Source organism: Pinus tabuliformis, chromosome 7, assembly GCF_031772625.1.
Source record: "Pinus tabuliformis cultivar Carrire ecotype Pingquan chromosome 7, CPIR1, whole genome shotgun sequence".
In the NCBI taxonomy this organism is placed as follows: Eukaryota; Viridiplantae; Streptophyta; class Pinopsida; order Pinales; family Pinaceae; genus Pinus; species Pinus tabuliformis.
Window position 1 is genome coordinate 1204827227 of NC_142293.1, and position 576716 is coordinate 1205403942.

The window sequence follows — 576716 nt, forward strand, 5'->3', positions numbered from 1 at the left end:
CTCAGATGGAAAGGAGCGGTTAGAGGTAACCATTTCCTCCTTCGAACGTCATGAGGGGGTAACTTTCTCATTGCCATCTTGGTGGAGAGCTCTACAACTTTTGTTGGTTATTCGTTCATATGCTACAAATCTTCTCTCTGCACCCACCTACTAGGTGATTCAACAATACCCTTGCTACAATGAGTTCTTAGATAGCATTACTTAGGTTAATTTTCTATTTCTTGATGTATTTTCAATTTATTTGCAAGCTTGCAAGGAGTTCTTTTCATGTTCTCATACCACTTCTCGACTCTGAGTAAATTTTGGTCCCCTAGAAGGCATTGCTATGGTTAGACCAGTTGTAGATATGACTTAAACTGCTCAAAACCCTCACCTAGCTCCTATAGGTTATCTAAATTTTTTTTGGGTCATCCAAATCTCAGAATGTGCGACCCTTGAAGGGATTTAAGTTTCCTTCCCTCTTAGGTAAAAATTTCTACCCCACTTTTATATACTCGATTTTCTACGCAAGTTGTTTCATGGCTTGATTTTTTGTCCCTGTTTTTTCATTTGTAGGAAAATAGCATATTTTGAAAATTATTCGGGTATGATCCTCTTGGAAATGGGTGTCAACGGACTTCTGTGTGGTTGGTTCTCATCCCTTTCTTCCCAGGTGCAACAATTATTCTCTTACTGACATGAATCCCTCCTTAATGTTCTCTATCAGAATTTCTTGTTGCTATTTGAAGTTTAGTCGTCCGAGGGTTTTTAGGGTTTCAACCCTCGACCCCATAATTATTTACTATTGTCATAGACTAAGTATTACTTGAAGTTTTAAATTCCACAAGTGATAGGGAGATCTCATGACTGTAAATCTTAAGGATTTTCTGTTAAAGGTTCATATGGTTCATACGTTGCTCCAACTACATACTCTGGTTTTTAATAAATAATTTTTTTGTATGATTAAAGGATCCAATGAAAATTAGGTTTTACCATATGGATTCAATTTACTTATCGACATTTTTTTTTTTTGTATAGAACGTTTTTAACGGTTAACTCTGTTTTTAGTTTTATTTTCTCTCCATTTCCAATGTTGAAGTGAATACCTGAATTCGACTTCCTTAATGATTTATTCTGTGTGAATTTTATTCATTAAATTAATGTTTCATTAAATGAAAGTTATGTTTTTGAGCTCCTTACAAGATTTAACTCATACAGGATTTGGTCTTCCTCTGTACCTGTATATACCCTTCTATAATATTACAAAAAAATTCCATAGTTAAACACTTCCTTAGAAGTTTCCTTTTATTAGCTTCTGTGAATACTATCTTGCCTAAATGATTATAGACCACAATGGCTTGGTTTTTATCCTTAGGTTAACGTTTTTAATTCTAGATATTACACTGTATTCAATCAAATTTAGAATTCAAGCTTCTTGTTAAGTTTATGTCAGTATACGAGTTACACCCCTACTTGATGTTGATGGGTTATTACATATTCTTGCACTACATTTTTCCTTTTTGAAGCAAAAAGCTCTCTATTAGCCTTGGAGAGTACATAAATATATTTCCTTGAATTAATGATAATACATATATAGGGTTCTTATCTCAGTTATTTGTTTCTTTAGTTAATATTTACTTATTTAGATCAGACTCCTGTAAGGTAGAGGGACTACCTTGGGTTGTTGGTGTCTTGGCTTGGCACTTAGATAACCTTAGACTCTTATAGATTAACTGAATGAAGTGACTTTTGTATTTTAACAAACAGTTCAAGACTTGACAATTTGTAAAAGTTTAATGTATTATAATGCACATATTTCTTTCTTCTTAGTCTACAAGTATCGATATGTCTTTCCTAATTCATTTTCCTGGAAAGAGGGACTGAGCCCAGGTTGTTAACTCCATTGACTCGGCTTGGAATCTAGCCCAAAATTTCTTCTGAAAGCAAAGAAAGAAAAAGGAAAACCCTAACATGAATCTTTACAGTTCATCTTTCTGACATACAATTTCATTGATTTACAATAAAACCATTCACATATTAATTCAGGAAATTCCACAAGTAATAGTAGTGAAACCATTCCATCAGTAACTTGTTATTCAATAGACAGAGTTGCATTGTACTTATCTATTCCTTTCATGTTATTTATTTATTGAGCCACAAAACGACAAAGAAGGCAATGCTCCTCCCAACTTGCGAGACCAGTCACAACTGCATCTCCCCTCGGGCCAAATTCACACCCAGTAGTTTGGAACAAACTTTTGCACAGTGTCTAAGACCATCTAGTCCCAACCAAACATAGTCCAAATTTCTTCGTTTGAACGCCAGGTTCCACTTGGAATTCCACTGGCTACACCAACTCAGAAATTCCTCACAATATCAATATATTTCTAGACTGATTCACAATCTTCTCCTTTAGGTAGCCTCAAGTTCATTCCACCCTATTGGCCTTCTCCCCCACTTTTTGGGAAATCTTCATTCCCAGGAGAAGTTCAGGCAGGTAATCGCCTTGCCCATAAATTTTCAACTACCTCAAGGTGTGAGCTCTCTACGCATAGCCTTTCAATGTGATTTTATGAATTAGTTACATATAGTGTGTGTGTGTGTTTAAGGCCTTCATATAACCCACAACCAAGTAACTAAACTATTTACAAGTTTACAAGAGGGCATTATATTTACTTAGATAGGGAGGATTGTAATTATTTATATGCATAGAATGATTCTTCAATTGAGCCAATTTTTAAGAGCTATTTGGGAGGGCATATCAAATGGAATTTTTATTTCATCTAATTGGAATTATATTTTTAAATAAATAATTTTGTTTATATGATAAAATAAATAGAAATTATTTAAATTTAATGTTTTATATTAAAGAGGGAAAAAAATAATATTATAAAAAACAATGTATAAATTATTTGAGAAGATGCAATATAAAGAAATAGAAAAAAAGAAGAGTTAATAGAATAAAATATTATGTTTAATATGTATAAATTGGAATATAAAATTAAATTGTATTTTCTTATAATTTATTAAAAAATAATTGAATTTGCATACTAAATATTAAGATTTAATATTTAAACATAGACTGAAAGTACAAGAAAATTTATTGGAAAATATCAAATATATTATTTAAAAAAATCATTTAATTAGATCAAATTCATACATTAGATCTTACCATTACATTAGTAACTTTATTTATTATTATTTTTTAAATAATAATAAAATAAACAATTTATTATTTTGTATAATGGTCCACTATTATAAAAACTTAATAAAATATCCGCATTCTAAATAATAATGTATCATTTATATTTTATATAATCAAGATTCAAAGCAAATTATGGTTTTTATGTAGACCCAATCAACTTCATGAATCTTTTATCGTGGTCTTTTATCGTGGGCCATGGGAATAATTTTCAACGTATCATTTTCATGTCATTTTCAAAATCGTTCTTTATTTTGATCATTAAGTGAGTTATTTTGATAATAAATGCAATTGAGGTTGAATGGTTCTCCCATCACAAAGAAGGCAAGTGAATGTTTGAAACATAAGAGCATCCTTCCATTTTTAACTTTATTTTAGCACATCACTTTTTCTTTAACTATCACTTTGTCCACTATCAAGTTTATTTACACCTGTAAATGGCATTGATAGCGAAATCATTAGTCAATCCTAAAGGTAGCTGTTTAATAATTCACTTTGTCAAAGTCTAATTATTCGTAAATCCTTGTGGAGCTTCATGGAAATTCTCTAGCGTATTCTAACCCGATTAAAGGGGAATTTTAAAGAAAGATGAAATATTTAAATGTGACATACCACATCGTAAACAAAATGGAATTGGAATTAATTCTAGCTTAACAAGTATCGTTGTTTGAGTACAATGTTTTCCCCTCATATTGGTGTTTAATTGGAAAACTAAAACTAAACTAGCTTACTTTGAAAATAAGGGATTGAAATATTGAAGGGCTTAAGGATGGATATGGTGGATAAAGAAAGAGGAACTTTTGTTATTTTAGGTGTTCCATATGGGAGTGTTACATGATTCAATGAAGAAAGGATAGGTTTGTCTTAAATTTAGTGGTTCTAGTTAAGGTATTGACAAAAGCCTAAAAGGGGTTTTTGATTAGATTTTGATAACATCATCAATGTGGATCCAATAAGTAGGATAATTTAGGTTCTTTCGTTTTTTTAAATGTGATTAATGGTGTCTGGAGATCAGTGACCACTACATCTACAAAATATTTCTACTAGGAAGATCTATCCAAAAGGATCACTTTCTGTTGGCTCAACCATGGAGCCTAACACCTAGAGTGTCGAGATAATTGAACTTGTGACCTCTCAATAACAGAGGTGCTCTAACGATGGTGACTCGACCAACTAATCTAAACCTTGGGGCTAGGTTCCTTCATTTTATTTAAATAGAGAAAAAGTTTCCGCAATTCAAACACATAATATGATTCTACCTTATAATATTTTTGAGTTCATTTCCTATGGTTGACTGATTTTTTTTATGTTGTCATAATACACTATTATTTTGATAGACCCAACTAAGAACCAAAACAAATCGATATAAAAACAATTTAGGTCTGTTACAAACCAAACACAACATTTTATCATATTTATGACAAATATATCCCTTAAACCATGTAAGCACCCAATGCTTGACAATGTCATGTGGCATTTGTGCATGCCACCACATAAGCTAATGATGTATATTTTATTGACATCACTTTTCCATGTGGTGGGATATAATTGGCCATGCCAACATGCAATAGTCAATGTTGTTGTCTTTATGGATGGCATTGCATGGATAAGTCAACATGTGGACCCCTGTCATTAGTACACATTGTAAGAGCCTTGGATGCATCCAACTCTCACATCTATCAAGAAACTTATGTACATAAAGCTATGAACTAGCTTGAGTTTTGGCTTTAAAAAATATATGGAATAAACTAAATAACGTGTTTGGTCTAGAGAGAACCTTATGCAAGCAAAATAAACAAAAAGATCTTAATGTGTTCAAGGTTTGCAAACCAATGGGTTATCAAATAATGCTTAATTTATTTGAAGCTTGATTTCTATGCATAAGGGCCAGTAAAGGCTTCGACCCAAAAACTTATTAAATGCCATTAAATTCCTTGTTTCGTCTTTGAGAAGGTCCTCACATTGTGAAACATAAAGAGTTGATTTTTGTGGGGAAGTGGATCTCAAATAAAGTATTATGGGTTGGGTTTGTTTAGAGCACTATGTAGTTCAAAAAACACAAAGTTTGAGCTCATCCCCAAGCCATTCATGATGATATCATTCATGACAGTAAAGAGGTGTCCCGACCATTTGGATAATTCCATGTGTCAGAATGGCATCAATAAAGTGAGTCATCATGACATGTGTGCCTTTTGAGTGTGTTATGTGGATTAAAATATCTGGGGTATTGGAATGTTTTTCTTTTAAAATTTTACCGAGTATAAAAAACAAAATTGAATTGTCAATTGTGTGTACTTAATAAAATCCAATAGGTCCATGAGCCTAAGAAAACCTTTCGGGAGAAAACTCAGTTGGAAGGTGAGGTTCCTTTGCTCTCTTTCTCTAAATAGAAAATGGTTGTGAGTACAAAGAAGTGTGGCATGTAGCTCCTGGGCTACTACAGTGCAAAAATCCTCTCTGTGTGCTTTATCTCCTATCCCTCTCGGCTATTTTTTTCTCATCTATGGAACAAATAGGCTCAAAATAATGGAACCTCTTTTCCTCCTAGTGGCCCGATTATAACACAACCTAATAGCCTACTAGTGGCTAGCCCCTTTTCCATGAATAATGGGAGCTAATGTCACATCCTATTGAGTTATGGTGGTGAAAACATGAAGGTTGGCTTCCTAGCAGCATACAAACCCTAATTGATGTGATTCTTGTGTCGTTGGGAAGGTCTCTATATGTAGATTATGGAGAAGAGGTGCAGCGCTAAAGTGGCAAATTTGAACCCCACAACATTTTGTTCAATGCCTCAAAATGCTCTTGGAAGGTCTCAAACCTTAATTCGCCAATCTTAGTCTTGACAGTAAAAATGGTCCTTCGAGCTTATTCCTACACTTTTTCCACTCTAAAAGCATTAAGATGGATGAAAAATAATATAATGATCCAATCCAAACCACACCACTCTATTTTGGGAGGCTTTTGGTCCCCAAAATCTTCTAGGAAACGAGGTGAGGAAATTTTTCCTCCACCTTCTCTTAGGTGTACCATTTATCTTTTCCTTTCAACCCAATATTCCAAAGGTCATGTTGCCCTTCTCTCGTAGTTTTGAACCTCTTCTAAAAAACAATATATTTTGTCAACTGTACCTGAATTTCTAATGCTAAATCCTCCACAGGAGGTAGGAATTGTTCCTCTTCTTGGTCTAGCATGGAAGGCTCATAGAGTTTTAGATTCTCTACATTCACAACTAAGTAAATAGACATGAATGCTGGTAGACTGAGTCGATAGGTATTATCGCCCACCTTTTCCAGTATCTTAAAGGGACCATACTCCAGAGCCTTGATTTTCTTGCAAGGCCCTTGTAGCCTCTCCTTGTTATGTTTTAGCCATAATTTGTCTCCCACCTTGAACAATTTCTTTGTTTGTGTTGATCATGCCTAGCCTTATATTTTTCCTATGACTTATGCAGTGTCTCTTGTACTTGTATATGGATCTGCTTGATATTCTCAACAAATTTTTCACCCCTCAGGAATCTCCTGTAAGATCCTCCCTCACTCCTCCTTCCGACCCATACACAATATATAAAGGTGAAGGTGAAAATTATCCAAAACAAGTTTTAAATGGGGACTTACCAGTAGAAGTGTGAACTGCTCTATAATGAGAGTGTTGTATATATACCATATTTTCATCCCAGGTCTTTGGATGCCTTTGATTTATAACCCCTCAAAAGTTGAACCAAAGTCTTGTTGACTAGTTTATTCTGCGCATATGTTTGTGCATGGAATGTTGTAGACTGTTATGAAACTAGCTCAAGAAAAGATAGAAAAGATAGATCAACGCCTTAGAATTCAGCCTCTTCGAGGGGGCAACCTCCTTTACATTACATAAATGAACAATTCTTCGATGATTCAAATGACAAAACCTCCTTTCTATATATAGGAGTCTAAGGAGTCACAATATAATCCAGCCGACCTAACAATAATAATATAAAGCCACAAAAATAACAATAGAGGGATTCTATGGGGCACAGTAATAACAATATGGGGGCAATAGGGGCACAACAATATTAATAAGGGCTATAACTACAATAGTAATGGGGTAATCACTAGTATTATGGGGACCCAACATGCCCCTCTCCTTCAAAAAAGTGTTGTCCTCAACGCTTGAGTAGTTCTGGATACTTCTGCATAAAATTCTCATCCTCCCATGTGGAATCTTCAGCGGATAAGTTCTTCCACTTGATAAGATACTCTGAAATTGATCGATTTCGTAGCTGTCGAGTTCTTGTTTCTGTGACTGCTTCTGGTTCCAATATAATTTTTCCTTCCTCGTCAAGTTCTGGCAATATTGTTTGAACTGGGAGCTTGTCACCTATAACCTTCTTTAAACATGAAACATGGAAAACTGGGTGCAATTGAGAAGCTGCAGGAAGCTCCAATTTGTATGCCATAGTACCAATCTTTTGCAACACCTTGTACGGACCATAATACTTTGGTGATAATTTATTATCCTTCTTAGCTTGCTTGAGGGACATTTGCTTATATGGTTGTAGTCGTAGGAATACCCAATCACCTACATCAAAACTTCTTTCACTGCGATGTTGATCTGCCTGTTGTTTCATTCTATTCTATGCCAAAACGAGGTTATCCTTTAAGAGTTGGAGGACTTGTTTTTGATGTTCAATGTGATGTTCCACTGCCTGAACCTTATAATTTTCTCTTAAATATGATGTGATGGATGGTGGTTGATACCCATAAAGTGCCATAAATGGGGTCATTTTTGTTGCTGTATGGAAGGAAGTGTTATACCACCATTCAGCCAGAGGCAACCATTTGACCCATTATGTCTGTTTATCAGATACAAAGCAACGAAGATATCCTTCCAAAAATTTGTTTACTATCTCAGTTTGCCCATCAGATTGAGGATGATAAGATGAGCTATGAGCTAACTGAGTACCAAGACAAGAAAATAATTCTGTCCAAAAATTTCCAATGAAAATGGGATCTCTGTCACTTACAATAATCTTTGGGTTTCCATGTAGCTTTTGAATTGTTTCCATAAATGCAGTAGAAACTGTACTGGATTTAAATTGATGTGACAATGCACAAAAGTGTGCATACTTGGTAAGTCTATCAACTACCACCATGATGACACTCTTTCCCTCAGACTTGGGTAAACCTGTGATAAAATCCATTGAAACCTCCTCCCAACATTGGCTTGGAATGGATAAAGGTTGTAATAGACCCAGTGTCTTAATTGTTTCAACTTTATTTTGTTGGCAAACCAAACATTCCGCCACAAACTTTTGAATATCTGATTTAAGGCCATCCCAAAAAAATTCCTTCTTAACCCTATGGTAAGTTTTTAAAAATCCTAAGTGCCCTCCTAAGGGAGAAGTGTGCAATTCCATAAGAATCTTTTGTTTTAGCTGGGAATTCTTACAGAGGTATAAGCGATCTTTGTACCATAACGAATCATTTTGCCAGCTAAATGTATCAGACGTACTGGAATCTTGTTGTAACATTCGAATAAGTGCCCACACTTCTTCGTCATTCTTCCACTCCTCCCTTGCTTCATTTATCCAATCTGGTTGGATAATAGAAATGGCGCACAACAATGCTTCCACATCCTCATCCTTTCTTGAGAGTGCATCTGCCACCACATTTTGCTTCCCTTTTTTGTAGATGATTTCAAAGTCATAACCCAACATCTTTGTGACCCACTTTTGTTGCTCTTCAGAGGATAATCTTTGTTCTAAAAAGTATTTAAGGCTATCATGATCCGTTTTTACCTTGAAGTGTCTTCCCATTAGGTAGGGTCGCCATTTCTTAAGTGCATGGAGTATTGCCAACATTTCCTTCTCATAAATAGCTTTGCTTAAAAACTTTCCCTTGATTGGACGACTTTCAAAAGCAATGGGTCTTTCATCTTGCATTAGAACAACACCAATTCCATTTCCTGAAGCATCACATTCCACAATAAAGGTTTTTGTGAAGTCCGGTGTAGCTAAGACCGGTGCTTGGCACATTGCCTCTTTAAGATGTTCAAAGGCCTTTGTTGCTTCCGGAGTCCATGAAAATGCATCTTTCTTCAATAATGTTGTTAGAGGTGCTGCTATTCTCCCATAATTCTTAACAAACTTGCGATAATACCCTTTCAACCCGAGAAATCCTCGCAGATGCTTTATGGATGTGGGGATTTTCCATTCCTTAATGGATTTAATTTTGCTAGGGTCTACCTTAACTCCTTCATGAGATACAATATGACCCAGATATTCCACCTCCTGGACTCCAAAGAAACATTTGGATCTTTTTGCATATAATTGTTTCTCCTCCAATAGTTGTAGCACCCTGTCAACATGTTCAACATGATCCTTCCAAGACTTGTTGTAGATTAGTATATCATCAAAAAATACTAACACAAATTTTCTAAGGAATGGTTTGAAAATTGAATTCATCAAACCTTGAAATGTTGAAGGTGCATTGGTAAGGCCAAAAGGCATGACCAAAAATTCATAATGACCCTCATGAGTTCTAAATGCTGTTTTAGGAATGTCTTCAATCTTCATTCTGATTTGATGATATCCTGAACGAAGATCCAACTTGGTGAAGTAAATTGATCCATGCAATTCATCCAGTAATTCATCAATGACAGGAATGGGGAACTTATCTTTAATAGTGAGCTTGTTGAGCTCCCTATAATCCGGACACATGCGCCATGATCCATCCTTCTTGTGCACCAATACTACTGGAGCAGAGAAAGAACTTTGACTCAGTTGAATTATACCAGCCTCTAGCATTTCTGCAACCATACGTTCAATTTCACTCTTTTGGACATAGGGATATCTGTATGGCTTGATGTTTGGAGGAACACTTCCTGGAATCAGATGAATAGCATGATCATGATCACGCATAGGTGGGAGACCTTTGGGAGTCTCAAATAACTTGGAATGATTGTCCAGGACTTTTTGGAGATCTGGAGAAATAGATGATTCCGATGTGGAAACATCTAGCGAACATAATTGTGCAATTACACCTCTTTGCTCCTTTTTTAGAAGCTTTGTCATACCATTAGTGCTGATTATCTTTCCTGGTTTCCCTGCAATACCCCTTAATTCAACTTCCTTTCCTTCCGTAGAAAATTTGATGAAAAGTTCTTGAAAATTAAAAGCTATTGTACCCAAGGATTGTAGCCATTGGACTCCTAGTACAACATCAGCACCTCCCATTGGAATGGAAAGCATTGGGCTAGTCAATACATATTCTCCCATGGATAGCTTGATATTATGGCACTTTCCAGAGCAATTTATTGTTCCTCCATTTGCAATCATCACTTGACACTCTGGTGCTGGATATAGGAAGCAATTCAATTCTTTTGCTACCTTACAATGAATAAAATTGTGGGTGCTTCTTGAATCAATCAACACTATTACCTTTTTCTTCTTGATTTGTCCTTCTATCTTGATGGTTTGAGGAGTGGTAATTCCCACCAATGCATTACAAGATATGGTTGGATTTATTTGTACTTCATCTAGGCTTTGTTCCTGGAGTATATCCTCTTCTTTTGACCTTTCTTGCTCCTTTTCTTCTTCCACTTCACAATCTATGTAGAATAATTTCTTCTCAGCACACTTATGACCTTTAATGTATTTGCTATCACAACTGTAACAAAGCCCTTTTGCTCTTTTTTCTTCCAATTATTGTGGTGTCAACCTTATAGGTTGTGGAAGACTAGGGGCAACAACACTTCCGTCTTTATAGTTGTGAGTGGTATGCTTCCTGGTTGCCATAATTTTGCTTTCCATTTTTCTTGCTAACCTAAATGCCTTCTCTAATGAATCAGGTTCCCAAAGGCGAACATCATGTTGGATATTATCCTTTAAAGACCCTATGAACACATCAATCCTATGCTCCTCTGGAATATCTTTTACCCTTATGTTCAATTTTTGGAACTCCTCAATGTGCTCCATTATTGAACCCTTTTGTTTGAGACTTATCAATTGGCTAAAAAAAGTGTTGCTTTTTGTATCCTCATAATGTGCTATCAATTCTTCCGTAAAAATTGCCCAAGTGATAAATTGTTTACGAGAGCAAAGCCATTGATACCATACAAACTGATTTGGTTCCAAATATAAAGTTTCCATATGTACCTTTTGTGTGTTTTGCACATTATTGAGATCGAAGAATTGCTCCATCTGTAATATCCATGTTGCGGGATCCTTGCCATCAAACTCCCTCATATCAATTTTTGGAATGTGGTGGGTCTTTGATCCAACATTAGAGTCTATGGAATCATGATTAACATTTCTTTTGTTCTCATCATGAGTTTCCTTTACTACCCTTTCACCATTAGTGACCCTTTCTTGTAGCAACTTCTTCAATTCTTCCATGTCTGTCTTAAAATCTATCTTCAAATCGTCCATCTTAGCTTCTACGCCTTTATTTAAACCATCCATCTTAACTTCTACATCTTTTTTTAAAACCATCCATCTTAGATTCTGTTCCTTTTTGTGCAAGTGACACTTGTTGCACTTGGTCTCATAATTTTGCTATATCATGTTGCATTTCTTCCTCTTTTTCATAAGTCATGCTAGAGCTTTCAGGTTGCTTACTAAGTGTTTGCATTTTCTTTCCTCAGGGCATCAATTACCGATAATAATGCTTTACTATGCTCTTTGAATTCCTTCAAACCAAGCTTACGCAAAAAAAAAAAAAAAAACTACACACCTTTTTTCACTTTGTAGAAGCCTGATATTGAATCTGATGTATCTCTGTAATTTCGAATCATCCAGTTCTGAAATTGTGAACTGTAGTAGCCTTCTGTGTCCTCTTTCCAATGCCACTAGTCTGATCCAAATTGGATTCTCCAAGAAAGAGTTATACACAATCTCCCGCAGTGACCTGATTGTAGACTAGTTCAGTAGAGCGAACTTGTGTGAAGTGCCACGTGTCACTGTTTCTACCTTTGACTCTACAAAATATATACAAGAAAACTACAGTCCGTCCTCTTTCTGTAACTTCTTACGAAATTTTAATCCGATGCTCAGAAAGAAAGTTATGACTATTTTCCCCAGGTCACCTGTTTGGAATGTAATTCAGGAGTCTGCAAAAAGACCAACTTCCTCAGATCATATCTCCGCAAATATAGCGCGAAAAGCTCTGAAATTTGGACCCGAGGTTCAGCGTGATTTCTTCTCAAATGGGTTTTTTTTGCAACATCTGAAACATCTCCAAAAAAAGTTATAGCGAAAATTCCACGATGACCTGTTTGGAGCAGCGAAACCCTAGAATCCAAAGCTCTGATACCAAATGTTATGAAACTAGCTCAAGAAAAGATAGAAAAGATAGATCAACGCCTTAGAATTCAGCCTCTTCGAGGGGGAAACCTCCTTTACATTACATAAATGAACAATTCTTCGATGATTCAAATGACAAAACCTCCTTTCTATATAGGAGTCTAAGGAGTCACAATATAATCCAGCCGACCTAACAATAATAATATAAAGCCACAAAAATAACAATAGAGGGATTCTATGGGGCATAGTAATAACAATATGGGGGCAATAGGGGCACAACAATATTAATAAGGGCTATAACTACAATAGTAATGGGGTAATCACTAGTATTATGGGGACCCAACATAGACCTTTTCAACTTGGTTTCCATCTTCTCCCACAATGTAGTCCAAAATTCATTGAGAAATATGTGTCCCTGTCTAAAATGATGTTCCTTGGTATCCCAAAGTGCACCTAGACCTATCCAAAGAACAAGTTTTTTGCTTCCTTCCCATTGATGGTATTTTCACAAGGCATCAAAATGCTCATCTTGCTAAACCTATCAACTACCACAAACAAGCAATCATGTCCCTTCCCGATTGCTGGTAAACCTCCCACAAATTCCATGGAAATGCTTTCCCAAGGATGAGTAGGTATAGGTAAGGGATGATATAGACTATTTCATATTATTAGGCTTGTCGGTACAACAAAGCATGCATCTACTTATGTACCTAGCTACTTGTTCTTGCATCTTGGGCCAATACACATACTTCTACAAGTTTGCCACTGTCTTCCCTACACCAAAGTGCCATGCAACCTTGGAGGTGTGAGCTTTTCTGATAAGTTGTAATCGATCACCTTTAGGAACACATAAATTATCTAGCATGTAGAGTAACCCATCTTGTATATGGTAGTCAACGATGTTGTCACCATCGTGCACATGAATCTAACTCTACAACTGTTGAAACACCTCCTTGAAGTCCTCATCCTCAGAATATGCCTTTTTGTATGCATCATGGGTGAATGGATCCTTGTGCATTAAAGTTCCCAAAGTTGTGATCTTTTATGTGGGTGGACTTGAAAGAATGTTGGCCAACTTGTTTGTGCTTCCCTTCTTGTACTTAATCACTAAATGAAACCGATGTAGAAACCTCATCCACTTGTGATGCCCATTTGTTGTAGCTTACTTTGGGCCTACAAGTACTACAGTGGCTGGTGATCTGTGTGGATTACTATCTCCTTTCCCATAAAATATTTCTTCCACTTATTCACAACTTTCACTAGGGCATAGATCTCCTTGTTGTAGGTAGGGTAGTTAAAAATTACCTCATGAAATACTTCAGAATGGTAGCATACATGCCTTCCTCCCTGCTTCAAGACCACTCCCATAACATACCCACTTGCATAAAATACCCACTCACATTTATCTCCACTCAAAGGGATGCTACAAGTTATGGTAATGCCATAATTAGTGCTTGAATAATATTTTTATTTAGCTCCTCAAAGGCCCTTTGTTGACCCTTTCCCCACAGGAACTCTTGCCACTTTTTGTTATGGTGTGGAGTGGCACTGCTACAACTGAAGATGAGGCTATGAACTTCCTCATATATTTTGTTTACCCAACAAAAATACTAACCTTAGAATCATTAGTAGGCATCGACCATTTCATGATTGACTACATCTTAGCAAGATCTGTATTCAACTCTCTGCCACTCATCACATACCCCAAATACACTAAAGATTGTTGTGCAAACTCACACTTCTTCATATTTGCTAGTTGTTGGTGCTTCTTTAATGTCTCCAACACCTTCGTCAAATGTGATATGTGCTCCTCCTAGGTAGCACTGTATACAAGTATATCATCCAAATACATTGATGAGCCCCAGTATTGCAACAAGAATGCTGCAACTCCCAAGGCTACCAACTCAAATTATCAACCCACCCGGGGTTTGTACAAACTTAAGAGGTGCCAACACTATATGTGCAACATGCAATGCGTTCTTATTTCGTTGATATGATGCAATGAAGTGAATTCCATGAAATCCAAGACTAAACTAATTGCAGAAATGGAAATGTTACTCTATTTTCAGAAAGGAAACCTAATTACTTTTGCAGAGAGGAAATCCTAGCTACTTTTGAAATAGAAATAGAAATAGGAATAGAAATATAAATAAAAATAAAAATTTTGGAAATGTAAACCATAGCTTAAGATGTATGAAACAAAATGAAATCATTATTCAATCACTAAATTCAAGATATATTTTATCAATAGAGTTCACAAGGTGCTTCATAAAGTAATCATGAAAATCATCATTATGCTCTTCAAGTCATGAATCTGTCCACTAATCCAAATTGCAGAGGTGAATTGCAATGGATAAGAGGCAAGACTTAAGAAGTTTTTGGGTCTTACTCAATCGTGGTTTTGGAGCCTGAGGTTATTATTCAATCCTAAGGGACAAAAACCAAGCTTTTGGAGCAAATCCGATCAAGTTTACATGTGCTACAGGAGTGCTACAAGAGGTATTACAAGAGGCCCTCTTTTTCCACATGAGCGAGATAACTTGTTGAATGCCCAACCAAATCAAATAAAAAAGGAATGGGAATTTTTATTATTATTAAGTACGATGTCTTAGGACTCCATTTTAATTGGAATCACTCTAAAATACCCCTATTAACAAGTGCTAAAAAATAGTAGAAAATTACTACTCCAAAAACTAGAAAGTCAAGAACTAGTGAGCTAGTTAACCTACCAAATGCCTAACCTAATAAAGTGAAATTGCTATGGGTTAAATTTTATTATTAAATTGAATGTTTTTATGACCCAATACAAGTGGAATCAACTCAAGTGAAAGTAACAACCCTAGTGAAAAATTCATGTAATAATGTAAATAAATGTAAAACAAGACCACGGGTAAGGGACATGTATTCCAAGCTCAATGTTGGGAAAATATCCTAGTGGGCATCACTGGATGTGTGTTTTGGCTAAGGAAAATTGGAAAAGGCTAAGGTAAAGGCATTAAAATGAAAAAATGAATTTTTGGCACATTTATTTATGAAAATAAAGGAAAATAGGAGAAAAGGAAGGTGAAATGTCACAGGTTGCATGTGAGGAGAAAATTGTAGGAAATTAATGGAAAACGAAGAAAATAGATGCCTCATTCTTAAAAACGCTTCTGAGGATCAGTTGGCAGGCTCTTGGCTCAAGCTTGGTCAATGTAACCTTTTGTCAGTTCAAGTTTGGATCTCTCTCATTATTCTCTCTTTCTGTCTCTCACTCTTGGTCACTTAAAGTTTTCTTGGAGCACTCTATTTTGGAGCAAAGGAAAGGGAAAGCAAGGAAAGGGAAGGAAAGGAAAAGCAAGCAAGGATCAAGGAAAGAAAAGTAGTACTCAAGCAGCTTCAGCAGGAATACTTGTAGGTAACCTTTTTCATGTGTGATTTCCTAGCTGGTTTGGACATGCAAGGATTTTCCTGTTGGTGTATGGTTCTCTTGCTATCGATGGCATGGTTTTGTCAGGTTATGATAGTGGATTTTAGCCTAGCCTAGAATTTTTCCGGATGCCATGGTATGTTGGGATGTTATTTCAGTTTTTGAACATTGGAATTACCGTATGGATTTCAAAATTTGGGGCGAGGTGGTCCTAAGGTTCATTCTCGAAGGCCTAGGAATCCCTTGACCAGTTTTTACGGGATACACGGTAAATCTTGAGGGAGAAGTCTCGGTTTAGGGCCTAGTGATCTGGGTTTGGATTGCAGTAAAGCCTGAGAGATAAGGAGATGGAAAATTCCTCAAGGATAGTGATGGATTCCAGATGACATTCCAAGTTCGGTTTGGTTGTGATCAGAGGACCGATTTTGGTGTGATCACAGTTTGATGAGGGTGGAGGTGGTTTAACCATTGGATTCCCTTGGTTTTTCTTGAATTATTTGTTCTATGAGATCCCACATTCATGCTTGGAATATTGCACGAGGGTGACTGGCTGAAAGAGTGATTTGGTTCATCTATGTCTATGGTCGGGTGGTACGTGGAAGTCTTGAACCTGGTTAGATTTGCCTATGATTAATAAAAGCTAAGTTCTCTTACTTTTGCACTGATTTACATGTGGGTTTAATGGATGTCATACCTCTGATATTTATATGGTTTTATGCTGGTTATAAGCATGGTTGAATGACTGGTTTATGTCATGGTTATTTCATATATTTACTTGTAACTGTTAAATGGATGGATGCAAGACCTAATTGATGATGTAGTAGTTCAATGGAGAAGGAGGTGATCCTTCTGGTTATGTTTTAGTTGTTTGTGCTCTGTCTTGTATCCTAGACCTGTAGGTTGCATTGATGCCAAGTGTTTGATAGAATGTCAGTCCCGGTTGGGGATGCTCAGGCCTAGTCCTAAGGGTGATTTTTGATTGATCAACATTGTTATCATGTTTTTAATGAATTATGGAAGTTACAACAAGTTCTGGGCAGAGGCCAGGATTATGGGCTAGAAAAGTGGCTTAAATCCCGAGGTCGCTGGCACAAAACTAGCAATTTTGGTCCACAGTCACTGGTAGGCAAGCCTGTGAGAGCGACTTTGGGTTTCTGGTCGCTCCCTTGCCCATAGCATGAGAGCGACTATGGCCTAAGAGCTGTAGAATAGCAGTGGGACCCAGGGACATGCTGTCTGAGTGGCTGACTTATCTCCTGAGGGTTATGTTGATGATGTTGGATGACTGTATGTGATATTCCTTCAATTCCACTTCCTTAAGGTGACATAGGATGTTGAATTTGATCATAGTAGCATCTCTCCTCATTTTTACCTCGGTTGGCATGGTTACTTTGGGTATAACTGGGAGGGGGTGTTATAGATTGGTATCAGAGCGTGGTTGCACTCTCTTTGGGTGAATGTGTTGGTCATGCATGCATGTCAGTTGCATGTGTGTCTCTTACACTTGCATTCCATGTGCTTGTTGCATTGCATCATGTTGATCATGATTGTAGTAAGGTTGTCATGAGGAACTTGATGTTGATTTTGTGGGATGCATCATCAGGAGTATATGACTGGTTACATGATTATATGAAGCTTGATTACATCCTTGTATGGTAGGTTGCATTCTTGTATGTTTGATTACATGTATTAGTCTTGTAGGTTGGTTACAAGAATTGATCACTTATGCTCGGCTACATGCGTATGTGTATTTTATTAGGCATTGCTTATGCATGTTGATGGTTGCATATGGAAATGTGTATAATGGAGTAATGGTTATTTTCATGCATGAAGTCATAGCATGTATTGTTGACATGGTCATGCATTGATGACTGGACCCTCACTAGAATGATGTTTATGCGTTGATGCACTTATTCGATATATGTCTATATGCAATTGTTATGCTGTATGGTCTTGGTTATAGTTATGCATGAAGTCATGGTATGCAATTTAGGTGATCAAGGTGATATTGGTATGTTATGATGCTAATGTGTTGGCTGAAATAGAGCAGGAGATGAAGATCATCATAATGAAGTTGTAGCATTGGACTTTGGGGGTAAGAAAAAACCGTCATACAAGTATTGTATGTTTGGTATGTAGGTATGTAATTCAAGGATTGTTATATGCATTAGGTTATGTACATGTATTTTGATGTTATGGTTACGTGCATGATAGATTATAGTTGATTAGCATAGTCATATGCACATGAGTCAGATAGTCAAGAATGATGGTAACCCATTGTTGTATGCATTGCTATTGTTGTTTTATATTAGATAACCTGATGATTATGTTATATGTTGTTGATGAGCATGATAGGTTAACTTGTTGTTGTTATATGCTAGTAACTTGATGATTAGGGTTATTACATTAATATATTGATGTTATATGTATCATGCTAAATTGGATTGGCCTATGCAGATGGTTAGGGTTACGACATTCAGGTATGAGCCGACATATTTGTGATATGGTGTTGTACTAATCTAGATTGACTTTGCATATGTGTGAATGATAATTGTGTATGAGTTATGATGTAAACATGCTAGCTAGTGACTATTTGGATATCATGATCTTATTTATGTTTGGGTTAATATATTGTGAAGATATATCGTGCTAATATGGATTGATTGTGCAGACAAGATTTCCTCCCCTGAGATACATTAAGGTATGAGTTTTCTTACATCATATACTTGGTGCTTGACCGTTTGATTATGTCGTCTATTGGGTGTTTGAGTGTTTGGTGTCTATTACGTCATCTAGTTGATTTATTTAACATGGTATGGTTGAAAGTTGGTTGAATGTTTGATGAATTGCATAATATGAGTATGTGTTCAAATGATCTTGTTTTAAGATGATTGTACTAACACATATATGTTGAGACAATTGACATGTACTCGGGTATAGTAGGTGATAGTTGTAGCATTGTGTCTAAGGACTATGAGTTGACTATGGATTACGACATGATTGTTAATTTTATTTCAAATTGATAGATATGATTGTCTTGATATGTGGAATGTGAGACTGACATGTGTGAGCAAGCTATAGTGCAACATGCTTGTTATTAGAGTGACAAGATAACAATTGGTGTGTTTTAAAACTAACAGTTGGGTGATGTGACAGTACATAGTGAGACTTGATTGCAACAAAGTAAAAAGGTAAAAGAAAGGAATTGGACAAGAATTCATTTGGCTATGTTTGGAAACCCTAATTCCAAACGAATGAGTACTTTGCACACAAGAAGTCTTCTTAACCTTGATTTGCTTGAAATTATGTGGATATGTGCTATATTCATGGACATGAAAGTGACAGGTCTATTAGTTGTCTCTAGTTACAAGTGGATTTGTCAAGGGAATTGGAGTCCCTTGAGACATGACATGGACGTGTTCAGCTACAAGGAAATGTGCTTGACACAACAAGATAAGGTATTTGGTGTATTTTTATATTTATTTATGCACTAACAATTATGTGTTTATGGAAGTATGATGCAGGGAGTTACATGGCAAGAGAGGTTGCCATGAAAACTTGAAGAAGGCTCAGGTTGCATTTTCCTTTGGAGGCACTGGGAACCATGGGGATTGAGTCATGGTGTGTTACAAAGTAATTTGTTACCCTTTGTCACCATCCCTATTACCCCTTTCCCGCACTTTGGAGGACTCATTCCGGGACCTGTGAGAAGTGACATAACTTGAAAACACTTGCATTATGTTCCCCTAAGTATGGACTTCATATGCCCTGAAGACATCTCCTGCAGAATATCCTTAAAAAGTCCCCTTTTTCCATTAGCGCGGATCCCTAGTGTATTACCCGCGCCAATGGGGGAAATCCTCCAAAGAGGGCACGCCAGTTGGCGCTCTGTCTCAGAACTATACCCGCACCAACCGAGTTTGGAAAAGCTTTTTAACAAACGCACGCGCGAAGGTTTTTTCCTTTCAACTCATGAAGCTTTTTAAGGATAATGCCAATCCCATGGATGTCCTGATTCATCGTATCTCCCTTTCCTCTATCCATAATAGCTTTTTTAGGATAATCCCAATCCCATAGATGGTGTGATTGATCTTATCTCCTTCTCCTCCATCTATAAAAGCTTGTTCTGTTGCATTTGACAAGCTAGTTCGAGCATAGGGAGAATTATACTTTCAGAAGTCTAAGAGATTGCTGTAAGAGTCTTCTTTGCATTCATAATCAAAGAGAGAGAGGCTTGTTCCCAATCCCAACAAGCTTTGCAAGGCATATGTAGCTGATCACCCAGCCAAAGGAGGATTTGACGTCAGAACTATGGTTGTATTCTTCTTTGTTGATTATCAATAATAGATGACTATCATTATGGTTCCACTCTTGTTGTTCATTGTAATGATGTTTGAGTTATATCTTTTCTGACTGATATATAATTGCATCTATTGGATTTTATGCTTGTATTTGTGTCGTTCTTTGCATGTGCAGGTGTCCATTCATGAAGATCGTGAGGATCGTGACCGGCCGGAGCAAAGGAACGGGAGTGTCGACTCTTCTACAACACTAGCGTTGGAATCCAAGTAGGCTCTCATCATTTACCTTTAATTTGCAATTAGGAACCTACGTGTTAGCATTGTTTGATTGTTGCTAGACCTGTTCTGGGCTAGTAGGGATCGCCTCTGTCCGCAGAGGGGATTTACCTCTCCAACAATTTGGCAACTCCACTGGGGACTTAGCTTGTTGTTTGATTTGTAAACTTTAGACGGAGCCTGAAGTACGGTCAGATAGCCTTCGAAACGCTATTGCTTTGCATTAGTGAAGTAGATCAACGCCACTTCAGTCAATCTCCGGTTTGGTTTACGAACTAAACAACTTGGAGTTTGTCTTGTCTCTTTGGTTTTCTCTTGTTTTGATTGCTTAGATAGCTTTCTGGGTTGGATTCTTTGCTGTCTCTTACTGCCTGGTCTGTCTGGATACTGCTGGCCTAGTCTTGGATTACTTGTTTTTTATTTTAGCATAGAAAACTTGATTGGCGCTCTTTTTTTGCATGACAGTCGTGCCAGTTGGCGCCACTTGTCAATGTACAACCCGCGCCAATCCTCAATTGGCGCTACTTTTAGCCTGAAAGTCGCGCCAGCCCAGGGAAACTTTTAGAGTTTGCTTGTTTCGAGCCTTCCAAGCTTGGTTTTTGTGTCTGGATACTATCTTTCAATCACTTGAATGTGTTAGAGTCTTGTTTGACTGGTTTTTGACCTTCATCCTTCGGGTGTTTGCCTCTTTCCATCGATTTCACATTCCAGCCCTAGGGCATCTAGTGGCTTTATGCATCGAGCCTTCCATAGGAGTTTTTGGTTCTTTGATTGTCCAGTCAACTTTTTGGTTACTCTCTTGCACTTGTTTAGTGATTGTTAAGCTTTTTATTGCGTTATTCGAGTGATTCACTTCTTTTTCACTTGGATTCCGCTTGGCTTCGTTTTGGGCTTAGATCACATAGCTCATTGAGGTTTTTGTGATTTTTCTTGGTTTGAAAGATTGTCTTGGTGTTTCAGGGACTTGATTGTGTTTTCATTGAGTGAAATTTGTTTCTTTTACTCTTTGTTATTATCTCTCAAAATTTGTTTAGTGCATTTTTCCATCAAAAAGAAAACGAACAATCTCTTTTGTGTTGCAGTAGTTAATGGAAATTAGAGCTTTTCATTGTTATTAGTGATTAGTGACTTTAAAGAAAAGTTTCGTTTATTGCCATTAGCTGCATTAGAGTCATTGTTGATTGTTTTATGATCATTTTGTTTGATTGAAAGATCTCAACTCTCTCGTAGCTAGCGTTCACCAAATGAAATGATATATTTTGGCATATAGCTTGCATTTAGGAAATTGTGAGAGATTACATACGGTAGGACCTGGAAACTGAAACCTAATCAAAGATCAACCACAAAATGAACTGAATGAATCTAAAAACGCATTGGAACTTAACGCATACATCTAGAGGTCTAGGCTAGAGACGTGTTCCGGCGTCGTTAAACCTAGTCACTGTTGTTTCACATTAAGGTTGGGTGATTCCTCCTTTTGTAACTCAATAGTGTTCTAGCACGGATTTGTGCTCCCACGTACCGTTGAGTATATGGGGAGACCCCACTAGGTTATCATCCTTTATCCACAGGAAGCCGTGTCTTCGGCCTTACAAGCTGTAACGCACTGAACACAACATTCGGGAAGATTGACTGCCGTACGGAAAGTCCTTGGTTTTCATATGATTGCCAAGGTGTATATGCAGTTTTACGGATTTGTTTGGTAAACCCTTTGCCTAGTTTCTCCAGAGTAGTCACTTTTGATCCTTTTCAGACTCCCTAAAAGAAAAGGCTTAGCTGAGCATTTTGTCACTTCAGGCTCATTAAACATTCGAAGGAGACTAGAGTCATCTTTTTGTCCTTTTCTCGACTCTTAAAAAGTGAAAAGGTCAAGTTCGGTTCCTTTGTCTTAAAATTTATTCGGCCATGATTCAAATTTACTCGGTTAGATATTGTTTGCGTTAGCTTGAGTAGGCTTCTTTTTCGATGGCAACCTTTCCGGGGTTCACCAACCCAGGGATCCCCTCTAACGGAAACCCTGGTCTTTTCACTCCTTTTGGGAATGTTGGTGCTCCTTACATTGCAATGTTGTCCCTCCCAGGGTTAACTGTTGGGTTGCCTGTTTGGTTGTTCCCAACCTCTTTGGTCCCTGCCGTCTCAACTTCTGGTCAATTAGTCCCTCCACCTGAACAACATCATGTTGATTCTAAGGTGGACCTCTCCCCTTCTTCACCTGTTTCTACGTCCTCATCTTCTACTTCGCCTGGTGAAAGTCTAGATTCGAGTAACCAGGTGACTAAGAAGAAGAAGAAGAAGAAGAAGAAGAAGACGAAGAAGAAGAAGTCTCCTAAGGGAGAGGCTAAAATTGCAGCTAGTCCCTCGAGTACACCTCCCATCGAGCCACCTTCTGCTCCTCCGCGGAAGGTCAAATTTCCTTGTAGATTATGCAAGGAGGACCATCTTCTTCGCGATTGTCCTGGCATTCCCAGGGTCTTAGAAGTATGGTCTCATGATCCGGCCTGCCCCTCATCGTCCTCTGGAGCTCACGACGATGCTACCCTATTAGCTGGAAATGGTAAGGGAAAAGGGAAGATTCGAATCCCTTGTAGACTTTGTGAAGGCAATCATCCCCTTCACCTTTGTCCGCTCATGGATAAAGCCTCTGTTGTCTTGGAAAGTCTTACAGCTCCTTCACCCCAACTACCCATTGGCTATCAACGTCTTTCTGTAGCCGCAGATCGTCCCCCTGTTGACAAAGTGATTGATTCAAATTCTTCTCGTGTCCGGGCCCCTCTTCCTGAACCTGGCTGTGCCAAGCCTGTTCCAGACCAACCATTGGTCGTAAAGAGTGTTGACTCGAGTTCACCACCCGTCGACCACTCTGTTTCGGAAGAGCATCACTCCCATGTTCTTCTCGTCTCCTCAGATTCTCCTGCGTCCGGAAATGATTCTCCTATCCCAGCTGCTCCCGAGAGTCCTGCTTCTGTCCCTTTAGAGCAGGGGGGCAATCATACGATTCCCCCACCAAGTAGTTCAGTCGTTTCCTTCGGCTGGAGTCATTTGACCACCTCCCGCCTTCCATCCCATGTGCCTTTCTGGGTCACGGTACACGCCTATAATAGGGCAATACCTGGCACTATTTTGGATGAGGGTGCATCTGTCAGTCTTATGCCTGCCACTACTTGGCAAGCTTTGGGTTCCCCACAACTTGTGCCAATCGCGCCGAATTTGACGGCTTTTGACGGAGGAACTAGTCAACCATTAGGGATCCTTCCAAAGTTCCCTATTACTTTGGGAGGAAAAACCGTCTATATAGACGTATCGGTTACCCAAGGTGCTTTAGATTTCAGTCTTCTCCTTGGCCGTGACTATGTATATGCCATGGGGGCCCTGGTCTCTTCACTTTTCCGTGTGGTTTGCTTTCCACACGATGGAAGAATCATGACTATAGATCAATTATCGTTCGTTTGTCCCCGGGTCCCTCTTGCGTAGTCGTCATCCCCTCCTGGTTTTCATCCACCAGTTGTATCTGCCCCACCACAGATCAACTACGTGGCAACTTATCCCGTGCCTGGATCCAGTGATGCTACCATTGTGCATAGTGTCCTGGGGGTATTGGACCCTGACTTCCGAAATGTTTTCCTCCCACCGGGAGCGGCACTCTCGGAAGCACCGACTTCCTGTTCATTATGATGAAGTTAGGGCGGAGCATAGTTCGTTTTCCTATGTCAAGCTCTTTAAAAAATGAAACTAGGTCTGGCGGAGCATAGTTCATTTTCCTATGTCAAGCTCCTTAAAAAATGAAACTAGGTCTAGCCGAGCATAGTTCCTGATCTTGTGTCAAGCTCATTAAAAAATGAAATAAGGGTTATGAGGATAGTTCTTTTCCTAGGTCAACCTCATTAAAAAATGAAACATCTCCTCCTTTCCAAATCGAGTCTTTGATTAAGATCTCGTAAAATACAAGTCGAGTCTTTCATAGATCTCGAGAGTGAACCTTCATTCCATCCACTTTGTTGAATGCAATGAAGCTTGGGGGGCATGTACCTCATTTTGCGTCATTATGCTGGGGGCATGCGAACTCATAACAAGCATAGTTTTTCGTTTCAAGCTTGTGTAAACATGAAACTGAATCCAAGCAGAGTTCTCCATGGTTCAAGCTTGTGTAAAAATGAACCCATACCTAATTTACATCTTGTGATTGCCGCCTATCCGCTACATTTTGCTAGATGAACCTTGGTTGTTTCATTCCATCGACACCATCTCTTTAGCTGATCATATGCTTTCACTTGGTTGTTTATCCTTTCCTGAGGAACTGCAGCGATGAGTGGTTTTATTAGCCAGCCTCTTGACCATTATATGTTTTGAGCAGTTCCACCATTACCGGAACCAGTTGCTACCCTTTATACCACTCGTTCCTCCAGGACGAGTCTCCTTTTAAGCTCTTTTCTGACTCGTAAAAGATGAAAAGATAGCCGAGTATTTTTCCTTTTTTGACTCGTTAAAGAGAATAAAAATGGAGGTCTACTTTCAGCTCTTTTCCGACCGTTTAAATGTGAAAAGATCGCCGAGTTACCCCTCTTGACTCGTTAAACGTAAATAAGAGGCGGTCGTCTTTAAACTCTTTTCCGACCGTGTAAAAACGAAAAGATCGTCGGACCCTTGTCGTTTCAGGTTCGTTAATGGTTACGAAGCGACGTGGCTTCGATCGCTTTTTTACTTTTTCAGGTCGAAATCACTACTCATGAAAAGTACTCCTCGATCGTAATGGTCGGGTGGTTCTTGCATTGTTTTATACTTTTTCGGGCTCGAGAGACACAACTTTACGAAAAAGGACACCCCTGGAGTTTTCTTTTCTGCTGTGTTTTCAAACTCTCTAAACATGAAAAGACGCCGTGTTCTTCCTCTATCAGACTCGTTAAAACTTGATGACATTGGAGTCCGTCGAGATGACGCTTTACAAGCATATGCTATCCCCGTCAAGCTTGTTAATAAAAAATAACTGGGGTACTCGCCAGAAATGGTGGGGGAAAAAGGGAACCATAATTATTGTCATGTGGGTAGTATGTCGCTCTTGAACATGGCACTTATCTACTTTCATGTCTAGGTGGGGACATCTCATCTCGTTTGTCACTTGCCTCCGTGGATTTGGGTGATCCTGTTTGACCTCTCATTTGCTCATTGCCTCGTCACCATGACCTTTGATCCATTGATGTCAAATACTGCCAAGTCCACTGTCGTGCTGCCGATATGTTCAAGAGAAGTTGATCTCTGCAGAATAACAACCTCCCTCTGATAGCTCACATAATTCTGATTCACCACAACATTCTTCCTCTATCTCGTGTCGATGATGTGGGAAACACTATGGCCCACCTTCGATCAAGGTCACTTCCTGTCGACTTCAGCTCATTATCCAGGAAGCTGATCTAGAGACTCCCTTCCGGTGCCTTGGAGCTTGCATGCCTCAATGGCAGGTTCTTCGTGTTCAACGTGAGGTTTTCATCATTGGCCTCCGATCGAATGATTCTATGGGTGTTCGATGCCAGCTCACTGATTCGCACGCCGTAGATTGTACCTATAGTACCTTGAGGGCCATTGTCATTATTGGTGGTACCTCTCGCGTCTGTTAACAGTTTTCATTATTAACTGGTAATCAGACGATGTTCATGCATGTTCGACTTCAACTCATGTATTCGCATGCTTGAACTTGTACTTTTGTTCGGGTCGAGATGGAGCGCAAGACCCTGGATTTTGTCTGTTGGAATCCAGGCTGTGATTTTGTGGATTATTGTGATTATTACATGACTCATTCACTGGATGGCTGCGACCATGCCTGAGTCTATTCATCGATCCTCACCGGATGGCTGCGCCCATACCTTGGATCTAGATTATTATGTACTCTGTTATGGATGGCTGCGCCCATACCACATATATCATGTACTTGAGATATCAGTTGTACCTCTCTATGCAGATTCTCTGGCGGCAGTTGCATGTGTTCTTGTAAAGCATTTCACCCCTCTCTCTCTCTCGGGCCTCATGCTTTAGGGGGCATCTGTTACATAGTAATTTGTCACCATTTGTCACTGTCCTTGTTACCCCTTTCCCGCACTTTGGAGGACTCATTCCGGGACCTGTGAGAAGTGACATAACTTGAAAACACTTGCATTATGTTCCCCTAAGTATGGACTTCATATGCCCTGAAGACATCTCCTACAGAATATCCTTAAAAAGTCCCCTTTTTCCATTAGCGCGGATCCCTAGTGTATTACCCGCACCAATGGGGGAAATCCTCCAAAGAGGGCGTGCCAGTTGGCGCTCTGTCTCAGAACTATACCTGCGCCAACCGAGTTTGGAAAAGCTTTTTAACAAACGCACGCGCGACGGTTTTTTCCTTTCGACTCATGAAGCTTTTTAAGGATAATGCCAATCCCATGGATGTCCTGATTCATCGTATCTCCCTTTCCTCTATCCATAATAGCTTTTTTAGGATAATCCCAATCCCATAGATGGTGTGATTGATCTTATCTCCTTCTCCTCCATCTATAAAAGCTTGTTCTGTTGCATTTGACAAGCTAGTTCGAGCATAGGGAGAATTATACTTTCAGAAGTCTAAGAGATTGCTGTAAGAGTCTTCTTTGCATTCATAATCAAAGAGAGAGAGGCTTTTTCCCAATCCCAACAAGCTTTGCAAGGCATATGTAGCTGATCACCCAGCCAAAGGAGGATTTGACGTCAGAACTATGGTTGTATTCTTTTTTGTTGATTATCAATAATAGATGACTATCATTATGGTTCCACTCTTGTTGTTCATTGTAATGATGTTTGAGTTATATCTTTTCTGACTAATATATAATTGCATCTATTGGATTTTATGCTTGTATTTGTGTCATTCTTTGCATGTGCAGGTGTCCATTCACGAAGATCGTGACCGGCCGGAGCAAAGGAACGGGAGTGTCGACTCTTCTACAACACTAGCGTTGGAATCCAAGTAGGCTCTCATCATTTACCTTTAATTTGCAATTAGGAACCTGCGTGTTAGCATTGTTTGATTGTTGCTAGACCCGTTCTGGGCTGGTAGGGATCGCCTCTGTCCGCAGAGGGGATTTACCTCTCCAACATGATGTTTGATGTCAATCTTGTACTTTTGGTCTTTTGTGATTGTTGTGCTTGATTTGTGATTTTGAGTGTGTCTCGTGCAAGGCCTTGCCACTTTGGTTGTGGTGTCATATTGTTGTTATTGGTTTTTATGATTTTCTTCTTGTTGTTTCTTGTCTTCCCTTTTATGTTTAGAGTCTTGGGAATTGGTCGGGGAAGAATAAAGTTGATGTAGCTCGGTGATAGCTGTGTGGTACTCGAAAGGTAATGTAAGATTGGGATGAAGCTCTGTGCATGAGTAAGCGCAGTGAAAGGTGATACTATGACAGTCAATTGGACTGGTTGGTCCATTGTGGTAAATTGACAGTGGTAGTACAAACATGAGAAAGGTAACTAGAAAAGGTAAAGTAAATGGATTTGAGGTGTCAGATGCCTTGGCTATGTTGGGAAATGTTGTTCTCTATGTTGCGCATGTGTCGCACGCATAAAGGGATTTCTCTTAACCTTGAACTTTAAATAATATCTGGAAATTATGTTGTCATCATGATTATGTTGACATTTATATGTATGTATATGTGTGTATGTATGTCGTTGCCTGACAGGACCATGATTTTTTTATGCTAATATTTATGTATATGTATGTATGTGTCCATGTATCTATGTCACTGTTTGACAGGGTCATCAAGAATCGTTCTTGTGTAGGAATGATTTCTTATGCAGGAGAATGTCATGACGAGGTTCTTGGTCTTATGGGAATCAAGTGGGAAGATTAGTACTGAAAAATGTATGAGGTCAATATCATGTGTTTATGAGTTGATATTATGTGATTATATTATGTCTATGTTATGGACAGGTTATACCGAGGGATACAACAGTGAAATGAAAGCAACGTGGTCTGCGGTGTGCTAGAACAAGCATGGATAAGATACTGGAAGCAAGTTTCCTTGGTAGGCACAATGTGCCTTCGGATGTGAGAATGGTACATATAGTGTTGTGCAAATATTGCATATGCAGTGCTGGGTATAGATGGTGCTATGTACATGATGGATATGCAGTGTTGTGTTCATATGGTGTTGTACACATGTTGGATATGCATTGTTGGGTACAGATGATGCTATGTACATGTTGGATATGAAGTGCTATGTCTTGGTGGTGCTGTGTACATGTCATGCATGTGGCGTTGTGTACATAAGGTGTCGTGTACATGTCGTGTGTGTGGTACTGTGTACATGTGGTATTGTGTACAAGTTGTATAATGGTATAATGTACATGTGGCATTGTGTACACGTTGTATAGGTGGTGCCGTGTACGTGTGATGCAGTGCGCACGTGGTGCAGGTGGTTGCAGTGTATAGGTGTTACTGCGTACATGTGGTACATATCATACTGGTGTAGATGCATGTATTGCATGGTGTTGTATGTGTGTGATGCAAATTGTGTATGTGCACATGGTTGAGGAGAAGGCACTGGTGTTTGTCGGGTGTGGAAACTGATCTGGAGTGCGTACGAAATAAAGACAAAGGTAGAAGATAAGGACTGATGAAAGGATAAGTATCATCATTTTATTCCAGTTTTATTATGCATGTGATTTATGACTATGGTATATGATGATTATATGTGATCTATGATTCTGGTTTATGATGGTTACATGTGATTTATGATGTTGATCTATAATTGTTGTGTTTTGAGCTAACCAGATGTGATATGTTTATACATGATGTTTTGATCAAACAGTTAGTTTGACTTATGTGACAGGAAGTAAGAAGGATTGAAAATATACCTTATTGATGAACTACCAATGAGGTATGATTTGAGGTTATTTCAATTTGTTTGAATCTAATGGAAATTATGTGCTTGGAACAATAATACATGAACATGCCTGGTTGGGTGGTTGAAATCGAATGCAAGAACTAGAAACAATAGCAAAAGTAATTGGAACATGCAATAGTATGTTGGTAAAACACTCCAAGAGCAGGGCCATTGTGGGACACTGGTACCCAATAGTGTCCATTGATTGCCATGAGCATGCTATGACAGGTATGATGGTTTGAGGCAGGTATATGCCTTGGTTGTTTGATCTCCCGATGCAAAGAAGCCTTGCCAAGGGATGGGTCACCCGGGTTAGGGGATTCAGAGGAACTTGGAAGGTGAGTGATTGCACGAAAGGGGGTGACTAGATTTCCCGAGGGATGGTGTAGCAGGGAAGGGAAGGCCGCGGATATATTTGTTTTGGTCATTAGCATTGCCAGATGGAATCAAATGCACATTGGGAGTGCACCCTGGAACAATTAGTAGGTAACTGTTCACTGAGGGGACAAGTGGCGCAGGATTATAGCGTTGGGAATTAGATGAAACTTTGACTGTGGTAGTGGATTTTGGACTTCCTGGGAAGGAGGTTAACACTAGTAGGTGTGATCCTTTGGATTCCTTGTTGATTGATACAGACATCGTATCCTTTATTTTTTGATTTAGAAAATGTGAATATGTGTATATGTGGTTATTGTAAATATCGTAATGAGCTCTATTATAAAGCTCCAATATGTGGTATGTTGTCATGATGTTTTGCTTTTGACCAGGTCTTCCATTGTAAATACTGCAATGAGCTAAGTTATAAAGCTCCATGGGCAATATGTTTGATTTTCAACGGCCTTGCTGAGGTCTTTGGTGTGGTTTAACACCAAGGACGGTGTTCCCCAAGGGGGAGGGTGATCTAGGTGGATCTTCAGACACCATGGCATGAACGCTCAAAGATAAAAGTCTTTGGAATGATTTTGAACTAGGACCAGATCAAAGAGCTCATCTTCCTGAGCGTGGAGGTGCGAACGGTTCGTCAATCCGAGTCCTTATGATGAATTTATCGCCCGAAGAAGGATCCTTTAGTCCTTAAGAAAATGAGGAATTTCCTTTGAAAAGGTGTCTTAAGCCTTTAAGACCAAATCACAATCGGAGGTTGCATATGGGTGGATTTAAGCTTTGGGCCATGGAACCCTTGATCGCCGATCTCCGATCATATCGGATCGGCGGATTGGAGGCAACCGCAATTGGAGGACTTACATGTATATTAGCGAGTAGACATGCGATCAACGATAATATCGGCAATCGGTGTCAACGATCGGCGTCATCATATACCATGTATCGGCGAAGGACCCTGGGTCGATGTGATAGCGATATGCAATTTAATCTCAGCCGTCGGATCGGGAAACCGATCAACGACCAGGATTTAATCGGGAGATCAGCGGGCAATGCGATAAGTGGGATGCGATTTAATCTGGACCGTCTGATCTGGAACCGATCAACGGTCTAGATCTAGTCGGCAACATCGGCGATCGACAATCAGCGCCTTGCGATATATCCCGGACCTGATAACTTTATAAGTCTGATTTTATAAATTTTGAAATCCGAATTGTCAGATTTTTCAATGATTTTCAGTGTTTTGCGGATTTTTGCCTTATCGTTTAAAATGATAAAAAGACCTAATTTTAGAGGTTCATTGCATATCGATGCTTCTATGCAAACGACTTCCATTCTAAGCTAACAGACCTACGATTTAGATGCGGCCCTGTCCCAAAACGTGTTATAAAACACGATGGGTAACAGAGATGCGGGGGGCGTGCCAGAGGAAGAGAGTCTGTACCAGAGGGCCCGAGAGCCTGTTTTGGGGAATGATAGAGAGAATGAGTGCCAAAGACCTCAATGAGGAGGTTGCACCGATGGAGAGCTGCAGAACGAAAGGGCCAGGCATTGCACAGAGATATCTAGAGCGCTGCAGAGAGCTACAACGAAGCGTGATAGCCAGAGAGTGCTTGAAATTCTGGCAGATTCGCAAAGCTGTAGACAAACCCGAACACTATGAAGCCAGATAGTCGAGAGCTACAGAGCCGAGAGTCCAGAGCAGTTCTTCTCTTATGATCGATTCTTCTTCTCATGATGGATTCATCTGTTGATTAATGCATCTTTTAATGGATTCTTCTTCGATCGTTTATTCTTCTTGCATATTGATGCTGTGAGATCAGTGTTTCAACAAGCTTCAACACTTTGATAGTTGCTTCATGTAGAATTTTCTCTACAAATCAGCTAGCTCACTGATATCATGTAGAAATTTCACCTGCAGATCAAACTGATATATGCAATGTACTAAAGCATAATACTAGATCTACATCTACCATAAACTTTGCGGAAGCTAATCAACCATGAGCAACATCAATAAGAACACATATAACTGATAAGAAGGAAGCAATCACACATAACACAGAATATATCACTGGGGAAAGCACCAGCATAAAACCCCAACACTGTATTATCAATCAAGTGGAAATCCTCAACAACATACAAAAAGTATTAGCTCAAAAGCTATCCTGCTTTCTCTGTACTCTGATGATGTAGCTCAGACTACCTAGCCCCGTATATAAAGGTTGCACCTCAGGTCCAAGCTCCTATTTCCTTGCGCAATTTTGATTTGGGTCCAATTACAAAACACATGTAAATTGGCCTGATCATACCTGCTATCACCTTAGGTCCAACTACGCAGTCATAGAAGGAAGAAGCTTCCTTCCCCATGCAAGGAATACTTACTAGAAATATCCTAGCATCTGATAGTACACTGTCCCACATCTGATCTCAACTGGGTCTCTGACAGAACTGACATGCATCAGTTATCCATGAGTGAATACACAGTTATATGAAAATAATAGTTGTCACATGCATGCAAGCATCAACAAACTATATCTCATTAATTTAACAACTTGTTAAATTAATCTAACTGAACTTGACTAAGTTAAACTAAGTCAACTGATCCTCTCAATATAGAACTCATCCTTAATTCCTCAATCAGTGGAGCAAATCAAGGACACATTCCCCAATTAGTGGAGAAATAATTGCATGTTCTCACAAAGACTTCAAGTTTGCTTTTCCTTAACTAATTAACTCATGGAGAATTAATTAATTAATATTCCAAACTGTTGGTAAGACCAAATTCGAATTTACTTCCTATAGATAGACCAGGGACTGCTATAAATAGGAAGGGACCCAGAAATGCTATTTTTAGCAGTTTCACCTCTCACCCAAGGTGGCCAAAATGCTCATTGGCCAAACTGCTATTTTTAGAAGTGTTATTTTTAGCAGTTCTATTTTTAGCACTTCCTAAATTTAGCATTTCTTGTTGCCATTTTCAACACTCCCTCTCAACAAGAAAGGATTCCTCTTGAACCCGATCCTGTACCTTCGGAATGTTCTGCATGCAACACCTCTACCATGTGTGGTTGCTCCAACAACTCTCAGAACAAAAAATCTCCCAACTGACCTCTCTGTTGGGCTAGAAACATCCTCTGATGCTGAAGCTCTACCTGCTGCTGAAAAAGTGCTCCTTCTCTGACCTCTGCGCTACTGTAACATCTCCATGCATCTCGCACCGTTGCACAACTCTCTGTGCTACCCTGCACTAGTGCAACACACTTGAGCCTCTCGCATTGCTGCAGCCTGCTAGCTCTGCACTGTCCTGGGATTCCCTGCACTCTAGCTCTCTCTGCCGCTCCATCTACATCTGTGTCTACCCAATCAGTCAGTTCTGCTACTCCTCATCAGGGATCCTGTGGCAAAGTCGAATCAAAGAGGTTGGGTACCTCAAGGATCCTACCCCTCCTCCTTGGGACAATCACTCCACATCACCCCACCTCCTCCCTGGAGGTATGGCTGCAAGTGATCCCTATGCCTACCTGGATCGAAGCTTCCCCCTACTGGAGGTCTCTGCATGAGTGGGTGCCTCCACTCTGTCTCCTCTCGACTTCCCTAGTTGTGGCTACTCCACAACCTCCTAACACTGCTTCACCAATTGTGTCTCCTCCACAATCGTCTGAGACTTCTTCTGGCGCCGCATGTTGAGAGGTAATTTACTCTCCCTCTCAACCACCAAGTATCTAACCTTTGCCTTGCTCCTCAAGGCTTTACATGCATCTTGTGCCTCAAGTGCATACAGGTTCTTGGCTAGCACACCAATCTGTTTCATATTTCCTGCCATCACGAAATTTTCTAGGAAAAAGAGCTGATTTTAAATCAACGATATCTCCCTCATCTGAACTCCGATTTAGCTGATTTTTTTTTTTGAATTTGGGTCTTTTTCCGTAAGGAATCCAAATCTGATATTTGTTTTTGAAAATTTTGTACAAAAATTTTTATATCTGCTTTGCAAACTCTCGACCCAAAACTCAAAACTTTGAAATCTCCTCTCAGTATGCTGTTTTCTCCTTTGATCACCTTTGCTCCGATACCATGTAGAATTTTCTCTACAAATTAGCTAGCTCACTGATATCATGTATAAATTTCACCTGCAGATCAAAATGATATATGTAATGTACTAAAGCATAATACTAGATCTACATCTACCATAAACTTTGCGGAAGCTAGTCAACCATGAGCAACATCAATAAGAACACATATAACTGATAAGAAGGAATCAATCACACAAAACACATAATGTATCACTGGGGAAAGCACCAGCATAAAACCCCAACATTGTATTATCAATCAAGTGGAAATCCTCAACAACATACAAAAAGAATTAGCTCAAAAGCTATCCTGCTCTCTCTGTACTCTGATGATGTAGCTCATGGACTACCTAGCTCTGTATATAAAGGCTGCACCTCAGGTCCAAGCTCCTATTTCCTTGCGTAGTTTTTATTGGGGTCCAATTACAAAACACATGTAAATTGGTCTGATCATACCTGCTATCACCTTAGGTCCAACAACGCAGTCATAGAAGGAAGAAGCTTCCTTCCCCATGCAAGGAATACTTACTAGAAATATCCTAGCATCTGATAGTACACTGTCCCACATCTGATCTCAACTGGGTCTCTGACAGAACTGAAATGCATCAATTATCCATGAGTGAATACACAGTTATCTGAAAATAATAGTTGTCACATGCATGCAAGCATCAAAAAACTATATCTCATTAATTTAACAACTTGTTAAATTAATCTAACTGAACTTGACTAAGTTAAACTAAGTCAACTGATCTTCTCAATATAGAACTCATCCTTAATTCCTCAATCAGTGGAGCAAATCAAGGACACATTCCCCAATTAGTGGAGAAATAATTGCATGTTCTCACAAAGACTTCAAGTTTGCTTTTCCTTAACTAATTAACTCATGGAGAATTACTTAATTAATATTCCAAACTGCTGGTAAGACCAAATTCGAATTTACTTCCTATAGATAGACCAGGGACTGCTATAAATAGGAAGGGACCCAGAAATGTTATTTTTAGCAGTTTCACCTCTCACCCAAGTTAGCCAAAATTCTCATTGGCAAAACTGCTATTTTTAGAAGTGCTATTTTTAGCAGTTCTATTTTTAGCACTTCCTAAATTTAGCATTTCTTATTGCCATTTTCAACACTTCAGAGCAGCGCTTCTTCATATGGCCATTCACAGTGAGGCCATGACAGATTGGGAGCGGACTGTGCCTGCGCAATGATGATGTGAACAGATGTTCACTGTGGATCGTTTTATCCACTTCTTCATTCATATCTTCAGATGGCCCATGGTTGGTGTGAGGTATATGATTATTTCATATATTTCTTCTTTTACATTATGTTGCAGATCCTAGATTGATATTGATGCAGGATCTTCTTTATTTTCATGTTGTCATGATTCCTTACTTCATGTTATGAGGAATCTTCATATGATGTACTTTATGCTTTGAGATCCCTTGTTGTATGTTGCTGGGATACTCTTGTTGTCATTGTGCATGTGTTTTGCTTTGACATCCCTTTTGTGCCTTGTTGGCGGGATGCGCACCATGCATGTTTTGTGTCATACTGATAGGAGTTTTGATGGAGAGTTCTAGTTGTGGAATATCTCTTAGAGCCACTCCTGCGTGAGGGCATTCTTCCTTGTATGATCGAGACAAAAAACTCTTGTGTATATCACTTTTATTGACAACACCTAATGCAGCGGCCTACACCACCTTGACTGGGGCCTGAAGACGTAGTCCCTCCTGGATGAAATCCGTTAACAACGGCTTATGTTTCCATGTGTTGATGATTATATTGTTCCTCTTCTTTTCTGCATGCACTTGGATTCCTTAATGTTCTTTTAAAAAGCAATTTTAACACATCACGAAAGTAAAAGGTCTTGGTAAGGTCCTTCTTCACACCCGGACCTGGATCAAGTGGTATTAGAGCAGGTCTTAACATTGATGTGAATTGCAGCATGAACAACGGAACGTGCAATGACAGAGGATGAAAGAGCAATGTGCGAGACCATGCTCAACATTTCTAAGAAAGTGGAAATTGTGTATGAAACTCTACAGAAAGAAACAGGGGAAAAGGAGCGCTTACAGTTTTAGTTGAAAGCCATAGAAGAGGCCATGAAAGAACTGAAGCAAGACAAACATAATCTTCAAACAGAGAATGATGAATTGGAGATGCATCTACATGAAGAGAAAGAGGAAAAACAAAGTTTGCTACGACCGCTGCAAGCAAAGGACGAGGCCTTGGAAAAGCTGCAGCGTGACTCAAGTGAGGTCAAAAGTAGTTCTCCATCTTCATGTATATTTCCTGATGATGATTTCGCTGTGTTTGAAAATCATACCACAGAATTAGCTCCAAACTATTGAAGAGAATGGGATATGAAGGAAAAGGCTTGGGCGTTAATGGCCAAGGCATTGTCAATCCCATCCAAGTAGAGGAATTACCCCGTCAGGCAGGACTTGGGTATGTCAAGAAAGAAGTTGGGGAATGCACTGAGACAGTTAGCAAACCACCAAATGATGAGCAGCCCTCATCAGATCTTTCCAAATTGAAAGAGAAGGTAAAAGATGTTGATTTCCTTTCAATTTCACCTTCTCATTGTATGATGTTATTGGAGATTTGGAGATCGCAATTACAGGGACAAAGTTGAGGCTCCTTACAAGGATGAGGCATGAGGAGAAAAAACTTGGTGCTAATAACCAAGGCATCACTCAACCTTTGGAGGTTGTGCATGAACATCCATTTGCAGGCTCGAGGTACACTAAAGGAGAGTGCTCAAAGGTGTCAGATTCGTCCGAGACATCGTCGAGGAAAGAGAATGATGGGAAAACATCCCCATCATCCCATGACAGTTTCCATTGCAAGGAGAGAGCTGAGGCAAGCTCTCATCGCCATACTGACATCAAAGATAGCAGAGGAAGGTATAACCACTTTTGATCTTCGAATTTTCATTATGATCATATTGTTAATAATGAACAAAGACAAAGGCATCGAAAAACATGCACTTTTTGTGGTTTAACTAACCATACCTTTTCCAAGTGTTGGAAAAGAATGGCAGCACTCATGAGGCATGAAAAACCCTCTCGACAATGTGAAAAGAAACAGGTTACATAGGTATGGAGGAAGAAAACATACTGTAGCCATTGCGACAGACATGGCCATCATAGAGCCACTTGTTGGAAGCTCCATTCAGAGTAGTGCCTTAAAGACAAAGCGTCTGTGCGTGAAGCAGGAAGAACAGTTGTTCGACAAGCAAAACCACCTCAAGGAGGTGACCCATTCACATTGATAAGTGAAAAATGGTTTTTTGACTTGCTGTCGTTTCATGGTCATTCTTTGTAAATCATTTGTTTCATTTTTAAAGTGTAAAAGTGATGATGAGTTTCCATCACCTGGTCAGCAACAATGATGTTTGGTCATGTTTTGAGTCGTATTTTGAGTTGCATGTTAAAACTCTGAAAGTGATGTTATGTTTCCATCACTTGTCCACACAATAGTGTTTGGCCTTATGAATGTAAATCATGTGTTGCAGTGATGATGTGTTTTCCATCACTTTTTGAAGCAACCATGATGAGTTGGCCCTGTTGTCATATCTGGAGTATTACATCTGTCTTATTGTAAACTTGTCCACTGAGTATGTGTTATAAACTTGTGGCAAGTAGGGGGCGTTTGGGTCTTTAGTTTGGTCATGTTATTCAAAGCATGTGATTTGAAAATAATGTACTGCAGGTTGCAGAAGTAGGTGTTGGCTCGTCACTTAAGGCTCCAAATAACAAAGGTGAAGGAGATGGAAGCGAGACCTTTTTAGGACATTTGTGATGCAGACAGGGTACAGAGAAGGATACAGATTACTTTTTATGCTTTTGGAGGACCAAAAGCTCCTTAGTGGGGAGGATTGATCCAGGTGGATCTTTAGACACCATGGCATGAACGCTCAAAAATCAAAGTCTTTGGAATGACTTCGAACCAAGACCAGATCGAAGAGCTCATCTTTCTGACCGTGGAGGTGCGAATGGTTCGTCAATCCGAGTCTGGATGATGAAGTTATCACCCAAAGAAGGATCCTTTAGTCCTTAAGAAAATTAGGAATTTCCTTTGAAAGGGGTCTTAAGCCTTTAAGGCCAAATCGCAATTGGAGATTGCATATGGGCGGATTTAAGCTTTAGGCCATGGAACCCCCGATTTCCGATCTCTGATCAGATCGGAGGCAATCGCAATTGGAGGACTTACAAGTACATCGACGAGCAGACATGCGATTAGTGATAATATCGGCAATTGGCATTGGCATATACCATGTATCAGTGAAGGACCCCGGGCCGATGCGATAGTGATATGCGATTTAATCTTAGCCATCGGATCTGGAAACCGATCAATGGCCAGGATTTAATTGGGAGATCAGCGGGCAATGCGATAAGCGGGATGTAATTTAATCTAGACCATCCGATCTGGAACCGATCAACGGTCTAGATCTAATCGGCGAAATCGGCGATAGGCGCCTTGCAATCCTGACTTGTATATATCCCGAACCCGATAACTTTATAAGTCCAATTTTATAAATTTTGAAATCCGAATTGTCGGATTTTTCAATGATTTTCAGTGTTTTTCAGATTTTTGCCTAATCGTTTAAAATCATAAAAAAGGCCTAATTTCAGAGGTTTGTTGCACACCGATGCTTATATGCAAACGACTTCCATTCTAAGCCAACAGACCTCTGATTTAGATGCGGCCTTGTCCCAAAACGTGTTATAAAACATGATGGGTAACAAAGATGAGGGGGGCGTGCCAGAGGGAGAGAGTCTGTACCAGAGAGCCCGAGAGCCTATGTTGGGGAATGCTAGAGAGCCTGAGTGCCAGAGACCTCAATGAGGAGGTTGCGCTGATGGAGAGCCGCAGAATGAAAGGGCCAGGCATTGCATAGAGATAGCTAGAGCGCCGTAGAGAGCTACAATGAAGCATGATAGCTAGAGAGTGCTTGAAATTCTGGCAGATTCACAGAGCTACAAATTAAACCCAAATGCTATGAAGCCAGATAGCCGAGAGCTACAGAGTTGAGAGTCCACAGTAGTTCTTCTCTTATGATCGTTTCTTCTTCTCATGATCGATTCATCTGTTGATTAATGCTTCTTTTAATGGATTCTTCTTCGATCATTTATTCTTCTTGCATATTGATGCTGTGAGATCAATGTTTCAACAAGCTTCAACACTTTGACAGTTGCTTCAGAGCAGCGCTTCTTCATATGGCCATTCATAGTGAGGTCGTGACAGATTGGGAGCGGACTGTGCCTACGCAATGATGATGTGAACAGATGTTCACTGTGGATCGTTTTATCCACTTCTTCATTCATATCTTCAGATGACCCGTGGTTGGTGTGAGGTATATGATTATTTCATATATTTCTTCTTTTACATTATGCTGCAGATCCTAGATTGATATTTATGCATGATCTTCTTTATTTTCATGTTGTCATGATTCCTTGCTTCATGTTATGAGGAATCTTCATATGATGTACTTTATGCTTTGAGATCCCTTGTTGTATGTTGCTGGGATACTCTTGTTGTCGTTGTGCATGTGTTTTGCTTTGACATTCCTTTTGTGCCTTATTGGCGGGATGCGCACCATGCATGTTTTGTGTCATACTGATACGAGTTTTGATGGAGAGTTCTAGTTGTGGAATATCTCTTAGAGCCACTCCTGCGTGAGGGCATTCTTCCTTGTATGATCGAGACAACAAACTCTTGTGTATATCACTTTTATTGATAGCACCTAATGTAGCAACCTACACCACCTTGACTGGGGCTTGGAGACGTGGTCCCTCATGGACGAACTCCTTTAACAACGGCTTATGTTTCCATGTGTTGATGATTATATTGTTCCTCTTATTTTCTACATGCACTTGGATTCCTTAACTTTCTTTTAAAAAGAAATTTTAACACATCATGAAAGTAAAAGGTCTTAGTAAGGTCCTTCTTCACACTCGGACTTGGATTAGAGGGTTATGTAACAACCTTGGTGAAAAATTCATGTAATAATGTAAATAAAGGTAAAACAAGATCATAGGTAAGGGACATGTATTCCAAGCTAAATGTTGGGAAAATATATCCTAGTGGGAATCACTGGAAGTGTGTTTTGGCTAAGGAAAATTGGAAAAGGCATTAAAATGCATTTTTGGCACATTTATTTATGAAAATAAAGGAAAATAGGAGAAAAGGAAGGTGAAGGGTCACAGGTTGCATGTGAGGAGTAAATTGAAGGAAAATAATGGAAAATGAATAAAATAGAGGCCTCACTCATAAAAAGGCTTCTGAGGATCATTTGGCAAGCTCTTGGCTTAAGCTTGGTTAATGTAACCTTTTGTCAGTTCAAGTTTGGAGCTCTCTCATTATTATCTCTCTCTCTCTCACTCTTGGAGCACTATAGTTTGGAGCAAAGGAAAGGGAAAACAAGGAAAGGAAAGGAAAAGCAAGCAAGGATCAAGGAAATGAAAGTAGGACTCAAGCATCTTCCGAATGAATACTTGCAGGTAACCTTTTGCATGTATGATTTCCTAGCTAGTTTGGACATGCATGGCTTTGCATGTTGGTGTATGGTTCTCTTTCTATCGGTGGCATGGTTTTTCCGGGTTATGAAAGTGGATTTCAGCGTAGCCTGACCTTTTTCCGGATGCCATGGTATGTTGGGATGCTATTTCGGTTTTTAAGCTTTGGAATTGTCGGATGGATTTTAGAATCCGGGGCATAGGTGGTGTCAAGGTTCATTCCCAAAGGCCTAGGAATCCCTTGACTGGTTTTGGCGGGATACACGGTAAATACTGAGGGAGTCGTCTCGGTTTAGGGCCTAGTGGTTTGGATTTGGATTGTAGTAAAGCTTAAGAGACAAGGAGACAGAAAAATCCTCAAGGATAGTGATGGATTCCAGATGGAATTCCAAGTTCAGTTTAGTTGTGATCGAAGCACTGATTTTGGTGTGATCATGGTTTGATGAGGGTGGAGGTGGTTTAACCTATCGATTCCCTTGATTGTTCTTGAATTAGTTGTTCTATGCGATCCCACATTCATGCTTGGAATATGGAACAGGGGTGACTGGATGAAAGAGAGAACTGGTTCAACCATGTCTATGGTCGGGTGGTACGTGGAAATATTGAACTTGGTCGGATTTTCCTATGATTAATAAAAGCTAAGTTCTCTTACTTTTGCACTGATTTATATGTGGATTTAATGGTTGTCATACCTCTGAGATTTATATGGTTTTATGTTTGTTATAAGCATGGTTGAATGACTGGTTTATGTCATGGTTATTTCATATATTTAATTGTAACTATTAAATGGATGGATCCAAGAGCTAATTGATAATGTAGTAGTTCAATGGAGAAGGAGGTGATCCTTCTGGCTATGTTTCATAAGTTGTTTCAAATTTTTATGCTATGTCTTGTATCCTAGACCTGTAGGTTGCATTGATGCCAAGTGTTTGACAGAATGTCAGTCTCGGTTGGGGATTCTCAGGCCTAGTCCTGAGGTTGATTTTTGATTGATCAACATTTTTATCATGTTTTTAATGAATTCTAGAAGTTACAACAAGTTCTTGGTAGAGGCTAGGATTCTGGGCTAGAAAAGTGGGTTAAATCTTGGGATCGCTGGCACAGAACTAGCAATTTTGGTCCACAATCGTTGGTAGGCAGGCCTGTTAGAGTGACTTTGGGTTTCTAGTTGCTCCCTTTCCCATAGTATGATATTGACTATGGCCTAAGATATGCAGAATAGCAATGGGACCCATGGACATGTTGTCTGAGTGGTTGAATTGTCTCTTGAGGGTTCTGTTGGTGATGTTGGAAGTCTGCATGTGATGTTCTGTCGATTCCACTTCCTTAAGGTGACATAGGAGGTTGAATCCAATCATAGTAGCATATCTCCTCATGTTTACCCTAGTTGGCATGGTTACTTTAGGTAGACTTGGGAGGGGGTGTTACAATGAAGCTCATTAAAACATTCTTAAAAATAACATAAAATTACTACTATTTTGCTGCAAGGCATTTCCAGAAATTCTAGATTTGTGAATTAGTAGACCAATCCAAGTAGCTCAATGATAAATATGATTTTTCAAAGTTTTTATAAGGATGCATCATGCTTTTGAATCTGTAAATAACTGCAAAACAACTCACTCCAATCATTTAACCAATGTAACCTACAACAAAAGAAGCATGAATAGTAAATGTAGAAAAAAGAGATGCAAGTGAAAAATACATTCGAAGGAAATAAAAAAATTAAATAAAGAGGGCTCTGAGGCTCCTGTGATGGCCAAGCCCAAGGAAACTCAGATTCCTATGAAGGAAACTGAACTTTAGAATCTAAAAATGGCACCAAACTTCATTATTTGAATCAATCCAAGTACATCCCCGTTAGAAATGAAAGTGGAGCTGCTAAATAACAGGTTTTCTCCACTAGAAGACTAAGAAATGCATGCCCCTAGAGGCCAATTCGAATTGTTACTTATACAAAGTGATGAGGAACCATTCTCCTTGACAGGAGGAATATTTCTCCTCCAAAATCCCTCAAATAGTGGATTTGGTTCTCAACACTAGGAATCTGCATTAAATGACAGGGAGCACATTCCTAGACTTTCTTAACCACTAGAGCTCCAGAATTTGTGCAATAATTTCATAATATTCTATTCATTTATTATCTAATACTGGTCCATCATGTATTAGGGAGAAAGTCCCTATATTATCTCCTCCTCCAGATCTTCACAATTTGCCCAATATTCTCACAATATTCTACAAAAATAAATATTATTAGGCACAAATTTGCAATTATCTCTAAACCTTTCTATGAATATATTAAAGCTAAAAAACATTATTAAATGTAGAAGGAGAAATTTAATATAGCCTTTATGTGCCTAGGAAAGGTTAGATGGGCCTTAATTTGTGTCTAATTTGGAGGCCCATCATACCCCCCTACTGAAACTGTTGCTCATCCTCTGAGCAACATATCGATCTTCTTCCCTTGTCATTATTCATGGAATTCTCTTCCTTAGCTCATTGGAATATGATTTGGATGGATGCCTGCATTGGATGGCTTCCATGGACAAACTTGCCATGGTGGCAAGTTGTACCTCCTTTTCCTGTAGCTTCTCCCTTAGCTTGTTGTTTTCTAATTGTAGTTGCTCTTTCATGACATACTCCCTTAGCCTTAAATCATTCAATTCCCTACATCTTCTACTTCCTTGGATTTTGCAATTTGCATCCACTGGTGAGTTATGCCTCTTTTTGTAATAAATTTGTAATAGGATCCAATACCAGGTTGTGGAGTGGGCTCTTGGAGTCCTTGTGGACCTTCTCCCTCATCTTGAGTTATTGTTGTCCCTTCCTGTAACACTTTTTCTTCATCATGTAGCAATTCTTTTTTCATTTATAGCATCTCTATTTGTACCCTTGTCATTTCCTTTGAATATTTCCTTGCTCTCCAAGGCTCTAGTGGTTGTTCTACACATAATTTGTCTGCCTGTATCACTTTGATAGCTTTCTTGTAGCAAATTGCTCCTTCCTGTAGTAAATTGTTCCTTCCTGTAGCAGTTATGTTCCTCTTGTAGTAGTTTTGTTCTTCTTGTAGAATTTTTGTCCCTTCCTGTAGCACCTAATCTTTGCATGCCAAGAGGTGGTGGGTCCACCTTTTATTTTTTTATTTTTTCAATTTATTTTTTCTCTTTTTTTTTCATTGCATGCAAAATAAGCTCAAAGTATTTTTTTTTGTTAACTGAGTTGTCCCTCACTTACCCCTTGGCACTCCTTGTCCTCCATCACGACTAAATGAGTATCACCCACTTTTTCAAGTCCTCTTCATTTTTGTCTTGTTCCTCTCCACACGTGCGTGTGTCTTGGTGGAAAAGTGAAGCTAACTATGAGATAAGGTTGAGGTTGCTCTGTTACTAATTTTGGCTATAAAAAACCTTTTCCTTCATACACTTGCAATGTTTTTCAAGCTAAAATAAGTTCATAGGAAAGGTTTAGAGGATTGCATACCTGAGCCTTACCCTTGATGTGTTTTTGCAGGTGATATTGAGGTTGTTGATATGACTATTGAAGCTGCTTTTGGTGGTTTTGAAGCTGCTACTGATGATCCTGAAGCTGCATGTGATAATATATTGGAGGTCCTATTGCTGATAGCCTTGAATCTGGAGGTCTTCTAGGTTTTTTGTTGTTTTTGCTGTTGCTTCACATCCCTGGCTAAAATGTTGTTGCTGAGATGCTCATGATGTGAGTGTTGTAGTTGATGATTGACTTGTTGATGCTTGCATGAGGTTGTTGGAACATTGATGAAGCTGTTGGAATTCTCTTTGAGGTACAAAATGTCACTTTCATCAATTATTTTTCATTGGATGGAATCTTCTCATTGTTGATTGAAGTTCCATGATTCATGTGATAAAAATATAGGTGCCACCATGGATCAAAGGTTGTTGTTGGAGATGAATAGTGATCTTGTAGAAACTTTACAGAGGTCATGTAACTGCCCAAAATTGAGGAAATTACTCTCCAATGTCTTCATGATGATTGGTTCTTCATTTTGGCGCTCTCAATTGTGGTCTTGCAAGGTAATTGCAGACTGCTATAAGAATGTATTTCTTCTTGTAACACCCAAAAAAACCCTATTGAAAACAATATCCTTCATATAATGCTTCCAAAAACATTTATAATTCATGATCAATCTATCGACAAGGATAAAAAACCTTGGTTGTGGTGAAAGTAATGAAAGAAGGGGTGAAATTGGGGATTTTTCATGGACAAAGATGAGTTTTTGGATGGAGAAGTGACTAAATGGTGTGGGGGATGGATGATGAGGTGTGGTAGACTTATTTATTCATTCACCGAAGGAAAACATAGGATTTGATCTCTCTCTCTATGCCAATCACACTCCTGTAGCAATTCTGGAATGCTCCTATAGTAGAATTATTTTATCCATATCTCTCAAATGATATATTATCTTGACTTGAAATTTGGTGAGAACGTTTCCATCAACCTTATGCATCTCCCCATAAACAATTTTGGCCAATGGATGCACGGATATCGAGAAAAAAGAAAAAATGGTTGTAAGTGATGATGGCCAATTTCTTGAAAAATGTGTATTGGAATTTACTGAAATTCCTTGAGCATGTTATCATCATCCATATGCATATTCCCATGAAACAAATACGCCAATGGACACATGGTTTTCGAGATATGGTAAAAAAAAAAAAATTCCCCTGTGTATTTTGGCTTCTTGTAGCAAAACAAAACCTTCCTGTAGCATTTTAGGACAATGAGAAAAATGAATGGGAAAGGATTGGAAATGAGGGGTGGATTTTGGAAATGGATGAGGGTGATTGATTGACATGAGCTTGGTCCTGTTGGAGAATTTGAGAAAAGGAGGAGAAAGCCCAAGTTTGACTTTCTTTGACTAGGTTTTTTATCAACTTTTTCTTTTGGTGCTAACTTGTTCTTGTTGCTTGCAAAGGTTGGAGAGCACCTGCATTCATCAAAGAGAGATACATGGAGAAAACAATTTTTTTTTTTTTTTTTTTCATTTTTCCTCTTTTCTTAGGCCTACTAGTCGTCTCAATGAGGTTTTCAACTAGTAGGTATGCCTAGGCACCTCAAAGGAGGTTTTCACCTATGATCTTTTCTTTTTATCCTTTTTCTCTTTTTTCCAACCCATTGACTGCCTCATGTAGGTTTTTAATCAATGAGTCAATCTCATGAGCCTCAAACGAGGTTTTCACCTGAGATTTTATTTTCTTCTTTTATTTTATTTCCCTCTTTTTCCTTTTTCCTTTTTTATTTTATTCCTCTATCCTACCTACTTGAAAAAAACAAAATCTCTTTCAAGTATAGGAATACTTCCAATGAAGCCATGTGCACATCAAGATCACATATACAATTGCGTGTAGGGTTGAAAGATATGCTTTGACATGTACCTAAATATGAGAGACCAAGTGTTTTGACTTAGATGAGATTAGGAATTGTTGAAGGAGAGTGTGTTGTTGCGACTTAATGATCATTTGGAACCATATTTTAATATAGTTGTGATTCCCCTAGTCCACATGCACATTTGGATCTCTTATATGTCCTCTTCTACCATGACATTCAAATCTTCCTCTTTTTGTTGATTGTTCTCTTGAACACATGGAGAATTTGATGGTAAACATGATGGAACTTTCTCAATCTCTGATTTTGATGTCTCCTCTTCATCAAGTGCAACCCATGATTCTTTGGTCTCTTGATTTGATTATTCTTTTTCTGAATGTTGTCCTTCAATGACATCAAGAGAGTATCTTTTTTACAACACTCTTCTTGATCTAAGATGAATACCATTTAGATAAAGAGGGGTTGTTTGGAAGTATTGTACCTTAGCATTGTAAGTGGGTTGAGTTACTTCATTGTTTGTGTTTGAAATGGTGGTACATGTAGTTGAGTGGGAGTGGATCTTTGAGGTTATGGTTGTGGTGGAGGTGGATGGTAGGGATAGCATGGAGTTGGGTATGGAGGATATTGTGGATTTATCCCATAAGGTTCTTTCCAACCTTGTTGCCAAGATTGGTTTTGGGGTTGAGATGACCAAGGTTGCCAAGGAAAGGGTGTGTTCTAATTACTTTGATATGGATGTGCATAACCTTGAAATCATGAATTAGGTTCTTGCATCATACCAGGTTGATAGGCTTCCATGGTCTTCTTGGAGCTACATAACATAGCTGCTTTGGTGATTGACTTGCTCCATTGTCATCTTGGTAAACTTCCTCCAACCTCGGTAATGATGAGCAATATTTAATAACATGTGATTTTTCATGGATAACACAAATATCAACATCTTCTTTTTTCTCATCTTGTATTCTTAACATTTCTATTTGTTTGCTTAGATTGCTAAGAATTTATGTTTTAAAGTGATCAAGCAAATTTCCAAGTTTAGCTTGAATTACCAATCTTGATGTTGCTTTACTTACTCTTGCCCTTTCTCTTGATATGTGTTTGCATGTTTCACAAATTTCTTCAAATGATAATTGGTATACATCACCTCTACTCATGAAATCAAGGAGATCAATCCGCTCATCTCTAATTGTTCTAAGTAAGAGGGTTTTTAGTGTGTCAGATCCTAAATGATGTAATTTTTCCCTATTAACATTATACATGAAGCTCTCTATTAGATCCTCAAGGCTATCATTTTCTTTTTGAGTCATTCTAAAGTTTTCCTCTTTAAGATTATGATATTTATATTTTTCTAGAAATATCTTTTGCATATCATTCCATGATCTTATTAAATTATCCCCTAAACTTATGAACCATTTAAGATTTCTATCCTTCAATTTTGCCAGAAACAATATCAACTTTTGAGTGTTTAATAAGTAACCAAAAAGGATTTCAAATTCAAAGAGAAAGGTTTCCGGATCCTCTAACCTCATACCATGGAAGTTGGGAAGCAAAGATGGAGGGATGTCCAAGAGGATCTTTTTCATTGTCATCATCTCCATCCATTTCTTCTACCTTCTCTACCACCTCTTCTTATTATATCTACAAAAGTGGATGGTGATGTGGTTCTTACTGCACCACGTGATCAAATGGGGGGGTTTGGTGTTGGAGTAATTCTTTTATGTTTTTATATTTTTTTTGAATAAGAATGCTAATGCAATGCCATTTTTTGAAATGAAATATGCCTAGTGAAATTTTTTGTTGTTGTTGCAGAAATGGATCAACTAGGGAAGAAAAAAATGCATACTTTGACACCTCCCCGACAACAATGCCAAAAAGTGATGAGTCCCAATATTGCAGCAAGAATGCTGCAACTCCCAAGGTTACCAACTTAAATTATCAACCCAAGGTTCGTACAAACTTAAGAGGTGTCATCACTATATGTGAAACATGAAATGTGTCATTTTTTTCGTTGATTTGATGCAATGAAGTGAATGCAATGAAACACAAGACTAAACTAGTTGGAGAAATGGAAATGTTACTCTATTTGCAGAAAGGAAACCTAATTACTTTTGCAGAAAGGAAATCCTAGTTACTTTTGAAATAGAAATAGAAATGTTGGAAATGGAAACCATACCTTAAGATGTATGAAACAAAATGAAATCATTCTTCAATCAATGCATTCAAGATAGATTTTTTCAATAGAGTTCACAAGGTGCTTCATAAAGCAATCATGAAAAATCTTCATTATGCTCTTTAAGTCTTGAATCTATCCACTAATCCAAATTGCAAAGGTGAAATGAAATGGAGAAGAGGTAAGACTTAAGATGTTTTTTGGTCTTACGCAATCATGGTTTTGGAGCCTAGGGGTCATTATTCAAGCCTAAGGGACAAAAACCAAGATTTTGGAGAAAATCTGGTCAAGTTTACACGTGATACAGGAGTGCTACAGGAGACCTTGTTTTGCTACAAGAGTGAGAGAACTTGCCAAATTACCAAGTAAATAAAATTACAATGGAATGAGATTTTTTTTAATTAATTAGGATGTATTAGGACTCCATTCCAAGTGGAATCACTCCAAAATACCCTTGTTAACACGTGCTAAAAAATAGCAGAAAATTACTACTCTAAGAGCTAGAAATTCAAGAACTAGTGAGCTAGTTAGCCTACCAAATGCCTAACCTAATTAAGTGAAAATGATACGGGGTGATTTTTGTTACTAACTTGAATGTTTTTATGACCTAATACAAGTGGAATAAACTCAAATTAATCTCATTAACATGTTTTAAAAAATAACATAAAATTACTACTATTTTGATACAAGGCATTTCCAGAAATTCTAGATTTGTGAATTAGTAGACCAATCCAAGTAGCTCAATGATGAATATGAATTTTCAAAGTTGTTATAAGGATGCATAATGTGTGTGAATCTTTAAATAAACTACAAAAAAACTCATTTCAATCATTTAAACAATGTAACCTACAACAAAAGAAGCATGGATAGTAAATGCCGAAATAAGATATGTATGTGAAAAAGACATTCAAAGGAAATAAAGAAGTTATAAAAGAGGGCTTTGAGGCTCCTGGGATGGCCAAGACCAAGGAAACTTAGAGTCCTATGAATGAAACCAAGCTTTAGAAGCTAAAAATGTCACCAAACTTCATTATTTGAATCAATCCAAATACATCCCTGCTAAAAATGAAAGTGGAGCTGCTAAACAACAAGTTTTCTCAGCCATAAGACTAAGAAATGCATTCCCCTAGAGGCCAATTCGAATTGGTACTTATAAAAAGTGATGAGGAACCATTCTCCTTGAAAGGAGGAATCTTTTCCCTCCAAAATCCCTCAAATAGTGGATTTGGTTCTCAACACTAGGAATCTACATTAAATGACAGGGAGCACATTCCTAGATTTTCTCAACCACTGGAGCGCCAGAATTTGTGAAACAATTTCATAATACCGTGTTCATTTATTATCAAATATTTTTCCATCCTATAGTAGGGAGTGTTTCCCTAGATTATATCCTCCTTTGTTGGACACCTAATCCTCTAAGGGTTGGTGTGGAAGCTGAACAGCCAAAAGGAGTCCAAGACACCACTTGGAATATGAATCCAAGGGTCACACCATGTACTGTAAATGTATATCATTTGTTAATAATAAATGTACTCTCCTGATTATCTTTCCTATTTGTCTTTGCCATGTGTGTGTTTAACATGGTATCAGAGTGGGCAATATCTTGCCTTGCTCATATTTGAGCCACTTGTTTTATGGCCTTTCTGTGCAGGTCATTTCTGCCGTCAGTTCTGAATTTCATGAATATTTTCTTAGCTAAATTCTAGCTGCAACCTCTGTCATTTCTCCAGTGCCATTTTTGGCTTCCCTCTTTAATTTGTAACTCCTATTCTGCCTATGTTCTAAATCCTCTGCAGACTGACATCTCTCTCACTATTATTATGTTGATTTTGGCTAGCCTAGCAGCTTTGACGCTTCCACTGGTTTGAATACACAGTCGTGGTATAATGCTTCCTGTGTTTGGCATTCTGTGGTAATGCTGTTTTGCATTCTGCTGCTTCCATACATCTTCGTGAACCTTAATGCCTGCTTGTAGATCTGTTAGGCTACCGCATGCATTGATTACAGAAATAAAAGCCAATTTGTCAGGCTCTATCCCTGCGCGTTGCATTTCATAATACATCCTCAGCGCTTCCTTGTAGAATCCATTCCATTCGATAACAAAACATTATTTTGTTTGTATTTGTGTAAATTTATTTGAGTACATTGGATTTTTTTGCCATATGCGTTTTCCGCTGCTGAAGCTTGTCTCTTCTTCTTCACTTTAATCACCCACCGCTGTTTAAATGCTACCACAACAGTGAAGATGGGAGTGGGACGAGGGCCATAAGAATAGAAAGTATAAGAATAAGTATGCAGACATATGGGCAGATGCGGAAGCGTTTATTTATTGAATGAAGTTTCATTCACAATTGGAGATGAATATTGGGAAAATGGCGAACAATTCATTGTAAGAGGATTGCAAACAATATGCGTATATACAAAACGGTCATTATTAAAAGACCCTAACATGGTTGCCAAAAAAAGGCCTGTGGCCGTTGCCTGCACCCAAAAGAGGCGAACATCATACTGTCTCCTTAAGAAGGCGAGGGAAAGTCTTTTCCACGTGCTTGTGTAGAAGTAGAGAGCCACGCAATTCAACGAGTTGAGGTTATGGAACAAAAGAAGCCAAGGTTTCTTGTTTGGAGGTGCCGCAACCCAATCGTTAGTTATGAATTGTGTGGATGAAAGGAGGGAATTCCATTCTTTACAGATGACGCAATATTTACATAACCTTTCCGCTGGCAACCATGCCAATACGTTCTCCTGCAAATCATTGGGCAATTGAGACCACCAAGCTGAGCACTCGTGCAGACCAGAAATTTCAGCAATTTCCATTTTCAATGACCAGAAAATTTTTGATTTTTATATAACTTTTCTTTGTGGAAGAATATAAGAAGTTCAACTTGAATCTGTGAAAGCTTGTTTAATTCTCTGTTCAAGAAGTTGGCAAGCACAGAGAGAGAGGGTGGCGAATGATATCACTGATGTGTTGAATGTTGTGTATTACTCCATGGTGGAACCACACACCACTCTTCCGTATTGGTATTATAAGAACTATATTGTTCATTGTTCTTTTTAACACAGTCGACTCCTTATATATTAACATTGCATCGTTGAGAATTCTTTCGTGATTATGCTCCCCTGTTTTGTAAAATACTACGGCTTGTTTCTTGATTGTCATAAGAATTTAGTGAGAGCATCAAGGTATTTTATTAGCCTGCCTTAAAATGGTTGGTTATGTTTCATAGCTTTGACTCCCATATGCTCTATATGGTTACAGTATCTCCCCCAGCTACTTGCTGACCATCACGTGATCTCTCATCAAACGGAGCTAGCTTTCTCGTATCAAACGAAGCAGACTTTCTCTCATCAAAAGTATTGTGTGTTGAATGGTCCACAGTCCACCGCACTCGGCTCCATACCATTGTTGGCTCCACAGTCAACTCCCCCCACACACAGTTAGCCTCACTCGCTCACAATCGGCCTCACCACTGTGCAACGAAATTGTTCCCTCGAATTCCTCCTTCAGAACGTTGATGCAGTTCTCAGAACGTATAGTGTGATGTATGCTGTGTATGAAGCTCAAAAAGCATTAGATAATCTATGTGCAGAGATGCCAGATGGTTAAGAGTTGATGGAGGCATTATAATTTTGTCACCAGTTTCCAGCTGAGGCTTATCAATAAAAGAAGCTGGAACAACAGAATTTGCATCTGTATTGCTAAGCTATCAACAATTGTGTCGAAGCATAATGCTGGGTCATTATATTGAAAGAGAAACTTCTTAGCTAGAACACAATGAAGGAAAAGCCTTGTGTTCTGCCATACAACATGGCCCTGAGTGTAATTGTTGCGATTTTATATGGTGCATTATTTTGCGTTTGGGCTATTACAAAGAGGAAGTGATACATTATTTGGAGCATGATGTCAGCTTGAATGGTATGTATACTTGTTGCAACTGATCTGTGGTGTGTGAAAGCCGTGATATATGTATGTGGAAGATTGTGCATGGTTCATTGGTATCTTTCTATGAAGACTGTAATTTGGTATGGGTATGTTGGCTCACATATATGATGCATGGTTGGTGCGTGGCTGTTATTTAAATCATTGAAACATATAAAGTCAAATTACAACGTTATTTTGGAGATAATTGCATAAATATATCAGATTTTTTTTACTATTTTGGGCCCAGCTCCACCTCTATCTCTTGGGATTTATTTTATCAATTGAAGCCATAATAAAAGAAGCTTAAAGAACAATGGTGCATTTCTAGTTGAAATCCTTTGAGGTCTTCATTTTTGCTGAGACAATGGCTAGAATCAATGATTTTTTAGAGCTATTGAGAACATTAATGTTGTCTACTGTTGAAGACACGGTGAAGGTCAACAAAGACACTCTCTTTAACATTCAAACTTTCTTGCAAAATGTACAAGACAAAATTGATTTCTTGCAGCTTGAATCACAACTACAGCAAGAAGAGCTACATCAAAATAGACATCATTTTGAACCTGTTTTTATTCAGAACATTGAGACAACCACCCATGTTAAATTGGCAACTAGGGCCAAACTCCATGTTGGTCATCTTATTTATGGCAGCTGATATTTTTATTGGATCCCTCTCATCGAGATGTGTAGTATTGATCTAACGATAAGTATTTACGGAGTTATGAATTTATTTGTATTATAAGACTAATTGTCAAGTCGGCCAGCATCTTATGTAGGCTCGGAAGCCCAATAGCCATGTCCATTCATCATTTACATTTTAGTATAAATAAGAGAAGACTTGAAGTCATTTTATACACATTCTTCACGTGATCTCCTCCTCTCCATGTCTTGGGTTTTTGGTGGAGAGACACTAATGAAGATACGTTGGGCTAAGTGTATAATAGCTGTAGATGATGCCCTAGCTAATGCCCTAGATGCTACACGTTCATGAAGACACTATACACGCACAACAATGGAGACTCATGCATATACACGCACAACAATGGAGACTCATGCATATACACGCACAACAATGGAGACTCTTGCATATACGAAGCAATGGCACATATGCTATCATACATATAATGAAGAATATAGCACAACCTCTATATGTTGGCATGCCTCTATACGCTGTCATGCATATACACAACATTTAAATTGCAGTCATGGTGACATATAATATGTAGAACTCTATACATGATGTACGCGTAACATATACGTTGTCATACACAACAATTCTATATACGCATATACGCTGTCATACACAACAACTCTACATAAATTATACGTAGGTCATACGCAGATATGGAATATGTTGCAATGGAGATAAGAAGCAACAGTCACATAGAGAGGAGCCGCAGTAGGGTTTGACTGCACCTAGGGTTTTGGTGCAGTCACAACCTTGATGCCAGGAGCAATGAATAACGTCATTGCAGTGAAGAAGAGTCTCATCATACCTATGATCTGAAGGAGGTATCTCAAATTCTTTCATGTGAGTATTGGAGCAGATCCACTCTACAGGATTTATCATATTGTTTGGTACAAATGATAAAGGAATGATGTAGTCTCAGCAGCATAACAGTGACAAGGGTTACATAATAAAGTAGTAATGAGAATCACTGTCTCAACAAATATACAGTGATGACAAAGGTATATTGCAACAGTCCACATAATGATGACTTCAATGAAGAGCTCATTGACATAATGTAATGACTGTCTTAGTGCATCCATGAAAGCATAGAGATCACAATGAGTGGATCACATTGATATGAAGCAACAGTGAAGATCTCCATAATGATGGCTTCAATGGTGCTGAAATGAGGAGGATCTCAACAGGGATGGAAAAGAGGATTAGAGATCTGGTATATGGATCTCGGTGACATGCAACAGTGACTTGGAGTATAGCATGATGTATGAGCAACATGACGTATGGGAAGCATGATGTAGATCATGGGCATCATGATGTATGGGCAACATAGTGATGAGATCATGAGCAGCATGATGATGCATGATGCAGCATGATGGTACTACATGGTAAGGTGTGGCAAATGGATGAGATGTAGCACTATGATAGGTGAAGGAGTCACCTTAGAGAATCAATTGAAGCAATGTGTCTTCAACTGATCTCAAGCAATATCAAAAGTTAAAGTGTTGACTTCTATTGTAAATGTACTATCTCTCTCACTTTCTCTGCTGAACTTTGAAGAACATAAAAGAAGAATTGATCAAGGGTTTCCCCACATTGTGGGGTTTGTCCCTGGCTAGCACCACATCTTATGTCCTCTTGTCTTGGCTTGTCTTCTGCGATTTATATATATGTTCTATCTGCAGTTTACTTTAATGTTGATGTGATTGCTAACTGTGAAAATTTAAATAAATTGCTCTCGCATAGAACATACCAAAACTTAACAACCCATCAGTAGCAAGTCAATATTGTTGAAGTTCATTAAGATCCATTGCCCAATAAAGCATCAGAGTTACATGTAGATGCAGAAGTTGAGTTTGAACTTCCCAAGTCGGTCATCAGATGTTGGGAAGAGCTTGTCCACAACAAGCACAAAACTGGTCTTGGATATGGCAAGGATGTGTCCTTTCATATTCCAGACTACTCCAAACCAATCCAATTTCAAAGTGTTAGATTTCTTCAGGACGGTTCATCTTCACCTGCTCCTCATGACAATTCACCTCCAGCTATTCCAGATTCTGCCCCTATTCCACAACAACAGATTGTGAAATGCCAACATTGTGACCGAGTTGGCCATATGAAAGATCACTGTTTTGATCTTCATCCATGTAAGCACTGTCATGAAACCACCCATTCTTCACATAGATGCTTCCGAAACAAACCTCCTGCAAGAACAAAGATTCATCTTGGATGGATCACTTCTTGGAAATGGGCATCAATAGCCAAGAAGATATTCCAGTCACATGTCAGAACTTGTTCTAGAGTATTGAACAGTCTTGCAGTTGAGTTTTCTCCATCATCTCAACTTGTATCTAACAGGGGGGGAAATGATGGTAATCTAAAAGATTCAAAGTCACATCAAGCGAGCCTAAGCCACAACCTGCCACACTAGATTCAAAGTTGTAGCTAGAGACAAAGATACCCCTGAGCATGCCTTCAGTTGGTGATACCTCTACAAATAATTGGGGACACTTCCTCTAGCAGAAGACTTTAGCTTCTTGCCATTTTTGGAAGAGTTCCAGGAATTGCATTAAGCATTCCAGAGTTGGTGGTAATACTTAAACCATCACAGGTTGAGACCTCACTTTTCAGGTTGAGATTCTCCCTTTTATGCAGGGTGAGACCTCCCTTTCATGGTTGAAGGTTTTCCTCTTCAAAACAATAGGAGCACTTCCTCTAGTAGAAGACTTGAGCTTCATGCCGGACTTGGAAGAGTTCCAGGAACTGCACTAAGCATTCTAGTGTTGGTGGTCATCCTTAAACCACCACCCTTTATACCAACATTTCAGAGAGCACATTCAGCCTAGTGCTGCCATGCATTTTTGCACATTTTGTATTACAGCTCTCTTCTTGGACTCATACATAACCCTTCGGATTAAGGGGGGGAATGTTGGACACCTAATCTTCTAAGGGTTGGTGTGGAAGCTGAACAGCCAAAAGGAGTCCAAGAGACCACTTGGATTTTGAATCCAAGGGTCACACCATGTACTATAAATGTATATCATTTGTTAATAATAAATGTACTCTTCTGATTATCTTTCCTATTTGTCTTTTCCATGTGTGTGTTTAACATCCTCCAAATCTTCACAATCTGCCCAATATTCTCATAATATTCTACAAAAATAAACAATATTAGGCACAAATATGCAATTATCTCTAAACCTTCCTAACAAAATATTAAAGCTAAAATATATTATTAATTGTAGAAGGAGAGATTTAATATAGCGTTTATGTGCCTAGGAAAGGCTAGATGGGACTTAATTTGTGTCTAATTTGGAGGTCCATCATATATAATGACAAATGAATCTATAAAAGGGAATAATATATCATTCATTTAACTCATAAATGTAGCTAGTGCATTGCATAGGCCAAATGGAATGACTAGCCACTCATACAAAACTTTCCTAGTTTTAAAGGCCATGTATCTTCTTCTTTGACTTAAACCTGGTGATATCCAGACTATAAGTCTAGTTTGGTGAAGTACTTTGCTTGTTGCAACTGATCCAACATATCATCTATCTTGGGTAGGGGTTATATGTTCTTAAGAATGATTTTGCTCAATTCCTTGTAATCAATACACATCTTCCAAGTCTCATCCTTCTTGGGCACAATGATGATGGGTGACCCACATGGTGATGTACTCGGTCGAATGACACCATGTTCCAGTAGTTTCTCCAACTATTTCTACACCTCACTTGCTTCTATAATAGACTTCCTATACAACCCAATATTTGGTAATGGGGAGTCTGACAATAGTTGGATCTTGTGCTCCACTTCCCTCTTAGGTGGAAACCCTTTAGTCTCCTAGAACACATCCCTATACGCATGTATCAACTCTTCCAGTTGTTGTTTATGTTTATGAATACACCCTTCCATGGATGCATTTCCTCTTACAACCTCTTCTATAGATTGATTTTATATTAAAATCAATAAAACATATTTCTTGTTGGAACTAATCAATTTCTTGGCTTGCTTGGCACTTACCAGTGAAATTTTTGACTTTTGTTTGTGCGCATTGATGGCAAATGATTTTCCATCATTGACGATCCGGTACTAGTTGGAACTCCACATGAATATTACATCTCGCATGTACATGTAGGAACTTCCAAACAACACTCTACATACATCAAGGACAACCACATCTAGTACTACTTCATCAGTAAAATTAGCACTAATAGAAAATCTAATTTTGTGCTATTTTGTTTCTTTTAACTCAACATCCTTATTTACCCATCCTAATATGGTATGGGCTTGGATGATCACAAACTTCCAATCCCAATTTGTTGATAACTCTACTGCAATGAGATTCACCTTTGATGCTGAGTCAAATAGAGCATTAATTTTTGTCTTCTTGAATTGTATCTTTATGTGGAAGAGTTTGGTCATTTATTTCTCTTCATGTTGCTGAAGGCTACTCAGATTCGCCACCTTTTGCACTGACATACAACAATATTCTAATCCACGTGGAAGGTGATTTAAACTTGGTTGCTCAAATTGGTGGCCATGAGGTTCTTCTTCCTATTGTCTTTCTTTTTGTTCTTTGGGTTAAGCTTTAGATACAAATTCCAACACTTTTCCTTTGTATGGTCATCAATGTTGCAGTGGTTGTTGGGATCTTTGCACTAGTGTGCTATGTCTGTAATGTTTTTATCTTCCCCCTTTTCCACTTCGTCTTCCCTTCAAAAGCTTCTTGTTTCTCCTTCTTCTTGGATCCACTTTATTTCCCTTTCTTCAACCTATTTTCTCTAGGTATTATGCTTGTACACAAGCCTTGACCACAGTCTTATCTAGACTTAAAAAACATCACTTTCTTTCACCAATGGTTTTGTAGATCCCTAGATACTTAAGGAGTACATATATGTTATTTGGGGAGATACCCAACATTATGTCCATCCTTCTGAAGTTTGTGGTGTACTCCTATATTCCCTTCCCTTGATTTTTCCTGAAACAGTGACACCAGATCTGCTGGTCCTCTACATACCCAATAGGCTAAATAATTGTGACTTTATGAGGGTTTTGAACTCCTTTCACTTAGTCAATGGATGTTATTTCTCTAACCTCAGGGTCTCTATGTGGATTTTATACCAAGTGAGGGCATGGTCGTTTAATTTTAGCTATATAAATGAAATCTTATGTTCTTCCTCAACATGGTGGACATCGAAATACAATTCTAATTGTTGCAACAAATGATTTAGCTTCAAACTGTTTATCTCACCTTGGTACGACTTGATATCGACCTTCGCTTCCATTTTGAGCAAGGATTTTGTGTTAGGTAAACTTGACTTAGGATAGAGTCAAAGTTGACTAGGTTAAACAATGATGGTTTTGGGGCACATGGTATTGTGCACCCATAGTATTTTTCCTGTGGTATTATATGTAATGGCGCTTATAAAAGGCTGGAAGGACTTCATTATAATGCAGGACCTGGAGGTGAGCGGTGAAGGCTCACTTGGTTGGATTGGCTAGGGTTTTGGCCAATGCTAATGAGATCTTATTAGGTTGGGTTTTTCCCGAATAAACATTTGTGTTTATGTGTTTATGGTTGTTGCTGGTTATTTTTATATTTATTCCTCTCGGTAATTATTTATGTTATGCAGTAAATTTCTTAACAACTGGTATCAGAGCCAGATATTGGCTTCAAAGGGATTCTTTGATGCCAGGGGTTTATAGTGCCTAATGAGATCAATGCAACCTTTTTACAGATCTGGGTCTGGAAAATAATGGTGGAACAATTGTACGTGGAAGAACCTCGAGGAGAATGTGCAGAAGATAGTGCCGTCACCGCCAGGGATCACAGTGCATTTGCGATATTTACTGGCTTGGAACATGCTGACAAATTGTCCGGGATTCATGCAGCTATTTAAATAAGGTATTGTTCATGCGGCTTCAAAATTGTTCGTTTTTTGCTACATGAGGCCACCGGTGTTGGAATCTATGAGGTTATCGTCGCGCAATGGTTTGATAGAAGTTTTTGAGCAAATCAAATTGAGAGAGGATGGATCATAATCGCAACAGCAATAAACAAAAAAAAATTAATGAAGTCAAAATTATTGCATGTAAATGGGCATACTACTGTAAGACCTGGTAAGGCATGTGTACCCCTCGGTGATCACTGGTAAAGTCTGGGTTAGACCTAGGTGATAGGGGGGATGTCGGGTTAACAATACCTTGGTAAAAACTCTAATGGGGGTAAGAGCTAGAGTAAGCGGGATTGTCTCACTTAGTAGGTTTGGCTAGAGTTAGTCAAGGAACCCCAAGTCAAGTTTAAGGGGGGAATTGTTAGGTAAACTTGACTCAGGATAGAGTCAAAGTTGACTAGGTTAAACAATGATAGTTTTGGGGCACATGGTATTGTGCACCCATAGCATTTTGCCCATGGTATTATATGTAATGGCGCTTATAAAAGGCTGGAAGGACTTCATTGTAATGCAAGAACTGGAGGTGAGTGGTGAAGTCTCTCTTGGTCGGATTGGCCAGGGTTTTGGCCAATGCTAATGAGATCTTATTAGGTTGGGTTTTTCCCTGGATTTGGGGTTTTCCTGGATAAACATTTTTGTTTATGTGTTTATGGTTGTTGCTGGTTATTTTTATATTTATTCCTCTCGGTAATTATTTATGTTATGCAGTAAATTTCTTAACATTTTGAATGATTCATGACACTCGAACTTGGTTGATCTTTCTTGGGTCATTTCTTAGATTAGTTCTTTATTTCTTCCCAATATCTTGATCTCCCCTATTATATGTGTTCTGCATTAGAACTCTCATATTCTCCAAATATCTTAAGCTTATTGCTTAGGGTTGACATGAGGAGATTCATATTACAACTTATATCTGCAATTTGTTCTTCTAGTTGTGAAAACCTCTCCTGTTTAGGATTAATTACAAATTTGTTGGCCATGATTAGGTTTTTACGACTTTTGGCCTAGTCAATCTCACTACAACAGAATAGGGAAATATTGCCTAAAATTGCGCTGGATTCTAGTGTTTTCACTTCACGAATTGGACACATTTCCTGGCACAAAACCGGGTGCGACCAGGTATGTTTGTATTAGTGCCATATTTTTTTTTTAATTTTTTTTTTAAATTTTTTTATTTTTATTTTTATTTTTTATTTTATTTTATTTTTTTTAAATTTTAACTTTATTTTTATTTATTTATTTATTTTTATTTTTATTTTTTCCGTAAATTTCTCCAGAAACAACATTGAAACTACCATTGGAATAATAGTTCCATAAATAATGCCTGAAATAGCGCCCCACAATTTGCTTGGAGTTGCATTGTACGTCTCGCCAGAAATAACGCCATAAATAGAACCAGGGATAACGTTGTAAATTGCGCCTGGAATAGTTCCATTTTATCACCAGAAATAGTGTCGGGACTTGCTTCCAATTTGGCTCCTGGTTTTGCTTCCAATTTAACATCCAATTTGGCTTCACATTTTTCTTCTAGTGTGGCTTCCAATTTTTCTTCTAGTTTGGATTCCAATTTTGCTTCCAGTTTGACTTCGAATTTTTCTTCTAGTGTGGCTTCCAATTTTTCTTCTAGTGTGACTCTTCCAATTTTGCTTCCAGTTTTTCTTCTAGTGTGGCTTCCAATTTTGCTTCCAGTTTGGATTTTAGTGTGGCTTCAAATTTTGGGTCCAGTTTTGCTTCTAGTGTGGCTTCCAATTTTGCTTCCATTATTGCTTATTTTTTTCGCTTCCAATCGTAGGAAATAATGCAGGTTTAGTGACAAGTTTAGAACTAGGTGTAGCCCCAGGATATATGTTCAATTTTGTTTCTAATTTGGCTTTGAGTTTTGATTCTAGTGTGGTTTCCAATTTTGCTTCCATTATTTCTTCTTTGTTTGCTTCCAAAAAATGATTATTGTTTTGCATACAGTTAAATTAATATGTTTTATTTCAATTTAATTAGTTAAATATATCATGTCTCTTAAATAAGTTATATGATTATACATCATATGAATGCATTTGAAATATTTTATAGGATAACATTTATAAAGAACTTTTAGGGAAACATACATCCATACAAATTAACAACATCATTATACTTATTAAATCTCCATCAAAATAGAATCTACAACATCCAATATATATAAAATAACAAGATGATTTTTGTAACACAATCATTATCTATAATTAAAACAAGTGAGTCAAATATCTATAATTTAAGTGACTTTGACAACATCCATCATGAGCAGTAAATCAAAACCATCACACATAATAAATATGCATCCAAATCATCAACCACTTTCAACATATAAAAATTGACGAGTAAATACTGATAAGATCATCATCATATATGTCTTTGGAGACTCTCTCATTACAATTGAAAAATGTATCAAATTTAATCATTGCAAGGACCCGAATACAAGAGCAACTCTACAAAGAATCCAATTGATTATGGATGAATTTGAAATTTTGGAGCAGTGGAACTATTCCAGCAGGAGGAAGTAGACAAGGCTGCTACGGAGGAACTCAACCAGAACAATGTGGAGGGAGCCAGGTAGTTAATTTCATAGTAATAGCTAGGTAGATTATGTTATGTAGGTATGTAAGTATTAATGGGGTATTTTGGAGAAATTACAAGAAGAATGATGTAGTAAATTTGGAAAAAACATTACTGCATACCCAAAGATACTGGTCAGAGAAATTTTGGAGGACTCTAGAAATTTTGATGCTTTTCAATGTAATGGAACTTGCCAGATTCCAGTTTGATTATTAGAAATATCCCTGTTCCTTTGAAAAAAAATAACATGTGAAAATGATGCATGTCCAACAATTGACATAAGTCAAAATGATACATCATGTACAAATGATATAAATAAAAATGATGAATTATGTAAGACAAAATGATACAAGTCAATATGATACGTCATGTCAAAATGATTTAAGTCAAAATGATACATGCTGAAAAGATAGAACTCAATAATATGGTAGAGGAGGCCGTGAAAATGATACATATGATACTAACCATGAAAATCAACATCATAACAATATATAAAAATTTATCCATGATGCAACCTAGATGATCATGAATGTCACTAGCTACTACCAACAACTTCATCATCATCATCATCATCATTGTTATAGGCCATTTTGTTACCTCTAATCAGTGAGCTTCCTAATGGGATCAATCAAAATCTTATTCCCCCTTGTCGCCATCTTGCACAAAGCCTTAAGCATGTTCCCTTCATCCCCCAAAGTTTCAGCCCTAAACTGCATCATCTGAGCCAGTTTGAGGACCAACACTCCTGTAAGACTACCAAGGTGCGTTCACCTACAGGTTGCTCCACTATGGGCTGCGTTGGTCACCAACAGGTTGCTCCCCTTTACACCTATGTTGGTTCTAGAAATCTGGGAGAATGATCGGGATTTTGGAAGCTTCCCCTTCTAGGAGTTTCCCGAAGTTGTTTTAACTACTTATCTTGGATAAAACATTCAGATCCTATCCTACCCTACTTTGGAGTTTTCACCACTTATCCTTTGATCCTATCCTTCCATCAAAGGTGGATTTTTACCCTAGATTGGTAATTGGATAAAAAATCCCAACTTACCCTACTTCTCTATATATTCCCAACCTTCTATGTGGTTGGGGGTTGGATTTTGGAGAGTGATTCTGCCTTATGCTGATGCAGTGAGTGGTCATCATCTCATACATTTAGGGTGATTGGAGGTGCATATTGTGACAAGGAAAGGACACGTCAACAACTTGGAGGATCTCTTCTATAAGATCAACTGCTACTTATGGTTGTAATCTCCTTCCATTTATTTTAATTAAAATAATATATTGTTTTCCTATATGTGATGTTGTTATTTCACTTATTTCAATACCATTTTGATATATTGAATGAAGTACTTAGATAATACTGCATAGAACTCGTAGTTTCTTGGCTTGTGTTATCTGACTGTGGAGGTTCTAATTTTGGCATTCAGCGCTGGAATTGGAGCTTACAAGCTAAATAAGGAGCGAAGTGTGTAAAGGATTCCAGGTAGGCCTCAATCCATCATATATTTACTTTAAGGAAAAGCATTGGGTTCCTTGTCTCCCTATTGTTCTAGGTTAGCCATCGACCTAGGGGAGATACTTTTGTCTGCAATCATAAATTTTGTATAACAAAGTGACGACCATGCTGGGTAACAAAGTATTCCCTTGGTGGTATCCTTGTCCATTGTGTTTGATTACCCCCTTGACAGACCTTTGTTGTATCATCCAACCAAGAACAAACCTAGGAAGTGATTTCATTGAGATTTGTTTGCAAATTTTGTGGCAGAATCTCTTTCCCAGGCCCAAGGCACCCCCTGTGCCTTTGACAGAGTGTTGCACCTCACCTTGGCCCACTCTATACCAGCGTTGCAATCATCCCACTTCCAACTGAACTTCCTTGAGTCTTCAATGTCTTGTGGTCTATTTAAAGTCTCCATTTGGTTTGCATTTGCGTTGTTTTCCTTTGGTAAGAATTGGTTTTTATTTTTCTTTGTTCTTATCACTTGGTCGCTTGAAAATTGATTTCATTTGATTATTGATCACTTAGATGAATTGTTGTTCTAGTCCTCATTCTGAAAAGTGTAATTGAATCAATAATTGAACATTTGCATCTTAGTTTTCTTCATTTCGAAAATTAAGTGTGGTGAAAAGAAAAATTTTGCATTGCCATTTAGGGTTTTGTATGTGCATTAGCATAAGAACAGTTGCACCGGAAAGGAAATTTCATCTTGTGTCTTGTTTGCTGCATATTGTGTGTTTCATCTTGATTATTTCTTCCCTTCCTTAGTTAGATTTTCATTGAAAGAGAAAGGATTTCTATTTTCTCATGCTAGATTTTCATTTTAGGATATTCAGGTGACATTCGCGGTGAGCCCTAAAATTGAAACATAAGCAAAGATAAACGGTAAAATTTATTGAATCAACCTAAGGAGCATTTATAACATTAACACAAACATTTAGAGGTCTAGGCTAGAGACATGTTTCGATGTTAAACATAGGATTTTTCCTTGTTTGCCATCATTGCATCCCGGGGGTGAAATCCCGTTCCACGTATGTGAGTGTTGTTGGGTTTCCAATTTGTCATAATTTTGTTGATGAAACCATCCATTTTCGCATTATTCTATTCACGCATTGTCATCATTTTTAACCATATTTCTTCATAAACACACCGAATTCATGCATACATGTTTAAATGGTTTATTATTATTATTTCCATTATTTTTAGTAGATTAAGAAGATTTTTCATGGTTTTACTAATGACAATTTAGCAAATTCAAGTTGTTGCAGTTTTGTCAAGTTTCGATAGTTATCTCCATGGTTGAGGTAGTAGCACCACTCTAGAAGGAAATATGACACATGGACATTATTTCTAGAAGCTCCAATATGGATTTGTATTGGTCAAATTCCACCCAGCTCGCACATGTGGACCTCCAACAAAAGATCAAGGGAAAAATGCAACAATTTTGACTAGTCAACTTCAAACGTGTTTTCTGAGCAAATGCAAGCGAATTTCGGAAAACAAAAACATTAGTTTTGTTCAGAATGAGCCTAATTAAGTTTTCTATGAGTAGTTTTCTCAAATTCGTTACCATTTGAGATATTTTCTAAGTTCTTTGGAGCCTTATTTTGCAAATTACGTGGATATATGGTTTTTCAATTTTTCATTTAATGCATAGTCAACAAAAAGGCTTGAACGAGCTGTTCTTTAGCAAATTCGTGGCATAGAGATAAGTTTGATCAGATCTAGGCTGCTCTTTGATCCAAAAATCCATGAAATTTTATTTGATTTGATATAATGACCAAAATTAAAGCAAGAAAATTTTGAGTTTGTTAATTGTCTGAAAATTCTATAAATTGCAGTCTCTTTGATGAGAGGGATGATTAGAGATGTCAAGGATGATCATAATTTGTAATTGTCACTGTTGATTGAAGGAGAGAAACTCTATTTTTTTCCATTGAATGTAATTTTTTTAATATGGTGTAGCTCTGAATGAAATTTGTGATTTAAATCTATTCTCTTGATCTGAATTTTCAACACCTTGTAGTCCTCAGGAGGCCCCCCTGGAGACCTGTGAGAATAGTATATATGCTTTCCATTTCTTTCATATTCTCATGAATGGCTTGTTTTACATAGATTAATTATTTATGCTTATCATAGATTGAAAACTCATGCTTTCCATAGATTAAAGTTTGTAAGTTTTAGAACAAAATCTCCATGGTTTCATAGTATAAAATCTCGTGTTTTCTTAGAGTAATAATCTTTATGTTTTTTTTCTACTTTAACATTAATTTCCTTTCTAAAAACTTAGTACTTTCATAGTTTATATTAAATAATCTAATGAATCTAATTTTCTTTTGAATTTTCCAATTCATTTTAGTTTTTCATAAATATTGAAAGCTAATCTCCTAGCACATATGGTGTAGTGTACTTCGCAAGCTCACATATCTGGATTGACATATAAATGCAAGTAATTTAACAGTCAATTAAATTACCCAACAAGTGTATAGGAGAGTATTCCACATACCTTCGAGTATATTGGTGGTGCTCCATGCACGTAAAGTATATGGGAACGCTCTCATCGAACGGTTACGCATTAGACAACACTACTACAGACTACACTCCTACGTACCCTCCTGTATATTTTGGGAGTTCCCAATAGGTTGCTATCCATCTGTAGGTAACTAATTTTGCAGCCTTGTATATCGTGATACACCGAACACAACATTCGGGGAGATTGGCTACCATACGTTAAGTCCTTGGTTCGCCAAGGTGTATATTGTAGTTCACGATTGCTTGGTAATCCTTTATGCTTAAATTACCCTCTTTTTGATTTATTTCCTTTTGTGTTAATAAAATATTATCCAATGTGGAAGAAAAAATCCCCCTCCCTATAGTTCACATAGAATGTAAAATAAGGCTCCTCTTCCTCTAGAGGCTACTCCTAACCGTCGTCCAAAGCATAAGAAAATGCAAGCTACTAAATCAGGGACTAATTTTGGCCCTCCACCTGATATTGATCAACAAGAATCATCTGTACCTTTGAGTTCTGAACCCGAGATTACATCTAAACCTGTTGGTGACACTAACACAATTCAAACAGAAGTCTCTGAAACTTTGTTACTTGAGGTCATTGAATTTGATCTCCCCCAGTCAGAAACTTTGTTTCCTAAGGTTATTAAACTTGAGGATCCTCAACTATCTTCACCCAATTCTTTGGGACCTTACTCCTCTCTTCCTTTGTCTTAGACATAATCAATATATCTTGGGCCTAACGGTGAACTCTTCCATACAGACTTTTGAGTATTGAAGAAATCCCTCAAAAAGAGCCTCGTCCTTCTACTCCCATTCATTGGGAAGGACTTCTTTTTTATCAAACAGATCCTCTTCTGTCTTTTCAACCTTCGACACAATATCCTTTACCTGATTCTTTGGGCCTACCTGCAAATATCTTGTTACAATATTCATTGGGATTATTAACCATGAATGGAACTGATTCAAACTCCTAGCCTATGTCCACCACTATGGTTGAGACATCAAGTGTCACTTCCTCATCCAAGTTTGCGACATCACTAGAAACTCATTTATATGGTGGTGCATCCATCCCGCCTAACTATCATTCGTTATCTGGTACTTTTTCTAGTGTGTCTTCCAATCCTTGGACCTCTCCCATGTCATCCAATTCAGGAATAATGTCTTGTACTTCTCTTATGAATGCCACACTGTCTGCTCCTCGTCCTCCATCTACACCTTCAATAGAGTAGCAAGCTGGCCCTTATATCAGTGGTCAAAGCTACCCTCAACAACCCAACCCTCCTTATGTTGGGTACCCTCCATCTGGATCACATTTGCATCCATCATCCCCTCCTCCCATGGCAGAGGGGAAAACTTTTATTGGTATACCTCAGTATGGTAACTAGTCTAGTTATAGTCCTCCTTACCCTGGAATGGATTCCAGTGTTTGGAAACCTACTTTACCTGTTCAACCTGGTTCATTTTGGGATCAATTGCTAAATCCTCAAATTGTACCATCTTCATCACAAATTCCTACCTATCTGTCAGCACCTCAAGAAGCTCAAACACATGTGAGGAAACCTTTACAACCCATTCCAACAATCTCTGGTTCTCCCCAGATCGCGATTATTTAACATGTACAAGGTCCCTTACCTTCTCAATCACTTGCGCAAGGTACTCCTCAAGTTTCGGTAGGTCAGATTATTCAAAATTTGGTGTAGTCTCAATCGAACGTGTAGTAGGGGGCAATGCAAATCCCTATCAGGAAACAATATGAATCACATCAAGTGTCTTTTCAAGGCCAGCAAATCCAAATCCCAACCATTCCAACAATTTTATCGCCATCCTGGGATGGTAAACAAACTCACTTGTATGCTGGTTATCAGAACTCTCCATATTCTGGTAACTAGGTTCCTTATTATCAAAACCCTACTTACCTAGGAATGCAAGTGCATGTTCCCAAGCTATGCCTTCATATCCAGGTCACCTACCTCTAGAATTTAATCGAGAGTTGCCTTTTGTGGCTACTCTTGAATTACCGGATTTAACTCGGATTACTAATGACCCCATTGCTCATTCGCCATGGTGGCCTATTATTCCCACTAAGTTTCCTTCTAATATCCCAAAATTCATTGGGAATCCTAGAGAAAACCTGTTGATGCATGTTATGACATATCATCTATGGTGTTCATCCAAATCCCTTAATCATGATTCCTTTCAAATCCGTTTTTTCCAATGAATGCTTATAGGTACCACAACCAAATGGTATATTGAGTTACCTAAAGCATCATTTCACGACTTCAACACTTTAGCCATTGCCTTCCTGACACATTTCTAGTTGGCCATCAGATGCAAAATTGGAAGGTAACTATTGACTAACTTCAAACAATCAGACTCTACTCACATTTCAGATCACATTCATGAGTGGAGGCGTTGTCGCCAGGTTGTCAAGACTTATGTTCCCGATCAGTTGTTAGCGGAATGGTTTGTCAAATATTTGTTAGTTCCCATAACAAAAGATGTGGCCAAAGGTGGAGTCGTGACTGAAGAGAAATTTATTGCATGTTCTCAATATTTAGATATGGTTTATACCCAATTGAGCACGCTCTATGATAAGATACCAAATGCTCTGAGACCCTCAAATATTGTTCCTCCTCCACCTGGTAAATAATCTTATGCTGTTGATGGCATTATAGGTTCCGCCAGTTCGTAGTTGGCGAGTAAACCATCTGGTATTGCTCTTACCTCTCTTGCACAAAACCCTCCATCCCAACCTCCTATGGTTTCTGCTTCCGAGATAAATGCCATCTCATTTGATAAAGGAAGGTCTGAACAACAACCCGAAAGCAAGAAGAAAGGTAAAGGTAAGAAAAAGAAAAATTCCTCACCGCAAGATAAACAAATAAATTCGTCTTCCGATGAGAAATGAAAGCCTCGATACCCACGCTTGCTTTGTAACGAGGATAACTTTACACGTGATTATTCACATCACGCTTAAGTGAATCAATTTCTTAAATCATCCACTTCTCTTGCTGTGTTTACTGACCCATTTCCTAATCAGGAGACTCATATGGTTGCCTAGGATACTTCTTCCTCTAACACAGTTTTGATGCTTTCTTCCCCAAAGCTGAAATCTGATGTCATGGTGGACACTCGAAGTAAGGACTCTGGTAATGTGAATCCATCGAATGGTCAGGCTACTGATCAACCTACCAGTTTGACACCACCTTCATCTGATCCTATTCCACCTTAGATTCATACAGAATTGACTATCAAGCCTCCGAAGGGTGTTATCCATAAGTCTACTTTCAACCCTTGTTCGAGAGCCGCTCAAATTACAATGTAGTTGAAGACTTGGCTTTGCCTCCATCAAATATGTTGACTCTTGAGGTGTTGCAAAAATACCCCACCCAAAAGAAGGCCTTGTTGTCAACTATCAAATTTGTGGATCCATTGAATTCCAACCTAGTGGTTTTCTCTCATGAAAACTATACCCCTCGACTTTAAGCTCAATTAGATTTTATGATTCAAGTCGTTGTCCATGGTAAGAACATTCATCACTCTATTGTGGACGAGGGATCCTCGACCTGCATCATATCCTTGTCTTGATGGAAGGTGATTGGTTCACCCCAACTGAGTCAATCGACCACCAAATTAAAATCATTTGATGGAAGGACATACAAACCTTGTGGGATTTTGAATTCCCTCCAAGTGGAACTAGGGGGCGAAGTAGTCTCCGTTGAAGTAGAATTTATTGATGGACCTCTGGATTATGATTTTCTACTATGACATACATGGGTTTATGATATGGATTCCATTGTTTTGACTTACTTCTGCATAATCTCCTTTCCTCCTAAAGATGGGATCGTGGCCATAAATCAACTCACCTTTTTTTCCTCTGATTCCAATGTTACTGGAAGTGTCCCTCTTATAGGGGAAGCCCTACATTCCTATCAGCATGTCAAAGTTGGTTTGTTGAAGGATTCATCACTTATGGGAACATTTTCGCTCCCTCCCCCTCTCCTTCCCAACTCCTCCCCTTCGGTTTCTTATATCAACATGATATCATCCTCTACAATCCTTACCGATCCATGGATTGTACCTGATGAAATTGACATCAATAGTTTTGGAGACCAAATTCCACTTAGCCCCATTGAGCAAGATTACGAAGCCATATACTTGACTTTTGCAACCCATACTTTTTCTTCGACCAATTGGGTAGATCGATCACTGGATTATGGCACACCCTCTGATCCTCTCTCGTGTACATTATCTATTGACGAAAGCATCATGGAGATCATGATGTCAAATGATGCACTGTCGGATGAACATCATCATCATTCCTCCTTCCTAGATACCATTTAATATAATCTCAGTGGTGTGTACCTACCTAATTTTTTCAAACCCTTTACAAATTTTGTCTCCGTTCATGATATTGACTCTGAAAAGAACCTTTTGAATATCGAAGAAATGTTTCCTCTAGATATTTCGATCAAACCAGGAATAGTAAAAAATTTATACATCAAAGCATCTTGTTCTTCATCTAAAATCGAGATTTATTGATCCCCTTTTCATGAGTTCAGAGATGTATTTTCTTGGACATATAAAGAAATCCCAGGTATCGACCCAAACATAGTGGTGCACAAAATCAAGACGTATCCTGATGCCAAACCCGTTTGGTAGCACCTTTGCTTGATCCATTGCGGGAAAGCTACTGGGATAAAAGTATAATTCGAAAAGCTTCTTCTAGATGGTTTCATATACCCCATTCCTTTAAATGATTGGGTATCGAATGTTGTTCCTATCATGAAGAAACAAGGCATGATCCGAGTATGTGTCGATTATTGGGACATAATCAAGTTTGTCTGAAAGGTAACTACTCGACCCCATTTATTGAGTAGGTTGTTGATGACTACGCTGACTACAAGATTTATTATTTTATGGATGGATTCTCAAGCTATAATCAAATCAACATTCTCCCAACGGACTAACCTAAAACCACATTTATTTTTCCATGGGGTAATTTTTCTTATAGAAATCACCCTTTCAGTTTAAAGAATGCAGGGTACTTGTTTCAACATGCGATGGATTACGCTTTCCACGACATCAAGCATATCGTGCATCCGTATCTGGATGATCTCCCAACTCACTCCAAGCATCGGGCTGATCACCTCATGCATTTATGGGCCATTTTTATTCGTTGTAGACATTATAACATTTGACTTAACCCGCATAAATGTGTGTTATGTGTTGATTCTGGTCGACTCCTTGGTTTTTTCATTTCGAAACAAGGAATTCACATTGATCCTTTAAAATTCTAGGCAATCATTGACTTTCTTGCGCTTTCCTTCCTCGTTCAGTTACAAAGACTCCCAGGGAAAGCTAACTTCCTGAGGAGGTTCATCCCTAACTATGCTGAGCTGACCAAATGATTTACTCGCTTACTGAAAAAAGGGATTCCCTTCCATTGGGATGATGCTTCACAGAAAACGTTTGATGCCTTGAAATATGTACTGGTTCAGGCATCTCTCTTATATCCCCCTGACTATCAGTGCGATTATTTCATGTACCTTATTGACGCGATCTATACTATAGCTATGGTGTTGGTCCAAGAAGATGATACAGGGACTAAACATCCCATTTATTATCTGAGTCAGAACCTCAATGATACCAAGATCTGGTATCCTCATTTAGAAAAGTTGGCTTTGGCAACCATTCAAGCTGTCCAAAATTTTCACCATTACATCTTGCTTCACAAAGCTACAGTCATTTCAGATTGCAACCCTATGACATACATATTGTCATGTGAATTGCTGGGAGGCAAATACTCTAAGGGTATTGTTATTCTCGAAGAGTTTGACCTGGAATTTATCAAATCCAAGTCAAATAAATCCTTAGTTTTTTTCGAGCTAATGAGCGATCTCCCTTCCCTTGATTTTGAATCTACATATGAAGATTCCATCCCAAACGCGTCATTGTTTTTGATCTCATCATCTAACCCATGGTATGGAGATTTTTTGATCTATCCCCAGGCCTAGACTTTTTGACCTAATACTTCTCACTCAGAGCAACGATGTATCTAGTATCAAGCCCAAAATTATGTGATTATCGACAACACCCTTAACTGTCATGGTATCGATACAATTTTACGGAGGTGCCTCATTCTCGAGGAGGTCTAGAAAGTCCTCAATGAATTCCAATCAGGGGCAGGCGGCAAACATTTATCTGGTTACGCTACTGCACAATTTATCTTAAGAGTTGGTTACTTTTGACCCACCACTTTCTGCAACTGTATCCTCACAGTCTAGAAGTGTCATGCGTGCGAGATATATGATCGTAAGATCTGTGCTCTGCCTGCTCCGTTGCATCCCATTTTCACCATTGGTCCCTTTACAAAATGGGGTATCGACTTTATGACATGTAACCCTCACTCGGCCGAGGGGCATGGCTATATTATTGTCGCTGTTGACTACTTTACTAAGTGGGCCAAAGCGATGCCTACATTCAATAACACCGACGAAATGATTGCATACTTTTTCTTCAACCTCGTGATTGCTAGGTTCGGTGTTCCGCAAGAAATAGTAATGGATCACGGGAAGCACTATCAGAATCATATGATGATCGAATTAGCTACCAAATTGGGACTTTCACATGAAAAATCCACTCCCTATTACCCTCAGGCTAACGAACAAGTTGAGGAAATTAAAAAAGTTCTTAATACTATGCTTCAACACATGATAGGGGTCCATAAATTGGACTGGAACTGGAACTTGCTTCTCTATGTTTCCTTGTGGGCATACTAAACCTTAGTTAGGACTGCTACTAGATTCACACCCTTCCACTTGGTGTATGCTTTGGAAGCGATCCATCCCATCGAATGCGAAGTAACAACGCTGAAACTAGCTATTTAACTTCATCCTGCTACTTCCGAAGAGGAGGAGCGTCTTTTACATCTAACTCGTTTAGATGAAACCCAACATGATGTCATGTTAGAAAATGAAGCTCATAAAAGACGCATCAATGTGAAATATGACAAGAGTGTCAAGCCTAAACTCTTCTCAGAAGGAGATCTGGTTCTCTTATATGACTAGGAGGCTGACAAGTTAGGTCTAGGAAATTTCCAGCCTATGTGGCTGGGCCCATACATTGTCAAGCGAGTCCTCGCAAAAGGGGCTTATGAGTTACTAGACCTCGATGGAGTTCCCTCTATGGTGTTAGCCCTCCTGAGCTTGAGCCAAGGGGCATGCCTCTATAATTTGATTACTTAAATGTTTTCCTTAAAATACATTTTTTGGGAATTGTGAAGTCAAATCCTTAGATATAAATCCAGTGCCATCAATATGTATTAGAAGCTCTCCATTCAAGTGATAAAACTCCTTTTTATTCTCATCCAAACATGTTATATACGCCACATGGATAAATCTAAGATATCACCTCCAAAGGGAATGGTTTTTGAAAGAATTAATGTAAACATAACTATGTACTTCTTCAAACTGGAAATAGTATGTACATGCATAATTAGGCTTTGCACCCGATGGATAGATTTGTTAAAAAAATGTATGCATTTTTTTCATCTACTTTTGCAAATTATTCAGTGCAAACAAAGTAACAATTGGCTGATGATGACATGGGATTTTTCCTTTTTTCCTAGCCACCATCCTTGATTTAGTGCTATAGGGAGAAGGAAGGCCTAGGTTTTTATGCAGGTGTGACAGGTGGTGTAGTTGCATTTGCGCAATAAGCCACAAGGGCACCTCTAAACTGAAGGATCTTAGGATAGTTGGGCAATAGACTGCCTGACTCATAATGGTAACATATAATGAGGAAGGAAACATCTAGTCCTAGGAAACTTATATCAAGAAAGGAAATATCTAAATAATGTATTTAGATTTTCCTGTTTGGAAACTCACAACAAAGGAGGCAAGTTCTAAATATGTATTTGTAATCTCTTTAAAAAGGCTATCAAGCCTCATGATAATACAAGTGAATGTTAGAGTATTTTATCTTATCTGTGTGATTGTGTTTGATTCATTAATTCTGAGTAAAGTTTGTAAGATCCAACTGAGAGGTGAGGCTCTCTAAGCCTCACCTCTGATGAATTCTAGATCAATTGGTATCAAAGCAAGTCACTCCTTGGGGCCTGATCTAATGAGGAAGGAAACATCTAGTCCTAGGAAACTTATATAAAGAAAGACAATATCTAAATAATGTATTTAGCTTTTTCCTGTTTGGAAACTCACAACAAAGGAGGCAAGTTTTAAATATGTATTTGTAATATCTTTAAAAAGTCTATCAAGCATAGTGATAATACAAGTGAATGGTAAAGTATTTTATCTTATCTTACGTATTGTTTGTGATTCATTTGTTTCTAAGTCAGGTTTTTTGAAGATTTGGATGAGAGGTGAGGCTCTCTAAGCCTCACCTCTGATCAGTTTCAGATCAACAATGGTGCGAGTAATGGCGATTGGCCCACCAGGACAACTCATCAATTATTGCTTTCCCATTTAGAGAGATCTTATTTATGCTAGATAACAAGAATTATATCTATGTTCGGTTTAAAGTAACCTTATTTCCTCTATTTCTTTACGTGAAGGTAACTATAGTTGTCTAAAGGTGAGATCTAGTATGATGACGGAGTGGGTCTAATGCATGAATAATTCTTGTCCTATGGATGTATAAATTTGAAGGTTTTGAAAGGGTTGAGGTGTATAAGAGGCTCTTTCTAATTCCAAGCAAGGTCAGTGAAACCAAGAATGGTTTTTTTTTGTAAACAATAAATCACAATAAATAAATGCACTAGATATCACAAATGCAACATCTTTTTACCTTAGCTGTGATTATTAAGATAACTAACCCAAGCATACAATTATAGAAATCTAGTATTCTCTCACCTCAATTGGTGTCATCACATCTAAATGCTTATTCCAACTTGACCCCCTTGTATTCTTTTTAAATTAATATCTACACAAGATCAAAAGATTGCAATTCTCTCAAAAGTGCCATTTCAATTTAGTTATTGTAAAACCTAGAATTAATAGGTATTGGAATGTACAAATTAAATTTCTTCCTAAAGCAAGCAAGTCCACAAAGCTTCTAATGTATTAGATACAAAAGTTCTTTGTTGCGTAATATAAAATTGTAAATGATTTTAATGCTTGTAGTATTTCTGTTGAAGGTATAAACTAAATAGAAATTGAACATGTAAGCAATGGGAAAGAGCACAAGATCACAACTACATTTATGCCTCATATTTCTATTCATGATATCAACACCATTCCATCTTCTGACTAGATAGCGACAATTAAAAACAGAAAATACACCTTTGAATTACCAGTTCTCGTACCTTCTTCCATCTGTGGTAGTATGTTCTTTCCAATCTAAAGAACTTTGTAAGTTGGAAATACTAAGTTGTATGACAACTCCCTTTAAAATATAGAAGAAATGTCAAGTTAGTTCAAATATCTACCACTCATATGACTACAAATACGGTAAGTAGTGTAGTGCATTATGCAAAAGAAAAAAGGCATCAACTTGAAAGTAACTTACCTTGAATGCTAAATGTAATGTTACCATTTTGAGCTATTTGCTTCTGATAGTTGTTCCACTTCAACATCCAAATTGATACTAGTTGTCCTACACATATTCATGAGACTAATGAGGCAAACTTAGATTAAATTTGATCAAATATTAAATTTAATTGCATGAATAAATAATAATTAAAAGGACTTGAGTGCATGAATACCTGAATGAGCTCCTCTCAGTTTCGAGAATAAATTATTGGAGTAGTTTAATCTTGGAGAAAACCTCCCTCCACTCGATGAAGTAGCAGTGAAGTCAACATTGACTTTGTTATTCCTCTATTGAATCGTGGATTTTTTGCTCCAAGATTATCCAAATCCTAATTTATTCTCTATTGAATAGGGCCAACCAGGTGAAGGTGGAAGCTCTCATGGCCCCTCCCCCCCTCACATCACTCTCAATTCCATAGTACCCAAACTATCTACTATATAGGAAATACTAGAAAGAAAGACATTAAGATACATAAAAAACAAATAGAAAACATTCATTCATTCATAGATCCATAAAATATTTCATATCAATAAATTTTATTATAAAATATGTTTACATAATATGAACAAGGTCGTGTACATAAAGAAACATATAACAAATATTCATTAACATATAACATTCATTCATTCATTCACTAATCATAGACCACAAAGTATGATTTTATCTCCTTTTCAGGCTCTATAAACCTATGAAAAAGGAACCCCCCTCGAAGTCCTCTTTCAACTCTTTTCAGACTCCCAAAATATGAAAAGATGGCCCAACACTTGTCTTTTCGAACCTGTAAAAGTAATTGAAAAGACGTATACTCAGTATAAGTTTAACCATTTTCCAGATTGAGATAGACTAGCTATGAAAAATGAATACTTTAGTCGAACATGGCTAATGTGTTCTCTTAGGTATTATTTTCTACCTTTTTAGACCTAAGGGACTACCTACAAAAAGAGACATTTGGTTTTTCTTTTTCGCCTCTTTTTCAAACTCTTTAAACATGAAAAAGATATCGAGTTTTACCTTCACTGGACCCGTTAAAACATCAAACAATGATGGAATTGTTGAACATGACGAGCCCGAACCACTCCTTCTCAAGGTTCGTTAAATATACTAAGAGGGATTCATCCGAAGGATGAACTTATAGATCAAGCATATGTTATCCTCCTCAAGCCTATTAAAAAATAAAGAGGTACTCACTAGTATGGTTGGGGAAATTGGGAAAAACACAAGATTCCATTTTTCTAATGGCGGCCAGTCTCTCTTGAACATGACACTCTTCCACTTCATCTCCGTCGCTGTTGAGTTGGGTAATCTGCTTGTCTTTTGGTTATCATACAGTTTTCAGAACATCCATTTTTGTTTTGGGTCAATGCTACCAACACCATTTAGTGTCACCGATGTGTTCAAGAGAAGTCATTCATTTGATCTCTGCTACAATACTCTTAAGCCTTCATTTAATGTCTGCCTTTCCTGATCTAGTTCCATATCAACATCATTTTCTCTCAATCATGCTACCCGTTTCGTGTCGTTGATGGGGGATACATCAAGGCCCTCTTGTGATAGGTCACTTCCTGTCGACATTAGCACATCATCTAGGAAATTGACTTATAAACACACCTTTGGTACCTTGGTGCTTGCATACATTAATGGAAAGTTTCCTCGGCGACAGGTTTACATCAATGGCCCTCGACTGAAAGACTCTGTGTGGTGTTCAATATCAACTCATTTACTTACACCATACAAATTTTACTATAGTACCTTAAGAGCCATTAAATCATCAATGGTTTCTCTCACGTCTATTAACGAATTACATCATCGGTAGGTAATCAAATGGTGTCTTCCATGTTCGACCTCAGCTCATTGATTCACATGGTTAGAATTGTACATTAGTTGGTCATGTGAACGAGATGGAAGACCCTAAATCTAGTTTCATCCATCTCGGTTGTGATTTGAGGAGTTATACAAAGATCACAATGTATGATGGTCGTGATCATATAGATAGTCATCAAGTCATGGGTCCACTAGTTGCATATGTGGACATGTCTTTTGATCCTTATACATGTTATGTTAGATTATGGGACGAGTATGGGTATGCCTCCCTTAGAAAACAAAGATGTCAAGTTGTAAATGTATTGTAGTAGATGAAACTCATCGATTGTCCTTGATCCCGACTTGTCACAAGGTAAAGAACTTCAGTCATCAGTCATCACCTCTGACTTTGCACTTTAGGGGGCATTCTATTATAGGTCATTTTTTCACATCTAATCAGTGAGCCTCCTAATGGGATCAATCAACAGCCTATTCCCCCCTATCACCATATTGCACAAATCCCTAATCATGCTCCATTCATCCCCTAGTGTTTCAGCCCTAAACTGCATCATCTGAGCCAGTGTGAGGACCAACGCTCCCTGCAAGCCTATCGAGGCGCGTTCACCTACAGGTTGCTCCACTATGGCCTACATTGGTCACCAACAGGTTGCTCCCCTTTGCATTTGCGTTGGTTCTAGAAATCCCAGAGAATGATTGGGATTCCAGAAGCTTCCCCTTATAAGAGTTTCCAGAAGTTGTTTTAACTACTTACCTTGGATAAAAAATTTAGATCCTATCCCACACTACTTTGGAGTTTTCACCACTTATCCTTTGATCCTATCCTTCCATCAAAGGTGGATCTCTTACCCTAGATTAGTAACTGGATAAGAACTCCCAAATTACCCTACTTCTCCATATATTACCAGCCTTCTATGTGGTTAGGGGTTGGATTTTGGAGAGTGATTTTTCCCTTATGCTGTTGTAGTGAGTGGTCATCATCTCATTCATTTAGGGTGATTGGAGGTGCATATTGTGACAAGGAAAGGACAAGTCAAAAACTTGGAGGAGCTCTTCTACAAGATTAACTGCTACTTATGGTTGTAATCTCCTTCCATTTATTTTAATGCAAATAATTCATTTCTTTCATATATGTGATGTTGTTATTTCACTTATTTCAATACCATGTTGATCTATTGAATGAAGTACTTAGATGATTATGCATAGATCTCATAGTTTCTTGGCTTGTGGTATCTGACTGTGTAGGTTCTAATTTTGGCATTCAGAGTTGGAATTGGATCTTCCAAGCTAAAGGAGCGAAGTGTGTGAAGGATTCCAGTTAGGCCTCACTCCATCATATATTTACTTTAAGGAAAATCATTGGGTTCCTTGTCTATCTGTTGTTCTAGGTTAGCCACCGACCTAGGAGAGATAATTTTGTCCTCAATTGTAAATCTCGTATAACAATCATCATCATCATCATCTTTTGTATCAACATTGACCTTGTTATCATCTTATTCATGTCATCATGAGCATCATCTTACATCTCAACATCAAAGGCAACATAGTCTAGATCTATGTGATGAGGATCATTCAGATATTTTGGAAGATCCTTGTTCTGCAAAAAAAAACATTTAGAATGAAAAGTTATTATTTATTTCATGCAATAATTAATTTCTCTATTACATATCTAATATTAAAACATATGAAATGAAATAATAATCATATTACATGATGTCAAAGTGCACATACGATAATAAAATTTTAAATAAGTTACAACTAAGATGTTGTAACAACGGATGCTATAACAATGGATGCTGTAACAACAAACCATTTCATCTTGCTTGCCAGATCTTGAATGTGGGCAGCCAAAGAGGTATTTTCGCCACCAAACACTACATCAACACTAGGGGGGTCAAGAAAACAAATTGAGAAGCACAAACATAGGTAACAACGAATTGAGAAGGAGATGTTGTAACAATGGATGTTGTAATAGTAGACATTAGAGAAAATTTCATCCTGAAATTTTCACATACATAATATGTAAACCAATCAAAATCCTTTAAGTATAAAAATAGGTACATGTAAATATTTTTGAGGGAAAATATTAAAAAACCATTTTTTTTTTCAATTGTATTTTTGGCTTATCTCCTTATAGGTTTAATCAAATTTCAAGTGTAGATACTCGTTGGATGAATAATTAAATTCTGCATCCAATGAGTACCCATTATGCATACTTTTGAGAATACCCACATTGATAAAAATTGAAGATACATTAAAAACATGTGTTGAACACATGTTTTCAATGTATCTTCAATTTTTATCAATGTGGGTATTCTCAAAAGTATGCATAATGGGTACTTGTTAGATACAAAATTTAATTTCGCATCCAACGAGTGTCTACACTTGAAATATGAGTAAACCAATAAGGAGAAGAGCCAAAAATACAATTAAAATAGTAGTTTTCTTCCTTTCCCTCTAAAATTCATAACTCTTATTTTATTAATTTTCCTTAGGAGGCCACTTTTAAGCTGAAATTTTCTCTAATGTGTTGTAATAATTTATGCCATAACAACATTCCAATGTTTAATATGTTGAAAATGTTGTAACACCCATTATTATTGAAAATGTTGAAACTTTTGTAAAATTTGATGCTATAACAACTGCTACTATTGAAACTACTGAAACAATGACCATTAGAGCAGATGTTGTAACAATGGATGTAACAACAAATGTTGTAACAATTGAGGGGGTAGAAATCCATTTCATCTTGCTTGTTAAAGCTTGAAAGTGGGTAGCCAAAGAGATGTTTCTGCCACCCAACACTACACCAACATTTAGGGGATCAAGAAAAAAAATTGAGGAGCACAAACATGGGTAACAACGGATTGAGAAATAGATGTTGTAACAACGAATTTTGTAACAACAATCCATTCGATATTGCTTGTTAAATCTTGAAATGGGCAGCCAAAGAGGTGTTTTTGCCACCCAACTCTACACCAACATTTGGGGTCAAGACAACGAATTGAGAAGCACAAACATAGGTAACAATAGATTGAGAAGCAGATGTTATAATATCGAATGTTGTAACAACAAATGTTGTAAGAAAAAATGCCATAATAGCATGTCAATGCTAAATATGTTGAAAATGGTGTAGTAGTTGATGTTGTAACACCCATTACTGTTGAAAATGTTGAAATTACTGTACAAGGTGATGCTATAACAACTGCTACTATTGAAACTACTGAAACAATGACCATTACTGCGGATGCTATAACAATGGATGTTGTAACAACTGAGGGGGTCGAAAGCCATTTCATTTTTCTTGTCAAAGTTTGAAAGTGGGCAGCCAAAGAGGTGTTTTTGCCACCCAACAATACAACACTTGGGGGATCAAGAAAACAAATTGAGAAGCACAAACATTGGTAACAATGGATTGGGAAGCAGATGATGTAACAATGGACGTGTAACATCACCCAACCCAACATATTTATTTATTTTTTTCCTTCGAACTCTACTTGACTTCCCAACTCGTCATAAGGGCCTCTTAACTAGAGTTGTTACTATATATATATATATATATATATTAGGCTTTTTCGAAAGCAACGACCTCAGCTCACCGCATGAGCCCATCACTGACCTGTCAAGAGGGTCCACTTTTGACCAATCGTAGAATTTCCTTGCTGGCTTGTCAGTTGACATCATCTCAATCGATCCCATAGTTGCGCCACATAAGCCTCCGGGTTAATATTTCGGCGTTGTACCTTTGGGCCACGTCCTCACTTCCTCATCCAATTGCGTTAAATGAAAAACTAGGCCACACCAATGAAGAGTCTCCACAGCTAGGATTTGGAGTGATGCAAGGTTTTTCCGAATTTTCGTTATACGTTTAAGGCTTGCCCTTTTGCACCACATCGATTTTTCCTTCAACCTATGTCATGGATCGACTAAGGGATCATGACCCTGCCTTTAACAATGATTTCGACCGGGATCTTTACGACCATTGTAAGAGCAAGTTTCGAAACAATGTAAACTTTGAAATACGAACTATAAACTCAAAACGTGAATTGTAGCCAAAAAAACCCCAAAAAATATGAAAAACAGTGCTAAAAACGAAAGTTGTTGATGTTGGAATAACACTTATTATTTATTATTATTATTTTTCAACATGTTTTAAAAATGGTAGTGAAAACCAATTTTTTGTTCAAAAATTGTGCAAAAAACACCCTCAAAATGAAAAGTGTTGATGCTGGAATAACACTTTTTTTTTTCTAGGGTAAATTTTCAACATTTTAAATAGTGGCGTAAAAGATTTTACAATGACTACGAAAAACATTAAAATTTCAAAAGAATAATAAAAACATAAAATAAAAATTAAAACAATGAAAAAAGCAAAAATAAAGTTAAAAAAAAAAACAAAACAGTGAATAAAAATATATATTAAAAAAAAATCAAATATATAAAAAGGGCAAAAAAAAAATCAAACATAATAAAAAAAAATCAATCATAAAAACGTTGAAACAAAAAACAAAATTAACCTATAAAAGATAAGAATTAGAAAAACCGAAAAAAATAAAAAATAAAAAAAACATATTTTCCAAAAAATGTTTTTTTTTTTAGCAAACCATAAAATTTTTTGGAAAAAATAAAAAATAAAAAAAATATAAAATTAAGTAAATAAAAACAGAAAAATTTAAAAAAAATTAACAAAAAACTAAAAAAAATAAAAATAAATAAATTAAAAACAAACTAGATTAATTTTTTTTTAGAAAATTAACAAAAAAAAAACAAAAAAATAAAATAAAAAACTATAAAAATTAAGATTAAAAACATTAAAAAAACCCAAAAAAACTAAAGTATTGTAGGAATTTACAGGGCAAGTTCCTCAGATAGAACACCAAAGGACACTGCTCACAAATAGATCACAGATCAATACACCCGTATTCTTGACGTGGTTAAAATCCTCAAAGAGGGAAACAATCCACGACCTGAGCCAACACGACCACTTCAGGCAATTTATTAATAAAAGAAAGAAAATTTACATAAGCTTCTCTCATAAACGGTGACCTTACAAATGACCCTCCATTCTCTTTAAATAGAGATCATGGACCAATCAGGTGTTAAGCCACGGATCAAGTGTCGTAATACCGAGGAGGGAATGAACCGTCAGATCACTTCATGTGTAGAACATATCGTGACCATCGGATTGTAAGTTACAAAAGTACATAGTAAAGAAACACACTTTACCTAACTCTATACTAGACCAAGTTATATTTAAGTATTTCCTATGTGTCAGAATATCCTAACATCCGCTCTTAAGAACAACTTGGGATAGGATTGAAGGATGTACAAATATGACACAATAGGAGAAGGAAGGAGGCATTAGAGCCTATCCCCCCTTAGTGACAACTTCCTGAATTCCAACCATAAACCGAAATTTAGTAAATTTCGCCTCTGTGAGAGCCTTTGTAAAGATGTCTGCAACTTGATCATCGGTTAAACAATATTGCACTTTAAGAACATGGTCATGAATGAGCTTTCTGATGAAGTGCATGCGTAGTTCAATGTGTTTGTTGTGTTGATATTGGAGTTCAAGAAGTTGTCACTAAGGGGGGATAGGCTCTAATGCCTCCTTCCTTCTCCTATTATGTCATATTTGTACATCCTTCAATTCTATCCCAAGTTATACTTAACTATTTCCTATGTGTCGAAATATTCTAACAAATATATTCAAATTAAAAAAAAAAACCAAAAAATAATATATATATATATATTCAAATTAAAAAATACCAGAAAACATTTAAAATTAAGAAAAAAAAACATATATTTTCGATTTAAATTAAAAAAAAAATTTAAAATTTAAAAAAATACATATTTTTCGATTAAAAAAAATTGTGCGCCCCGCTCGGCAGCCTGCGAGGGTGTGGCCTTGGGCGGCGAAGCTGCGCACAACTAATCGGGCTGCTGCTGCCCGTTCGCCCATGGGGGCGCGGCCCTGAGCGGCAGAGTTGGGTGCAGCTCTGTGCCCCCACGGGCAGTTGGGCGAGGCACATATATATATATATATATATCGAAAAATATATATTTTTAAAAACTTTATTTTTTATTTTAAATCAAATATATATATATATATATATATATATATATATATTATTTTATTTTATTTTTTTTTAATTTTAAATAAAAAAATAGATATATTTTTTTAAAATTTCAATTTTTATTTTTTGTTTTTTAAATTTGAATATATATATATATATATATAAAAAATTTTAATTGTTTTTTGGTTTATTTTTTAACTTGAGTATATTTTAGTTTTTTTTTTAAATGTTTTTAGTCTTAATTTTAATAGTTTTTTTTTTTTTTTTTTTGGGTTTTTTTTTTTATTGTTGTTAATTTTTATTTATTTATTTATTTTTTTAATCTAGTTTGTTTTAAATTTTTTTTTAGTTTTTTGCTAATGCTTTTTAAAATTTTCTATTTTTATTTACTTAATTTTATAGTTTTTTTAAATTTTGTTTTTTTGTTTTCCCAAATTTTTTTTATGGTTTACAAGATAATTTTTTTTATTTACAATTTTTTATGTTTTTTTCTTTTGTCTTTTTTATATTTGCTTTTTTAAGTAATGAACATTTAAAAAAAGAAAAATAAGACAACTAGAAAATTTGTTAAGTAATCATGATTTAAAAAAAATTGGACATAAAAAATTTAAAGTGTCAAAAAATGTAACATTTAAAAAAAATATCCACACTTAATATATTAAAAAATTTAAAGTGTCAAAAATAAGCCGTCTAAAAAAAAGGTTGATGCTACATCAACACATTTCAAAATCAGCATGAAAATCACTAACATTTAAAAACAAATATTTATATTTGATACATAAGAAAATTTAAAGTGTCAAAAATATGCTCCGAAAAAAGAAGAAGTGTATTTTGCATCACCACTTTTCAAAATTGGTTGACTTTTTTGCTACCTCAACGAAACGGGTAATCGTATCAGTTCTCGTTTCAAAGTTTACATTGTTTCGACCTGACCATAATTTACCTGAGTTGGTTATTTCGATCAGGGCTCATTCTTAGAGGTCGTATAGACCTCTGGATAAACGCCAATAATTGGTGCCAACGTCGATGGTTTATTAAGGTGCCCTATGGTGCTAGCCCTCCTAAGCTTGAGCCAAGGGGTAGGCCTTGAATTTGATTGCTTAAATGTTTTCCTTAAAATACATTTTTTGGGCATTGTGAAGTCAAATCCTCAGATATAAATTCAGTGCCATCAGTATGTATTAGAAGCTCTCCATTCAAGTCATAAACCTTCTTTTTATTCTCATCTAAACATGTTATATCCACCACATGGATAAATCTGAGATATCACCTCCAAAGGGAATGGTTTTTGAAAGAATCAATGTAAATGGAGCTATGTACTTCTTCAAATTGGAAATAATATGTACATGCATAAATAAGCATTGTGCCTGATGGATATATTTGTTAAAAAAAATGTATGTACTTTTTTCATCTACTTCTGCAAATGATTTGGTGCAAACAAAGTAACAATTGACTGATGATGACATGGGATTTTTCCTTTTTTCCTTTCCACCATCCTTGATTAAGTGTTATAGGGAGAAGGAAGGTCTAGGTCTTAATGTAGGTGTGACAGGTGGTGTAGTTGGATTTGTGCAATAAGCCACAAGGGAACCTCTGAACTGAGGGATCTTAGGACAGTTGGGCAGTGAGACTACTTGGTTCATAATGGTAACATCTAATGAGGAATGAAACATCTAGTCCTCTGAAACTCATATCAAGAAAGGAAATATCTAAATAATGTATTTAGATTTTTCCTGTTTGGCAACTCACAACAAAGGAGGCAGGTTTTAAAAATGTATTTGTAATATTTTTAAAAATGCTATCAATCCTCGTGATAATAAAATTGAATGTTAGATTCGTTTATCTTGTCTGTGTGATTGTGTTTGATTCATTAATTCTGAGTAGAGTTTGTAAGATCTAGCTGAGAGGTGAGGCTCTCTAAGCCTCATCTCCAATGAATTGTAGATCAATTGGTATCATAGCAAGTTGCTCCTTGGGGCCTGATCTAATGGGGAAGGAAACATCCGGTCATAGGAAACTTATATCAAGAAAGACAATATCTAAATAAAGTATTTAGCCTTTTCCTATTTGGAAACTCACAACAAAGGAGGCAAGTTCTAAATATGTATTTGTAATCTCTTTAAAAAGTCTATCAAGCCTCATGATAATACAAGTGAATGTTAGAGTCTTTTATCTTATCTTGTGTATTGTTTATGATTCATTTGTTTCCGAGTCAAGTTTTTGGAAGATCTGGTTGAGAGGTGAGGCTCTCTAAGCCTCACCTCTGATCAATTTCAGCTCAACAGTGGTGCGAGTAATAGCGATAGGCCCACCAAGATAACTCATTGATTATTGATTTCCCATTTAGGGAGATCTTACTTATGCTAGATAACAAGAAATCTATCTATGTTCGGTTTAAAGTAACCTTGTTTCCTCTATTTCTTCACATGAAGGTAACTATAGTTGTCTAAAGGTGAGATCTAGTACGACGACGGAGTGGGTTTAAGCCGTGAACAATTTTTGTCCTATGGATGTAGAAAGTCAAAGGCGTCGAAAGGGGTGAGTGGTATAAGAGGCTCTTTATAACGCCAACCAAGGTTAGTGAAACCATGAATGTTTTTTTTTGTTGTAAACAATAAATCACAATAAATAAATGCGATAGATTTCACAAATGCAACATATTTTTGCCTTAGTTATGATATACTAAGATAACTAACCCAAGCATTAATGATAGAAATATAGTATTATGTCACCTCAATTGGGAAATAGCACAACATCACAACTACATGTATCCCTCATCTTGCTATTCATGATATCAACCCCATTCCATCTTCTGACTGGATAGTGACAATTAAAAACAAAAAATACACCTTTGAATTACCGGTTCTCATACCTTCTTCCATATGTGGTAGTATGTTCTTGCCAATCTAAAGAACTTTGTAAGTTGGAATTACTAGATTGTACAAAAACTCCCTTTAAAATATAGGAAAAAATGTCAAGTTACTTCAAATATCTACCACTCATATGACTACAAATACGGTAAGTAGTGTAGTGCATTATGCAGAAGAAAAAAGGCATAAACTTGAAAGTAACTTACCTTGAATGCGAAATGCAATGTTATCATTTTGAGCTATTTTCTTCCGATAGTCATTCCACTTCAACATCCAAATTGATACTAGTTGTCCTACACATATTCATGAGACTAATGAGGCAAACTTAGATTAAATTTGATCAAATATTAAATTTAATTACATTAATAAATAATAATTTAAAGGACTTGAGTGCATGAATACCCAAATGATCTCCTCTCGGTTTCGAGAATTAATTATTGGAGTAATTTAATCTTGGAGAAAACCTCCCTCCACTCGACAAAGTAGCAGTGAATTCAACATTGACTTTGTTTTTTCTCTTTTGGATCGTAGGTTCTTTTCTCCAAGATTATCCAAATCCTAATTTATTCTCCATTGAACAGGGCCAAACACATGAAGGTGGAAGCTCTCATGGCCCCTCGCCCCTCTAACATCACTCTCAATTCCCTAGTACCAAAACTATCTATTATATAGGAAATAGTAGAAAGCAAGACATTATGATACATAAAAAAAAAATAGCAAACATTCATTCATTCGTAGATCCATAAAATATTTCATATCAATAAATTTTATTATAAAAAGCATGTTTACATAATATGAAACAAGTTTGTGTACATAAATAAACATATAGCAATTATTCATTAACATATAACATTCAATCGTTCATTCACTAATCATAGACACAAAATACTTCATATTAATAAATTTTCATATTTCTTGTCAAAGCTTGAAAGTGGGCAGCCAAAGAGGTGTTTCTTCCACCTAAAACTACACCAGTACGTGGGGGATCAAGAAAAGAAATTTAGAAGAACAAACATAGGTAGCAATGGATTGAGAAGAAGATGTTGTAACAAAAAGCCATTTCATCTTGCTTATTAGAGCTTGAAAGTGGGTAGTCAAAGAGGTGCTTCTGCGACCAAACACTACAACATTTAGGGGATCAAGAAAACAAATTGAGAAGCACAAAGTTAGTTAACAATGGATTGAAAAATAGATGTTGCTGTAACAATGAATGTTGTAATAAAAAATGCCATAACAACATGTCAATGTTAAATATGCTGTAAATGTTGTAGCAGCTAACAGTGTAACACCCATTACTGTTGAAAATGTTGAAACTTTTGTAAAAGTTAATGCTATAACAACTGTTACTATTGAAACTACTGAAACAATGACCATTACACCAGATCTTGTAGCAACAGATGTTGTAACAATTGAGGGGGTAGAAAGAGATTTAATATTTATTTTCAAAGCTTGAAAGTGGGAAAGCAAAGAGGTGTTTATGCCACCCAATACTACACCAACACTTGTGGTTTTGTAACATTTTCTTGTTACATTGAAAATTTCAAAATTTTGATTAAAATTAAAAAAAAAATTGTTTTTAATGTACTTTGTAATAGTTTGCGCACAAATATATAATGTTGCAATATATTATTTTGTTTTATTTTAATTAATAAATTTTCAAATGGCTGCACACTAACTATCGTGCATTTTTTATTGGTGGTGATTGACCACTCTTGTTGTATTACGCAACCCCCCCACTTGCTCGACATTTAATTGGGGGGGGGGGGGGGAGGGCGCAAAAAAATATTTTTCGATTTTTTTTTTTTTTTTTTTTAATTGTTTTTTGGTTTATTTTTTGTTTTTGTTTGTTTTGTTTTTTTTTTTTTTTTTTTTTTTTTTAATTTGAGTATATTTTGGTTTTTTTTTTTTTAATCTTAATTTTATAGTTTTTTAATTTTAATTTAATTTAATTTAATTTATTTATTTATTTTATTTATTTTTTATTTTTTTTAAATCTAGTTTGTTTTAATTTTTAATTTTTTTTAGTTTTTTGTTAATGCTTTTTTAAATTTTTCTATTTTTATTTACTTAATTTTATAGTTTTTTTTTTAAATTTTGTTTTTGTTTTTGTTTTTGTTTTTTTTTTTTTTTTTCCCAATTTTTTAATGGTTTACGAGATTATTGTTATTATTTTTTTAAGTAATCAAAATTAAAAAAAGAAAAAGAAAAATAAGACAACTAGAAAAATTGTTAAGTAATCATGATTTAAAAAAAAATGGACATAAAGAATTTTAAAGTGTCAAAAAACGTAACATTTAAAAAATATCCACGCTTATTACATTAAAAAATTTAAAGTGTCAAAAATAAGCCCTCTAAAAAAAAGGCTGATGCTGCATCAACACATTTCAAAATCATCATGAAAATCACTAACATTTAAAAACAAATATTTATATTTCATGCATAAGAAAATTTAAAGTGTAAAAAATATGCTCCAAAAAAAGAAGAAGTGTATTTTGCATCACCACTTTTCAAAATCGGTTGACTTTTTTGCTAACTCAACGAAACGGGTAATCATACCAGTTCCCGTTTCAAAGTTTACATTGTTTCGACCTGACCATAATTTACCTGAGTTGGTTATTTCAACCAGGGCTCATTCTCAGAGGTCTTATAGACCTCCGGATAAACGTCAATAATTGGTGCCAACGTCAGTGGTTTATTAAGGTGCCCTATGGTGCTAGCCCTCCTGAGCTTGAGCCAAGGGGTAGGCCTCTCGAATTTGATTGCTTAAATGTTTTCCTTAAAATACATTTGTTGGGCTTTATGAAGTCAAATGCTTAGATATAAATTCAGTGCCATCAGTATGTATTAGAATCTCTCCATTCAAGTCATAAACCTCCTTTTTATTCTCATCCAAACATGTTATATCCACCACATGGATAAAATTTACATCTGAGATATCACCTCCAAAGGGAATGGTTTTTGAAAGAATCAATGTAAACAGAGCTATGTACTTCTTCAAATTGGCAATAGTATGTACATGCATAAATAAGCATTGTGCTTGATGGATATATTTGTTAAAAAAATGTATGTACTTTTTCATCTACTCTTGCAAATGATTAGGTGCAAACAAAGTAACAATTGACTGATGATGGCATGGGATTTTTCCTTTTTTCCTTTCCACCATCCTTGATTAAGTGTTATAGGGAGAAGGAAGGTCTAGGTCTTAATGCAGGTGTGACAGGTGGTGTAGTTGGATTTGCGCAATAAGCCACAAGGTAACCTCTGAACTGAGGGATATTAGGACAGTTGGGCAACGAGACTACCTGGTTCATAATGGTAACATCTAATGAGGAAGTAAACATCTAGTCTTGTGAAACTTATATCAAGAAGGGAAATATCTAAATAATGTATTTAGATTTTTCCTGTTTAGCAACTCACAACAAAGGAGGCAGGTTCTAAATATGTATTTGTAATATATTTAAAAAGGCTATCAAACCTCGTAATAATACAAGTGAATGTTAGATTCATTTATCTTATTTGTGTGATTGTGTTTGATTCATTAATTCTGAGTAGAGTTTGTAAGATCCAGCTGAGAGGTGAGGCTCTCTAAGCCTCACCTCCAATGAATTGTAGATCAATTGTTATCATAGCAAGTCACTCCTTGGGGCTTGATCTAATGGGGAAGGAAACATCTAGTCATAGGAAACTTATATCAAGAAAGACAATATCTAAATAAATTATTTAGTCTTTTCCTGTTTGGAAACTCACAACAAAGGATGCAAGTTCTAAATATGTATTTCTAATCTCTTTAAAAAGTCTATCAAGCCTCGTGATAATACAAGTGAATGTTAGAGTCTTTTATCTTATCTTGTGTATTGTTTGTGATTCATTTGTTTCTGAGTCGAGTTTTTGGAAGATTCGGTTGAGAGGTGAGGCTCTCTAAGCCTCACCTCTGATTAGTTTTAGATCAACAATGGTGCGAGTAATAGCCATAGGCCCACCAAGATAACTCATCGATTATTGCTTTCCCATTTAGAGAGATCTTACTTATGCTAGATAACAAGAATTCTATCTATGTTCGGTTTAAAGTAACCTTATTTCCTCTATTTCTTCAAGTGAAGGTAACTATAGTTGTCTAAAGGTGAGATCTAGTATGACAGCGGAGTGAGTTTAAGCCATGAACAATTTTTGTCCTATGGATGTAGAAAGTCGAAGGCGTCGAAAGGGGTGAGTGGTATAAGAGGCTGTCTATAACGCCAACCAATGTCAATGAAACCAGGAATGTTTTTTGTTGTTGTTGTAAACAATAAATCACAATAAATAAATGTGCTAGATTTCACAAATGCAACATCTTTTTACCTTAGTTATGATATATTAAGATAACTAACCCAAGTATATAATGATAGAAATATAGTATTATCTCACCTCAATTGGTGTCATCAATTCTAAATGCTTCTCCCAACTTGACTCCCTTGTATTCTTGTTAAATTAATATCTACACAAGATTAGAAGATTGCAATTCACTCAAAATTGCCATTTCAATTTAGGTATTGTAAAACCTAGAATTAGTAGGTACTGGAATGTACAAATTAAATTTCTTCCTAGAGCAAGCAAGTTCACAAAGCTTCTAATGTATTAGATACAAAAGTTCTTTGTTGCATAATATAAAATTGTAAATGATTTTAATGCTTGTAGTATTTCTGTTGAAGGTATAAACTAAATAGAAATTGAACATGTAAGCAATGGGCAATAACACAACATCACAACTACATGTACCCCTCATCTTTCTACTCATGATATCAACCCCATTCCATCTTCTAACTGGATAGTGACAATTAAAAACAAAAAATACACCTTTGAATTAGCGGTTCTCATACCTTCTTCTGTATGTGGTAGTATGTTCTTGCCAATCTAAAGAACTTTGTAAGTTGGAATTACGAGGTTGTACAACAAATCCCTTTAAAATACAGGAATAAATGTCAAGTTACTTCAAATATCTACCACTCATATGACTACAAATGCAGTAAGTAGTGTAGTGCATTATGCAAAAGAAAAAAAGCATAAACTTGAAAGTAACTTACCTTGAATGTGAAATGCAATGTTACCATTTTGAGTTATTTTCTTCCTATAGTCGTTCCACTTCAACATCCAAATTGGTACTAGTTGTCCTACACATATTCATGAGACTAATGAGGCAAACTTAGATTAAATTTGACCAAATATTAAATTTAATTGCATGAATAAATAATAATTTAAATGAATTTAGTGCATGAATACCTGAATGAGCTCCTCTCGGTTTTGAGAATTAATTATTGGAGTAATTTAATCTTGGAGAAAAACTCCCTCCACTCAACAAAGTAGTAGTGAATTCAACATTGACTTTGTTTTTTCTCTGTTGGATTTTGGGTTTTTTTCTCCAAGATTATCCAAATCCTAATTCATTCTCCATTGAACAGGGCCAACCATGTGAAGGTGGAAGCTCTCATGGCCCTCCCCCCCCACATCACTCTCAATTCCCTAGTACCAAAACTATCTACTATATAGGAAATAGTAGAAAGCAAGAAATTATGATACATAAAAAAACAAATAGCAAACATTCATTCATTCGTAGATCCACAAAATATTTCATATGAATAAATTTTATTATAAAAAATATGTTTACATAATATGAAACAAGGTCGTGTACATAAAAAACATATAGCAATTATTCATTAACATATAACATTCATTCATTAATTCACTAATCATAGACACAAAATACTTCATATTAATAAATTTTCATATTGCTTATCAAAGCTTGAAAGTGGGCATCCAAAGAGGTGTTTCTGCCACAGAAAACTACACCAGCACTTGGGGGATCAAGAAAAGAAATTGAGAAGCACAAAAATAGGTAGCAACGGATTGAGGAGAAGATGTTGTAACAACAAGCTATTTCATCTTGCTTATCAGAGCTTGAAATTGGGTAGTCAAAGAGGTGTTTCTGCCACCAAACACTACAACATTTAGTGGATCAAGAAAACAAATTGAGAAGCACAAAAATAGTTAACAATGGATTGAAAAATAGATGCTTCTGTAACAATGAATGTTGTAATAAAAAAATGCCATAACAACATGTCGATGTTAAATATGCTAAAAATGTTGTAGCAGCTAATGGTGTAACACCCATTACTGTTGAAAATGTTGAAACTGTTGTAAAATTTAATGCTATAACAACTGTTACTATTGAAACTACTAAAACAATGACCATTACACCAGATCCTGTAACAACAGATGTTGTAACAATTGAGGGGGTGGAAAGCGATTTAATATTTCTTTTCAAAGCTTGAAAGTGGGCAACCAAAGAGGTGTTTATGCCACCCAACACTACACCAGCACTTGGGGTGTTGTAACATTTTCTTGTTACATTGAAAATTTCAAAATTTTGATTAAAATTAAAAAAAATGTTTTTATTGCACTTTGTAATAGTTTGCGCACAAATATATAATGTTGCAATATATTATTTTGTTTTATTTTAATAAATAAAATGTCAAATCGCTGCACACTAACTATCGTGCATTTTCTATTGGTGGTGATTGACCACTCTTGTTGTATTACGTGGCCCCCCACTTGCTTGACATTTAATGGGGGGGGGTGCAAAAAGTTATTTTTCGAAAACAAATTTTGCAGCGTGGCAACGACATATGAATTTCGCACCCACCGCCCCTCCGATTTTTAGTAATAAATATCACTTGCCACCATTTTATTGATTGTTTGCCATTTAATTATGAATAAAATTATGATGTTGAAGACAAAGGAAAAGTGTGAAAATATTCTAGTGCAAATCAATAAATTCTACGTAAAATTTTCTATTTTGCAAGAGGGAGGTCTTCCATCATTTAAAAATTCATATGGCTAGATGGTAACAAAAGACCAAAATGAAAGATTGTTGAAGAGGGAGGCAGGGGACAAGACAAAGTTTGCTGGAATCAAGGGAGAGATTAGCAGTAAGAATCTACTTCAAATGTTAGCTGATGGGCTGAGGTTGGCAACAGTTGAAGGAATAACACAATTATCAGTCTTTGGAGATTCCCTTATTACCATACAAAAATGTATTAAATGGTCTCAAAGTAAGGACCCTAATCTAAACCATAGAATTTTATTATATTAAATGTAATAAATATATGCAAAGAATATATTTATTATTGGAAAAGTTTGAAAACATAGAATTTTATCATATTAAAAGGGAAAATAATATGTCGGTGGATGAACAAGCTAATTGGACCGTCATCCTACAGCATGGTGAAATTAGGGAGGATGGGAACATATATTCCAAATGTCACATCCCATGAACATTTATAAATGGAAAAGGCTGGAAGAATATGGAGAAGGGTGAACTGTTTGACAAGATGATTAATTACCTAATTTACTCCTTGGCACATCTGTTCTGCGGTGGGAGTCCTAGCGATAAGCTGGATCCATCAATCTCATGATGGATAATTAAGAGGAATCAAGACAAGATTAAGGATAATTGGGAGTTCATAAGCTGAGATTTAAGGCAAAGATGCAGTGAAGGAATTATGTTCTCTGAGCTCAAGGAGGATTTCCTCAAGTCGATCATGCGTGAATTCATCTCACAACAAGAAGCAATGAAAATTAATTTGGTTGCAGGAAGTGCACTATTGAAGAGCATTAAAAATGAAGGGACCTCTTGCACCATCAGTATGGAGCTGATTTTGGCTATAAGAAGATGGTTATGGAGGGTATATGCGTTGTGGATTGATGCACATCCTCATTGTGCTGAAGAAATGGATTCTCTGTCTAGAAATGGCGTCAGAGACTCTTTTGAGAATTCCCTCGGTGCGTTCAGGCATAAAGTGGAGGAAATGATTTCATGGATTGGAGGGAAAATAATATCTGAATCCCTATCTACTTTACCCTCGTTTCAGGTCAGATGGAAGGCTTGAGGAAAGATGTGGAGAATGTTCAGGTGAAAATGGAGCTCATCATGTCGAAAATAGTGAATCTTGACCAAAAAGTGGAGAATTTGGAAGAGAAGGTAGAGATTACAGTTGTGTCTGTTCTAAAGGAAGTGTTTGGAATTTGGGAGAAAGGTGACAATGAACCACCTTGAAATGAGAAGGGATCCCCCTCCTGGAGTTCATAGTATAATTGGAAATCAAATAAGAGGATGAAAAACATGAAGCTGAGGATGCAGGGGGAAGCAGAAGTGGCTGATATTGAAGAAATCAGGCAACACGAGTCAAAAGAAACTGACTAGCTAGAATATAGAAATAGTTTTTATTTTTTATTTTTAATGTAAATATTAATGGGGTTTTTTAGAGAATCTATAAGGAAAATGATCTATAAAATTTGGAGAAGAAAACTCTGAAATATCACTGTCTCTAGTTAGAGCATTTTTGGAGGGATGTGGAACTGTTGTTACTTTTGAATGTAATGGTTTTGGCTGAAATTGAAATTGTTTAATATAAATATAACCGTTCTTTAAAAAAAAAAAGAGAATACTTTGAATGTAAATATTTTAAGAGAGAGGATATTTTGTAAAGAACTCTATATTTACCTTATTTTTGAATAAGAAAGGGTTGATACCTGGAGCAAGTTTTTGAATTATTGTTGTAAAAAAATTCAACTTGGATATAATCAAAGGCTTTTGGTTTTTGTTCATGACAACAATTTTGTACTTCTGAGTATCAAATGCTAGATTGAGTATCAATATCCCTGATGCCCCTCAACAAAGTTATGTTCACTACTGAGATAGAAATTGAACCATCTGTTTAATTTACTTCTAATAAATCTTTAGATTGTTGATTCTATGTTGTACTTGGATATATTTATGTTGACTATATAGGTTCATCTATACATATCTGCAATTATTAGATGATTAAATGTTCAGGGAGAATGTTTAACATTCTAAATTCCTCTTTCAATTCATCTCAATTCCTCACATTAATGTTTTGGCTTAGTTCTTTAGCCGAGGACTGTCTACAAAGATACAACATGGGGGATCAAGACAAAAAATTAAGAAGCACAAACATAGGTAACAACGGATTGAGAAGTAGATGTTGTAATAGCGGATGTTGTAACAACAGATGCCATAACAACATGTCAATGTTAAATCTGCTAAAAATGTTGTAACAACTGATGTTGTAACACTCATCACTGTTGAAAATGTTGAAACAATTGTAAAAGATGATGCTATAACAACTGATATTATTGAAACTACTGAAACAATGACCATTACAGAGGATGGTGTAACAACAGATGCTGTAACAATGGACGTTGTAACAACAAATGTTGTAAAAATTGAGGGGGTAGAAAGCCATTTCAAATTGATTGTCAAAGCTTGAAAGTGGGTATCCAAAGATATGTTTCTTCCACCCAACACTACACCAACACTTGGGGGATTAAGAAAAAAAGTATAGAAGCACAAACATAGGTAACAATGCATTTAGAAGAAAATGATGTGACAACAAATGTTGTAACAACATATGCCATAACAGATGTCGTAACATCAGATTTCATAACAACAAGCTATTTCATCTTGCTTGTCAAATCTTGAAAGTGGGAAGCCAAAGAGGTGTTTCTTAGTAATTTTGCATTTGTGTTATTCTTCTTTTGAGACCTTTGTAATAAAGCTATCGATTTATCTAAACTTTCATTAACAAATTTATCAATGATGTGTGAATAGTTGAGATACCTGTGACTTTTATCTAAGAAACATTAATGAAGCACTTTCTAGTCTCTGCATCTTATTTTCTTTCATTTCATGCTCTCTTCTATAGATCTAATGTATAGGATTTTGTTTAGCCCTATGCTTTAAACCTCGAATTTCTTTATGTTCTTCTCTCCATACTACAATGTCAATTTTAAAGGTTGTAATCATAGATAAGTAGGCTAGTTGAATTTATTCATTAATTTCTCCAAAACTAGTTCACATTGCATCTATAGGTCTATCGTCACCTTCCCCACTTGTTTGATTGTTTTAGGATTAATAAGGGTCTGATAGAGCTGGAATAGTGAGCATACTTGTGCTGTAGTCTAGAATGTAGGAAGAATTTAATTGTGAAAAATCACCAAGTTGTGTGGTAAACATACTCCTCATAAGACTAAAAAAAGAAGTGTCCTATAGAGTTTCAGGTCCTTTCTTTGAAACCAGGCCTTCATAGTTCAAACAACCTCCAACACAAGCCTACATCGTAAATGTTCCTATTCTAATATCCATGTCCCTACATATCTTCTTAATTCATTCAATATATATATCACTACAAAAAAAATGTTTTAGACCTCAATACACCCTTCATCCTACCATATGGAAAATAATTTCTAAGACAAGTGCTATGACTCAAGATCATCCCTAGTGCTAGAATTCGTCTTCATTTCTTCACTAGGGTTTACGTGACAAACTCTAGGTCTTCCTCTATTGCACAAGCACTAATAAATTTCCATGACAATTATATAGATGGAATACTGAGTATAATGTATACAAAGACATTCTCTTCCCTCTATATAGCGTAGGTGAGGGAGGCCAACATTGGTAAAGTGGACTAATTATAGAATAAATTTAATTTAATGCATAAGATAAGGTCTCCAAGTGAAGTGCTTTCTCTCTAAGGTATACACATCAAGAGACCAATCCTCAGGTGGTGCACTCTCTAAGCATGGGTTGCAAGTGTCAAGTGTTCTTCATCACAGGGCTTCTTTCTTTCCAAGGCAATCATCCCATGCTCCTCAACGCATGTATCTTGGGTTGATAATCAATCCCATGTAATGTGCTCTCAACCCAAGCATCTATAATCAATCTCATGTAATCTGTTTGGTTGTCTATGAGTTATGTATTACATGGTACTATTGCATCCCTCCTTTGGCCTAGGGTTTTTAGCAAAGAACTTAATAAATCCATGATTGGATATTTATTTCGAAGGACTTGATCATAGTGAAAGGTTGGTGATTTATAAGGGCGCTATGACAGATGGGAGCACAAAAGAAATCAAGGTACAAATAAATAAAAAATCAACACAAGAAATGAAAATTGACATATTAACATAATAATATCCAGGTAAGTTATTGAAATTCAACTAATGATACCTTATTCTCATCCAGATAACATCATATTTTGTTAGAGACAACATCATAATCTACCGCAGTTTCGTATGTACCAATGCAAGATGCATAAGTATCTGTACTGGTGGTGGAAGAAATTTGTGTCCCAGGAGTGGGTGGGACATTGGACATCTCTATTCCTTGTTCCACATTCTTAGAGGTTATTGTGATTGATTTTTTCCTAAATCTTTTGCTCGATCCAAGAGTTGATGGGGAATCAATCAATTCCCTTTGACGAGGTTACCTTGGTTGGTTTATTTCAGTGCCTTTAGTATGTTCTTCCATGTATGTGGCAAGCATGGAAAATTCCATACCTTCTAGTTTATTTATTGATTTTACCCCCAATATAGAAGCCATTTCCTCTTTTAGTTTCTAACTGTCATGTCCCTATATATGTACAATAATTTTTTTATTTTATTTTAAAATTAGAAAAAAAAAAAAACCCTAATTTCTTCTTTTATAATTTTGAAACTAAAACCTAAAAAATACAATTCAAACAAGCAATGGAAACATGTGAAAATCTATAAATTGAGTATGAAATACCTCATTCTCGCAAGAATCAGATCCTTTCGCTCGTTTCCCTTTGTTGCTGCTTGACATTTTTTTGTATCCTAGGGCGATTTTTTTCGTCTACACTGTTGAAAATCCTTTCTCCCTACGTTTTACTCCCTTGCCTCTAACTGTTTTAAAAAATAGTAGTTCAAAATGGATGGACAGGGGTTTGATTTTCGTCTCTGGTAGGGGGTAAATGACATGCACAAATTGATTTCGTGATTACTAGAGGCCGAATCACACCCACAAATCATTTCTTTTTATTGAAATCCAAAATAGAGGGGGAGAGGTCCATCAATATCTCTTCCCACCATCAACAAAGATCCAATCAATTAGTTATTTGCTTTCGTAGCCTCAACACATTGCTCCAGCCGTGGCCTACTCCTACTCCGCACATAACTTCAAAGCTCCCTCAATTTGTAGTTGGTGAGTATTAGAATGGAAATATGATGAATTTACTACATTGTTTTGGTTGAATAGTTGGGATACACAATATGTTTATCCATTGTGCACACCAATTATAGATTGGTGGGTTTTCATTTTTAATTTTTTTTTATTTGGTTTATTCATGCATTGTCAATGTGGGAGGCTTTCATGTTATTGTCATTTTGTATGAGGTTTGATTGAATACGAATATTGGATGTGCAATGCACATAGGCACATGGGATAATTATAATTATATAATAATAATAGTAATAATAATTATTATTATTATAAATATTAATAAATGTGGTTGATATAAATATTAATAAATGTGCTTAATATATGCCTATCGGTGTTTGTCAACCACATTTTTTAATGTGGTTGTGCTAGTTGAATACCAATATTCGAAGTGCAATGTGCATAGGCCCATGGGATAGGCTGAAATGTTGGTGGATGTAAAGCCCTATAAATAGTGTTTTGACCCTGCAATGAAGGGTGTTTTATGTTATATTTTCCTAGCCCACTAATAAATTTGGTGTGATTTCAAACTTTCTAATTTTATTTTAATAGCCAATGACTCTTAATGTAACAATCCACTAGTTATACTCACATACACACATTTTCACCTTTAAAGGTTGCGTTGCTTAGTGATTATGTATACATGTGACACAAACATTTTTGATTCCACCACTCATTCTTTACTCCTTTATAGGGTGGATGGTGGCATTGCAAATATATCTCATCCACAAGTTAACTTACTAATTATCATATTATATATTGAGTTTATTTAGAAGACTTAAAAATCAAAATTTGAAAATAGTATATTCTTTAGCATATAGGGTCAAAGGATTTTTTTAAATATACAAAAATACATATATTTGGTGGTTTAAAATTATGGATGAAGGGTTTGAATTAAGTTAAATGAAAATATGAAAAAAATAAAAATAATTCCATTAGTTTTTATAATCCTCACCTAGGATTTATAAGAGTTGTGTCAAGTCACCATATTGGGAGTAGAAATTAACAAAAATGGTATATATTGAAAATAGGGGAATTTTAGTTAGAAAGGTGCAGTGAAAACCAGTTGAGCTTAAATCGATTGTGCGTTTATAAAATTGGATGGAGCAACAACGAAGTGCATAGATGTTATGTGACTAATGTCATTGTTGTGTATTATAGGATCTAGAGGAGGCCATGGGCAGAGGATGTGGACGATGTAGACCTACTAAATCAATGAGAGGAAAGTGGGTGGCCATAGAATCAAATACAAAATCTGTAGATACAATAAAGGTAATAAGAAAAAGCAACCTCAACCAAAGGAGGATGGTGTTTATGAATTCACAAATGCTACAACATAGACGAGATAAAGTTATATAAATATGTTGTTTTTTTTTTCAATCCAAAACATGATATTGATATGTCAAATATATGAGGAAATTGAGGCTTTGTGTTGGATAACATATTGGTTGAAGTTATATAATTGGTGTACTAAACATCATTGACTATGTTATGTATTATAGGGGCAAGACAAGGTCATGGCAACACATCGTGTCATATTAAATAAGGACACAACAAATGTCGCAGGACATCAAGTAATTATCAAATTTTGACTTGACTTAGGAAACATTTTGTGATACATCCATCCTTTTTCATAGTATTATTATAATTTATAGTGTATTATCCAATCTTGAAATAAATTAATGCATGTTGTTGATATTTCATATGGAGATTGGAACAAGTGCACAACCTAAGCATTTAAATAGCAAAAGAAAAAAAAACATATGTACGTGGGCGTGGACCTAAGACTATTAAATCATGAAGAGCACAACGGGTGGAAGAGGATATGACAAAGGAAACTTTAGACACAACAAATAATTGCATTGAAGAAGAGGTTGGTCAAGACTATAGTACATGGGATGGGATTTGAGAAGGATCTCCCTTCAATTTTCATGAACCTACAAGTCCATTTACTTATACACCTAGTCGATGACATTGAATTTGTGGGTTTCATATCGACGAGGTGGATGTTTTTCTTTGAGAGGTATATGAAAACTCTAAAAAGATATGTATAACAAAAGGCACATCCAGAGTGTTGCATAGTTGAAGGGTGTGTATTGAATGAAGCATTTTTCTTCCTATGTGAATTCCTTGGTAAGGATTTCGAAGATGGGTCATGTTTCTGGGATGAAGAACGAGCATTAGATATTATTGATGGAGAGAAAACACAATATAATGGTGTTAAAGTAGAAATTAATAAGTAAACTCATGATCATTATGGTTGTTTTTACTGCGATCATTAATTTACTCTGTAATTTATTTATCAAATTAACAACATGGCCTTTGGAGTTTGAAATAAGCATGTTGACATGTAATAGGTGTAGACAAAAGTGCTATACTTGACAAGTTCATTTTGTACCACATGGACTTTATGAACAAATGGATTGATTTGTATGATAAAAAGAGAGAAGAAGTGTTAGAAGAAAGGAGACAATTTAAAATATAAAATCCAAGGAATACCCCATTTCCTATTAATCTTCAAGGAGAATGGGCCAAAGATTACAAACTAGAATGAGTTACTGAACAAATTCAAAATCAAATAGAATATGAAGGTTAGATTCAAACATAATAGAAGATTAAATCAACATGTCTAGAGGATGTGAAAGAAAAGTACAGTTGGAATTTTACATAATGTTGTTTCCTTAAAATTTTGACACTATTAACTATTTTAATATTCATCATTATATTTGTTTTAACCGAAATAAATGGTCTTTCACAGGCAAGGAAATATCCAGCAATGTGGGCATATGGTTGACATTATCGTGTAGAACGTGTAGATGTAAAGAGACAATCCTTCAATTGTGGCATCATGGTTGACTTCAAGCAATCCAGTCGATCAAGCTCAAAAGATAATAATATTATTGAAGGGAATCTACAATATGTTGGGAAAATATAAGAAATTATTGAGTTGGATTACTGCTCTTTTAAATGTTGTATTTTTAGGTGTAGATGGTATGAAGCATTTGCGAGGACACAAAGACACGATACCCATAATGGATTGTTTTCTATAGATTCCTCCAAGTTCCTACCAGAGGATAAGGAGTCTTAAGTTCTACCAATTCACTGTGAGCGGGTATTTCTTTAACTCAAAGATTAGAAGTAGTAGTGATCAATAATCTATTAATACATTGTTTATTGCGAATATATACATGTGTTTATTAGTCAATAAAATTGTTATAACATATGTCTAATATATGTATGTACTCGTTCATGTGCAGGTATTTTTATATGAAGATATTTTGGACCCGAAATGGATATTGGTCATAAATTATGATCCAAGGTTAAGGCATGTATTTGATGATGCATTAGTGGATATTGAAAAAAACAATGGTGGAAAACAAATTGAGAGAGAGGGATTAGAGAACATTGAATAAATAAACATCCATGATGATAGCACAATAAGACAACATTAATACAAAGCTACATGATGTTATGTAAGACAACAATATGAATGGTATATAAAATGATGATCCAAATACATATGGTAACAATATGGATATTCTACAGTCATATTTCAATGATGTTGAAGATGATGCAAATCAAGACGAGGATGATGATAATATTAACTACTTGAAAGATCATATGGACATTGACAATGATACACTAGATGACATTGTTGCAGACAATGTTGTTAATGAACAAGACTTCTAAATTTCCAGAATTATTTGTAATCCGTGTTTAAAAAATGATGATTCTTAAAGCCTAAACTTTGAAATGATTTAGTATTATTTGTGTTAATACAGATTACCTATGGCAATATCATTGAAGTGTTCAATATATGGTATGAATTGTTTGGTAAAAAAAAATAGGATTACTTAAATGCTTCTTCCATTTATTTTGTATCAACATATATTTGTGAAGACATAAAAGTTAATAAAATATTAATTCTCGTATCTCAGAATGATTTGAATAAGAAACTTTGTTAGCTTCATTATTTTTATATTGTTTGCATTTTAATGTTGGTCGACCCACTCTTACATTTAATTATCGATCTAGGTAGGATTTAATTTTTACAAGACTATCATGCAATGTCTATGCTAAGGCAGATGATGACTAGCATAAAATAATCTCAATCCAAAGTCATTGCACATAGAATCTCATCAATCAACAAAGTTGTTACACACTCCACACAGCTTCAATGTTACGAAATATCACAAAATAAACTACTCTGTCATTCAACCACTCTCACAACACTCCTGAAAACCATCACTCATTCAATATACACACATAAAAGGAAGCACAATTGATATGCAATTGATAGGAGGTGAGGCTTAGAGAGCCTCACCTCTCAGTTGGATCTTCCAAAAACTAGACTCAGAAACAAATGAATCAAACAGAATCAAACAAGATTAAGATAAAACACTAACCTTCACTTGCATTATCATGAAGCTTGATGGTCTTTTAAAGATATTACAAATACATATTTTAGAACTTGCCTATATAGTTGTGAGTTGTCAAATAGGACAAGCTAAATACAATATTTAGATATTGTCTTTCTTGATATAAGTTGCTTAGGACTAGATGTTTCCTTCCTAATTAGATGTTAAAATTATAATCCAGGTAGTATGGCTTCCCAACAATCTAAACTGTAAAGCCAAAGAAAATAATTCACCGCCACACTAAAATTAGGGACTCGTCTTGGACTTAAGTTGTCATACCATCCAAAGCTTACTGTAATTAATTAAATTACACATAATTAACTATAACAACAGTAATCCCTCGGATCCAAGTGACCTATGGGTGATCGCCCTAGCAGACTTGATGGCTACATGCATGTGCAAGGCATCCTTAAGCTCATGGAAACAATGCCTCATTACTCTAGTCATCACGTCACCTCGGAATGCGTGGACCAACTTGTCAATCGAGGCTCTTTAACTTGCAGTGCCTTGGACTCCCTATAATTATTCCTTTGGTTTCCTGCCCTTGTGATCCTTGCCACTGCCTATCACCTCATCCCTACAACTTGCTTCCCTTGCATCACACTCATAAGCAGTGACAAAGGGAGAGGTCGTTGCCTAGGTCAGGGTAGAGGTCGTGGATGACCCCCAACCACCTTGGATGACACCTCCATAGCCACTCTGTTTGACCACAACATACCTGATCACATTCATAGAGAGGTGGTGGCCATGGAAGAAGAAGAGACCTGTCGTGGTTGACGTTCATCCCTCTGGGCCCTCCGTAACCTCCTGCCCAGGCATTTGAAGAGAAAGGAAGAAGCTAAAACCAAGGCCATCAAGTGAATGTTGAGCTCTTCACACTCTTTAGCCACTCATCCTCCTCCCTGAAGCATATGGACAAAGGCCTGGATATCGACTATCCTCCCAACCCCTACTGTGTCTCATGTGCACTCCCCTCCATCCAGTTTGTCTCCTCCCCCCTTTCGCAAAGCTCCTCCACCTCCCTCTATGCCCCTTGCTCCCCCTCAAACAATTGAAGCTCCCCCCCTTCTCCCCCTCATCCCATATCATACAAGTGTTTTATTGTGGAGGAGTTTATGGAGGCTACTAGTTCGGTGCAGGCCCATGGCAGCTCTTAGGCACGTGGAAGCTCCGGTTCAACATTAGTTTGCCTTCAAAGCAACATGTGTTATCTTCCAACCACTTGATCAACACAAGATTGGTTCTCTCTCCTCCTTTTTGTTCGATGGCCTCCATAACAATATCGTTTTGTTTCAGTCGTGATAAATGCGATAAAACCCCTCATGCTCGATGCATAAGTGACCATTTTGCGACTAAGGCACCCCCAATTTTGTTGCAATTCACTTTTTCTACTACCCCTCAGGCTACTATATAGACGCCACGAGGCTCAACCATCTTGTGTAATTTGTATGGCCACACATTTTTGAGAAACAATTTGGAAGTTGTAAGCTCTAGTTCCCCCCTTCAGGGGTATTTAACTTTTGTTTTTTCTCTTTGGTTTCCTCATCCTAGGGTAGAGATGAAACCCATGGCTGTAAATACTGTATATTTTTTTGAGTTAATATAATGTTCAAGATATGGTACGAATTGTTGGAAGAAAAAAATAGGATTACTTGAATTCTTCTTCTATTCATTTTGTATCAACATATGTTCGTGAAGACATAAAAGTTAATAAAATATTAATGCCCATATCTCAAAATGATTTGAATAAGCAACTTTGTTAACTTCATTATTTTTATATTATTTCATTTAATATTGGTTGACTCGCTCTTACATTTTATTATCGATCCAGGTAGGATTTAATTTTTACAAGACAGTCGCACAAAGTCTATGCTAAGGAAGATGATGAATGGTATAAAATAATCTCAACCCAAAGTCGTGGCACAAACACTCTCGACAATCAACACAACTGTTACATACTTCACACAAATTCAATGCAAAGAAATACTGTAGAATAAGCTACTTTGGCATTCATCCACTCTCATAGTACTCCTAAAAACCATCACTCATTCAATATGCACACACAAAAGGAAGTGCAATCCAAAATGTAACAACAAAGCAAACAATTCACTGCCACACTAAACTAAGGGACCATTCTAATTTTTAAGTTGTCACACCATTGAAAGCTTATTAACAATGTAAACTTTGAAACGGGAACTATAAACTCAAAACGGGAACTCTGGCAAAAAAATCCCGAAAAAACATAAAAAACAATGCTAAAAATGAAAAGTGTGTATACTGGAACGATGATTTTATTTTTAGGGGTCAATTTTGAACATGTTTTAAAAATGGCAATGACTACGAAATTTACTACGAAATTTTCATGCAAAATATAGCTTAAAAACGAAAGTGATGATACTGGAACAATGACTTTTTTTTTAGGGTCAATTATCAAAATTTAAAAAAAATGCTAGCAAAACCAAATTTTTATGTGCCAAACAAATTTGTTTATGAGGAAAAAAACACATTAATGTTTTTGGTAGGATATAATTTTTCTTTCCTAAGTATAAATTCAACATGTTTTCAACCATAACATGCTAGATACAAAAGAAAAAGGATTCCAGGAATTTCCCAGCCACCAGCCGGGTGGGCGGGCAGGCCGCTGGGGTGGCGCCAGCCCAGCCGCGCCACCCCGGCGGCCAGCCTGCCCACCCGGTTGGTGGCTGGTCAATTCCGGGAATCGACCAACCACTAGCTGGGCGGGCGGGCAGGCCGCCGGGGTGGCACGGCTCGTGATTGGGTGATTCCTGAAATCCCCCAGCCACCAGCCGGGCAGGCTGGCGGGCAGCAGGTGTGGTGCCAACCTAGGCCATGCCACCCGGGCGGCCCGCCCGCCCAGTGGCTGGGTGATTCCCAGAATTACCCATCCACCAGCCGGGCGAGCGGCTGGTGGCTGGGCAATTCCCGAAATCGCCAAGCCACCAGCCAGGTGGGCAGGCGGGCCGTCGGCGTGGCGCCAACCTAAGCTGTGCCACCCCGGCGGCCTGCTCGCCCGCTCAGCTGGTGGTTGGGTGATTCCCGGAATCGCCCAGCCACTAGCCGGGCGGGCGGGCGGGCCACCGGGGTGGCACCAGCCCAGGCCGGGCCACCCCAGCGGCCCGCCCGCCCGCTCGGCTGGTGGCTGGGTGATTTCGGGAATCGCCCAAGCACCAGCCGCCTGCGCCCGCCCGACTTGTGGCTGGGTGATTCTGGGAATCACCCAGGTGGCTGGAATCACCCAGCCACCAGCAGCCCGCCCGGCTGGTGGCTAGGCGATTCCCGGAATCGCCGAGCCACCAGCCGGGCGGGCGGGCGGGCCACTGGGTGGCACCAGCCAAGGCCGCGCCACCTCGGCGGCCCGCCCGCTCGCCTGGTTGGTGGCTGGGTGATTCCCTCTGCCCGGCTAGTGGCTGGGTGATTCCCAGAATCACCCAGCCACCAGCCGGGCAGGGGACTGGTGGTTGGGTGATTCCCGGAATCACCCAGCCACTAGCTGGGCAGGCGGGCGGGCCGCCAGGGTGGCGCAGCCTAGGGTGGCACCACCCTGGTGGCCCGCCCGCTTGCCCGGCTGGTGGCTGGGAGATTCCGGGCCACCCCACCCCGACAGCCCGTCTGGCTGGTGGCTGGGTGATTCCCGGAATCACCCAGCTACCAGCTAGGTGGATGGCTGGTGGCTGGTTGATTCCCGGAATCACTCAACCACTAGCTGGGCGGGTGACTGGTGGCTAGCTGATTCCAGGAGTCACCCAGCCACTAGCCGGGCGGGCGGTTGTGCGGCTGGTGGCTGGTTGATTCCCGAAATCACCCTGCCACCTACTGCCCATAATCAACTAGCCACCAGCCGCCTACCCGGTTGGTGGCTGGGTAATTCCGGGAATCAACCAGCGACAAGCCGCCCCCTTGGTTGGTGGCTCCGCTCGGCTGGTGGCTAGGTGATTCCGAGAATCAACAAGCCACCAGCCGGGTGGCTAGTGGCGGGTTGATTCCTGGAATCAACCAGCCAGAAGCCGGGCGGCCAGCTTGTGGCTGGTTAATTCCCGGAATCAACCAGCCGGGATCAACCAACCACCAGCCGGGCGGCCGACCGGTGGCTGGTTGATTCCAAGAATCAACCAGCCACCAGCCGGGCGGTCGGCCGGTGGTTGGTTGATTACCGGAATCACCCAGCCACCAGTCGGGCGGGCGGCTAGTTGATTCCCGGAATCAACCAGCCACCCACCGGACGCCCGGCTGGTGGCTGGTTGATTTCCGGAATCAACCAGCCACCAGCCGGGCGGCTGACCGGTGGCTGGTTGATTTCCGGAATCAACCAGCCACCAGCCGGGCGGCTGACCGGTGGCTGGTTGATTCCCGGAATTAACCAGCCACCTGCTGCCCGCCTCATTGGTGGATGGGTGATTCGGCCAGCTGGTGGCTGGTTGATTCTGGGAATCAACGAGCCACCAGCCGGGCGAGCGGCTGGTGGCTGGTTGATTCCGGGAATCAACCAGGCACCAGCCGCCCGCCCGGCTAGTGGCTCCGCCCGGCTGGTGGCTGGTTGATTCCCGGAATCAACTTGCCACTAGCCGGGCGACTAGCTGGTGGTTGGTTGATTCCCAGAATCAACCAGCCACCAACCGGGCGACCAGTTGGTGGCCGGTGGTGGCTGGTTGATTCGGGAATCAACCAGCCACCAGCCGGGCGCCCGGCTGGTGGCTGGTTGATTCCCGAAATCAACCAGCCACCAAATGGCCGCCCGGCTGGTGGCTGGTTGATTCCCGGAATCAACCAGCCACCAGCCGCCCACCCGGTTGGTGGCTAGGTGATTCCCGGAATCAACCAGCCATCGGCCGGGCGGGCGGCTGGTGGCTCGTTGATTCCCAGAATCAACCAGCCACCAGCCGGGCGGCTAGCTGGTGGCTTGTTGATTTCCGGAATCAACCAGCCACCAGCCACCCGACCACCAGCCACCAACCGGCCACTCGGTTGATGGCTGGTTGATTCCCGGAATCAACCAGCCATCAACCGAGTGGCCGTTGGGTAGCTGGTTGATTCTGGGAATCAATCAGCCATCAACCAAGTGGCCGTTGGGTAGCTGGTTGATTCCGGGAATCAACCAGCCACCAGCCGGGTGGTTGATTCCGGGAATCAACCAGCCACCAGCTGGCCGCCCGGCTGATGGTTCCGGGAATCAACCGACCACCAGTCGGGCGGGCTGGTGGGTGGTTGATTATGGGAATCAACCACCCACCAGCCGGGCGACCGGCTGGTGTTTGGTTGATTCCCGGAATCAACCAGCCACCAATTGGGCAGCCGGCTAGTGGCTGATTGATTCCTGGAATAAATCAAATACTAGCCGCCCGCCCGGCTAGTCGCTGGTTGATTCCTGGGATCAACAAGCCACCAACCGGGCAACCGGTTGGTGGCTGGTTGATTCCGGGAATCAACTAGCCACCAGCTGACCACACGGTTGGTGGCTGGTTGATTCACGGGAATCAACCAGCCACCAGCCGGGCGAGCGGCTAGTGGCTGGTTGATTTCGGAAATCAACCAACCACCAACTAGCCGCCTGGCTGGTGGCTGGGTGATTCTCAGAATCAAACAGCCACCGGCCGGGAGGGCTGGTTGAACCAGCCACCAGCCGCCCTCCCGGCTGGTGGCTGTTTGATTCCGGGAATCACCCAGCCACCAGCCGCCCGCCTGGCCGGTGGATGGTTGATTCCGGGAATCACCCAGCCACCAGTCGGGAGGGCGGCTGGTGGCTGGTTGATTCCCGGAATCAAGCCCGGCTGGTGGCTCTGCTTGACTGGTGGCTGGTTTATTCCCGGAATCAACCAGCCACCAGCCGGGCAGCCAATCGGTGGCTCGTTAATTCCAGGAATCAACCAGCCACCAGCCGGTGGTTGGTTGATTCCCGGAATCACCCAGCCACCAGTCGGGCGGGCGGCTGGTGGCTGGTTGATTCCCGGAATCAACCAGCCACCAGCTAGGCGGCCAGCTGGTCGCTGATTGATTTCGAAAATCAACCAGCCACCGGTCAGCCGCCCGGCTGGTGGCTGGTTGATTCTAGGAATCAACCAGCCACCAGCCGGGCGGCCAGCTGGTGGCTGGTTGGCTGGTGGCTGGTTGATTCCCAAAATCAACCAGCCACCACCCCGGCAGCCGACTGGTGGCTGGTTGATTCCGGGAATCAACCAACCACCGGCCGGCCGGCCGGTGGTTGGTTGATTCCCGGAATCACCCAGCCACCAGTCGGGCTGGGTGATTCCGGGAATCAACCAACCACCGGCCGGCCGGCCGGTGGTTGGTTGATTCCCGGAATCACCCAGCCACCAGTCGGGCTGGCGGTTGGTGGCTGGCTGGTTCCGAGAATCAACCAGCCACCAGCGGGCCGCCCTGTAGGTCGCTGGTTGACCAGCCACCAGCCGCCCGCCCGACTGGTGGTTGGGTGATTCAGGGAATCAACCAACCACCGGACGGCTGCCCAGTTGGTGGCTGGTTGATTCCCGAAATCAACTAGGCACCAGAATCAACCAAGCATCAACCGCCCGCCCGGCCCCGGAATCAACCTGCCACTAGCCGGGCGGCCAGCTCGTGGTTGGTTGATTCCCATAATCAACCAGCCACCAACCGGGCAACCGGTTGATTGGGGTGGCCGGTTGATGGCTGGTTGATTCCCGGAATCAACCAGCCAGCAGCCGGGAATCAACCAGCCACCAGATGGCCGCCCGACTGGTGGCTGGTTGATTCTGCGAATCATCCAGCCACCAGCCGGGCGGCCATCTGGTGGCTGGTTGATTCGCGGTTGATTCCAGGAATCAACCAGCCACCAGCTTCCAGGAATCAACCAGCCACCAGCCCGGCCAGTGGCTGGTTGATTCCCGGAATCATCCAGGCACCAGCCGGGCAGGGGAATCAACCAGCCACCAGCCGGGAGGGTGGTTGGTGGCTGGTTGATTATGAGAATCAACCAGCCACTAGTTGGCCGCCTGGCTGGTGGCTGGTTGATTCCCGGAATCAACGAGCCACCAGCGGCCTGCCCCGCTGGTGGCTGGTTGATTCCTGGAATCAACCAGCCACCAGCCGGGTGGGCGGTTGGTGGCTCGTTGATTCCGGGAATCAACCAGCCACCAGCCGGGCGGCCAGCTGATGGCTGGTTGATTCCGGGAATCAACCAGCCACCAACAGGCCACCCAACCAGCCATCAACAGGGTGGCCGGTTGGTGGCTGGTTGATTCCCGGAATCAACCAGCGACCAGTCGGGCAGCCAGCTGGTGGCTCGTTGATTCCCGGAATCAACCAGCCACCAATCGGCCACCCGGTTGATGGCTCGCCCGGTTGGTGGCTGGTTGATTCCGGGAATCAACTAGCTACCAGCTGGCTGCCCGGCTAGTGGCAGGTTGATTCCGGGAATCAACCAGCCACCAGCCGGGTGGGCGGCTGGTGGCTGGTTGATTCCCGGAATCAACCAGCCACCAGCTGGCCGCTCGGTTGGTGGCTGGTTGATTCCGAGAATCAACCAGCCACCAGCTGGCCGCCCGGCTGGTGGCTGGATGATTCCGGGAATCAACCAGCCACCAACCGGGCCAGTTGGGCGGGCGGCTGGTTGATTCCGGCTAGTGGCTTATTGATTCTTGGAATCAACCAGCCACCAGCAGCCCGATCAACCAGCCACCAACCAGGCAACCGGTTAATGGCTGGTTGATTCCCGGAATCAACCAGCCACCAGCCGCGCGGAGCCACCAGCTGGCCGCCTAGTTGGTGACTGGTTGATTCCGGGAATCAACTAGAAATCAACCAGCCACCAGCCGCTCGCCTGACTAGTAGCTGGGTGATTAAGGAATTTAGACTTCTGTGATCCATAACATTGTTTAGATAATCTTCGGCAAAATCACATAACCAATCTTTTGTCGACGCGTTTCGAACCAACCAGTGTGGTTCATCGTCAGGACAAGTTGAAGAACCAATCTGCCTAGCTTGCTTAAATAGAGGTGCAGAGACTCCAGGGTTAAAAATACCAACGGCTAATTTTGACCAATGACCCTAGTCAAATTAGTTAAATTAATATTTACCTATTTTTGTAACTTTTTATAAAGGCGTTAATTAAAAATATAAATAATAAATCAGTCTAATATTAATTAATTAATAAGAGAGTTCTAAGTAGTACCCTATAGGGTACTACTTAGAACTCTCTTATTAATTAATTAATATTAGACTGATTTATTATTTATATTTTTAATTAACGTCTTTATAAAAAGTTACAAAAATAGGTAAATATTAATTTAACTAATTTGACTAGGGTCATTGGTCAAAATTAGCCGTTGGTATTTTTAACCCTGGAGTCTCTGCACCTCTATTTAAGCAAGCTAGGCCAGATTGGTTCTTCAACTTGTCCTGACGATGAACCACACTGGTTGGTTCGAAACGCGTCGACAAAAGCTGGGTGATTCCCGGAATCAATCAGCCACCGGCCGGGCGGGCGGGCTGGTTGGTGGCTGGTGGCTGGTTGATTCCAAGAATCAACTAGCCACCAGCCGTCCGCCCGGCTGGTGGCTGGGTGATTCCCGGAATCAACCAGCCATAGGCCGGGCGGGCGGCTGGTGGCTCGTCGATTCCCGGAATCAACCAGCCACCAGCCGGGACTGGAATCAACCAGCCACCAGCCACCCGCCCGGCTGGTGGCTGGTTGATTCCGGGAATCAACCAGCCACCAACCGGCCACCCAGTTAATGGCTCACCCGGTTGGTGGCTGGTTGATTCTGGGAATCAACCAGCCACCAGCTAGCCGCCCGGCTGGATGATTCCGGGAATCAACTAGCCACCAGTCGGTCGGGCGGCTGGTGGCTGGTTGGTTCCCGGAAGCAACCCGCCACCAGCCGGGCGGCCAGCTGGTGGTTGGTTGATTCCGACTGGTGGCTTGTTGATTCCCGGAATCAACCAGCCATCAGCGGGGTGGCCAGTTGGTGGCTCCGCCCGGTTGGTGGCCTGTTGATTCCTGGAATCAACCAACCACTAACCGAACGACCAGTTGGTGGTTGGTTGATTCTGGGAATCAACCAGCCGCCCGCCCAGCCGGTGGCTAGTTGATTCCAGGAGTCAACCAGCCGCCCACCCGGCCAGTGGCTAGTTGATTCCAGGAATCACCCAGCCACCATGCGGCCGCTCGGCCGGTAGCTGGTTGATTTTGGGAATCAGCCAGCCACCAGCCGCCCGCCCGACTGGTAGCTAGGTGATTCCTGGAATCAACCAGCCACCGGCCGAGCGGGCGGCTGGTGGCTGGGTGATTCCCGGAATCAACCAACCACCGGCCGAGCGGGCGGCTGGTTGATTCCCGGAATCAACTAGCCACCAGCCGCCCGCCCGGCTGGTGGCTCCGCCCGACTGGTGGCTGGTTGATTCCCGGAATCAACCAGGCACCAGCCGGGCGGCCAGCTGGTGGCTGGTTGATTCCCGGAATCAACCAGCCACCAACCGGCTGCCCGGTTGGTGGCTGGGTGATTCCCCCGCCCGGCTGGTGGCTGGGTGATTCTGGGAATCACCCAGCCACCAGCCGGGCGGCCAGCTGGTGGCTGGTTGATTCTGGGAATCAACCAGCCACCAGTTGGACGACAGCCACCAGCTAGCCGCCCAACTGGTGGCTGGTTGATTCCCGGAATCACCCAGCCACCAGCCGACGGTTGATTCCCGGAATCAACTAGCCACTAGTCGGCCGCCCGGTTGGTGGCTGGTTGATTCCCGGAATCACCTAGCCACTAGCCGGGCGCGCGGGTGGTGCCTGGTGTTGCCGGCTGGTCGCTGGTTGATTCCGGGATTCAACCAGTCAGCAGTTGAGTGGCCAGCTGGAGGTGGTGGCTGGTTGATTTACGAAATCACCCAGCGACCAGCCGGGCGGGCGGCTGGTCGCTGGTTGATTCTCGGAATCAACCAGTCACTAGACGGCCGCCATGCTGGTGGCTGGTTGATTCCCAGAATTACCCAACCACCAGCAAGGCGGCTGGTGGCTAGTTGATTCTGGGAATCAACCAACCACCAGCTGGCCACCCAGCTGGTGGCTGGGTGGCTGGTTGATTCCCGGAATCACCCAGCCACCAGCCGCCCAGCTGGTAGCCACTAGTCGGGTGGGCGGCTGGTGGGTGGTTTATTCCCGGCTTGTCGGTGGCTGGTTGATTCTCGGAATCAACCAATGGCCGGCTGGTGGCTGGTTGATTCCCGGAATCACCCAACCACCAGCCGCCCGCCCTGCTGGTGGCTGGGTGATTCTGGGAATGAACCAGCCGCCCGCTCGGCTGGTGGGAATCACCCAGCCACCAGCTGCCCACCCGGTTGGTGGCTGGTTGATTCTTGGAATCAAAAGCAAAAGGAGAGATAGTTAACATTTATTAAAAACCACAATTATTGATTAACTATCTTATAGACATTTGTGAGATGAAGGAGATTGGGTTCTGGATTTATTTTCTGGCTCAGTTAAGTTTTATTATATGGAATTGAATTTCAATATGTTATTTTTTAATTAATATGTCATTGTACTAATTTAGTTCATTATTTCTTTTGTGCTTGATAATTAGGTACAACGCTAGCATGTTGCCTTCAAAAAGGAAGAAATTGCATTGCAATTGAAAAAGATCCAGTACAGTGCAATTTCATTCAGTAAAGAATTAATCTTCTTCAATTTCTTCCAGATGCAATGCAAGAAATTGGGTTGAATAAAGGGGACTTTAGTGAATCACGTGTGGCAAAAAAGGCAAAGGAAACCCAACCACCATTATATAGAATGTTTGGAAAGACATACATTGGGAGATTCACAGACATCAAAGACCTATTAGAAGAGGAAAGTGAGCAAAAGGAAACAGAAAATATTGTGGAAAAAGACAATGATGAAACTCTAGAGGACGAAGAGTTTGGATTACGTGACATTGTTGATTAAATTTAAGTTATGCTTGTAAATCAAGCTTTGCAATGTTTTGACTTTAACATTTTATGAGAATAATAAACACTCAATTAGGTTTGTTATACGTTCAATATTTGTAATATGTGATTTTCGCATTGATTTTTAAGTTAATCATTATTTAAAAAAAAAAAAAAAGTGATTATTATTATTTTTTTGACATGAAATTCATAAAAAAAGCTATTATTTAATCGTTTTTGGTTAAAATTATCGTATAAAAATTGTGATTTTGACATGTCAATTCTAGCAAAAAATTATCAAAACATGTAGTTTTTTAGTTATATTTATGTTAAAAATGGTTATTTTTATGTCCATTGTTAAAAAATATTGTTTTTTACAAACAATTATTTCATGTGGATTCAAAAATTAATTAAGGATGTCTAAATATGTAGAATATCGAAAATTCTAAATATCGACCTCCTAATTTAAAAATGCAAAACAATAAAACCTCACTAAAAAAAAAAGTTAAAATTAAAATAAAAAACAAGAAAATGTGAAGAAAACGACCACTTCAAAAATGATCAAATTTACAAAATAATTATTTACATTTTATACATTAGAAAATTTAAAGCCAAAACACAGGTCTTTTAAAAAAAGGGGGTGATGCAGAATACTCGCTTTTTAAATTAGCATGAAAATCACTACCATTCTAAAACGATTCTAAAACATAATGTACATAAAAAAATTAAAGTGCCAAAAAGTATGCTCTAAAAAAAACATGTTCGTTCTGCATCACCCCTTTTCAAAATGAGGTCACTTCTTTGCTCTCTCTACGAAACGGGTAACAGTATCAGTTCCTGTTTCAAAGTTTACATTGTTTATTGCAATTAATTAAATTACACACAAAATTAACTATAACAACAATAGTAACAACAATCACATAAATGAGAAATATTTATGCAATCTGTCATTCAACCACTCTCATAGCACTCCTGAAAACCATCACTCATTCAATCTGCACACATAAAAGGAAGTGCAATCCAAACTGTAACAACAAAGAAAATAATTCATTGCCACACTAAACTGAGGGACTGGTCCAGGACTTAAGTTGTCACACCATCCAAAGCTTATTGCAATTAATTAAATTACACACAAAATTAACTGTAATAACAACAATAACAACAATCACATAACTGAGAAATATTTATGCAATATGTCATTCAACCACTCTCACAACACTCTTGAAAACCATCACTCATTCAATTTTCACACATAAAAGGAAGTGCAATACAAACTGTAACAACAAAGCAAATAATTCACTGCCACACTAAACTGAGGGACTGACCCAGGACTTAAGTTATCACACCATCCAAAGCTTATTTTAATTAATTAAATTACACACAAAATTAACTATAACAACAACGGTAACAACAACAATCCCATAATTGATAAATATTTATCCAATTTGTCATTCAACCACTCTCACAACACTCCTAAAAACCATTACTCATTCAATCTCCACACATAAAAGGGAGTGCAATCCAAACCAACAAATAAAATAATTCACTACCACACTAAACTGAGGGACCGGTCCAGGACTTAAGCTATCACACCATCCAAAGCTTACCACAATTAATTAAATTACACACATAATTAACTGTAACAGCAACAATAACAACAATCAAATAACTGAGAAATATTTATACAATTATGTATTCCACTCTAACTAACCAATGATCCGTGCTAAAAAGGAGGGCCCTTCCTCCTCAACAGGGCCTAGTGTACTAAAAATCACACAAACTACTTAGAGAAAATTATTGTACCACAAAGTTGAGATTTTCATTAATAAAAGTACCAGGATTACAAAGATCTGGTGTTTCCCTTTCCAATCCTATTCTCCAATTCTTCGCTCACAATGATTTCCATGGAAGGGGTAAAACTATAACAAATTCCTTTAATAACAAATAAATTTACAAAATATCTTAGCCAAATGATCTGGATGCTCCACAAATATCTCCAAGTGATGAGCTGTTTCTTTTGACTTTGACATGCTCCTAGATTGAGTCTGATTAGGAAAGGAATCATGTGCTTAAGCAACTATTTATGTAACAACAAAAACTCCTAGAACCTTAATTAATTTGTTATAGCGGCTATAACCACCCTCCAAAATTTTGCCCTGCACCCAATTTTGGAACCTTCCTTGAGAGTTTCACTTGATGGATATGCACACTTGGGTTCACTCCGTGAGCTCGTGTGAGCCTTCGCACCCACCTTGCTTGATCATTTCACCCAAGTTTTGCATGTTGATGTCAATGTCATACTTGCGACCATGTTTTGGTTATACTTAGGGTCTTTGCTCCGTGTGTACTTGTTGTGTTCTCTATGTGAACATCTGTCGCACTCACACATGGAGTCACATACACTTTCAAAAGTGTCGTCACTGTTGACCAATGATCAATCACAAGTGTCGCGCTTGTCACTTACACCGTTGGTCAGTCATGTTGAGCATGTGTGTCTAGATGGTTTTAGTCATCTCGTCGTCAATGCATGTAAGTGTGTGTTTGCAAGATTACGTATGCATATTTCGCTCATTCACACGCTTAGTCACTTTGTTGAAGTTCTAACAACCGGATTCCCTGACCACCGGATCATCACCCCGTTGTCGACTCGATTGAATTTCATCCAGAACAGTGCAGAAGCACCAAGCAAGCCATTTCAAGCTGCGCTGTTCGCAAGAAAATCAATCAACCTCCATGCTGGTCAACCAGAGAGTTTGACTTGACAGCGACCCTAGGACTGAATCCCCCCAAAAATTGCGCAGAGGCTGCAAAACTTGCCTGCTCCGTTGATTGAGAAAGTTGCACAGACAGGCCGGACAAACACCAAGTGCCTATCCCTGTCTTCCTTAGAAAATTGTGCAGTTTTCCAGCCAACCCTCCCAATAGTTGACCGGATGCTCACCAAGAAAATTGTGTAGTCTTCATGAGAAAGTCCTCTGCTGCCCAATAGTCCACTCAGCTCAAAAACTATACAGAGGTGAACAACAGGCCAACTTCCCAGTATTAGCACAATTTTTCTCGCCAGCAGCTACCGGCAGCCAACTGATAGTTCCCCTTAGGAATTGCGTGGTTTTTGCTGCCAAGCTCCAGCAACTGACTACTACCCTCTAGGAATTGTGCAATTTTTGCTGCCAAGCTCCCGATAGAAGACTGCCAGTTCCCCTCAAGAATTGTGTATCTTTTGCTGCCAGTGACCCAACGGCTGACTCTAGTTCCCCTCAGGAATTGCGCAGTTTTTTCTGCCAAGCTCCCGCTGCCTGCTCATTTATGAAATTGCGCAGATATTACCTGCCTAGCCTTTCCGCAGCCCAGACTGTTCTTCTCAAATATTGCGCAGTTTTGTCCTCTAGCTGAGCCAGACCTCGCAGACAGTCATTGTTGATCCAAATTTCCCATCTTCATCACCTAGTGACCCCTGTGTAGTTTTCATCAGCAGTTCTTGGAGCCTCCATCTCAACTCACAACCTTGTCTCCTTTCCCGATCACCTACATCCGAAACGATCATGTATCATGGTAGACTAGGAGGTTTTTGGATTTGATATTGTCTCTTCATGAGTGACTGCAGATACATGTACACAAAAAACATGGCGCGAAAAATAGATGGGATGAACAAAGGGAGCACATGAAGAAGGACAGGTTCACCAACAGACGAACAAACAATGCGTGCAAAGAGATGTGCTTGCGAACAGACGATCATGCAAAAGATGTGTGCATGGATGGACGGACAAGCAAACATGCAAAATGTGTTCACGGATGGATGAACATGCACTTTTCACGAACCGACGAACCTGTCAAGCCTTCCAACATACAAGCAAGGATTAACGTGTGAATGCAACATCAAGCGAACCCAACGGCCATTGAAGACTCCGCTCATGTTGTCATGCGAAGGTGAAGCTATGACACACCATGAGGACATCCATCACTAGCAACACTGCAACTCGACATGCACACCAGCAGCAACACAAATGTACCAGCACTGTCATGTCGATTCATGTCATGGGTCATGTCGTCCACATATCTACTGTGGGCCATATTGTCAATCAATGTATTGTAACGTGGAAGTCCAAGAGACCCACTTGTTGTATGAAGAGTTATGTAAAGTCGAAAAGTCATGGAAGTCAAACAATCATGAGGGTAGTCGAACATCCACAAGGGTCAGTTTCACCCTTAGCTATAAATACCCCCTCATTTGTACATGGAAAGGACTTTTTCACCTCAGCTCCTTCCGCGTAGCCTTGAGAGTCTGTAATCTTTTCTTTGAGGAGTAAGTAGTGGCTCCAACACCTTGCACACAGTGTTAGTGATATATGGTGTAATGATGTGTCTTGGAACTTTCACTTAATTCAAAAGCCTGCTCATAGGCCAACATGTTTTCACACATGTATTGTAACTGTTGTAAGACTAATCTTTAACACTTGTAATGCATGTTGCTTTAACCTGTGTTTAAAACTTGAACTAATTCACTTGTTGTAATACATATATGTTAATGAAAATGTGTTGTATATGTTTTTAACGCTGTCTTTCCTGTGTAGACTACTCTCTCAGACATCAGACAGACCTTTCACATAAAACTTGCTATAACAACCATTGCACTTGCACGGACTAATCCGCTAAGTATTATATGTGTTATCTTCCCTTGTGTGTTGTGACTGTCACATCCGTGTGGACTGTTCCACCAGAAGCTGTGCACATCCTGTTGTGTTGTGTGTTCCTAGCAGAGTTGGGACTTCTCCCAACCGACTTGGGACTCACTCCCACCCTCTCCCTCTATGGTGAAAGAACCATTGAAACAAGAGACACTTACAATCACCAGGCACGCAAACCACAAGACAAAGCAGACCACTCTCCTATGCTGACAAGCAAGAGTTGAGGAAAATGTTTAAGATAATGGAAACCGGTCCATCGTACCAGATGGGACTCCCACACCAAACGGTGTGAGGTCTAGTTGGGACTTCATACCGAGGTGATCCCCTAATGTTGGTGGGTCCAACAATGTTAACTTGTTGGTGCTAGAAGGAGGGCCAGATGACAAGCTGAGCCCATACATCTAGGCTGAATCTCTTATCCAATGAATAATACACAATTCGTGCTCTTGAGGTGTCTCTCTCATTCTCCCTTAATCAGTTATCAATCCCCGATGAGCTTCTCGATCACTTGTCCTTGTTAAAGTTTGACAGTGAGGACAGAATGTTCGTAACCGAGCACATTTATGATTTTCTTCATTTTTGTGAATCTCATGAAATCGATAGTGATGAGCTTGTTTGCGTACTCTTCTTCCTCACCCTTGAAGGTTGTGCTAATCAGTGGTGTCATACCCTGCCACCTGCTTCCGTCCATTCCCTTCTCACTTTCCTCAAGGAGCTCCATCAAGCCTTTGATGAGTGTGACCACCAAGATGTATATGAAAGAATCTCTCATTTAAGAATGAAGCCTGGCGAATTAGTTGAGGACTTTGCTACTTGCTTCCTTCACCTATGTCACGAAATTCCTGAATGGTTTATGGACCTTGACTTCATGAGCCAAGAGCTGAAACGCTTGGTTCAGGTCTCTCGAAACGATTTACCTCCTGATTTTCCTTCTTCCTCGACTCTCGCAGATCACAACATACCTCATGTCTTGAAGAGGGTTCCCCCTTGTAGCAACCACAAATCTAAGAAATCTATGCATCGGGTACCCCCTCGCAGTAGTTGCAAAGCTGATAAATCTATGCAACATGTTCCCAACCCATCTGCTCGGCTGTATCCTGCCCCAATGGAGGAAATTCCAGAATGGTGCATAAAGCCTATGGAAAAAACTCATCCCTCCATTTTGCAAGAGGACATCACCATTCATAACCCAAGTCTTGAGTCTAATCTGCATATCTTCCATCCTCCATAATCAGCAAGCCATGACTCCTTGCACCATGACTCGCTTGAGCGATCTGCTTCACAAGCTAGCTACATGCACTCTCTTGATTCCCAAGCTGCTGGCTCAAGTTGCAGTCATGTGCAAGGTAGTCTCATCAGACAAACAGAGGAGCATGACGATGAATACATAATAAATTCCTCTCAAAACATTGAGCTTCCATTCTTGATCGATTCTCGATCTGTGAATCTTGGTGAAACATCATGCACAATCAATTCTTTCGATCAACCTCCAGTCTTGGGCTGTCATCACTCCCACGCTTCCGTATGTTGTGATGAATGCCCAAGCACATCATATGATCTACTGTCATCTCATGTACACTCTAACTCAAATCTGGAATGCGCACCAGTCAAAGAAAACATCCATATCGAAGCTTCCTCTGCACCTCACTTGCCCGTGTGTCCTATCATTCACAGCACATCAACATGCGTCAGAGATATTCCACATTCTCTTGCTTCTTCATCCCATGAGTTATCTCCTCAATCGACACAAGGAAATGAGGTTGTCCATGATGAAAATAGTCTCAACACACAAGACTCTTGCCACTCATCATCATCTTATGTGTTGCATGAAGACAAATCATTAAGTCAGCTTGCTGAAAATTTTGATGAAGCTTGTGACAGAGATGGCTGTCATCCTAAGAGAAATTTTGAAATCAGTAACAACAGCCATCCTCACGCCATGCATGATCTGGTTCACATCTCAAAATGCAAGTTTTCAATTCTAGAAAGTTCCGGGGCATGCCAGGGAGTCAAGGCACTTCAACGTCCGTTGATGGTTATGTCACGACCTCGCGACTCTGGTAAGCCCGCCAAACCAAATTAGATCTCATTTCTCATGCAAAATCCATATATCTACATCACTACACTCGATGTGGATCCCCGTGTAAAGAATATTTACTATTCTGGGTGTGATATTTCAAAATTTCAGATTTTCACTAATGATCGAATCCATGAGTCTGTTACAGCATGTTCGTTTTCATGCACCTCTCTTACATCTAATTCGGGTTGGGAATGTCCGTCCCTCATTCAATCATGGGACAACGAAGTTGATCATCTCAAAGACTATATTTATCTGGAATCATACTTATTGGTCGTTTTCTCTTGTAATCAACTCCTTGGTCTTTTTGCAAATTTCGCACATCAAATCTGCCCACTCATCACACCAGCAATCTCCCTGTGTGATGACGAGCGCACAACCTATCGCGTGAATCAAGTTACTCTCATTTCACCACACCCCAATTGGTTTCACACATTCACAGTGTTGGCATCCTTTCTACATTTCTGTGATTACCATGATGTCTACACACTTTTTCACCTGTTGCAGGTGGGTGTTCTATCATGTCTAGCGGACAATGAAATTGGTTCCCTCATTCAAAGCGTTCACATAATTGTTAAAAAAATTTCTTTGTTCATGTCAAACTGGGAATCTCCCATCTCGATCGACTGGTCTGATTTTTCTTCTACCTTGCGTGGCTGTCATGCAGTTTATCATTTTCCCAACATTACATCCAATGACAGTGGCTTCACACATTATTATTTTCACTGTGTAACATCTTTATTCTTCGATTTATGTCAAGCAAGTGAGGGACCTCAACCTGCGTTGATGGCTATGGTAGGCCCTCACTGTCTTGACATGAATGATGAGAATGAACAGATCTATCTATCCGTATCAGATTCCCATTGTGATCCCCTCCCTCGAATCAAGAAGCCATCTTCTCAAAGATCATGAATCTTTCAAAACAACCATCATGAATTTTATGATCCAATCGCTAAATGGCTGGAACAATCTTACTTGGCGAGTCATGTTGCAGGTAACAAGCTTCAGTCCTTCCTCGCACTCGCTAAGAAACTTGGTGCAGAACAACACACACTCGCAAGAGGCCTTCGAGGTTTGTTGAAAAATAGTAGTCATGGAAGAGGTAAGCATGTGTGTTCGGTGGTTGTGACACATTCTTCTGCCCACATGCGAGACCTTCTCTCTCGTGTGCAAGTTTTTCAAGTTTTTTCATTTTCTGTTGCACACTATTTTTTATCTGTTTTAATCGCTCGTACCTTTGTGACTGCAGGTTGGGTATCCCTTTTTGGCATTATGACATAGGTGTTGTCCTTGATGGAAACTCACTCAGATGACAGATCACATTTCAAACTCACAGATTAAATAAAGAGAGTTATACACAGGTTACCCATTGACCAAGCCACATGTACACGCAGGTTAACAGACCAAAAGGAGCGTATAGCGTACACATGCACTTTCAGAGAAGGAAAGGTGTGTACATGTTGGAAAAATAAGTTTTGGTCCATGGTATTTTGATCCATGGTATTGGTCCAAGGTATCTGATCCAAAGTGTTGACCCTAGGTATTTGGTCCAAGGTATTGGTTCTAAGTGGTTTTGGTCCATGGTATTGAGTAAGGCCTAAGATTATTAAAGGAGGACAAGATCATTAGGCAAATGTACTCAAGTATTGAATATCTGATGAAGAGAAAGATCTAGAATACAAGTTATTGGGTTCTGGTGCATAGCTAGATCTGAATCAAGGATGAACCTTAGCGCTTGATGAAGGATAAGATCTAATGATGGGTCAAGATCTTAAGGCTTGAAGTGAAGTATCTTTGTGTGGTTTTGATCTTTTATCTAAATAACTGACGCATGTTGTAGTATGTGAATATGATGATCTAGGTATAGCTGAAATCTGGAATTGTTGTAAAGATTAAATCATCATTTACAGATCTGTACGCAGGTTCACTTTAGAAAAGGCGCGTATACATGCTAGTTCTGCATATCAAAACAATGTATACATCTTAAATTTGATTTGAAGATCTGTACGTAGGTTCGCCTTGAGAAAATTGCGTATGCACACAGGTTCGACACATTGAAGTAGCATATACCTCATAAAATATGCTTTAGCTACTTCTGTTTGCTGTTGCAGTGTTCTGGGTTCTGGTTACTGTATTCTGGTTACAACATTTTGAAAAGTGATTGATTGATTCAGTTGTGGTTGGTGCAAAGGAGATTGGTTGATGTAGATATATTTGATGTTTGAATGATGTTATTGATGGATCCAGTCTGAAAATTTATGAAACGTGGTCCCTGGAAGAAAAGAGAAGGTTGTAGCCTTCTGTAGGCCGGCACCTACGTACTAGTAAACATATCATCTAGTACAAGAGCTAGGGGGTTGTAGCTCCCTTCTAGGAGAAGCTGGAGAACGAGAGAAGGTTGTAGCCTTCTGCAGGTAGAAGCCTGCATACTGGTATAAGATTGCACCAGTACAAAAATTGTAAAAAGAAGTTTCTTATTAAAAAGAAGATAGAGACAATTGCAGCAGGTGGTTTTCACCCACATTGGGTTTCCACCTTATATCTTGTGTTCATGTGTGTGATTGTCTGTTCTGTTTTTACTGCACCTGGTTACTGTTTATATGGTTCTGATGCACTGATTAAAGATCAACATATGATGAATTAACTGAATCATAAGTTTGTAGGATATACGCTAGTTGCCTTAAATACAATTGCGTATATTAACTGAAGTAGCGTATATGAATCTGATTATGGAAATGAAATATTATTGACTTGCTAATACTGATTCAACCCCACCTCTCAGCATTATTTCCAACAATTGGTATTAGAGCAGGTCCTTCAGAAGAAGCTTGATCGCTTGAAGGAAGATCTATCATCATGAATAATTACGAAAGAGAGGGATCCATTAGACCACCAATCTTTGATGGGAGTAATTTTGTTTATTGGAAGGTAAGAACCACAACCTATCTTCAATCTCTTGGAATAGATGTCTGGGAAATCGTGGAAGGAGGATATACATTTCCATCAGCAATTCCTATAGATACGATAGGTAAAAAGCAATATGAAACCAATGCCAAGGCTGTCAATACATTATTGGGGAGTCTATCACAATCAGAATTTGTCAAAGTTATGCAGCTCAAAACCGCCAAAGAAATATGGGACAAGATCGTTCTAAGCTATGAAGGAGACAATCAGGTAAAACGTGCAAAACTGCAAACTCTCAGAATTCAATATGAAACTCTCAAAATGCACAATGATGAAAGTATAGCTAGTTACTTCTTACATATAGATGAGATTGTTAATTGCATGAAGAACTTGGGTGAAGAGATAAAAGAAGTTACTTTAGTTGAAAAGGTTTTAAGATCCTTGTCTACTAAGTTTGAATCAAAAGTATTTGCCATAGAAGAAAAGCAGGATCTTCAGACTATTACTGTGACACAGCTGCACAAAATCTTAACTACTTTCGAAATGAGAAAAGTAGGTCCATCATATATGAGAGAAGCTGCATTAAAGCTTTAGGAAGAGAAGAACTCAATGAATCGGGACATATTTCAGAAGGAGAGGAAGAAGCAAACTTTGTCAAGAACCTTCAATGGGGTTCTGGAAGATTCAGAGGTAAACTACCTTTCAAATGTTTTTCTTGTGGAAGAGTCGGTCATTATGCTGCCAAATGTCCTCATAAAGATAAGCTTGATAAAGGTAAGGAATCAACAAAATGCAATAGAAAACAAAGTGTAAGTAAGAAGAGCTGCTATACGCATGAAGATAGCGATGGTTTATCAAATAATGATGAAGATGAAAATAGTAAGGACTATAGACTTCTGATGGATTTTGAAGATGATGATTTCTTAGATGCTTTAGATGAAGATGACCTTTATGAAGAAACCTCTAAACTCAAAATCTGTTTAGAAGAAAAGAATATGATTATAAATACTCTGACATTCCAACTTGCTGAAAGAGAAAAACACAATGAAAAACTAGAATGTGAAATTGTGGGTCTAAGAGAGGATATTGAGAAAACAAACGCTCTATATCTTAGATTTGCTAAAGGATCAGAAACCTTAAATGAAACTATCAAAGTGCAACGTTCTCCTCTGATAAAGATAGGTCTTGGATATACTGAAGAAGCATCCCAAGCACAAAAGCCGTCAACCTCCACTAAAAGCTATCTTGATGCAGCAAAGAGCAGTGAATAGTTTGACAATTGACAGCAAAGGCATAAAGCAGATCACCAGGTAAATCAGGCTCAATTTACTTCAAGGATGAACAAAAGCTACAACCAACCTCAGGTAAATCATACTCAATCTATTTCAAGAATGAATATCAATAGCAACTACAATCACCAGGTCAGTAGATTCGATAATCACAGGAACTTCTTTAATGGCCAATGTTTTTCATGTCACAACTTTGGACACAAAGCTACTCAATGTGTTTCTTACAAGGCCATCGTGACTAGAGAAGCATGAAATCAAAGGAATGTGATGGGGATCATGAAACGGACCTACAATAACTTTTCTCTTCTTGAAAATGAAATAGAATGCTCTATCTGCAACAACTTCGGTCATGAAGAATCTGAATGCAGGAGTAAATTTCGGCAAACATCTCAGAAGGAGAAAACTTCATTAAATCCCAAAATATGGAGAAAGAAAGAACCACAAACAAAAAGATGTGGTATAGCCTTGTATGCAGAAGGACAAGAAAATCAGTGGTACATCGACAGTGGATGCTCGAAACACATGACAGGTGATAAAGAAAAACTTCAGTCATATAATGCCTTAGAAAAGGAAAAGAAGGTCTCATTTGGAAATGACACTCCTGCTGTCATAAAAGGTAAAGGTTCTATTCTCTTAAAAGAAAAAGTTAAAGCTGGGAATGTTATGTATGTTGATGGTCTAAAGCATAACCTGTTGAGTGTCAGTCAAATGTGTGATCAAGGAAATGAAGTAGTATTTTGATCAAATGGATGTGTTGTTCGTGAGCTTGATACAGGAGAAACAGTGATCAAAGGTATAAGAACTCCAAACAACTTATACATACTCAAGGGAGGACAACAACAATGCTATCTAAGAAAAAATGATGAACACTGGCTATGGCACAGAAGATTGGGGCATCTAAGCTTCTCTCAAATAAGAAAAGCATGCAGATTCCAGGCTGTTCGTGATCTTCCTGATATCAGCATCCCAGAAAATACAATATGCAAATCATGTCAATTTGGTAAGCAAACCAGAGCGCACTTCCCTAAAAAGGAAGGATCAGCTAGTAAGCCTCTTGAACTTGTTCATACTGATTTATGTGGACCATCAAGGAAAAGGTCACCTCGTGGAGAGGAATACTTTATATTGTTCATTGATGATTTTTCCAGAATGTGTTGGATAGGAATTCTAAAGCATAAAGATGAAGCATTTGAAAAATTCAAAGCTTTCAAAGCCTTGGTTGAAAATGAATTAGATCGCAAAATCAAATGCCTCAGATCTGATCGAGGAGGGGAATTTACCTCGGATGAATTCTTTGAATTTTGTGAAGAACATGGAATAAAAAGGCAATTCTCCACTGCAAGGACTTCTCAGCAAAATGGAATGGTAGAAAGGATGAATAGAACTGTTCAACATATGGCTCGTGCTATGCTAAATGAGTCTGGAACTCCTGCAACCTTCTGGGGTGAAGCTGCATTCGCTGCCGTCACTATTCTCAACCAAGAAAATGTTCGGGTAAATAGTACTCAAACTCCACATGAACTTTGGTATGGTAAGACTCCTACTGTAAAATACTTCAAAGTTTTTGGAAGCAAATGTTACATCAAAAGGACTGATGAAAAACTTGGCAAGTTTGAACCCAGAGCAGATGAAGGCATTCTCCTTGGTTACTCTTCCCAAAGTAAAGGATATAAGTGTTATAATAAAATACTTGGGAAAATTATTGAAAGTATTGATGTTGTGGTTGATGAAGCATGAAAAAATCCAAAGCAGGTAAAAACCGAAGATTGTGGAGAAGATGAGGATTATCCTCCCACATCAAATTATACTAATTCTGAAGAAGAAACCAATGAAGCACCAGAAGAATAGATAACGGCAGAAGAAAAGACTCCATCCAGGTATGTTCAGAAAAATCATCGAAAGACTCAAATTTTGGGACAGAAAGAGGTAGGTGTGCAGACAAGAAGAACTATTACAGAAGCTTCAATCTATCTAGCATTTATTTCCTCCATCGAACCTCAAAATGTAAATGAAGCATGCAAAGATGAATGTTGGGTCAAGGCCATGAATGAAGAACTTGAGCAAATTGAAAAGAATAATACTTGGGAATTAGTTCCTAGACCTCATAATAAGAATATCATAGGAACCAAATGGATATTCAAAAACAAGCTGAATGAAAATGGAGAAGTTATTAGAAACAAGGCCAGACTGGTTTGTAAAGGATATGCTCAACAAGAAGGCATAGATTTTGAAGAAACTTTTGCACCTGTTGCTAGACTTGAAGCCATAAGAATGTTCCTTGCTCTTTCTAGTTTTCAGAAATTCAAAGTATACCAAATGGATGTAAAATTTGCCTTTCTTAATGGAGACTTAGAAGAAGAAGTATATATTCAGCAACCAGACGGATTCATCCTTGGAAATGATGCAAAACTTGTATGCAGACTCAGAAAGGCTCTCTATGGTCTAAAAAAATCTCCAAGGGCCTGGTATTACCATCTTGACAAATACCTCCATCAACAAGGTTTTTCAAAAGGATCAGCTGATAGCAATCTATATACAAAGATTGACAATAATAAATTGCTAATACTTGTTGTGTATGCTGATGATATCATTTTTGGTAGTAATGAAGAAGCCATGAGTTGGAATTTTGCTTCGGTAATGCAGCAAGAATTTGAGATGTCCTTGCTTGGTGAGCTTACATATTTTCTTGGTCTACAAGTTCAACAAAATAAAGATGGTATTTTTCTGTCACAAACCAAATATCTCAAGCAGATCTTGAAAAAATACAGCATGGAAGATTCTAAACCAGTATGTACCCTAATGGTAACAGGATGCAATCTTAGCTCAAATGATGAATCAGTAGTAGTACATCAACCAACCTACAGATCCATGATTGGCAGTTGCTTTATTTAACAGGTACCCGACCAGACATCATGCATGCAATGGGAATAGTTGGAAGATTCCAAGCAAATCCAAAGGAATCACACCTTCAGGGAGTCAAAAGGGTTTTCAAATATCTTCAAGGAACACAAAATTTTGGTTTATGGTATCCTAGAGATACAAATCTTACACTTCATGCATATATAGATGCAGATTGGCCAGGAAGCGTTGATGATAGAAAAAGCACTAGTGGTGGTGCATTCTACATGGGTTCCAGATTAGTGTCTTGGTTCAGCAAGAAACAAAGTTCAATTGCATTATCTACAACTCAAGTAGAATATGTGGCTGCTGCATCTTGCTACACACAACTCCTTTAGATGATGAAAACATTGCAAGACATTCAGATCACATGTACTCCACCCATCTCCATTCTATGTGATAATACAAGTGCCATCAATATTTCAAAGAATCTAGTCATGCATTCCAAGACCAAGCACATACCCATCAAATATCATTTTCTACGTGAACAATTGCTTGAACAAAAGGTCAAATTGGAGTATGTTCCCTCCAAAGAACATGTTGTTAATATATTCACCAAACCACTGCCCAGAGAGACATTTGAATATCTCAGACAGAAGCTGGGAGTAGTTGATGCATCATCCTGCTGTTAAAACTTATTTGTTTCAGAGAAAAGCGGTTATACACAAGTTTCATGAAGCGTATCCGCGTACATACGCCGGTTTCTGTGGATACAGTCGCGTATATGTTGGTTTGAAGAAAAGAAGTGGGCCAGACTCAGGATAAAAGGAGTTTGATATGGGTCTGACAGTGATCATTTGGCACAGGTTCAGGGGGAGCATATACTTCTCATAATGCATTTTTGGCATTATCTTAGAAGATCTTGGTACAAATTCACAGTTGTTTTTGATTCAGGTGGAACAGGTTCAGGGGGAGATCATGGTTGCTGGTTTGGATGCTGATTGATAGATGCTGCTGATGATAGTTGCTGATGACTATCATGGTCTTGTTTCAGATATTTGGTCTCTATGTCATGTATATCTTTTAATGTCAAGGTCATGAAACGACCTATTTTGTTACCCCACTATGCATGGGATGGATGATGTAATGTTCTTGTTTTAACATGTATAAACAATTGATATATCCCCACTTGGTTGGGTGGATGAGTCAAACTTGGTATATCCCCACTTGGTTGGGAGATGGATGTATGTATGAGTCATTGGTGATAGGAAGGTCATTTATGATGTATGTATAGAGTCATGTTCTTCTTTTAGAACATCTTTTTGTAGACCTTGCTTATATTCAGGGGGAGCATGGAGCTCAATTAGCACACTTCAGCATATCAGAGAAATCTGCATGAACTTAAGGGGAGCATAACCCTTTTCCCTTGATGAAAAAGGGGGAGAGTGACTTGGGGTTGCCATCAAGTCCAAAGGGGGAGATTGTTGGCATTATGACACAGATTTGGCACAATGACATAGGTGTTGTCCTTGATGGCAACTCACTTAGATGAAAGATCACAGTTCAGACTCACAGATTAAAGAAAGAGAGGTATACGCAGGTTCCCCATTGACCAAGCTGCGTGTACACATGGGTTAATAGACCAAAAGGAGCGTATAGCGTACACACGCACTTTCACAGAAGGAAAGGCGCGTACATGTTGGAAAACTAAGTTTTGGTCCATGGTATTGGTCCAAGGTATCTGATCCAAGTGTTGACCCCAGGTATTTGGTCCAAGGTATTGGTTCTAAGTGGTTTTGGTCCATGGTATTGAGTAAGGGCTAAGATTATAAAAGGAGGAGAAGATCATTAGGCAAATGTACTCAAGTATTGAATATCCGATGAAGAGCAAGATCTAGAATACAGGTTATTGGGTTATGGTGCATAGCTGGATCTAAATCAAGGATGAACCTTAGCGCTTGATGAAGGATAAGATCTAATGATGGGTCAATATCTTAAGGCTTGAAGTGAAGTATATTTGTGTGGTTTTGATCTTTTATCTGAATAAATGGTGCATGTTGTAGTATGTAAATATGATGATCTGGGTATAACTGAAATCTGGAATTGTTGTATAGATTAAATCATCATTTACAGATCTGTACGCAGGTTCACTTTAGAAAAGGCGCATATACACGCTGGTTTTGCATTTCAAAATAGCGTATACATCTTAAATTTGATTTGCAGATCTGTACACAGGTTCGCCTTGAGAAAATTGCATATGCACACAGGTTCGACACATTGAAGTAGCGTATACCTCATAAAATATGCTTTAGCTACTTCTATTTGCTGTTGCAGTGTTTTGGGTTCTGGTTACTGTATTCTGGTTACAGCATTCTGAAAAGTGATTGATTGATTCAGTTATGGTTGGTGCAAAGGAGATTGGTTGATGTAGATATATTTGATGTTTGAATGATGTTATTGATGGATCCAGTCTGAAAATTTATGAAACATGGTCCCTGGAAGAAAAGAGAAGGTTGTAGCCTTCTGTAGGCTGGCACCTACGTACTAGTAAACATATTAGCTAATACAAGAGATAGGGGGTTGTAGCTCCCTTCCAGGAGAAGCTGGAGAATAAGAGAGGGTTGTAGCCTTTTGCAGGTAGAAGCCTGCGTACTGGTATAAGACTGCACCAGTACAAAAATTGTAAAAAGAAGTTTCTTATTAAAAAGAAGATAGAGACAATTGCAGCAGGTGGTTTTCACCCACATTGGGTTTCCACCTTATATCTTGTGTTCATGTGTATGATTGTTTGTTCTGTTTTTACTGCACCTGGTTACTGTTTATATGGTTATGATGCACTGATTAAAGATCAACATATGATGAATTAACTAAATCATAAGTTTGCAGGATATATGCTAGTTGCCTTAAATACAGTTTTGTATATTAACTGAAGTAGCGTATATGAATATGATTATGGAAATGAAATATTATTGACTTGCTAATACTGATTCACCCCCCCCCCCCCCCCTCCCCGCCTCTCAGTGTTATTTCCAGCAAGCCTACGATGGCTTCACTGGAAGTTTCATTTCACGTAACCCTTGACTGTTTAACATAGGAGTAGGAGTAGTGTTTTCTTTTTCGCTTGTCTTTGCTTTCTGGTTTGCATGTTTGTTTGCTTGCTGACTTGGTTGCTTTTCTTGCTTGTTGTTGTTTTCACTTTGTTTGCTTTGCTTACTATTTTTGTTTTTGTTTGTTTGGTTTGCTTAACACCTCTTACTATTTTTTTTATGGAAATAAGTGCTACCAACTACTTTGTTCTGGATTTTGAATGAGTATGTGGATGAGATATGAAGAGACTTGTGACACTGCAGCACTTGGCTAGCCTTGTGTCTGTCTTCTCTGTGCTTGGTTACAACCTTCGGCCGATGCAGTCTTGATGGAAAATACAATCCATTCGCAAGGGAAGTTTTGGTCCAACCATGAACCTGTGTCCACACTGGGAAGCCTCATGCCTGTACTCAACTTTCTGCTCTGTGTATTTAGGCACATCCAACTAGTAGAAATGGAGAAGGGGAAAATATAAATAAGCAAACCTATGTCAGAGGTCTTACATGCTTCTCTGAAGGAACAACCCCTTATGCTCTCAATAAGTCGGGATCCCTCTTCCACCCCAAAACTAAATAAGTTCCTATGCACAGTCCTCTTGAAAAAATACAAAGGTGAAAGAAGAGAAAGGCTTCCTGTGCAGAAAAGTGAAACATGCAACTCCACCCAGGTACTGACTAGGCTCGTTGGAAATGGAGAAATGCAGATGTTCCTGCATGACGCTACTGGGGTACTGTCCAGGCCTACTAGCAGTGGAGAAACACTAGAGATGAAAACTTATACTTTGAAAATCTTCAACTCGCGAGCTAAACTACCCTTCCTGAATTCGAAACACTATGATCAAGATGAACTCTTGATTGTGTTTGACTAAGTTGGAAAAAGGTGAACCATGTATGTCCATGGGGTAAGTGGGGAAGCCAAAGTAACGTGCACAATGATTCAATACTGCCCGAAAGACCAAGGCCCTGTGCTATCAATGAACTAAAATAGATAAGCTGGAGTTCTACGAGTGTGTCACCAAGTGTTGTAGCGGCTACAACCACCCTCCAAAATTTTGGCCTGCACCCAATTTCGGAGCCTCCCTTGAGAGTTTCACTTGATGGTTGTGCACACTCGGGTTCACTCCGTGAGCTTGTGTGAGTCTTTGCACCCACCTTGCTTGATCATTTCACCCAAGTTTTTCATGTTGATGTCAATGTCATGCTTGCGACCATGTTCTGGTTATACTCAGGGTCTTTGCTCCGTGTGTACTTGTTGTGTTTGCTATGTAAACATCTATTGCACTCACACAGAGAGTCACATACACTATCGTGCAAGTGTCATCATGGTCAACCAACTATCAATCACAAGTGTCACGCTTGTTGTTTACACCATTGGTCAGTCATGTTGAGCATGTGTGTCTGGATGGTTTAAGTTGTCTTGTCGTCAAGGCATGTAAGTGTGTGTTTTCAAGATTACGTATGCATCTTTCGCTCGTTCACACACTTAGTCACTTTGCTGAAGTTTTGATGACTGGATTGCCCTCTGAATGTCAGACCATCACCTTGCCGTTAACTCGTTCGACTCACCCAGAACAACGCAGAAGCCCCAAGAAATCCATTTGAAGCTACATTGTCCGCAAGCAAATCAATCAACCTTCATGCTGGTCAACCAGAGAGTTTGACCCAACAACCACCCCGAGACTGACTCCCCCCAAAAATTGCGCAGAGGCTGCAGACCTTGCCCACTCCGTTGACTGAGAAAGTTGTGCAGACAGGCTGGACAGACATCAAGTGCCCATCCCTATCTCCCTCAGAAAATTGCGCAGTTTTTCCAGCTAGCCCTCCCGACAGTCGACCGACTACTCACCAAGAAAATTGCGCAGTTTTCATGAGCAAGTCCTTTGCTGCCCAATAGTCCACTCAGCTCAGAAATTGCGTAGAGGTGACCAGTAGGCCAGCCTCCTAGCATCAGCATAGTTTTTCCCTTCAGCAGCTCCCGACAATCGACTAACAGTTCCCCTCAAGAATTGTGTAGCTTTTGCTGCCAAGCTCCAGCAGCTGACTGCAAGTTCCCTCCAGGAATTGTGCAGTTTTTGCTACCAAGCTCCTTACAGCAGACTGCCAGTTCCCCTAAGGAATTGCACAGTTTTTTCTGCCAGTGACCTAGTAGCTGACTACCATTTCCCCTCAGGAATTGTGTAGTTTTTGTTGCCAAGCTCCCGTTGCCCGCTCGTTCCAGAAATTGCGCAGATCTTGTCTACCCAGCCTTTCCACAGCTCAGACTGTTCCTCAAAAAATTTGCGCAGTTTTATCCTCCAGCTGAGCTAGACCCTGCAGACAGTCACTGTCGATCTGAATTTCCCATCTTCATCACCCAGTGACCCATGCACAATTTCATCAATAGTGCCTGGAGCCTCCATCCCAGCTCACAACCTTGTCTCCTCTCCCAATCACTTGCATCCGAAACGATCATGTATCATGGTAGACTAGGAGGTTTTTGGATTTGATGTCATCTCATCATGAGTGACTATAGATACAGGTACACAAACAAACATGGCGCGACGATGGATGGGATGAATGAAGGGAGCACATGTAGAAGGATAGGTTCGCCAATGGACGAACAAACAATGCATGCAAAGAGATCTACTCGCAAACGAACGATCATACAAAGATGTGTTCACGGACGAACGGACGAGCAAACATGCAAAATGTGTTCATGGACGGACGAACAAACGAGCATGCACTTTTCGTGAACGGGCGAACCTGTCAAGCCTTCCAACATACAGGCAAGGAGCAATGCACGAATGCAACATCAAGAAAACCCAATGACCATCGAAGACTCTGCATGTTGCCATGCCGAGGTGAAGCTATGACACACCATGAGGAAATCCATCACCAACAACACTTCAGCTCGACATGCACACCAACAACAACATGAATGTACCAACACTGTCATGTCGATTCATGTCATGAGTCATGTCGTCCACATCTCTATTGTGGGCCATACTGTCACTCAATGTATTGTAACATGGAAGTCCAAGAGACCCACTTGTTGTATGAAGAGTCATGTAAAGTCGAAAAGTCATGGAAGTCAAACAGTCATGACGGTAGTCGAAAAACCACAAGGGTTAGTTTCACCCTTGGCTATAAATACCCCCTCATTTGTACATGGAAATTAATTTTTCACCTCAGCTCCTCCCACATAGCCTTGAGAGTCTGTACTATTTTCTTTGAGGAGTAAGTAGTGGCTCCAACACCCCACAAGCAGGGTTAGTGATGTATGGTGTAAGGATGTGTCTTGGAACTTTTGCTTAATTCAGAAGCCTGCTCACAGGACAACACGTTTTCACACATGTATTGTAACTGTTGTAAGACTAATCTTTAACACTTGTAATGCATGTTTCTTTAACCTATGTTTAACACTTGAACTAATTCACTTGTTGTAATACATATATGTTAATGAAAATGTGTTGTATATGATGTTAATGCTATCTTGCCCATGTAGACTACTCTCCCAGACATTAGACATACCTTTCACATAAAACTTGCTATAACAACCGTTGCTCTCACGTGGACTAATCCACTGAGTATTATACATGTTATCTTCCCTTGTGTGTTGTTGTTATAAAATTATATATTACGGAGCAATGAAACACATAAAATATTGCAGAAATATAAACACAGAAAACGCATAAAACAAGAGAGACACAGATATACGTGGTTCACCTAGTTTGGGCTACGTCCACCCCGAACAGCTAGTCCTTCCTTTCTATTATCCAGCAAAATGAAGGGACACAACCTACAGTAGATCCGCTATAATATCCTATGTTTTCTCTCATAGTCTCACCTCTTTGTTTCTCGCTCACAGAGTACACATCTATCTCTCAGCCTCAAATACAATGCCCTCATACAAAGAGAGGGGTTGCCTTCTAGGGAAAAAACCCTAAACTAAACATAAGTTCTACCGTCAGATCATCCACCTAATGAATAGCCCAAATTTACTAAAAATTACTATACTTTTACAAGGCAATTTTACATCTATTTTTAGCTTCGGGGGCACTACCCCCGAGCCCCCGCTGGGTGACCACTGGCCCCTGGACCCCCCCACACCCCCCCGCGTGGAGGGGTGTACAAACTTCCTGGGGTATACATCCGGTTGAAACAAAGACCTATGAACAATCATGCTCCACACACAATAGTTGTGACTGCTGCATCCGTGTGGACTGTTCCTCCGGAAGTTGTGCACGTCCTATTGTGTTGTGTGTTCCTAATAGAGTTGGGACTTCTCCCAACTGACTTGGGACTCAATCCCACCTTCTCCCTCTACGGTGAAAGAACCATTAAGAAAAGAGACACTTACAATCACCAGGCACACAAACCTCACTTCTCACAAGACAAAGCAGACCACTCTCCTGTGCTGACAAGCAAGAGTTGAGGCAAACCTTTAAGATAATGGAAATCGGGCCATCGTACTGGATGGGACTCCCACACCAAACGGTGTGAGGTATAGTTGGGACTTCATACTAGGGTGATCCCCTGATGTTGGCGGGTCTAGAACTGTCAACATAATCCAAATCAGTAAAGGAATTGAAATGTAATCCTGTAACACTAAGCTTCGGCAGACCATCCAAACCTGAAGCAACCCATACATCAGTTTTATGATAAAAAGAAACCTAAGGAATTAGCTCTAATGTCAAATTATAAGTAAAGTTGGACTAAGAAAGTGAAAAGTAAAAAAGGACATACTTAGGTGAATAAGGGTTGTTACAATAATAAGATATGGTCATGTTGGTAAAAAATGGATAAAAGAAATAGGAAAATAAGTAGGAAAAATGACAATTTCGTGACCCAACATTTATCCCCATCTTAAGTGGTGGCGGTTACATTGGTTTAATTATAAAATGTGATGGTGTAAGAATGATCTAATCATGGAGTATTATGGCAGGGTGAGGTATGTATTAATTGGACGAATAATTGGGTTTCCTAGATCCAGTTTGATTAGGAAAGGAAACACATGCTTAAGCAATTGTATGTGTAACAATAGTAGCTCCCGAAACCTTAATTAATACAAATCAGTAAGGGAACTACAATGTAATCCTGTAACAACAAGCTTCAACATACCATCCAAACCTGAAACAACCCAATCATTGACCATTAAACTACCTAAATCGTAAGCACCAAAGCCCTTAAACCCTAACTCCTAATCCCTTAAACCCTAACTCCTAATCCCTTGACCCTTAATCCTTCTGCCCTAAATCCCTAAATACCATAATCCTCAAAAGCCCCTATCCACTTAACCCCCAACACCTTAATTAATTAACTATTTAGGAGCATATGGCGCTAATTATAGGGCTAAAAAGGGAGCTAACCAAGGAGGTAATGTAGGTGCCAAAAAAGGAGCTAAACCTGATGCTATCACTGGTGCTAATGAAATTGCAATTTACGATGCTAGTATTTCTTGAATTAGCACCTAAATGTTTTGGCATGCAAAAGCAATGCAAAAAATTGCACCATCCTGATAAATAGCATTGACGTTTTAAAAAATATGGAGAAAAATACACTAAAACGATATTTGGAAACAAAAAAGGGAGCAAAAAATGGAGCTCATAACAAGGATTTGTTATAGTGTCTAGATCCCCTGCAAATCTCCACATATACCTAAAGAATCCTGATCTGATACCAATATGATCCTTAAACTACCGTGGATATTCCACTAGACAATTTGTCACAAAAAAAATGATAAAACTATATTTAAAAATTTGAAATCTACATTATTAGGGTTTTCTTTTTCTTTATATTTTTGAATTTGTAGATTAATGTTAATTGCATATGCATGCAAATTAAAATTATGTAGAAAATAGAGAATACTAAAATAAAAACTCACAAACAACAATTTGACATAAGATATGACCTAGGAAACACTTTCATGAGAAAACCCAGTTGGAAGGTGAGGTCGCTCTGCTCTCTTTCTCTGAATAGAAAATGGTTTCAGGTATAAAGAAGTATGGCATGTGGCCTATGGGATACTACAGTGCACGAATCCTCTCTTTTGGCTCTATATTTTATCCCTCTTGGCTATTTTTTGTGATATATCTGGAACAAATGCACTCAAAAGAATGGAACCCCTTTCCCTCCTAGTGGTTCGGTTATAACATAGCTTGATAGCTTGCTAGTGGTTAGGTTTGACCACCTTGTAACAACACCAAGTTAAAAGTTCATGTAATAAAGGATAATAAAGGAAAAATAAGACCAAGGTCATGGGACACATATTCCAAGCTGAAGGTTGGAAAAAACTCTATAGTAAGCATCACTTGTTGTTTATTATGGCTAAGGAAATTGACAAAGGCATTGGAAAGGAAAGAAGCATTAATTGGCATTTATTTATAAAAATAAAGGAAAATAGGAGAAAAGGAAGGTGAAGAGACACAAATTTGCATGAGAGGGAAATTAGAAGGAAAATTAAGGAAAATGACGAAAATAGAGGCCTCAATGATAAAAAGGCTTCCGAGGATCAATTCACAACTTTTTTCAGTTTAGTTTTGGAGCTCTCTTATATTCTCTCATTCTCTCGTACTCTTGCACATATAGAGCATTCTTGGAGCACTCTAGCATTGGAGAAAGGAAGGCAAAGGAAGGACAAGGAAAGCAAAGGAAGGACAAGGAAATCAAAGGACAAGGAAGGAAGTTTGGATCAAGCAGCTTCAACAGGAGGATTTTGCAGGTAACAGGATGCATGTGTGATTTCATAGATAAGGTGTAAATGCATGGTACAATCATTTGTTCATTTGATTCATTTGTTGTCATTGGAATGGGTTTTTCTTGGTTTGACAGTGGTTTCATCCTTGCCTTGCCATTTCTTGGATAGCCATGCTGTGATGGGATTAATTTCTTGGTTGAGCTTTGGATTGCGGAAAGGTTTTGGGACTAGGTGAGGTGGTCTCAAGAAAATTCCCAAGGGTTGGGGGGTGGATATGGTTTTCTCTAGGAAGCCCTTGAAAGGTGGGTGGAGACATGAAAATTCCTCAAGGTAATGGTAAAGAAATATTGAGGCATCCAAGCTTGTTTGGGCTTCGTGCTCTACACCGGTTTTGGCGAGATCGCGGTAGCCTAAGGGTGGAGGTGTCTTAATATATGGGAATCCATGGTTGTTTATGTCTTGATATCCCACATTCATGCTTGGAATATGGCATGAGGGTGATTGGTTGAAAAAATGATTTGGTTCAGCTCAATCTATGGTTGGGTGGTACATGGAAGTCCCTGACTTGGTTGGCTTTTGCACAAGTTAATAAGATTTATTTTCCTATTGTAATTTATGAGAACTTTTACTTGTTATTATGATGATTTGATGGTTGTTTTTTCATGGTTAATAATCTGGTTATATGTTGGTTATAAGCATGGATTTGTAATGTGCTCTAGCTATGACTTGTTTAGGATTTGATAAGTATATGAATGGTTGATGAATGCATGGACTAATAAGTGTTATTGCAGCTAATATGAGAGGGAATTAGACCTTCTTGATGATTATCAAACGAACCATAAACCCTTATGATCAGATATGCATTTGTGACCTGTAACTCTTATGTTAGACATGTGTTTGAAAAATGTCTACTATGGATAAGGCATGTTCTAAGTCATTTATTGTTCAAGTTTTGTATGAATGGATTCTTTATTATGTAATTTTTCATTCTAATAAGTTATAGGCAGTTTTGGGCAGTGGTCTGGAGGCTAGCTTGGAAAAGTGGTGTCGATCTCGGGACCGCACCCTATGAACTAGAGGATTTGGGTTGCAACTACATGGAGGCAACATTGTGCATGCAGTTGGAGGGTCATAACCACACCCTTGCAGGCTTTTTCATGCGGTTGGGGTGTTAGGTCAGAGAAAAATAGCTTTAGCTTAGGTTTTGGTCACTTGGGGTGGTTCTTTGGCCCCTGAGTGTCTTGTAAGCCTTGAGGGATGTATGTGAGTTTTCAGTTGTCGGCCCCACTTTCATAGTTGAAACTTAGAGGTCGGGTCATGTCATAGTGGTGCTCCGCTTCACATTTACCTAGAGGGTTTGCAAAAGAGAGTAAATGTGGGGCGGTGGTGTTACATATTGGTATCATATCATGGCTCAAATAATTTGATTGGATTGGATAGATGCATGTCGTTATGCATGCATTGTCATGGTTATGGTTATCATGCATGAGGTCATTGTATGTAGTTAGTGTTTTCATGCATGTTGTCGATATATGAATTTGATCATGTATATATATGTGTGTTCGTTTGTGTGTATCATGATAATTTGGATTGATTTTACAGATGAGATAGCCTCCCATGAACTCCACTGAGGTATGTTGATTATGTTTATATTTGGTTATCTGACATGGTATGTTTGTAGGAAGAATAAGAAGATCAACAATGACTAGCAGAATAGTGGATTATTGTTCATGTGACTTTCCTTATAGATCAACTAGGAAACATGGGGAATATTACTTTCGTAACATAGCAGATACCTTGAGAAGTCTAAAGGAAGAAATCAAAAGTTGCAAGGAAGACAATGACATGATAATTCAGTCACAAGAAAGACTTGCTAGGGAATAGGCTAAGCAAGTAGAAGTCAATGTAGTTATCCTTCAGAGCTTATAAAATTTGCAAAGATAGGGACAACCACATATCATTTATGGGTAGGAGGAAAGGACTAATGGGGGATATGGCAACAAGTCTCATGAAGGGTATAGGTTGGATAGGGATGACACAATCAAATATTGTAGGTTCTTGGATACACTTGACATTAGAGGAAGTGGTTATGGGTTATATACTAGTTCTAGTTCAAACATGTATCATGGTCATCATCGTTACTGTCCTTACAAGAGGAGTGAGAGGGGATACTTGCAGGATAAGTTGAAGAAATCCAAGCCTCCTACAATTGATGGAGAGATGAAGAAATTGTAGGATGTAGAAGCATAGTTGCTTGGGATGAATAAGTTCTTTGAGCTGCATTATTATACAAATAATATGAAAGCCAATATATATATTTTTAGTCTCAAGGGAAAAGCGTACATATAGTGGGAAGATGTGAAGTGTGTCAAGGGCATCAGGATGGAGGAGTTGAGTTGGAATGAGTTTTAAAGACTCTTTCAGAAGACGTACTTGTAAGAGAGACAATATGACGGTAAGGCTAAGGAGTTCTATGAGTTTAGGATGGGACCTATGAAAAATGAGGAGTACAAGACTAAGTTTATTGAATTTTTGAGGTATGTGCCTTTCCTCAAGGATGATAATACTAAGGTTCAGAGATTTATTAGTGGACTACCATTAGCATTCAAGGATCGGATTGAGTGGGATGAGCCTCAATCGTTATAGGAAGTCACTAGGATGTTGAAGTACTGTTATGAGTAGTGGAAGCATAATACTGAGCCTAAGCGTGATTGGAAAGGAAATGACAAAACCAAAGGAAAGTGGCCACTAAAGCGAGCAAGACCATAGGATGCAGGTGAGAGGAAAATGCTACTCCTTACAAGAAGTTTAATGTGGTAGAGAAGGGACACAAACCTCATCCTAGAGAGAAATAGAATAAGGGTAGTTGCACAAAACAGTTGCAGTGTTGGATTTGTGGCAAATATCATCATAAGAAGGATGGTCCATTATATCAGGGTGGTAGAACTCATATCTATAGTCCTGAGGAGGTGCAGACAATTGGGGATGTTGGTAAGAGCATTTCTTAGATCTATGAAACATTAGACAACAAGCAGGTGGATCACCAAACATCCATTATTGATATGGAAGGTAATCTTTGTGATTGAGTTGTTTCCATTTTGATTGACCCTAGATCTAATTATAGTTATGTTAATCCTAACCTGGTGGATAAGTGTGGTTTAAGAAAAGAAGTGCATGTAGAGTCTTGGTTGGTGTAGTTGGCTACACGTACTAAGAAAATAGTTCATCATTGCGTGAGAGCTTGTGCATTTGAGCTAAATGGTATCTCTACATCAATGCATCTAAATGTAATTCCGTTGTGATCATATAATATGCTTTTGGGTATGGATTGGTTGTACCTTCATAGGACCAAGGTAGATTGTTGAGAAGGCTATTGAGTGCTTGGATGATGATGGAGAAAAAGGAATCTTGCAAGGAAAGAAGAATCCTACATCAGTAAGAATGGTTACAACTATGCAAGAAAAGCGCAGTTGCAGGAAAGGGTGTGTGTTGTTCGCAATGCATGTTTCTAGTGATAAAGGCAAGGATGTTGAGGATGAAAAAGTATTGAAGAGGTATCTGGTATTACGCCATTTTTAGGATGTATTTTCAGTAGAAATTTTAGAGTTTCCTCCTCATAGGGAAGTAAAATTTATCTATTGAGTTGGTACTAGGAGCAACACCGACATCAAAGGAACCTTACAGGATGAGCATTCCAGAATTAGTGGAACTAAAGTTGCAGTTTAAGGAAATGCTTGACAAAGGATATGTAAGGCCAAGTGTATTGACATGGGGTGCACTGTTGTTTGTGAAGAGGAAGGACGATACTCTTAGGTTGTGCATTGATTACAAGATAACTTAACAAGGTGAAGATCAAGAACATGTACCCATTGCCTCAGATTGATGACTTGTTTGATCCGTTGAAGGGAGAAACACTGTACTCAAAGATTGATTTGAGATCAGGATATCATCAGGTATGCATCAAAGAAGAGGACATTTAAAAGAATTATTTCTGGACCAGGTATGGGTATTATGAGTTTGTTGTGGTTCCTTTTGGTTTGATTAATGCTCCAACTACTTTCATGTGTTTAATGAATAATGTGTTATGTCCTTATCCGGAAAAGTTTGTGATAGTATTCATTGATGACATATTGATATATTATAAGAATGAGGATGAGCATGCAGAACACCTAGAAACAAGGTTAAGATGGTTGAGAGAACATCAGTTATATGCCAAGCTTAGTAAGTGTAGTTTCCAAGGAAGGTATAGTAGTGGACCTAGAAATGATCAAAGCTATCATGGAATTGGCAACTCCTTGGAATGTGGATGAGGTTTGATTATTCATGGGATTAGTAGGTTATTATAGGGGGTTCATCATGAAATTTTCATGGATTTCCTATCATATTACATCTTTGCAGAGGAAAGGAAAGACATTTAAATGGATAGAGGAATGTGCAACTAGTTTTGAATAGTTGAAGAAGTTGCTTACAAATGATCCAATTCTAAAGATTGAAGATTCAGATAAAGAGTTGGTAGTGTGTATATATTCTTGCAAGGGAGGACTTGCTAGAATCTTGATGTAGGAGGGACATGTGGTATGCTACGAGTCAAAGAAACTAAATGAGAATGAACTAAAGTATGTGACTCATGATATTGAGTTGGCAGCGATCATTCATGGAGGCACTATCTTCTTGGTAGGAGGTTTGTTTTGATGAATGATGATTGTGGGTTGAGATACTTATTTGACCAACCTAATCTGAATGCCAGGAAAGCTAGATGGTTAGCCACACTCATTGAGTTTGAATTTGAGATTAGGTACATTAAAGGTAAAGAGAACATGCTTTCAAATTGTCTTAGAAGAAGAGTGCAGGTAAATCACATTGTAGCTATGAGTTCATATGGGAGAGACTTGCATGAGTGGATCTTATAGGTAGGGTAGCAAGATGGCCGGTACCAAAAACTTAAGCACATGTTACACCAGAAAAGTACAAGTGATCATAATGTGGATTATCATCTCATGGTAGATGGTTTGGTGAGATTAAGGGACATGATCTATGTGTTGGACAACAATGAACTCAAGAAGCTTATCTTGAGGGAATTTCATGTAAATCCATATTCAAGTCACCCAGGATATTATAAGACTTTGACAGTTGTGAATAAGTTTTACTACTGGCTGAACTTGAAAAAGGAAGTGGTTGAGTTTGTGGCTAGATGTTTGGATTTTCTACAGGTAAAAATAGAGTGAAAGAATCCAGGTGGCTTATTGTAGTCGATTTCAATTCCATAATGGAAGTGGGAGGTCGTTTCCATGGATTTCATTATGATTTTGTGAAGAAGATATAAACAACATGATTCCATTATGGTTGTGGTTAACCAATGTATCTCACCTCATTCTAGTGAAGTCTACTAATTCAACTAGTGAGGTAGCTCAAGTCTTCATCAAGGAGGTAGTGAGATCGCATGGTGTTCATAAGAAGATCATATCAGACAGAGATGCCAAGTTCACTGCCAGGTTTTGAAAAGAGTTGTTTGCGGGTTTGGGGATAGGGTTGGCTTTCAATATAACTTATCATCCGTAGAAATATGGAAAAATAGAGAGGGTCAATGAGATTCTTGAGGATATGTTGAGAATGTATGTCATGCATCAATAGAGGAGGTGGAAACAATACCTTCCACTGGTAGAGTTTGTATATAATAATGGGTATCGGGAATCTTAGAAGATGAGTTAGTTTGAGGCACTTTATGGGCGGAGTTGTAATACTCTTATTAGATGGAGTGATCAAGTAAACAGGCTATTAATTGGACCTGATATGTTGGCTAAGATGGAATAAGAAATGTAGGTTATCAAGAGGAATCTAAAATCAACACAGGCTAGGTAGAAGATCTATGTAGATTAGAATAGGGCATTTAAGGAGTTTCAGGTTGGGGAGCATGTGTACTTGCACATCAATCCCAATAGGAGTTCTTTGAGGATTGGGTCATGTGCCAAGTTGGCACCTTGGTATTGTGGGCCTTTTGAGATTCTTTGAGAGGATTGGACCAGTGGCCTACAAACTTGCACTACTATCAATAGTGAAAGTCCATGATGATTTCCATGTTCCATTACTTAAGAGATATGTGAAAGATGTTGGTCATGTGACTGACTAGTTTGTATTGCAGGTGGAACCAAAAGGAGAATTCTAGTCGGAACCTCAGTGCATATTGTAGTGGAAACAACTCATGCTCAGGAATATAGCAAATCGAGCAAATTAAAGTGTAGTGGAAGCACATTGGGCTCGATGAAGATACATGGGAGATGGCTGATCGTATGCTACCTTTGTATCCTTCATTATTTCCTGGTTGAGGCAAATGAGTTTTGGTATATGTACATATCTATGTAAGGTTTTTATTGTAGATACCGCAATGAGCTATGTTATAAAGCTCCAATAAGTGGTGTGATTGTCATGTTGCCACGTTTTTCATGTTGATTTTGGCTTTTCAGTAGGTTGTTATTGTAAATATTGCATCGAGATAAGTTAAAAATCTCCATAGACAATATGTTTTAGTTTTCAGTGGTTTTTCTGGTCATAGGTGTCATAAAACACCAAGGAAGGTGTTCCCCCAAGGGGGAGGTTTTTGTAATAACCCTGGGTTAAAAGTTCATGTAATAAAGGACAATAAAGGCAAAATAAGACCAAGGTCATAGGACACATATTCCAAGTTGAATGCTGGGAAAAAATCTATAGTGGGCATCACTTGTTGTTTATTATGGCTAAGGAAATTGGCAAAGGCATTGGAAAGGCAAGAGGCATTAATTGGAAAATAAAGGAAAATAGGAGAAAAGGAAGGTGAAGAGACACAAATTTGCATGAGAGGGAAATTATAAGGAAAATGAAGAAAATAGAGGCCTTAACGATAAAAAGGCTTTTGAGGATCGGTTCACAACTTTTGTTAGCTCAATTTTGGAGCTCTCTTCTATTCTTTCATTCTATCATACTCTTGCACGCATATAACATTCTTGGAGCACTTTGGCATTGGAGAAAGGAAGGCAAAGGAAGGACACGAAAATCAAAGGAAGGAAAAGGAAATTAAAGTACAAGCAAGGAGGGTTGGATCAAAAAAATTTAACATGAGGATTTTATAGGTAACAGTTTGCATATGTAATTTCCTAGATGAGGTGTGAATTCATGTTACATGCATTTGTTCATTTGGTTCATTTGCTGTCATTGGCATGGGTTTTTTCTGGTTTGAAAATGGTTTCAACCTTACCTTTCCATTTCTTAGGTAACCATGGTGTGATGGGATTCATTTCTTGGTTGAGCTTTGGATTGTTGGAAGGCTTTGGAACTGGTTGAGATGGTATCAGGAAAATTCCCAAGGGTTGGGGTTGGAGATGGTTTTCTCTGGGAAGCCCTCAATAGGTGGGCGAAGACAGGAAAATTCCTCAAGGTAATGGTGAAGAAATTATGAGGCATCCAAGCTTGTTTGGGCTTTGTGATCTCTTGACCAATTTTGGCGAGATCGTAGTAGCCTGAGGGTGGAGGTGGTTTAATCTTTGGGAAGCCTTGGTTGTTTATGTCTTGAGATCCCACATTCGTGCTTGGAATATGGCACAGGGGTGATTGGATCAAATAAATATTTGGTTTAGCCCAATATATGGTTGGGCTGTACGTGGAAGTCCCTGACTTGGTTGGATTTTCCAAAGGTTAATAAGCGATATTTTCCTATTATAATCTATGATCAATTGTACTTGTTATTATGATGTTTTGATGGATATTATTTCATGGTTAATAATATGGTTATATGTTGGTTGTAAGGATGGATTTATAATGTGTTCTCGCTATGACTTGTTCAGGATCTAATAAGTATATTAATGGTTGATGAATGGATGGAATAAAAAGTTTTATTGCATCTAATATGAGAGGGTATTAAACCTTCTTGATGATTATCAGATGGAATACAAACCCTTATGATTAGATATGCATTCATGAATTGTAACTCTTATGTTATCCATGTGTTTAACGAAATGTCAGCTATGGCTTAAGCATGCTCTAAGTCAGATCTTGTTCAAGTTTTGTATGAATGAATTCATCATTATGTCATTTATCGTTTCAAGAAGTTACATGCAGTGGTCTGGAGGCTAGCCTGGAAAAGTGGCTCAGATTTTTGGACCGCACCCTCTGAATTAGAGGATTTGGGTTGCAAATGCATCAAAGCAATGTTGTGCATGTGGCTAGGGTGTTAGGTTAGAGAAAAATAGCTTTAGCTTAGGTTTTGGTCACCTGGGGTGGTTATTTAGTCCTTAAGTGTCCTGTAAGCCTTGAGGGATGTTTGTGAGCTGTCAGTTGTTGGCCCCACTACCATAACTAAAGCTTGGAGGTCTGGCCATTTCATAGTGGCGCTTCGCTTCACATTTACCCAAAGGGCTTGCAAAAGCGAGTAAATGTGGGGTGGCGGTGTTACATACCTCAACTCTTAACCAAATTTACAATATGGAATCTTCTAGAGCCTTCTTCATCATAATCATGTGGCTAGCCCCTTTTCCATGAATAATTGGGTTTGACTTGGCATCCTATCAAATTATGGTGGTGAAAATAAGAAGGTCAACTTCTTAGTGGCATAACTTTTGTATAGACTTTGATTGACATGATTGTTGTGTTGCTGGAAAGATATCTATGTGTAGAATATGAAAAAAAGGGAATCACTAAAGAAAAAAAGTTTTATCCCCAAAAATGTCGTTTAGTGCCTCAAAATGCTCCTAGAATGTTTCAGACTACAATTTGCCAAACTAGGTCCCGCCGATAAAAATGGTCCTGTGAGTTGATTCCTCCACTTTTTCCACTCTGAAAGCATCAATATGGATGACAAACAATATAATGATTCAATATGGATCATGTGTATAGATACCATGAGGCTTTCTAACCTTAACACTATGAATCTTCTATATTTAATGAACATATTAATGATGAAATAGCTAAATGTTGTGACACAAGTGGCATGATGGAAATGGGAGCTCAGGAAGAAGATAACTAGGAAGGAATTGTAGTCTGTGGAACTTTGTTTAACTCATGGGACAAAGTCATAATTGAGACATTCACTATAAGACTCCATGAATAATGTAGGGCAGCATGCCAAACCGTGACTTGACCTTAAGAGTCCATACACACGTCATTAGAGCATGATAGATGACTACTGGGATATAAGACTCTAATGACTACCCCACATAGGAAAGCCCTTGGATAGGTAGACTACTTGGAATGGGGGTTTCCTAGGCCCAAAAGGGTGAGTGATTGATGGGGGGGGCATGTAGGAAATCACTTGGATAGGTAAACTACCTAGAATGGGGGTTTCCTAGGCATGGAAGGGTGAGTGACAGACAAGGGCCCATGCAGGAAAGCCTTTGGCTAGGTAGACTTTCTAGAAGGGAGATTTCCTGGGCTTATAAAGGTGAGTAGTTGGTGGGATAAGAAATATTCCTATGTTCAATGGATCTGTACTAAAGACTGCATGGAGCAATGCAATTTCCAATGAGTGCTTGTGTTGGGGATGAGAACTACTCAGTGAGTTAGAGTTGAGGGAAGAGCTGGCTGAAAATTGTGTGGATCACACACAACACTAAGTTCTTGCTTCAACTGATAAACCACTTAGTGAAGAAACAAATAATAAGCTATAGAGACAATTATTAATTATAAATTTAAAGATTTTTTTTAATATTATGCTTTAACTTGGTTTAAAGTTTGTTTTCGTAATGAATTGAGTTATGTTTTAATATGATTGTGTTATGTTATAAATTGATTTAAAACTTTATGATTATCTCTCATGACATATGTGTATGTGATATATGAGAATCATTGAACTTGATAATAGATGAATATGATGTTGAGTGCAAGGTAAACAACACCATCTTAATGAAATCAAAGTGTGTAGTAGCATAATGGTGTTGAAGACTTCAGAAAGTAGGCCATTATGGTGACACTGGAACCCTGTGATATGCTCTGATCAGCATGAGGTGTTCCATGACACGTGTTGTTTTATTAAAGAAAGGCAGAGGGATGCCTTGGTTGAGAGAATTATTCCTATGTGAGGAACCCTTGTCAAGGGATGGATCGCTTGAGGGATTGAGGAAAGAAAGAAGGGGATGATAGAACTTGGAATGTGAGAGATTGCACGAAAGAAGAAATAGATAGCTCGAAGGGCTGATGAAGCAAATAAGGGTATGCCGAAACTCGAAAGGTGAATTGGTTTTCATGGAATCATGTGCATACTGATTGGGATCATCAATGCATTGGGTGTGTCTCGGAAAGAAACGAGATGAAATTGATTCCTGAAGGAGGATTGATCATAGTGGATGGCATGGCTGGACATTGGAGGAAGATTACACTTCAGATTCAAGTGACCAAACAAGCTAAGGTTAGTGGAGGAACTTAGAACCTGATGAAGCCACTAGGGAGATGGTTGAGTGAATAAGGGTGCTATACCCATATTTTATTTGTTGAATAAGTGGTTGTAAGAGCTGCTTATAAATCTCAATTTTGTTTTAGTTTATTCGTCGGTAAGAACACAGAGGACAGTGTTCCCCTTAAGAGGGCGGGTCTTGTAACACCCTTGGTATATGTTTGGTCAATTTAGTGTCCTAAATTGCTCTACATAAATTATCAATCCAGGTATCGTAAACTGATGAAGTGTAGTGCACTGTTTGTGCTAGCTAACCCTTCTTACTTCATTGTTTTTATGTTTTATGTTGTTTTGGGGGTTTTTGGTCTTTTAATTCCTAATGATTTACAATGTAAATTATCAAAACTAAATCTAACTTTCTTAAAGACTGCTCAAAATCTAAAAATGAAAACAGAGCTAAGAAAGAAATGAAAACAAAGCTAAGAAAGATATGGAAACAAAGCTAAGAAAGAAATGAAAACAAAGTTTCTATTCTTATTTTACCATTATTTCCAAATCATGAATTAAAACTGAAAGTGAAATTTGCAATTGATGTCTAACTAATTACAGAAATAAAACTAAATGAAATACTTGGTTACTCTACCTCTCAATTTTGGGAGAAAGTCTCCTTGGGATGACATTTAAGTAATTATGTACTTCATTAATTTAAGAGAAAGCAAATACAAAGATGCAGGAATAACTCATTGCATAGATGAAATGTTCAACCACTTAGTTAAGGATGAATTATCAACTTGAAGGGTTTTCCATAAACATTCATTAACACCATGAGTTAGTATTTTAAACTAAAAATGAAATGGCAAAGACAGTAAATGACATTGATCAGTTTAATTGAGAATTTAAACTAGCAAAATAGTGAATGAAGTAAACCATCCAACAATGTATCCTTTCATTCTTTAATCCTACTCTCATCCTGAAACAAGGTTAGTTTTTAATTGAAGAAACAAGATTACACTATTGAGTTCTATCTTCTAAACTACTGATAAGAACTAAAAAGAAATCAAGCTAATGGAAACTGCTCTAAATTATAAACACTGTTAGTAAGAAAATGATAGAAATTGCATTATAAACATTGTTAATAAGAAAAATGATTATAAACACTGTTTTAGAAAGAAAATGATGAATTTACAGTTAACAAGAAGAAGAAAAATAAATAAAATGAAACCTTCTTCAGTGCAGGGGCCCTCTGCAACTGATTAGGCTACGCTTGCTCAATCAAATCCAAGAAAACTCCTTCAGATGTTCATAAAAACATGTGGTATTCTCATATTAAAATAGGGACACAAAACGCCCAAAAATTACAGAGTCTAGAACTTCGATTTCACATTAAAACTATTACCAACTTCTTCAATCCCTTACACAGGTATTTATAAGAAAAATCATATAACTGTTTGTGGAGAAAAGCATGCTACAACCAAACACGTAGAAGACAGATATGCGGAATTTCTTCCTCGGCTGCTGGAGAAATAAATCCAAGACATGGTGGCTGTTGGATTCATTTGTACAGGTGGCTATTGGAGTCTGTAGGTACAGGTAGTTGCTCCGGATAACGCTTCCCATCACTGTGAAACACATTAATTAACCACGAAACAAAGTCCTGTTACCCTCGGTCTCTTTGTGTTTGACTTATCCATTGACCGTAGTCTTATGCCATCTTCTTTGTCGACCTAGGCTGAATGAATAGGACAGGGTCCATGTCATGATGATTTCAAAGCTGCCCATGTGGCTAGTTTCTCCTTCTGACACTTGGAACCTGTTAGAGCATGGAGGTAGCTGTGGAACAGCTGGTTAGCTGCAGAATAGGCTGCGTTCTGTAGCTAATATACAAAAATTTATTCAAACAACTGATCTAGGTGGATATTGGTGGCCACCCCCCTATCCCATTTGGACCCCCACGACTGTCTCTTTCAGTTTCTCAGTTTTCGTAATTGTAGCACAATTTACTATTTTTAGCAGTTTTTCGGGTCCTGAACTTCCGGAGCTATTTTGAGGCCCAAAACGACGTTTTTCGGGAAATCTGGCAGCAACATGGGTCCATGGGCCAATGTTTCTCTTCCCAAAATTATAGTTCTCGGATAGATCTTTCTAACGAGCTATTGTACGCGTTAAATGGAGATTGGGTGCCAAAGTTACGACCCCGGCAAAATGATGTACCAATTTACCCAAACGGGGCTCACAATTTGGCGTTTCATCTTCTAGGGTTAGGTTTTGGGATGTTAAGGGTTTTCCATTGTTTCTCAACAATAAATAGGCCTTCGAGCCTCATTGTAACAAAGTTCAGAGTGATGTAGCCGCCACATCTCTTCTTAGAGATACGCTACCATCGCTGTAGTTGGTCTATTTCCATTTTTGTTTGTAAGCATATTTGAGTATTTTACATTAATGAAATGAAGTATTATTTCCACTGCATCTCTGTGTTTATGGTTATCTCTATAATTTGTTGCATTCCTATTTAAATCCGGATCAGTGGTATCAAAGCGGTTTGCTTTTCTTCTCTGTTTTTCTTTGCATGTCCCCAACGAGGTCGGGATATAAAGAGTTAGGGCTTGAACTGGTTGAACCTTTACAAGACCAGCCTCGTAAATCCCAACGGCCTCCCATGGCGGATGAGAAGAAAGATGAGGGGGCAAGAGATCCTATCAAAATCTTGCTCGAAGAAGCCCTCGCGTGACAAAGGAACGCAATGATGGACAACTTTGCCCAGATCCTTCAGTGGCTACCTAGAGGCGATGCATCGGCTTCCAGCAACTACTCTGGAAACGCCACACCGTTTAAGGTACAAGTTAATTTTGAAATACCCATATTCGAGGGTCAGATTGACGCAGATGCCATAGATAAATGGTTAAATCTTCTAGAAGGGTATTTTTCTGTTCATGAATTTTCGAGTCGAGAAAATATTATTTTCGCTCTTCTTAAAGCAGCCCCCCATGTCAAGGACTGTTGGGAAACCTACTGCGAGCAGAAGGATGAAAGTACGGGCTCACTATTTTCAGCTGCACCCACTTGGGATTCATTCCGGGATGCCGTCAAGGAGCAGTACTACCCTGTCAAAATCTATGAGGACAAATACATCAAATGGACCACACTGCGGCAGGGAAGGGACCAAGATGTGCCGAAGTTCACAAACATTTTTCATACCCTTCGCACACAGTTGGGTATCAAGGACTCTGAGTTGCATTTGGTACTCAAATACCGCGGCTACCTACACAGATACATCCAGGAAGAGATGGAGTTCCTAAACATTTCCTCGCTCGGCACAGCGTACCGATACACTGTCAAAATCGAGCAAAAGTCAAACAGAAGAAGCGAGACTTCAGATCCACAAATCTGAAGACCAAAGGACAAAGCCAAGGCGAGGTGACCCAAGACAACCCGCCAAGGCTGCAAGAAAAGAACAACACCACGAAGTCAAAGAAGGACATAGGAAAGTGGTGTGAGTTCCACAAGAGTCCCACTCATAACACAAGTGAGTGTCGGACCAAGCAGTCATTGGTGGCCGAGTTGAAGGCTTCCGAATTAGATGCATGTTCCGACCCTAAGTCAGAACCCGACAAGGGGAATGGAAAAGGGAAGAAAATCATTGACGCAGAGCCCAATGCCACTATTGCCACTGCCAAGATTCAGAAGAATGAGCCCGAAGATCTAAAGGAGGGAGAACGTCTTTTCCACTCACAGATGTGTGTGAAGGGTTCGCCTCTACAATTCATTGTCGACAGTGGCAGCCAAAAGAACCTCATTTCAGGAGAGGTTGTGAAGCAGTTGGGCCTACGAACTACACCACACATGGAGCCATACAGTATTTGGTGGCTTCATGAAGGACGAGATCTCAAAGTTCGCCAGCAGTGCTGCCTTCCCTACAACATCAAGCCTTTCACAGATGAGGGATTGTGTGATGTTACACCTTTGGATGTTTGTGATGTGTTATTAGGCCAACCATACTTGTGGAGGCGACATGCCATGTATGAGTCAAGGCCTCACGTTGTCATTATTTCTTTGGATAATTAATTATACAGGATATACCGCCACCTCTTTGAGCACTGCCAAGAAAGGCATCAAGCTCATCTCCCAGACTAGGAAATTCATTTTCTGTCTGGTTCGCTCCCAAAATAAGGGGAGGATCGTCACCACATCCATGACCCCCATGAAGGGTTCCTCCACGCAGCAGTAGCAGAAGGATATGGTCATGAAAGAACACAGGAACAACTTCTCCTCACCCACAGGGGTACCACACAAGCTTCAGGTGGGCAACAAAGTCTGGTTGCATCTGCAGAAAGAACGCCTTACAAGAGCCCATCAGAAGCTCCAACCACGTCGACATGGTCCTTACACCGTTACCAAGGCTGTGGAAAATAATGCTTTGGAAGACAACATTCCTCCATTCCTTCGCCTGCATGTTCAATGTGTACCACCCTCGATGCTTCCCACCATTACTGGACACATCCAAGATTGTAGAACAACTCACCAGTTTAGCAGATGGAGGAACTCAACGCAATGGGGACCATTGCTTCCTATGATCCAGGTGGATGTTGGAGGCCACCCAGCTATCCCATTTGGACCCCCACGACTATCTCTTTCATTTTTTCAGTTTCCGTAACTTTAACACAATTTACTATTTTTAGCAGTTTTTCGGGTCCGGAACTTCCGGATCCATTTTGAGGCCCTAAATGACGTTTTTTGGGAAATCTGGGAGCAACATGGGTCCATGGATAGATCTTTCTAATGAGATATTGTACACGTCAAACGGAGATCGGGTGCCAAAGTCACGACCCGGGAAATTGATGTACCAATTTACCCAAAAAAGGCCCACAATTTGGCGTTTCATCTTCTAGGGTTAGGTTTTGGGATGTTAAGGGTTTTCCATTGTTTCTCAACAATAAATAGGCCTTAGAGCCTCATTGTAACACAGTTTAGAGGCATGTAGTTGCCACATCTCTTCTCAGAGATACGCTACCATCGCCCTAGCTGGTCTATTTCCATTTCTGTTTGTAAGCATATTTGAGTATTTTACATTAATGAAATGAAGTATTATTTCACTGCATCTCTATGTTTATGGTTATCTCTGTAATTTGTTGTGTTCCTGTTTAAATCCGGATCAACTGCAAAACATAAAAATCATAACATGTAAATCACTAAATGTCCTCCTCAAGACAGTATATACCAGTTATTAGTGATGAGAATGCATTTTTCTTATGGAGAAACAAAGAAAATGAATGAGAAGAGTTGCTAGGGAAAGAGAAATTTTGAGGCTCAACATACGCCCACTGCAAAATCATTGCATGTCCCCATGCAATTTTAAAAAATGTGAACTTCTTTCTCCTATTGCAACTGTTCTGGCACTTCTGCCAGCACATCCAACTTCCTTTTCCTACTTCTCCTTGCACTGATTGCCATCCTGGGCTTCTTCATAAGAAGTCTATATTTGAGGTTGATAAGTGTTTTGCTCAAATTCCTATTTTTCCTCTTCAGCTTCCTATTTTTCTTTTAACATAATCCTAGGTGCAACATTGTGTTGTCATGAATGGATTTATCCAGATTGTTCTGTTCCCTCAAGGTTTCATTTTCTTTTTGAATATGCCTGTTCAAAATCTCTAACTCAAAGATTTCTTGTTTGAGAGAGCTAGTTAGAAGTTCTTGTGGATTGACAGGCTGCTCTAGATTGGTTGAGGATCCTGGATCCATTGAGGTATCCTTTCTCTCTAATGACTCTATGTAGTCATAGACTTGCTGTTGTACTGGATCTATGCCAGGAGAAGCTCTGCTTGGGTTGCCTTCAAAATTCTGTGGAGGAGAGTTTTGTGGACTGTGTTCAGGTGGAATACTGTCAGGAGATTGAACTGGGGTTTCTTCCTCTAAGTTTATGAACTGGGCTCCTTTTGATGTTACCTTCCTCACCTTACCTCAGAGTCTAGAGCTCCTTCTCAGGTTTTGGAAGCTTATGGTTTCTTCTCTTGTGTCCTTCTTCCTCTTCCCTATCTCCTTATTTTTCTTGATTTGCTCCCTAATCTTGGTTAGTCTTTCGGAGAGTAATTGTTCATATTCTTGTGGTGATGAAGGTTTAGGAATGTCTTCATTGATTTCTTCAACTCTCTCTTTCATTTTTCCTTTCTGTTTAGTCTGCTTTCTAACCTCTAGTTTAGAAGCTGTCTCTGCATCATTCTTTTTTGAGGAGGTTCTACATTTGTTTTGAATGTTAATGCTGATCTTGCTCCTCCTACTTTTCTTAACATGACTCTCCTCAGGTGACTCTTGAGCATCCTGGAAAAAATTTCTTACCAAGAAATCTTCCTAGGTATCTCCTATACTTTTCAAATGGAATTCAACTAGTATTTTCACTAATCCATGATGATACATAGTTGTTTCTATGGATTCAATTTTCTTTTGGACATTTGTAGCCATCCTTCTTATACTGTTTAGAAGGAAGAAGGGAAGGTTGATGGTTCCATTTTCTAATAAATTCATTAATAAGCGTATATGGTAAACATACATAAACCCAAATCTTCCTTCACATGTAATGAATTTTTTCAATATCAACATCATATTACCCCATTTGTTCTTGAGTGCTGAAATAGGAATTCCCTTCCTAAATACTGTAACATCCATACCTGGATTTCTAAGGATCACTTTCCAAGATTCACCATGAAATTCTTTGTTTTTAAACCATCTTTCTCCTTGTCTCGGCAACTCTGTTGCTTCTGTTATGAAGGATTTTGTGACTGCAAATTTAATATCTCCTATCTCCACTTCTGTGCCATCAAATGACCTTGCAAAAGACTTGGTAATTTCCTTGTGGTAGCCATCAAATTTCTCAATAAAATTTAACCATCTGGTCTTCTGTAGCATCCCTTTAAGCTGTGGATACCCCTCCATATACTTTACCCCTACGGGCTTTGTCCTGACAATAAGCCCCGTATCCCCTGTTTTATGTTAATCTTCAAAATTACTCTTACTGTCTATAAAGCGAGTGCTATTTAAGAAATGGAATGAATGTGTGTATGGAAATGGAATGACTGCGTATATATGAAAATGGAAACACTGTGTGTATATGAAAAATGGAATGACTGTGTATATAGAAAATGGAAATACTGTGTATATGAAATGACTGCGTGTATATGGAAATGGAATGACTGCTGTCTATGTGATAGAATGAATGCGTGTTATAGGAGAGATAAAATTAAGGGTTTGCGTGTAATAAATAGACAGTAAGGGTTTAGAGAGTCGTAGATAGGTAGGTCACATCGTCATCTTGACCTGTTAACAGGTGGAGTTGTGGAGGACCGTTTGAGTACAGGTTATGGAGTTTGAAGTGGAAGTTTGTTATGAAATAATCATTGAGACTGTTTGTCATTAAAGATGGAAGATATGGCAGAGATATAGTGGCAGTCAAATCAAATGATGGTCGATTAAGGAGACATGTGATTATACATAATATACAAAATTATGTTTTCAAATTGCTTTTTGAAATAAATCTTTGCATTTACCTTTGGAACCTTTACCTTTCGCTTGCTAATTTTTTTGATGTTGATCCACAGGTACCTTGAGCATGGTTGGTCTTCAAAAATTGATTTTTTTTTTTCAATTCCCTGCATACATGATTTTATTATGAGCTGTACACTTGTGCCTGAATTGATAAACAAATTGTAGCTACAAAATCAGATTAGCTACAAAACAGAATTAGCTGCAGAACGTGAAAAAGAAATTGAAATATGGCTTATGGATCATGAATGAAATGGAAGTGGCTATGTAAGTGAAATGAAATGAGATGTAAGACAAGATGATAAATGAAATGAAAGCTGTAAAAGGAAAAATTGAAAAATGTATTGATGAAATATGACATTGAGATGAAATGAAATTGCAAAAATAAAACAGAGTGAGGTGAGATGAGATGATGAATTTGCAGAACCTAAACTGTAGAGTGACTGTAGCTTTTTGTCACTACTTATTACATAAATAAAATGGAAAATATAGGGTGTCAGAAACCTCTGATTTTCACCCTGTATTTTCTGTATAAGTATGCCAATCAATGATTGGTTTTCAACCTTATACAATTTAATTATTTATTTGTTTTTTTTTCTTTTTCTTTTTTTTTTTCCTTTTTTTTAGGAAAAATAAAGACTAAGTTAGTGGAGAAGAAGAATTCTTCTTCACTAGCTTCATTTCAGAATTGTCTTGGAAAATATTAATGAACTCCTCTTTTGAAATTGGTTTCTGATATATCTTTAATCTATGACCATTCACAAGAAGAGGAGTTTTACTTTCATCTATTGTTCTTATCCTCACTGCTCCATTACTAAAGACTTTTTCAATCTCATATGGCCCAAGCCAATGAGTTTGAAACTTCCCTTGAAAATCTTTAAACTTTGAATCAAACAATAGCGCCCAATCTCCCACTTGAAACCTCTTGTCCTTGATATATTTGTCATTGCATTTAGCCCTCTGTTGTTGGACTATACTAGTCCTTTGAACTGCCTCTTGCCTGCTTTCATCAAGTTCATTTAATTTCTCTAGCCTATGCTTTTGTGCCTCTAATAAATCTAGTCCCAGTTGGACTGCCATCTTGAAAGTTCTGATTTGGAACTCTATAGGGAACAAGACTTGTTTCCCATAAACAAGTTCATAGGGTGTATGTCCCGTTGTGTTCCTCCATGTAGTTCTATAGGCCCATAAGGCTTCAGGAAGCCTTTCCGCCCAATCTCTTCTATGTAGATGCACAGTCTTGGTGAGGATTCCTTTAATCACTTTATTTGTAGATTCCACTTGACCATTTGCTTGAGGATGATAAGGAGTAGATTTCCTATGTTTGATCTTGTATTCTTCCACAAGCCCTTCCACCATGTTAGATGTAAATTGAGATCCCTGATCTGTCACAATTTATCTTGGAACACCAAAACGAGTAAAGATGTCCTCAAAAAGAAAATTCACTACAGATTTTTCATTAGCAAAAGGTAATGCTTTAGCTTCTATCCATTTAGTGACATAATCAGTGCATACCAATATATACTTCTTCTGCTTAGATGGAGGATTAATTGGCCCAAAAAAATCTAAGGCCCACTTTTCAAAAGGTTCGATGAGTACCTGAATTTGTAATGGCATTTCATTTGAGGGAGCAGGTTTCCCTACCCTTTGGCAACTGTCACATCTCCTGATTTATTCTTTAGCATCTTTGAAGATGGATGACGAATAATATCCTAAAGAAAGGATTTTATAGGCTATCCTCTTATCAGCAAAGTGTCCACCACATGGCTCATCATGACATGCCTTAAGAATCTCGGGCATTTCATCTTCCCTGACACACCTTCTGATCATAAGATCTGGGCCTGTTTTATACAATTCGTTAGTGATCCATGAATATCTTGCACTTACCTGAATAATTTTTCTTTTCTCTCTAGGAAACAAATGTGAAGGTAACTTTCCTGTGACTAAATAGTTAGCAATATTTGCAAACCAAGGAGTTTGAGTAGTTACTGTAAAAAGATATTCATTAGGAAACTTATCTTCAACCAGAGAATCTTCTTTGATATTCTGAATCCTAGACAAGAAATCAACAACTGTGTTTTGTTTTCTAGGTCTATCTAGCACAATAATGTTGAATTATTGCAAAAGTAAAATCCATCTTGTAATTCTTCCATTAGTAATAGGTTTATTCATTGAATATCTAATTGCAGAGTGATCTGTATGAACAAAGGTTTCATAGCCTGTTATATAGTGTCTGAACTTGTTAATTGCATGAACAACAACTAAAAATTCCTTTTCAGTCACAATATAATTTAACTCAGTGGGAGTCAAATTCTTACTTGTATAGTAAATGGCATAGGGAATCAAATATTTTTGTCCGAATACAGCTCCCAGAGCTGTATCTAAAGCATCTATTGAAATATGGAAAGGAAGTTTCCAATTTGGACTTCTTAAAATGGGTGCTTCAGAAATTTTTGTTTTTAAGGTTTCAAATGCCAACTGACAATCATAATTCCAATTGAATTCACAATCTTTGGTAAGAAATTTGAAGAGTGGGGATGCTATTTTAGTGAAATTTTCTAAAAACCTTCTATAGTATCCTGTAAATCCTTTAAAACTTCTAACATCCTTTTAGCAATTTGGAATTGATAATTTAGAGATGACTTCAACTTTAGATTTGTCGACTTTAATCCCATCTCCTGAAATGTGATGTCCTAAAACAATACCTTCTGTAAACATCATAAAACATTTTTCATGGCTTAGTGAAAGGTTTGCTTCTTTACATCTTTTAAGAACTTTTTCCAAATTCCCCAAAGATTCTTCAAATGTATTGCCATAGACTGTAAAGTCATCCATATATACCTCTACACAATCATGTATTAGATCAGAAAAAATCCCTAGTACTACTCTTTGGAATGTTGCAGGTGCATTACATAACCCAAAAGGAAGTACTCGGTAGGCATATGTTCCCAATGGACAAGTAAATGTGGTTTTATCCTAATCTTCAGGTGCTACCTGAATTTGATTATAACCACTAAAACCATCCAAGAATGAGAAATACTTCTTACCTTATAATGTATCGAACACTTGATCTATAAAAGGAAAAGGAAAATGATCTTTAAGGGTTGCTTTATTCAGTTCTCGATATCAATGCACACCCTCCATTTACCGTTCTTTTTAGGCACAATTACCAAAGGAGTTATAACGCACCCCAGAAATAGACAAAAGGAGTTATAACGTTGCTCAACTCTCAAAAAAAAGCATTAGTCCCTAGGTTAACGCTCTATTTTGCCTAAAGGGAAGCATTATTGGATTTTCTTAAGGTCTGGAGGTCAAAACATAATTTGATTGACTAACATCCCACTTTTCACTCAACTGTCAGCTCAAAAAGTAGGAAACCCGTGTCTCAGTCCTGACTTTGGATATTGCCAATCTTATCTAAAGACACATGGAAAGGGAAAAAAACGATAAAGCAAGGAAAGTTCCTAGATTTTAACTCATTGGAATTCATGGAGGAATTGACAAGGGGTCAGTCATTGTAACAGGGGTCAAATGGTTGTTGAAAGTTTGAAGAGATTAAGTATTGTTATGCTTCCAAGTAGTTGAGAGGGAGAGAGAGTGGAGTTGAAGGATTAGAGGAGGCTTTATCTAGCCAAAATGGTTGTAATCATCCTTCTTCTCTCATATAATATATATCATAATCTGTTCTTTCTACTTGATGGTGTCGATATTGTATTTCTTTACATGTTGGTTCAATGGCGCAATTGATAAGTAACTTAGATGTATGATACTTTATATTCTCATGTATGTTAATGCGTTGATTGTCAAGGTTCGTATGCTGTGAAGATTATGCTTTGTCTTGTTCATGTGCAGGTCTTGATCTAGGAGCTGGCAGAGAGGCCTTACACTTCACCACACTGGGATCTCCAACAGGGCTATATGAAGGACTAAGGTAAATCTTTTCATTTTTGCTTTTTCAATCATGGGTTAATATGAATATATGTATGTTTCTTTGTGACAGTTGTAGTTAATATAAAATAATCCGCCTTGGGTCTCGGGAAGACCCAAGAGGGTATCTCATCCACAACTACCCGTGTAATAAACCCTATAGCAGAATTGGTGACTCCGTTGGGGACTACTACTTAGTTCCTGGTTGTGATCTTTCAGTTCCTAGATCTCTCTCTCTCCAGGCCTTCTTGTTCTTCTTGGTTCCCAGTCTGACCACTTAGTATGCTTCCCCACCTCCTCTGCTATTCACAACTTTTTATCAGATCTTGACTGACCCTTTTTGCAACCTCTGTCTCTGAAACACACCTTGACTATGAAATCCAGGGCGTTATAACACTCCCCACTCTCTTCAACAGAGGGTTAGTGCTGCTACTAACACTCTACTTTTTCTTCTGAGAAGCATTATTTAGCCAATATCTTGACATTCACTCGGTCCTATGGATTCCAGTCTGTCATTGGGATCTACAAATATGCACTGTATTTTGGTTAGTTGTTTGCATGATCATTTTTCTTTTTAGGGAAATAGCTTAAGTGCATTTGTTTTTCAAAAAAAAAAAAGGAAGATTTTTTTTAGCTTTCTGTTTTAGCTGGTTTGATTATGTATATATTAGGTTAGTTATTAGAGAGAATTGTAGGTCTACATTTTTTGTATGTGTTTGGACTCATTTTGGATGAATGTTATTGAAATGATGTATAGATAAGCTCTCATTTTAAGATCTCTTTTTCATTGAATGAAAATATGAAAGCATTTTTCCCGCATGGTTTATGTCAGAGTCACAATAAACTCCATACAAAGAAGCGTGTATATGCGACTGAAACAAAGGAAACTCACGTATACATGAGTTTCTTTGAAGAAACTAGAGTGTATACATTACTGTATCCTCTGAAAAGTGCGTATATAAAGCCCAATAAAGAAAAACGAAAAATCCAAGCCAAATCCAAAATATTAGACTTGATGCCCAGGAAGCAAACAGGTCACAGACAATGTAAAAGCAAGAAATCAATCAAGCAGGCCATGATAAAGAAGAAATAACCCAATATAGGAAAAACAAGAATTCTTTCCCCAGCGGATTCACCAATTCTGTTTCCAGTAGAATCACCCTAGGGTCTTGGGTTGGGAACCCCAACAGAGTGGAGGGCACACATCATAAAGAGAAACAAGCAGTCTTAATACTTAAACAATTAAACTTGGTACAAAAGGTCTTACCCGTAGGTCCCACAATTGAGGTTGTTCCCATAGGGTTCAAAGCCTCTGCTTCTTCCTTGCGCTTTAAGACCTGCAATTCGTTCAAGGCAAAAAATATACACCAAAAATAACTGAAAGCATGTTCATGATATCAAGGTTAGATCATATAAGCATGTAAGCAAATAAGCATTAATGTGAGATTTATAAGAAAATCATGGGCATAAATACCATAATCATCAGGAACAAGACAACGCCTCTTTATTAATGTAAGCTAAAGAAAATACAGAAGAACTACAACCTGAGTCGTTTGTTGGCTCCAAGCGAAACCGTCCTCCAGATCAATCCTGCCTAGGCCTCAACAATCCTCCTCCATAAGTATACACAAGGATGTCATGAAGGGATGGTGAACATGTCAAGAAGGAAACAGGGGTTTCCTATGACTGGTAGTGTAGAAGGCACAGGGATATCTTCAGACTTGATCAGGGATGTAATCAACTATAATATCAATATCTAATCCTTCCTACTCAGGCCTTCCCATGGAGATGTATTTATACTTCTCCAAATTAGTATTTTCAGTTGGGAAACAGTTGGGCCATGGGCTATAGTAGGTGGGTATCCATTCAAACCTGTAAACCCCGCCAAAATTAAGGGATATTTTCTATATTTTTAATGATTTAACACATATACGTGGGTTGGGTATAGGCTGACCCGTGTGTACGCGCGCTTTAGATAGGGCATAATAATGTATGGAATTTAAAACATTGTTTTTTAGAAAATGGACCAAGTCTGGTCGGGAAGGGTTGCCCTAGGCCATGTCATAGAGCATCAAATATACCAAGGGTGGTAAATGGTGCTATAACACACCCCTCAGAAGAATTTAATACAAGTTCACATAAAACCAATGCTTAATAAAAGTAATAATCAACTCTGTTTTGAGCTTACACACAGATTAGTCTAAGCTAGGGTCTTGGGCTAGGAAGTGGTGAGTAAACTGCCCAAGATCACAAAACTGAGAATAGTGTCATTAATGAGAGTAAAATCCTGTTGCACTCATATCATTCAACACTGATGCCCTTACAAAGGAGTTAAATGTGAGACAACATTGGAGTGTGAGAGAAGGTATCCCACCTTCAATTACATTTCTAGTGGGTATTATGTGTACTTGGGATCCCCTCAGGGATATCGGAGTTGAGTCAATGACTCAGGTATCCTGCCCACATAGTGTACTCTCTACGACCATGTCCCACCCAGTGGTGTCTGTGATTTGAGGTAACCTTAGTGGCCGAATTTTTTAGGGATGAACACAAGGTGAATGGGGCAAGATGCACTGGTACCTAAACAGACAAACCTACTTTGTATTTAGTTTTTGGGAGGGTGCTCGTCTTCATGAGAGTACTTGGCCCCTTAATCTAAGGTCCAGGCGAAGCTCAAGAGTAATCATAACTGTACATTTGGTTGGCTCTCTCTTTTAGTCACTGTGATACTGGGTTTCATCTCTAGCAAGTGGTGGTTATCAGACCGAGCTATATCCCATGGTTGTTTGCTGATTGTATTTTAGAGTATTTTTTTATTTTTAGGTGTTAGTTTGTTATCACTGAGACTATAATAAATGTTAGTTTAATTTTTTTTGATAAAATATATCTTTGATTGTGGCTACATTCGGTCCTGGTCATCTATGTAGACAACAACGAGGTCTTCTTCCACTAACCCTGGAGAATCTGTTGAGCCTTGGTGATCTAGATTCTCCCTCTTCGGGAAATCAGTCTCCAATGTCTAACACTGAATCACATAACACTTCCCAAGAAACCATATTGCCTGAGGACTTCTTTAACGAAGGAGTAGTACCTCCTTATAATCCTCCCCTCATCGATCCTCTTGGACCAGTGTTGGTTCAGGTAGCACTTGTACCTGTCATGTCTTCGTCAGTACCCACATCCAATATTCCTCTAGCAACTAATGAGTCATGGTCCTTTGTGGAAATTTTTTCTCTACCACCACATCCCCCACCAATGGTCAGTACTACACAGTTGACTGGTTACCCTACTATCAGACTATGCCTAGTCCTAGCAATTTAGATAAACCAGCTATGAGTGGAATCCAACACATCTTGGTTTATGCCCCTTTCGTGGCAGCTGATGGAACTCCGGCTATTGCTCCTAGTAGCGTTGTTAGCACGACTGCCTTCAACAACCCTTTTCGTTGGAACCCATTTCTAAGTTTGAACCCCCAGGCTCAAATGCCTGGGGAAATGTTCCCAACATGCATATACCAGTATGGGGCATTTCTTTACCCGTATTGCTTATAGGAAAACCTGGATCTTCGTTGATTGACTTACCCCCCAAGTGGAATCTATTCTAGTGTTAGTAATGTGCCTACTACCAACTATATGGCTAGTGATATCCCTCAACCCAATCCTGCTACATCCATTTGGGCACCCCCTCCTCAACCTCAATTGAATCAAGGGGGTACTTTTTATCTTGGGGGAAACCAACATTTTCCCCCCCAGCCTAATATCCCATATGGACCGCCATCTTATATGACTGCACCACCACAACCTAGAGGTTTTTATCCAATGAATCCTATGTATTCTGTTAGAAATAACTTGATGGGGGGACGTCTTGGTCCTTCAAGTCATTCTTCATCACCTTGGTTAGACTCGGGGGCACCTACACCTTTGCCTTTTCTGGAAACACTTGATATCCCAAATCTGTATGAATTGACTAATGATCCCTTCAATCATAACTTGCATTGGCCCCCAATCCTGCACAAGATACCTTCCAACATTCCAAGATTTGAAGCGAAACAAGGAGATGATCTAACTACACATGTCACCACCTACCATTTATGGTGTGTATCGAACTCCATGGTTTATGACAGTATCCATCTTAGACTCTTCCCTCACACCCTTACTAGCAATGCTACCAAGTGGTACATTGAGATACCACACATGTCAGTCAATACCTTCGGTGCCTTGGCAATGGAATTATTAAAGCACTTCTAGCTTCCTATCTGCTACGAAACTGGAATGGAACTCCTTACCACTCTACGCCAAGACACATCTAACCACATCTCTAATCATATCCATGAATGGAGATGTAGGTAGAGGCTTGTCAAAGCCCCCATTCTAGATTTCATGTTAACAGATTAGTTCTGCAAGTCATTGCTTTCCCAAATTTCAAAGATGTTGCCTTAGGTGGTGCGGTCACAGAAGACCAATCCATTCATCATGCCCAACATTTAGATTTGATCTACTCTAAGTCTGGAACACTCTATGATGTAATCCTCCATGCCCTTCAAACTTCTAATGCTCCCACTACTCAGCAACTTGACGCACACGTTGACGGCCTCTACTACTCAGCGGGCAAGCTACCTAGTTAGCTGTCGATACCACTTCTACTAGCCAATCGACTACTCTTCAAACTATTGTGATAAGCTATGTGCAGTCTACACAAAAACCCAACAGTAAGAACAATAAGAATAAGAAAAATACCTCTCCTTCTAAGGAGTAGCCTATTACATAGAACAACCCCAAATAGAAATCTATTTCCAAATATAACAGTGGGAAAGAAAAAAACTATCAAGTTCCCTTGAAAAATATGTGCGGAGGACCATATGACTTACACATGTCCTCATCTTTAGGAATGCACAAATTTTCTTGCTCAAAATGACACTGGTCGAACCCCAACGGTCCTAAACAACCCTTTCCCTGCTCAGCAGTAGCACCATATTATTTGAAACCCACCACAACCCTTGCAAGGGGCCAACGACGGTTCACATCCTCCTTCCTCTGGTAAAGGATCGTCAACTCTTTACACCTTTGGAACAATTGATCTTCAAACACAAGCCAAAAATTAAGGAACTCTATCCACTAATGCTTAAGACATTTCCTTGAGTTTGATTCCACTGCCGCCTAACAATCTTCATATCAAAAGGTCTATCATTGACCTTGTGATCCATCCCCCCAAGGGGGAACTTCATTGCACGACACACAATACCTCTGCACATGCTGCCCAAAACTAGAGTATTGTAGAATATTTGGCGCAAGCACTGTCATCCATGTCTACCCTCGAAGATTACAAACTTGTCCAGCACAATGGAAAGCTTTGCTTTCGGCCATTGGTGGAATTGACCCTCAGGATTCCATGCTAGCAATTTTTGACATGGAGAAAAGTAAGCCTCGCCTTTCCCACCAACTTTCATTTCAAGTGCAAGTTATATCGAAAGGCAGAGCTATCCATCGAATGGTCATTGATGAAGGTGCTTTGACCTGCGTAATGTCCAATTCATGTTGGCTCACCCTGGGTTCTCCCACTCTCACACCGCCATCGAATTCCCTTAAAGAATTTGATGGCCACACTTTCATCCCAAAAGGATACCTTTCCAGCTACCCCATCACTCTGAGTGGGAAAATGGTAATGGTGGATATTGAAGTCATAGATCATCATCTTGACTATAATATGATTTTGGGTCGCAGTTGGAATTATGCCATAACTGTCATTATTTCTTCGGTCTTCTAACTCATCCTCTTCTCGTTGGATGGGAAAATAGTCATAATGGACCAACTGTCCTTTTGTACCCCAAATTACTCCCCGTTTCCTAGCGGTATCATGCCCTTAGTGGGTGGTATACCTAACTCTTATGTCAGTGTTGGTACCAGTATTTTGAAGGGTTCCTCCCTGTTGGGTTGCTTTCCTCTCCCGTCGCCCGAGGTTCCAAAAATAGTTTCTATGGTCTCAACCATTCCTCATGCCCCAACCTATCCTTGGATCCTCCTTACCCCTTCATACATTGACTATTATGGAGAACATATTCTAATTTCACCAGCCAAATTGGCTTATCAAGCCGTTCAATCTGCATTTGATTCTTCCACTGATTTGGCTACGGCTAATGGTACCACTTCCTCTCCCATCACGAATGCTTCTAACGATCTCCTCAATGAATTCCTACCTTTCGACGAAGCTATTTGAGAGATCATGTCTTTAGAGAAGCGATCTTGGGAAAATTCTCATCACCACGCTTCGATATATGATTCAAACGTGACGCCTCTACAAATATTTCTTTTTGACCCACCTGAGATTGTTCCTTTGACTTATACGACTGTACAAACTATGGATTTAGAAGGGAACTTGGGAAATTTTTCAAAGACTATTCTCATCGATATCTCGGTCAAAAAAGGTACCATGGAAAACATTCATATTGGAGATGACTGCAGTCTTGAGGAAATTGCGAGATTCACTTGCCTTTTCAAGGAATTCCGTGATGTTTTTTCTTGATCTTACGAGGAAATTCCTAGCATAGATCCTTCTATTGTCGAGCATAATATCAAGGGATATGACAATTCCAGGCTTGTCTGGAAAAGAATTCGAGCAATCCACCCCCGCAAAACTGCAGCTATCAATATTGAAGTCGAAAAATTGTTAGGTGTAGTTTTCATCTATCTCGTTCCCTTGACTGAATGGGTTTCCAATCTGGTTCCTGTAGACAAAAAACAAGGTACCATCTGCATCTGTGTCGACTACCATGATTTAAATGCCGCATGTCCAAAAGACAACTATCCAAATCCGTTCATTGACCAAATAATCAACGATTGCGCCAATTGTGAGTCCTCCTTCATGGATGGCTTCTCAGGCTATAACCAAATTGCTATAAAACCTGCAGACCAGCACAAAACCACCTTCATCTATCCTTGGGGAACATTTGCATATCAGAAGCTCCCATTTGGTCTCAAGAATGCGGGTGCAACCTTTCAGAGGGCTATGGACTATGCATTTCACGATATCAAACATATTGTTCAAGCTTACTTGGATGATCTTCTGGCTCATTCTAGGAAACGAGCCCAACACCTAGCTCATCTTCGAGCAATATTTCTTAGGTGTAGGTTCTATAACATCTGTCTAAATCCACATAAGTGCGTATTTTTTGTTGAGTCTAGACACCTTCTTGGTTTCATTGTCTCTAAACATGGGATACGGGTTGATCCCAATAAGGTAAAGGTAATTAATCAATTTCTCGCACCACAATCCATCCTACAACTCCAAAGTTTGCAAGGGAAGGCAAACTTCTTACGTCGTTTCATCGTGAATTATGCCAAATTAACGAAAGGCTTTATGCACTTTCTCAAGAAAGGAGTACCGTACTTGTGGGACAATCAAGCTCAATGATCATTTTATGCCTTGAAATAGACACTCATATCTTCTCCACTACTTAGTCGTCCTGAATATTCGTGCGACTTTCTTTTATACTTGGCAGCCTCGCATCCTCCATTGGTGTGGTGTTGGTTCAAAATCACGATGATCATAATGAGAATGTGGTTTACTATCTATCAAAATGCCTTGTTGGGCTCGAATTCAGATATCCACACATGGAGAAACTATCCTTGGTGATTGTTTTTGCTGTCAATTGCTTTTGACACTACATCTTTTTGGGACAGACTACTATCATTTCCCTGGAGAATCCCACGACACTCATTTTGTCTCGTTAAGTTATTGGAGGAAAATATTCCAAATGGACTGTGATCCTCTAATAATTTGATTTGATTTTCGCCACTGCCAAAGCCAAAAATCCCTAGTCTTCGTTGAATTGTTGTCGGACCTTCCCAGAGTTGACCTAGATGAAGTAACCCATGATCCTATGCATGATGACTTTTTCTATCTGGTTGATTCTACTGATCCTTGGTATGGAGACATTATTTTCTACCTCCAAACACAACGTTTCTACCCAGATCTATCATTAGATGACCGTCATCATATCTGCCACCAAGATAAGTACTACTTAGTGCTGAATGATACTCTATATCATTGTGGCATTGACTCAATTCTTCGACATTCTCTTACACTTTCCAAGGTGGAACACATTCTTAATGATTTCCATGCTGAGGCATGTGGCAGTCATATTTATGGCATGGCTATTCCCTAGAAAATTTTGCGTGCAAGATACTACTGGAAAACCTTGTTTAAAAATTGTATTACTGTAGTCTAGTAGTGTCATCCTTGTCAAATCTATAAAAATAAAATGCGTGCACCCCATGTCCCTCTCAACTGGTTATTTCCATTGGTCCCTTTGATAAATTGGGTATTGAACTACATGATAGTCGTTGTAGACTGGTTCACGAAATGGGCTGGAGCCATTGCCAGTTACTGGGTTGATGGAGAAATCGTTGCTCTATTCCTATTCAATCAGGTAATCTGTCATTTCGGTGTACCCCGCATGGTCCTTAAATACCATGGCTCCCACTTTCATAACCATATTATGTCTGACTTAACATCTTTTCTCGATTTTCAGCAAGAAAATTCTTCCTCCTACTACCCACAGACCAATGGCCAAGTGGAAGTCATCAATGGCATCCTAAAAACAATGATCCGCTAGTTAGTAGGCAATCATAAAACCTATTGTCATAGAATGTTATATCCTTCTCTTTGGGAATACTGAACATGAGTCAAAACTGCTTCAGGATTCACGCCATTTCAGCTTGCCTACGACCTGGAAGCAGTTCTTCCTATCGAGTGCCAGATTCCCTCCCTTAAACTGGCTGTTGAACTCCTGCCTGTCACTACTATCGCAAAAGAGCACTTATTGTCACTAAATCAGCTAGATGAGACTCGCTGAGATGACACATTGGCTCTCGAAGCACATAAGTGCAAGTCAAAGCCCAATATGACAAACATGTCAAGCTTCATTCTCACCAAGAGGGTGACCTCGTTTTACTTTATGATTAGAAGCATGATCTCTTGGGGGAAAAAACCCTTCAACCATTATGGATCAGTCCATATGTCGTTACTAAGGTTCTTTCTAAAGGTGCCTATGAACTTTAGGACTTCAATGAAATCCAACTCACTGAGCCCCATAATTGGCTCTATCTAAAAAAAGTATTTTTCCTGGTGCTCTACTGGGCATCTGCTTTGTAATTTTATGTATATAAGTTTTGCTTCTTTTGGTGTGTCTGGATTTTTTTTGGCTTTTATATGGGTATTTGTCTCATATACGTCTCTCATTGCACAGATGTCTTCATCACCCTTACCATATGTCAGATATGCTAGTTGGTGCTAGTCATCACACCCGACAAATTGCATCAGTTGCTTGGATTTTTTACACACCTGAGTCTGAGCTACTTAGTTATGGGGGAGATTTTCTTGGTTCTTCCACCAACAATATTGTTGAGTACATGTCCATTATCAAACTCCTTACTCAAGCCACATCTCGTGACATATCCAATCTATTGGTCAGGTTAGAATCTCAACTAGTTGTTATGCAATTGAATAATCACTATCACATTCACAATTTGATCTTGTTATGTTACTTTTTAAGGGTACGACTTTTAGAATGTCAATTTGAGTTTATTATTTATGAACACATTCCTAGAGAATCTAATTCATTAGCTAATTCATTAGAAAATTATGTATTGGATTGGCATCTATAACATTATTTATAGTTACATGGACGAGTGTAAAATTTTCATAGTTACAAATTTACAAGAATCACAAAACACATACACCATTAATCGCCAAAAAATTATTTGTATATATATATATATATATAGATCATGTAGAGTCTTTTTACATCAAAAAATCCCAAGACTTGGGTGTTTTAATTACAAAAATGGCTTTGCTAAGCCTCGCTTTGACACTCGCTAGCCATACCCTACTCTTGCTAAGCCTATTGCTCATGGTAACAAATCATTGCTCTAGATAACCTCCTCAGAGGCACCAAAAATAGCTCTGGCACACCCACTGTGTGCTGCTGCATGTGAATCAATATCTCTCTCATGGGAGGAGGTGACACACCCATGCTCAAACCTTCGAGGTTCCTAGTAACCTTGCGCAGACTCTGTGTGTCATTTCCCTCTTCGGTGGTTGCCACACCCTTTGTTGATGCTCCAGCCCCAAGTAGTTGATCACCTCACCTAGAATGGCAAGGCATGCCCACAGGACATACTGGTTCCACATCTGTGTCAGAAAATGCTTCATCTCAATTTTTTTCACCCATAAATCAATTTTTTTCATAAATTTCAAAAGACAAAAAATACTTTTTCACTTTGATCTATTCTCTTACCTAGTGGCCCCCATTGAGTGTCAGGTGGAAATACCAACTCTGGATCCCCTGTATAGTTCATGCCAACATACAGATAATCCTTAATTATCACGATTTGGCCACTGAGCTAGTCAAAGAAGTCATCCTCAAAGAAGTATCTAATCAATCCCCCTCCTGTATGAGGAGCTAGGGCTGCCCATCGCTCCTCTCTAGGCTCCTTGGGACCGGCTATACCAAGACTCATGTGAGTCTTGATCATAGGAACTCTCTCTAGTATGAAGGACACAATCAAAGTTCCATACACAAACTCTCTTCAGGCCCATGTCTTATACGCTATCAACTCCGATTTCACTTGATGGAGGACTCCCTCACACTAGTTGAATAATTGCGACTACAAGCAGTCCAATTCTAGTAGAAACTAGACCTTTGTAGCCACATGATGACTCTTAGACCCTGGCAAGTGCAAAATCATCCATAGAATGGACCTCATTGGTCTTGTTATGATCCTCTCGATGGGAATTATGTTGCTCACTGGCCGACTGTTGTCTTTGCAATATGTTTGGATCAACTCCACGGTGGTCCTAGGATTTAGTCTCCCTCATGCCAAGTTTACTCATACACCTCCACACGATAAACCAATGAGGAAATATATGTCTTCTCTCTCCATTGAGAGCTCATGGTCCCCAATCATGAACACACCATGTCGTTCATCCCACCGTTGTATAATCAAACTCAAGAGATCCTCTTGACTCTTCATCAGGTCAAGTCTATCATACTTCAATAACCCACATCGTGTCAAAGCCACTAAACATGTCAAATCATTTAGAATTCGTAGTTCCTCGGCATCATGAGCTCTTTATCTCCACAAACTCATCTTGCAAGCTTGATTCTTGCACAAAACAACCCTTGAATCAGTATCTAGCTGGCATAAATCCCTAGGAAATCAAGAAGACCAAGCTAAATTGTGCTTGGCCATCTAACGCGGCCCTCTAGTGCCCACAGGGCATGCTAACACCCCTCGCTTTTATGGGTAGAGCGTTTAATGTGCCCCATAGTTGTAGGTTTTAACCCTGTATAGAAATTACCTGTATACAAATTCTTAAACGCAGAAAATAAACAATGCGAGAGCATAACACATAAAACACATATACACAGAGATTTTCCCCTGGATCCCAAAACTGGGACTACCAGCTTGATTTTTCATTATTTTCCTTTCAATGTTACAATACATATATATACATGCCGAAGCATCCAATACCATGGAACAAAAACCATCACGCCCAAAACCATGTGCGAAAACCATGCATAAAACCATAGGTAGGTCCGCCTAACCTAATATAGGGTCCAAATTTTTTTTTTTTTCCGGGGCGCTGCCCTGGACCCTATAGAGGGGGGCTAACTGCCCCCCTCAAACCCCCTGTGACCCCCCCTGCTGCGCAATCGGTGCAATGAAGGGGGGACTCTGCCTCCCCTCTAACCCCTTGGTTAACTGGGGAAGCTAGTCGTGGAAAGAATATAACACAACCCAACATTCTCCCACTTCTTGTTTTCTTTCCATAGGGGGCCACAGGAGAGCTTAGTCGTTTATCCAGCCCTGCAACGCCCATTGTTTCTCTACACCAAGAGAACTTCTCAAAGCTCACAAATTTTGTCAATGCATCTGCAGTATTCTTCAAAGTGTCCACCTTTACCAGCAACACCTTTTTTTCTTCTATCATATCCCTCACAAAGTGATACTGAACATCAATGTGCTTTGTCTTTGAATGGTAAGGAGGGATTTTTGCTAAGAAAATTGCACTTTGGCTATCAAAATCTATTCTTATAGCTCCCTATACTAACCTCATACTTGAACACAATCTCTGCAACCAAACTACTTCCTTGCTTGCATGAGTGGCTGCCATGTATTCTGCCTCTGTAGTTGATAGTGCCACTACAGATTGTTTCTTACTCATCCAACTAACTGTTCCTCCAAATAGGTTAAACACATACCCACTTGTAGATTTTCTCTGATCCAGATCTCCAACCCAGTGTGCATGAACAAAGCCATGAATATCCAAAACTCTATCCAATCCTGGTCTTCCTTGTTAACACAAACCATAATCACTAGTGCCACACAAATACTTGAAAACCCGCTTCACTGCTGTCCAATGCTCCTTCCATGGTTTTGACATAAACCTGATTAGTACTCCCACTGCATGTGCAATGTCTGGTCTAGTACAAACCATCGCATAGATCAGGCTATCGACTGCACTTGCATATGGAACACGGGACATGTTCTCTTCCTCTTCTTGTGTCTTGGGACATTTTTCAACAGATAACTTTACACCTATAGGAATAGGAACCTTCACCGGTTTATTATCCTGCATATTAAACCTCTGCAGTATTGTCTCGACATACTTCCTCTAGTTTAACTAGAGCTTCCTCTTTGCCCAATCTCTTTTAATTTCCATGCCCAAAATATAGTTTGCAGCACCAATATCTTTCATGTCGAATTTGGAGGACAATTGGGTCTTCAAATCCTGGATAATTTCTTTTTCATTTCCAACTAGAAACATTTCATCCACATACAAGACTAGATAAATAACATGGTCACCAATTAATTTAAAATACACACAGTGATCTGCTTTACTTCTGGTGAAGCCAAGTCCTCGTATAAATGTATCAAATTTCTGATACCACATCCTTGGTGACTATTTTAACCCATATGGAGACTTCTTTAACTTGCATACCAGTTCTTTCTTACCCTTCACCACAAAGTGTTCAAGTTGCTTCATGTAGATCTCTTCTTCTAGATCCCTGTGAAGAAATATTGTCTTCACATCCTTCTGTTCTACCTCAAAATCAAAAGCAGAAACAACAGATAAAAGTAATCTAATAGAAGCTACCTTGGCAACAAGAGAAAAAATATCACAAAAATCAATTCCCAGCACCTAGGAATAAACTTTTACTACCAATCGAGCTTTGTATTTCTCCACCTTTCCTTCTGCATTTGTCTTCTTCTTGAACACCCATTTGCTGCCAATGGGTTTCCTTCCAGCTGACAACTCCACCAAATCCCAAGCCTCATTTTTGAGCAAAGATTTCATTTCATCAACCATGGCCTCTTTCTAGAGTTTTCCATCCTCTGAATCTATTTCTTCCTTCACAGTTCTGGGATCATCATCAGTAATAGGTAAATAAAAATTTGAACAGAAAGCAGATGGACTATACCTTTCTGGCTGCCTTCTATCTCGAACTGATCTTCTCACAACCAGAGTTTGTGGCTCTTCATCTTCTAATTCCTCTTCTGCTGTAGAGGCTGATTCTTCCTCCTTTAGCTCAAACTCTATCTTCTCAGGTTCCTTTGGTTGGAATTCATGTTTAATAACATCTTTCACCTCTCTGAACACCACATATCAGCTGTACACAACCTTCCTTGTTACTGGGTTCCAAAGCTTATAACCCTTTAAACCATCCTTATACCCAATAAAGATGCACTTTTCAGATTTACTATCCAACTTTGTTCTTTTCTCCTTTGGAACATGTACATATGCATCACATCCAAATACCCTCAGATGTGAAAGAGAGGGTTTCTTACCAGTCCATACCTCTTGTGGAGTCTTATCCTCCAACGCTGATGAAGGTGATCTGTTGACCCGGTGATCCAAAATGGATCTAGAATAGACTTCAAAGTCTAAAATGTTCCTCACAGAGGAAAATGAAATTCCAGGGAATGCTCTTGGAAATAGTCCCATTGCATAGATCTTGTCATTATGAATCTACTACAATTTGAATGGGCTAAAATGGACTTTAGATGAAGAAGTTATCAAAGAAAGAAGATTGGCCATTGTCCTTTGAAAAGGAGGCAAATTCTTAGAAAAATGGCATAAAAGGCTCTTTAAGGAAAAATCGCATAGGAGGCTTAAAAGGAGGACTTAAACCAAAAGTGGAAGGACTCCCCCGATTAGCGATCTCTAATATATCGGGTCAGAGGTAGGCTGCATGCGATATCGGGACCCAGGCGGAGCCAATTGTGATAAAGCAGAATTAGATCGGTGGATTGGGTTGGCACAGTCCATGGTATAAGGAAAGAACCCCCAAGCTGTTACATATGTGATATGCCGATGCGATATGCCATGATGTGATATCGACTATTAGATTGAGGATTCAGATCAATGGTCAGGATCTGATTGGTGATCAGTGATCCCTGATATAAAGGGCCAATGCGATAACAATATGCGATGTGCGATATTAGCCACTGGATCGGAAAAAGAATGGACAGTCCTGATTTGATCAACGATCCTCGATACAAAGGGTCAATGCACATTGCGACTTGTGATTGCGATATGTCGATAGAAGGTGGACCCGATGGGAATTATGGATGCGATTTCATAATATTTGAAATCTGAAAATGCAGGATTTCTTTGTATTTTCTGTGTATTGGGATTTTTGGCCAATACGCCATGCGATTGCGATTTGCGATGGAATGGCAGACTCGATAGGTTTATGGATGCGGTTGCATTCTATTTGAAGTCTAGATTTTGTGCCCAATAGTGTATTTCCGGTATATTTCTGTGTATTGGAATTTTGTTCCGTTTTCGTGTTTTTGCCTAAAGAAAGGCCCTGATTCCTTTGTAACTGTCCCTGATCATTGTGCCACGCTGCAAGCGGGCATTTTGTAACAATGATGTGTTTGTAACACGTAGAGCCACAAAGCCATATGGTAATGTGCAGAGCCACAAAGCCAAAGAGCTAGAGGGCTAGACACAGAGCCACAAGGAGCAGAAGAAACACAGAGGTAGAAGAATGATTACACAGAGAGGAATGGATGGAAGTTGTAGAGTCGGAGGATTCCTTACAAAATCTAGAGAGCACGATTGACAAAGAGAGCTCACAAAAAATGTAGCAGCAGAGAAGTTAGTCTCCCTTCAGGGAGCTCACAACTGCGCAGAGCCAGAGCTCAAGATAGTTGCACAGAACCAGAGGGTCGATAACAACAAAGAGCAAAGAACCAGAGCTCTAGATAGCTACATAGAACCAGAGGGTCGATAGCAGCAAAGAGCAAAGAGCTGAGAGCCAAAAGCCGAGAGCTAGAGCCAGAGCGAGAGCGAGAGCTAGAGCCAGAGCCGAGAGCCAGAGCCAGAGCCAGAGCCGGGAGAACAACAAAGAGATCAAGTGAACCAGCTGTTGCTGGTGTCCAGAGTGTGCTAAAGACAAAAGGAGTCCAGAGACAGTGAAGAGAATTCTGAGGGAGTCAGAGAAGCCAGAAGCTCAAGAAGCTCAGAGCACTAAATGAAGGAGTCAAGTCCAGAGAAGCCTAGATCTGTTTGCAGAGTGAGGAAAGTCAACAGGATAAGATGGTATTCTAAACCCATAGGTTCAGTTGTAAACCAATGGAGTTGAGTGTGGAACTTGTAAAAGAAGTTTACCATAATCCCAAAAAGCCTAGTCGAGTTGATTAGAGCTCATGGAGACGTAGCCCAAGATATCAGGGTGAACTCCTAATTAAACTTGTTGTCTTATGTGTTTGCTTATTGGTTGCTTTATTTACTGCTATATGTATTTTATATCAGTTTAAGCAAATGAATTTAAGGCACATGATTAGTTAAGGATAAACACAAGCATACACCTCTTTCAAGCACTTTTAATTCCGAATTTATCAAGCATAAGCATAGATCTTGGGAATATATAAGCTTTGGAGTGGGAGAGGTTCTTGTAAGCTGACAAGAAGCCTTTAGTGCCCCATTTTAGATCAGGTGGTATCAGAGCAGGTTGATTAACCCCATCTTCAAATAAGGTTATATCAAATAAGGTGATATCAGATAAGAATGCTTGATTGACGGAGCAATCTATATGCTTGTTTGACTTGAAAGGTGTTCAAATAGCTAAATTCAGATTGTTTGATTTTTTGTAAACTGATTGTTGTTTGAGTTTACAAAGGTTCAGGGAGAGCTTCTGTTAGCTAAGTCCGGGAGAGGACATGAAGGAGAAGGGCTAAAGGCATTCTTCTTATCCCAAAGGACTTCAAAGCAATCCTTGAAGCACAAGAGGTTTGTTGCAAAAGGTTGCTTGAATAAGATCTTTGTTAATCTTGTTTGAAGTTCTTTTGTTCTTTCTGATAATGACAACTTCTACAAGTGAGTCCTCAAATTCTTCTTTCTTCACAAGATTCTTTGATGAAGACAAGAAGCAAGACTTGTTCACCATGATGGATATGGTGAGAGAAATGTATGAGGATGGAATGAAGAGCATCATACTTAGAGAGCAGTTGAATTCCATGAAGCAGTTGCTTTCTGACAAATTGTAGGAAATGGAGAGGCAACTTCATATTGCAAATATGAACCTGAAAAGGATGCATGAGTGGGAGACACAGATCTTTGTTTCCAAAGAAGCCTTAGTCAAGTATCAGCTTGAAGAAGAGGTAAACAATTCCTATTTGTCTTCAAATTCCTCTAAGAATGTTTATATTGGTTCTTTTGAAAAACATACCAGAGGCATAGGGTCCAAGTTAATGTCCAAGATGGGATATGAAGGAAAAGGCTTGGGTAAACATGCACAGGGTATTTTTGAGCCGATAATGGTTGAGGAAAGGCCTAAGTATTTGGGCCTTGGCTATGGATAGTCTTATGGAGAAAGTTCCAAAGCTGCCATGAAGGCCATTGAAACAGTTCCAAGAAGGAGTTTCATTTCAGGTCTTCTACCTCAAGAGTGTGAAGATTTTATTCATGGAGAATGCAATAGCTTGAAACATCATTTGCAAGATGCAGGTGTTCATAAGCATGCACTTGAACTAGAGAGTTGTGGAAACTCTGAAAGCCTTGAAGAAATTGATGGTGTTCCAAAGGGAGCTACTTCTTCATTCAATTCACCTCCTCATGAAGGCAATAGAGGTGAAAGAGAAAGGTATAAATCTGGTTCTAACAATATTTCTTTTGATTATGCAAAGCATGATAAGTTTCCATATAAGTATGGGAAAAGAATTGCATGTTCCTTTTGTGGTTTGGATAACCATAATGTTTCTAGATGTTGGAAGAGAATGGCCACATACAGGAAACTTTTGAAGGAAAGGAAGCAAGAAGCCAAAGGTCCATTGGACAAGGCAAATCATGTTGTCAAGAGGATGCACAAGTGCTGCACTTACTGCCATAAGCAAGGACATATTGCTGCAAAATGTTGGACTTTAAATCCAACAATGCTTCCACGAAACTTGAAGAAGGTGGAAAGAGAAAATGGTAGGAATGGAAAGAAGGATTCCATGATTGATGTGTTTCAGGATGATTCACATGTTGATGTTGATTTGCAGACAAAGGAAGGACCTTTGAAATGGATTGGTAAGAAATGGTTAGAGTTCTTATCCAATTAAGATTGCATGTCTATTGATATAACACATCTATTTGCATTTCTTTGTTAATGGAATGCAAGTTGCAGGTTTTTACCAAGAAGGTGAATGGAAAAGCTGAGTAGGAGACTCACTTTGTTGCTGCAACATTATGTTCATTTCAGCTTCGAAAGTATAGTATACTTAAGTGAAAGTTGAAGGATGAAATGCATGCATAAGCATGATATGCATGAACTCAGGGATGTTGATGATTTCCTTGCATTTGAACATGTATGTGTAATTAACTTGAAGGGTTGATTGCTTCGCATGCACGTAATGTTAACGTTGACTTGGAAAAAGTTGATTTGGTCTCCAATATGGAGATAATGATGAAGTGTTTCATATTTGGAAAAGCATGTAGAAAAAGATGTAAAGACATGCTTGACTTGAAGGGTCAATTGTTTTAAGGGCATGTTTTGTTGGCTTGTTATCTAGTCAATCATTTGTATGCAGATGTAAAGACATGGAGGTGTTCACAAGATGTGAAATCTGTTTCTTTTGTTGAAGCAGGAATTTAGGCCATCCAGTTGTTATTAGTAATTCTGTTGTTGTTAACAGTGGTTGTTGACAGCATGTCAAACAGGTACAAATGCAATTTTTTGTGAAGCAGATGTAACTTCACATTTGTTTGAGCCACTTTCGATCAATGATCAAGGAAGAGAAGTTCAAACTACCTTTTGTAACCTTCTTAGCAGGAGTTCTGCATGAAGTCAAGGAGGAAAACAGTTCTTCCCAGGAGGACCAGCACATCCAGGAAGGAAGTGGTCAAAGGCTTTGGTTCAGAGGCACTATGGAAGGCAAGTATATGGAGGCTAAAAGAAGAGGGTGCTGTTACTCTCATTTACTGTTTAGATCAGTATATCAGTCTTTTGGAGACCAAAAGTTCTTTTTAGTGGGAAGGTGTGATCCAAAATGGATCTAGAATAGACTTCAATGTCTAAAATGTTCCTCACAGAGGAAAATGAAAGTCTAGGGAATGCTCTTGGAAATAGTCCCATTTCATGATCTCGTCATCATTCTGAATCTACCGCAATTTGAATGGGCTAAAATGGACTTCATGAAGAAGTTATTGCAGAAAGAAGATTGACCATTGTCCTTTGAAAAGGAGGCAAATTCTTAGAAAAAATGGCATAAAAGGATCTTTAAGAAAAAATCGCATCGGAGGGTTAAAAGGAGGACTTAGACCAAAGGCAGAAGGACTCCCCCTATTAGCGATCTCTGATATATCGGGTTGGAGGTAGGCTACATGCGATATTGGGACCTAGGCGGAGTTAATTGCAATAAAGTGGGATCGGATCAATGGATCGGGTCGGCATAGTCCATGCTATATGGAAAGAACCCCTGGGCTGTTACATATGCGATATGCTGATGTGATATGCCATGATGCGATATCAACCGTTGGATCGAGGAGTCAGATCAACAGTGTTAGGATTTGATCGGCGATCGGCGATTGATGATCCCCAATACAAAGGGCCAATGCAATAGCGATATGCGATGTGTGATATTAGCTGTCGGATTGGAAAAAGAATGGATGGTCCTGATTTGATTGGTGATCCTCGATACAAAGGGCCAATGCACATTGCGACTTGCGATTGCGATATGTCGATAGAAGGCGGACCTGATGGGAATTATGGATGCGATTTCATAATATTTGAAATCCAGAAATGCGGGATTTCTTTGTATTTCCTGTGTATTGGGTTTTTTGGCCAATACGCCATGCGATTGTGATTTACGATGGAATGGCAGACCCGATAGGTTTATAGATGCAGTTGCATTCTATTTGAAGTCTGGATTTTGCGCCTGATAGCGTATTTCCGGTATATTTTTGTGTATTGGAATTTTTTTCCATTTTCGGGCTTTCGCCTGAAGAAAGGCCCCAATTCCTTTGTAACTGTCCCTGATCATTGTGCCACGCTGCAAGCGGGTGTTTTGTAACAATGATGCATTTGTAACGCGCAGAGCCACAAAGCCATAGAGCCAGATGGCCAAGCGCAGAGCCAGAGAGCCAGAGGGCCAGACGCAAAGCCACAGGGAGCAGAGGAAACACAGAGGCAGAAGAATGATTGCACAGAGTGGAATGGATGGAAGCCGCAGAGTCGGAGGATTCCTCACAAAAGCCAGAGAGCACGATTGACAAAGAGAGCTCACAAAAAAATGTAGCAACTGAGAAGTTAGTCTCCCTTCAGGGAGCTCATAGCTACGTAGAGCTAGAGCTCAAGATAGCTGTGCAAAACTAGAGGGTCGATAGCAGCAAAGAGCAAAGATCCAGAGCTCAAGATAGCTATGTAGAACCAGAGGGTCGATAGTAGCAAAGAGAAAAGAGTCGAGAGCCGAGAGCCAGAGCCGAGAGAACAACAAAGAGACCAAGTGATCCAGCTGTTGTTGGTGTCCAGAGTGTGCTGAAGACAGAAGAAGGAGTCCAGCGACAGTTAAGAGAATTCTGAGGGAGTCAGAGAAGCCAGAAGCTCAAGAAGATTAGAGCACTGATTGAAGGATTCAAGTCCAGAGAAGCCTAGATCTGTCTGCAAAGTGAGGACAGCCAGCGAGATAAGATGTTATTCTAAACCCATAGGTTTAGTTGTAAACCAATGGAGTTGAGTGTGGAACTTGTAAAAGAAGTTTACCATAATCCCAAAAAGCCTAGTCGAGTTGATTAGAGCTCATGGAGACATAGCCCAAGATATCAGGGTGAACTCCTAATTAAACTTGTTGTCTTATGTGTTTGCTTATTGGCTGCTTTATTTACTGCTATATGTATTTTATATTAGTTTAAGCAAATGAATTTAAGGCACATGATTAGTTAAGGACAAACACAAGCATACACCTCTTTCAAGCACTTTTAATTCTGCATTTATCAAGCATAAGCATAGATCTTGGGAATATATAAGCTTTGGAGTGGGAGAGGTTCTTGTAAGCTGACAAGAAGCCTTTAGTGCCCCATTTCAGACCACCAGGTAACATGCAGCCTCCATTGTCTCTGCTCAGAATTCCTGTCCTAATTGACACCATTGAGAATGCTTCTTGCCCTTTCCATCAATGTCTTGTTCATTCTTTCTACAACTCCATTTTTCTTAGGTGTGTATGGAGTAGTCTTCTTCCATGCTATACTAGACTTATTACATAATTCTTCAAATTCCTTCTTGCAAAAATCTCCACCATTATCTGTCCTCAACACCTTTATCTTCTTCTCTGTCTGGTTTTCCACCAGATCCTTAAATTCTTTAAACCTGTCAAAGACTTCAGATTTTTTCTTAAGGAAATATATCCATGTATTCCTTGAGAAGTCATCTATAAATGATACATAGTACACGGATTTACCCAGTGATGGAACCTTCACTGGTCCAAACACATCACTGTGCACAAGCTCTAATATCTGTTTCGCCCTCTTACCAAATGAGGGGAAAACTCACCCGATTCTGCTTCCCATATACACAATTTTCATAGAAATCAAAATCTAGAGATCTATTAGTCATACATTCTACAATACCTTTACCATGAAGTATTAGAAGGCCCTTCTCTCCAATATTTCCAAGCCTTGGATGCCATAGCATGGTCTTTTTTCTAGAGACCACTAGATTTTCTGCTCCACTTTCAGGAACCACAGAACTGTTGCACCCATCAACAATAGTGCTACCTTGCAGCTTGTACAGAGTTCCAATCCGAACTCCCTGCATCAATACCAGTGCTCCTCGAACCATCTTGTAGGTATCCTTCTCGAACACTGTTTTCACACCTACATCATCCAACATTAGATTTCTAGCCAATGCAGGAATATGCAAAACACCTGGAAGTGTTCTAATCCTTTCACCTTGCAAATTCAACTTAACTTTTCCACGACCAATGATTTTAGCCTTCTTGTCATCCCCTAAGAAGACATCACCACCATCATATTTCTCATACTCGCAAAACCACTCTCTATGGGGAGTGAAGTAAAATGATGCACATGAGTCAATCAACCATGCCTCATTATCTACATGTGCACTTGAAGAAGACAAGTACACATCCCCACCTTCATTTGAGGTGGTTTTCACCTTTGCAGAAGGAGCATCATCAAATCCATTTCCTTTGTTAGGAGCTTTAGATTTACATTCCATTTTGTAGTGCCCTTCCTTTCCGCATTTCCAGCACACCTTTACAGGTTTTCCTGGAGATTTAGATCTCCCTCTAGATTTAGATATTCCACTCAATGACTTATTTTTGTTTCTGTTCTGGGACTGTCCTCATACAGACAAGGCATCACCATTTTGGCTCTCCATATTTTTTCGTCTCATCTCCTCCGTCAGCAAGGATGAGACTATCTCATCAAACTGCAAGGCAGTTTCATTGCTACCTACTGCAATAACCAGATTATCCCACGAATCTGCTAGAGAACACAACAAACTGATGCACTTATCTTCATCTAAAATTTTAATATGAACAGATAATAACTGACTTACCACAGTATTAAATGCGTTCATATGCTCTGTAACCGAGTCTCCATCTTTCATCCTCAGGTTATACAACTTTTAACGTAGGAATAGTTTATTCACCAGAGACTTAGATTGGTACAAAGTCCCTAACTTGTCCCACAAAGCCTTCGCCGTAGCTTCCCCTGATACATTCAGTAATACTGAATCTAAGACACACAATCATATTGTGCTCTTTGCCTTCCGATCCAACTTGATGAGCCTCAATATTGCAACAAGAATGCTGCAACTCCCAATGCTACCAACTTTAATTATCAACCCGGGGTTCGTACAAACTTAAGAGGTGTCAGCACTATATGTGCGGCATACAATGTGCCCTTCCTTTGCTGTCATGATGTAATGGAGTGCATGTACTAAAGTCAAATCCTAAACTAATTGCAGAAAATGAAATGTTCGAAATGGAGCCTTAACTTATTGCAAGAAAGAAACTACAAGGAAATAGACGAAAATTCAATGCTAAATCACACCATGTCCTAATTAATTGCCAAGAAAATATGCTTTGAAATCATGCTAAATTATCATGAACCAAATGCTACTATCTAAGAATGGAAGTAAGAAGCATCAAGCATCACTAATGTGTAAGTAAAGGGACTGAAATAAATCTATTTTTGTCTTTTTGTCTTTTCATGCAAAATCAAGTATGCAAACTAATCTCTTTTGGTGAGGTGGAAGGTGAATTAAGGATGTTGGAAGGTTGGATGGAAGGGTTAGGAGATGATTGGATGGTGTGGGAGATCCTTGGGAGGCTTTTGGTGACTTCCTACAGTTTTTCGATCAATTCGGCCTCAAAACAGGCCGTTTCAGGAAAACCTACAGGATGTACTAGAAATCTACAGGATGATCCTATAGGAATTACAGGAACCTACATGATACAACCGAGAGAAAAATGTGAGGTCCTGGAGGTGATGGGAGGCCTAGGAAAGGTGTGTGATGGGTGTAATGGAGTGGGAAAATTCCTAGGATCACTCAGAACTCAAAATCAAAGTTGGGAGATAGATGGATTTTCTCAAAAAGTTTGGAGAAGTTTCCTTATGAAATGATGAAATTGGCGAGGGTTTAGTGACCAAGAAAATGAAATCCAAATTAGGTGGGACAATTTTTTTTATTAACTAGGATGTCTTAGGTCCCTATTCCAATTGGAATCACTCAAAAATACCTATGTTAACCCATGCAAAAAAAAAAAAAAATCATTACTAGTCTAAAATCTAGAAATTTGAGAACTAGTGAGATAGTAAATCTAAAACGATGCCTAACCAAATCAAGTGCAAATGAAATGGGTTAATTTTTGTTATGAACTATAATTTTTTTGTGTTCTAATGCAAGTGGAATAAATTCTATTGAAGCTCATTAGCATGCTCTAAAAAATAGAAGAAATTTATTGTTCTTTGCTAAAAAGGAGGCCCGACAATATAGATTTGGGAATAACAAGACTAATCCAAGCAACTCAATGATTATTATGAACTTCCAAATCTTTTCCACTGATGAAATGATGCTTTTGATCCTGAAAAAGAAATTACTTCAACCATTTAACTCAATCCTACAATAAGAAATAATTAATTCTAAATGGAGAAATAGAAAGAAATAAAAATAAGAGATGCATGTGAATAAGCAATGAAAAGAGGGAAAGAAAATGATACAAAAGGGCTCTGAGGTTCCTGGGATGGCCAAACCCAAGGAAAATTAGAGACCTATGGAGGAGAACAATATTAAGAAGCTGAACATGACACCAATCTTCATTATTCCATCAAGACGATTACATCCCTACAAGAAAATACAATGGAGCTGCCGAAATACAAGCTCTCTCCACAATAACACTAATGAAAAAATCTCTTCCTAGAGGCAAATTTGACTTGGTACTTATAAAAAGTGATTAGGAATCACTCCCCATGAATGGAGGAAGATTTCCACACCAAAATCCCTTGATTAGTGGATCTAGTCCCCAATAACAGGAATTTGCATTAAATGGCAGGGAACACATTCCTAGATTTTCTCAATCATTCCCTAGACGCAAATTCGATTTGGTACTGATACAAAATAATTAAGAATAATTCCCCATGGATGGAGGAATCTTTCCCCACCGAACTCCCTTGATTAGTGGATCTGCTCCCTTGATTGGTGGTTTTGCTCCCTTGATTAGTGGAACACATTTCTAGATTTTCTCAATCATTGGAGTTCCACAATTTGTGCCAAAATTCCATAAGATATTGTTGAATTATTATTTATTATTGATCCTCTAGGCCTAAATGATCTCCTCCTCCAACTCTTCATAATCTGCCCAATATTCTCATAATATTCCACAAAAATAAATAATATTAGGCACAAATACCCAATTATTCATAAACCTTCCTAATGAATATATTAAAGTTAAAAATAAATTATCCAATGCAAAAAGAGAGGTTTAATGTGCTGAAGGATGGTCATAGGCTTTAATTTATGTTTTAAGTTAGAGGCATGGGCCTTAATTTATGTCTAATTTAGAGGACCGTCATACACCCCTACTGAAAGTGTTGCTCATCCTCTAAGCAACTTAGTGACCTCATTGTGCCTCATCCATGGCCCTGGTGGCCTCTCTCTTATGCATTGACAATATTGGCTGTAAACTCTGCAAGGACAAGCCCAAAAACATATTTGCTCAAAGAAAAATCATTGTTTCTTGAGACCATTAGCTTGCTTTCTTTCCCTTGTTCAAGATGAGCTCTTGAATCTTTTTTTGTTTAGCAAGGTATTCCATATCCTTATCAACCTTCTGCCACCTTGTTCCACCATTTGAACACCTCTAACACCTTCAAAATGCATTTAGATGAGAACTAGGACATCCTGTAGGAATTCCTGTAAAAAATACAAGAAACCTACAACAAAACCCTGTTAAAACTACAAGAAACTAGTTTTGAGAATAAATGATAAATTGAGGTTAGGGCAGGCCCTCAACTTGACTCCCATGTATTTCTCCCATTTTTAGGCCTTAGACAAAAGCTAGAAAGATATTGGAGACCTCTTGGAACACCTATTTTCATCACTGTAGTTTGATTTATATTTTGATGGTGAATGCCTTATTTCTTTTTTTTCCTTCTTCTTCTCCCTTGTGGCCTAGATGATTGCCTAATGGCCTTGGAGTTCTTTGTTTTGATTAGGTTTCTCTTATGCACTGTCATTTTTGGTTTTAGCACAATTTTTCATTTCTTCCTTCTTGTAGCAGCATTCTGCCTTTCTGTAGTAGTCATTCATTTTTCCTTCATAGTCTTCTAACTGTATGGGAGTGATGAGAAATGATGAAGAGGGATTGGATGATGATGCTAGGGCTCAAAGGGAGTAGTGTAAGTTTGTGAAAATGGAGAGGATGCTCTTCTTGTTTTTTTTCTCAAGAATGAAATGGGATCAATGAATGATGAATAGATAATGAATATGAAGTGGATGGAGGGCCTGGAGTGTTGTGGTGACTTGGCCTTTGCAAAAAATTCTTCTTTTAATTTCTGTCCTCATTCCTTGAAATAATCACCCTTCATAATTTGACTTTTCAACATTCCATGAGTGAGGGAGAGAGCTGCAATCAACTAGTTGAAGGCGGCTGAGACCGCTGACCCATCCTTAGCTTATAAAACCTAGTCTCTCATGCATTGACAACAAATTTCTAACTATAATATGCTCAAGAGAAGAGGTCAAGAATATTGCATACTTGTACCTACCTGATGGTTGTTGGAGAGGCATGCATGCTGCTACTAAGTTGATGTTGATGTGCAGGTGTTGGATGGTGATACTGCTGCTAAGCTCGGTAGGAGCTTCTTTGACCTTTGGATCTCCTTTAAAACTGCTCACTGCCAATCCTGTAGGTGTTGTTCTGTATCCTGTAGGTTTGTAGGACAACGAATTTTTGTCCATATCTCCCAAATGGTAGACTGGATTGAGCTGAACCTTTTTGAGCATGTTTCCATCATCATTATGCACCTCCCCATAAAAAAATTGTGGTCAATGGATGCACAGATCTCGAGGAATACTAAAAATGGCTGAGGGTGATGGAGGTCGATTTCTTGGAAATCGTGCACTAGAATTTGCTGAAATTGCTTGGGCATGTTACCATCATCCATAGCCATGTCCCCATGAAACAACTTTTTAAATGGATGCACGGATATTGAGAAAATGCAAAAATGGCTCAAGGTGATGGAGGCCAATTTCTTGCAAACCGTGCACTAGAATTTGTTGAAACTGCTTGAGCATGTTACCATCATCCATATGCATCTCCCCTGAAACAGCTTGAAAAATGGATGCATGGTTTTCGAGTTATGGCAAAAACAAATTTCTGCTCTATGTATTTTTGTATCTTGTAGTAAAACAGAGCATCCTATAGTTTTTTAGGACAACAAGGAAAATGAGTGGTAGAAACTTGAGAATGATGGGTGGATGGTGAAAATAGATGAGGTTGATGGATTGGCATGGCCTTGGTCCTGTTGGAGCATTTGAGTGAAGTAGGAGAAAGTCAAAATTTGACTTATTTTGACTATGCTTGATCAATTTTCCTTTTGGTAGCAACTTGTTCTTGTTGCTTGCAGATGTTTTATCAAAGAGATGAATGGAGCAAGGACTTCTTTTATTTTTTTTTCTCTTTTTTCTTCTAGGCCTACTAGTCGCCTCAATGAGGTTTTCAACTAGTAGGTCTGCCTAGGTGCCTCAAAGGAGGTTTTCACCTAGGATCTCTTTTTTTTTTCCCAACCCATTGACTGCCTCATGGAGGTTTTCTATCAATGAGCCAATTTGAGGTGCCTCAAAGGAGTTTTTAACCTGAGATTTTTATTTTTTCTCTTATTTTTCATTTTTTATTTATTTTTCTACCTTACCCTACTTGAAAAACAAAATCACTTTCAAGTATAAGAATACTTCCAATGGAGCGATGTGCACATGAAGATGACAGAAAAAATGATGTGGAGGCTTGAAATGTATGTTTTGACATGTACCTCGATTTCATAGACCAAATGATTTGACTTTGAAAGGATTAAGCATAGTTGAGGAAGAGAGTGATGCTGCAACTTAGTGACTGTTTGGAACCATAGTTCAATATAATTGTGATGTCCTTGGTCCTTTTGCTGATCTGGATCATTCTTCATGTCTTCTTCTACCATGACCTTCAAATCTTCCTCTATTTGTTGATTGTTCTCTTGAATACATGGAGGATTTGATGTAAACCATGAGGGAGTTCTCTCGATATCTGATTTTGATGTATGCTCTTCATCAATGGCAGCCCATGGTTCTGTAGTCTTCTTATTTGAATCTTCTTCTTCTGGATGTGGTCCTTCAATGATATAAAGATAATCCTTTTTTTGCAATACGCTTTCTAAACTACGGTGAGTACCATTGAGCTCAAGAGGATATGTTTGGAAGTTTTGTAACTCAGCATTGTAAGTGGGCTAAGCTACTTCAATGTGTGGGTTTGGAAATGGTGGTATAAGTAGTTGAGTGGGAGTGGATATTTAAGATGGATGTGGATGGGGTTGTGGTTGTGGTGGAGATGAATGGTAGGGATAACATGGAGTTGGGTATGGAGGATATTGAGGAAAATATTGAGGATATTGTGGATGGCTCTCATAAGTTCCTTGCCAACCTTGTTGCCAAGATTGGTTTTGTGGATGAGATGACCAATGTTGCCAAGGAAAAGGTGTGTTCCAATTACTTTGAGGTGGATATGCATAACCTTGAAATTGTGAATTAGGCTCTTGCATCATATCCGGCTGAATAGATCGCCATGGTTCTCTTGGAGCTACATAACATAGCTGCATTGGCAATTGACTTGCTCCATTTTCCTCTTGGTAGACTTCCTTCAACCTTGGTAATGATGGACAATGTTTAACATCATGTGATTCTGCAAAACAAATATCAACATTTTCTTTTCCTTCATCTTGCATTCTTAGCATTTCTACTTGTTTTGTTAGATTGCTAAGAATTTCTGTTTTAAAATCATCAAACAAATTTCCAAGTTTAGCTTGACTTACCAATCTTGATGCTGATTTACCTACTCCTGCTTTTCCTCTTGATATGTGTTTGCATGTTTCACAAATTTCCTCAAATGATAATTGATATACATCACCTCTACTCACAAGATTAAGGACATCAATCCAATCATCCCTAATTGTTCTAAGTAAGAGGGTTTTTAGTGTGTCAGACCCTAAATGACGTAGTTTTTCCCTCTTAACATTATACATGAACCTCTCTATTATATCCTCAAGACTCTCATATTCTCTTTGATTCATTCTAAAGATTTCTTCTTTAATATCATGATCTTTATATTTGTCTAGAAATATCTTTTGCATATCATTCCATGATCTTATTGAATTAGTCCCTAAAGTCATGAACCATCTAAGAGCTCTATCCTTCAATGTTGCCAGAAACAATATCAATTTTTTAGTTTTTAATAAGTAACCACAAGATCTGCAAACAATCTCAAATTCAAAGAGAAAGGTTTCTAGATCCTCTGACCTTAGACCATGAAATTTTGGAAGAAAATATGGAGGGATGTTCTTCATGTGCACACTTCCATCAGTGTCTTGGAGGGATGTTCCTCATTGTCATCATCGCCATCAATTTCTTCTACGTTCTTTGCAATCTTCTTCTTCTACCTACAAAATTGAATGGTGATATGGATCTTACTGCACCATGTGATCAAATGGGGGGTGGGTTGGTGTGGGAGAATTTTATTTTTGTTTTTATGATTGAATGAAAACTATAATGCAATGCAATTTTCTACTTTTGAAATTAAATATGCCTTATGAAAATATTTTTTGTTTTTGCAAAAATTAAAAAGAAATGAATCAACTAGGGAAGAAAAAAATGCATACTTTGACACCTCCACGGCAATGGCGCCAAAAAGTGGTGAGCCTTAGTATTGAAACAAGAATGCTACAACTCCCAAGGCTACCGACTTTAATTATCAACCCTGGGTTCATACAAACTTAAGAGGTATCGAAACTATATGTGCGACATACAATGCGTCCTTCCTTTCTTGTCATGATGTAATGGAGTGCATGTACTGAAGTCAAATCCTAAACTAATTGCAGAAAATGAAATGTTCTAAATGGAGCCTTAACTTATTATAAGAAATAAAGTACAAGGAAAGAGACGAAAATTCAATGCTAAATCACAACATGTCCTAATTAATTGCCAAGAAACTATGCTTAGAAATCACGCTAAATTATCATGAACAAAATGCTACTATCTAATAATGGAAGTAAGAAGCATCAAGCATCACTAATGTGCAAGTAAAGGGACTGAAATAAATCTATTTTTTTCGTTTTGTCTTTTCATGCAAAATCAAGTATGCAAACTAATGTCTTTTGGTAATGTGGAAGGTGAATTAAGGATGTTGGAGGTTGGATGGAAGGGTTAGGAGATGGTTGGATGGTGTGGGAGACCCTTGGGAGGCTTTTGGTGACTTCCTAGAGGTTGTCCATCAATTCGGACTCAAAACAGATCGTTTCAGGAAAAGCTATAGGATGTACTAGAAACCTACAAGATGATCCTGTAGGAATTACAGGAACCTACAGAATACAACCGAGAGCAAAATGTGAGGTGTTGGAGGTGATGGGAGGCCTAGGAAAGGTGTGTGATGGGTGGAATGGTGTGGGAAAATTTCTAGGATCACTGAAAACTCAAAACCAAAGTTGGGAGATGGATGGATTTGCTCAAAAAGCTTGGAGAAGTTTCCTTGTGAAATGATGAAATGCACGAGGGTTTAATGACCAAGAAAATCAAATCAAATTGGATGGGATAAGTTTTGTTATTAACTAGGATGTCTTAGGTCCCTATTCCAATTGGAATCAGTCAAAAAGACCTATGTTAACCCATGCAAAAAAAAAAAAAAAAAAACATTACTAGTCGAAAATCTAGAAATTTGAGAACTAGTGAGATAGTAAATCTAAAATGATGCCTAAGCAAATCAAGTGAAAATGCAATGGGGTGACTTTTGTTATGAACTAGAATTTTTTTGTGATCTAATGCAAGTGGAATCAATTCGATTGAAGCTCATTAGAATGCTCTAAAAAATAGAATAAATTTATTGTTCTTTGCTAAAAAGGAGGTTCAACAATCTAGATTTGGGAATAACAAGACTAATCCAAGCAACTCAATGATTATTATGAACTTCCAAAGATTTTTGAAGGATTTAATAATGCTTGTGATCCTGAAAAATAACTTACATCAACCAATTAACTCAAACCTACAACAGGAAATCATTAATTCTAAATGGAGAAATAGAAAGAAATAAAAACAAGAGATGCATATGAATAAGCAATGAAAAGAGGGAAAGAAATTGATACAAAAGGGCTCTGAGGTTCTTGGGATAGGAAAACCCAAGGAAACTCAGAGACCTATGGAGGAGAACAATATTTAGAAGCTGATCATGACACCAATCTTCATTATTCCATCAATACGATTACATCCCTGCAAGAAAATACAATGGAGCTGCAGAAATACAAGCTCTCTCCACAACAACACTAATGAAAAACTCTTTTCCTAGAGGAAAATTCGACATGGTACTTATACAAAGTGATTAGGAATCACTCCCCATGAATTGAGGAATCTTTACCCACCAAAATTCCTTGATTAGTGGATCTAGTCACCAATACTAGGAATTTGCATTAAATGGCAGGGAATACATTCCTAGGTTTTCTCAACCATTCCCTAGAGGCAAATTCGACCTGGTACTTATAAAAAATGATTAAGAATCATTCCCCATGGATTGAGGAAGCTTTCCCCACCGAAATCCCTTGATTAGTGGATCTTCTCCCTTGATTGGTGGATCTTCTCCCTTGATTAGTGGAACACATTCCTAGGTTTTCTCAATCATTGGAGTTCCACAATTTGTGCCATAATTCCATAAGGTCTTGTTGACTTATTATTTATTATTGATCCTCCAGCCCTAAATGATCTCCTCCTCAAACTCTTCATAATCTGCCCAATATTCTCATAATATTTCACAAAAATAAATAATATTAGGCACAAATATCCAATTATTCATAAACCTTCCTAATGAATATATTAAAGTTAAAAATAAATTATCTAATGCAAAAAGAGAGGTTTAATGTGCTGAAGGATGGTAATGGGCTTTAATTTATGTTTTAAGTTAGAGGCATGGTCCTTAATTTATGTCTAATTTAGAGGCCCATCATACCCCCTTGCTGAAAGTGTTGCTCATCCTCTGAACAACTTAGTGACCTCATTGTGCCTCATCCATGGACCTGGTGGCCTCTCTCTTACGCATTAAAAATCTTGGCTGTAAGCTCTGCAAGGACAAGCCCAAAAACATATTTGTTCAAAGAAAAATCATTGTTTCTTGAGACTGTTAGCTTTCTTTCTTTCCCTTATTCAAGATGAGTTCTTGAATATTTTTTTATTTAGCAAGGTCTTCCATATCCTTATCAACCTTCTGCCACCTTGTTCCACCATTTGAACACCTCTAACACCTTCAAAATGCATTTAGATGAGAACTAGGACATCCTATAGGAATTCCTGTCAAAACTACAGGAAACCGTGTTAAAACTACAGGAAACCAGTTTTGAGCATAAATGATAAACTGAGGTTAGGGCAGGCCCTCAACTTGACTCCCATGCATTTCTCCCATTTTTAGGCCTTGGACAAAAGCTAGAAAGATATTGGAGACCTCTTGGAACACGTATTTTCATCACTATAGTTTGATTTATATTTTGATGGTGAATTCCTTATTTGTTTTTTTTGCCTTCTTCTTCTCCCTTGTGGCCTAGATGATTGCCTAATGGACTTGGAGTTCTATTTTTTGATTAGGTCTCTCTTATGCACTATCATTTTGGGTTTAGCACAAATTTTCATTTCTTCCTTCTTGTAGCAGCATTCTGTCTTCCTGTAGTAGTCATTCCTTCTTCCTTCAGAGTCTTCTAATTGTATGGGAGTGATGAGAAATGATGAAGAGGGATTGGATGATGATGCTAGGGCTCAAAGGGAGTGGTGTAGGTTTGTGAAAATGGAGAGCATGCTCTTCTCAAGAATGAAATGGGATTGATGAATAGATAATGAATATGAAGTGGATGGAGGGCTTGGAGTGTTGTGATACTTGGCCTTTGTAAATATTTCTTCTTTTAACTGCTGTCCTCATTCCTTGAAATCACCACCCTTCATAATTTGACTTTTCAACATTGCATGAGTGAAGGAGTGAGCTGCAATCAACTAGTTGAAGGCAGCTGAGACCACTGACCCATCTTTAGCTTATAAAACCTTATCTCTCATGCATTGACAACAAATTTCTAACTATAATATGCTCAAGAGAAGAGGTCAAGAATATTGCATACGTGTACCTACCTGATGGTTGTTGGAGAGACATGCATGCTACTGCTAAGTTGATGTTGATGTGTAGGTGTTGGATGGTGATGCTGATGATCCTGATGCTGCTTCTAAGCTCAGGAGGAGCTTCTTTGACCTTTGGATCTCCTTTAAAAATGCTCACTACCAATCCTGTAGGTGTTGTTATGTATCATGTAGGTTTATAGGACAACAACTTTTTATCCGATATCATTTTTGGGATTCAACTGCGTTAAGTAAGTCATTCAAACGTATGACCATTTCCATGAGAGGTAGTCGTAACTGACTAATTTCTCATGATTTTTGAATAGTTCACTTAGCACTCATTGCATCGGGTGATGCTCACAGGGGTGAAGAAGTGGGATTGAAACTAGTGAAATGTGGAGAACGAATCACATAGCATCAATCATCACTTCCGGGGCTTGCACCCGGTAACCAGGACTTCCCAGGAGGTCACCCATCCCAGAACTCCTCTGGCTCAAGCGCGTTTAACTGTGGAGTTTTTCCCCACAATCAAGCCCAATTAGCTTGCTACCCCACTTCTTCACCCCTGTGAGCATCACCCGATGCAATGAGTGCTAAGTGAACTATTCAAAAATCATGAGAAATTAGTCAGTTACGACTACCTCTCATGGAAATGGTCATACGTTTGAATGACTTACTTAACGCAGTTGAATCCCAAAAATGATATCTAATATAATGCACTGCGTAAATCCCCCATACTTAAACTTTTTATCCATATCTCCCAAACCCCAGACTGGATTGAGATGAAACATTTTGAGCATGTTTCCATCATCATTATGCACCTCCCCATAGAAACATTTTGGTCAATGGATGCACATATCTCGAGAAAAACTAAAAATGGCTAAAGGTGATGGAGGCCGATTTCATGGAAACCGTGAACTGGAATTTTCTAAAATTTCTTGGGCATGTTACCATCATGCATATGCATCTCCCTAAGAAACAACTTTTTAAATGGATGCACGGATATTGAGAAAATGCAAAAATGGCTGAATGTGATGGAGGCCAATTTCTTGGAAAAAGTGCACTAGAATTTACTAAAACTGCTTGAGCATGTTACCATCATCCATATGCATCTCCCCACAAAACAACTTGGCAAATGGAATCATGGTTTTCAAGTTATGGCAAAAAAAAATTTTGATCTATGTATTTTTGTATCCTGTAGTAAAATAGAGCATCCTGTAGTTTTTTAGGATAACAAGGAAAATGAGTGGTAGAAGCTTGAGAATGATGGGTGGATGGTGAAAATAGATGAGGGTGATGGATTGGCATGGCCTTGGCCTTGTTGGAGCATTTGAGCAAAGTAGGAGAAAGTCAAAATTTGACTTCTTTTTACTAGGCTTGATCGGTTTTCCTTTTGGTGCCAACTTGTTCTTGTTGCTTGCAGATGTTGGAGAGTACATGCATTTATCAAAGAGATGCATGGAGTAAGGAGTTCTTTTATTTTTTTTCTCTTTTTTCTTGTAGGTCTACTAGCCACCTCAAAGAGGTTTTCAACTAGTAGGTCTACCTAGGTGCCTCAAAGGAGGTTTTCACCTAGGATCTTTTCTTTTTTCTCTTTTTTTCTTTTTTCCCAACCCATTGACCGCCTCATGGAGGTTTTCAATCAATGAGCCAATCTGAGGCGTGACAAAGGAGGTTTTAACCTGAGATTTTTATTTTTTCTCTTATTTTTCATTTTATATTTATTTTTCTACCCTACCTTACTTGAAAAACAAAATCAATTTCAAGTATAAGAATACTTCCAATGGAGCCATGTGCACATCAAGATGACAGACAAAATGATATGGAGGTTTGAAATGTATGTTTTGAGGAAGAGAGTGATGCTGCAACTTAGTGACTGTCTGGAACCATATTTCAATATAGTTGTGATGTCCTTGGTCCTTTCGCTGATCTGGATCATTCTTCATGTCTTCTTCTACCATGACCTTCAAATCTTCCTCTTTTTGTTGATTGTTATCTTGAATACATGGGGGATTTGATGGTAACCATGAGGGAGTTATCTCGATCTCTGATTTATATGTATGCTCTTCATCAATCGCAGTCCATGGTTCTGTAGTGTTCTTATTTGAATCTTCTTATTCTGGATATGGTCCTTCAATGATGTCAAGATAATTTTTTTTTTGCAATATGCTTCCTGAACTATGGTGAATACCATTGAGCTCAAGAGGAGATGTTTGGAAGTTTTGTACCTCAACATTGTAAGTGGGCTGAGCTACTTCAATGTGTGGGTTTGGAAATGGTGGTATAAGTAGTTGAGTGGGAGTGGATATTTGAGATGGATGTGGTTGGGGTTGTGGTTGTGGTGGAGATGAATGTTAGGGATAACACGACGTTGGGTATGGAGGATATTGAGGAAAATTTTGAGAGTATTGTGGATGGATCCCATAAGTTCCTTGCCAACCTTGTTGCCAAGATTTGTTTTGGGGTTGAGATGGCCAATATTGCCAAGGAAAATGTGTGTTCCAATTACTTTGAGGTGGATATGCGTAAGCTTGAAATTGTGAATTAGGCTCTTGCACCATATCCGGCTGAATAGGCTGCCATGGTTCTCTTGGAGCTACATAACATAGTTGCATTGGCAATTGACTTGCTCCATTGTCCTCTTGGTAGACTTCCTTCAACCTTGGTAATGATGGACAATGTTTAACATAATGTGATTCTGCAGAACAAATATCAGCATTTTCTTTTCCTTCATCTTTCATTCTTAACATTTCTACTTGTTTTGTTAGATTGCTAAGAATTTCTGTTTTAAAATCATCAAACAAATTTCCAAGTTTAGCTTGACTTACGGATCTTGATGTTGATTTACCTATTCTTGCTTTTCCTCTTGATATGTGTTTGCATGTTTCACAAATTTCCTCAAATTATAATTGATATTCATCACCTCTACTCACGAGATGAAGGAGATCAATCGAATCATCCCTAGTTGTTCTAAGTAAGAGGGTTTTTAGTGTATCGGATACTAAATGATGTAGTTTTTCCCTCTTAACATTATACATGAACCTCTCTATTAGATCCTCAAGACTCTCATCTTCTCTTTGATTCATTCTAAAAATTTCTTCTTTAAGATCACGATCTTTATATTTTTCTAGAAATATCTTTTGCATATCATTCCACGATTTTATTGAATTAGTCCCTAAACTCATGAACCATCTAAGAGCTCAATCCTTCAATGTTGCCGGAAACAATCTCAATTTTTTAGTTTTTAATAAGTAACCATAAGATCTACAAACAATCTCAAATTCAAAGAGAAAGGTTTCCGGATCATCTGACCTTAGACCATGAAATTTTGGAAGAAAAGATGGAGGGATGTTCTTCATGTGCACACTTCCATCATTATCTTGGAGGGATATTCCTCATTGTCATCATCGCCATCAATTTCTGCTACGTTCTTCGCCATCTTCTTCTTCTACCTGCAAAAGTGAATGGTGATATGGCTCTTACTACACCATGTGATCAAATAGGGGGTAGGTTGGTGTTGAAGAATTTTTTTTTTGTTTTTCTAATTGAATGAAAACTATAATGCAATGCAATTTTTTACTTTTAAAATTAAATATGCCTAATGAAAATTTTTTTTTGTTTTTGCAAAAATTAAAAAGAAATGAATCAACTAGGGAAGAAAACAATGCATACTTTGACACCTCCCCTGCAACGGCACCAAAAAGTGATGAGCCTCGGTATTGCAACAAGAATGCTGCAACTCCCAAGGCTGCCAACTTTAATTATCAACCCGGGGTTCGTAAAAACTTAAGAGGTGTCGGCACTATATGTGCGGCATACAATGTGTTACTCCTTTTCTCTCATGATGTAATGGAGTGCATGTACTAAAGTCAAATCCTAAAATAATTGCAGAAAATGAAATGTTCGAAATGGAGCCTTAACTTATTGCAAGAAAGAAAGTACAAGGAAAGAGACGAAATTCAATGCTAAATCACAACATTTCATAATTAAATGCCAGGAAACTATGCTTTGCAATCACACTAAATTATCATGAACCAAATGCTACTATCTAAGAATGGAAGTAAGAAGCATCAAGCATCACTAATATGCAAGTAAAGAGACTGAAATAAATCTATTTTGGTCTTTTTGTCCATTCATGCAAAATCAAGTATGCAAACCAATGTCTTTTGGTGATGTGGAAGGTGAATTAAGGATGTTGGAGGTTGGATGGAAGGTTTAGGAGATGGTTGGATGGTGTGGGAGACCCTTGGGAGGCTTTTGGTGACTTCCTAGAGGTTTTCCATCAATTCAGACTGAAAACAGGCCGTTTCAAGAAAACCTACAGGATGTACTAGAAACCTACAGGATGATCCTGTAGGAATTACAAGAACCTACAAGATACAGTCGAGAGAAAAATGTGAGGTGTTGGAGGTGATGGGATACCTAGGAAAGGTGTGTGATGGGTGGAATGGAGTGGGAAAATTCTTAGGATCACTCAAAACTCAAAACCAAAGTTGGGAGATGGATGGATTTGCTCAAAAAGCTTGGAGAAGTTTCCTTGTGAAGTGATAAAATTGGCGAGGGTTTAATGACCAAGAAAATCGAATCCAAATTGGATGGGACAAATTTTGTTATTAGAAAGGATGTCTTAGGTCCCTATTCCAATTGGAATCACTAAAAAATACCTATGTTAACCCATGCAAAAAAAAAAAAAAACATTACTAGTCGAAAATTTAGAAATTTGAGAACTAGTGAGATAGTAAATCTAAAATGATCCCTAACCGAATCAAGTGCAAATGCAATGGGGTAATTTTTGTTATGAATTAAAATGTTTTTGTGATCTAATACAAGGGGAATCAATTCGATTGAAGATCATTCGCATGCTCTAAAAAATAGAAGAAATTTATTGTTCTTTGCTAAAAAGGAGGTCCAACAATCTAGATTTGGGAATAACAAGACTAATCCAAGCAACTCAATGATTATTATGAACTTCCAAAGATTTTCCAAGGATGAAATAATGCTTGTGATCCTGAAAAAGGACTTACATCAACCATTTAACTCAATCCTACAATAAGAAATCATTAATTCTAAATGGAGAAATAGAAAGAAATAAAAACAAGAGATGCATGTGAATAAGAAATGAAAAGAGGGAAAGAAAATGATACAAAAGGGCTCTGAGGTTCCTGGGATGAAAAATCCCAAGGAAACTCAGACACCTATGGAGGAGAACAATATTTAGAAGCTAAACATGACATCAATCTTCATTATTCCATCAATACGATTACATCCCTGCAAGAAAATACAATGGAGCTGCAGAAATACAAGCTCTCTCCACAATAACACTAATGAAAAACTCTCTTCCTATAGGAAAATTCAACTTGGTACTTATAAAAAGTTATTAGGAATCATTCCCCATGAATGGATGAAGCTTTCCCCACCAAAATCCCTTGATGAGTGGATATAGTCCCCAATACTAGGAATTTGCATTAAATGGTAGGGAACACATTCCTAGATTTTCTCAATCATTCCCTAGAGGCAAATTCGACTTGATACTTATACAAAATGATTAAGAATCATTCCCCATGGATGGAGGAAGCTTTCCCCACCGAAATCCCTTGATTAGTGGATCTTCTCCCTTGATTGGTGGATCTGCTCCCTTGATTAGTGGAACACATTCCTAGATTTGTTCAATCATTGAAGTTCCACAATTTGTGCCATAATTCCATAAGATCTTGTTGAATTATTATTTATTATTCATCCTCCAGCCCTAAATGATCTCCTCCTCCAACTCTTCATAATCTGCCCAATATTCTCATAGTATTCCACAAAAGTAAATAATATTAGGTTCAAATATCCAATTATTCATAAACCTTCCTAATGAATATATTAAAGTTAAAAATAAATTATTTAATGCAAAAAGAGAGGTTTAATGTACTGAAGGATGGTCATAGGCTTTAATTTATGTCTTAAGTTAGAGGCACGGGCCTTAATTTATGTCTAATTTAAAGGCCCATCATACCCCTTGCTGAAAGTGTTGCTCATCCTCTGGGCAACTTAGTGACCTCATTGTGCCTCATCCATGGCCTTGGTGGCCTCTTTCTTATGCATTAAGAATCTTGGTTGTAAGCTCTGCAAGGACAAGCGCAAAAACATATTTGTTCAAAGAAAAATCATTGTTTCTTGAGACCATTAGCTTGCTTTCTTTCCCTTATTCAAGATGAGTTCTTGAATATTTTTTTGTTTAGCAAGGTCTTCCATCTCCTTATCAACCTTTTGCCACCTTGTTCCACCATTTGAACACCTCTAACACCTTCAAAATGCATTTAGATGAGAACTAGGACATCCTGTAGGAATCCCTGTCAAAACTACAAGAAACCTACAGGAAACCCTGTTAAAACTACAGGAAACCAGTTTTGAGAATAAATGATAAACTGAGGTTAGGGCAGGTCCTCAACTTGACTCCCATGCATTTCTCCCGTTTTTAGGCCTTGGACAAAAGCTAGAAAGATGTTGGAGACCTCTTGGAACACCTTTTTTCATCGCTATAGTTTGATTTATATTTTGATGGTGAATCCCTTATTTCTTTTTGTTGCCTTCTTCTTCTCCCTTGTGGCTTAGATGATTGCCTAATGGCCTTGGAGTTCTCTGTTTTGATTAGGTCTCTCTTAGGCACTGTCATTTTGGTTTTAGCACAATTTTTCATTTCTTCCTTTTTGTAGCAGCATTTTGCCTCCTGTAGTAGTCATTCCTTCTTCTTTCAGAGTCTTCTAACTATATGGGAGTGATGAGAAATGATGAAGAGGGATTGGATGATGATGTTAGGGCTCAAAGGGAGTGGTGTAGGTTTGTGAAAATGGAGAGGATGATCTTCTTGTTTTTTTTTTCCCAAGAATGAAATGGGATCGATGAATGATGAATAGATAATGAATATGAAGTGGATGGAGGGCTTGGAGTGTTGTGGTGACTTGGCCTTTACAAAAATTTCTTCTTTTAACTGTTGTCCTCATTCCTTGAAATCATCACCCTTCATAATTTGACTTTTCAACATTGCATGAGTGAAGGAGTGAGATGCAATCAACTAGTTGAAGGCGGCTGAGACTGCTGACCCATCCTTAGATTATAAAACGCAATCTCTCATGCATTGACAACAAATTTATAATTATAATATGCTTAAGAGAAGAGGTCAAGAATATTGCATACCTGTACCTACCTGATGGTTGTTGGAGACACATGCAAGCTGCTGCTGAGTTGATGTTGATGTGTAGGTGTTAGATGGTGATGCTGATGATCCTGATGCTGCTGCTAAGCTTGGGAGGAGCTTCTTTGACCTATGGATCTCCTTTAAAATTGCTCACTGCCAATATTGTAGGTGTTGTTTTGTATTTTGTAGGTTTATAGGACAATGAATTTCTGTCCATATCTCCCAAACAGTAGACTAGATTGAACTGAAACTTTTTGAGCATGTTGCCATCATCATTATGTACCTCCCCATAGAAAAATTTTGGTCAATGGATGCACGGATCTCGAGAAAATCTAAAAATGGCTGAAGGTGATGGAGGCCAATTTCGTGGAAACCGTGCACTAGAATTTGCTGAAATTGATTGGGCATGTTACCATCATCCATATGCATTTCCCCATGAAACAACTTTTTAAATGGATGCATGGATATTGAGAAAATGCAAAAATCGCTGAAGGTGATGGAGGCCAATTTCTTGGAAATCGTGCACTGGAATTTGTTGAAACTATTTGAGCATGTTACCATCATCCATATGCATCTCCCCCTAAAACAGCTTGGCAAATGGATGCATGGTTTTCAAGTTATGACAAAAACAAATTTGTTCTATATGTATTTTTGCATCATGTAGTAAAACAGAGCATCCTATAGTTTTTTAGGACAACAAGGAAAATGAGTGGTAGAAGTTTGAGAATGATGGTTATATGGTGAAAATAGATGATGGTGATGGATTGGCATGGCTTTGGCCCTATTGGAGCATTTGAGCGAAGTAGGAGAAAGTCAAAATTTGACTTCTTTTGACTAGGCTTGATCAATTTTCCTTTTGATACCAATTTGTTCTTATTGCTTGCAGATGTTGGAGAGTACATGCATTTATCAAAGAGATGCATGGAGCAAGGACTTCTTTTATTTTTCTCTTTTTTCTTCTAGGCCTACTAGCCGCCTCAATGAGGTTTTCAACTAGTAGGTCTAACTAGGCGTCTCTGATCCAAGATGTTTTCACTTATAGATGTATAGAAAATAATTGCATATAAAATTGCAACCTAACACATAAATGTGCACATATGAAAAGGAGAAGAAAACACATAAAAGGCACAAAAGAGAACACCAAGGCTTGATAATGGAGTTCATCCAATTTGGACTACGTCTTCGGGCCCAATTCGACAATGGGGAGGCCTTTCTTATTAAATGGCATGAATAAATAGAATTACAATTATAATCTGTCCATAAAGAGGCTAATATACCTCCAATTTTCTTGATGGCTATGAAATGAATGCCTGAGATGGAGTGGTATGCAACACCAAAGCTTCCCGCAGCTGTAGAAGGGACTGGAATTGTGTAACTGTTCAAAACAGCTCAATAGATGCTCTCAGCCTCTGCGAAACAGTGTGCTGCAACCTTTAAAATTTCCTCCTCCCGTGCTCTTACATTGATCCCTTTATATAATGGTTTCTCGGACAAGATCCCATTTACAACGGGGCTTGCCCGGTTAACTACGGAGGTTCGTAGAGTGGGAGTATCAGCGGGCGCAACCGTTCCTGTAAATAGCCTTTCATCATTTAAAACGATAACACTTCAAAAATCCCAAAAACACTAAGAAATCTGCCAAAAAACGTTCACCCAGATTTCAAATATTATTAAAAAGGGCATGTAATCTGTATCAGGTCTGTGCTGAAGTCGCGGATTGGCATATTGCTGTGTCCCTGTCCTGGTTCGCGGGAATGACCGATCACCGATATCGGCGTCGGCTGATCGCATCAGCATCCTCCATATGTGTTGCCCTAGGTGACTGAGAAGGGTTCTGCCAATCCAGCCAATCGCCGATCGCACTATTCGCTCGTCGATACATACATATATATATATATATATATATATATATATATATATCTGCCAATCTGATCTGATCAGAGATCGGAAATCGGGAGTTCCACGGCCCAAACCTTAAGTCCACCCTCATGTGACCTCCGATTGTGATTTGGCCTTAAGGCTTTAAGACTCCTTTTTGAAAGAAAATTCGTCATTTTCTTAAGGATTGGAGAGCCCTTCTTTTTGCAATAAATTCATCATCCGAACTCGAATTGAAGTACCATTTGCGCCATTGGAATTAGAAAGACGAGATTTATATTCTAGTTCTGAGTTGACTTCATTCTTCCCACTGGATTTCTGAGTTTTTCCGTGCCATTATATCTGAAGATCCACCTGGATCAATCCTCCCCACTGAGGAGCTTTTGGTCCTCCAAAAGCATAAAAAGTACTCTGCATCTTTCTCTATACCCTGCCTGCATTGCAAATTTCCTGAAAAGGTCTCTCTTCCATCTCCTTCACATTTGCTCTTCAGAGCCTTAAGCGACGAACCAACACCTGCTTCCCCCGCAACCTGTAGTACATTGTTTGCAAATCACATGCTTTGAATAACATGACCAAACTAAAGACCCAAACGTCCCATACTTTCCACGAGTTTATAACTCATACTCGGTGGTCAAGTTTTACAATAAGATGGACATAATACTCCAAAAGCATTAGAATGCTATCTTGATCCACACTTTCAATCACCTGCACGTGAAACTGGTACATTCTTCGCACACCACACCTGACTCAACAACCACTCCTTGCCAAGAGTTCATAGCACACTCATTGGCCAAGTATTACATAAAAAGTAATTAATGCCTCAAATACTAATAAGGAAAGGCCAAAATATCATCGTTGCATCTTCAAAATGATGGAAAACACATCATCATTTTTTACATTTACTTGCAATGTATGATTTACAATGGTGGCCCTAACAAGCTACTACTCTTAAGAAAACCAACTTAATAGAGCAGACCACTGTGAATGGGGTGGAGTGATTTGTTGGACATGTTCACCTATGGGCTCCTCTAGTGATGTTTCCAGAGCGTGGAGTATCAGACACAGGGTTTGTTGGTGCCCCTCCTGGTTGTAATGAATACAATGGTTCTTTCTCCTCCAGACTTTCGGGACTGCCTTGGGGCATTTTCTCTTGGTGTTCCTTCGATAGATATTCGTGGAGCCTTCACTATCAGTGGATTGTGATGGAGGAGCCTTGTCGTCGGTTGTTGGCTGATGACTGACTATATTGGAGCTTTACCCTAGCTGCTTTGTGGTGTATCCGAGCCCCGCATGGTGCAGCAACTCCTTGACTTCAATGGGGTTTATGATGCCTTGGCCTTTGATGCCGAGGCCTTTTCCTTGATACCCCATTTTCTTCAATAGCTTGGAGCCAATCCCTGTAGTATGCTTTTCAAAAGCAGCAAACTCTTCATCATGAAAATCATGTGAATCTGGAGAAGCGCCTCTTACCTCCAAATAGCTATGTTGCGGCTTTCCCAAGGCCTTGTCCTTGGCCTGCAGCTGGCGTAATAATATTTGTTTCTCTTCCCTTGCCTCCTGTAAAAGCCTCCTTAGCTCTGTGTTTTCTGCTTGGAGGTGGTGGTTGATCTTCTTAAGTTCTAGGAGTCCTGCTGCGGTGAGTGCCCCTCTCGTTATGTTGGTGGAAATCCGTGATTCAGTGCCAGAATTAGACCCCAAATCCATGGGTCCTTCTGCCGCGATCCCAAGGGCTGCAAACTTCGCCTCATCGCTGGAATCAGACCCCAAGTCAATGGGCCTACTCCATGCAAATCTTGTAGCTATGACCTTCTCGTCTTCCTCTGACTCAGAATCTTGGCTTTGCTGCACGGTGGCGATGACCTTCTGCTTTCCCATTCTGTCATTCCTCTCAGGTATTAGCTCAGGGTGCAGCTTCCAGCAATTGTCCTCAGCATGGCCCTCTTTCTCACAATGTGTGCAATAGCGCTTTTCTCCCCTTCTTTTGGCTACCACGGTTCTCTTTGAGTGGTCATCTCCCTCACTTTTGCCCTTGTTCTCAATATGGATTGCCTTTATGCTGGCCGAATCAAGAGTGGTTGGTTCAAACAACAACAATGAATGTCTAATATAACTATGCAGTGAGCCAATGTACTTAGTTACAACTTCTGGTGTATCTAGGGAAATACCCAGATTCAGTGCTTGCTTCCTAAATTCTTTTGTAAAACTCTGAACATCTTTCCGTTTGCCTTGCCTTAGATATTGCCAATTCATCAAAGATTTCTGTTTGTATCCTAAGGGATAAAACTGTCCTTTTAACACAGAAGTAAAAGTAGACCATGAGGAAAAGAGCTTACCCACATTTTTACTGCTCTGCAATTTACTCTCCCACCAAACGAGAGCTATGCTGCCTAGTCGTAGCGAGGCCAGCTGGATTTTCACCTCATCCTCTAAAATTTGCTGAATCCTACAATAAAACTTAATCTACTTGATCCAATTGTTAAGCTTTTCTGCGTTACTTTCACCATTAAACACATGAAGATCAAATTTAACATCTAATTTAAAAAAAGGTTTCTTAGATGCATCCTTTGGATTTATCTGATTATGGTGGTGAGGGGAAGAAGAACCTTCAACACCAGAAGGAGAAGGAGGGGGTTATTCTCCATCATTCCCATGTGCTGAACCTTGTCCTTCTGGATTCCTCTCTTCAGCCTTTTCTAGTGTTATAACTAGTTGACTGATATTCTCTGCCATTGAGTAGAAAGTCTTTCTGAAATTGCGCTCCTCTTCAATACGAGCTTCCTCTTAAGCCATGTTTCTTCTTCGAGGTGCACGCCCTGCCTTTGGAACGAAAGGTTCTAGATTCCCTTTGCCTCTTTGAGGCCTACCTCTTGTTAGCATACAAACATGAAATTCACATCTAAAAAGCCCTGCTTTGATACCACTTGATCCAGGATGTTTTCGCTTATAGATGTTTAGAAAAGAATTGCATATAAAATTGTAGCCTAACACATAAATGTGCACATATGAAAAGGAGAAGAAAACACATAAAAGGCACAAAAGAGAACACCAAGGCTTGATAACGGAGTTCGTCCAATTTGGATTACGTCTCCGGGCCCAGCTTAACAATGGGGAGGCCTTTCTTATTAAATGGCATGAATAAATAGAATTACAAATATCAATCTGTCCATAAAGAGGCTTATACCTCCAATCTGCCTGATGGCTATGAAATGAATGTCTAAGATGGAGTGGTATGCAACACCAAAGCTTCCTGCAGCTGCAGAAGGGATTGGAATTGTGTAACTGTTCAAAACATCTCAATAGATGCTCTCGGCCTCTGTGAAACAGCGTGCTGCAACCATTAAAATTGCCTCCTCCCATGCTCTTCCATTGATCCCTTTATATAATGGTTTCTCAGACAAGATCCCATTTACAACGGGGCTTACCCAGTTAACTATGGAGGTTTGTAGAGTGGGATTATCGGCGAGCGCAACCGTTCCTATAAATAGTCTTTTATCATTTAAAATGATAACACTTCAAAAATCTCGAAAACACTAAGAAATCAACCAAAGACCATTCACCCGGATTTCAAATATTATTTAATTGGGAATATAATCTGTATTGGGTCCGCGTTGAAGTCACGGATCGACATATCACTGTGTCGCTGTCCTGGTCCACAGGAATGACCAATCACCAATCACCGATTGCCGATATTGGCGTCGACGTCTTCCATATGTGTTGCCTCGGGTGACTGATGAGGGTTTTGCCGATATGGCCAATCGTCGATCGCACGATTCGCTCACCGATATCCATTTATATATATGTGACTGCCGATTGCGATTGCCTCCAATCCGCCGATTCGATCTGATCGGAGATCGGCGATCGGGGGTTCCACGGCCCAAACCTCAAGTTCGCCCTCATGCGACCTCCGATTGTGATTTGGCCTTAAGGATTTAAGACTCCTTTTTCAAAGGAAACTCCTCATTTTCTTAAGGATTGGAGAGTCCTTCTTTTTACAATAACTTCATCATCCGGATTTGGATTGAAGTACCGTTTGCGTCATTGGAATCAGAAAGACGAGATCTATATTTTATTCTTAAGTTGACTTCATTCTGCCCACTTGTATTTCTAAGTTTTTCCGTGCCATTATATCTGAAGATCCACCTAGATCAGTCTCAAAGGAGGTTTTTGCCTAGGATCTTTTCTTTTTTTCTTTTTTCCCAACCCATTGACCGCCTCATGGAGGTTTTCAATCAATGAGCCAATTTGAGGCACCTCAAAGGAGGTTTTCACCTGAGATTTTTAATTTTTCTCTTATTTTTAATTTTTAATTTTTTCTTTTTCTACCCTACCCTACTTGAAAAACAAAATCACTTTCAAGTATAAGAATACTTCCAATGGTGCCATGTGCACATCAAGATGACAGACAAAATGATGTGGAGGCTTAAAATGTATGTTTTGACATGTACCTAGATTTCAGAGACCAAATGATTTGACTTTGAAAGGATCAAGCATAGTTGAGGAAGAGAATGATGTTGCAACTTAGTGATTGTCTGGAACCATATTTTAATATAGTTGTGATGTCCTTGGTCCTTTTGCTGATCTGGATCATTATTCATGTCTTCTTCTACCACGACCTTCAAATATTCGTCTTTTTGTTGATTGTTCTCTTGAATACATGGAGGATTTGATGGTAACCATGAGGCAGTTCTCTCGATCTCTGATTTTGATGTATTCTCTTCATCAATTGCAGCCCATGGTTCTGTAGTCTTCTTATTTGAATCTTCTTCTTTTGGATGTGGTCCTTCAATGAGATCAAGATAATATTTTTTTTGCAATACGCTTCTTGAGCTATGGTGAATACCATTGAGCTTAAGAGGGGATGTTTGGAAGTTTTGTACCTCAGCATTGTAAGTGGGCTGAGCTACCTCAATGTGTGGGTTTGGAAATGGTGGTATAGGTAGTTGAGTGGGAGTGGATATTTGAGATGGATGTCGTTGGGGTTGTGATTGTGGTGGAGATGAATGGTAGGGATAACATGGAGTTTGGTATGGAGGATATTGAGGAAAATATTGAGGGTATTATGGATGGCTCCCATAAGTTCCTTGCCAACCTTGTTGCCAAGATTGGTTTCGGGGTTGAGATGGCCAATGTTGCTAAGGAAAAGGTCTGTTCCTATTACTTTGAGGTGGATATGCATAACCTTGAAATTGTGAATTAGGCTCTTGCATCATATCTGACTGAACAAGCTGCCATGGTTCTCTTGGAGCTACATAACATAGCTGCATTGGCAATTGACTTGCTCCATTGTCCTCATGGTAGACTTTATTCAACCTTGGTAATGATGGACAATGTTTAACATAATTTGGTTCTGAAAAACAAATATCAACATTTTCTTTTCCTTCATCTTGCATTCTTGACATTTCTACTTGTTTTGTTAGATTGCTAAGAATTTCTGTTTTAAAATCATCAAACAAATCTCCAAGTTTAGCTTGACTTACTGATCTTGATGTTGATTTAGCTACTCTTGCTTTTCCTCTTGATATGTGTTTGCATGTTTCACAAATTTCCTCAAATGATAATTGATATACATCACCTCTACTCACGAGATTAAGGAGATCAATCCACTCATCCCTAATTGTCCTAAGTAAGAGGGTTTTTAGTGTGTCAGATCCTAAATGATGTAGTTTTGCCCTCTTAACATTATACATGAACCTCTATATTAGATCCTCAAGACTCTCATCTTCTCTTTGATTCATTCTAAAAATTTCTTCTTTAAGATCATGATATTTATATTTGTCTAGAAATATCTTTTGCATATCATTCCATGATCTTATTGAATTAGTCCCTAAAATCATGAACCATTTAAGAGCTCTATCCTTCAATGTTGCCAGAAAAAATCTAAATTTTTGAGTTTTTAATAAGTAACCATAAGATCTACAAACAATCTCAAATTCAAAGGGAAAGGTTTCGAGAGCCTCTGACCTTAGACCATGAAATTTTGGAAGAAAACATGGAGGGATGTTCTTCATGTGCACACTTCCATCAGTATCTTAGAGGGATGTTCCTCATTGTCATCACTGCCATCAATTTATTCTACGTTCTTCACCATATTCTTCTTCTACCTGCAAAAGTGAATGGTGATATGGCTCTTACTGCACCATGTGATCAAATGGGGGGGTGGGTTGGTGTTGGAGAATTTTGTTTTTGTTTTTATGATTTAATGAAAACTATAATGCAATGCACTTTTCTACTTTTGAAATTAAATATGCCTAATGAAAATATTTTTTGTTTTTGCAAAAATTAAAAAGAAATAAATCAACTAGGGAAGAAAACAATGCATACTTTGATACCTCCTCGGCAATGGCGCAAAAAAGTGATGAGCCTTGGTATTGCAATAAATATGCTCCAACTTCCGAGGCTACCGACTTTAATTATCAACCCGGGGTTCGTACAAACTTAAGAGGTGTCGGCACTATATGTGCGGCATTCAATGTGTCCTTCCTTTGCTTTCATGATGTAATGGAGTGCATGTACTGAAGTCAAATCCTAAACTAATTGCAAAAAATGAAATGTTCGAAATGGAGCCTTAACTTATTACAAGAAAGAAAGTACAAGGAAAGATATGGAAATTCAATGCTAAATCACACCATGTCCTAATTAATTTCCAATAAACTATGCTTTGAAATCACACTAAATTATCATGAACCAAATGCTACTATCTAAGAATGGAAGTAAGAAGCATCAAGCATCACTAATGTTCAAGTAAAGGGACTGAAATAAATCTATTTTTGTCTTTTTGTCTTTTCATTCAAAATCAAGTATGCAAACTAATGTCTTTTGGTGATGTGGAAGGTGAATTAAGGATATTGGAGGTTGGATGGAAGGGTTAGGAGATGGTTGGATGGTGTGGGAGACCCTTGGGATTTTTTTGGTGACTTCCTAGAGGTTTTCCATCAATTCGGACTCAAAACAGGCCGTTTCAGGAAAACCTACAGAATGTACTAGAAACCTACAGGATGATCCTGTAAGAATTACATGAACCTACAGGATATAACCGAGAGAAAAATGTGAGGTGTTGGAGGTGATGGGAAGCCTAGGAAATGTGTGTGATAGGTGGAATGGAGTGGGAAAATTCTTAGGATCACTCAGAACTTAAAACCAAAGTTGGGAGATGGATGGATTTGCTCAAAAAGCTTGGAGAAGTTTCCTTGTGAAATGATGAAATTGGTGAGGGTTTAATGACCAAGAAAACCAAATCCAAATTGGATGGGACAATTTTTTATTATTAAATACGATGTCTTAGGTCCCTATTACAATTGGAATCACTAAAAAATACCTATTTTAATCCATGCAAAAGAATAAAAAACATTACTAGTCGAAAATCTAGAAATTTGAGAACTAGTGAGATAGTAAATCTAAAACGATGCCTAACCAAATCAAGTGCAAATGCAATGGGGTAATTTTTGTTATGAACTAGAATGTTTTTTTGATCTAATGCAAGTGGAATCAAGTTGATTGAAGCTCGTTAGCATGCTCTAAAAAATAGAATAAATTTATTGTTCTTTGCTAAAAAGGAGGTCCAACAATCTAGATTTGGGAATAACAAGAATAATCCAAGCAATTCAATGATTATTATGAACTTCCAAAGCTTTTCCAAGGATGAAATAATGCTTGTGATCCTAAAAAAGGACTTACATAAACCATTTAAATCAATCATACAACAATAAATCATTAATTCTAAAGTGGAGAAATAGAAAGAAATAAAAACAAGAGATGCATATGAATAAGCAATGAAAAGAGGGAAAGAAAATGACACAAAAGGGCTCTGATGTTCCTGGGATGGCCAAGCCCGAGGAAACTCAGAGATATATTGAGGAGAAAAATATTTAGAACGGAACATAACACCAATATTCATTATTCCATCAATACGATTACATCCCTGCAAGAAAATACAATGGAGCTGCTGAAAAATAAGCTCTCTCCACAATAACACTAATGAAAAACTCTCTTCCTAGAGGAAAATTCGACTTGGTACTTATAAAAAGTGATTAGGAATCATTTCCAATGAATGGAGGAAGCTTTCCCCACCAAAATCCCATGATTAATGGATCTAGTCCCAGGGAAAATTTTAAGAACCCCCCCTAAATTTACATGTATAATAAATGGGCGAATCTCCATGGTATATAGGAAAAATGGAAGGCGATTTTATCAATAATATGATATGTATATATAATTTTTTGGCGAATCTCTCACCAGGCATAGCGAATATTTTACTCAATTATAAAATCTCGTGTTTATTGAATACACAAATGAAATCATTGCATTTCTTTAAAATATCTTTTGAAATCAAAATCACCGAAATTACATATAGATAACCTAGTGGGTGTAGGATAAAATTCACCCGTGCCATTCACAAAAAGCATGAGAAAAAACCTAATACTATATATAAAACCAAGAAAAATTCAAATTCATCACTTTTAGGGACCTTGTAACCACCCTGCCAATACACAAGTATGTTCCTGTTTGCAATTAGAAAAATTACCCAAATTACAATCTATTTACTGCAGCACATGGTGGAAAGTTATAGAAGGATGACTAGTGCAATCAATCCATTCCTTTTAGCCCTGGATTTGTTTCAGTTTAAAACAGAAGTATACAAATATACTTGTCCAATGTCTATGCCTTAACCATTCACCTTAAGATGTTTTTAGAATATAATTTCCGAAGTCTATTTAATATCTTCATTATCATAAAAACCAACCTATATCCATCTTAACTCCACATCTACCACTCTTAGGGGGATGAAATCTATTTATCCCTCTGAGCACTTGGTAGACCCAGAATTAAGATGGATATAAGATGATAGAATTTCCCCTTTAAATAGTCTATGCTCACATGAATACCATGGTATTACCATGGGTCAATACCATGGGTTATCATAAACCTAGAGCTTAAAAATTACTATTAGTAATTTATAAAAATTAATAAAATTAATAGTTGATTTTTATTTTATTTTTTATTTTAACCAAGCTAAAATGTCTAACATACATTAAATTACAACATCCATTTTTTTCACTCTATGTTAGTTTGCATATCACGATATTTGATACCTCTCGGCGGTTAGTAGATCCAGAGTAAAGATGGATCTATGTTGGTTTAATTCCCCCATTTAAATAGGCTACATTCCAGGTGAATACCATGGGCCATTTTGGTGAATACCATGGGTCAATACCATGTGCCATTTTTATTTTTATTAATACTAATATTAGGGTTAATAATGTTTTTTTGCATGGTATTAATAACAATCTAGTCCATGGTATTTTGCCCATAGGTTTCACCTAAATATAAGGCATTTTTTGAGTGTTCGTAAATATAAGGTGACTTATGGAGTAAATATTAAAAAAATACTTTATTTGTTTACCATACCACTGGTTTATTTATATTTTTATTTATTTACCAAAAGACGTTTTATTTATTTACCATACCTCCACTTTACTTATATATTTATTTGTTTACACCCTTGCATGTATATAAGGTGACTTATGGAGTAAATATAAAAAATGTTTTATTTATTTACCATACCTCTCATCTATTTATATTTTTATTAATTTACCATACCTCTTTTATAAATATGGTATTTGGGCCTTTGGCCCATAGGATTCACTTAAATAAAACCTATTCTTGAAAATAGGCGAATGGATTCACTTAAATAAAACCTATTCTTGAAAATGGGCGAATGGAAGGTTGTAACTCCTAATTTCAAGGGCTAAATTTACCTTTTTTACCCTCTCCCTTAAAATAAGGTGGGCTATTTGAGGTGATTTGTAAAAATGTAGTATGATACAAAATATTCGCCCACTAAAAATTTAAAACCCCTTAATTTCGCCAAAGGGTGAACATTCGCCCCTAAAATTTTCTATGACTAGTCCCCAATACTAGGAATTTGCATTAAATGGTAGGGAACACATTCCTAGATTTTCTCAATCATTCCCTAGAGGCAAATTTGACTTGGTACATATACAAAATGATTAAGAATCATTCCCCATGGATGGAGGAATCTTTCCCCACCGAAATCCCTTGATTAGTGGATCTGCTCCCTTGATTGGTGGATCTTCTCCCTTGATTAGTGGATCACATTCTTAGATTTTCTCAATCATTGGAGTTCCACAATTTGTGCCATAATTCCATAAGATCTTGTTGACTTATTATTTATTATTGATCCTCCGGCCCTAAATGATCTCCTCCTCCAACTCTTCATAATCTGCCCAATATTCTCATAATATTCCACAAAAGTAAATAATATTAGGCACAAATATCAAGTTATTCATAAACCTTCCTAATGAATATATTAAAGTTAAAAATAAATTATCTAATGCAAAAAGAGAGTTTTAATGTGCTGAAGGATGGTCATAGGCTTTAATTTATGTTTTAAGTTAGAGGCATGGGCCTTAATTTATGTCTAATTTAGAGGCCCATCATACCCCCCTGCTGAAAGTGTTGCTCATCCTCTGAGCAACTTAGTGACCTCATTGTGCCTCATTCATGGCCCTGGTGGCCTCCCTCTTATGCATTAAGAATCTTGGCTGTAAGCTCTGCAAGGACAAGCCAAAAAAAGTATTTTTTCAAAGAAAAATCATTGTTTCTTGAGATCATTAGCTTGCTTTCTTTCCCTTATTCAAGATGAGTTTTTGAATATTTTTTTGTTTAGCAAGGTCTTCCATATCCTTATCAACCTTCTGCCACCTTGTTCCGCCATTTGAACACCTCTAACACCTTCAATATGCATTTAGATGAGAACTAGGACATCCTGTAGGAATTCCTGTCAAAAATACAAGAAACCTACAGGAAACCCTGTTAAAATTACAGGAAACCAGTTTTGAGAATAAATGATAAACTGAGGTTAGGGCAGGCCCTCAACTTGACTCCCATGCATTTCTCCAATTTTTAGGCCTTGGACAAAAGCTAGAAAGATATTAAAGACCTCTTGGAACACCTATTTTCATCACTTTAGTTTGATATATATTTTGATGGTGAATGCCTTATTTCTTTTTGTTGCCTTCTTCTTTTCCCTTGTGGCCTAGATGATTGCCTAATGGCCTTGGAGTTTACTGTTTTGATTAGGTCTCTCTTAGGCACTGTCATTTTGGGTTTTAGCACAATTTTTCATTTCTTCCTTCTTGTAGCAGCTTTCCTCCTTCCTATAGTAGTCATTCCTTCTTCTTTCAAAGTCTTCTAACTGTATGGGAGTGATGAGAAATGATGAAGAGGGATTGGATGATGATGTTAGGGCTCAAAGGGAGTGGTGTAGGTTTGTGAAAATGGAGAGGATGCTCTTCTTGTTTTTTTTCTCAAGAATGAAATGGGATCGATGAATGATGAATAGATAATGAATATGAAGTGGATCAAGGGCTTGGAGTGCTGTGGTGACTTGGAATTTGCAAAAAATTCTTTTTTTAACTGCTATCCTCATTCCTTGAAATCATCACCCTTCATAATTTGACTTTTCAACATTGCATGACTGAAGGAGTGAGCTGCAATCAACTAGTGTAAAGCGGCTGAGACTGATGAACCATCCTTATCTTATAAAACCTCATCTCTCATGCATTGACAACAAATTTCTAACTATAATATGTTCAAGAGAAGAGGTCAAGAATATTGCATACTTGTGCCTACCTGATTGTTGTTGGAGAGACATGCATGCTGCTGCTGAGTTGATGTTGATGTGCAGGTGTTGGATGGTGATGCTGATGATCTTGATGCTACTGCTAAGCTTGGGAGGAGCTTCTTTGACCTCTGGATCTCCTTTAAAACTACTCACTTCCAATCCTGTAGGTGTTGTTCTGTATCTTGTAGGTTTATAGGACAACGAATTTTTGTCCATATCTCCCAAATGGTAGAATGTATTGAGCTGAAAATTTTTGATCATATTGCCATCATCATTATGCACCTCCCCATAGAAAAAAATTTGGTCAATGGATGCACGGATATCGAGAAAAAGAAAAAATGGCTGAAGGTGATGGAGGTCAATTTCTTGGAAACTGTGCACTGGAATTTGTTGAAATTGCTTGGGCATGTTACCATCATCCATATGCATCTCCCAATGAAACAACTTTTTAAATGGATGCATGGATATTGAAAAAATGCAAAAATGGCTGAAGGTGATGGAGACCAATTTCTTGGAAACCGTGCATTGGAATTTGCTGAAATTGCTTGAGCATGTTACCATTATCCATATTCATCCCCCCTTGAAACAACTTGGCAAATGGATGCATGGTTTTAAAGTCTGCTCTATGTATTTTTGTATTCTGTAGTAAAACAGAGCATTTTGTAGGTTTTTAGGATAGCAAGAAAGATGAGTGGTAGAAGCTTGAGAATGATGTATGGATGGTGAAAATAGATGAGGGTGATGGATTGGCATGGACTTGGCCTTGTTGGAGCATTTGAGCGAAGTAGGAGAAATTCAAAATTTGGCTTCTTTTGACTAGGCTTGATCAATTTTCCTTTTGGTACCAACTTGTTCTTATTGCTTGCAGATGTTGGAGAGTACATTTATTTATCAAAGAGATGCATGGAGCAATGACTTCTTTTATTTATTTTTCTCTTTTTTCTTTTAGGCCTACTAGCCGCCTCAATGAGGTTTTTAACTAGTAAGTTTGCGTAGGTGCCTCAAAGGAGGTTTTCACCTAGGATCTTTTCTTTTTTCTCTTTTTTACTTTTTCCCAACCCATTGACCACCTCATGGAGGTTTTCAATCAATGAGCCAATCCGAGGTGCCTCAAAGGAGGTTTTCACCAGAGATTTTTATTTTTTCTCTTATTTTTCATTTTTTATTTTATTTTCTACCCTACCCTACTTGAAGAACAAAATCACTTTCAAGTATAAGAATACTTACAATGGAGCCATGTGCTCATCAAGATGACAGACAAAATGATGTGGAGGCTTGAAATGTATGTTTTGACATGTACTTGGATTTCAGAGACCAAATGATTTGACTTTGAAAGGATCAAGCATAGTTGAGGAAGAGAGTGATGCTGCAACTTAGTGACTGTCTCGAAACATATTTCAATATAGTTGTGATGTCCTTTGTCCTTTTGCAGATCTAGATCATTCTTCATGTCTTCTTCTACCTTGACCTTCAAATCTTCCTCTTTTTGTTGATTGTTCTCTTGAATACATGGAGGATTTGATGGTAACCACGAGGGAGTTCTCTCGATCTATGATTTTGATGTATGCTCTTCATCAATCGTAGCCTATGGTTCTGTAGTCTTCTTGTTTGAATCTTCTTCTTATGGATGTGGTCCTTCAATGATACCAATATAATATTATTTTTGCAATACGCTTCCTGAGCTATGGTGAATACAATTGAGCTCAAGAGGAGATGTTTGGAAGTTTTGTACCTCAGCATTGTAAGTGGGTTGAGCTACTTCAATGTGTGGGTTTGGAAATGGTGGTACAGGTAGTTGAGTGGGAGTGGATATTTGAAATGGATGTGGTTGGGGTTGTGGTTGTGGTGGAGATGAATGGTAGGGATAACATGGAGTTTGGAATGGAGGATATTGAGGAAAATATTGAGGATATTGTGGATGGCTCCCATAAGTTCCTTGCCAACCTTGTTGCTAAGATTGGTTTTGGGGTTGAGATGGCCAATGTTTGCAAGGAAAAGGTGTGTTCCAATTACTTTGAGGTGGATATGAATAACCTTGAAATTGTGAATTAGGCTCTTTCATCATATCCAACTGAATAGGCTGCCCTGGTTCTCTTGGAGCTACAGAACATAGCTGCATTGGAAATTGACTTGCTCCATTGTCCTCTCGGTAGACTTCCTTCAACCTTGGTAATGATGGACAATGTTTAACATCATGTGATTCTGCAAAACAAATATCAACATTTTCTTTTCCTTCATCTTTCATTCTTAACATTTCTACTTGTTTTGTTAGATTGCTAAGAATTTCTGTTTTAAAATCATCAAACAAATTTCCAAGTTTTGTTTGACTTACCGATCTTGATGTTGATTTACCTACTCCTGCTTTTCCTCTTGATATGTGTTTGCATGTTTAACAAATTTCCTCAAATGATAATTGGTATACATCACCTCTACTCACGAGATTGAGGAGATCAATTGACTCATCCCTAATTGTTCTAAGTAAGAGGCTTTTTAGTGTGTCAGATCCTAAATAATGTAGTTTTTCCCTCTTGAGTCTTAACATTATACATGAACCTCTCTATTAGATCCTCAAGACTCTCATCTTCTCCTTAATTCATTCTAAAGATTTCTTCTTTAAGATCATGATATTTATATTTGTCTAGAAATATCTTTTGCATATCATTCCATGATCTTATTGAATTAGTCCCTAAACTCATGAACGATCTAAGAGCTCTATCCTTCAATGTTGCTGGAAAAATCTCAATTTTTGAGTTTTTAATAAGTAACCATAAGATCTACAAACAATCTCAAATTCAAAGAGAAAGGTTTCTAGATCCTCTGACCTTAGACCATGAAATTTTGGAAGAAAAGATGGAGGGATGTTCTTCATGTGCACACTTCCATCGGTATCTTGGAGGGATGTTCCTCATTGTCATCACTGCCATCAATTTCTTCTACGTTCTTTGCCATCTTCTTCTTCTACCTGCAAAAGTGAATGGTGATATGGCTCTTACTGCACCATGTGATCAAATGGGGGGTGGGTTGGTGTTGGAGAATTTTGTTTTTGTTTTTATGATTGAATGAAAACTATAATGCAATGCAATTTTCTACTTTTGAAATTAAATATGCCTAATGAAAATATTTTTTTGTTTTTGCAAAAATTAAAAAGAAATGAATCAACTAGGGAAGAAAACAATGCATACTTTGACACCTCCCTGGAAACGGTGCCAAAAAGTGATGAGCCTCGGTATTGCAACAAGAATGCTGCAACTCCCAAGGCTACCGAATTTAATTATCAACTCGGGGTTCATACAAACTTAAGAGGTGTCGAAATTATATGTGCGGCATACAATGTGTCCTTCCTTTGTTGTCATGATGTAATGGAGCGCATATATTGAAGTCAAATCCTAAACTAATTGCAGAAAATGAAATGTTCGAAATGGAGCCTTAACTTATTGCAAGAAATAAAGTACAAGGAAAGAGACGGAAATTCAATGCTAAATCACAACATGTCCTAGTTAATTGCCAAGAAACTATGCTTTACAATCATGCTAGATTATCATGAAGAAAATGCTACTATCTAAGAATGGAAGTAAGAAGCATCAAGCATCACTAATGTGCAAGTAAAGGGACTGAAATAAATCTATTTTTGTCTTTTTGTATTTTCATTCTAAATCAAGTATGCAAACTAATGTCTTTTGGTGATGTGGAAGGTGAATTAAGGATGTTGTAGGTTGGATGGAAGGGTTAGGAGATGGTTGGATGGTGTGGGAGACCGTTGGGAAGCTTTTGGTGACTTCCTAGAGGTTTTCCATCAATTCGGACTCAAAACAGGCTGTTTCAGGAAAACCTACAAGATGTACTAGAAACCTACAGGATGATCCTATAGGAATTACATGAACCTAGAAGATACAACCGAGAGCAAAATGTGAGGTGTTGGAAGTGATGGGAGGCCTAGGAAAGGTGTGTGATGGGTGGAATGGAGTGGGAAAATTCCTAGGATTACTCAGAACTCAAAACCAAAGTTGGGAGATGGATGGATTTGCTCAAAAAGCTTGGAGAAGTTTCCTTATGAAATGTTGAAATTGGTGAGGGTTTAATGACCAAGAAAATCAAATCCAAATTGGATGGGACAATTTTTTTTATTAAATAGGATGTCTTAGGTCCCTATTCCAATTGGAATCACTCAAAAAGACCTGTGTTAATCCATGCCAAAAAAATAAAAAACATTACTAGCCAAAAATCTAGAAATTTGAGAACTAGTGAGATAGTAAATCTAAAACGATGCCTAACCAAATCAAGTGCAAATGCAATGTGGTAATTTTTGTTATGAACTAGAATGTTTTTTTGATCTAATGCAAGTGGAATCAATTCGATTGAAGCTCGTTAGCATGCTCTAAAAAAGAGAAGAAATTTATTGTTCTTTGCTAAAAAGGAGGTCCAACAATCTAGATTTGGGAATAACAAGACTAATCCAAGCAACTCAATGATTATTATGAACTTACAAAGCTTTTCCAAAGATGAAATAATGCTTGTGATCCTGAAAAAGAACCTACATCAACCATCTAACTCAATCCTACAAAAAAAAATCATTAATTCTAAATGGAGAAATAGAAAGAAATAAAAACAAGAGATGCATGTGAATAAGCAATGAAAAGAGGGAAAGAAAATGATACAAAAGGGCTCTGAGGTTCTTGGGATGGCCAAGCCCAAGGAAACTCAAAGACCTATGGAGGAGAACAATATTTAGAAGCTGAAAATGACACCAATCTTCATTATTCCATCAATACGATTACACCCTGCAAGAAAATACAATGGAGTTGTAAAAATACAAGCTCTCTCCACAATAACACTAATGAAAAACTCTCTTCCTAGAGGAAAATTCAACTTGGTACTTATACAAAGTGATTAGGAATAATTCCCCATGAATGGAGGAAGATTTCCCCACCAAAATCCATTGATTAGTGGATCTAGTCCCCAATACTAGGAATTTGCATTAAATGGTAGGGAACACATTCCTAGATTTTCTCAATCATTCCCTAGAGGAAAATTCGACTTGGTACTTATACAAAACGATTAAGAATATTTCCTCATGGATGGAGGAAGCTTTCCCCACCGATATCCCTTGATTAGTGGATTGCTCCCTTGATTGGTGGATATGGTCCCTTGATTAGTGGAACACATTCCTAGATTTGCTCAATCATTGGAGTTCCACAATTTGTGCCATAATTCCATAAGATCTTGTTGAATTATTATTTATTATTGATCCTCCAGACCTAAATGATCTCCGCCTCCAACTCTTCATAATCTGTCCAATATTCTCATAATATTCCATAAAAATAAATAATATTAGGCACAAATATCCAATTATTCATAAACCTTCCTAATGAATATATTAAAGTTAAAAATAAATTATCTAATGCAAAAAGAGAGGTTTAATGTGTTGAAGGATGTTCATAGGCTTTAATTTATGTTTTAAGTTAGATGCATGAGCCTTAATTTATGTCTAATTTAGAGGCCCATCACAACTTCTTCCATTTTTCATCGGACACTCCCGTTGGTTTAGTACCCGGATATACCACGATCCACTGATCTTTATCCACCAACAAATCTTCCATCTTGAGTTTCCACAACTCAAAACTCTAACCATTAAATTTCTCGATCTCTATCTTTCCATTGCTTGCCATCTTCTTTCACCACCAGAATCGATCCCGCAGATCTCCCACTGAACAGGGTCTTCCACAGGCCCGAGTGAAACCCCTCAACAACAAAGGTGTCCCCTTGAAGCCAAAACAACTCTGATACCAAATGTAGGTTTTAACCCTGTACAGAAATTACCTGCATACGAATTCTAAAACACAGAAAATAAACAATGCGAGATCATAACACATAAAACACATATACACAGAGATTTCCCCCTGGATCCCAAAATTGGGACTACCAGCTTGATTTTTCATTATTTTCCTTTAAGTGTTACAATACATATATATACATGCCGAAGCATCCAATACCATGGACCAAAATCCATCACGCCCAAAGCCATGTGCGAAAACCATGCACAAAACCATAGGTAGGTCTAGCCAACCTAATATAGGGTCCAATTTTTTTTTCCCCGGGGTGCTGCCTCGGACCCCGTAGAGGGGGGCTAATTGCCCCCCTCAAACCCCTATACAGGGGTGGTTTACATTCCCCCTATGACCCCCCCCCTGCACAATCGACGCAATGAAGGGGGGGCTCCACCCCCCCTCTAACCCCCCAGTTAACTAGGGAAGCTAGTCGTGGAAAGAATATAACACAACCCAACAATAGCCTGGGCGACCACGTTAGCCGGCCAAGCCACCTAGGGGTTGCTCAAAACTTTAAAACTGACCAAAAAAATACTTGAATTAAGTATTTAAATGCAAGTTAGAGATCAAGCCATCTACATGGAACTGACGGAACGTCGAATGGTCGCCTGGATTGCTCGCAATCGCTCGAGAAAGTTCTGCTCCTTTTTCTCTCCAGAGCACTCTCACCAAATTCAACAGCGAAAGTGAGGGTCTGTCACCCTTCTTATAGTCACTTTGGAGGTATGCCTCACTTTAGCTAGTCATTAGAATTTAATCTTTTAATTCCTATCTTGTTTAAACATGCGCTATATTGATATTCTGTCAAATTTTACTTATGCTCTGATGATATTTTAAGTGTCTTTATGCAGACTTGACCAAGTTTGACTCGAGATGAGAGCGCTCTTTTTTAGGACATTTTATCGCTCTTGAATTGAAAAATCCCTGAGTTACCTTCTTCGAGCTCGTAAAACTCCTACGGAGAAGATATGAGCATGTTTGTTTTTGGGTCTTTTTCTCGCTCTTTAAGTGAAAAACCCCCGAGTTACCTTCTTTGGTCTCATAAAAGTCCTACGAAGAAGATCTGAGCAACTCTTTTTATCTCTTTTTCTTGCTCCTTAAATTGAAAAAAGGTATATCGAGTTTTCTTCATCTCACTCGTTAAAATTTTATGAACATCTGTCGAGTTTTTCTTCATTTGACTTGTTAAAATTTCATGAAGTATATCAAGTTCACGTTGTCTCCATGTACTCATAACAAAATGAGGTGGGCATCTATTAGAGCATAGGTTTATCACTTTATTCAGACTCAATGGACTAACTTATGGAAAAGGAATAGTGTCAGGTATACTATTAACCCTTTGTCGCACCCGGTCATCAACCATGACAAAGGTACCCCTTTGGAGTTGTCTTTACGATCTCTTTAGATTCTCTAAATATGAAAATACCACCGAGTTTACTTGTATGGACTCATTAAAATTAATCATATGGGGAAAATTGGGTAGAACAGTGGCTCAATATCCAATTCTGAAGGATATTTTGGTAGTGGTCAACCCCTTGAACATGGGACTCCCTTAGAAAACCTATTTTGCCAGCTTCTCGCTAAACCTTACCATTCTATGAGTTTAGCCTTCATACTATGATGTTCCTACACCTAACACTCTTTAGTGTTCATGAGTCTAAGCTGCCTGGTAACCTTGATGTCGTGCTTTCTATTTTTCAAGGGATTCATCTATCCTTTGCTTCAGGTATCAATCATACTATCATATCACTGCAAGTGTCCTCCGTCTTTTTGACCCATTGCTCTAATCTATCTCCAAAAGAATCATTCTTGTCTTGTTTCATGTCAACTGATGTAGGACACATTATTGCCTACCTTTTGAAAGGTCTCTTCCTATCAACTTCAACACTCTATCTAGGAAGCAGATCCAGAAACATATAAGTACCCTGGAGATTGCAATCCTCAGTGGCAGGTTACCTTGCATTTGATTGGGGGTTTTCACTATTGAATCCCTATTGAATGATTCTACGGGTGCTCGACGACAACAAACTTTTCACACTCGCTAGTCTGTACTGGACATCTTGGATACCATCATCATTATCAGTGGCCATCCTCGCGTCCGTTAATAGTTTTCATTATTGACTGGTAATTAGATGATTTCTCACATGTTCGACTTCAAATCCTTTATTCACATGTTTAGAAATATGTCGTTCAGAGAGGTGGCGACCAAGGCGTAGGGTAGAGGATTACATCACTCAGGCTTGTTTCCTCTCCCAAGTTGCATATATTTTTTTTGGAGACAACTTTTCAGATTGATCACATTATGACACAACTTGCACATTGTCCTTATCGATGGACATGACAGTCATACCTCTTTTTGGGAAATCACTCTGACACATCTGTTAGCACTCGAATTTGGCCTCAGGCTGAAGAAGGCAAAATCCAAGGCAACATCAAACCACTTAGCCTCGTAGCTAGCCCTACGGGGCAGGAGAGGGCTCTCTCCGGGTCTATCTCGGCAAAAGGTCTTCAAAGGGCAGAGATGACGAATAAAGAACACTGATTTTAGGCTAGTAAACTGATAGGAAAAGTTTGATTTTAAATTTTTTAGAGTTTTGTTGGAAAATTGAGCACAACAATTTTGGGTGCGGGGATGAGACACAGTTTTTGCAGAGGTCTTTTTGGGGCAAGGTAGGAGATTGTATTGATGCCTTTGATTTAAGTGAATGGATAGGAATGACCAGTGAGGAGCTAAAGAGAGCAAGAAACCTTAGAGAGTTCTCTTTAGACAGAGGAAAACATAGATATTAAGCAAACTTAAAGGCAGAGCATATAAATTATGAATTCTACCTTAACACTTCATTTACTTAATGTGCAGAAAAGAGAAGTAGGAAAATGATACACATAACAAACTTACAAGTACATGAGAGAAGCACACCATCAACACAAAACACCACAGGAATCCCAAATAGTGCTGCAAAACCCTGGTCTTTCCTTTGCCAAAATTACAGAGATACAAAGTGTAAAACAGTCTAAGCTTATCCCTTAAGAGTCCAACCATGAAAATGACTAAGAAAATACATAATATAGGCAAGCTAACACACTTCCTTGCCTCTAGGGGTCGAGCTCATCATCCTAGGAGCTGTTTCAACCAATTCTAAACTGAGCACTACAATCTAGGCAATCAAAACAACTTGCCTCTATAAGCTAGGAAACCAATTCATTCATTAATTTTTTGCCATTTTATGAATGAATATTCTAGAATAGGTAAAAAGTGTCATGTAAATCATGAAATTACATAAAATACATCAAGAAGGATGAAAAATCCAACCAAAAAGTCAAAACTAGTCACTGCTGCGTTTTCCTGTGCTGAAGAAGCAAAACTGGAAAATTTTCCCAACGCGTAGCGCGCCATTTCCCAACGTGTAGCGCGCCTTTCAGGCCACTTTTTAGGCACTTCCTGGCATCCAAATGAGGCACAAGTGGGCTTGCGGGAAAGTTCTGGATGTCTACTCTCCAGCCCAAGTGGAATTTCTCAATTTGGTGGCCATTTGCCCCTCCAAAATTGCAATCTCCCAAGACTGCTTCCTGTGTGTCCAAAAAGTGGCAGAAGGTCATTTTTTGCTTGTTTTTTGACCTTTTGGGGGCTCAAATCTTCATGAAACTTCTTGGAAGTGGCTGAGCAAGTGTATTTTTCCATGAAAAATCCAAAAATGCTGAGTTTTCCTGAAATGGACCTCCCCAACTTAAGGGTAGCGCGCGGCGCACTACGCGTTGAGGGCAAAAACCTGTGTTTGGCACAAAAAAGTCAAAATTGACCAAAATTGCTCAAAATTTTCTGAAATTTGAGCTGAAGGTGTGCCACTGAGCACCATGCTCCCTCAAGGTGGCTTCGGCCAAAATTTGAAGCAAATCGGGCCTTTTCCTCCGTTTTAGTGCCTTGGCCAAGCGTGCTTTAAGTACCTTCATTCTTGCTTTGCACACATGCATGCGGGCCCAATAGTGGTTCTTCATGTGGCGGAGAATGTCTTTGTCCCTGTTTGCCTTTGCTATCAACCTCTCTAAATGTGTGTTCACCTGAATCAGCATAGAGCTTTGCTCCTTAGGTGTCAAATCACCGGGTCTCTTGCGAGCCAAGTTCCGGTCTTCTCGGATCCTCCGCAACTCATCAAGAGAGTGTTCATCCTCTAATTGCTTGTTGCGCTGCTCTAAATAAGTAATTGTCCAATTTTCCATCTCCAACTTTTGCTGCAACAAGTCATTTTCAGCCCTTAGTTGTTGGATGATCTCCTTTGACTCTAGGCTAGGAGAAATGATATCAAGGTCAACAACATCTATGCCTGGATCACCTGATGGCCCCTCATCAATCTTGGGCTGCTTGCCTCTCTCCTGTACCTGTGCTGCTGTCGAAAGCGAGGCCCCTTCCACCTGATGTGGAGATAACACTCGCTGTGCTGATGAAGAAGGCGAGACCCCTTCCACCTGATGTGGAGATAATACTTGCCGTGCAGATGCAAATAAGGCCCCGTGGCCTCTCTGATATGTAACATAAGCTGGAGGAGTGCTGACATGTTCTGGCTCAGGAATATCAAACTGCTGTGAAGGTCCTCCCTCATCACAGACAACCTCGGGAGGTGGCTGTGGCACCATGAAGAAATCACGAGAAATGAAATCCTCCCAAGCAATACCCTGCTGTGCCAACTGATGCATCACTATGATCTCGATCAGTGCATAATGATATATACTTTTGAGCTGCTGTGCGGGAGTTTTCCTTTGCACTACGGGCACCATCTTCTCTATATTTCGGCACATGAAAAATGGTATGTTCATCATTCGTACCTGGGTGAAATGCATCAACAAACGGATATGGTACGAATATAAATGTGAAAATCTACCCTCACAAGTGAAATAACGCATAATGAGCCTCATCAAGGGTGCATACTCATCCCTTAGGAATCTGAAAGGAAAAATAGCAGTAAGGTGCCTCATGCATCCAGGTTTGATGTATGGTTGATAATGAAATTTTCCTAGCAGCTTGCGCTTGGTCCATTCTTCCCCAACATTTGGTATCCCAGTAGCTTGAGCAACCATTTCAGGTGATAAGGTGAAATCTACTCCTGCAAGGTTAACATGGCCATTGTGCAAATGTAGGACAAACAAGCGGACCAGCTCTCTATGGTGTTGAATTTGTGAGATCCTCTCACAATATCCAAAGCATGATTGATATCGAAAACATGACATTGCAAGTGGACAAGCTTGCAAATGAGCCAATGAAGTGGGCTCCTCTCTAACATGCCGACCACCCTTACCACCCTTATGATGCCTCCTTGGCACTTCTACCTCTGGTGTTGAACCACTGTCATAGCTCTACTCATAATCTGATTCGATTTCTGACATGGTTATGAAGGCAAGATGACTGAAATATATTGCTGACTTGGCACCCAATTAACTGCTTTTTGACTTTTTCAAATGCTGCACTTTTCCTGAGAGAAAAGTCGTTTTGATAACTAGCTGACAGTTTTTTTGAGTTGAATCCCCAACATGTAGCGCGCCCTGCCCAACGCGTAGCGCGCTCTTGATGCGTAGCGCACTTGTAAATTAACACTAGAAAAGTCTGCCTGATGCGTAGCGCGCCCCCGACGCGTAGCGCGCCTCTCCTGACGCGTAGCGCGCCCCTGAAACTGCTCGACTTGCTCAAGAACTCCTAAAATCGCCTTTGCAAGATTACACTTAGCTTGTGAGAGGCAAATGAGTTTGCAAATGAGGAGTGACATGCTTTTATAGGCTTCCTTTTAATTTTTACTTTCCCAAAACCCACTTTGTAATGTTTTGAGAGTTGACACTTTTTGAATTAATTGGCTCTGACCTTTGATTTCATTTCTTTGAAAAATTGGTTGAAATGATGATTTCTTCTGAAATTTTTTGCAGGGATAGCTTCTAGGATGCTTTGGCAAAGGAGACCAAGGCTGCACTTCGACATTTGAAGAATTTGAAATTTTGAGAATTTTTACAAAAATGAGATAATGACCTTTGTTTTCAAAAACAGAGTTTTTGAGAACAAAGTGAAAATTTAGCTGTACAATGATGAGAATCTTTGAAAAAATATTTAAGGAAGAACATCCCTCTGGCTTGCTGGTCCTTTATGACCTCTCAAGACAAAAATGGACTCAACCCTAGACCTAAGACCTTAAAACTTAAAGCAAGTTGAATGACCCTTTGAGGACTTTATTTACTTGAACAAACCTGAACCAGCAGTGCCAAACAAGAGGGGAATAACGACACAAACTCCCCCCACTAGGATTATGGCATGCCTAACAGAATGCAACATGATCACACTGATGGGACACCTAATCATGAAATGCAAAGAGCTTTGATCTCTGGTGGAGGGCTTCTAGACCGACTCTAACATTGGCTCCAATGGGGATGGTAGCTCCTTGGAGGTGCCAAGAACCGCAAACCTCTGGGAGAGCAGACCAGTGTCTTCAACCATTGGGCGATGGAGTCATTATTTACTCATTTGACACAAATTCTGACAGCTTTAATAACTGCAGATTTGACTGAAAATTGGACACAACTTTGACCTAAACTGACTCAATTGTGGACACAAAATGAACTGATAAAAACACCTTGACAAACCTCAAACCAACCAATCTCCATCTTCAGAATTATAGCCTTCACCGCGGGCCCCAGACTGAGGATGAAAGATCAGCACACACATGCAATAAAACAGAAGTAAAACGGTATATACAATGATGGTGACAAGAACAGCAAATGCTCAAACATGGTACCTCTTCAGCAGCCGACCATTGATCGACCCTCTGGGATAATCATCTCCGTTCATTTCCTTGAGAAGAAAAGCATTTTGGCCACGATATACTGCGATCTTATAGGGACCCTTCCATAAATTATCAAATTTGTCGTGCTTCCCTTTGTCTTCATTCCGAGCATCCCACTTCAAAACCACATCATCTATTTGGAAGTCATCTGATTTTGCTTTCCTGTCATAAATCTTCTTTATGCGCTCTTGTAATTTGAGAGTATTGTGAAGAACCTCCTCCCGTGTCTGCTGTAAATGAATCATTTGATTAATCTGTGTTTGCATAGGATCTTCCCAACTATCAACTTCTTGAAGCAACTTAACTACCGGAATAGCAAGCGAAGTAGGAAACATTGCATCTGTCCCGTACACCAACTCAAAAGGAGACATGCCAATTGACTTTTTATGACTTACCCTATCAGCCCACAGTGCATTCACTAACTTTTTATGCCAGCTCTTCTTATTGATTTCCAGCAACTTTTTAATGATATTTACCAAGGACTTATTTGAAGATTCTGCCAACCCATTTCCTTGCGGATGGTAGGCGGTAGAATGCCCCAAGCTGATATTATACTTGTAGCAAAAGTCAACCATTCTCTTTGATTTAAATGCTGCTGCATTATCTGTAATTAACTTACTTGGACAGCCAAATCGTGACGGTATATTATTTTCAAGGAAAGAAATAATTACCGCATCCATGGCCTGCCGGGTGGGAATGGCTTCAATCCATTTTGTGAAGTAGTCTGTAGCTGTCAATATCCATCTATGCTGTCCTGACGATGCCGGATGAATCTCACCGATAAAATCCAAGCCCCACTGCTGAAATGGTGCACTGACTTCAATTGGTTTGAGAGGCAATGGCTGCAATTTCTGTTTCCCTTGAAAAATTTGGCACTCATGACAACTCTTAACAGCTTTATATACATCTGAAAACAATGAAGGCCAATAAAAACCTGCTCTTAGGATCTTATTTGCTGTAGTCTTCCAAAACAAATGACCCCCACAGTCACCTTTATGAAAATCTTCCACCACTGTTTTGGCTTCCTCCTCAACCAAACAATTCAGCAATATTCCACCAGGGTCTTTCCAATATAGTGCAGATTTAAGGATGCAAAACTTGGCTGCTTTCAACTTCAATGTCCTACTCTTATTTCGAGGCATCCCGGGAGGTGAAGACAAATTTGAAGACAAATTGTGCTGAATTCTCCTCATCTTCATCGGACATGGCAGCTATCAAATTGATGTCTAGGACATGTAAATTTGTTTCAGCCATCAATTTGGCAAGACCTTGCCCTTTGATCAACTTAGTGGGTTTAATTTCCACATCATACTCTAATAATGCAGCAATCCACTTTCCCTGCCTTCCTTCCGGTTCTATCTGTACCAACACATCCTTTACTGCCGCGTTAGGAACATAAGCTATAATGTGGGAATGCAATATATACACACGGAAATCTTTCAAGGCCTTCACAAGCGCAAGCGCTTGTTTTTCAATGATGTTATACTTTAATGCTCCATCTCTAATAATACGGCTGAAAAAAGCAATGGGCTTCTCAACTCCATCTCTTTTTTGCATTAATATAGCTGCCAATGTGTGCTCAGAAGCAAATGAAAACAAAATAAAATCTTGTGTGTAATCCGGACTGATTAGAGTAGGGGCTGAAGATAAAACCAACTTTACCAAATTGAAAGATTTTACCGCCTCTTCGGTTCACCTTAGTTGGCTGTCCTTTTTCAACATGTTTGTGATTTCTCTAAGATGCTCAGCAAGATTTGGAATGAAGCGACGCAGAAAATTCATCTTACCATTAAAGGACTGTATTTCTTTTTTGTTCTGGGGCTGCTCAAGTTGCTGAATAGCTTTAACGCGTGCAGGATCTATACGGATGCCATCTTTGGAAATGATGTGACCCAAGAGCTTGCCTTCACTCATGGCGAAAAGACTCTTCTTTGGATTCAATCAAATACCATATTTTCTGCACTTTTGAAAAACAATTTGCAAGTGATATAAATGTTCTTCATCAGATTTTGAAAATACAGTCAAATCATCAAGGTAAACAACTAAAAAGACATCTTTCTCATTGGCAAAGGCCATGTCCATCGCACGCTGAAAAGTGGCACCTACATTTTTCAAACCAAATGGCATTTTTGCATAATGAAATGTACCCCATGGAGTAGTGAATGCGGTTTTATCACGATCATCCTCATGCACCAAAATCTGATTGTACCCGAAATAGCCATCAAGTAGCGACATCCTTGATGCTTCAACCACTCGCTGCAATATATGATCCATTTTGGGCAGTGGATAATTGTCCTTTAAAGACACCTTATTCAAATTTCTGAAGTCAATGCATAAACGGATCTCACCGGTCTTCTTTCTCACGGGTACCAAATTTGATATCCAATCGGAAAATCTGATAGGTACTATGATTCTAGACTTGTACAACCTATTCACTTCTTTTTCTATCAATGGCAGCAATTTAGGATTGATTCTCCTCAACTTTTGACGAAAAGGCTTTTGATTTGGCTTTATAGGTATAGTATGCTGAATGATACTAGTATCATATGTTTTCAAATCTAAATAATCCCATGCAAAGACATTAGAAAACGAAGACAACAATCTGACATACTCCTTCTTTACCTTTGGTGACAATGACTTAGATAACTTTACCATTTTAGGATTCTCAGCTGCTCCAATGTTTACCTCCTCAACACCTTCTTTGGTTGGTCTCAATGTTGGCTTGCGGGCCACATCATCTTGATCAAACAGCTCTCCCAAAGGAATCAATCCTTTAGGAATAAAATTATCCTTAAGTTGCAGCACATCCATTTGATTTACCTCCTCTGGTTCAATATCTATGGAAATATCTCTAAACTCACCTTCAATCTGCAGAAAATCTTTAATTTCTTCATCATCCTGGAAGACTTGCCAACATCGTTGATTATCAGGAACTGTGGGGCGGTGTTTTACATAAAAATTTGTTGCTGGAATTCATTGGAATTTTTAAATTACTTGCTGCCTTGGCCAATGCATCAACAACACCATTTTGTATGCGGGACACACATGTCAAAGTATGTTCAGAAAATAATTTCAAAATATCTAGGACATCATTTCGATATGCTCTCATGCGAGGATGCTTGGCCTGAAACTCACCTTTAACTTGCTTTATCACCAACTCAGAGTCGCCATAGACTGCAATCTTCTTTGCTTTCAGCTTGCGAAGAATTTTAAGGCCAGCAATAAGAGCCTCATATTCTGCCTCATTGTTTGAACAATCAAATGCTAGTTTATAAGAACACACTCTCACCTTGCTTGGGACTTTGTCTTGGGCAGTAAAGGGACTTTGAATCCACACACCAATACTAGCACCATCGCTGCCCACAGCACCATCAAAATCCATGGTCCAAAGACCATCTTCATCTTCCTCCAACTGCTGAAACTGTGTTGCCTATGTTTTTTCTGTTTGCTGCCCCTTAGCTTCAGCTGTTTGCCTCATGGCAGCTGACTTTTCTTCTCTTTCCTTTTGTAGAACTTCTCTAAAATTTTCAGTAATCTCTGGTATATCCTCTGCCTGAACTAACTGGCTATCTACCTCATTAAAATTATCAGCAAACAAAACAAACGATTCCAAATCTGTATGTACATAATTTACAGGATGATTTATTGGCTTTTCTTTGCTAGTTATCATGTATTTCATCTTTTGCTCCCGATATAACTTTCTCATTTGACCGAAGACTGGAATTGTAGCATAAGAAAAATCTAGCTGGAGTGTACCTTTCAACTTCGCTGCCCAAGATCTTGAAAGCAACATACCAAAACGCGGAGGAATATCCGCCACAACCACATCCATTAAGACATTCTTAGCTGGAATTTGATCTAGGCTTACCACCAAGTCCTTGATCAATCCAATACACTTTACCCGGCTGGAATCAAATGAATACAAATCATGATATCTTCTTGTGATGTCCAATCCCAGCCTTTCCATGATTGCTTTCGGCATCAAATTGTGCGAAGCACCTGAGTCAAACATAGCATTATGTAAAACATACTCGTGCAACCTCAAACTGATATAGAAGGGAGGAACATCATTTTCAGGAGACTCACCATTTAAAGCAGGCCCAAAAATTAATTCCGGCTGATCATCTTCTACATTTACCGTGTCAAGCATTGGATCAATATTCAGAATTTTGGAAATTTGACCTTGGTAGGTGGTGTTCTTCATGATTTCAGTCAATGGAATAGACACTTTCAGCTTTGAAATTTCATTCTCCAAACTAAATGCTGAAACCTTTTCACCTTCTTTGGCCGGAACTTCTCTTCTTTCAACTCTATCCTTCATTATGCTTGGTGGCTGATTTACCTTCTCCGCTAAAGATGTTTGACTTGCTGGGGGATCAATTATATCTTTTCCTTTTGTCTGTGGGGAAGCTGAATCATTTTTTGCTGAAGTATCTTTCCTCCTCTGAATGGGATTTATGGGAACAGTTCGATTTCTTAATTGTCTCTGTTGAGCGGACAAAGCATTGAGATATCCTCTTTGGTATTCCTCCGATTCTTCCACGAGGGCTGCATCATTTGATAAGATATAATCCTCATCCTGTTGGATGATGGAGTTTCTCATCAATTCTTCTTCTTCTGTAATATAAGTAGGCAGATCATCAGGAGTGAAAAAGTGATTTTCCTCTCCTATAGTATCACCTTCATCCTCGGATTCTTGGCTAACAAAATTCTGCTGAAGCGGAGGTTTTACTTGCTGCTGAACTGCTGTTTCTTGTGCCCTTGTTTCACGCTGCTTGATTCTGTATTGTGGTTGCTGTGGACCTCGGAAATTAGGATTACGGATCTGCGGTTCCGGCTTGCTGAGATGAGTATTTTCAAGCAACCTTTCCACCCTTTCTACCTTGCGAAGGAGCTGATCTGATGTAGAAGCTTCTTCTTTGATTGTCACTCGCTTTTCGGCTTTCATCCTCGCTCTTTTATCATTCAAATTCACTTCGACACTAACAGCGATTTTCTGCATATCCTCCACGGTAGGCGGATCTCTATCTCGCAATGAATAGGCCATCTCTGGATCAAAACCATCCGGGAATTTGAGAAGTGCTGATTTTCTAGATGGTCTTAAATCATCTGGAATAGCATTGTAAACTGTGTTAAATCTGATAATGTAATCTTGGACAGACTCACCATGATTGCGTTTGAGATTGTTGTACTCAGCATTGATCTGAAGTGGATCCTTTCTAATTTCCCATCGATCTAGAAACTGCTTCTGAAGTTCTTCCAATGTGGGTATGCTTCTAGCTGTCAAACCTCTGAACCATTTTCTTACTTCTCCATCAAATGTTTGTACAAACAAACGCATAGTTACATCTTCCTCATCTATCTCATATAGATCAAAGTAAGTTGTCATCTTGTCTATATGCTACTGAGCGGAAACACCCTGAGGAGTGCCATCAAACATGGGAATTTTACTCTGATAATCAGCTGGCATATCATGCAGATTTTGAGGAAGAGCAAGTGGGGCAAACCGGGCAGCCATTGCTTTAGGTAGATTGGGTCTAGGAGTAGCAGGTGGAGTAGGTGTAGCTGAAGTGTGAGGAGTATATGGAGGTGTAGGCAGAGGAGAAGCGATATGTGATGAGGAAGGAGAATTGACTTTGGATTCAGGATGTGTAACTATAGGGGATATAGAAATAAAAGGAGGATTAGTCTGTTCGTGCGGAACTGAAGCCGTGATAGTAGATCCAATATTGCTAGATATAGTTTCGAGGAACTCAGCAAGATTAGTGACTTGGATATCTATCTGAAGGTGTCTTAGGATGAAATTCTCAACCAATTTATTGTGTCTCTCGATTTCAAGGGCAGCAGCAAAATCAGGGTTGGGAACTAGAGAACCAAGTGCACTTTCAGATTTGGTTTTGAACAAAGACAACTCAAAGCTTTCGTCAAAATCAATGTCTTCAAGATACTCAAAAACAGCTGGACATGAATGAGATTTGAATATGTGATTAGAATCTGAAGCCAGTTTGGATATCAAGGAACAAATAACCAATCAGCCTGTGAAAACTCTCAACTAATCATCCAAAAGTTCAGAGTTTACAAATGAACTGGGGTAAAATGCAATCGAAGTGATCGTATTCACAAGCTCACGGAGATTGACTGAAGAAGTGTTTATCTACTTCCGCTTATGCAAAGCAAAAGCGTTTCGAAGGCTACCTGGCATAACTTCAGGCTCCGTCTAAGACTTATGAAACAAACACAAAAATCTACAAACAAGTTTGTTCTCCCCAGTATGGTCGCCAATATGTTAGTGCTCGAATTTGGCCTCAGGCTGAAGAAGGCAAAATCCAAGGCAACATCAAACCACTTAGCCTCGTAGCTAGCCCTACGGGGCAGGAGAGGGCTCTCTCTGGGTCTATCTCGGCAAAAGGTCTTCAAAGGGCGGAGATGACCAATAAAGAACACTGATTTTAGGCTAGTAAACTGATAGGAAAAGTTTGATTTTAAATTTTTTAGAGTTTTGTTGGAAAATTGAGCACAACAATTTTGGGTGCGGGGATGAGACACAGTTTTTGCAAAGGTCTTTTTGGGGAAAGGTAGGAGATTGTCTTGATGCCTTTGATTTAAGTGAATGGATAGGAATGACTGGTGAGGAGCTAAAGAGATCAAGAAACCTTAGAGAGTTCTCTTTAGACAGAGGAAAACATAGATATTAAGCAAACTTAAAGGCAAAGCATATAAATTATGAATTCTACCTTAACACTTCATTTACTTAATGTGCAGAAAAGAGAAGTAGGAAAATGATACACATAACACACTTACAAGTACATGAGAGAAGCACACCATCAACACAAAACACCATAGGAATCCCAAATAGTGCTGCAAAACCCTGGTCTTTCCTTTGCCAAAATTGCAGAGATACAAAGTGTAAAACAGTCTAAGCTTATCCCTCAAGAGTCCAACCATGAAAATGACTAAGAAAATACATAATATAGGCAAGCTAACACACTTCCTTGCCTCTAGGGGTCGAGCTCATCATCCTAGGAGCTGTTTCAACCAATTCTAAACTGAGCACTACAATCTAGGCAATCAAAACAACTTGCCTCTATAAGCTAGGAAACCAATTCATTCATTAATTTTTTGCCATTTTATGAATGAATCTTCTAGAATAGGTAAAAAGTGTCATGTCAATCATGAAATTACATCAAATACATCAAGGAGGATGAAAAATCCAACCAAAAAGTCAAAACTAGTCACTGCTGCGTTTTCCTGTGCTGAAGAAGCAAAACTGGCAAATTTTCCCAACGCGTAGCGCGCCATTTCCCAATGCATAGTGCGCCTTTCAGGCCACTTTTTAGGCACTTCCCGGCATCCAAATGAGGCACAAGTGGGCTTTCTGGAAAGGTCTGTATGTCTACTCTCCAACCCAAGTGGAATTTCTCAATTTGGTGGCCATTTTCCCCTCCAAAATTGCAATCTCCCAAGACTGCTTCCTGTGTGTCCAAAAAGTGGCAGAAGGTCATTTTTTGCTTGTTTTTTGACCTTTTGGGGGCTCAAATCTTCATGAAACTTCTTGGCAGTGGCTGAGCAAGTGTATTTTTCCATGACAAATCCAAAAATGCTGAGTTTTCCTGAAATGGACCTCCCCAACTTAAGGGTAGCGCGCGGCGCGCTACGCGTTGAGGGCAAAAACCTGTGTTTGGCACAAAAAAGTCAAAATTGACCAAAATTGCTCAAAATTTCCTGAAATTTGAGCTGAAGGTGTGTCACTGAGCACCATGCTCCCTCAAGGTGGCTTCGGCCAAAATTTGAAGCGGATCGGGCCTTTTCCTCCGTTTTAGTGCCTTGGCCAAGCGTGCTTTAAGTACCTTCATTCTTGCTTTGCACACATGCATGCGGGCCCAATAGTGGTTCTTCATGTGGCAGAGCATGTCTTTGTCCCTGTTTGCCTTTGATATCAACCTCTCTAAATGTGTGTTCACCTGAATGAGCATAGAGCTTTGCTCCTTAGGTGTCAAATCACTGGGTCTCTTGCGAGCCAAGTTCCGGTCTTCTCGGATCCTCCGCAACTCATCAAGAGAGTGTTCATCCTCTAATTGCTTGTTGCGCTACTCTAAATAAGTAATTTTCCAATTTGCCATCTCCAACTTTTGCTGCAACAAGTCATTTTCAGCCCTTAGTTGCTGGATGATCTCCTTTGACTCTAGGCTAGGAGAAATGATATCAAGGTCAACAACATCTATGACTGGATCACCTGATGGCCCCTCATCAATCTTGGGCTGCTTGCCTCTCTCCTGTACCTGTGCTACTGTCGAAAGCGAGGCCCCTTCCACCTGATGTGGAGATAACACTCGCTGTGCTGATGAAGAAGGCGAGACCCCTTCCACCTGATGTGGAGATAATACTCGCTGTGCAGATGCAAATAAGGCCCTGTGGCCTCTCTGATATGTAACATAAGCTGGAGGAGTGCTGACATGTTCTGGCTCAGGAATATCAAACTGCTGTGAAGGCCCTCCCTCATCACGGACAACCTCGGGAGGTGGCTGTGGCACCATGAAGAAATCACGAGAAATGAAATCCTCCCAAGCAATACCCTGCTGTGCCAACTGATGCATCACTATGATCTCGATCAGTGCATAATGATATATACTTTTGAGCTGCTGTGCGGGAGTTTTCCTTTGCACTACGGGCACCATCTTCTCTATATTTCGGCACATGAAAAATGGAATGTTCATCATTTGTACCCGGGTGAAATGCATCAACGAACGGATATGGTACGAATATAAATGTGAAAATCTGCCCTCACAAGTGAAATAACGGATAATGAGCCTCATCAAGGGTGCATACTCATCCCTTAGGAATCTGAAAGGAAAAATAGCAGTAAGGTGCCTCATGCATCTAGGTTTGATGTATGGTTGATAATGAAATTTGCTTGCAGCTTGCGCTTGGTCCATTCTTCCCCAACATTTGGTATCCCAGTAGCTTGAGCAACCATTTCAGGTGATAAGGTGAAATCTACTCCTGCAAGGTTAACATGGCCATTGTGCAAATGTAGGACAAACAAGCGGACCAGCTCTCTATGGTGTTGAATTTGTGAGATCCTCTCACAATATCCAAAGCATGATTGATATCGAAAACATGACATTGCAAGTGGACAAGCTTGCAAATGAGCCAATGAAGTGGGCTCCTCTCTAACATGCCGACCACCCTTACCACCCTTATGATGCCTCCTTGGCACTTCTACCTCTGGTGTTGAACCACTGTCATAGCTCTGCTCATAATCTGATTCGGTTTCTGACATGGTTATGAAGGCAAGATGACTGAAATATATTGCTGACTTGGCACCCAATTAACTGCTTTTTGACTTTTTCAAATGCTGCACTTTGCCTGAGAGAAAAGTCGTTTTGATAACTAGCTGATAGTTTTTTTTGAGCTGAATCCCCAACGCGTAGTGCGCTCCTGACGCGTAGCGCACTTGTAAATTAACACTGGAAAAGTCTGCCTGACACGTAGTGCGCCTCTCCTGATGCGTAGCGCACCCCTGAAACTGCTCGACTTGCTCAAGAACTCCTAAAATCGCCTTTGCAAGATTACACTTAGCTTGTGAGAGGCAAATGAGTTTGCAAATGAGGAGTGACATGCATTTATAGGCTTCCTTTTAATTTTTACTTGCCCAAAACCCACTTTGTAATGTTTTGAGAGTTGACACTTTTTGAATTAATTGGCTCTAACCTTTGATTTCATTTCTTTGAAAAATTGGTTGAAATGATGATTTCTTCTGAAAATTCTAGCAGGGATAGCTTCTAGGATGCTTTGGCAAAGGAAACCAAAGCTACACTTCGACATTTGAAGAATTTGAAATTTTGAGAATTTTTACAAAAATGAGATAATGACCTTTGTTTTCAAAAACAGAGTTTTTGAGAACAAAGTGAAAATTTAGCTGTATAATGATGAGAATCTTTGAAAAAATATTTAAGGAAGAACATCCCTCTGGCCTGCTAGTCCTTTATGACCTCTCAAGACAAAAATGGACTCAACCCTAGACCTAAGACCTTAAAACTTAAAGCAAGTTGAATGACCCTTTGAGGACTTTATTTTCTTGAACAAACCTGAACCAGCAGTGCCAAACAAAAGGGGAATAACGACACAAACTCCCTCCACCAGGATTATGGCATGCCTAACGGAATGCAACATGATCACACTGATGGGACACCTAATCATGAAATGCAAAGAGCTTTGATCTCTGGTGGAGGGCTTCTAGACCGACTCTAACATTGGCTCCAATGGGGATGGTAGCTCCTTGGAGGTGCCAAGAACCACAAACCTCTGGGAGAGCAGACCAGTGTCTTCAACCATTGGGCGATGGGGTCATTATTTACTCATTTGACACAAATTCTGACAGCTTTAATAACTGCAGATTTGACTGAAAATTGGACACAACTTTGACCTAAACTGACTCAATTGTGGACACAAAATGAACTGATAAAAACACCTTGACAAACCTCAAACCAACCAATCTCCATCTTCAGAATTATAGCCTTCACCGCGGGCCCCAGATTGAGGATGAAAGATCAGCACACACATACGATAAAACATAAGTAAAACAGTATATACAATGATGGTGACAAGAACAGCAAATGCTCAGACATGGTACCTCTTCAGCAGCCGACCATTGATCGACCCTCTGGGATAATCATCTCCGTTCATTTCCTTGAGAAGAAAAGCATTTTGGCCACGATATGCTGCGATCTTATAGGGACCCTTCCATAAATTATCAAATTTTCCGTGCTTCCCTTTGTCTTCATTCCGAGCATCCCACTTCAAAACCACATCATCTATTTGGAAGTCATCTGATTTTTCTTTCCTGTCATAAATCTTCTTTATGCGCTCTTGTAATTTGAGAGTATTGTGAAGAACCTCCTCCCGTGTCTGCTGTAAATGAATCATTTGATTAATCCATCTTTGCATAGGATCTTCCTCACTATCAACTTCTTGAAGCAACTTAACTACCGGAATAGCAAGCGAAGTAGGAAACATTGCATCTGTCCCGTACACCAACTCAAAAGGAGACATGCCAATTGACTTTTTATGACTTACCCTATCAGCCCACAGTGCATTCACTAACCTTTTATGCCATCTCTTCTTATTGATTTCCAGCAACTTTTTAATGATATTTACCAAGGACTTATTTGAAGATTCTGCCAACCCATTTCCTTGTGGATGGTAGGCGGTAGAATGCCCCAAGCTGATATTATACTTGTAGCAAAAGTCAACCATTCTCTTTGATTTAAATGCTGTTGCATTATCTGTAATTAACTTACTTGGACAGCCAAATCGTGACAGTATATTATTTTCAAGGAAAGAAATAATTACCGCATCCGTGGCCTGTCGGGTGGGAATGGCTTCTGTTATCACTGAAAATTCTAATGCCAAAATTTCAAAACCGCTCACATTAGTTTGATGCGCATAAAGCCTTTTTGTAGTTTCGCAGCGCAACATGTTTTAGGTTGCACTACAAAATTGGGAATTTGTTCGAATCCATAGCAACTGTCATGCAAATAGCTCTGGGGTGGATGCATTTTACACAAGGCATGCTCTCAAGCTCCTGCGTGTATGCTTGTCATCAGTTCTGAATCTGAAGGAGAAGTTAACAAGGCCCGCTACATGCCACCGAATTCATTTGTCATTCATAAACCTATGGAGCAGAGAGCATCTGTCATTTCCACTATTATGGGCAACTTCTTCACCAGTAGAACATGTTGCAAGATTATGTGCGGACAGGGTCATATTATGCCGCAGTCATAGAAAACCGTATAGATTTTCATGGCCTAGCATGATTGGTTTGATGTTTTATTCAATGGAAGTGCTGTACAACGATGGTTACAACATGTGCACGCAAAATCCTCCGCAGGATTATTCGCAGCAATTCTATGACAGATACAGGGAGTCTTTTGAAGAGTACATTAGTTTGATGGTACTACCTGCATTGAGGGAGAAACATGATGAGTTTATGTTGAGAGAACTTGTAAAGCGATGGGGAAATCACAAAATAATGGTTCGGTGGCTTTCACGTTTCTTTAATTACTTGGATCGTTACTTTATTGCAAGGCGTTCTCTTCCTGCGCTAAATGAAGTTGGTCTCATGTGCTTTCGTGATCTGGTTTACCAAGAAATTAAGAATAATGTAAGGGATGCTGTGATTACTCTGATTGACAGGGAACGAGAAGAAGAAGCTAAGGTCGAGCTCGCCAGCGAAGATGTCTCAGATCAGAGAATCCCCAAGAAACCGAGCGCCTACGGAGAAAATTCATAGGGTTTAAACAATTCAGAATCCCTGCAATCTAATGGGGTGCCGAGATTGCCAACGAAGGTGGAAATGAAGACAAAGCCCCCTCGGTCTCTGCACATATCGAAGATAGCTATTGCCCCAGAGGATCCCATGGCCAACGAAGTCCGTTTAATGTGTTTTGCCAAATATGATGAAACAGTGGAAGGGTATCAAGGGCAAGCTCAGCTCCCCCTTTAAGCGGCGTCCTGTCAAGAGGAACTTTACGGCCGAGCAAAGCATCGGGGAAGATGGTGTTTGGGAGTGGAACGAAGAGTTTAATAATGTTTGCGTTCTCACCATGTTCAAGGATAAAGTGAAGGACACTTCGGCGCTTCAACCTTGGGATATTGGCTTCTCTGTCATCAGTGGTTTGACTCAAGAATCAAAGAGCAAGCCATCTGTAACAGCTTCCCTCAACCTCGGGAAGTATGCATTGTCTATGGAGAATACAATCAAAACTACCAAGATTCCTGTATCTTGCTTTACTAGAGGAGTAGTCACACTGGGATCATGTATTTTCTCCTACGCTTGGTCCAATTCTGAACTGGTTGGACAAAGAAGGTACCAGTAATGATTTGCTTTGTCTTGTGTTAAGGAGTGGAAAAGTTGTTCGTATTGATAGTTCAGCCACGATGGAAGACTTCTTGGCAGTTGCAGTGAAGGGCTCCGCAAAGAAAATGGCAGCGCAGCTTGTTTCTATTGTGTCTCTTTATGGTGGCACGCATCATGCTCCTGTAGCACTCATGAAATCACATGCTTGTCAAGCGATAGATATATTGGTAAAGAATTGTGTAGACTGTTTTGATCATACAACTTTTATGCCTTTGGATAAGACAGAAAATTGCATTAACTGTAAGAAATATCAGCAGAGGGAGATGAATGTTCATGATGTTTCTGTGCATGCATCGGTTTTAGGAAAACCACATATTCTACATGATTACAATGACAGATCTCAGAAGGTTGATCAAGACACTCAGGCTCTCAGGGTTGCTGCCAGATTCATATTGGACTGCCTTGTTTGTATACCTTCAGAATTCCGCACCTTTGCTGCAAATATATTTTTGTCAGGATTGAGTACTTTAGCAGTAGATGCATCCCAAGTACTTTTACAGGAATGTGCTGACTATGATGAACGTGTTATGCTGCATGAACTCGGTCTTTCCATAGGTATTATTAATTGGATAAAGGATTATCAACTTTTTTCACTTGATGCAGAACATTCTAGCATGTCTGAAGAATGCCATGAACTAAACAGTACTGTCAAGAACAATGGTCAATTTGATACAGAAAGAAAATATAGAGTGCATCAATTGGAAGGTAGCCATTTCTCAGATTTAGACACAATAAAGACAAAAGAAGAGTCACTTGATGTATTGCAGATGCAACATTTTAATGATCAGAATGGTTCAGAGGACATGTTAAAGGATTGTGGTAGCTGCATGCTGGGAAGTGAAGGCCTTGCAATTAATAGTTTAACTCAAATTTCAGACAAAAGGATTCAGGATGAATATGGGAGAAGAATTATTGAAGCTATTCGAGTAACAGCTGACATATGTGCTTTTTATAATTGCAGATTTTTGGGGTGGCAGGACACTGCATATCTACATTATGGGAAGCACTACCTAAGAGACTGTTACATTGAAGGTAATTGTGACTTTATTTTTGGGAATGCTACTGCATTGCTAGAACATTGCCACATTCACTGCAAGTCACAAGGTTATATTACTGCACAAAGTCGAAAGTCTGCTCAAGAATCAACAGGCTATGTATTATAATGCAGGATGCAGTGATTCCATCCATAAGTGCGTTGGTAAAGCCAGAGCTTCTAAGGCACCAAGACAAAGATGTCAGGCTCATTGTTGTTACTTGCATTAGTGAAATCGCTAGAATAACGGCACCTGAAGCACCATATAATGATGATTTACTGAGGGAAATATTTCAATTGATTGTTGGAAGCCTTCAGGGACTAGATAAAATGAACAGTCCCACATTTGGAAGGAGGGTAACAATTTTAGAAACTGTCGCAAAAGTCAGGTCATGCGTTGTCATACTGAGCCTTCAAGTGTGATAATCTCATTCTTGACATGTTTTCAACATTTCCTTGCCAGTGCTAGTGAGAATCACACTGAAAATGTATCTGTTTCAATGCAAACAATTATGAGTTCGGTTTGAATGAAGGCAGGGAAGAAGCTGTGTTTTTGAAATTACACAGCAGTTTCGTAGCGCGCTACGAAACTGCTGTAGCTACATCTTACAATTGAGTTGATCAATTATGATTGACAAAGCGCCAAATCTTTTTGAAAGATTTTGTCATCACACGGGTAAATGAAAACGGTGGCCAGCACATCATGAACGTGGCAATCTATTCTATTTGGGTAATCAAAGATAAAAAGCATGCTTCTTTGGATTCGAACATTTTGAGGCAAACCGAGAACCGACAAATAGGGGTAGTTTCCTATGTTTCAGGGAAATGGAAAACATGTTACATTAAAGGCCAGCAAGCAACTACAGACACCTATCACAGCCAAACTAAAAGAGACCACTTGTCAGAGAATGAGCCTGTTTTCTCCTTTTTCTCGTAGGAGCACCATCTTGATTGTAATAAATGCTATTTTCAGCATGATGTCGAATTAGAATCCTAATTGTTTTAGGACTTTAGAGCTGTCAATTTGTAGTCTGCTGTATTTATTAGTTAGTTTCAAATGTTAGCAGGTGTCATCATAGGCAGAATTAGAGTTCCCCTCACGCTGGAGGAGGAACCTCAATTAGGTAAAAGAGCTCTATATATAGCTGAAGCAGAAATGTAATAGAGGTTGGATATTTGAGAAAACAAAGTATTATTTTGGCTTGTGTAAAAACTCAGTTTCAGTAATACAATTTGTTGCTTTTCTTCTCAGGATTCATACAGTGTTTCAATGCTCAAGATATGTGGTTTTGCTTTATCCTTAATGTTTTTACAGTTGTATAAATACACAATCACTCAGAATTCACTTATGCTGCTCTGATTTCCTATGTGTATTTGTAAACTGAGGTTTTCTATGAGATGTTGTTTTGAGTATTTAAACATCACATGCCCTGACTTCTATGCATGAGCAGTGTTATAGTTTACTGAAGTATGATTAACTCCATAAGCCCAATGGAAGTCTTTGTAATGTCTGTCCAGCCAGCTTGTTTGTTAAATTCACTTTACAAGAGTTAGCCATCTTATCAATAGTCAAAATCAATAACTTTTTGAGAGAGCCCTCTCAGGCTAAGGAGGCTAAGCCTTAGTCAAAAGATTGGTCTGGAACAGTTACATAGAGTCTACCTGATCAGCAGCCTTTCAGTGCTTGATTTTGTGATAACAGCTTCAATCCATTTTGTGAAGTAGTCTGTAGCTGTCAATATCCATCTATGCTGTCCTGACGATGCCGGATGAATCTCACCGATAAAATCCAAGCCCCACTGCTAAAATGGTGCACTGACTTCAATTGGTTTGAGAGGCAATGGCTGCAATTTCTGTTTCCCTTGAAAAATTTGGCACTCATGACAAATCTTAAAAGCTTTATATACATCTGAAAACAATGAAGGCCAATAAAAATCTGCTCTTAGGATCTTATTTGCTGTAGTCTTCCAAAACAAATGACCCCCACAGTCACCTTTATGAAAATCTTCCATCACTGTTTTGGCTTCCTCCTCAACCAAACAATTCAGCAATATTCCACCTGGGTCTTTCCAATATAGTGTAGATTTAAGGATGCAAAACTTCGCTGCTTTCAACTTCAATGTCCTACTCTTATTTCGAGGCATCCCGAGAGGTGAAGACAAATTTTGAAGTACATATACAATATCAGCATACCAAGGAGAAGAAATAAAGATGTCAGATACCTGTTGTGTTGAATTCTCCTCATCTTCATCGGACATGGCAGCTATCAAATTGATGTCTAGGACATGTAAATTTGTTTCAGCCATCAATTTGGCAAGATCTTGCCCTTTGATCAACTTAGTGGGTTTAATTTCCACATCATACTCTAATAATGCAGCAATCCACTTTCCCCGCCTTCCTTCCGGTTCTGTCTGTACCAACACATCCTTTACTGCCACGTTAGGAACATAAGCTATAATGTGGGAATGCAATATATACACACGGAAATCTTTCAAGGCCTTCACAAGCGCAAGTGCTTGTTTTTCAATGATGTTATACTTTAATGCTCCATCTCTAATAATACGGCTGAAAAAAGCAATGGGCTTCTTAACTCCATCTCTTTTTTGCATTAATATAGCTGCCAATGTGTGCTCAGAAGCAAATGAAAACAAAATAAAATCTTGTGTGTAATCCAGACTGATTAGAGTAGGGGCTGAAGATAAAACCAACTTTACCAAATTGAAAGATTTTACCGCCTCTTCGGTCCACCTTAGCTGGCTGTCCTTTTTCAGCATGTTTGTGATTTCTCTAAGATGCTCAGCAAGATTTGGAATGAAGCGACGCAGAAAATTCAGCTTACCATTAAAGGACTGTATTTCTTTTTTGTTCTGGGGCTGCTCAAGTTGCTGAATAGCTTCAACACGTGCAGGATCTATACGGATGCCATCTTTGGAAATGATGTGACCCAAGAGCTTGAAGGAGTGGAAATGTTGATGGTTCGAAGGAGCCTATGGTGTTGATAGCTTGAAGAAGCTTGAGATGAAGATGACTTGGAGGAGGTTGTGACTAGTGATAACTTCATGTTGTGGTGGTCTTGGAGAATCTAGTTTGTTGCAAATTTGGGACAAAGGTGAAACACCTTGAGGTTGCAGTGGTGAAGGAGCTTTGGTCGAGACACTTAGGCATGGGTTGAGTTTGACGAGACTTAGTCATTTCCATATGAGTTGGGATGAGTGATCGTTCCATGGAGGTCCTTATTGAAGGAGGAGGACTTTAGAATTCATGGATACTGTTAGTGCAGACCTAGGCAACACACAGATGGAGATGGCGAGGCAAGTGAAGACTTGTCTCCTCATAGAAGATTCAAGGAGCATATTCGAGATGAGATGAATTTTATTCATGGACTTGGATATGGGATGATGATGATGGTTTTCTATTGGAGGACTTAAGCATGACGAGATATGTATCTTCAAGTCGTAGATACAGAAGTGCAACACTTGGATGAGTATGGAAGATTTCTTAACGAATAGAGTGATGAAGTGCTAGAGAAATAAGAAAGGAAGGCATGAGAAGGTGCATTATCATGGGTTGGACACAACAGTTGGATTAGCCACCCAACTAGTATGAGTTATGGAGGTTGACAGTGCATTAAGATGTGTTGGAGTTTGTTAGTTCGCTATACTACTAGTTTAGCCCCTTATTGATATTAGTGAAACCCCATTATTGTATTGTTGTGCCCATGTAGTCCCCATATTGTTATTATTGTTCCCCATAGAAGCCCACTATTGTTATTATTGTGCCCTTATAATATTATTGTTATGTCGGCTCTGATTATATTGTGACCCCTTAGACTCCTATATAGAGAAAGGAGGCCTTGTCATTTGTATCATCCAAGAATTATTCATTTATTTAATGTAAAAGAGGTTTCCCCCTTGAAGAGGATACTTTTTAAGTCGTTGATCTATCTCTTATTCTATTTTGTGAGCTATTTGCATAACATTTGGTATCACAGCTTTGGATTCTAGGGTTTTGCTACTTCAAACCGTTTATCATGGAATTTTCACTATAACATTTTTTCTACAAAGTTTCAGAAGCTTAAATTAAGACCCATTTGAGCCGCAGTATTCATCAACCTTGTGTCCAAATTTCAGATCTTGTCTCGCTATACTTTCGGAGATATGATCCATGAAAGTTAGGGTTTTTACAGGCTCCCGAATTCCATATCAAATAGGTGACTTTGGGAAAATCGTCATAACTTTCTCTCTGAGAATCAGATTCAAATTTTGTAAAAGGTGATAGAAAGAGGACAGCCTATAGTTTGTTGGTTATCATTTTCAGGGCCAAAGGTTGAAAAAGTGACACGTGGCACTTCGTAAAAGTTCGCTCTAATGAACCAGTCTATAATAAGGTCATCGGGGAATATTGGGCGTAACTATTTCTTAAAGAATCCAATATAGATCAGATTCACAACTTGGAGATCCGAAATTATAGAGTTACAAACATTTCAAGATCGAGATCCTAAGAGAAAGAAAAAGAGATATGAGGAAGTTTGGTGGCAGGGATCTAGTAACTTGGATACTATAGATGGAGCAATATTTTAATCTACATGATGTGAAATTGTTACAAAAGTTACGTATTGCATCTTTATATTTAGAACCGAATCAATTTGTATGGTATACAGGGCTTTGTTCTCATAAACCACTTGTCACCTGATCAATTTTCATGGAGGAAATGCTAACAGATTATGAGTATACAAAGAGAAACACCTTCTTTAGCCAATTGATAAATCTCAAACAAAAGTGTTCAATGGAAGAGAACATTGAGGACTTTCAAAAATTGAATATAAGGGTAAATGATTTTCCAAAGAAGCAAAGGATTGATGTCTTCATAGGGACTTTAAAGGATAACATTCAACATGAGGTTCGTCTTTGGGAACCTGATTCATTGGAGAAGGCATTCAGGTTGGCAAGAAAATTTGAAAGAAAAATTATGGTAACAAGGAATAGTACCACTCACAACTATAAATATGGAAGTGTTGTTTCTCCTAGCTTCCCATAGCCTACAAGGTTGATGCCAAAACAATTGGAAGAAAAAGGAGAAAACATACTTTGTTATAGTTTTGATAACAAATACATTAAAGGTCGTAAGTGTGCTGAGAAGAAAATATTTTACATAGATTGTGAAGAGGAGGAAGAAAAGGATCAAGAAAAGTCAAAAGAAGAGGATATACACTAGGAACCAACCCCAGAGAAGGAAGAAATGAATCTGACCATATTGGCAGGAATTACCTCTCCTCAAACTCTCAAGATAGATGGACAAACGAAGATAGTGAACAAATGTTTAGAGGATATCATCGTTGCTTTGTATCTGATAAAAGAATGTAATGGCTCAAGTGGTTACCTCTGGTTGAATGGTGGTACAATGCTTCAGCAAAAATGATCCCATTTATGACACTTTATGTGATATCATACACCATCTATCACATCATCTTTAAGAGAAAATTCTAAGGTTCAAGCAATGAAAGATCACATCAAGCATCAACAACAAGTTCTCCAACTCTTAAAGGAGAACCTCACTTTGGCACAAAATCAAATGAAACAACAGGAAGATCAACATTGCATCGAAAGAAGTTTTGATGTAGGCGACTGGGTTATTTTACGGCAACAACCATACAAACAAATGTCCCTGAAGCAAGCTAAGAAGGATAATAAATTATCACCAAAGTACTATGGTACTTACAAGGTGTTGCAAAAGATTGGTACTATGGCATACAAATTGGAGCTTCCTACATCTTCCCGAGTGCACCCAGTTTGTTATGAACCATCTCACAAAAATATAGAAAAGATAGATCAACGACTTCAAAATCGGCCTCTTCGAGGGGGAAACCTTGTTTACATTACACAAATGAACAATTCTTTGATGATACAAATGAATAATCCTCCTTTCTATATATAGGAGTCTAAGGGGTCACAATATAATCAAAGTTGACATAACAATAATAATATAAGGGTGCAACAATAACAATAATGGGCTTCTATGGGACACACTAATTACAATATGGGGACAATAGGGGCACAATAATAATAATAAGGGCTACAATGACAATAGTAATGGGGGAATCACTAGTATTATAGGGACCTAACACGCCCCTCTCCTTCAAAAATGTGTTTCCTCAATGCTTGAGTAGTTCTGCATGCTTCTGTATAAAATTCTCCCTCCCATGTGGAATCTTCAGCAGTTAAGTTCTTCTACTTGATGGGATACTCCAAAATTGATCAATTTCGTAGTTGTCGAGTTATTGTTTCTATGACTACTTCAGGTTTCAATATGATTTTTCCTTCCTTGTCAAGTTCTGGAAATATTGTTTAAACTAGGAGCTTGTCGCCTATAACCTTCTTTAAACATGAAACAAGGAAAACTGGATGCACTCGAGAAGCTGCAGGAAGCTCCAATTTGTCTTCCATAGCACCAATCTTTTGAAACACCTTGTATGGACCATAATACTTTGGTGATAATTTATTATCCTTCTTAGCTTGCTTGAGGGAAATTTGTTTATATGGTTGTAGCCGTAGGAATACCCAGTCACCTACATCAAAACTTCTTTTGCTGCGATGTTGATTTGCTTGTTGTTTCATTCTATTATGTGCCAAAGTGAGGTTATCCTTTAAGAGTTGGATAACTTGTTGTTGATGCTCGATGTGATATTCCACTGCTTGAACGTTAGAATTTTCTCTTAAATATGATGTTATGGATGGTGGATGATATCCATAAAGTGCCATAAATGGGGTCATTTTTGCTGCAGTATGGAAGGAAGTGTTATACCACCATTCAACTAGAGGCAACCATTTGATCCATTGTGTCTGTTTATAAAAGACAAAGAAAAAAAGATATCCTTCCAATCATTTGTTTACTATCTCAGTTTTCCCATCATATTGAGGATGATAAGATGAGCTATGAGCTAAATGAGTACCGAGACAAGAAAATAATTCTGTCCAAAAATTTCTAGTGAAAATGGGATCTCTGTCGCTTACAATAATATTTGGGTTTCCCTGTAGCTTCTGAATTGTTTCCATAAATGCAGTGGAAACTGCACTGGCTTTAAATGGATGAGATAATACACAAAAGTGTGCATACTTGGTAAGTCTATCAACCACTGCCATGATGACATTCTTTCCTTTGGACTTGGGTAAACCCATGATAAAATCAATTGAAACCTGCTCCCAACATTGGCTTGGAATGATAAAGGTTGTATAGACCTGGGGTCTTAATTGTTTCAACTTTATTTTGTTGGAAAACCCAACATTTCACCACAAACTTTTGAATATCCGATTTAAGGCTATCCCAAAAAATTCCTTCTTAACCCTGTAGTAAGTTTTTAAAAATCCTGAGTGCCCTCCTAAGGGAGAAGTGTGCAATTCCATAACAATATTTTGTTTGAGTTGGGAATTCTTACATAGGTATAAGCGATCTTTGTACCATAACAAATCATTTTTCTAGCTAAATGTATCAAATGTACTGGGATCTTGTTGTAACTTTTGAATTAGTGCCCACAATTCTTCATCATTCTTCCATTCATCCCTTTCTTCGTTTATCCAATCTAGTTGGATAATAGAAATGGCGCAAAGCAATGCTTCCATATCCTCATCCTTTCTTGAGAGTGCATTTGCCACAACATTTTTCTTCCCTTTTTTGTAGATGATCTCAAAGTCACAATCCAACATCTTTGTGACTCATTTTTGCTGCTCTTCTAAAGATAATATTTCTTCTAAAAATTATTTAAGACTATCATGATCCATTTTTACCTTGAAGTGTCTTCCCATTAGGTAGGGTCATCATTTCTTAAGTGCATGTAGTATTGCCAACATTTCCTTCTCATAAATAGTTTTGTGTAAATAATTTCCTTTGATTAGACGACTTTCAAAAGCAATGGGTCTATCTTCTTGCGTTAAAACAACACCAATTCCATTTCCTGAGGCATCACATTCCATAATAAAGGTTTTTGTGTAGTCCAGTGTAGCTAAGATAGGTGCTTGGCACATTGCCTCTTTAAGATGTTCAAAGGCCTTTGTTGCTTTTGGAGTCCATCAAAATGAATCTTTCTTCAATAATGTTGTTAGAGGTGCTGCTCTTCTCCCATAATTCTTAACAAACTTGCGATAATACCCTGTCAACACGAGAAATCTTTGCAGATGATTTATGGATGTAGGGATTTTCCATTCCTTAATGGCTTTAATTTTGCTAGGGTCTACCTTAACACCTTCATGAGATACAATATGACCCAGATATTCCATCTCTTGTACTCCAAAGAAACATTTGGATATTTTTTCATATAATTGTTTCTCCTCCAATATTTTGAGCACCCTATCAACATGTTGAACACGATCCTTCTAAGACTTGCTGTAGATTAGTATATCATCAAAAAATACTAACACAAATTTTCTAAGGAAGGGTTTGAAAATGGAATTCATCAAACCTTGAAATGTAGAAGGCGCATTGGTAAGGCCAAAAGGCATGACCAAAAATTCATAATGACCCTCATGAGTTCTAAATGTTGTTTTCAGAATGTCTTCAGTCTTCATTCTGATTTGATGATATCCTGAATGAAGATCCCACTTGGTGAAGTAAATTGATCCATGCAATTCATCAATGACAGGAATGGGAAATTTATCTTTAATAATGAGCTTGTTGAGCTCCCTATAATTCGGACACATGCGCCATGATCCATCATTCTTGTACACCAATACTACTGGATCAGAGAAAGAACTTTGACTAGGTTGAATTACACCAACCCCTAGCATTTTTGCAACCATACATTCAATTTCACTCTTTCGAGCATAGGGATATATGTAAGCCCTGATGTTTGGAGGAACACTTCCTGGAACCAAATGAATAGCATGATCATGATTACGAATAAGTGGGAGGCCTTTGGGAATCTCAAATAACTTGGAATGATTGTCCAAGACTTTTTGGAGATATGGAGAAATAGATGATTTCAATGTGGGAACCTCTAGCGAACATAATTGTGCAATTACGACTCATTGTTCTTTCTTTAGAAACTTTGTCATTCTGTTAGAGCTGATTATCTTTCCCGATTTCCCTGTGATACCCCTTAATTCAAATCCCTTTCCTTCCGAACAAAATTTCATGAAAAGTTCTTGAAAATTAAAATCTATTGTACCTAAGGATTGTAGCCATTGGATTCTTAGTACAACATCAACACCACCCATTGGAATGGAAATCATTGGGCATTTAATACATATTTTCCCATGGATAACTTGATATTATGGCACTTTCTAGAGCAATTTATGGTTCCTCCACTTGCAACCATCACTTGACACTCTAGTGCTGGATATAGGAAGCAATTCAATTCCTTGGCTATTGTTGGTACCATTCCATTACCATCTTTTTCTTCTAAAAACACCATCATTTGTCTACCTTTTCCTCCATAGATCCCTTATATTCCTTGAAATTGATTAATTAATAGCATTATAGTTGTTAGTTTGCATTAAAGTTAATTTATGAGTTTTTATGTTAGAAATTAGGAATTTTCAATAAAAAGGTTACAGGAAGTCATAACATCCTGTAAATGGTTTATCATTTGACACGTGGCATGACAGGCAAGCCAAAGCAATGGATAGGAACGAAAACTGGAATGTACAAGCATGGTGAAAAATCGATTCTACCACAAATCAAAAGCTCCTAGTTATGCGGTCCACGCTGGTCAAAGCTCAGTGTTTTGGTTACAAAGGCAGTAAAAGCCATAGTTTCCCAAACCGGTTTCGTTTTGTTTTCTTTTTGGAAATCGGTTTAGATTAGAAATGACCAAAAATCATTCCTTTGTAAAAAGCGGAAACAACTGCTCAATGAATGTAAATTTGATCTCGATAGGGACAGGCAGATAAAGACTGTGTATTACTTTTGTTAACGGGACAATTACGATTATTATCTCTGTACATCATTTGAGAACAGAACTTTTCTATGTTATTGCAATCTACAGTACTTGAATATAGTCACGGTTTTACTCCAGCAGTGTTTATGCGTTAAATCTCTCGTTGCTTGAGTTTTCTTTAGTGTACCATTGAAACGTGGATGGGCCCTGCGTGGATTGGTATACTGTTAATTTCATTTCCTTAGTAGTTTTCGAATTTGAATAGAACGCATAGTGTTTAATGTTATTTCCATGCTTATGATTTTGTCGATTTGATTTGAAATTCTCACAAATGGTATTTATGGTGATAGCTTGAAGATTTCATCGTTAAGATCATTGAACCATATCTTGTAAGAGATTTGATCTATCGTTATATTTTGAAGCATCTCCATAGACTTCGTTTTTCATGCATTTAAATTTTAGTGTGCTTTTGATTGCTTTTGATTTTCCATGAATGCTCAATTGTTAACTAGACAGAGCTTTTGTGCATAGCATCCTTATAAGGGGATTAAAATCTCAGTCTAGTAATACGCTGCATCTTTAGGACAGTTAGATAAGTTAGGTGATCTGAGTGTTAAGGTGAGAGGAAACATATCTTAACCTTCTGTAAAGAAGTACTGCAACCTATCACAATGAACACTTAGTTAGGAATCCTTTATGTCTATAGACTGTAGACGCATGCCTCGAAGTTTACTGACCCTGGTTGATAATAAATCTAGTATAATCTAGCACCCTAGATTGGCCACTACATTTTGGCGCTGTTGCCGGGGAGGCGTAGTTAGAAGGTTTCAAAAAAAACAAGCAAAAACATAGATTTAGAAGTCATGTTTATTTATGCCTAGATCTAAAGATAATAAAGGTAGATTGATAAAAACCCCCCATCCAAAAACTAACCTACCATCAGGAGCAGACCCTTTAGGAAACGTTGAACACACAACATCAGCTAAGGAAGTCACCATACAAAAGTTAGAGGATAAAAAAAAATCAGGGCAAAGACTCACACTAATCGAGAGGCAAATTCTATTAGCACACAAATCACAGAAGAAACATTTCCCTGAATCCTCTATAAAAGGAGAAAGTAGCACAGTAACTCAACAATCTTTCCTTGAACTTCTCTTTGAAACAAGTGACACTGAACAAGAAATTAAATCAATAGGGGATCCTATCAAAATGGCTGAAGAAGGACATGGATTAGAAAGAGGACCACCAAATCAAGGTCAAGAGGAAGAGTCAACTTTTAAATTTCCTATCCAAGAACCAGAGGAGGATGATGAAATAAAAATGAAAAACATACCCCCATCCATGCTACCAAACTTTTATGGCATGGCTTCAGAAGACCGAGATTCATTCTTGTTTGAGTTTGACATTGTATGTCAAACATATGGTTACACAAATGATGCCCATAGGCTTAGACTCTTCCCAGAAACATTAAAAGCATCAGCATTAAGATGGTTCATGGGGCTTGGTGAACACGCGATAACTGATTGGGATGGCATGAGAAGAATATTCCTAAAGAAATACCAACCTTATTGTATATCGAAAGATTCCAAAGATGATATCTTTAGGATGAACCAACAAGAGGATGAAAATTTAGAGGAGTACTTAGAGTGGTTTTTTACAATTTACAAAAATAAAAACACCGAACCATGCCTCTTGATCTGATTCGAACAATATTTTTGAAAGGCATTCGAGAGGAATACTTAGATGATCTTAATTTGATGGGCAAAGGTGATATTTCTACTTTACCTTTTGAAGAAATTGCTGAGTTATGTGAAAAGTATTCTAGGAGCAAAGCCAAAATTGGAAAAGGAACTATATCATCCAAAGCCACAAAATCTTCTTCAGCAAGTGTCACAAGGGCTGAAATAGGAAACCTGTTAGAGGAATTCAAAACAGATCTATTAAGTACCTTAGGAACCCAAATTGACATTTAAAAGCTAAGAAGAGACAAGAAGAGGAAGATCAGATGATGGCTATCTTTTGCCCAAAATGCCGGAAGAAACATGCTTTAAAAGACTTCCCATTAGAAAACATTCAAGTTTGTGCCTTTTGTACTGAAAATCATGATATATTTCATTGCTCTAAAGTCAAGGTTTTGCAGAATTGTAATGTGGCAGCGAACACATATATGGAAAATGTGTATTACATGGGTGCAAAGAGACCATGGCAGCCAAAACCAGCACCTCAAGGTATGTTCCCAAACCAGAATTTGCAATTTCCTATACATGATCAGATGTATGCTCAGAATTCATGGAATGTACCCATGCCATGGCAGCACCAAAATTACCCACAACAACAATGGAGACCATCTCAGCAATACTCTCAACAATATCATTCATATCCTCAACCATACCAACCATATTTGCAACCATATCAACAATATCATCAGCCATACTCGCCATATCCTCAACCATACAGCAATATCCTCAGCAGCAAGTTGTTTACCCACATCAATCTCAACCCACTCAACAAGCATTTCCTGCTCCTCCACCAATAAATCCACCACAATTACAACTTCCATCTAACTCACAACCTCCCAGACCTACTCAAATCCCTGCTCAACCTGTACCAAATCCAAATAACAGAGCAGAGAGACCAACCTACAATCTAGATGAGGGAACCTCATATCCCACATTACCCTTGCAAAATATTAATTTGAGGTCAGGTAAGGTACTTCACAAAGAATCTCCAACAGCTAATAAACAAGAAGAAAATGAAGAAAATGAAAATGAAACTTCAATTCAAAGAAAACAAAATGATGACACCAAAAATAAGCAAATGCAACCGTTGCATCCACCACCTTTTCCAGACCGATTGGTCCAAACAAAACTTCCAATGTCTATACCACAGTTTGATGTTTTAGATGATCTAAAGAATGTCTATATAAAAATTCCACTACTACAAGCCATAAAAGACATTCCCATATATACTATAGCCATCAAAGAACTGTGCCTTAAAAAGCCTACTAGGAAAAGAGTTGATCCACAAACCATTCATGTTATTGGACATTTAGTTGGCCTTATGACAAACACCATCTCAATGGAAAAGTATGTTGATCCTGGTATTCCCAGAGTCACTACAATCATTAAAAACATACATATTCCAAACACCTTAATTGATCTTGGGGCCGCAATAAATGTCATGACTCTTGAAACCATGAAAACACTCCAGCTCACAAATTTACAACACACAACAATTGTTCTAGAACTCGCTGATAGGTCTAAAGTGATTCCTGAAGGGATTTTGGAGGACATAATTGTTTCACTGGACTCTTGGGAGTATCCAGTGGACTTTTTAGTTCTTCAACCAAAATCCAATTTAGGAGGACACCCTATCATTCTTGGTAGACCATGGTTAGCAACTGCTGATGCATTCATAGGATGTCGATCGGGTAATATGATTATTTCACGAGGAACTGAAAGAAAACAACTCACTCTTTACCCATCAGCACAATCACCAGCAGTAGCACACAATTTATGGCTTGACGATAAATACAATGACAAAGAAGAAGTTCAATCTGTTTTTAGCATCAACCAAATCTATGATTTTCAAGAACATAATAATGATGATTTGGTAGAGTTGTTCCTTTCTCAGCCTGATGTTTCCGAAGATTTGAGAAATGACCAATACCATGCTGCAGATGAACTTTTGGCACAAAATTTTCAGGAAACATGCACCATTCAATCTTTGCAAACAACATTTCAAGACATTTTTCCCATTCAATCTATCACAAACACACAGAGCAAGACCATAGAGATTAGTCCACGAAAAGCTTTGAATATTGGCGCTCACCTAGACTCATCTCAGGAGGAAAAATTGATTCAATTATTGAGAAAATACCAGAAAGCATTTGCTTGGGACTACACCGATATGCACGGGATTCACCCTGAAACATGCACTCACCATATTTATACCGATAGTAATATCAAACCAGTGAGGCAACCACAAAGACAAATGAACCCCATGCTCCAGGATATTGTTAGAGAGGAATTACAAAAACTGTTGAAAGTCAATTTTATCTATCCTATCTTTGACAGTCAGTGGGTGTCCCCATTGGTAGTAGTGCCCAAGAAAAATGGTAAGTGGTGGATTTGTGTTGATTACTGATATTCGAACAAAGCAACGCTCAAAGATGATTTCCCACTACCATTTATTTACCAAGTGCTAGACACATTAGCTGGGAAATCATCATTCTCTTTTCTTGATGGTTTCAGTGGCTACAACCAGATCAGGATAGCCTTAGAGGACCAGGAAAAAACCACTTTTACTTGTCCCTGGGGCACTTATGCTTATAATGTTTTTCCATTTGGACTTTGCAATGCTCCAGCTACATTTCAGAGAGCTGTATTAGCTATTTTTTCTGATTTAGTTCATGATTGTGTTGAAGTTTACATGGATGATTTTTCAGTGTATGGTGATTCATTTGAGCATGCATTAGAGAATATTGAAAAAGTTTTGAAGAGATGTATTGAAGCTAATATGTCCCTGAGCAATGAAAAGTGTTTTATGATGTTAAATGAGGGGATAGGATTAGGCCACTATATTTCTTTTCAAGGCATTAAAGTTGATCCATCGAAAATCTAGATCATTGTCAATTTGCCAATTCCGAAGACTCAAAAAGAGGTAAGAAGTTTCCTTGGGTATGCAAGCTATTACAAAAGGTTTATTAAACATTTTAGTAAAATAGCTTCACCTCTGTTTAAACTTCTAGCAAAAGATACACCTTTCAACTGGAATGAGCATTGTCAGCAAGCATTTGAAACACTCAAAGAAAAGTTGTCAACCACACCAGTCTTAAAAGGACCTAACTGGAACCTACCATTTCACATCTTTACAGGTGCATCTGATATTGCAGTAGGTGCCTCATTAGGCCAAAAAGAGGAGTCTTGTCATTATGCCATCTATTTCATTAGCAAAAATCTAACACCTGCAGAATTAAACTACACAGTCACATAAAAAGTAATGCTCGCCATCATACATGCTGTGAATAAATTCCGACATTATATAACTGGTTATGAGGTTTTTGTACATACTGACCATTCTTCCATTAAGCATTTAATGAATAAACTAGTAACTAGTGGCAGAGTTACCAGATGGTTATTATTGTTACAGGAATTTAACATCACAGTGTTAGATAGACCAGGTAAGGAGAATCAGGTGGCAGATTTTCTCTCTAGACTGCAAAATCAAGGTGAGGTTGTTCCGGTTGAAGATTCTTTTCCAGATGAAAATCTATTTGCAATTTCAATAGTGAATCCTTGGTATGCTGACTTGGCCAATTATTTGTCCACAGGAAGAACACCTCCATACTTTACTCCAAAGGAAAAGAAGAGGCTAGTCAAACAAAGTGCTCGATACTCATGGATTAATGGCAATTTATTTTACACTGGTTATGATATGATTATTAGACGATGTGTAAGAAATGATGAGATAATTGATATTTTAAAATCTTGCCATGATGAACCGTGTGGTGGGAATTTTGCAGCTAAACGAACAACATTCAATATTCTTAGTCTTGGATACTACTGGCCATCTATTTTTAAGGATTCCAAGAAGTACGTGAAGAGTTGTGATAGCTGTCAAAGAATGGGTAGGCCAACAACTACAGATGAGATGCCACTTCAGCCTCAAGTACACCTAGAGCCATTTGAAAAATGGGCTCTAGATTTCATAGGACCCATTAATCCAACTTCCAATGGTAAGAAGTACATCTTAGTATGTACTGATTACGTAACAAAATGGGCTGAAGCTAAAGCACTAGTCCGAGCAACTGAGCAAATAGTGGTAAACTTCCTTTTTGAAGAGATTTTTGTAAGGTATGGAGTACCAAGAGAGATAGTGACTGATCAAGGTACTCAGTTTACTTCAAAGTTAGTTAAGGACATCACAGAAAAATATCAAATCAAGCACAAAAGAAGTACACCTTACCATCCACAGGCCAATGGCCAGGTGGAATCCACAAATAAAACTTTGGAAGGAATTATCACTAAGACTGTGGCAATGAACAGAAAGAATTGGGAAGAGAAGCTCAAATATGCACTCTGGGCTTATAGGATCACGTGGAAGAATACTATAGGATTTACACCATATCAGTTGGTGTGTGGAAAAAAGGTAATGCTTCCTTTTGAGTTTCAAATACATACTTTTAAGATGGCTGCAGATTTGGGAATTGATCTTAATGAAGCACAACAAGAAAGAATTCAGCAGTTGAACTAGCTGGATGAAATGAGGCAGCAAGCAGAGGAGACAACACTCCTCATGCAAAAACAAAGGAAGCAGTGGCATGATGCACATATCAAGAAGAAGCAGTTCAAAGAAGGAGACTGGGCTTTACTCTTTGATTCTAAATTCAGAGATCATAAAGCCAAATTTACCACACATTGGATGGGCCCATACAAAATCGTTCAAGTTTATGACAATGGATCAGTCAAGCTCATTACCATTAATGGAGAAGGCCACCCCTTTACTGTCAATGGCCATCGCTTGAAACTTTACAATAGGCCCATCAGCAAGCAAAATTTTCTTCAAACTATATCTCAACAAAGAGAGTTTGAGATATTGCAGCCTTCAGCTATAGTATCTCTGCCTTGGTTCATTTAATTTCAATTTAGAAATTCCAAAAAAAAAAAAAATTAAATTAAATTTAAAAATAATAATAATAATAATGGTTTAGATGTGAAAACGAGACTTTGGCACACTCTAACCCAAAATTCTTACTTGAAAACCAATTCTTTGGGTGGTAAGAATTCCTTTTCTTTTTGTTTCCTGTTTGATTCATCGATTGAGTAATGACTTGAGGACAAGTCGAAGCTTTAGTGGGGGAGAAGCATCAACATTTTGTTCTTATCTCATCTCCTCATTGTAAATTCTTAAAGATTTTGTTTCAACACTTCAGATTTCAATAAAGAAGTTGTTTTTGTCTTTGTTCTAATCAGAGGGACCTATTTAAAAGCACTATGTAGTGGGACCTGTTCTGTTTGGAAGACCATGTTACCAGCATCAACATTAGAGGGACCTGTTCAGCAAACATAAAAGGGACCTGTTAGAGACTAATATCTCAAGCTACTTCAGCAAAGCTTCAACAAAGTTTCAACAGAGATTCAAAGGTTGCTTGTCACCGAGGCTCCATCAAACACCAAAGATCAAGGAACCTGCACATATATAGTTCTTTTCCAGATTTCATAGAAGCTGCACACATATTCTCCAGATCTCAGAGGGACCTGTTGCATCCAAATTTATCTCAGAGGGACCTGTTATGGACAAAAAAGATTAGTCATATCTGAACAAGAAAGACTAGTCCTATCTATGCATGCCAACTCAACTCTTGATCAACCAATAAACGTGTAATGTATTATTGTAATTTTTATTTTTAACATTTAAATTCTTATATTACTTTAGTGTTAAATGTGGTGACTATGACTGGTTATGATCAATTTCAAAACCACCCACATATCCATCACCCTCGTCATATTCCTAATTCCTATCATTTACCAACACTCTAGCCTATCCCCATACTCCTCCTCCTATGATTTTTAAATCCTCTATTATACCACCCTTCCAGCCTTGTTATTAACTCCTTATCGGCCATCAAACTTTACTATCGGTCCAACATCTCCTTATTCGGCCAAATACCAATGAGCAAGGGACAGGTGGTGAACTATTACAAAGCCAAATGTTACATGGTTTCATTCATTGTTTTTTTTGAATTGGCTGAGTTATAACATGATTGTTCGACCAAGTCGACTCATGCAAACAACTATCCGTTGTTATACTCCAGTACTCCATACATGCTTGCGGCGTTCTCATGATAATATTCATACAACCCAGTACAGTCACTCCTCTGTCATAGAAATATGAGTACGCTCTATTATCATTATAGCGAAATGGGTCAAGTCGGTTGTTAAAATTCTATTTCATTTTCAGTTGTAAAAAGGGCGTTCCATACTAAGCAATTCAAGTGCTGTGATTTTAAAAACAAAGGCCGAGAACAGCAAGTGCTACGAAAGGAAAGCACAGTAACCGGGCTCACAAGTTTCCACCTCCGCCATAATTCAAGGACAGTCACCCGGTCACTACTTAAGCCATTGAAGGAGCTGGTCTCGAAGAACAGAGGGCGCTATCAGGTCAGTTGCGCGGAGCGAAAAGCAGAGGTAACAAACCAAAATACCCTTGTTAAATTAGTAAGCCTAAACGAAGAGGGTTAGAGCAGGGGTTTCTCTGTCAAAATCACTAATAGGGTAGAGCCAAGCACATTTGATAGTTCTCAGTACCACGATGACTACATTGCAATTTTAAAAGAAAAACAATTGCTACCCTTCTTGGAGAAGTTTAATGGGAGCAATGAGGAAGTAACTAAACAGTTTGCCTTTACATTTAATGGGGAGAAAGCATTGATAGGCAATTTCTCATTCAGGATCTTAGAAGACACCATAGCACAATCCTTGGGGATCAGCCCGGAAGGAGAAAAATACTCCAAAACAAAACAATTCAAAGAAAAATCATGGACCCAATTCATGTCTAGGTCGAGGGTTTCATCTGTTAACTGGAAGAAGGGTGTCCCTAGGAGCTGGCTGATGCATCCATGGGACGAAATGGTGTATATCATCCAAAAATTTGTTACGTGTGAGGGTCGCTACAGCATAGTCTTTTTATACCACATCAAACTCCTGTTACATCTAAAAGGGCAGTGCACCATTAGTTTACCATATTTCCTCTTGCAGAGCTTGACCAAGATGTCAAAAACTATCCAAAAGAGAAAGGGTAATGAAGACAAAAGCTTATGTCATTTTGGGTTAATTAAAATCCTCATTGAATTTGAATTACAGAGAAGGGGAAAAACGTGGAAGGAATTTTTGGCTGCCAACCAAATCAAAGATGAAGAGGATGAGCAAGAACAGCAAGAGCACTCAGGATTTATGCATGACATTGATGAAGAGATTCTTGTGCACAAATCAAGTAATATCCCTCCACCCATTAGTAGTGTGAGGACGAGAAAAGTGAGACAAGAGCATGCCCAGAAAATGGAGCAAGATAAAATTTTCACTACATATACAAGAAGATCCCGGAGAGCACAAAAGACCCAGCCACAAGAAGACCAACCAGAATAAAATGCACATGCACCGATGGACATCGAGAGAAGTGCTCACTCACAACCTAGACTAGAAGCTGAAATGGAGGTTGAGAGCAACAATAGGCAAGGAAAAGAGTCACCAACTGCAATTGAGAAACAAAGGAGGCTGGAAAAGAAAATTGAAAAGTTAAAAGAAGAACTTATGGAGGCCAACATGTTGGAGAAAGTCATCAAGAAAGAGAATGAAATGCTGGGAGCACAGAGTAAAGAGACTCAACAGAAAAATGAGAAGTTGAAGGAGCAAATCAAAGAACTCGAGGCTGAACAAACTGACATTTGCAAGTGGGAAACCAAATGGTATACCCAAAAGAAAGCCCTCAAGGAGAAATACAAGAGTTTGAAACATGAGCTCCACATTCAGAAAGATGCCCAAGCTAAGAAGAACATAGATGCATTGTTGAAAGCAGCAGAGGTACAGGCAGGGATAAAGTTTAGAGGCAGCACATCGGAATTAGCATGAGGACATGCTAATTCATTAAGCTTGGGGGAGATGTTGGTACCATTCCATTACCATCTTTTTCTTCTAAAAACACCATCATTTGTCTACCTTTTCCTCCATAGATCCCTTATATTCCTTGAAATTGATTAATTAATAGCATTATAGTTGTTAGTTTTCATTAAAGTTAATTTATGAGTTTTTATGTTAGAAATTAGGAATTTTCAATAAAAAGGTTACAGGAAGTCATAACATCCTGTAAATGGTTTATCATCTGACACGTGGCATGACAGGAAAGCCAAAGCAATGGATAGGAACGAAAATTGGCATGTACAAGCATGGTGAAAAATCGATTCTACAGCAAATCAAAAGCTCCTAATTATGCGGTCCACACTGGTCAAACCTCAACGTTTTGGTTACAAAGGCAGTAAAAGCCATAGTTTCCCAAACCGGTTTCGTTTTGTTTTCTTTTTGGAAATCGGTTTAGATTAGAAATGACCAAAAATCATTCCTTTGTAAAAAGTGGAAACAACTGCTCAATGAATGTACATTTGATCCCGATAGGGACAGGCAGATAAAGATTGTGTATTACTTTTGTTAACGGGACAATTATGATTATTATCTCTGTACATCGTTTGAGAACAAAAATTTTGTATGTGATTGCAATCTACAGTACTTGAATATAGTCACAGTTTTACTCCAACAGTGTTTATGCGTTAAATCTCTCGTTGCTTGAGTTTTCTTCAGTGTACCATTGAAACGTGGACGGGCCCTGCGTGGATTGGTATACTATTAATTTCATTTCCTTAGTAGTTTTCGAATTCGAATAGAATGCATAGTGTTTAATGTTATTTCCATGCTTATGATTTTGTCGATTTGATTTGAAATTCTCACAAATGGTATTTATGGCGATAGCTTGAAGATTTCATCGTTAAGATCATTGAACCATATCTTGTAAGAGATTTGATCTATCGTTATATTTTGAAGCATCTCCATAGACTTCGTTTTTCATGCATTTAAATTTTAGTGTGCTTTTGATTGCTTTTGATTTTCCATGAATGCTCAAGTGTTAACTAGACAGAGCTTTTGTGCATAGCATCCTTGTAAGGGATTAAAATCTCAGTCTAGTAATACGCTGCATCTTTAGGATAGTTAGATAAGTTAGGTGATCTGAGTGTTAAGGTGAGAGGAAACATATCTTAACCTTCTGTAAAGAAGTACTGCAACCTATCACAATGAACACTTAGTTAGGAATCCTTTATGTCTATAGACTGTAAACACATGCCTCGAAGTTTACTGACCCTGGTTGATAATAAATCTAGTCTAATCTAGCACCCTAGATTGGCCACTACAACTATCTTATAATGAATAAAATTATGGGTACTTCCCGAATCAATCAACACTTTTATCTTTTTCTTCTTGATATGTCCTTCTATCTTGATAGTTTGAGAAGTGGTAATTCCAACCAATACATTACAAGATATGGTCAGATTCATTTCTTCTTTGTCTAGGGTTTATTCCTGGTGTATATCCTCTTCTTTCGACGGTTTTTGTTTCTTTTCTTCCTCCTCTTCACAATCTATGTAAAATAATTTATTCTCAGCACACTTATGACCTTTAGTGTATTTTCTATCACAACTGTAACACAACCCTTTTCCTATTTTTTCTTCCAATTGTTGTGGTGTCAATCTTGTAGGTTGTGGAAGGTTAGGGGCAACAACACTTCCATATTTATAGTTGTGAGTGGTAGGCTTCATGGTTTCCATAATTTTTCTTTCCATTTTTCTTGCCAACTTGAATGCCTTCTCCAATGAATTAGGTTCCCAAAGGCGAACCTCATGTTGGATGTTATCCTTTAAATTCCCTATGAACACATCAATCCCATGCTCCTCTGGGATATATTTTACCCTTATATTCAATTTTTGGCAGTCCTCAATGTGCTCTGTCATTGAACCCTTTTGTTTGAGATTTATCAATTGGCTAAAAAAGGTGTTGCTTTTTGTATCCTCATAATGTGCTATCATTTCTTCCGCAAAAATTGCCCAAGTGACAATTTGTTTACGAGAGAAAATCCATAGATACCATACAAATTGATTTGGTTCCAAATATAAAGTTGAAATGCATACCTTTTTTGTGTTTTGCACATTATGGATATTGAAATATTTCTCCATCTGTAGTATCCATGTTACGGGATCCTTGCCATCAAACTTCCTCATATTGATCTTTGGAACATGGTGGGTCTTCAATCCAATGTTAGAGTCTATGAAATCATGATTAAAATTTCTTTTTTTCTCATAATGAGTTTCCTTTACTACCCTTTCACCATTAGTAAACATTTCTTGTAGCAACTTTGTCAAATTTGTCTTCAAATCTTCCATTTTTCATTCAATCTTAGCTTCCATGCCTTTCTGTAAACCATCCATCTTAGTTTCCACGTCATTCAACTTAACTTCCATGCCATCCATCTTAGCTTCCACGCCTTTCTTTAAACCATCCATCTTAGCTTTTGTTAATTTTTGTGAGAGTGAGTTTTGTTGAAATTGGTCTCGTAATTTTGATATATCATGTTGCATTTCTTCCTCTTCTTCCTGATTCATGCTAGAGATTTAAGGTTTCTTACTAGGTGTTTCCATTTTATTTCTTTGGGGCATCAATTAATGATAATTATGCTTCACTATTCCCTTTGAATTCCTTTAAACTAATTTTTAAAACCAAACTTATGCAAAATTTAAAAAAAACTACACACCTTTTTTCACTTTGTAGGAGCTCGATATTGAATCTGATGTATCTCTGAAATTTCGGATCTCCAAGGTCTGAAATTGCGAAACGTTGTATCCCTCTGAGTCCTATTTCCAAAGCCACCAGTGTGATCAAAATTAGATTCTCCAAGAAAGAATTATGACCAATCTCCCAAGATGACCTGATTATACACTTTTTCAGTAGAGTGAACTTGTATGAAGTTCCACATGTCACTGTTTCAACAATAGGACTTGAAAACGATGCAAATAAAACTATAGTCCGTCCTCTTTTTGTAACTTCTTATGAAATTTCAATCTGATACTCAGAGAGAAAGTTATGGTGATTTTCCCAAGGTCACCTGTTTGGGATGTAATTCGGGAGCTTGTAGAAACCCTAACTTCCTTAGATCATATCTCCGAAAATATAGCGAGACAAGATCTGAAATTCAGACCCGAGGATCATCGAGATTTCATCTCAAATCATTTTTTTGTTAGCTTTTGAAATGTTGCGGAAAACAAATTATAGATAAAATTCCATGATGACCTATTTGGAGCAGCGAAACCCTATAATCCAAGCTCTAATACCAAATGTTATGAACCAACTCACAAAGAGATAGAAAAGATAGATTAATGACTTCGAAATCAGCCTCTTCGAGGGGGAAACCTCCTTTAAATTACACAAATGAACAATTCTTCGATGATACAAATGACTAAACCTCCATTCTATATATAGGATTCACAATATAATCAAAGCCGACATAACAATAATAATATAAGGGCACAACAATAACAATAGTGGACTTCTATGGGGCACACTAATAAAAATATGGGGACAATAGGGGCACAATAATAACAATAAGGTCTTCAATGACAATAGTAATAGGGGAATCACTAGTATTATAGGGACCTAATATAGTTTTCCATGTTTCATGCTTAAAGAAGGTTATAGGTGACAAGCTCCCATTTCAAACAATATTTTCGGAACTTGACAAGGAAGGAAAAATCATAGTGGAATTTGAAGCAATCACGGGAACAAGAACCTGAAAACTATGAAATAAATCAATTTCAGAGTATCTCATCAAGTGGAAGAACTTACCTGTTGAAGATTTCACATGGGAGGATGAGAATTTTATACAAAAGCATCTAGAACTACTCAAGCATTGAGGACAAAACTTTATGAAGGAGAGGGGCATGTTAGGTCCCTATACTACTAGTGTAGCCCCTTATTGTTATTAGCGCAACCCCCTTATTGTATTGTTGTTCCCATGTAGTCCCCATATTGTTATTATTGTGCCCCATAGAAGTCCACTATTGTTATTATTGTGCCCTTACAATATTATTGTTATGTCGGCTCTGATTATATTGTGACCCCTTAGACTCCTATATATAGAAAGGAGGTCTTGTCATTTGTATCATCCAAGAATTATTCATTTATGTAATGTAAAGGAGGTTGCCCCCTTGAAGAGGCTAAATTTGAAGTCATTGATCTATCTCTTCTTATATTATGTGAGCTGGTTGCATAATAGAGATGAGTTGGAGTATGGTAGAAAGAGTTCACGAGAGATGGAATTTCAGTAGTTGGCATGATGGTAGTTGCAATGAGGCACATTGCAACCATGAGATGGACGGGGACATTTTCCATAACGAGATGGAGCAGTGTGCATATTTGTGACACTTATGTTGATTTTTGAGGGCCTTGAGATTTTGAGAGACATTCCTTACATGGAGTCTTGTCAAAGGAAGAGGAGACATGAGCCTTGACGAAGGTTTGTGTGAAGGAAGTGGAGAGTTCATGTAGAAGGAATGATTGAGGGATGGACGATTCTTCCATGATGTTGGAGTTGATGACACTTCATGATAATTTGGACTTGGTAAAGAAGTTTGTTAAGTGGAGTGTTGTTAAGGAACAACCATTTTAGAGTGGGGGAGAATGTTAGGCCCTTGGCCGAAGCATGCCTAAGATGCATGCCCGAGATTTCTTAGACTGACTTAGTGATGACATGGGAAAGTTGTGCACGAGGGGCAACACATGATGACATACCCACAAGGAAGAGTAACCAAGTTGGCTTAGGCAAAGTGGCGGGACGAGACACCCACACAAAGGTGAGTGCGCCCCACCAAATGACACACGAAAGATGGTGATTTAGGGTGAGATCACTTGCACACAGGCAGATACTCCCAACATGAAATAGAATATGAAGGTGTTGTGTGATGGAATGGACCTATGGTGGAATGAGAAACTACATGACATGGGCATGTGGACCAAAGGGACATAGAGGCATGCACTGAGGGCATGCCCACATGGGTGATATTCCCACATGACAGGCATTGTGGGCATGTCGTGCATGACACGTGACCCACTAGGCACATTGGGCATGTTAGCATGCACACAAAGGTAATCGAGGGGCACGACAATGGAGTTTGAGTCAACGTGAAGGTTCAATGAGGGTTGGCTCAAAGGGCATGACTCCCCAAACCAGGAGGAATTGACACATATAAGTAAAAGAGAAGTCGTGAGGATGGACACACAACCAAGTGGGAAGCGAATTCATTAGACACAAAATGAAGTCGCAAGACTTGGCTCACCTAGCTGAACCAAGAAGGTCACATGAAGGTTTTTGAGCAAGTTGTGTTTCTAAGGGTTGGGTTTTGGTTGAACATATAGGTCATTGGACTGCACTAATTTGTTGTGGGTATTGGTCAAGGTGCAAGCCTAGATTTATGCATGACTTTGTATGATTTTAGTGACTTCGGGTAGGGCATTGGTTTAGTTAACGACTGACCTAGTTGTTTTATATTTTAAATATTGAAGTTTGAAGTTAATAAAAAAAGGTGATATTTTCTATTGGAAGTTATCCCTCCCATGTAATGTAAAGGAAGTGAATTTTATAAAGATTGTTGTCTTGTGCAAGTTTACTATTGTTATATTGTTGAAAAAAATGAACTTTTAAAGTATTTAAGTTGAATAATTCACTAAGTGTAAAGATAAACAAGGGGCTATTGTGTTGAAGTTGCTAGAAAACTTATTCCACAAGTTGATGGTGGCTTCACAAAAAGAAACATAGGTTAGAGGCTTAGTCCGAGAGTGAGTAGTTGTGTGCCTTAAGATAAAAAAATCATCGTTGTTTCACACCCTCAGTGGTATAAGTGGCGCAACCATTGTTGGGGTTGTGATAGGGGTCCTCACTGACCTTGGAGGAACAACAATATTTTTGTATGCTTGGAATTTGGGCTTGGATTTGAATATTCAATTGAAGACATATTCTCTTTTCCAAGAGATCAACCTAGCCAACTCTATAAGATACCTGGAGCTAATTATCATAAGTGAATCTAAAAATATTTAGCCATCGCATCATACACTCCTCTCCTCAAGATACCATGGTAAACTCTATCTTATGCCACATACATGAAGGGTTGAGATCCATCACCTTCATGGAACACTACAATGTGCTCTGAGCAAACAACTCACAAGCAGATCACCTAGAAAATGACACTAAAAATTAAATGAGGGGGAGATTTAATTAACTTTACCCTTTATGATTATCACATACGATAATGTCACCTTCTCTTAATCATGTGAAACCAACCATGCTCCAAGTAGGAGATTTATATGCAACTTATTCCCAAGGAATGCATGAGGAAAACTCAAACTTATGGAATTTGTATTAAATTCCCATGATGTTGGTGGGATATGGAAGAGACTAGGTTCAATTGTGTGCATTAGGGTAACCATCATACAATGAGGGTACATATTTGGGATTTGATAATATGGATGATTTGTTGCTAGTATTTTCCACAATAGCAGGTAGAACCTTGCCTCCTCTCCCAAGCACAACCTATATTATGGTGAGTCTTCATCTCTTGCATTATAATATTATTTCAATCTTTAATAATCAAGTGAATTTTTTAATTAGTCCTTCATGAATTATTCAAAAATGAAAGAGGCTCTCCACCACCTTGAGGATCAAATGGAAGAATTGCTAGATACAATGTATCGTTGTAACACCCTCATCCCACATCTACCAAGTAACCAACCAACCAAGGTAGATATGCAATGAGAGGCCACTATAATGGGATTCAACCTCCTAGGTGACCTTAAGGAAGTGGAGTCGACGGAAACACACCACAAAAACCTTCCACATCAGAAACATAACTCCTAGGAGTCTACCCAACCACTCAGGTAACCAACCCTTGAGACCAACTAAATTTTTAGACCATTAAACCCCCAGATGCTCCATTAATATGGAAAAGAATGTGTCCACGAGACTCCATATGCTCCCACAACATGGGTATTCATGCATCTAGGTAATTTTCTCCTCATACCTGTGCCTGCGAATTCGAGATTTGTGCCACCTTTTCAAGCCCAGAGCCTAGGTCACTACCTAGAACTCAATGACACTTTTGGAAAGGAATTTACACAACATAAAAATGATGCATTTGAAAAAACAATGACAAGGTCTGGAATGGACCCCTACTAGCCATGACAATAATTTCGTGAAACATGTCACAAATATGTAATCTACAGGTTTAAATAACAAATTTGAGCATAGGGGTCTCATACTTATGCGAGAATCACTAAGAACCATTGTTCCCTTATATCATTAGTTGCATTATCATTTATTAGGTCATAGATACATTATCCATTCATTTACAAATCAAAAAATGGGAGAGCCATACATTAGCATTGTCATAATACATGCTTATAACCAACATAATAACAACAGAAATATCAAGGATCCATCAGCCATAGAATCCACATATAAACCAATACATTTACACATAAGATGCCAAGGAAAGAACCTCTTATTAATAAATGCAAAAGCCAACTCGGGATGGGACTATCACATTCCACATGACCATAGAATGGATGAGCCAATTCTCTCTTTAGCCATTCACCCCCATGCCATATTACAAGCATGAATGTGGGACTCAAACCAAAATAACCAACCAAGGAATCCCGAAGCTAAACCACCTCACCCTCATCAATAGAAACCAAGCTTTACCGTAATCCAAACCATATCATTAGGCAAAAACAACAAACATGTAATAACAACCTTTACCATGATCTCCACTAGAGCACTACTTTGAACAAGCATGGATGCCACCAGATTTCTCCACCTGCACTGTGAGGAATTTTCCTATCTCCTAGTCTCTTAGGCTTTACTGCAATCCACACCAAATCAATAGGCCCTAAACCGAGACCCACTCTCTAGGCTTTATCACATATCGCATCCTGAGATTACTAGGCCTGATGGAGAGCATCCACCTCTAGGCTTTATCATATATCCCACCATTCACTAGTAGAGGATTCCTAGGCCCATCGAGGCAACACAAAAATTGGCTTTACCACAACCCACATTTCGGTTTAGGGTTTACTAGGCCATGTGCTATATTATTCAAATATCCACCTCACTCAGCTTTGAATCCATCTGACAATCCAGCTCAACCAAAACATGAGAACCCCATCACACCATGGTTATCGATCAATGGCAAGGCTAGGATGAAAACACTGTCACACCTGGAGAAAACCATGTCATAACAACAAATAACCACATGTAATACCATGCATGCCAAATCTAGCAAGGAAAACACACATACAAATCGATACCTATAAAGAATCATGTTGTAGTTGTTTGATCCTACTCTTCCTTGCTTGCTCCTTCCTTCCTCTTGCCTTCTTTGTCTTTCTCGATCCAATACCAAAGTGCTCCAAGAAAACTCTAAAGTGTCCAAGAGTGAGTGAGAGAGAGAGAATAATGAGAGAGCTCCAAAACTAAACTAACAAAAGGTACCAACTAATCCTCATAAGCCTTTTTATCAATTAGGTCGCTATTTTATTCATTTTCCATTATTTTCCTTCATTTTCCTCCTCACATGAAACCCATGACCTTTCAACTCCATTTTCTCCTAATTTCCATTATTTTCATAAATAAATGTGCCAAAATGCCTTTTTTCCCTTTTTAATTCCTTTGCCAATTTATTTATCCATTAATCAATCACCAGTGGTCCCCATCACTATGCTTTTGCCCAACATTTATCTTGGAATAAGTGTCCCATCAACTGTGGTTATTGTTTTGCCTTTATGAACTTTTATTACATGGAATTTTCACCAGGGATGTTACAAAACCCTCCCCCTTGGGGGACATAGTCCTCGGTTTTCAACCACACCTATACCTCAGCAAAACTGCTAAAAGCAAACATACTGCCCATGGAGCTTTATAACATAGCTCGATGCAATATTTCCAATGATCACCCTGCTGAATAGAAAACCAACATGACAACATAACAACATGACAACTATAATGACATGACACCTATACCTCTTATTGGAGCTTTATAACATAGATCATGGCAGTATTTACATCCGTATACATATGTACATATATCAAACATCACCAAAACATGTACCAAAAACATATACCAAGACATATACCAAAACATCCACTCAACCAACAAATATGGAAGGATACATAGCCTCATCTGATTCGACATCTCCCATGTAGCTTCATCAAACCCAAAGTGCTTCAACTAATTCTCAATTGCTCGGTTCCAGAGCATGAGACCTTTTTTTGCAATATACACTACGGTTATGGTTGGAATTCTCAATTTGGCTCCACCTGCAATACAAACCAGTCAATCACATGATCAAAATATTTAACATACTTCTTAAGTAATGACACATGGAGAACATCATGGAATTTCACCATCTGACGTAGTGCAAATCGATAGGCTACTGGCCTAATCCTCTCAATAATCCTGAAAGGTCCATAAAATCGGGTTGCTAGCTTGGCACATGATCCAATCTGCAAGGATCTCTTCTTCGTTTTGGTGCACAAGTATACCTGTTCCATAACCTAGAACTCCTTTAACAACCTATTCCGATCTGCATATCTCTTCTGCCTATCCTATGTTGCTTTCAAATTCTTCTTGATTACCTACATTTCCTGCTCCATGTCTTCCAACATGTATGGTCCAATCAACACCCTGTTAACTAGATCACTCCAACTGATGGGAGTATTACAATTCTGCCCATACAATGCCTCAAACAAACTCATATTCAAAGATTCTCGATACCCATTGTTGAAAACGAACTCTACCAGTGGAAGATACTCTTCCCACTTTCACTGCTAATGCATCACGTACATCCTCAATATGTCCTCCAATATCCTATTTACCCTCTCAGTTTTTCCATCTGTTTGTGGATGATAAGCTGTATTTAAGGCCAACTTTGTACCCAAACCTATAAACAAATCCTTCCAAAACTTTTCATCCCTGTTTGACACAGTCTTCTTCAAAACTCCATGCAATTTGACCATGTCCCTGATGAAGACCTGTGCTACATCACTCGCTGAGAATGTAGACTTCACTGGAATGAAGTGTGATACCTTTGTCAACATGTCCACCCCTACCATGATGGAATCATGTTGTCTCACTGTCCTCTTGTGATAAAGTCCATGGAAATGACCTCCCATTTTCATTATGGAATCACAATTGACTATAGCAGTCCACTTGGATGCCTACACTATGTCGTTACCTACTGAAAATCCAAACATCTAGCCATAAAATCTGCTACATCCTTCTTCAGATTCGACCAATAATAAAACTTTTTAACTATGATCAATGTCTTCTGATAGCCTAGGTGACCTAAATATGGTTTCACATGAAACTCCATTAAGATCACCTTCTTGAGCCCACTGTTGTTTGACACATATATCCTTTCTCTAAATATGACCAATCCATCTGTTGTGAGACGTTAGTCCACATCCTGTGCACCTGCATATGTACCTATACTTATACCACCACCTGTACTTGTACCTGTACCACTACCTGAACTCTGCGGCAACCTATGCAAACTATCCATATACATGTTATCCTGCTGACCTACCTCCAATACCCTATCTTGTAGATCTCTCCCATAGGAACTCATAGCTGCTATATGATTTACATGTATCTTCTTGCTAAGAGCATCTTCCACCCTATTCTCCTTACCTTTGATGTACCTGATCTAAAAGTCAAACTCACTAATCGTGGCCAACCACTGAGCCTACCTGCCATTCATATTTGGTTGGTCAAATAGATACCTCAATCCATTGTGATCACTCATCAATACAAACCTCCTGCCAAGAAGATAACGCCTCCACATATTCAATGCATGCATGATCGCTTCTAGCTCAAGATCATGCTTCAGATAGTTCTGATCGTGCTCATTCAACTTTTGTGACTTCTAACACACTACCTATCCTTCCTGCATAAGGACTCCACCAAGTCTTCTCTTGCAAGCATTTGTACATAATATAAATTCTTTGTCCGGATCTGTGATCTTTAACACTGGTGCATGTGTCAACAACTGCTTGAGTTGCTCAAAATTGGCCACACACTCCTTTATCCATTCAAACCTCTTAACTTTCCTCTACAATATTGTGATAGGATAAAAAATCTGTGAGAAGTTCTTGATGAACCTCATGTAATAACTTGCTAACCCTATGAAAGATCTCACCTCATCCACATTCTTGGGAGCTTCCCACTCCATGATAGCTCTTACCTTTTCTAGATCCACTCCTATTCGCTCCGTGGAGACAACATGTCCCAAATAATTCACCTCTGTTTGAAATAAATTACACTTTTTGAGCTTAGTATAAAACCGATTCTCTCTCAAAAACCTCAACATTGCTGCTAAATTCTTGGAATTCTCTTCTTCATTTTTGGAGTATATCAAGACGTCATCAATGAATATAATAACAAATTTGTCCAAATAAGGACGCAATACACTATTCATCAAACACATAAATGTAGTTGAAGCATTAGTCAAACTAAATGGAACTACAACAAACTCATAATTCACATACCTAGTCTAGAAAGTTGTCTTGTAAATGTCCTCCTCTTTAATGTGTACCTGATGATATCCAGATCTTAGATTAATCTTCGAGAACATTTCTTCTCCTTTGAGATGATCAAACAAGTAATCAATCCTCTACAATGGATACTTGTTCTTGATGGTCACTTTGTTCAACTGCCTGTAGTTAACATAATCTAAGAGTACCATCCTTGTTCTTTACAAACAATACTGGTGCGCCCCATGGTGATACACTTGGCCTAATGTATCCCTTGTTAAGCATCTATTTCAGCTGCAACTTTAACTCTACCAACTCAGGTGTACTCATCCTATAAGGTGATTTTGATGTTGGTGCTACCCCTGGTACTAATTCAATAGAAAAGTCTACTTCTGTGTGAGGTGGAAACTCTGAAATCTCTGCGAGAAACACATCCTAAACTTTTTGTAGAACTGGATACCTACTCAAAACATCTACATCCTCAACTTCCTTACCTTCGTTGCTAGAATTATGCACTGAAATAACACACACCCTTTTCTGTGACTGCGCTTGGCCTACATAGTTGTCACCATCCTAACTGATGTGGCTTTTTTCTTTCCCTATAAGACTCCTGGTTCCCCATTGTCATCCAAGCACTCAATGGATTTTTCATAAAAATCCACCTTGGTCCTATGAAGGTACAACCAATCCATGCCCAAGAACATATTGTATGATCCCAACGGTAATACATTCAAATTTGCTGTGGTGGGCATGCCATTCAACTCAAATTCACAAGGTCTTACCCAATGATGGACTCGCTTCTTTGTACATGTAGAAAACTTCACTAACCAAGACCCTACATGCACTTCTTTATTCAAACCACATGTATCCACCAATTCAGGACTAACATAACTATAATTAGCTCTAGGGTCAATCAAAATAGAAACAACTTGATCACAAAGCTTACCGTTCATTTCAATAATATATGTATGATGGTCTTCATGTCTGTTGTCTAGTGCTGCATAGATATGAGGAATGCTATGACCCACATCCCCAACAGCCCATGCCTATTATGCACTATATATATGAGGCCTACCACCCTGATTCTGTGGAAAATATCTCTTAAGGTATTCCTTACCACATGTCCAACACTCCAACCAACCAGTACCATCACCTTTATGTTGTTGTTGTGACCCTTGTCCTTATCTAGTTGCATTGAAATTCTTTTGTGGTGCCACATTTTCTTTCTCTTTTTCATTCTGAGGCCTTGTTATTTTCAGTTTCCATTTACTTCTACCTTTATCTTTCCCTTTCCATCCTTGCTGAGACTCATTCTTATGCTTTGTCTACTCATAGCAATGCTTCAATTTCCCAATAACTTCCTCAAGTGACTGAGGCTCATAATACCGAATCCAATCTCTAAATTCTAATGGCTAACCATTGACAAATTGTTGAACTTTAGCCTTCTCATCTTTAAGATATGGTACATACCTCAATAGTTCCAGGAACTTGGTCGTGTACCCTTCACTTGTCATTGATCCCATCTTTAGCTCATATAATTCTTTTACCTTACTGTCGTAGTACCTTTATGAAAATTACTTCTTCCTGAAAAGCCTCTTGAACTCATGCCAAATCAAGTCCTCTATCCTGATGTCTCTGATCCACTTCACATCTTCCCACTAGATATCTTATTTACCTCTCAGCCTAAAGATAGCTACTTTGGCCTTAATATTATTTGTGTAATTATGCAACTCAAAAAACTTCTTCATCCCAAGTATTTAAGCCTCTGCATCTTCCGGCTTCTTCACATCTCCATCAAAAGTAGGTGGCTTTTCTTTCTTAAATTCATTTGGCATGTATCCCCTATCGCTCCTCCTATAAGGATGATAATGATGATGATCATAATGCCTATCAGAACCAGAACTAGAGTAATACATGTGTCGATCACCTATCCTATCCGGACTATCCAATAACCTTCCATCTCTAATAATGTCATCTCTATCTGACCTATGACCACCATGAGACCTATTGCCATATGCCTCATTAGTTATGTCTTCCTGTCGATGGCTAATCCAAAATGGCCCTTGCCACTACAATTTTGAAAAACTCTGAAGAAGTATTGCATTAACTTGTGCTTTTTTCTCTTATGTCTACATGATTTTGTCATTGTCCGCCTTACAACTCCTTATTTCTTCCTTCAAGCTTATCAATCTGTCTGCTAAATTAGAAGAGTGCCCAACACCACGCTGCTCATCTAATTCATAGGGAGAATATTTGTAGTCTACCATCTTGCTAGTCATTTATGATCTCTTTCCTACAAGGCATGCTATGTCAACTAAACCAAATCACAATATACCAACATACCTTAGAAAAATTTAAGGAGAATATCTCATCTGCAAAATCATCCAAATCAACGTACTATATGTACAAACATAATCATGACAACATATATACATTGATTTCAGACTTTTATGATCCATATTGCTATTCAGAATGTATTTCAGATTAATCACATCATTGGTTTTGATTCAACGTTTCAAACCATCTACGGTGGTTCATCCTCAGTAAAAGGATGAAAATCTAGATCTATCATAAGGTATAAATAATAGAGATGCATCATGTCCCAAAAATCATTGTTGGAAAATAAGATTAATAAATTAAATAATTTAAGATTTAAGATGAACGTTAGAGAAGAGTTTACCAATGATGTGATTAATTAAAAATACATTATGAATAGAATATATACATATAATAAAGCACATAACCATATAACCATAATTCTAGCTAGAGTCCAATCATCAATGCATGACCATATCAACTACACATACATTGACCTCATGCATGACAACAATAATCATACCAATGTACATTGACAATATGCAAGCATAAAAAACATGTAACCAATCATACATTCATGATGACACACTTTAGAACAACAACATCCTCTTTCACATGGTGACATCACTACAACCATGACCGACACCATGCATATGCAACAAGCATATATACTACAAGGATGATTAACACACATGCAAACGAAATGAATGCACGAGACACACACATTGCCCATCCACAAAAAGAGGAAACAGAGAAAAAGACTGTGTTTTTCTTTAAGAAACAGGAAAACTTTTTTTAATATAATTCCTCTTCTTTTTTAGGCTTAATTCTTCCCTAAAATTGGATCAATCCTTGTATATATGAATATCCAAGGTGGGTTTGTACAAAGCCTACTTATTCAAGCCCGAATTTGAGTGAAAATCCCATGTTTTCTTCTGTAAAACTGCTTACTGAACCTCCTGTAGAAACGGCTGTAGGCTCTCCTATAGACCCTGTTACGGCTCCTGTAGAACCTGATAATGCTCCTGCAGAACTCGATAAGAGGAGTAGGACTGAAAATGACAGATAACGGTGGTTTCGAGGCTATGGAGGTGGTATGGAGCTTTTTGTAGCTGCGGGGATGATGATAAAACGGAAACAAATATGGTGAATGAGTTCGAGGCAAAAAGGGTACGTTGTCATTATTCAGACCGTTGGTCCCCCACTACTGTGTCATCATGAGTCTTCATGCCTTCTACCCACAATCACTTCCCATCATTTGCGTTGGAGTTTAAACATCCGCCACTACCTGTCTTTTGGATTTTCCATGAGTTGACTAGACACACGTGTCTTTTGGATCTCCGGATGAGCACTATCAAACTGGATGAGGGTGGCCAGTTAACTAGGAACCTTTCTGGTTTAATCCCAACCATCTCATTCATTCATGCAGTTTTTGAATTATACAGATGCAATAGAGGAGAGGGTTAGACACTTACCTGCAGGTCGAATGCTCGTGCTACGGTGCTGCCAGGTTCTATTGTTGCTGCATGCTCGGATTTCAGTGCTGCATGCCTATATCCCTTCTGCTATATGCTTTTTGCTTCTTGATATGTGCTCGGTTTCTTTGTACAGGTGCCCTTTAACTGAATCTTGCTTCTGACATCCCCTGCATTCCTGTGGCTGCACCTATTTTGCTGCTGGAGCTTGATTTTAAGGGGATCAACTGCTACAGGAAATCCTACAGGAGCTCCTGTAGCTACTTCTCCCTCTAAAATTTTTAGTTGATGCTTGTGTTGGGAGCTATGAGGATGCTACTAAGGATTCTGATGGCAATGGAGAGGGATTTGGTAAGCTACAGGTGAGTTGCAGAGGTGTTGTTCTTTTTGTTTCCTTTTTTTTTTTTAAAACTGGTTTCTGTGTTTTTTTTTTGCAGGAAGGAAAGAAATCAAATGGAAATGAGGTGGTGCAGGTGTGGGATGGAGGGTTAGGATGGTGGATAGTTATAGGATGGCCTACATGCCCTCCAGGAAAATCCTCAGCTCCTCAAACTGTTTGTAAAATCTATTTCGAGCTCTCTGTGATTTCTACAGGAGCCTCCTGTAGAACACACAGGGTCTCCTGTAGGATGCACAGTCTTCAGAAAAAACACAGAGAGGTGGAAAAAAAAGTTAGAAATGATGGAGAAGAGTATAGAGGATGTGTAATAGGCTTTGTGGCATGTCCCCTTGCTTCCTGTGGTCCATCTGTAACCTGCAATGCATTTGAAAAGTCAATTTTCTCTTTTCTTTTTTCTCTGTTTTTTTTTTTTTGAAAAGACAACCAGGGTGCCTCCAGGAGGTTTTCACCCTACTTGCCTGCCCTGGGTGCCTCCAATGGAGGTTTTCACCCAGGGATCTTATTCTCTCTCTTTTTTTGTTTTTGTCATCACTGGGCCGCCTCCAAAGAGGTTTTCAACCCAATGATGGGACTCAAGCACCTCATAGAGGTTTTCACTTGAGTCCTTATTATTTTTCTTTTTTCTTCTCAGTGAGTGGGTGGAGTGGAGGCTGAGACCTACTCCACTACCAACATTGTCTTATTCATATCTTCAATGAATTCTTGCTTGGAGAGGGGCTTCTTGTAAATTTTCAATCTATGCCCATTGACAAGCATGGGGATGGCTTCCTCATCAATGGTTCTGATCAGAACTAAACCATTGTCATTGCATTTTTCTACAGTGTAGGGTCCTAGCCATCTTGTCCTCAGCTTGCCTTTGAAATCTTTATACCTTGATTCATAGAGCAGTGCCCAATCTCCTTCTTGGAATTGCTTCTCCTTGATATTTTTGTCGTGCCATATCTTCCTCTGAAGCTAGATTACCTCTGTGTGAAGAAGGGCCTGCAATCTTTGTTCATCCAATCCATTGAGCTGGAGTAGCCTTTCCCTTTGTGCATGGTTGAGATCTAGGTCTAGCTGAGCTGCCATCCTTAGTTTATTGTATTCAAATTCTATTGACAGCAAAGCCTTCTTCCCATAGACCAGTTCATAGGATGTGAACCCTATGGTGGTCTTCCATGTGGTGTTGTAGGTCCAGGTGGCCTCAACCAATCTATCTACCCAATATTTTCTTGTGCTGCTCACTACCTTGGTCAGAATTCCTTCCAAAGCTCTGTTGATGACTTCCACCTGCCCATTGGCTTATGGATGGTAAGGGGTGGAAGTCATGTGCTTGATTTTATGATGTGTGAGCAGGTCTTCAATCAAATTGGAAGTGAATTGACTACCTTGATCTATAACCAGTTCTCTTGGATACCCGAACTTATAGAAGATGTTCTCTCTTAAAAACTCAGCTACTTTTTCTTCTGTTGCTGCCTTGATTGCCTTTGTCTCTGCCCATTTTGTTAGATAATCGGTGCACACAATGATGTATTGTTTCTGTTTTGAAGGAGGGTTGATAGGACCCACAAAGTCCATGCCCCACTTCTCAAATGGCTTAAAATTCACTTGAGGTTAAATGGGCATCTCATCCTTTGGAGTAGGTTTCCCCATCCTTTGGCACCGATCACATTGGCTGATATATCTCTTCACATCTTGATGAAGAGTGGGCCAATAGTAACCTGCTTGCAGAATTTTGAAGGCAGTCCTCTTTGCTGCAAAATGGCCTCCACAAGGCCCGTCATGACAGGTCAGGAGAATGTCAAAAACTTCCTCCTCCCTGACACATCTTCTCAAGATCTGATCTGGGCCAAGTTTGAAGAGATTTCCCCCATTCCAGGTGAAAGGGGCACTTTTTCTCACGATCTTGCTCTTCTATTTTGCGGACAGGTGTGGTGGGAACTGTGCTGAAACCAAGTAATTTGCTATATTAGCAAACCATGGGGATAGTACTGAGATAGAAAATAGGTGTTCATCTAGCATTTGATCCTCCACCATTCCTTCCTCATCTGCAGGAAAATTTACTCTAGACAAAAAGTCAGCAACAACATTTTCCTTACTAGGCTTATCAATAATGGTTAAATCAAACTGCTGCAATAAAAGAAACCATCTAATAATGTGAGCATTTACATCTGGTTTGTTAATTAAATACCTAATTGCAGCATGATCGGTGTATACAAAGGTTTGATACCCTGTGATGTAATGTCTGAACTTATTTAAGGAATGTACTACAGCTAGGAGTTCCTTCTCGGTGACCGTGTAATTTAACTCTGCCTTGGACAAATTTTTACTTATAAAGTATATGGCATAAGGAAACTTTTCATCAATCTGCCCCAAGGCTGCTCCTATTTCTTTGTTCGAGGCATATGTGTGAATGTTGAAAGGAAGGGCTCAGTTTGGGCCTCTCAAAATTGGGATAGTCACAAGTTTACTTTTCAAGGTATCTAGAGCTTCTTGACAGTTTTCAGTCCATATGAACTCGACATCTTTTCCCAAAAGACCAAATAATGGAGAGGCTAACTTACTGAAATATTTAATGAATCTTCTGTAATATCCCACTAAGCCTAGGAAACTTCGAACATCTCTCACCTTTTGAGGAGGTGGGACCCTTTGGATGATGGAAATTTTGTTGGGGTCCACTTGCAATCCTTGTTGAGATATTGCATGACCTAGCACGGTCCCTTCAGTCATCAAGAATTCACATTTCTTTGGACTGAGGGATAGATTCATTTCAATACACTTGTCCAAAACTTTTCCTAGGTTAGACAAAGCTTCCTGGAAGTTAGAACCATAAGGAGTAAAATCATCCATATATATTTCCACTGCATCATGAACCAGTTCAGAGAATATACTCAATACTGCTCTCTGGAAAGTGGCGGAAGCATTGCACAAACCAAAAGGAAGGACCAGATATGAAAAGGTACCCCAAGGACAAGTGAAAGTGGTCTTATCTTGGTCTTCCGGGCTGATTTGAATCTAATTGTACCTGCTAAACCCATCCAGGAAGGAGAAAAAATTTTTCCCTGCCAGACCATCTAGCACTTGATCTATGAAAGGCAAAGGAAAATGGTCCTTTTTGGTGGCCTTGTTGAGTTCCCAATAATCGACACAAATTCTCCACCTACCATTTTTCTTTGGCACTAGCACCAAAGGAGAGACCCATTCACTGTCGAAGATGGGGTAGATGAATCCTACATCTAGTAACTTTTGGAATTCTTCCTTGACAATGTCCTTAAGGGCTAGATTTATCCTCCTTTGAGGTTGCCTGACTAGTTTGCAATCTTCCTTAATGTAAATGTGATGAGTACAGACTGAAGGGTGCACCCCCTTCGTCTCCTTATACCTCCAAGTGAAGGCATTTAAATGTTTTCTCAATAAGCTAAACAGTTCCTTCTCCTGGGAGGTGGATAGGGATGAGTTGATTTTCAAGGTCCTTTCAGGGCCAAACTCTATATTCTTAACATGGAGAGAGGTCGGGTCAGCTACACAGAAATCAGCTAAGGGAGTGTCTTGCGTTTCTTTCACTAGATCTTCTAATGGAAAAATACTAGGGGGTGGATTTTGAATTAAATTTTCAATGATATCATCCTCATCCTGCGATTTCCACCCCATGGCAGTTTCTACTGCACACAATGGTGCAGAATAGACTTCATCCTCATCCTCCTCCTCCAACCAAAGAGGTAGATCATGTTCTAGCAAGGGTTGGGTAGGAGGGTATAGGATTAGCTACTTGGACATATGCCCATTCTTGATTGTCATGTTCCTAGCTCGACAACTGATGTAGGCATATGCAGTAGCCAACCAGGGTCTTCCCAAGATGATAGGATACCTAGTGAGCTTTTCTTTTGGCTGGAGAACCAAGAAATCAACAAGGTACTCCCAAGAATCAATGGAGACCATCACATCCTCCATAATCCCCTCAGGGGTCACGGTGGAGTGGTCTGCTAGCTGTAGTACTGTCGTGGTCTTTCTCAAGGAGCCCTGGAGTTTGAGCTTGAGCATGGTGTCCTTGGTCATCACATTAATGGCAGCCCCTAGATCAATCAGGGTATGGGGGATCATGGTGCCATTGATGTGGACATCAACTACTGGGCTTCTAGGGTCTAGATATTTTGGACAGATTACCTCCCCCAACATAAAGTCGGATAGTTGTCCTATGATATTGATGGTTGGGGCATCTCTCTTGTGCCTACCTGGATGCCTGAATAACTTCTCTTTGATCATCGTATTGTATATAGGCACATCCTTTATGGCTTGGAGAAGTGGTATCTTTACACATAGTTGTTTCAATTCTCCTAGAAGTTCAGTTTCTTCCAGGGTAGGCTGTGTTATTCTAGATAATCTCTCAGGAAAGGGTGGAATTGCTTTCGATTCACTTTCCTCTTTATCTTCCTCAACCTCCTGAGGGGGAGGCTAGCTATCTGGGAGAACCTTCCCAAATCGTAGGTTAATCTCCTGAATCTCCATAGCATAGGTTGGGTATGATGGTTCCCCATTGTATAATTGCTGAGCCTGTCTATTGTTCGGGTTCGGTTTCGGTTGAGCAGGAATTTGGGGTTGCCTTGGTGGATCAGGAGGCAATGGTTGCGGTTGAGCAGGTGGTGGAGGCAAAAGAGCGGGGGGAGAGTTGTACTGGGGCCTCCACCCTTGATGAGATGCATTCCACTAATGTTGTGGCTGAGTATAGGAGTGGAATGGCTAAGCGGCTGGTTGGGCATGATATTGAGATGGATATGACCAAGGAGGAGGTGTGGACGAGGAAGGATGAGCAGGGGGGCCCCAAGAAGGTATGGAAGTGGCTTGAATGGGGTTGTTGTATGCCTGAGATGTCCCTTGCATTCCCTGCTAGTATGGTCTAGGTCCATGCAGTCTTTTTTGGTTCATGAAATAGAGTGGTTCAGTGGCTCCTTCGGCCCCTTGGTATACAACTTTAAGTAAGGGCAAGGAAGGGCACTTATATGTAGAATGATCTTCTTCATAGGCTGAATAAACTTCTATAGAGTTTAATGGACATTCATTCCTAGGATGCCTTCTAGTGCACCTAGGACAAAAAATGGCCAAAGCCCTCTCTGCTTCCTCTTGTTTCCTTTTGATATGCAAGGTATCCATTTGCATGGCAAGAGTCTGCAGCATCTCACTCTTGAAGTCTTCCAGCATCAGGGAAAATTTTAGGGGCTAATATTCGCCCATGGGCTAATTTTCTATACTTTTTCCAAAAAAAAGATTCGCTAATTTCCATTTTTTTGTAAAAATGATTCGCCCAAATTTTATAGAATGAAATTATTTTACCCTAAAAATCGCCAAAAAATTATATATAAACTATATAAAAATATTATAAATTTGAATATTTTTACAAAAATATCTCCAAACATTTTATAGATTTCATATTATGGACTAGTGGGATTCGCCAAGGTTTCTAAACTTTAAGATAAATTTCCATCCTTAAAATTTTCCTTGTCCAGCATGTTTCCAAGTTCACCTTTAAGGGATGAACTGGATGAGGAGGTACTAGTTGTGGGTTGACTCCCTACCTCTCTTTCCCGCTGCCCTAGAATGGTTTCTAAAAACAGTCTTTATGTCTTCATAAGGTAGTTGGTAGATGTCTCCCCCAACTAGTAAATGGAGGGTGTCTAGAAGGTCTTCCAGAATTCCCCTGAGAAGGACCAACTACAAAGATTCGGGGTCAAGTGTGCACCTGGCCCTTTTATAACTGAGCTAGAACCTCTCTTCATAATCTTCCAAGGATTCATCACTTCCCATGGTCATTTGGAATTTCTTCCTTGCTATCTTTTGACCTACAATAGTCCCGATATTTTTTATTAAAGGCTTGCTACATCTCAGCCCAAGTTGTGATGTTGTTGCCAGGTAAACCCATGAACCGGTGTAATGCTGCATCCTTGAGGGTAGAAGGAAATAGTTTCAACTTCTTCTCATCTTCTGCATAGTCATAGGTTCGACAGATAACAACAAACTCAAACAAAAAGGTGTCAGGATCTTCCGTGGTCAATCCATGGAAGTGAGGTAGGGCTGAAGGGCTCATGTTCTTCATTTTAGTGTCCCCATTGGTCTCTCGGATGGGAAAGGTACCCTCTACTCTTTCTCCATTCCCCCTAACATTTCTGTTTTCAGCCATTGTCTCAGGAGGGATGTTTTCTTCCTCATCTTCTCCTATAGGTTCTTCAAATATTTTTGGTTGTTCCCCTAAAGGTTCTTCTGGATCACTGCCACCGAAGAAGAGAGAAGGGTGGCTTTGTGATGTGGTGGGGGTGTTGGGCAAGAATTTCCCTGAATTATCTCAGTTCCTATGAGGCATGAAAGGAAATCTCTTTTTGAGTGATTTTTGTTTTTCTTCTGCTTGTACCTGCAAAACTGAAGTTGATTGAACAAACAAATTGCAACAACTGAAATGAACTTGCTGAAAGGAAATTGCAGATTTGAAATGAAAGCAAGGAAATAACTAATCTGGAATGAAAATTGCAGAATTGAAAGGACTAATCTACTTTTGCTGAAATGGAAATTGCAGAATTGAAAGGACTAATATACTTTTGCTGAAATTGAAGTTGCGAAATTGAAATGAAAGCAAGGAAATGCAGAAATTGAGAGAAACAACTACTCTAGTTTTGCTTAAATGAACTACTTAACAGAATGTTGCAGTAGAAAATAGAAGAAAAGAAGTAATCACAAAATACTTTGACGCTTCCCCGACAACATTACCAAAAAGTGGTGAGCACTAGTATTACAACAATAATGCTGCAACTCCTGGGGCTTCCTACTTTACTTTTATCAACCCGGTAGTGCGTAACAAACTTGGAAGCGACGATGTTGTATGAACAAGTACTAGTTCTTACTGCAGGCTGTCACTTGTTCAGCTGGCACAAGATCACTAGGAGCTCAAGCCAACTTCTATGAATTCCAAAAGAAGCTTTAAATGTGATGAAAGAAAGGAAAGCTTACTCTACAGAGGCTATTCTACTTGCAAAAAGAGAAAGAAGACTGAAATGTGAAGTAAACCTAGCAAACCCTAATTTACCGACTAACCCTACTTTTGCAAAAAGAGAGGTGAAAATCTAGGAAAGGAGTGCCATTACCTACTGAGGAAGTAAACTACACCTATTCAAGCTATTTTTGGAAGGAAATAAGAAAAAACATATTTTTTCGTTTTTTATGTGAAATTGTTATGCATGTAATTTATTTGCTTATGGATGTGGTAGCGATTAGATGGTTATGGAGGGAGAATTTGGGATTTCAGAGGTGTAGGAAGGTGTGGAGGGGTCCTAGGAGGCCTCTAGCAACCTTCTGGAGGCTTTCCTTGCAATCGGACTTCAAAAAGTCACTTATAAGAAATTCTACAGGAGGATGCAGGGGACCTACAGGCGGATCTACAAGAGGATGCCGAGGGTTGTTTTAGAGGTTTTAAAGGTGGAAAAATGGTGCGGAAAGGTAGCTAAATACTAGAGGGATGTGTTAAGGTGTCTGAAGTTCATCAAGGATGATTAGGAAAGAAAATGATGGTTGGATTTGTTCAAGAGACGAGAGGAAAGCTTATGAGGAAAGTGTAGGAATTATGGCAAATTTGTGAAGGGCTGTGAATGACTTGTGAAAAATGTAGCAAAAGAGATGGTGATGGTAGCTTTATGGACTTATTATGAGCAGAGATGTACTGTAAGAGAGCTGCAAATCAAAACACTGAATCTGAGCAAGAAAATAACTAGCTGCACCAAAAACAGAACTATATCTCATGTTAAACTAAATTTTGATCTAGGAAAATAAAATGCTAAACAATGCTATATGGAAAGGAAAGCATGGAAAGAGATTTATTGCAGAAACAAAAATGAGCATGGCAAAATGGATCTGAAGCAAAGCATTAACCTCTAAATCAAATTGTTACACTAGAAATTGCATGGAGGAAGCAAAACTATGTTTTTATGGCAGCAAGAAAATCTTGACCTCAGTTCATGGTCCCAAAGGGAGGAAAGGAGGTCAAGGCTCTTTTTATGGCATTTTTGTATCTTTTTCCTGTCACTACTTAACCTACTTCAGCAAACTGAAATGGAAACAGCTATGTAAATCACCAAAAAGCAACCTAACAACAACTAATTCATGAACTGCAACAAAACATATAAGTAAAAAACAAGAGGTGTTGGGTAGCTTGGGTTGGGCCCTAACCCAAGATCTTCAGCCCCCTGAAAGAAATCAGTGTTGGCTCAGAAAACATTTCATCTCCATTATCAAAATAATAGTCACATTACATAAATCTGTTCACAAAAGTAAGCTCGAAATGAGCTGAGAAAAAGCTACAATAAAAGTGCAAAATTTTGACTAACATCCAAAAACCTAATGAGGCCCTAAGCCTCTCTATTTATACCACTAGAGCCCCCAATAGCTCTCCTAAAATCAAGGAGGCTTGGCTCCCAAGACTTGAGATAGAGAGCAGTTCCTCTTCACTTGCTTGGTTGCCCCTTTGATGCATTGATGTGGCTGCTTGTGCTCCGAGCCTTTTGAAGGAGGATTTGAAGTAGGGAGTCATAAATGAGGGAGACACCCTCCTAAAAATCCTCTCCCTTGTTTTCCTCGAATATTGGCTACCAAATGCTCATTAAACCTTTGATTTTGTCTCAAAATTGACCAAAAATATGCATAAAGCACACATTAGACTTCTTGGTATAATGACTAACCCAACTCACACTATTAGCATAAATATAATAAAAAACATGCAATAAACTAATGAGAATGGTGGATTAAGCTAAGTTAGGAGGCCAAATGAGCCCATATAATTATCCATTTATGGGGCTCATCACATCCATAAGTTTCTTCAATTCCTTTTGGATTAGGGGCTCTAGTGTTGGATGAACTTTCCTTAGCTTCTGCTAAAAAGGCTTCACCCCTTCTTTAATGGGAATGACATGCTAAATAATATGAGTATCATATATCGTCAAATTTGTCGTAAGTCCACGCAATCACATTTAGTTAGTATTTGAATGGACGAATAAATAGTTTTGGTTCTTGCAGAAAACAACACATACCGAGGTTTACATATTTTGGATCATTTTAGGTTCCGAAATTGACTTATTTAGATGATAGGTTTGAGCTCTGATTCTTGGTGTTAATTGGTCCTCTGAACCAATTTTGTAGACCATATAATTTTTCCAAGGTCATATAATATTTAATTATCTTTCACTTTTGTTGTTCTACCTTTCCCCAATAGGTGCTCCCCTTTAGATTTTTTGATGGAGTTCACATCCCAAATGAAATCCACATCCATATTATATGTTAATATAGGAATATAATGAGTAAATTACACCATGGATTGATATTCCATATATCCCTCCACCATAGAACCCTCAGGACGTGCTCTTTGTCTAACCAAAGCCTTCAATGATTTCAAGTTCCTCTCCACCATCCACATTGGCCTTGTGTGTATAGGTCCACACAATTCAATCTCCTCAATTTGGTGTATGAGGTAGTGTTCTTGTGCATTGAAAAATTCAGGAGGTAGATACTTTTGTATTTCACACATTAGCTAAGGAATTTCTCTCTTCCAATGATTTATATCATCTTTATGTATTTATTTCAATGACAACCATCTACAGATGATGCAAGAAAATAATTGCACATTTCAACAAAACATAATATATTACATTACAAGTAAAACACACCATGTCATTAAGTTTATCAACAAATAATTAAAAAAACACTTGACATATAACTTGCTACTTACGTCATGTATTTGTCAAGATCATATATAACTTCTCTGACGTTGTTGTCAAAGTTGTCTGGGAGAGATAGAGGTAGAACATACTGTAACAATAAAAATGAATCATTATTTGTTTAATCCAAAGTTGAAAAAAAATACCATAAATATGTATATATAACAATATAGAAATATATATACCAAAATAATTACCTTAATGAAGGTATGCCAATCATGTGTTTTTATCCCACCAAATTCACCTTTCATTGTTAAGATATTATTTATGTTTGAAGAAAATATTGTGGGAAATTTAATTCTTCGAATGACCTCATTTAGATCATCACTTTGTTTCTATGCTAACAACCATAGAAGGTTGTTTCAATCTCCATTTCTATTTGATCGTATCCCACTCTTCATTTCATGTTTGGCTTCCACAATGTCATTACAAATTTTCTGGATTTTTTCTTTATCCCTCCTACCATCTATGATCCGCAATAATTTTCTATCACATTCTTCCTGATATGCATTGTATAAAAAAATTGGCTATTCTTAGGTGCTCATAGTAGGGAAAACTCCTAAATTAAGGAGGATAACTTTTCATTCCTTGTGGAATCCCATGTCCTTCACACCAATGATTTCTATCATTCCAACTTCCATAGGTGATGTTTCAGTCTTTGTGGTTTTAATCCATTCCCTTCTTTGCCATCGAAAAAAATATCTTCAATAGCACAATACCTATGTTTCTTAGAGAGGAAATGCCTATACTCATCAAACACCTCCTTTCCCAAACTTGTTGACGATGAGATTTCATCTAAGGACCACAAATTGGACATGAAAATTTACCCTTAGTTTGAAGGCCTACAAGAGATGGATTAATGTCAATTATAAACAAAGGGATTATTTAAAATAAATGTATGATATGATCTAATTGAAATAATTATATACTATTAAAGTGCAATCAAATGTTACATACCACAAAAATGTGTTAGTCCTAGGGCATCATGAATTGTCCATACAAGTATTCCATGGAATTGAAATTGCCTCTCCCCTATTGGTTTACATATGTCATACATAGTGATTTCGACCCATAACTTCATTAACTTGTCGATAAGAGGCTTGATATATACATTCATATCTTTAAATTGGTACTTACCTAATTGTTTGAAATTACACATAATTACTACTATGATACATACATATAAGTAAATAAATAAATATAGCATATTATGCAACAAACAAGAAAAATGAAAATGTTACATTAATATTCAAAAAATCACTATAAACAAATACCTAGAACAATCATTATCAATATAATGTGCTCCCTCTTTATTGGCATCCAAGGAGGAAGGTTATTCTTGATAACAAAAATCAGCCACATTGAGTAAATAGACCTAATCTCTCCAAATAGATTAACACCATTAGCTGCCAATGAAAGCCTTACATCACGAGGTTCATATTTAAAATGCGTCCATTTTTCCTCAATTTCCCTAAATTCATAACCACTTTTAGGCATTCGAAGAAACCCTCCTTCACTTCTCTTCCATGCATGGTAATCCATAAACTTTGCTATGCTTTCACACCTGAACAATCACTGCAAACATGGAATTATGGGAATATGATGAAGAACCTTTTGAGGCACCTTTTTTGTTATTTGATCAGTTCGATATCTATTGTTGTTACATTTCAGGCAATTTGTTTTTTATGTATGTTGTCCATAATATATAATATGATCATTAGGACATACATCTATAGCCTTATACTTCATTCCAATTTCTTTCATACTAACACATACATCTCGGTATCTGCGAGGTAATTCATTTGGAAATGATAACATAAATTCACTTAACAATCTTGTACAACACAAAAAATCACTAATTATTGTAAACAATATTAATCATAATATTGCATTCTTATGTTAGACATTAATTAACACTAAATAGGAAGTAAAAAAAATCGAACTTTCATGTGATGAAACATATTACATTATACCTTACGATCTATGCCATACAAGTGTTTGAAAAACCATTCAAAACATTTAAGTTCACCAACAATAATTTAGCAGAGATAATATTTTCCCTTGAGCCTTCATAATGTCGTGTCAATGCCTTCTCTAACACATGTTTATCATCACAATTTTCATCGCCAAGCATGTCTTGGATCGATTGATTTGCACCATCATCTGGAACTATGTTATTAATGCCATCTTCTTGCATAGGATAATTATCTTAAGCTACTTAATTATTTTCTCCATCTTCCTCAACTTGTAGAACATCATTTGTTACTAGCACTAATACTTGGTGCAATATTCAAATAACAGTACATAGGGGGCCACCTTAACTTTATAAGGATTTCAAACAATCATGTGGAATAATTAGTATATAGAAAAAATATTATAACAACAATTTTTTTTACAAATATGATTAATATAAAGAAAATATATTATAATGATTCAATATAAATAACAACTTACCACCAGACACGATGAGGAAACAACGTTCAGGATGGGGTTAGGGTTTCGTCTAGAGCCTGTAGTATGCACAGTGCCTTCAACCATCTGATCACACTGCTGCTCCTCATCGCCTTCCCATACACTACCTCGATTCTCACTCTCCGCCCCCATTTATGCTGTTATGGTCACTCCTCCATTCTTACCGCTTTGAGTTTTTACCCTTACCCTCCTCCTCGACTAACCCCCGTCTGTTACCCAGTTACTACAGTGATAGGCGACCTTGGTTTCTAAAGGCAGCTGGCGCATGAATATTGCTACGGTTATGGAGGACCTAGTAGACTACTCAGAAGACCCACTAGTGGGTACCTCCATCTGGACATCTCCCCAGGTAAACCCGGCCAACAACTACCATTACAGCTGCGAATTCACCGACACCATTGCCTCACTTCCCTCGATCTCAGGGCCCTCATGCTCGTAGCTACTCTCTCAGAGGCTTCCCCTTCCATTCCAGACCTCACTGCTCAGCCTTTGTCTCCTTCTACCCTAAATTTCGTGGATCAAACCCTAGAACCTAGTCTGGGCATCTCCTCTGAAGGCATCTCATCTTTTCCTTCCTCCGTGATCCTAAAGCCTTAGATCTAGGGAATCTCGCGCCGCCCCCATCCGCCCCCCCATCTAGGAATATTACGGAAGTCCCTCCCATCTCGGGGGTCTTTCCTTCTGAACCCCTCCTGCACAATCTGGCATTTGAGACCGACCCTACCCAAGGCGCCCATTAGAATTCCATACCCGATGAAGGAACCCAGAAAGTGAAGAAACAAAGGGTTCTGAAACCAAAAGCATTGGAGGTATTCCTAGGCTTGGGTAAGTATTTCCAGTGGAGTGAGGCGATGGACACAACCGAGCGAGTGCTGGTTGGAAGAGTCAGGGGCCATTTCTACAGTGCCACGAGATTGAAGTAGTGGGCCACGGGGGCATCATCTAGCTGAAACATCTGTGGTTCAAACCTTTGTAAAAGGATGGTTCACGCTTCTTTTCGCCAGGGCAGAGTATACCAACTAGGTACTCTTAGCGGTATGGCATATCGAACAAGCACCGGTGCTCCTTTGGAGGTGGACACCACTTTTCGACCCAGAAAGAGAACAGCTGGGAGCAAGCCCTCTTTGGGTCAGACTACCTAGTCTGCCTCTATAGTTCTAGTCAGAGGACATCTTTAGGTGTATTGGGAACTCCCTGGGAACATATCTGGAGTATGATAAATCCTACCTTTCGACAGGAAGGATGGTGTATGCAAGGATACTGGTACACATTGATACTAGTGACGGGCTTCAGGAATATATCACAATTCAATGGAGGAATTTCTCTCGGAGACAGAACCTGGATTATGAAGGGGTTCCATTCAGATGCAGGAGATGCCACAAGGTTGGGCATCTCTACAAGGACTACCCTTTCAATAAAAACAAGGATAGGGGAGAAGCTGGAAGGACAATTCCCCCAAAGGCAGATCAGGAACAGGGGGATCAACCCCCCAACAAAGAAGATGGGAGCCAATGCGACCCACCTCATGCAGACATGACGCTCTCACAGGGGACCCCAAAGAAATGAGGAAGGCCTCTACTTAGACCTCCCTCTCCTCCTCTCACCAGGGCAAGAGTGGTTGCAGGATCGGTGGTTTCTTCGGGTATGATTCCAAACCCCTTAATCCCTATAATATGCATGATTTTGATGGATTAAATGATTTTCCAGTTGCTTGCTCATTTTATGGAATTGTGAACCCTCCCTCTCAACCCTCTCTGCCCATTTCTTCTCCCTCACCTTATCACACCTCCTCTGACGCTAGTACATCACTCCTGAATCCCCCCCCCCAACATCACTCCTACACTTGTTGATGGCCCTACTACCCCTCGGTATCAAACTCGATCCAAGGCCAAGTAGAAGTTAAAAACCCCGAATCATATCGAGCTTGATTTATCTTTATCCCCTCTTCCTCCCAAGCTTCTGAGTGGCTGACCCTCCTCCCTCCCAAAGGCTCAATTACCGGCTGGAGGAGAGATCGCCTTGGGCAGGCAATCAACCATTCATAGGGAACTTAGAGCATCGAATCCCTCATCTAACCCCCCCTCATGAAGATTGCCTCCTTCAATTGCAGAGGGTTGGCTAGACCCGATAAAAAACTAGCCCTCCGCAGACTGATACTTTCCTTTCCCGTTGATGTTATCTTCCTCCAAGAAACGCTGGGATCTACAGACACCATTACACACCTTCTCGAAGCTATGCTCCCTGGATGGAGATTTGTAGGTATAGATGCTAATGGAAGATCCGAAGGCCTAGCCCTGGGTTTCAACACCCACTCCATAAAACTCTGTAACTGTTGGGGAGGACTTGGGCATATTGGGGCAAACCTTTTTTCATCTAATTTGGGCTTGGAAATGAGAGTTGTAAATGTTTATGGGTCATGTCAACACCGGCCTCCCTTCTGGTACCACCTCCTACGCTCAGAAGCTTTTCAGAAAGATTGCTTAATCATGGGAGGGGACTTGAATTTCTCCATTGGACACTCTGAGTCATGGGGACATCATGCACAACTAGATCCTTTATCTGCCTATTTCGAGAATCTGCTGGACACCCATAATTTGTTGGACATCCCCTCTGCCAAGCTCTTACCTACCTAGAGGAACAATAGAGTGGGCAAGGACTATCTTGCTCGAAGACTTGATCGCTTCCTTATAAAGGAAGGACTTCTCACATTGGGCTTTCTTCATAGACAATGGGTGGGATCGGGAGGGGTCTCTGATCACCTACCTATTTACATGGAAATCAGTAGGGGACCTCGGAAACCCAAGGGACCTTTCAAGTTCAGCTCCTCTTGGCTAAAAGACCCCACATACAATCAAATGATCAAGGATTTATGGAAGGTGCATCCCCCACATGCTGGTGGGAATATAACAGAGGGATTCACCCACAATCTCATTGAGTTGAAGAGACTATCCAAATCCTAGGCCCACAATAAGAGAATAAAAGATGATCAAACTCTATTGAATGCTGAGAAGGAAATCACAGAGATTGAAGAAGACCTGGAAGGGGCCTACAGAGTGATCGACCAAAAGAATAGACTTACTGAACTATATGCCAACAGAAGGAAAATCCTTAAGGAATGTGAAGAAGCATGGAGACTGAGAAGTAGGGCGATCTAGCTACTCGAGGGAGATGACAATACAAAGTTCTATCACAAGTTTGCAAATGGCAGGAAAGCCATCAATACCATCTAGCAACTCTCAAACGAGCAAGGTCACATTGTCAATACTTTCCCTCAGTTGGCTTCTTTAGCGAACTCTCACTTTAAACAGACCTACAGGGCCCCCCCTGTTGCAAATCTTGCTGAGATCATTCAAGTAGCTCAATTATTCCCTCGCTTTGTGGATCAGGAGGCTGATAGGGAATTGACCAAGGAGATTACTATCAGAGAATTAGAAGCCATGATAAAATGGTTTAAGAGGGACAAGAGCCTAGGGTCGGATGGCTGGTCGATTAATTTCTATTCAGATTTCTTCGAAACCTTGGGGGAGGATCTTCTCAAAGTCATTGAACACACCAGAACCACTGGAATGATTCTTGAATCTTTCACCCCCACCTTCATCGCCCTCATCCCGAAATCTAACAACCCCACTTCCTTTGATGATTACCGACCTATATCATTATGTAACTGCATCTGTAAGATCGTGGAAAAGATTATTGAAAACTGAATGCGACCCATACTATCCAAGTATATTTCTCTGGAGCAATTTGCCTTTCTACAAGACCGCCAAATCCATGAAGCAGTGGGAACTGCCCAGGAGGTACTACACTCTTTGCACTCCAAGAAAATCAAAGGTATGATCCTAAAGGTAGATCTTTCAAAAGCTTTTGATAGAGAAAACTGGTTGTATATTAGAATGCTTTTAACCCACCTAGGGTTCCCTTTTGATTTCATTAAATGGATCATGAGCTGCATCACTAACATACCTTTCAGCGTGCTTATCAATAGGGCAACTTCTCCCTTTTTTTATTCCGAAAGAGGTCTTCGACAAGGCTACCCCCTATTCCAAACAACCACGGGCATGACTGTAAATTGCAACAAGTCGACCCTCACAGAGACTAGATGTTCTCCCCATGAAATACATTATGTGTTGTAAGGGTTCCATACACTCTCCTTAGGCTGGAATATGGTCTCAGATATCTGGGCTACAAGCTGAAACCTCTAGGATACAAGATTATAGATTAGACCTGGCTCATTTCCAAAATGGAGAAAAGACTAAACATTTGGTACTACAAATACCTCTCAAGGGCAGATAGACTTACTCTCATTAAAGTTGTCCTAGAGGCCACCCGGGTTTACTGGATGTCACTAACATGGATCCCCCGAAGTATACTATCCAGAATCCAGGCCTTATGCTACAGATTCCTTTGGATGGGACAGCAGTTCGGTAAAATATTCACATGGGTAAAGCGAGAGGCCATAAATCTGCCCAAGAAATGGGGTGGATGGGGCATAAAGAAATTAGAAGACTTCTCCATAGCTCTGGCAGCAAAACTTGGATGGCAACTTATTACAAAAAATATCCTATGGACTAAGGTGGCACGGTCAAAATATATTTCCCTCTCAAACCTGATAGATTGGATAGGCCAAACGCAGAGATTACATACAAGGGTTTCAATTATATGGAAGGCAGTGATAAAATCACTAGACATGATGATGGCTGACATCACATGAAAAATTCAGTCCAGAATGAAAGTAAGGATCGGTCTAGATCCATGGATTGGATGTGGGAACATATATAGGCTGCTAGACAACCTCAGATCTTTCCTCAGCGACAGAAACATCACCCATATTGGCCACATAGCAGACTTTGAGTGCTCCACCCCATTTCAGCAAGCCTGGAAAATGGCCCAGAGATTAAACATTCCCCAACAATGGACACAACAATGGAATACCTTCATCATGGCCCTCATTGAGGCACATATCCAAATTAAGGAGGAAGAAGATGAAGTCATATGGGCACTCTCAAAAACTGGGAAATACACACCTAAGGAGGGATATCTAGTTCTTGCTGAAGACCATCGCCCACAAGTGCTAGAGTCATGGTGGAAGCATCTATGGAAGCTAAAGTCCCTCCGCAAGAGCAGACTGCTCATGTGGACTATACTCAAGAACAAAATCCCCACTAGAGACAATCTACTTAAGCAAGCTCATCATGTCCCTTTCTGGTACCACCTATGTAAATGCAACAATGAATTTGCATCACATCTATTTATTGAATGTCTGGCTACCCGAGAGTTATGGCAATCGATCTCAGCAATGATTTCTTCCTTGACAAGGTGGCAAGGCATTTTTGTAATGGAAGCTTGGTCAAATTGGTGGACAAGTGCTTGCCCACAAAAACTTAAAAGTCTCCCTTTACTTATATGCTGGAGACTGTGGATGGCTCGTAATAACCTCATATTCCAAAAAAACTCACCACACTGGCCCTCCATCACCTCCCGAATCATCTCCAAATACTCCATCATTCCGGATGATGAAGAGACAACCCAACCCCAAACCATCATCCCTAAATCCATTGACCATACAAAAACTTGGGCTTATTTTGATGGGTCTGCCCAGGAGGACAGATACGGGGGAGGGGCCATTCTTCACCTCTCTGATACTCACTCCCTCCATATACAGATGGGTCTAGGGGGAGGTACAAATAATTTCGCATAACTATCCTCTGCAAAATTCCTCATACAACATGCACTCCAAATCCAATGCCGAGACCTTCAGCTCTTTGGAGACTCAAAAATTGTTTGTGATTGGATTAACAAAAAATCTAGATGCAATGTATACACTCTATCACACATTCTGGAAGAATCTCATTGCCTTATTACTTCTTTTGACACTTTTACATGTCATCACATTTTTAGGGAGCGAAATGCAAATGCTGACAAATTATCCAAAGAAGCTGCGCACAGGCCATCTGGCACTTGGATGATCCAAGAACATAGAGAAGGAAATTTCTACCAGTACTACCACCGGCCCTTCATGGACATAGATGTTATAGCAAGCTCACAGGGAGCTTAGAACATTGATTTTTGCTCAATTACCACCTGTAAATATCCATATGTTTATTTAATTTCTCAGTCTTTCAGTAAGAACTATGGACAATCTATATGTTATAGTTTTTTTGTTAAAACAATATGATGAACATATCAGAAAAGGATGCTTCCCTGTGTGGATAAAAGGCATCAATTTTTGGTTATCTTTTTTGGAACTTAATTATTCTAACGGGCAATGCCTCTTACAGCATATGCTTATGCATATACAACATGTAATTTTTATATATCAATGAAAATTACGTTTTTTCCAGAGGGGAAAAAAACAACTTACCACCAGACGATATTCGTTCTCCCCATCAATGTGCCCATTCTCCCTACAATGTATATCAATTGTTTCATATGAAATTCTCCACTGACATCTACACCTGCAAGAATTGCAAGGGAAATAACATTTCCCATCATTGACCCCTTGTGGATTAGTTGATCCCCATTTAATGTTATTTGAAATTCTCCTTGAGCGCAACATTAAAATAATTATATAAAACAAAACAAATTTTCGCTCATAAAAAAGACCTTATAACCTTTCAGAATTATTGTAGTTATAGCAAATATGTCACAACATCTCTTACATGTGAGATATTTATATATTTATTTATCGTCGCAATTTCAACAACATAGGACGAGTCAAATTCAAATATGACCAGTCAAACAAATGATCGAATTAACCTCTAGGTGCAAAAAACCACAGGTCATCACAATTGTGAACACATACACAGTTTGTTGCAATTCATAACCTTAAAATTATATGTTGCACACACAACGAACATCATATTACCTCGAATTACTAATTTTGTTCCCTCAAGTAACAATTGTTTATTCCCTCAAGTACCAATTGTTGTTCCCTCAAGTAAAAATTGTTGTTCCCTCAGGTAGAAATTGTTGTTCCCTTAAGTCACAGTTGTTGTTCCCTCAGGTCTGAGTTGCTACAACCTCAAAATTCTGTTTTCTATATTTGTGTCTGTTGGGATTTGTTATTTTCTATGATCCTTTAATTTTTAGTGCTATTATTCATCCTGATTTCCTTGATTGTATGTTATACTGCTACAAATGCATCAACTCTAGATCTTGGTGACTATGTTAATTATCTTTCAGGAAAATATGTGCCTTATGGCAATAGTAACTTCATATATTTGTTAGTTATAATTGAATGAGCAAAAATTTCTTTGATTTAACTATCATTCATCATTTCCTTCATTTATTGTTATGATTGGAACTATAATGTGTTCACAAGCACTAAGATGTAAAGGAACACATGCAAGGTTGTAAGAGTAAAGCTCTTAAGGAGTCTTCTTGTTCATTAAAAAAAACACCTATTTTGGGTAACTTAGGTAATATACCTACTTGGAAGATTAATGATCTTACATATGTTATTAGAGCCTGTTAAAATTCTAGGACCTAGGGCTTGCACACTAACATTATGAGGTAATTACTTTTTATTCATTCTAGCTAAGAGTTGGAATTTAAAAAATATGTATAAATACTCGAAGGGAAAATATGTCCTGAGAGTATTCACCACAAAGATCATACTTTGGTTTGATGTTAATATTGAAGGGTGTTTATCTTTTTCAATATTATTGAGACTTACAAACATACCTATCCATTTGAAACTCATGCTATGTGGGTGGGGCAGATTGCATCAAAGATTGCAACTCTAGTAGACGACATAATACTCTTGTTTACACCAATGAACTAATGCCCCATTAACTAAATGTTTAATAATTTTAAAGATCCACTTGATTACTACATATATTGTTCTTACGTGTGCATTTTCCTCAGTGACTCTGTTTAGTGGTTCAACTGTGACATTTCCACTCATTGTTTTATTTGTCCAATGAATATCTTCTATAACAACTAGTGAATGAGATATATGCAAAAAAATGATATTTACTATCTAGCTATATTTTTCATCTTGTTAGGAAGGAAGCGTAACAATGGTCTTGATATCATGGTGGATATATTCTCTCAAGAGGAAATGGGTTATGGTAATTACTCCTCTTTAGAGCATAATTCATAGACGATAGTCTCTAAACATAATAGGTCTTAAGGTTGTGTGCTAGAAAGTTACACTAAATGCTTGCAAGTTTGTTGCAATGTATTTACAATATTAATTCCTAATGGTTTATGGATTAGGATTTTTTATATTTTCTCTTATAAATAAAGAAGTTTCTGAAGTGTTAAAGAGAGGGCCTTCATGTTGTGAGGATAAGTGGATGCGCCAAATTGATGAGAGAGTTGCTTGTATAGCAACTATCTTTCGGTGGTTCAGGTTCCTCTCTGTATGAGAATTGAAGCGACCACTTTGGAGTCTCACATTATAAATGTAGTCCTTTGTATGGTTTTTCACACATTAGGAAGATAATGCATTTTTCCCTATTGGGGGTTTTCTCTACTCTAACCTTAGCGTCCACCTTTTGTGTTGTTGTTTCATTGTTAGCGTGTTATGCATCTAAGTGTAGGGTTCATATTGGAATTTATTTATGCAATGTGCTTGGTTGTTTACATTTTTTTTAATGTGATATCATAGCCATGGTTTGTAGGTTATGCCTTTTTCCTTGTCGCAATGAAAAAATGGGAATTTTGACCGCCACATAAGTGTTGTTAAGGAAGTGTGTTTGTTGTTGGCAACATAATTGAATTTGAAATTTCAGACATGGTGGGTATCCATGTATCCTTGTAGATGTGTAATGTTGTTGTCATCCCTTCCTAATTGATTGCTACTTGGTTGAAGTACTATGTAGCAAGGCTTTGGTTGTGGTTATGTGTTCTATGCCATATAATATATTTATTTCAATTTTTTACTTACACTAATTCAGTGGAGCTTCACTTACACTCATGTAGAGGAGCTTCATGTCTAATTCCAAGGTAAAAATAAATAAATAAATAATTAAAAAATAAAAATAAAAAAAATAAAAAAATTCTTTCCATTATGAGTTTTTTGTTCATCTTGTTGCATTACTTGAATGCAATTTTTTGCATCTGCATTCATTGATATGTAGGAACTACTTGTACATGATTGAATATAGAGAAATAATGCGTAATATTATAATATTGTTTCTATATTGCAACTATAATCTATCTTTTCCCTTGTGAAATTATGGTGGAAGCTCTTCTCAAATTAAATGAACAACTGAGGGTTATACATTGGTCATTGATGTTATTGATAGCATAATTTTTTTATGAAGAAATTGTAGTGAAGATCTTAGTTTCACTTTAATATTCAAGAAAATATTGGTAAAAGTTAGCAAACATCAACATTTTTTTTAAGGAACAGTTGTGTATTTCATAAAAAAAAATAGGTTTGAAGGCCAAAAACTTGTACATCATATGCCAAAAATTCTTCTGCAATAGTCCAAAAATGCTCTAATGGATTAACATTCTTACCCCCTGAGCTATTAGATTATATCCTAAACTAATTTTCACCATAGATTTGCCAGAAAACACCTAAGAGCATTGCATATTTACATAACATGATAACTAATCTAATACTAATCAAGACTCTAAATTTCTTCCATATTCTAGTTGACTTGGTTATTCAGTTCTTCAGGCTATAACTACGGAGGAGTGACTTCATGTTCTTCTTCAATAGTGGAATTGCCTTCTTCATTTTGCACAGAATTTCCCTGCATATACATGTTATCCTCATTTTCTATGACACGAACACCGCCTTATTCAACATCATTGACCAACACTTTGTTCTCTATTTGAAAGTTCAACATTTCAGGCACTAACTACAAATGGTCTAGTTTGACTTCTAGGGAGTCAATTCTCTATGACAGAAGCTTGCTTTGAGCTCGAGACTCCATCAAAATCATCTCTGTATGCCTAGATATGGAATCACTGAAGAATTCCAAGGAACCTATCATTTGTGACATCATATGTCCAAACGAATCCTCTGCATAGCCATTGTCGTTCTCCATCTTCACTGAATTGAAACAAACCAGACTAATAATTTGGCAGTAGAGGATTTTGCGCCCAAACTCTATACATTTACATAATTGATGGTGTCCACTATATAATAACGAAGGATCCTAATGAGAATTAATACCACTGCAATCACCATTAATGCCAACTTGAGTTGCAGGTATGAAATTGTACTCAAAGAAATCAAGTTTCATATTAGAAAGGATGTTATCTCCATGAAAATTTGGACTATCTTGTGCATTCGTGCATGCAACTTGCTCTTTTTCTCCAGGATAAAATGTTTCCCATCTTCGAATGCCTTTAATAATGGAGCTGACATATTCCAAAATATCATAGGCCCTTCGAAGTATGACATTCTCTGTCTATATTTCTACACAAAAACGATCACCCAAATCGATAGAAGGTCACCACTTGACTACGAGCATTATTGTTGATTTATTGAGATGTTTGTTTAGTTTGATCAATAAGACCAAACCCATTATTCCTAAGTTTTGATAAGCATATAGTGAGAACATAATTTCCACCCATTGTCTCTTCATTAACCTCGGGGTGCAAAAAACCAACGGTCATCAAAAATGCGACCACGGATGCAATTCATCACAAGTCTAACTCCAACCATAGTCCATCTCACTTGCAACAAACAAGATATGTAGTTTCAATAACTACGCCTTTGAAATCATAAGTCACAATTACTACTCACGACAAATTTGTCATCGTAATTATGACAAACACGGGCACCAAAACTAAAAATAATGACATTTTTCACAACCTTTGCGACAGTATGGGCCACACCATCGAACTATGTCATCGCTATTTAGTCCTATATGTAGTAGTGTCAAGGGAAAGAGACCTACAAATTTTCATATATTGACATGCTCTCTCATATATTTCATTTTTTCCCCTATTTTTTCTGATTAGATTTCTAGGAGGGTAGATTTAACTCTCTGAGGAAGGCATGGACCATTAGTTTTTTTATTGTTTATTTTTGGAGTAGCGGAGGTAGAAGCTACAACTTCATTGTTGGTTGTATTAGATGGATTCACCTCCGACTATGGTTTGTGTGCTGAGGAATTGTGGAATTTGCACAAGGTAACCTAATGGGCTTTAGAAGTGACTATATATCTGTAGGAAGGGCCTCTTCCATGCCCCCCTCTATGGGTGCACCATTGGAGGGAAAGGCATTGATGACTGAGGAAAAAACCCTAGAAGCAAAGGTTGTAGAGCCAAAAGTCAAACACAATCAATTTTATGATACAAGCAATTTCGAAAAAACTAATGATTTAGTTAATTCATTTATGTATGTCATTAAAACCATGAAAGCTCAATCACTCAAAAAGGAGAAAATGTGAGGATACTATCACAATTTTAGATTCTACTACATCACTCAAAAATGAGGGAAGATTAGCCTCACAAGTACACATTTAATAATAATAGACTTTTAACTATAATTCATAATAATATTAATATTAATAAATTTATTTTATTATTATTTATAAAAGAAATATATATTTTTTAAATGTAGGATGACTTTTTTATGCATTCCTTTAAAGATATGGTAAGAAAATAAGTTAGAAATTTTGAAACTTTATTTACAGATTTAGTTAGATACCCTATCTAGGATATCCTTGACGTATCGACAATTTCCCCTTTGTTATAAACAAGGATATGAATAGGGCTCTAGAGGAAGATGTCTCAAAAGAGGAGGTTAAGAATGCCCTCTTTTGCATGCAAAAAGGGAAGAGTATTGATACATATAGCCTTTCATTGAGTTCTATATATAATTTTATGAGATTCTTAATCAAAATTTGTTGAAGATGGTTAAAGAGTAAAGATAGTCAAGGAAAATGTTGGGGAATTCAACCCCACTTTCTTTACCCATATCCCAAAGATGTTGGATGGGGTTTCTTTCAATAACTTCAGACCCCTCTCTTGTTGCAATGTAATATACAATATTGTCTCCAATGTCATTTCTCATAGGTGAAATCCAATATTGAGTGATATTATCTTAGAGGAACAATTTGGTTTCCTCCATGGATGAAAAATCAATGATGTGGTCTCACTTGATTAGGAGGCCATCTATTCCATGAATCAATCTCCTATTCTTGCGATGGATATTAAGTTAGATATATTTAATGCTTATGATTAGGTAAGCTAAAATTTTCTATGTTTGGTTCTCTTGAATTGGGCTTTAGTCTATCAACTATATCGTGGGGTGTAGACAATTAATATCATATGCAATCCTCATAAGTATAAACCGTTTTTCCCCTTTTCAAGGCATCTCTAGGACTCAAACAAGGTTTTCCTCTTTCTCCATTTCTTTTTCTTTTCATGGTAGAGGTGCTTAGAAAATTATCTATGTGGTTTAGGCCATGGGTCTCTTTAGGGGTGTTAAGGTTGCTACTCGATGGCTTCTTTCTCATTTTATTTTTGTGGATGGCATTCTCTATTTATCTTATTGATTTGTCTAGGAACTTTCTACTCTTAAAGCTATTGTGGACCTCTTTTGCAAAAATATAAGAATAATGATAAATTTAAATAAATCTTGTTTCATTTCTCATGTTTTGCTTGATGAGATTCTTCAATAGTTATCCCTTTTGTTGCCCTATCCCCACAGGGTGTTGGAAGCAAGATTTAAGTATTTGATATTTTGTCTCAAGCCAAACACCTATAGATTTATGGATTGATTGTGGTTGTCTAACAGGATCAATTCACATTTTGGTTAATATAATTCTCTCCAAAGGCGGTAAGTTAACTTCACCAGAAATCTATCATTGAGAGTATTCATGTTGGTTGGTTATCTATTACCTTTGTGCTCATAGGTATTTTAACAAAAATCGGGAATCTTAGCTTATGTTTTATTTGAGTTGGATCATGTCAATTAGGAGGTGTACCATAAGTCAAATGGAGTTGAGTAGCCTTCCCAAAGAAGCTAGATGGATGGGATTTAAAAAACATTTACCTCTTCAATAAGGCATTGGCAGCTTGCAGTTTTTGTAGGATCATTCATAATGTTTCCCTATGGGGTCAAGTATTGACATCAAAATATATTGACAATTTATCTATAGAGGATTGGTATAAGTAGCCTAGGAAGCAAGCCAAAGTCTCCACTGTCTAGTGATTTATAAAATTACTTGTAGATTAAAACTATTAATTATAATTCACTAAAGCAATTTACTTGAATCTACTCTACTCATCAGTCGAAAACATTGAACAATCATGAAATCATGAAGCATACAAGAGAAAGAATTCAATCAACAAATTACACAATGATTTCCTCGGGGAAGCCACAGCTAAAAAAACCCTATTATCTGTATATTGCATTAGTTAGAAAATATGAGAAGATTACAATGCTTTGCTCAAGCCCAACCAACCTCTGCACTATCTTTATATGTCTCACTGCTTCCTAGACAAGCCCATGCCAATAATTAACCAAAATTTGGCTTGCCCAAGTCCCTATTTCCTTGTGTTGTTTCCTTGGGAATTAGCCCCTTATTAATTAGGGATATTCCTCAATATGAATTGTGCAATCCTCATAGGCCTTCCTCCAAATGCATGCACCAACTGTACAATTTGGATGATTATACCATTGATAGTACACTGCCCTTGAACTCCAATATCAAGTGGGTAACACTCAAATCTAACATGCATGAGTTATTTATGAGTGAATCATCAGTTAAATGGTTGAACACATGAAGCAACACCCCACTGTCTGACCTCCTACTATTTCCTCCATCAGTTGGAACTAGTTTAACCAACTTTAACACAGTTAAAATGAATTAATTAATTACAACTCAAAATAAACTCAACCAGGGCTCCTATAATGTAGGAGACACTCTACATGACTCAAGTTAGACCCTCAACTTGAATTAACTGACCCAACTAAGTCAATTGAACTTAGTTAACTCATAAAAGTTGTCTTGTGATGTGGAATTACAATTTTATTCCTAATTTAATTCAAGGAAAAAATTAAATCAAGATTTTCTTATTGCATTTTCAAAACTCCCTCTCAACAAGAAAGGGATTATCAGATACCCAATCTTGCCTCTATGGAACTCGAATTTTCCTTTTGACAATGCCTTAGTCAAGATGTTTGCATCCTATTCATCTGTAGGAATGTACTCCAACAACATGATTCTACTTTGCACACAATCTCGTAGATAGTGATACCAAATGTCAATATGTTTGGACGGATCATGAAAAATTGGATTCTCATAGAGTTTGATACAACTCTGATTGTCATAGTAAATCAATGTAGGATCTGTCTGCTAACCAAATAACCCAACAAGGATTTTCCTCATCCAGGTAGCCTCACAAGTTGCTTGACTAGCAGCCATGTACTCTACTTCTCCCAAACTGAGTGCAACGGATCTCTGCTTCTTATTGTACCAAGAAACTGTTGTTGACCCAATATTGAAGATTCCCCCTGATGCGCGCTTCCTGTCAGATGGACTCTCTACCCAATCTACATCTGTGAAGCCTTGAAACTTCATTCCCTTTGTTCATTTATACCAAACACCAGATTGAGTGGTGCCTCTGAGGTATCTCAACACATGTTTAGTTGCCTTCCAATATAGTTTGGTTGGCTTAACCAATGCTTGACTAAGTTGGTTAACTACAAAACATATGTTTGGTCGTGTGTTCACCAAATACATAAGTGAACCCACAAGCTGCCTGTAAATAATAGCCTTCACTACTTCACCTGAAGTATCATCTTCCTTCCTCTGATTCCCTACCAGAGGAGTCTCCATGGGTTTGTTTCTCTCCATGTGGAACTTCTTTAGTATCTTGTTGGCATACTTTCCCTGAGATACAAACAATTCCTCATCTCCTTGCTATAATTCCATACCAAGGAAATAATGCATGAGCCCCGGGTCCTTCATCTTGAATTCTCTTGCAAGATCCTCTTTGTAATATTCGACCAACTTCTCATCACCTGTTATAATTAAATCATAGACATATAATAACATAATCAATAATTTACCTTCAACTGCAATATGGTAAAGGTTTGCATCTGCTTCAATTTTGGTGAAGGCCAGCCTGGTGAAATTGTTGTCAATCCTGGTGTACCAAGCACGGGGTGCTTACTTCAATCCATACAATGCTCACTTGAGTCTACACACATGTGACTCTATGTTGAAGGTCTCAAATCCTTCCACATGCTCAACGTACACCTCCTCCTTAATCACTCAGTTGAGGAATGTTGTCTTCACATCCAGCTAATGTATCTTCCATCCCATCTATGCTGAAAGTGATAGAATAGATCTGATTGAAGAGTACCTTGCTACTAGAGAAAAGGTCTCATCGTAATCAATTCTCTCCACCTAAGAGAACCCTCTAGCCACAAATTTGGCCTTATGTTTCTCAAAATTCCCATTTGCTGCTTTCTTTACCTTGTAAAGCCATCTAGAACTCGCCATTGACTTGTCTACTGGTCTTGGGACCACGTCCCAAACATTGTTTCTAATAATGGAGTCATATTCCTCTACCATGGAATCAACCCATACTGGTTTTTGCATTGCTTCCTCACATGAGGATGGCTCAATATCTACACTCTCTCTCATCATAGCCATGTAGTTAGTGTACTGATCTGGTGACCTCCTCTGTCTGCATTGTGATGTGGGTGCTCCCACATTCTCTCTAGCATCATGCATCAATCTTTCAACTTCTCTGGTGCACTTCCTTCCATCTTTGGAAGTCTCTGCATGAGTGGGTGCTTCCAATCTCTGCTCCTCTGCATGTGGTTGTTCTACATCATCTTGAGGTTCTTCCTTTGGAGCTAAAATCTCCTCATCTGCATGTAATTGAATCTCCCTCTCAAGGGAACATCTCATGGACATCTCTTCATATAACTTCACATCTGTACGAACCACTGTCATCCTATGACATGGCAGGTTCACCCGATAGTTTTGAGGTGTATCAGTGTACCCCAAAAATATGCCAAACTCAGTTGTTGACTCTAGCTTTTTCCTTGAATCCTTGGTAATATGACAATAAATTGATGAACCAAATATCTTGAAGTGTGCCACATCTGGTTTCTTACCTGAAAAATCTTCTTCTGGTGTACTCATCCTAAGAATCCGATGAGGACTCTTGTTCTGCACATATACAGTTGTGTTGCATGCTTTAGTCCACAACTTCAAAGGTAGGCCTTGATCATGTAACATCACCCGTGAAACTCCCATAATACTTTTGTTCTTCCTTTCATCCACCCCATTCTGTTGTGGGTTATGGGGTGCTATTAACTCCTGTCAAATGCCTTCTAATGCACATAAGTTCTTGAATTCATTCAACACATACTCTCCACCATTATCACTACTGAGAGCCTTCACTTTCCTACCAATTTATTTCTCAACAAGTGCTTTAAATTCATAAAATTTAGAGAACGTCTGATATTTCTTCTGCATGAAGAAAATCCAGCACTTATGTGAGAAATCATCTAAAAATATTACATAATACATGTGCTTGTTTATGGAGGCTATCGAGAACAACCACACACATATGAGTGAATTGTTTCAAGTATCGCTTGCGCTCAATTGTCCTTATCATGAAAGGTGGCTTTGGTGTACTTCCCCAATGTACACCCTTTGCATGTATCTCTCTGCTCTAGTGTACCCTTGGGAAGTTCTATAAAAATCTGTTGCATGATCTTCAAAACTCCATGCTGAAGATGGTCTAATATTATATGCCATAATTCACTGATGTCTCGTCTTTGTACCTTCTCTGCTTTTGTGCTTAAAGCAGCACAATCTTCTACATCCAATTTGTAGAGGTCATTCACCCAAACCTCAATCCACTTCACTTGTCCTGTGGTGATGTGATGAAGGAAATCCTTTCCTTTGTTGAATATCACATTGTAGCCATGATCCTCCAACATAGAAACTGAAACTAAATTATTCTTCAGACCCAAAACATACATGACATCTTTTAATGTGAGAGGAGAATCAAACTCTCTCTGAAAAGTAACAGTATCGATGTCGATCGCACTATACGTTCCATCATATCCCTTTTCGATGTGCATCTGTAGGTACTTCTCCTCCAATTCACTAAATAATTCTTTGTTTTCGGTCATATGGAATGAGGCTCCACTATCCAGATACCACACACTACCCATCGTCGATGTCACCATTCAAGCAATGAGGGTGAAATCCAACTCGAATTCTGAAGCAAGAGCTTCACTTGCCTCTCCTCATGAGGGCTTCTTGTCAACCTTATTATGTGGATACTTCATGGCATAATGTCCTGACTCATGACAGTGAAAACATTTAATCTTCGACAAGTCCTTCTTTCCTCCCTGACTGGAATCTCCTTTGGATTGGAATTTTTTTCCTTTCCCTTTCTTCGCCTTTCCAGCTAAGGCACATTTCTCCTTATCATCATGCTTGGATTAGGTTCCATATCTAGTGCTTTGCCTTATCTCTTCTTGCACCAAGTCAGACCACAAACACTCCCACTTTGGTAGATGCTCCCTTCCATTTACCAAATCTTGGTAGTTGTGCCAACTCTTGGGAAGGTGTAAAAGTGTTAGGCTCACAAGATCATCTTCAACAACTGTAATACTGACACACCCAAGCTCATCTTGACATTGGGTGAATTTTCTTAAGTATTGTGGCATTGTGTCACCCTTCTCCATCTTGATCTTTTGAAGCTTGTCCTTTAGTGCCATCTTCCTGTGGTCACTATTGTTCTTAAACAAGTCAACCAAGGCTTGCCACATACATATGGTGTATCCTTCTCTGGAGGTTTGAGACAATATGATCTTGAACTCCTTCTAGTATGATCCTTCTCGCCTTTGCAACACATTTACTCCACTCTGCCCAATCTTGAGCATCAGTTCCTAAAGACTTAGGAATATCTTTTGTAATTTCAACTCGTTGTCTTCCAACACTGCCTCCATATTGTCCTTCCAAACAATATAGTTTGAACTATCCTCAAGGGCATATCGAGTCTTAATCTATAGAATGACATCCTACTTGCTCTGTAGAATGATACTACAAATTCAATTTCACCTTCAAAAGACAAACTCATATTCTCCTCTTCTAGAGTGATTTTTGTTCCGTTACCATGTAGAAATTCCTTGTAGATTCAAACTGCTAATTGTAATTTACTAAAACAATAGACTTCAATCTACTATACTCATCAGCGGAAATAATTAAATTATCATGAAATCCTGAAGCATACAAAAGAAAGAATTCAATCAACACGTTACATAATGATTTCTTGGGGAAAGCCACAACTAAAAAACCCCTGCTATCTGTATATTGCATTAGTCAGAAAATATGAGAAGATTACAATGCTTTTCTCAAGCCCGAGCAACCTCTACACTATCTGTATCTATCTCACTGTTTCTTAGATAAGACCAGGCCAATACTTAACCAAATTTTGGCTTGCCCAAGTCCCTATTTCATTACATTGTTTCCTCGGAAATTAGACCCCAATTAATTATGGAAATTCCTCAATATGAATTGTGCAATCCTCATAGTCCTTCCTCTAACTACATGCACCACTTGTACAATTTGGATGATTATACAACTGATAGTACACTACCTGTGAACTCCAATATCAACTGGGTAACTCTCAAATCTGACATGCATGAGTAATTTATGAGTGAATCATCATTTAACTGGTTGAACACATGAGGCAACACCCCAATCCCTTACCTCCTACTAGTTCCTCCATTGATTGGAACTAGTCTAACTAAATTTAACTCAGTTAAACTGAATTAATTAATTACAACTCAAAATAAACTCAACCAAGGCTCCTATAATGTAGGAGACACTCTACATGACTCAAGTTAGGCCCTCAACTCTAATTAACTGAGCCAACTAAGTCAATTTAACTTAGTTAACTCGTAAAAGTTATCTTGTGATGTGGAATTACAATTTTATTCCTTATTTAATTTAAGCACAAAATTAAACCAAGATTTCCTTGTTGGATTTTCAACATGAGCTCTAGTATTTGTTTTCCATCTTGTTGGTAATTGGGCAGTGTGGTGTGTAAATGAAAAAAGAAATATTAGGGGAGGATCCATGGCTAGGGGCTAGTGATGAGTTTCTCCTTTCTCCTCCCCTTCATTATCATCTTCAGTTGTTTTTTTCTTTTTGGAAGATGTCAAAGCCATAGACCCACAATTGCAAGGTAAAGATGGATGGATCTCTTCAATTGACTTTGACCTATCAGATCCTAAAGTTACAGAATGGTATAGCCACATTAATTCACTTGTCTCTAATTTCATTCTTCTTAAGGAAGATGGTGCATATTATATTGTTTGGTCAAAGAACCTGGGTAAGGGTGAGTTCACATCCAAGTTAGGCTACTCTACCATCATGGAAGCGTAATTTGTAGGTGAAGTAAAGTTGTGGTGGAGACATCTTTGGAAACTTCACACTCCACTTAAATGTAAAATTAATATGTGTTTGGCCCTCAACAACAAACTTCTGATCTAGGAAATCTGTTTTAAAAGGGGGTGGATTGACCCTAATAGATGTTTGTTATGCAAATATTTTGAAGAAAAATAGCACATTTATTTATTTTTCCCCCCTATACAATGCAGGTTTATGAGTTGGTTGCATCAACAATCAAGCTGCATATGAATTTTCAAAATATCCAATGGTAGATTGTATGCAATATTGGTTGGTGTATTCTTTTGTTAAACAATTTGAATCCTTCCCATGTATCATGGTCCATGGGATCTGGTGGGCTTGAAAGATTAAATCACTAGAAATTGCAGTGGAAGTTTCAACAGGCCTGATTATCAATTTTTTCAATGAATTCAAATTGGCCCCAAAGCAATCTCAGTGTTGGTATCTTCTCATGCATGTTCTCAACCATATAATAAGATATGGATTTTTCTATGGAGTGTACCAAGGACATCTTCCTTCTTTCGGCATAGGTGTTGTGGTATTCTTGAACTAGAGTTATGTCATGCATATTTTTTACATGTCAGGTTGTGGTTCAAACAACAAAGATGAATTTGTTACAATCAGAACTCTTCTTTCAATTACCTTGTTGAAATGTATCAAAAATATCTAGGTGTTAGGGTTTTTCATCAAATAGAAAATATTTTCCATTATCCTTTTCTTCAGAACATCCAAGAAGCATTAGCCTTCTTTGAATTTATTTATTTCAATCATGTGTTTCAAGAACTAAATAGTAAAGCTCATGAGCTTTCTAAGGAATCCATCTCCATGTTGATTGTTTCTTTTGGCATCTCTAAGCCAATTGATAGTATCGAACAAGAAACTATAGTATTTTGTTTTAATTAATCTTCCTTTGTTATGGTCATATTGTATGGTTTTTTTCTACACAAAATTATGTTGATATTAGGTGTAATTAATTTTCTATAAAGAATGTATCTTGCTCATGTTGGCTAGTCAAAAAGGAAAAAAAAATTCACAGTGTCTCAATTTTGAATTAGTTTGGAAAGTCTTTCACAGTGGCTCGATTTTGATATATTTTCTATGTTCATGAGAAAAATGTGTTGATAAAGCCCTTTGTGGGCTGAAATATGTATATTCAATCCTTTTTTAACATAATGATTTTTTTCTTTTGAAAAAGATATGTTTTTAATTTTAATAATAATAGATTAATTTTAAGATCACATCAAATAAAACACCAAATTGATGTATAACACCCCTTCTTTATGATTCAAGGATCCCCTCCATTCAATGATTTGATTAAATTAAAATGAAAAAATAAGAATTTATAATGTTAAAATAATTTTAAAAATATCTCTCTCTCTCTCTCTTTCACACACACACACACACTTGTTACCATTTGTACCCATAGAGTGCGGGTCTCAAGGATATTGAAGTCACTCTCTAAACAAAAGTGCTCATGGAAGAAAGATAAGCTAGAGGATTGTTTAGAAGATTAGCTTGTGGAAAAGTCAGGGAAGAAATTTGAAGGTTTTCCTTATCTCAGTGTTTATATTATGGTGGGCATGCAACTCAAGTTTTTTTAAGAATATGGATATTCCTCTTGAAGTTTTCACGGGCCAAATTACCAAGATCTCTAAGCAATTTATGGTCAATCCTAAGAAAAAAGATCTAAGAGCTCTAGTTATTCCTGATTTAGATTTCAATATCCCTCAAGGATTTTTCAATGGAGCCAACCAAGGACATCCAACATTTTGTGGGGTGGGGGTTTTTATTTTTCTATCCCATAATCATTTTTTTTCATGTTAGATATACCCCAGATAAAGGCTTTAACAATAGAGATGAATTCATAGCCATGCAACATGCAAACTCTACTCGAGGTTGCATGGGAAAAAGGTGTATGTAATGTTAAAGTGGTGGGGGATTCAATGTTGGTCATTGATTGGCCCTTAAGTAAGTTTCTATAGATGACATCTATATTGGCCTTTTGTTGGACACTAGCAGAAAATGATAAATTAGTGACTAGGTGACTAAAAACATTAGTCGCCGCAACTTTTCCAAGTGAAATACTATAAAAAATGAGCAATCTTAAGTGACGAACCAAAAGCAACTAACATAAATCACTAATTTAGTCACGGGTTAAAATATGTGACTAGATAATAAGTAATACAACTAAAAATGACTAACATGAATGATTAATTTAGACTAAGAACAAAAATACAACTACCTAACAAGTACTACATTAATATGAATCATTTTTTTTTTTATGTTAGTCATCTTAATTATGTCAAGCATTCTAAACTTACAAGTGATATGGGATTGAAACATTGTTAAAGATTGGTTAAAAGGTTATCCTTCATTAAACACTTCTTCATCCTCACATGGTGTATAGGTGAGCCAACTTTGCATTATTTATCTCTAATAATTTGTAATTTTAAAAATATATTTTTTAATAAAAAAAATTATTTTATGTATTTTTTAAAAATATATTCATTGAATCTAATTGGATCTAGTTCCAATTTGAAATTAATTTGAAGAGAAATTTTAATTTTTAAGACTATAATATCAAATAAAAACTACTTTAATTTCATATTAACTGACCTAGATCCATCTTAACCCTAGATCTATCAAGCATCGAGAGGGATCCAATCTCTTGAGGTGCAAACTTTTTTTTCTAGTGCAAAACTTGAGGTAAGGTTTCCACCTCGAGAGATTGGATCCCTCGCGGCACTTGATAGTTATAGGGTTAATATGGATCTAGTTTGGTTATATAATACTATATAATATCTATATTTGTATTTTTGTCTCTTTGTTATTCCCTCTCTCTATCTCACCCCCCAAACACACACACACACACTCTCTCTCTTCCCCTTCTCTCCCTCTCTATCTATATCCTTCTCTCTACTCCCTTCCGCTCTCCTCTCTCCCTCAATCTCTCTCCATGACTCCCTTGTCACCCCCTCTCTCTCTCCACCTTTCTCCCTCTATGTTTTTCTTGTTTCCTCCCTCTCCTGCCCCCTCCAATTCCATCTCTCTCTCCTCATCTCTATCTTCCTTCCTCTCTATCCCTTATCTCCCACATCCCTCTATATCTCCCCCCTAAATCACTCTCCCTCTCCCTCTCCCTCTCTCTCTCTCTCTCTCTCTCTCTCTCTCTCTCTCTCTTCTGTCCAACTCTATCACTAACTCCCCCCCTCCCTTTGATTATCCATCTCTCTCCCTCCCCCTTATATCCTTATCTATATCCTCTCCTCTTCTTTATCTTCCCTCCTCTCCTCTTTCCCTCACTCTCTCCCCATCTCTCCCTTCTCACTCCTCTCTCTCTCACCCTCTATCTCTCTATGTCTTTGTTCTTTCCTCCCTCTCTCTCCCCCTCCAACTCCATCTCTCTCTCTCTTCTCTCTTCCTTCCTATCGCTCCCTCTCTCCCAGTACCTCACTCTCTGTCCCTCCCCCATCACTCTCTCTTTATCTTTCTCTCTACCCTCCAACTTTATCACTGTCTCCCTCCCTCTCTTCACCCCCTCCCCAACTCTCTCTTAAATTTTATCACATTGTATTGTGGTTAATAAATTATCTAAATTAAAAAAAAAAAAATTGGTTGTAAAATATTAAACCTATATTTTGGATCAATCATGTCAAAGAAAATAAAATAATGAAAAACTTTTAAAAATCATGCACTATATTTAATATATTATAATTAGTCAATTTGCTTGCTCTCATCCCTTGATCCTTAGCTAAGATGGATCTATGTGGGTTATATATATAAAGAACCGACATAGATCCATCTTAGCTTAATTCTATCAAAACCTTAATTTAATTTCTATGGGAATTTTTATAGTAGTGGTTAGGATAGAAGGTTTAGATATATCTCAAATTGTAACATTTTCCCTTTTAGATTCAATTAAAAAAATGTTGTAAAATTAAATTAAAATAAAATATTTTTACTATGAAATAAGTTATGGTTTTTTGGCATGTGGTATTGATAAGCCATGGTATTGGCCCATAGTATTGTAACAAAGTTGATTTACAAGTTAATATCCATGGTAAAGTGAGGGTCAATATCCATGGTAAAGTCAGGGTCAATATTCATGGTTATAAAATATTTTGATTGTGAAATAATTTCTATTTTTGGGCATGTGGTATTGATAATCCATGGTATTGACCCATGTCATTGTAACAAAGGCTATTTTTTACAAGTTAATAATATCTACGATAATGCGGGGTGAATATCCATGGTTAAGAATCTTGTCATATTGTTATAAAATATTTTGGTTGTGAAATAAGTTATGGATTTTGGACTTGTAGTATTGATAAGCCATGGTATTGGCACATGGTATTGTAACAAAGTCTATTCACAAGTTAATAACAAAATCAAAATATAACAAAATGAATTTTGTTATTTTTATTAATTTAACTTTTTATTATTAATTGAGGCCATATTTAAATGTTTACACTCATCCCAATATCATTTTTAACTTCTTCTTCTTCTTTTTAATTTAGCGTATGCAAAAATAACAAATTCTTATTAAAAATAAATCATTTAACCCAATTTCAATTTATATATTTTATTTTATATTATAAATATTTCTTTTATTTTTTCCATTATAAATATTTATTTTCTTTTTCATTTCCAGTTTAGCGCTGGGTTCAAATAAAATATTCACATATTACAACATCACATTATAGCACTACATTTTTCTCTGCCTTATTGATATCTGCGTGGAAATTCCAGAAGAAGGAAGATCATCAATGTGATCTATGGATTTCATGGGATTCGAACCCCAGATGGAGTTTGCATGGGAAACACCTTAGGATAGCATCAACGATTAGATGGAGGAAGGGCAAGGTCATTGGGCATGGAGATTTTGGCCATTTGTACATGGGTATGAATTTGGACTCTGGAGAGTTCTTCCTTTTTACTAAAGATGATTTTTGTTCTTATGGGTAAACAGTTTCGAGGGTTTATATGTTCAAAACATAAAGCCATTTGTACATGGGTATGAATTTGGACTCTGGAGGGTTCTTCCTTTTTACTAAAGATGATTTTTGTTCTTATGGGTAAACAATTTCGAGGGTTTATATGATCAAAACATAAATTTCATCTACAATTGAGGGTTTAATGATTATGATAATGTAGATCTTGATTGCGGCCAACAATTCATCAAAAGACAATGCACAAGTAAGCATTTTGCATGTCCTTATTGTACAAAGGGTTTAATGATAATGAATATCTTGATTGTGGCCAGCAATTCATTAAAAGACAATGGACAAGTAAGAATTTTGCATATCCTTATTGTACAAATCAATTCCCTCCTCCCTAACTTTTCTAGGGTCAGAATGCATGAAATTTTATTTTTTCTTTTCACCCTTTTTTTAGTGGTTGATTGTTTGTGTAATGGAATCTACCATGCCCAAATTCAAAGGGCTCGAGTTATGCAAGAAAATTTTCTGGTAGGATGAAAATACTAGACCTTCGTCAAACTTTATTACATGAAATTAAAATTTCTTGTAATCATGAACATAAAATCTTTTTTGTTTCATCCTTAGATTCGAATCTCAATGCCTAGAGTTTTAAACCATGTTACTATATTTTAAGTAGCATATACTTAGATATATAAACCTTACAACTCTCCAAAGCCTAGGTTAATTTCAGCGAAAAAGAAGGAACCTAAATGGATTTTCCAATTTATACTCAATGCTTACAGAAAATGATCAAAAATGGAAGAACTCAAATGGCCTAATAATTTTTTCCCACCCATCAATCTCCAAGACCTTTGCTATTATTCTAAACCCAAACAGAGAGAGTAGAAGAAGAAGAGGAGCCTAGATGAGGTGGACCCTGGCCTTCTTGATGCATTTCAAAAGTTGGGCATGCCCTTGACTAGAAGAAGATATTGACCAACATTGTTGTAGATGTTGTTTTTGACAGTGTTTTCATTGTTACCATGCATAGGTAGACTCTATAGGCAGTTGAGGTTATCTTTTGTTCGTTATAAGAGGTAATTTAGGAGTATCTTGATCTAGTTAGGAAGTAGCTTGGCAGGGTTGTTCCTCCTACTGATAACTATTATGCTGCATTGTATTATTTTTTTAGTGATAACTCTTTCTATTAAATCCCCAAGAATACTTTGTCACCCATGGAAATATCCACTTATTTCAGGATGAATGAGATGGATACCAAGCAATTTGAGAGGACTCTTATTGTTGTAGATGAGAGGAATTGTGTGAGGTGAGAGGAGTTCTGTGACATATATTGAAGGATGCACTGGACCATTTTATGACACCAATCATCTCCATGTCACAATAGTGGATCTCTATTACACCGAGGGAGAAATGATAAAGTATTCCACTTTAAAGAATTGGTATGTCAGGGACGAGGAATGTAGACATGGTGTTTATAATTTTATTATGAAAAGAGGTTTGTGCGATGGAGACAAATCAAGGAATTCATGGACCTGAGTAGAGACTAGCTCGACAATCACCTGGAAATACTCAAGCATTGTTTTGAAAGGTGATGATGCAATTGGAGAGTTTCCTTGAAAAATAACTATCAATAGGGGGGGGGACAAAGATGATCCATATAGGGAAGAATTGCAGGAGTAGGATTATTTCTAAAATTATATCTATAGGCAAGTCAAGGAACTACTACAGAGGATTAATGTAGGTGCAACCAAATTCTCATAATGCAAGGAATTTTTCACAGTGTGGTTCGATGCTCATCGGTGACCAGGCAGCTGCAAATACTTATCGTTACATTCAGGTACAATTAGAGTTGCGTTCTAAAGTCTCTAATTTCATTTTTTGATAGTCCTTCGTGTGTCCTTGTCTCTCTTTCTTAATTTCATTGTGGTAGGATTGGGATGCGCTAAAAAATCAAGCATATCATTGAGTAAAATAGACACCCACATGTCACTACATGTCATTGTGCATACTCTTTGTTTTTGATACAATTAGAAGTGAGCAATATGATGTGTGAAAAACTAAAAATCCTAGCAGGCATGATGAATCCAGTCTTAGCATGGAAATCAAAACCAAGAATCATAAAATATCAATAAATTTGTGACACAGAGTAAAAAACAAAATAAAATATTCTATGCCAACATTGTCTATTTAGTGCAAGATACTACTGATATTTCATAATTTTCAGAGATGGTGGATGTCATGAAGATGCCCTCAAGCAAAGTTACTATCTTGAAGATAATATGGTTAGTGCAACTATTTACTTTAAATAGGCTAAATTTACGTAATTAAAACAAGTTTGAAAATCACTAGAAACACCACCCCCACATCATTTTATTTCCATTTGTACAAGATAATATTGAATAAAATTATGAGAACTTCCATTTAAATTGACTGTACATAAAATAACAAACAAGGTTGATGCTTTTAAAAGCTATATCCATCATTAAATATAATATATGACAAGGATGACTCATAATTTTAAAGGCTATATCTATCACCAACTATAAGATAAGAGTTAATGAGATGAGAAAACGTTTGCCTTGATATAACATGTAAACGTCATATTACTTATAACTCATGCATATTGTATCTTATTGCGCATATGTTAATTGTATAACTTCAATATAGATAATTTTTTTCATTTAAATTGTCGAATATGTAGAAGTTACATTACACTAGCTTAAATCCGCACACAAATAAAATATCAGAAATATGATAAGGGAATGAGTAAGCATTTTCACACTGGTTTAAAATTTCCCTTTGGTTGGTGAAGCACCAATTCAATGCTATTTTTGGTGGAGTATTAAGTTATTAACTAAAGATAAAAAAAATGTCAGTCTCTTAAATGAATGAAAAAGGATATTTAGAATGTTATATAGAAGTTACATTTCACGTAACTATAATATTCGAACTCCATTTTTTTTATATAGAAGTTACATTTCAGGTAGCTATAGAAGTTACATTTATGTGTTTTGGATAGAAGTTACATTTTACATATCTATATCTACCCTGACATAACTATAATATTCCAACTCCATTTTTTTCACACTTTTCAACATTTTAAAGATTTGTCTATTTTAGTGTGATTATGCAATTAAACAGTTGATATTGTTTAAGACATCTCAAACATTTTGAATTCTTAAGTGGGATATTGGGTAGGTTTTTGTTACTACCATATAGCATGTTTTAAGTCGATGGTGTTTTATAATTCACCCAAGGGACTTTAGGAGAAACCTTGAATTGCATGCTTGTTTCCATTATACATCTAATATTTGCAACTGTTTCCACATGAAGAACCCAATAGCCCATGTTGTACATGAAGCAAGTACCTCAAAAATTGGGGAATATCAGTTATTCTATTTCCAGAGGGGGATAAATCCAGAGAATGCAAAGACAACTATCATAAATGGCTTTTGTCAGGTTGTATTTAATGAAATCTCACTACAATTTGCTACTAAAGTAAATCAATTGATGAATTTGAAGCTTCAAGGTAGTGTTGAATAGGTGTTGCAAGGGATCTTTATAACATTATCTATCTAAATGATTCTAGTGCCATGAGATGGTGTCTCAATAACAATATTGTTCATCGATGGGTGCTAGATGTAGATAGCTTTCTCATATCCTATAGGTAAATCGTATCATTATACTTCTATGAAATCTCGGAATGTGTTCAAAGTTTGTCTCAGATAAGGAAATATGTATGTACTCTTGAATTTATCTATGTTGTAATAAGATCAAGAATAAAGTTGTCATTGCAAATAATTTGGATCTACCATGTAAGTTTACTTTACTACATGAAATTCTTGATTTGTTAGAACCCAACTAGTTAGGGTTGAATTTATTTTTGTTGTAATGAAATTAAGAATAAAGTTGTTATTTTAATCACTGAAATCTACCATGTAAGATTTATTCACTACATGAACTTGTTTATTTTTTAGAGCCCAAATTATTAGGATTATGAAGAGTCCTCCTTCATGAAAATATTTATGAATGTTCTATTCTTGCTCAAAGAATTACATATTATAGAAAGGTGGAAAATAAATGAGATGCAGTTGAATGGTTTCTATTTTAAAATGTGTGGAGGGAGTATAAAATAATTTTCGGTTGCATTCAAATATTTTGGAGCACCCACTAAAGTGCTTCATGTTCCTCCTAGTTAATTTCATTTCTACTATCCCAATGCTTCTAGAAGTCCTTCTCCAAAGTGATCTCTTAACTATCTTGGAGGGAAATTGATTACTTGATTGGAACCCACGGATTACAATTTTATTAGGAGCAAGGGATGAGAAATATTCATATTCTTCAATATATTATGCAAGTTAAAAGCATATCGAACGTTTTCCTTTCTATTTAATTAATACAACGATCACTCGAGCATTTGTTAGGATTTTGAGACCTTTTTCAATGAATTTTTTTCTTTTGAAAGTTAGGTTCTCAATTGAAGAAATTAAATAAAAGGTGAAAATGATGCAACCAAGGGATTTTAATGTGAAGGGCTTGGTATTTTCTTGACTCAAGATTAGTCGCATTTGACTTCCTAGCATTAATTTTAATTTCATTTTTTTTGTGCTTATATTGCTATCCTTGAAGTTGGTGATCTACTGTGTGTGTAATAGGAAGTATTAACTACTGAGCACTCTCAAAGGTGATATTGATGGATGACTAACTTTAAATGTCCATACTTGACACTTTAGTATTACATGATCATGCAAAGAAATGATTAATCAATATTAAAGGGAAGATGATTAACATGCAATGTTTCTTGGATTGTCATATAATTACTGCATTTTGGCCCCCAATACTATATTTGAGGCTACTTTTTAGTTTTTACTTGTGGAGCTTCCCTTTGGCTCAGAAAAACATTGAGGATAAATGTCCATTGCATTTTCATTGGACATCGTCAAAGAGTAATTCACCAAAAGCAGTAGAGGACATAGGAGAAATTGGCACAATGAGCAGATAACCGCTAGAGAAACACCAAGGCACCATAATTTCTTGTGTATCTAGATTCAGTCAAAATTAACTAGTCATAAAAAATACCTTTTTTTCCGAATATTTTCATGAATACAGAAATACTTAAAACGCAATTTCAGACTAATTATTCAAACTAATAATAAACAGATAGTCATAATTTATAATTAAATAGTATGCTATGATTAATATTATAGGACACAACTATGGAGTCAAACTGTGAGGGGAATTGTGACAATATATGTACACTTCTCATTTTATTAGAAAATCATCTCTCAAAGTGTGATATCCATCCAACGAAATGTACTCCCATAGGTTATTGTGGGATTTAAATTTTTTCTTTTAGTGGACAAGTGGTGATATATTTTCTTAGGCCTTAGTGTTATGTTTCCCTAAGGTTTTGACATTACTCATAGCTAGCACCTTCATTCAACCAAGTGAGGTACTCATCTTGCAAAGTTGAATCATTTTGTCTCCACAGTCCAATATGATGTTGGATCAATCTCATGATCCTAAAAACATAAGTCATAATAGCGAGGAACTTTTACTGTGGGCAAAAGAATATCCAAATTTAAGGAACATGACTCTTTTAGAACAAGCAATAAGGATATTTTTTACACTGATCTTTTTTTTCCATTTGTTTTCACAAGTTATCTATTGCCTGATATTTTTAACATGTAACTTAGTTGGTATGATTGTGCCTAAGGTTTTGTTGAAGGTTGAATACTAAGTTCCTAAGGTGTTATTTTCTATGGTGACATTTTATTTGCTTTGTTTATATAGGGCATCTAGCCGCATAGTGGCCACTATCGATGTTGAGATATGTGTATTATAAATCTTTTATAGTCTACTTTATTTTATATCAAGTATTCATCATCTTTCATGTGTTATACTCTGCATTGTATCTGCTTTCATTTTTAGGAGAGGAACTCAATATTGATGGTAAGAAGCAGCAATTGAAGAAAGAGGAGAACAATAACACTGGAGCGACAAATGCAAAATGAGAGAGAGAAGAGAATCTTTCTAGTGATACCCTTAGAGCCAATATCTGGCATAAGACACACTCATAGAGACTGATGGTCAATCCTTCAGAGTTGGTGAATTCACTTGCAATGCTTTGGCAACATAGTGATAATGTTTTGAAATGGTGAAAAAATATTTCACGTGTAAATTATAGTCCAATCGATATTAAGTTGAAAACTCATATTGTAATACTTGATATTTTATATAATAAAATTTATATGGTTGAAATTATTTTTATTTGCACTTGATATTATTTAGTCTTGTAATTAACATATGTAACTTTGCATTATCATATTAGATAAACATACACATTCTATGACATTTTTTTAAAAATTTAGTCGCAAAATCATACTAATTAATTTATGTTGATTAATAATGAACACATAAAATCAATTTAAAACTACTAAATTATTAGTTTATATTAATTAATGATGAACATGAATAAAATGAATATATGACTAAATTAGTCATTTATAATGATTATGAATGAAATTAAATGAAATGAATAGAAACTACTAAATCAGTAATTTATATAATGAATATGAAAATACCAAAAAAAGATAAATGACTATTGCAAATGATAATTTTTTATTAAAATGATGACTAAATTTTACATATATACGACTATTAGTAACTAATTTACAGTATCTTATAACACAACTAAAAGTTAGTCATATTTATTTGGTCATTAATTGGTTTCAAATTATGGCTAAAATTTGCATATATATGACTACTATTAGTAGCTAATTTACAATATCTTATAACACGACCAACATTTTGGTCCTATTTCTTTGGTCATTAATTCGTTTTCTCAAGGATTCATATAATAATATATTTCTTGTATATTTGGTCATTAATTGCGACAATTAATGACTAAACCAATGAAAAATTTATGACTAAATATACTACTAGATGGTAAAATTGAGGAAACCAATTAATGACTAAGCTAAAAATGACTAAAAGTTGGTCACGTTATAAGATACTGTAAATTAGCTACTATTGGTCACCGACTGAAAAATGGTTGTTTATATGCAAATTTTAGTTGTTTTTTTAATAACTAATTAATCACTTTGTACTAGTTGGAGGACCTTAAGGAGTTTATTCTTTCATTCTATTGGCTCTTGTCTAGGCACATCTTCAGGTAGCTTAATAAGAAAGAAGATGAATTGTCAAAAGAAGCTTTGTCTCTCCCTATTGGTTCTATAGATATCTATAAATTTTATGATGCTGTGAATTTTAACTCCTTGGAATTTTAGTTTTAATTCTTTTTCTTTAAGGATATGATGATGGATCTTTATTACAATTGGGTTTTCTTTCTATAAAAAGGAGGAAGGTTGCAGCGAAATTCAAATTGCATTTTTGAATTGATAGTTAGTTTGTTTTTTTTTAATGATCGTGTATGGTAGCAAACATAGGTGTTAAAGAAGGGGTTAATACTTTTTTGGGTCTAATTCAAGTTGGGTTGAAAAGCCAAGCTAATTCTTCTTTTTAGAAAACAACACATATATTCATCCCTTATGAATATAAATCTTTTTTCCTTGTGTGTGTGTACTCCCTTGGATTTAGCTTGAGTGGTGGGGAAAATTGTGTGTGATCTTCCCCATCTAGATTTAATTCTCAGGACATGTTTAGTGCATTGTGAGAAGGCTCGAAGAGTAGAAACCCTCGGGATAGAGATCCCTCATGGGGTTTGGGATATCTCGACTCTTGCTATGTCATAAATTCCTAGTATATCTGGCTTACAAGCTACTAGATATACTCTTAATGTTATAGTGACAACCATAAAGTATGAGCTTAGACTTCACCCATATTACTCTAATAAGCTATTGATTCATCATGGTTTATATATATATATATATATATATATATCAAAGAAGCTTCCATTATATTATCAAGAAAAAGAAGAGTACATGGTAATAGTTTACGAGTCTCCTTGTTTCACTCCGACCAGATTTTTTAGCAAGGAGAGCCAAATGATTATGTAAAAGATGTATCCATTCATTCCCTATTTCCCATGGAAAAAATAGCCATACATTCCAAAAACATGCAAAACTAGAAAGAAATTAGTAATTCTCATATCAAGGAGGAGGGGGGAAATCTTGGCCACCCAGAGCTACTGGAGGACCATGACCTTCATGGACATGGAAGTCTATGTAAGCCATACATGCCTTGATGTCATTCAGTCTTTCATTTTTCCAACACTAGTTACATCTCACAGAGGACAACTGCTCTAGTATCTCATTATGGTTATATTGGGTGTCATTGATATACGCCACAAACTCATTTTGATCCTCATATTTGTGCTCAAAGAGGATGTCCAGCTTGGCCTGGATGTCCCCCAACTAAGCAACAATTGTGCCAAGTGAGGAAGGTTGAATTACGTGGCCCAACAAGGGGGTATGTCCCTGTGCAAGTTCTCCCTCCATTTCCATACCACCCTGTTCCTCGTTACTCATCTCCCTCACCTCCCAACACACACTCCGTATAGCTCCCTATGACCACCTCCTCTATGGGGTTGACCGCGTTGGCAGATCATCCCTACTTTTAACAACAAAATTTTTAAATATTGTTTTCAAAGATTATTGTTATCATAAAATATTTACTAAAACACATTGTATTTAATTTTTTAATCATCCTCAATGTTTCTCGTTAAGGCTCTCTCTATCATCTATATAATTTTAAAATGATAAGGAAGAATAATTGTTAAGTAAGTTAAATAAATTTTAAAATTATATATATAATTTTATTATTTAGTAGGGTTTAACGTTATTATTGAAAATGAACTTGGGTGTAACAGATAACAATTGAATTCTCCCTAATCAAGTTAAATTCTCGCAAGTGATATAATGGATATTTACAACATCTACATAATATGTATATTTCTCATATGGAATATACATCGTTATACCTGTAATAAATAAATAAAAAATAATATATGAAATAAATAAAATGTAGCCAAATATATTAATTTTTTATAAATTTAATTTATGCAATTATTAATCATATCAAATAAGTTAGTAATGTTGTGAACCATGTCAAATAAATTTCTAATGTTGTGTAAAATTAATTAAAAACTAGCAAATAATATTGTGTAAAATTAATTAAAAACTAGCAAATAATAATACGAGTATACATTTTGTAGTCAAAATATAAAAATGGTTTTCTAAATTGGTTTTTAGCTAATTGTTAACCATATCAAATGAATAACTAATCTTGTGTACCTCCAAAATAAATAAATGAATAAATAATAATATCAAAAATAAATAAAATGTAGTCAAATATATTAATTATTTTCTAAATTTGGTTTTATGCGATTGTTAACCATATCAAATAAGTTACTAATGAACCATATCAAATAAATTTCTAATATCTTGTAAATATTAATTAAAAACTAATAAATGTGAATATAACTAAAATGTAGTCAAATATATTAATTATTTTCTAAATTGGTTTTTGGGTAATTGTTAATCATATCAAATGAATTACTAATATTGTGAATCATGTCAAATGAAGTACTAATTTTGTGAAGCAATAAACCTTGCAGGGAAGTGGACATATAGGTGTTGACTCACAACCATGTCTTGACAAATAAAATATAAGACAAGCACTTATGTCATAGAGATAGGGACTGAAGTCCATATTGCCTAATTAGGAGTCAAGAGTTTGCATAGTAAAATTGTGGAAGTGTTGTTTCACAAGAGTTAGCTTTGAAATTCTTAAGCTAAGCAAGGTAATTACAATTTAGACCCCTTGGGATTAAAGAAGTGATTTTTTAAAATCCATTTAGGAAGGGCACTTTCATATATATATAAAATCAATGTAATTACAATTTGGACCCCTGGGGATTAAAGAAGTGTTTTCTTTTAAATCTATTTAGGAAGGTCACTTTCAAGGAATTATATATATATATATATATATATATATATCCATGCACTAGCTTATCCATTTTAAGCCTAGATGTATCATTTTTTCACAAGAACTCATAAATTTATATTAATAAAATTTTTTTTGCTATGTCTCACAACAAGATCACATCGAAAATTAAATTACAAATTGACAACCAAAATCCAAAACAAAAAGGACTACATCAATAGCTATTAGAATTCACAAGAAGAACATTATGGATTCATTATTGTGCTTAGCAATATATACTCTTTACAAATGCTCTAAGACGTACAAACTATAAAAATAATTCAACTCAACTTGGGTGCTTAGTTGGATTTGTCCTAAGAGATTATTCTTGCTCCTCTATCAATGATTCCACTTTCAATCTAAGAAGTAAATGACGTTTGGAAATTATGGACTCAACTATAGAACTATCCACCGAATTCTAAAACTCCTTTGAATTACTAAGCCTAATTGTGTCCAACTATTTGTGCATTTGATAGTTTTCGTCCTCCACTTGAGGTAGAATGTGAAAATGTTGAATAATAATATCCAAAGAGGTAACTTCCTGATAAGATATATTATCAATTTGAACTTGGAGATGATTGTACTGCCTTGGTGAAAATTCCATGTAATAAAATTTAATAAAGGCAAAATAATAACCACAGTCGATGGGACACTTATTCTAAGCTAAATGTTGGGAAAAATCATAGTGATGGGGATCACTAGTGATTTATTAATGGCTAAGGAAATTGGCAAAGGCATTAAAAAGGCAAATAGGTATTTTGGCACATTTACTTATGAAAGTTAGGAGAAAAGGGAGATGAAAGGTCACAGGTTGCATGTGAGGAGGAAAATGAAGAAAAATAATGGAAAATGAATAAAATAGAGGCCTAATTGATAAATATACTTATGATGATTAGTTGATACCTTTTGTCAGTTCAGCTTTGGAGCTCTCTCATTATTCTCTCTCTCTGCCTCACTCTTGGACACTTAGAGTTTTCTTAGAGCACTTTGGTATTGGATCAAGAAAGGAAAAGAAGGTAAGAGGAAGGAAGGAGCGAGCAAGGAAGAGAAGGCTCAAGAAGCTATAGCAGGATTCTTTGTAGGTATCAATTTGCATGTGTATTTTCCTTGCTAGATTTGGCATGCATGGTATTGCATGAAGTTCTTTGCTATTATATCATGGGTTTTTCTAGGTGTGACAGTGTTTCAGCGTAGCATTTCCATTTCTGAATAGACATGGTGTGATGGGATTCTCATGTTTTGGTTGAGCTAGATATTCATATGGATTCAAAGCTGAGTGAGGTGGATCTTTGAATAATAGCACACATGGACTAGTAACCCTTGAACCGGACTATGGGTTGTGGTAAATCCAGCTTTTGTGTTGCCTCATTAGGCATAGGAATCCTCAACCGTGAATGGAGGGATATATGGTAAAGCCTAGAGGTGGGTGCTTTCCATCAGGCCTAGTAATCCCAAGATGAGATATGCGGTAAATCTTGAAGAGTAGGTCTCGGTTTAGGTCCTAGTGATCTGGTGTGGATTGAGGTAAATCTCGAGAGAATAGGAGACAGGAAAATTCCTTACGGTGTCGATGAATAAATCTGGTGGCATCCATGCTTTTATGACCTAGTGATTTGGTGGAGATCATGGTAAAGCCTGTTATTACATGTTTATTGTTTTGGCGTATTGATCCGGTGTGGATTATGGTAAAGTCTACTTTCTACTGATGAGGGTGAGGTGGTTTAGCCCCAGGATGCCCTGGTTGGTTCTTTTGGTTTGAGTCCCACATTCATGCTTGGAATATGGCACGGGGGTGAATGGCTGAAGAGATAATTGGCTTTGCCATTCTATGATCATGTGAAACGTGGTGGTCGCCTCCTGTGTTGGCTTTTTCATTCATTAATAAGAGTTCTTTCCTTGGAATCTTATGTGTAAATGTACTGGTCTATATGTGGATTCTATGGATAATGTATCCTTGATATTTTTGTTCTTATTATGATGGTTATAAGCATGTATTATGATAATGATTATGTATGGATTTCCTCACGTTTTGATTTGTAAATGAATGGATAATGTATCTATGACCTAATAGATGACAATGCAACCAATGATATCAAGGAACAATGCTTCCTAGCAATTCTCATATAAGTATGAGACCCCTATTCTTAGATATGTTGTTTAAACCTATAGATTACATACTTGTGACATTTTTGACGAAATTCTTGTCATCGCTAGTAGGGGTCCAGTCTAGACCTTGTCATTTTTTTTGCAAATGCATCGTTATTATGTTGTGTAAAGTCATTTCCAAAAGTGTCATTGAGTTATGGGCTTTGGGCCTTAAAAAGTGGCACAAATCCCAAAGTCACAAGCACAAGTCTGAGGAGAAAAATCTCTAGACGCATGCATACCCATGTTGTGGGAGTGTCTGGAGTCTCCTAGATGCGTACTTGTCCATATCAAGGGAGATTATGGGGGTTTAATGGTATAAAACTTTAGTTGGTCTCAGGGGTTGGCTACCTAAGTGGTTGGGTTTGCTCCTAGGATTTCTGTTGCTGATGTGGAAGGTTTCTGTGGTTTGTTTTTCATCGATTCTGCTTCCTTAAGGTCACCTAGGAGGTTGAATCCCATTATATTGGCCTCTCGTTGCATATTTACCCCGGTTGAACCGTTATTTGGGTAGATGTGGAATGAGGGTGTTACAAAGTGGTATCAAAGCGGGTTGCACTCTCTTTAAGTCATATATGATACCGCAAAGTGGTATGAAAGCATGGTTCACCCCTTGGCAAAAATTTATATCTCCTTCTCCACCTGAGGTATTCCAAAAGATTATAAACATAATGACAGGGGGATTTATGAGGAAGGAACCCCTGAATTCAGTCAGGCTCCATGAACATCCCGAGGTAGTAGCCATTTTTACCAGAGCCAATTGGATGCAATTTTTTGAAAAACTTTGAGGGTATGATGAAGAAGTGACTCAGGAGTTTGCCCTTTCCTTGGTACCCCACTCAAAGACCCATGCCACTGTTACTTTCAGAGGTCTCACCATGGAAATCACCCCAAAGTTTATCAGTATTGTTACCAGTCTTCCACTTGGACTACCCTGGAGCAAAGAAGAAAAGCCATTGGGTCAGGTTGCCAAGAAAACTTTCTTCCAACCAAATGAGCATCCTATATAGGAAAAAAATGGCATCAAAAAAACAAGCATACCTTACCCTTGGGATGAGGTCAGTTACCAAATTATCAAGTACATTTCCTGTGAAGGGAGGTATAGCATAGTTTATGGTTATCATTTCAGACTTCTGCATGAGCTGAGATATGGCATGGATATTCCCACACCCCAAAAACTCAGCATTCCCTATTTCCTCCTATAGTCCCTTATAGATTCCAACATTAAATTGAAGGCAGGAGGTCCAGATCAATTGGCTCACCATGGACTAATTAAACTGCTAGTGGAAGAAGCCCTCCACACTTTCACAATCCCCATAGCCTGGGAGATCTTCAGAAATATGACAGGAGAAGATGATATAAAAGCCCTCACATATGACCTCAGTCCTTTTGAAAGTGAGGGGGAAGAACAAAAAGGGGAAGATGAGGAGGAAACCAAAATAGAAGATGAGAAGGAAGAACCTAGAACAGAGGAGGAAACCAAAACAGAAGATGAGAAGGAAGAATCTAAAACAGGGAAGGAAGAGACTCAAACAGAGGAGGAAGAGACCAAAGTAGAGAAGAAGGAACCTAGGACAGAAAAAGAAAAAGACTAAAACAGAAAAGAAAAGGACTAAACCAGAGAAGAAAAAGACTAAAGTAGAGAAGGCAGAAACTAAACAAGATGAGAAGGAAACCAAAACAGAGCTAGAGGAAACAAAGCTAGCAGAGGCAGAGAAGACAAAAGAAGAGGAAAAAGGGGAAAAGAAGACAGAAGTGTCTCCTGAGACACTAGAAAGGGAAGAAGCAGTTGTTCTTGCTGCCCTCAGCACCCCAGTTAAACCCAAACAAAAGAGGAAAAGGCCACCATCAATGTATTTTAGGGCTCGAAAAAGCACAAGAATAAAAATAGGGAAGCCACAGCCATCCTCAAAAGAGCCTATCATAATTGAAGATTCCCCTATTATCAAAAGGGAAGAACCTCCATCCAAACCCCCATTACTTATGAGAGAGGAAGTCCTAGATATTCCACTTGGAAGGAAAGAGTAAAACTACAGGACTCAAAAACAGTCCTACAGGAGGCACAGACTGCTCTACAGGAGACCCTAACAAAGCTACAGGAGACAAAGAAACATGAGAAAAGGGAAGAAGAGAAGACCAAGGGGAAGGATGAAACAATAGAGATTCCAGAACCTAACCCCCAGCCTAGTTTGGGCTCTTATTACAATCTACTTGAAGGGGAAAAATCATCCCACAGAAGTTTGCAGTCCCACTTTTCTTTGAGCTGGAAAAAGAGAGAGTAAGGAGCCATAGATGGAAGCAAATTGCCAAGTCCAAAGGGGTGGAATACATTGGCCACATGGAGAGCAAGCTTAGAGAAATGGGTCAGGAGTTGAGCACTGTAAGACATACAGAAGCAAACAGAAGATCTCACTTGGAAGCAGAAAATGAAATGTTAAGAAAGCAGCTACAAGAAAAGGACACATAATTGGCATGCATGTCCAGCTGGTCTATGGAGGCACTACAGTGCAGGAAACTAGCCAAATAATATGGAGTATACCTCAAAGACTAGTGGCTACAGTTTCAAATCAAGACCTTGGCACAGAGATGCAGCATAGCTTTTCAGGATTATAAACAATTTACAGACCTATGTGACCAAAGTTCAATAGAATACAAGGCAAAGATAGAAGATTTTTATTTGCATAACTTGGCCCTCACTGATATGAACCTATGGGACCCCAATGCTAGGCTGGGGGACTTGCAGCTGATGGCCATGGCATCATGGATTAATCATGAGGAGAAAAGGGCGACAGAAATCAAAAACTTGATGGAAAAAGAGCAAAATGAACCCTTAATGATCCGAGCTAAGCTAGCACACCCCATGGCTCTCATCAGTGTCCACCAGCTACTTGCAAATAATCCTCAAAGTGCCCCTAAGTATATCAATGAGCAAGCCTAGGCTATTGCACATTTTGAAGACATGGAAAGATTACTTGGGGAAGACTGTATTCATGCTTGTATGAGGAGGTGGAACACTCTCCCACATAGTCTACAAATCAGGGAGTATCACTCCCCAACAAGGATGAAATAAGCATTAAGGAGAGTGCCTCTGTACAAGTGCTCTATGTAGAGTTTGAAGGCCAATTGGATTGTCCTCAAATTGAGTCCTCCACTGCTGCTAGGCCTATTGGAAGGTGTAAAATAAGAAGAAGAACAAAAGAGGTGGGAAGAGGTGGACAGAAATGTAGGATTCCATTATAAGGAGGAGGATCTCACATCAGAATCATGGGATGTCAAGAGTCCGTCAGGGCCATCAAGGATGAGGAGATAGGCTAGTTGCTTAGAGGATGAGCAACGCATTCAGTAGGAGGGTGATGATGAGCCCCATAAATGGGTAATTATATGGGCTCATTTTGCCTCCTAACTTAGCTTAATCCACCATTCTCATTAGTTTATTGCATGTTTTTTATTATATTTATGCTAATAGAGTGAGTTGGGTTAGTCATGATGCCAAGAAGTCTAATGTGTGCTTTATGCAGATTTTTGGTCAATTTTGAGACAAAATCAAAGATTTAATGAGCATTTGGCAGCCAATATTCGAGGAAAACAAGGGAGAGGATTTGTAGGAGGGTGTCTCCATCATTTATGACTCCCTACTTGAATCCTCCTTCAGAAGGCTCGAAGCACAAGCAGCCACATCAATGCATCAAAGGGGTAGCCGAGCAAGTGAAGAGGAACTGATGTCTATCTCAAGTCTTGGGAGCCAAGCCTCCTTGATTTTAGGAGAGCTGTTGTGGGTTCGAGTGGTATAAATAGAGAGGCTTAGGGCCTCATTATTTTGTTGGATGTTAGTCAATTTTTCGCACTTTTTTTGCAGCTTTTTCTCAGCTCATTTCGAGCTTACTTTTGTGAACAGATTTATGTAATGTGAGAAATATTTCTCAGATAATGGAGATGAAATATTTTCTAAGCCAGCACTGAGTTCTTTCAGGGGGCTGAAGCTCTTGGGTTAGGACCCAACCCAAGCTGCCCAACACATCTTATTTTTTATTTATATGTTTTGTTGCAGTTCATGAATTAGTTGTTGTTAGATAGATTTCTTCCTTAGTAAAATAGGTTGCTTTTTGGTGATTTACATAGCTATTTCCATTTCAGTTTGTTGAAGTAGGTTAAGTATTTATAGGAAAAAGATACAAAAAAGCCATCAACAGAGCCTTGACCTCCTTTCCTCCCTTTGGGACCATGAACTGAGGTCAAGATCTGCTTGCTGCCATAAAAACACAGTTTTGCTTCCTCCATGCAATTTCTAGTGTTACAATTTGATTTAGAGGTTAATGCTTTGCTTCAAATCCATTTTTCCATGCTCATTTATGTTTCTGTAATAAATCTCTTTCCATGCTTTCCTTTCCATATAGCACTGTTCAGCATTTTATTTTCCTAGATCAGAATTTAGGTTAACATGAGATATAGTTCTTTTTTTGGTGCAGCTAGTTCTTTTCTTGCTTAGATTCAGTGTTTTGATTTGCAGCTCTCTTACAGTACATCTCTGCTCATAATAAGTCAATAAAGCTGCCATCACCATCTATTTTGCTACATGTTTCACAAGTCATTCATAGCCCTTCACAAATCTGCCCTAATTCCTGCACTTTTCTCATAAGCTTTCCTCTCGTCTCTTGAACAAATCCAACCATCATTTTCTTTCCTAATCATCCTTGATGAACTTCAGACACCTTAACACATCCCTCTAGTCTTTAGCTACCCTTTCCCACCATTTTTCCACCTTTAAACCCTCTAAAACAACCCTTGACATCTTCCTGTAGATCCTCCTATAGATCCGCCTATAGATCCCCTACAGCCTCCTGTAGAATTTCCTGTAAATGACTTTTTGAAGTCCGATTGCAGGGAAAGCCTCCAAAAGGTTGCCAGAGGCCTCCTAGGACCCCTCCACATCTTCCTACACCTCTGCAAATCCCAAAGTCGCCCTCCATCACCACTTAATCGCTGCCACATCCACAAGAAAATAAATTACATGCATAACAATTTCACATAAAATACATAAAAATCGAAAAAAGATGTTTTTTCTTATTTCCTTCTAGAAATAGCTTAAATAGGTGTAGTTTACTTCCTCAGTAGGTAATGGAACTCCTTTCCTAGATTTTCACCTCTCTTTTTGTAAAAGTAGGGTTAGTCGGTAAATTAGTGTTTGCTAGGTTTACTTCACATTTCAGTTTTCTTTCTCTTTCTGCAAGTAGAATAGCCTCGTTAGAGTAAGCTTTCCTTTCTTTCATCACATTTAAAGCTTCTTTTGGAATTCATAGAATTTGGCTTGAGCTCCTAGTTATCTTGCGCCAACTAACCAAGTGACAGCCTGTAGTAAGAACTAGTACTTGTGCATACAGAACCATCGCTTCCAAGTTTGTTACGAACTACCAGGTTGATAAAAGTAAAGTAGGAAGCCCCAGGAGTTGCAGCATTATTGCTGCAATACTACTGCTCACCAGGATGCTCAAATCATTTCCAAGGTTATACACTCTACTTGGGTTTCAAATTTGGTCCTTGTCAAAAATAAGTCTGGTGAGAGAAGGCTATGTGTCGACTTTCGTAATTTCAACCAAGCATCAGAAAAAGACAATTCCCCGGTGCCATCCATGGAGAAACTCCTCCAAACAATATATGGGTTTTAGATGTTCTCGCTACTAGATGGTTTTTTTGGCTATAATCTAGTGCTAGTGGAAGAACCAAATCGTCCTAAAACCACCTTAAGGACCAATTGGGGAACATTCGCCTTCAAGCGCATGCCATTTGGGCTTATCAATGTTGGTGCTAAATTTCAAAGAGCCATGGAAATTTCTTTCCATGGTATGATTGGCCAAAGCGTAGTAGTTTATTTGGATAATGTAACTATATTCTCCAAAACAAGATCATACCATGTGTGCCATCTAAAACAAATATTTGAGTGGTGTCACAAATATGGTATTTCTCTCAATCCCAAGAAAAGCATATTTGGTGTGTTAGAAGGTACTCTATTAGGATACATCATTGTGAAGAGTGGAATCAAAATTGATGCCAAAAGGATCAAAGCTATAACTCAGATCCCGTTCCGGTAAATAAGAAGGCTATGTGATGCAGGAGCATCGACATTAGCCAGCAATGTGGAGGATTGTCCACATGTTGTGGCTAATCACAGTAAATTTCATCGACTATTACCGAGAAGGATGACTTCTCAAATTGTTAGTTATTGTAATAAATAAGGCATTGTTTTATTTAGATTAGGGACAATATTTGTTAGCTTAGGTGTGAATGAGAGCTAAGAGATAGACGATTGCTGTTAGATCTCTTAAAAATAGAATATTGTTGCTAGAGATTGTTAGAGAAATTATTGAGTTAAAAAGAGGACAAATGTGGAGAAGAGGGGGAGGCCTGGAGTGGAGCGAGAGCTCAAAGTGTGGTGGACTGTATTTGGTAACAGAGGTCATTTTATGGTGTAATCTGGCCAAGGCCAAGACCCTGTATTTTATGAAGAAATCCAGTATTCTGTGCAGTGCTTTGTTTATTCAGCCCGTGTAGGCCTTGTGTGTTTGGTTGCCTTTTTAAAGTTCATGCAATTCGATCTGTCTGTGCGTTTATTCATAACCGTAAGCAATTTTGTGTTTAAAGCCAATCTGGGTTAACTAAAGTCCGTAAACAGAAAATTCCATTTACATAGATAATCGGCACCAAAACCCTTAGCGGAGCACTGAACGGACTTGAAATAATATTAAGGTTTCCTTCGGGACTCATCGGGTCCGTGTAGTTCCATCGCATCGGAACTTCAGCGAAATCCCATCACATCGGAAACCTTAGAAATGAAATTGGACGCGATATTTTATATATCGAGTTGAATTCCCAAGTCGGGTCCGGTTCTATATCGGCGGAACGATATCGCATCGAAAACCTTAGAAACAAAAGTGGACGCGATATTTTATATATCGGGGTGAATTCCCAAGTTGGGTCCGGTTCTATATCGGCGGATGCATATATGTGTATAGCGCATCGAGCGATCGCCGATCGCCGACGAATTACCTTTGGGCGGAGGCGGATGCGATAGAAATATCAATCGTGGTGAATTGTAGATCGGGTCCGCAACCTCATCGGGGGTCATCGGGTCCGCGGTATAATGTTTATGGTGGTGATGGCAGATATCGGACTTGCCGAAAATTGCAAAGGTATATATATAATTTGAAGTTCGGTATTTTGATTAGAGTGGGTTTTTGTATTGTTCCATGTTCCATATAATTATATATATGTGGGCACAGTTATAAAACGGGGGGGTTTTATATATATATGGTTTCCACGTATTTATGGTGGGTTGCTCCCAATACATGTATTTATGATGGGTCGCTCCCGATAGATGGATGATGGTGCTTGCGAGCTTTAAAGCTTGGGTGGTGGCTTCCGATGGGTGATTAAGAGTGCCGATAAAAAGGTGGCTTTGATTCCTCATATGTCCATGGTCATAAAAGGCTTAAAGCCTTAAGCGCTTCCGATAAAGCCTGTAGGTTGTTACCACAGGTCAAGGGCCGATTTTTATTAAGAAAAGGGGATTTTGGGTAATATCCAAGACTCCTTTTCATCATTTTGGTATCAGAGCAGAAGAGATAGTGTTTACAGTAAAGATGCCGCCAAGAAGAGGAATTGGTCGAGGGAGACCAGAACCAAATGTAGTTTTGATAGAAGAAGTGCGGAGTTTGCGTGCACGAATGGAGGCAATGGAGACAGCCCAAAGAAGAGCGCCTAACGAGGGAGCTGAGAGTCCTACAGAAGAATCTGATACAGATGTGGAAGCAGAAGAAGAGAATGAAAATATCAAAATCCTGAAGATGCTGGCAAAGGTTGGAGGCAAACCTAAAGTGGAGATTCCTATGTATGAAGGGAGTCTGAATGCCTAGGAGCTCATGGATTGGATCAGATCCATAGATCAGTACTTCGATTATGAAGAGGTTGAAGAGAAAAAGAAGGCAAAATTTGCAGTAACTAGATTGAAAGGTCATGCAGTCATCTGGTGGGACGAGGTACAGACATCAAGAACGAGAAAGGGGAAATCTAAGATCAAGCAGTGGCATAAAATGGTAAGTAAACTGAAAGCCAAGTTTTTGCCGAAATATTATCATTTGAATCTTTTTAAGTAGATGCAAAATCTGAAGCAAAAAGGAATGTCTGTTAAAGAATATACTGAAGAATTTTACAGATTAAGTATCAGAATAGGGCATGTAGAGGATGATTTGGAAAAAGTAGCTAGATATGTTAATGGGCTAAGGTATGAGATTCAAGATGAGATTGGTCTGTTAAGTTTGAAAATTGTTGAGGATGCCTATCAAGCAGGATTGAAGGTAGAAGAGAATATATTAAGAAAACAAAGTCAAAGGAACAGAGGAAAGAGCTCAGCAAGAGGTAGAGGAGCTGGCCGATCTAGAGGAACACAGCACCAAATTGACACAGGGAGTTCAAGCAGCAGATCACCACAGATGGGTGAATCTAGTAGAGGGAGATTCGCGCCCAGAGGAAGAGGGCGAGGAAGAGATGTTAGGTGTTATACCTATGGAGAATGGGGACATATGTCATGAGACTGTCCTCGTAACAAGTCAGCAAGCCAGAGGGGTGCAAACGTGGCTGAGGCAGAGCCGGAACCACCTCGACTTGTAGAAGAACCACCAGAAGAAGGTGAAGCATTGCTGCTTAGAAGAACTTTGTTAAGATCAGAAAAGGAGATTGGAGAACCTGCGCAAAGGAAGAACTTGTTCAAGACTACGTGCAAGTCAAAGGGTAAGTGCTGTAAGGTTATAATTGATAGCGGGAGTAATGACAATCTTGTGTCTACAGAGATGGTGGAAAAGCTCGGATTAACAAGGAAATTGCATCCTGCACCTTACAAAGTATCTTGGCTACAGAAGGGTCATCAAGTCATTGTGACAGAGCAGTGTAATGTGGAAATGCAAATCGGCACATACAAAGACGTGATCTTATGTGACATAATGCCCATGGATGTATGTCATGTGTTATTGGGAAGACCGTGGCAATTTGACAGGAAGGCGATTCATGATGGGAGAAGGAATACATATACTATAGAGAAGGACGGAGTTAAACATACGTTGCTGCCAGTAAAGAATGATGTTGAAAAAGAGCTGCCTGAAAATAGTATTATGTTGATGAGTGGCAAGGAACTGCTACAAGAGGTTGATAAAAGCAAAGAGGTGCATTTCGCTATCGTAGGAAGGCCAAAGGTAATTTTAACCTCCACCAATTTAAATGATTTGCCTGAAGAAATTCAATCTGTGTTAAATAGTTACATGGATATCATTGTGGATGAATTGCCAAATGAATTACCACCGATTAGGAGTATAAGTCACCATATCGACTTAATACCAAGAGCAAGTCTACCTAATAAAGCTACATATAGATTAACTCCTCAGGAAAATGCAGAGGTTGCAAGACAGGTTCAAGAGTTAATGGACAAGGGACTGATCCGAGAAAGTCTGAGTCCGTGTGCTGTGCCAACGGTGCTTAGTCCGAAAAAGGGAGGAGAATGGCGCATGTGCACCGATTCCAGAACTATCAATAAGATAACAGTCAGGTATAGATTTTCTTTGCCCAGAACGGATGATTTAATGGATTGTTTAAGTGGATCCAGGTATTTTACAAAGATAGATTTAAAAAGCGGGTATCATCAGATTAGAATTCGGGAAGGCGATGAATGGAAGACAGCATTCAAAACAAATAGTGGATTGTATGAGTGGTTAGTGATGCCTTTTGGGCTCACTAATGCGCCCATCACATTCATGAGACTAATGAACGAGGTCCTAAAAGAATATACAGGTAAATTTGTTGTTGTTTACCTTGATGATATTTTGGTTTTCAGCAAAAGTAAAGAGGAACATTTGGAACATTTGAAGTTAGTCTTGAAAACACTGCAGAAGGAAAAACTACTAATTAACTTGAAGAAATGTAGTTTCATGAAAGAGGAGCTGGTATATTTGGGGTTTGTGATTTCCAGAGAAGTTTTAAAAATGGATCTGGAAAAGGTACAAGCAATCAGAAACTGGCCTACTCCCAGGAGTGTATTCGAGGTAAGAAGTTTCCATGGACTTGCTAGTTTTTACAGGAAGTTTATAAAAGGGTTCAGTCAAGTTTGTGCACCAATCCTTGAGACAATCAGGGAGGTCAATCAGCCATTTCAATGGACAGAAGCAGCCGACAGGAATTTTAATTTGTTGAAAAGAAAGATAACAGAAAAGCCTATTCTAGCATTGCCAAATTTCGAGAAAGTCTTTCAAGTGGAAACTGATGCAAGTGGAGAAGAAATTGGGGCGGTGTTGAGCCAAGAGCAAAGACCGATAGCGTATTTCAGCGAGAAATTAAATGATGCGAAAAGGAGATATTCTTCATATGACAAAGAATTCTACGCTATTGTGCAGGCGTTGAAAAAGTGGAGGCATTACTTACTGCCAAAGGAATTCATTTTATATTCAGATAATCATGCTTTGCAGTTCATTAATAATCAGCCAAAGTTAAATCAGAAGCATGCCAAGTGGGTAGAATTTCTACAAAGTTTCACTTTTGTAATAAAGCACAAAAGCGGTAAGTCTAATAAAGTGGCAGATGTGTTGAGCAGGGTAAGTTTTCTTTTGCAAGAATTCAAAGTGGGTGTTGTAGGTTTTGATGAGATGATAGAAATGTATCATGATGATGAGGATTTTAGGGATATCTACACGACAGTGCAGAATCCAATGGGCCATAACAGAAGTCAATGGATGGACTACCTTATTCAAGGAGGCCTGTTATTTAAGAGCAACAAATTATGCATTCCTAAATGTTCAATGAGAGAAAACATCATTAGAGAAAAGCACAGTGGAGGATTGTCTGGTCATTTTGGACAAGACAAAACTTTCACTCAGGTGAATGCTTTTTATTATTGGCCTAAAATGCAAACTGATGTTAAAAAGTTTGTTGAGAAATGTAGGGTATGTCAGTATTCCAAAGGAAGGAGTCAAAATACAGGTCTATATCATCCATTTCCCATACCAGATCGATCATGGGATGCAGTGAGTATGGACTTTGTTTTGGGTTTACCAAAAACTCAGAGAGGAAATGATTCTATATATGTTGTTGTAGACAGATTTTCAAAAATGGCCCATTTTATTGCTTGTAAGAAGACTAGCGATGCCACACACATAGCCAATTTGTTCTTTTCTGAGATTGTAAGATTGCATGGTTTACCTGTGAGCATTGTATCAGATCGGGATACAAAATTTGTAGGGCATTTCTGGAGAACACTTTGGAAGAAGCTGGGAACTAAACTTAGTTTAGTTCAGCCTACCATCCTCAGACCGACAGACAAACTGAAGTTGTGAATAGAAGCTTGGGAAATATATTAAGAACTCTGGTTCATCAGAATCCCAAACAGTGGGATTTGGCATTAGCTCAAGCTGAATTTGCTTACAATGATACACCAAACCGAAGCACAGGAATGAGTCCATTCCAGATTGTCTTTGGAATGCATCTGAGAGGAGTATATGAGCTCAGAGATTTGGGAAAACAGGAAGCCAGAAGTGCAAGTGCTGAAGATTTTGCTAAACAAATGCAAAAGCTACAAGAAGAAGTCAAAGATAAATTACAGGAAAGCAACAGAAGATATAAACAGAGAGCAGATCTGAAAAGGAGAGAAAAAGAATTTCAAGTAGGAGATTTAGTCATGGCATATTTGAGGAAGGAGAGATTTCCTACAAGGACTTATAATAAACTGAAACTGAAGAAAATAGGACCCTGTAAAATCAAAAGGAAATTTTCAGCTAATGCATATGAGATTGAGCTACCAGAAGGGATCGGAATATCCCCCATTTTTAATATTGCAGACTTGTATCCATTCAGAGAGGCAGAAACAGAGTTGCAGAAAGAAGTCACAGGTGATGAAATTCAAACTGTGGATTGGGAGGAACAAGTACCAAAAGCATCTCAAAAAGAAGTTGAAGCTATTTTAGACCGAAGAGTATCTAAGAAAACCAGAGGGCAGACATATTTCCAATATCTAGTCAAGTGGAAGGAGCAGCCAGTGGAAGATTCCAGTTGGTTGACAACAGCTGAACTACAGAAATATGGAGTGAGTCCTGAAGGTTTGAAGGACAAATCCTTTCTTCCCCGGGAGTCTGATGCAGGAGCATCGACATTAGCCAGCAATGTGGAGGATTGTCCACATGTTGTGGCTAATCACAGTAAATTTCATCGACTATTACCGAGAAGGATGACTTCTCAAATTGTTAGTTATTGTAATAAATAAGGCATTGTTTTATTTGGATTAGGGACAATATTTGTTAGCTTAGGTGTGAATGAGAGCTAAGAGATAGACGATTGCTGTTAGATCTCTTAAAAATAGAATATTGTTGCTAGAGATTGTTAGAGAAATTATTGAGTTAAAAAGAGGACAAATGTGGAGAAGAGGGGGAGGCCTGGAGTGGAGCGAGAGCTCAAAGTGTGGTGGACTGTATTTGGTAACAGAGGTCATTTTATGGTGTAATCTGGCCAAGGCCGAGACCCTGTATTTTATGAAGAAATCCAGTATTCTGTGCAGTGCTTTGTTTATTAGGCCCGTGGAGGCCTTGTGTGTTTGGTTGCCTTTTTAAAGTTCATGCAATTTGATCTGTCTGTGCATTTATTCATAACCGTAAGCAATTTTGTGTTTAAAGCCAATCTGGGTTAACTAAAGTCCGTAAACGGAAAAGTCCATTTACATAGAGAATCGGCGCCAAAACCCTTAGCGGAGCACTGAACGGACTTGAAATACTATTAAGGTTTCCTTCGGAACTCATCGGGTCCATGTATTTCCATCGCATCGGAACTTCGGCGAAATCCCATCGCATCGGAAACCTTAGAAATGAAAGTGGACGCGATATTTTATATATCGGGTTGAATTCCCAAGTCGGGTCCGGTTCTATATCGGCGGAACGATATCGCATCGGAAACCTTAGAAACGAAAGTGGACGCGATATTTTATATATCGGGTTGAATTCCCAAGTCGGGTCCGGTTCTATATCGGCGGATGCATATATGTGTATAGCGCATCGAGCGATCGCCGATCGCCGACGAATTACCTTTGGGCGGAGGTGGATGCGATAGAAATATCAACCGCGGTGAATTGTAGATCAGGTCCGCAACCTCATCGGGGGTCATCAGGTCCGCGGTATAATGTTTATGGTGGTGATGGTAGATATCAGACTTGCCGAAAATTGCAAAGGTATATATATAATTTGAAGTCCGGTATTTTGATTAGAGTGGGTTTTTGTATTGTTCCATGTTCCATATAATTATATATATGTGGGCACGGTTATAAAACGGGGGGTTTTATATATATATGGTTTCCACGTATTTATGGTGGGTCGCTCCCGATACATGTATTTCTGATGGGTCACTCCTGATAGATGGATGATGGTGTGTGCGAGCTTTAAAGCTCGGGTGGTGGCTTCCGATGGGTGATTAAGAGTGCCGATAAAAAGGTGGCTTTGATTCCTCATATGTCCATGGTCATAAAAGGCTTAAAGCCTTAAGCGCTTACGATAAAGCCTGTAGGTTGTTACCACAGGTCAAGGGCCGATTTTTATTAAGAAAAGGGGATTTTGGGTAATATCCAAGACTCCTTTTCATCACTATGTAGTCTTTCTTAGGGAATATTAATTTTCTGTGCAAGTTCACCTCTAACTATGCTCAAATAGTTAAACCATTACAGGAGATGATTAAGAAAGATGTGATTTATAAATGGGACAAAAGGGGAAAATATGCTTTTGCTCAAATCAAACAAGCTATTGTTGATGCACCTACATTGTTTATTATTGATTATGGAAAATATTTGCTATTTTATACTTTCACCTCATATTCATCTATTGTTGTCATATTGACACATAAGGATACTGAAGGAAATGAATGGCCTATTTCTTTTATGAGTGTTGTATTACATGGGTGAGAGTTTAATTACCCTGCCATCAATAAACATGCTTATGTTGTATATAAGGCATTTAAAAATTTCAAGCCCTATCTCCTTCAAGCTCACACAATCATAAATGTGACTCGTCCAATGGTCAGAGCACTCTTTATGCAGCAGGATCTCGGTAAGAAGAGGGAAAATTAGATGACATGTTTACAAGAATATGATATGGATTTCAAACCAGCTCATACTATTAAGGGTCATGGCTTTTGTAAATTAGCAGAAGAAGCAAGACATGCTCTGGAGCAAGATCTTTCAGGATGGGATCAAAAGATAAAAACGTATAACATTGAATAAGTTCCCCAGACAAACTCAACAGTGCCATGGTATTGGTACATACGACAATTCTTAGAGCACGACACCTTTCCCACACATCTATAAAATAAAGAAAATATGGAAATTAACCTTAAATATCTATCCTATCAGCTCACTAATGGAGTGCTTTATAGAAAGCATTGCAATGGTGTCTTGCTAATATGCCTTGAGCCTCAAGATACAAAGAAGAGACTAAGAGATATTCACGATGGATCGGTAGGTTGTCATTATGCGGGTGATACAACAACACATAAGGTAATGAGGGTTGGTTATTATTGGCCCACTTTATTCAAATATGCTCATGCTTATGCTCGCAAGTTCCCAACTTGTCACAGATGTGCAACCAATATCGAAAGTCAGCCGCCCCACTGATCCCAATAGTAGTCGAGGAACCATTCCAGCACAGAGGACTAGATGTTATTGGAGAAATATTCCCACATTCATCAAAGAAACACCAATACATTCTAAAAAAAAAGATTATTTTAATCATTGGATAGAAGTGGTTCCTTTAAGACACGTTAACGACCAAGAAGTCATCCAATTCTTAAATTAGAAAATTATAACTAGGTTTGGCATTCTCATGTCTCTTTTATTTGATAATGTGACTTATTTTTATTCATTGAAACTTTCTGAATTCACATTAGAAAATGGTATTGTATTGAAGCATGCATCTAACTATTATCCACAAGGAAATGGTTTAGCAGAATCAATGAACAAAAATCTCATTCGCATAATCAAGAAGAGCATTTCCTCTGAGCAAAGGAACATGCACAATGCTTTGATAAATTAATTGTGGGTTGACCGTGTAACTCCTAATCCTTACCTCAAAACCTCACTGTACTTCATGTTATACGGAAAAGAAGATATCTTGCCTATAAACCTATATCTCCCAACCTTGCAATTCTCCCAGGAGTCCCAAGGTATACCTTGCCTTTTGGTTCAAAGTAGGATAGATGATTTGCTTAAACTTGAGGAAGAAAGGCTCAAGGCCATGGAAATATTTTCCATCCACAAAAAGTATGCAGGGACTGAGAGTTTCGATGTGGGTGACTTAGTATTGAAGTGGGATAAATCCCTCAAAAATAAAGGAAAGAACACGAAGTTCCAATCTCTATGGATTGGCCCCTACACCATTGAAGAGAAACTCGGTCATAATACTTTCAAGCTAAAATCCTTAGATGGGAGGACTAAACCTCTTCCCATTAATGGCCAAGATTTTAAGCATTATATTTAGTAGCATCTCTAAGTTGTGTTTCTTGTACAATTTTCCTTTTTTTCCTTTTCTTTATCACGTGTCTCAGTTTTATGTGTTTCTATCAAGTCAGGTCCCATCTAGTCTTGTGTCTTGGTCATTGTACATAAATAAGACATTGTGTGAAAGAGTGCATGGCTCAAAAGGACTTTTTATTGGAATAAAGAGAATATGTGACAACCACAACACTTGGCTATCTACTATTTCTTCTTCTTTGTTTTGCAAAGATGCCATAGGTTGAGCTGAGTATGGACGGAAAATACGATACACCCAAAAGGAAAAACTTGAGGTAACATATTAAATCCACATCTATTCTACTATGCAAAATCCTCAACTTGATGTTAAATCTACTTGGTGTGTTACATGCTTATCCAATCTAGTAGAGAAAGGATAAGGGGAAAATCTATAGCAAGAAAAACCAATATCAGAGGTTATATAAATACTTCTTTGAAGGAACAACCTCCTTTGCTCTCAATAAGTTGGGATCCCTCTTCCGCCCATTGAAAATAATAAGTGTCGAAGCACAATCTTATTAAATAAATAAATAAAGGGTGAAATAAGGGAAAGGATTCCTACAAAGGGAGGTGAAGCAAGTGACTTTATCAGGGTATTTTTCAGGCTCACTGGTAGCGAAGCAATGATGTGCTCTTGTAGTGACTCCATTGGGGTACTGTCCAGGCCTGCTAGGAGTGGAGCAACACCAGATATGAAATTCATACTCTGAATATCTTAAAATCTCTATGCATATTACCCTTTCCAAGATTGAAACAATTGCGATATGGCATACCTTTTGTGTGTTTGAACCAAGTGAAGTGAAGTAAGGTGCTACATATACAACCTAGGTCGAAAATGGAAGTCAAGGAAATATGATTGGTGAATAAATACTTCCTGAAGGGCTAACTCTTTGACTGAAAATCTATTCCTAGGTAGAGAATCTGAAGTTTGTCTAGTGTTATCAAATAAAATTTTCGGAATAATCACATTGTTGCTTTGGAGTCGATGTTTTGAACCATCTATTGTGGTTCATCCTCAGGACAAGGATGAAAAACATATCTAAAATTAGGTATAAATAGCAGAGATGCCTGATGTGCCAGAAGTATTCACCAAGTGTTGTTGCTTCTACAACACCCTCCAAATTTCACTACATTCAAATTTTGGAGTCTACCTAACTGTCACATCAAGTGTCGCTTGGGTCTCAAGTGTTGTTTCAATTCATTCTACATGTTTCAAGTGTTCTTGATTATTCTTAAGTGTCGATGATGTTATCACTCAAGTTGTTCCCTGTCTCCAGAAGGGAATACGACCGAGGTAACCACTAACCAGTCTTTTAGCTGCAGATTCTAGCCAATTTGCAACCGGAGAGGGCCTTCTCTTTATAATTTAGATTTGTTTTGTTATATGTTAGGCAAGTTATGAAGCATAAGTTTTGTTTGATGTTTGGAAGATGACATTAAGTAGAGCAGGGCTGTAATGCGAGAGAAGTTCAGACCATTGGGTTGATGGAGTCTAATGGAAATAAACCTCTGGGTATGGTCTCTTTGGCAATAGGAAAACTACAGAGCAAGATAATTAAACACAGAAACAATTTTCACGCTGTAATAAGATGAAATGAAATCAGGGAATGAAAGGCAATAAAGAATCTTTCATTATGCTAACAGAGGGAAATTGTATAAACATTATTAGGGAGCAGTTAAGAATTCCTTGATGATATTTAGAGTGAAAGAACCAGGGAGACAAGAGCAGTCAAGAATTCTTGCCTATGCTAGTCCTTTAGAAAACATAAGAAATTACAGGAATTGAACACAGAGTACAACAAAGAAAAATTTTGTGTTATCCTTCTTTCCTGTAACTTAGAGCATGATATTTAGATGGTAAATAAAACACAGATATAGTAATACAAGAGTAAAGAAGACTTATTGATCCATGTATTAACACGAGAATTCTGCAATATATCCTTCTGCCATTGATTCCATAACCAGCAAATTCACCAGCAAAACATTCCAGCAATCTTTTCTTCAGAAGAGTTCTCAAAACATAAAGCGCAGGTCCAGAATGATATTCACCAGCCAACAATAATACATATCTTGGGGAAGTATTTATAGAAGAGTTTACAAAATATCCCATAGGAAAAATATAAAGTAATAAATTCATCCATCTACTTTGGCAAAGGAAATAACTGATTATGGAAAAACCACACAGAATAAATGGAGTAACTATGCTGCACTAGGCGCCTTAGGTGTTCCGCTATTGTTGACTTTTTGGCTCAACTAGTCGGTTGGCAGCTGCTTCTCTGATTTGCGTTCCTGATGTGCTGCCACTTGCCACCTATGCCTGAGTTTGTCTTAACGCCTTTTAGCACGAATTCCATCCTTTGTCAATTTGATTTTCTAAAACATGGCCCGTATATTTGAATTTGCTAATGTGCAGCTGACCAGAAAAGAGCAATAAAATTACCTTGGCAAAACCTCAAGCATGCCCTCCCACCATTGATCTGTAGGCAGCTGGTGTCTCTGTAGCTTAATCAATGTTTCATCAGCTTCAGTGTATGTGCAGTAATTTGGCTGGACCTCAAAAAGATTATTTATTTCATGTTCAATATAAAACAAATTTTCCAATTTGTCATATAAAACCTATCCAGAGGGAGGTCCTATCTCTTCTATGCTGCTTGATGCTGCTGTGATTTGATTGGTAATATAGGTATTTACCCTTCGAGCATACTGTTCATGTGTTAACAGTCTTCCACTGCTGGTCAGTAAGCTGGGAAACCCCTTGCTCTGCAACATTGCAAACTTTTGTTTGAAGGTATTTATTTCTGCTTGCATATCTTAGCACTTTCTTTCCAAAGTCTAGACAAAATTCCTCATGGTCAGTACCTTTTTCACTAACAGAATTGTGTCTGTTATGTTCATCATATCCAGAGCTGCTAACTATTCTCTAGTATGAGTATTCAAAAAATGGATCATTTTGTTGGCCTCTTCGGGCTTGTTTGCCAATAATGTTCTGGCCTTTTGAGTCTCAAATTGAGCTATCCCTATCAACTCAATCTGGTCATGAATAGTCTGGATTGATGTCCATTGATCAATGATGGACTGGCCAATTTTACTCCACAAAATTGTTTTGATTTCTGTTAGAGTCTTGTGAAGAGTAAGGTCCTTTTCCAAGGCTTTTATCTTATTTTCCAGGGCCTTTACTTCCCTTGTCTTCTCAGCCACAACCATTTTTGATTTGTCATAATTCACCTCAATCTTGGCTAGATTTTCTTTGGCTTCTTTTAATTCTGCCATTTGGAGTTCCAGAGCTTTTATTTCTTTCATCATTTCCTCCATACTCAGGCTGGCCTCTTGTCCTGTTGCTACTGTAGTTGTTGTTGTAATTGTTGCTGAAGTTGAGGCTGGAGCTGAGGTACCTGTTGTTGATGCCGGATCAGTAGGAGGGACTGCTGTGGTGACTGTAGGAGGAGCAGTTTCAAGAGTTAGAGCTGTTTGAGCCGGCTGAGAGGCCAACTCTCCCTGTTTTCCTTGCAGTGTTGCCCCCAAGGCTTTCTCTGTTTCTAGCAGTCTTTCATTCATCCTCATTAGCAAACTTACTACATCCTCCTCTTCTTTCTGATGTGCTACTTCTGTGGTTTAAGGATGTATTGTGGCTGGCAACCTGAGTTGTTTTCTGAGGGCTGCTATGTCTTCTTCTTTCTTCTTAATTAAAGCTTGTATTCCCTTGGGATCGTTGGGATCATGTCCCAGCTCCATAATAATCTCCTCCAATGATTTGATTCTATTGTCCTTGGCTAATGAGGAAGCTTTCTCCAATTCTAATTGGGCAGAAGTATTATGAAGTGAATTTTGCAATCTGTGGGCCAGTATTGCTTTATCTGCCAAGGTGGAGTACACCATTTCTCCAATTTGTTTGTGTAACTCAATCTGGTCCATTGGGTGGATGTCTTTAGCAAGGACTTCTAGATTGGTTCTGATATAATTAGCAGCTGACTGGGGCTGCTGTACGGTAGGCCTGAAGTGACTGAGGGTCATTTTCCCTTCTTGGATATCATAGGCTACCATTAGCCTCTGTTGATTGGTGGGAGCCATTCTTAGTAATTGGTTATAGATCTGGAACCTTACCGGCTCATTTCTGGCCTTGATTTTAGTGAATGCCTTCTTGATGTCAGAGCCTTGCGTGCTCTGTTAGCTATGAAGGTGGCATAATCATACTTGACAGCAGGGGGCTTTCCTGGAGCAAACATTGACATCAAAGCAAAGACAGTCGCATCCACTATTTCACTTGTTTTGAATCCCAGGATGTAAGAAATCATGTCTATGAGCAATTTTCTAGGCTCATCAAACCAAGCATGGTGATAGGGAATTTTGTATCTGGAGTAGCAATCTGGTGGCATGAACACCTTGGCAATTCAGTCAACATCTGCAGAGGATAGCTTGGAGGCTTGATCTAGCAAATGTTTCATGGAGAGAGGGACCAAAGGCTGAGTTGGCTTGAAGTGCAGCATCTCATTTATAGATTGAGGGGTGATATGAAAGAGGACATTGCTAGAAGGGTCCATCATTGCCCTTTGAGAAGGCTCATAATTAGCACAACATTGATGGATGAGGTCAAGGAAGACATTCACTGAAGGCAGGTAGTATATAGGAATATTAGACTCCCAGATTCTAAATATGTCAGTTTTATTCCTATATCTATTCCTTATTTCACAAAAAGCCTGAAGGTGAGGTTTATCACCCTCCATGTCCTCAATCTGGAAATCTCTATCAGCAAGAGGTAGCCACTCCAACTCCCTATGTGGTGCATTCAAGGGTGCAATATTCAGGGCCACTGGAGCCTCCATGATTCACTGTGTTTGTAATTGGATTATGAGTCTATGTCTCAACAGGAAACAGAGTACTAACAGTGGGTCTTTCACAGGAATTCTGCAATTTGAGTTTTATATGGAAATGGCCTCATTGAGTAAAATTCAAAGGAGAGACAGAGCCTGTAGAGTTTTTTAATTAGGAAGCTAAAAAACAGTGGAAAGGGCGCTCCTTTTGCAGGCGTTTTTTGGTGGTTTTGCAGGCGGACATGAGCTCGACTTGCAGTTTGACGGACAATTGACAGAGGACCACAGAATTAGTAGGTTTCCCTTGGAAAGATGGTCAATCAGTGACTTAGAGTGCAGAGGTTCGTAGGCAACAATGTATTTGACTCGAATTTAGCTCTCCCGGTGATTTTAACTAAGAAATCACGAAAAAAACAAGGTTTATGGGAGACTGTCGAGTAAATACCTATTTTACAAGAGTCTAGTTCAAAATGCAATTGCAGATGGAGCCGAGGAGGTCGGGTTTGCAGCATGAACATGCCTAGGTGGCGGACTGGAACATTAGTGGCGGATTCAACGTAATTCACATGCACAGTCTCCACTATACGACGCATAAAAAATAAACAAAAACATCACTTTCATGACTTTTGAACAAATTTGGGCTTTTTTAGACTTTTTGGCGCTTTTTGTGCTGACGTCATCATGACATAACCTTGTCCTATAGCAGGGTACAGAAGGTGACGTGGTTGCTGACATGGTCGGATGACATGGCAGACACAGTAGACAAAACAGTAACGCGGGTGCTGGCATGGGTGCAGATGTGGTGTATGACGTAAGCAACGGGAATAGTAGGCAGTTTGTGGTTTCCATCGGACCACTTTTGGTACGGGGGCGGTTTGCATCAGAATAGGCCCGATGCAATAGAAAAGAGACACCCGTCCCGGGGTACGGCAGGAAAACTGCTTTCCATCGGGTGCTAACTCTCGTTCACCAGGGCGGCTCTGGAGGGTGCGATCCAACGGTTGACGGGATGGCGAGTTGACGGTAAGGTATGGCGTAGGGGCCCGCCCAAAGATTTAACATTTTATAATGTTTTGCGAGGGTTTTGCAAATGTTTTTAACTTTTGGCTTTGGCGGATCGATTATTTATTTAACCGAATGTTAAATAAAATGCAATTTAATAATGCGCAAAGGGTTATAATGTGGTTTATGTGGGCGGGTTAGGGGTGGTTATTTATTTAACCAGGGGTTAAATAAATTCCAACGATGCGGAGGGCTATTATAATGTTTTTGGTAAACGTTATAATTCCCGAAACTTCTGTTATATGGCTATAGTTGCTAAAGGTAGGGATATTATACATTTTTTAGGTTTTTTATGTATTTTTATATATAATAGGGGAGGGGAAATATAAGTGGGAGTTATATAATAGGGTTAGCATGTTAATATGAATATAAGGGGAAATGCTAGGTGCATGAAGTTGAATCACCTAGACTTGGGGGTGTGGGGAGAAATAAAACTTTACACAAGAAATGTGGCTTTGAACTTTTAAGTAAACCTGAAGTTTCACTTAAGTTTTCTGAAAATGGAGTGAAGTTAAGAGTTTGGGCAGATCCCAATCTCTTTGAGGGATGTTAGTGAATGATTATTGTGAGGGGAGAGAGGGGGAATTAGACATGCAACATCTGATCTGTCATCACACCTTTGCCATGGTATTTGAGATATCCATAAAATAGATCATATTCAAAAAAGATGACACTGCTGATAGACCTATTTCTGCAACTTCAATCTACTTACCCATTCTACAATTCCTAACATTTTTTCTTCATTTTTGATTGGGTGCACTTGAACTAGCAAACCCTGATTTTCCTCTTTTCTTTTGGCTGCCCTCCTATCTAAATCTATCCTTATCTCCTCCAAGGGCTGAGATTAAGCAGTTGGGCCCTTTATTTCTCTATCTTATCTAGTGATCTTCCAGGCTTGAATTGTTTGGACAGACCTTCATTCTCTATTCTACAACAGGAAATTTAAATATGGACTGGCCCAGATTGAGCTGTTGGACCATCCATCAAGTGAGGCCCAATCACTGATTGCATGATTTTTGAAATCCTTTGCAAGAGTAGGATAGTAGTGGCATTTTTGACTAGCCACTTTCCTGGTCTTTCTTCGGGTTCATTTTCTTTCTTTTTTGACCAATTCATTTTTCTTGCCCCTTGATTTTTCTTTTAGGGCATACCCTCTTTATATTTTTAATTTTCTTTATCTATTTACAAAATATGGAACCTTTGCAGCATGGAAAGGATGATCATATTTGGCACTTCCATAGCCAATCATGAAATATGACACCTATTGGTATAGGAACCTAACAATGGCTCCACTTGGGGATGGCTTTTCCAGGTGAAAAGCCAAGAACAGCAGGTCAGATGGCCTTATTTTCAACTCTTGCTATGATCTGAAACTTCCTTCTGCTGCAGACACACAACTGAATCTTTGTAACATGTATATACTTCTTGTGAGCTAATGTATATACTTCTTGTGAGCTAATGTGAACCGAATAACAACTCTATTCTGGTGGTTGGTCTAAGTGTTCAGTCATCTTCATGGCTCCCAAGATTTCTTTTTGATTTCTTCTGGTAAATTCAAATATGTACAAAAGGTGGCACCACTCCTTGCTTTTTTCCTCAAAATCTGCTGCATCTTATCCCTAATCTAATTGTTGTAATGAACTGCTAAAATAGACACTACTTATGTACAATATACAGTTTTGTGATGTTGATCAAACAGGATCAAAATAATGCTTGAGCATTCGCCCATTGACTGGCCCTTCCTCAACTTCTGTGCCATCCAAAAGTTTCAAAAAATAGGTGTCGTTTCCTTGTACAGCCTGAATGACATAAGGTCCTTTCCAAAGGAAATCAAATTTGCCGTGCTTTCCTTTGTCTTCCCTTCTAGAATCCCACTTCAACACTTTGTCTCCTATGAAGAAATCTTCAGCTTTTGTTCTCTTGTCAAAAATCTTCTTGAGTCTATCTTGCAGAACCTGAGTTCTCTGATATACTTCCTCTTTAGTTTGTTGCAAGTGAATAGTTTGATTGATTCTTCTTTGAATGTCATTGGGTTCTGCTTGTAACTCTTGCAACAATTTGATTACAAGGATTCTCAAGGATGAGGGGAACACAGTTTCCATGCCATAAACCAATTCATATGGGCTGGTTCCAATAGATATTTTGGTGGTCAATCTGTCTGCCCATAGTGCATTTACCAGCTTTTTATGCCAATTATTTTTATTCTCCTCCAAGACTTTTTTGATGATGTTGATCAGGCTTTTGTTGGAGGATTTGGCTAGGCCATTACCTTGAGGGTAGTAAGTTGTGGAGTGGCCCAAGGTAATGTGGTACTTATGATAGAAATTGATCATTATTTTGGATTTAAAGGCAGCAGCATTGTCTGTAATAATCTTCTCTGGAGAGCCAAATCTAGACAAAATATTGGTTTCTAAGAATTGCATGATGATTGAGTCATTTGCTTGCCTACAAGGGATGGCTTCTATCCATTTGGTAAAGTAGTCTGTGGCAGTGAGAATCCACTTGTGTTGGCCAGAAGAGGAAGGATGAATTTCTCCAATGAAATCTAAACCCCATTGTTGAAATGGTCTTTCAGTTGAAACGGGTCTGAGGGGTAAAGGTAACAGCTTTCTCTTGCCTTCAAAGATCTGACATTTATGGCAAGAAACTACAAATTTTTTCACATCAGCAAACAGGGAGGGCCAATAAAAACCAGCTCTTAGAATCTTATCAGCTATTGACTTCCAATACAAGTGTCCTCCGCAGTCCCCTGCATGAAATTCCTTGAGTATTTTGTTAGTTTCATCCTGTATTAGGCAATTTAGCAAAATACCTTCATGATTTTTCCAAAATAAAACATTGTCTATAATACAAAACTTTGAAGCCTTCATTTTCAAGAATCTCTTTTTAGTTATGGATAACCCTGGAGGAGCTTGCAGGTTTAACAATACAAAACATATGTCAACATACCAAGGTGATTGTAAAAATGCTTGATTGATCTGTGGAGTCGCCATCTCCTGTTCGTTATCCAGTTCATTTATGTCAAGGGCTTGAAAATTGGTTTCAGTCATTAATTTAGCCAACCCTTGTCCTTTTATGAGTTTTGTAGGCTTGATTTCAATGTCATACTCTAAAATGTTGGCTATCCACTTGCCTCTTTTACCCTCAATTCCTTCTTGAGTCAGAATGTCTTTGACCACAGCATTTGGGACATAGGCTATGACATGTGAGTACAAGATATAAACTCTGAAATCCTTGATGGCCTTTACAAGGGCATAAGCTTGTTTCTCCATAATTTGATATTTGAGTGGAGCATCTCTAAGTGCTTTGCTGAAGAAAGCAATAGGCTTCTCACATCCTTGGTCATCCTTTTGTAGTAGGACAGCAGCAATAGTATGCTGAGATGCAAAGGAAAAAATTATGAAATCTCTATCAAACTTGGGGCTTGTGAGAACAGGTGTTTTAGTCAAAGCCATTTTAATTTCCTCAAAGGCTTGTTTAGCTTCTGTTGTCCATTTGACTTTAGAATCTTTCTTTAGCATGTTATTCAATAGTCTTACTAGTTCGGCTAAATTGGGAATGAATCTTCTTAGGAAATTGATCTTCCCTAGAAAGGCTTGTAGTTCCTTGATGTTTCTTGGGTGAGGGACTTGGAGGATAGCCTGAATTCTGTCCGGGTCAATTCTGATGCCATCTTTTGAGATTATGTGACCTAGGAGTTTGCCTTCTTCTAGGCCGAACAATGATTTCTTTGGGTTCAATGATATGCCATATTTTCTGCAAATTAGGAACACTTGTCTTAAATGCTCTAAATGTTCTTGGTCTAATTTTGAAAAAGTAGTGAGGTCATCAAGGTATATGACTAAGAAATCATGGATCTCCTTTGCAAAGGCTATGTCCATTGCTCTTTGAAATGTGGCCCCTGCATTTTTAAGTCCAAAAGGCATTTTGACATATTTGAAGGTTCCCCAAGGTGTTGTAAAGGCAGTTTTATCTTGATCATCCGGGTGAACTAAGATCTGGTTGAATCTTGAGAATCCATCTAACAGTGAGATCCTAGAAGCTCCTACTACCCTTTGTAGGATATGATCCATTTTTGGTAAGGGGTAGTGGTCTTTGAGAGAGACTTTATTCAAATTTCTTAAGTCAACACAGAGTCTTATCTCTCCCGTTTTCTTCCTAGTAGGCACTAGATTTGAAATCCACTCTGAAAACCTGATAGGTGCAATTATTCCAGCTTCGTACATTCTTTTGACTTCCTTCTCAATCAGGGGCAGGAGGACAGGATTCACCCTTCTAAGCTTTTGTTTAAAAGGTTTTTGATTTTCTTTCAAGGGTATTGTATGTTGGATGACGGAAGTATCATAGGACTTGAGGTCCTCATAGCTCCATGCAAAGACATCTTGGAACTCTTTAAACAACTCAATGTATTTCAGCTTTTGATCAGGAGGCAATGTTTTGGACAGTTTTACCATTTTGGGATTTTCTATGGTTCCAATATTGCAGTCCTCAATTTCTGCATTTAGAGGTTGCATTTTTGGTTTCCTTGGAATGTCATTTGAATCAAATATATCCTCCAAAGGAGTTAACCCTGTGGGCAGAAAATTATCTTTTAGTTCAATTACTTCAGATTCTCCCTCAGCCATCTCATCAAGGTCCATTTGCTTCAGTTCTTGTAAATTTTTACAGTCAAAGGTTGTTGGATGCAAAATCAGATTTGTTGTTTCAGCTGATATGTTCTGCTCAATTTTGTCTATTTGCTGTTGATCATCAATGGTGCTTGTGTCAATGTTTATACTTGAGAATTCCTCTTTCAAAGTCAGGAAATTATTTATTTGTGTATCATTTTCAAACACCTGCCAGTTTTTGACATTATCTGGGACAGCGGGTCTGTGTTTGATTTCAGTAGTAAAGTGGTGGTTGGGCTCAAATGGCAGTTTGCAAGTGCTAGCAAAAGTTGCAAAACTATGTGCATGTAAATTGTGATTTCTTGGAATTTTGGCGAGCTGAGATTCTGAGAAGGTGTTAAGTATTTCAATGGCTGCACCTCTGTAAGCTCTTAGCCTAAGATCATTTGTAACAAAGCTTCCCTTTATCTATTGGATAATCAAGTCTGAGTCCCCTAGAATTGAAATCTTAGTTGCCCCTATACTTTTGATAAATTTGAGTCCCAGCAAAAGGGCCTCATACTCGGCCATATTGTTTGTACATCTGAAATTTAGCCTATATGCATGACCTTGAGCATGGTCATTTTTCATATTGTGTATCCAAATCCCTGCCCCTGCTCCTAATTTGTTCACTGACCCATCAAACTCTAAGTACCATAGGATTTCTTGATTGTGACTAGTCTTAGGAGTTTTGGAAACTTGCTCAGTGGGCAGATTTGGATTTTGTAGCTCATATGCTATGTCTTGTTCATTTGTTGCATCAATCACATCAACAATTTTTTGATCTTGAGCACTAGATTGTTCATTCATGTTTTTTGTTTGTGTTGTTCCCAGGAGTTTGACATCAGTTTTGGGACACATCCCAGCATTGTATAAGATGAATGAATCCATATCGGAATGCATAGAATAGATGGGGAAGTTTTGGGGTTTCTCTTGACTACTAACCACATATTTCATCAATGTTTCCCGGTACAATCTCTTTGGCTGTCCAAAGACTGAAATGGTGGCATAGGACATGTCTAGCTGCAAAGATCCTTGGAGTTTTGCACCCCAAGATCTGGACAAAAGCATTCCATATTTAGGTGGGATATCAGTGACCACCACATCCATCAAGATTGTTTTAGCTGGATATTGGACTAAAGATACACAAAGGTCTTTAATTAGGCCTAGACACCTGACCTCGCTGGAATCAAATGAGAACAAGTCTTTATATGGCCTTGTGATATCTAGGTCTAGCTTTTCCATCACAGACTTAGGCATTAGGTTATGGGAAGCTCCTGAATCAAACATTGCGTTGTGCAGCACTTTTTCATGAATGTTCAAGCTCACATAGAATGGAGGAACTCCTCCATCTACGGTTTTACCATTGACTTCAGGACCAAAAATCAGTTCTGGTTGGTCATCTAAAACATTGACTGCATCCCTATTCTCTGATATTTGAAGTGACCTATTGATTTGTTCCCTATAAACTTCATGTTTAGCCAATTCAGACAGAGGAATGGCTATTTTCAGTTTGCCTATTTCTGTTTCTAAGTTAAAAGGTTTTTCCACTTGAATTCTTGTATTGTGGACAGCAAGCTTTTCCTTTTCTGTTGTATTTTCAGTAACCTTCTCTTCATCATGAGTGCTGTTTTGAGCTAAATTTGTTTTAAAATTATTTTCAGGAGGGGAGTTTAGATTTTCTTTTGAGGGAAAGGATGTGGATGGTTGATTCTTTGAGGGCTGTACATCTGATATGTCTTCCACAGTGGCTTCCTTTGGGTTGGGATCTGTTCTAGCAGGGAGTTCTGTCAGGGCAGCTTTATCTTTTGTTTTCTTTGGCTGCTTGGTATCTTTCAACTTGGCAGGTTTAGGCACATCTATTGTTCTAATTCTTAATTTGTATTGTTTATGAACCTCATAGACCGCTGCATCATAGCCTTCTCTGAAATCAAATGACTCTCTGGATTTGGTTTGAAATTGATTGAAATTATGGGCCTCTTGGTCATCTTGTGTTAGAAAGATTTGTTGCTCACTGTTTAACCCCATTAGGTTGATTTGGGTGTCCTCTGTTGGCTCACTAGAGGTTGAGGCTTCGACATAGTTCTCTTGAAATGGAGGTCTGATATTCTGATCAGGGCCAGCCTTCCCGGTGTTAGGATTTGAATTTTTTCTAAAGTTCGGATTCCTAGTGGTGTTACTTGGTTGACCCTCCCAAGAAGATTTTCTTTCAATGGTTTCCACTCTATCACCCAGCCTATCCATGCCTTTGATGATTGCATCTAGTTTTTGTTCAAATGTTGAAGGCTCTTCTTTGAAAGTAGTCCTTCTTTCAGCTCTAGCTCGGGCTCTTTTAGAGATCAGATTTGCCTCTACACTAACAGCTATGCTCTGCATGTCTTCCAAGCTGGCAGGAGCTCTTTCTCTTAGCTGATATGCCATGTCAGAGTCAAATCCATCAGGGAATTTGATTAGGGCTAAGTCAGGTGGAGGTCTAAGGTTTTGAGGGATAGCATTGTACACATTGTTAAATCTAGCACAATAGTCTTGGACAGTTTCTTGCGGGCCTCTTTTTAAACTGTCATACTCTGATAGGATGTGCAATGGATCTTTCTTCTTTTCCCATCTATTGAGAAAGGTTTGGTAAAGGGCATCTAAATCAGCAATTGTGTTTGCCCCAAGTGCCCTAAACCAGGTCCTTACTTCACCGGTTAAACTTTGAACAAAAATTTTCATTCTGACATCATTGTCATCAATTTCATAGTTCTCAAAGTAGTCCATCATTTTCTTAGTGTGTTGTTGGGCTGTATAGGAGCCAGTACCATCAAAATATGTGATTTTTCTCTGATAATCCTGAGGCATAGCCCCTGGATTTCCAGGTAACTGCAGAGGATCATAACAGTTTGCCATATTTACAGGGATAAATGGGATGGTAGGAAGAAATAAGACAGCTGGAATAGCAGGGACAGTGTGGAAATATGTGCAGTGGATGGGGGAGTGGAGAGGATACTTTGAGGTGTGGATGAGGAATTAGGAGAGGTTGTTGTATTGACAGAAAGGACTGCTGCTTTCCCAGGGGTGAGCTCAGATGTTGTAAGATTTTGCTGAAGTATATCAAGGTCTAAATCAACAGAATTTTCTAGTTTTTCTTGTTCTCTAAGGGTCTTAGAGATCAAGTTAGGATTTTCAAAAACAGCTGAAGGATCTGGATCAGGATTTGACCTAGTGTACCGGACTTTCTTCTTTGGAGCCAACTTCTAAATTTGTTTTTGGTATTTTCTAGAAATGTTAAAGATCACAGTCTTTGACAATATTCTGCAGGAAGCTCTTTTTGGAATATAGGAGGCTTTGGGCTTTCCTTTGAATATGTTGAAACAGGGAGACTGATCAAATCTTTGGGACAGCTGTTTAAGGCCTAAAGCTATACTGGAGATTGACTGAAGCAACTTTTATCTACTCCTGTAAATGCACAGCAAAAACAGTTTCAAAGGCTACTTGTCTAACTTCAGACTCCATCTGTAGCTTTAGAAAATAGACAGCAGTAACAAACAGTCATTCTTTCCCCAGTGGATTCGCCAATGATGTTATCACTCAGGTTGTTCCCTGCCTCCAGAAGGGAATACAGCTGAGGTAACCACTAACCAGTCTTTTAGCTGCAGATTCTAGCCAATCTGCAACCAGAGAGGGCTCTCTCTTTATAATTTAGATTTGTTTTGTTATATGTTAGGCTAGTTATGAAGCATAAGTTTTGTTTGATGTTTGGAAGATGACATTCAGTAGAGCAGGGCTGTAATGTGAGAGAAGTTCAGACCATTGGGTTGATGGAGTCTAATGGAAATAAACCTCTGGGTATGGTGTCTTTGGCAATAGGAAAACTACAGAGCAAGATAATTAAACACAGAAACAATTTTCAAGCTGGAATAAGATGAAATGAAGTCAGGGAATGAAAGGCAATCAAGAATCTTTCATTATGCTAATAGAGGGAAATTGTATAAACATTATCAGGGAGTAGTTAAGAATTCCTTGATGATATTTAGAGTGAAAGAACCAGGGAGACAAGAGCAGTCAAGAATTCTTGCCTATGCTAGTCCTGTAGAAAACATAAGAAATTACAGGAATTGAACACAGAGTACAACAAAGCAAATTCTTGTTATCCTTCTTTCCTATAACTTAGAGCATGATATTTAGATGGTAAATAAAACACATATACAGTAATACAAGAGTAAAGAAGACTTATTGATCCATGTATTAACACAAGAATTTTGCAATATATCCTTCTGCCATTGATTCCATAACCAGCAAATTCACCAGCAAACATTCCAACAATCTTTTCTTCAGAAGATTTCTCAAAACATAAAGCGCAGGTCCAGAATGATATTCACCAGCCAACAATAATACATATCTTGGGGAAGTATTTATAGAAGAGTTTACAAAATATCCCGTAGGAAAAATATCAAGTAATAAATTCATCCATCTACTTTGGCAAAGGCAATAACTGATTGTGGAAAAACCACGCAGAACTGAATGAAGGAGTAACTATGTTGTACTGGTCGCCTTAGGTGTTCCGCTATTGTTGACTTTTCAGCTCAACTAGTCGGTTGACAGCTGCTTCTCTGATTTGCATTCCTGATGTGCTGCCACTTGCCACCTATGCCTGAGTTTGTCTTAACGCCTTTTAGCGCGAATTCCATCCTTTGTCAATTTGATTTTCTGGTACGTGGCCCGTATATTTGAATTTGCTAATGTGTAGCTAACCAAAAAAGAGCAATAAAATTACCTTGGCAAAACCTCAAGCATGCCCTCCCACCATTGATCTGTAGGCAGCTGGTGTCTTTGTAGCTTAATCAATGTTTCATCAGCTTCAGTGTATGTGTAGTAATTTGGCTGGACCTCAAAAAGATGATTTATTTCATGTTCAATATAAAACAAATTTTCCAATTTGTCATATAAAACCTGTCCAGAGGGAGGTGCTGTCTCTTCTGTGCTGCTTGATGATGCTGTGATTTGATTGGTAATATAGGTATTTACCCTTCGAGCATACTGTTCATGTGTTAACAGTCTTCCACTGCTGGTCAGTAAGCTGGGCAACCCCTTGCTCTGCAACACTGCAAACTTTTGTCTGAAGGTATTTATTTCTGCTTGCATCTCTTGGCACTTTCTTTCCAAAGTCTGCACAAAATTCCTCATGGTCAGTACCTTTTTCACTAACAGAATTGTGTCTGTTCTGTTCCTGATATCCAGAGTTGCTAACTGTTCTCTAGTATGAGTATTCAAAAAATGGATCATTTTGTTGGCCTCTTCGGGCTTGTTTGCCAATAATGTTCTGGCCTTTTGAGTCTCAAATTGAGCTATCCCTATCAACTCAATCTGGTCATGAATAGTCTGGATTGATGTCCATTGATCAGTGATGGACTGGCCAATTTTACTCCACAAAATTGTTTTGATTTCTGTTAGAGTCTTGTGAAGAGTAAGGTCCTTTTCCAAGGCTTTTATCTTATTTTCCAGGGCCTTTACTTCCCTTGTCTTCTTAGCCACAGCCATTTTTGATTTGTCATAATTCACCTCAATCTTGGCCAGCTTTTCTTTGGCTTCTTTTAATTCTGCCATTTGGAGTTCCAGAGCTTTTATTTCTTTCATCATTTCCTCCATACTCAGGCTGGCCTCTTGTCCTGTTGCTGTTGTAGTTGTTGCTGTAACTATTGCTGAAGTTGAGGCTGGAGCTGAGGTACCTGCTGTTGATGTCGGATCAGTAGGAGGGACTGCTGTGGTGACTGTAGGAGGAGCAATTTCAAGAGTTAGAGCTGTTTGAGCCGGCTGAGAGGCCAACTCTCCCTATTTTCCTTGCAGTGCTGCCCCCAAGGCTTTCTCTATTTCTAGCAATCTTTCATTCATCCTCATTAGCAAACTTACTACATCCTCCTCTTCTTTCTGTTGTGCTACTTCTGTGGTTTGAGGATGTATTGTAGCTGGCAGCCTGAATTGTTTTTTGAGGGCTGCTATGTCTTCTTCTTTCTTCTTAATTAAAGCTTGTATGCCCTTGGGATCGTTGGGATCATGTCCCAACTCCATAATAATCTCCTCCAATGATTTGATTCTATTGTCCTTGGCTAATGAGGAAGCTTTCTCCAATTCCAATTGGGCAGAAGTATTATGAAGTGAATTTTGCAATATGTGGGCCAGTATTGCTTTATCTGCCAAGGTGGAGTACACCATTTCTCCAATTTGTTTGTGTAACTCAATCTGGTCCATTTGGTGGATGTCTTTAGCAAGGACTTCCAGATTGGTTCTGATATAATCAGTAGCTGACTAGGGCTACTGTACTGTAGGCCTGAAGTGATTGAGGGTCATTTTCCCTTCTTGGATATCATAGGCTGCCATTAGCCTCTGTTGATTGGTGGGAGCCATTCTTAGTAATTGGTTATAGAGCTGGAACCTTACCGGCTCATTTCTGGCCTTGATTTCAGTGAATGCCTTCTTGATGTCAGAGCCTTGCTTGCTCTGTTGCTTGGTGGATGTAACCTCCACACCTTGTTGCCTCTCTTGCTCTTGCTGAAAGGAGCTAGCTGATGTTTCCATACTTGGAGGAATCCGTTGTTCGGTTGTTTCCTCACCCCTTTGGTTGCCTGCTGTCTCCTCTGTAAATTCTTCCTCAGAGTAGGGGTTCAACCTTTGCCTTTTCTCTCCTTGTTGTTCTGTGGATGCCCCTGTGGGTGTCTCTTCCTGCCTGTCCCTTTTCTTGGCTCTTTCCTCATTGAGAGGAGTTTGTAACACAGGGATTTCAGGTGCCTTTGCTTGTGTTGAAGGGGCTTGCCCTTGACTTTGTTCTTTTGCTGTATCTGGCCAGTCTGCCATTGTCTCCTGCTGCTCTGAATGCTGCACTTCCTTGCCCTTAGATGTCCCTGCAGGAGGAGTAGTCCCTTGGGCAGGCTGTTGTGAAGTTGTGGCAGATGATGTGCCCGCTCCAAGGTGTCGAGGCAATGTGAAAAACACCTGTCCAAAAGAGTCCAGGTCAAGTGTCTTTTCAAACTCTTTCATTTCTTTTTCTAATCTCTCTTCTTCAGTAAGTTCCTCAACTAGTGTGCCTTCTATCCACTCCTGTTGATTAGCATATTGTTCAATCTAAGGGATACTATGGTGCACATATCCTGTAAGCTTGTTTTTGACTCTTCTAAAGCTTATGAAATGTTCAGGGTCATATGGTGACCAAAGAAAACTTTGTTTCAGCTTAAGTTTTTCTCTCAGAATAGTGTCAGCTTCCTTCCATGCTTCTTCCCTTTTATTAAAGATAAAAGGGCCCAGTGGGTGCCTTATCTTGAGCTGTGCTTTTTTCCTAGCAGCATAGAAATGAGTCAAATCTGAACTATTGAATTTCCGGTAGTATTCTGGGGCAAACTGTCCCATAGGGACATACTTTGGCAGCTTATAGGGAGCTAACTGACAGCCATAGATCCTGATCACTGTATGGTTTTGCTAAAAATACCAGTCACCAATACTGTATTCCTTTGAGAGGTGTAAGATTTTCTGCATTTTAGCAGAGAGCCTAGCAGGAGGATTTGTTGACAACAAACAGGTGGCTGGATATATGAAAAGGTCAATAAACTCACAATACATATATGGGGACCTACGAACATGATGGAATACTGAGGACCAAAATATTACAAACCTTCGCTCCCCCTTAGCATCCAATTTTTTAAGGGGAATTGGGAAACTGTCAGGTTGATAGTACAACAGCAAATGGTATATATATGAGGTTTACTTGAACACTCGCTCTCTGTCTAAATTCATGAATTGCTCGTGAATTTTGTTAGCTATGAAGGTGGCATAATCATACTTGACAGCAGGGGGCTGTCTTGGAGCAAACATGGACATCAAAGCAAAGACAGTCTCATCCACTATTTCACTTGTTCTGAATCCTAGGATGTAAGAAATCATGTCTATGAGCAATTTTCCAGGCTCATCAAACCAGGCATGGTGATAGGGAATTTTGTATCTGGAGTAGCAATCTGGTGGCATGAACATCTTGGCAATTCGATCAACTTCTGCAGAGGACAGCTTGGAGGCTTGATCCAGCAAATGTTTCATGGAGAGAGGGACCAAAGGCTGAGTTGGCTTGAAGTGCAACATCTCATTTATAGACTGAGGGGTGATATGAAAGAGGACATTGCCAGAAGGGTCCATCACTACCTTTTGAGAAGGCTCATAATTAGCACAACATTGATGGATGAGGTTAGGGAAGACATTCACTAAAGGCAAGTAGTATATAGGCATATTAGACTCCCAGATTCTAAATATGTCAGTTTTATTCCTGTATCTATTCCTTATTTCACAAAAAGCCTGAAGGTGAGGTTTATCACCCTCCATGTCCTCAATCTGGAAATCTCTATTAGTAAGAGGTAGCCACTCCAACTCCCTATGTGGTGCATTCAAGGGTGCAATATTTAGGGCCACTGGAGCCTCCATGATTCACTGTGTTTGTAATTGGATTATGAGTCTATGTCTCAACAAGAAACAGAGTACTGACAGTGAGTCTTTCACAGGAATTCTGCAATTTGAGTTTTATATGAAAATGGCCTCACTGAGTAAAATTCAAAGGAGAGACAGAGCCTGCAGAGTTTTTTAATTAGGAAGCTAAAAAATAGTGGAAAGGGCGCTCCTTTTGCAGGCATTTTTTGGTGGTTTTGCAAGCGGACATGAGCTCGACTTGCAGTTTGACGGACAATTGACAGAGGACCACAGAATTAGCAGGTTTCCCTTGGAAAGACGGTCAATCAGTGACTTAGAGTGCAGAGGTTTGCAGGCAACAGTGTATTTGACTCGAATTTAGCTCTCCCGGTGATTTTAACTGAGAAATCACGAAAAAACAGGGTTTATGGGCGACTGTCGAGTAAATACCTATTTTACAAGAGTCTGGTGCGAAATGCAGTTGCAGACGGAGCCGAGGAGGTCAGGTTTGCAGCATGAACATGCCTGGGTGGCAGACTAGAACGTTAGTGGTGGATTCAACGTAATTCACATGCACAGTCTCCACTATACGACGCATAAAAAATAAACAAAAACATCACTTTCATGACTTTTGAACAAATTTGGGCTTTTTTGGACATTTTGGCGCTAGGTACGGAAGGTGACGTGGCGGATGACGTGGTCACTAACATGGTCAGATGACATGGCAGACACGGCGGATGGAATAGTAACGCGGGTGCTGGTGTGGGTGCAAACGTGGTGTATGATGTAAGCAGCGGGAACAAGAGGCGGTTTGTGGTTTCCATTGGATCGCTTTTGGTATGGGGGCGGTTTGCGTCAGAATGGGCCCGATGCAATAGAAAAGAGACACGCGTCCCGGGGTACGGCAGGAAAACTGCTTTCCATCGGGCGCTAACTCTCGTACACCGGGGCGGCTCTGATATCAATGGGAGCCATTGGATCTGGAGGGTTCGATCCAACGGTTGACGAGATGGCGAGTTCACAGTAAGGAATGGCACAGGGGCCCGCCCAAAGATTTAACATTTTATAATGTTTTGCGGGGGTTTTGCAAATGTTCTTAACTTTGGGCTTTGGCGGATAGGTTATTTATTTAACCGAATGTTAAATAAAATGCAATTTAATAATGCGCAAAGGGTTATAATGTGGTTTATGTGGGCGGGTTAGGGGTGGTTATTTATTTAACCGGGGGTTAAATAAATTCCAATGACGTGGAGGGCTATTATAATGTTTCTGGTAAATGTTATAATTCCCGAAAATTCTGCTATATGGCTATAGTTTCCAAAGGTAGGGATATTATACATTTTTTAGGTTTTTTATGTATTTTTGTATATAATAGGGGAGGGGAAATATGAGTGGGACTTATATAATAGGGTTAGCATGTTAATATGAATATAAGGGGAAATGTTAGGTGCATGAAGTTGAATCACCTGGACTTGGGGGTGTGGGGAGAAATAAAACTTTACACAAGAATAAAACTTTACACAAGAAATGTGGCCTTGAACTTTTAAGTAAACCTGAAGTTTCACTTAAGTTTTCTGAAAATGGAGTGAAGTTAAGAGTTTGGGCAGATCCCAATCTCTTTGAGGGATTTTAGTGAATGATTATTGTGAGGGGAGAGAGGGGAAATTAGACATGCAGCATCTGATATGTCATCACACCTTTGCCATGGTATTTGAGATATCCATAAAATAGATCATATTAAAAAAAGATGACACTGCTGATAGACCTGTTTCTACAACTTCAATCTACTTACCCATTCTACAATTCCTAACATTTTTTCTTCATTTTTGATTGGGTGCACTTGAACTAGAAAAACCTGGTTTTCCTCTTTTCTTTGGCTACCCTCCTATCTAAATCTATCCTTATCTCCTCCAAGGGCTCAGATTAAGCAGTTGGGCCCTTTATTTCTCTATCTTATATAGTGATCTGCCAAGCTTAAACTGTTTGGACAGACCTTCATTCTCTATTCTACAACAAGAAATTTAAATATGGACTGGCCTAGATTGAGCTGTTGGACCATCCATCAAGTGAGGCCCAATCACTGATTGCATGATTTTTAAAATCCTTTGCAAGAGTAGGACAGTAGTGGCATTTTTTACTAGCCACTTTCCTGGTCTTTCTTCGGGGTTCATTTTCTTTCTTTTTTGACCAATTCATTTTTCTTGCCCTTTGATTTTTCTTTTAGGGCATACCCTCTTTATATTTTTTAATTTTCTTTATCTGTTTACAAAATATGGAACCTTTGCAACATGGAAAGGATGATCATATTTGGCACTTCCATAGCCAATCATGAAATATGACACCTATTGGTATAGGAACCTAACAGTTGCATTGTTTATAAAGTCTTTAATGAACTTCATGTTTGTAACACCTTGGTATCTTGTAAAATGACATTTTTGGTCGCAGTCACACACATTGTGTTCGTTATACTTGGAGAGTGTTTGTAAGTTGGAATTTTGATGTGTATTTTTCATTATTCAAGCCTGTCTAAGTCTTATTGATGAGTTGGTATGTGTCGCACTTGATTTCATGTCTAGAATCATTGTGTTCGCCCCTTATTCTATCTTCCATGCTTATATAAATTTTGGTTGTATAAGTTAACCCATTAAGGCTAGGAGTGTATGGCACACTTTGAAGCCTTGATAGGGACTCCTTCATTGTTTGGAAGTGCACCTTGCACCCTCCAAGAGTGCATAGCACACTCCTAATCCTCATTTCCCTTACTCTTTTCAAACTTCACCCTCAAAGAATGCCTTCCTCTTTTTTGAGCACATGTCACATCATCGAAGCATCAACATGAATCCTTCAACCTTCAGTAATGCACCCTATGCCCTTCTTGACTCCCTCGAGTGCATGAGCGCACGACGCATCATCAAAGCATCAATATGAATCCTTTAACCTTCCACAATGCACCTTGTGCCCTCCTTGACCCTCTCGAGTTCGTGAACGCACTTGGAAAGCACAAATCCTAACCCCTTTAGCCTTTAACACTATTCCCTTCACCCTCCATAGATCTCTTGAGTGCATGAGCACACCTCGAATTCATTGTAACACCCTCCTCCCGCATCTACCGAAGTAACTGGAAAATTGGGTTAAACATGTGACGAGAAGTTACTATGATATGATTCAACCTCCTACGTCACATTAAGTAAGTGGAACCAATAGAAACGCACCATACAAACCTTCCACATCAGTAACAAAACTCCCAGGAACCATCCAAACCTCTCAGGTAACCAAACCTTGGGTCCCATTGAGTTTTTAAACCATTACACTCCTAAACGCTTCCTTGATATGGGCATGTATGCATCCAGAGGGCTCTGGATGCTCCCACTGCATGTTATGCCAACATCCAGGGACTTTTCTTCCCAGTGTTGTGCCTTTGTCCTTGGGATTTGAGCCACTTTTTCAGGCCCAGATCACAGGTCCCTTCCCAGAACAAAATGACACCTTCAGAACATAAATATAAGAATATAAAGATGACACAAACACAAATACTTAAACAAGCCCTTGAATGGACCCCTACTAGCCATGACAAACATTTCATCAAACATGTCACAAATATGTAACCTACAGGTTTAAACAACATATTTGAGCATAGGGGTCTCATACTCATATGAGAACTACTAAGAAGCATTGATGCCTCAACACATTAGCTACAGTTTCATCCATTAGGCCATAGATATATTGTTCATTCAATTACAAGTAAAAATATGATGAGAGCCATACATAGCTACTATCATAATACATGTTCATAACCAACATAATAACAATAGAAATACCAAGGAAACAACAACCACATAATCAACATATAAACCAGTACAATACTCATGAAATAATGAGAAATAACTTCATATAAATGATGCAAATGCCAACTAGTTGTGGTACTTCCATGAACCACCTGACCATAGACATGGCTAAGCCAAATCTGTCTTCATCCTGTCACCCCTGTGCTATATTCCAAGCATGAATGTGGGCTCTCATAAAACACACCAATCCAAAACCATTCAGGGCTTTCAGAGGCCAAACCACCTTAACCCATCAATCAATGATTCCACCTCATGGTCAGACATCACAAAACCATCATCAGATTGGTCTCTACCCAAGCCTTCTAGGGTTCCAGAGTGTTTGTTCCAACCAAGGCTTCCAAGACTAGTAACTCAACCCACAACTGTCGTTGGGCTTCCAGAGCATTTTTCCAACCAGAGCTTCCAGGACTAGTAACTCAACCCACCAAGGGATTCTAGAGCATTTGTCCAACCAAGGCTTCTAGGACTAGTAACTCAACCCAAGATGTTACAGGTCTTCCAGAGTGTTTGTCAAACCAGGGCTTGTAGGAACTAATAACTCAACCCAAGCTAAAGGAAACATGAGAACAACCATAAAACAAAAAAATGACCCCACAAGACCATGGATATCTAGAAAATGGAAAGGCTAGGAAAAACCACCATCAATCTAGGCAATCCTCCATGCCAGTGACAGATCATGACCAATAAGCCACATGCATATGCCATGCATGCAAAAACTAGTGAGGAAAAAATACATGCAACTCGGTACTTGCAAGAAAAACTTGATGTAGCTGACGATTCTAATGTCCTCTTTCACTTTCCTATTCTTCCTTTGCCTTCTTGCTCCAAAATCCAAGTATGCCACACTCTCCAATAGTGCTCCAAGAAAACTCTAAGTGTCCAAGAGTATGAGAGAGAGAGAATAGAATGAGAGCTCAAAAACTAAACTGACAAAATTTTGTGTATTGATCCGCATATGCCTTTTTATTAATGAGGCCTCTATTTTCTTCATTTTCCATTATTTTCCTTCATTTTCCTCCTCACATGCAACTTGTGACCTTTCACTTCCCTTTTCTCCTAATTTCCATTATTTTCATAAATAAATGTGCCAAAATGTTATTTTGCCTTTCCAAATCCTTTTCCATTGCCTTTGTCAATTTCCTTAGCCATTAATCAACCACAAATGATCCCCATCACTATTATTTTTCCCATTATTCAGCTTGGAGTAAGTGTCCCATCAACGATGGTTATTATTTTTCATTTGTTAAATTTTATTACATGGAATTTTCACCATGGTTGTTACAAAACCCTCCCATTTGGGGGGAAGACCGTCCTCGGTGTTCAACAACACCTACAACCAACAAGGCTACTGTAAGAAAAACATATTTCCCATGGAGATTTATAACCTAACTCGTTGCAGTATTTACAAATATAATCCTGTTGAGAAGCAAACCAACAAGAAAACATACCAAGTCTAACATCATAATGACATGACACCCATATCGCTTATTGGATCTTTATAACATAGCTCATGGTAGTATTCATATCCATATACATATGTACATATACCAAACATCACCAAAACATGTACCAAAAACATATACCAAAGACATATACGAAAACATATTCTCAGCTAGGGAATAAGGAAGGATACATAACTTGCATTTGATCCGCCATCTCCCATGTAGCTTCATCGGGTCCAAATTTCTTCCACTTCACTTTAACCTGCTCAATTGATCAGTTCTGGAGCATGATCATAGTTATCTGCAAACTACACTATGGTTCTAGCTAGAATTCGCCTTCTAGATCCACCTACAATACAGACCAGTCAATCACATGACCAACATCTTTAACATACTTCTTAAGCAATGACACATGGAAAACATCATGGACTTTCACTTTTGGAGGCAGTGCAAGTTGATAGGCTATTGGCCCAATCCTCTCAATAATCTTGAAAGGTCCACAAAACCGGGGTGCTAGCTTGACATATGATCCAATCTGCAAGGATATCTTCTTCGATTTGATGCATAAGTACACCTATTATCCAACCTGGAACTTCTTGAACAACCTATTCCGATATTCATAGCTCTTCTTCCTATCTTGTGATGCTTTCAAATTCTTCTTGATTACCTACATTTCCCTCTCCATGTCTGCCAACATGTCTGGTCCAATCAACACCCTGTTAACTGGATCGCTCCAACTGATGGGAGTATTATGACTCGGCCCATACAATGCCTCAAATCGAATCATCCTCAGTGACTCCTATTATCCGTTGTTGTAAGAGAACTCTACCAATGGAAGATATTTTTCCCACTTTCAATGTTTATGCATCACATACATCCTCAACATGTCCTCCAGTATCTTATTGACCTTCTCTGTCTTTCCATTTGTTTGCAAATGATAAGCTGTACTGAAGGCCAACTCTGTGCCCAAACTTGCAAATAACTCCTTCCAATACTTGGAAGTGAAATTCACATCCATGTCTGTCACAATCTTCTTTGGAACTCCGTGCAATCTGACCATGTCCCTGATGAAGACCTGTGCTACATCACTTTCTGAGAATGTAGACTTCACTGGAATGAAGTGTGCTACCTTTGTCAACCTGTCCACCACTACCATGATGGAATCATGTTGTCTCACTGTCCTCAACAAACCTATGATAAATTCCATGGAAATGACCTCCCATTTCCACTATGGAATCAGAATTGGTTGTAGCAGTCCACTTGGATGCTTACACTCTACCTTCACCTGCTGACAATCCAAGCACCTAGCCATAAAATATGTTACGTCTCTCTTCAAATTCGACCAATAATAGAATTTCTTCACTGCTATTAGTGTCTCCTGATATCCTAGGTGACTTGAATATGGTTTCGCATGAAACTCCCTCAAGATCACCTTCTTGAGATCATTGTTATTTTGCACATATATCCTATCCCTGAATCTAACCAATCCATCTTCCATGAGACAATATTCCACATCCTGTGCACCTATACATGTACCTGTACCTGTACCACTACCTATACCTATACCTGTACTCCGCTGCAACTTATGCACAATCTCCATATACTTTTCATCATGTTGACTTGCCTGCAATATCCTATCATGTAATTCTATGTCATAGGACTCATAGCTACTATGTGATTTACCTGTATCTGCCTGATAAGGACATCTGCCACCCTATTATCTTTACCTTTGATATACGTGATCTCAAATTCAAATTCACTGATCATATCCAACCATCGAGCCTTATTTTCATTCAGATTTGATTGTTCAAATAGATACCACAAACAACTTTGATGACTCATCAATACAAATATCTTGCTAAGAAGATAGTGCCTCCACATCTTCAACGCATGTATGATCTTCACCAACTCAAGATCATATGTGGGGTAGTTATGCTCTTGATCATTCAATTTTCGTGACTCATAGCATGCCACCTATCCATCCTGCATAAGAAATCCACCAAGTCCTATCTTGCAAGAATATGTACATACTACAAACTCTTTGTCTGGATCTGCAATCTTTAGCACTGGTGCATGTGTCAACAATTGCTTGAGTTGTTCAAAATTGGCCTCACACTCCTATGTCCATTCAAACTTCTTTCATCTTCAATGATGTAATAGGATAAGAAATCTATGATAATTTCTTGATGAACCTCCTGTAATAACCTACCAATCCCATAAATGATCTCACCTCATCTACATTTCTATAAGCTACCCACTCCATGATAGCTCTTACCTTTTCTGGATCCACTATTATGCCATCCTTGGAAACAACATGTCCCAAGTAATGTACCTCGGTTTGAAATAAACTACACTTGTTGAGCTTAGCAAACAACTGATGTTCTCTCAACAATCTCAACACTGTTGCTAAATTCTCAACATGCTCTTCTTGTTTTTCTGAATATACCAATATATCATTAATGGACGAAATAACAAACTTGTCCAAATATGGACACAACACACTATTCATTAAGCACATAAAGGTAGTTGGAGAATTAGTTAAACCAAATGGAACTACAACAAACTCATAATGCCCATACCTGGTCTGAAAAGTTGTCTCGTAGATGTCCTATTCTTTAATGCGTACCTGATGATATCTGGATCTCAGGTCAATCTTTGAGAACACTACTACTCCCTTCAAATAATCAAACAAGTCATCAATCCTCAGTAACAAATACCTATTCTTGATGCTCACTTTGTTTAACTGCCTGTAGTCAATGTATAGCCTGAGAGTGCCATCCTTCTTCTTCACAACTAATACCGGTGTGCCCCATGGTGATACACATGGCCTAATGTACCCCTTTTCCAACATTTCCTTCAACTACAACTTCGACTCTACTAACTCTGGAGTGCTCATCTTGTAAAGTGCTTTTGATGACAAAGCTGCCCCTATCACCAAATCAATAGAAAATTCTACTTCCCTGTGAGGTGCCAACTTTGAAATATCTACAGGAAATACATCCTGAAACTACTGTAGAACTGGGTACCTACTCAAAACGTCTGCATCCTGAACTTCCTTACCTTTGTCACTAGAAATGTGCACTACAAATAACAATCCACCTTGGTTCTATGAAGGTACAACTGATCCATGCCCAACAACATCTTGTATGCTCCAAACAATAATACGTTCAAGTGCGATGTTGTAGACATGTCATTCAACTCAAATGCACAAGATCTTACCCAACGGTGAACTCTCTTCTCTTCACCTATAGCCAACTACACTAACCAATATTCTGCATGCATTTCTTTATTCAAACCAAACTTATCCACCAAGTCAGCACTAACATAACTATAATTAGATCTAGGGTCAATCAAAATAGAAACAAATTGATCACAAAGCTTACCATCCATCTCAATGATAGATGCCTGATCATTTGCTTATCTATTATCTAGCACTGCATAGATCTTAGGAATATTCCACCCAACATCTCCCACTGTTTGTGCCTCCTGGGCATTGTAGATCTACAGTCTACCACCCTGATGTTGTGGATAGTCTCTCCTACGATGATCCTTGCCAAAAGTCAAACACTCTGTATGCTTTTAGCCGGCATCCTTATTCTGCTCCTTAGATCAAAATCCTTGTCCTCTGTCAGATGCATTGAACTTATTAGATGGCGCTACATTCTCTTTATTACCTGTACCCTGAGGTTTTTCTCGCTTTTTTTCCCATTTTCCTTTGTTCTTATCATTTCCCTTCTAGTCGTGCTTGTGTCATATCCACACTTCGATTGTTCATAACAATGATTTAGCTTTCAGATGGCTTCCTCCAATGATCTAGGCTCATCGAACTCAATACTATCTTTGAATGCAATCGGTAATAAACTAATGATTCTTTGAATCTTGGCCTTCCCCTCCGTGAGGTAAGGCACGTACCTCAGTAGCTCCAAGAACATGCTAGTGTACTCCTCATTGGTCATCGATCCCATCTTTAGCTCATAGAATTATTTTTCCCTATCATCAATGTATCTCTCTGATAGATACTTCTTCTTTAATAGTCTCTTGAACTCACTCCAAGTCAAGTCCTCCTCATGAATACCTCTGGCATTCTTCACATCTTCCCACAAAATATCTACTTTACTTTTAAGACTAAATGTAGCTATTCTGGATTTCATGTTCTCTAAATAATCATGCAACCTAAAGAACTTCCTCATACCGAGCAACCATGCCTCTGCATCTTGTGATTTATTCATCTCTCCATCAAAAGTACGTGTCTTTTCTTTCTTAAACTCATCATGCAAATATCCCCTATCACTCCTCTTGTAAGGATGATAACGATGACAATCATAGTGCCTATTTGAACCAGAAAATAGTAGTACCTGTGTCCATTGCTTCTCCTATCCGAAGTATCCAACAACCTGCCATCTCTCACTGTGTCATCTCTATTTGACCTGTGACCACCATGAGACCTACTACCATATGCCCCATTAGTTTTGTCCTCCTATTCATGGCTTATCTGGAATGGTCCCTTTCGCTACAATTTTGACAAACTTTGAAGTATCACTACATGTACCTTTGTGCATGTATGATTTTGTCATTGTCTACCTTACAAATCCTTATTTCTGCATTTAATCTTCTCAACATGTTTGCTAAATTAGAAGAGCGCCCAACACCACACTGCTCATCTGATCCATAGGGTGAGTCTCAAGAATTGTAGCCTACCATCTTGCTAGTCATCTTTGATATTCTTCCTACAAGGTATATCATGTCAGCTAACCAAATCACAATAAACCAATGTACCTTAGCATAATTTAAGGAGGATAACCTATTTACAAGATCAAAAAATCAATGTAATACATGTATAACATAATCAGGACAACATATAGAAATATAACACATAAGCATATAAGCATATAACCATCATTCTAGCCAGAGTCCAGTCATCAATGCATGATCATATCAACTCCACATATTGTGGCCTCATGCATGGCGACAACCACTACATCATTGTACACTTGACCACATGTGAACACTAACATACATAAGTGATGCATAATAAAACATACACTCATGATGACACACTCCAAAACAACACCATCAACTTCCCATGGCAACCTTACTACAACCATGACCCATACCATACAAATGAGACAAGCACATGGTCTTACAACACAAGGAACACACATGCAACTAACATGAATGCATGACCAACACACATCCCATCCAGTCTGAGGGGTGAACATACCACTCTGTAATGCCCTCCTCCCACATATACCCAAGTAACCGACCAACTAGGGTAAACATGTGACGAGAAGTTACTATGATATGATTTGACCTCCTAAGTCACGTTAATGAAGTGGAATCGATGGAAAAAAACCATATAGACCTTCCACATCTGCAACAGAACTCCCAGGTGCACTCAGGTTTTTCCCCAAAATTGTAAGAAGGGGAATACTGCCGAGGTAACCACAGACCAATCTTTAAGATACAGAATCTAGCCAGTCCATATCCAGAGAGGGTTCTCTCTTTTTTTATTTAGCTTTGTTTTTAAAGGTATTAGGCTAGTTATGGAGTTCAAGGGTTTGGTTTGGGTTTGGGTGGTGAGATTTAATAGAGCAGTGAGGTAAAACATAACAGTTCAGTCCATTGGGCATGATGGAGTCAAAGAAACAGGCTTTCTGGATTTGGTTTCTCAACAGAGGATGGCTTCACAGAGCAAGGTAGTCAAACAGGGAGCAAATGAAAAACTTGAAGCAGATGGAATGCGCTCAAATGGGTGAAGGGCAGTTAAGAATCCTTCAACATATTGAAAGGGGGAAATGGATGATTACCGATAAGAAGCAGTTAAGAATTCCTTAGAAAATAAACAACATGAGAGAATAAGGAAACAGGAGCAATTAAGAATTCATTGTTTATTCTAATTCTGAAGAAAACACAGAGAATAATAAAGATTGAAAACAGAGTGCAGTCAAGCAAATTCTGAATTAACCATTTTCTTTATCATTCATATTATGAAACACAAATGATATAGTAAACCAAAAAAATGTAAAACACAAGATATAGGGGACTTATTGATCTAGATTTTGATTCAAGAATTCTGTGACAAGTCCTCTGCTTCAATTCTTCATCTAGTAGGCCAGACAATAGTTTGTTTCCAACAGCTTTTTTATACCAAAGTTTAGTATTACAATAGAGTCTAAGAAATCCACACACCACAGACCACCTCACTACTCTAATGGAGGGGGTATATATACAACAAAAATATGTACAAACTATATCTCATAACAGCTATGAGATAATATCTATTTTTAACCTAAAATAGTGTACAAGTAACATAGAGGTGGCTAGAGAAAGATAACTGATGTTTCTGCTGGAGGCAGGCCTTTAAGGTTCGGCTTGCCGTTGTCCTGTAGTAACTCTGCGTCGACTGTCTGTCTTAAATGGGCTTTTTAATTCTGAACTGCTGCTTTTAATTCTGCCCTGACATTCTTTAATGCTCATCTGATACACTTTAATGCTTGAACTGATACTCTTTGACTTGTTTTTGATGCTCTTTAATGCTGAACTGACCCTTTTTTATGCTAAACTGATACCTGCTCACTGCTATCTAGCAAAATAGAACTACTAACGTGTCTTATCACCGCCTTTCCTTTGGCCATTCATGTTTCTAAAGGTCCACTAGCTAGGGTAACAAAATATCCTTGTATATCTCTATTTCTTCCCTTCGTGAGCTCGGAAGTTGCTCGGTTTGATTTCAACTATTTAAAAGGAAGAAGACTGTAAAATGGAAACTTGTTTGAGGCTGCGAGCTCGTTGGCGGGGCGTTGTATGCAAAAAAACAGAGAAAAAATGACTTTTTCCCTTTTTATTCGCCGAAACGAAGTTTTGGTGGGAAATTTTTATAAGCAGGACAAATGAAGTAAGCAGAAGTCTGGATGATGTCAGTGGAGGGTACGAGACAGGTGACGTGGAGGTGATGTCAGCAGAGGGTGACGTTAGAGGATGATGTCAGCAAGGGGACGGTGGATAGTGGTAAGCGATTTTGCCTGCACCACTTTCGGGGCTAGGCGGTATCGGGCGGAGGGCAAGCGATCAAGGGGGAGCGCGATGCATGGACTTGTACGGGCGACGAAACTAGCGGTTCCCCGCCCGTTAACGTGTGGCGGTGAAGGGTGGTGCGAAATGGATACCAACTGTCGGATGGATGCGTGGAGATTTGACGGTGGACGGGACACGAACTTAGCGAGAGGTTAAAATGCGAGGCCGACGCAAATAAACAATGATTTTTAATTGTATCAGGATGGATTTGATTGGTTCGGGGCTTAGTTTGGTTATTAATTAACCAGAGGTTAATTAATCCCTGATTGGGTGCGGGGAGGTTATTAATAGGTTCCAAATAAACCTATTAATCCCTTGCTATATATAGTGACTATGGTTTATATTTAACCAAGGGTGGGATATGTAGTGATGCGGGATTTATATATTTACATAATATGGGGAAGGGTAACTTTTTACGTGGGATTTATATAATACATGTTAGCAATTAATATGAATTTTGAATGCAGCGCTAAGTTATAAAAATATTTTAACTTTTGTAGTTAAAACTTAGGCTAGAGTTTGAAAAGGGTTTTTATGGAGAATTGTTGCCATTTTCCTAAGCAAAACAGAGTTTCACTTTGGTAATGTTTATGAAATGAAATGAGTGATTTGAGAGTGATATTAAGCAAATCTTAATATTTGAGGGGTGAAATTAGTAAGTGTTTTTGGGGAAAAGTATGAAGGGGAGTTAGTTATGAAATCTGCCTCGCTTGAGCTGCATCAAAAATATCTTCCTAGCACTTGTGATGGGAGTGAAACTTTAATTACATATTGAAAGACATGATCCATCAGAAGTATCATTCTGCAACACCATTCTACCTACCCACCCTACTTTGCCTAGCATTTTTTCTTCTTTCTTTGGGTGCACTTGGACTAGCAAACCCTCATCAACTTTTCTTTTCTTTTCATGGTAAGCCTACCTAAGTCTGCAATTATTACTTCCAAGGGCTCAGATTAAACTGTTGAGGTCCTTTGCTTCTCTACCTATCTATTTATCTTCCAAGATTAAACAGTTTGGATATATTTTATTCTCTATCTCTACAATAGGAAATTTAAACATGAGCTAGCCAAGATTAAGCTGTTTTGCCATTCATCACTTGTGGCATAAATTTCAACAAGCTGCACACAATGCTTTATTTACAGAAAATGAAAAAGTAGTGGCATTTTGGACTTGCACACTTTCCCGGTCTTTCTTTGTTTGGGGTTCATTTCTTTCACTTTTTTTGACCATTTTATTCTTTTTACCCTTTGATTTTTCTTTTAGGGTATACCCTCTTTACACATTTTTTTTTTTATTTTTTGATAATATGGAAACCTTTGCAACAAGGAAAAGGATGAACATATTACAGAGCTCAACCAGTCAATCATGAAATATGACACCTATTGGTATAGGAGTATAACAGTGGCTCCACTTGGGGATGGCTTTCCCTGGTGGAAAGTCAAGAGCAGTAGGTCAGAGAGCCTTGTGAAGAACTTTTACTCAGCTCTGAAATCTTCCTTTGCTAGTTGCTTTATTACATAGATGACAGCACACTTGTGAAGCTTAGGGCCTTCTCTTTGGGCTTCAACTGCAGCAAGTTACTATCCCCTTCAAAACTGTGACATTATCCAGGATATAGTATGTACATGTTAGATTAAAAATTCATCAAAAACTGGATCAAATTAATGTTTCAGCATTCGACCATTCACTGGTCCTTCCTTTGTTTCTGTACCATCCAGGCTCTTTAGAAAGTAAGTATTGTTCCCTTGCAATGCTTGAATGATGAATGGCCCTTTCCACAGGAAGTCAAACTTCCCATGCTTTCCTTTGTATTCTCTCCTAGAATCCCACCTTAGAACTTTGTCTCCAAGGTAGAAGTCTTCTGCTTTGGTCCTTTTATCAAATATTTTCTTGAGTTTTTCTTGTAACACTTGGGATCTTTGGTGCACTTCTTCTTTGGTCTGCTGCAAATGGATGGTCTGATTTATTCTCCTTTGGATGTCATTTGGTTCCACCTGAGCTTCTTGCAGCAATTTCATCACAGGAACTCCTAAAGATGAAGGAAACACAGCCTCCATGCCATAAACTAGCTCATAAGGGCTAGTTCCAATAGATCTCTTTGTAGTAAGTCTGTCTGCCCATAGTGCATTTGTAAGCTTTTTGTGCCAATTTTTCTTATTCTCTTCCAAGCAATTTCTTAATAATATTGATCAGGCTTTTATTGGAAGACTCAGCTAGACCATTACCTTGAGGGTAATAGGCTGTGGAATGGCCTAAAGTGATATGGTATTTGCTGCAGAAATTTATCAGTTTCTTGGACTTGAAGGCAGCAGCATTATCGGTTATGATCTTTTCAGGACAACCAAACCTAGAGAAGATGTTGGTCTCTAAGAATCCTATGATCACTGTATCATTGGCTTGTCTAGAAGGAATGGCTTCTATCCATTTGGTGAAATAGTCTGTGGCAGTGAGGATCCATCTATGTTGGCCAGAAGAAGAAGGGTGTATTTCTCTAATGAAGTCCAAACCCCATTGTTGAAAGGGTTTTTCAGTGGAAATTGGTCTCAATGGTAAGGGTAGCAGTTTTCTCTTTCCTTCAAAAATTTGGCATTTGTGGCAAGTAGTGACAAACTTTTTTACATCAACGAACAAGGTTGGCAAGTAAAATCCAGCCCTTAGGATTTTATCTGCAGTTGATTTCCAGTAAAGGTGTCCACCACAGTCCCCTGCATGAAAGTCTTTGAGAACTTTGTCAACATCTTCTTTTATTAAACAATTCAAAAGAATGCATTCATGATTTTTCCAAAAAAGAGCATTATCTAAAATACAAAATTTTGAAGCTTTCATTTTTAAAAACCTTTTCTTTGTTCTGGATAACCTTGTAGGAGCCTACAGGTTTAATAATACATGAATTATATCAGCATACCAAGGTGATTCTAAGAAGGCCTGGCTGATTTGTGGAGTCGCCATCTCCTGTTCGTTATCCAGTTCATTAATATCTAGGGCTTGAAAGTTTGTTTCAGTCATGAGTTTAGCCAATCCCTGTCCTTTTATCAGCTTTGTAGGTTTTATTTCAATGTCATACTCCAATATTTTAGCTATCCATTTACCTCGTTTGCCTTCAATTCCATCCTGAGTTAGGATGTCTTTGACAACAACATTTGGTACATAAGCTACTACATGGTAGTACAGTATATAGACTCTGAAGTCTTGAATAGCTTTCACAAGTCCAAATGCTTGTTTTTCCATGATTTTGTAATTCAAAGGTGCATCTCTAAGTGCTTTACTAAAAAAGGCTATGGGTTTTTCACATCCTTGATCATTTTTTTGAAGTAAAACAGCTGCTATGGTGTGTTCTGATGCAAATGAGAAAATTATGAAGTCTCTATCGAACTTTGGACTTGTGAGGACTGACGTTCTGGTCAACGCTATTTTAATTTGTTCAAATGCTTGTTTGGCTTCTGCTGTCCATTTAACCTTTGAATCCTTTTTTAACATGTTGTTTAGCAATCTAATTAATTCAGCCAAATTAGATATGAATCTTCTCAAAAAGTTAATCTTCCCTAGGAAAGCTTGAAGTTCTTTGACATTTCTGGGGTGGGGTATTTGCAGGATAGCTTCTATTATAGCAGGGTCAATTTTGATGCCATCTTTGGAGATGATATGGCCTAACAGTTTGCCTTCTTCTAGACCAAACAGAGATTTTTTAGGATTTAATGAAATACCATATTTTCTGCACTTTAAAAACACTTGTCTCAAATGATCTAAATGTTGCTGATCTGATCTAGAAAACACAGTGAGGTCATCTAGATATACAACCAGAAAATCGTGAATCTCTTTTGCAAAAGCTATGTCCATTGCTCGCTGAAAGGTTGCCCTTGCATTCTTAATTCGAATGGCATTTTAACATATTTGAATGTACCCCATGGTGTTGTAAATGCAGTCTTTTCTTGGTCATCAGGATGAACTAGAATCTGATTAAAACCTGAATATCCATCCAACAGTGAAATCCTAGAAGCACCTACTACTCTTTGTAAAATATGATCTATCTTAGGAAAAGGGTAGTTGTCTTTTAAAGAAACCTTGTTTACATTTCTTAAGTCAACACATAATCTGATTTCTCCTGTTTTCTTCCTGGTAGGCACTAAATTAGATACCCATTCTGAAAATTTGATTGGAGCAATTATCCCTGCATCATGCATTCGTTTGATTTCTTTTTCAATTAAAGGAAGCAGTACAGGGTTGATTCTTCTGAGCTTTTGTTTGAATGGTTTTTTATTTTCCTTGAGGGGTATTGTATGCTGAATTATATAGGTGTCATAAGATTTTAGGTCTTCATAGCTCTAGGCAAAAACATCCTAGAATTCTTTGATCAATTCAACATACTTAAGTTTTTGATCAGGGGGCAAAGATTTGGACAATTTTACCATTTTTGGATTCTCTTTAGTTCCTATGTTGTAGTCTTCAATGTCTTCTTCTGGAGGTTCCATTTGGGGTTTTTTTGGGATATCGTTGAAATCAAAGATATCTTCCAAAGGAGTCGATCCTTTGAGCAAATGATTGTCTTTTAAATTAATAATTTCAGATTCTCCTTCAATAATCTCATCAACATCTGTTTCTTTAAGATCCTGAATTTCTTTTTTGGTAAATTTCGTTGGATGAAGCATTTGAGTTGCATTTTCTGCTGAAATGTCTTATTCCATCTGTTTTGTTGTATCAGATTCACTAACCATATCTCCATCTATGTTAGTGCTGGAAAATTCTTCTTCTAGGGTCAAAAATTTGTTGATCTGATTATCACTGTCAAACACCTACCAGTTCTTCACATTATGAGGTATGGCTGGCCTGTGTCTAATTTCAGCTGTAAATTGATGATTTGGTTCAAATGGTAATTTACAGGTGCTGGAAAACATTGCTAGGCTGTGAGCTTGCAGGTTGTGTTTTCTCGGGATTTTGGCAAGCTGAGTTTCTAGAAATGCGTTGAGGATCTCTATGGTTGTTCCTCTGTATTCTCTCAATTTGGGATCATTTGTTAAGAAGTTCCCTTTTATCTGTTGAATGATTAAATCATAATCCCCTACGACTGACACTCTAGTTGCTCCCAATTTCTTGATCAGTTTAAGACCCAACAGTAGAGCTTCATATTCAGCCATATTATTAGTGCACTTAAAGTTTAACCTGTACGCATGGCCTTCAGCATGATTGTTTTGAAGATTGCGCACCCAGACTCCTGCCCCTGCTCCTAATTTGTTCACAAAACCATCAAATTCTAAGTACCAAAGGATTTCCTACTTAAAATTAGTATCTGGAGCTTTAGGTATCTATTTAAGAGGGAGATCTGGTTCTTCAGTTTTTTCTGATTTCTCTGACGTTTCATGATTTTCCGAAATTTCTTGGATTTGGACACTAGACTTTTCATTTGCACTCTTTTCTGTTTCACCTGCTATAAGTTTTATTGCATGTGGGGGATCAATTTCAGCATTGTAAAGGATAAAAGAATCCATATCTGAATGTATTGAGTAGATAGGGAAATTTTGAGGTTTCTCTTGACTACTTACTACATACTTCATTAAGGTTTCTCTGTATAGTCTCTTGGGTTGAACAAACACTGGAACAGTAGCGTAGGACATGTCTAACTGTATAGATCCTTGAAGCTTTGCACCCCAAGATCTAGATAATAACATGCCATACTTTGGTGGAATATCAGCTACTACTATGTCCATTAAGATGGTTTTGGCAAGATATTGTACAAGTGACACACATAAATCTTTGATAAACCCAAACATTTGACCTGACTTGAATCAAAAGAGAAAAGATATTTATATGGCCTGGTGATTTCAAGGTCAAGTTTCTCCATTACAGACTTAGGCATTAAGTTATGGGAAGCACCGGAATCAAACATGGCATTATGAAGTATTTTATCATGTATGTTTAAAGCCACATAGAAAGGAGGAATTTCTCCTTCTATTGTTTTTCCATTTAATTCAGGGCCAAATATCAATTCAGGTTGGTCATTTAATATATTTACTGAATCTTCATTCACCGAAATTTTGAGTGATCTGCTGATTTGACTTCTGTAGACATCATTTTTAACTAATTTTGATAATGGAACAATTATCTTTAGTTTGCCTACTTCTGTCTCAAAATTGAAAGGTTTCTCGGTATGAGTTTTTGTAATTTGGATAGCTAAATTTTCTACATTTTTCTCTTTTTCAGGTGTGGGATTAAGGGCTGAAGTTGTTTCCAAATCATGTTCTAGAGGTTGTTCTTCTTTTTCTTTAGTAGGAATAGCAGTGGAAGGTTTTTTGTTAGGTGGCTGATTGTTTGACATGTCTTCAACAATTGGGTTGTTAGGGTTATGATCTGTTCTAACAAAAATATGTACAGGGGGGGCAGTGACCTTACCTTTGTTGGGGTGCTTGGTATCTTTATGTTTGCTGATTTCAGGGAAATCTATTCTTCTGCTCCTCGGATTGTATTGTTTGTGGACCTCATAAATGGCTGTGTCATATCCATCCCTAAAGTCAAATGATTCACTTGACTGAGTTTGGAATTGTTCAAGAGTGTGAGCTTCTTGATCCTCTTGGGTCAAGAAAACTTGTTGTTCATTGTTGAGTCCCATTAGATTAATTTGAGTGTCTTCTGTTGGTTCGTTAGAAGTTGAGGCTTCAGCATAGTTTTCTCGAAATGGGGGCCTAACATTTTGGTCAGGCCTTGTCTTTCCAATGTTAGGGTTTTGATTTTTCCTGAAATTTGGATTTCTCCCAGTGTTGCTTGGTTGACCATCCCAAGGGGATTTTCTCTCAATTGATTCCACTCTATCTCCCAGTCTATCCATTCCTTTAATAATAGCATCTAATTTATGTTCAAAGGCAGAAGGTTCCTCTTTGAAAGGTGTCCTTCTCTCAGCTCTGGCTCTAGATCGTTTAGATATCACGTTGGCCTCAACGCTGATAGATATACTCTGCATCTCTTCTAAGTTTCAAGGAGCTCTTTCCCTAAGCTAGTATGCCATATCAGAATCAAATGCATCAGGGAATTTGATCAAGGCAAAATTTGGAGGAGGTCTGAGATTTTGAGGAATAGCATAATAGACATTATTAAATCTGGTACAGTAATCTTGGACAGTTTCTTGTGTGCCTCTTCTTAGGTTTTCATACTCTGATAAAATGTAGAGAGGATCTTTCTTCTTTTCCCATCTGTTCAAGAAGGTCTAATAAATAGCTTGTGGGTCATTGATACTATTTGCAGGGAGGGCTCTAAACCAGGTTCTAACATCTCCAGTTAAACTTTGAACAAACACTTTCATTCTAACATCATCATCATCAATCTCGTAAATTTCAAAATAGTTGGTCATTTTATTGGTATGTTGTTGAGCTGTGTAAGTTCCAGTACCTTCAAAAGAAGGAATTTTACTTTGATAGTCTTGAGGCATAGCCCCGGGATTGGCAGGTAAGTTTAGGGGAGTATATCGGTTTGCCATGGTTGTAGAAATAGATGTGACAACTAGAGGAGTAGGGATAACAATGGGAATGAGAGTTGTAGATGGAGGAGTGGAAAAGGTATTTTGAGGTGTTGATGGTGAACTCGGGGAAGCTGTGGTAATCAGAAAGGTTTGATGTTTTTTCAAAGGTAAGCTCAGATTGAATGGAGTTCTGCAAATGTTTGTCAAGGTGTGAACTAGCAGAATTACCTTGGCTCTCTTGTCTTCTAAGAATCCTAGGAATCAGATTAGGATTTTCAAACACAGGTGGAGGATTAGGATCAGGATTTGTTCTAGTGTAATGAACCTTTTCTGAAGCCAGTTTCTGGGTATGTTTTCAGTTTTTTCTTGAAATAGTTTATCAATACAACTTTAACAGTCTCTTCTAGGAGTTTTAGATGTGGGAGTTTGAAACTTTCCTAAAAGACTTTTTAAAAGAGGAACTGATCAAGTATTTGAAACCAATCGTTCAATACATAAACTAGACCAGAGATAGACTGAAGCAGCATTTATTTACTTGTACAATTGGAAAGCAAAAGTAGTTTCAAAGGCTACCTGGCTAACTTCAGGCTCCATATGTAGCTTATGAAATAAACAATAGTAACAAACAATTTATTCAAGTCCCCAGCGAAGTCACCAATGATGTTATCACTCAGGTTTTTCCCCAAAGTTGTAAGAAAGGGAATACTACCAAGGTAACCACAGACCAATCTTTTAGATACAGAATCTAGCCAGTCCGTATCCAGAGAGGGCTCTCTCTTTTTTTATTTAGCTTTGTTTTTAAAGGTATTAGGCTAGTTATGGAGTTCAAGGGTTTGGTTTGGGTTGGGTGGTGAGATTCATTAGAGAAGTGAGGTAAAACAAAACAGTTCAGTCCATTGGGCATGATGGAGTTAAAGAAACAAGCTTTCTGGATTTGGTTTCTTAACAGAGGATGGCTTCACAGAGCAAGGTAGTCAAACAGGGAGCAAATGAAAAAATTGAAGCAGATGGAATGGGCTCAAATGGGTGAAGGGCAGTTAAGAATCCTTCAACATATTGAAAGGGGGAAAATGGATGATTACCGATAAGGAGCAGTTAAGAATTCCTTAGCAAATAAACAACATGAGAGAATCAGGAAACATGAGCAATTAAGAATTCACTGTTTATTCTAATTCTGAAGAAAACACAGAGAATAATAAATATTGAAAATAGAGTGCAGTCAAACAAATTCTGAATTAACCATTTTATTTATCATTCAAATTATGAAACACGGATGATATAGTAAACCAGAAAAATGTAAAACATAAGATATAGGGGACTTATTGATCCGGAGTTTGATTCAAGAATTCTGTGACAAGTCCTCTGCTTCAATTCTTCATCTAGTAGGCCAAACAATAGTTTGTTTCCAACAGCTTTTTATTCCAAAGTTTAGTATTACAACAGATCTAAGAAATCCACACACCATAGACCACCTCACTACTCTAATGGAGGGGGTATATATACAACAAAAATATGTACAAACTATATCTCATAACAGCTGTGAGATAATATCTATTTTTAACCTAAAATAGTGTACAAGTAACATAGAGGTGGCTAGAGAAAGATAACTGATGTTTCTGCTGGGGGCAGGCCTTTAGGGTTCGACTTGCAGCTGTCCTGTAGTAACTCTGCATCGATTGTTTGTCTTAAATGGGCTCTTTAATTCTGAACCGCTGCTTTTAATTCTGCCCTGACATTCTTTAATGCTTCTGATACACTTTAATGCTTGCACTGATACTCTTTGACTTGTTTTTTATGCTCTTTAATGTTGAACTGACCCTTTTTGATGCTAAACTGATACCTGCTCACTGCTGTCTAGAAAAATAGAACTGCTAATGTGTCTTCTCACTGCCTTTCCTTTGGCCATTCATGTTTCTAAAGGTCCACTAGCTAGGGTAACAAAATATCCCAGTATATCTCTGTTTCTTCCCTTCGTGAGCTCGGAAATTGCTCGGTTTGATTTCAACTATTTAAAAGGAAGAAGACTGTAAAATGGCAACTTGGTTGAGGCCACGAGCTCGTTGATGGAGCCTTTTCTGGTCCAGAGGTGGTCTATAACTAACACATTTGATTTCGGTCGATTTTATACCTGGAGCGCGTGGGGCGCTGTATGCAGAAAAACAGAGAAAAAATGACTTTTTCCCTTTTTATTCATCGAAAAGAAGTTTTGGCGGGAAATTTTTATAAGTAGGATAGATGACATATGCAGAAGTCCGGATGACGTCAGCGGAGGGTACGGGACAGGTGATGTGGAGGTGATGTCAGCGGAGGGTGACATCAGTGGATGACATCAGCAAGGGGATGGTGGATAGTGGTAAGCAGTTTGGCCCACACCGCTTTTGAGGCTAGGCAGTATCGGGCGGAGGGTAAGCGATCAAGCGGGAGCGCGACATGTGGACTTGTACGGGTGACCAAACCGGTGGTTCCTCGTGCATTAACGTGCGGCGATGAAGGGTGGTGTGAAATGGATACCAACCGTCGGATGGATGCGTGGAGATCTAACAGTGGATGAGACACGAACTTGGCGGGAGGTTAACATGCAAGACCGACGCAAATAAACAATGCTTTTTAATTGTATCGGGGCAGATTTGATTGGTTCGGGGCTTATTTTGGTTATTAATTAACTAGAGGTCAATTAATCCCTGATTGCGCATGGGGAGGTTATTAATAGGTTCCAAATAAACCTATTAATCCCTTGCTATATACAGTGACTATGGTTTATATTTAACCGGGGGCGGGATATGTAGTGATGCGGGATTTATATATTTACATAATATGGGAAGGATAACTTTTTACATGGGATTTATATAATACATGTTAGCAATTAATATGAATTTTGAATGGAGCGCTAAGTTATAAAAAATATTTTAACTTTTGTAGTTAAAACTTAGGCTAGAGTTTGAAAAGGGTTTTTATTGAGAATTGTTGCCATTTTCCTAAGAAAAACAGAGTTTCACTTTGGTAATGTTTATGAAATGAAATGAGTGATTTGAGAGTGATATTAAGCAAATCTTAATATTTGAGGGGTGAAATTATAAGTGTTTTTGGGGAAAAGTATGAAGGGGAGTTAGTTATGAAATCTGCCTTGCTTGAGCTGCATCAAAAATATCTTCCTAGCACTTGTGATGGGAGTGAAATTTTAATTACATATTGAAAGACATGATCCATCAGAAGTATCATTCTGCAACACCATTCTACCTACCCACCCTACTTTGCCTAGCATTTTTTCTTCTTTCTTTGGGTGCACTTGGACTAGTAAACCCTCATCAACTTTTCTTTTCTTTTCATGGTAAGCCTACCTAAGTCTGCACTTATTACTTCCAAGGGCTCAGATTAAACTGTTGAGCTCCTTTGCTTCTCTACCTATCTATTTATCTGCCAAGATTAAACAATTTGGACAGATTTTTATTCTCATTCTCTACAACAGGAAATTTAAACATGAACTAGCCAATATTAATTTGTTTGGCCATTCATCACTTATGGCATAAATTTCAACAAGCTGCACACAATGCTTTATTTACAGAAAATGAAAAAGTAGTGGCATTTTGGACTTGCACACTTTCCTAGTCTTTCTTTGTTTGGGGTTCATTTCTTTCACTTTTTTTGACCATTTTATTCTTTCTACCCTTTGAGTTTTATTTTAGGGTATACCCTTTTACACTTTTTTTTTTTTAATTTTTTGATAATATGGAAACCTTTGCAACAAGTAAAAGGATGAACATATTATAGAGCTCAACCAGTCAATCATGAAATATGACACCTATTGGTATAGGAGTATAACACTAGGAACCATCCCAACCTCTCAGGTAACTAGCCCCTCGTCCCACTAAGTTTTTAAACCATTACACTCCTGGATGCTCCCTTGATATGGGCATGCATGTGTCCAAAGGGCTTTGGACATCCCACCGCATGATGATGCCAGTGTCTAAGAACTTTTTTGCCCAGTGTTGTGCTTGCGTCCTCGAGATTTGAGCCACTTTTTCAAGCCCAGAGCCGAGGTTCCTACCCAGAACTAAATAACACCTTTAGAACATAAATATAACAATAGAATGATGATACAAATGCAATTACTTAAACAAGCCCTTGACTGGACCCCTACTAGCCATGACAGGCATTTCGTCAAACATGTCAAAAATATGTAATCTACAGGTTTAAACAACATATCTGAGCATAGGGGTCTCATACTCATCTGAGAATCGCTAAGAAACATTGATGCCTCAACACATTAGCTGTAGTTTCATCCATTAGGCCATAAATACATTGTTCATTCATTTACAAGTAAAAACATGATGAGAGACATACATAACTATTGTCATAATACATGTTCATAACTAACATAATAACAACAAAAATACCAAGGAAATAACAACCATATAATCCACATATAAACCAGTACAATACTCATGAAATAAAAAGGAGAAATAACCTCATATTAATGATGCAAAGGCCAACCAGTTGTGGGACTTCCATGAACCACCCGACCATAGACATGGCTGAGCCAAATCTCTCTTCAGCCAGTCACCCCTGTGCCATATTCCAAGCATGAATGCGGTATCTCATAAAATACACCAATCCAAAACCCTCTAGGGCTTCAAGAGGCCAAACCACCTCAACCCATCAAACAATGATTCCACCACACGACCAGACATCACAAAACCATCATCAAATCAGTCTCTACCCAATCCTTCCAAGGTTTTAGAGTGTTTGTTCCAACTAAGGCTTCTAGGACTAGTAACTAAATCCACAGTTGTCGTCAGGCTTCCAGAGCATTTTTCCAACCAGGGCTTCCAGGACTAGTAACACAACCCACCAAGGGCTTTCAGAGCATTTTTCCAACCAAGGCTTCCAGGACTAGTAACTCAACCCAAGCTGTTATAGGGCTTCTAGAGCATTTGTCCAACCAAGGATTCCAGGAACTAATAACTCAACCCAAGCTAAAGGAAACATGAGAACCAACTAGAAAATAAAGAAATGAACCCACAACACCATGCTATCTAGAAAATGGCAAGGCTAGGCAAATCCACTGTAAATCTAGGAAATCCTCCATACTAGTGATAGGTCATAACCAATAAACCACATGCATATGTCATGCATGCCAAAACTAGCGAGGAAAACATACATGCAAATTAGTACCTGCAAGGAAAACCCAATGTATATGTTGATCCCGAAGTCATCTTACGCTTTCCTACTCTTCATTTTCTTTCTTTCTCCAAAAATCCAAGTATGCCACACTCTCCAAGAGTACTCCAAGAAAATTATAAGTGTCAAAGAGTATGAGAGAGAGAGAATAGAATGAGAGCTCCAAACTTGAACTGACAAAATTCTGTGTACTGATCTTGTTGTAGCTTTTTCTATGTCATGTCACACAAGTGCTTCAGAATATATAGAAGCCTCTTAGAGATAGCCTCTGGGTTGGTAGGAGACAAGTTCCTAGGGCATCCGAGAGGAGTTATTTTGAAGATTATCAGCAGGGCTTTCTGCTGCACTCCATATGTCACATAATTGGACAAGGGAAAATTCAAGTCTTGGTTCAATAGTCCTTCATCAAGGTAAACTCAAGAAAACACATAGATCTAAATAATCAGAGGGTAAATATGTCTAATCTCAAAGAGAAATGTCTTGGTCTTGGTGGTCGACACTCAACAATAGGCAGCTTAACATTGTTGTTGTATTATAGATTTACAAGAGGAAGGAAATGAGGGAAATTGATGTAGAGGGTTGGAAAGAACCCATAATCATAAGCAACAATACCCAGCAGAAATATGGAAGGGTGAGGAGTTGAAAATGTATAAAGAGTGGAGCGTGAATTAAGGTCTCAAACTATATGCCTCATGTATACAATTGTCACCAAACAATAATAAGTAAATCTGTGCACATATAGGTATTGTAGGCTATTAAATAACACAAGTAAATATGTAGTTAACACAGGTAATTTTTACTACTTAGTAGCAAACATACAACCATAAGGAGAGTGATACCAACAACTTCATTACATTATTTCAGAGGAGGAAAGACATACATGAAGTGATAAACAAAGGGGAAACATATTGCACATTTCTCTGATTGGAATCAACAAAACAGTTTCATTAATCCTTGAAGATGGAGTCCAAATCACCAGTCCATTACATTTAGCAATTGTATCAGCCCAAGGACCTCATGAACAAGCAAATTGAACCAAAGTGGAACCACAAAATTCAGGCCTCTTGGGTGTAGAATTCTGGAACCTCTGTTAAGTGTTTCTTCCCTCTTTTTATAAGGAGAGGGGGAGATTTGAAATTAGTTACAAAATATCTCAGTCAAGCTCTAGCTATCTAATCAACTAGCTATCTTGGCATGCGAAGGTCTACTGCCCAAATCATTACAATCAGATTTGATTCCTTTCTTTAAAATGCATAAATTATAGAATAAAAGACAAAAGGAAAATTGAATGATGATTGAGGAAAATATCTCCTTGCCATTCCTATGATGGCCTTTGATCAGGCCACGTCTTTGCCATGATTCTCTTCTTCAGCTACTCGGCTGATTTGCCTGTTGCTTTCCTCTTAACTGCTTGAAATTCCCACTTTCTAGAGCTAGGAGTGATCAGTTGTGATGGCCTTAGTGATGTTGTTGAGTCAGTTTTTGACTCATCCATCTCTCACCTCATTGTGTCACACTATTGGAGCCCAATATGCCCTGTAATATTGCCATAGTGCTATATCAGAGCTTTGACTTACAGAAATGTTTTTCTTAAAAGACATTACGAAAATAGCAAGTTTCACTGCCCTTGGCCCCTTTTGTTTAGCCCCTTTCTATTTTCCTCCATGGGACTGAGGGTCATGACCTACTACTTAGCATTGAGGTGCTAGAGCATTTACACCCCTGTCGAGGGCCATTCTTCCTTTGTTAAGTGCTTAATGCCCGAGGTTCTTTAAGTTCCTCTTGACCATGCACTAGCCAAATATCATAGCCCCCTTATTGAAAAATTTTCATGTATTAGGTGTTACAAAGTGTCGACATCTCAACCTCCGATATGATGTCATCACTTCCACGTGGCAACTCATGAGTGGTGACATGTGTCACCTAGATTTTCCTCCTTATTCCCTCTCAAAATGCCAAAACCGCTTGCCATGTGTCCTTCCATACCACCACATCATATTGATGTCATATGCCACTGTAGCTTTATCAGAACCAATCATATGTCGCCACGTGTCCTGCTAGAGGAGAGAGAAAAGGGCCCGCCCACATTTGGTTTTGCAATGAAATCCTTTGTTAATCCTTTATTGGCATTCCCGACAATTTTTAAAATTATTGATGCTTCACCCATATCGCAACTTTTTAAAGGTTGTCACCTGAAGAAGTTTTGATTCCCCGATTTTCAATATGCAAGACCTCCAATGTGCGATCGTCGATATGCTTGATGCTCCGGTGTGCAATTGTTGATCTTCATGATGTCGTTGTACCTCCGATGTTGTTGGACCTCCAATATGCTAGGACCTCTAATAAGCAATTACCGATGTGTTAGGACCTTCGATATGTGATCGTCGATATTCTGATATGCCTTCCCAAGGCTTCAATCCTTGAAACTTTAAAAGACCATATATTTTGATCTAGGAGTCCATTTTTAGACTTCCACATATCATTGGAAAGCTTGTTCAGAGCAATTTCCAATGGAGAGGGTCTGATGTAGGATTTGAATCATTTTGTGGCTTGGAAGATGACTGCAAACTTCTTTGCTATTTTTCACTATGGACAACTAATAACACATTTTGCAGTAAGTGACAATAGATCCTCATAAGGCCTTTATTTTCTTCATTTTCCATTATTTTCCTTCATTTTCATCCTCACATGCAACCTATGACCTTTCACCTCCCTTTTCTCCTAATTTCGATTATTTTCATAAATAAATGTGCCAAAATACCATTTCTCCTTTCCAAATCCTTTGCCAATTTCCTTAGCCATTAATCAACCAAAAGTGATCCCCATCACTATGCTTTTTCCCAACAATCAACTTGGAATAAGTGTCCCATAAATCGTGGTTATTATTTTTCCGTTATTAACTTTTATTACATGGAATTTTCACCAGGGCTATTATAGCCCTGAAGCATCATCCCTTTGTCCTTTGATAGCGTGCCCTACTCCCTTCTTGTCTCCCTTGAGCACACAATGCACTTGGGAAGCCCAAATTCTCTTCCTTCGTCCTTCGGACCTCTTCCCTGCACCCTCATTTAAGCCTTATCTCTCTTGTTGAGTGCATCCTAAGGCCTTGAAGCTCCATCCCTTTAGACTTTCATAGTGTGCCCTTGCACCCAGAATATTTCCTTGCTCTTCTTGAGTGCATTGATAAGACATGAATGGAAAATTTTCATGAAGCATGTTAGAATAATATATTTTTCAAGTTGATGTTTGCTTGCCATGAGTGATTGCAACTGCAGGTATTCCAAGACAACATGAAAAGGATGCATGAGGAAATCTAGCAAAGAGGGCAGTCAAAGGAAGCATTCAAGAATGAAGAACACATTGAAATATTGATGATAGAAGTATCCAAAAATAAGCCATTATATCAAAGACCCTTTGGAGGGTGAAGACGTCAAAAACATGAAAATTGCATGCAATATCGAAGACACGAATGGCAGCCTTGTCACTTATCGAAGAAAGTCCATGTCATCAGTAACTATGAGTCCCAATCATCAATGGTAGTGACTTGTCATGTCCTCATCAGATGATGATGTGAAATTATGATGTAGTGATGTAATTATTGTAAATACAAAGAAGTAGAAGTCCAAGAATCATGTATGAACAAAAGAGCCATATGAAGAAGTCCAAAAGACATGTAATTCCAAAATTCATTTGGAAGTTCAAGGGTTATAGAGGTACAAATGTCATTAGAAGTTGGAAAGTAAAGAGTCATGAGGATATGAAAGGTCATGCCTCAAGTTATAAAAGGAGCCTCATTACTCAAGGACTTTTAACCTTGGCTTCTCCCACAAGGCATTAGAGAGATAGAGATAGTACTTTTGGGGAGCAAGTAGTGGCTCTAATGCTCCATTATTGGAGCTAGTGATGTTCATTGTACTTATGTATCTTGGAACTTTTGCTTAATACTTGAAGCCATTTGGCCAACACATTTTCATGCATGAATCATGGATGTTTTGAGACTATTCTTCTAATGTTTGTGGTTTATGTTGGCTTTCATATGTACTAAATTAATTGAAATATTTTGGTGACTTTGGTGCTAAACTTGTTGGAAATGTGTTGTGATATTTTAACGATCATTGCATCTATGTGAACTACTTCACTTGATTCTTAACGATTATTTCTTGTTTATATGCATGTGTCTCCACTAGATTAGTACTATTACTTTTCTTTTAGAGGCTCACTTTCTCTTCCTTACAGTGAAAGAACCTTGATACATCTACAATTGAACATTTCACAAGGCACACTCTCTTGTTCATTCAAAATAACATGTGTACTATTCTCTCATGCTAATATTTTAATCCAAGGAAAATCTCAAAGTAAACGACAACTGAGCCATATTTTTGGAAGGGGCTCTTACACCAAACAATATGAGGTCTAATTGGGACCTCGTATCAGGGATATCCACTATATGTTGGCGTTATCCAATGCCATAAACACACGCTAATGGATTTACCATGGTTAATACAAGGTCATTTGAGCCAGGATCATATTGTTATGTTCTTCCAAGCCAATGTGAACATGTCTTTTACTCAGAGGTTCCAGGTAGAGCGGGTTGGTCATATGTTGTTAGATATGATCCAAGAGGAAGGATGGTAGAGTATAATGTAGCAGAAGAAGATGATAATGTTGAAGAGGATGATGGTGTAGAGGAGCAGTTAGTTTATGATCATGTGTCAGATCATGAAGATGTCGAAGAAGTTCAAGGAGATGTTTGAGACAATGTTCTTGATGAAGATGATATTGGTGATGTGGTGTGATAAGCCCATAGGACTTCAAGGAGCCTATAGGCCCAATCTTGGCGATTAGTAGCCATTGTTTTTGTTAAGATTTGTTCTAACACCTTATTTGTGCTTTCAACCTGCCCATTTGCTTGAGGATGGTAGGGTGAAGTGATCCTCTTCTTAATACCATGATTCTGTAATGTTGTTGAAACACTTGCATAGGTTGGGCTTGCTCTCTTTTTTAGGACACACAATGAAATATTGAAGGGATTTTGTTGGTGACATCTTTTTTTTGAATTATTTTGTTGAATCCTCATAAGAAGGTGATTTAGAGAGTGCACAGGGTCATTGTAACTATTATATGCAAGATCATAAGTAGATATATCTTCTTAATGATTGGTAATTTATAAATTGATTATTATCTCTAATACCACCAATAATTTCCTATCATTTTGTGTCCCATTTTTTGAGTTTTGAAGGGCTTGCAATTTCTCAATGCTATTTTTGAGGATCACCATAATATTCCCACTTAGGGATAGAATTTGATGGCAAAATTGTCATCATGGGGAATTTTGGCTATCAAATATGGTTAACAAATTTAACTTCTCATTGTCAATTGTATGAGATAGGACTAGTTAATGAGTAACAAACTCAACCTTTCTCATGATCAATTTATTTATTTTTTACATCAAAGTAGAGTTTTTCCTAGATATATTCATTTTCTTTCAAAATTTCAATGCCATGAATCATTTAACATGTTATACCAAGAACTATGAAAATTTACAAATCCCATTGTTATTCCCACTTTGCAAGAGCAACATAATGTTAACTCTCTGAGTGCCATATAAGTGTTAACTTATAAAATTATAAAAATTAAGTTTTTTTTTGTAAGTCGATTGTTTTCTAGTATATCATGAAAATGATACATCGTGGGAATCCCTTCTGAAAATAAAAATGGCCTCAATATGACTAGATTTGTCGGCCTTTAATTAAAAGCAAAACAAAACATAATGCAACTGAGTAAAACAAGGGCTTGATCTATCCAAAGCCCTCTAGGCACAAAATCTATCCAAGAAATACAAAAAACTAGTATTCATCCTTACAATTGAATTGGGTTGGGGGAATTTGCCTCTAGAGCTCTGTCGTTATCATCTAGGCGGTAAAAAGATTCATGAATGTGAGATTCACACCCACCATGTGGGACTCAAAACCATCCATCTAATCTTGAAGTTGTCATTGAACCCTCTAAATGGAAGCCCGACGATCCAAAATACGTCTCTGATTGTGAAGAATATCTGCAAGAAAACTAACCAAGTCTACTTGATCCTCATGTTTCATCTATGCAAGCTGGTCTACAGAGTGTCGGAGGAGATGGATTTTCACCTCAATGGAGTCAAAAGGAGTTGGTAGGTCCACTTAACCAAGTGAATCTCTACGAGGGATAGAAACTCCCCATCCTCCTCATGGATCCCTCTACCTGGGCAGCCTCCTCCCCATTGTGGACAACCTCGTTGGAGAATCATTATGAGAGTGTCAACACCTTCACTTAATTCTATGATTGACCCTTCCCACATGGATAGACTTGGAAACCTCTAACCCTTCACCCCAAAGCCAGACGTTCCTCCGCCCAATCTACTGATGAGGGAAGACGCTCTAGTTTTAGAAATAGGCACCACCCCCATTAAGCAAGAGTTTCAATGTGCCAACAATGCCACCTTTTCAACACCAAGAAATTTGGGTCTAAATATCCCCTCTCCCTCCAATGGGCCCACTAACATATGAGTTGTTATGCCTAATGGTCGACAATACAGTGAACGAGCGGGGCGACTTGCCAAGCTTCCAGGATGAGTGTGTCTACAGTAATTTCAATTCAGTGTGACCCAAAGGAAATATAAGCAAGAGTTAAGAATTGCATGTTGGATAAATGGCAACAAGAGTGCACCCCTATGGTCTATTGAAGACCAATTCTTTCTCCACCAACTAGACCTAGGAGAAAAACTTGTTGCTTGAAAATCCTCCCGCTCTTCTCATCTCCTTGCTTGCTTCACAACAAGGTCCCAAGTGATGAGTACGCTTCGAATTCTAGGAGATATTACAATCATGGATGTTGTTGGAGCTAAGGCTGGAGCCTACCCTCCCCGAGAGGACCTAGAATTGGAGCCGAGGAGACTGTACTCAGCCTGCAAAAGATCTTGTACCTAAAAATTTAATCTCTCATCTCACCACCCTTGCCTTGCCTCCATATCCCTTGTTCCTTATACTAGTGCTTGCATCGAGAATGTTCACCAGGCCTGTTCCCAAGGCCCATTTACTAACCATCCTCTTCATTCATGTTGTCGCAGGTGTGGGGAGTAATGCCCCTTGTCCTACCATCCGCCTCGACACTCACCATGGAAAATTTTAAGGATGGAAGTGTATCTTAAAGTTTAGCAGCCTTGGTGAATCTTATTAGTCCCTAATATCCAAAGTTTAAAATGTTTAATGGTAATTTTGTAAAATTGTTTATATTTATAATTATTTTATATTAGATAATATATAATATTGATGATTTTTAAAGTAAAATAATTTTATACTATAAAATTTGGGCAAATGCATTTTTAGAAAAATGGAAATTGACAAATATTGTTTTTGGAAAAAGCATGGAATATTAGCCCACGTACGAACATTAGCCCCTGAAATTTTCCTTGGCACTCACCCACATCTAGGAATAAAAATTAAGTTCTAACATAAGTTTTAAAATGATAAATATTAAGTTTTAAGTTATATATGTTAAACATTTTAACATATGTAACATTACATATAATATTAAAATACACATAACATTATATATAAAATATTTAACATATATAAAATTAAAATTAAGTTTTAACTAGATTAAATAATCATTCCATCGTTTTTAGCACTGAGACCTATGGACAAAAAAAATGGAGGACCGAGTCTTGTGGAAAAAGGAATGAAGTATTAAGTCTTTGCTTCATTTATTCGTAGTTGGAGCCCTCAGAGAAATTGCGAACTCGTTGTTTCGTTCACTATTTTTTAACCTAGTTTATTTGCTAGTGTTTTGTTTCTTTCTGAAGACCTCTGCTTCAGGAGCCATCCAAGGTTTTTGGAAGTGCCAAAGCAATTCCATCTATTTCGTGATGTTTCACCGTTATAGGAGTATTTTGATTGGAATAAGCCATCCAGAGTTTTGGGAAGTACTGGAGTGATTCCATTCATTTCGCGAGGGTTCACCATTCTAGTATTTGTTAGATTGGAATAAGTCATCTAGGGTTTTGGGAAGTACCAAATCCATTCCATCCATTTCATGAGGGTTCACCATTCTAGGAGTATTTTGATTGGAATATTGGAACGTTGGGTCAGAACAATGCCAAGTCAGATCCTTTGTAGGTATGTCCTCAACCTTTGAATTTCATAAGGGGTTTTAGGTTCTAGTTTTATGTTACCTATCTTATGCAACAAATTTATACCCCCTTCATTCTCTGTCAAGTTTTTAGAAATTGGAACAAAGATGTGGTCATATACATGCACCAATAGAACAACAAATAGGTTAATAAAACAATGTAAGATTGCAGGAGGGATCTTGAAATTTGTTCCAACCTTTTTATCCATTGTGTTTCCCTATTTTGTGAAAAAAGTTAAATTTTGTGCAAAGACAACCCCAAACATCAAACATGACATCCAAATTGGTGACAACCCAAGAACAAATTTCACCTCTTCAACCTCTTGGATTGTGCATAGTCATTAGTTATGGATTGTTTTGCACTCATGGTCTAATTCATCTTCAATTATTTCTCTATCAAGAAACATGAAACACAAGAGTGAGGATATCCATACAAAGTCTCTCAGTTCATATAAAACTTGTCATAACAAATTAATCCAACAAGAAGCAATAATGACAAGACTGAAATAAAATAGAATTAGGACTTAAGGATCACTGCATCGTATCTGTGGTCAGCAGGCACCAATATCTTATCCTATATCCTTAAAAAAATAATTTATGTCTTCCTTTATTCCTACAAAGGATTATTTCAACTACCAAGAGCTTCAACATTTCACACATCACAAGGAAAAACCATTGTGACTCCAATAAATTTGATTTGCAACATTGGCCAATTTTAGAAAGGTAAAGTAATTTTAGTTGCAATTATTTCCCGTGATTTATTTAATATAAGGGTAAAAACACTAAATGTGAATTGGGTAGAACTAGAGAGGGCTTACCTAAATTGATCAGTAGACATATATTGTCTTCTTGACTCAAATTCCAGAGCTTCTATTTCCTCAATGATAGCTAATTTCTTTGAAGAATAATTTGTGAAACATTGCAACAAAGACTTGGATAATTTGAGTGAGAGGACTACCATGGACAACTTATTTTGGTAAAATATTATCCCACACAAGAAGACAAATAGTGCTACTACCATTGTCATAGTAGGAATGCCAAATCCCACATCCCATCGAACATTGTCTCGAATATACATGCCTATAGTGAGTCCTACAATAGTACCAATGCATATACCAAAGTGTCACCAATTTAAGAATGATCTCTTATGCTTATTCTCTTCCAAGTCCTCCTCATCAAATTGATCTTAACCAAATGCTTGCAAACAAGGTTTTTGACCTCCTTTCCCAAAAACAAGCAAGTAGATTGAGAAGAAGAAAACCCCAACCTGGAATGGTGAAGCTTTAGGACAAGATTCTGAGCCATTTTGGCATGGAGGAGGTCTAAAAATCCCCAAAGAGGTTGATAAAGTGACCAAAATTAATCCCTGTAATAATCCATTTCATGCAGTGTTAGTTATTTGGGGTTTTGTACACTAGGTCAAAGAAGAAAAATTAACAACTATTTTGAAATAAGTTGAGGGTTCAATTCACCCAAATACATAGAAAACTTGACGTTATCCATCAAATTTTGAATGAATTCATTGATCAAGTAGTTAGAAAGATAGAGGATTATCCATTTCTTAATGTTGGAAAACTTTAAAAATCCCATGGGATGTTTGAAAGGTTAAGCCAGTTAGGTACTCATCAACCCTGGTTCTGACAAAGGGTTTTCTCTTCAAGGTTGATTCTTTGAAAGTAAGGTCCATGTTGGCTTTATTGAGTTGGTCCTGACGTAGTCTATCCTTGAACAATCATGTAAGCTCATGTGCCAGCAATATGAGATTTATTGAATGTTAAGTTGTTCACTAGTGTTCCATTTTCATTTGTGGTACTAATCAACCTGGTTCTAACAAAAGGTTTAATATTCAATGTTGATTTTTCGAAATTAAGGTCCATGTTGACTTTATTGAGTTGTTCTTAACATAGCCAATCCTTGAAAAATCATGTAAATTCATGTGCAACAATATGAAATTTATTGAATGTTAAGTTATTCACTAGTGTTCCATTTTCATTATGGTACAAATGCATGCCATAAGTTTATAAGGAGAGGATATTGGATGCAAATACTAAGTTTTTATTGCCAAATAATTACCTCTCAAAGTAAATAACGTAATCTCTAAAAATTCCACTCATTTTTGGGTTATGTTTCTAAACACTTTGAAGTTCAAACTTTGGATTGATTTTCACATTCTACTCACTTCATATTTTACCACAGATTCTGCAATTTGAACATGTGCCAAGAGGAATTTTGGTAACATCATAAACTTCACTCTTAGGTCTTCTTCAAGGAGTGATCTTCATGCTTCTTCCAATCAAACCAAAGCTCAGATACCATGTTGGAATTGTTCTCTCCATTCGTATGGTGTGACTTGGAAGAGTTGTAAAGATTTGGAATAAAACAACTTTATTCATTGTCTAAGCTATTTTGGAATGGTTATGCTACTTTCTTGAATGTGTGGTATATGTTGTTGGTGCATATTGGTGATTTATTATGAATTTTAGATTGTCAAAGTTGACTGAGGTAGCAATGGTTACTTTGTCAAAGTGAACTTGGGATCTCACAACTTGTGCTTCAAGACTTTTACACCAAGTGAGATCCTAAGAGGTAACACCTTAAAGCTTCTAAGGATTTATTTCAACTATTTTTTAGAGGTTTCTAGTATTTTATAAATACATTTTATTGATAGGTAGTAGGTAATTGAAAGCTATAAAAGGAGGAACTCTTCTCATTTGAAATTCAGAATTTTAGGAGGAGGAAATACCCTTTATGAGGCCAATTCCATCATCATTTTGCAGGTGAAAGGGAATAAAGGAATTTTGGTGAGGTTATTTTGATCACAACTTATTTTGTTATAAATCACATTGAAGTTTGAGTTTCCTAATTAAATCTATTGGTGTATCCCTCATTCCAGGGTTGTATACACAATCTCTATTTATTTTTTGTACTTTGACAAGGGATTTTAAGAAAAGCGTTTCATCTCTATTTATCTCTTGATGTAAACAAATGTCATAATGAATAAAAGGTTGCATCATGTTCTATTTCTGAATATTGTTTGTTGCTCTCTTTTTCATTAATTTTTGCACAAAATAATAGTTGGAATATAATTGAAATAATAGTTGGCATATAATTGGAGGTGAAATAACATCTTTATAGCCTTTTGATTCATCTTTATGTATTAATATGGTTGATTTAATTGGTAAGGTTTATGTTAGTCATCTTGTTGGACTCTAGTTAGTCATATTTAGTTGAGTGGAGAGAGTGCATGGATCTTGTTCACTTCACTTCAACTAAGTTGCATGAGGGAGTTAAACTAGGAGTGCATGGATTTTTCTCTCTCTTACACTTCACCTTACTCCACTCCATTAGAAACAATGCATGAGGCACTTGAGGAAAACGTGTGGAGTTAGCTTCAAATCACCTCTCTTCACTTCACTTCAACCAAGATGCATGAAAGAGTTCAATTGGGCATGTTTGGGATCACTTCACTCCACATCACTTTTTAGTGGGTACATGAGTTGAATGCATGGCCTTTCCTTCACTTCACTTCATCATAAGTCAAGGAAGGCACATTGCATGGGAGTGGTGCCTCCTTTAGGAGGATCAAATTTCTATAAAGTGAGGTTTAATGGCCATTGTTTGGTAGAATTTGTTTGATAGTAATAAACAACACTTCATCTCTATCTCTTCTTTACTTCTTTCCTTGCTATATATACTATATGAAAGGTAGGTTATTGCAATCTATTTATTTCACTACTTCCAAGAATTTTTATGATAGGAAAAGAAAATCCTTTCTTTATTTAACTACTTCCAGGAATGTTTATGACAGGAAAATAAAATGTTTTCTTTCGCTGAAGATATATTTAAGAAATATTGGTAAGGGTTGAAAAGAAGGTAGGAGATTATTTGTTTAAATAATTGAAATAACTTAATGTGAGATTGATTATTTATTTAGATAATCGAAATAACTTTTATTTTGTTGAAATATGTACTCTGGGGGATATGACCACAATGATCCTAATTGGTTTGATGATGATGAGTTGTTCATTTCTTTTGACCCAATCGTAACAATCAATAAGCTTGTGGTTAGAACAAACAAAGAACTTGTTTGTTTGATTCACATTAGAGATAAAAGTCCTAATGTTGAAAATATTATCAACATCTTCAGAGATATCAGGTAATAACCATATTTTAAAGTGATTTTTTTATGTCATAAGTTCAATTATGAATGTTTGTTTTTTAAATTTTACATTATCTAATCGAAAAAACATTTTCTTTCTTATATAGGATTTTTTGGCAAAGATCACACCACAACATACGACCACCATGAGCCAACTTTCAATGGTAGAGAATGTCATAAATGAGGATCCTCTACCAGAAGAGGAGCACAGGGCAGCCATTCTAACACAATCGACTAGGGCATGAGGTAAATAAAACTCTAATGCTCTTTCTATTAATGAAATACTTGTAATAATAATAACAAAAATTATCAATTTAACATTTCTTTCTTGTTATATTTTATGATCCACACCTCTTGCAACAACCTCGACGACATCCTGAGTACATGACTAGGCCATCAAAAATAAAGAAAAAGAAAAAGAAATGATTGTACTAGTTATATCATTAGAAACATCATGTACCATATTATGAAAACATATTTTTGATGATAAAATTTATTGAGATGAAGTATTTTGTGTCTATGATTAATGAATGAATGAATGTTATATGTTAATGAATGATTTCTATATGTTTCTTTATGCATGAATATTGATGTCTTCTTATAAACTTTTTTTATAGTAGATAGATTGGATAATGGGGAATGGAGAGTAATGTGGGGGGGAGGGGACATAAGATCTTCCACCTTCACATGGTTGGCCCTGTCCAGTAGAGAATAATTTAGGATTTTTATAGTCTTGAAGCAAACCTCCCTCATTCCAACAAATGAACAACCAATACAATGTTGACTTCATTGCTACTTCGTCAAATCGAGGAATGTTTTCTCCAAGATTAGAATACTCCAATAAATTATTCTTGAAACTAAGAGGAGTTAATTTAGGAATTCACGTGCCTCAATATTGTCTAATTTTTATTTATTCATAAAAAAATCTTAATTTTTTATTATTATTTTGCTTATTCTTTATCCACCTTTAACACATTTTAAGTGCATTGTAGGTATTCATGTTCCATAAAGTTGTCGTCGACAAATGTAAAATGTATGGAAAGCAAGTGGACGAGTTGCTCCCCTTAAGTAGCTATTCCTTGTTAGGTGTGCACCCTACCTTTTTTATTTCAATTCTGGTCCTCCTTTGTTGTCAGTTATTTGCTAGTCATTTTTCAGTTATTACAGTGCTTGGATTCCCAAGAGAAGGATCTCATAAGTTTTCTTGCAAATTGTTTCTGTTGTCAAAGCTTTCATTGTGCTAACATTGTTCATGATTGTCCAAGTATGGAAATGCAAATTTCTAGAAGATATTTACAAAGCTTTTTTACTACTTGTCATTGACAACATTACTAGTGAGTAGACTTTTGAATATTCTAACAGATGTGGAATTCATTCAATTGATTTTTTTCAACGTCTTGTTTTTGTTTTACTTCTACTGTCGATGGTGGTTCTTTCCTTCAAACATTCTACTTTTTTTTTTGTATGACAATGCCAATGGGGGGATTTCAACAATTGTATATCAATGATAAGTCCTTGTATCTTTTTCTCTTTCACTTTGTGATATGAATCCATTATAGGTGTATAAGTGTTATTAACAAGCATCAAAACCAAAAAGGTCTTCTATAAGGCTAGAAAGTCCTTTGGCTATGCAACACTCTTCCATGTCATCCTTTTGTTACCAAAACCTAGGTAGGCCTTGCAATCCCACTAGCATGAAAGAGACAAAGAGCACATAGACAAGAAACTAATCAAAACCATCAATCAGAGAGGAAAGACACAAAATACTTATCTTTTGCAAATAATCATCCCCTTCTTAATTCATGGACTACATGCATCCACTTTGTCAGCTTCATCCTACAATCTTGTAAGACAACCTCATTCACATCATCATGCATGGGTTAGGGTTTTGATTTATTTATAGCAGAAGAAATCAATCCTAGGGTACAAACCCTAGATCCTTCTAATTCAACCCTTGGCTAGATTTCATAGATCAAAATACTTAAATAATCAAGACCTATTCTTTCAGCATCCTCTCAAGTCACTAGGGTTCTAAATTAGTAGGAGCCCAAATGAAAAGACCCTATATTCAATAATAAACCAATAGATGTACTTGAAATCATATTAAGCAATTAGGCTTAGTATCCAAGAGATTATCAATACCAATAGTAATCAAATATAGGAAATACTTATCCTTTCAAGAAAATTCATCTCCCTCTTAAACTTGAGCAATGAAGGTTTCCTTAATCATACTTTAAAAGGGTTTCACAATATGCTTTGACCTTCCAATGGAACTAGGTTCTTAGACCTTTCTCAATAATATTCATATTGTCTTGATCATGATCAAATCCAACACACCCTTTTCATCAAACTTTTTCAGTAGCCAACCTATGTCATGTCTATCAACACAAGTTATCATCTCTTCCTCTAATGCATCATAAATTTGTTTCTTTTTTATGATATCCAATTCTCAAGTAGAAACAGCTAGTCACAACTATCAAACAATATCTAGAATAATCAGTCGACTGAGCATAACATGATGGATCAACTCTTTCATGTCATCCTTTTGTTTCCAAACCCTAGGTAGGCCTTGCAATCCCCTTTGACATGAAAGAGACAAAGAGCACATAGAAAATAAACTAACCAAAACCATCAATCAAGGAGGAAAGACACAAAATACTTATCTCTCGAACATAATCAACCCATTCTTGATCCATGGACTCCATGCATTCACTTTGTTTGCTCCATCATACAATCTTGTAAGACACCCTCATTTATAACACCATGCATAGGTTAAGGTTTATGTTAGTGGAAGCAATCAATCCTAGGGTACACTAATACACATGGGTGGAAAATCCAATAGATGAATCCGACAGTACGGATAAAATCGGAAAAAACTATCGGAAGTTAAATGCATTTTTTGCTTCTTTGTTTTTTTAATCCCAATGTTCGTCAGATATCTGACATAATTTCCTTTATCGTTGAATATCTGATGTTAGTTTGACAACATTGAATATCGACGAATGTCAGTTTGTCATTGAATAATGGTGAATTCTTCCATTAATGGCTTTTTTACATTGGATAATGTGTAATATTGAACCACTTTACATCGTAAATTTAACGAAAAATTGATATATATATATATATATATATATATATATATATATATATATATATATATATATATATATATATATATATATATATATATATATATATATATATATATATTTGTGTGTGTGTGTGTGTCTAAAGGCATGAATATAATATAACTTCGACATAGTTGCTATACTTGTGACGGTTTTGAAAGGTTGTAGGCCTATTTTGAGGTTAATTTTTGAAGAAAATCATTAGTGAAAGTTTGGTGAGGAAAAATGTCACATAACATTCCTCAAGGAGGCCAAAGAGACATGGGATCAACATCGGGGGCTTCGAAGGATCAAAAATGTTATTTCCCATGAAAAAAAATGCAAGATCTTGAAGATAAGGAGACTTCTAATAACAACAACTAAAAATCATTGTAGAGACTATGGAAACGTTGATGGTGGGCATGAATATCATACATTAGTAAGTTATTCATTAGATGTCTTTGTATTGTAGATTGTTTTTATAAATGTTTATATGTATATTGTATTTTACATTGTATGTCTTTGTATTGTCTTTATATTGTAAATGTTTATATTCTTTTGGGAGATATTTGCCCTATTTTGTCATCTTGATGTGGAGAAATATTATTTGATTATTATGGTTAGGGTCGATTCATGGGTTGTTACACAGTAATTTGTCACCGACCTCATATCAGTCCCCGAGCAACATCTCCGCTGTGTCATACATCAAATAAATATGTCCATATCTTCCCACTCATTCAAGAATATTAAACAAGTGCTCTCTAATACTGAAGATTGACCCTTTTACCTATGTTTCTACATCATCACAAGTGAACCCTACTCTTCCTACAACGATTCTCTATGTTGAACTATACCATCGCGACGTCGTCGCAGGGGTACACGTGTTTCCTGTGATGGTCAAAATTTAGGGCTCGGCGCAAGTCCTCAAAATATTTCTTGCGACAATTGATCTGCATACATTTCTTCCTTGCGACATCGTTGCTGAGCCCTAGTGTATGACTTGTGATGATCCAGATATGGCAAATTCATTCAAACAGTTGGCCTTCTAGGTGATTCTAGAACTGGTTGTTGGGTCAAGTTGGTTCGCCTTTCCTCCTCTGGGATGGTAGTTCCACCTTTTGAGAAACCTCCTTTGAGGATAAGCTCCCTCTCCCTCATTTCATGGAGGCTCCTCCTCCTATAAAAGCACTCCCCATTTCTATGATCAACTAGTTCTTGGTTTTTGGATTGGAGCAAATTAGCTAGCTTTGGTGTGAGTTTGATAGTTTGCAGTGTGAATTGCTGATAGTTTAGCAATTGGTTGTGGATTGCCTTAGCTTTGTACTAGAGCTTGTGAGTGAGAGAGAGTTATCATCCATTTGGGAGACCCTTTTGAGATTGAATGCTTGAAGAAACATACCGACTGGACCCTTCGAGAAGGCTTGCGACGTCAAGGCTTGGTTGTAAGCTTTGCTTTTGATTCATTTTAATACAATCAATGATGATTTCCTATGTCTTGTACAAAATATACTTGATAGCTTATGGTTCCTTGACTTTGTAATTAAATAGATCATTGTTGTTCTCGATTACGTGTTCTTTTGTTCTCTTGTGTTTTTTTAGATTGATTGCTCATTGAGGACAAGGAAGCGATAGCTAAGGCGGCGCAACGAAAGCTCCATCGAACACCGGTTTGAGGTAGGCTCTTTCAACAATGACTGTTTAAGGAAATTAGTTGTTGTTTTGTTCTGTTGTGACTAGACCCACTCTAGGGCTAGAGGGGTTGCCTCTATCCACAGAGGTAACATTTCCTACATCACAAGCTAGCGACCATACTGGGGAGTCCTTTGTATGTTTTCTCTTGAGTTGTTTCTGATATAGTGTCTCTTGATTTTGGGGCTGAGCCATCAGTATTCTGGGTTACCTGGGTCAATCTGGGATTCTCTCTTACTATTTGAGAAATTAGTCTGGTGTCCTTCAGGTGTTTTTACTTTGTTTTTTTCTCTTAATTGAGATCGTCGCTATTGATAGCTTAACAGCTGCAATGACGTCGCACCTGTCCTCTTTAGTAAACCTGCACATTGCAGATATCCTGTCGTACAGTTGCGACGATTCTTGAAATCGGACCGTCGCAGAAGATAGGTGTACCCCTGCAACGATGTCACCTAGTTGTTGGCTTTGTGCTTGCGACGATTGGCTTTTCATCCCAAGTTGCTAGTTATAGCCCCACGATGATTCCTGTACAAGTTGTTTTTACAACTTTACCTCCTGAATCAGCCAGTACTGCTTGCCCCTTGCTGTTTCTTGCCTCTCATCAACTTGTTTTGGTTGTGTTTGGTTAAGGTATTTTCTCTTTGGTTTCATTGAGTGAGTCTTGTGTTTTTAGACTGTGTGACCTAGCTCTGTTAAAGGTTTCATCAAGAAGTCATTTGTTGAGTTACCCGTCTGTCCAAGATTCGTCCACAACCATCTGATTGATTTGCTTGAGGCCATTTTACTGCTTGTTTTCTTGCTGATTGGTCTTTAGTGCTTGGTTATTGAACCAGTTCTTCTTATTGATTTGATTTCCACACTATCAAACATAGATCACATTTGTTTGGATCAGTCAGTTTTACACTTGCTTGTTTGTCATTAAAATTCCAAAAAATAAAAAATATTGCATTCATATAGCATACGAAAGTGAAAGTGCATTTGCATTACTGAATTTTCATGATTGAGAAATTGGAAAGCAAACTTTAAATCTTTCATTAGTAGTTGTGAGATAAGTGAATCGATGCATTGAGTTTCTTAGTGCTTGCATTTGCTTGTCTTGGTTTGCGTTCACTTGGGAATGAACTCTTTGCCCTCTTTTAGGTAGTTGTTCATCGAAACAAATGATTCTTTTACTCATTGTAGCTGAATCCTAGGAATTGTTGTGATACATTCGGTAGGGCCTAAAAACTGAAACTTAATTCAAGACTAACTCTTAAAATCAATTGAATGAACCTAACAACACATTAGAACTTAACACACATTATCTAGAGGTCTAGGCTAGAGACGTGCTCTGGCGTCGTTAAACCTAGTCACTATTGTTTTTGCTTAAATTTGGGTGATTCCTCCTTCTGTGATTCAATAGCTACTAGTACAGATGTGTGCTTCCCGTATCGTCAAGTATATATCGGGAGACCCCACTAGGTTATCATCCTACATCCATAGGAAGCCGAGTCTACCACCTTACGAACCGTAATGCACCAAACACAGCATTCGGGAAGACTGACTGTCGTGGTCATTTTTTCTTTCATTTGATCACTAAGGTGTATATGCAGTTTTACGGTTTTTCTGGTAAACCTCTTGTCTAGTTCTCTAGAGTAGTCACTTTCATTCCTTTTCGACTCCTTAAAAGAAAAGGATCATCTGAGCACTTGTCCTTTTAGGCTCATTAAATATTCGAAGGCGACTAGAGTCATCTTTTGTCCTTTTTCTCGACTCTTTAAAAATGAAAAGGTCAAGTTTTGTTCCTATGTCATAAAATTTATTTGACCACGCTCACATTTTCCCTGTTAGTCTTGACTGTGTTTTGGTTTGTGTAGAGTTGTTTCCCTACTTGATTATCTCTTTTTCCTAGGACTTTTGAGTTAAATCATCCTGGCGGAATCACCGATCCCATCTCTTGTACCAAGCGACCAAGGCTCCGCATCCCCTGTCGCTTCTGAGGTATCGGCTGTTAGTGATACCCTTCCTATTATCCTGAGTATTCAACCTCTTAACTCTCGCGCTCCAGAAGGGGAACCTTACGATATCAATTGGAATCCTATTTGGGAACCTTCAGAAGAGGACTTCCCGGTTACTCCCCCTAGTGTTTTAGCTGCAATGTCTTCTTCCGACATGGATGAGACACCCCCTGTGTCTAGTGAAGAGAACCTTGTGTCAAGTGGTGAAATTCCTCTATCCACGGAGGGTTTCCCCTTTCGCATCACCTCTCTTGGCGTGACATTGCCCCTACGCTATCGCGCCTTGTCTGACGTCATGAGTTCCTTGTCTCTTAATTCGAGTTCTATGTGGTCTCGTACTATAGCCCCCACCTTAGAACCTTTCATACCTCGGATTCACAATGTGCCTGTCATGTCTGTTCTGTCCATACCTACTGTCTGTGTGGCCTCTATAACTCCTGCTGTTAGTGTTGTTGCTACATCCTTGGTGGTTACCACTATTGTTGGGCCTTCAGTCGGTCCCACTAGTGGTGGTCCTTCCACTTCGGCATCTGGAGTCCTAAATCCCACCGGTAGTATTCCACTCTCTTCTGGTTCCATTCCAGTAGGGTGGACATATGAGCAATACATGTATGCTCTTCAAAACCTGAATCCACATAATCCATTGCATTATTACGATCCTTGAGGGACTCATATTTATCATACTGGATCCCTCCCACTTCAGCCTACGGTTGAGGTTTCCATTCCGTTATCTGTTGCCTGGGCTCGTACTACTTACCATGGTGGCCAAGAGCAGCCTTCCACTTTCCAAGGACCGCCATATCAAGGGCAGCCGTATCAAGGGTAGCCGTATCAAGGGCAGTCGTATCAAGGGTAGCCATATCAAGGGAAACCTTATCAAGGGAAACCTTATCAAGGACAACCTGCTGGCCTACAAGGACAACCCTTACAGGGACAACCTTCGACCTTTACAGGTTCCTCTTTTACTTACTTCGGGCAACCTTCTGGTCAACCAGGTCAGCCTCAAATCCAACCAGGCCAACCTGTTGCTCAGCAAGGTCAACCCTCTGGACAAGTAGGCCAGTCTCAAATCCAGCAAGGCCAGCCTACTGTCTAGCCTGGTCAACCCTCTGGACAGGTAGGCCAGCCTCAGATTCAGCAAGGCCAACCTACTGTTCAGTCAGCTCAACCCTCTGGTCAACCAGGCCAGCCTCAGCTTCAACAAGGTCAACCTATTACCCAGCAAGCTCAACCTTTTGGGCAAATAGGTCAACCTCAATATCAACAAGGCCAGCCTTCTAGCCAGTTGGGTCAACCTCAATTTCAACAAGGACATCCATCTGGTCAAATCAATCCATCTCCTAGTCAACCAAGCGCTCAAGCACTCATTGTTTCTCAAGCCCCACCCAGTTTCCAGACTCAGGCTAGACTCCAGACCCAACCTGCTTATCAAATGCAACCTGGGCCTCAGGCACCATTTGGAGCTCAGCCGCAATATGGTCTTTAAGCACTTTAGCAACCCCAAGGGCAGCCTTAGACTACTCCATATCAAAATTATCAGCAACCACATGTCAATCCCTATCAAAATTTTTAGCATCATAGTCAAGTTAGTACCCAATGGGTTGCTGGTGGTCAAAACTCAGGTCAACCGTCCTGTTATACTTATAACCCCTATGGGTAGAACCCTTACGGACAAAACCCTTATGAGAAAAATCCTTCTAGTCAAAACCAATGGGGGCAACAAGGGGCTGGATAGAACCCTAATGCTGGCTCTTATCAAAAGCCTATGATGTCCTTTAACCCTCAATTACCTTTCCTGGCAACTGTGGAACTGCCTGATGTGTCCAAGCTGACAAAGATCCAATCCTTCATAATCCATATTGGCCACCAATTCCGACCAAAATACTCGGTGATTGTCCTAAATTTGACAGTAAATCTGGAGAGGACCCTCAAGCTCATGTCATGACTTATCACTTCTGGTGCTCATCTAACTCATGGCTTGATGATTCTATCTGCCTTCGTCTCTTCCAATGGACTCTCATTGGTTTTGCCGAAAAATGGTAGATTGAGCTTGCTCGTGGAACTTTCCAGGATTTCAATTCGCTGGCAATGGCATTTCTTACTCACTTTCAGTTACCGATTCGTTATGAAATGGGCACACACCTCCTTACATCCTTGAAACAAGACACGATGACACACATCTCTGATCATATTCATGAATGGAGAAGGCAGCGTCATTTGATTAAGTTCTAGATCCCTGATCAGCTTCTGATTGACTGGTTCACAACCTCGTTTGTCGGTCTAATAGCCTACGATATTGCCATAGGGGCATGTGTTACTGAAGAGCAAGCTATCACGTGTGCTCAGTATCTTGACTTGGTTTATTCCCAGTCCGGTACACTGTATGATTATTTTCCTGATGCTCCGCGTCCCAGAACTTCTAAGGCTCCGTCAATGCCATTTGTCGATGGTGTCATTAGTTTCATTACTTCATCTTCCCGAAAGTCTTTCGCGACCCCTGTGAAGCAAAAATCTACCACTCCAAATGAAAATGCTTCTCAGGCCCCGTCTAATCCTGGTAAAACTTCCGAATTAAATGTCGTCTAGTCCACCGTGGCAAACAAACCTTCGAAAGGTAAAAAAAAGGGTAAAGGCAAAAATAAAGCTGATCTCCTGAAGCAGGATCCTCCTAAGCCTTCGGCCATTGAAGGTACCAAATGCAAACCCAAGTACCCTTGTCTCATTTGTGATGAGGATCACTATACTAAAGACTGTCCTAGATAGTCTGAGGTTAGTCGTTTGCTTAAGGGCACCCCTGGAACTCCTGTTGTGCTCAAGGAGCCTTTTCCCTCGCAACAAACCCAAATGGTGGTCGATCAACCTTAGTCCTCTTCCACTTTTGGCTCTCAAGTTTTCATGGTTGGGACTATTCCCATTCATATCAGTACTCGATCAAAAGAATACCCTCCTCCCACTGGGAAGGAACCTGAAGTCCCTTCAAGTGTTCCTTTGTCCAGTACTGGGCCTCTCCATATAGAGCGGCCTAGTACCTAGTCCATCATTCGACCTCCTACCAAGGGTGTACTCTAGAAATCTTCTTACAACCCTAATGCTCATGTCGTGTAACACTATAGCATTGTTGAGGACTTAGCTCAAGCCCCTTTGGCTATGTCCACATTGGAAGTCCTCCAGAGTTGTCCCTCCCAAAGGAAGTCTCTACTATTAGCCATTGGTGGCATTGACCGGGCCGATTCAGATTTAATCACTTTCGATCTTGACAATCACGTACCGTGATTGCCTCATCAGATTGCTTTCCTCATTCAAGTCATCATTAACTCGAAAAATATTCATCGCACTATTATTGATGAGGGTACCTCCACTTGCATCATCTCCATTGCTTGTTGGAAGGCTATCGGTTCCCCGACGTTGAGTCAATCTCCCAATACCTTGGAAGCCTTTGATGGAAGAGATTCCCATCCTTTCGGTATCCTCCCACATTTTCCCATCACTTTAGAAGGGAAGACAGTTTAGGTTGAAGTCGAAGTTGTTGATACAAATTTTACTTACAACCTTTTCTTAGATCAAAGTTGGACATATGCCATGCATGCTATAGCTTCATCTCTATTCCATGTCCTTTGTTTTCCCCATCAAGGGAAGATTATCACAGTTGATCAACTGTCCTTTTTTGCCTCTTCTTCTTCAGATGGCAACGTGCCTTTTGTGGAGCATACCTCGGTCCCCTATGAAAGTGTGGGTGCTGGACTTTTCAAAGATCCTGCCCTTATGGGTGTCTTTTCACTCCCACCTCCCAACGTTGCCCCCATTAATATGATTTTTGTCTGTTCTGATCCTTGGGTTCTTCCTCCCGTTGATCAGGTAGACTCTTGGGGTGACATCATGCTATTGAGTCCTGTCGAGCTCAACTATGTCGAAATTGTTTCCACATCGGCTTCATCCTTCGATCCTGCTCCATCGAGCAGGTCTCTCGACACGTATGTACAATCCCCTTGGCTCAGAGATAGTGTTTCTTCGGATCTGTTAAAGGAAATCTTTCCTTCCAATGAAACAATTTTAGATACTATGTCTTTCGAGTAACCTGCTTGGTTCGATCATCACCATCGCTCCTTTTTTCTCCCAAGCCATGGCGCCATGACTACCTATCTAGAGAATTTTGCCTCTTGTATCCCCTCTCAGCCTCTTCAGACGCCTATTCAAGTTCATGAAGTTTTCTCTGAAGGCAATATGGGGAACATTACACAAACGATGCCCATCAACATCTCTGTCAAGCCAAGGATTGTTGAGAGTATCCACATTAGACTATACTCCAGAGGATATTCAGCGTTATACCGATCTTTTCAGAGAATTTTGCGACGTTTTCACTTGGTCATATGAAGAAATGCCTGGTATTGACCCTAGTACCATGGTACATGAGATCCATATGTATCCTGGCGCCAAGCCTATTTGACAACGTTTATACCTCATGCACCCGAGAAAGGCTGTGGCTATTAAGGGAGAAGTTGAAAAACTTCTCATGGCCGGGTTTATCTATCCTATCCTATTGAATGACTAGATCTCTAATATTTTCCCTGTGACCAAAAACCAGGGCACTATTAGGGTTTGTGTTGATTACCGTGACATCAACTGCGCGTGTCCAAAGGATAATTATCCCACCCCCTTTATCGATCAGCTCATCGATGATTGTGCTGGGAGTGAAATATACTCATTTATGGATGGCTTCTCTGGTTACAACCAGCTTAATATTTCGCCTGCAGATCAACACAAAATTGCCTTCATCTGCCTGTGGGGTACTTTTGCTTACAAGAAGATTCCTTTCGGCGTTAAAAACGCCGATGCTACCTTCCAGCGAGTAATGTCTTATGCATTTCATGATATTTGTCACATTGTTCAGCCATATCTGGATGACCTCCCGGCTCATTCAGCTAAACGATCTAACCATCCAAACCACCTTCATGAGATTTTTCTTCACTGTCGACATTACCATATCCGTCTTAATCCGCATAAGTGTGTCTTCTGCGTCGAATCCGGCAAACTTCTTGGGTTTGTCGTCTCTAAAGAGGGCATTCGTCTAGATCCCCTCAAAGTTGAAGCTATCCTAAATCTCCCTCCTCCTGCCTCTTTGCAGCAATTGTAGAGTTTGCAGGGCAAAGCCAATTTCTTACGTCATTTTATTCCTAACTACACCGAGATTGCTAAAGGCTATACGCGGCTCTTAAAGCGTGACACTTCCTTTGTTTGGGATGCCACTGCCCAAGAGTCATTCGAGCAACTCAAGACACTCCTTGTTTCTACTCCTTTATTGCGTCCACCTGATTACCATCGTGACTATACTCTTTATCTCGCTACTGCCGACAGCACTATTGGCATGGTTTTGGTTCAAGACGATGACAATGGTTCCGAGCACGTTATTTATTATCTCAGCCGCAACCTCCTTGACACTGAGACTCGATATGCTTATGTTGAGAAGCTCGCCTTGGCAGCCGTTCACGCTGTCCAACATTTCTGTCATTATATTTTGTTGTGCATGATGACAGTGATTTCTGATTGCAACCCGATGACGTACATTTTGTCACGTCAGTTGTTGGGGGGCAAGTACTTGAAATGGATTGTTATCCTTCAAGAGTTCGATTTGGAGTTTACTACCACCAAGTCCAAGAAGTCCCTTGTCTTCACTGAATTGATTTGCTCATTACCGTCCGCTACCGCTCCCTCTCGGTTAGAGGATCGCATTCTGGATGATACCCTTTTCTTGATCAGTACCCTCGATCCCTGGTACGGTGACATTATTGTCTACCTCTAGACGTCCTCCTTCCGTCCTGATTTGTCCAAGGATGCTCGGCGACGTATTCGCCATCATTCTCAGCCTTATCGCATTATTGGGGACACTTTGTACCGTCTCGGCATTGATTCAATTCTCCGCCGTTGTTTGACGTTCGAGGAAGCTGAACGAGTCTTGAATGACTGCCACTCTAGCGCTTGTGGTGGTCATATGTCTAGTTATGCTACTGCCCAAAAGATCCTCCGCGCTAGTTATTTTTGGCCCTCTATTTTCAAGGATTTCATTCTCGCTGTTTGTTCCTGTCACGCGTGCCAAATTTACCAACAGAAGATGCATGTGCCACCCTCCCCTTTGCACCTTGTCATTACCGTAGGCCCTTTTGCTAAATGGGGCATAGATTTTATGACTTGTAACCCTTGCTCGGCCGGGGGGCATGGGTATATTATCGTTGCCATCGATTATTTTATAAAAAGGGTCGAGGCAATGCCTACGTTATCTAATGATAGTAAGACAGCAGCTTAGTTTTTATTCAATCATGTAATTACTCGATTCAGAGTCCCTCAGGCTATTGTCACTGATCACGGTTCTCATTTCTTTGGCCATATGATGACTGAGTTAACAACCCAGTTAGGCTTGCGTCACGATAGCTCGATGCCTTATTATCGTCAGGCCAATGGCCAAGTCAAAGTCGTCAACAAGGTGTTGGTTAGGATGCTTCAGTGTACCATTGGAATGCACAAGTCTAATTGGCATTTGATGTTGTTTTCTACCTTATGGGCCTACCATACCTTGTTACAGGGAAAAGTGTCTATTTAGAACTGCTCTATCCCACTAAGGTGTGACAGCTGCCTTAGAAACAAACAGAGAAAAGCTACTTTTGTATTTCCTTTATGAATTATAGATAGAGAGGAATAGAAAGACCAACCTCTGTCTTGCGCTAATCCTTCGATTCGATCCCTCTCTTCTTTGATAGTCCCCAGCTACCTGCTCCCTTGCACGCCCAGCTTCACAAAGTACCTGTAAGATCACAGAAGCATAGCACTATACAAAGACATGGATCTATAATCATAAACAATCTAGGATCAGATGTAAATTGACCATACAAATGTAACAAGCATCAATGATACAAAAGCATGGAGGAAAACTCAAATAGATTTTATTGATAAAACAAGAAAAGATCCAGGAGGAGTTACAACCGGTTGTTCTGACCCAGCATCAACCTCCCAGCAAAGAAGCCCCTCTTCACCTCAAACAAAGCTTAGATCACCCAACAATCTGATGTTTGTCTCTAGAAACCAACAACAATTCCTTACAATATGCAAATTCCAGCCTCCGGATCTCTGGGATGAGGGATCCATATATAGATATCTGTAAGGGGGATGAGTCAGCTTGTGATTTGATTAGTGTCTTCTCTTTGATAGTTCTTGCTTCCACTTGGAGACTGAGGGCCTCTTACTCATCCTTGGTCGAATTCAGTGAGGCAAGTGTCACAGGAGAAGATTCTGGAAGCTTCCATTGCTTCTCCACCTCGCGGAATGACACTGCCATTTGTCATTTCTCGCCCATCGCACCCCACAGAAGGGACTTTTGAAATGCAACGCACCCTCACAGTGAATTTGGGTGAGATGCAATGCACCTAGCCAGTGGAGCAGCTGCAATGATCCTGTTTTGACCAATTCTGAGTAGTTTTTCATGGAGAACTTCTGGGAGAAGCTGTAATCTGTTGACCTTGTTCCTTTAGGGGTTAGAACAACACTTTTAGGGACTTAGGAGCCCTTGGTTTATGGACATTTCATGCTTGGGGTTGTAGGGCACAAAAATGTCTATAACAGTTGCCCCCTAAAGTATGAGGCTGTTAACCTTTTGGTGTCGAGTGAAATGCTTTATTATGAGGATCCGAAGTTCTTTCAATGCTGGGAGGAGACCTGTAATAAGATACAATACAATACATTATCTTCATAATATTTTCATGATTTAGCTGAGGCAGGCATTCCCATGCTCAGCTTTATAAATTCATTTTCATGTACATAGGACAGACAATCGTCTGAGTGTAGACTGATGATTCTGGTAGAGCCATCATCCTTTTGGTAGGATGATTATCTGTGCTGCAATGATGTACATTTAATGTCTTTATTTCGCTGAATATATATCGCAGCCCGGATGGATGAAACTAGATCCAGGGTCTTCAATCTCGTCTGATCTTCACTCGAAGTACAAGTCGATCCATGTGAGAAATGTTCTGAAGTCGAACATGGAAAGACATCACTTGATTACCAGTCAATGATGTAAACTGTTAACAAGCGCGAGAGGAATCACCGATAATGATAATGACCCTCAAGGTACTGCAGTACAATTCACGTGGTGTGAATAAAGGACTTGGCGTTGAACACCACGCAAAATCTTTCAGTCGAAGGCCATTGATGTAAACTTGTCACCGAAAGTGAGAAACTTGCCTTTGAGGCATGCAAGCTTCAAAGTACTGAATGGGGTGTTCCTAGATCAACTTCTTGGATAATGAGCTGACGTCGACAAGAAGTGATCCGTCACAGGAGGGCCTTAATGAATCCCACATCAATGACACGGAACGGAGCAAATGATTTTAATGGAGGTGAAAACGATCTGGTGATATAAGGTTCAGGGTGGCGGTCATGAAAGAATGGAGTATAATGTATGGTAGTGGGTGAGACACAGGTGAATTCTCTGAATGACTTCTCTTGAACATATCGGCGACACTGATGTGATGGATCGGTAGCATTAACCCCAAATGTGGATGGTATGGCGTGACCATGGTGATCTGACTGGTGAATGAAACAACCCAACCCGACTCGGACACGGAGCGGAAGTGTCATGTTCAAGAGCGACTTGCTACCAACAAAGTTTCTTTGAGTTTTCTTCCCAATTTTTCCCCAGTCATTGCTGACCAGTACCTCTTTATTTTTGTCAAGATTGAGGAGGATAACATATGCTTGTTCTATAATTTGCCCTTCGGGCAAACCCATCGCTCTGTTTTAACGAGCCTAGTGATAGTGAAACTTGTTCTCGTCTATAGACAAGTTTGTCGCTATTAATCTTTTTAGCGAGTTTAACGACAAAGATAACTCGGTCCTTTTCAATTTTAGAGAGTCTGAAAAGGAACGTAAAGGTAACTCCAAAATCCCTTTTTCGTCATCTAATCCCTTAAGTCCGAAAAAGCATAAAACAATACAGAAGGGATGAATTTTCGATACTTTTAACGAGCCGAACAAAACAAGCACTCGATATTTTTGTGTAATAATCCCCCGGGTCCAAAAAGATAAAAATCTAGAGGAGGGATAGCACTTCCTGTCCCTTTCACGAGCTGGAGAGGCCAATGGCTCGGCAATCTTTTCATATTTTACGAGTCAGTTGAAAAGAGCTTAAAGGAGACTCGTCTTTTGAGGAACGAGTGATAAAACGGGTAGCAGCTGATTCCAGGTAAGGTTTGGAATTTTCCAATCATGGCAGTGTCACAAGGATGGCTAGTGAAATCACTCTTCGCAGTTGTTCCTCAAAATGGGTAAACAATCAAATGGAGGTGAATGATTGGCCAATGAAAAAGTGGAGGTGACGGTGCAAACACGACCAAGGCTTTAACGGCTGAAGTACTACATTCACGATGGTTATTTACCGGGGAATAGTTCATTTTTTAATGAGCTTAAACGTGGGTGGAAACATTTGCTCATGTCTTATGTTAATTTTTTAACGAGCTTGAACTATGTGCTAAAACTACTCGATGTGGGTTTATTTTTTAACGAGCTTGAACCTTGCGGTAACACTGCTCGATTAATCTAGTCGTGTGATAAGAATGTCTCATATAAAAACGGCAACTTTTAGAGTTTTGCCCCACATCCTTTCTTTATGCAAGTTAGGAAACGACCAATCCTACGAGTTTAAAGGGTTAGAAGACCTACAAATTTAAAAAAATAAATAGTCGCTCTTCGCTTGCAATCCAAAAGGTTTGCATGCCCCCAGGTATAAAACAGAGTTTCAAGGTTACCCCTTCTTTATTCCGTTAAAACATTTGTTTTACCGAGAGAGGCCTACCTCTTACACGTTACCCAAAGATCGTTCTATTCACAGGGCAAACAAAACACTTCTTTGGCGATGTCTATCGAAATAGACAAAGGTGAGTGAAGGAGACTACTCCACTCACATAACTTTGACAAGAGAATCTTGTTCTAGAATAACCCCCTCTTCCAATCACGGATGGGAGTACAGACTAGTCATATTTTCTCATGGAAACCTACCCTATACCCGAAGTTTTCCTGCTGAAGCAGACCAGGGTGCATGCCCCCTGGGTTTCAGTCATGTCCCCCGAATCACTCACGCTCATCGGGTGGATGGACTGGGGATTGAGACATTTCTTGCGTGAAAAGACCATTCAGGGATGGTATATGACTATTTGCTATGCGTGATCCAGGAAATGAAAGCTGGTCTACGAGCTTGACCACTCTTCCTTCGTGCGGAAAACACATCACTCTAAAGAGTGATGAGACAATGGCTCTCATGCAATAAATATAGTCTCGTCCAAGGAGTAGATTGTAATCCAGGGGTCCTTGAACTACCATTACGTTCATGTGAACGGTTTTCCCTCTCAATGTTATGGGCACATTGGGAAGGATCCCTAACGGTCGACTGGTTCCTTTATCAAAACCTGTTAGATTTCTCATCTCAGGCAAAAGCGATGGTGAACCAAGCGCTTTCCAAGTAGTTGAGGAAAGGATACTCACAGAAGCCCCCTCATCTATGATGGTACCAGCCATAACCATTCTATATATTTGAACAATAATCCGGAATGGTATACTGGCTGGTAAACGGGGTTTGCCTAGTTGATTCTAGTCGAAGGAGACAACTAGGTTGCTTGGAGGTGGGATCGAATAGACGGTCGGGTACGACTCTGACGAACTTCCTTCCTGCGGTAAAGGAATGGGTAAATTTCCCCCATGTTCGTTGGAGTCTATGCTTATGAAAAGAATTTGGACGGTGTCATCCTTTTTCTCTTCAGTGACTGTATCATCTGAAGATGGAACCTCTGAAGGCAAGACCGGGTCAACTGCCGCCTCGACCTTTTGACTTTTGTCTGGTATGGATTCAGATGGTTTATCTTCAATGATAGGCGCTTCGGCCGACCACCTGAGCGGGTCAGCTGGATTTTCAACTAGTGACGGACTCGACAAGAGTTTTTTATATCCAGGAGGAAGTCGTAACGGTGAAACCGGACGATTGTCCAAAACTCTTTTAGCTTCGTCTAAGAAGGGACAACGGTGGACGGCATGATCTCCTTCGCACAATTTACAAGGAAATCTATATTTTCCTTTTTGTCCTGGGGCTTCACTTTGTTGTGGGGAAAAATGCCTATGCAGGACGATCCTATCCACCTAAGGTGTGACAGTGCCTTAGCAACAAACAAAGACAGCTATTCTGGTTTCTTCCTTTATGAAATGTGAAAGAAGAGAGATAAGTAGACTTACCGGTGTCTTCCGTTTGTCCCTCGATCCGGTCTCTCTTCTCTTTGGGAGTTCACAGCTACTTGCCTTCTTGCTCGTCCAGCTCCAACGGGTTCATACGAGATCACAAGAGAACAGCTACTTGCCTTCTCGCTAGCCCAGCTTCAACAGGTTCCTGCAAGATCACAAGAGAACAGCTACTTGCGACAAGAGAAGAACACTACACAAAGACAGATATTCACATTCATAACTAGTTCAGGATTAGAAATAAACCAAATACACTAATGCAATCATACATCAAAGATACATCAGTATATAGGAGAAACCAAGATAGCTTTATTGATGAATAACAAGGTTCAGGAAGAGATACAACCCAGAGGGCTCCAATCCAGCATCTCCTTCCCAGCAAATGGAATTCCTATCTTCACCCCCTTCAAAGCATTAAGCACCCAATGATTCCAATCTCAAACCAACAGCAATTCTTTGCAATAACAAAATTCCAGCCTCCCGGATCTCATGGAGGAGAGATCCATATATAGATGTTTGGAGAGAGGATGAGTCAGCTTGAGATCTGACTAGTTTCCTCTCCCTCTGTCAGTTCTTGATTCCACTTGGAGGTTCTTGCTTCCACTTGGAGATTTGGAACCTCTTACTCATCACCAGTCGAATTCCCTGAGGCAAGTGTCATTTTGGAAGCTTCCTGGGTTTTGACACCTTGAGAAATGAACTTGCCACAAGTCCACTCTCGCTCAGCGCAGGTAGCCAGTGTTCCCTTTGACATTCAGCGCAGGTAGCCAGTGTTGGCTTTGACATTCAGCGCAAACAGCTAGTGTAGACACTTAAATGATCCTGAATTGACTTGTTTTTGAGCAGTTTCTGGTGGAGAACTTCTGTGAATTGCTGTGGTTTGTTAGCCTTGTTCCTCTAGGGGTAGGAACAACATGTTTAGGGACTTTGGATCCCTTAGATTATGGACATTTCATGCTCAATGCTATAAGGCACAAAAATGTTTATAACACACTTTCACTAGTTGAAGGTGTGTTTTCAACATGATCATCAGAGGTTGACGACACTGGGTTGTGCAAACGAGGAGACCAGTCCCTTAAGATCCGAGGGATGCAAGGACAATCTCTGTGATAGTGGTCTCCTTTGCAAATGACACATGGCGATTTAGGCCTGGTCGGTGTAGTGTGTGGATTTTCGCTAGACGACACTCGTTTGCCCCCATTCGCTTTTGGCTCCTTCTTCTTCTTCTCTTTCTTCTTCTTTTCCTTCTTCTCCTTAGGTACTTGACTTTTGGCTTTACCAGCCCCATCAAGCGAAGAGAAAGGAGGAGAGGAAGAATTGGAGGAAGTAGAAGGTTGGTGGGTAACTCTGGACTCGTCTAATTGTTGACTCGATTGTTCAGGAATTGTGCTGTTCTGAATGACAGAGGTTGAGAAGAGCCATACAGGCTAACCAACTGTCAGTCCTGGAAGCGACAATGTAGCCATATGGGGTGCACCAACATCTCCCCAAGAGGAGAAGGGACTAGGCTTTCCTCCAAGGGGAATTCCTTGGTTGGTGGATTCCATTTTCTCAACCCAAGATCAACGTAGGAAAGGGGTAATGAATATTCCGTTTAAAATAAATTTTAGACACTTTGACACAACTTGTTTTTTCAGTTTTTAAGAGTCGAGAAAAAACAAAAGATGACTCTAGTCATCTTCGATTTTTAATGAGCCTGAAGTGACAAGTGCTCAGATGGATCTTTTCCATTAAGGAGTCTGAAAAGGAACGAAAGGGACTACTCTCGAAATCTAGGTAGAGGGAGTACCAAACCAATCGCAAAACTGCAGAATACTTTTTACGGTATGGCAGTCAATCTTCCCGAATGTTGTGTTCAGTGCATTGCGATCGATAGGGCGGCAGACACGGCTTCCTATGGATAAAGGATTTAAGCCTATAGGGGTCTCCCAAAATATACTCGACGGTACGTGGGAGCACAAGTCCGTACTGGCACTTATCGTCTCAAAGTGGAGGAATCACCCAACCATCAGTGAGAACAACAGTTACCAGGCTTTACGATGCCGGAATATGTCTCTAGCCTAGACTTTTAAATGTTGTGCGTTAAGTTCCAAAGCGTTGTTAGATTCATTGAATTTATTTTAAGTTGATCTTGTTTATGAAATTTGCCTTTCGGGTTCACCACGAGATGTAGATGTAATTCATAAAATGCAATCTAAGATGATAAACAAACTTTTTATCTCTTTTATGCAATGAAAATCCTAGCTACTAGGGAAAAGAAAGACAGAATCTTTTCACAAAGAGCAAAGAGCACACTCTAAATGCACTTTTCCTAAATCAAGCCAATCAGACTGTCTATATGCAAATGCACATGCATGTATTTGTTTTTCGACTTTCTTAGTATATGGATGCTAAAAAGAAAGCTGATGGACAAATCTGAATTTATTTTCAAGCGACAAATATAAACAAATTTCTTTTCAAAATCAAAAAATGGAGACGATTACGACACCTTACAATTTTGAAATGGATGCTTGTTTTTGACACTAGAAAATTACAAATTCAGACCAAAAGCAATAATAACAGGATAATCGACCATCAACAGTAATCAAACTCTTTCCTAGGACTGAAATCGACACTTGCGATAGTTTCAAATCAAAGGGCGACAGTACGATTATGCTACTTTTGCAAAGGAGAACTGTAAACGACTCAACAAACACACAAAAACATCTACAGTTCTTTTGTACAAAGGAGGCAGAATAACAGCAAGAAAAAGGGGTTTCAAACAGACATATACTGATCACAGGCAGCAAAATTCAGGAATAGAACTGGAAAGAATGATCCACAGAAACCACAACTGCACAGAGCTAGTCTGATCAGCGCACCTGTAACACAGATAATCTGAAATGCAACGCAGGTTTTCCACTCGGGAAGTGCGCTGAAATTCAGAATCTCTGAACAGTACCTGTGCTGGGCCAGAAACGAGACTCTGTTCGGTCTTCGGGTCACAGTTTGTAGTTCAGTTCTTGGTTTTTGGCCAAGTAAAAAGCAATCAGTAATGCAACAATCAGGGGTAGATCTAAGGAGGATCTAAGAGCTATCACAAGGGAAATCAGATAGTTTGTAAATCATTTGTTTAAATCATAAACAGATCCAGTAGATGGATTGAAGCAGCAGTTATCTACTTTGCATTTGTTATGGCAAATGCAATTTGAATGCTACTTATAAGTTTATGAAACAAACAACAAAGAATGATAAACAAACAAACTAATTATCTCCCCAGCGGAGTCGCCATTTTGTTACAGGGAAAAGTGTCTATTTAGAACTGCTCTATCCCACTAAGGTGTGACAGCTACCTTAGAAACAAACAGAGAAAAGCTACTTTTGTATTTCCTTTATGAATTATAGATAGAGAGGAATAGAAAGACCAACCTCTGTCTTGCGCTAATCCTTCGATTCGATCCCTCTCTTCTTTGATAGTACCCAGCTACCTGCTCCCTTGCACGCCCAGCTTCACAAAGTACCTGTAAGATCACAGAAGCATAGCACTATACAAAGACATGGATCTATAATCATAAACAATCTAGGATCAGATGTAAATTGACCATACAAATGTAACAAGCATCAATGATACAAAAGCATGGAGGAAAACTCAAATAGCTTTTATTGATAAAACAAGAAAAGATCCAGGAGGAGTTACAACTGGTTGTTCTAACCCAGCATCAACCTCCCAGCAAAGAAGCCCCTCTTCACCTCAAACAAATCTTAGATCACCCAACAATTTGATGTTTGTCTCTAGAAACCAACAACAATTCCTTACAATATGAAAATTCCAGCCTCCGGATCTCTGGAATGAGGGATCCATATATAGATATCTGTAAGGGGGATGAGTCAGCTTGTGATTTGATTAGTGTCTTCTCTCTGATAGTTCTTGCTTCCACTTGGAGACTGAGGGCCTCTTACTCATCCTTGGTCGAATTCAGTGAAGCAAGTGTCACAGGAGAAGATTCTGGAAGCTTCCATTGCTTCTCCAACTCGCGGAATGACACTGCCATTTGTCATTTCTCGCCCATCGCACCCCATAGAAGGGACTTTTGAAATGCAACGCACCCTCACAGTGCATTTGGGTGAGATGCAATGCACCTAGCCAGTGGAGCAGCTGCAATGATCCTGTTTTGACCAATTCTGAGTAGTTTTTCATGGAGAACTTCTGGGAGAAGCTGTAATCTGTTGACCTTGTTCCTTTAGGGGTTAGAACAACACTCTTAGGGACTTAGGAGCCCTTGGTTTATGGACATTTCATGCTTGGGGTTGTAGGGCACAAAAATGTCTATAACATACCTCAGTGAAGGATGCCACCGGATTCACACCGTTTCAACTCATTTATGTTCTAGAGGCTACCCTTCCAATTGAATGCGAGATACCTTCTCTCAAGATAGCTATCGAATTTCTCCCGAATACTACTTCGGTAGAAGAATGCCTTCTTTACCTAGAGTGGCTAGATGAGACCCGTCGACTTGCCTCTTTACTCATCGAAGCACAGAACAAGAGAGTGAAAACTCACTTCAATCAAACTGTTACTCCTCGTTCTTTCATTGAGGGAGATTTAGTCCTGTTGTATAATCAAGCAAATGATACGCTGGGGGCAGGAAAATTCGAACCGATGTGGCATGGGCCTTATATTGTGAAACATGTTTTGCAGAAAGGGGCCTATGAGCTAATTGACTACGAAGGAAATCCTCTCGATAAGCCCCGAAATGGGCTTTATCTTAAAAAATATTATGCATGAGTTTTTGTGCATCTGTTGTGTACATACGTGTGTTTTTAGTGTGTGCATGTGTGGCTTGGTGTGTAGGCGTTATTGCCACTTATTGTGTCTTTTTACTTCTTGTGCAGATGTCTGGTGCACCTTATATCAGTTTCGTTGATGGTGCCTATCGCAGTACCCAGAATCTTTCCTCCGCGGCATGGGTGATCTACGATCCTCACGGTGAGTTAGTAGACCTTCAAGGTGTTTGTCTAGGGTGTACCACAAACAATGTTGCTAAATATAGTGTTGTCATTGAATTATTGACCAAGGTTGTTAACCTCAATATTCATGCATTGATTGTGAATCTGGATTCTCAACTTGTTGTTCTTCAGCTTAACGGGCGTTATTCCATCAGAAACCCTCAAATTTTAAGATTGTATTTGCGTGTTCGCTTATTGGAAAGAAATTTTGATTTTATCACATATCAACACATTCCTAGGAGGCTAAACACGTTAACTGATGCATTGGCAAATCATGTATTAGACAGACATTTACGCAATTTATAATCAAACAAACATTGTATGCAAGTACTCAAGACACAGTAATAAAACATAGATAGTTATATATATCGTGTGGCGCACCGAGGCGCTCAAAAAATAATGTGTATGTCAAAAAATAAGGTACATGTTCATGTTACATCTGAGACACATGTCTCCCAAAATAGTATAAAAAGAAACCTAGGCGACTATTGTGGTGGGTATTGCTCTCTGTAGCAGACCACAGCCCGAACTACTTGTCTGAGTAGTCTATGGACTCCGGGCGACACACCTGCAATATGTCTCTGGTACTGTCTTGGGACCTCCTTGAACCCTCTATAGTCTGGGATCCCCTCGGTCAAGCCCTCTAGGTTCTGGGCTATCTCCTCCTCTGCATCACCGCTTGGGGGTGGCAGGGTAAGCTCTTTGTTCTCCTCTCTCCGTGCCATGGGAGCGAGACCCACCGATCTCTTAGGTCCAAAGTCTGAAAAATTGAACACAAGTATTAAGACATATATATTTAAAATCCAAAAAACATTAAAAATATAAAATACAAAACTAAAAATATGGTGGTTAACCAAGTGTGTTACCTCTCTCATCCCACTGCTCTCCGGGCGGGAGCAGCATATCAGGATCTCCTCTGAAGTCTGTACCGGCATAGGGCTAGTCCTCAATAAATACCTACTGCCGATGTAGCCACTCCATGTAGAGAGGTCCCCATGATACCGGCTGGCCGCCGCCTCCTCGTGGCATCACCAAGGCCCACCTAGTGATGCGGGTATGCCATGGTCCCAGTACCGGGACATCCATATCCTGCAGCTGAAGTAATGGTACCCGCTCCAGCATGAGCGGTACCAGGATGGACCCATATCCAAACTATTTGGTCTCCCCTCGGTGGCACTTGGTCAACTGTCTCTTTATGTTTAGAGACACTGCTTCGGCCCAGTCATACATGGTCGGGTTCAGGCAATCTAAAGCCAACCTCAGTTGGGTTTTAGTCACCTCGTGTTGTGCCTGAGAGCCTGTTGCTCTCGTGATCATAAATAGTAGGATGCACAGTGGCAAGTCCTCCACTGTTGGGATCTGTAGTTTCCCACTGGTGGGTGATTTGCGTGCCCCGGGGCACGTTCACGCACACCACCCATGCGGGGTCTCTCTCCTCGGCGAGATAAGCCTGTAAGGAAATATATGTCGGTCGCATCGAACTTGACCTCCTGACCCCGAATAATAAACTTACCCTCCGTCGGGTTCCACGAGCGAATCAAGAACTCTAGCAAGTCCAGTTGCACTCGCAGGAGGGGTGTCAGGAAGAATTTCAATAGTCCGTAGTTCCGAAGAACTTGTCTGCATTGCGGGTCCGTTGCACCTCTTTCATCATCAGCATCATGAGTGCGTTCTTGCCACACAAACACCATTTTTTCACCCTACACATGTAAATGCTATTGATTAGAATTGATTTGAGCCGTTTTTGTGGTCTAAAATGATGTAAAAAATAAAAATTTTATGTTTACTGCGCCGTCGCAGCTGTTTCTAAAATAGCTGCGACGGCCCACTTTCACAGTTCATTATTTTCCAGATCGTCACAGGGGTACACGTGTTTCCTGCGATGATGCCGAATTTGGTGTGTGTAAAATCCCCGATCGTCGCAAACCCGCAGGGGACTTCTGCAATGACCGGGGCGCGGTTTGGAACCAAAAATCCACCAAAACTTGACCAAAATCCATGCAATTAGACTTAAAAACAATCAAAATGCAGAGGCAAGATCGATGTACTTACTTGGTGAAAGTATGGCGCGAAATGGTTGATCACAGGTGACGAAATTGAGCTCCAAAGTTTGCACAGGTACATGGTTGAAAAATTACCAAAGGTTGAAAATCAAAAAACAATGTAAAAAATGTTTTTACCACAAGTCTTATATAACTTTTTTTTGCAATTTTAGGGTTTTTGGACTATAGGTTTTGGGTTTTTATAGTTTTTTTATCTCTCCTTATGGTTTTAGGGTTTTTTGACCTAGTTTTTCTAACATTACAATGTGTATCTTTGTCGAATGGATCTTACATTTAGTTTTCTATGCAGGAACAAAAGTGACGGATAAAGTTCTGGTCGAAGCATACTTGGTATATGCCGTAAAATTTTCCACAAGTCTTCTTTAAGCTCTTTTCCAAGTTAAATATGAAAAGATTGCCAAGTTTTTCCCTTTTTGACTCGTTAAATGAAATAAAAATGGCGGTTCGCTTTCAGCTCTTTTTCAACTGTTTAAAAGCGAAAAGATGGCCAGGCTTTTATCGTTTCAAGCTTGTTTTTTGGATCTGAAACGTCATGTCTCCGATCTTTTTTTTACTTTTTCGGACCGGAAGCACTAGTTACGAAAAGTACTCCTTGATCGAAATGGTCAAGCGGTTCTCTCAAGTATTGTTTTCTACCTTTTCGGGCTTGAGGGACACAAACTTACGAAAAGGGACCCCCCTGGAGTTTTCTTTTTTTCTGTCTTTTTCAAATCTCTAAACATGAAAAAGACTCTGATTTTTACCTATGTCGAACTCGTTAAACCCTGACGACATTGGACTCATCACCATGATGAGACCCGAGCTTCTCCTCCCTAGGGCTCATTAAAATTTCACTAGGTTGGATTTTTCCGAAGGACGAACTTATACTACAAGCATATGCTATCCCCTTCAAGCTTGTTTTTCAAAAATAATTGGGGTACTCACCAGCAATGGTGGGGGAAAAATTTGGAAATCTTCATTGGTTACCTATGGCAACTAGTCACTCTTGAACATCGACACTTTTGCTTCTCGTCGGGTTTGGGATATCCTCACATCGTCATTGGCTTTCCGGGTTTGGGTTATCATTTTGCCTCATTCCGTTTGATCCTTGCTGTCTCAGTCAGACCTCCGATCCCTTGGTACCAAAATGTTGTTGCATTCTAGAGTTGTGTTGCCGATATGTTCAAGAGTATAATCCTTCTGCAATTCGCACCCTTACCTCCTCCTCTGATTCACTGTTTCACCATCTTCCTCTTGTTCCTTGTCTCGTGTCATTGATGAGGGAAACATTATGGCCCTCCTACGATGGGTGACTTCCTGCCAACACCAGCTCATTATCTAGGAAGCCGATCTAAAGATCCCTTTTAGTACCTTGGAGCTTGCATGCCTCAATGGTAGGTTCTTCACACTCGACGATAGACTTATATCATTGGTCTTCGATAGGGTGATTCCATGAGTGTTTGACTCCAGATCATTCTTCACACTTTGTGGATTGTGTTAGTGTCAGTCTTTCTAGCCTTCCTCCAGTGATCAAATATGCTCTTACAAAGTGATTTTGAAGTGTCAAGGTCAAATTTTGTCATTTCAGTGAGTCTTCAAGCAAAATTTGGTCACTAGGCATTAGGTCTAGGGTTTGCTTTTACTCTTTTCAAAGTTGCCCAAATGTCAGTCTATGTCACTATTCAGCTGAGTTTATCATCATTCATAGGGTTGTCATTATCATGTCAGTGTCTAATGAGTCATTTTACATCTTGTTCATGCTTCAGTTGCACCTAGGCAAGGTCATTTCCCTCTCCTAGGGTTTTGAAGGCAATTTCTCTTGGACGGTCAAATCATCGGCAAAACTTGTATCCTGATGTTCATACACCTTCCCCTATCCTTAAATTACCTTATCAAACACTTCCCATCCCTTAGATCCGCCAAATTCCTCATTTTTGCACAAACCCTAGTTTCTAGCTACAACCTGGCAATTTTCTAGGTTGGGCCTATGTTTTGCCCTTTTGGACCCCTTCCCCTCACTCAATCTCTGAGATTCCACTTTCCCCTACTTCCTAACATCCCTCCCTACTTCCAAAAATTTACCCAAGAATTTAGAAGCCCCCTATTCCCTTCATTTCGCTCCATTTCGACAAAATTCCTTGTTTCACACATTGGGACAAGTCGCACTCAAATGATGTTCCAGAGCAATAAAAGATGAATTTTGGAAAACTGAGAGAGTTTTTTGTCCACAACATGCTAAGGAAGAAAAACCTCCTTCACTTTTTGCACAGGTGTCATGGTTTTAAAGAAATGTCAAAAATACCGGCGAGAACGAAGGTGCTCCAAGGACGGTTGGCCAAAGCACAAAAACGAAGGAAAACGCCCGATCCACTCCAAATTTTGGCCAAAGACTCTTTGACTGAGCATGGTACTTGATTGGGGACTCCCAGCCCAAATTTCAAGAAATTTGGAGAAAATTTTGTCATTTGTGAATTTTTTATGCCAAACACAGGTTTTCTCCATTAACGGGTCTCACCCCCCGCACGACCCTTCATCCTGGCAACTCCATTTTGCAAAAACTCAGCATTTCCAGATTTTTCATGAGAAGTTACATATGCTCATCAATGGACAAGAGATTTTATGAAGTTTTGGGCCTCCAGAAAGTCAAAAAACAAGCAAAAAATGACTTTCTGCCACATTTTTGAGACACAGAAAGCAGTCTTGGGAGATTGCAATTTTGGAGGGGAAATGACCACCAAATTCAAAAATTCCAGTTGGGTGGGAAAGTAGACTCACAGACCTTTCCAACAAGCCTACTCTTGCTCAATTTGGCCACCTGGAAGTGCCCCAAAAGTGGTCCCAAAGTCGCGCGACCCGTTAGGCAGAGGCACGTGACCCGTCAGGCAAATTTCTCCAAATTTCAGTGTACAGCTCAGAAAAACGCAGTTTGACCCTGTTTGACTTTTTGGGGTGGATTATTATCCTCTTTGATGTAATTAATGTACTTTTATGATACTTTTACTCTTATGTACCTCTTCTAGAAGATTCATTCATAAAAAAGGTGAAAATTAAATGAATGAATTGGTTTCCTAGCTTATAGAGGCAAGTTGTTTTGACTGCCTAGTTTGTAGTGCTTAGTTTAGAAGTGGTTGAAACAGCTCCTAGGATAGTGAGCTCGACCCATGGAGGCAGGGAAAGAGGTTAGATGATCTATATTCTGTACTTTCTTGCTCATTTTCATGGTTGGACTCTTGAGGGAGAAGCTATCATTGTATTATTCACTGTATCTCTGCAATTTTTGGCTAAGGAAGACCAGGGTTTTGCAGTCCTTTTTGGGATTCTTGTGGTTATATGTATTGATGGTGTGTTTCTCTATGTAGTTGTAAGTGTGTTGTGTGAATCATTTCCTTTCTTTTCCTTCTGCACATTAAACAAATGAAGTGTTAAAGTAGAATTCATGACTGTCATGCTCTGCTTTTAAGTTTGTTTAATTTCAATGTTTTCTACTGTTTAAGGAGAATTCAAAGTCATTGTTTGCTCTCCTTAGCTCCTCACCTGTCTTTCTCATCCATTCACCTCAATCTAAGGCATCAATACTGTCTCCTATCTCGCCCCAAAGAACCCCCTGCAGAAACTGTGTCCAATCCCCGCACCCAAAATTGCCATCTCCTCAATTTGCCACCAAAAACCCTAAAAACCCCAAATCAACCCTTTTGATCAGTTTACTAGCCTAAAATCAGTGTTACCCTATTGGTCATCTCACCAATTGAAGATCTTTATCGAGATAGATCGGAGAGAGCCCTCTCCTGCCCCGTAGGGCTAGCTACGAGGCTAAGTGGTTTGATGTTGCCTTGAGGTTTACCTTTCTCAGCCTGAGGTGAAATTTCAAGCGCTAACATACTGGCGACCATACTGGGGAGAACAAACTTGTTTGTGGGTTGATGTGTTTGTTTTATAAGCTACAGACGGAGCCTGAAGTTATGCCAGGTAGCCTTCGAAACGCTTTTGCTTTGCATTAGCGAAAGTAGATAAACGCTGCTTCAGTCAATCTCCGGTCTAGCTTGTAAACGTGACATCTAACTTGTTAATTGCCCCAGTACATGTATCAAGTTCAGATCTGATTGTTGATGGTGAACAACGATCAGACACTTGAAAGGCTGAAATCATTCACTTGGCAACTCTAAATTAGTTTCGAGATCAGATCCAAAGACTCCACTGGAGGATGATCCCGACCAGCAAAAACATGAAAGGACAACATGGACAGATCAGGTATTCAAGTTGGAATTTCATCCAAGACATTTTGTTCTTTGTCATAAATTATTTCTTCTCTTTTCCCAAGAATGTCAAGACTGCGTTGCAAAGTATACTATGCTTGAGAAAAGATCCTCGGCCTGCAGTTGATTCTTTCCCTTTGAAGATTGTGAATACCAAAGATTTGCATACCTTTGAGCTTGATCAAGACCTTTCTTCTAAATTTTGTGATGACCATCTTCAAATTGATGAGCCCCAAGCAACCAAGACTGATTCTATACCTGCTGTACATACCCCTATACCTTGTAAAATTCCAGATCGGTATAAACCTCTTGTTTTACCTTCTGTTCTTCATGCTTTCCCCAAAAACTATGATCTATACTTGCCGAGGTTTGATGGTGAAAGTAAGAATGTCAACGCTGAGCAACATGTGCAGAATTTTGAGAATTTTCTAGATCTTTTTGAAGTTGATGATGAAGATGTTAGTATTAGGCTTTTTGCTCTTTCTTTGCAAGCCAAAGTGAAAAGTTGGTTCAAAGCCCTGCCTGATGCAAGCATTTCAGATTTCCAGCAGTTTGTCAAAGTTTTTCTCGACAGGTGGATGATCGGACAAAACCTTTTCTTGATTGTAGAAGAGTATTACCAGCTGAAAAGAATGCCAGGGGAGACAGTACAACAATTTTCTGCCAGATTTAACCGAGTTTATTATTCGATGCCAGTTGATATAAGACCTTCTCCTAGATCTGCTCTCTTGCATTATCCGGGTGCCTTTGATCCGGAGATGGATTTTCAGCTGAGAGAAAGGGATATTGCAACACTTCATGAGATGCAAAACAGTGCAGTAAATGTAGAGGTGCATCTGCTGATCCGACGGGCAAGGTTGAAGGAAGAAGAGATGAAAAACATAGATCTGGCCAAATCAACATCTCTAGAGGTGAAGCTTGACATTTTGGTAAGTGCAGTGGAAAAGATGATGGACAAGATCAACGCAAGAAATGATTATGATGTTCAAGCTCATGGCGCGCTGATTGAAGAAGAACAAGTTGTTGATCCAAAACATTTTGTTTCTTATCCTAGTTGTCATAGATCTGATAATGATTGTTTTGTAGATCACCTTGGCGAAGAAAGCACTGTTGATATGACCTGCATGCTTGATGATATGTTTTATACCGATGATTTGCCTCAGTTTGATCAGTATGATGATGATTATGTTCTCCAAACAGAAGCTAATCTTACAGACAAACCAGCAGCTAGTTTGTGGGAGGAAAAAGTTCATTTTCAGCAGCTCGAATACAATGTTCAGCCATCACATATCAGCTATGACATTGATGAGGAAAGTGCAGCAAAGTTTGAAGTAAGTGAAGGATCTTTACCTTTTTGTTTTGATTCATGTCAGTTCATTAGAGACAACTTCCATGAAATTAGAAATCAGCTGTCAACAAGTCTTGATCTAGACCACCTTGAAGGCAATAAAAACCTTGTTCCAAACTTCTCAATTTCAGATTTGCAGCCCCCAAATGCCATTGGTTGTCAAGTTGCAGATGAAAGCATGGAAGCTGACATATTTGATCAAATGATACAAGAAGGTTCCCTACCTTTCTGTTTTGGATCATTTCAGTTTTTGAAGGGAAATTTGCATAGTCCATCTTCAGTGAAGAATGAGCAGCATGTAGGCAATCATGTAATCACAATGGAACCAATAGAAAATGGGTTGCAGCAGTCTTTTCAAGTTTTTCATGATCCAATAGCTGATGTTTTGGATGAGGTTTGCAGTCAAAGTCTTTCTCCATTAACATGTGAGCTTGAAACATGTGCTGATATGAATTTGATCCGGCAGCTGGTTTCTTTGTCATTTTCAGCAGAGGTCTCATCACAAGGCTCAGATCAAAGTTTGCATTCATGGTATGAGGAAACAAGAAGTAATCCATTAGATGAGCTAAGTTCCAGCGTGCTTGAACTTCAAGATCCTTATGTAGTGTTTTTGGAGGCGGATAGAGAATTCATATCATTCAACGGATCTGTTTCTAAGTTGTCATGGGAGTTGCCTTTCAGTAGTTCTCTCTTGTTGTTCATAAGTGAGCACTTGCAGAGAATTCGAACAGCAGATGGAACACTTACTTGGTTGCATTGGTTGTTTCATTTCACTTGATCAGGTGATGAATGAAACTGTTAGAGTAGGTTGTGATGAATAAGCTCCCCTTTGAGCATCATTTTCAGTTTGTCGGTTGTGTTTAAGTATTGAGTCAGTTTTTAGTTGAGTGAGAGTCAATTTGTGTTGTCAAGTCATCATTTTTCAGTCATGCATTTCAGCTTGAGTTTTTGACTCCATTGCCCAATGAATGAAGGCACTGTCTAGCTCTCCCAGAGGTCAAAGGTTCTTGGTACCTCCAAGGAGCTACCATCCCCATTGGAGCCAATGTTAGTGTCAGTCTTTCCAGCCTTCCTCCAGTGATCAAATATGCTCTTACAAAGTGATTTTGAAGTGTCAAGGTCAAATTTTGTCATTTCAGTGAGTCTTCAAGCAAAATTTGGTCACTAGGCATTAGGTCTAGGGTTTGTTTTTACTCTTTTCAAAGTTGCCCAAATGTCAGTCTATGTCACTATTCAGCTGAGTTTATCATCATTCATAGGGTTTTCATTATCATGTCAGTGTCTAAAGAGTCATTTTACATCTTGTTCATGCTTCAGTTGCACCTAGGCAAGGTCATTTCCCTCTCCTAGGGTTTTGAAGGCAATTTCTCTTGGACAGTCAAATCATCGGCAAAACTTGTATCCTGATGTTCATACACCTTCCCCTATCCTTAAAGTACCTTATCAAACACTTCCCATCCCTTAGATCCGCCAAATTCCTCATTTTTGCACAAACCCTAGTTTCTAGCTACAACCTAGCAATTTTCTAGGTTGGGCCTGTGTTTTGCCCTTTTGGACCCCTTCCCCTCACTCAATCTCTGAGATTCCACTTTCCCCTACTTCCTAACATCCCTCCCTACTTCCAAAAATTTCCCCAAGAATTTAGAAGCCCCATATTCCCTTCATTTCGCTCCATTTCGACAAAATTCCTTGTTTCACACATCGGGACAAGTCGCACGCAAATGATGTTCCAGAGCAATAAAAGATGAATTTTGGAAAACTGAGAGAGGTTTTTGTCCACAACATGCTAAGGAAGAAAAACCTCCTTCATTTTTTGCACAGGTGTCATGGTTTTAAAGAAATGTCAAAAATACCGGCGAGAACGAAGGTGCTCCAAGGACGGTTGGCCAAAGCACAAAAACGAAGGAAAACGCCCGATCCACTCCAAATTTTGGCCAAAGCCTCTTTGAATGAGCATGGTACTTGATTGGGGACTCCCAACCCAAATTTCAAGAAATTTGGAGAAAATTTTGTCATTTGTGAATTTTTTATGCCAAACACAGGTTTTCTCCATTAACGGGTCTCACCCCCCGCGTGACCCTTCATCCTGGCAACTCCATTTTGAAAAAACTAAGCATTTCCAGATTTTTCATGAGAATTTACATATTCTCATCAATGGACAAGAGATTTTATGAAGTTTTGGGCCTCCAGAAAGTCAAAAAACAAGCAAAAAATGACTTTCTGCCACATTTTTGAGACACAGAAAGCAGTCTTGGGAGATTGCAATTTTGGAGGGGCAAATGACCACCAAATTCAAAAATTCTAGTTGGGTTGGAAAGTAGACTTACAAACCTTTCCAAAAAGCCTACTCTTGCTCAATGTGGCCACCTGGAAGTGCCCCAAAAGTGGTCCCAAAGGCGTGCGACCCCATGCAGTTGCTAGTGGAGTATTCCAAGGATCCCCATGCATGTGAGGTTCTTGATGGTACAGTTCCGGATGACCGGTATAGGGTGATGAACAAGGTGATCTACTATAAGGACCGAATGTATTTGGTGCCTAACTCCCAACTGAGGGAGAAGATTATGCAGGCCGCCCATGACTCGCCATTGGTTGGACACTAGGGCTTCACCAAGACATACAAGGCTATCAAGGAGCGTTTTTCGTGGAAGGGCCTCAAGGACGATGTTTTGAGACACATCTGGGAGTGTGACACGTGCCAGAGGAACAAGGGTCAGCAAACACACCTTGTTGGACTATTGCAGCCTGTTCCTATACCTAAGGGAAAATGGGAGAGTATGATGGATTTCATCACGAGATTGCCTGCAGTACAGGGCAAGGACTGCATCTATGTGGTGGTCGATAGATTGACCAAATTTGCCAACTTCTTTTCCATTTCAGCTCGATCTTTAGCCTCATAGGTAGTCGAGCTATTCTTCAAAGAGGTGGTTCGACTTCATGGCCTTCCCAAGACCATTGTTAGTGACCGGGATAACAGATTTATGGGAGGGTTTTGGCAAGAGTTATTCCAGCTCGTGGGTACTGAGTGTTGGGCCTAAGAATTATCCTTAAAATACACACTTTCACTCCATTCAACATCTACTGTCTCTCCATTCACACATTTTCTCACCTCTATTCCACCACCATGTCATCACATTAGCTTCACTTTCATCATTAAATGGGTTACCATTGTGTTTTCTAAAATATTATTAATTCTTAATATTTTTAAGAGAATTTGTGGTTAAGCTTTAGAAAATAATATCCATATACTTATACCTAACAATTAGAATGAGTTTGTTGACATGTGTAGGTACAAAGGAAGCTTATAAGGCACCCTTATGTGACGCTCTATGTTCAAATTCGAATTTGAGGAGATCATGGACCTCATGGATAAGATCATGGACCTCATGGAGGATAGGGTTATGTGTCGCCATTGGTTGAGAGATATGTGGATTTGAAGAGGGAATAGTGGATCCACATTTATGAGTTTGTTATCATAACTTTTGTATAAATAGGAGTGTTATCTCCTTCATTTGTAATCTTAATTTTTAGAATTTAGAAACTTAGTCCTTCATTTGTAATTTTAGATTTTAGAGTCATTGTAATGTATAGTTTAGGACCTCTTGGAATGTAGAACTTGGAGCTTGTAATTGCAATTTGCAATTGATGATAAATAAAGTGGATTGGATTTTCTTCTACATTTGACTTCTTTCTAGGTGTGCTTGTGGAGCTATGGAGGCCCCCCATTGCCTCACTTGCATGCTCGTTTTGTTTTGGTAAACTTTCATTTTATGCTTGTTTGTGAATTTCATTAGATTAAATTATTGGTTCATATGTTTGAAATATTAATGAACGACCTTTCGTAAGAAAGTATTAATGTTTCTTTCAATGAATCTGATTTGTTATTTAATGTTTGATTTCATTAGTTTAAGTTTATGATTCATATGCTTGAGATATAAATGAATAGTCTCTTGTAAGAGAGCTTTAATATTTCATGCAATCAATCAAAATTAGGTTTAAGTGCTTTAATTTCATTAGTTTAAATAGTTTGTTGATTAAGATGATTAGAAATATTAATGAACAGTCTCCTGTAAGGGAGCTTTAATATTTCTTACACTTGTCACAATGTCTTTAGATTTCATTTTGATTAAATGACTAAATAGGTGTTGGAGATCCAATGAAAGACCTCCTGTAAGGGAGCTTTGATGTTTCTTCACCTAGCTTAGTTTAGTTTGTCTCTAAGTCCATATATATGGATGATCCTCGAAGTTTACTTACCCGGATTGATAGTAAATGAAACTCTAATTTGCATCCGCATTTTAGACCCAAAATTTTGGCGCTGTTACCTCCTAGACAATGCATCTTCCACCACGTTTTTCTGGCCCTTGACATACTCAATGTCAAAATCATATGCCTAGATCTTGCTCACCCACTTTCGTTGCCTCTCTGGAACTGTTTCTGCTCTAGAAAAAATCTGAGGTTGTTGTGATCTGTCTTCACCCTGAACCTGTTGCCAACCAGGTACTGCCTAAACTTGGCCAATGCATGCATGATGGCCAACATCTATTTGTTGTAAATGGAGTACAACTGCTCATGGGGAAGTAGCTTCTAGCTCTCGAAATCAATCGGTGTCCCCCTTGCATCAGGACCACCCATACGTGCTCCCTAGATGCATCGCACTCAACCACGAAGGGCTGAGTGAAATCTGGAAGTGCCAACACTGGGCAGTTGCTCATCAGCTGCTTGAGGCGCTCAAAGGCCTCTTGTACCCCGTCTATCCACTCAAATGCACCCTTCTTGGTCAAATTAGTGAGGAGCACTATCAACTGTGAAAACCCCTTCACGAACTTCCTGTAATATGTGCAAATGCCCAAAAATCCCCACAACTCTGTCACACACCTGGGTGTAGGCCAGTCCAAGATGGCCTTGATCTTCTCCTAGTGCACCCTCACCCCATGTTCTCCAATAATGTGCCCTAAGTAGAGCATCTCTGTGAGCCCAAACTCGTACATGGACAACTTCAGGTAGAACTGTTGTCCCTCCAAGATCTTGAGCACCTCCTCCAGATGCTGCAAGTGCTCCTCCCATGTCCAGTTATAGATCAATATGTCGTCAAAGAAGACAAGGACATAACGCCTCAGCTTCCCACGAAATACGTGGTTCATGCAGCACTGAAACATGGCCGGTGCATTGGTTTGCCCAAAGGGCATCACCAAAAACTCAAAATGTCCATAGTGACAGGGAAACATTGTCTTGGGAATGTCCCGCTCACGCACCCTGATCTGGTGGTATCCTGAACGCAGGTCGATCTTAGAGAAGTACTTGGCTCCTCTAAGCTCATCCATCAACTCGTCAATTCGGGGAATGGGATACCAGTTCTTCAGAGTCTTCTTATTGAGGACCCGATAATCAATTCACATCCGTAGCGTGCCATCTTCTTCTTCACCAGGACAACTGATGAAGTTAAGGGGCTAGAACTAGGCCTGATATGCCCCAATGCCAACAACTCCTGAATGGCTTGCTCAATCTCATCTTGGTAGGCCTTGGTATGTCTGTAATGGGTTATGATGACTGCCTATACCTCTAGCTCTAGCCCAATGGTGTGCTCAAACCCTCTGTCAGGTGGTCGTCCTAGTGGGATGTGCCCAAACACTATCGGGTACTTGTCCAAGATGGCCTAAATATTTGGATGGGGTGGCTTGGGCTGACCACTAGCCTACAAAATCCTCAGCTCCACTGCCCGGTCGATGTCCCCATGTCTCAAGTCGACCTCCATCCGATGTGCCGAGACTGTTTGCGGTGGGTATGAGTGCATGCCCCTCAAGAGAACCAACTTCGGCCAATTAGTGGTTACTAGCCCAAGAGAGTAGAGCCACTAGACACCCATCACCACATTGGTGTCCAATACATCCACCACAAAGAAGTGGTCAGTCGCTGAGTAATTCCCCATGGTCACTGTCAAAGCGGGAACATATTGGGTGCACTGCATGGTCCTATCTCATGACACAAGGACTGAAAACCCCTCAAACTCCTCGGTAGTAATGCCCCGCCTCTGCACCATCTATGCATCAATGAAGTTGTGGGTGGCCCCATTGTCTGCCAACACTTCCCCTGCATTGTGCCTTGAATCCTCAAGGTCAAAAACTTTGGAACCCCACGCAATGAAGCAAGCACTCCCACAACTAGTGCGAAAGGTGCTTCCCCGAGTGGTGGTGGTGGTCCCCTTGCTGCATGTGTCTCACTGTCACCACTATCTACCTCCTGCTCCACGTCATCCTCCTGGTCACTGTCAAAAAAGACCTCAATGTAATCAGCTTTCCCTACTGTGCATCTGTGGCCTGGGGTCCAAGGCCCTTGACAGGTGAAGCATAGCTTCCTCCTTCAGAGGTCTCTCCTAGTCTCCTCATCCAAATTTCCACGCCCCTGGTTAACTCTCGGTGGTGGGGCCCTGGTGTCATGGCCCCTGGGAGGAAAAGGAGCTTGTGGTGGAATCGGTGCCCTGGTCTTGGGAATTGCGTCTTGCAAATCCCGGGTACAAGTCACGACCTCTTGCAGTGTGATTGGTCTGCAAGATCTCACCAACCCATGTAAGGGCTCAAGCAAACCCTCGACAAAAGTGTAAACTTTCCTAACCTCGAATAGGTCCGACACCATCACAGATATCCTCAAAAACTCTGATATGTATTGCTTAGGGCTACCAGTCTGTTTGAGCTGCGTAAGCTCTCTAAAGTGGGCCTTTGGGTCCCTCCTGTCAAAACTCTCCACTACCCTCGATGTGAAATCCTCATAAGAGGTCATGCTTGCATGCCCAAGCATAGTCAGCCCATGAAACCACCAGTCACAGGATTCACCCTCCAAGTGTAAAGTAGCCATCTTGATGGCCTCGACCTCTGTCATCTGGCTGAGTTGGAAGTATGTGTCCAACTGTCAAAGGTGGGTAGGTACATCCTCCCAATAGTATGTTGTAGCTCCGTGTTCTGTACGTTGGAACCCCCTGTGCCCTTGCCCTTCTCGTTTTGCTTGGGCTTGCAGAAATCTTTGAAGGAGAGGGCAACTTGAAAATCATCCCCCATAGACTGCCATTTCCGGAAATAGTCTCCCATGGGCATCTTGTCCTGCCTACCTTGCTCACTAGGTACTGAGGGAAAAAACGTGGGCAGAGTAGTCCTGGTTGGTCCGCTAAAAGCTTGTGGGTGAGTAGTTGGTGAATAGTGGTCATAATGGTGGGAAGCCCCTGAATTTTCCCCAAATAGAAATTCCCAATGCAAGCTCTTGTCCCGATTTTGCTGCTTAAGTTCATCCAACATCTGCTTCTACCCTCTGGCCAAATAATTTAGGGCCTTCAAAAGGTTGTCAAGTGATGCCTCCTTTTTGCTCCTTGGCTCCCCCATATTTCCCTCCACCATGGCTTGCTTTGGAGCCTCAGTATCCGGTGTGATTTCTAGCTCTCTTTCCCTGCTCCGGTACCTTTGCCTCTAGTAGGTAATGTTCTGCCTGTCCTCCAAGGTCATAGGAAAACACCACAACTGAGCCAAGATCTGAGTTCTGATACCACTGTAATATTACTACTTAGGAAAGACAGTGATAAACAAAGCAAAAATCTACATGCACACACAAAATTCAAACACAAGTGAACACCCATAATTTCTCCAAAAATAACACCCAACTGAGCCATTTTATTAATTAAAACAATAGTACAATGGGGTATGGTGTGAGTGCACCTGGGCTTCCCAAAAAGGTAAGCTAGACAAGCCCCAAGTGGAAAAATGCAATGCCCGAATGCTGGAATGTGCTACTTCAGCTATGCCCTGGAAAAACAACACTGTTCTTTGGAAAGAACCTGCTGAATAACCACTTCCGGTGCTCAAAAAATTCCGGGAAATTAACCCCGGGCTCCTCTCAAATAACCCACCAAAACCTAGAAAGGGTTTGGCCTAGTTCTGACCCCCGAAATTGACCCCAATTTCCACGTGCTCCTCAACTGGATGGGTATTTCGGCCCTCCTAGAAATGTCATTACTCTAGCCCTTCAAGATAGTGCAAGGCTAGTGAATTCCTCCTCTGGATGACTCCCCAAAGTCTCAGCTCAAATCAACTCCAAATGGCCACCTCCTTAGCTCCCACGTGCACCCAAAAACACCTCGGGCACAGGCCCATGCAGTCGCTAGAAGGGTCACGCTGCTACAGCCAAGGCTCCTCAAAATCTGGCTGATCCCTCCCCCAAAGTCTCTAGTAATATGTGGTCCAATGCCCCCCTGGAAGTCTCAATATGTTTGCTGCTCACTCCTAGCTTCCCCATGAAATTCGGATTCCTCTTCCACACCCAAAATGCTGAAGAAAACCCCCACAAATTGGCTGATTCAATGCTGGAACTAGCTCACAAGGAAAATCAACTTCCCTCCTTGGGCTGGGACTCGAAGTCCACCGAAGCAAGGGGTGAGAATCTCGTATGCAGATTTGGCGCAAAAGCTCAAGGGTGCTGGGTAAGTAAATTTGTCAAAGTATCAAAAGGTGCAAAATGATGTGAGCCTCCTCTATTTATCCTTGGCTGCCTCTTCCTCATGTGGGACCCATCATCGAATTCCTTTCTTCCCCAAAGAGCTTGAGTTGCCTAGTAGAGCATATTTTCCTCTTGAGTGGCCCCCACATTCCACTAGGGGCTCGATTTGCCTCTTTTCCCTTGTGTGAGTGCCTTCCTTAGCCAAAATTGGAAGTGGGACCCTCCAACCCACTTCTCCTAAGTTGGAAACCAAAATTATCAAAATTAAACAAAACTTATATTCTCACTTAGCAATAATGGCTAAGTGGGAAGATCACAAAGTTTCCCCCACAACTTGTAACTGCCAGTGAACTCCAAGGGTCTTTCGCTGTGCTTGGTGAGAGAAGAAAGCCCATGAAAATGTGAAATTCCCCCTGCATTTTCATGGGGTAACATTATGAGAACCGATAAACAACTCAAGTCTTGTACTATAATACCACTTTGCAAAGTTGTTCACAAGTCAAGTTCAAGCCTTCAACCATGCTTATGCTTTTCTTTATTCCACACTGACTATTTTTTCACTTCAGAGGATTGACTGCCAGGAACAAGTAGAGGTCCTCAAAATTGGTGATGAAGAAAAAGAAGAAACAACAAAGGTCCAAGGTGTGGAAGAAGCAACACAGTATTATGATTGACTAAATTTTTCTTCTCATTCATCTCATATTCTCTTATGTGCATTTCGTTACTCTGTACAGTTTTGTTTACTGTGTAAGATTATGGACAGGCAAAGGGTTTTTTCAATGTAAAAAGTAGGATGAGATGCTAGGAACATATATGTTAGTAACTAAAATAGATGGACAAATATGTGTGGAATATTCTCTAGCGGGAAATGCATAGATAGCTCACCAATCACGCATTTTGAGAGCAAGAAATTGGGTAAGTGCAATGAGTACCTACTTATAGACTTTTGTGATAAAGAAGGAATTTCATTGACTAACACTGCTGCGTTCTTCATTGATTGTGAGATTTGTGATCTATAGTTAGCTGTTCATTTCCATGTTCTTTTTCATGTTGAACTTCAGTATTACAGTACCTTGAATCTTAAGAAGGCAGCCAACCATGGAATATTAACTTGAACCATTTGCATTTTTGCAAAGCTTTCTCTCACTCTCTCAACACAATCACGCAGATGGTCACACACATGCAGATGATGGACATATTGCCATTGTCCATTTTTTATAGGAAAATAAGCTACATGTCAAATCTCGTTAATTAGCACATTTAATACAGTCTTCAGTACCTCATCAGAAGACCATTGGAAAGATGAAATAAACATCAGTTGGACATTCTTGTGTTTATGCTTTTTATTCTTGTATTGTTGGGTCTTAAATGCTATTGTTTTTTGAGAAATATTCTTATTCTCCAGTAAGCTCGGCAGTGAAATTTAAATTTAAAAAATGTTCACTTGAACCTGTATGATAATGTTAGTTTATCTTGGTTTAGTCCATGCTGCAGAACCTGTTTGGTGCAACTCATAAATTTATAACAATTGAGAAATATTTGTCATCCTCTCTCTCCAGGAATGCAACAGAGGGTTTTATGTTGCCCTAGTAAAATATGCTTGTCTCCCAGAATATAATTTGAATACTGAAAAAAGTCTGGCAAGTGTGATTTTTCTTTTTCTATCTTTAAGCTGAACAGTTCTTAAAATGCTTATCTTATCATGGCCATTTTAGACCTGAGTCTACATGATGGATGTTTAGTGAACTCTTTACATAAGTTTTGAAGGTCGATTCTGTGCTGGGTAATGTCGTGCATTAGTATTGCACTTGGGTTTTATGATGAACAATTATGTGCATTAGCATTTCAATTTGGCTTTTGTGATAGATAAGTTTACACCTTAATATTCCATTTTCAACTTTGATATCATAATGTTGATAATTGATTGTTCTTTAAAACGTTATCAGGTTGCATGTAGGGACTATCCTCATTCAAGGCATTGTTGCGTAAGTTTTCCTTTCAACAGCACACCTCATGAGAAACAGTGTGCCTTGGTAAGCTTACTGAGGCACAGTCTATTTAAGTACAAAAAGTTTGGAAGAAAATATATTATTTGTTAAAGTTTGGTTTGAATTATACAAGTGATTTTGTGATGTATGTTGTATTTTTATGTGCTTGGTATGTACATAGAGATTGCTTGTGATAATATTGTATTTGAAGAGTACTTATCTAGGACATTGCTTCTCATGTAATTCAATTGTGCAGTGCCATTACTATGTATGTGACAAGCCTGCTCCATGTTTGACTTGGGGCCAAGGAAAGTCCATGACTGATCACTGCCATGCCTCAGACAAAGAAGAGAAATGGAGGAAATTAAGACATTCCTACAAGCTGAACAAAACACAGATGATATCACCACCCATAGTTGATGATGTCATACCTCTATTATCTAGTGGGAGATCTACATTTCTGGTTGGTGGATGTAATCAAGAGGGTGCAGAGGCAGTTACATATATTCCCTCGAACATTTTCCAGAATGCAACAAGTCAATCCAGGCCTTCTTCATTGACAGACCCTGTCTTTTCAGAATGGCCTTTTTATTCTGCTGCTCTATCCAGTCATTTGACTGGCCAGAGTAGAGGCATTCTTGCAAGCTCAATGAGTTCCATAGATCGAGCTGGCAGAAATAATAGCATTGGTAGAAAAGCAGTCACTTCTACTTTGCCAATAAGTAGTCATGGTGGTGTGCATCAATTCAGGTCTTGCTCATCTACAGAACATCTGAATACTGGCTTTCACAATGCCATAACTGGCCACAGTACCAGCATCCATGCAAGTTCCAGAAGATCTGGCTTTTCTACAAGCAATAACAACCTTGCCCCTGAGACAGGACCTGCATCTATGTATAGTTCGTGTAGTCGCATGCCTGGCCATTCTGGAAGAATCAGTCAGAGTGGAAGCATACAGACAAACTCCATGACTCCCACAGTTCAGCCTGGCGGATATAATCCAGTGGGTAGAAGGGTAATTGCATCTGCTTCACTAAACATCAACCTTGGTGCTGCAGTTCAATCAGGGCATCAGTCATCTACAAACGATCTAAACCCTATCTTTGAGACTAGCCCTCTATCTACCTTTGGGTTACATGGTTATTTGCCTAGCCATAATGCAAACATTGGCAAGAGTGGAAGCATGCATGGCATCTCCTTGTGTTCCCCAGATCAGACTGGCAGGAGTAATCAAGTGCATATAGAACCAATTACATCTGTTCAGTCAAATATTGGCCATGTTTCTGGGCATCAATCCATGCCTTGCTCATCCAAAAACAATGTCAATCCTGCCTTTCAGCCAGGAATGGTCTCTACTTTTGGTTTGCAAGCTCATTTCCCTGGACAGATTGAAAGCATTGGGCAAAGTAGAACCAAGCTTGCAAGCCCCATGAATTCCACAGGTCAGGTTGGTAGCAGTAAACAAGTAGGCCCCACTGCATCTGTTTCAATGGACATTAGCCAAGGTTATGCACATCAAATCAAACCTTCTCCTTTTACAAACGATCTAAACCCCACCTCTTGGACACAGCCTCTCTCTGCCTTTGATTTTTCTTCTCATTTACTTCTCCATAATGCAAAGATTGGGCAGAGTCAAAGCATGTTTGCAGATACCATGATTTCCACTTGTCAGGTGGGTAGAAGCGATCAAGTCAGTACAGGAACTGTTGCATGTATTCCGTGCTATGTCAGCCATAGTTGTGGAGATCAGTTCAGGCCATCTTCATTTACAGATAATCTGAACCATCCACCTCAGACAGAACCTACAAATCAATTAAGGTCATCTTCATTTACAAACAATCTGAAATCGAATCCTCCAACACAACCTGCAAATCAATTCAGGCAATCTTTATGTACGAACAATCTGCAATTGAACCCTCCATCTCAGACACAAAGTCCCTTTACTTTTGGTTTGTCTTCTCATCTGCATGGGTGGACTGAAATTAGAATTGCAAGCTCCACCAGTTCAATGGATGAGGTTGGTACAAGTCATGACGCCAGTACTGATGCAGATGCAATGGTTTCATTGTATAATGAAAGTAGCTCTGTGCATCCTGTAGGATCCATCCAAGAAGAGTCTTGTTCGTCTACGGAAAACCCATACTGTGCATGTTATACAAATCTTGTATCATCTATTAGCATGCCCAATCATCTCCCTGGCCAGATTTTAAACATGCATGTAGGTTTCACGCCAAGGGACATACCGCATTTTTATGGAACTGGCCCCAGTATCATGGCTACAAGATATCATGGAAGCAAAATAAGTTCTTTAGAAAGCAACCAGATGGAGACAGCAGAACCTTTGAATATGTTGTCGCCAAACAAGAAGGACCAAAATACCTTGGAGACTTCTTTAGCAACTCAGAAAGTTAATCAGTCTGCTGACGAGGGGGATTCTATTGACGTGCTCTCAAGGAATGCTACTTCCATTCGAAATGTTACAGCTGAAGATGAACTCAATTGGGCACAAGAAGTTCTGCTAGGTAGTGATTTTAATGATAATTTATATATCTGTGATACCTTTTTTACAGATGCATTTGAGAACTGTCTTGACCCATACAGCTATTCAGAAGTGCAGCCTATGATTCAAGCTAGTTCTTCTGAACAGTTGTCTTTATGTGACTCATCCACACATGTGCCGCAAGTAGCATCAAATATTCAAATTCCTGGTTGTGTTTCTACTATTCCGACTCTGAGTAATTCTGTTCAGTTCCCTGCTGTTGAGCAGATGCGGGTCACTTCACCAGTTCTAAATACAGCTACAGACTAGTGTACATTTCCAAGCCTATCAAAGTTCCAATCCATTACTTATTCCATGATGGAAGTAATCGGGGCGTTGATATTGATAATTGCAGGCATATGTTTGTTTTAAGTAGGTAGAAAATCAAATCATTAGCATTGAATGGATAATGCCAACTATGCCCAACATATTTTTCCTAACTCAAAAAGCAACACACATGAAATATCTGCAAGACATACTAGATAGATTTCTTTCCAAAATGCAAGTTGTATTCAAGTGACCAAGCACTAAAGTTGATAAGACTGACCGATATTTGCCTGCAAAGCAGTTAGCCTCATAATCATTGTTTGGCATACAAAGTTTTGAAACTTTCAAGCGCCATTCCATTCTTTGTGCATGGTTTGATGGTTGATCAGAGTGACATAATAATCCAGGCAAGATCATCTGGAAAAAAAATTATAAACCTTGAAAGCATCATTTCGGACTGTCAATCTTTGTCATTTGAGGCATCATTTTGTTCTTGACGCGCGTTGATGTAAGAAACAATTGGAAAACTTCATGTCAGGCCAGGTCATCATTGCAACTCTGATTGCAACTGTTTCATCATCTTTGCCTCGATTCATCCTCACCAAATGAGTTTTTGTCCAGATGCACTTTTTGTTTAAGTAACAGGAAGAGTTGTCAAAGTTCTTACATTTCAACTATCTTGGAAAATTATATAAAAATCAGAGTATGTAATACCTCTTCAAAATTATTGGAAGATTAATGAGTTTGGAATCAGATCGAAATCTTTCCCGTGGCAATGGGATCGTTTACGGAACTATGGTCATGCCCTATTAGCTGGCAGTATTTCGTTGAAGTGCATTGAATTGCCTCGCAGTCAAATTTACCAAGTGGCAGGTAACCATTTTTCTGTGGTTGGGGCAATGATATGTGAGACACGTCTTCAAATTCGTTTTGGTTTACTGTCATTCACGAAAACTGTAATTTGAATGCACAATGCTACTATAACCTCAGAAATGATCAATCCTACATCTCTAATATATCTGACTGAATGAGAATATTTTCACTAATAACAAATGATTAAATTAAATTATTGGGTAAGAATTAAGGAAGGGTGATGCATAATGGTGAAGAGGAATAGGGATCAATATCGATATCGACTTCATATTGATTGCAACTCATTAATATATATATGTTTTAATTTTTTGGTTTATTATTTATTTTGCCCATTTTAATTGAAAATTTGAACATAATTTTTGCTGTTTTGAGAGATGTGAGGTGTTATACAAACGACAATGGGGGAGATAGTGGTTATTGAATGTGTATCTTTGAGTTACATATATATGTATGTGGGTGTGTGTGCGTGCATGCGCTAGCATTTGCACCGAAAGGGCGCAAAGACACGCTGACAGAATTACAAAAATGGAAGATCTTACTGTTAATGAAACATCACACTGAATCTTCTTAGATAGAACATTGGAAAACATTGTTAGCACATATTTGTTTCATTCAGCGATGTTGATCAGGAAAAATGTCCTGATCAATATTTGAGGAAATCCATGAAGTCAAGATTTGTAACTTAGGTCTACATCTGTTTAAGTGGTGGTTCTCACTAATATAATGGGACTAGTTATCATTTTATACAACAAGTGTACAATAGAGGAATAAATGAAAGATAAACTATAACTCTAAGGTATGTATTGCATACATATTACTCTAATATAATGTAAACTATAAGCCTATTAACAGAAGAAAGTATTATCCATGTATACTATTAAAAAACTTATAAAATTGGTTGTTTGAGTTCCAAATATATTTGTTTGATGTGTATTAAAATAGAGGAAGAGGTGTGTTGTAGTGAAAACACAACACCCCCATTTTATTCTATCATAATAGACATGGGGACCTTTTTGGCATTGCATGTAGACTTTGAGTGTGATTGCTTCATTTCAAATCTAATTTGCTTTTTATTTATACTTGTTTTATTTTTTATAGTTTGTCTAAGTTTGATTAAGTTTGTTTGTTAATAAACTTTGTAAATAAGTTTTTGTTTTAAACATCTTAATAAATTAGATTAATGGATAAAATAGCCCCTGAGACCAAGATGTGTGCATAGGCTTTAAGCCTTAATCATTAAACAAGTGGTTATAATATATCGGAGCTTTGACATCAAAAGAACCCTTTTAGAATTCTCTGATGTCAAAACCCCAATTCATAATATAGTGGCTTATGTCGTAATAAAAAAATATAATATTCAATCCATATAAGTGGCACGGGGGGCATATGTAGAAATTCCCACTGTAGATCAACAGATTATGCAATATACTAAAGCAAAATACAAGATCTACTTCTACAACAAACTTTGCGGAAGCTTAATCGAATATGAACAAGATCAATGAGAACACATAACTGAGAATGAGAAATCAATCACACATGAACACAGAAGAATAACCCGGGGAAAGCCCCACCCTAAAACCCCAATCTCTATATTATCATACAAGTGGAAATATGTTCAAGTTACAAAAAAAATCAGCTCACAAGCTATCCTACTCTCTCTGCAATCAAACAAATACGACTCACAGATTTAGTAGACATAAGATATGCCTTTCCTCGGCGCTCCAAGCCTCCTATTTCCTTGTGCAATTTTCCTTGGGGTCCAATGATGCCACATGTGTGAATTGGCCTCATCACATTCACTAAAACTGAAGAAGTAACTGCGCAATATTCAAGGAATGAATTCCTTCTGCATGCAAGAGATATTCACAATGGAATATTCCTACAACTGATAGTACATTGTCCCTCCATCTGATCTCAACTGGGTCTCTGTCTGAACTGACATGCATGAGTTATTTATGAGAGAATATTTAGTTATTTGAAATGCAGCAGTTACATGCATGCACGCATTAACTAACTGAACTCACAATTAATTCAACAAACTATTTGAATTAATTTAACTGGACTTGATTCAGTTAACTGAGCCAACTAATTACAACTCATCCTTATCTCTTTAACTGATGGATAAATTCTTCAATCAATGGAGAAACTGTTGCATGTCCCCACATAGACTTCATGTTTGATTTTCTACAACTAATTAACTCAAGATGAATTAATTAATTATTTTACAAACAACTGCTAAGATCAAATTCGAATTTTTTACTTCTCTATTTTAGTTCAGGGACTAACTAAAATAGCAAGGTATCCCGAAATGCTATTTATAGCAGTATTAAATTTATCACTTCTATATTTATCATTTCTTGTTGCTATTTTCAACACTCCCTCTCAACAAGAAAGGGATTATCAGTAACCCCAATCATGTCTCTGTGGAACTTGAACTTGCATTTTGACAATGCCTTCGTCAAAATATTTGCATCCTGTTCCTCAGTCGAAACATACCGCAACAACATGATCCTCTTGACCACATAGTCTCAAAGATGGTGATACCGGATATCAATGTGCTTGGACCTGTCATGAAAAACTAGATTCTCAGAGAGTTTGATACAACTCTTATTATCGCAGTAGATCACGGTTGGATACATCCTCTGACCAAACAATCCCACTAGAATCTTCCGCGTCCAAATGGCCTCACATGCAGCCTGACTAGTAGCCATGTATTCAGCCTCTGTTGAGCTAAGTGCAACTGACCTCTATTTACTGCTGTACCAGGAAACTGCAGCTGAACCAAGGTTGAAGATTCCTCCAGAAGTGCTCTTCCTGTCTGATGGACTCCCTGCCCAATCCGCATCTGTGAAGCCTTGAAGCTTCATTCCCTCTGTCCGTCTGTACCACAATCTAAACTGAGATGTGCCTCTAAGGTATCTCAACACATGATTCGCTGCCTTCCAAAACAGCTTGGTAGGCTGAACCATAGCTTGACTTAGCTGGTTCACCGCAAAGCATAAGTCGGGTCGTGTGTTCACTAGATACATAACTGAACCCACTAGCTGCCGATCAACAGTAGCAGCTACTACCTCACCTGAAGTAGCATCCTCCTTCCTCCAGTTCCCAGCGAGAGGAGTCTGCATGGGCTTGCACTTCTCCATGTGAAAGCGCCTGAGTATCTCATTGACATACTTACCTTGAGACACAAATACTTCACCATCTTTCTGCCACACCTCCATGCTTAGAAAGTAGTGCATAAGACCCATTTCTTTCATTTTGAACTCTCTTGCAAGGTCCTCCTTGTAAGACTGGATCAGCGAATCATCACCTGTCAAAATTAGATCATCGACATAAAGAACAATGATCAATGGCTTACCTTCTACCCTGATGTGGTAAAGGTTCGCATCTGCTTCACTCTTGGTGAAGCCCAACCTGGGGAAATAGCTGTCGATCTTGGTGTACCAAGCACAGGGTGCTTGCTTTAGCCCATACAAAGCCCTCTTGAGTCGGCACACATGCGACTCACAATCGAAGGTCTCGAAACCATCCGGCTGCTCAATGTACACCTCCTCCTCAATCTTCCCATTGAGGAACGTTGTCTTCAGGTGCATCTGATGGATCTTCCAACCCGTCTGAGTTGATAGTGCCAACATCGATTTGATAGATGAGTACCTTGCTACAAGAGCAAAGGTCTCATCGTAATCGGTCCCCTTGACCTGTGAGAAACCACGGGCAACAAACTTTGCCTTATGTTTCTCAACACTGCCATCAGCGACCTGCTTTACCTTGTAAAGCCATCTGGAACTCACCACTGACTTGCCCTGAGGTCTTCGGACAACATCCCACACACTGTTCCGAATGATAGAGTCGTACTCCTCTACCATTGCATCAACCCAGACTGGTTGTTGCACTGCCTCCTCGAATGAAGAAGGTTCGGTATCTACACACTCCCCAACTAGGGCCATGTACCCAGTGTACCGCTCGGGCGACCTCCTCTGTCTGCGCTAAGAAGATGGTTGTCCTGCATTCTCCTGTGCATCTAGCATCAACCTGTCAGCTTCCCTTGAGCATTTCCGCCCATCTCTGGAAGTCTCAGCATGAGTGGATGTCTCCACTCCCAGATCCTTTGCATGCGGCTGTTCCGCATCAATTTGAGGCTCCTCCTCCTTAGGAATTGAAAGTTCCTCCTCTGCATGCCACTTGACCTCCCTCTCAAGTGATACTCGCATGGCTTTCTGCTCATCGAACTTCAGATCCTTGCATATCACTGTCCTCTGACTGGTGGGCAGGTACACCCGATAGTTGTGGGGTGTATCCGTGTACCCCACAAGTATTCCCAACTCAGCTGTTGGATCTAGCTTCTTCCGGGCATCTTTGGTCACAAGCTATCCTGCTCTCTTTGCAATCAAACAAATACGACTCATAGCCTGAGTAGACACAAGATATGCCTTCCCTCAGCCCTCCAAGCCTCCTATTTCCTTGCGCAGTTTTCCTTGGGGTCCAATGATGCCACATGTGTGAATTGGCCTCATCACATTCACTAAAACTGAAGAAGTAACTGCGCAATCTTCAAGGAATGAATTCCTTCTGCATGCAAGAGATATTCACAATGGAATATTCCTGCAACTGATAGGACACTGTCCCTCCATCTGATCTCAACTAGGTCTCTACCTGAACTGACATGAATGAGTTATTTATGAGAGAATATTCAGTTATCTGAAGTGCAGTTGTTACATGCATGCATGCATTAACTAACTGAACTCAATTAATTCAACAAACTGTTTGAATTAATCTAACTGGACTTGACTCAGTTAACTGAGGCAACTAATTACAACTCATCCTTATCTCTTTAATTGATGGATAAATTTCTCAATCAATGGAGAAACTGTTGCATGTCCCCACATAAACTTCATGTTTGATTTTCTACAACTAATTAACTCAAGATGAATTAATTAATTATTTTACAAACAGCTGCTAAGATCAAATTCGAATTTTTTACTTCTCTATTTTAGTTCAAGGACTAACTAAAATAGGAAGGTATCCCGAAATGCTATTTATAGTAGTACTAAATTTAGAACTTCTATATTTAGCATTTCTTGTTGCTATTTTCAACAGCATATTAAATTTGAAATATGCATGTGGCAAAGCCTTTTTATAGACTTCGGAGTATTAAAACAAACATATCATATAACTAAAGTTTGACCATTATATAAAGGTGCTATAATTTAAAATCCTTGTTGGAGGATCCACATTCCAAGTCATTGTTTCCGCTCTCACATATAAGAGGTAATGCATGTCAGATATTTCCTTTCGAGACACATTTAAAAAACTATGATATTCCGATATGCCAATCCCTCCGATCTCCGATCTTCAATATGCCAATTCCTCTCCGATCTCCGTTAATCATATTCTCTCGATCTCCAATAATCATTATTCTCCAATCTCCGATAACCATATTCCTCCGATCTTCGATCTCTGATATTCATATCTCTCCGATCACCGATATCTCAATGCGCCTCCCCCTCTGACCTCTAATATTTGCCAGACTCCGATATGTCAGACCCGATATGGTATTAATGATGGTCTATAAAGATGTCTCATTCGCTCCATATCGGGGCCGACCAATATCGCAACTATTTTGTTTTGTCTCATTTTAAAAGTTTCGATGAACTTACCTTCGTACCACTCAACTTGCCACGTATATGTAAAAGCCACTTAATTAATTTAAAAAGGTCTCTTGGCATAATGGAAGGGGAGGGAAGATCAAATAGATTTAAGGTAAAGAAACAATAACCTTTTCTAACATGTTAGTGTTTGTATTTAATTGCACAAAACATACTTTAAAAGGATGCAAATATATTACTTTGTTTGGGAGGAAGAATGAAATAGCATATATATTATATTTAAAGGTAAAAGATGAAACATTATCTAAAGGTGGAAGCTGCAACATGTAACATAGGTGTATATACAGAGGATAGAAATATAATGATGAAGCGAACAAAGCAACACTAGTTTGTATCTACAACAATACCAAGATGAGAATTGCGACACTGCCATGGAGAAACTTTGAATATACTTGATATATAATGGCAATGACATGGAAGTTTGGAAAACCACAAGATAAGTAAGGTGTGTGGTGAGATGTGCACATTCCTTATCCCACAAACACGAGATTCTTATACACCAATATGTTATCTAGCTTGGTTGTGACCTTAAAATTATATTATTATCATCATCATCATAATGAAATTGAAATCTAGTCTCTAAAAAAGACCAACCTAAACAAAAAAATAAATTAAATAAATTAGCATAACTCCATTTTAACCTTTGTTTTCTTAAATAATAAAAAAATCCAAAGGTTTGCACTTGGCTTGTTATAAAATTGATCTATTCTAGTTACAATTATGAGCAAGGTACAATCCACAAATTTAAAAATAAAAGTGAAAAATGAACCACCCATCTTGGCTCTCCTTCCTCAATCTCCCATTATCATCCACAAGATGGATGTTATAATATCTTGCTTGTGAAAGGCATAGCACATGTTCATTGATGTTCAAGATTCTTGAGGAAGATGTTTGTTGCTTCCTATGTTGTATATGCGTACAACAACTATTGTTAGTAGGCACTTTTGTGAACACCATATATTCCATCTTTGCTTGTAATTGCTTTACTTAATTGATAAGAAGTTGATAAACGAATGGAGTTTTGATAATTATAATCAATTTAACAGAAATATTTGAGAAGCAACCTCTATCAATATTCTTGCAAATTCTATTCCTTGCTTTCAAAAAACTGGTTGTTAGCTTCAAGATTTTTTACAGTTTTTCAAAACATTGAAGTCTATAATAAACAACTTTATATGGTCCTATACTCAAAAACAACAGTTTGATTAACTTTTACCTAATCAATATAACTTTTGTGACAGCTTGAGTAAAATTGAGGTTAAATCAACATAGATCTATCTTAAATCTTGGATTTATCAAGCATGGAGGGGATCCAATTTTTTTATTTTTTTATTTTTACAAAATCGGTTGCTTGTTATATTCGAAAAAGTTGGAGGAGACTTAGCTCCGAGTTTACAAAAGATGAAGTCACAGTAGAAGCTTGTGACTGTATTTCATTGTGGCAATACACAAAAATGCCTTTACTGTTCGCTTGTAAGTTCCTAGAGCAGGTATAGATTCTTATGAACTGAGACAGCAACAAGCTGGTTTTACAGTACATCTAATCAATAGTGATATGGCTAATATGATGGGCGTTGGAGGCCTCAGGATGGCTGTCTACTGCTGCAACTCTGGCGCTGGAGGAGCTGGTGCTTGGTCCATTTGCGCTGTTGATCTTGTCCACCATGAACTTGAGGATCTCAATTGACTCTTGAATATGAGCACAGGTGTTGGAGAGGGCGTTGAATTGCTCCTACAGAGAAGAAACACGATGGAGAAATAGATTAAGATCAGTTTCGTATTTAGCTGTGAGAATCCTTGTGGCAGCATCGATTTTTTCATCTAACAGGCGTTGGTGAGTTCTGACTTACTCGATCTCGGCTTGGAGGTCCCTGCAATGTAAGCAGTCTTCGCTTCGGTCCATGTGGAAAGCTTCAACACTTGCTTGAAGCGACTTGGGGAGGAGGCACTCTCTTACTGCTGTAAGATGGATGAGAGGGCTAACAGCTTGAGGATCAGGCGCAAAAACTGAAACGAAAAAGCCGCAACAGAGAATAGCAGGAGGAAAAAAAGGACAAGGAGCTTGGAAGGCTGAATCAGAGAGAGGGAAGCAGACCAAGGGAAACCTGAGAAAAAGATCGGGGCTCGGCTGAACCACAAAGAAGGAGGCAAGGGCATGAGAGCGGAGGGGAGGCGCACTGTGAAGATGTGGGGGGAGAACGCTGTAATAAATAGCGGAAAAACAGACCCGCACAGAGGACCGAATCACAAGGAGGGGGCAGGGGCAATCATGTGTTCTGCTATTTGAAATCCGATTTGCTGTTTCAAAGTCTTCATGAGTGAGATTCGACTGCGTAGACAGAGATTTGCTGCAGGAGGAATCGAATATGTGATGGATTTGATTAGAGTCCTTGGTGGCAGAGGCGCAGTTCATTGGAGGAAGGTGAAATGGGGCAAACATGTGAGTCAGGGGATTTGGGCCAATCATGAGAATCAGGGGATGAATTGGTGCAGACTTGCGCGATTGCATCGGAGGTTCCCTTTTTCCCGAGAGCAGGCCTGACTAGCTCTCTTATCCGCTTCTTGGTTGTTGGAGCGCAGGACATGGAAGAAATGGTACTCCCAGTCCCGTGACAACAGATTTTTGCACCGACTGATGATTTGATGGAGAAAAATATTGGAAGCTTGTCTTTTGCTGTTCATTAAGCTGATTATTATGGCCGAGTTGCCAAAAATGAGGGCTTTGCTGATCCCGTGTTTCTGAAGCTGTAAAAGTCCTTGGTAAAGACCCAGAGCTTCAGCTCTGTTGTTGGTTAGATTACCCAGACCCCATTCAAAGGAAGACACAGGTGCTCCTGTAGGATCAAATATGATGCCCCCTGCGTCGGCTGCCCCCGGGTTAGATTTAGATGCTCCGTTAAAGAATAAAGAATGAGATTTCTTTGAAAGGAGCCATTTGCTAAATTCATCTTTTGTGAGGCGGATTTTCCATTCAGGATTGTCGATTTTGCTTCTGAACTTACTGATCTTTGTTGTTGACATGCTGCTGGTTCTGTCTATAAGGTTCCCAATAAAATTTCGCTCCTCTGCCCATAGGCTGACTGGATCGATTTTCTTTGTTATTTTAGAGGCTATAGTTTCTGAAGCAAGGCTTGAGATTTTGATGAGAATGTGCCTGATGGTTGTTGTTTTGTCTCGGAAGATCCTGTTATTTCGAGCGATCCATATGCGCCACAGAAGAGCAAAAGGAGTGGCGTTCCAAACTCTTTTAGCTGGGTTTTGCTTCGTTGATTGCCGAGGATAATTTCTCCTCCAGTTGTTTAAGGCTTCATCAATAGAGTGCTGGGGATTCCAAATTGGGGGAGCAGAGGGAACGATGCTGTTCCAGCATGACGCTGCAAAGGGACAAGAAATAAATAAGTGTTGTATGGATTCCTCTGTCGCTTGACAGTTGGAACGCCTAGAAGGTCCGGTGATACCTCTTTTCCTGAGGTTCTATGCAGTTAGAAGCTTACCATGCAGAAGTGTCCACATGAAAAATTTAATTTTTGGGATTACTTCAGCTCTTTTTAAGATCTTCCAGTGAGCCCAAACAGTAGTGGGATGTTCCATGTTATTCAGATAGCTGTATCCTGCTTTGATGGAATAATTTGCTCCCGAAGGGTCCCAACGAAACTCATCTTTTTCACCTTTAATGGTGGGTGCAATACTGTGCAGATAATTGCAAAGGGAATCAAAGCTTTCTTTGAGATGGTGGGGTATAGGAGGAAATTCCCATCGAACCCAGGTATTAGATGATACATTCCATTGTGAGATTTGACTCAGGTTATATATGCCTTTACTTTGCAGATAATGAATAATAGGTCCCATACCTGGAAGACTGTTTATGGGAGGGTTCCCCATGATTTTGTCCGAGCCAAGGTTCACCGTTTCACCTCCTTTTGGCACTTTAGAAACATTTGGCGCCATGAATGCAATGGCTTTTTTACACAGTTTCCATATCTTTGTACAGTGTCTGTTGGGTATCTCTGATGTAAGAATATGCAGTCTTGACTGATTTAGATATTTTGTTTCTAGGACTTTTTTCCACCATGCAGTTTGACTGTCCAGAAGTCTCCAAATCAGTTTCCCACCAAATGCTAAGTTCATAAGAGATGGGGACCTAATGCCGAGACCTCCATTCTCTGGACTTTGGATGACCTGTTTCCAATTTACTAGGTTGTACTTTTTCTTTTCATTCTTGCCCCCTTGCCATAGAAAAAATCTGAGGATGCTGTCCATTTTTCGGTGGAATGATGCTGGAGCTTGGCCCAAAGAGAATTGATATAAGGGAAGGGAGGAGAGACCTGATTTTAAAAGAACCTGTCGTCTAGCTGGGTTGAGCCACAAGGTTCCCCATCTTTGTACTTTCCTTTTCATTTTGTCAAGTGTTAAGTCCCAGACTTCAGTCTTTGCTTTCCCTATGGTTACTGGCATTCCCAAGTAGTTGAAATAGTCCCAATTTAACTTGCAGGGAACACCAAAAATGTTGGCAATACTATGTATTGTTTGGGATGAAGCATTCCATCCATAAATACAACTTTTAAGATGATTTATTTGGCCTCCGGAGTATCTCATAAATTTGTCGAGCAGGACTTGAATCTTCTTGCAATAATGGTGGTCGCCCCCCCCTAACAGAAGGGTGTCATCGGCAAATTGGGAGTGGTTTATAATTTTGATGCCTTCTTCAAACTTGATGCCCGTAATGAGTCCTGATTGCCTCTTTTGATCAAGGGCACTACTGAATGATTCTGCCAGAAGGATAAAGAGATAAGGGGATAAGGGGCAGCCTTGTCTTAATCCTCTTGAGGATTGGAAGGAGGGTCCGGGTCTTCCGTTGATGAGTGGAGCGATCCAAGGTCCAGTGATGCAGGCTCTTATGACATTGATGAGGAGAGGTGAGAAGCCCATCTTTTGAAGAACAACAAATAAAAAAGAATGCCTTACCCTGTCAAAGGCATTGGCCAAATCTAGTTTTAGGATGAAGCCTTTCTCGTTCCTTGCATGGCTTGAGTGTATGGCCACTTGAACTAAAAGAATAGAATTTGCAATTTGTCTATTAGCCATAAAGCCTCGTTGGTTTTCTGAGATAAGCATCGGGAGAAGGGGTTTGAGCCGAGAGGTTATGATTTTAGTGAAAAATTTGTAAGATGAACTGCACAAAGATATAGGTCTGAAACGAGAGAAATTGGATGGGAGATTCTCCTTAGGAATAAGAGCCAAATGGGTAGAATTTGTATATACACCAATTTTGCCTTTTTTTTGGATCCACTTGATGTATTTGATGAGGTCCTTCTTTATCGATTCCCAATAGTCCCTGTAAAAACAGATTGGGAATCCATCCGGCCCAGGTGCCTTGTTTGGCTGGAGACTCGAGATTGCTTCAACTATTTCTTCCTCTTTTATTTCTGCTGTCAAGTTTTTGTTCAGATCCTCTGTGACTTTGGGATGCAAATGTTGTAGCAAGTCATCATAGGATTCTTCCTCCTGTACTTCAGTTAAGAGATCCTTAAAATGTTCTGTGGCTGCTTCTTTGATATCTGTTTGCTCCACATGTTGATTCCCTGCGCTGTCCATGATGGTAGTTATTGTGTTTCTGACTTGCCTTGCAGTGGCTTGTTTGTGAAAGAAGGAGGTGTTCTTGTCTCCACTTTCTAGCCATATTTGCCTTGATTTGATGTGCCACTTTTCTTCCTCTTGCCTTTTAATTTTGCTCAATTTGTTGTACAACTCTTCTTCTTGGATTTTTTCGTTATGATAGTATTCCTTTTGCTCTATTGTACATTGAAGTTCAACAATTTGTAGTTTTAGCTCATGTTTTTCTTTTTCAGGCTCCTTATAGTGCGATTTGGCCCAATGTCTAAGCGCTTTTTGCACATTCTTTAATTTGTTCTCCCATATGTAGCCTGGGGAACCTTCAATATGTTGTCCCCAGGTTTGCTGGATGATATTTCGGGCATCTTGCTGATCGCTCCATATATGATTGAATTTAAAAGGAAGCGGACCAAGGGCGCAGTGATTATCCAATGCGAGAGTGATCGGATAGTGGTCTGATACAACAAAGGGTAAAACAGCAGAGTTTACTGATGAGAAGGTTGACAGGAAGGAGATATTGACCAAGAATCGATCCAATCTCTCCATGATATTGTGGCCGCCCAGCCTTCGATTGCTCCATGTAAACTTGCGATTTTTTGGAGCTATATCTATTAAATCACCAATGTGCATTATGTTTTCCATTTGGACCCTGAAAGGATCTGGCTGAAAGTTCCCTCCTCGCTTTTCATTAGCATGCAAAATTAAGTTGAAGTCGCCGCCTACTATGATGTTGCTATTATCTTCTTCCAAAATGTGGTTGCTAAGAATTTCCCAACAGGTTTCTTTATCCCTGTAATGGTTGGGTACATATACATTGAAGATGATTATCTGTTGGTTGCTAATATTATTTTGCAGAATAGTTTTTATCCAATGCTGGTCAATTGTCTCAGCTTCACTGTGCCAATCATTTTGATTCTAGATGGTGGCAATTCCTCCCGAAGCTCCTCTAGCTTCGCATATGCTTCCTTTGTAGTCTTATACTTTCCAATGATCTTGTTGATTTCTGATTCTCTTTGTTTTGTTTCTTGAAGTAGGACGATGGATGGTTTCTCTTGCGCTATGAGATCTTTTAGAGCATTGATTTTGGAGGGGTGCCCAAGGCCCCTGCTGTTCCAAGAAAGAATTTTAATCATTTCAGACTTGTGGTTCGAGGAGGTGCTCTGCCTCCCTTGTCTCTGCTTGCTACTTCTTGATCTTTTGTGCCCTGAATATAAGACTCTATTGGATTCTGCAGACCAAGGGCTATATCTTTCTGGGCGTTTTCATCCCTATGTTGTTTTGATGTCTTTCTCCCCGGCTTCTTTTGGCCATCAAGGGAAGATCCCTAATCTTTGGAGTTACTTCGGGTGATTCTAGGGGGAATGGGCTCAATTAAGAGGGGAGGAAGGGCTGTCATAGAGTGAGGGGAAGAGGGTTGATCAGGAGGGTTTGAAGGAGTAGGGTCATCTTCAGGGAGGGACAGAACATGGAAGGGGTTGGAGGATGGAGGAGATTGAAGGGATTTTCCACCAGGGGATTGAGATTGATGAGGAGGGGAAGGCGAATGATGGGGAGGGGAAGGCGGAGGAGATGGGATTGGGGCAGAGGTTTTAAGAGAGGAGGGGCTGGGTTCATTAGGTAAAGAGGAGCTAGGGGCTGATTTTTTTCTTTTAACTACTTCCCATTGCTGTTCTTGAGAATTATTATCCACATTAATGATCTTAGTACAGCGATTAGCAAAGTGACCATACTCGTGACATACCTTGCACTTGAAGGGGATCTGCTCGTAATCAAGCTGTTGTATGTGCGACCATTCATCAACTTTGATCTTGATGGCTTCTGGAAGTCCTTTGCCCAGGTCGACCTCGACGCAGATACGGGCACATGCCTGCATGTTGTCTCTTGGCTCGCTTCTGTCAATATATTTTCCGACTGCATTTCCTATGGCTCGCACAGATTCATCTCCCCAGCAGTGTAATGGGAGATGGGGGAGGCGCACCCAAACAGGGACTGCATTAGGGATATCAAGCTCTGGATCGAAGTCTGGCATCCACTTATTTAAGTACAGACCTCTGGAGTCCATAAAATATGGCCCATTGCGAAAAATCAGATCCTTGTCATTCTTCGTCTCGAAGTGGAAGGTGAAGTAACCCTTCCCACAAAATCTAATAGCAATTTTCCCCTGAATTTTGTCCGCCCAGTTTCTTTCCACCCACCTCTGAATAGTTTTAGGTGAGGGCCAAAGACCAGTGAATTTCCCTATCAAACCCTTTTCGGCCAAAGCAAGAGCAACCATTCTAGGCAGAGCAGGAGGAAGGGAAACCTCTTGTAATCCTTCTATTTTTTTAACGAATTTGGAAATGGCAGGTCGAGTTCGTTGAGGCGGCAAGGAGTTAACAAGAGCTGAAAAAGCCAGCTGCTGAGCGACCTCCTCCGGTGGAACCTCCGGAGGGGCCATCTGGATGGAGAGGAGCGCGAACCAGAAGTCTAATGGCGGCAGGCCTGCGCACACGCGCTAGGGTTCTCAGAAAGCTCCGGTTTGGGATCCAATTTCTTAATGTGTCATTTTTTTATCATTTAATTCCATGCTATGTAATTTTGTTTTATTGCATCTTATGTATTAATTCCTTCATATTAAATGACATGGAAAAACAAAAACATTACACATGGATCCCTCTGGTTGCTTAATAGACATTACACTTGGATTTGTATTTAAGATGAGTTATGTTGGTTTTTTATATTTTTTTTGTTACAAATTAACTAGATATTTCTCTCTATGATCCACTCATAATCAAAAGCAAATATTTGTCATTATTATTATTGTCATGTAATAAAATTAACAATCTTTTCTATTTTTAGTTCTAACTCAAAAACATAAATTTAAATTTACTTTTAGGCTAATTTGTATTTCTTTACTTTAATTTAAGTATTTTTATTATTTTTTAATGAAATGTTATCTAATCTAAATTGATTTTAAAGTTGATTTGTATATTTTTTACTTTAATTTTTTTTTTTTAAATATAATGTTATCTAAATTACATGTCAACATCTTCCCCATATTGAATTGGTGCAAGTTATTCCCAAGTTCATGTGATCTATTTATGTAATGACTTGTCATTAAGTCAATTTGTCACAACCCCTATTTCTTTCCATGTCTTTCCTACAAATTTGTCAATGACAAATTCTTTAGATATCTTTTAGATTTAGTTTGTGGATGTTTCATACATGACTTGTAAATAATAGAAGGCTTAATTCCTACAATTAAGATACTGCGAGTATTTTGATACAATGTAGTAATAAAATAAAATTATCGCTACTTCAAAGCATAAGTAGATTTTGTTTCGTTGTGCTCACCTAACATTGATTGCTTCTTTTTCTTGACATGATTTGATTTGGATTAGATTGAGAATGAAATGAAAGAATGCATAACACTATAGAAGGAACACTAGGTAAAAAACATGGAAGTATAGTATAAAATTTAAAACTAAATTCTATTATTAAATCAATAGTGCAAAAGACTTCAATGTACCTAGCAATACATAATAGTTAAAATGGCGATAGTTTATCTTTGAAATGGATCTAATAGCTATATTCATTCATAAAAATATAATCACAAGAGGCAAAAACTTTATTTTATAATAATGCCAAAACCCTAATATGAAATAACTCTAACCTATACACGAAATTAGTGTTGAGTGTGAACGTCGAGCTCAAAAAATTCTTAGTTGTTTGAAATAAAGGTAAGTATCTCCAAGATCATGACTTTTTGCTAGACATTTCACTAGGGATATTTGTTAGCTCATTGGAATGAAGATCAAAAAATTGAGTTGGCCTTGATAGTGGGGCATACAACCCTCAAAAATTGCATGGGAGATCCCTAAAAAATGTGATGCAAGTTCAAGTTCCAAACACTAATAGTATTAGGATTGTTTTTGAGATGGCATTGGTTGGACACTTTAATCAATGTTTCTCCATTGAATAACAATATTCCCCATTGCATTAAGTTCACATACAACATGGGGTCTTCCGTTGGATTTATTTTATAGTGAACCACTTGCCTTGGCAATCAAAATACCTACTTTCACAACCCAATACAATGATATGTTTTGTTGGTGGGTGTTGTTCAACATGGTGTCCATGATGTAGTCCACTATAGCTTTCTCATTAATATCAAGGTTTTTCTTTATAGTGGATAAGAGCTTTTCCACCTCTAAGGTGAATAGAGATGAGATGTATGGTTGAAGCAACTCCAAATTAAATATATGGTGTAATGTTATGAACCAATGCCATAAAAATGATAAAAAAAATCAATGAATAATAATACACTTCAAGGGGAAATCTCCTTTTACAATGAATCCAATACACAAGACAAGATATGCTGAGTCACTGACTATAAAAATGAACCTCCTTTTATTATAAATAGGAGATAAAGTGACATGATGTAACCTACCACTTGGATGACCTAACCATAAAAAATAAACTAAAAATGACTGCTCATCAGGGCCTTAACATAACCCCCCTCTTTTTAAAAAAATTTTCACTTAAAGCTTGTAGTTGCGAGTGTTTCTTCATGAACTCTCATTTTCCCATGTAGCTTTTCTATAATCATATTCTTCCACTTGATTAGGTACTCCATAATGGTTCTATTATGAAGAGATTATGAATGCTAGTCTATCACTTAGTCCAAGAATCAAATTTCATTCTTCATCTAATTCTAGAAGTTCTATTTTGTAGTGGTATAGTTTGACCTAGGACAATTTTTAGGCAAGATACATGAAAAACCTTATGAATGCTAGAAGAAGAAAAAACTAACTCATACACCACTTGTCCAATCCTACAAAAAATCTTGTAGGATCCATAAAATTTTGGAGCTAATTTTTTATTCTTCCTTTGATTGAATGTATATTTATCATAAGGTTGTAGTCTCAAGAATACCCAATGACACTTCTTGAATTGTCTTTCACTTCAATGTTGATTGGCTTGCCGCTTCATCCTATTGTGCACCATGTGAAGGTTTTTCCTTAATATTTGCCAAAACAAATTTCTCCATATGTGATTTTATTTCCTGTAATTTGGACTTATCTTGCAAAATGTATGAGGTACTAGGAGTTGGATATCCAGAAAGGGCCTCAAACGAGGAAATTTTTGTTGGAATTATGGCTAATGTGTTGTCCTTGATGGCAACCTACTTGATAGAGATGTCAACATGATGGTTATGAAGATGCTACAGGTGATATGAACAAAGGAATATTAGTTCAGAGATAGATGGATGACAAAGATAAAGTGTAATAAAGTATACGCAGGTCCTGTGAAGAAAGATCACGTACATATGCAGGTATGGTGAAAAGAAGTCGCGTACATAATCCACACCATGGTATTATGAATACCATGGGTCTTTACCATGGTATTGGCCCATAGTATTTTCAAGTGACAACATATATGTGATCCCGTCAAAGAATACTTACAACATAACCAAGGTATTTACCTAAGGTATTGGCTAAGGCAAATAATATATAAAGAGCTGGAGATCAAGGTGCCATCGGGTATAAGTTTTGAATTGTTTATGAATGTTTTGATCTGAAACAAGTGTGAACTTGGAGATGGATCAGATCTGAAATGAATACATATTGGTTAATCTATTTATGATTTGATAGATATATGATAATGGTATACTGATGTGTGATTGTTATGGTGTGTATGTCGAGATTTGGGTTTGACAGATGTTGTGGTTGCAACGAAGGTATGATTCAATGATTTCAGATCTGTATGCTAGTTTTCCTTTGAGAAGTCGCGTGCATACATGTATATGCTTGTAAGTAGTCGCATATATATTCTGCAAATGCTCAGAATATGTACACAGGTGTTAAGAATGGTAAGCGCGTACATACACGAATGTGCTTTGTAAAAGTTGCCTATACATTATAGGGTTTTGCAGTATGGGTTGTTGATGTTATGTTATGTTTGATGCTATTTGTTGATGTCTCTCTCATAATAATATTTATTTGATAATACTGGTTGGATTGATTTGGAATTTTTATTAGTGATGCTACTACTATATGGTGATCTGTATTTGGTTTAGTGATTTTTGATGGATTAAGTATAAGATTTAGTGATTGATTCAGTGTTACAGTGATTCAGATTCAGGTATCAGTAAGTTGAGATCTGTACACAGGTCTTCTTGAAGGGAAGCATGTACATACACAGGTATTATTCAGAACAATAACGTATACGTTCTGACATATGTTTGATCAAGGTTTGCAGTGGCAACATTTAGTTTTTGTGATGAACAATGCATGGTAGGGTATGCTTATGAATGGTTGTGCATTGATTTTTTCTGATATGGATTGGTTTGATCTAGTTGGATTGGTTGATTAAAATTTAATGATTGATTTGATGAATCAGTTGGTTTAGTGATTGGGTGATTTGACTCAGTGATTGTTTTCAAAATTGTTGCTTGGTTTGGGATTAATGATGAAAGTGGATCTAGTTTGAAATATTATGAAAAGTGGTCCACCCTTTCGGTGAGCTAGTAAACAAAGTCAATGGGTTGGAGCTCCCTTCCAGTAGGTGTTGAAAAATTAGAGAAGGTTGTAGCCTTCTGCAGGTGGGTGCCTGAGTACTGGTTAGAGTCTGTACTAGTACAAGATTGTAAGAAGTTTTTATTTTAATAAAAGAAGAAGAAAAAAATGACAATAATGGTGGTTTTCTCCCACATTGGGTTTCCACCTAAAAATCCTAGTGTTCATGTGTGTTGATATGATTATTGTGTGTTGATGATATTTCTGCTTCTTATTGCTCATGATCACTGCTTAATTTATGAATAATGAAGTAATGATACACTGATTAAAATTGAACATATTAATCATATGGATATATGCGAGTTACCATAATAACAATTGCGTACATACACTAATTTAATTTATAACATTAGCATACACAAATCAGAATAAGAAATTGGAAATTTGAAGTGAGTAAAATACTAATTCACCCACCCACCCCACCGCGCTGGCATCCCCCCACGCCCTCCCCCCCCCCTCCCCCACTCTTAGTATTTTTCTTAACAATTGGTATTAGATAAGGTCTTTCAGAAGAAGCTTGATCACTTGAAGGAAGATTCATCAATAGAGTAATAAAGAGGGAGTATCTTCTATCTAGGCACCATTGTTTAATGGAATGAACTTGGTTTTTTGGAAAGTCAGAATGAGAGCATATCTGTAGTAACTTGGAGCTCTTGTTTGGGAAATAGTCGAAGGAGGCTATCAATATCCATCCTCCATTCCCACAGATGATGCAAGGAAGAAAAAATAGGAGACCAATGCAAAGGCAATTGATGCTCTCTTAGGAATCCTGATAGAATCAGAATTTGTGAAGGTGATACAACTGAATACCACAAAGGCTATATGGGACAACATCATCCAAAGCTATGAAGGTGACACTAAGGTAAAGAGTGCCAAACTTTAAACATTTAGAATTCAATATGACACTCTCATAATGCATAATGATGAAAGCATTGCAAGTTTTTTCCTTAGGGTAGATGAGATCGTTAACTCAATGAGAAGTCTTGGCGATGAATTAAAAGATTCGATGCTTGTTGAGAAAATGATAAGGTCTCTAACCCCAAAATTCGATTCGAAAGTCTCTGCCATTGAAGAAATGCAGGATTTGAAGAACCTTACTATTGAACAACTCCATGGGATCATAAAAGCTTATGAAATGAGAAAAGGGGGTCCATCAGATGTCAGAGAAGCAACATTCAAAGCTGCTTATGAAGGAAAGGAAAAGGAGGAGCTTAAGGAAACAGGTTACCTATCAGATGAAGAAGAAGCAAATTTTGTAAATAAACTCCAAGTAAGAACTGGCAAGTTTAGAGGTAAGCTTCCTTTCAAATGTTTTTCTTATGGAAGAGTAGGTCACTATGTGACTAAGTGCCCTTATAAAGAAAATCATGAGAAAGGAAAGAATTCCTAAAAAGTGAATGTTAGAGGAAGGTTTGATAACAAGAAAAGTTTCTATACACAAGAATTATTCTTAAAATAATGAAGATGTTGAATCTGATCAAGAATATCAATTGCTTATGGCATTTAAAGAGAAATATGATGAATTTGATGATGTTTTTATGGATGCTCTAGAAGAAAAGGATACTCTCATTGAAGAAATAAATTAGCTAATAATCTGTCTAGAAGAAGCTAAATTAGCTGAAGAAGTTTTGAAGAAACAAATACTAGAAAAGGAAAGGGACAGTGAAAGGTTAGAACTTGAAGTAGTGGGTCTAAGAAAGGAACTTGAGAAAACAAAGGCTCTAAATCCTAGATTTTCTAAAGGATATAAGACTTTAGAAGAAATCATCAAAGTACAACACTCTCCTAAAATAAATACAGATCTTAGATAGAATGTTGAATCATTAGAGGACCTCAAAATCAGCCTTAGCAGAACATGTTCACTCTTCCTCTCATTACATTTGCATGGAAGAAGCCAAACTAGTTAGAAAAGAAGACCACTATCTTAAAAGGAAAATCAAAGAAGCCATTGAAATAGAAAAAAGGAAGAACAACTTAAATCGTGACGATGGATTAAAACTAAGCAACACCTGGAAACCTCTATTCGAAATCTTAAAGAATCAATAATTAACTCATATCCCTTCTCTCTCATTTAAAAAAATTAATAAAAGAATAAAACAAAACAACAAACAAACAATGTCTAACATCCTCCTTAAAAGATAATAAAATAAAAAATATATAAACAAACAAATAAATAAATGATTATTCTATTGAATGTATACATTTTCTTATAATAAGACATTTCCCTAATCTAATTTATTTCATAACTAAACATTTGATAAAATTAAAATATAACTCGAATCATAATTTATTAATTATAATATTATAAGTAACATAGGAATTTAAATCAAGCAAATAATTGTAATAACTCAAATTAAAATAATTAGAAAGCAACACTAGAATTTAGATATTCCAATAATATTATAGTGTTTAGATAATCTTCGGCAAAATCACATAACCAATCTTTTGTCAACGCGTTTCGAACCAACACTGGTTGGTTCGAAACGCGTCGACAAAAGATTGGTTATGTGATTTTGCCGAAGATTATCTAAACAATGTTATGGATCACAGAAGTCTAAATTCCTTAATATTATAGTGTATTAATCTATAAATTTATATAAAAAAAGGGTAATAAACTTTCATAACTCTAATTATGAATAAATCTAAACTATTTAACAAATAAATTACATTAAATTTTATTAATCAAATCCCTATTATGAATAAATCTAAACTAATTGACAAATAAATTACATTAAATTTAATTAATAAAACAATAAAAAAAAATAAAGAAATAAATAAAGAAATTAAATAATAAATGAAAAAAATATAAATATTAACAAATTAATCAGATAATGGCCGACTAAATTTCTTATATTATTTCTTTCATAACCCATATATATACTCTGAAATATAGCTCATGGATACATCATTAATATCTTCAGAATATCTATTGACGCATCCCCTGATGATGGACTCACTTGGTAGTTCATAAAACTCTATAACAGGTCATTCCTCCTCTATCTAAGACTATAAAATCTTCTGAAATAGGTAAATGAATCTTTCTCAAGGCATTAAAGGGAAGCAATCATCAAAATTCTAGCACTTATCAAAGGAATTAGGTATCAAATGTCTCTCAAGTAAAACATCCTCACCACAATCAAAGGGGAAGCTACTAAAAAAGGTATTACACTCCCAGGTATTCCTACTTTAATGGTTAATGCTTCACTTGTTATAATTTTGGTCATAATGTTGTTCAATGTGTCGCTTATAAAACTATTATGATTAGAGAAGCAAGAAAACAAAAGAATGAGATTGGGTGAAAGAAATCATCTTACAATCTCTTCTCACCTCTTAAAGATGAAATTGAATGTTATATTTGAAATAACTTTGGTCATAAAGAAACTGAATGCAGAAGCAGAATAGGACCATTCTATTAGCATGAACAAAAGATAATAACACCCAAGGTATGGAAAAATAAAACCATAGAATCTGAAATTTTTGGTTTAGCTTTATATGCGGGAGATCAAGAAAATATAAGGTACATTGACAACGGATTTTCAAATCATATGACAGGTGACAATGATAAGTTTATGTCTTTTAATGAAATAAAGAAAGAAAAGAATGTAACTTTTGGAAATAATTCACCTATTGCTATCAAAGGGAAATAAACTGTGCTATTAAAGAAAAAGGTCAAGGCTGGAAATGTTTTATTTGTTGATGGATTAAGACATAACTTGTTTAGTGTTAGTAAAATGTGTGACTAAGGGCATGAAGTTGTTTTCAGATGAAAGAACTGTGTGGTAAAAAATCTGGACACAAGTAAGATCATAATAAAGGGAACAAGAACTCCAAGTAATGCCTATGTCTTGGAAGGCGACTAAGAACATTGTTACTTAAGCAAATATGAAGAAAGTTAGCTTTGGCACAAAATATTGGGAAACCTTAGATTTTCTCAATTATACAAATCAAGTAGAACCATAGTAGTACGTGACTTACCCAACATCTCTCCACCAAAAAATAGCATTTGCAAATAATGCCAATTTGGTAAGAAAACCAGAGTTCAATTTAATGCTAAAGAAGGTACTTCAAGTAATCCACTTGAACTTATTCATACTGATTTGTGTGGTCCTATGAGAAAGAAGTCTCCTCAGGGTGAAAAATACTTCATATTATTCATTGATGATTTTATAAGAATGTGTTGGATTGGCTTGCTTAAACATAAAGATGAAGCATTTGATAAGTTTAAAGTATTCAAGGCTCTGGTAGAAAATGAGTTAGATTTGAAAATCAAATGTCTTAGATATGATAAAGGAGGGGAATTTATATCATATGGGGTTTTCACTTTCTGTGAACAACATTGCATCAAAAGAAAATTTTATATAACTAAGACTCCCCAATAAAATGGAGTGGCAGAAAGAATGAATAGAATAATCCAACAAATGGCACATGCCATGCTTGATGAATCAGGAACTCCACATACCTTCTGGGGGGAAGCAACACATACAACCATGAATATACTTAACAAAGCTCATGTTCGAGTAAACAATGATAAAACTCCTTATGAACTATGGTTTAGTAAGCCTCCAACTATCAAACATTTTAGAATTTTTGGAAGAAAATGTTACATAAATAAAAATGATGATAAGCTTGGAAAGTTTGAATCTAGAGCTAATGAAGGAATCCTCCTTGGATACTCTTCTAGAAGCAAGGGATATAAATGCTATAATAAAAGGCTTCAAAATATTGTTGAATGCATTGATGTTGTGATTGATGAAGCATCCATAGGTACCAAAAAGGAAGCTCCAATTGAAGACGAACCTTTTCCTACTAGAAGTCAAAAGGTTGTAGAAGAAGGTAATAAAGAAGCATCAAAAGAAAAAAAATGAAGATACAAACACATCAGAAAAGACACCTTCAATGTATATTCAAAAAAATCATCATGAATCTCAAATTATAGGTGAAAAGGACGCATGAATACAAACTAGAAGAAATCTTGTTGGAACTTCTTGTTATCTAGCCTTACTATCCATAATTGAACCTCAAAATGTGAATCAAGCAAGCAAAGATGAATGTTGGGTTAAAGAAATGAATGAAGAACTTGATCAAATAGAAAAGAACCATACATGGGAATTAGTACCAAGGCCTCATGATAAAAATGTTATTGGGAAAAAATGGGTGTTGAAAAACAAACTGAATGAAAATGGAGATGTAGTTCACAATAAAGAAAGACTTGTATGTAAAGGCTATGCTCAACATGAAGGGATAGGCTCTGAAGAAACATTTGCACCTATAGCTAGATTTGAAGCCATAAGAATGTTTCTTTCATTTTAAAGTTTTCATAGCTTTAAAGTATATCAAATGGATGTCAAATATACATCCTTAAATGAGGATCTAGAAGAATATGTTTATATATAACAACTTGAAGGGTTCATTCTTAGGAATGATAAAAATATTGTGTGAAAACTTAAGAAAACATTGTATGGATTGAAGCAAGCTCCTCGTGCATGGTATTATTGTCTTGACAAGTATCTCCAACAACAAGGATTCAAAAAGGGCTATGCAGATATAAATATATATATCAAGATGGATAAAGATAAACTTTTGATAGTTGTTGTTTATGTAGATGACATCATATTTGGAAGAAATATAGAATCTATGAGTCAAGGGTTTGCTTCAGTTATGCAACAATTATTTGAAATGCATTTACTTGGTGAACTAACATAATTTCTTGGCCTTCAAGTTCAACAAACTAAGAATGGTATCTTTCTTTCTCAAATCAAGTACCTCAAACAAATTTTGAAGAAATATGGAATGGAAGACTGCAAGCCGGTATGCACACCAATGGTAATAGGATGCAATCTTAGTCAAAATGATGATTCTGCTTTAGTCAATCAACCAAAATATAGATCTATGATTGGCAGCTTGCCCTCCCTTATAGGTGCAAGACCAGACATTATGCATCCAGTTGGGATTTTTGGACGATTTCAAGCAAATCCTAAAGAAACTCATCTCCAAGCAGTTAAGAGAATATTCAAGAATCTACAAGGAACTCAATATTTTGGTCTATGGTATCCCAAAACTAGAGATTTTTCACTTCATGCTTACATAAATGCAAATTGGGCAGACAATATTAATGATCGAAAAAGTACTAGTGGAGGAGCATTGTATTTGGGACCTCGCTTGGTATCATGGTTTAGTAAGAAACAAATTTCCATCGCTTTATCTACTGCTGAGGAATAATATGTTGTTGTACTCAACTTATATGGATGATGCAAACATCACAAGACATTCAAATCACTTGTCCTCAACCTGTACCTATTCTTTGTGACAATACTAGTGCCATAAGTATCTCTAAAGATCCTGTCATGCACTAAAAAACCAAGCATATTCCAATCAAATATCACTTTCTGAGAGAACATGTGTTTGAAGTTTGAACAAAAGGTCAAACTGGAATATGTTCCTTCAAAGGAACAAGTTGCATCTATATTTACAAAGCCACTTCCACATGATTCCTTTGAATATCTCAAACATAAATTAAGAGTGATCTATGCTTCATCACTTTGCTAATTATTCTGATTGTTAATTCATGTTCAGGGGGAGATGAGATTGTAAATTACTAAAATTTACTTTTTTTTTTTTTTTTTTTTTTTTTTATGTTGGTTACATAAAGGACAATCACATAAATACACATATTTTTGATCTATAGAGTCACGTATGTTTCTTTGAGATAAAGAAACAATGGGACATACTCAAGGAGAGTTTCATATATGCTTCATTCAATTATTATTTGCCCTTCTGGTTCTGACCTTAACTGGTTATAGTTTGTTGGTGAAGCTAATATTTTACTTGGAAATGATATTGGTTTATGATGGTTCATGAATTGCTGGAATTGTTTTGATGACTCTGCCAATTGATGAGCTGGATATGATCAGACTCGATAGTGAATAGTTGGCACAGGTTGAGGGGGAGCATATGTAATTCTTCTAATAACACATTGTTGACATTATAGTTGATTGAGCACTACTTGTTAAATGATGATGTTTTCATGGTTCATTACTTGCTGACTTTCGTGAAGAGATATGTTAAAGAATTAGTTGATGGTGATGTTGTTCAGTTATATGTATTGTGATACTAAATTTGCTTGATGATGCTTGAAAGCATTGGTCATATATTGATGTTGTTTGTTTCTTTATGTAAAGGTCATGTAAAGACCCATATTGTTAAACATTGTAAAATTCAGTCAAATATGGACTATTGGGTTAAGTCATTTATGTATGTAATCCCATTACTTTGGGCATTTGATGTAATGTTGAGTTATATATGTAACCCCACTGTGTTGGGTGATTGATGTAAGCATGAGTCCTTGGTGATAGGAAATGTCATATTTAGATGAGTCACATAGTCAAGTACTTAATTGAATATCTTCCAGAAGATTCAACATATGCTCAGGGGAAGCATGGCCAGTATACAGTCTTCATCTTCAACAGATCAACCCTACAATGATCCTCTCTACGTAGGGGCAAAGAAGTCTCCATTCAACATTGGTAAGCTCTTTTCCCTTGATGTCAAAGGGGGAGAGAAGCTTGGTATTTGGAGAGATGTATTGGGAGAGAATATTGGTGCTTAGCTTGATATGTTTACAAATGTTTTTACAGGTATTTATAGGTGGTGGTGTCCAAACATCAAAGTGGTTACCATCAAGTCCAAAGGGGGATATTGTTGGCATTATGGCTAATGTGTTGTGCTTGATGGAAACCTACTTGATAGAGATGTCAACATGATGGTTATATAGATGCGACAGGTGATATGAATAAACGAATATTAGTTCAGAGACAAATGGATGACAAAGATAAAGTTTAAGAAAGTATACACGGCCCTATGAAGCAAGATCACGTACATACACAAGTATGCTGAAGAGAAGTTGCGTACAAAATCTGCACCATGGTATTATGAATACCAAGGGTCTTTACCATGGTATTGACCCATAGTAGTTGGAAGCGACAACAAATATTTGATCCCGTCAAAGAATACTTACAACATAACCAAGGTATTTACCTAAGGTATTGGCTAAGGAAAATACTATATAAAGAGATCGAGATTGAGGTGTTGTGGGGTGTAAGTTTTGAATTGTTTATGAATGATTTGACCTGAAACAAGTGTGCACCAGCGAACTTGGAGATGGATAAGATCTGATAGATATGAAATGAATACATATTGGTTAATCTATTTATGATTTGATAGATCTATGATAATGGTATAATGATGTGTGACTATAATGGTGTGTGGGTTTGACAAATGTTGTGGTTGCAACGAAGGTATGATTCAGTGATTTCAGATTTGTATGCTAGTTTTCCTCTTAGAAGTTGCTTACATACACATATATTCTTATAAGTAGTCGCATATATATTATATGAAAGTTCAAAATCAGTACGTAGGTGTTAAGAATGGTAAGCGTGTACATATGAAGATGTGCTTTGTAAAAGTCACGTATACATGCTAGGGTTTTGCAGTATGGGTTGTTGATGATATTTGATCAGTTCTGTTATGTTTTCTACCGTCTGTCGATGATATCTCTCTCATAATAATAAATGTTTGATAATACTGGTTGGATTGATTTGGAATGTTGATTAGTGATGATGCTACTGCATGGTGATCTATATTTTAGCGATCTGTGATGGATCCAATATAAGATTCAATGATTGATTCAATGTTACAGTGATTCGGATTCAGGTATCAGTAAGTTAAGATTTATACGTAGGTATTCTTCACGGGAAGGGCATACATACACAGGTATTATTCAGAACAATAGCGTATACATCCTGACATATGTTTGATCAGGGTTTGCAATGACAACATTTGGTTTATGTGATGAAAAATACATGGTTGGGTATACTTATGAATGGATGTGCATTTATTTGTTTTGATATGGATTGGTTTGATCTAATTGCATTGGTTGATTAAGATTCAACGATTGATTTGATGACTCAGTTGGTTCAGTGATTACGTGATTTGACTCAGTGATTGGTTTCAGAATTGTTACTTTGTTTGGGCTTAATGATGAAAGTGGTCCACCCTATCGGTAGGAGCCGATAAACAAAGTCAGGGGGTTGGAGCTCCCTTCCAGTAGGTGCTAGAAAATTAGAGAAGGTTGTAGCCTTCTGCAGGTGGGTTCCTGTGTACTAGTTATATTATGCACTTGTAAAAGATTGTAAGAATTTTTTCTTTTAATAAAAGAAGAAGACAAAGACAACAACAACGATGGTTTTCTACCAAATTGGGTTTCCACCTAAAAATCCTGGTGTTATGTGTGTTGATATGATTCTTGTGTGTTCATGATATTTCTGCTTCTTACTGCTCATGATTACTTCTTAATTGATGAATAATTAAGTAATGATGCATTAATTAAAGTTGAACATATTAGTTATCTAGATATACATGGGTTACCTTAATAATAGTTGCGTACATACGCTAGTTTACTTTATAACAATAGCATACAAAAATCAGAATAATAAGTTGGAAATTTGAAGTGAGTAAAATACTGATTCACCCCCCACTCGACCCCCTCTCAGTATTTTTCCTAACTATTTTAGTAGATGTGTGATAAGTAGTATAATACCATCTTTTTGCTAGAGGAAGCCAATACCATCATTTTTCTAGAGGAAGCCACTTCATCCATTGAGATTGTTTTTATAAAGAATAACATAATATATAAACCTATAAACATTTGTTAATCATTTTTTTTTGACCATTTGTTTGTGGATGATATGTTGAACTTGTAGCTAGTGTTGTTCCATTCATCTTCCATTCATATTTCCAAAAATTTCCTAAAATTTTGGATCGCTGTCCCTTATTATTACTTTAGGAAAACCGCAAAGTCTATGAATATCCTTCATGAAACATTTTTCTACTTGGATTGCTCTATATTTAATTTGTATACTCTAAAAATGTGCATATTTTGTGAGTTTATCCATGACCACAAAAATAACATACTTACCTTCATATTTTAGTAAATATATAATGAAGTCCAATAACATATCTTCCCATATTTGATTATGTATGTGTAATGGTTGAAATAAAACCCTGCGGATTTTACTTATCTCTCCTTTATTTCTTTGGAAAAGTTGACATTCTTTTACAATTTTTGGATATATTTCTTCATTCCTTCCAAAAGAAATATTTTTGTATCCCTGGATATGTTTTAAGGAGCCTTGCATGTCCTACCATTAGAGAGTCAAGGGACTCCCTTAATATATGTTGCTTCAACTTTGATTGAGGGCAAAAAACTAATCGACCCTTGTACCAAAGTATATCTCCCTTCCACCCCTGATGTTCCATAAATTTATTTCCTTTCTTTATACATTGTATTTTTTGTTTAGTGATATTGCCATTTTTCCATTCATGATGAGCTTCTTTTGGTCACAAAGGAATAAACAATGTAATATAATATAAACTTCAGGCTTCTTCTATTCTAGAAAGAGCATATGCTACTACATTTTCCTTACCCTTTTTGTGGATTACTTCAAAATAAAACCCTTGCATTTTTGCTACCCATTTTTGGTGCTCTTTTTACGCCTATATTTGCTCCAAAAGGTACCTTTGTATATCATGTTTTGTATTGAATTTAAATTTCCTTCTAAGGAGACACCATTTCCATTATTTTATTTCATGTAAAATTCTTCCATTTCTTTCATATATATTTTATCAAATATTTTCCCCAGAATATTTTTCTTTTAAAAGCTAATGGTCCCCCTTATTGTGTGAATATTGGTCCAATTCCTTATCATGATGGATCACATTCTATTATGAATGTTTTAATAAAATAAGGTGTTGCCAATATTGGTGTAGAATACATGGCATCCTTTAATAGAGATAATGCCAAACTAACCTCATCATTTGTGGGTTTGCAATGGATATATAATTCTTAACAAAATTTTGATAATATCTTGGAATGTCCCAAAAATCCTCTAAGACTCTTGAGGTTATTAGGAATAAACCATCTTGTAATAGATTAGACCTTTTGAGGGTTCACCTTAAATCCTTCCTTTGAAACAATATGACCCCAAATAGTTTACTTATTGTTTCCCAACTGAGCACATTTTGATCTTTTTATGTACAATTGATTGTTCTCAATAATTTGTAGAAGTTTATCTAGTTGTTTAATGTGGTCTTCCCATGATTTACAATAGATAAGTATATCATCAAATAAAACCAACACAAATTTTCTAATAGGGGGTCAAATGTTTTTGTTCATTGTTGGAAACTTGACTATACTAAGAGGGGGGTGAATCATTATAGTGCATGCATGGTCATCAATTTACAATTTGTACTTTTCTTTTCAATATTTATTTGAACTATTAAATGAGCAACAATACATCATATTAATAACATATTTAACATATAAACAACATTCAACTACAGCATATCAACACATAAAAGAAACATATGTAGACACTATATATAAGTGGAAACCCATAAATGGAAAAATCACGAATTATTTTGTTGTGATGTAGAGCAAGAAACCACTCCCTTTTTACATAAGCTTTTGGAGGCTCCAACCTCTATTATATTTTGCAAGCTACAACTTGATGGAAGTAATCACTGCCACTTACATCATTTTTTTCAGGATTCTACCTACATGATGCTTCTACCTCGATTTTCTTCAGCAAGTTGCAAATTGATAGAAGCACCCACTTCCACTTACATGCTCCAACTTGTTCTTTTTTAGGCTACTATATGAAAGGAGACACTAATGCCATAATACATGAAAGTTTTAATATCTTGTTTTACTTGGTCTTTAATATCGAATACCTCCATCCCTTTGTCTTCATTTTGTACTTTTCCTTTGCTTCCTCTTCCTCAATTCTGCTTCATGTATGCCCTTTTGTTTCTTTCTTTCTTTGCTAGATAATTTATGAACTAGGTCTCACAACAACTCTTTGAACTCACAAGATAACCAACTATATTTCCATCCAAAGACACATGTTTTTATATACATAGCTTGTTGACTGTTAATATTCCATGCATGAACCTGAAATGCAAGGCCGCGACTTTTTATTCCACCTATTCATTTCAAATTTTTCAAATTTGAATGTTGAAACAAAATTAATGATTCTCCAAATAGTAATAAAATATTAACATCAACTAGTGTAATGATTTCATAATCCAAGGAGCAATAAATGCCAAGCATTTACATCACATCTTCAAGCATTGATATCACAACATCTACACCTGTGACAAGGCCATACCTTTGACAAGCTTCATACTCACTCACAAGTTTACATGATTAGCAATACATACGTATGGACAGTTGTTGAAAAATGTAACTGGTGTCAATCTTCATAATTGTAATTGATTCATGATGTAATGTAAATGTCAAAAGAAATAAAAAGGAATTTTTATTATAAAATAAAATGACTTATTAAAGCATGGGTTTCATGCTTGGGTCAACAATTTCTAGCTCAAAGCCTCCATTTAAGCCTTCTAAGTTTTATATTGTGTCAAAAGAGTCATTGTCATTTTTATTGGACCCTTCTTGGGATTTTGTATCATGTAAATTTTTTTTGGATTCAAAAGATCATTTGTCACCTCCACCCCAAGTCAGCCCTACCCTCAACAAGTCAGCCTGGATTAGGGCTATTCAACCCAATTGGAAGGTTATAAATAAGAGACAATTCAATCTATTTGAAACACTCACTCAAGAAGTTCGATCTACAAGAAACAGGAGCAAAAAAAGAGAGCAAAATTGTCTGAGAAGGAGAATATTAGTTGGGAAAACCTAAATCGAGTTTTTCAGAATTCTATCTCTCACACATGCGAAGTTGTTGGGTTATTGCTGGGGACAAAATTCTGAATCTATTGCAGGTTTGAAGTTCTGAAGGATGGGGCCGAAAATATGTAGCTGGGGGCCAAAGTTATGGATTGAAGATGCAAATGTGAAGCTGGTACTTGAAGATTTTGGCAAGGATAATCTACATGAAGGAAGGGATAACTTGGTGGTTGGAGGAGGTTTTTGTTGAGGTCTAAGAGGTCTTGAATTGTCTTATATTGGTTTGAATCTACTAGTGGAAGAGTTGACTCAATTTTCCCTTATAGAAGAGTTTTAGCCATGAGTAAGTGCCTATATCTAGTGTCCCTAATCTTCATGTTTTGATTTGATGACTACTTGATGAAAATAATATAAAATAAGAACATAAAGAATATAATAAGAACACAAGTAATTATCAACATAAGAAAATATTTATGCCCTTCCGATTTTATAACATGGTATCAGAGCGAAGGTGAGGAAGGAAGAAAAAAGAAGCTTGAAGATCTATTGAGAAAAGGGGGATCAAAAGAAGGCCATCAAGGAAAAGGATTACATAAGAATATAATCCTACTATCTATAGGAACTATGCGAACTATAATGAAGGGAGAAAACAAGATAGAAGGAGCTTCCAACTATAGGGCATGGAAAAAGAGGATAAATCTTATGCTCACTAAGCACAAAGTTTTGGATATTGTTCAGTGAAAAGTCAAGAAACCCAAAGATGATTCAGGAACAGATAAGTTTAGAGAAACCAAAATCTTGGCAATGAATCTAATAGTACATGGACTAAAGTAAAACCTTATTCCATACATATCCAACATAGACTCTACTCAAGAAATGTATGAAGCTCTTTCCAAGTTATTCACCATCAAGAACATTGGTCAGATATTTTGTAAGGATATATAGAGTAAGAGATGAACTTCAAGCAATAGATGAAGTTGTACCAGAAAAAAGAACTCATAATTGTTGGTCTTATAGGACCACCAAAATCTTGGAGTGCTTTTGCATAAGGAATTATTAGTTGGAAGGATATTCCAACATTTCAACAAATGTGGAATGCATGCAATCAAGAAGAAGCCCGAATATCACTAGTAAACAACAAAAATGAGGACGAAGAAGACAACACCTCGAATGCCTATTTTTCTCATAACAATAATAAAGGAACATTCAAGGAGTTCAAAATACCAAAAAAAAAAGTTGACCTATCCAAGATTGAATACTACAATTGTCATAAGATGGGTCATTAAAAAAATTAATGTCCCGAGAATCCATGGAATAATAATAGAGATAGGGAACAAACAAATATTACTGATGAATCTCCACCTAAGAAGAACAAGATTGAAGAATTGAAATTCAAAGACTTATACTATTAGGTCCTCGCATACATATGCTTCTTAGTCTTCTATTCTAAGTTTTGTATTGTTTTACTTTATGCTTTGATTTCTAGAGTATGTAGGTCTAATATGTCTTGTTAGAATGTTTTTGAATTATTTTGATAAGTTGTAGGTATCCCTCAGAAATAGTGAATTAAAAGGGAGCCTTCATCACTTTACCAAAATATAAGTATCTTTTTCTTTGTTTCCTCTTTTATGTTTGGTTTCCTCCTCATATCAAGATTTGTTTGTATTGTATGCTAATAATATTTTATATATTCTCCATGGATAAGAAATCCTACAAAATACACAAAGGATAAGAAGGAGACTTAATCCCTTCAAGAATTGATGTCCTACAAGGTTTGTTAAATAACAACTCAAGTTTTGTCTCTGACTACAAGTTTTGTTGCAAGGTTTTATGCATACAAAAGGTATGATCATTCTATTTTGAGTTTTTTTTTACATTATTGACATATTTATGTTTAGGGTTTTGAATCTTAAATATTATTTTTAGGGTGATTGATCATTAGATTGAATTTACCCTCGTTATACTATCTCTTGTAATTTGATCATTCTTGTGAAACCCTAAATTTTGAGGGTTCACCATAAAACCGTAGCCTCTTGATGCTAAGGGTATGTCAATGTTGATTATGAAACCCTAGTCTACTTAGGGTTGTTGATAAAGTATAGAAATCCCATTCTTTTGAATTTTAAGGTTTTGATAATTTTATTGTAAAAAACCTAGTCCTTTAGGGTTTATTGTTAATGTCTAGGTGATTTAAAAAAACCCTAGATCTTTAGGGTTTATGAACAAAACCATTATAGTAAGATCCTAGGAAAGAAATCCTAGGTGTATATTTCCTCATGATTAAACCCATAGTATGGTCAAAATTGTTGTATATCTAACTTTGATGTATTGATGTTTGTGTATCGGGTATGGATATTTATATAAGATAGTAGTGCATGATAATGAAACCCTAGATATGTATATGAAAGTATGTTATCTTGATAGTTGATGAAATCTATAGTATATAGCAAAACCCTAGTAGAGATTGAAATTTTAGGGCATGATGATTTTGTTTTCAATTATATGATTTAGCTTTGATGATAAAATCTAGGGTTTACAACACACCCTTGTAGAGTTTGACATGTAAGTTCTAAAACTATATTGTTGAAACCTTAGATATATAGTACTATGATTGGATTGTTATTGCTAATATCTAAGGCTTTGTATCTCGAAGATGGAGTCTAGGGTTTATGACAAAACCCTAAGAACTTGAAGTCTAGTATGTAAAAAGATGTGACCCTTGCTAATTATGAACCTAAATAAGTTTAGGTATTTGATGTCTAAAATCTGAATGTTTTGATGCTTCCATTGTAATGACATGATTTTGATATAGTTGACTTCATGCTTTTGTATGTTTGTATTTGGTTGTACTTTCTATTAAAGTTTTGCAGGTACATAATCTTCAAGATTTTGAAGATATTTATAATTGAAGATGATGATGAGCATAATGAAGGAAGCTTTAACAATGATTGAAGTATATCTGATGCTATTGTTCTCCCTAAGTCGAGAGGGAGCATGGTTAGAATTAAGGTCACATATCCCAATTTAAGAGGGAGGGCATATTATGAGAGTCATAATGAATACCTTGAAGAAAGAATGAATGAAAGAACTTCATAATTTTTTTCATGATTCATGAATTTGCAAACAAAATAACTGAGAAGTACCGAGGTTGTATTTGATGATACCTAAAGAATATGAAAGCTTCTAACAAGTTGTATCTGGATAACTTGATGATGATATAAGTAGCATTAGAATGATTGTGTACCTTGAAGGTTTTTGTTTACTTGTATATATATTTGAAGGTTTATTACTGATTGGGGTGTTGATTGTGAAAGATCTCTCCATAAAAAGTTTGAACGTTTGAATCATACTTGGAGTGGTGGATATATATAATTTGGTTTATAAGGAGAGATGTAATTATCTGGGGTTGAGTGTCTCATGCTTGGGAGGACATCTAGTTGGCCGATGCGTTGATGTTTAGATTCTAAAGTAGGGAGGGTGGCGTTGGTCATGGAGCTCCTACCTTGGATACACACCTATATCACTGGGTTGGTGATAGAGCTTAAAAGCACAATGGCATGTAGAGTAGCTAAACATTTAGTTCACCTTTGTCCCACCCCATTAGAGTACACTGGTTATATATCTAATTTGTAGAAATACATGTGTTGTAACTCTTCATAGATCATACCATTTGAGATCTTCCATGTACCTATATATGTAATTATGGATACCTCCCTAGTTAAGAGGGAGTGTTGAAAAATGTAACTAGTGTCAGTATTCATAATGGTACTTGAGTCATGTTGTAATGTAATTGTTAGAAGAAAGTAAAATTGATTTTGATTATAAAAGAAAATGACTTATTAAAGCATGGGTTTCATGCTAGGGTCAAAAATTTTCTAGGTCAAATCCTCCATTGAAGGCTTCTAGGTTTTGTATTGAGTCAATAGAGTCATTTTCATTTTTATTAGACCATTATTGGGTTTTTGTATCATGTAAAAATAATCATTTTTTAGTAAAAAATATCATTTGTCACCTCCACACTAAGAATTACACTATGTGAGAAGGAAAAATTGCTCTCTTTGACATCATTGTAGATTCTCTTAAACCATTTCTTCATATTATACAATGATCAACATAAGAAGGTTCCTTCAACACCCTTTGCTATCAATGATAACTTCACCAACAATCTCCCCTTTTGGCATTGATGGCAACATTGATTTGATCCTCCCCCTTTTGTCCTTAGAATCATATTTCTCCTTATCTCTTCTTACCTCCCCTTCGACATCAATGGCAAGGGGCTCAATAAAACTCAACACTCACAATATCACTAAAAACATTATATAGACCAATACTTTGACTTTTGTAACAACATGACATCAACAATGCTTGGAAAGTCACCAACAGGGAAATCATACTCCCTTTAAACCTTTCCAAATTCATCATCTAATTTATCAATGAGATGTTGTTGTTTAGCCTTAGCCTTTCCCATCATAGTAGGTATTTCTTTCTTTAGATGACTGATGATGTATGCATGAATCTTTGTTATTCGAGCACACTTTAAAACTTGATTGCTGAAAGTAGTCATACTCTGAGATTCAATATTAGCCAAAATTCAAAAGTGAAAGGCCATACTCTGACGTCCAATATTAGTAAAAAAAATATAGGCCATACTCTTGTATTTTTGAAGCTATGCACACATCCTCACAAATCCTCCTCAGTGTTAGCTAAAGTAGAAGCCATGTAACTGGAAACCTTTTCAAAAACAAAATGTGTAATACCCTCCCTATTGTACATTTCCCTTGTAAATTAGCTCACCATGTATTTATCTTCCATCTGTAGCACCTTTACATGATCAATCATTGAACCAACAATAATCAATAAGAAGAAATTTGTGTATACATGATGGCAACTACTCCCTCATACTACCCATATGTATTTAATTAAGTAAATGGTTGATATGCTTCTTATACACTTGATCATAGGTGGTGGATAACATGCAGGCATAAGAAGCACATGATAGATTAGAAATCAACCAGACATGAAATAATGGATCGAGTCTTGTGTCTTGATATTATATGTTTATGATCTCCAATGCTTCTGGTATTTGCAATTGAAGAATGATTCAAATATTGCAACCAACAAAATACATCAACAAATATTAAAGATCGATGAGTACATAAATTTAAGTGGAGTAATTAAGAACAACTAATGATTTGAAAAAAAAACGTCAACCATAGAAACATTTCCTTGCAGTAGGGAATTAACAACCTTTGACTCCAATTCCATATTTTATTTTGTCTATCTTATATCCTTTTGCAATATTCTTGCCACAATCCAAAAAAATTTGGAGGGTGGATAATATTTTCCTACTCGTACATGTACACTAACAGTATTTTGCTACATCGAGAGGTGCACTCTTCAATCCGATGTGAGAATGATGTGTAAATATGTCATGTATTCAACAAAATAAAAATAAAAATAAATAATGTTGGCCCAAAACAAAATTGAAAGTAACCATTAAAACAAAAAACTATGATAGAATTCTACACCAAGAATTGAAAATCTGATTCCAAAATCTTATAATATTTCTTTTAATTAAATATTTATAAAATGAATCTTTAAAAGGAAAAACCATATCCTATTTGTAAAATAAATATTAAAAGAAAAAACCATATCCTATGGATATATTAAAATCTTTAAAGTCATAAATATTTCCAGTTGTAATATTTGAAAATATTAATTTGATGTAGTTTTATTATAAATTTTGTTATCTACCATGTAAAAAACATCATTAAATCTTATATTAATATTAAAATATTAATATTAATGTTAATATTAATATTAATATTAATGTTAATATTAATATTAATATTAATGTTAATATTAATATTAATATTAATGTTAATATTAATATTAATATTAATGTTAATATTAATATTATTATTAAATCTAATATTAATATTAACATATAATAATTAGTATTATAATAATTTTAGATTAATAATTCGATGAAAGGTTTGCATCTGGAGGGATTTGATCCCTCTCGGTGCATGATAAATTCGAAGTTAAATGGATCTAGGTTGGGCTGGTTTAACATACTTTCTTTGCATTTGTCTGTTCTTCTGTCTGTACAAGTGGTATGGACTACTTCATAGACTTCGTTTACCAATCAGAGGTAGACAACTCCTTCGCACCATTTCTACATGTAGTGAGGAGCACCAGGTGGAGCCAATACTCCATCAATCGTATTATGTGTTTACACATTAATGAATGTGTCACATGATATTCCTCTTTTTCCACCCTAATATCCCTTATTTTCTCATCAAAATCTTGATTGATGCACTCCTTATTGTCATCCATGGATTTGTGGGATGACGAAGAGGAATATTTTTTTTTTCAAAAAAAGAAAAAAACGATTTGCTTTCATTAAAATGAAGTTTCATATACACAATATTTTCCACTATTTTCATTTTATCACAAAATTATCTCTTTATACTACTTTCTTTTCCACATATGGATCTGATTACTATCTCTATTAACTATCCTCTTCCTATCTCTATCATGTACCTCAAAATTCAAAATACAAAATAATATTGATCCTTATTGTTCAAATTGTCTCATATCACTACAAAACATACATGTAATGTCCATACAAAGAATCATAAAAAACACTACTAATGGAAAACATAACTAGAAATTTTCCTTCATATTTGAATGCTTCCTGAGTGTTAGAAGGTTCCCTTTTCATAAACGATACACTTGATCCAACCTGGATCATTCCTGCACCCTTCTTTTGACAATAAATACGCTACATGATTTTGTTATCGGTTTATATGAGAGAATGATAGCCTTTTAAATTCCTTAATCAACAAATCAATCCTATCCATCCAATTATAGAGCTTAGGAACCTTAAAACATTAGCCATATTAACCAATCAATGATCAATTTATAATCTCCAAAGACAAATTTCATCAATGGAAAGCCACTTGGTGCAAAAGATGACTCCCCACAGAGCAAGAAGCTTCGCTCTGTTGTTTGTACCCTTACCAGTGAACCATCTAAAATGATAGTAATCATGAGGCCTAATAACAGTAAACATCCCACTGCCACATACCTCTAAAGATGACGCCCCATAGAAAAAGGCAACTGGGAATTTAGCCCAAATATCCTTATAATTAAATCTTTTGTTAGGTTTCTTCTCCTTAATCGAGCCTATCTCCATGAAATATGCCAAAATATTAAGGTATGTCACGCTTATTTATGGATATGTATTGTCAAAAATTTGATCATTTCCTGTTCTCCATATACCCCACAAGACATAGAATGTCAATAATTTATATTCCTTGTAATCTCGGAACCATTGTCATAGACAATACCCTACAAAAGACTTGCCCCATGTAGCCCTTAATTTGAGCATTTGTAAAACCCCAATCCAAACTGAAACTGAAAATGGGCACTAAAGAAATATGTGTACCACATCTTCTGTACACCCATAGCAAAGTGCACATCTACCCAGGCCATGAATGCCTCTTTTGTACAAATTTTCCCATGTTAGTATCCTATTGTGTTACCACCAACAAAATAAAGCACTTCAATTTCTATGGAATGTTCCATTTCCATGACTTCTGGAACCACAAATAACTTAGATACCCACTACTGCCCTGAGATATGTGAGAGTATACCTCTTTGATCGAAATTTGACCTTTAGTAATGCTTCCATTCTAGAACATCAAATCCACTTTCAACGACAACATAATACCTGCTAAACATAGTTGGCGGATGTATCCACCCTACTCAACTGCTAATGGGCCTGAAAGTTCAATTTCCCCAACCTTCCTCCAAGAGCTCATAATTGAATTATGGCCACTTTCCACATATATATCTTTAAGGAAGAATATGCCTTTATTATGGATCTGATTAAGTAAAGGAAATGATAATGTATGGTTACATGTCATCCCTTTGATTGCAGCCAGAACGTTCTCTACTTTTGTCTCTGCGACCACCTCCCATATCAGATTACCAAAAATCCATTGTTGATTTTCATCATACTTCTCGAGGAGAGAGAAACCTCCTTCTCCAATGCCCAATGTCTGATCCAATCAATCAAATGTTTATCCTTGAGGCATTTATCTTTAATGATTCATTGCAAAATATACTTACCTTTGAAATCCCTCCACAAATTATTTGTTAACAAATCCCTATTAAAAATTTCGAAGTCAATGATACCCTAACCACCCGAATCCACTCGGTGTGACAGTTCCCTGAAGTAGACCAAGTGGATTTTCCTGGAGCTACTAGGACCTTCCCACAAGAATTTAGCTAAAATGGAGTTGATTTTATTAATAGTTCCTTGTGGAATCTTGTATATATGCATCCAATAGATATAAATGAGTTGTATTATCGATTTGATCATGACCAATCTCCCCCCTAATGATAACCATCTATGTGACCATATAGACAATTTATTTTCAAATTTCGTTATGTTCCATTCCCAATTCTTATTCTCATACAATTTGGTTTAATGAGGAATCCCAAATATCTAAACCTTTCATCCATAGGCATCGACTGAATATCAAATATTTTAGCCATCTTTAACCTTAGTGGATCCTCATGGCCAATAAAGATCATAACAAACTTACCCTTACTCATGATTAAGTCTGATACTTCCCCAAAGTTAGATAGGATATGGTGAAAATCCCTCCATTCCACCATAAAGGCTTTGCCTATCGTTAGAACATCATCTACAAACATCAGATGTGACATAATAATTCTCCTAAATATATTGCACCTGAAAATGTTTCCTATAGAGAGTGCCTCCGTGATCCTCCTGCTTAAACCGTGAATCATAATCAAGAACAAGAGAGGAGATATTGCACAACCCTGCCTGAGACCTCTTGACACCTTGAAGAAATCTGTCGAAAGACCGCTAATAATAATTGCAAAGTTTATTGTTGTAATGTAGGCCATGATCCAATCCAACATCAAAACTATGAACCCAATCTTGTGTAAGATCAACCTAATAAGTTCCCAATCCACACTGTCATTTGATTTAATTAGATCTATCTTCATGAAGCAAGCCTCGATTTGACGAGATTTAATTCAATGTACATATTACTGAGTGATTGCAACAACGTCGTGGGTTTGTTTTTGTTTTAGAAACCAAATTGTTCGATAGAGATATGTTTTTATAACACATGTTTAATCCTGTTGGCTATCAACTTGGAAACCAATTTGTATACCGTGTTAAGGAGAGAAATAGGAAGAAAATATGCAAATGTGGAGGGATGTGATACCTTAGGGATCAAATTTATAAAGGTAGCATTTACTGACCTCGAGACCAGACAAAGTTGACGAGATTCCTCAACCATAGCCGAAAGATCCTCTAGCATAATATACTGAAAATCAATGAAGAGATCCACATACCAGCCATCAGGTCCTGGGCTCTTGTCCCTAGCCAAGGCTTTTAAAACTCCTAAGAATTCTTCTTTATTGACCAATTTCCCCATAAAGATAAAATCCTCCTCACTAACTATAGAAATTTTGAATAATTTAACACATATTCAATGGAGATTATCCTGATCATGTACTATTGCGAAATACATACACAATACATAAGCTCCTCTACGTTGATCATCAATTTAGCAGCGTCAATAACAATAAAACATCAAGAGCATTCACACATTAACACAGTATGTAACCCGGGGAAAGCATCTCGCTAAAAACCCCAACTATCTGTATATTAATGATTTAGAACATGTAACATTACAAAGTACAATGCTTATCACAAGCAATCCAGTACCAGCTCCACCTGTTACACACAATACAGCTAAGATTTGATCTCCAAATCTATTCCACTACTTGCCTGCCTCCACTGCTCAATACCTGCTCAAGAATGAATGAGAATGGATTAACCAAACTCGTATTTACCTCCAAAGAATCACTCACACTGGGAAAGATGTGAGAAGAGGCTATAATACTGGGCAAATACTTGGGCAAACTCATTGGCATACTCAATCCCTTGATTGTGCAAATCCTCGTGCACAACTATAGTCACATCTAATAGCAATCTGATCCTCTAACACCTGTCCCCGTTGAACTGAACATGCACTGACATGCAACTGAGTTAACTGATGTATTCTATAGTTGCATTATGAGTTAATAATTAGTTTAACAACTCATCATTAGTCTATTTGCAGTTAGACTAATTACAACTAGTTTAACCAAGTCAAATTGAACACAACTCCATCAACTCCACAATCAACTCCACCAAACTCAACTGATTGAGTTCTAACTGAAGTCATGCATGCAACAACTCAACTGACCCACAAAGAAAGCGTACTTCCTTCTGACAGATGCATGTACCACATCTTTAGCTCAAACTGAAGTGCTCCAAGAGAATAAGATCAAGTTTATAGTCCCAATATTATTATGAGACAATAATATTTGACTTTTCTATTTTTGACAGCCAGTCTAAAAATAGACTTTGATCACTCCTGCTGTGATCACTCCTACTGTGATCACTCCTGCTGTGATCACTCCAGCTGTGATCATCCCTGCTGTGGTCACTCCTGCTGTGATCATCCCTGCTGTGGTCCAAAAATAGAACTTGCGCCATAATTTGCCTGCGGGCCCACTTAGTGAAGGCGACTCTTTTCACTAAGCTCCATCATCTTGTTGCAATCTCAACACTCCCTCTCGACAAGATATGGATTATCAACAACCCCTATCCTGCCTCGGTGGTATTCGATTTTGCTCCTGGTAAGAGCCTTCGTCAGAATATCAGCATCCTGATCCTCCGTTGGAATGTATGATAGTAACATGATCTTCCGCTGCACACAATCTCTGATATGATGGTACCTGATGTCAATATGCTTAGATCTATCATGAAATATAGGATTAGCCAAGAGTTTAATGCAACTCTGGTTATCACAGTAAATCACAGTAGGATCCAAATGAGAACTGAACAAACCAACCAGGATCTTCCTCATCCATATAGCCTCGCATGCAGCCAAACTTGCTTCCATATACTCGGCCTCCGCTGAACTAAGTGCCACGGATCTTTGCTTCCTGCTGTACCAAGAAATTGCTGTCGATCTAATACTGAAGACCCCTCCTGATGTGCTCTTTCTATCCGTTGGGCTCCCTGCCCAATCTGCATCCGTGAAGCCACATAGCTTCACCTCATCCTCCTGTCTGTACCACAAACCATATCCCGATGTGCCTCTCAAATAACGCAATACATGCTTGCCCGCCTTCCATAAGAGCTTGGTAGGCTTAACCATAGCTTGTGAAAGCTGGTTAACTACATAGCATATATCGGGTCATGTATTGACCAAATACATCAGTGACCCCACCAACTGTCGATAAACAGTGGCATCCACTTCTTCTCCCGAAGTGGCATCCTCCTTCCTCCAACCTCCAGGAAGAGGAGTATCAATAGGCTTGCAGCCATGCATGTTGAACTTCTCCAGTATCTCCTGAGCATACTTACCCTGAGAAACAAACAGTCCACCACTGCGCTACCATATTTCCAATCCTAGGAAATAGTGAAGGAGGCCCAAGTCCTTCATCTCAAACTCCTTAGCAAGATCATCCTTGCATGAATGTATCAACAGCTCATCACCCGTTAGAATCAAATCATCAACATACAGTACAATGATAAGCAACTTACCCTCCACCGCAATCTGGTATAAGTTAGGATCCGCCTCGCTCTTGGAGAATCCAAGTCCTGTGAAATAACTGTCTATCCGTGTGTACCAAGCACGTGGTGCTTGCTTCAACCCATACAACGCTCTCTTGAGCCTGCACACATGTGACTCGCTGCTGAAGACCTCAAAGCCTTCAGGCTGCTCAATGTACACCTCCTCCTCAATGACTCCGTTGAGGAACGCAGTCTTCACATCCATCTGATGAATGTGCCATCCCATCTGCGCTGAGAGAGCAAGAATCATCCGTATGGAAGAATACCTTGCGACAGGTGCAAAGGTATCCTCATAATCGATCCCATCTATTTGTGAAAAGCCTCGGGCAACAAATCTTGCCTTGTACTTCTCCACATCCCGTTAGCTGCCTGCTTAACTTTGTAGATCCATCTCGAACCCACCACTGATTTCCCTTCCGGTCTAGGAACAATCTCCCATGCACTGTTTCTGACAATAGAATCATACTCTTCCACCATGGCGTCTACCCATGCGGGATCCTCCACAGCTTCCTCGAAAGAGGATGGCTCAGTCACAACACACTTGCTCATAAGAGCCATGTATCTAGTGTACCGATCAGGTGACTGTCTCTGCCTGCATTGGGCTGTAGGTGGTCCTACAACTTTCTCTGCATCTTGAGCCAGTGGCTCAGCTTCTGTCAAGCACTTTTGCCCTCTGATGGTTGGCGCTGCATGAGTGGTCTCTTCCACTCCATGAACCTCGTCCTGTGGCTGATCCACGTCCTGAAGCTCATCCTTAGGAACTAATAGCTCCTCATCTGCATGCAAGTGTAGCTCCCTCTCAAGCGAACACTTCATGGCTTTCTCCTCCTGAAATTTTATATCCCGTCGCACAATAGTTTTACCACTGTCTAGCAAATACACACGATAGTTGTGGGGCGTATCAGTGTACCCCACAAATATCCCAACCTCTGTGGTCAGCTCCAACTTCTTCCTGGCATCCTTCGTCACATGCATGTAAACGTTAGCACCGAAAATCCTCAAATGAGAAAGATCAGGCTTCTTACCAGAATAAGCCTCCTCAGGTGTACTCATGCCAAGTATCCTATGAGGACAACGATTCTGCACATAAACTGCTGTATTGCATGCTTCCACCCACAAGTGAAGGGGTAGGCCCTAATCATGCAACATTGCCCGTGCAGCACCCACAATTGTTCTGTTCTTCCGCTCAGCTACCCCGTTCTGCTGTGGGTTATGGGGAGCTATGAGCTCTCTTCGAATCCCTTCTGCCTTGCAGAAATCCTTGAACTCGTCCGAGATGTATTCACCACCATTATTGCTCCTAGGAGCCTTCACCTTCTTCCCCGACTCCTTCTCGACCAGTGCTTTGAATTCACAGAACTTTGAATATGTCTCGCTCTTCTTCTGCATGAAGAAGATCCAACACTTACGAGAGAAATCATCAACAAAAATCACATAATACCTGTGTTTTGATGTCGAAGCAACTGAGAAAGGTCCACACACGTCTGTGTGAATTCTCTCAAGGATCGTCGTGGCGTGACTATCCTTCTCGTGAAAGGTGGCTTTCACAAACTTCCCCAAAGTACACCCCTTGCACTGATCTGTCTGCGCAAGAGTGCCTTTAGGAAGCCCTGTAGTGATCTGCTGCAGTATCTTCAAGGCTCCATGGTGAAGGTGACCCAATCTCCTATGCCACAACTCGCCATCATCCCGGCTCACCAATCCTTCTGCCATGCCTGCCATTGCTGCGCATCCATCTACATGCAACTGATAAAGGTTCCTCACTCGAACCCCTATCTTCTGGGTCTCACCAGTTGTCTTGCTGCGCAGGAAAGCCTTTCCCTCGCTGAAAACAACATCATACCCCTTGTCTTCTAACATCGCCATAGAGATAAGATTCTTCTTCAATCCTGGAACATGCATGACTTCCTTCAATACGAAGGGTTTACTAGACTCCCTCTCAAAGGAAATGGTACCGATACCGGTCGCACTATATCTACCATCATCGCCCATCTCGATGTGCACTCCAAGATCTTTGTCTTCCAGATCAAAAAACAAATCTCTATCTCCCGTCATGTGAAAGGACGCACCACTGTCCAAGAACCACACTGATCCCATCACACTTGAAACCAAGCATGCGATCAATGAAAAATCAAGCTCAAACTGCGAGGCTAGAGCCTTTCCTGCTACAGATCCAGCAGCCTGCTTGTTTTTCTTCTTCTGCGGATAATTAGTGGCATAGTGTCCGTGCTGGTGACAGTGAAAACACTTCACCTTGGACATATCTTGCTTCTTGCCTTTTGCACCAAACTGAGAAGCTTTCTTGATCTTCCCTTTCTTTGCTTTGGCAGCCAAAGCACAATTTTATTCATCAGCTCCCTTTGACGAAGATCCGTCCCTGGTACTCTGCCTGATCTCCTCCTGCACAAGATCTGACCACAGTCTTTCCCATCCTGGCAATTTCTCCTGACCATTGACAGAGTCCTGATAGGAATGCCAACTCTTCGGAAGACCAAGGAGAGCCAAGCTCACCAAGTCCTCATCATTGACAGTAACCCCCACACTTCCCAGCTCATCTAGACACTGAGTGAACTTCATGAGATACTTGGGCATACTGTCACCCTTCTCGCATTTTATGTTTATGAGTTTATCTTTGAGTGCCAGCTTCCTCTGATCGCTCTTGCTTTGGAATAGATCTGTTAAAGCCTTCCACATCAGATATGGGGAAGTCTTTCCATGCAGGATGGACACAATGTGATCCGTCACGCCCTCCAACAGAATCCTTCGACATTTTGCGGTCTTCTTTTGCCAAACTTCCGCTTCAGCAGCATCAGTGGGATTTGGAACATCCGTCTCTATGAACTCCTTTAGCCCGTAATCATCCAATACTGCCTCCATCCTGTCCTTCCATGCAATATAGTTTGAGTTGCCCTCAAGAGCATACTCCAATCGCAATCCGTTGAAAGACATTGTTGCGTTGCCACCAAGAAAACACTGCTGCAAATTCGAATTCCACCAGCTCCAACTCAACTGCCTCAGATCTAAGATTCGTGAGAACACAATATTTTTCGTACAGAGATTGACTATATGGGCATTCACCGGATATCTCACCTTCCAAAGGAAGGATGAATCCAGAGGCTACCTCGCCTGATTACAGACTCCACCTGAAGAAATAGAATGTAAACACTTCCTGAATAGTAGATCTGATGATCAACAGCTCCGATACCATGTAGAAATTTTGAATAATTTAACACATATTCAATGGAGATTATCTTGATCATGTACTATTGTGGAATACATACACAATACATAAGCTCCTCTACGTTGATCATCAATTTAGCAACATCAATAACAATAAAACATCAAGAGCATTCACACATTAACACAATATGTAACCCGAGGAAAGCATCTCGCTAAAAACCCCAACTATCTGTATATTAATGATTGAGAACATGTAACATTACAAAGTACAATGCTTATCACAAGCAATCCAGTAATAGCTCCACCTGTTACACACAATACAGCTAAGATCTGATTTCCAAATCTATTCCACTGCTTGCCTGCCTCCACTGCTCAATACCTTCTCAAGAATGAATGAGAATGGATTAACCAAACTCGTATTTACCTCGAAAGAATCACTCACACTGGGAAAGACGTGAAAAGAGGCTATAATACTAGGCAAATACTTGGGCAAACTCATTAGCATACTCAATCCCTTGATTGTGCAAATCCTCGTGCACAACTATAGTCACATCTGATAGCAATCTGATCCTCTAACACCTGTCCCTGTTGAACTGAACATGCACTGACATGCAACTGAGTTAACTGATGTATTCTATAGTTGCATTATGAGTTAATAATTAGTTTAACAACTCATCACTAGTCTATTTGCAGTTAGACTAATTACAACTAGTTTAACCAAGTCAAACTGAACACAACTCCATCAACTCCACAATCAACTCCACCAAACTCAACTGATTGATTTCTAACTGAAGTCATGCATGCAACAACTACACTGACCCACAAAGAAAGCGTACTTCCTTCTGATAGCTGCATGTGCCACATCTGTAGCTCAAACTGAAGTGCTCCAAGAGAATAAGATCAAGTTTATAGTCCAAATATTATTATGAGACAATAATATTTGACTTTTCTATTTTTGACAGCCAGTCTAAAAATAGACTTTGATCATTCCTGCTGTGATCACTTCTGCTGTGATCACTTCAGCCATGATCATCCCTGTTGTGGTCACTCCTGCTGTGATCATCCCTGTTGTGGTCCAAAAATAGAACTTGCGCCATAATTTGCCTGCGGGCCAACTTAGTGAAGGCGACTCTTTTCACTAAGCTCCATCATCTTGTTGCAATCTCAACACTAACCATATTTGGAAACAGGTTTATAAATTCCATCTATCTATCAAATTGTACCCCTTCTTTGGCTTTGTATGATTGGCTAAAGAAGCAGACCCCTTCCCTCTGAATCTCATTTTGTCTGAATATAGGTTTCCCCTCACCATTCCAGATAGTCCATATATTGTTATGCTTCCTTCTAAATGCCACTTGACTATGGAAAAATCTGGAGTTCTAATCTCCCTCAACTACCCATGTCGCCGTATTCTTTACCTGCCATTAATCTTCTTGAGTTTTCAAAATTTGATTCGTTCTCTGTTTTAAAGCAAGAAGATTTTTTCTAGTGGAATATGAGAAATATTCCAACTCCTATAGATCAACCAGAGCCTTAATCCACATATCAATAGTGATCAATTTCCTCACCAAATCCTTCTTCTGATCCCTTATCGAACATTTGAAACATGAAACAATGTCCATACATGAAACATCCTATCCGGGGAAGGAAGAAATCCATGTTTATCGGACCAACTCTTCAAAGGCCTTCTCCTTAAGCCAAATATGGTTAAACTTAAAAGGGTGTGCCTACTTCGTGATATCACTAGACCATTCCAAAAAAATTAGAAAGTGGTCAAATATTAAATAAGGGAGGATCCAAGAGACCAAGTCCATCATGTTCCCTAGAAACGCTGAATTAACGAGGAAGTGATCCAATCTTTTCAAAATACCCTCCTTCCCTCAACACCTATTCCTCTAAGTCGGCCCAACTTTTACTAGTTTGACATCCATTAAAGAATGTAGAGTGAATAAGTCATTTACATAAGAACCAAACTTGTCCTCCTTGCTATGGATACCCCATACCCCTTCCTTTTCCATAGCTAGATTTAGATCGCTTGACACTACCAAAAAACTCAAATCTAGCAGACCGCTAGCTTCTAAATGTTCCCAGAACCTCTTCCTGTCCAAGGAAGGATTGTATATATTGAGGACATAAAGGAGAACACTCGACCCTATCTAAAATCCTAATAATAAGATACCTACATCAGAGTTTAAAGCTTTGACATTAAACATATTTGGATGACACATAATGGCCAGTCCTCCCAACTGACTGAACGCACTGGTTGCACACAAAAACCAATGAAGGCATAAATTCAATAAAAATTCCCATGTATTTACCCTACTTATCATAGTCTCTTGTAAAAGAACCACATAAGGGATAATATTTTATGGGTAGATCCCAAACCCCTCATGTTTAAAGACATAATTTTCATTCTGGAAATGCCATCACGGGCATATCCCTTCTAGGCCCTAGAACCATTAAAATCGACATCTATTTTCCCTACCTTATAACCTGCATGTTCCTTATAAGGCAGAGGATGATCCTCTAATGAGTCCTCAAAAGACGAGAGAAGGTATGATGGGACCAAACAACAGTTCGACACTTTCTTTAAATTTGATACCTTTTTTCTTCTAAGTGGTTACACTTTTCGTAGATGATGGACTCACAATAACTGCCAGCTCACAGAAAAAAGTATCCTTAATAGTAAGAGGTTGAAGACCATAGGACTCATCTCGGGCTAGGTTTTTCACCTCCACGTCTTCCGAGACCGTAGAGGAGGAAGACCTCGATGACATCCCAAATTTGATATGAGAGGAGAAATATTTCTTCTTCAAGACATTAACATCAACCACGTTATTCTCCACATGCCCATCAGAAGATGGCACAATACTGTCGTTGTCTGACCTATCCGACCTTTCAGAGGAAACATAATTCAAAGGCAAAGGCAATGTGTATCCCATATTCCCAACCCTAATTTTGTGTGAGAGAACATTCACGTGAGGAGATTCCTCACCATCAGAATGAGGCAGGTCGAAATTACTGTTGACAAGATTATTGACATAATTTATAGGGGAAGAGGAGGACAAAAATTAGCTGGATCCGAAGACATGTTCTTAGAAGAGTTATAACAGACATTCGACCGTGGATCTCAGCGCCTATCAAACAGATCACCATGTCGGGAAGCCCTCCTTAGACCCACCACAAATCTCCCAGGGCACTCAGCCAAAAGATATCCTATTGCGTGACAACAGAGGCACCTGGAGAGGAAGACTATAGTTTAGATTCCAGAAACGTCATTATGACTATGTTGCAATTTTATAACCTGGGACTTATTCCTCTGGCATCCTCTATGATATTTGTTGTTGATTCCTTGGCAAGGATTTGTATACTCAGAAGTTTGGCGTCCAGAGGTCTAACATATACTTAGGTCTGGTACATCAATTATAACGTTCCTCAAGTCATAATGTTAATGCTAAACATTCATGTCTGCACGCTCATCCTTTAACACATACTACTTCTATCTATGTAATTGTTCTGTATTCGCTGAATATGTAATGCTTCATTGTAATTTTTCTCTTCCCGCAGACTCTGTCTTATGCTAATCCTAAACTATATAACGCCTCAAATCTAGACATTTTTTACTTATAATGCACTTGTAAGACCTCATGTTACATTAACGCTTGACCATAGTTTCAATTACATGCCAATTTCCGCTAGCACTGGTGTAATAACGTTAACGCTGCCACTACCAAAGTAACTATGTCATAACGCTAACAATGCTACTCCTGTGCCATTGCGTCAATCCTGTCAATGGATATCGATCTTGTTTTAGACTATGTAACAATGTAACATTCTTCCAGTCCTGTGTATGTCCATTTCAGTTTTCATTCTCACTCTCTTCTGCTTAGTATTTCTTTAAACATCACTTCTTTCCACAATATCTTGTTTTCTTTATTCAGTATTCCTTCATAAATATTTTGGTCTTCTCATGTCACCTGGAGGAAACATCTCTCATTGATGCAACTCCTTTTTCTTGTGAAGGCACCATTTCCAATACTTCTATTCATTATTTGCTAGTGGTTATATAATCACCAATTTTGATTGGTTTTGTAGCTTAATAACAATGCTTATTGTGGTCATGAAGAGGAATATCTTCAAGACATTCAAAACGATACATATTTCTCTATTCTCGTTGCAGGAATGTGTCTTTGTTATTGTTGTTGATTTGTGCCATATGAACAACATTTTTTTTCTTGAATATTTTTTTTTTCCACATTTTTTATTAATTATTTTCCATTTAAGGAATGTGATAAAGTAATCCTTTCAACGGTGATCGCTCATGATTACTTAGTTTGACAAAGTCATCTTAAGGTTACATAATTTCTTCAACATTTAAAATCTGGTAACCTGTCTTCTTGTTGATTTCATGTAACTAGTTATAGTGAGATTCCTTAGACATCAAAATGATATCTTCTGGCATCAAAAGAACTAGAATCTTGTATGCCAAGTCTATGTTGTGATTAGTCTTTCTTTCCACCAAATTTGGATTATGTCATGTGTCTGTTGTGTACACTGAGCACCCTTGGTTATGGAACTCTCATGACTAAAGTGTATGATGCATGATGAATCCATAACAACACCATCTTCAATTCATAGTAGGTATACATAAGCACACATTCCTTCACTTGGTTGACAAGAGTTCAAGATCATTTTGTCAAATAGTGGTTCTCTCCAACATGAGCTATTACCTTCAAACCTTGAGAAAGTGCATATGCCACCTTATTTTCAATAAACTCATTATCTTCTTTCAATAGAAGCCTTCTCTCTGAATGACTGAGTATGACCCACGATGAACCACACTAGTTGGTTCGGAACGCGTCGACAAATGTTTTATCTTGTGATTTACGCCGAAGAATTTCTCTTAAACTTGATATGGATCACAGAAGCCTCAATTCAACAAATGCTCAAATTTATTAGCATATTTACACCTATCTCTCTAGTTAAATCACCTCCTTTATTTACCCAACAAAATTGTGCAACAACTACAAAATTAGAGCATAGTAAGGCCTTCATTGTTGAAAGAAGCACAAACATAGGGCTCACAACTTATTTCACAACATCTTCTAATGGAACTTCTGTTTCTTTGAGAGTTCTAACAAGTTTTTAACTTCCTCCAAAGTACCATTGCATTTCTAGTTTCCTCCAGCAAAAAACTTACGTCCCATCGTGTTCTCGTGAATAAATCAAGCAAACATTTCCCCCAAAAATACATAAACCACAAGTATACCATAGCTGGGGTGCTTTGGCCTTCCATTTGTGCATCATCTCCTCATGTAGCCTTAAGCCTTACTGCACAAAGCCTCTTTTGCATTGACCATATATAAAATATGTATATGTAAAATTTTGCAATTTTACCATTCAGGAATGGAATTAGCAGTCAAATCCTTTTTTCCAATGACCCTTAGTGCATCAATTAATGAATTCACACAACATGTCCACCATAGCATATACCTATACAATTTTGGCTAAACCCATGTCCTTGCATTTTTGAGCTCCTGAATCCTGAATATTTGGAAACGAATGATAACGCCCTCGAGAAAATCCATTTCATTTCCTATAGGATCTTACTCACAATGACACCTTAGTCAAAAAATGTATGGTATTTGGAAACAAATGATAATGCCCTCGAGAAAATCCATTTCATTTCCTATAGGATCTTACTCACAATGACACCTTAGTCAAAAAATGTATGGTCTTTGAATCACAACTATTGGCTAGTTTGTGTGTTCAAAAACAGATTGTTGTGGCTACTCTCCCCATGAGGTGTTGCACACTACATGATTGTTATTCTAAGAAAAACACTAATTGAATTCTTCTTTGCTCATGGGTTCTTTCATTTCCTTGAGTAGCTCCCCGAAGACCATGTTGACTTCAATTTTTCATTGAAGTCACTAAATGCTCTTTCTTCTTTTTCAAAAATTTGGTAGGTTTCCTTATACTCTGTGCATCTCCTTCAAGTGCATGGGTTAAAAATGAGAAGGTCCCCAGTTTAGACCGTGTGACCTATCCCATGCCTATGCATTGTTTAAACCTATTCAACCAACACTCTTCCAATAGAACACTTCCAATGGTTATAATCATAGAGGGAAGATTCAATATAATATATGGTTTAAAAATAGGGTAGGTCCACAGTGTTGACCACATGACCCGACCCTTTAGAATTTAACCACTTAACTAATGTGCCACTGTGACATGTTGTGATTGGCCTGCAACATGTAGAGCTTCAATATGGAAATATTTTATATGGTATAAGTTAACGAACATGTCGCGGGTTCACATGTGAATGGAAAGTGTATTATTTTTTTATATTATATTTGGATCATATGGTAATTCTGCGACTCGACCCTGTGCCTAGTGAGTTTTAAAGTTTTAAATATAAAAAAATATTCCATCACACCATTGGAGGCTATTGTGAGAAGTTTGTGATATCCCTTTTGATTAATCGCCCTATTGTAAATAATATAATTATATTTGTTTTAATTAATAGGCTGAGATTTGGGACATATATTTCAAATATTGGGGACGAATGCACATTAATTAAACTAGAGCTAAAGAGGACGAGAGCCCATACTTCTATTAGGTAAGTTGACAAGAAAAGGGGATAGAAATTAAAGAAATGGAACAACACTAGCAAGGGTGGTGACAAAATGTTATGGGGAGCTAGGATGAAAGCTCACCCATAACCACACACAATTGTGTTTGGAGGATCTAGAATACATGACATGCCCACCATATAATTGCAATTGTAATGATAGTGAGGGTGGTGTTGGGATTCATCAAGGGCATGAATCATTCAACAAGGTGGTTGGTCAGAAGAATGGGGGCATTCAAAAGGGAATAGAGGTAATGCAACAAAAATAATCCATAGGGACTTGGACCAAGAACACATAGGAAGGGGGAGACACCAAGACATAGGTAGAGAAAAGGAAGGAGAACAAAAGCAAAGAAGAAGAGTGAAAATATTGGAATAACAAAATAAGGAGGAACTATAGCTTCCCAAGGAGCGAAAGAGTAGTCTGGACAATCCTATTGCAGTAAATAGGAAACAAGAAGACTTAATCTTAGGATATACTACTATTTTTGTGGTGTTCCAGTGTCTTCTTGGTTCTTGATTTAGGGTGGATCCTATGGGGTATCAAAATATATGGTAGCTAGGAAGAGATGGTTAATCTATGATTTTCTAGGATCATTGGCTGATAGGTGGAGATGGGTGTATCTCTAGACTCCCAGTGGTATTCATTGTGTAAGTGATTTTTCTTTGAGCACTCTTCCTCAAGCTTTGAAATCTGGCTTGGGAGTGATTGACTACAAGAAAGGTTGTAGTGCAAGCTAATCCGATGTTGGGTGGAGAGTTGAAGTCCCAATCTCAGTTACCAAGCTCCCTACCTTAAGATAGGTATTTATCTGACCCTTTGTGTATGTGAACCTTATATAAATGTCATATGAATATTTATTGTGTTGATTAAAGTCTTACATTAATAATCAAAGATACTTACTTCCTATGTGAATAATAAATAATGTTGATTTCCTATATTTATTAATGAGATTGATATATGTTACATTGCCAAGGCATGATGGGTGAAATTCCCTATTTAGTTGGTTGTTAATTTTTTTTTTTTGTATTAAAAAGGTTGGAAATGGTAGGTCGTGTGCTATGAAATAGTCACACAAAGTCAAGCCTTTCTTTTATGCATAACTGTAATGGCTACGATATCTGTATGATTGTTTTATGTTATTGTGTTCTAGGTGAACAACCAGTAAGACTAGTTGTCCCTTATATGTATCAAATGAGTATTGGAATAGGAAATGTTCATGAAATAGGATCTTGAGACTCCTTGTAGTTTCTGTTACATTTAAGAAAATAAAATATGACTTCCTAAGTGGTTTTATGCTTGTATATAGTTGCATTGTATGGATATGCCTCTAAGTGTGTGTGTGTGTGTGTGTGTGTGTATCATGAAAGCTCAAGAGAGACAAGCCTTTATATATATTGTAAAGCTCAAGAGAAACAAGCCTAGTCGAGAGTTGAGAGTCCTCGGAAAAGACTTATGAGCAAACACACACACACACACACACACACATAAAGCTTAGGAGAGATAGATAAACTAAGTGTCAAGTAACCTCAGCTTGATTCCATATAAATATGTATACATGGGCACTAAAGCATAAGAGAGATAGATTCTTATATATATCGCAAAGCTTAGGAGGGTTCAACGTCACTGCGCAACGACAGCCTCGACAAAGGATCGTATATATATATACATATATATATATGAAAATCAATCTCAAGAGGGCAGTGTAAATGAATAAGTAATGAGGGCGGGTGGGAATCAATTACTGGCAATTCACATCATGAGAATTCCCATCTTGGGATCCATGCCACCTGACAAGATGACATAGATTAATGGTGACATGGCATATAGGAGTACTTCCATGTGGCATGTGCCAATGGCATTTTTGTCGGTCAAGTGGTCCAAAAACATATGACAAGTGGCACTCCTGGAGGAGGCCACATTGATAGGATGATGTTAACGTGATGTCAAAGTGAAGTAAACTCAGATTGATGCCATATTGAGGCCTCGATAGGTTTGGAAATATGCACCAAGGAGAAATGGGTGAGACGAGAAATAACTATCACATTTGACAGGAAAACTTTTTGTCCCGGTGTCTTAGACCTCGACGTGTCTTATCATGATAACACTGATAAATGGTTGAGAGAGGAAGGCCAAGATGAGAAATCCTGTCGTCGTTTGATTTGGATGGAGTCTATCTTGCCTCAAGTTGTTGTGATGTAAAATGCACGATGGATGAGGAAAAAACCCACTGAGGAGCTAGGGGTCGAGATGGGAAATCCACCCAATTTTTGACGTGGAAGGATTTTCATCTCACCTCAAGAGTTTTGTAATGGGTCTTGTTATGTTCTGAGGATTGAGGCCAAGAATGAGATTTTATTATAATGAGAAAAATTTGATTGAAAAGCCACAGAGGGGGTCCGATGGGGGTCATGATGTGGCATGCCACATAGGTGTGCCATGATGGCACCATATAAACAATACTATGACATGGAATAGTTAGGAGGATGACATGGTATGTTGTGGAGAGCCACGTAGGCACCATGTGGCAAAGCTTGGTGATGTGGCAAGAGGTTACTGGCCAAAAAATTTAAATGACCATAACTTTTAGATCAGGAGTTGGATTGAGGAAAATTTTATATCATTAGAAAGATATTGATGAGATGAATGCAATGGCAATGTTTATTTTGGGTTTCGAGGAGTTTGGGAAAAAGGTTAAAAAAAATTAAGACCTCGTTTCCATAACAAGACTTTAGAGGTCAGGTCAAGGATAATAATGCCTTTTTATACCCTTAGTATGGGCTATGGGGTGGATGGGGGTTGTTATTGAGTGGTATTAGAGCAAAGGTTCAACACTAGGCCTTTGGGGATAAAATAAGAGCAGAAGATTCAACGCTAGATCTATGGAGATGAGTGGAGCTCTAGCACATAGTGTAATAGCTGAATGTGAATATGATTGTATGCTACTTATAAAATTTGATTATGGATTGAATTCTAACTGCAATGATGTTTCTAAAATGTTGATTTGATAAATGCACTGACATTGCATGTGTTTGCTATCTTGCATCTTAAAGGTCTGGGTAACCTATTATTGTGATCTGGATGCTTTCCATTTCTTTAATAGTTGCGAGAATTCCTGCATGGTTGTGTGCATCGTTGTTTGTATTATCCCAACACCACAAGTTAGATGGTGTGTTCTTACATCCTTCGAATAAATTGTACATGCAAATGCTCATATGATATAAGGGATTTGGGGAAAATCCTTGTGTTGCTTGTACCTTTATCAAATTTCTTGATCCAATTGGGATGTGGGAATCCCATAATATGTATATTTTATGAGGCTAAGAGCCTTGGTGGATTGGATTTTGGTTGATACTAATTATTGTTGTCATGATATTTCTTATGGCTACTTGCCATCAATGGTCAATAACTTCCTTGTTCAAGGAATGTTGTGTAGTGTATAGGAAGGCTAGTTAAAGAATGTAGTGGATATTATTTCAATGTGAGACTAGAACATCTAAGTTCACTACTTGAACTGGATGGGCTCAAGGACAAAGGTTTTATGCTAGACCTTTAGGGGCATAATATTTTGTGACTCTCATACAGAGTATTGCATTTTCTAGTGAGTGTGGGTGGGTGTTGGTTGTAGCACCATGTGTGATGGTTGTATGTTGATTGCAAACTATATTGCATGCATGTGAATGAAGATTCAAATTTTTTATAGAATGAAAAATGTTGAAGTGTTAGATTGTATTCTAATGAACCTTTTAAGAGTGCAGATTTCATGGTTTCTAGCCTTGGTAAAGAGGATGAATTTAATTGTTGCTTCTAACCTTGGTACAAAGGTTGAATTTAATTATCATTGCTAGCCTCAACAAAGAGATTGAATAATTTTTTTTTCGTTGGCTTTGTTAGAGAGTTGATATTTGATTAGTGATGATGGTTTTGACTTTTGAAATTATGTTGAGGTATGGAATATACCTATTTATGTTCCAGTTTTTGAGACACATCATTGATAGCAATTTGAGATGTGTGTACAATTGTAGTTTAACATGCTTGGCACTAACATGGCAAGGTAACAACTGAAATTGTTTATTTTATTTTAAACTAATAACTAAGTGGGTGTGTGACAACACATAAGAAGACTCAGTGGCAAAAAGAAGAAAATACATGAACAATAGAACTCAACATGGATAGGAAAGGGGAAACTCCCTTAAGAAAGCAGGAACCTTCAAGAACTTGAAGGCTAAGCCGAGAAAATGTAAGGAAAACATTAAGAAACTCGCCAGGAGGCAATGAGGGCTGATACATAATGGGCCTTATCCCGAAAACAGGAACGTTGTGCTGACCAAAAAAGGCCTCGTAAGGTTGAGAAAGAAGGAAATCCCATCTCATGTTGGTTATGTGGGGAGGAAAACTTGAAAATGGATTGCCACAATAGTCCAACGAGGAATATGGATTACTTAAGCCATAGGCAGAAGAGCCAAGAACAAGTAATGTAGGAGGAAAGGAGGAAGCATCCCCTCACAACCTTTGATTTTTTTGTGTGTGCCCCTATATGTGTGTATATATCTATATCTATATCTATATATATATATATATATATATATATATATATATATATATATATATATATATATATATATATATATATATATATATATATATATATATATATATATATATATATATATATGTATATATATATATATATATATATGTATATATATATATATATATATATATATATATATATATATATATATATATATATATATGTATATATATGTATATATATATATATGTATATATATATATATATATATATATATATATATATATATATATATATATATATATATATATATATATATATATATATATATATATATATATATATATATATATATATATATATAAACTAAAAGGTCCCCCTCCACAAACTAATTGCGGGGCGTTGACAATTTGAAGCACCATGAAAATATTTGGAAAGAACTTGGTTTAAAAATTGAACCCATATATGTATTTGATATGGTAAATGACACATCAAACATTGAGCTGAGGGGAATTGAGTTGATCTTTAGGTTTGTTGTATGTTTCGTGTGTCTTCATGAATGAATTTATATTTTTATATTTTATTGAATGTGGATTGTATGCATGGTCATGCTATTTTTTTTTGATTCTATGATTGCTATCATGAATCCATTTTTCCTTGTTCCTTTTGATTTTTTCCTTTCATCTTTCATGCTTCGGGACCTTGGGAAAATCATTTGGGTATGGAAAGGAAGCCATGGAGCTCTAGGGAAGAGATGAGGAGAACCCAACATAAATTGTGACCTGAGTGAGGCCCTAAGGATAAATGAAGAGTAGAGAAAGATGAGAAAGGTTGGACTTAGGCAGATGGGTTGGAAAGGGCTTTTGCTAGTGTATGTTGGAGCATTTCTCCTAAATGTGACAACAAACTTGAATGAAGGATTATGAGCAGGCTAAGGATTGGTTGTGTGAATTGTAATAGTAGAATAATAATAATAATAATAATAATAATAATAATAGTTGAAAGTGCCAGTACTAACAGCAAGGTGAAAAAGGTAAAAGGATAGAATTTTGATAAAAAAATTGATTTGGTTGCATTGGAAATTTCTATTGAAATTCTATGCATGTTTTGCATAAATACAAGGAGTTCTCTAAAATCTGAATTGACATATGTGAATATGTGTTATAATTATGGACTTGTTGATGATTAAATGAATTTATTTTAAATTCTATTGAAATTGATAAGTTCTTGTGAGGGATCATTCTTATAAAAGAATGATTGATCATGCTTATGAATTTAATGCAAGTATAGATGGTATGTTTAATATTCTTGGTTGTGTGAGGAACCAATTGGGAAAGAGGAACCCCTAGATAATTTATGATTTTTTTATCATGAGATTACAACTCTTGCATTATTTTGTGGTTGTGAACAGGGCATGTTGAAGGTTATGTCGGCATATTAAGAGAAATGTGATCCACTACATGCTGGGACAAGCATGGGCGAGTTGAAGGAACCACAAATCCTGGATTTGAGTTGTGGGAACACATGGGAAAGACATTGCAGGTGACATTTCTTGGTTTATGGAGGAAAATACATTGTAGTCTCTATATTCTTAGTGATATTGTATAATGTGTATATGTTGTAAAATGTATAAAAGTGCATGTGTTGTATAATGTGTATATGTTGTACAATGTGCATATGCGTATGTGTTGTATAATGTGTTTGGGACAGGAAGGTATGGGACTATCTGGTCCTGTGATGATATTGGGATAGGTAGGCCACCCAGGAATGGGGGCTACCTAGACCTGTGATGATATTGGAATAGGTAGGCCACCTTAGATTGGGGGTTGCTTGCCCATGTGATGATATTCCTGTCAAAAAAATACTAATGGGATTGGTAGTGCCCATACTCGTGGTGAAGAAAATGCTCTTATATATATATATATCTTCCACTAGATGCTTGCTGGGTTTGGAAATCAATCTAGTGCATGGGAGTCAAAGGTTGAAGATTGTGTGGAGCACCTCCACAACTAGATGTTGGTCAGGTTCGATAATCAATCCAATGTGTGTGAGTAGAAAAACGAATATTGTGTGGAACACCTCCACCATTATATATTTGTCAAGTTTGAAAGTCGACCCAATGTGTGTGAGTAGAAGATTGAAGATTGCATGGAGTATGTCCACCACTAGATGTTTCCAAGTTTTGGCAACCAGCTTAGTGTGTGTAAGTTGAAGACTACATGGAGTTGTGTGAGCACTGCTAAGTGCTAGACAGATTGGAAAATCACTCTGTACATGTGGATCAAAGAAGAAAGAGGAAAACAAAGATAAGTTTCCACCATTTAATTCAATGAAGTTTCAATTATGACTGTGATTTAGTTATATTTAAATTCTAACTTATGATGATATATATTATGGAATAATTGGTTATGTTGTGATAGTAACGAAAATGAAAATTGCACGGTGCACCTCATGGATAATCTATTAATGGGGCATGTTTTAAATTTATGGAAATTTCTTTATGATGAGTCTCATAAAAAATATGTGTGCCTATGTTGTAGGAAGGACATTAGAATTCTCAGTCTAGGTGAATGAAATTAGCTAAAAAGTTAAACAACGACAACTTGAAGATGGCATAGTGCGTAGCAATGAATAGGGCTATTGTGGTGACACATGAACCTAATATTAACTGCCAATTTTTTTGAAGCATGCCATGACGGATATGATTTGCATTGAGGAAGATAAATTCCTTGATTAGGAAACTCTTCTGATGTGAGGAAACCTTGCCAAGGGAAGGGGGTGCTTGAACTTGGAAGGTATGTGACTGCATGGAAAGGGAAATAGATTGAGGGACTGGGAATCAAAGAATGGGATGCTAGGACATGAATGTGGTTTTTAAAATAGTCTTGGGCATGAATGATTGGGATCAAGGCTATATTGGGTGTGTTCCAGGAAACAATGAGCCAAAATTGTTGTTGAAGGAGCACTGAGTGTTGAAAATAGCAGCAATATTCAAGGAGGAAGGAAACATTTCGGAAGGAAAACTATTAAGCTTGACAAGGCACATCACGAAGCATTAAGAATGACAGTGAAATGGTTGAGCTAATGAATTTTTTTTTTTTTTTTTTTTTTATATTCATTGATTTGTTGGGCAAGCAATTGTGTGTGTAAAATATGAATGTAATTGAGTTATGTTTATAAAGTTCACAATGATTTATGCTTGGGTTAAGTATGTTTTTTATTTGTGTTCAAGAATAGAACATCGAGGATGGCGTTCTTCCAAGGGGCTGGGGTTTATGACAACCCTTCTTATTAATCCCCCTATTATAAATAATATAATCATATTTGTTTTAATTAATATTATGATGTTTGGGACACAAACTTCAGAGTCTGGGGAGGGAGATTGCTTGGGAAATTAGAGGAATATAGGTTACTTAATGTCAATCATGGGAGGTTGATTGGTGTGCCTTAATGGGGTTGAATACACATTAACTAAACTAGAGACAAAGAGGACGGGAACCCATACTTCTGTTGGGAAATTCCATAACCAAAAGGGACATAAATTATTGAAATGGAATAACATTGGCAAGGGTGGCTACATAATGCTATGGGTAGCTAGCATGCCACTTACCCATAACCACATGCAACTGTGATTGGAGGAACCAACATAAACAACAAACCCATGATAAAATTGAAACAATAATGATAGTGAGGGCAACGTCGGGATTCCTCAAGGGCATGAATCATTCAATAAGGTGGCTGGATAGAAGAATGGAGGCATTCAAAAGTGAATAGAGGTAGCATGATAACAAAGAATCCATAGGGGCTTGGACCGATAACACATAGAAAGGGGGAGACAACATTATTGTGACATCCCTTGGCTTGACACTTTGTGTAATTAAAATGTGCATATGTGTGTTTTTGGATTAAGTATGTTAGTTTGAAAAATAATTAAAAATTTTAATTATCAGTAATTTATTATTGATAATAACTAATTAGAAAATTGTAACTATGATGTTTTATTTTTGTAAATAAATAAAATCTAGAAAATTGGTTTTTGAGTACAGATGGCTGGAAAGAGATGAAGCTACAAATGGTTATGGAATATTTATTACCCATTAATAAATCCTAGGCATCTAATCTGGATGATTATTTTTAATTAAGGAATTAAGATATTGGACAATTAATTATTTCCCTAGAAGACAAGGAGTTGTCTTCAAGAGTGGGAAACATAAGCTATTTAATGAGAAGATAAATATCTAACACCTGTTGGTGAGTTGGAGGAAGTTATTAACTTCCAAAAGAGTGGTAGATGAGAATTGATAAAATCTTATTTATTTACATGATTTTGTCTCATTCTGATAACAGAGAGATTGAAGAGAAAAAATAAATAAAGATAGAAAGAAATTGTAGGCCTAGTATGCTCAGGGGTACATTGGTTGTTTTGCAGTGTCAAGGTTGGAAGGAGCCAAGTAATTGATTGCGAATTTTCCAGATAATTTGTCAAGTCAACGTTTCTATTCACAATACTTATTTGTTTGATCAAAGAAAAGGAAATATTCAAGTTCTATTTCCAGATTCCTTTTATAGTGAAAAGGAAAATGAACGAGTATATATTTTATTTATGAAATTGAAGTGTGAAATGAAAAAAATTGTTTGCTCGTTAATTCTAAATTTGTATAGAAAAAGGAAATAGAATAGAGTGATAATAATATCACTTATTAATTATGTGTAGAAGTATAATACTTATATATCCACAAAGGAAGTGTGAAAATCAAGCACTAGATTAATTAATCAAAGAAGAAGAACTATTTGTGCACACAACATAAGAGAAAGTTACAATTAAAATCTTTAACATGCATAAATAGAAATTGAGTCAAAGACTCATATATTGTCCAAAATATTTTTTCAAGTGGTTGTTAATAACCCTTAAGGAAATAATAAACAAGTAGAAAAAAGTATATGTACAATAATGAGGCTTCATTCCTTCAGATAAACTTCCAATCTAGGAAGAAATCATTTATAACTTAATAAATATTTAACAGAACAATGGAGCCTAGCATAGGAAGCACAAACATAGGAACCAAGAGCAAGATGTCCAACATGGTGAGGGAAATAAACTCTATATGAGTTGAATATACCCAACACTTGGAGACATCAAAGGAAAAATACTTTGTCTAGGAAAGAAAAACTGTACCTAGAATAAAATGACATAAAACTAAAAATTAGTAACTATACTTTGGAATGGGAATTTATTAGCATAGAAACTACTTTGAGACAAAGTTATGATTTCTTTTATATAAAAAGATGTATACAAAGATGGTAAATACCTTTGAGACATAATTATTTATTCATAATATGTGGATTCTTGTATTTTAAATAAATATAATAATCAGGTAAAAAGAAGTACTTGTAAGCACATATATATATATAATTACACATAAAAAAAAAGATATTGTACATTTCTAAGAAGTACCTCTCATATTATCATATTAATTAGAAGCTAAAAACTATCAAGATTTTTTTTTCTTGAAAACATAAAAAATTAGAGCTTGAACAAGTATTGTATCCACAAAGGAAGTGTGAAAATCAAACACTAGAGTAATTAATCAAAGAAGAAGAACTATTTGAGCACACAACATAAGAGAAAGAAGTTACAATTAAAATCTTTGACATGCATAAATATAAATTGATTCGAAGACTCATATATTGTCCAAAATATTTTTTCAAGTGTTTGCTAATAACCCTTAAGGAAATAATAAACAAGTAGAAAAAAGTCTATATACAATAAAGAGGCTTTATTCCTTCAAATAAACTTCCAATCTAGGAAGAAATCATTTATAACTTAATAAATATTCAACAGAACAATGGAGCATGGCATAAGAAGCACAAACATAGGAACCAAGAGCAAGATGTCCAACCTGGTGAGGGAAATAAACTTTGTATGAGTTGAAGATGCCCAACACTTGGAAACATCGAAGGAAAGATACTTTGTCTAGGAACAAAAAACTGTACCTGGAATAAAACAACATAAAACTAAAAATTAGTAACTATACTTTGGAATGGGAATTTATTAGCATAGAAAATACTTTGAGATGAAGTTATGATTTCTTTTAAAATAAAATTAGTTGTGAACAAATTGCAAAAGTTCGGTTGTTCTTCTACCTTTGTAGAAAACAAATACATGATCATGATGAACGAAAATATCATTATTTCATTGTCAAATCTATAGAGCTTACACTCTAGCAATTAATATTTAAGAGTAATAGCAAAGAAATTTCATAAGATATTTCCCCCGCATGATAAAAACAAAACAATACATAAAAAATTGAAACCGACTATTACAAATTAGCACTTAGGCTTTGAAAGAAAACCCCAAACTATGATATCATATAACATAGCTAAGCTATAGATCTAACACTATCAACAACCCCAGTTGGGGTATGAAAGAATTTAAAAGAAAAAATGACCAGGAGTAATAATACCTTGTATTAACCCTTTCTCTCTACAAAATGGTAAACATCGTATTAAAAGGAGTGAAACTGTGATTCGGCCCTATAGCCAACCTCCATCGAAATTGGAGTGAAACAATACCTTGAATAGAACCATTCATTCTAGAAATCCGAAGAAAAATGATAAATTATATTATTAAACTGGAATAGAACAAATGTGAAAAAAACTTCTAGGAATTACAAATTAAAATAAATAAATAAAAGAATTTGCTAAACCCTTAATACTCATGGGGTTTTGGTAAGAACGAAATCGTTCCAGAGAAACCAAACATCAGAAATTGTGAAGCTAATAATTGATAGATTAACACTGTTAGAATGGTGAACTCCAAGATAGAGAGACATTTCTATTATCTTGAAATTATATATGAGAAAAAAACCACAAAAAAAATAATTAGTATCATACATAAACCAAAATACCAAAACAAACATTATAAACAAAATGAATGAAGGGTCTAAACCCTAATTACCTCTGTCACAACTTTGGTTAAACTTGAAATAGCCATTCCATTTGACTGGCCACGGACTAGACTTTTTAGCAATGAAGTAAAAAATCTCGCAGAGAAACTATAAAGAATCTATGACAAAACCCTGAGATAGTAGTTGCTGAGTGGTGTAAGTGGTGGGTGAAGTTACAAGAATGGATGAGGGATTGGTAAACGTATTAAACATAGACAAAAATAATGGACAACATATTAAGATAAGCGTTCATTGCATTTATTATTCACAATAATGTACATTTATACATTTCCTTGTGACCCTTGGTCTTCACATACCAAGTGGTCTCTTGGACTCTAGTGACTATTCACATTCCACACCAACCCTTAGTGGATTAGGTGTCCAACATTCCCCCCTTAATCCGAAGGGGTATATACGAGTCCAAGAAGAGAGCTCTAATACAAAAATACAACAATGCATGATAGCAATAAGCTGAATGTTCTCTTTAAGATGATGGCATAAGGTGGGAGAACTTGAGGTCTCAATTGACGATGGTTTAAGGATTACCACCAACACTGGAATGCTTAGTGTAGTTCTTGGAACTCTTCCAAATCTAGCAAGAAGTTGAGGTCTTCTACTAGAGGAAGTGCTCCTTAATGCTTTGAATAGGGAGACCTTCAACTTGGAAGAAGGGAGGTCTACAACCTGTGGTGTTTTAAGGAAGTCCACCAACCAAAGGAACGATTAGTGCGATTCTTGAAACTCTTCCAAATCTAGAAGGAAGCCAAATTATCCTGATAGAGGAAATGATCCTTAATGCTTTGAAGAGGGAGACCTTAAAACTAGAAAAGGGAGGTCTGCAACCTGCGGTGGTTTAAGGAAGGGAACCAACCAAAGGCATTCTTATGGGTTTCAATATCTATAGCTACAACTCTAAATCTGGGTATGTTTGACTCTAGATGTAGGGTCAGGAAACAGGTTCAGGTTGTGGCTCAGGCTCGCTTGATGAATCTTTGAAGCTTGTAGATGACCATTAATTCTCCCCTGTTAGATACAAGGTTAGCAGATGAAGAAAACTAAACTACAAGACTTTTCAGTGTTGGGTCGTGTTATATTCTTTCCACGACTAGCCCACGTAGTTTATGGGGGGGGGCACCCCCTTCGTTGCGCTGATTGCGTAGCGGGGGGGTCACAGGGGGGTTTGAGGGGGGCGGTTAGCCCCCCTCAACGGGGTTCGGGACAATGCCCGGGGGAATTTTTTTTTGGACCCTATATTAGGTTGGGTGGACCTACCTATGGTTTTGTGCATGGTTTTCGCACATGGTTTTGGACGCGATGGTTTTTGCTCCATGCTATTGGATGCTTCGGCATGTATAAATATGTATTGTAACATTGAAAGGAACATAATGAAAAATCAAGCTGGTAGTCCCGGTTTTGGGATCCAGGGGAAAATCTCTGTGTATATGTGTTTTATGTGTTACGCTCTCGCATTGTTTATTTTCTATGTTTTAGAATTTGTATGCTGGTAATTTTTGTACGGGGTTAAAACCTACATTTGGTATCAGAGATGTTTTGGCTTCAAGGGGATGCCTTTGTTGCTAAGGGGTTTCGCTTGGGCTTGTGGTAGACCCTATTCAGTGGGAGATCTCCGGGATCGATTCTAGTGGTGAAAGAAGATGGCGAGCAGTGGAAAGATAGAGATCAAGAAATTTAATGGTCAGAGTTTTGAGTTGTGGAAATTCAAGATGGAGGATCTATTGGTGAATAAAGATCAGTGGGTCGCGGTAGATTCGGGTACTAATCCAACGGGAGTGTCCGATGAAGAATGGAAGAAGTTGGATCGAAAGGCAAAGAGCAGAATACAATTGTGTGTCTCAGATTCAATATTGCTGAATGTATCAGGGGAAGCTACTACTAAGGCTTTGTGGGACAAGTTAGGGACTTAGTACCAATCTAAGTCTCTGGTGAATAAACTGTTCCTACGGAAAAAGATATATAACCCGAGGATGAAAGATGGAGACTCAGTGACAGAGCATCTAAATGCATTTAATACTGTGGTAAGTCAGTTATTATCTGTTGATATTAAAATTTCAGATGAAGATAAGTGCATCGGTTTGTTGTGTTCTCTACCAGATTTGTGGGATAGTCTGGTTATTGCAATAGGTAGCAATGCAGCTGTCTTGCAGTTTGATGAAATAGTCTCATCCTTGTTGACGGAGGAGATGAGACGGAAAAATATGGAGAGCCAGAATGGTGATGCCTTGTCTATACGAGGACGATCCTAGAACAGAAACAAAAATAAGTCATCGATTGGGAGATCTAAATTTAGAGAGAGATATAAATCTCTAGGAAAACCTGTAAAGGTGGTTTGCTAGAAATGCAGAAAGGAAGGGCACTACAAAAGGGACTGTAAATCTAAAGCTCTTGACAAAGGAAAGGGATCTGATGATGCTCCTTCTGCAGAGGCGAAAACCACCTCATATGAAGGTGGGGATGTGTACTTGGCTTCTTCAAGTACACATGTAGATCATGAGGCATGGTTGATTGACTCAGGTGCATCTCTTCACTTCACTCCCCATAAAGAGTGGTTCCGCAAGTATGAGAAATACAATGGTGGTGATAGCAAGGCTAGAATCGTTGGTCGCGGAAAAGTAATGTTGAAGTTGCAAGGTGGAAGGGTTAGAACACTTCTAGGTGTTCTGTATATTCCTACATTGGCCAGAAATCTGAATTCTGTAAGTAAGCTGGATGATGCAAGTGTAAAAATAGTGTTCGAGAAGGATACCTTCAAGATGGTTTGGGGAGCACTAGCATTGATGCAGGGAGTTCGGATTGGAGCTCTGTACAAGTTGCAAGGTAGCACTGTTGTTGATGGGTGCAATAGCTATGTGGTTCCTGAAAGTGGAGTAGAAAATCTAGTGGTCTCTGGAGAGAAGACCATGCTGTGGCATCAAAGGCTTCGACATATTGGAGAGAAGGGCCTTCGAATACTTCATGGTAAAGGTATGAGTAATAGCTCTCTGAATTTTGATTTCTGTGAAAATTTTGTATATGGGAAGCAAAATCGAGTGAGTTTCCCCTTTGGTGGTAAGAGGGTGAAACAAATATTAGAGCTTGTGCACAATGATGTGTTTTGACCTGTGAAGGTTCCATCACTGGGTAATTCTGTGTACTATATATCATTTATAAATGACTTCTCAAAGAATACATGGATATATTTCCTTAAGAAGAAATCTGAAGTCTTTGACAGGTTTAAATAATTTAAGGCTCTAGTGGAAAACCAAACAGAGAAGAAGATAAAGGTGTTGAGGTCAAATAACGGTGGATAGTTTTGCAGCAAGGAATTTGAAGAATTATGTAAGAAGTGTGGTATAGCATGACAAAAGGCTACTCCATACACACTTGAGAAAAATGGTGTTGCAGAAAGAATGAACAAGACGTTGATGGAAAGGGAAAGAAGCATGCTCAGTGGTGCCAGGTTAGGATAGGAATTTTGGGCAGAGGCGGTGGAGACAACATGTTACCTGGTCAACAGATCACCTTCATCAACGTTGGAGGATAAGATTCCACAAGAGGTATGGACTAGTAAGAAACCCTCTCTTTCACATCTGATGGTATTTGGACGTGATGCATATGTACATGTTCCAAAGGAGAAAAGAACCAAGTTGGATAGTAAATCTGAAAAGTGCATCTTTATTGGGTATAAGGATGGTTTAAAATGTTATAAGCTTTGGAATCCAGTAACAAGGAAGGTTGTGTACAGTCGAGATGTGGTGTTCAGAGAGGTGAAAGATGTTATTAAACATGAAGTCCAACCAAAGGAACCTAAGAAGATAGAGTTTGAGCTTAAGGAGGAAGAATCAGACTCTACAACAGAGGAGGAATCAGAAGATGAAGAGACACAAACTCCGGGTGTGAGAAGATCTGTTCGAGAAAGAAGAAAGCTAGAAAGGTATAGTCCATCTTCTTTCTGTTCAAATTTCGCTTTATCTGTTACTTATGATGATCCCAGAACTATGAAGGAAGTAGTAGATTTAGGGGATGGAAAACTCTGGAAAGAGGCCATGGTTGATGAAATGGCATCTTTGCACAAAAATGAGGCTTGGGATTTGGTGGAGTTATTGGCTGGAAGGAAACCCATTGGCAGCAAATGGGTGTTCAAGAAGAAGAAAAATGCAGAAGGAAAGGTGGAGAAGCACAAAGTTCGGTTGGTAGCAAAAGGTTATTCCTAGGTGCCAGGGATTGATTTTGGTGATATTTTTTTTCCTATTGCCAAGATAGCTTCTACTAGATTACTTTTATCTGTTGTTGTTGCTTTTGATTTTGAAGTAGAACAGATGGATGTGAAGACAACATTTCTTCATGGGGATCTAGAAGAGGAGATCTACATGAAGAAACCTGAAGGTTTTGCGGTGAAGGGTAAGAAAGAACTGGTATGCAAGTTAAAGAAGTCTCTGTATGGGTTAAAACAGTCACCAAGGATGTGGTATCAGAAATTTGATACATTTATACGAGGACTTGGCTTCACCAAAAGCAAAGAAGATCACTATGTGTATTTTAAATTAATTGGCGACCGTGTTATTTATCTGGTCTTGTATGTGGATGATATGTTGCTGATTGGAAATGACAAAGAAATTATCCAGGATTTGAAGACACAATTGTCCTCCAAAATCGAGATGAAATACCTTGGTGTTGCAAACCATATTTTGGGCATGGAAATTAAAAGAGATTAGGCAAAGAGGAAGCTCTAGTTAAACTAGAGGAAGTATGTCGAAATAATACTGCAGAGGTTTAATATGTAGGATAGTAAACCGATGAAGGTTCCTATTCCTGTAGGTGTAAGGTTATCTGCCGAATAGTGTCCCAAGGCACAAGAAGAGGAAGAGGACATGTCCTGTGTTCCATATGCAAGTGCAATCGGTAGCCTGATGTATGCAATGGTCTGTACTAGACCAGACATTGCACATGCAGTGGGAGTATGGAGCAGGTTTATGTCAAAACCACGGAAGGAGCACTAGACAACAATGAAGTGGGTTTTTAGGTATTTGAGTGGCACTAGTGATTATGGTTTGTGCTACCAAGGAAGACTAGGATTGGACAGAGTTTTGGATATCTGTGGCTTTGTTGATGCAGATTGGGCTAGAGATCTAGATCAGAGAAGATCTACAAGTGGGTATGTGTTTAACCTATTTGGAGGTGCAGTCAGTTGGATGAGTAAGAAACAATCTATAGTGGCATTATCGGCTACAGAGGTAGAATACATGGCAGCCATTCATGCAAGCAAGGAAGCAGTTTGGTTGCATATATTGTGTTCAAGTATGGGGTTAGTACAGGGAGCTATACAGATAGATTGTGACAGCCAAAGTGCAATTTTCTTGGCAAAGAACACTGCTTACCATTCAAAGACAAAGCACATTGATGTTCAGTATCACTTTGTGAGGGATATGATAAAAGACAAAAAGGTGTTGCTAGTAAAGGTGGACACTTTGAAGAATACTGCAAATGCATTGGCAAAATCTGTGAGCTCTGAGAAGTTTTCTTGGTGTAGAGAAACAATGGGCATTTCAGGGCTGGATAAATGACTAAGCTCTCCTATGGCCCCCTGTGGAAAAAAAACAACAAGTGGGAGAATGTTGGGTTGTGTTATATTCTTTCCACGACTAGCCCAAGTAGTTTACGGGGGGGGGGGGGGGCAGAGCCCCCCCTTCGTTGCACCGAATGCGTAGTGGGGGGGTCACAGGGGGTTTGAGGGGGGTGGTTAGCCCCCCTCTACGGGGTCCAGGGCAGTGCCCAGGGGAATTTTTTTTTTGGACCCTATATTAGGTTGGGCAGACCTACCTATGGTTTTATGCATGGTTTTTGCACATGGTTTTGGATGCGATGGTTTTCGGTCCATGGTATTGGTTGCTTTGGCATGCATAAATATGTATTGTAACATTGAAAGGAACATAATGAAAAATCAAGCTGGTAGTCCTGTTTTGGGATCCAGGGGAAAACATCTATGTATATGTGTTTCATGTGTTACGCTCTAACATTGTTTATTTTCTGTGTTTTAGAATTTGTATGTAGGTAATTTCTGAACGAGGTTAAAACCTACATTTAGTACACGCGAAATAATTCTATGAAATGAGTGAAATATATTATTGATTGTTGAAGTCCATTGCCAAGAAGCGATCCATCCAAGGTGAATATTTGTTTTTACACGAGGATTTTTTTTGAAGCATATGTTTAAAGAATGAGTGTGCTAGCCACAATTCTTGCACGAGTGAAGATCAAAACAATGATCCTTCACATGGACAACTCAGTCACAATGTTGGCATTTCACAATCTGCAGCTGTTTTGGAAGAGGAACAAGATCTGAAACAAGTGAATATGAACTACCATGAAGAAACCCTGCACTTTGAAATTTGATTGTCTTTGAGTAGTTTGGAGTATGAAAGGATGCCTCCTTATCATATCCAAGACTTGTTTTGTGCTTGTTGCTGACAAGCTCTTCCCAAGGTCTAATGATGGACTTGGGAAGTGTAGGATGAATTTTTGATTCTGTGTACATAAATACTCCTGAAATTGGCACTTAATGGGGATCAACCTCATCTTTACTAACTTGATCATTTGTTGGCTTCTGATTGGAGTTTGTTTCAAAGTCAAATAGGGGATTTTTTCTGAACAATAACTAGTTCATAATGATGACTACGATGTTGTAACTCATCTTGCTGAAGTTGTGATTCAAGCTACAGAAACTCAATCTTTTCTTGTGCATTTTGCAAGTAGGTTTGAATGTTAAAGAGAGAGGTTTTGCTAACTTTTACCATACCATTAATAGAGGAGAGTATCAGAGTATTCAATAACTCTAATACTTCATCAACTTTTGCCATTTTCTCAGCAAATGATAAGATAATAGAAAATCCTTCGTGTTAAACCCAAAATCAATGCACAAAATTTGTTTAGTTAGTGCAGTAAATGGGCACAAAGAAACTCCAATAAGACACTTCCAGCCAAGAAAACACTATAGAACAACCCTTAAACTCTTTGACTTCCAATATAGAAAAATATTGTTATTATATAAGCCAACTCTCATATAAACCATGTCGCATATATATAACTTGAATGGATTACCGCTTACACCTCAAGCTTTGGAAAAGCATAAAGTGATACAATTGTCACCTTTGAAATGACTGCATTTCTCGTTATTATGCCATACAGAGCTTTGAATCTATTTCCATTAGGCCCTGCAATGACTTAACCATGTTCCCAACTTCTAGCTCTGAAAACTAGAGCACTCGATTGTCTTCAGCTTTGCCATCTTTTCTCTAATGAATCATCATCATTAGAACATGGGGTACAATCCTACCTTTTGCAATCTCCTCGCAAACCCTGAAGGAATAAGAGTGAGGCTTCCACAAATCGGCAAAGTTGACACTGACCATTGAAAACAGAATTTACTGCTACACACAACTGCCCTACGATACAAATTCAAGCTCATTCGAGGTTGGTATTTGTTGATTTAGAGAGAAATTTCCTTGCGGAGAATTGATATTTTAGCCACAATGCGAATAAGCCTTGGAAGAAGGTACATTGATGGGTACCAATGTGGTGGGCTCCAATATTGCAGCAATAATGCTGCAACTCCTGGGACTCCCTTCTTTACTTTTATCAACCCAGTAGTTCGTAACAAACTTGGAAGCGACGGTGCTGTATGCGCAAGTACTAGCTCTTGCCGCAGCTGTCACTTGGTCAGCTGGCACAAGTCTGCTAGGAGCGTAAGCCAACTTCTATGAGCTCGGAGAAGAAGTTTTTTAACTGATGGACAAAAGCTAACTCAAAGAAGGCTGATCTACTTGCAGAAAGAAACTGGGAAGCTGAAAGGAAACGTAAACCCTAGCAAACCCTAATTTTACCAGCTAGCCCTACTGATGCAAGAAAGAGGATGCAAGCTAATGAAAGAGATGCCATTGAATTCTAGGAAGGTATAATTCATGTTTCTAAGCTACTTCTACAGTAACATCTAAAAAAAATCATCTTTTTGTCTTTTTGAATAAGTTGACAGAATTATCATGCATGCGATTTAACTATTTTTGACCGTGCAGAGGTGGATTGGCGAGAAGAAATTCTTGGAGGAGGTCGGGAAGGTTCAGAGAGGGCCTAAGGGGTCCCTAACACCCTTCCAAAGAGTTTCACAGAGTTTGGCTATCAAGAAACCTCATTCGTGAGCCTCTACAGGAAGTCTGCAGGGTTTCTACAGGATGTTCTAGAATTTCTACAGGATGTCTGTAATTTTGTATAGGATTCTCAGAAATGGGATTTTGGAGAATGGATGGAGAGAGAAAGGTGAAGGAGTGAGTATGGAGGTAGGACAAGGGTGTGAGGAGGTCAAGGACTTGGTGGATGGAGCTGGGGAGAGATGAAGATGGCTGGATTTGTTCAAGGAGGAGTGAAGCAATGTTGCACAAAAATTAGGGTTATGTGAGAAAATGGCAAACGTGAGGTAAGAATCCGCGTTAGGGGATGGAGTAGATGGGATTGATGGAGTATGGGTAGATAGAGAAGTGGTACTGGTGCTCTGCAAGTTGTTTTTCCAACTGAACCAACAAAGACTCATAAAATCAGAGACCTAGTTATGTTGACCTAATCTGATGTAGCTAATAGTAAAGAGAATGAACAAAAGTTTATTTGCACTGAAACCATGTATACCAACTATGCAGTGAAGCAATCAAGACTCTGAACATGTAACCAACTTCTGTAAATAAAAATCGAAAACTAATGATTGCATGGCGAAGCAAAGACTGTGTTTTTGTTGGCATCAAGGTCACCTTGATCCCAGCTCCTGATCCCACTGAGGGAGAGGTGAAATCAGAGGTGCTTGATGGCCTTTTTCTGAAGCTTGTCCCTGTTAATAACCTATCAACTCAATCTGAACATCAAAAGTATTTCTAATCATCAACAATGACCTAGATAATCAACAATATTTTAATCTACTTAACAGAAATTATTTGCAAAGACATAAAAAGCAAATAACAGTACATAAGGAAGCCTTGGCACTTGGGTTGGGCCCAACCCCAAGAGCTACATGCTCCTATAAAGAACTCAGAGCTGATGCCAAATAGAGCTGCCTTTCATTACCCAAAAATAATCATGTCACAAGAAAGTTATACAACAGTAGCTGCAAAAACGAGATGGGATAATGATAGCACTATAGTGAAAAACCCAATAGTTCCAAAAGTAAACTACGAAGGCTGAGGCCTTCCTATTTATACACTACGAGGGGCCTAGCAGCCCTCCTTAATTCAAGGGACTTGGCTGTTCAAACTGCCAGTAAACAATCACTCTTCCCAAAGCTGCTCGGCTGCCTTTAGGATTCGTTTTGGTGGCCTGTTGAGCTCCGAGTTGAGGGTGGAGATTTCGAGGAAGGGCCATTTAATGCAAGAGACAACCTCCCTACGAATCCTCACCCTTGCTTCCTCAAGCTTGGCTGTCACCTGGCTCATAATTGCTTGGATTTGCTCCAAAATTTGTCCAAAAAACCTGAAATAACCACGTATTAGCCTCCTTGGTAAAGTGACCACCCTTATTCGTTCAAATAACATAAACATACTCAAAAAACATGCATAATATATGAAAAATGGTGGATTGATCAAGGACAATTAGGCAAAATGAGCCCAATAAGTTACCCAATTCGGGGCTCATCATCACCCCCTGCTAAATGGGTTGCTCATCCTCTGAGCAACTAGTCTAGCTCATAATCCTTTATAGCTTTGACTGCCTCCCTCACGTCCCAGGCCTCCACGGTGATATCTTCTTCCCGGTCATGGAATGCTGCTTTCCTTTCCCCTTCCTCCCACTATCTGTCTTCCTCCTCTTCCTTAACTCCTTCTAGCAATCCCAAAAGCAAAGGAGGACTGAATTTCAGGCCAATCCAATTGGCCTGCAGATTTTGCATCAACTGTTTGTAGAGAGGTACCCTTGCCAAGGCCTCCCTCATCCTGGTGGGAGAGTGGTATTATCTTATCTTCAAGCTGTGAGGCAGGGTGTTGCACCGCCTTGTGTAGGCATGCAGGAAGTTTTCCCCAACAGTGTCTCCATGTCCTCAAAGTGGGAAATAGCTTGAGCCTGTTGCTCAATGTGTTCTGGTAAATCCTGAGGGTTGTTGGCCAAGTGCTGGTGGGCGCTTATCACTGCTAAGGGGTCATCTGGCTCCGCTCTGATCATTAGTGGCTCACTAAGTTCTCTGCTCATAATATTGCGGACCTCTGCTACCCTGTTTTCCTCATGATTCATCCAAGAGGCCATGGCCATAAGTTGGACATCTCCTATCACAGTGTTGGGATCTCATGCATTCATGTTTGGAAGGGCTAAGTTGTGCAAATAAAACTCTGATAATTTGGCCCTGTCCTCTGATGAATTACTGCCACATAAAGCTGCAAATTGATGATAATTTTGAAATGGAGTGATGCCCCTTTGGGCCAAGGTGTTGATCTGAAATTGCAACCACTGATACTTAAGGTATAGGGCGTACGATTTGGCAGGCTGCCTACACTGCAGAGCTTCCATCGGCCAGCTGGTCATGTAGGCCAGTTGGGCCTCCTTTTCTTGTACCTGCTATTTAAGAGACTATATCTCTTGGCTTGCTTGCAATTCGTTCTCCTGTAGCTGTCTATTCAGTGTCTCAATTTCAGCCTGCAACCCATCTCTCTTTTGATGTTCATCAAGGGTTTCTTTTTTCTGTTGTGGGCTCCTCCTGTTGCTGTTGTTCTTCCAAGATGTGAGGCCTGTCTTCCTTATTCTGTCCTTGTAGCTGTAACTGCTGTTTAAGCAGCTCATTTTCTTCCTGTAGCTTGACCCGCTGGTTGCTCTCCACATGTCGTACCATAGTCAATTCCCTTCTCGCCTCTTTTAGTTGTTCCTCCAGGGGACCTATATCTGCCACACCCTTGGACTTAGCGATCTTCATCCAAGTGTGGGTCCTCACTCTCTCTTCTTCTAGTGCAAGGAAAAGTGGCACTGTGAATTTTTGGGGAATGATCTTTCCGGCCTCTCCTTCCATTTCTTCGGTCTCCTTTAGCCTAGCCAGTGTTTCCTGTAGAACAGTCTTAGCATCTTGTAGAGAGGCCTTTGTGTCCAACATTTTCATTCTTTCTCTCCATGTGAATGTCTTCGGGATTCCCCATTCATAGGTGATGGATGCCTTTGAGGGAGACCTCTCCTTTTGTGTAGCTGGGGTGTCTAAAATCGTGATTGGCTCTTTTGACGGTGGCTGGGGTCTGCCAGTCTTTATCCTCATGCTCCTTCTTGCCTTAAAATACATGGAAGGCTCCCTCTTTCGCTTCCCTTTTTGCTTTGGAGATGTGCTCAGGGTAGCCAGCACAACTGCTGCCTCCCTGGCTAAAATCTCAGGCGATTTTTCCTTCTGTTGCCCTGTTTCCAGACTTCCTGTAGAAAGTCCTGTGCTCACTATTTTCTGGCTTCCTGTAGAAACTGTCTTCACTGTTTTGGTCTGCTTGGCTGGGGTTGCCTTCCCTTTTAATTTTGGTGTGGTTGTCTTGGTTGTGTCCTCACTTGCTTGGACTTTTTCAGTCCTCTCTGTCCTGCTTTGCAATCATTTCTCCCTTGGTGTTTGTGCCTGTGTTCCACCCACTGTTTTGGGCTCAACAGCTTGGACTTTCCCTCGTTTATCTTCTTGTTCTTTCTATGGTGGTCTGTCCCGGGTTTCCTTACCCTTGGCTTTCTCTTCTGCCTCAATGTGCTCCCTTTCCTCACTACTGAATGAAGTGAGTTCCTCGGCCAGAATTCAAATATCATCATCCTTGGAAATGTTGCAGAAAATCTCCCAAGAGAGAGGGACAGTGTAGGTATGGAGGGCATCTTTCACTAGAAGCTTGATAAGCTCATGATGGGCTAGCTGATCCGGTGTCCCTTCCTTCAATTTTGTGCCACACTCAATTAATGATTGTAGGAGGAAATAGGGGATGCTTAACTTCTGTTCTGGGGGTAAATCCATCCTATGTCTCAGTTCACTTAGCAACCAGAAGTGATAACCATACACAATATTGAACCGCCCCTCACAGGTAATGTATTTCATGATCTGAAGGCTGAACTCACTCCAAAAAGGATGTAGGCTGGCTCTCCGGACCCCATTCTTATCTTTTGAAAACTGTTCCTCTGGTAGGAAGAATTCTTTCTTGGCTTTTTGGCCCAATACCCTCTCCTCTTTGCTTCAGGGTATCCCTAATGGCAGATCAGTAACCCGAATAATGAGTTCGGGGGTAAGCTTTAGGGTCAACCCTCTGAAATTCACAGTGGCCAGTGTCTTTAATTTAGGCTGCCGGGACATTAAGAATTCTTCTATTACCTCATCTTCATGACCTTGAATTCTATCACAAAAGGTCATCCAATTGGCACGAGTGAATAGGTTCACCACCTCGGGAGTTTCATGCAATTTTATGGAATCCAAGGTTTCCTTCATGATAAACCCTCCTAGTATGGTGAGAGTGCCCTGTTTCAATGCTCCGAGCAGAATAGGACTGTTGTTTTATGGTTTCTTCTTTCGATCCTCAGGACAAGATTTCTCAGGTGTTTGTATTTCAACTTTGCACCAATTCCCTGGTTCTAATGCTTTTGCTGCCCAAAACTCGACTGTCACAAGGGAATTAGGCTCCCATAGACAGAGTGCAGAGCTTAATTTTCATCCCTAGCATGCATACAACCACATAAAATTCACATTCTTCATGCATAGGTTAACCCTCACAGTGGTTTATCGTTTCTAGCGGAGGAATTTCTTAACAAGAACTGTGGAGGAGAATTTGATGCAGAACCAACTGAAACATTCCGTGTAACACAGGAAAACTACTATTCTTGACCCACAGAAAGACTTGCCTCTAATTCTCCTACCCCAGATAGTTCAATTCACCACCTTTCAATATATACCATGCAGGGAAGAGTGGTTTTCGAGCCTACCTCTTTCGGGACTCCGAATTTGTCGAAGAAAAATCCATTTGCTCTGCTCCGGAAGGCTATGCTGTATTTCCTGTAGAGCCTCTTCCTGTAGAAGGCTTTGTTGGCTTTTGGAGGATTTCACGGCGCTTCTGAATGAGCCTGGGACACGCGGGAGGATTTTGAAACAAGCCGAGAAGCTCGGGCTAACAGACTGCGAAGGAGGAGGACTTGTACTTCGCTGAGAACGGTTGCAAGTGTAAATGACAGAGGTTAACGTGAGTTCTTCGGTCGAGCATTTTTGAATTACGGTGCAATTCATGGCGAGGGGGTGAGGTGGCCAGGCCGATCCATTAGCCAACATCAAGACCATCATTCCTCTGCGTGTCTCTGACCGCCATTACGTTTCCTCTGCCATTAACCACCGCCACCACTGCCAATCCCGTCGATTCTCCCCAACTGGACACTTCCCACGTGTCGGCTGCATGTCTCTTTGGTGAATTCGAATGTAACCAAGCTCGTTCGGATCCCACGAGGCCATTCGACTGACTATGAGTGGTCAGTTGACTGGCCACCAAATTTGTTCAATCCGAACCATTCACAAACATGCAATTTTCGGAATATAGTTTATGCAATTTGATGAATAAGGTTAGACACTTACCTATTTGGCCGTGGATGTGTTCTGCAGGTTTCGGGACTTGGAACGATGGCTTTGCTTGCTGCTGCTTTGTGCACAGGTGCTGGAACTCCTCTTTTCATTGGTTAATGCTGTATGCACGGCTTTGGAACCCGATCCTCTAGTTGGAAACGTTGCATGCACAGGCTCTGTTTGATTTCAGATGTCGAGGAGGTGTTCACGTCCAAGCAAAGTTTTTTTATGTCCCCTGTGTCGATTTTATCTGCTACTGACTCCAGAGTATGTGCTCTAGACGGATCAGCTGCTACAGGATTCCTGTAGGATATCCTGTAGCTGCTTCTCCTCCTGGGATGCATGCTTAAACGAGCAGGGTTTTATTCGCTGATGAAGAGTCCTGATGGAGCTTTGACAGGTAGAGTGTGCGAGCCTTTGTGTGCTTGATTTTTCACTTGGGAAAAAAAATTTCCAATCTGAGAAAAACAATATTTCTTGCATGACTGCAGGAACACATAACCAGATTGTTGCAATGGCGGTGAGAAGAGATGAAACAGGTGATGGATGGAAGAGAGGGGTGGCTGCAGGCCTAATAAATAGAATTGAAGCTTCAAATCCCCTTCCAAAATCGAATTTGGCTTGCCCAAAGGCTTACAGGATGTTTCCTGTAGAAATGCAGAACTTCCGGGAGAAAACCGCAAAACTTCCTGTAGAAAGCTCAGAAATTTCTGTAGGAGGTTGAATTTCGACCCGAATGTGTTCAAATCCTGGGAAAAGTGAGTGGCTATGGAGGGAGTGTCTGTAAGGATGTCCTGTAGCCTAGTACGGACCCCTGTCCTCCTTTTGCACAACCTTGTTTATCTGCAATGTATTCCCTGCAACTTGCAATAATTTTCGAGAGATTAGACCCGTTTCTTTTTCTCTTTTTTCTTTTTTTTCCTTTTCTTTGAGAGACAGCAGGGGTGCCTCCATGAGGTTTTCGCCCCACTATCTGCCCTGGGCACCTCAGAGAGGTTTTCACCCAAGGATCCTTTTTATTCCATTTCTTTATTTTCTGAGAGACAACTAGGGCGCCTCCATGAGGTTTTCACCCTCACTGTCTGCCCTGGGCGCCTCAGAGAGGTTTTCACCCAGGGATCATTTTTATTCATTCTTTTTTTTTTGATGATCAAGGTGTGGGCGGAATAGAGGCAAAACCCTGCTCCACTACCAGCACTGATTTTTCCAAAGTTTCAATGAACTCCTGCGTCGAAACGGGTTTCCTGTAGATTTTCAATCGATGCCAATTGACAAGCATGGGGATGGCTTCTTCATCAATGGTACTGATAAGGACTAAACCATTGTCATTGCATTTCTCCACTGTATATGGTCCTAACCATCTTGTCCTCAGCTTTCCTTTGAAATCCTTGTATCTTGAGTCATACAGTAGCGCCCAATCTCCCAGCTGGAATTGCTTTTCATTAAGGTGCCGGTCATGCCATATCTTCCTCTGGAGTTGAACTACTTCTGAGTGGAGGAGGGCCTGCATCCGCTATTCATCTAATCCATTCAGCTGTAGTAATCTTTCACGTTGAGCATGGCTGAGATCTAAGTCCAACTGCGCTGCCACCCTCAATGTATTGTACTCAAACTCTATGGACAACAAAGATTTCTTCCCGTAGACCAGCTCATAAGGTGTGAAACCTGTTGTAGTCTTCCAAGTGGTGTTGTAGGCCCAGGTAGCCTCAACTAGGCTATCTACCCAATCCTTTCTGCTGCTGCTCACCACCTTAGTCAAAATCCCTTCCAATTCTCTATTAGTGACTTCCACCTGCCCATTTGCTTGTGGATGATATGGGGTGGAAGTCCTATGCTTGATCTTGTGATGAGCGAGCAAGTCTTCAATCAGGTTGGAGGTGAACTGGCTTCCTTGATCGGTGACTAACTCTCTTGGGTAGCCAAACTTGTAGAAGATATTTTCCCTTAAAAACTCAGCCACCTTTTCTTCTGTTGCTGCTTTGATTGCCTTTGTTTCTGCCCACTTTGTCAGATAGTCAGTGCACACAATGATGTAAGACCTTTGCTTTGAAGGAGGGTTGATAGGACCCACAAAATCCATGCCCCACTTCTCAAATGGCTCGAAGGTCACTTGAGGTTGGAGAGGAATTTCATCCCTTGGAGTTAGTTTCCCCATCCTCTGACATCAGTCACACTGGTTAATGTATCTTTTTACATCTTGGTGAAGAGTAGGCCAATAGTAGCCTGCTTGTAGAATTTTGAAGGCAGTCCTTTTTGTTGCAAAGTGGCCTCCACAAGGTCTGTCATGACAGGTTAGGAGGATGTCAAAGACTTCCTCCTCCTTAACACAACGCCTCAAGATCTGATCTGGGCCAAGTTTAAACAAGTTGCCCTCGATCCAAGTGAACGGGGCACTCTTCCTCACAATTCTACTCTTCTCCTTTGAGGATAGATGTGGAGGGAATTGTGCCGAGACCAAGTAATTTGCTATATCAGCAAACCATGGAGAGAGTACTGAGATAGCAAACAGGTGTTCATTTGGCATCTGGTCATCCACTGTCCCTTCTTCACCTACAGGAAAATCCAATCTAGACAAGAAGTCAGCAACAACATTTTCCTTACCTGGCTTGTCGACAATAGTCAAATCAAATTGCTGCAACAAAAGTAACCATCTAATGATACGAGCATTTACATCAGGCTTATTCATTAAGTATCTAATCGTAGCATGATCAATGTGTACGAATGTTTGATAACCAGTGATGTAGTGTTTGAACTTGTTTAGGGAATGGACTACAGCTAGGAACTCTTTCTCGGTTACAGTATAGTTCATTTCTGCCTTGGACAGGTTTTTGCTGATGAAGTATATGGCATATGGTAGTTTCTCCTCAACTTGTCCTAAGGATGCCCCTATGGCTTTGTTCAATGCATCAGTGTGGATGTGGAAAGGTAGGGCCCAATTTGGACCTCTTAAGATCGGGGCAGACACCAGTTTATCTTTCAACTCATCCAGAGCCCCTTGACAGTCGTCAGTCCATTTAAACTCAACATATTTCCCTAAGAGGCCAAACAATGGCGAGGCTAGCTTACTAAAATCTTTAATGAATCTTCTATAATATCCTGCTAAGCCTAGGAAACTTCGAACATCTCTCACCTTTTGAGGAGGTGGGACCTTCTGGATGATAGAAATCTTGTTAGGATCCACCTGTAATCCTTGCCGAGAAATGGTATGACCTAGCACGGTCCCTTCAGTCATCAGGAATTCACATTTTTCGGGACTGAGGGATAGGTTCATCTCAATGCACTTGGTTAGAACTTTTCCCAGATTAGTCAATGCTTCTTGGAAGTTGGACCCATAAGGAGTAAAGTCATCCATATAGATTTCTACCGAATCATGGACCAACTCAGAAAATATGCTCAATACCGCTCTCTAGAAAGTGGCAGGAGCATTGCATAGCCCAAAGGGAAGGATTCGGTAGGCAAAGGTACCCCGTGGACAAGTGAAGGTGGTTTTATCTTGGTCCTCCGGGCTTATTTGGATCTGGTTATATCCGCTGAACCCATCTAGGAAAGAGAAAAACTTCTTCCCTGCCAGTCCATCCAACACTTGATCTATGAAAGGCAAAGGGAAATGGTCTTTCTTGGTGGCTTTGTTAAGTTCTCGGTAATCTACACATATTCTCCACTTCCCGTTCTTCTTGGGCACAAGCACTAGAGGTGAGACCTACTCACTATCAGAGATGGGGTAGATGAATCCTGCATCCAACAATTTTTGCAATTCTTCTTTGACAATGTCTTTAAGGGCTAGGTTCATTCTCCTCTGAGGCTGCCTGACTGGTTTACAATATTCTTTAATGTAAATGTGATGGGTACAGACCGAAGGATGGACTCCTTTCATCTCCTTATAGCTCCAAGCGAAAGCATCCAGATGATTGTTCAGTAAGCTACACAACTCCTTCTCCTGGGAGGGAGATAGGGAGGAGCTGATCTTTAAGGTTCTTTCAGGGCCAAATTCCACATTCTTAACTCTGGGAGAGGTCAGATCAGTCACACGGAGGTCCACTAAAGGGCTGGCTTGGGTGTCTTCCACCAACTCCTCTAAGGATAGTGCACTGGGGGGTGGATTTTGAATCAAATTCTCAATCAAATCATCCTCGGTTTGAGGGCCTCCCCTAGTGGTTTCTACTATGCACAATGGTGCAGAGTAGACCTCATCCTCATCTCCCTCTTCCAACCAGAGTGGTAAGTCATGTTCTAATGAAGGTTGGGCAAGAGGGTATAGGACTAGCTGCTTGGACATAGGCCCATTCTTGATGGTCATGCTTCTAGCTCGACAACTGATGTAAGCATCCGCAGTGGCCAACCAAGGCCTTCCCAAGATGAGGGGGTATCTAGTGAGCTTTGCCTTTGGCTGAAGGACCAAGAAGTCCGCAGGGTACTCCCAAGAGTCAAAAGAGACCAAGACATATTCCACAATCCCTACGAGAGTCACGGTGGAGCGATCTGCTAATTGCAGGACTGTCGAGGTCTTTCTTAAGGAACTCTGAAGGTTGAGTTTAAGCATGGTGTCCCTGGTCATCACATTAATGGCAGCCCCTAGATCAATCAAGGGATGGGGGATTATGGTGCCATTGATGTGGACATCAACTATAGGATTCCCAGGGTTCAAATACTTTGGACAGATGACTTGCCCCAACATTAGATCAGACAGTTGTCCTATGACATTGATAGTCGAGGCATCTCTCTTTCACCTGCCTGGGTGCCTGAAACACTTCTCCTTAATCAATTTGTTGTATATTGGTACATCTTTTATGGCCTAGAGAAGTGGTATTTTCAGACACAACTGTTTAAGTTCTCCCAGAAGTTCAGTCTCCTCTAGGTTTGGTTGCGTGGTTACTGTTAGTCGCTCAGGAAAGGGTGGAATGGATTTGGATTCACTTTCCTGTTTCTCTTCCTCGTCCTCTGGGGGAGGAGGTTGGCGATCTAGAAGGGTCTTCCCAGATTGCAGGTTGATCTCCTGGATCTCCACAGCATAGGTAGGGCATGTTGTCTCCCAAGTGTATACCTGCTGGGCCTGTCGGTTTTTGGGGTTCGAGTTCGGTTGAGCAGGCATCTGGGGTTGTCTTGGAGGAGCAGGAGGTAATGGTTGTGGCTGAGCCGATGGTGGAGGCAGAATGGCGTGAGGAGAGTTGTATTTGGGCCTCCACCCTAGGTGAGGTGCATTCCACTGAGGCTGTGGCTGGACATGTGAGTGAAACGAATGAGAAGTGGGTTGAGTATGGTATTGAGATGGATAAGACCACAGAGGAGGTGTGGACCAGGAAGGATGAGCAGGGGGGGCCCAAGAAGGTATGTGAGCAGATTGGTTGGGGCTATAATAAGCTTGGGATGTCCCTTGCATCCCCTGTTGGTAAGGTCTAGGCCCATGTGGCCTCCTTTGGTTGAAGAAGTAGAGAGGTTCAGTGCTTGCCTCAGTCCCTTGGTACATGGCTTTAAATCCAGGTAAGGTTGGGCATTGGTTTGTGGGATGGTTTTCCTCACACACAAAACATACCTCTACTGAGTGCAATGGACACTCGTTCTTAGGGTGCTTCCTCGTACATCTGGGACAAAAAATGGCCAAAGCCCTCTCATCTTCCTCTTTCCTTTGTTGGATTCAGAAAGTGTCAAGTTGCATGGCAATGGTTTGTCTCATCTCACATTTGAGGTCTTCCATCTGATTAGCAAACTCATGCTTGGAGAAGGTGGTACTAGCTGAAAGTGGATTCCCCCTACCTCTTTTCCGGGCTGCCCTAGAATGGTTTCTAAACACAGTCTTTATGTCCTCATAAGGTAGTTGGTAGATTTCTCCTCTGGCTAGCATGTGAAGGGTATCTAGAAGGTCTTTAGGGACCCCTCGGAGCAGAACCAACTTTAGAGATTCAGGGTCAAGTGTGCACCTGGCCCGTTTATAGCTGAGTTGGAACCTTTCCTTGTAGTCTTCTAAAGACTCATCATTTCCCATGGTCATCCGAAAGATTTCTCCCTTTGTTTCCTTTGACCTATAGTAGTCCCGGTATTTGTTGTTAAAGGTTTGTTGCATCTGAGCCCAAGTTGTGATACTGTTTCTAGGTAACCCCATGAACCAGCGTAATGCTGCATCCTTGAGGGTAGAGGGAAAGAGTTTCAACTTTTTCTCGTCTTCTGCATAGTCATAAGTTCGACAAAGGACAACAAACTCAAACAGGAAGGTATCAGGGTCTTCAGTGGTCAATCCATGGAAATGAGGTAAGGCTGAGGGACTTATGTTCTTCATCTTCATGTCCCCGTTGGTCTCTCGGATGGGGAAGGTACCTTCTATTCTCTCATCATCTTCTCTACCGTTTCTGTTTTCAGCCATGGTCTCAAAAGGAATGTTTTCTTGTTCTTCTTCTGTTATAGGATCTTCGTATATCTCAGGAGATTCACCTATAGGTTCTTCTGGGTCACTGCCACCAAAGAAGAGAGAAGGGTGACTTAGTGAAGTAGTGGGGGTGTTGGGTAGGAATTTTCCGGTATTATCTCTGTTCCTATGAGGCATGAAAATATTTTTGGTTGCTTTTGTTTTTTTTTTTCTGCTTGTATCTGCAAATCTAAAACAGATGGAATTGCAACTAACTAAAATCTATCTTGTGAAAATGAAAATGTGAAATTGAAATGAAAGCAGGAAAGGACTAATCTATTTTGCTGAAATCGAATTGCAGGAATGAAATGCTAGACTACGCTTACAGAATTGAAATGCTATTCTACGCTTACAGAATTGAAATTGCGTAATTGAAAGGCTAATCTATGAAAGCAGGAAATGTCTAATTTACTTTTGTAGAAATGAAATTGCAAAATGGAACTGAAATAAACTACTTAGTAGAAGGTTGGAGTAGAAAAATAGAAGAAAAGCAGCAATCACAAATACTCTGACGCTTCCCCGGCAACGACGCCAAAAAGAATGGTGGGCTCCAGTATTGCAACAATAATTCTGCAACTCCTGGGACTCCATTCTTTACTTTTATCAACCCGGTAGTTCGTAACAAACTTGGAAGCGACGATGTTGTATGCACAACTGCTAGCTCTTGCCGCAGCTGTCACTTGGTCAGCTGGCACAAGTCTGCTAGGAGCTTAAGCCAACTTCTATGAGCTCGGAGAAGAAGATTTTTAACTGATGGACGAAAGCTAACTCAAAGAAGGCTGATCTACTTGCAGAAAGAAACTGGGAAGCTGAAAGGAAACGTAAACCCTAGCAAACCATAATTTTACCAGCTAGCCCTACTGATGCAAGAAAGAGGATGCAAGCTACTGAAAGAGATGCCATTGACTTCTAGGAAGGTAGAATGCATGTGTCTAAGCTACTTCTAGAGTAACATTTGAAAAAAACATCTTTTTGTATTTTTGAATAAGTTGCCAGAATTGTCATGCATGCGATTTAACTGTTTTTTACCGTGCAGAGGTGGATTGGCGAGAGGAAATTCTTGGAGGAGGTCAGGAAGGTTTAGAGAGGGCCTAAGGGGTCCCTAACACCCTTTCAGAGAGTTTCACAGAGTTTGGCTATCAAGAAACCTCATTCGTGAGCCTCTACAGGAAGTCTGCAAGGGTTCTATAGGATGTTCTGGAATTTCTATAGGATGTCTGTAATTTTCTACAAGATGCTCAGAAATGGGATTTTGGAGAATGGATGGAGAGAGAAAGGTGAAGGAGTGAGTATGGAGGTAGGACAAGCGTGTGAGGAGGTCCAGGACTTGGTGGATGGAGCTGGGGAGAGATGAAGATGGTTGGATTTGGTCAAGGAGGAGTGAAGCAATGTTGCACAAAAATTACGTTTATGTGAGCAAATGGCAAACGTGAGGCAAGAATCCATGTTAGGGGATGGAACAGATGGGATTGATGGAGTATGGGTAGATAGAGAAGTGGTACGGGTGCTCTGCAAGTTTTTTTTCCAACTGAACCAACGAAGACTCATAAAATTAGAGACCTAGTTACGTTGACCTAATCTGATCTAGCTAACAGTAAAGAGAATGAACAGAAGTTTATTTGCACTGAAATCATGTATACCAACTATGCAGCGAAGCAATCAAGACTCTGAACATGTAACCAACTTCTGTAAATAAAAATCAAACACTAATGATTGCATGGCGAAGCAAAGACTGTGTTTTTGTTGGCAGCAAGGTCACCTTGATCCCAGCTCCTGATCACACTGAGGGAGAGGTGAAATCAGAGGTGCGCGATGGCATTTTTCTGAAGCTTGTCCCTGTTAATAACCTATCAACTAAATCTGAACATCAAAAGTATTTCTAATCATCAACAGTGACCTAGATAATTAGCAAGATTTTAATCTACTTAACATAAATTATTTTGAAAAGACATAAAAAGCAAATAGTAGTGCATAAGGAAGCCTTGGCACTCGGGTTGGGCCCAACCCCAAGAGCTACAGGCTACTATAAATAACTCAGAGCTGATGCCAAATAGAGCTGCCTTTCATTACCAAAAATAATCATGTCACAAGAAAGTTATACAACAGTAGCTACAAAAACGAGCTGAGATAATGATAGCACTATAGTGCAAAACCCAACAGTTCCAAAAGTAAACTACGAAGGCTGAGGCCTTCCTATTTATACACTACGAGGGGCCTAGCAGCCCTCCTTAATTCAAGGGACTTGGCTGTTCAAACTGCCAGTAAATAGTCACTCTTCCCAAAGCTGCTCGACTGCCTTTAGGATTCGTTTTGGTGGCTTGTTGAGCTCCGAGTTGAGGGTGGAGATTTCGAGGAAGGGCCATTTAATGCAAGAGACAACCTCCCTACGAATCCTCACCCTTGCTTCCTCAAGCTTGGCTGTCACCTGGCTCATAATTGCTTGGCTTTGCTCCAAAATTTGTCCAAAAAACCTGAAATAACCACGTATTAGCCTCCTTGGTAAAGTGACCACCCTTATTCGTTCAAATAACATAAACATACTCAAAAAACATTCATAATCTATGAAAAATGGTGCATTGATCAAGGACAATTAGGCAAAATGAGCCCAATAAGTTACCCAATTCGGGGCTCATCACAATGGATAAATGCCAACACCAAAAATGCAAGAAAAAATGGCTCAAATGTTGATAAATAGTAAGAAAAAGCTCGATGGAGGAGTGGACACCTTTGGCCAAGCGGTTGCTCGGATTATAGTGGTGCATATATGTGAAGGTGTCGAGTTGTAGGACAAATTGAAAACTAGAGATGTTAAGGTTTGAGATTGAGGCCCGATAGCACATTCAAATTATTCAATGCACTATTTAGACTATTTAGTAATGGCCATCAATGGCTTACACAAAAATGGCTTGAAAACAAAGAAATACAAATCTTATTCTCTAGAAGATGTTGATGAACAAGTTCACTTCACACAGGTGTTGATTCTTATGATTTGACACTGCACCAAGGGTTGATAGATGAGAGAGCGCCCAAAAATGACAAAATGGATTTCAAAGGCATTTTATTCAATGCAAAGGCCCGAAGTAATAAAGACAATCAACCACATACAACTATACACTTAGTGCTTCCAGCTCGCAGATAATGTCGAGATCCACAGGTGCGACCAATTCTCCTTTGATTCTTAGCTCAAATATATATAGCAACTCTTGTATAAACCAATGTCTATCACAAATACTTTACCAATGCATCGACTAGGAGTTTTAAACCACGCACATACACACCACAAACAATGCAGTCACGAAGATGCTTGCATCATCGCATTGTAACAATGAATCTTCCCACTATTCAAACACAAAGATAACCTTTGGATGAAGAAAGGAGAAAGAGCATACAACTTCCATTGGTTTGCAAGAACAAGTCTAAGAGAGAGCATGAAAATGAAAAAGAGAGTTAGAGTTTCAGTCACTAGTAGTGGAACATTAGGGTTAAGCTACGACAAAGAGACATGTTTGAGTTATGGTAGGTCTAAGGGGAATTTCTATGCATAGTTCAGGCATATATAATTAAGAAAATTCATGGTTTGATCATAATTAAGATAATTCAAGGTGTCAAATTAACTTAGTGTCCATAACGGAAAAAAAAAAGTCATACAAAATAAATAAGTTGCAGACCCGACAACCTTTAATTTGGTGAGGATGGGTAGCACTGAAAAATTATGGGTGAAGTGGCATAAATGTTCACTTTGATAGGTAGAGCACAAATGGAAATTGGCCTGTATAAAGTGAAATTCTAAGACAAGGAAGAGCTCACTGGAGAGAAGTGGTATGTGAACTAAAATGCTCAGGATTATTCTAGAAACCGTGAGCTCTGATACCATGTTAAACATAAAAAAAATTATGGACAACAGATTAAGATAAGTGTTCATTGCATTTATTATTCAAAATGATGTACATTTATACATTTCCTTATTACCCTTGGTCTTCACATACCAAGTGGTCTATTGGACTCCTATGGCTATTCACATTCAACACCAACCCTTAGCAGATTAGGTGTCTAACAAAAGAAATAGTAGTGATTAAAACTTTGAAAAAATCTAATTTTAATCTCCACCATAGATCTTGTGCGAGCCTTCTTTTCTGTCAAATTAGTAGGTAAAAAATACCACATGTTTTAACACTTTTGAATGGCACATGTTAAATTCGAGGAATCTAGAAAGTTCTTAGTTATGTTTATACATATCAATGCAACGTTTCAATAGTCATATTAATGTAAGTCTCACATTCAAGCAAATACATTGTGGCGCAAACCTTTGTCAGATTAACTATTATCTATGTAATACCAAATAGAACAAATGTGTAGTATGACCATGCTATTGTTAAGCATAATATGCTTATATAAATATATTATGTCAATAAGTTTGAATGATAAATCACATTGGAAATTATGTTATTAAATATGTTTGTTTATGGATATATAGCGTAAGAACTATTCAAAAACCATAATCTTGGGGAATATTGATTAGAGACATAAACACTTTACAAATGAGATAATGCATGAAACTTTAAATTATAATAGGGTTAGAGTCATTCGTATTGGGAATGAAGAATAATATAATGGATGTATAGAAAATTCCTTTTAAAAAGAATAATAAAAGTTGAATAATATACAGATAGGAAAACCCATGAGAAAATATGATAAAATAAGAGACGAAATATTTTATTAATGATCCAAATAGAGATTAGAAATTTAAGGTAATTACAAAGATTGGCTGTGATAGTGAGTATTGTGATTATAAGAAAAACCAATATCACTAAAAATTTCCTATTTTAGATAAATAATATGAATAGAAGTATACACATCCATATATGAGTTATAAAAATAATATATATCTATATAAAAAAGTATGTATGAGGTACATTATAAGTGGTATCAGGGTTGTAGGTTACAATATTGGGCCTTTTATGGGTCTTGAAACTAAAACAGCTATACATGTCATGGAAATATTGTTCAAAGGTCTATTACGAGTTGAAGTATGGCTAAATAATCTAATGGGAATACTTTCATAGGATCACCAAGGGGTGGTGAGGAACCTAAAACTAAATAATGAATGATGGGTGGTGGAACGAGCAATGTAGAAAAACAAGAATATGAATTACTACAAGTAATAAGAATTTTGAAGACCAACCTAGATGATATTAAGGAAAATCAAGAAATACTTTGCAAAGCCAAAGAATAACATGAAGAAATTAATGGCTACATGTCGAGGAAACTGTAAGAAGACAGAGCTATTAAAAAAGGTGAAAGAGGAGCATAACGAGAGAGCTAGAAGTGAATAAAAAAATACTACTGAGTTTATCACTTCTAATGGAGATGAGTCTCATGAATTTGAAGAGAAAGAGGAACAAAAATATGAAAGTAACACATCTACATCTAGAAACAAGAGAATCACATCCTAGATCCAAGGATAATTTAATAAAATTAGGCCTCCTAATTTTGATGGTGAATATGAAGGAGTGGAGGCATGGCTCCTCAATATGTCCAAGATTGGTAACTTACCAACTAAATGGTAAGGAAACCTTATGGTGGGAAGAGAACAAAGTTTTCAAAAGAATTAGAAGTAAAAATTTAACTTGGAAACTATTCATAAAATAATTCAAAAATTAATATCTAACTGAGAGGTATTTTGATGAAAAAGCGAGATAATTCATGAGCTAATATTAGGAAAATCAACTATGGACAAGTTTGTAAATAGATTTATGATCTTGATAAGGTATGTGCCCTAATTAATGTTAATTTTTCTGAGGGCTATATTGGTATTTGATTAGATAAGTTCATTTCTTCATTAACAAATTAAGTTCACCCCATATCATCATTACATTATTCAGATTTATATCATTATTCATCGGCATATGCAACTATGTAGAAAGAACAACATCATTATCATCAATGCATGTACACATAGAGACACCAGGATTGGTCCGAGGATAGGGAAACACCCACTAGGGGGAAAAATCTTGCAAATTCTTCTTCTTCTTAGATCATCATCAAATGTTTCAGCAAAAGAGAGTACAATGATCCATATCTTCATCTTTGCAACTAACTAGTAAAATAACTATGACATCCGTGAAATGAACCCAATCATGCTTGTAATCAAACCCTGATTCTGAGGACTATAATATACTATCATTGTCTGCAGTCAACTTATGTAAAATGCAGTCACTAAGAGAAGTCTTCAGAATACTAAAATTTCATCTTTTAGTCCCAGATGCACGAAGGAGTTGTGCGAGCAACTATGGTAGTCCTAGACGCTTCCTGGTGAACTGTATGCATGTGTCTGGTGCAAAATACACTTAGATCTGCCTCAAACCCCTATATGCTCCCTTCAAACTACTTTGTGGGCATCTGTGGCTGCCCAGATGCTCCCTTGACCACTTTGTGTGTGTGTTTGGGACCAAATTGCCCGATCTTCTTTAGAAACCCCAGACGCTCCCTTCAGGCTTATGTGCGAGCGTCTGAGACTTCCTAGACACACCCTTGATTACTCTTTGCATGCGTCTGGGGACTGAGTGTATGCGAATGAGAAACAAAAAACCCTAGATTCGTGAAAACTTCAACCCTGTAGTTTTGGACCCTTGTACAAACATTCTCCATCAGACCTGTGTGGGCTAAGATAATAGAAGAGAAGAGAAGATGGCTTGATCAATGTGTCCGAATGAGGTTGAGGTCTCTTCTATTTATAGGCTTCCATGAGGGTTGACTTGATGTTGAGGCCGCCCTGTCCAATTGTACATATGCATAGGTCCGACTTGATCCAATATAAATGAGTGGGAAAATGAATTCAAAAACCAACTTATGCTTGTCCAAACGAGGTGATTTTTAGGTCGATTTTTGTCCTCTCGAACATAGGAATCTATTCAATTATTATCTTCATCATATGAGCTATTCAAAGTGGAATTTGACCGCAGTTGCATAATTTTAACACTTAAAAGAAGAAAAAGCTAAAATACAAATATTTTTCAGTTTTCTACCTTTCTCGTATATAGAAAGAATTGAGTTTGATAACCCAAAGACTATGAATGAAACAATAAGGAAGGAAAAATTATGTTTTTCTCAAAATAAAAAGAAAGGTGATAACTCAAAAAGTTGGATGACTAAAAAGCACGAAAAATATAGCACCGAGAAGAAAGAGTTCAAGAAACCATCTTTTCCAAATACTTCCAAGAGTAATCAAGGTGGAAACTATAACAAAAGTATAAATTGACCAAGGAATTTTGAACATAAAAGGGGACAAGGAGTTGGAATGGGGAATAAAAATGTTGCAGAACCAACCTGACCACCAATTAAATGTTGGGAATGTAGTGTAAATCACTTGTGGAGAGTCTGTCCAAAAAATAAGATATAAAAAGGGGTAAAATGAATAATCTGCAGGAAGAGTCAACTATTAATGACATTGTCTACAACATACCAAGGATTAGTGTAGGACTAGATGGAAGATAAGCAGACCAACGATCAACAATGGTGGAGGTCCAAGATACAATTTCTAAACAGAAAAATTTCAGTATTAACAGAACTTGGATCTACCCTAAGATACATTTCCCATGCTATCATTGAAAAGTGTGAACTTAGGAAGGAACAAAAAAGAAGCAAACCTTGGTTAGTACAACTAGCTATAGGGAAAAATAGAAAAGCAACTCAGATCAACAAAAAATATTTAGTAAAATTGAATGGAATGAACACATGGCTGGACTTAAATGTTTTACCTCTAGTGTCTTATGAGTTACTAATTGGGATGGACCTATTAGAGTCCCATAAACTAATTCTAAACTGCCTAGATAAACCCTTTACTTGTGTTAATGATGAGGGAGAAGACTGCATAGTTAGAGGAGTGCCAATAGTTGTTTCAGTCAGGCATATTTCTTCTTTACAATTGAAGAAATGTGCTCAAAAAGGCTGTCAAATGTTTGTTGTTTAGATTGAAGACTTAGCTGAAAAAAAATACAAACCATCTTTAGAATATTTCCCCGTGTTACAACAATTTAAATATGTTTTTGCTGAGGAGGTACCATGACTGCCCCAAGAAGAGATATAAATTTTACTATTAATCTCATTACCAGAGTTGTTTCAATGTCCAAAGCTCAATATAGAATAAGTATTCCTAAATTAATGGAATTGAAGATTCAATTACAAGTGCTGCTTGATGAAAAGTAGACAAGGCCTAGTGTGTTTCCCTGGGGTGCACCGATGTTGTTTGTCAAAAACAAGGATGGGACAATGAGACTTTTTATTGATTATAAATAACTGAATAAAATTACAATTCAAAACAAATATCCCTTATCTAGGATCGATGATTTGTTTGATCAAGTTCAAGGAGCATCAATATTTTAAAAAATTGATTTAAGGTCACGATATCAGCAAATAATAATCAAGGATGAGGACATACACAAGACAACATTTAGAACAAGATATGGACACTATGAATTTGTAATGCTACAATTTGGACTCACTAATGCACTCACAACTTTAATGTTCTTGATGAATAGTTTGTTGAGTCCTTATCTTGACAAATTTGTCATAGTATTTATAGATGATATTCTAGTTTAGACTAAGAGTAAAGAAGAACATGATCAACATTTGCAATTTTTTCTTCAAAGAATTAGAAAGAATGAGATTTATGCTAAGTTTAGTAAATGCTCATCCTATCAAGAACCAACTCAATATTTGGGGCATGTGGTGTCAAAAGAAGGGATTGTTATGGATCCAGAAAAGAAAGTTATTGTAGAGTGACAAATCCCTAAAGATGTAAGTGATGTGAGGTCATTTATGGAGATTATAGTTTATTACAGAAGGCTTATATAAGGTTTTTCTAATTTGGCCTATCCTATTACTTCTTTACATAAAAAGGGGATAAAATTTGAATAGAAGCAAAAATTTTAGGAAAATTTTGATAGGCTAAAGCAACTATTAGCTACAACTATTATCCTGAAATTAGTTGATCCAAATAAAGAGTTTGTTGTGTCCCTAAATGATTGCAAGGAGGGTTTGGAAGGTGTTTTGATGCAAGATGGTCATGTAATTAGTTATGAATCGGGAAATCTCAAGGATCATGAAAATAATTATGCTACACATGATTTAGAGTTGGTAGCCATAATTCATGCTTTGAAGATGTGGAGACAATACTTAATTGGGTGAAAGTTTTAGCTAAGAACAAACAATGTAAGCCTTAAATACATTTTTGATTAGCCTCATCTAAATGAAAGACAAGCTAGATGGTTAACATTTATTAGTGAGTATGATTTTGAAATCATGCATATTAAAGGCAAGGAAAATAAAATTGTTGACGCCTTAAGTAGAAAACTACATCAGATCTGCACACTTTCAGTATCTAATAGGAAAACAAAAATTATTAAAATGATTAAAAAAAAACAAAATTTGATGAAGAATATCTATAGATCAAAAGGAATTTGTAGAAAACTGAAGAATTAGGTGAAAGTGAGTTAAAGGATGATTTTACTTGCCAAATGACCTAGGACTAGAATTTTTTTTGTGTTAGATGAATTACATAAAAGTCTCGCTGCTATTCACACTGGGTATCAAAGGCTGATAACTATGTTAAGGAAAGATTATTATTGGCCAAACATAAAGTTGAAAGTAGCATAATATATGGCTAGAAGTTTGGAATGCCAACAAGTAAAGGCATCCCACCAACATCCAACATGTTTACTACAACCATTGCCAATTCCAAAATGGAAATGGGAAATAATATCCATGGATTTCATTACTGGTTTGCCAAAAACCAGGAAACGTCAGGATTGAATAATGGTAGTGGTAGATAACCTTAGTAAATCTACACACTTTATTCTTGTTAAGTCTACTTTCAAAGCTATCAACATATAAAAAATATTTATGAAGGAAATATTTAGGCTTCATGGTATGTCCAAAACCGTAATTGCATACTGTGATGCGAAACTTACTTCAAAATTTTGGAAGGGACTATTTGAAGGAATGGGAACAAAGCTGGATTTCAATACAACTTATCACCCTCAAACTGATGGGAAAACAAAAAGGACTATCAGATTTTAGAGGACATGTTGAGAATGTACGTTATAGATAAAGCAACCAAGTGGGAATATTACCTCCACCTAGTTGAGTTCACTTATAACAATGGATACAAAAATTATTTAAAGATGAGTCCCTTTGAAGTACATTATGGCAAAAAATGCAAAGTACCTCTTAGTTGGGACCATCCTAAAGATCAGTTGGTCTTGGGGCCAAATATGTTACAAGAGATACAGGAAGTGGTTAAATAGGCTAGACTAAACTTGAAAACATCACAAGACCGTCAAAATAGCTATGCAGATTTTAAAAGTCTAGCACAAGAGTTCAACATAGGAGATCATGTATAATTGAAAGTGAAACCCAAAAAGAGCACACTTACACTTGGAAACTATGCTAAGTTATCACCTAGATATCATGGACCTTTTAAAGTCCTATCCAGAATTGGACCTGTTGCTTATCAAACTTCCCTTCCAGCAAACATAAAAGTTCACAATGTGTTTCATGTCTCTTTACTAAAGAAGTATGTGCATGATCAAACTCACATCATTGATTGGAATGTTTTATAGGTGGAACCAGAGGGAGAGTTCCTAATAGAACCATTGCATATTCTAGACTAGAGGGTAGTCATGCTCCAAAATAGAGATATAGTGCAACTGAAGGTTCAATGCAAAAATTTCAGTCCAGAAGAGGAAAAAATGGGAGTTGGAGGATTCTTTCAAAGAAGCATATCCTTCTCTATATTGATGAAAAAAATTGAGTGTATTTCCATAAATACATTGATCAGACATCAGGACAGTGTCAAATTCAAGCAGGGGAGGATGCGATATCCTTTGGATTGATACTTTATGTAATTAAAATATGCATATGTGTGATTTTGGATTAAGTATGTTAGTATGAAAAATAATTAGAAATTTTAATTATCAATAATTTATTAGGGAGAATAACTGATTGTAAAATTGTAATTAAGATGTTTTATTTTTGTAAATAAAAAAAAATCTGGAAAATTGGTTTTTGAATACAGATGGCTAAAAGAGATAAGGCTACAAATTATTATGGAATATCTATCACCCATCAATAAGTCCTAGGCATCTAATTTGGATGATTAGATTTAATTGAGGAGTTATGATATCAACCAAATAATTGTTTCCCTAGAAGACAAGGAGATGTCATCAAGAGTAGGAAACAAAATATCATTAATGAGCTAATAACTAAAGTTCCAATTGTTGGTGAGGTGGAGAAATTATTAACCATCAAAAGGGTGGTAGATGGGAATTGATAAAATATTCTATTTTTACTTGATTTGTCTCATTTTGAGAACAAAGGAGACTGAAGAGAAGAAATAAATAGAGACCAGAAGAAATTGCAGGTCTGCTTTGCGCAGGGGGCATTGGCTAATTTGCAATTTTAAGGTTGGGAGGAACCAAGTAACTAATTGCTAAATTTTCAAATAATTTGTGAAGTCGATATTTCTATTCACAATGTCTATTTATTTGATCAAATAAAGGAGAATGTTTGAGCTTTATTTTCAGATTCCTTTTATAGTGAAAAGGAAAACATATGAGTATATATTTTATTTATGAAATTGAAGTGTGAAATGAAATGAACCGTCTACTAATTAATTCTAAATTTGTATAGAAAAAGGAAACAGAATAGAGTGATAATAATATCGCTTACAAATTATGTGTAGAAGTCGAATATTTATGTAACACACACACGCACACACACACATATAAGATTACTTTTAAATTTATATGAATGCATAGAAAGATGGTCAATATATTTGAGATAAAACTATTCATTCATAAGATGTGGATTCTTGTATTTTAAATAAATATAATAATCAAGTAGAAGAAGAAGTATTAGTAAGCACATCTAGTTATTCAATGGAAATTAATAAAATATTTTTACTATATATATATATATATATTAGTCTTGTGTATGGAATAATTACACAAATAACATAAGATATTATACATTTCTAAGAAGTACCTCTCATATTCTCTATTAATATGAGGCTAGAAAACATCAAGAAAAACAAATTTTCTTCTCAGAAACATAAAATATGATAACTTAAACAAGTACTATATCCATAGAAGAACTGTGAAAATAAAACACTAGAGTAATTAATCAAAGAAGAGGAACTATTTTAGCACACAACATAAGAGAAAGTTACAATTGAAATCTTTAACATGTTTTTGTAGCGGCTACAACCACCCTCCAAAATTTTGGCTCGCATGCAAATTTCAGAGCCTACCTTGAATCTTACGATTGATCGTCCTTGGTCACTTGTTGGTAAGCTGATGATCTCAAGCTTCCACACCTTGATCTTAAGAGTTGTTCATGTTCTCATCTTTATGCAACATGTGTCATCTTTGAGCATAGGGATTGTGGTTTAACATGCAAAGGGAATATTGTTTCGCTTCAAGGGAAATCTTGTGCATAGGAGTTGTTTTCATTACATAGACATGTTTCACACTCACTTCATGCACTCTTATCACGAAGGTTGTTGCATCAAGCAAAGCATGTTTTATACATTCTAGATGGTTTACGTTGTATCATTAAGTGTTTGTGTGTGATCATAGTTGAGTCCTATCACTGTTTACATTTATTTCATGGATTTCACACTTAGCCAATTTCCTGAGAAACCTAGCCTCATCCAGCTTCCCAAAACTATGCACCTTTCTTCTGGAACCCTCAAGATTCCTCCCTTGCTTGTTGGAACTCCGCAGTGCGAAGAGACACCAACCTCCATTGGCATCCAAAAGTGCACAGTCGTTTCCTCTAGTGTCCTTTCCCCAGCCGGAACCTAGTGTCATTAGAAACTGCGTAGTATTTTCCCCCAGCTGCTTAGTCTACCTTGCAAACTGAAACTACACATATGTGTCCTCCTAGAAACCATCCCACAATAGTGCCTTGCATCTAGAAACTACGAAGTATTTCCTCCTAGCTGCCCAGGATGCATTGCACTCAAAAACTGCACAAAGGTGTCCTCCTAGGACCCCCATCTCACAGTAGTGTCTCGTGCTTGAAAAATGCATAGTGTTTTCCAAGCTTCCCTGTCTGTCTTGCATGCAAAAACTACACAGTTGGGCCTCCCAAGGTCTCAGTTCGGCAGTAATCACTGCCTGCTAAAAAAATGCTGATATATCTCTCAGTGACTACAGGAAAAGGTGACATGCTGAGTTTACTCCCAAGGAGTTAAGGAGAAGGAGCAAGAGACTAAGTGATGGTAAAGGATCAGGATCGCATTCAAACCTCGTTGGATGCATGATCATCTCGAGGGTAAGTATGGTAAGTAAAGAGCACCTTTCGAAGTACATCTCTTAGTTGAGTTTGTAGGACTGCTTGTTAGTGTCATATCATCATGTCTTTAGTAACATGCATGTGTGAAAACACAAAATTCATTTCATGCATTTCCTCTACAAGTCTTGCTTCCTTTTCACTTTTTTGACCAACTGTCATCTTCGACATGTTGATTGATATGTCATGTTTGCGACTTTGTTCTGGTGATATTGAAGGTTTTTCTTTGTGTGCATGAGTTGTTTCGACTACGTAAACACCTATCGCACTCACACACAATGTTGTAAGAACTGTCATGCAAGTGTCATCATGGTCGTCGGAAGGTCTATCCCAAGTGTTGTACTTTCCGCTTTCACCATTAGACAATCCCACATAGGGTCATGATGAGACATGTTGTCTTGTTGGTTTGAGGTCTCTTGTTGTTGAGTCATGTTGAGTGTTTGTTCGCAAGGTCATGTATACATGATTTCACTCGCTCACACATAGCCATTTTTCCGAGAATCTGTTGACCAGACCACCCTCCATCAACCGCACCTCTAGTGAGTTGCACTATGCAGTCTCAGCCCTTAGTGACCAAGCATTGTTGCTAAGAACTGCACATAGTTTGAGGCTACCCTCCAGGTAGTCTGCATTATGCAATTTTGTAATCAACCCAGCTGAGTGTCACCTAGAACATCGCAGAAGTTGCCAAAGAATCCATCTCAGATTGTGCTCCCTGAAAGCCTATCCATCAAGCCTCCTGCTGGTCAACCGTAAAATTTGACTTGAGCAGTGACCCAGGGCTGCACTCATCTACAAAATTGTGCAGAAGCTCTCTTGCCTGCACTTCTTGAAGAAACTATGCAGACATGAGGGATAGGCACCCGCTTCCTATCACTGCACTGTCCCAAGAAAATGGGAAGTTTTTCCAGGTAGCCCCCTCACTAGTCTGCCCTCCACTCCTCCTAAAAAATGCACAGTTTTCATTGACAATCCACCTGATTCCCAACACTCTGCTCAGCCCTGAAAATATGCAGCCATGTCCTCCTTGAGTACATCCTAGAACTGTGCAGTTCTAACCAACAAGCTCCCGCAACTCGATCTCAACCTTCTCTGGAAAACTGCACAATTTTCACTACGAGTGCCTCTTTCTACCCGCATTGCCTTCCCTGGAGAAACTGCACAATTATTCCTCCCAATTGAGCCATATCTTGTAGATGTCACTGCTGTCCCGGACTGCTCAACCTAGCCTCTTAGTGACCTTTGCACATTTTTTCTCGATAGTGCCCATAACCTCGCATCCTAGCCTGACATGTGATCTGCGTTGTTTCAGAGCCTTGTCCTCTCTCATAGTCACCTGCAACTGGAAACGAAAGACAATGCATCATGGTAGACTAGGGGATTTCTGGATTTGATGTCGTCTCGTAATGAGTGATTCCAAAAATGTGTGCATGGATGAGACATGGCGCAAAGACGAACATGATGAACAAGGAGTGCATGCTAGAATACTCTCTCACGGTTGGACGAACACACGAAGCATACCAAGTAACAATCAAAGGAGACACATGCACATGCATGAAACATCAAGTGAAAAACAAGACTAGTGAAGACTCATTACTGAGCAATACAACAATTCAACATGAACAACATAGCCAGCATGTGCATACTAGGAGTGTTATGTCAAGTTGTGTCATGAGTCACCTCAGCCACATCACTACTTTGGGACATACTTGTGTAATCAATATAATGTAACGTGGAAATCCAAGAGACCCACGGATGAAGTTAAAGAATCATGTAAGTCGAAAAGTCATGAGGGAAGTTGAAGAGTCACAAGGGCCAGTTTCACCCTTGGCTATATATACTCCTAATTTGTACACGCAAAGGAATTTTCACCTTGGCTCTTCCCATATAGCCTTGAGAGTCTCTAGTATTTTCTTTGAGGAGCGAGCAATGGCTCCAACGCCCCACTACTAGGGTGAGTTATGTATGGTGTACAAATGTGTCTTGGAAATTTCACTTAATTTAGAAGCTTGTTAACATGCTAGCACTTTTTCACACATGTATTGTATTCGTTTGTAAGACTATTCTTTGGACGCTTGTAATGCATGTTGCTTTAACTTGTACTAAGATAGTTGGACTATTTCGGTTGTTTTAGTGAATATGTTGTTGGAAATGTGTTGTATCAGTTGTTATCATTGTCTCACCCATGTGGACTACTCTGTTGGACACTAGACAAATTATTTCTTGTAAAAATGTTATAATAACCCTCACACTCATGTGGACTACTCCGCTTGGTGTTGTAAATGCCATCTGTTCACTTTGTGTTTGTGACTACCGCATCTGTGTGGACTACTCCGACGGAAGCTACGCAGATCTTGTTGTGTTGTGTGTCTCTACTTGAGTTGTGATTGTGCTTTTGAGTTGAGACTCACTGTCACCCTCTCCCTCTGCAGTGAAAGAACTTAGACACAAGTTACACTAAGCACTCACTAAGCACACGAACCTCATTGTTTGAAGACTAAATATACCACTCTCATGTGCTGACAATCAAGAGCTAAGGTATATCTTTAAGATAATGGCAACTAGGCCATCATACCAGATGGGACTCCTACACCAAACAGTGTGAGGTATAGTTGGGACTTCATACCAAGAGATCCCCAGAATGTTGGCGGGTTCAGCACCGTCAACATTTCTGGAGCTAGAAGGAGGGCTAGATGACAAGCTGAGTCCTCACAATCTATTTTTAATCTTCGCATACTTATCATGAATAACCACACAATTTGTCTTCCGAAGTGTATGTCTTATGGAAATAACTTTGAAATCTTTGAGGAGCTCTGGAATTCCTTGTCACAACACAGATACGAAGGTGAAGGCAGAATAGCCTGGCTTGAACACATAATTGCCTTTATAGTTATGTGTAACAAGTATAAAATCAATTAAGATTACATGAACTACTCGCTATTCGCATTCACGCTTCGAGGGCACCCATTGCTATGGTGTGTCACATTGCCGGATAACTCTGTTCACTCTCTCTCTTAGTTGATCGTAGAGATAGATCGTGCTTTCCATCATTTTGATCGTAAAGCACTCAATAAGGAAATTCTGAAATTATGGAAAGCACTTGATGAATCCGTTGAGAAATTTATACACACTTTTGCAATATTGTGTACCGATTTCCTAAATATGAAGTTGATTGGGAATTTCTCGATGGAAGATTTAAGTATCTCCTTTACATATCCGAAAATATGTAATCCTTAGAATCATTCGAATACCTCCCAACAGACCTTGGTGTTAGAGCTACTAAATCTAAGACGGACAAGGTCATTGCCACAAGTGACTGTCCATCCTCTTCTCATCAAACAGCTCTAGCTCCGTAGTACAAGGTGGGAGAAGGTGCATGCACATTTGTTTATCTATCACATCCTCCCACCCCACCTATTCTTAATGTCTGCACAAATTTGGCTTGCAAGCCTGCTGGTTGTCACTTGGACTTGTTCCGTCAACCTCTTTCCCAACGTTCCATTGATCCTCTAGATTGTACTATGTTGTGATCTCCCATTCCAGAATCCACATCTTGTGTTCACGAGGATCAAGTTGTTGAAGGAATTGGTGTTGTGCAGCCAACCTGTGCTATCATTCATGATGAGTGTGTGTGGGAATCTGAAGAAGAACCTGCGGTGAAGGATGACTCCCTTCCATCCGTGCCTCATCCAATATATATTGACATCTCTTGTGATTTTGCCACTTTTGAGTTCCCCTATGAAAACTCATCTCCAGATGTTTCTATTTCCAATCATTCACAGGACATACCAGATGTTAGCCTGTCATTACATTGTGAAGAGGGCACATCTTCCTCTGCAAATCTGTCCCATCTGTAATCTATCAATTTTGAAAACAAAGAGGATGAACAATCTTGTTTCTCATCTACCCCTCTGCATGATTCATCAAATCATGAGGATGTCGATGAACATCCTAAATTTCCTGATCGTGGTTGTTGTGATCTTTGTACTTCTTCATTTGATCATGATGTTGATTCACGCGCTGTTAATATTTCTAAGACACTGGTCTTCGATGATATATCTATTAACGAATTTGAAACATCACATGATGTCGAGGCACTTCAGCTTGTACTGATGGTTATGTCAGACCCTCACTGTCCTGAGGTTAGTTCCACTTCCGATCAGAAAATATTTGAAACATCCAAGGCTCCTCATCACTCTCTGCTTTACATTAAATATCAATATAATATGCAGAGTTTACTTCCTCCACTCGAATCACGCGATCCCATTGCTCATGCCTTGGAGGAATCTTACACAATGAGCACACTTGCAAAGAATAAGTTGTATGTATTTCTCATGTTCGCTCTTTTGTCACAGTCCAAAGAGCGTGCATGTTTACCGTCTGCACGGAGTACGTCACAACACCATGGTACATCTGCAGGATGTTTGTCTTCTGCATTCACTCTTTTCTTTTCTATGGATGCTTTAGAACTCAGAGCATGTTGGTCTTTGCTGATATATCTTTCTTGTTCACTGGTTTATGTGCATATCTTTGTTGTTTACCATGCCTTCGCCAACATGGGCCAACCAATGTGCCAGTAGCTGCATTGGTAATATCACTTCACGTGAGTAGGCCCATGCACTGTTTAATGTAGGAGTAGGAGTAGTCTTTACTTTCTTACTTTGCTTTGCTTTCTAATTTACATGTTTGTTTGCTTGCTGACTTGGTTTGGTGTGCTTGCTGACTTGGTTTGGTTTGCTTGCTTGCTTTCTTTTCTTGTTTTTCTTTTGCTTTACTTATGATTTCTCTTTTTTCTTTCTTTGCTTGCTCGTGTCCATAGGTTAGCCTTAGATGAAACCGTGTTTGGCTGTTGAGACAGGCTGGCAAAATCTAAGAGGACTTGTACAACTATCAACATCTGGTTATCTGTTTTCCTCTCTCTTTATGAATAACTTGTTATATTTAGTTGATGATGCCTTGATGGAAAATACATTCTGTTCAGAGTGAGTCTTGGTGAAAACACAATGCTTGCACTGTTAACTAGTACCACCTACTCTAATCATTTCTTTTGGGTTAACCCTTGTTAGTTCAGTCAAGTAGAGTAAGGTGAGAGGGAAAACCTTAACAAGTTTTTCAGAGGTATATATAACATAATTCTCTGAAGGAACAACCTCTTCTTCTCTCAATAAGTCGGGATCCCTCTTTTGCCTATGAAATAAATAAGTGCCTATGCACATTTATTTGAAAAAAATGAAAAATGAATAAGGCGAAAGAAGAGAAAGGCTTCATTTGCAGAGAGGTGATACAAGTGACTCTGCTAGGGTATTGACCAGGGTCACTGGCAGCGGAGCGATGCTTGTGTTCCTGTGTGAATCCATTGGGGTACTATCTAGGCCTACTGGCAGCGGAGCAACACAAGAGATGAAACTTAAACTCTGACAATTATATTACTTGTGCATCAATATATCCATCATCCCCAATCGAAACAACTAAGTTGACTTGGCTTGGAATGTGTGATAACCGAACAAGAGAATGGTAGGAACTATATATCACACAAACTAGTGCATAAACATTTATGATCAAAGAATCAAACAATATTTGCAGAAATGTTAGACTCACTTTTCATGAAACAAGGTCCATACAAAGAGCTGGAGTTCCCAGTGTGTCACCAATGTTGTAGCAACTACAACCACCCTCCAAAATTTTGGCTCGCATGAAAATTTAGGAGCCTACCATGGATCCTGCGGTCGATCATCCTTGGTCACATGTTGGTAAGCTAATGATCTCAAGCTTCCCCTCCTTGATCTTAAGAGTCGTTCATGTTATGATTTTTATGCAGCATGTGTCATCTTCGGGCATAGGGATTGTGGTTTTTCATGAAAAGGGTATGTTGTTTCTCTTCAAGGGAAATCTTGTGCATAGGGGTTATTTTCATTACATAGACATGTTTCACACTCACTTCACACACTCTTGTCACAAAGGTTGTTGCATCAAGTAGAGTATGTTTTATACATTCTGGACGGTCTATGTTGTATCATTAAGTGTTAGCATGTGATCATGGTAGAGTCCTATCATTGTTTACATATTTTTCAATGATCTCACACTTAGCCAATTTCCCGAGAAACCTAGCCTCATCCAGCTTCCTGAAACTATGTACTTTTCTTCTGCAACCCTCAAGCTTCCTCCCTTGCTTGCTGGAACTCTGTAGTGCATAGAGACCCCAGCCTCCCTTGGCATCCAAAACTGCGCAGTGGTTTCCTCAAGTGTCCTTCCCCCAGCCAGAACCCACTGTAATCAGAAAATGCATAGTATTGTCCCTCAGCTACTCAATTTACCTTGCCACCTGAAACTATGCAGATGTGTCCTCTCGGAACCCATCTCGTATCAGTGCCTTGCATCTAGAAACTGTACAATATTTCCTCCTAGCTTCCCAGGCTACACTGAACTCAGAAACTAAGCAAAGGTGTCCTCCCAGGACCCCCATCCCGCAGTAGTGTCCTATGCTGCAAAACTGCGCAATGTTGTCCAAGCTACCCTATATGTCTTGCATGCAGAAACTGCGTAGTTGGGCTCCCAGGGCCTCATTCTGGCAATAGTCACTACCCGCTGAAACAATTCTGATCTATCTCTCAATGACTATAGGACAAGGTGACATGCTAATATTACTCCTAATTAGTTGAGGAGAAGGACCAAGAGATTAAGTGATGGTAAAGGTTCAAGACCGCATGCAAACCCCGTCGGATGCATGATCATCTCTAGGATAAGTATGGTAAGTAAAGAACACCTTCAAAGTACATCTCTTAGTTGAGTTTGTAGGACTGCTTATCAGTGTCATATCATCATGTCTTCAGTAACATGCATGTGTGTAAACACAAAATTCATTTCATGTGTTTCCTCTACATGTCTTGCTTCCTTTTCACTTGTTTGACCAACTGTCAACTTCAGCAAGTTGATTTCTATGTCATGTTTGTGACCTTGTTATGGTGATGTCAAAGGTTTGTCTTTTTCTACATGAGTTGTTTTGACTATGTAAACACCTGTCGCACTCACACACAATGTTGTAAGAACTTTCATGCAAGTGTCATCATGGTCATTTGAAGGTCTATCCAAAGTGTCGCACTTGTCGCTTTAACTATTAGATAGTCCCGCACAGGGTCATGTTGAGACATGTTGTCTTGTGTGTTTTCGTCGAGTCATGTTGAGTGTGTGTTTGTAAGGTCATGTATACACGAGTTCACTCGCTCACACACTTAGCCATTTTTTCGAGAATCTGTCAACTGGACCACCCTCCATCAACCAGACCTCCGTTGAGCTACACTGTGCAGTCTCAGCCCTCAGTGACCAAGTAATGTTGCCCAAAATTGTGTAGAGCTTGAGGCCTCCCTCCAGGTAGTCTGCACTGTGCAATTTGGGAATCAACTTGACTGAATGTTACCCAAAACAACGTAGAAGTTTCCCAAGAATCCATGTCAGTTTGTGCTCCCCGCAAGCCTATCCATGAAGCTTCCCGCTGGTCAACCAGAGAATTTAACTTGAGCAATGACCCAGGGCTACCCTCATCTACAAAATTATGTAGAATATGTCCTCCCTACACTGCTTGAAGAAACTGCGCAAACATGAGGGATAGGCACTCGCTGTCTGTCACTGCACTATCCCAGGAAATTTCGTAGTTTTTTCAAGCAATCCCCTCGTTGGCCTGCCCTCCACTACTTCTTAAAGCTGAGTAGTTTTCATTGACATTCCACCTACTACCTGACACTCTACTCATCCTAGAAACTACGCAATCATGTCCTGCTCAACTTCCTCCCAAAACTACGTAATTCTAACCAGCAGGATCCCGTAGCCCCATCCCGGCCTCCTCTGGAAAAACACACAATTTTCATTGCCAATTCCTCTTGCTTCCTACGCTGCCTTCCTTGGAAAAACTGGTAGCCATATCTCGCAGATGTTGCTGCTATCCCAGGCTTCTCAACCCAGCCTCTCAGTCACCTCTGAGTAGTTTTTCTTGAGAGTGCCTCGGAACCTCACATCCTAGCCTAACATGTGCTCTACGATGTTTCAGAGTCTTGTCCTCTCTCCCGATCACCTGCACTTGGAAACGGAAGAAAATGCATCATGGTATACTAGGGGATTTCTAGATTTGATGTCGTTTCATCACGAGTGATTGCAAAAACAGGTACATGGATGAGACATGGTGCGACGATGAGTGGGATGAACAAGGAGCACATGCTAGAAAAATTTCTCTTGGTTGGATGAACACAGAATCATACCAAGTAGTAAGTGAAGGAGACACATGCACATGCATGAACCATTAAACGAATATCAAGACCAGTGAAGACTCTGCGCACTTTACCATGCAGAGGTGAAGCTATGGTACACCATGAGCACAATCATCACTCAACAGAACAACAACTCGACATGAACAACACAACTAGCATGTGCATACCAATAGTGTTATGTCGAGTTGTGTAATGAGTCACCTCAGCCACGTTACGACTTTGGGTCATACTTGTGTAATCAATATAATGTAACGTGGAAGTCCAAGAGGCCCATGGATGAAGTTAAAGACTCATGTAAGTCGAACAGTCATGAGGGAAGTCGAAGAGTCACAAGGGCTAGTTTCACCCTTAGCTATATATACCCCTCATTTGTACATGCAAATGAATTTTCACCTTATCTCCTCCCACATAGCCTTGAGAGTCTGTAGTCTTTTATTTGAGGAGCGAGTAATGGCTCCAACACCCCACTATTGGGGTTAGTGATGTATGGTGTATGGATTTGTCTTAGAACTTTTGCTTAATTCAGAAGCATGTTAACATGCCAACACATTTTCACACATGTATTGTATTTGTTTGTAAGAATACTCTTTGGACGCTTGTAATGCATATTGCTTTAACATGTACTAAGATAGTTGAACTATTTTGATTGTTTTAGTGCATATGTTGTTGGAAATGTGTTGTATCAGTTGTTATCCCCATCTCGCCCATGTGGACTAATCCGTCGGACAATAGACAGATTCATTCTTGTAAACTTGTTATAATGACTTTCACACTCATGTGGACTACTTCGCTGGGTGTTATATGTGCCATCTATTCACTTTTTGTTTGTGATTGTCGCATCCGTGTGGACTACTTCGTCGGAATCTATGCAAATCCTGTTTTGTTGTGTGTCTCTCCCTGAGTTGGGACTATTCCCTTTCGACTTGAGACTCACTCTCACCCTCTCCCTCTACAGTGAAAGAACTTAGATACAAGTTACACTAAGCACTCACTAGGCACACGAACCTTGTTGTTTGAAGACTAAGTATACCACTCTTATGTTTTGACAAGCAAGAGCTAAGGCATATATTTAAGATAATGACAACTAGGCCATCATACCGGATGGGATTCCTACACCAAACAATGTGAGGTCTAGTTTGGAATTCATACCGGGGAGATCCCCTGAATATTGGCGGGTCCAACACCGTCAACACATGCTTAAATAGGAATTGAGTCAAAGGTTCAAATATTGTTGAAAATATTGTTTCAAGGGGTTGTTAATAACCCTCAAGGAAATAGAAAAGCAAGTAGACAAAAGTATTTATAGAATAAAGAGGCTTTATGCCTTTAGATAAACTTCCAATTTTGGAAGAAATCATTTATAAGTTAATAAATATTCAATAGAACCGTGGATCCTGACATAGGAACCACGAAGATAGGAATGAGGAGCAAGATATCCAATCTGGTGAGGGAAATAAACTCTTTATGTGTTGGATATGCCCAACACCTAGAAACATTGAAGGAAAAATACTTTGTCTAGGAACAAAACACCGGGAACAAAATGAAATAAACTGAAAATTTATAACTATACTTTGAATTGGGAATTTATTAGCGTAAAAAATAAATTGAGACGAAATTATGCTTTATTTTAAAAGAAAATTACCTATGAACGAATTGCAAAATTTTGATTGTTCCTCTACCTATGTAGAAAGCAAATACATGAGCATGATGAAGAAAAATTCCATTATTTCATTGTCAAAGCTATAAACCTTACGATTACACAATTAATATTTAAGAGTAATAGAAAAGAAATTTCATAAGAGATTTTACATGCATGATAAAAACACGATGATACATAAAAATCCGAAGCCCACTCTTACAAATTGGAAATTAGGGTTTGAAAGAAAAACCCCAAACCATAATAACATATAACAAAAATAAGTTTTAAATCTAATGCTATTAACAACCCCAATTTGGGTATGAAATAATTTAAAAGCAAATAATGACCCGGAGTAATAATACCCTATCGTAACACTTTCTCTCTACAAAATGGTAAACAACATATTAAAAAAAAATGAAACTATGATTTAACCATATAGCCAACCTCCATCCAAATTAGAGAGAAAAAATACCCTGAATCGAACCATAATTTTTGTAGAAAGACGAGGAGAAATGATAAATGATATAATTAAATTGGAACAAAAAGATGTGAAATAAACTTCCAGGAATTACAAAAAAAATATATATATATATTTTTTAAAACTCTTAATACCCATGGGGTTTCAGTAAGAACGAAATCATTCTAGAGAAACCAGACCTCAGAACATTGTGAAGCAATACGATAGATTTACACTGTTGGAATGGTGAACTCTGAGACACAGATAAATTTATGTTATTCTACGATCAGATATGGGAAAAAAACCAAGGAAATTTTATTAGTATCATACATAAACCGGAAGACCAAACTAAACATTATAAACATAAAAATGAATGAAGGGTTTAAACCCTAATGACCCTCGTCACAAATTCTGTTAAACTTAAAATACTTATTCCATTCAACGGGATAGGGACACAAATTTCTGGCGTTGAAGTCAAAAATCTCACAGAGAAACCATAAAGAAACTATGAGAAAACCCTGAGATAGCAGTTGCAAAGTGGCATAATCGGTGGACGAAGTTACAAGAATGAATGATAGTTCTGATTCGAGTTCAGATTCTAAAAAACCAAACCACAGAAATCTGCAATCCATAATGAATGATAGATTGGTAAATAGGGAGTAGTTATTAAAACTTATAAAAAAACCTAACTTTAATCTCTACCGTAGATCTTGTGTGAGCCCATCTCAACTGTAAAAAAAAAGTAGGTGAACAGTACCACGTGTTAACACTTTGAATTCCACATGTTAAATGAATGCGAGCAATCTAGAAAGTTATCGATTAGGTTTATACATATCAATGCAATGGTTTTAATATTGATGTAAATCCAACATTCAAGCAAAGACATTGTGGCACAAACATTTATCAAGTTAACTATTATCTACGTAATACCAAAAAGAACAAGTGCATAGCATGGCCATGTTATTGGTAAGTGGACTATGTTTATATAAATAGACTGTATCAATAAGTTTGAATGATAAATCACAATGACAATTATGTTATTAAAGATATCTGTTTATGGATATATAGTATAAGAACTATTCAAAATCCATAACCTTGGTGAATACAGATTAGAGACATAAACACTTTACAGATGAGATAATGCATGAAATATTTAAATTATAAGAGGGTTAGAGTCATTTTTATTGGGAATGAAGAATAAAATAACAGATATATAAACAAGTCCTTTTAAAAGGAAGAATAAAAATGGAATGATATATGGACCACAAAACCCATGAGAAAATATGAGAAAGTAAGAGATAAAAGATTTTATGAATGGTCCAACAAAGATATGTTATTAGAGATTAGACATTTAAGGCAATGGCAAATATTAGTTGTAGTAGTGAGTATTGTGATTATAATAAAAACAAATATCGCTGAAACTTTCCTTATTTTGATAAATGATCCGAATGGAAATATACATGTCCATATATGAGTTATAAAAAGATGATATATCTATTAATTTTTTTTGTATGAGGTGTATTACAAGTGGTAACAAAGTTGTAGGTTACAACATTGGGCCTCTTTTGGGTCTTGAACTAAAATAATTATATGTGTCATGAACATATTGTTCAAAGGACTGTTAAGAGTTAAATTATGGTTGAAGAATTTTATGGACAAAATTCCTTAGGATCACCAGGGGGGGCAGAGTGGGGGTTGGGTGAGGAAATTGACACTAAATTAGGAATGATGGGTGGTGGAAACAACAATGCAAAAAAAATAAGAATCTGAATTACTGCAAGTAATACGAAGTTTGATGACTGACCTAGATGATATTAAGACAAATCAAGAAAGGTTGTCCAAAGTCAAAGTAGAACACAAAGAAATAAATGGCTACTTGTTGATGAAATTGGAAGAAGATAGTCATTAAAAAGCTGAAAAAGGAGCATAAAAAGAGAGCTAGAAGTGAATCAACATATACCATTGAGCCTATAAATTCTAGTGGAGATGAGTCTCATGAATTTGAAGAGAATACTGAATAAAAATATAAAAGTATCACCTCTACATATAGAAATAAGAGAACCACATCCTAGATGCAAGGAGAATTTAAGAAAACTAGGCCTCCTAATTTTGATGGTGAATTTGAAGGAGCGGAGGCATGGCTCCTCAATATGTCCAAATATTTTGAGTTGTGAAATTATCCAAGTAACCTGAAGGAAATATAGTTAACTTACCAACTGACTAGTAAGATATCCTTATGGTGGGAAGAGAACAAAGTTGTCAAGAGAATAAAAAATAAAAATTTAACTTGGAAATTGTTCAGAAAAATAATTCAAAAAGTACATAAAGGCTTAGTGTGTCTCCCTAGTGTGCACCCGAATGTTGTTCGTAAAACATAAGGATGGACTAATGAGGCTTTGTATTTATTATATACAACTACATAAAATGACAATTAAAAGAAAATATCCCCTACCTAGGATTGATAATTTGTTTGATCAAGTTCAAGGAGCATCAATCTTTTCAAAAATTGATTTAAGGTTAGGATATCATCAAATAAGGATCAAGGATGAGGACATACAGAAGACAACATTTAGAAAACGATATGGACATTATGAATTTGTAGTGCTTCCATTTGAACTCACTAATTCACCCACAACTTTCATGCGCTTGATGAATAGTGTGTTGATTCCTTATCTTGACCAATTTTTCATAGTATTTATAGATGATATTTTAGTTTACTCTAAGAGTAAAGAAGAACATGATCAACATTTGCATATTGTTCTTCAAACACTTAGAAAGAATGAGTTGTATGCTAAGTTTAGAAAATTCTCATTCTATCAAGAACAAATTCAATATTTGGGGCATGTGGTGTCAAAAGAAGGGATTGTTGTGGATCCAAAAAATATTAAAGCTATTATGGAGTGGCTAGTGCCTAAAGATGTAACAGACGTGAGGTCATTTATGGGGATTACAAGTTATTACAAAAAGTTTATAGAAGGTTTTTCTAAGTTGGTCTATCCTATTATTTCTTTATAGAAGAAGGGGATAAAATTTGAATGGAACCAAAAGTGTCAGGACAATTTTGAGAAGTTGAAGCAACTATTAACTACAAATCCTATCTTGAAATTAGTTGTTCCAAATGAAGAGTTTGTTCTATGCACAAATGCTTGCAAGGAGGGTTTGGGAGGTGTTTTGATGCAAGATGGTCATGTAATTAGTTATGAGTCTAGAAATCTCAAGGATCATGAAAATAATTATGCTACACATGATCACCACATGATTTAGAATTGGTAAACATAATACATGCTTTTAAAATGTGGGGACATTACTTAATTGGGAGAAATTTTATGCTAAGGACAAACAATGTAAGCCTTAAATACATTTTTGATCAACCTAATCTAAATGCAAGACAAGCTAGATAGTTACCATTTATTAACGAGTAAGATTTTGAAATTTTGCATATTAAAGAAAAGGAAAATACAAGTGTTGACACCTTAAGTAGAAAACTACATCAGATCAACACACTTTCAACGACTAATTGGCAAACAAAATTGATTATAATGATAAAAAAAAACAACAAAATTTGTAAGAATATCTACATATCAAAAGGAATTTGCAAAAAATGAAGAATTAGGTGAAAATGACAATGAGTTTTCAATAAATAATGCACATTTGTTGTTATTTAAAGGTGTAATTTACTTGCCAAATGACACAATACTACAATTTTTGTGTTAGATGAATTATGTAAGAGTCCCATAGTTGGTCACCCTGGGTATGAATGGTTGATAACTATATTAAGGAAATATTATTATTGACCAAACATGAAGTATTAAGCTACATGATATGTGGCAAGATGTTTGGAGTGCCAATAAGTAAAGGCATCCCACAAACATCCAACATATTTATTGCAACCATTTCCAATTCCAGAATGGAAATGGGAAACCATATCCATGGATTTCATTACTGGTTTTTCAAAAATGAGGAAACATCATGATTCAATAATGGTAGTGGTAGATAAGATTAGTAAAGTTTCACACTTTATTCATGTTAAATCTACTTTCAAAGCTATCAACATAGCATAAATATTTATGAAGGAAATATTTAGGCTTCATGGTATGCCCAAAACCGTAATTTCAGACCGTGATGCCAAATTTACTTCAAAATTTTGGAAGGGATTGTTTGAAGGAATGGGAACAAAGCTAAATTTTAGTACAACTTATCACCCTCAAAATGATGGGAAAATAGAAAGGACTAACCAGATTTTAGAGGACATGTTGAAAATGTATGTTATGGACAAACCAACCAAGTGGGAAGATTGCCTCCACCTGGTTGAGTTCACTTATAACAATGTATACCAAAATTATTTAATGATGAGTCCCTTTGAAGTACTTTATGGTAGAAAATGCAAAGTACCTTTGAGTTGGGACCATCTTGAAGATTGGTTGGTCTTGGGGATAGGTATGCTAAAAGAGATGGAGGAAGTGGTTAAACAGGTCAGACAAAACTTTAGAAAAACACAAGACCATTAAAAGAGCTATGCATATTTGAAAAGACTAACAAAAGAGATCAACGTGAGAGATCATGTATATTTGAAAGTGAAACCCAAAAAGAGCACACTTAGAATTGGAAACTATACTTAGTTATCACCTAGATATTGTAGACCTTTTGAATTCTTAGCTAGAATTGGTTTGTTGCTTATCAAATTTCCCTTCCAGCAAACATAAAAGTTCACAATGTTTTTCATGTGTCTTCACTAGAGAAATATGTATATGATCCAACTCACATCATTGATTGGAATGTTGTACAGGTGGAACTAGAGGGATAGTGCCTAGTAGAACCATTGTGTATTCTAGACTAGAGGGTAGTCATGCTCCGAAATGATAGATATAGTGCAACTGAAGGTTCAATGGAAATATTTCAGTCCAAAAGAGGAAACTTGGGAGTTGAAGGATTATTTAAAAGAAGCATATCATTCTTTGTCTTGATGAAAAAACTCAAGTGTAATTCCAAAAGACATTTATCAAACACCAAGATGATGTCAAATTCAAGCGGGGGAGGATGTGATATCCCTTGGCTTGATACTTATGTAATTAAAATGTGCATATGTGTGCTTTTGGATTAAGTATGTTAGTTTGAAAAACAATTAGAAATTTTATTATTAATAATTTATTATTGATAATAGTTTATTGTCAAAATTGTAATTTTGATGTTTTATTTTTGTAAATAAATAAAATATGGAAAATTGTTTTTCTGAGTAAATATGGCTGAAAGATATGAGGCTGCAAATTATTATGGAATATTTATTACCAATCAATAAGTCCTAGGCATCTAATTTGGATGATTATATATAATTGAGGAATCATGATATTGGCCAATTACTTGTTCCCCTAGAAGACATGGATTTGTCTTCACAAGTGGGAAACCAAAGCTAACTAATGAGATGATAACTACTTGCCACCTATTTGTGAGGTGGAGACAATTATTAGCCACCAAAAGAGTGATAGATGAGAATTGATAAAATATTATGTTTTTATTTTCTTTTGTGTCATTCTCAGATAAGAGGAGACTAAAGAGAAGAAAGAAATAAATATAGAAAGAAATTTCAGGCCTAGTATGCTCAGAGAGACATTGGTTGTTTTGCAGTGTCAAGGTTGGAAGGAGCCAAGTATTTGATTGCTAATTTTCTAGATTGTTTGTCATGTCAATATTTTTATTCACAATATCTATTTGTTCGATCAAAGAAAATAAAATGTTTTAAGTTTTATTTTCAAATTCCTTTTATAGTGAAATAAAAAACAAATGAGTATATATTTTATTTATGAAATTAAAGTGTGAAATGAAATGAACTATCTGCTCGTCAATTCTAAATTTGTATAGAAAAAGTAAATAGAATAGAGTGATAATAATATCACTTATAAACTCTGTGTAGAAGTGGAATACTTATGTAACATAAGTATGTGGAAATATATTAATCTATTTTTAAATTTGTATGAATGCATACAAAGATGGTCCATATCTTTGAGACAAAACTATTCATCTGTAAGATGTGGATTCTTATATTTTAAATAAATATAATAGTCTGGTAGAAGAAGAAGTACTTGTAAGCACATCTAGTTATTCAATGGAAATTAATAAAATAATTTTATTATATATATATATATATATATATATATAGTCTTGCATAAGGACTAATTACACAAATAATAAGAGATATTGTACATTTCTAAGAAGTACCTCTCATACTATCATATTACTCTGAAGCTAGCGACTATCAAGAAAAGAAAATTTTCTTCTCATAAACATAAACATATTAGAACTTAAACAAGTACTGTGTCCGCAAGGAAGTTTGAAAATCAAACATCAGAGTAATTAATCAAAGAAGAGGAACTATTTGAGAACACAACATAAGACAAAGTTAAAATTTAAACCTTTTACATGCATAAATAAAAATTGAGTCAAAGACTCATATATTGCCAAGAATATTGTTTCAATGGGTTGTTAATTACTCTTAAGGAAATAATAAACAAGTGGACAAAATTCTCTATATAATAAAGAGGTTTTATGCCTTTAAATAAACTTCCACTTTAGGAGGAAATCATTTAGAACTTAATAAATATTCAATAGAACCATGGAGTCTGGCATAAGAAGCACAAACATAGGAACTAGGAGCAAGATGTCTGACCTCATGAGAGAAATAAACTATGTATGAGTTGAATATGCCCAACACCTAGAAACATCGAAGATAAAATACTTTGTCTAGGATTGAAAAATTGTACCTAGAACAAAATGACATAAAACTAAAAATTAGTAAATGTACTTCAAATTGGAAATTTATTATCACTGAAAACAATTTGAGATGAAGTTATGATTTGTTTTAAAAGAAAATTACTTGTGAAAAATTTGCAAAAGTTCAGTTGTTCCTGTGTAGAAAATAAATACAAGAGCAAAATTTTGGTTGTTCCTCTACCTGTTTAGAAAAGAAATGCATGATAAAAACAAAATTATACATAAAAACTCGAAATTGGAATGTGAAATTGGCACTTAGGGTTTGAAAGAAAAACCCCAAACCATAATAAGGTATAACATAGCTAAGTTGTAAATCTAACCTATTCAACAACCCTAATTGGGGTATGAAATAATTTAAAAGAAATATTGACTAGGAGTAATAATACCCTGTTGTAACATTTTCTCTCTACAAAATGGTAAAAATCGCATTAAAAAGAATGAAACTATGATTTAACCCTGTAACCAACCTCCATCCAAATTGGAGCGAAACAAAACCCTGAATAGAATCATAATGTTTGCAGAAATCCAAGGATAAATGATAAATGATATTATTAAACTAGAACAAAAGAAATGTGAAATAAATTTCCAAGAATTACAAATTAAAAAAATAAAATAAAATTTGTAAAACTCTTAATACCTATGGGGTTTCTGTAAGAACGAAATCGCTCGAGAGCAACTAGACCTTAAAATAAATGATATATTAACAACTAGACCTTAAAATAAATGATATATTAACATTGTCGGATTGGTGAACTCTGAGACAGACATAAATTTTTGTTATCCAATGATTAGATATGGGAAAAACACCACAGCAAATTTAATTAGTATCATACATAAACTGAAATACCGAAACAAAAATTATAAACAGAAAATTAATGAAGCGTTTAAGCCCTAATTACCTCTATCAAAATTTTGTTAAAATTGAAATATCTATTCCATTTGACATACCTAGGACTAGACTTTTTGGAAATGAAGTAAAAAATCTTGCAGAGAAACCATAAATAAACTATGACAAAACCCTGAGATAATAGTTGTAGAGAGGCATAAGTGGTGCACAAAGTTACAAGAATGAGTGACAGATTGGTAAACTGAACCTAACTTGATTCTCCACCATAGATTTTGTGTGATCCCATCGCAACTGTCAAATGAGTAGGTCAATAGTACCATAGGTGTTAACACTTTTGAATGCCACATGTTAAATGTGAGAAATCTAGAAAGTTCTCGGTTAGATTTAAACATATAAATGCAGTGTTCCAATAGTCATATTAATGTAAATCCCACATTCAAGAAAATACCTTGTGGTGCAAACCTTTATCAGATTAACTATTATCTATGTAATACCAAATAGAATAAATGTGTAGTATGGACATGTTATTGGTAAGCTGAATATGTTTATGTAAACAGATTATGTCAATAAGTTCGAATGATAATTCACAATGGTAATTAAAGATTCCCTTTTATAGATATATAGTGTAAGAAATATTCAAAAACATAACCTTAGTGAATAAGGATTAGAGACATAAACACTTTAAGAGGATTAGAGTCATTCTTATTGGGAATGAAGAATAATATAATGGATATGTAAATAAGTACTTTTAAAAAGAAGAATAAAAGTTGAATGAAATACGGATAGCAAAATCCATGAGAAAATATGAGAAAGTAAGAGACAAAATATTTTATTAATGGTCCAAACAAAGATATGCTACTAGATATTATAAATTTAAGGTAATGGAAAAGATTGGTTGTGATAGTGAGTATTGTGATTATAATAAAAACCAATATTACTGAAACGTTCCTTATTTTGATAAACAATCTAAATGGAAATATACATGTCCAAATATGAGTTAAAAAAAAAAGATATATTAACAATAATTTTTTTGTATATGAGGTACATCACATGACACGGGTTGAGAAGAGGAAGGAGAATGCAAGTAGAGAGAAATAGAAAAAATCCCGGAATAACAAAAGAATGAGGTGCTACAACTTGCCAAGGAGCGGGAGAGTAGTGTGGAAAATCCTATTGTAGTAAAAGTGAAATAAGGATACTTAATCTTGAGGTAGATTGCTATTTTTTTGGTGTTCCAGTGTCCTCTGGGTTCTCAGTTTGGGGTGGAGGCTATAGGGTATCAAAGTATTTGGTAGTTGGGCAGAGATGGTTAATCTTTGATTTTCCAGGAGCATTGGTTGCTGGGTGGAGATGGGTGAATCTATGGACTTCCAATAGTATTCACTGTGTGAGTGATTTTCCTTTGAGCACTCTTCCTCAAGCTCTAAAATCTATCTCAGGGGTGATTGTATACAAGAAAGGTTGTAGTGCAAGCCAATCTAAGGTTTGGTGGAGAGTTGAAGTCCCAAAAACGTCAAGATAAGTGTTTATCTGAACCTATGTGTATGTGAACCTTATATAAGTGTCAGATGAATTCTTATTGTGTGTATTAGATGGTTATGTTAATATTGAGAGATATTTAATTCCTGTGTGAATAATAAATAATGTTAATTTCTTGTGTTAATTAATGAGATTGATATCTATTACATTTCCAAGGAACGAGGGGTGAAATTCCCTATTTATTTGGAAGTTCTTTGTATGCATTAAAAGGGTTGGAAATGGTAGGTTGTGTGTTGTGAAATAGTTACAGGAAGTTAGACCTTTCTACTATCCTTTTGTACAGAGGTGTTCTATCTAATGCTTTCCTCATCCTCTCTAGTGAGTGATATTCCTTCATCCTCAAGCTGTGTGGAAAGGCATGCCACCTTCTTTGTTAAGCTTGCAAGCTCTCATTTTCTAATAATTTGAAGGTATCTTAAAAATGTAGGATTGTCTATTCTTGTTTATCTATATAGACTACTTCCATAATGGGATCTTCAACTATGAGCCTATGGTTACTAATGATGAGACAAGGGCCTCTTAATTCTTCTCTAATCCATAGGGGTTCATCTACCTCTCTAGACAAGACTCTTTTGATATCTTCAACTCTGGGCTCTTCATGGGTCAGCCAATAGGCAAAGGCCATCAATTTAACATCTCCTCGCCATGAGTTGGGGTCCTATATATTCATGTTAGTCATTAATATATTGTGCATGTAAAACTCAAACATTTTAGCCCTATCTTCAATGTTGCTCCTATGATAGAAATTGATGATTTTTTTGTAGTCGTAGAAAGGAAGAGAGCCATACTGGGCCAATGTCCCAATTTGTAACTAGAACCATTGGTATTTGAGGAACAATGAGTAGGTTTTCTATGGATTCCTATAGTGTATGGATTCCATGGACAAAATTTCCATGGCGGTAAGTTGTTCCTCCTTCTCCTATAGTTGGGACTTTAACCTTCCATTTTCTTTCTACAGGTGGTCCCTTATATTGGCTTCTCTAAATCTAAGGTCAACCATTTCTTCACCCATATTTTTCATTTTCTCCTCCATAATACCCACATCTTCAACTCCTTTTGATTTTTCAATTTTCATCCACATGTGGGTCCTACCCCTCTCCTTCTATAGTTCAAAGAAACGTTGGAATGCAAAATGGGTAGGGGGTATCTTCCCTCCCTTGATCTAGGCATAGTAAGATACGATGTCTGGTTTAGGATTTGGCTCTTACAAGTCGGGATTTTTTTCGTTATCCTGACAATCCCTTCCTGTAGTTGTTTTGTCGTTTCCTGTAGCTACACAATACCTTCCTATAGCCCTTTTGTTTCTTCTTGTAGCTCTTTTACTGCTTCCTGTAGCTCTGTAGATCCTTCTTGTAGTCTTTTTTTGTGCCTTCTTGTAGTTCTTCAGGTCGTTCCTATAAATTTATAGGTCCTTCATGTAGATTTATAGGCCCCTTATATAGCTCTAAAAATATGTTGTATAGCTTGATGATTTGTCTAGGAATCTCAGTCCCCTTGGTGCTCATATTATTTTGTGGGGCCTATGGTTGTTTTCCCTCAATTTGCATGGAGGTTATTTCCTTTGATTAGTTCTTGAATATTTCCAATTCCTCCCGCTGATGGTCGGATGACTCTTCAATAGTGATGGGGATTAGAGAAGGTCGTTGAGGCTTCCCCTGCTTTACCTTATTGCTTTTTCTTCTTCTAAAGTACATGGGGCCTTGCCTTGGGCTCCTTCCTTTTGGTTTAGCTGGGGTACTTAATGTTGCCAAGGTGGAAGAAACTTCATCCTCTGTGTTTCCCTCTCAAGTGATTTTCTTATTCTCCATTATCCTTCTCTTTTCTAGCCTGGATGATGTTCCAACGACCTCTTGGTATTTGTTTCTTCTGTTTATGTTACAGTAGGCTTGGTTGGTTTAGAAAATCTGTTTAGCTTAACCCGATAATGCAATATAAATCAAAGCAGAATACTGTAACCTACTTCTACTATCAATTTGCGGAAGCTTAAAGATCGAATTGAATGATATAACCAGAAGAAGAAGAATCAATGGCTCAATACACATGAAAATAATTTGGGGAAAGCCTCAACTAAAAACCCCACATTATTGTATTATCATACATGGTGGAAATACATAGGAATTATACAAAGCCTTAAGTCTCACAGCTAGCCAGTTCTCAGTACAATCCTCACAGATGCTCACAGGAAATCTAGGCTTCTCTCTAGCCTTCCTCTCTGACCCCCAAGCTCCTATTTCCTTCCATTGTTCCTTGTGGATGATTCTTTCTTACCAAGTGGAAAACTCCTCCAAAATTGCGCAATCCTCAAGGATAAATCCTTGATTGCATGCATGCGTTTTCTCCATGAAAAAACACATGCAACTGAAGTACACTATGTTAGGGTCCCACCCTAACCCCCTTATTTATGTAATGGGATCGAGTCATAGTCAAGAGTCAATAAAGCCAATATTAATAATTGTAAGTGGTTAACCCGAAATTAATGACGGGACCACAATTAGTTGCAAATGGGCCGTAGTATTAGATAGATGGTATTAATAAAACCCATGGTATTGATCCTTGGTATTTCATGTATGAGTCATATATAAAGGATAGAGACTCCCTGCGAGGAGCATCGTGTCTTATTTCTGTATCGAGCTCTGCTCTATTGGAGGTTGCCCCCTCGAAGAGGCCAGTGAGCATTGCTTTCTGAATAATAAAATATTTGCTGTTGTCTCTCACTATTCTATGTTCTGGGTATCTTTCTTCGCATATTCTGTATTTGGGTATATTTTGCAGGTTAAGAGCATAACAAGTGGTATCAGAGCACTTTCCAGGGCCAGTGGGATCTCCATTTTTTAGCAATTTTTTTTTTTTTGGCTAGAGACGTGTTCCGGCGTCTTAAACCACGGGATCTGTCATTGAGCGCATAAACCTGCGGATTTGGGGAGGCATGCATGTAGGAAACACAAGAGGTGGTCACGCTTGTTGGACTCCCTTGTAACCCCTGTGGGTACCCCTTCGAGTAGTAGTGCATTAGACAAAACCGCGTACGGACTGTCTTCCAAGTACCTTCTGGGTATATCGGAAGCCCCTTAGCTCCTCTGCAACCTCGCCATAGATAAACCGTCAGCCGTCTTGTTGCTACAATACACCGAGAACAGCACTTGGAGAGATTACTTGCTCGTATGATAAGGTAGTCAGGTTGTATGACTAAGGGTACGGTTGATCCTCCTTAGTTAGAGCCCTGAAACATTGGGTCAAGTACTACTGTCAAACCCTTATGTATATTGCGATCTGTAGCACCTGACGCTCCTGGAGACCATAGTTCCCTTTTCTATCTGGGGATCACGCATCATCCTTATGTATATTGCGATCTGTAGCACCTGACACTCCTGGAGACCATAGTTCCCTTTTCTATCTGGGGATCACGCATCATCTCTGCCAGATCAGCGCGAAAAGAGGTGCAGCAGCAACAGACATCAGTCTCGCAGTTCCGAGTTAGCAGACCAGCCATTCCGATCTATTAGATCCATCAGATCTGCAGCAGCAGTCTGTTCTGCGGCCCAGAGCTATCCGATCCGCCATTCAGATCTCTCCGATCCACCAGATCGGAGTAGTTCTGTGGGTTCCTATACCGGGATATAATTTTCGCAGGACTTTTGGCAGCATTGACATTTTGAGGATTTGGCGACTGCAGTATTCATAAGGAAGTAGTAAAACTCCATTAGGAGTTTTCAGCAAAAAAAAAAAGAGGTCTGAGATCTCCCGGGGTGCTTATTGGTGATCTAGCCCATCAGAATCAGGACGATGAGCTGAGCACGGTGGTACCATTCAATTCTTAGTGAATTTTTTTTTTAGGCGGTCCCAATTTTCAAGAACATCAGGTCGGTGCATGGTAGAAACTAGAGTTCAAGCTATGGCCAATGAAAGGATGGACAAACTTGAAGAATCCTTGCAATCCCTCCAAATTCAGCATGATCCCGAGCATAATCCCGACGGGCAAGGAGGAAGCCCATGAGGAGGCGTATATTGGCAATGGACATAGTGAGGGTGAGTCTAGCCACTCTCTTCACCTCGGGGGCCCCCACCAACAATCTCGTCCGCGACCTCCCAAGTTGGATATGCATAAATTTGATGGTTCTCACCCGACATCATGGATAGAACAAATGGAGCAGTATTTCAATCTGAATAACATCTTAGATAATGAGACTGAGCTTATGGTGGGGAGCATGTACTTGGACAATGAAAGGTGGCAATGGTGGGAATGGCATCAACGTTGCAATGGACCTTTTAGGACTTGGAACTCCTTCAAAAAAGCTCTTACAGAACGCTTTGACCAGGAATCTTCTTTTTTGGGTTGTTTTACTAAGCTCCGATAGACTGGCACAGTGGATGAATACATTACAGCCTTTGAAGCCTTAGCCTTCCGCATAGGGGTCTCTCAGATGTGTTCTACACGGAATGTTTTATCAGCAGTCTTAAAGAAGCCATAAAAGCCCACATCTTACTACACCACCCTCCCACATGGACGGAGGCTTGTAAGGTAGCTCGTAACGTGGAACATGCGTTAGCAGCCCAGTACAGTTGCCCAAATTTCACCGCTAAGGGTTGCCCCCCACAGGCTCATAGCACAACTCAAACACTTAAGGTTCAAAAGGTGTCACTTGCAGAAATGGCCGAAAGAAGAAAGCAAGGATTATGTTACTACTGTGATGAAAAATACTCCCCAGGTCATAAATGCAAGGAGCCCAAATTTTTTCAAATTGATGCCATTGATTACAGCTCATCGGAGGAAGATCCACCACTGGAGGAACATGAGGTGGTAGAAGAGGACAACCAAAAGGACAATGTCCCTGATGAACTAGTTATTTCGCTGCATGCTTTGGCAGGGATTTCTTCACTTCAAACTCTCAAAATCAGAGGTTTTATTAAACATCGCCCAGTAGTAGTCTTGATTGATAGTGGAAGTACACATAATTTCATCCATCAAAAAGTCGCGGAAGCAGTGCATTGTTTTGTACGAGCATTTTCTAACTTCCAAGTCCAAATTGCGGATGGGGGCACAATGAAATGTGAAGGCCATTGTGAAAATGTCAAACTTCAAATTGGGGATTATCCGTTGAAGACCCACATGTTTGCCATACACATGGGAGGGTGCGACATTGTCCTCGGTGCTGAATGGCTTCGCACTCTTGGGCCAACCACAATGGATTTCCAAGAGTTATATATGAGTTTTAAGTAGAACAACTCCACACATACCCTCCGTGGACTCCAGGCGGGAGCTCCCTCTATCATCAGCTCGCATAGGATGGAAAAATTGCTAGAAAAGGGCCATCATGGAGTTATAGCTCAATTTAATGCCATCCAGGCAGTCGAAACCAAGTCTCTGCCGATTCATCCTAAGATGCAACAGATTTTAAATAACCATCTGCCAGTCTTTGACAAGCCTCATGAGCTTCCACCCTTGAGAGGGGAACATGATCATAGCATCACCTTGGTTCTAAGGGCCCAACCCCCAAATGTGCGCCCATACAGATATCCGTTCACCCAAAAGAATGAAATAGAAAAAATAATCAAGGAACTTTTGGAAGTAGGTGTCATTCGTCCCAGCATTGGTCCTTATTCATCACCGGTGGTCATGGTGCTCAAGAAAAATGGGGAGTGGTAGATGTGTCCAGACTTCTGGGCCCTCAATAAGTTGACAGTCAAAGATAAATTTCCCATCCTGGTGGTTGACGATTTGCTGGATGAACTCAATGGGGCTCAAGTCTTCACTAAGCTGGATCTTCGCTCGGGCTACCACCAAATTCGCATGAAGGAATTTGACATTCCAAAGACTGCTTTCAGAACTCATGAAGGCCATTATGAGTTCCTGGTCATGCCATTTGGTATTTTTAATGCCCCTCTACTTTTCAGAGCCTTATGAACCACCTTCTCAAACCATATCTCAGGAAATTTGTCCTTGTCTTCTTCGATGACATCCTCATCTATAGTTTCACTTGGGCCACACATCTTCAACATGTAGATCTACTCTTGCAACTGCTCCGCAAGCATAAATTATTTGTCAAGATGTCCAAGTGTTCATTTGGCATGGAAGAAGTTGAGTATTTGGGCCACATTGTGGGGCGTGAAGGTGTCAAGGTGGACCCCAAAAAGATCCAGGAAATGCAGGATTGGCCTCAACCTAAGACCTTGAAGAGCTTGAGAGGATTTTTGGGTCTCACAAGCTATTATCGTAAATTTGTCCGCAACTATGGTCGCATAGCGAAGCCCCTCACTCAACTCCTGAAGAAAAATTCATTCTTCTGGAATGAGGACGCACAACAGGCATTTACAGCTCTCAAAAATTCCATGTGTTCCACTCCAGTCTTAGCACTACCTGACTTCACCAAATCTTTTGTCATTGAATGTGATGCTTCAGGTACGAGTATTGGGGCGGTCTTAATGCAGGAAGGGAGACCTTTGGCCTTCACAAGCCAACAACTAAGTGGGAAGAATTTGGGCCAATCTACCTACGAGAAGGAAATGATGGCCATCTTACATGCAGTAGAGACCTGGCGACCTTACTTATTGGGGCGACGTTTCCAAATCCGCACAGACCATCACAGTCTTAAATATTTTTTGGAGCAACGCCTATCCTCCCCACAACAAAATAAATGGCTCGCCAAAATGCTGGGATATGATTATGAGATCATTTACAAGAAAGGGCAAGACAATAGTGTAGCAGATGCATTATCTCGCCAATTTGAGGAGGAAATTACTCTGCTAGCAATTTCCCTCCCCATTCCAGAATGGATTGAAGAGGCTTGTAGGGAATGGTTTTCACATCCCGGGCTCTCCCAACTCATTTCTCAATTGCAGGTGGATCCAAATTCCACCAAGGGCTACTCGTGGCAGGATGAGATTCTTCGCTACAGGGACAGAGTCGTAATATCACCAACATCCACCCTCAAAAGACGCATTTTGGCAGAATTGCACTCATCCCCCATTGCACTACATTTAGGCTTTCATAAGACGTTTGCTCGCACCAGACGATCATTTTTTTTGATAGGCATGAAAAAGGACATCCTTACTTTCGTAGCAGAATGCGATGTCTGTCAACGCCACAAAGGGGAGATCGTCAACACACCAGGCACATTACAACCGTTGCCCATCCCGGCATCAATATGGACGGAGTTTTCTATGGATTTCATTACAGGTCTTCCAAAGTCAGGAAACAAGTCAGTCATCATGGTGGTTGTGGACAGACTTTCGAAGTATGCTCATTTCTGCACCCTACCCCACCCGTTTACACCGACTTTGGTCGCTCAATCTTTCATGGATCAGATCTTCAAATTGCATGGCATGACCACTTCTATTGTGTCTGATCGTGACCCGATCTTCACCAGTAATTTTTGGCAAGAACTCTTCAGGCTACAAGGCACTCAACTAAAACTCAGTACTCCTATCATCCGCAAACGGATGGTCAAACTGAAGCCGTCAACAAATGTATGGAAACCTACCTTAGGTGTTTCACTTCAAAAAAGCAACATCTTTGGGTACAGTGGTTACCTCTGGCTGAATGGTGGTATAACACCAACTATAATGCCACCACCAAAATGACTCCCTATGAAGTAGTATATGGTCAACTCCCTCCTTCCCCTACTTCTTATATCAAGGGGTGCTCAAAGGTACAAGCAGTGGATCAACTCCTACAACACCACGCAACCATGCTCGCCCATCTTAGAGAGAATCTTCATCAAGCTCAAAACCGCATGAAGCAACAGGTAGACCAGCATCGCTCAGAGCGCCAATTTCAAGAAGGGGATCAGGTCTTTTTGAGGCTACAACCATATAAGCAAACATCACTCAAAGACAAGGGTTGTCAGAAACTATCTCCAAAATTCTACGGACAATATCAAGTACTTCAGCGCATTGGAGAAGTGGCTTACAAGTTGGCTTTGCCACCTACTGCAAAAATCCATCCAGTTTTCCATGTCTCATGCCTCAAGAAAGTGATTGGGAACAATTGCACAATTCAAACCAGTCTACCTGAATTGGACGAAGAAGGGTCAATCTGGCTCCAACCTGAACAGGTCCTAGACACACGAGACAGGCACCTGCGGGGTCGCATGATTGAGGAAGTCCTCGTCAAGTGGAAAGACACTTCTCCGGAAGATGCAACTTGGGAACCAACCACTATTCTTCAGCAGTTTCCACAGCTTCAGCCTTGAGGACAAGGTTAGTGTTAAGGGGGAGGGCATGTTAGGGTCCCACCCTAACCCCCTTATTTATGTAATGGGATCGAGTCATAGTCAAGAGTCAATAAAAGCCCATATTAATAATTGTAAGTGGTTAACCTGCAATTAATGACGGGACCACAGTTAGTTGCAAATGGGCCGTAGTATTAGATAGATGGTATTAATAAAACCCATGGTATTGATCCTTGGTATTGCATGTATGAGTCATATATAAAGGATAGAGACTCCTTGTGAGGAGCATCGTGTCTTATTTCTGTATCGCGCTCTTCTCTATTGGAGGTTGCTCCCTCGAAGAGGCCAGTGAACATTGCTTTTTGAATAATAAAATATTTGTTGTTGTCTCTCACTATTCTATGTTCTGGGTATCTTTCTTCGCATATTCTGTATTTGAGTATCTTTTGCAGGTTAAGAGAATAACACACTATCCTTGAACATTTATCTTAACTAGGTCTTTCTCAGAATAGACATGCATGAGTTTCTGATGAGGGAATCTTCAGTTAACTGGAGTAGCACTAATTGAGTGCATTAATGCATCAACTGACTGCTAACTCACTATTAGTTCCTTAAACAGTTTGCAACTAATTTAACTAGACTTAACTCAGTAAACTGAGTTAACTAATTACAACTCAAATATAACTCAATCTTATCTCCTTAATTTAAGGGATAACTCTTGCGTGACTTCAGAAAGACTTCTAACTTGAATTTCTCCAACTAATTAATTTAAAATAATAAATTAATTATTTCCAAGTAGCTGTTAAGAATAAATTTGATTTTAATTCACAATTTAATTCAAGGACAAATTAAATTGGAATATTATTCTTTCCATATTTCAACACTCCCTCTCAACAAGAAAGGGATTATCTGTGACCCCAATCCTGTCTCTATGGAACTCGAATTTACACTTTGACAATTCCTTTTTCAAAATGTCAGCATCTTTCTCCTCTGTCAAAATATACTGCAGCAACATGATCCTCCTCGCTAGTGAAAAGCCACTGGAAATAGATCTTACCTTATGCTTCTCCACACTAACATCAACAACTTGATTTACCTTGTAAAGCCAATGGGAACTCACAACTGACTTGTTCTCCGGTCTTAGAACCACGTCCCAAACACTATTACGAACTATGGAGTCATACTCCTCCACCATAGCATCAACCCAAATCGGTTGTTGCACTGCTTCCTCAGAGGAAGATGGCTCGGTCTCAACACATTCCCCAGCAAGGGCCATGTAACCAGTGTACCTCTCAGGTGATATCCTTTGTCTGTGCTAAGAAGATGGTGCTCCCACATTCTCTCTCGCACCCTCCAAAAATCTATCAGATTCTCTTGTGCGCTTCCAGCCATCTCTGGAAGACTCTGCTTCAGTGGATGTTTCCACTCCTGGAACCTCTACATGCAGCTGCTCTGTATCAGTCTGAGGCTCCTCCTCCTTAGGAACCAACAGTTCCTCCATAGCCTGTAGTTGGAGCTCCCTCTCAAGGGAAACTCGCATGGCCTTCTACTCATCAAACTTGAGATCGTTGCGAACAACTGTCCTTCGACTGGTAGGAAAGTACACCCGATAGTTTTGAGGTGTATCAGTGTACCCCAAAATATCCCCAACTCTTTTGTTGGCTCAAGCTTCTTCCATGCATCCTTTGTCACATGGAAATATACCGATGAGCCAAAGATCCTTAAGTGACCCACATTTGGTCTCTTACCGGAGAAAGCTTTCTCTAGTGTCTTCATCCCAAGTATGCGATGCGGGCTTCTATTCTACAAATAGGCCATTGTGTTGCATGCCTCAGCCCACAAGTGAAGTGGTAGGCCTTGGTCAGGCAGCATTGCCTGTGCTGCACCTACAATAAGTCTGTTCTTCCTCTGGCCACCCCATTCTGTTGTGGGTCATGAGGTGCCATCAAATCTCGTTTAATTCCTTCCGCTACACAGAAGTCCTTAAACTCTTGATAGACATATTCTCCACCATTGTCGCTTCTCAAGGCCTTGATCTTCTTCCCTGAATCTTTCTCGACCAAAGCTTTGAACTCACAAAATTTTGTGAAAGTTTGGTCCTTGTTCTGCATGAAGTAAATCCAACATTTACGAGAATAGTCATCAATGAAAATCACATAATACCTTTGCTTCACTGTGGATGCCATCAAGAATGGTGCACACAAATCAGTATGAACTTGCTCTAAGATAGACTCTGCTCGACTGTCTCGATCATGAAAGGAAGACTTGGCATACTTTCCCAAGTTACAACCTTTGCATGTGTCAACTTGCTCAACTTTACCTTTGGGAAGTCCTGTAGATATCGACTGACATTATCTTCAAAGCCCCATGATGCAAATGGCCCAAATACTTGTGCCACAACTCGCCAATGTCTTGGCTTTGCACCAATTTTGCATTCGTACTCAATGTTGCACAATCATCTACCTCTAGTTTATAGGGATTCTTCACCCAAGTCCCTATCCTCTTGGTTTGACTCGTGGCTATGTGTTTTAGGAATGCCTTTCCTTTACTGAAGACAAAATTGTAGCCTTTGTCCTCCAACATCATGATGGATACCAAGTTCTTCTTCAGTCCAGGCACATACATCACATCTTTCAAGGTGAGAGGAGCTCCATTCTCCCTCTGAAAAGAAATCGTACCCACTCTTGAAACACTATACCTTCCATTGTTACCCATCTTTATGCACATCTTGAGGTCTTTCTCGTCCCAGGCATTGAATAAATTTTTATCACCGGTCATGTGGGATGAGGCTCCACTGTCAAGATACCAGACACAACCCATCATCGATGAAACCATGCATGCAATGAGGGTAAAGTCCATTTCGAGATGAGAGGCTAATGCCTCACCTTCCGATCCTTTCGAGGATCCCTTCTTGGACTTCTTCGATGGGCAATTAGTCACATAATGTCCCATATTGTGAAAATTAAAGAATCTTACTTTAGACATGTCACCCTTCTTCCCTCCATGAGAAGAATTTGATTTGAAATGGGAAGCCTTCCCCTTCCCTTTCCTTGCCTTACTTGCTAAGGCCATATTTTATTCATAATCATTCTTGGATGAAGAACCATCTTGTGTGCTCCTCCTGATCTCCTCCTGCATAAGATCTGACCACAGTCGTTCCCAATCCAACAGTTTCTCCCTTCCATTCATAGAGTCTTGGTAGCTATTCCAACTCTTTAGAAGGCCAAGGAGAGCGAGGCTCACCATATCATCATTCGCAGTAGTTATTCCCACACTGCCAATCTCATCTCTGCAGGTGGTGAGATTGTTCAAATATGTGGAAATAGTATCGCCCTTCTCCATCTTGATTCTTCGAAGCTTATCCTTGAGCGCCAATTTCCTCTGGTCACTATTGTTCTTGTGGAGGTCCTTCAATGTCTTCCACATTGAAAATGGAGTATCTTTCCCATGGAGACTTGAGACAATATGTTCTCGAACTCCCTCAAGGATGATCCGTCTTGCCTTCGCCACACACTTCTTACACTCAGCCAACTCTTGTGCATTAGTTGAAGTTGGATTTGGGGTTTCTTGATAAATGAATTCCTTCAAGCCACTATCTTCTAATACAACCTCCATTCTTTCTTTCCATGCCATGTAATTCGAGCTACCTTCCAAGGCATACTCGAGTCTCAAGCCATAGAACGCCATTGGCCAACCTTGAAGTATGATATGAATTCGATTTGCACCTGCAACCCTGAACTTCAAACTTCGAATTCTCTTCTTAGTATACTATTCACATCTCTCATACCATGTAGAAAATCTCTACAAATCTACCTCTGATACCATGTAGAAAATATGCTGGTAGGTTAACCCGATAATGCAATATAAATCAAAGCAGAATACTATAACCTACTTCTACTATCAATTTGCGGAAGCTTAAAGATTGAGCTAAACAATATAACTAGAAGAGGAAGAATCAATGGCACAGTACACATGAAAATACTTTGGGGAAAGCCTCAGCTAAAAACCCCACACTATCATATTATCATACATGGTGTAAATACATAGGAATTATACAATGCCTTAGCTCTCACAGCTATCCATCTCTCAGTACAATCCTCACAGATGCTCACAGGAAATCTAGGCTTCTCTCTAGCCTTCCTCTCTACCCTCCAAGCTCCTGTTTCGAAAACTCCTCCAAAATTGTGCAATCCTCAAGGATAAATCCTTGACTGCATGCATGAGTTTTCTCCATGAGAAAACACATGCAACTGATAGTACACTGTCCTTGAACATTTATCTCAACTGGGTCTTTCTCAGAATAGACATGCATGAGTTAGTGATGAGGGAATCTTTAGTTAACTGGAGTAGCACTAGTTGAGTGCATTAATGCATCAAATGACTGTTAACTCACTATTAGTTCCTCAAATAGTTTGGAACTAATTTAACTAGACTTAACTCAGTAAACTAAGTTAACTAATTACAACTCAAATATAACTCAATCTTATCTCCTTAATTTAAGGGGTAACTCTTGCATGACTTCAGAACGACTTCTAACTTGAATTTATCCAAATAATTAATTTAAAATAAATAAATTAATTATTTCCAAGTATCTTTTAAGACTAAATCTGATTTTAATTCACAATTTAATTCAAGGACAAATTAAATTGGAATATTTCTGTTGCCATATTTCAACAGTTGGGTGTTCTTTAGGTATTTTTGTTATTTTTCTTGACTGAATTTGTGCCTCTGCCTTTTCTTCTTCCTCCTCTACTTCTTCTTCTATTTTTACTTTGGATTTTTCTTCCTCACCCTCAAATTCCTATTCCTTAGATTCTCCATCTATTGCTACTCATTCAAATTCCAGTTGAGCTTGTGCTTAGGTTTCTAGGAAGGCCTCTCTATACCTATCCACAAAATCATCCCAAACTACAAGGTTTTGGAAACCTTCCAGAGCATCCATGACTATTAATTTTATCAATCTATGGTGTGCCATTTAGTGATGCTTCCCTCCTTTCACCTTCTGGATCATTTCCTTGATTGACTGAAAGGTGAAGTGAGGGATGCTCAACCTTTCCTGGATAGGAAAATTCATTTGAAATCTAAGACGATAGAGCATCCTGGACTAGTATGCATAAATAATAATAAGTGTCCCTTCACATGAGATATACTTTAAGATATGGTATGCTACCTCGTCCCAAGGATAGGTTAAAATCTCCCTTCTAAATCCATTCTTGTCCTCAATGGGTTGTTCATCCTGAAGGAAGAAGTTTTTCTTTGTTGTGATGGCCTCGATCATTTCTTCTTTGCTCCAAGTCATCCCCAGGGGAAGTGTGGTGACTTTGTTGATGAATTCCTCATTTATGTGAATAATGAGGCCCCTTACTATGGTGATGGCATCTTTTCCTCCTTGTGGATGGAGGTTCAAAGAAAATTCTTGAGTGATTTTATCATTGAAGCCCTTGAATCTTTCAAAAAAACCATAACCACTAGTGATTGGAAAAAAAGTCCTTGACATCAGGGCGTTGATGAATTCTCGAGGGATCTATGGGTTCCCTACGGTTGAATCATCCCCCTATAGTCTCAATACTTATCCAGAGTAGGACAAGAAATTTCCCGTCTCTATTATAGGGTTCTATAAATTTCTATGAAATTGGGGTTATTGAGGTAGAAGTAAAGTGAAAAGTTTTTTATTATGCTTAACAGAGGGAAGAATTCATAATGGAACTGAATACAATTTCATCCCCTCCTATTATCACGCTCATTTCAAAAACATCCACACTTCACTTTCCTTCCTGCCTGAAATTACAGTAGAGACAACTACAGGATATGCCTCTAAAACTTTCAAGGGTTTTACAAACCCTTACATCAAAAGGTTACAAAGAGAATCTGTACATACCCTTTCTATGATGCTTCTCTTTGAATCCTAGGGTTTGGATGGCAATAATGCTCAGAATCAGGCTAACTATAGCTCCCTAGAACTTTCATGTAGTAATAGTGTATAGGTCTTATAGCTCTGTGAAAGTGATATTTTAGGTATATAATCCTCTATTGGTAGTGGTGGGCCTCCCTTGGCTTTAAAATATGTTTTTTTATGTAGAACAAGGTTTGGGGGTCTAACTTACGTGGTTGTCAATTGGGTGGATGGGATTAGCACATTGTTTGAGCTAGCCCCCACCTACCACCTTCGCACACCAAACTTTGTAATGGGTAGGCATGTTGGCCCACTTCTTGGAGTCATCACCTTTCTCGTTCCTTTTCCTCCACACGTGTGGTTAATGTAGGATATGACTAAATTTCACTACCAAAGGTGGGAGAGACTATTAAAGAAATTTGGCCCATAAAACCTCTTCTTTTATGTATTAAGAATACTTTTTAAGCTAATATGCATTCATGAAAAAGGTTTAGGGTTTTTCATACTTGAGCCTTACCCAATTATGCTATTGCTGGTGGTGTTGTAGTTGGTGATTTGATTAATTAGTGCTTGCATGAGGCTGCTGAAGCATTGATGTGGCTATTGGAATTCCTTTTGATGGTAATGAGGTGGTTGGTAATGAAATTTGTAAGCTTTAGTAGTCTTTTCATTAGCTTTGGTATCTTCTTGTAGTGTCCATTACAGATGGAATTTTCTCGATCTAGGTTACAAGAGCACAGGTGTTGCAACTATTATGATGTTGTTATTTCTTGATGATCAATGGTCATGTAGGAGCCTACAAGAAATCCTTTAGTTGCCTAGCCCAATTTTTGGAGTCTCTTGAAGCTATGTGGTCTTCAAAATTATCAGGTTGTTACTTCAAGTTTGATCCTATAGGGTTTATCCAAGCTACTATAGGACAGTGTGTCTTTCTATGTTGGCCACCTAGACCCCTCAGGATCACAATTTTCTTTGGGTTCGGTCTCCAAAAATCTTGATAATTCATGGTGAAATTGTTGGTGGTGGATAGAGAGTCTCCCTTTGATGGAAATGGGAGTATAAGAGGTGAATGGTCAAGTGTTTGATGGATGGTGAGTGTGAAATAGGTGAAAAAAGTGAAGTCTGATGGAGTGGATGAGTGTTAGGACTCTCAAGGGCTCTCTCCCTTGTCCTCAAGTGTAAAACTTCTAATATGATCCTTTTCTATATGCTTATCAACTTCCTGTATCAATACACTGACTTTTTTGTAGCACTTCATGATACTGGAAGAAATGAGTGAGAGGGACTAGGTAATGATAGGGGAGTCTTGTGAAAGGTCAAGAAATGAGTGGAATGGGCACAAAGGGATGACTATATGTCTTGAAGGTAATGTAAATACTTTTGAATCTAACTTTATTTGACTATGTTGAAATTATTTGACTATTGTTTGGATCCTAGTAGTAGTGTTAGAATAGACAAAGTAGAGGTTCCTTACACTCTCCTCATTTCTCTTGTTTTTTCTTTTCCTTCTTTTTTCTCTTTTATTTTATTATATTTTTTGTTATCATGAGATCTACAAGGTGTCTCAAAGGAGTTTTTCAGCCTACTAGGCCTTCCCTAGGTGCCTTAAGGGAGGTGGAATTTAAGGGAGGTTTCCACCTGGGGATATCTATATCTATATATCTATATATATATTATTTTATTTATTTATTTATTTTCCAGGACCTTTGGTTTCCTTATGGAGGTTTTTAGCCCAAGAACCTGCCTCAGCTCCCTCATAGAGGTTTTCACCTAGGGATTTTTCATTTTTTTATTTGTTTTTGTTGTCTTATTTTTCTTTGTTCTCTTTTCATCAGGGGCTAAATGGATTGGGAGCTTTGAGGCTCCTAGTCACATTTAGTTATTTGCTTATTGAACTAATAAATTTAGCCTTTGACATGGGCTTCTTGTAAAAGTAAAACCTATAACCATTGACCAAAAGTGGTATCTTTTCCTCATCAATTGTTCGGATTTGAACAAAGCCATTATCATGGCATCTCTCCACTAGGTAAGGGCCTAGCCATCTAGTCATGAGTTTCCATTTGAAGTCCTTGAATTTGGAGTCATATAAGAGGGCTTTGTCACCCTCCTAAAAGGTTTTTTCCTAGATGTGTTTGTCATGCCATTCCTTTCTTTGTAATTGAACCACTTTAGTATGCATAAATGCCTATAACTTGATTTCATCAAGGGCATTCAGTTGTTGCAACCTCTCTTCCTAAGCTCTTTTGATGTCTAGATCAAGTTGTGTTTACATTCTTAAGGTGTTATATTCAAATTCAATGGAAAACAATTCTTTCTTACCATAAACCATCTCGAAGGGGGTGAAACCAGTGGTGTTCTTCCATGTAGTATTGTAGGCCCAAGTGGCCTCCACAAGCCTAGCTTCCTAATCCTTCTTTTTACTGCTAACACCTTATAGAAGATGCTTTCTAGTGCTCTATTGGTCACTTCCACTTTCCCATTTGCTTGAGGGTGATATGTAGTGGACTTCCTATGCTTGATGTGATGCTGCTTCATTATCCCCTCTATCATATTGGAAATGAATTGAGTTTCTTGGTCAATGATTAGTTCTTTTGGGAAACCAAATTTGTAAAAAATGTTCTCCCTTAAGAACTTTTCCACTTTTTATTTTGTTATTGCTTTGACTGTTTTTTTTTTCTAGCCCACTTGGTTAGGTAATTTGTTCATACAATAATATACCTATTTTTTCTAGATGGGGGGTCAATAGGTCCAATGAAATCCATGCCCCACTTATCAAATGGTTGAAGATTCACTTGAGGTTGGAGTGGCATCTCATCCTTTGGTGTAGGATTCTCCATCCTTTGGCACTCATCACACCAACCAATGTACCTTTTGGCACCTTGATGTGGGGTAGTCTAATAGTAATCTGCCTAAAGAATCTTGAAGGTTGTCCTCTTAGCAAAAAAATGGCCCCCACGTGGTCCATCAAAGCATGTTGAGAGGATAGAAAATACTTCATCTTCCCTCACACATCTCCTCAAAATATTATCTGGCTCTATTGTGAAAAGGTTTCCCCCAATCCAAGTGTAAGGAGCACTCTTCTTGACAATTTTTCTCTTTCTTGGAAGAAAAATTAGGTGGAAATTGTCCAACAACCTGCTAGGTCGATTTACTAATTAAACTAACGCAGGTGTTTTACTTGTAAATCCGGGTTTGTAGACTTGAAAGCACATCCAAAGTATATGGATTTCAGGTAAAGTCAATTTCGGAAGGAAAGGCTCAAAGTTTAAGGGAAATTCATATTAGAAATAGGTTCTAAGTTAAAAGAAACTAAAAAGTCTCTGATTCAAGATGCAATAATTGAAGGAAGAGGCTCCTAACTTAGGAGGTCCTGGTTGTCCTTCCCCACAGTACTATCCTAAAGAAGAGAAACTAAAGAGCAGCAGTTTGTGATGTGTAGAAAGCAAGAGAATATGCTCCTAAATTTGGAGGACTTGGTTGTCCTTCCTCACAGTTCTACTCCAACAACATTACCATTGCATCAAATCATAAACTGGAATTCAAGAAAAAATTCAAGAAATTCAAAAGGATGATTTTTAGTTGTGATTCATAATTTGTTAGAAAGAGAATTTAACTTAAATCCTTGGTTGTCCTTTCATACACAAATTAGATTTTAATCTAAAATCATCTAAAAATCATACATAAATCATAACACATCTAAGTAACTGAATCATAAAACTGAAATAAGAAATACTGAATCAAAACTATGCTTATTTATACAAAATTTAACCAAAGTGTACTTAGCTTGGTATGGGGCCCCTCTAACATTGCCTTGTACACCCGAATAACTCTTCAGCTACAACTAACTTAATAAAGCATCCACAACATGAACAACAAATAGAACAGTAGAAATGATTCTTCAAATTATCTCATAAGTCTCCAATAGTCTTAATACAAAATTACACTTTTTTGAATGGTCCATAAACTTTGTTTAAATAAGAAAATCACAAAAAAACTTTGCTATAATGGCTCTAACAGCCTTATCAATCCTAATCCATTCATACATGATGAACTCATCAATTCAGGTTCACAAAATTAGAAAAAATCCCACAAAATAATAAATCCGCTCTTTACTAGGAATTCCTGAATGACAAGTCAAGTTTGACCAGCCTTGACCGAACCTGTTTTTGCTCAGTTTGACTGTACCAATAGGTGTTTCTTCATCTATGGTTCCAAATATTTTCAAATTTGTGCTTAGATCTCGCCCAGGTGTCCTGCACATATTTCTTCCATGAAGATATTACGAGAATTTTTAATGCAGTCCAAATTTACTCTTAAAACCCAATTTTTACAAAAAATTCCAAAAATTGAAAAACTTAATTTAGTTACTTGAATATGAAAAATGGGACTAAAATGAAGCATATATAGGTGAAATTTGATGGAATATTGTGGTAAATAAATGGATTTAGGATAGGAAAAGATGACCAAAATTGAGGGCCAACATCTCCCCCTTGCTGATGTTCAAGCATGTCCTCATGCTTGCCTCCTTCGTTTGGATCTCCTAAGTGTTGATGCCCCTATTTTTCTTGATCCTGTAGCTTCTTCCTGTGCGGCTTGAAGGAGAATGCCAATACCCTCATGTTTCTCTTCTTTGTAGATGGCAATATTCACTTTTTATTTCTCATATTTGTATTGCCATAACTTTTTCTCCTTTAGCCATCTGTAGTCTTGTTTGGAGATGAGGATATTCTAAGTCTCAAGCTTTTTAATTTTCTTGCTGAATTTCTTGTTCTCCTTGATTATGTTGTTGTTATTTTCTATATACATTTTGTTCTCGTTTTTCAAATGTCTCTCCATGATCTTGTTGTCTTCCAGCTCACTTGTTAGCTCCATTATTTTCTTAAGATATACTTCACTGTGCAGTTCTTTAGATTCTTCCTTAGTCTCTTTGGCATATGAGTGAGATGAGGTGGATCCTACCCAAGCATCCTCAAAATAGGAGTCTTTCTCTATGATCTCTTCCTGGACTTCCTCCTCCAATCTCTGTATAATCTCATCAATCTTCTTTGATGTTTGTGGAGGCTCAGTTCCAATAATTTCAATTTCTGGATCTTTTTCTTTGTTGCTTGGTTCCTCTTGTGATTTTCTTCTAGGCCTCCTAGGAATGGATAGAAAGGATTTCTCTTTTTCAATCATAATATCATATTGCTTCTTCTTCAATCTTATCTTGGGATATAAAGGAGAATGCATGATACTTCTTGTTACATGCAACTGCTCAAACTTCTCCTCATTCCCTGTTGTTTGTTCTTCAAAATGATGTTTAGCCAAAAACTCCTTCCAAAGCAACCCCTTATTCCTTACCTGATACTCAAAAAGTATCTTGATTAGCCCATGATGATATATATTGGCTTCCTTGGCTTCTATTTTGTTCTTGACATCCTCTATCATTTTGGTTAGGATTTTTGAAAAGAAGTAGGGTAAGTTGATTTCACAATCTCCCTTGATATGATGAAGCAATTTGATATGAAAAAGGTGTACCACAGTGTACTGATTATCACAAGTGAAGTACTTCTGGATAATCAAAACCAATTCTGAGCATGGTTCTCTAAGCCAATCTCTTGGAATCCCTCTTGTCCTGTCAAAGGACCCCTTCCTTTGTTTCTCCAGGAAAAGTTCCATCCCTTCTCCTTAAAATGCAGACTCTTGTGCTACTCTTATCCTATCAAAGGAAGGTCCAATGCTTAAGAAAGAAAGGTTGGGTTCAGTGGTATAGAAAGTTCACCAACTTTGGTTTGTCCATGTTCAAAATGCTTTATGAACTCCTATGTGATTTTATCATTGTGACCATTGAACTTTTTAAGAAACTCCAATAGCCCTGCCCGGTATAGTTTCTCTATTGTATCCTTACTCCAATTTTCTATCTTGAAGTCTTTAGCTTTAGTTTTTGTTGCCAATTGCATCTGATCTGTGTACCAATTAATATGGCCTTGTCCAATAAATAACCTCATCATGAATATAACAAGCAAAAATATATATTTGACCTTATCATTCATGCAATATTGGATAAAAATCATGGTTAATGTAGTTACCACACCTCTATAGCTTTGAAAAAAAAGAATGATATTACTTCTTTTGCCTTTAGATCTTCAATTTCTTTGTCTCATACTGCAAATGGTATTAAAAAAAAATCCCCTGTTTGTAAAATTGGGTAAAAAAACTCTCATTGTGTGAAAAACCATGTAAACATCTCCATTGCAAAATCTCTCACTGTTTGCAAAATTGCGTTTAGAAATCCTCTTTGTTTGCAAAATTGCCCATAAAAATCGATGAAAAACCTTCTCTGTTTACCAAATTTCATATAAAACTACTCACTGTGTATACAAAAGGATGCTCACTGTGTTTTTTATGTGCAAAATTTGGCAAAATGTTTTTAAAAATGTATGAGGAAATCGTTTTTGAAACGATACCTAAGCTGCAAATGACTGTTGAAACCTTGTAGAGATTATCTTGTTAAGGTTTCTTTGCTCCTGTGTAAACATATAGTCCTAGTTAAACTCTTCGTCTCCAGCAATTTGAAAAATCATTGGTCTACAGGTGGTAGAGCCTTTTTAGGGTGACAATCTAGGACTGAAGTTGTGTTTCTATCATAGTATGACACATTTAAACAACAACTTAAGTTGAACCCTTTTCAAGAGAATAACACAATATTAGAAATATTTTAACTGTTGAGAAGACCCTGAGATCTACTCTTACCTGATCACTGTCCAATTTATGGGATTTAATGGAGAATATGTCTTCTCAGTGTAGAGGAAATTTCAGTTTTGCGCTCTTCTATCTCTCCTCCTTTTAAACACAATGATCCTCCTTATTTCTCCATGTCATTACCTGTGCTATCTATACTACACAAGGTTCTCCTCTTTTTACGTAGTTCTCTTTCACTCTTTGCGTATTTCTCATTCAAACAGGGTATGTTTTGTCGTGTTTTCTTTAGGCTGTGGATAAATAATGAATACACAATGTCCTTTGATTCTGAGCTAGGTTACGATGAAACTTAGTTGTGATGATGAAGAAAAATGCATAGACAATGTTCAAATGTGCGTGCAAACCTTTGAAACATATTTTGACCATTTGTTGCTACATTTTTTCGATTTGACTAGCTGACTATTCATCTTATCACTTGTACCTTTGGCTGCCACTTGTTTCACTTGATACATCGTGGTTTTATACTCTTATCACCACTTTGTAACACAAGTGTTTTCCATTGTACATGTCTCGACACTTGTTTTATTTCTTGTTAATGTTGCATCATAGCTCGTAACTTCTTGTAGTTTAGAGCTTTCAATACTCATCACTATTAGGACTAGTCTATGACTTTTTCATTGCATGCTTTCTTGATTATGCATTATGCTTGTTCATTGTGCATTTTTAGATCCATTATACTTGCATTGCATGTTTCATATCCATTATTATGCCTTTATCATTGCATACTTGCCCATTTTTTGTGTCATCATTTACATATACTTATGTATTGATTTGTTTTGAAATGACCATAATCTTGGGTCATTTCAAATCAAATTATTTTTGAAATAAGATGTTAAGTATATTTGTAATGATACTAACTCTCTTTGTTCTTGTTTTATAGGCATATGAAACTAATCCTTCTTGTTGTGTAGACAATTTTCCATGAAGCAATTTTTTTTTGGCCCAAAAAAGGAGATGTGGCCAAAAGGTTTGGTCAAAAATGCAAATGAATGTGGCTGAGTGAATTATGAATTGATGAATGTAAGGTTATAATAAGGTTAATGAATAATGTAAGAGGTAAATGTATATAATGTAGGGAGGATGATATATACATGGATAGGGGTACTGCATATTCAAGTTTAAACTAGTTTATCAATCTTAGAAAAAATTTCAAAATCGAAGGCAGTAAGAATACTTTAAACTTACTATACTTTCATTTCACTTGATAGCTCATTGTCAATGCTTTTCTTCTGTTAATGATGACCTTAGCTCTTTTGTCAACATTTGACCTTTTTCTAATGATGATGATACTTTGACCTCAAAATGAATTCTGTTGAATGAT

The 576716-nt window shown here is 38.4% G+C and overlaps 1 pseudogene; it reads left to right on the forward strand.

The window, feature by feature from the left end:
* Positions 1-235637: 235637 nt before the first annotated feature.
* On the forward strand, positions 235638-236093 carry LOC149251733 (cullin-1 pseudogene; annotated as a pseudogene).
* Positions 236094-576716: the final 340623 nt, after the last annotated feature.